We start from the raw sequence: 475,594 nt of genomic DNA, 5'->3' as shown, positions 1-475,594 counted from the left end.
TATCAAAAACTACCAGTTTTCGAATGTTTAGTACCAGGAGAGCATACCACGGAAGAGGTAGCACCTAGTACAGCAATTTTGCTCGAAAACCACCGAAAAACTGCTTCAAAAACTACCAGTTTTCGAATGTTTAGTACCAGGAGAGCATACCACGGAAGAGGTAGCACCTAGTACAGCAAATTTTGCTCGAAAACCACCGAAAAACTGCTTCAAAAACTACCAGTTTTCGAATGTTTAGTACCAGGAGAGCATGCCACGGAAGAGGTAGCACCTAGTACAGCAATTTTGCTCGAAAACCACCGAAAAACTGCTTCAAAAACTACCAGTTTTCGAATGTTTAGTACCAGGAGAGCATACCACGGAAGAGGTAGCACCTAGTACAGCAATTTTGCTCAAAAACCACCGAAAAACTGCTTCGAAAACTACCAGTTTTCGAATGTTTAGTACCAGGAGAGCATACCACGGAAGAGGTAGCACCTAGTACAGCAATTTTGCTCGAAAACCACCGAAAAACTGTATCAAAAAACTACCAGTTTTCGAATGTTTAGTACCAGGAGAGCATACCACGGAAGAGGTAACACCTAGTACAAGCAATTTTGCTCAAAAACCCACCGAAAAACTGCTTCAAAAACTACCAGTTTTCGAATGTTTAGTACCAGGAGAGCATACCACGGAAGAGGTAGCACCTAGTACAGCAATTTTGCTCGAAAACCACCGAAAAACTGCTTCAAAAACTACCAGTTTTCGAATGTTTAGTACCAGGAGAGCATACCACGGAAGAGGTAGCACCTAGTACAGCAATTTTGCTCGAAAACCACCGAAAAACTGCTTCAAAAACTACCAGTTTTCGAATGTTTAGTACCAGGAGAGCATACCACGGAAGAGGTAGCACCTAGTACAGCAATTTTGCTCGAAAACTACCGAAAAAAACTGCTTCAAAAACTACCAGTTTTCGAATGTTTAGTACCAGGAGAGCATACCACGGAAGAGGTAGCACCTAGTACAGCAATTTTGCTCGAAAACCACCGAAAAACTGCTTCAAAAAACTACCAGTTTTCGAATGTTTAGTACCAGGAGAGCATACCACGGAAGAGGTAGCACCTAGTACAGCAATTTTGCTCGAAAACCACCGAAAAACTGCTTCAAAAACTACCAGTTTTCGAATGTTTAGTACCAGGAGAGCATACCACGGAAGAGGTAGCACCTAGTACAGCAATTTTGCTCGAAAACCACCGAAAAACTGCTTCAAAAACTACCAGTTTTTGAATGTTTAGTACCAGGCGAGCATGCCACGGAAGAGGTAGCACCTAGTACAGCAATTTTGCTCGAAAACCACCGAAAAACTGCTTCAAAAACTACCAGTTTCCGAATGTTTAGTACCAAGAGAGCATACCACGGAAGAGGTAGCACCTAGTACAGCAATTTTGCTCAAAACCCACCGAAAAACTGCTTCAAAAACTACCAGTTTTCGAATGTTTAGTACCAGGAGAGCATACCACGGAGGAGGTAGCACCTAGAACAGCAATTTTGTTCGCAAACCACCGAAAACCGGCTTCAAAAACTACCAGTTTTCGAATGTTTAGTACCAGGAGAGCATACCACGGAAGAGGTAGCACCTAGTACAGCAATTTTGCTCGAAAACCACCGAAAAACTGCTTCAAAAACTACCAGTTTTCGAATGTTTAGTACCAGGAGAGCATGCCACGGAAGAGGTAGCACCTAGTACAGCAATTTTGCTCGAAAACCACCGAAAAAACTGCTTCAAAAACTACCAGTTTCCGAATGTTTAGTACCAAGAGAGCATACCACGGAAGAGGTAGCACCTAGTACAGCAATTTTGCTCGAAAACCACCGAAAAACTGCTTCAAAAACTACCAGTTTTCGAATGTTTAGTACCAGGAGAGCATACCACGGAAGAGGTAGCACCTAGTACAAGCAATTTTGCTCGAAAACCACCGAAAAACTGCTTCAAAAACTACCAGTTTTCGAATGTTTAGTACCAGGAGAGCATACCACGGAAGAGGTAGCACCTAGTACAGCAATTTTGCTCGAAAACCACCGAAAAACTGCTTCAAAAAACTACCAGTTTTCGAATGTTTAGTACCAGGAGAGCATGCCACGGAAGAGGTAGCACCTAGTACAGCAATTTTTGCTCGAAAACCACCGAAAAACTGCTTCAAAAACTACCAGTTTTTTGAAATGTTTAGTACCAGGAGAGCATGCCACGGAAGAGGTAGCACCTAGTACAGCAATTTTGCTCGAAAAACCACCGAAAAACTGCTTCAAAAAACATCCAGTTTTCGAATGTTTAGTACCAGGAGAGCATGCCACGGAAGAGGTAGCACCTAGTACAGCAATTTTGCTCGAAAACCACCGAAAAAACTGCTTCAAAAACTACCAGTTTTCGAATGTTTAGTACCAGGAGAGCATACCACGGAAGAGGTAGCACCTAGAACAGCAATTTTGCTCGAAAAACCACCGAAAAACTGCTTCAAAAACTACCAGTTTTCGAATGTTTAGTACCAGGAGAGCATACCACGGAAGAGGTAGCACCTAGTACAGCAATTTTGCTCGAAAACCACTGAAAAACTGCTTCAAAAACTACCAGTTTTCGAATGTTTAGTACCAGGAGAGCATACCACGGAAGAGGTAGCACCTAGTACAGCAATTTTGCTCGAAAACCACCGAAAAACTGCTTCAAAAACTACCAGTTTTCGAATGTTTAGTACCAGGAGAGCATACCACGGAAGAGGTAGCACCTAGTACAGCATTTTTGCTCGAAAACCACCGAAAAACTGCTTCAAAAACTACCAGTTTTCGAATGTTTAGTACCAGGAGAGCATACCACGGAAGAGGTAGCACCTAGTACAGCAATTTTGCTCGAAAACCACCGAAAAACTGCTTCAAAAACTACCAGTTTTCGAATGTTTAGCACCAGGAGAGCATACCACGGAAGAGGTAGCACCTAGTACAGCAATTTTGCTCGAAAACCACCGAAAAACTGCTTCAAAAACTACCAGTTTTCGAATGTTTAGTACCAGGAGAGCATACCACGGAAGAGGTAGCACCTAGTACAGCAATTTTGCTCGAAAACCACCGAAAACTGCTTCAAAAACTACCAGTTTTCGAATGTTTAATACCAGGAGAGCATACCACGGAAGAGGTAGCACCTAGAACAGCAATTTTGCTCGAAAACCACCGAAAAACTGCTTCAAAAACTACCAGTTTTCGAATGTTTAGTACCAGGAGAGCATGTCACGGAAGAGGTAGCACCTAGTACAGCAATTTTGCTCGAAAACCACCGAAAAAATGCTTCAAAAACTACCAGTTTTCGAATGTTTAGTACCAGGAGAGCATACCACGGAAGAGGTAGCACCTAGTACAGCAATTTTGCTCGAAAACCACCGAAAAACTGCTTCAAAAACTACCAGTTTTCGAGTGTTTAGTACCAGGAGAGCATACTACGGAGGAGGTAGCACCTAGTACAGCAATTTTGCTCGAAAACCACCGAAAAACTGCTTCAAAAACTACCAGTTTTCGAATGTTTAGTACCAGGAGAGCATACCACGGAAGAAGTAGCACCTAGTACAGCAATTTTGCTCGAAAACCACCGAAAAACTGCTTCAAAAACTACCAGTTTTCGAATGTTTAGTACCAGGAGAGCATGCCACGGAAGAGGTAGCACCTAGTACAGCAATTTTGCTCGAAAACCACCGAAAAACTGCTTCAAAAACTACCAGTTTTCGAATGTTTAGTACCAGGAGAGCATACCACGGAAGAGGTAGCACCTAGTACAGCAATTTTGCTCAAAAACCACCGTAAAACTGCTTCAAAAACTACCAGTTTTCGAATGTTTAGTACCAGGAGAGCATACCACGGAAGAGGTAGCACCTAGTACAGCAATTTTGCTCGAAAACCACCGATAAACTGCTTCAAAAACTACCAGTTTTCGAATGTTTAGTACCAGGAGAGCATACCACGGAAGAGGTAGCACCTAGTACAGCAATTTTGCTCAAAAACCACCGTAAAACTGCTTCAAAAACTACCAGTTTTCGAATGTTTAGTACCAGGAGAGCATACCACGGAAGAGGTAGCACCTAGTACAGCAATTTTGCTCGAAAACCACCGAAAAACTGCTTCAAAAACTACCAGTTTTCGAATGTTTAGTACCAGGAGAGCATACCACGGAAGAGGTAGCACCTAGTACAGCAATTTTGCTCAAAAACCACCGAAAAACTGCTTCAAAAACTACCAGTTTTCGAATGTTTAGTACCAGGAGAGCATACCACGGAAGAGGTAGCACCTAGAACAGCAATTTTGCTCGAAAACCACCGAAAAACTGCTACAAAAACTACCAGTTTTCGAATGTTTAGTACCAGGAGAGCATACCACGGAAGAGGTAGCACCTAGTACAGCAATTTTGCTCGAAAACCACCGAAAAACTGCTTCAAAAACTACCAGTTTTCGAATGTTTAGTACCAGGAGAGCATACCACGGAAGAGGTAGCACCTAGTACAGCAATTTTGCTCGAAAACCACCGAAAAACTGCTTCAAAAACTACCAGTTTTCGAATGTTTAGTACCAGGAGAGCATACCACGGAAGAGGTAGCACCTAGTACAGCATTTTTGCTCGAAAACCACCGAAAAACTGCTTCAAAAACTACCAGTTTTCGAATGTTTAGTACCAGGAGAGCATGCCACGGAAGAGGTAGCACCTAGCACAGCAATTTTGCTCGAAAACCACCGAAAAACTGCTTCAAAAACTACCAGTTTTTGAATGTTTAGTACCAGGAGAGCATACCACGGAAGAGGTAGCACCTAGAACAGCAATTTTGCTCGAAAACCACCGATAAACTGCTTCAAAAACTACCAGTTTTCGAATGTTTAGTACCAGGAGAGCATATCAAGGAAGAGGTAGCACCTAGAACAGCAATTTTGCTCGAAAACCACCGAAAAACTGCTTCAAAAACTACCAGTTTTCGAATGTTTAGCACCAGGAGAGCATACCACGGAAGAGGTAGCACCTAGTACAGCAATTTTGCTCGAAAACCACCGAAAAACTGCTTCAAAAACTACCAGTTTTCGAATGTTTAGTACCAGGAGAGCATGTCACGGAAGAGGTAGCACCTAGTACAGCAATTTTGCTCGAAAACCACCGAAAAACTGCTTCAAAAACTACCAGTTTTCGAATGTTTAGTACCAGGAGAGCATGCCACGGAAGAGGTAGCACCTAGTACAGCAATTTTGCTCGAAAACCACCGAAAAACTGCTTCAAAAACTACCAGTTTTCGAATGTTTAGTACCAGGAGAGCATACCACGGAAGAGGTAGCACCTAGTACAGCAATTTTGCTAGAAACCCACCGAAAAACTGCTTCAAAAACTGCCAGTTTTTGAATGTTTAGTACCAGGAGAGCATACCACGGAAGAGGTAGCACATAGTACAGCAATTTTGCTCGAAAACCACCGAAAAACTGCTTCAAAAACTACCAGTTTTCGAATGTTTAGTACCAGGAGAGCATGCCACGGAAGAGGTAGCACCTAGTACAGCAATTTTGCTCGAAAACCACCGAAAAACTGCTTCAAAAACTACCAGTTTTCGAATGTTTAGTACCAGGAGAGCATACCACGGAAGAAATAGCACCTAGAACAGCAATTTTGCTCGAAAACCACCGAAAAACTGCTTCAAAAACTACCAGTTTTCGAATGTTTAGTACCAGGAGAGCATACCACGGAAGAGGTAGCACCTAGTACAGCAATTTTGCTCGAAAACCACCGAAAAACTGCTTCATAAACTACCAGTTTTTGAATGTTTAATGCCAGGAGAGCATACTACGGAAGAGGTAGAACCTAGTACAGCAATTTTGTTCGAAAACCACCGAAAAACTGCTTCAAAAACTACCAGTTTTTGAATGTTTAGTACCAGGAGAGCATACCACGGAAGAGGTAGCACCTAGTACAGCAATTTTGCTCGAAAACCACCGATAAACTGCTTCAAAAACTACCAGTTTTCGAGTGTTTAGTACCAGGAGAGCATACCACGGAAGAGGTAGCACCTAGTACAGCAATTTTGCTCGAAAACCACCGAAAAACTGCTTCAAAAACTACCAGTTTTTGAATGTTTAGTACCAGGAGAGCATACCACGGAAGAGGTAGCACCTAGTACAGCAATTTTGCTCGAAAACCACCGATAAACTGCTTCAAAAACTACCAGTTTTCGAATGTTTAGTACCAGGAGAGCATACCACGGAAGAGGTAGCACCTAGTACAGCAATTTTGCTCGAAAACCACCGAAAAACTGCTTCAAAAACTACCAGTTTTCGAATGTTTAGTACCAGGAGAGCATACCACGGAAGAGGTAGCACCTAGTACAGCAATTTTGCTCGAAAACCACCGAAAAACTGCTTCAAAAACTACCAGTTTTCGAATGTTTAGTACCAGGAGAGCATACCACGGAAGAGGTAGCACCTAGAACAGCAATTTTGCTCGAAAACCACCGAAAAACTGCTTCAAAAACTACCAGTTTTCGAATGTTTAGTACCAGGAGAGCATACCACGGAAGAGGTAGCACCTAGTACAGCAATTTTGCTCGAAAACCACCGAAAAACTGCTTCAAAAACTACCAGTTTTCGAATGTTTAGTACCAGGAGAGCATACCACGGAAGAGGTAGCACCTAGTACAGCATTTTTGCTCGAAAACCACCGAAAAACTGCTTCAAAAACTACCAGTTTTCGAATGTTTAGTACCAGGAGAGCATACCACGGAAGAGGTAGCACCTAGTACAGCAATTTTGCTCGAAAACCACCGAAAAACGGCCTCAAAACCTACCAGTTTTCGAATGTTTAGTACCAGGAGAGCATGCCACGGAAGAGGTAGCACCTAGTACAGCATTTTTGCTCGAAAACCACCGAAAAACTGCTTCAAAAACTACCAGTTTTCGAATGTTTAGTACCAGGAGAGCATACCACGGAAGAGGTAGCACCTAGTACAGCAATTTTGCTCAAAAACCACCGAAAAACTGCTTCAAAAACTACCAGTTTTCGAATGTTTAGTACCAGGAGAGCATGCCACGGAAGAGGTAGCACCTAGTACAGCAATTTTGCTCGAAACCCACCGAAAAACGGCCTCATACCAACCAGTTTTTGAATGTTTAGTACCAGAAGAGCATACCACGGAAGAGGTAGCACCTAGTACAGCAATTTTGATCGAAAACCACCGAAAAACTGCTTCAAAAACTACCAGTTTTCGAATGTTTAGTACCAGGCGAGCATGCCACGGAAGAGGTAGCACCTAGTACAGCAATTTTGCTCGAAAACCACCGAAAAACTGCTTCAAAAACTACCAGTTTTCGAATGTTTAGTACCAGGAGAGCATGCCACGGAAGAGGTAGCACCTAGTACAGCAATTTTGCTCGAAAACCACCGAAAAACTGCTTCAAAAACTACCAGTTTTCGAATGTTTAGTACCAGGAGAGCATACCACGGAAGAGGTAGCACCTAGTACAGCATTTTTGCTCGAAAACCACCGAAAAACTGCTTCAAAAACTACCAGTTTTCGAATGTTTAGTACCAGGAGAGCATGCCACGGAAGAGGTAGCACCTAGTACAGCAATTTTGCTCGAAACCCACCGAAAAACGGCCTCAAAACCTACCAGTTTTCGAATGTTTAGTACCAGGAGAGCATACCACGGAAGAGGTAGCACCTAGTACAGCAAGTTTGATCGAAAACCACCGAAAAACTGCTTCAAAAACTACCAGTTTTCGAATGTTTAGTACCAGGAGAGCATACCACGGAAGAGGTAGCACCTAGTACAGCAATTTTGCTCGAAAACCACCGAAAAACTGCTTCAAAAACTACCAGTTTTCGAATGTTTAATACCAGGAGAGCATACCACGGAAGAGGTAGCACCTAGAACAGCTATTTTGCTGGAAAACCACCGAAAAACTGCTTCAAAAACTACCAGTTTTCGAATGTTTAGTACCAGGAGAGCATACCAAGGAAGAGGTAGCACCTAGTGCAGCAATTTTGCTCGAAAACCACCGAAAAACTGCTTCAAAAACTACCAGTTTTCGAATGTTTAGTACCAGGAGAGCATACCACGGAAGAGGTAGCACCTAGTACAGCAATTTTGCTCGAAAACCACCGAAAAACTGCTTCAAAAACTACCAGTTTTCGAATGTTTAGTACCAGGAGAGCATACCACGGAAGAGGTAGCACCTAGTACAGCATTTTTGCTCGAAAACCACCAAAAACTGCTTCAAAAACTACCAGTTTTCGAATGTTTAGTACCAGGAGAGCATGCCACGGAAGAGGTAGCACCTAGTACAGCAATTTTGCTCGAAAACCACCGAAAAACTGCTTCAAAAACTACCAGTTTTCGAATGTTTAGTACCAGGAGAGCATGCCACGGAAGAGGTAGCACCTAGTACAGCAATTTTGCTCGAAAACCACCGAAAAACTGCTTCAAAAACTACCAGTTTTCGAGTGTTTTGTACCAGGAGAGCATACCACGGAAGAGGTAGCACCTAGAACAGCAATTTTGATCGAAAACCACCGAAAAACTGCTTCAAAAACTACCAGTTTTCGAATGTTTAGTACCAGGAGAGCATACCACGGAAGAGGTAGCACCTAGTACAGCAATTTTGCTCGAAAACCACCGAAAAACTGCTTCAAAAACTACCAGTTTTCGAATGTTTAGTACCAGGAGAGCATACCACGGAAGAGGTAGCACCTAGTACAGCATTTTTGCTCGAAAACCACCGAAAAACTGCTTCAAAAACTACCAGTTTTCGAGTGTTTAGTACCAGGAGAGCATACCACGGAAGAGGTAGCACCTAGTACAGCAATTTTGCTCGAAAACCACCGAAAAACTGCTTCAAAAACTACCAGTTTTCGAATGTTTAGTACCAGGAGAGCATACCACGGAAGAGGTAGCACCTAGAACAGCAATTTTGCTCGAAAACCACCGAAAAACTGCTTCAAAAACTACCAGTTTTCGAATGTTTAGTACCAGGAGAGCATACCACGGAAGAGGTAGCACCTAGTACAGCAATTTTGCTCGAAAACCACCGAAAAACTGCTTCAAAAACTACCAGTTTTCGAATGTTTAGTACCAGGAGAGCATACCACGGAAGAGGTAGCACCTAGTACAGCATTTTTGCTCGAAAACCACCGAAAAACTGCTTCAAAAACTACCAGTTTTCGAATGTTTAGTACCAGGAGAGCATGCCACGGAAGAGGTAGCACCTAGTACAGCAATTTTGCTCGAAAACCACCGAAAAACTGCTTCAAAAACTACCAGTTTTCGAATGTTTAGTACCAGGAGAGCATACCACGGAAGAGGTAGCACCTAGTACAGCAATTTTGCTCGAAAACCACCGAAAAACTGCTTCAAAAACTACCAGTTTTCGAATGTTTAGTACCAGGAGAGCATGCCACGGAAGAGGTAGCACCTAGTACAGCAATTTTGCTCGAAAACCACCGAAAAACTGCTTCAAAAACTACCAGTTTTCGAATGTTTAGTACCAGGAGAGCATACCACGGAAGAGGTAGCACCTAGTACAGCAATTTTGCTCGAAAACCACCGAAAAACTGCTTCTAAAACTACCAGTTTTCAAATGTTTAGTACCAGGAGAGCATACCACGGAAGAGGTAGCACCTAGTACAGCATTTTTGCTCGAAAACCACCGAAAAACTGCTTCGAAAACTACCAGTTTTCGAATGTTTAGTACCAGGAGAGCATACCACGGAAGAGGTAGCACCTAGTACAGCATTTTTGCTCGAAAACCACCGAAAAACTGCTTCAAAAACTACCAGTTTTCGAATGTTTAGTACCAGGAGAGCATACCACGGAAGAGGTAGCACCTAGTACAGCAATTTTGCTCGAAAACCACCGATCAACTGCTTCAAAAACTACTAGTTTTCGAATGTTTAGTACCAGGAGAGCATACCACGGAAGAGGTAGCACCTAGTACAGCATTTTTGCTCGAAAACCACCGAAAAACTGCTTCAAAAACTACCAGTTTTCGAATGTTTAATACCAGGAGAGCATGCAACGGAAGAGGTAGCACCTAGTACAGCAATTTTGCTCGAAAACCACCGAAAAACTGCTTCAAAAACTACCAGTTTTCGAATGTTTAGTACCAGGAGAGCATACCACGGAAGAGGTAGCACCTAGTACAGCAATTTTGATCGAAAACCACCGAAAAACTGCTTCAAAAACTACCAGTTTTCGAATGTTTAGTACCAGGAGAGCATGCCACGGAAGAGGTAGCACCTAGTACAGCAATTTTGCTCGAAAACCACCGAAAAACTGCTTCAAAAACTACCAGTTTTCGAATGTTTAGTACCAGGAGAGCATACCACGGAAGAGGTAGCACCTAGAACAGCAATTTTGCTCGAAAACCACCGAAAAACTGCTTCAAAAACTACCAGTTTTCGAATGTTTAGTACCAGGAGAGCATACCACGGAAGAGGTAGCACCTAGTACAGCAATTTTGCTCGAAACCCACCGAAAAACGGCCTCAAAACCTACCAGTTTTTGAATGTTTAGTACCAGGAGAGCATACCACGGAAGAGGTAGCACCTTGTTGCGACGAAAGCGTTCGACACCCCTGTCGGTAAAGTAACGGCGCGCTTCGGCAGGACCCGACGATGAACGGCGCGCAATTGGCACGCGAGTAGGCAGCTAGGAAGCGTGTAGGGTCAGTACAAAAGTAGCAGTGAAGAATATTCAACGTAGAAAGTGACCAGTGAACAGGGAAACACAGAAAGGAGACGAAAGTAAGTGGACGGTTCTAGGATTAGAACAAATGGTTAATTGGTAATGTAGTTTCAGAACCGTCCGCAAATCCGTCCGTCTACAAGCCTCTGAGAGTAGAAACGGGCCAAATAAAAAGTGACGGTTATCGAAAAACCTCCGCAACAAACTTCTGAAATTTCCTCAGAAATTTCCTCTGAAATTTCTTCTGGAAGAACTTCTACAGTGGAAAGCGATGGACGCTACGAAGAAGTGTCAGCTGTGCAACCGACCAGGAGATGCTGAAGCCACGATGGTGCAATGCTGTCTTTGCACAAAAATAGAACATGCAGAATGTACAGGACTGACGTCGGAAGATTTCAACGATCCTGCATTTCGGTATGTATGCACTAAATGCAAGAATAAGCAAGAAGCCACGGCCGCAAAATTCCGGGATGATCGGGAAGCAACGATCGGATTGAAACCTTCGCTGAGATCAAGGAAGGGATCAACGACATCGACAGCGAAGAGAGGAGCAAAAATCGCTCCGATGAGCGTAGCGTCGACGTGCCTCTCGGTGAACATGGAAGAGCAGCTTAAATTAGTGGAAGACGAGAGGCGCTTACGAGTGCGTGAGATTGAAGAGAAGAGAGAAATGAAGCGTCGCGAGAACGCGGAACTAGCAAGACGGCTAGATGAGAAGAAAAAATTAGCCGAAGAGGAAAGCATCCTTCGGGAGAGAGAATTGAAAACCGAAGAAGAAATGAGAGTGCTGGAGCAAAGCGTGCTCCGTGAGGCGCTAGAGAAAAAGCGCGAACTGATGCTGCAAGGATCGCGCACTAGCCGCATGGGCTCAGAATGTAGCTACAGTGAGAAGATTATGTGCTGGTTAAACGGGAGCAAAGGAATGACTGGAGCAAAATCGATGCCGAATAAGGATATTCCTTACAGCTCCGGCTCTACAGTTTCAAGTGTTAAACCCATCGCGACATCAAGCGCTACAAAAAGAGAGAAAGAGATGGTTGGTGCGAGACAAGAAGAGGAAGTGTATGACGCACCATCGCGACGACAGGTTGCCGCTCGCCAAGTGCTTGGCAAGGATGTACCACATTTCAACGGCAACCCAGAAGATTGGCCCATTTTTATTAGCATGTTTGAAGAGTCGACGAAAACCTGCGGGTTTAGTCAAGCAGAAAACCTGATTAGACTGCAACGAAGTTTAAGGGGAAACGCTCTCGAACTAGTTAAAGGCCAACTTACGTTGAAAGAAAACGTGCCCGAAGTGCTAGAAACTCTAAGGATGGTGTATGGAAAACCCAGTTTGCTAATACGCTCTCTACTAAACAAAATACGCAAAACTCCACCTCCGCGGCCAGATAGAATGAGAACCGTAATAGAGTTTGGGTTATCGGTGAAGGCGCTAACTGATCAAATGAAAGCCGCGAAACTACACACCCATTTAAATAATCCAACGTTGTTGGAAGAGCTCGAGGAAAAATTGCCCGGAGAGTTGAAGCTGAACTGGGCTGCTTTTAAGGACGAGAGAGCAGTTGATGGCTTAGAAGGGTTCAGCATATACGTTTCTCAACTGGCGAGGCGCGCGTGTGACGTAACAAATGATCTGACTGAAATAAGCCGGATCGGGGAAAAAGGGAGAAAAAGTACGGCAGCGTTAAATGCACACGTCCCAACGTATGATACGTATCCCGAGAGGCCAGCATCATCTTCCCGCTCACCGAATGCGCAACGTGAGAAAGTGTGTGCAGTATGCTTGCGCAACGGACATCGCGTATACGAATGTGACCAGTTTAAGGCAGCAGGCATAGATCAACGGTGGCGAGTTGTAAGGGAGAAATCACTATGCAAAACGTGCCTAAACAATCACGGCAAGTGGCCGTGCAAATCATGGCAGGGCTGCGGGGTGGATGAATGTCGATTAAGGCATCATAAACTGCTCCATTCTCCGTCGACACCCCAAACGGCAGTAAACGTCTGTGCTACACACATCAACGATGCATACTCTGTAAGTCCTATCTTTAGAATATTGCCTGTTACCCTGTATCATAACGACAGAGCTAAAACTATTTATGCCTTCGTAGATGAAGGATCGTCGTTCTCCCTAATCGACGAATCGGTCGCCAGAGAGTTGAATGTTTACGGATCGAAATCCCCGCTAACGCTTCAATGGACGGGGCAAGTGACGCGATCTGAACCAAACTCCGAAAGAGTACAACTGCAAATCTCTGGTGAAGATAAAACCTCCAAATTCAGATTAGAAAACGTGCGGACGGTTAGCAGTCTCTTACAACCGTCGCAGACGCTGAACTATGGAGTGCTTAAAAGACGATTTCCCCACCTAGCAGGGTTACCCATAAAAAACTACGAAAGCGTGCAACCTCAACTTTTAATCGGGCTAGATAACATTCGACTGGGTGTGCCATTAAAACTTCGCGAAGGACGTTCAACGGAACCGATTGCGGCTATGTGCCGCCTGGGTTGGTCAATATATGGAGGAAACGGAGGTGGCACAGCGCAGACACCTGTTGTCAATTTTCATGTAGCGCCCGCTACGGATAGTGACTTTGCGCTAAATGAGCAGCTGCGGGACTACTTCACGATGGAAGATTTCGGGACTTCGATTCCTCGTGGGATCCTTGATTCGGAAGAGGAAAAACGTTCAAAACGATTGTTAGAAGAAACGACGCGCAGAGTAGAACCCGGGAATCATTTCGAGACGGGTCTACTGTGGAATACAGACTGCCCTAACTTTCCCGATAGCTACACTATGGCAGTTAAGCGTATGGAGTCGTTGGAGAGGAAATTTATACAGATGCCAAACTTGGAAGCGAAAGTTCATGAAACCATCGCCGACTACGAAGCTAAAGGTTATGCGCACAAGGCTACCCTAGAAGAACTGTCCTGTGTTGAAGCTGGAAGAATTTGGTATTTACCGCTGGGAGTTGTACACAATCCGAAAAAGCCAAATAAGATTAGACTAATCTGGGATGCAGCAGCAAAGGTCGCAGGAGTGTCGTTCAACTCGAGAATGCTTAAGGGACCCGATCTGCTCACACCGCTCCCGCAAGTGCTAAGCCATTTCCGCCAACACCCGGTAGCTGTCGCCGGAGACATAATGGAGATGTTTCATCAAATCAGGATTCGTGATCCTGATCGTCAATCACAACGCTTTGTTTACCGCAAGAAGCCAGGCGATCCCGTCGAAGTATACGTGATGGACGTGGCAACATTCGGTTCGGCATGTTCTCCGGCCTCGGCGCAGTACGTAAAGAATAAGAACGCCATGGAGCATGCAAAAGAATTTCCACGAGCCACCGAAGCAATCATTAGAAACCATTATGTGGATGATTACCTGCAGAGTTTCACGACGGTCGAAGAAGCTATAGAGGTCGTGAAAGAAGTTAAACTTGTGCATTCGAAAGGAGGATTCACGCTACGACGTTTCCTTTCGAACTCATCGGATGTACTTAAGAGTGTAGGAGACCCAGCAGAAGAAACTACCAAGAATTTGATGATAGAACGAGGAGAAGACACAGGGTCGGTATTGGGGATGAAATGGAAGATAGAAGAAGATGTGTTCGTATTCTCATTCGCGACCAACGAGAATATCCGACACATAATTCGCGAGGAACATGTTCCTACGAAGCGTGAAGTGTTGAAGGTAGTCATGAGTTTGTTTGACCCTATGGGACTTGTATCTTTCTTCCTAGTGCACGGGAAGATACTCATCCAGGAGATCTGGATGAAAGGCATCGGATGGGACGAAGAAATACCAGCGGATCTGTACAAGCGATGGCGAGAGTGGACCGACCTATTTCCTCGTTTAGATGGAATACATGTACCGAGGTGCTACTTCAAATCACCGCACCCAAACTGCCTCGAAACTCTGCAGTTGCATGTGTTCGTCGACGCCAGTGAGACAGCGTATTCCGCTGTAGCATACTTCCGCGTCGAGACAAAGGGAGTGATCCAAGTAGGACTCATAGGAGGAAAAACCAAGGTCGCCCCACTCAAAACGATTTCCATCCCTAAACTCGAACTGAAAGCTGCTGTCCTCGGTTGTCGAATGGCGACAATAATAAAAGAACATCATTCGTTCAAGATCAAACGGCAGTGTTTGTGGAGCGATGCCGGCGTTTGCTTGGCGTGGATAAAATCGTCAAACTCTCGGCGATACCAGCAGTTTGTGTCAGTGCGGGTGGGTGAAATCTTAACAACAACAGATCCACAAGACTGGAGATGGGTACCATCTAAGCAGAATGTTGCCGATCTAGCTACAAAGTGGAACACCGGACCTGAAGTGACGATGAACAACTCATGGTTCCATGGCCCGCCTTTCCTACACGAACCCGAAGACCAGTGGCCACCAAAACGCTCGATTTCCGACACAGATGAGAACGTCCGTGTGATACACATGCATATCAGTCAAGTAGGGCATCCGATCGACCCGACACGATTCAGCACCTGGAGAAAACTGCTAAGATCAAGCGCGTACGTTCTCCGATATATACACAATCTGAAACGCAAATCCAACGGTGAGCAGTTGTCACTCGGAACGATCAAACAAGAAGAGCTTAGGAAGGCCGAACATGTATTATGGAAAATAGCGCAGCGCGAAGCTTTTCCCGACGAATCGACAGTGTTAAGCAAATCGCAAGGGGACCCAGACGGACGACACAACGTTGTCTCAAAGGCTAGTCCAATCTACAAAAAATGGCCTTTCATGGACCGAGATGGGATCTTGCGGATGCGAGGACGAGTCGGTGCCTCAATACATACAAAATTCGAAGCTAAGTATCCCACCCTACTCCCCAAGCATAACCATGTCACACTCCTTATTGTAGGTTGGTACCATCAGAAGTATCGGCACGCAAATGGGGAAACAGTAGTGAACGAGATACGACAACGCTTTGATATACCCAACCTCCGAGCAGTGTTAGGAAGGGTGGCTAAAGCATGCGCTTACTGCAAAGTGATGAAGGCCGTCCCACGACCACCCCCGATGGCACCGCTACCAAAAATGCGCCTTGCCGCTTTTACTAGGCCATTCACATACACTGGGTTGGACTATTTCGGACCAGTATTGGTAAAGGTAGGACGAGCCAATGCGAAGCGATGGATAGCCCTTTTCACGTGCCTAACATTGAGGGCCGTACATTTGGAAGTGGTACACTCACTAAGCACCGTGTCCTGCGTAATGGCTGTAAAACGTTTCATCGCTCGTAGAGGAACGCCGCAGGAGTTCTGGACCGACAATGCGACCTGTTTTCAAGGAGCGAGTAAAGAACTGATGACGGAGATAGAGGATGCACTTGCAGTTGCGTTCACAAGTTCATCTACGAGTTGGAATTTCATACCACCAGCGACGCCACACATGGGAGGAGCATGGGAGAGACTAGTGAGATCGGTAAAAACCGCGATCGGTACCCTTATAGATACGCCTCGCAAACCAGACGATGAGACATTAGAGACGATATTGTTACAGGCAGAAGCGATGATAAACTCTAGACCACTAACATATATCCCATTAGAATCACCAGATCAGGAATCCCTAACACCCAACCACTTCCTACTAGGTAACTCAAGCGGCGCAAAGCAAAGCTTAACGCGACAGGTAGAAAAAGGAGCAACCCTAAGGAATAGTTGGAAGCTAGCACAATACGTGACAGATCAGTTTTGGCAAAGATGGTTGAAAGAGTACATACCGGTCATAACAAAACGAAGTAAATGGTTTGAAGAGGTTAGAGACTTGAAGGTAGGAGATCTCGTCTTGGTAGTGGGAAACACGACGAGAGATCAGTGGACTAGAGGAAGAGTGGAGAAAATCCTGCCAGGGAAAGACGGGCGCGTCAGAGAAGCGCTGATACGCACGTCGAACGGATTGCAACGACGATCAGCGACCAGGCTCGCTGTTTTGGACGTCTTGGAGGACAGTGAACTCAACCCGCCGAAAGTTTCATAAATAGATGGGGTGAGTTCACGGGAGGGAGTATGTTGCGACGAAAGCGTTCGACACCCCTGTCGGTAAAGTAACGGCGCGCTTCGGCAGGACCCGACGATGAACGGCGCGCAATTGGCACGCGAGTAGGCAGCTAGGAAGCGTGTAGGGTCAGTACAAAAGTAGCAGTGAAGAATATTCAACGTAGAAAGTGACCAGTGAACAGGGAAACACAGAAAGGAGACGAAAGTAAGTGGACGGTTCTAGGATTAGAACAAATGGTTAATTGGTAATGTAGTTTCAGAACCGTCCGCAAATCCGTCCGTCTACAAGCCTCTGAGAGTAGAAACGGGCCAAATAAAAAGTGACGGTTATCGAAAAACCTCCGCAACACACCTAGTACAGCAATTTTGATCGAAAACCACCGAAAAACTGCTTCAAAAACTACCAGTTTTCGAATGTTTAGTACCAGGAGAGCATGCCACGGAAGAGGTAGCACCTAGTACAGCAATTTTGCTCGAAAACCACCGAAAAACTGCTTCAAAAACTACCAGTTTTCGAATGTTTAGTACCAGGAGAGCATACCACGGAAGAGGTAGCACCTAGTACAGCATTTTTGCTCGAAAACCACCGAAAAACTGCTTCAAAAACTACCAGTTTTCGAATGTTTAGTACCAGGAGAGCATACCACGGAAGAGGTAGCACCTAGTACAGCAATTTTGCTCGAAAACCACCGAAAAACTGCTTCAAAAACTACCAGTTTTCGAATGTTTAGCACCAGGAGAGCATACCACGGAAGAGGTAGCACCTAGTACAGCAATTTTGCTCGAAAACCACCGAAAAACTGCTTCAAAAACTACCAGTTTTCGAATGTTTAGTACCAGGAGAGCATACCACGGAAGAGGTAGCACCTAGTACAGCAATTTTGCTCGAAAACCACCGAAAAACTGCTTCAAAAACTACCAGTTTTCGAATGTTTAGCACCAGGAGAGCATACCACGGAAGAGGTAGCACCTAGTACAGCAATTTTGCTCGAAAACCACCTAAAAACTGCTTAAAAAACTACCAGTTTTCGAATGTTTAGTACCAGGAGAGCATGCCACGGAAGAGGTAGCACCTAGTACAGCAATTTTGCTCGAAAACCACCGAAAAACTGCTTCAAAAACTACCAGTTTTCGAATGTTTAGTACCAGGAGAGCATGCCACGGAAGAGGTAGCACCTAGTACAGCAATTTTGCTCGAAAACCACCGAAAAACGGCCTCAAAACCTACCAGTATTCGAATGTTTAATACCAGGAGAGCATGCCACGGAAGAGGTAGCACCTAGAACAGCAATTTCGCTCGAAAACCACCGAAAAACTGCTTCAAAAACTACCAGTTTTCGAATGTTTAGTACCAGGAGAGCATACCACGGAAGAGGTAGCACCTAGTACAGCAATTTTGCTCAAAAACCACCGAAAAACTGCTTCAAAAACTACCAGTTTTCGAATGTTTAGTACCAGGAGAGCATACCACGGAAGAGGTAGCACCTAGTACAGCAATTTTGCTCGAAAACCACCGAAAAACTGCTTCAAAAACTACCAGTTTTCGAATGTTTAATACCAGAAGAGCATACTACGGAAGAGGTAGCACCTAGTACAGCAATTTTGCTCGAAAACCACCGAAAAACTGCTTCAAAAACTACCAGTTTTCGAATGTTTAGTACCAGGAGAGCATACCACGGAAGAGGTAGCACCTAGTACAGCAATTTTGCTCGAAAACCACCGAAAAACTGCTTCAAAAACTACCAGTTTTCGAATGTTTAGCACCAGGAGAGCATACCACGGAAGAGGTAGCACCTAGTACAGCAATTTTGCTCGAAAACCACCGAAAAACTGCTTCAAAAACTACCAGTTTTCGAATGTTTAGTACCAGGAGAGCATACCACGGAAGAGGTAGCACCTAGTACAGCAATTTTGCTCGAAAACCACCGAAAAACTGCTACAAAAACTACCAGTTTTCGAATGTTTAGTACCAGAAGAGCATACCACGGAAGAGGTAGCACCTAGAACAGCAATTTTGCTCGAAAACCACCGAAAAACTGCTTCAAAAACTACCAGTTTTCGAATGTTTAGTACCAGGAGAGCATACCACGGAAGAGGTAGCACCTAGTACAGCAATTTTGCTCGAAAACCACCGAAAAACTGCTTCAAAAACTACCAGTTTTCGAATGTTTAATACCAGAAGAGCATACCACGGAAGAGGTAGAACCTAGTACAGCAATTTTGTTCGAAAACCACCGAAAAACTGCTTCAAAAACTACCAGTATTCGAATGTTTAATACCAGGAGAGCATGCCACGGAAGAGGTAGCACCTAGAACAGCATTTTTGCTCGAAAACCACCGAAAAACTGCTTCAAAAACTACCAGTTTTTGTATGTTTAGTACCAGGAGAGCATACTACGGAAGAGGTAGCACCTAGTACAGCAATTTTGCTCGAAAACCACCGAAAAACTGCTTCAAAAACTACCAGTTTTCGAATGTTTAGTACCAGGAGAGCATACCACGGAAGAGGTAGCACCTAGAACAGCAATTTTGCTCGAAAACCACCGAAAAACTGCTTCAAAAACTACCAGTTTTCGAATGTTTAGTACCAGGAGAGCATACCACGGAAGAGGTAGAACCTAGTACAGCAATTTTGCTCGAAAACCACCGAAAACTGCTTCAAAAACTACCAGTATTCGAATGTTTAATACCAGGAGAGCATACCACGGAAGAGGTAGCACCTAGAACAGCAATTTTGCTCGAAAACTACCGAAAAACTGCTTCAAAAACTACCAGTTTTCGAATGTTTAGTACCAGGAGAGCATACCACGGAAGAGGTAGCACCTAGTACAGCAATTTTGCTCGAAAACCACCGAAAAACTGCTTCAAAAACTACCAGTTTTCGAATGTTTAGTACCAGGAGAGCATACCACGGAAGAGGTAGCACCTAGAACAGCAATTTTGCTCGAAAACCACCGAAAAACTGCTTCAAAAACTACCAGTTTTCGAATGTTTAGTACCAGGAGAGCATACCACGGAAGAGGTAGCACCTAGTACAGCAATTTTGCTCGAAAACCACCGAAAAACTGCTTCAAAAACTACCAGTATTCGAATGTTTAGTACCAGGAGAGCATACCACGGAAGAGGTAGCACCTAGTACAGCAATTTTGCTCAAAAACCACCGAAAAACTGCTTCAAAAACTACCAGTTTTCGAATGTTTAGTACCAGGAGAGCATACCACGGAAGAGGTAGCACCTAGTACAGCAATTTTGCTCGAAAACCACCGAAAAACTGCTTCAAAAACTACCAGTTTTCGAATGTTTAATACCAGAAGAGCATACTACGGAAGAGGTAGAACCTAGTACAGCAATTTTGCTCGAAAACCACCGAAAACTGCTTCAAAAACTACCAGTATTCGAATGTTTAGTACCAGGAGAGCATGCCACGGAAGAGGTAGCACCTAGAACAGCAATTTTGCTCGAAAACCACCGAAAAACTGCTTCAAAAACTACCAGTTTTCGAATGTTTAGTACCAGGAGAGCATACCACGGAAGAGGTAGCACCTAGTACAGCAATTTTGATCGAAAACCACCGAAAAACTGCTTCAAAAACTACCAGTTTTCGAATGTTTAGTACCAGAAGAGCATACCACGGAAGAGGTAGCACCTAGAACAGCAATTTTGCTCGAAAACCACCGAAAAACTGCTTCAAAAACTACCAGTTTTCGAATGTTTAGTACCAGGAGAGCATACCACGGAAGAGGTAGCACCTAGTACAGCAATTTTGCTCGAAAACCACCGAAAAACTGCTTCAAAAACTACCAGTTTTCGAATGTTTAGTACCAGGAGAGCATACCACGGAAGAGGTAGCACCTAGAACAGCAATTTTGCTCGAAAACCACCGAAAAACTGCTTCAAAAACTACCAGTTTTCGAATGTTTAGTACCAGGAGAGCATACCACGGAAGAGGTAGCACCTAGTACAGCAATTTTGCTCGAAAACCACCGAAAAACTGCTTCAAAAACTACCAGTTTTCGAATGTTTAGTACCAGGAGAGCATGCCACGGAAGAGGTAGCACCTAGTACAGCAATTTTGCTCGAAAACCACCGAAAAACTGCTTCAAAAACTACCAGTTTTCGAATGTTTAGTACCAGGAGAGCATACCACGGAAGAGGTAGCACCTAGTACAGCAATTTTGCTCGAAAACCACCGAAAAACTGCTTCAAAAACTACCAGTTTTCGAATGTTTAGTACCAGGAGAGCATACCACGGAAGAGGTAGCACCTAGTACAGCAATTTTGCTCGAAAACCACCGATAAACTGCTTCAAAAACTACCAGTTTTCGAATGTTTAGTACCAGGAGAGCATACCACGGAAGAGGTAGCACCTAGTACAGCATTTTTGCTCGAAAACCACCGAAAACTGCTTCAAAAACTACCAGTTTTCGAATGTTTAGTACCAGGAGAGCATACCACGGAAGAGGTAGCACCTAGTACAGCATTTTTGCTCGAAAACCACCGAAAAACTGCTTCAAAAACTACCAGTTTTCGAATGTTTAGTACCAGGAGAGCATACCACGGAAGAGGTAGCACCTAGTACAGCATTTTTGCTCGAAAACCACCGAAAAACTGCTTCAAAAACTACCAGTTTTCGAATGTTTAGTACCAGGAGAGCATACCACGGAAGAGGTAGCACCTAGTACAGCAATTTTGCTCGAAAACCACCGAAAAACTGCTTCAAAAACTACCAGTTTTCGAATGTTTAGTATCAGGAGAGCATGCCACGGAAGAGGTAGCACCTAGTACAGCAATTTTGCTCGAAACCCACCGAAAAACGGCCTCAAAACCTACCAGTTTTTGAATGTTTAGTACCAGGAGAGCATACCACGGAAGAGGTAGCACCTAGTACAGCAATTTTGCTCGAAACCCACCGAAAAACGGCCTCAAAACCTACCAGTATTCGAATGTTTAATACCAGGAGAGCATGCCACGGAAGAGGTAGCACCTAGAACAGCAATTTCGCTCGAAAACCACCGAAAAACTGCTTCAAAAACTACCAGTTTTCGAATGTTTAGTACCAGGAGAGCATACCACGGAAGAGGTAGCACCTAGAACAGCAATTTTGCTCGAAAACCACCGAAAAACTGCTTCAAAAACTACCAGTTTTCGAATGTTTAGTACCAGGAGAGCATACCACGGAAGAGGTAGCACCTAGTACAGCAATTTTGCTCGAAAACCACCAAAAAACTGCTTCAAAAACTACCAGTATTCGAATGTTTAATACCAGAAGAGCATGCTATGGAAGAGGTAGCACCTAGTACAGCAATTTTGCTCGAAAACCACCGAAAAACTGCTTCAAAAATTACCAGTTTTCGAATGTTTAGTACCAGGAGAGCATACCACGGAAGAGGTAGCACCTAGTACAGCAATTTTGCTCGAAAACCACCGAAAAACTGCTTCAAAAACTACCAGTTTTCGAATGTTTAGTACCAGGAGAGCATACCACGGAAGAGGTAGCACCTAGTACAGCAATTTTGCTCGAAAACCACCGAAAAACTGCTTCAAAAACTACCAGTTTTCGAATGTTTAGTACCAGGAGAGCATACCACGGAAGAGGTAGCACCTAGTACAGCAATTTTGCTCGAAAACCACCGAAAAACTGCTTCAAAAACTACCAGTTTTCGAATGTTTAGTACCAGGAGAGCATACCACGGAAGAGGTAGCACCTAGAACAGCAATTTTGCTCGAAAACCACCTAAAAACTGCTTCAAAAACTACCAGTTTTCGAATGTTTAGTACCAGGAGAGCATACCACGGAAGAGGTAGCACCTAGTACAGCAATTTTGCTCGAAAACCACCGAAAAACTGCTTCAAAAACTACCAGTTTTCGAATGTTTAGTACCAGGAGAGCATACCACGGAAGAGGTAGCACCTAGTACAGCAATTTTGCTCGAAAACCACCGAAAAACTGCTTCAAAAACTACCAGTTTTCGAATGTTTAATACCAGAAGAGCATACTACGGAAGAGGTAGAATCTAGTACAGCAATTTTGTTCGAAAACCACCGAAAAACTGCTTCAAAAACTACCAGTTTTCGAATGTTTAGTACCAGGAGAGCATACCACGGAAGAGGTAGCACCTAGTACAGCATTTTTGCTCGAAAACCACCGAAAAACTGCTTCAAAAACTACCAGTTTTCGAATGTTTAGTACCAGGAGAGCATACCACGGAAGAGGTAGCACCTAGTACAGCAATTTTGCTCGAAAACCACCGAAAAACTGCTTCAAAAACTACCAGTTTTCGAATGTTTAGTACCAGGAGAGCATACCACGGAAGAGGTAGCACCTAGAACAGCAATTTTGCTCGAAAACCACCGAAAAACTGCTTCAAAAACTACCAGTTTTCGAATGTTTAGTACCAGGAGAGCATACCACGGAAGAGGTAGCACCTAGTACAGCATTTTTGCTCGAAAACCACCGAAAAACTGCTTCAAAAACTACCAGTTTTCGAATGTTTAGTACCAGGAGAGCATACCACGGAAGAGGTAGCACCTAGTACAGCAATTTTGCTCGAAAACCACCGAAAAACTGCTTCAAAAACTACCAGTTTTCGAATGTTTAGTACCAGGAGAGCATACCACGGAAGAGGTAGCACCTAGTACAGCAATTTGGCTCGAAAACCACCGAAAAACTGCTTCAAAAACTACCAGTTTTCGAATGTTTAGTACCAGGAGAGCATACCACGGAAGAGGTAGCACCTAGTACAGCAATTTTGCTCGAAAACCACCGAAAAACTGCTTCAAAAACTACCAGTTTTCGAATGTTTAGTACCAGGAGAGCATACCACGGAAGAGGTAGCACCTAGTACAGCAATTTTGCTCGAAAACCACCGAAAAACTGCTTCAAAAACTACCAGTTTTCGAATGTTTAGTACCAGGAGAGCATACCACGGAAGAGGTAGCACCTAGTACAGCATTTTTGCTCGAAAACCACCGAAAACTGCTTCAAAAACTACCAGTTTTCGAATGTTTAGTACCAGAAGAGCATACTACGGAAGAGTTAGAACCTAGTACAGCAATTTTGTTCGAAAACCACCGAAAAACGGCTTCAAAAACTACCAGTTTTCGAATGTTTAGTACCAGGAGAGCATACCACGGAAGAGGTAGCACCTAGTACAGCAATTTTGCTCGAAAACCACCGAAAAACGGCTTCAAAAACTACCAGTTTTCGAATGTTTAGTACCAGGAGAGCATACCACGGAAGAGGTAGCACCTAGTACAGCAATTTTGCTCGAAAACCACCGAAAAACTGCTTCAAAAATTACCAGTTTTCGAATGTTTAGTACCAGGAGAGCATACCACGGAAGAGGTAGCTCCTAGTACAGCATTTTTGCTCGAAAACCACCGAAAAACTGCTTCAAAAACTACCAGTTTTCGAATGTTTAGTACCAGGAGAGCATACTACGGAAGAGGTAGCACCTAGTACAGCATTTTTGCTCGAAAACCACCGAAAAACTGCTTCAAAAACTACCAGTTTTCGAATGTTTAGTACCAGGAGAGCATACCACGGAAGAGGTAGCACCTAGTACAGCAATTTTGCTCGAAAACCACCGAAAAACGGCTTCAAAAACTACCAGTTTTCGAATGTTTAGTACCAGGAGAGCATACCACGGAAGAGGTAGCACCTAGTACAGCAATTTTGCTCGAAAACCACCGAAAAACTGCTTCAAAAACTACCAGTTTTCGAATGTTTAGTACCAGGAGAGCATACCACGGAAGAGGTAGCACCTAGTACAGCAATTTTGCTCGAAAACCACCGAAAAACTGCTTCAAAAACTACCAGTTTTCGAATGTTTAGTACCAGGAGAGCATACCACGGAAGAGGTAGCACCTAGTACAGCAATTTTGCTCGAAAACCACCGAAAAACTGCTTCAAAAACTACCAGTGTTCGAATGTTTAGTACCAGGAGAGCATACCACGGAAGAGGTAGCACCTAGTACAGCATTTTTGCTCGAAAACCACCGAAAAACTGCTTCAAAAACTACCAGTTTTCGAATGTTTAGTACCAGGAGAGCATACCACGGAAGAGGTAGCACCTAGAACAGCAATTTTGCTCGAAAACCACCGAAAAACTGCTTCAAAAACTACCAGTTTTCGAATGTTTAGTACCAGGAGAGCATACCACGGAAGAGGTAGCACCTAGTACAGCAATTTTGCTCGAAAACCACCGAAAAACTGCTTCAAAAACTACCAGTTTTCGAATGTTTAGTACCAGGAGAGCATACCACGGAAGAGGTAGCACCTAGTACAGCAATTTTGCTCGAAAACCACCGAAAAACTGCTTCAAAAACTACCAGTTTTCGAATGTTTAGTACCAGGAGAGCATACCACGGAAGAGGTAGCACCTAGTACAGCAATTTTGCTCGAAAACCACCGAAAAACTGCTTCAAAAACTACCAGTTTTCGAATGTTTAGTACCAGGAGAGCATACTACGGAAGAGGTAGCACCTAGTACAGCATTTTTGCTCGAAAACCACCGAAAAACTGCTTCAAAAACTACCAGTTTTCGAATGTTTAGTACCAGGAGAGCATACCACGGAAGAGGTAGCACCTAGTACAGCCGAGCAAGCCCAACTCACGTGCTTTCCGGCAGTTGCAATCCCATGTTGTTGCATGTAAGATGTTGCATGCCATATGTTGCGCGACATATGTTGCGCGACATATGTTGCGCGACATATGTTGCATGTCAGATGGTGTGCAACATATGTTGCGCAACATGTGTAGCGCAACATGTGTTGTGCAACTTCCTGGTACTCGACTGGTACTAGGTGTTACCTCTTGAAAAACATGCTCTGCTGGTATCGGAAATCTGATAACAGTTAGTTAGCATAAAAGTTAGTGTTTAAACATTGCATACCTTTAGGCGGGCAAAATTACCAGGTGCTACCTCTTCCGTGGTATGCTCTCCTGGTACTAAACATTCGAAAACTGGTAGTTTTTGAAGCAGTTTTTCGGTGGTTTTCGAGCAAAATTGCTGTACTAGGTGCTACCTCTTCCGTGGTATGCTCTCCTGGTACTAAACATTCGAAAACTGGTAGTTTTTGAAGCCGTTTTTCGGTGGTTTTCGAGCAAAATTGCTGTACTAGGTGCTACCTCTTCCGTGGTATGCTCTCCTGGTACTAAACATTCGAAAACTGGTAGTTTTTGAAGCAGTTTTTCGGTGGTTTTCGAGCAAAATTGCTGTACTAGGTGCTACCTCTTCCGTAGTATGCTCTCCTGGTACTAAACATTCGAAAACTGGTAGTTTTTGAAGCAGTTTTTCGGTGGTTTTCGAGCAAAATTGCTGTACTAGGAGCTACCTCTTCCGTGGTATGCTCTCCTGGTACTAAACATTCGAAAACTGGTAATTTTTGAAGCAGTTTTTCGGTGGTTTTCGAGCAAAATTGCTGTACTAGGTGCTACCTCTTCCGTGGTATGCTCTCCTGGTACTAAACATTCGAAAACTGGTAGTTTTTGAAGCCGTTTTTCGGTGGTTTTCGAGCAAAATTGCTGTACTAGGTGCTACCTCTTCCGTGGTATGCTCTCCTGGTACTAAACATTCGAAAACTGGTAGTTTTTGAAGCAGTTTTTCGGTGGTTTTCGAGCAAAATTGCTGTACTAGGTGCTACCTCTTCCGTGGTATGCTCTCCTGGTACTAAACATTCGAAAACTGGTAGTTTTTGAAGCAGTTTTTCGGTGGTTTTCGAGCAAAATTGCTGTACTAGGTGCTACCTCTTCCGTGGTATGCTCTCCTGGTACTAAACATTCGAAAACTGGTAGTTTTTGAAGCAGTTTTTCGGTGGTTTTCGAGCCAAATTGCTGTTCTAGGTGCTACCTCTTCCGTGGCATGCTCTCCTGGTATTAAACATTCGAATACTGGTAGTTTTTGAAGCAGTTTTTCGGTGGTTTTCGAGCCAAATTGCTGTACTAGGTGCTACCTCTTCCTTGGATGCTCTCCAGGTACGGAAATCCTGGTTTAATTTTTTAATACTTTAATGTCACAAAGTCGATATTCTTCTCTGCTTATCTGAAGATATTTTTGATCAATTTTTTACCTGTATTATTAGATTTTGTGCTATAAATGTGCAAAAATCGCACAATCGGCACAAAGTTTTTGGGGCTCCCAACACGGCGAGGCCCTAGGCGACCGCCTACCGTTTGATCCGCCGGTGGTTACACTCTCAGCATTTTGGAATGTCTGCCGCCGGGTGGAAGATTTCATCAAGAGGAGCGCAGTATCGTACTCTCAAAAGTGATAGCAAGTTTTCTCATTTTTCTAAATGTTCCCACTGTTGCCAATGGGGGTTTCTATCTCAAGCAGGTTTCTTTTAGTAAACCGGCCAGAAACCCGAGTTTTACACCACTGATGTAGATGTTCTTGTGGGCAGAATTCAGGATGGTAAATGATGTTATCCCTGCAGTAGTAGGTATCATTTAATCTAGCTTTATTTATTATAACTTCCTATTAGATTGAGTAGGTTATAAAGTGCATGTTTCATTTCCTTTCTCCCTTGTGAAATTTCATTTTTGCCTTTGTCGAGAAAGCGCAATCGTATTCGCTGGTGAACGATATGAACAGTAACACAAAAATTCAACTGTACCATGGAAGCAAACGAACAAAAGTCTACCGATGAGAGGCAAGTTTTTGATAGACGAACAAAGCTATGGTATTAGAAATTTCAACTAAAAAACAACACTTCACTTGAATTGAAATTATTAAATGATTACTCCACAGTTATCCATTGCATAATAACTCCCGTACGGAGGTTGGTTGGTTGATTCATGAGTTTGCATTCCAAACGGAGCGACTGTCGGGGGGACATAAATCACGTTGTCCTATGGTGATTTATCGGTTACCGCAGATCGCAACTGTACATTTTTTGTAAGAACCAATGGAACGATACCTACGAGACTATGATAGTGCTCTCCACTCGTTGCTTAAAGCTGCGTCTTTTCTTCGTCCCTCTTAAACCTACACACAAAACGCGTCACACACATTCCCCTATTCCGTCCATATGCGATAGCTGAATAGTTTCATATTAGTAATCGTGCGACCGGGTGTACTAAAACGGAACGGGGCGTGGTACAGCCTACCAATACAAACAAACTCCTGACCACTAGTAGGCGACGGTCCTCGTCACAGCATGGGATTATTATTTGTGATTGTTTTCTTCTTCTAATACAACACGCGCGAAATCATTACACAACAACCGAGGACGAACTAAAACTAAACTCAAGTAAAAAAGAAACATTCCCGTTTTTAATGTCCATTTCCCGTTCGAGCTGCGTTACTACTTCTCGAAGTATTTGGAACAGTTGGGGAAGCGCATGGCATCGTAATCCGTATCCTTCGCCAACCGGTCGCGTATGCTGGCCTTCATCGCCTCACAGTACGACATTTGCAGGGCACCATCGTTGGCAATGTTGTTGGCCAACTCGTCCAGGGTGCGGAATCGGTTGGGCGTAGCGCTGCTGCCGCTGGCCACGCCGCTCGTGCTTGCGCCTGCAGTGGCTACCCCGGATGTGGTAGCCGATGAAGCTGCCTGTCGTGTGGTTGATCGTCGGGTTGTGGCGGCTTGACCGCCGTTGCCGGTGGTAGTAGTACCACTGTTTCCAATAACCGTGTTAGAAGGTGTAATTCCAGTACCAAGAAAGGCTCGTCGAACACCGTCCGATATCAGCGAATGGACATCGCTCGGTGGTTTTGTTTCTGTTAGCAACTTTCGGCGCTTTGAGGACATGCCGGAAATGTACGCATCGGAGAAAGGAGTTTGGGGACTCTGTGGAGTAGCAGAAAACAAAGACAGCTCATAACAGTTTTATCTCACAGAATCGGATGCGGTAAGTCGCACTCACTTGTCGCCTTTGTCTGCCAAGATCGCGGGTAATGATCGGTAACCAGTTGGACGGGAAATGACGATGCCAGGATTCGGAGTCCAACTCGACGATTGGTAGCTCTTCGTCATCACCAGCCGGGCGTGGTGGAACTGGCCGATTAGCCAAATCCAAAATGCTTCCCGACAGTGAGCTTACCGTCGCTTCCTGCGTTTCTGATTTGCCAGAGACCGGTTCACTATTACCCATAGCAATAGCCTCGGATTGGGATGAGGAACTAGCCATTTCCACCGGGCACTGGTCGACACTCATGGCTGGTGGCTCGATTGAGATCGATATTTCTGCAATATCCGATACGAGTTCCGGCGTAGACATACTCTCCACGTCATCCACATCCATTGGCTAAAGAGGGATGATACAAAAGTACGAATAAATCTATGGTAAACTGTAGTAACCGGTGGCATAACAACTTCACTTACACTAGCTTCTCGCTGACCGGTACCAGTACTGGAAGACATGCTGGATGAGCGACTTTCCGTGCCGGTGTTGTCCGCCGTAGATGTACCAGCCGCTGGAGGGGCCGGTTGTCGGATGACTAGAAATTGTTGAGTGTCAAACATATCGTTCCGGGTCGCCACAGTAAAGTTATAATTCACAATTGGCTCCAACAATCGCATAATTCGGTCCAGGTCTGGTACATTCTGTTGACGCAATGCGCTTTCCACCAAATTCAGCACAAACGTTTGGGCATAGAATCGGCCCACTCCTTGGACCAATATCATCAGCGAGCGACGCATAAACATCAGCAAAGAGCGCATCATCCGCACACCGAACTGTGACGAGCTGTCCTCACGTATCAGATTGATGAACGTTGGGAAGAAGTTACGTATCAGATTGACCAAAGAAGCGCGCGTATCAAACTGCGGACGATCGTGTTCAGCTAGCGGAGCCAGCAGCGGCATCACACGTTCAATGATACTATCGCCCACCTGTTTGCGAAAACGGATATCGACAGGACAGTAATATAGTTAGCATTTGTGGGCAACAGTATCGGGCGGAAAAACAAACTTACTTCACGCACGGCTTGTTCGTCTACAGTACGATCGGCAAAAAGCGTTCGGTTGACATAGGTTCGCAGCGAGTCTCGTACGCGATTCAGAGTATTCGGGTGTGGCACTCCGTTTTGTAGCTCGTTCAGAGTGAATTGTGTACCGAACATGCTAATCCGTGTCGAGGCAACTGCGCGTACTGCTATGTAAGAAAGAAACATCATTTCGTTAAGGCATTAATTGTTTAAAATTTTCTTTACAATTAAAAATGCCTGTCGTACCTTCATCCTGCATCGAACCGATTTCTGGGCCAGATTCGGTGCCAGGTGCCGAGGCATTAGGCGTGTTTGCCGTTTCACCGGAACCAGCACGGTTCGGTGTACCCTCACTCGATCGATCGCCATTTGAGCCGCTATTAAAACGGATATGATGACTGTTGCAGGGCAAAAATCTATTCAAAAACGAAAGAAAAAACATTAGTTTATATCATTTTTCCTCTTCTCTAGCGCTCGCATTGAGCGCTTTGTTTCAGCTGCCAAAAGCCGAATAGTTCTTACCGATCAAACGTGTTCAAAATGCTCGCCGCCATGGGTCGTAGATTGCGAATTTGTCCGGTTCCACCGAGATGTGAGGGCGGGATACTGTGCACATGCGGACGGGAGGTAGAACGCGTCTGGGTAGACGTCGTTGGCAGCGTGACGGTAGCAAAACGTGGATGCCCATGAATGATGCTTTCACCACCAGCTCCAGCTCTGCCATTGCCATTAGCACTGGCGGCGGTGGTGGTGGTGGTGGCGGTGGCTGTATTCGTCGTGCTATTACCAGTTTGCGCTGTCGTACTGGTGGCAGTTGAGGCCGTACGATTGCCAGCAGATGCAGGTGGCGTACTGCCGGTGTTGTTATCATTACCACCACCACCACCACCGCCGGTATTGATCTGCACGTGAATATCCGTGTGGATGGGAGCTGCATTAACGACTGCCTGCAGGAAACGTGCCATCTGGATTTGCGCGTTCTGACTAGCGTTGTTCGGTGTTCCAGTTCCCGACGTGTTATTTCCACCCGCTGCTCTATTGTTGTTGTTTGCGTTCACTATGAAATATAGCAAATAAAAAAAAAAGAGAATTTATATCAGCATATCAAATAAAACAAAGCGATTTCAATTATGTTGCGTTACGGCCAAACAAGTTATTCCACCAGTGAACGAAGCATTATGGAGCGAAATTTCAATATAAGTTGAATAACGACGGGACCTCAAAAGGACAGCAAGCAACAAAAACAATTAATAATATTCAGTTAAAACTTGAAATCTGTACATTGTTAAATGCAATCACCACGATGAACATGTAGTAAGCCACATGAACCACAAAAAAGTCATTCTCTGACTGTGAAGCTAGTGTCAATTTGAAATATTCTACCTCCCTTGCAGTAGAAACCATTGAAGGTAATTAATACCACAAATCTGAGTAGAGAAGTCGAAATTCCTGTAAGCGCATTCTTATTTCACAGCCATATGTATCAGCTGATGTCTCAAACTTGTACTTTTTGAATCTACACATGATTTTCAACTATAATATTTAATTTTAAAGAAAATACAAACAAAACAGTCTGTTGCACATAAGTCTTGTTGTACAGTGCACGGTTATAGTTAGTGATTTGACATCATAAATTGTCTGTTGAATACAATGGCTAGCAGAGGATATGTTCAGAAACAAGGTTGTGCTTGTAGGAATTTCGGGCACCGTAGTACTATTGTGAGGAGTATGGAGTAATCGAACAAAACGTACAGTTAGTAATGGTGACCAGACGAGGCGGGCGGGTTGCGCCAGCTGCAGATGGGGGCTGTAAACGGCCATCAGCCGAGGCTGGCCGTTGAGCCCTTGAACGCGTCGCGTCCCGTATCATGATAAACCGATTGTTTCGCCAACCTAGAAGGAACAAAAGCAATGCAATATGTGTTCGTGTTGTGTGCGACGGTGTGAGTGTGTTGTTATGTTTTAGAAGAAATGTAGCTATGTTTCTGTAAGATCCTATCCTTGCCTAAGTTGTGTTATGTACCAACACATCAGATGTGCAATGGTTTGCTTTTGAATAACACCGTTAGTTAGGGAATTATGGGATTTTTAAAGCAGTTAGGAAAACAAAATGATCCATAAAAGACGCCATTCAGCTTAAGCAAGCGCAATGAAAACTCTGTGTAACACAATTAGCACTCAAGCGTAATCCGACGATGAGTTATCCCATCGCGGATCCAAGGGGTCCCAATGGGTGGTTGTTAAACCTGTGCATACCAGCCAACACACAATGGAAATGCTGGCGATAAAACCGCAAAACATTGATCGTTACGCCATCGATCGTGGGATCGTGACAATGGGAACTCTAACCTGCCGCCGACGGTCGCATCTCGCCAAGAACATTTTGTACCCGTCGGACGCTGTTGAGGTCGTACAGGGGTATATACACGGAGGTGACTAAATTATTGTTACCTCGCCCACCACCAACACCAACACCAGCTGCCGTAGGTGGTCTGTTTTGAGACTGACCTAGGTTCGGCGGTCGCGACTGAGTCGTGGAGGCACCGGTTGTAGTGGTGGTTGCCGATGTTGCTGTTGCCTGATTAGTAGAAGGCGGCTGGTTCGTCGTTCCTCCCGAAGCTGGTGGAGCGCTCGGTGGACGCATCGTGCCAGTCCCACCCGTTCCGCCGCCTCCTCCTCCAGCAGCAGCAGCAGCAGCAGCGGGAGCTCCAGCGAAAAAGGTCGGTTGGGCCGTGATACCTAAATTGATCAGCTGCGCGTGGATATTATTGTTACCCACTTCCGGGTTGTTGTTATTGTTATTGGTTACATTAATGTGGTTCCGCAGCATATTTGCCAGATTGATGTTGTGCTAAATGCGAGAGAGAAATAAATAGACGAAGTAGAATCAGTGTGAAGGACTCTCGGAAAATGCAACAAAAAACATGCATACATACCGGCATTGCGGTCAGTCCGGAACTGACATAAGCATTCTGCTCGACTAAAATCGGCCGACAGCACAGGTGACGTGGAGTGGCCATTTGCAAATCCAGCATGAGGTCGCTGATGGCGTGTTGCGCGTGTGAAATATAATGCATCGCTTCCGAAACACGATCAAACACACGCTGCGCATTTTCGCGTCCAACAGTGTCCGATTCCTCGAAGGACGGATCGTCTTGCAGTATATCGCAGTACTGCTGAAGGAACGGTTCCATGCGCCGCTGCACCGAACGCATCTGCTGCACCACCTCACCGAGTGTTTGCGTGCTCGTCGTTTGAGTGTTCAATGGCCCGGACCGTACCTGGCGCCGGCTTTCGGCACTCGTTTCCGACGAGCTGGACGATGCGCTAGGACTGCTGGAGCTTCCACCGTTACTGCCGCTACTACTCGTACTGCTGCTGCTGCTGCTGCTACTGCTGCTACTGCTGCTACTGCCGCTGTTGGTTGTGGACGACGCTCCCGATCCCTCGTGGGCTGGCGTAGCAGTAGCGCTTGTATTCGGTGGCGTTAGAACGGCAAAATCAGGCACCGTTCCAAAAACTTGCACCGACCCGTTCAGCCCATCAGGCTGCTGTACCGTCACATTGGACATGCCGTTCTGGCGTAATGCCGCACTCACAGCGCCCTGAAAGGCGTTCACAAAGTTCTGCACCTGGTTGTGCGGAATGTCCACATCACCGACTGCCGATATGCCCACCTCGAACACGGTCGATTCCATCGTCTGTTGCGAGAGGTAGTCCATCGCGCTATAGTTGAGTCCGCGGGCCGGATTCTCCAGATAGCTCAGTATGCTATCCGCACAGTCCAGCATGTGCCGGGCGACGGTGATACGATTGTTGCACAGCGTTGAAGATGAACCGACCGACGGTATCTGAGTGACGTTCTGCCGAGGAAAGACAAATGGTTAAGGAAGTTGGTAAGTCGCAAAAATAGTCAGGCACACATGTTGTTGGCACATATCGTCTACTCACAGTCGCTGTCATGTTCAACGGAATTGACGTCATCGAACCGAAGTACATAGTGTTCAGCTCATCCAGGCTGGGAAAGATGTTACGGGTAGCGTTGTCGCTACTGCGCGACCGTCTGGATGCACGTGCAGCTTCATCGCGGCCACCCGCTTCGGTACTGCTCAGACTGGTGCCGCGTGCCGATGGTGGAGCACGCTGCACCAGATGCACCACCTTACCATTCAGATCGTAATCCTTCAGTGGGATATCGTCTGACAGTACCCGGCCACAGTAGATGAGTCGCTGCAAATCCACCGAAACGCTGATCTTTTCCGCAATCTGTTCCTTAAACTGACGCACGGAGATCTAAAAAGTAAATGATGAAACGAATTAAGCGAATGCACTTTGACAACATTTTGGCCACACTGCTGCTTACCTCCTCATCTACCGTGAAGTCATGATTCTGTGAATCTAGAGTTTTCACTTTTAAATTTATCATTTTTGTTTAGTTGCCGTGAGACTGGTTTCTTCTAAAACTCCAGTTTTACTGTATGCTGTCAAGTAATCGCACGATTTCTCCTAATTTTCCCCTGCAAGAAGAAAGTGGAAGCAAAATCTTATGAAATGTTCCTTGTGTTGAGACGACTTGTGGAAACTGTAACAATGAAGGAGTATTAGCAGAATCGGGAAAGTTTCTTTTACTGTGAAACATCCGTTCTGAGCTGGATGGTCACTTTTCATCAGTGGCCTAAAAGAGGAGAAAATCAGATGACGCGCACTAGAAAGGCTCCAACGCAATCCAAGCACACCGTGATTCGTTAGTCGTAAATACGTCAAATCGCTATGTTATGACTGTGCAATCCTGTTCGGACAAGATTAATTCATGGCGTGTGCGTCGCCTATTCCCCGTCGAATGACATTTGATTTCCCGTGTATCACGTTATGCCGTTACAAATGCTATTGTAATTCCGATCCGTATTGCATCCGACCAACCAGCCTAAATCTATCATCGTTCACCTCATACAGCATACGTACCTTCGCACCTGGAGCCACGACACACGACCTTCTCCCGTTCCGACCTGCTGTTCCTTTCCGTCAACCTTTTTCACGAACACGAGCCGTAACAGTTTGCTGCTCGTCACCTGAACTGCAAGGTAGTTCCAAGAAAAACACACCAATCGAACGAACGCTACAGTTTGTCGGCAGATTGAGTGCTACGTATTCTCCACAATTTCTGTGACGCTCAACCCCGCAAGGGAACAGTATCGATCAGCTAGACAGACGACAGCAAAAACACATTCCACGGTGGGCGCTCCCTGCTGTGCATGTATCCGGCAACTTTGATGATGAATCGTATGTTGCGATCGAGAAAAGGAAGCTGATACGTATTTCACGCAAGCTTTTACTGAGAAATGACACCAAAGCACATAGAGTCATGCACACGGTAATCACGATTTTGCTAAATATTCGCCGCTCGAGAATATTCCGATATTTTTGCTACACTTTTTTCGCTTTTTCTCCGTTCACTTGACAAGTTCTTCTTGTTCTTGTCCCAAATGACAATTTGACAGCATCTCACTATGGCGAGCGTGATGACAGCAGAAGGTGTCCATACTGAGCAGCTGCGACTGGCTGTATGTTCCATAGTGAGAACGCATTCTGTTTCTCTCCGCCATGGTGAGACGATAATGTTTATATGGGAGCAAACTGCCAAACGAAAAATGCTCTCATGAGGCGATAAGAATCCACTCTCTCAATCGCAGACCTGTTTTATCACACGGTAGTGAGATCGGATTTTGCATCGGCATCCGATCTTGCTCACATCATCTGTACTGTTAGCTGTACGGTATGATCGCCGTGTGTGGCTATGTATAGCGTGTGTGTGATCTGCATCCACATTTTGCTCAGGCGAGTGGAACTGTTTGCTCTTCGGTATGATCACCTTGTGTGGTTTTGTCTTGCGTGTGTGTGGACAACCCCCACATTTTGCTCACGCGAGTAGAGCTGTTTGCTGTACGGACGATCCCCTTGTGTGGCTATGTGTAGCGTGTGTATGAACAACTGAGACAATCAGTTGCGAGTTTGTTTTGGTTCTAGACTGAGCAAGAATTGTTGCGATATAATTATCACAAAATTTGTGAAAAATATCGATTTTGTTATTGTAATTGTTCGTCCGATTTGGTAGAAAACGTTTCTCGATCAAATGATCGTAATTCTAGCACAAATTTTCAGTGAGCTATACCAAAAATTAGTACTAGCCGGACCTAATTGTTTTGAAGATGAAAGTTTCGAGAAAGTGTTTTTTCCTGCATTTTTTTGAGCTAGAAAGTGCACAACTGTTAATCGTATAAATGTTTCTTTAAGAGTTTATAAAGGTGCTATTATTTACAAGCTCTAAAGGTGCAGTTTTAAAAAGAGTGGGCTCATCAGTTTAATTCAGCCGAATCTAGGAACCAATCAACAACTTTACAAATTGCATAAGGTAATTATTTTAAAGTGTTATTATTGGTCTTTCAACAATTCACTAATTAGTATGTTGTTTCCTTTAGGTGTAAATGTTTGTGCAAACCGCGATCTACAAGAAGAATATGTCTGAAAGGAGTATTTAGACGATATTGGCGATGTCCACTCTATCCGCGTTGAAGCATCGTCATCCTCAACGATGATAGTAATTAAGATAAGTGTTTAAACCCTGAAAAAGTTTGAGAAAATATTTCTATATCTGCTCTTCCCTCTTTTCCATCTCTTTCACAGGAACTAAGATCGTGAATAATGAAAAGATCGTTGCTGTATTATTTCCGGTAAACTACTTCTTTCTTTATAGTTGTGTGTAATTTTTAATCATATTCACATTTTTTGTATATTTCTCAGCAATGTGCTTGTAGCAGAGAAGAAATTTTAGTGGAATCTTTCAACAGACAGAATCGGTACAATCGGTTTTTAATCGGTGTCGGAGCGGAATTAATCCTGATGTATAGATTACTTAAGATTATTATAAGTTGCAGCCAATCATGTAAGATTGATAGGTAATGTTAGGAAGAAGATTTATATCATTTGCTTTCATCGTCAGGGTATTACTTTGTAATTATTATGGTAAATGGCAACCAATACGGCTTTCTTTTTATACGAAAAATAATTATGACTACAAAAAATCAAGTAACTTAATTGTAGCTAGTGGCATAACAAGCAATCATTCTAAAATTAAAGTAAGTAAAATAAAAATCTATTTAAACCAGTTCCTATTTGTACTCTATGTTTGTTTTATGTTTCAAACAGAAAACAATTTTCTAAAAAATACTAAGTTAGTGTTCTATTGAGAAAGAAAATAAATGTAACTATATACAAGAAGGATGAAGCAGGATGCAAGTGTACAGATTCGTCATCTCACTCTAAATTATTTTAGATATGGATTCCTTTGGCTTATTTTCTTTGTGAGTTTCTAAATTACCTAATCTTTACGAACCGAAGTTAAATTTCACTCTTCTTCGTACTTTTCGGTGGCCTGACTGTATGAATTGCTGCAAATTGAAGGGAAACGCTCTAATAGATTTTTGATAATCATCACATGGAATCTCACTACTGGAATCTGGGATAGAAGACAGACCATGTTTCTAGCGTCAATCTCCAAATACCTCTCGGTAGAAGATCCTACCACGTGTAATGTGTATACAGTTTTTTTTTATTTTCACATCGCCATAAAGCCATTCATAAACTTTATGCTTTATTTATATATCTATCGATCAACTTCGTCTAAATCTGTTGCACCGTTTAACGTTCTAAAACCATCTGGGCATTTTCTTGAACAGCTTTCAATGCATTCAAATAACATTGCATATTATTTCTTCGAAAACTTGTAGATATAATTTTCTTTTTCTTCGATGGCTTGCTGCAGTTGCAATAATGATTGCAAATTTCTTTTTTTCTTGCAAATACTAATTGCTTTGCTAAAATTTGTTTTTATCATCAAGGCGATTATAACGATTGCAGTTTCTTCCATATGCTTCTAATGTTCATTATTTTGCGCGGCTCTGATGCTCCTAGTTTTTATTACGCTATTAACGATTTGCCCATCAAGCGACTGAGTGGTCTAGCGTAAATGATACTGGATTGCTAAGCTCATGGTACCTCGTTCGGACGATAATGTACAGGTAAGTCCCTTCAAATAAAAATAAATATATTCTCTATTCTCTCTTCTTTACAGGCTTCTCTTCTATAAAATCTCTACGATGCTAAGGAGGACTCCAAAAAACAAACGATGATTGATACACACACGCACGGCCACAGAAATTCAATATCCCGGACTTTTTTTTCGTTCACAGTTTTTTTCTCACTTGTTTTGGTTCTCACAATTTCAAGCTCTCATTGCTCTCATCTCGTCATATCGCTCTCGCGTCTCACTGGTAGAAGATCGGATTTTGATTCAAGGCGAACCAAAATCCGATCCTGTCAGTTTTGCCCTGTTTTTCATGCTGTCAAATTGTCATTTGGGGTTGTTTCACAAGTGACAGTGACAGTTGCAGGGAAGAGCAACCGAGTTTGTGAAACAATTATAAATTATGTACGATTTAATACATTTTCCACGAAATTTAATTCAATTAATTCAAGTAATTCAAATTTGTGTGTTAAATATAAATATATTTTTTTCATTATATAATGGCCAAACAGGGGTGTGGAGTTCCGTCGAAAAGTTTGCCTTGCGGTGCAATTCGTGCAACGAATTGCAGAAATTACAGGGTTTCTGATTCAACTACACAACCATCAAGGTTCGAGTTATTGATTTTTAGGAATATCACAACCGAAGTTGGATTCTACAATCATGGACTCTTCCTGGTTACTGGGTACAATGCACACGTTTATCATTATTTTACTACCTTTGTCTTCGATCGACGATTGGATGGAAACTCCTCGTCAGATTGCAGAACGATAACTATGACGTTAAAAGTCTTTGAATTCCAAAGGCGTTCTTTCAACCGAACGATAACTGACTTTGGTACGGACATGGTACCGTTTTTACATTGTTGTTTTGGACCATCTGTCGAGTCGTATGTGTTGGTTAGTTATTCCGTGAATTCCGGATAAACTTCCCAACTGACATATTGTTAGTACACACTAATCTCCCTAGGTGGAGCGTTTCGTGTCTTAGCTAACATCGGAAGAACCATCATTATCGACGCACCCAAACCGAATTCCATTCCCGAAAATTTTTGGAACCAATTCATGAAAATATAGGTGCAATTAAAACCGTCGAAACCCGGAATTGCCGCAATCGACCATTTAAAATCATCAGAAGCATCGGGTCAACATAACCATTGCATTCGTCCAGAACTGCAGGGTACCATCAAAGTTGTGATCTGCGCCGTAAAATAAAAGACGGAAACTGCATCACATATTTGAACGATTGAATCGGAATCAGTTTTTCGATATTTGTGGGTATGGGTTAATTATGATTCCTACAATTCTGTAGATTCCCGAGCGAACGAACGGATAATTTTCTTCGGAGTTTGGAGTCACTTTAGCCAGAGCAGGACCATGGGTAATCACTACACCAGAAGAATTAATTTGAAGTAAATGCATCGTACCTTACTCATACAATGGGCTTTATACAAAAAAAAACATGAGCACAAAAAAACCAACAATGTGACCATTTACTTTCTCCTTTTATTCCGTGCCGCAAATTTACTCATTCCATATTTTCAGCTTCAGTTTGTTTTTCTTTTTTTGTCTGTTTTTACTCTTAAAAGCTAGTTTTCTGTGAGTGCGTGTTCTGCTTTCTTGTTTTTCATTTTCGTCATCTTACTTAGAAGCTAAAGGTTCTGTTTTTTTTTTTTCGTTTTCATCTGTTTTGTTTCTTTCCCCCCTTTTTTTCACTGTCAACACCATCTTACAGACTACAACGTTTCAATCTGCATTTTGTTTTTTGTTTTCTACTACCATTTCGTGTTTTTTTGTTTGCATTTTCATCTGTTTGTGGTTTTTTTTGTTGAGTTTTTATATCATTTTGTTGTTTGTTTTGTTTCTCCATTCCGTTCAGCTGCTCAGTTTCATCATCTACTATTCCGCTTACAACAGTATGCGTGATTTCTTCTGTCCCCTCCATTTTACCGTGTCTACATCGCGACACGCTGCTACTAACATCTTAACTTTTGGATTTTCATCTGTGTCCACCTGACTACTTATCGTGAAAACTATTCAGCACCGGCTTCCGGTTTTCGGTGAGCTGGTATTTATCTCACTTTAGTTTTAGCTTCTGATCGTGTATGTCGTCTCGTCGTGCCGTTTTCTAGCCACTAGTTGTTGTAAATCAGTTTTTGTTTTTAAATTATTATTTTCTTATTTGCTCTCCCATCTACAGCTCGTTTTCCAGCGCATTTGCTTTTTCTTCCATTCCTAAGCCACGACACATTGGTATGTTGTGGTTTTACCTAATCTGTGAGCGTTTATCGGTTCGTGTATGTGTTCTTTTCAACGGTTTTACCCATCTAAACCGGCGTTCTTCCGGCCGACGGGGGAAAACAAAAACATGATCATTTTGTTTTGCATGTTTCTTGCTTTTTTTTGTTCACTTACTGCTACTTTCATTTAACATCCTTACGTACTAAGCGATTCGAAAATAAAGACCAAAAATAAGTTTTCAGCTCCCTCCGTCCATCTGCTTCTTTCACGCATCCGTGGTGCGCATGCATGGCATTGTGTAACTGTATGTCGGTGTGTTGTGAATTCTTAATGGCGCCACATTTAGCACTGCAGTGTGTGATACTGCAACGGTCTTCCTCTACCACTTTTTCAACAGCCCGAGGCCCGGAAGCTCGGCTATGTCGCCAAAAGCACTATCAGGTTGCAATGTAATGCAAAGTTGTGTATGTGAGTGTGTATGTTTGTGTGTGCATGTGTGCAAGCGAAAAAAAAACCATGAAACAAAATTGGCAAAGCGCACTAGATGGTTTAGGAAACGAAAAAAAAACAACAAGTTTTGACACACTAGTACACAGTGTTCCTGCCTTGCAGCATGTCCCGTTTCGCTGTGGCTTGTTTCATCAAACCGGAAACGCACATTCGTTCCGCCATTTTGTTCATCATGTATAAAACAGAACCGAAGGTGGAAGCCCCGTTCGCATTTTAAATTTTTCTTCTAATATGGTAATATACGAGCGCACCGGTGTGTTTGTGTGTGTGTTCGTGTGTCTGTATGTGTGTGATATACTCCTCTACCCCCCCCCTCCCGAGCGCTAGTATCCATGGGCATTTAGGGTTCTACACACCTGCCTTTCGCTTCTTTCGCAAGACTGCGCGCGCGCACACACACATACACGACCAAACTTCGAATGGATTGCGCACACGTGTTAGTTAACCACCACAGCATGCTGCGATAGGTAAAGGATGAGTAGCAGAGTGTTCGCATAAAATCTTCATGTTGATGGAGGAAATCGAGTTAGGAAAAGTGGGAAAATTCTTTCACTTTCTTCTTCGTTTTTCTACGCACAATGTTCCGGTTATTTTTTTTTCTTTTTCCGAGAGCCGCGTGCGTGTTCGTTCTTGCGCGTTTCTTCATCTTTGTGTATGAAAAATTCCTGATTTTGTTTACTTCAAACTGCGTTTTCTTTTCTGTGTGTAGTGTGTAGCAGGAAGAATTACGATTGTTGAGGCTTGCTATCGGTTTGTTATGTTTTCTTTTTTACTTTACGCCATTCCTCACCCCAAGATCGCGTCAGTTTTAGTGTTTGTTTTGTTACGTTCCATTTCATCTATTTGCCTTTACAGTGTTAGCGAAAAACGATACCAAAAAAATTGGGAAACACACACTGGTGTCCTAGTTGAACAAACACAAATCGTTTAAGATCGCTTGATTTTCCACCCGTTCGTAATTTTGTTACTCTATCATGTACACATCATTTGCTTTAAATATTCGTTTTCCTCCAAGCTTTTCCTCTCCAAGCGGTGTAGATAAGGGGGTGTTGTGTGGAAGAAAAGGAACAAAAAAAAAACATTGCTAAACAACATGTTCCTTCCCGATCGTCGATTTATGTCGCGAATGAAACTGCATCATGCACCTCGGAACCTCATGAAATGCAATCGTTGAAAGTTCGAACGGTTGGGGAGGGGGGGAAAGCTTTTATAAGCAAACTTCTTTTCTCGCTACTACATTGAGTTGTTTGTCTGGTATTTTTTTTCTCTCGTTTCTTGCTCACTGTGTTTTTAAATTCTAAACAATTTTTTACCCTAAATATGTCCTTAAAAACTAGCAAAAATTTCATTTCATTGTTTTAACCCTATAAGCCCCACACAGCTCGTCTCCCGTGTCTGATGTAGACCCCGCAGACATTTCCTTTTCCAAAGAACGTGCGCTTACACACGCACGCACACATACACATACACTTTCTGACGTGCGCCACCACGGCCATTTACTACGTAGTGACTTCCTACTTCCGAATGTTGCATCAATCAATCCCCCATCCGCCATCGTTTCGTCGCGCGGCGCCTTACACGCCCTGCACGCGTATTGTATGTGTGCGTGTGTGTATTAGCCGATTTTAGCCAATATCGTATGCCATTCCACATCTACCTTAAACTTTACATGCTCTATAAATACGCCTAAGAGTTTCATTTTGTGTGTGTGTGTGTTTTATTCTTCTCCGTCTTATTTTTCTTCCTCTCTTAAGCCTAGTAAAACTACTACACGGTTTGCATCGTTTCATTTCATTTCAGCTACTTAATCCTGTGGGTGTGTGGATGTGTGTGGGTGTTATGCACCGCAACACTGTTTTTACTATCTCTTCTTCCTTCATGACGAAATGCCTCGCGCTCGAGTGGATTTGGTTTTGGTTTTCCTATTCTACGACACAGTTTCCATATTTCAGGCTTTTGCCCTCATTTCCCACATTCCTACCCTTTTGTTTTATTACATTATCTCGTGTTTGCTTTACGTTTTTGTTCTCTCTCATTTTGTTATGGTTGTTAGGTGTGGTTGACAGTTGTTTTGTCTTTCTTTAAATAGTATCCTTCGCATGGAATCATGTATTCATTTCATTTGTTTTCTTTTGCTTAATTATTTTTGCGCGAGTCTCCCTTTTTTCCTATTTTTGCTTTTCATCTGTTATAAACTAATCTTCGTTTTACTGCTTTCATTTCTCCCCTTTCTCGCTTTCCTATATGTTTGTTTGCTACGTTCGTACATTTTTTTTTATTTGTAAAACATTTGTCTTTCGCATCTTTTCGCTAACCCCCGTGGCTTTAGTTAATTTTCTCAAGCTGAAGTGATTTTTCAAAGAGTTTTGTTTTCTGCTTCATTTCGAAACATTAGTTTTTGAAACAATAACACAAACAATGTCACCACGATGATATAGATGATATCGAAAATAAAAAAGATTGTCAAAGAAAATTCGAAAGATTTGTAATTTGTTAATCCATCAACAATAAAAACAAACACAAAAGGGAAATTTAAAACTCTTACGCTTACGGCACCCATCAAGTCAAACGCTAACACCATCCAACCACAAAATTGGATCAATAACAACAACTTTGCGCTACTCGCAGTACTTTCAATAGTTTCCAGACACTACCACTGTCAATGATTCTAGTACAACACATTACCAAGAGATGCCAATAAGAGGGCTAGAGGGAGGGACAGAGAGAGAGAGAGAAAGAGGTGATAAAAGAGATACAACAAAGAAAGAAAGAAATTTGTCAGACTAGTGCATCCTGAATGGAAGTTTACGCTTCGTACTCATGTATATACTTTACATTAAACACACTCTCCTCTTACACCTCCTTTTTCCACTTACCAGTGACGGTGGATTGGGTAGAACGGCAACGGCGAAAACCGTTGTGAAGATGATGGGTTGTCCTTATATTCTTCTCTATCTCTTTCCTACATGCTTTTAGTAGTACAGAACCTAGTATTTTGTCTACTTGCCTAGCGAACTACTACCTGCCACCTCGAAATGCTACATACACACACACACACGCACGCTTAAAGACAATACTACACTACACGATACTATGAACCGTTGTGGGCGCTTTTGTCTAGCCCTGGCGCTTTGCACTACTGTTTCTACTACGCCTCCCTGTTCTCTGCTAGAGCGTGCTAATAAAAAGTCAAAAAACCACAAAAAACCCACCAAGGAGTGTGTACCGGGGGCGGTCTGTACCGCGCTCTCGACTAAATCTCGACTAAAGCGACTACTACTGCTGCTGCTGCTGCTGCTGCTGCTTGTGTCGCGAAACATCTCCTACGGAGTGTGGGGTGTCACCCTAGCTAAAACCCCGCCACATAAACACACCCGTACCGCGCCCCATTACGCCGCTGTGGCCTCCTGATTTTTGTATGTTCGTTTACTTATTCGGTTTGTGTTTGTCTTGTGGTTGGAAAATTTGTAACCTGGCGTGGCGTAATTCTGGTGATTCCATTCCCTTTTGCAACTATGCAACTGTGGCCGCTTACTTTCACATTCACTGTTTGCGCGTCAGCTCGTTCCTATTCCCCACCCTTTTTCTTTAAATGGTAAAAGGTAAAAATGGTTCGAAAAAATCACCGTGCAAGAAACCGTGCCACTCTGCTATAATTCTCGTTTGTTTTGTTTGTATTTTCCGCCCTGCTTTTTCTTCTTCCCTCGTTTGTATGTGACTACTAGATGCTGTGACGCAAGAAATCTTCATGTACGAATACGGCGGAGGCCTTTACACCGTAGCAGTGTAGTCTAATGCGACTAAATCAGAGCTGTTTGATTATGATGTTTTCACCTGCTGGCTCATGGTTGCGTCTTTACCGTTTCTTGACCCTTTTTTTGTTTGTTGTTGTTGGAAGATTTCTACTAAATCAGTACTATTCTAACGAATGTCCAGTCCTCCTAAACCGTGCCAATGCCAGCGCGGGCAACGTACGGCAATCTAAACGCAAACGCCACCCTTACAAGTGAGGAAACTGTTCTGTCTTTGATTTTCCCTTTTGTTTTCAGGAATGAGCGAGCTAATCTCCTCTAAATACACCAACACGCACACCTACACATGGCTCGTCTACCTAATTACACCGTTTTACACCCAAAACAGCACTCCGGTTTGTTCTACTTTAACTTCACGACGATGCAGGACGATCTTGCAGGGTTTTGGTTTTAAGACGACTAAACACACTCCACACACACACACACACAGCTCAGTTTGTTTAAATACACACGCACAACGCGTCCTTGCGTTATCCTGTCAAACAACAACATGTGGGCAACACGGAACTCGAGTCTCCCCTACCGATCGTCTGCTTGTGTTTGATTGTTTGTTACTTTTTAACTCTACATGTCTACATGATCATGTACTACGATCGGTTTCGAGTCGTCGTTATAGTATTGTATACATTTTACGCGTGTTTTTCCCTTTTTTTTTTGAGTCTTGTGAAGAGTGATGTCATTAGGTAGTTGAACGAAACGGATAACCTCTTTTACACCCACCCCCACATCCTGGGTTTTCGTATACACCGAAATGACAGTACTAATGCATTAATGCACTTATTCGTTGGGAAAGCGTTAGGGAAGGCGTTAGCGTAGGGTAAATAAAAGGGAGGTAAAAACGCCTGAAGGTATCAACGGGATGAGAGCTTCCGTATAGCGTTCTAGTGAAACACGTTTTTTGCAGACACAACTGCGACTGGTTATATACTTTGTACAGCAGTATTACAATAGTATTCACAATAGTATACCGTTTTTCTTCTGGGATAGTACGCAAATCGCCGACATAAAAGAAGAAAAAGACAAACTAACAAAAATAGGGGGGTTTTCCCTTATAAGACCCTAAAAAGCTTATCCGAGCAGTGTTCCGGAGAAAGAACACGAAAGAAGCGGCTGACCATTTGCTGCGCGCAGCGAAGGTATCAGTCTTTCCGGTGTAATGTTGCGCTAATAATTGCGAATAACTAGATATATTTAGATAGTTATGAACTAACGAACATTTACAATGCAATGGGGAGTAAGGAGGAGGGTGAGTGTCCTAGTGTAAGACAAAGAAAATTGATTAATTTCGTAATTTGATTAATAAATAAATTTCACTAGTGGTGATCTTCTTTTTTACCCCCCCACCCCCACTAGCAAAGGCCAACGTTTCGTATGAAATTAAGCAAAACAATTGATAATAGCGAATGCGATATTAGCAAGATTCTACTAAATTATCGTTGGTTGCGGCAAACGAGTAGTGCGGGCGAGACTATTACTCTGTATCACAGCATTGAAACATATTATCACATAGCTTACGTGCACCGACGACGCTAGCCGTTACCAGCGCATACAGGGGGCAATGGGTTGCATCGTGGCGCAGCCGCGGCAGGCAAAGTGTCAACTTGTGTTCTATAAATAAGCATAATATTCCATTTCATTTTTTTTTACTTCGTTTTCCTAGATCGTCCTTTGGCCGTTCGTGCTGTGCTGTTTGCGCTATAATGTTACGTTTTGTTGCTCTCTTTTCTTATGTTTTGCTCCAGCCATACGACCCGCGTAGGGTTCGCTTACACTTGCAATTCGTTTCATTTATTCCTATACGTGATTATATAGTTGCGTGTTTGTAGTATGTGATTATAGGTTGTGATTACATTTCGTCGAAGCTGCGTACGTGAAACTGTTTTTTCCCCTTTTAACGCGTTAACGGAATAGCTTTGCATTATGCTTTGGTACGTTCATTTCGGTGGCACACTAAACACTGGCAATTGGGTTACAGGCAAGAGATACGGAGAGATTGTGTGTGTGGTGGGAAGAGTTGATACTTCAATGTAACGTTACGTAGCCGATGTCCCAAGATGTATTTATGCTCCAACCAAACAGCTCATTCCTCGTTTTACCATAAACGATCAACGGTTCGACAGTTAGATGTTGAATATTGAGTATGTGTGTGAGTGTTTGTATGTTTTCCTTTTGTTTTGTTAAGCGTGTTCTTATTTGCTCGCATTCTTCAGTTCCTTAGCCTCTCGAATATGCATTTTATTTGTTGTAAACTGTGCTTCTTCTTCTGCTTGCTACCTTCTCCATTAGTTTCAATGAAAATTCAACAACTGGAAAAAGGGACTTTCAAAAATATTTGTGTAGAAAAAGTATGTTACTTTGCATTTTTGGTTTTTGTTGTTGTAACCATTTCAGCATTCTGCCACCAACCCAGTTTTGTATTCTATGTTGTGTGCCGCTGCTACACAATCGCGTTTGCGTTTTGTTATCCGTTTCGGGTTGCGCGCACCTTTTTTGTTTTGTCAATTTCTGTTCCGTGCGGCCTTGGTTTTGCTCTTAGCGTTTTTCATGTATAATCTGTTTTCAATTGTATTGTTCATGTTGCGTGTTCAAATCATTGTTCGTATCGATGGATAATGAATATATTCCTTTTTTTTTCTCTCGTCTATCATGCACTTTACGGTTGCTCACGCTCATGCGAGTTTTCATGCGAAAGTTTTCATTCACCTGCAGAACAAAACGGAACGTTTTAGTGGAAACATTTTCAATGCAAACTAGCAATAATGACAAATTGTGAAAAAGGCACAATTTTTCTTTTCTTTTTCGCCACAATGACATGTCACTCACACGGTTGCGGAATTTACGCTTCAGTGTCGAAGCAGTAGTAGTGAAACTGAAAATAAAAAAAAAGAAGAAAAAAAAAACACAGTAAGAAGGTGAAAAGTAATAAATAATAAAACAAATAAAGTAAAAAAGAAAACTTACTCCTTTCAATTTTGGCTGTACAAATCAAACCATGCGCAACACAGCTTTTTTTTCATATGCGATATTGTTTTCTTCTCCGTTGCACAGTGGAAAAGAAAACATTGCACTACGATTACACTTTAAAGAAAGTAATAATATCTCACCAAACAAAAGTAATTTTCAAAAGCGGCTGCTGGCACCAGCGCTGCATTTTCTCATTAGTTTGCCATGCTTAAGGGACGCCTCGAGCCGAGTACGATTCTCGTTCTACTCATGATCCGTTTATTATCCGCCATTTTGTTACGCGCTGCGCCTTGGACATCGCGTCCCTTACTTTTTGGATGAAGCTCATCCGAATTCACTCACTACTAATCAAACACCCACTGTTCAAGGGGAAGGAGAGCTTGGAAAATTGATCTCTGGCCCGTATCTGATCTTATATATTCTGGCCCCGGATGCAAGCGATTGCTTGCAACGGTGCCGGGCATGAAGTGCACGAAAACAAAACAAAAAAAGAGGGAAGTGACACGCGTCGTTCGACAACGTACACACAAATGGTCAGTGTGAAATGTTTTTGGAAGCTTTTCATTTGCACAATTCAATCCATGCTTTCCGTTTTGCACTAGATCTCACGTCTACGGATCGTTAGAGCCTTCGCTTTAGATTCATTTTTCCGCAAAGAACTGATTTTCATTTTCATCGGCTTTTATGCGCTATCACAATCACACCAAGGACAAACAGAAACAAAAAACAAACGGTATCAAGCGCGCTGCTGAAACAGTACGCAGAATGTGACCAAATTGAGAAGAAGAAAATATAACAATCAATTGCGGAATGCCACACCCCGCACCCACGCTAGGTGGGGCATTGCGAACATGGAAGAGTGTGATAAGGAATTGTAATAATCAGTGGAACGCAGGGGAGAAAAACAATAACGTGCACTAAAGCGCACCACGAGGGAAGAGTGTGGGGAGTCCTTCGAAAAATCCTACTTAACGTACTAAACACTCCTAAAAACTAATCTTATCAAGCTAGCACGTAATGGGCGCGCATATCCGTGTTGTCGCGGGGGATTGACTCTACTGCTTTCGAGTTTCGCGTTTTTTTTTTTCGATTGATCTACTCCTTCTCGCGCCCAACACTTTCGACTAAATCGTCCCTCTCCATCATTGAGGTTTGCATGCCACAAACAAACGAGTGTATCATTATCTTCGACCAATGAGCAGGATCCCCTTTTTGTCTCCTGATTCTTCGCAATTAAATCATTCGTTCTACGAGACTAAAATATAAACTAGTTCTTACGCTTTCAGCTTCCGCTCTCAGACTGCGCCCTCAGCGCCTTTCTTCATTTGCCTAGATGCGATCCGCACATCACTTTCGAGCTTCCCTCTGCCCCCATTCCCTACGAATCGTCCCATCCCATCCCATTATCGTCTTACACTAATGCATTTCCCTTCCCAGCTACTTCCTTACTTTTCGCTTTAAATTAACAAAGACAAAAAAAAACACATTTCCCAGGGAATGGAAAACAAAAATAAAGAAAACAATAAATTAAAATTAACTCTACTAAAATCGAGCAACACATCCATCCGGCAGGGAAAGAACAAATTCCCACAAAAACAAAACAGAACGAAAACGGAGGCGTATGGTGGATTTGTAAAACGCAATCGCACACCCGCCCTCGTTTTGTTTGCCCTAGGGTTGCGGGAAAAAGGGGTTGTTGGTTGTTGGTTGTGGTTGGCAAAATATGCCAAACACGTACACACACACCGGGAGTAGCCTAACCACTACCGTTTTGCAAGTAAGATCGACACGCTGTACGCTTCCTTTCGCAATATTAATTGGGGGAAAAAACACGATCGTTCCCGTTACAATTCGAAGACTTTGCATCGGGTTTAGTGCAAAGGCTTTCCGTGTTCTAAGCCTTTTTTCTTTTCTCATTTTTCTTCTTATTCTTCTTTGGATGATCATATAAAGGCTAAGCTTCGTTACCCTTCGGGTATGCCTTTTATATCGATTTACAACACAGTTCTTGTTTTGCGTACCCACTGGTGATCACTTTGACAGTCTTCGTGCACGATCAGGCACGATTGCAACATTTCGTCCAAACTTTCCCCATATCGCAACGTGGCAACAGCAGTGCTATTATCCTCTGCTAAACCACCTCAACTGAGGAGCATGAAGTGATGCCAAAATACATTCGAACGACCACTTGAATTACGATTTGCACAGATTGCAAACGGGACTGCAAACAAATGAGTTTGCGAACAGGTTCAAATGTGCTACATTTTATGGCAGCCTCAGAGAGAAATGTTCCAGTGCGTGTGTGAGTGTGTTCACCTATGCAAACGCTCCAATTATTAGTTTCGTCTACTATGCAATCAAAAAGAAAAAACAGGTAAAGTGCTAATCATCAGTCATTCGGGTGCATGGGGACGATCTACAGCCACTGGGTTCGTGAGGTTCGTGTCTTATCGCTTTTTACCATTCATGTTCTCACTTCTCGTTAAACTCGTTTAGGTTATTCGTTCGTACGCATTGCTGCTCGCTTAAAAAACATATCAGCTCTCTCTCTCTCTCTCTCTTGCACACTTTGCACGGTAAATTGCACATTCACCAGCGGTCTCGAGCGAGTTCGACTTGCAACTTCAATCGAACCGTTATCGTTCAGTTTGAGGTATCTTAATTCATTTGGCCTACCATGATGCGGGACAGACTGTTCTCTACCATTCGCAGTGCACTTTCCGTGCACTGTGTGTTCGGTGGCGCTTCCAATAATCTCTGAGTGTGGCCGTTGGTTCCCAGCCCAGCATTGTCTACCTTTATCTCGCGTCTTATTTGGTATTTCTCGATGCTTGCTTGAATGATCATGCAAGAATCGAGTGCACTTACATTTCGTAAGCAGATCATACGTGTGATGTATTGGTTGCTTGTAGTCTTACTATCCTTATGCGCAAGAATGTGATGTATTTCTTCCTTGTGATGTTACAAATTATCATTTCCTGGCAATGATGCATCTATGGACGTCCTATCGATTCGGTGTGGTAGGAGGACACTGTAAATGTCTGCTCGATTCTGGTTGCGATGCTACACGTTTAGTTAGCAATATACACGCGACTCTTCGTTTGTGTGAAGAAACATTGGCTCTGCTAGACGTGGCGCCGCCTACCACACGCAAAAACGACGTTGAAGCGTTTGATCAAGGTGTACGCGTTTGTCGGATTACCGCAATCTAACTCACCGCGTGCGGTAAAAAAGACGAAGGAGCTGGGTTTGTTGTTTTGTGTTGCACACACACACACACGCTGCTAGTGGCTGTCGATCACGGATATCGATCATTCATTCATGTTACCCTTTCATGTTGCTTTTTTCAAAGATGGTGACGGATGTGGTTGTTGTTGTTGTTGGTGGTGGTGGTGGTGATGGTGTGTCTTGGCTACGGGAGGGCTGGCTGGCTCATCCGGGGTGTGATCTCTGCTGTCGGTGTAAAGATCTACTTCGGAGCGTGCTGATACTGCGTGGTGTATGCTTCGTCGGGTGAAGCGGCTGTGCTTGCCTGTTCCGTATCGCCCATCTGGAGCGTGTGGATTACCGACGTCGGATGGGTCGGATAGTACGGATAGGTTGGGCTGATGTACTGCTGCTGCGGGAGAGATAGGATCGGCTAAAAAAAAAAGGATAATGCAAAACAAAAACGGTTATATTATGCACATGTTTGTTTCCACGTGTGCAGCAGCGTAACGGACGTACCGAGGAGCCAATCTGCAGTGTTGCCAGCTGTGGCATCATGCCGTACTGGACGGCTGCTGGATTATCACTGGACATGATCATCGAGACACCGCGTGGCTGCACCGGCGTCACACCATCCGTCTTGTACGGTGTACCCACGCTCAGGTGAGAAGCGGGAACCTGAACGTATTGCTACAAGGGCGAAACGATTCCACGTTACAAATGGATCGGTTTAAAAAAAATGTCACCATCCCCGCTCGCATACCTGCTCCTCGACCGGTGCAATCGCCTGTGTCATCATGTAGCTTGGCACCCACTGGGAACCGGGCACGGCATAGCCTCCGACCTGCGGTGTACTGAACCCTCTGTACGGCATGTTGATGTGCGTACCGACATTGACACCGATTCCGTTCTGCTGCATGTTCGGATCGTAGGTAACCGGTATACCTTCCGCACCCTCGCGCCAGGTTCGCGTGTTCGGATCCGGGCTCTTGAACGGGTTCTTCTTCTTCGAGCCACCGTCGGCAAACTTCACCAGCAGCGGTTCCTTGGCGCCCGGCAACTGTGTACCGTTGAAAATCTGAATAATCTGTTCACACTTGTCCCGTGATTCCATCCGTGCAAAGCCGACACCTGCAATGGAAGATGATAACATTAGTGATGGACGCGAGATGCTTTGCTCACACCGTTCGTGACCGCTCACCTTTCGACTGTGCATTCTGATCGCGCAGAATTCGGGTCGAGATGACCTGGCCGTACTTGGACAGCAGATTTTCAACGTCCGTCTCTTTGTAGTTCAAGGGAAGATTCGCGATGTACAGATTGGTAGGATCCTGTTCCTGTTGCTGCTCAGCCGGCACCACCATCGCGGGGTCCAGCGATTCCGTGCGTTGAAGAATGCGTCATATCGTTTCGGAGCAGTTTGCGTATGGCATTAAGTGTGTGTGTGTGTGTGGGTGATGTTTTAAACACGGCGTAGTGTGAGAGTGTACATTGAAAAATGGAAGGATTGTGTGTGCGTTTTTCCGTTTTAAGTAGGAAAGTGTTTTTTTTTTTTGCGTTAATACACCACAAACATAAACAACGGGAAAGGGAAGAGAAGAAAATTCATTAGTTCGGTTTTCCAAATTGCCCGTCTGCCTGCGCGAAGCTCTCTCTCTTTTTCGTTGCGTATACGCAAGCTGCTGTTTCTCGTTTCTTGTTTGGGGGGTTTTTTTTTTTTTGAAGGAGGCGAGTGGTCTTTTTTTTTTGAAATACTTTTACTGGTCTGATTTGATATACGTTTATAAGAGTAGAGAGGGGGGGCGGGGTGGTTTTTGGTGGGCTAGAAGGGGGAATGGCGCATTATGGACGGACAGAGACAGTAGAAGAATGTGTGACTGAACAGACGAGAGGCACACACATATATGGTCGCCGAATGAAAAGATGCGAATGCGAATGAATGAGATTATGCTTACGAAGAAGAGAGCAGTAGTTTGATAACAATTTTCCTTCACAACTTTTGCTGTTCTGGTTCATCAATTGGGGTAATGTTGAAGTTAAGGACGAAGGTTACATATTCGTTCGTTTTTTGCTTGTTTTGCTTTCACCGTTCCACTCCACTCGATAGGTTAACATTCCCGCCAGAACATTCGTAGAGCCAACGCGGACAAGCAATAACAGCACCAAAAACGGCCATTTTAATGTTTGATGAGCTGTCTAGAATGGAGTATTTTTGTTGTTGTTGGTATATATTTGTGAAATGAAACAAGCCGGGATGAACATTAAGACAGTAGGAATTAAGTGAGGTGGAAAAATTGAACGGAGCAGTCATCCGGTTCTTGCGCGAACGGTGTTTCGAAAAGGCCTACACGCAAAAGATAAAAGAGAGACCACCGAAGAGAATTCCTAAGGGAACCTAGGGTAACGCTGGTTTGGGGGGTGGGGGAGTAACGCTGGACAAATCCTGAATGGTAGCATCCGCAAGTCCGAATAGCGCGCGGTACACACTAGACCAAAGTAGAAGAACTAGCCTCGAACCGAGTTACGCAAAATGGGGGATAACGCGATATTTCTCCTGATGCCTACTACGCTTACACGCTTCGAAAACTGTATACTTTCTTAATTGATAATTGGTGTATGATTGGCCGGCTCACTATGCACGTTTTTTTTTTTTTAATTATTATTATTTTAAAAATTGTTGTTTGTTTTGGTAGATGGTAAATATATGATAGCAAACAAGATGCCGCTAGAGCTAGCTAGTTTACAAAAGTTTTGGTTTGGTTAAGTTTAAGATAAAACAAACAAACAAACAAACAACGAGGGCAATATTATACAGAGAGTTGTGGGTGTGTGTATGAGGCAGAGAGAGAGAGACAGAGAGAAAGATAAGTAAAATAGTTTATCACTATACAACAGCTTATTTACGATGGTACAGCAAGTTCTTTCGCTCGTACGGCGCTCCTCTAGGTGTTTTGTTTACTGCGCAAAACCATTACTGCAAAAGACTAGCTTTAAATAACGACTTTTTTAACTTTTCTATCAATCAATTCTGTGGTGAATACAATGCTAAATGAAGTAAAACAACACAAGGTACTAGGTAAACTTGGTAACACTGTACTTAACTTAACTGGAATTAAGAAAAAAAAACATGACTAAAGCTATTCAAACCACTACAAGTAGTAATGGGCCTACGGTCGTAAGGCCACAACACGCTGATTTCTTTTACGTTACTTCTTCCATTTGTACATTCCGGTTAGCGAGCCGTAAGCGAGCGTACGAACGAACGATCGAATCGCAAATATCAACAAATTGACTGTTAGCCCAACATATGTTGCACCATTTGACATGAGCACTGGGCATACCGAAATGGGGGCTAACAAATGCGTTTGGCACGCGGCTCGAAAGGGACTGAGCCACTGAGAAAAAGGGGAACGAAGAAGGGAGCAAGGGGGGAGAATTGTACAATATATATTTATTGTGAGCTGTGATTTACATGAAGTTAGCATTCGATTAGATTGTGTTAATACTGTGTATTCGCTGCGTTTCATACCGTATGCTGTTCTGGTTTAGTACGAATAAGTAGTAGCACTAGTAGTAGAATAGCCACGCTTGCTGCATCGCGTCGGCTATATATAGCGGATAGCGGAGGCAATAGCAGGACGGGCCTCAAAAACATACATGGTTGTTACCTGTACACGAATATGTAGATTGTTTTTGAAAAAAAATTTGTTTTGCGACTTTTCATCCTAATGTTTTGGTTCGATATATCGCTATGTACAACAAACTTTGGTTCGCAATTAATTCTGTGCAATCAAATTCCGGCTGAGTTGGGGGCGAACGGGGACACAACCTAATCGCGTCTCTTCCTTCCAGGGTACAACAACAGAACAATACCAAAAAAAAAAAAAATACACAATACGGGATACGAACTAGACTAGAGAACTTGTTGGCTACTAGAGAGTAAAGTAGAGTAGAAAAAAGCTCGTTGGTTGATACTATCAGGCCTATTTGGGGAAAAAGCGTTGAAAATAAAGGGAACACAACCAACAAACGGGAACGAAACGGTACGGAGAGCTGCTGAGATGAAAACCACTGTACTTAAGTACTATACACTAGCGAACGAACGAAACGGATTGGATTGGCACACTGTTTTACGGTACTACTGCTGCAAACAGGGAGCGGAGGATTCGGTCTACTACTGACGACTTCTGACTGAAGCAAACGGATATTTTGGAAAAGAAAAGATGAGGGACAAAGATACTGGACGTTCACTTAGGGGACGAAAGAAAAACAAAAATCCCGGGATGTTTGGCAATGAAAATGGTAAACCATTTTGTGTTTTTTTATTTCATCTTTGACAATCATCGTTGTTGTTTTAGTACAACAGCATTTCCCCCCCCATTAACACGGGTGTCAAATGTCACCCGTTTTGATGTTGTTGCGTGGAAATGGTGAAGGTAAGGCATAAAACAACGGTGCTGCATTTAATCCAACCAGCTTAAGGAAGGGCTACTAAAAAGTGTTGACAAACCGATTTCCCGGTTTTACTGTCCTTTCGCCTGCTTCTTCCAAAACCCCTGCATCCGTTCCCATTCCCGTTTTGTATCGGAGGGTTGAAAATTGATAAATAAACCGGTCATGATGTAAAAACCGGGAAAAAAACAAGCAGCAAAGCGGCAAGTTCCAGCGCTTCATCCTGTAAAACGGACATTAAATAAACGTCGGAAACATGGCAGAAACAATGAATCGCAAAAATCGGTGGCGGAGGTGTGTGTTCGTCTGCAGTTTATTGCCATCCAGCTACTAGCATTTATTACGCCAGCAAACTACACCCATGTCCGGCTCTCAAAAGCTCATTTGCAGCTGGCGCTGTAAAAAAAGGGGTAGGTAGGTTACAAACACACACCATAAAGCAACCCGAGCTTCCGGAAAAGCCCGGAAATCGGAAGAAAATAACACCCACCCGGGACCGGGACAGGAACGGGGGTGTGTGCAAAGATGCAAATCGTGTAATTTTTTATCGTTTCTCGTAAAATGATTACGACTAAGATGGTTGCACGTGGCCGTCCGGGAACGTTTCATAAATGTTTAGCGATTTTTTTGTATGTGCGCAACAATAGTATTTTAAACACAAGTTTTGCTATTGTTTTACTCCTCCCCAAAACAACGAAAGTTGATGTTGGTGGAATGCCGAAACAATATTAAAACCCTTGCATGAAAATAGGCGTCACACGCCCCACGAGCTGGTAGATGGTGTCAGGATTTGCAGCATTTGTCTAGTCGACAATATCAGTAACAATAAACTACTGTAGTAAACATATTGGTCACTTTAGTACAAGATAACGGGAAAAACAATAGACAACTACAGCGGATGGCGTGACGCTCGTGCGTAACGCGCAAACAGAGGACGGTGGTGGTGGAAATCGAGGACGAGTATCGAACTGGACTGGGAAATTGTTTAAGAACCTCGCACACTACAAACACTACAACTAGGTGTCCTGCAGCAGGGGCAACCGGGAGTTGTTGCCGGGGGGATTTTTTTTTTGTGGGCACTATTAACACGAGGTGGTAATGTAACGTACAAACCAAAACAGAACGAAAGAGCAAACACTATCTCTGTCCGCTAGTCAACACCAGCCGCTGCTCCCACTAGCTGACGGGAGTGTAGCGCGCACTAAGATCATAATGAACCGCATTGGAGCAACAATTCAACCTCTATACTAGGCGCTAGGATACTATACGGGGGTTGGACAAATCGACTATGCAACAAACGGTGGAAAAGGGGGTGGGTGTTGGGGGGAGGGGCGGGAGGATAAAGTTTTTGACGGGGGGTAAGATTTAACTCTCTATTCTATAGGGGGGGGGGATTTTTTGTATCTCGTTTCTATCAAACAAACACACACACACACAGACACACGCGCACACAGGACCGACAGCGTCGCTGAAGGAGAAACAGCTGAAGATGGTTTCTTCTCTCTACATAATGCCCTTAAACTGGCCGTTAGGCCGCCTTGAAGATGGTCCAAATAGTAGAGTAGATTCGTGAGTGTGTGTGTGTGTGGGTATATACGTCCTATGTATAATGTTTTTTTTTTGCTTTGTTCTAAACTGTCCAAGCTTCTTAGTACAAACAAAGAACTAACCCTCCAAACAAAACAAAAAAAACGTCATAAAAGGCGGAATGTATGGAAGGATATCATCGCACAACGAAAACAAAAAGAAAAACAAACAAACCCCAAATAATTGGTGGTAAAGTTTGCAGAAAAGTTGGAAACGAAAACTAATTAAGAGAAAAAAAAACAAGAAAACACACGAAACAATCTACATAATGGTTAGCTCTGCTTGGAGTATGTTAAAGTTAGACATTGTGAGCGATGAAAACAAACATGTGTGGGGTGGTGGGGGAGGGGGAAATTGTTTGTTAAAATGGACGAGCAAAACATATTCACACTGAGCTGCTGCCTATTAGCTGCATTTCATTGTTAGTACTTCGAGTCAGTTACTTCGATTCCAGTCTCCCGCGGGTAAAGGTTAGTAGGCGGTGGTGTATATGACAGGGTTGCTTGGTTATTTTTTTTGGTGCCAATTCACATATTTTATACAAATAGCAATACAATGTCGGGTTCCTTCGATCGATGGAATTGTGTATGTAGTTCTGTAGCTCGTTTGTGTGTAAAAGTTGGTGTATTTTTTTTTTGTTTCTCCTAAATTGTGTTGCTTGTTTTTTTTAAAATTGTTTTGATTTAATGAAATGAAGTGAACATTTTTCAGAATAGAGAAAACAAAAAGAAACAGGCCAAAGGAAGGTTAGATCGGAAGCATACTCCAAAAGTTTTCCATTGCTTCTTATTGAGGAACTGGTTCAACAGGGTTTCCCCGTAGCACATTAACAGGCATACGGTAAAACAAAAACACACGGTTCATGAACTTTGACCCCATTCGATCGAGCAACCCCACCCTTTCAAGGATGGGGGTTGTATGCATTGAAATTTCATTGAAGTGTAATATTAATTATTAACTCGTTTAAACTTCTTTGCCGTGCTTCGTTTGCTTTCGTGTACACACACCGCGTCGGGCTGCTCAGCCCAAAAAAAAAAATGCAAGAAGGAAAGCTTCAAGAGGAAACAGAGAAGACAAGCTGAAGCATTTTCATCACCTAGGAGAAATTGGTTAAACATAATCAACGGCAACGGCCTTTCCGGCTTTTGTACATTGCATTCGGTTCCAACCCGCTTGGCCGCCCAGCAGGAACAAGTTTGCTTGGGCGGTGGGGTGTAAGTATATGTTAAAAAAATACTACAAAACAACAACAACAACAACTGCGAAACAAGGATCAGAATACCTCAAACCGGAAGTTCGCTTCGGTGTCGGTTTGCGGGGTTTGGGTGGGGAAAGTGGGGTAAACTTTTTCTCCGCCTCAAACACAACCTCGTGTTTGTTGAGGACGTTCGTCTTTTTTTATGGTTAGGCGTCTTATTGAAACTTTTCCAAATCACGGCTAGCCGCGGTCGAGTTCAGGGATGTTTTTAGCGTTTTAGCTTAGCCTTGGAGATTTTGTTTTTTGGCCCCACCACGCAGCAAAAAGGATGTACAATCTCCGTTTTTTATTTTGTTTTGGTTTTGTTGCGCTGCGTTGTTGCATGCCACGCGAAAGAAATGAGAGTGAAAATTTGCTTACAAATAAAGCATTCAAAACGCGTTTGTGACTGTTTGCTCACACGTTGAGATGAGTTCTTTTTGGCAGCTTCTTCACCGTTTTCGGGATTTGCTTTGATTTGCTGTTTGGGTTATGAATGTAAACCCGTCATGCCTGTTCCGAGGAATGACGTAACGGATCGGGAGGGGGGGGGGGGGGGGGAAAGATTTGGAAAATTTAGAAAAAAACGAAAGTAAAAGAGAAAGTATGTAAGGTAATGAAATATTTTTCATATTCCAAAGAATACTTTTTAAAGCACTGATGAAATGATGGTTATGACTTGAATTTGTGATTTGCTCAACAAGAAGCTAAATGAATATTGTAGCAAAATAAAACAGTTTTCTTCACTTAAAAAACAGTTCTAATTGTGTATCAATTACACGCATCATCTTTGATTGGAAAGAAAGATGGAAAACTCTTATAAAAAATTAGAATAAAACACGAAACAACACTTCAAGAAATAATTAACACCAAGCAAACATAGCAGCTTGGCTGTCGAACCAAAGAAACAATGGAAAATGAGGGAAACAAATGGAAAACACAGCAATACAAAGCAAAACAAAGTTTTAGGAAGGCACAAAATGAAGGTAAAAAGTCGTAGCAGGACTTTTGGGTCGTTTGTGCGGTCGCTGTGGTCGTGGTTAATTACTTGGTTTTGGTTTCCCATTTAGTCGCATGTCAAAACGTCCCATTGGTCTAATTCCAATGGCAATTCCATGGTTTTGTGATGTAAGTGTTGTGTCCTGTACGTGGGTGTTTGTGTGTGTTTAGATGGAGCCGGGGGTAGGCGGTAAGTTTGATGCGGTTTCTTTAAACCCGTCCGTCACTGTTAGGCGTGTTATGGTGTTATGGCGTTTTGTTTTCTTGATTGTTGTAGTTGTTGTGGGGTGTGTGATTTTTTTTTGTTTGTTTTGTTTAATTTAAGCTAGAGAAACGGGTTGTCTTCTAACAAGAGAGTAAAAAGGTACTGAGGGGGAAGGGGGAGGTGTAAGTATTACTTGCATGCAAACAAACGTACAATGGCCGGCCTATGTAGCACCCAGATACCCACTTTGGCCATCTGAGCTTGGATGCCCTTCGCTTGAAGCCCTTTGACGGCACCCTCGGCACACGATGGCGACTCGAAGTCAACAAATCCGTATCCTGGTTGAGGTGGAGAATGAAAAAAACGGGAAAGAAAACACAAAATTTGTGTGTGTGTGAGAGAGAGAACGAGAACGAGAGCGAGAATGGATGGAAAAATTAATGAAAATCATCGATCTGGCTGTCATGGTTTGGGGGCTCCTCTCTGCGAGAAGCCATATTGCTACAAATTGGTTATTTACGGTGCTAAATTGGCTGTTTTGCTTTGAATAACTTTTAAGGTAGGTTACAAAATACCCAAACGTTCGAACTGTTTGTGACAGTAGTCTTACCTTTACACTTGTTTGTTGTTTTATCTAATATTGCCTTTGTAGAGATGATGTTACCATACCTGCGCAAGAGAAGAAAACAAGAATGATTTGATAATTAATTGCAGCAGATGAGTGAGTTTATATGCATCAGTAATATAGTGCCCAAATCCTCCTCCCAAACTATTACGATCGATTTGATATTTTAACCCAGGGATCACCCAACATTATAATATCAACGATAATATCCTAATTGTGCGTGATTTTTTTTTTTTGCTAATCATAAATCATTTTTCCTATTTCAACGATTTATTTTTACTCATAACAAAAAAAACATGATATGCCACTTCAGTTGGGACAGTTCCCCATTCGGTAGCTGGAAATATTTATATCCTCCCGTGCAAGAAGTTGTGCACGTGAATTTATCGAATAACGATTGGACAATAATTAATGGCAAACAGTGTTCTGTGTGTTCCGTCCTCCCTCTTGCTCCCACATCACAATACATCATTATCGTTCACCATTAGGCCCCGACTCATTCGCCGCAAGGGAATTGGGCGCACGTACTGCAGGCGTACCGTTGAGCAAAGGGCTTTAATTTAGGGCGACAAAAACAGACTGACTGGACGACACGTTTTTGTGTTTTTTTTTTACACGACACGACAGAAAAAGAAGTGCATATAAATACAGCTGAAATCTCGGGAAAACGGTATGTGACAAACAAACAAAACAAAAAAAAACACGTAGAAACGCACGGAACCGTAACACGTGAGGTGTTTCAGTGGTTTGGGAAAAGCGTTAAATAAAAAAAAACAGGCTTTGGAAAATGTGGAGGATAAAACCAAAAGCACACAGGAAGTGAAATTGTGAAAAAAAAGGATCAAGGAAGCACGCTTTGCTGAAGCTTGGGGAGGCAACAGGGGAAAACAGAATGGGAAATTAATTTTGGAGCGATGTACTTGAAAGTGTAAACAATTTCCGGTAGCAAAATTCACGGCCCATCCAGGCTGACCGCCTCCGCTATATCCAGGGCCACCAGAAGGAACGGTGAGAGGAGGTGAGTTTTTCTCGCCAGCGACCACTACGGAGGAACTCGTTAGGCGTACTGCTCCACCCCATCATCCCCACAACTCCCGGTTCCCCGTGTATCGCGCTCCTTTATATCCTTTCGGGGTCCCATAAACAATTGCACCGGTTTGGGAACGGTAAACCGAAACGGTGTGCCCGTTTCCCCCTCCGAAAGAGGTTTGATAATTAAGCGTATCCTATTTCGAACCGAAATGCGACGAATCGGTGCACTGGTCTGGTGGCCCGTGCTTAAGGAAGCATAAACACACGGCCACACACACACACACACTTTATCATTGTTTCGTTGCTTAACAGCGAAAGCGGGGAAGCAAAAGGACACGTGGTGCAACAATGGTGATATGGTGAAACCCTACCCGACCGGACGTCGAAACAAAGTGCACAAGTGCACCACAGTGCATTAGTGAAACGAAAGAACAAAATGGATGCAAATACCATATACAAAAAACAAAAAAAAAGAAACACACCAGGAAAAACATAAACGTGGACGCGGAACCGTACTGCGCATAACGTAAAGAAAATGAAATACAAATACCGAACGCGCAGTGGTGGTGGAAAAGCTCAGTGGAAAAATAATGCAAATTAGCGAGCAGACTGCACACAGCAGAACAAAACAATAAACAACTCAACATAATAGTGGGCAGCAACTACCACCCATTTCCCTGGCGGAACGGGTATATGACTAACGATGGGTAGGAAAAAAAATCGAATCCTGTGGATGGATGATGAGCGTAGATGGAAGGGACGTCCTGGTAGAAGACGTTGATTTCTCTGCAGCTTCTGTGTAAGAATGATTTTCTTAGATCTACAATGCTTGCGTTTGAAGGCGTTTAAACATTTGAGAAGGATATATAAGAAAGATGCATTTAAAACTGGTTCAATCGATAAAGACATTTCCAGTTAGGAAAAATAGCACTCTTGATAGGAGCAGACAAATCCGCCTAAAAGTATGCAATCTACATACACATTAGTCAGATCTGCGTTAAACATTTGAGAAGGGTGTATTTTACTAAAAACGATTGATAATTACATTTTGTGAAGAATAACAAAGATGTATTTAAAACTGGATTAACCTATAAAGGCATTTGCAGTTAGGAAAAATAGCACTCTGGATAGGAGCAGACAAATCCGCCTAAAAGTATGCAATCCATATGCTCATTACTCAGTTCTGGGTTAAACATTTGAGAAGGATGTATTTTACTAAAAAGGATTAATTATTACATTTCGTGAAGTATAACAAAGATGCTTTTAAAACTGGATTAAGCCATAAAGGCATTTCCAGTTAGGAAAAAAAAGCACTCTTGATAGGAGCAGACAAATCCGCCTAAAAGTATGCAATCCATATGCACATTAGTCAGTTACACATTTGAGAAGGATTATTTTACTAAAGACGAATAATTATTACATTTAGTGACGAATAACAAAGTTGTATTTAAAATCAGATTAACCTATAAAGGCATTTTCAGTTAGGAAAAATAACAATCTTGATAGAAGCGAACAAATCCGCCTAAAAGTATGCAATCCATATGCACATTAGCCAGCTAGGGTAGTTGTGTAAGACTTTGCGCATAAAATAGCAATGAAACTGGCCAAAAATAGACTAAACACAAAACAAAAAATCCACATTTACACATCCGTCAGCAATCACATACAGAGCGATTATTTATTGATCCGTTTCTGCAGGACGACACGTACCGACGTTATTGGTTTCGCATGACACAGCATCCAACGCACCGCACCACCGAACGGCAATGATGCGATCGGGCACACACACACAAAAAAACCGACAGCGAATGACGAGTGCCAACTAGCTAATTATAGCGGGTCTTACATTCTGTGGCTTCCTGGAAGGTTCAGTGCTTCCTGCACGCGTTGGGAGCCATCGCGTCATCAAAAGGCTATCATTATTAACAGCAGCAGCATCTACGGCAGCCATCCGTGAAGGTTCGTTTTCCTGTCCATCGTTTATCGCAAAGTGACAGCACGGAACAAGGACGGAAGTGAGGCTCTTAGTATGTGTGCGCATCCAGGGAATGATTGACCTCCTGATTGGAAGGGAGAGAGGAAGGCTTCCACAATACGTGACCATGTGGCTTTTATCGAGCCTTTTTTTGCGTTTGTGACATATCTTTATAAATTTCATAAAGCATACAATTCAAACCATACGGATGAAATCACATCGCAACATGTACGATGCTGTCTCCCGATCAATTACAGCCCGGAAATATGTATTAACAAGTAGGAAAACATTGCTCACTTAGCGCAGCGTGTCCGCGTGTCCTTTTCCACCTTTTGCAAAGAGAAACCCAATTTATCTCGTTACCGTTGGGCTAGGTACAGGCCCTCTGCCTATTGTTCGTCCTTATTCGTCCACCATCTACCATCAAACATTCCCAAACAATCACAATATGCTACGGAGCATAATAATGAAGTTTTACCAAATTAATACCGCCAGCATAAGGGGACAGAGGCCAAGAGGTGATGTCGGGGAGGAGCGAGGGCGTGCGTGAGTTGACTTTTGGGAGCGAATATTAGTAAAATGGCCAAAAAAAAAAACACGCCCCATATAACTGCAGCAAAAGGGATGATAAGGCCATCAATAAAAATCGAGATTCGAGCGCGGAATATTAAGCCCCCGTTTCTTCCTGCCCCCGCAGAAACAAATAGATAAAAATGGCCAAAAGATCCTTCGCTGAACGATTTTTAGTGATTTTTCACGGACGTTTGTGCGAACGAGCGCAACACAACGAAAAGGGGGGACCGTCACGAATTCCTAACTACGTGTGGTATGAAATATCGATGAGATATCGAGTCACCTTCCAAGCCCAAAACCAAAAAAAAAAAGGACGGACACTTTCCCACTGCTCCGGGGGGCAGGGAAAAGCCACGTCGTTGTTCACGCACAGTTCTTCCGCTGGTCTATGATTTTTTTTCTCCAAGAAACCGGCCCGGTTTGCTGACAGTGTATCGGAATATATTGTGCCCTTGCGAAATGCAGTGAACAGCATCTACGACGAGAGCAGAGCAAACCGGATTCAACGTCGTACGGCGTTCGGTAGCGGCAACAACACAGCATGGCATAATTTCCATGCTTCGCATGAATAAAAGATTGATTGTGGGATTTGCGGCCATTCGGTCGTCTCTCGTGCAAAGGGCAGGGCTTTTCACCACAAGGCAGGGCCTGGAGATGGTTGTCGCTATCGGGTAAAATGAGCGGCCGTGTATATCCTTGTGGTCGTTACCGGGTTTGCCTTCCCCTACTCATTACTGTAACGGAACGGGAGACGAGCGGTCCAAATATTAACGACCAAATGACGCGAAAAGCGAGGATGGGGAAAGAGTTTTCCCCCCGTGAGGGGCGAGAAGAAAACTCATTTAGAGTTATTGTTCCACAAGCCGGAGGGTGGGGGGGGGGAAGGTTTGAGGGGGGAGCTCAGAGCCTACTGCCAGATTTGGTGCCGGAAATCCGCACCATCCCAAAAACCCAAAAGCAAGCAACCGACCAAAAAGGACCACCACCCCGCAAAATGAGTGGTGCAATCTCATCGGCCATGTATAACTCGGCTTTTGGGTACTGCGGTGGGTTGTGGGGTGGCGGAAGGTTCGCAGTATTACGCGCCCATTAGCGATGGCAAGCGATGGTCACCGATGGTTCGGCAAGCGGTTAGGCGCTCGTAAAGTGCGGTAGGATTGATGACATTTATGCGCAATCATTCGAGAGCCGCGTGTGCTTTTTTGTTGGCGAGCTTCTGGACACACGGGACGAAATAGATAGAAAACCCGTTCGCTGGCAAAAAGAGGAGCCAAACAATGCGGGGCGATGTAAGCCACAAACCTCAAAGTTAATGCTAGTGAGGGCAGTGGTTTTTTTGGGGTGCCGATCAAGGTCTGTATAGGATAGAGGTCGAGTAATAGCCATGATAGAGGTTCGCCATTTTGGATTTCATTTGACGTTTGGTCGCCCGTGTAAGATTCCTTGCGTCTAGCCTACTTATTTACTATATCGCGAAGTTTCACAATTCGCTTGGTCGTTAAAGTTTTCCTTCGTTTTGAATGCCTTTAGTTAAAACAGCAAACTGTTGATGGTTCTATAAAGTGGTGTGTGGTCATCACCTATTAGTGTACTGAAACCAAGGGTTGATCGCACGGTACCGGACTTTCACGTCGTACAGTGAACCGGGAGATATAATGAGCATCATTCTCTTCCTCGTATGTGAAGAGCCTCACCTACTCGTTGCCAAATGCTCGCTGTACAAAATCCGATTCTCTGCCTTTTCACCTGCCTTGAACACCAATCATACCTAACACCAATCGCCAATAAGATCCGCAGATCTTATTCCGGACTAAAATCGAAAAACAGCGACACAAATTTCCAACCAAATCTTAAACAATAAAAATCTTGTTGCTTTGACCGGCCCGATTAATCAACACAACTACACACAAAACATTTGAATGGAAAAGGGCGTTCAAACGTCAAATCTCGTGTAACGAACTTTTGGCTACTTGTCAAATTGCTCTATATTACTCGACCTCTATCCTGCACAGACCTTGGGAGCATCCCGAAACAAGATCAAGATCGCGTCTATTAATATCAACGTTTGTTTTCCCACACACGCCCAAAAAATCTCTGCCAAAGAGGAGAAGCCGGTCGCAATCTTTACGCCAAATTTGATTAACCCACACCCACACCCAGCATGTGTTGGCAATATGCTAATCACCGCACAGATCACGGCCCTCGCACGCTCGTTGACATTATTCTGCAAGGATTTTTCCACCGCCGGTCCCCGTACTTACTGTGCACACATGTTGACAAGATCCTTGTCGGTCGTGCCCTGTTGCAGGCCGCGAATGTAGAGGTTCGTTTTGGACAGCTGCTCCGTCTGCTGTGGCGTGTTGCTAGGACCCATCGTGTTGTTTGTGTTGGTCGTGTTGCTCAGGCTCGTGCTCAGGGTGCCGCTCTGCGAACCGGTGTTGGACGAGCTGCTCGAGTTCGTGTTGCTGGGCGACGCTGCTGTCGGCACACGCTGTCCGTACTGCGATAAAAAAGAAAAACCACACAGCGTCAACATTAGAGCTCGACCGCATTCGAAGGGCTGTTTAAAAATAGCATTATCAAAGCAGTTGCCAAAGAAGCATCAAGAAAAGCAGCATCTTCCAAATGTCGCGCTCACAATTATCCTACGGACGGTGGTCTCGGTTCCACATAACACTGGAGAGCGGCGGCTATGGAACGATGTTGTTTTGTGGGTGAGGATCATAAATAAATCAGCGTTACACAAAATTCGCAATCTCCACGGAGGAAACATAATTGTGCCAAGATTTGAAGTGAAACATTTGGAAAATTCCAACATATTCTCGGAAAACTTAAAGCAAGAAATGGTGAAGTGAAAAAAATATTCTAAATAAAACATTAATTTTGTGTCCTTGGGCAGATTCTGCAGAAATTTATATTCATACAAGCGGGAATACTCCAGAGAAAATCTGTTGATTTCCACCCTCAAAGCCCTCTAGCATTGTTGGAAAGAAGACTAAACAAATCGGAGGACCGATGCCGAACACAGGCATGGGAACGGTCCGGGCGAAGGATTAATAACGAACGGGGCGTGAATAGTGGAAAAACGAAACTAATGAATCTTGCATCAGTTGTTATTGTGCTTTGAAGTGTGTGTATTGCGCCGAACGACGGCCGGGGCCGCGCCGGCGCTTACTTTCACTGCCGGTTATGTGCATTCAGCTGTGCGTGTAGCTGCCGTCGAAGATCAGTGAGACGCTGGTCCGGGAAATGGCGCCCGAAACGGTTTTCGGGGAAATTGTTAACCAACGACCAGACGAAACACGCAAAACGTAACGGCAACGAAAGCACGCCTTCGGGAAATGTGCAAACGGGGCGCGCGCTCGCCCAGGATGTCTCAACTCATCGCGTGCTTCCGCGTTGTCGTCCGTCTGTGCCTCCGTCGAGCCAGTGTGCTTGATTAATTCGAAAATTTTAATAAAACATTTTTTCGCTTCAGCGCCTCTTTCCCGCTTCTTTCAGGATGAAGCAAGACAACAACAAAAAAAGGTCGAGATACAAGGGCGGTTTTGTGGGAGGCTGTGCTTTTTCCAAATCGAATTTCCACGAATTTTGCTCCGGGCAGAGACTCTTCACGTCGTCAGAAAAGAAGGCTATGGAAAGCAACGGGGAACTTTGAAACTTACAAATCCACACACACACACAGCCACGTGCAAGTTTAAAACCGAAGCACATAGGCATATCGGTGTTCGGTGTTGGTGGAGTAACTTTTCGAGGAAAGTTTTCCGTGCCAACAAAAAAAAACACACACACACATAAGGGAAGCAAAAATTGCAAGGATGTTTTACAGTGATGGGCAAAGAAAAAGGAAAAGAAAAAACGTCGTGGAAGAATAACATCAAATAATGTACATTTTTGTGCGCCTCTTTCAACCAGGATTCCTGTGCATTTGGGAGAGCACGTGTGTGTGCATGGGGGGCGGCGGGTTTCGACGAGATAAAAATATGAACCAATACACAGGCAGCGAGCGAAAAGCGGAAAAAAAGGGTCATCTGCTTTATTACGCTGCTTTTCCTTTCTGTTTCCTGCGCTGCACAAGCACAAGTGTGATATGTGAGCCGAACGATCGTGTCGCTTTGGCGCTCAGGATATGCGCATATCCACAAGATGTTGTCTTCTATCCCCCCAACGTCCCCCCCTTCCTGGGCTGTAACACTTTTCTTAAATCAGCCACCACCCAAAAAAACTCAGAGAGAGAGAGTTCGGTTTTTGGTTCGGAAAAAAAGTTCGATTTTTCTTGCTTTCCTCCCCTAAAAAGTGGTTCCGCACAGAACCCATCCGAAGCATACAAGTTGGGCCCGATGACACACTACACACTAACGTTTGGTTCGTCTGGCGTACGCTGGCTGAAAACTTCCATCGACGGCCGGATGCTTCGTATGCGCTCTGTGGCCAAATGCGCTCGAATTCCCACCCCCTTCATCAGTATGCACAGCATGCGGCGAGGCCGACCAAGGCTGTTCCGAAACGCGAAGGAATTTGTCGCCACATCGCCCGAAGGATGCTAAAATATTTATTCGATTGTATTTGTCCTCATCGAGCAGACGGTTTCACCTCCCCCCCCCCATGTCGAGGTGGCGGTACACGTGGCACACGTGGAACGATTTACTTAAAACCAGGTGTTCCGTTAGTAGTATTTCCCATGAGCTTTTGCAATACGCGTCTACATTTGAATAGAGTGACGCATTATGCAAGTGACACTTTATTTAGATTTTGCTGCAGGAGTTTTCCGTTCTTGCAGTCTTACGAAAAAAATACGATTTAAAAGAGTTCGATTTTATGTTATTCGCCAAAATTAACACTCAAACTCATATCATCCTAGTCAGTACACTTGTATAAATTATCAAGTAACAAAAATAGTAAATATTGTTAAGTTCTTTACAAAACAATTGCTCACAAAGAACAGCGATTGTTTAAAAATAACACTGCTTGTTAAAAGCTGTAAAATGTCCAAACAATGCGCTTATGTTGCTTATTATTATTATTATGTTGTAGCTTAACACCACATAAATTATTTCCGATCATCTCTTGTTTTTCCAAGGAACTTTGGAACTTGTTTTACATTTGTTTGGAATTAAAACTCCGGCGAAAAAAAAGGCGGAAGAAAGGAGACCAGTGAAGAACGGAAAACAAATGCGTAGTAGGCGTAGTACATTTCCATTTCAATTTTCCGTCCTGTCAGTTGCGATATACCTTTCCAGCATTGCCAAAGGCCAAATCGTTTCGCCTACTGCCTCTTTGCCGGTACGAGCTGGGTGAATGTGATTGTGCCGAAATTTTTGCAACAATTGCTTTTGCATGATCGCAGCAGCCGGTGGACTCCCGCGGGAGACAACAGTTTGTGATGAAGTGGCGTTTAGGGTAAGAACTTTAGGTAATTGTTATCATGAAAAATTAAAAATAAATACAAATTCAAGTAAATGTGTAATTGGGAATAATGCTTTATAATAAAAATATTTAAATAATAAAATTGGAATAAAGTTCGATTTATTTAGCGCGTCACACTAAATCTTCACAATGCAATCAATGTTGACTTCCTCCAACGGGCATCCGGATTGAAATCCTAGGCGAACCGTTTTAATCGGTAGGAATGATAAGAACCACGACGTTCTTACACGCTTTACTGAATTTTACCGAAGATTTTACGATGGTGACAGTATTGGGTTGGCCTTGCTGCTTGACGCAAATCAATGTTTGGGGCTATGGTGAGGCTGCACAGATTGATAAGGAATAAAGCGAGCAACGGATTCGTGGCACCATATAAATTTTTAATGCCTTAAACATTAAATAGAAAGAAAATAAATATTTACGTTATGCATTTTGCAAAGCAAACCTACCGGGGGGTAGACTTTTTTGCGACGAGAAAAGCACAATTAAATTAAATCTTCAAACACAATGTGGGGTGGTCTTGGAGTTATTTAAAAAAAATGGACGTGACTAGTGTAATGAACTACAAGTATTATAATGAGCCGACCAGTTCATTACTCGTTAAGTAACCAAACAATTTCACTCTGTCAGAGCATCTCCGCTGGGGAGGTGTCATTCGCTCCGTTATCATTCGTTCTGTATCAGTGCTTTCCACGGGGCCTAAGTGTATATAGAAGCTTCATAAAAAACAGTGATTGACCGCAGGGTGTTGGAAGGGGTAGGAAATTCGTACCAAACAAAACCAACAAATCGCTCATTCAAAATGACCACCGCACACACTCTTACAGCATTTTTTTTGTCTTCTGACTCCCGCAAATGGCCGACAATGGTCAGGTTCCATTTTGGGCCGGCCAATGAAAATAGGGGATCGGTTCCCTCTCCCTATCCGACCCGCATCAACGCACTCTTCGCTATCAGCAGGAGGTCAAGCGGATTGAATCGGTCATACGTCGTCTATTAATGCTGGCCCCATATAACGAAGTGTACGCTTAAAATCTCTACCCTCCTGCACATTAAAGAAGGGCTTCCCAGCGGCACCACACGCCCTGCGGGGTGTCAAACTGCAATTTTCGTGCGAAACCGAAACCTTTCGCATTAAACCGCACACCCGCACCCGCAAAGCTTTCCCCGGGGGCGGGCGGCGGTGTTTATGAGCTTGCGAGCCATGGCCATCCCTTATCATGGGACTCGGGACATTTGCTTTGCCACCCCGGGTTAGAGGAAGCTGTACATTCGATAATGGCGTCCCGTTGGCGAATGTCAAATCATTTCCAAATACGCTTGCACCATTCCCCTAAACTCTCGCGAGCAGGAGGGGAAGGGCCGTCTGGCGGGGTAAGGGGTGGTGCGTTACGAATATAGACGTACACACGAACGGTTAACGTTTATGATGACGACAATCGGCAATCGATGTCACTGGCAGCCATAATCGTAAATGATTCATGGTTGTCGTGCGTGTATGCGCACCGATCATCGTACGCTAGTGCCACTGGGCCGATAAGCGACCACATACATACACGGGGGGGACCTTAATACTGATACAGTTTTAATGCGGAACATGCGGAAACAATGCTTGAAGCGGGGGAAGGGGGAGGAAATGTTGCCGGAGACAATTTTAGGGACGATGGCAGCAGTAAACTCGATGCAGTAAACGATCGATAGATTTGAGGTGGATTTGTCATCTGGCCGGATAAGGATTAAAGCACGAAACAGATAAATAATAAAACTGATAAGAAAATAGGTGAAAAATTCCACAATCTGGCCACATTTAAAAGGCAATTGACCCGGCTAGAGGGTTGCATTGAAACAGGCCAGCTGCGCCACAAAACTCCCTGACAGAATGGGGAGCCATACTGGTTTACAATAAATTAAACTCCTTTCGAATGTTAACTCTGCACAAGTCCCTGAAGGTTTGAAAGTTATTTTTTTGCACCAGCAACAGTACGGTGGCCTCAACAGATGTGCTAAATTTTTGCTACAAAACAGTTTACGTGTCACTGAACTTTCAATGTCGGAAGTTTTCCCCGGCCCCGCACAACAAACAAACATTTGCAGCACCCAACCTTTCACCTTTTTCTTTTTTTTTGTTTTTGGGTGGTGGGAATAAACTTTATAGGAAATTTATCATAATTAGACAGCTCCTTGCTCCGTACCAACCCGCTTAAAAATATTGTGAATCCTTTTGGAGCAATACAGTATTGGACCCGCTTTTAATGGAGCGCGCGGCAGATACCCGGGCTACCTGTTGGTAATTATGTACCCGGGTGGTGGTAACTTTTCAGCACCAAAGTGTCGAAGTGAACACACGAAGGCAGAAAGGAGGCCTTAAGGAGGCATCGGAGAAAGGTGGAACAGGAAAAGGATACTTGAAGGAAGCCACCAAAACACCAAACGTCCCGGGAGTGGAACAGCAGCGGAAGGTCACCCACCGGGGGGATGGAGGGGGGGTGGGGTGTTTGGAGTTTTATTTTCGATTCACGCTTCACGGAAATGACACGACCCTTGTCCAGATGTATCCGTACTGCGACCCGACCCCGCCGATGACCCGAGTTGGCATTTGGCCCGGTTTTCCACGGTGGTTCGGTAAGGCGAAGGGGGGGGGGGGGGGGGGGGGGGGTCTTCGGGAAAAGGGCCGGAGGAACTTGTAAATCTGACGCCGTTTATTTTAAAAACCCAACCACTTTAGCAAACTTTTATTGCTTCGGTGTTGTGATTTAATTAATCGATTACAACCCTTCTCTTCCCAAGTCGTTGTTGTTGGAGTGTGGATGTTTGCTTTTGTTCTTGTTGTTGTTGTTGTTCCAATGCTTCCTCGATCTAAATCAAAACATAATTTTCAAAACATCTAAAAGCTGCTGCTCTTTTATTCATCGGCCCCCCCCCCCACCCGACCGGTGAGCGGTAAAGTTGGCCATGCTTTTGGAATGCTTGCTTGTTTTAAAAAAGTAGGCATAAATATTCACGTAACGCTGTAGTACAGTGTACGTGACCGAGGGGGAAAGCAAAAGTTGTGCTCCGGTGTTTATAGATTGTGTTGTGTGTCCTGCGGCGCTGTTTGTAATCCATCAGGTAAAGTTTGCGGGCAAGACGGTGCAGCAGCAAGGTGTATACCGTGCGACCTTTTGCCCAGATTGGACAAACGGGGGACGAAAAATGGGAAATTTTGTTTATGGGCAAATTTGGTCGGTTTGGTTGGTTAGAACTTTGTCTAATCGATACGCGACCATCTATGGTTTATGCGCATAAGCAAGCGTACATTATGGACTGCCTGGGACAGTGGGCATGAAATGATTCAGTGCAACAGATATATCTGTACCTTGGTATTAGCCTCAGAAGAAATGAATAATAGGAAGACATCCTTTGCATGGGCTACGAAATCCCACAACACAAATAAGCAGCGAAGGGAACGGGAACAAAAACGAATTAAATTACAGAAATTATAGAGCACAGCACAAAAATGCTGCATGGGATGTCCAAAGAAAGAGACTTTAAAAAAGGCTTTCTTTCAGCCGGTAAGAACAACATTTTTCCTTCCTACTTGTCGTCCCAGAATTAGTTCGCGACTTTCCGCTCCTCAGGACTGTCAGCAACAAATGACGGAGGTCAGAAAGTGAAGATACCTGTTATTTTCCTGTGTGTGTTTTTTTTTATTTTGTGTTAGCAACCATTTTCCTCCATTCGCCATTTAGCGGGATCGTTTCGGCCGAAGGTTGAAAATGGTTTCGAACAACAGCAGCGCGGTGACCTTCCGATCTCTCTCTCTCTCTCCCAGCACTTAGAAATGTCAAATTAGTTCCGCAATTCTAATTTCCTACACGGGGGCGAGGAAAACCTCAGCACTGGCGGTAGCACAGGGTTCCCCGCTTTAAGAGGAAAACCACATTCGACAAACCCGTGTACCACTAGAGCATCACTCCTGCCCACTGATCGATGGTCGGTGGCAGTCGGCAAAAGTCCGCAAGTAAAAGGTATGGGAAGACAGCATCAAAACTAAAAAAAAAGCCATCCGAAAAATGCTATTAAATGCTGCTCAATCAAATTGAATGCTTTCAATCAATTAAACGTTTTGTACTATTGAGCCATCGTCGGGGTTGTGTGGTGCCAGGCGGTATTCGAGGAGCATAATTGAATATTGCTTCTCCAACGCGGAAGTTGTCCCGAAAAACGCTCGCCGGTTACGGTTCTTCTCCGAGTGGGGGGTTCCGAATTCCGGCATTCCGGAGAGACTTTTTCATTCGCTATTTGCGCTCCACAATCAATTTGGTTTGCCACTTGCACACCCGATAACGAAACGGGCGTTAGAAACCGAACTTTTTCAGTACGTTTACAGTGTGTGCTGTTGAAGAAAAATGTTTAAATTTGCATTTTATTGAAATTTACAAATGGAATCTGTAAATGGGGGATGAAGTGTATATTTTCATAAACTTTTCAATACGGTTTGGAGGTGTATAATTGCAAGACTCATCGTATAACAAGTTTAATAATATATTTGGACACGTTGTCTGAGTCTTCACATAATAAACGTATATATTCGGCAAACTTTCTAGCTGAAGATTTGTTACAAAATTTAAAGTAGTGTAGCAAATACAGAAATGATAAACGTTTCCAGGCTTATCCTTTACTAAAAAAGTATTATATTGTTTTCCTATCGGTCAGCTGCTCGACAACTGTCAAAACAAAGCATTTTGCTAGTAAGCATCAAACAGGTTAGGTCATTGTTTGAATTATTAGGATTAGGAAGCTAGGAAATTAAGTAACAAGTATAGACGAACCGGATAATGGGAATGACATAGCAGATGAACTATCAAATGAATTCTAAATGAACTGTACATTGACTTAGGAATAAACGAGTTTCAACTGGACCTTCGACGGGGTTACATCTATCCTTGGTGAAAATTGCAATATCGAACAGTCATGTTTCCCGCTTGCTTGAAATGTAAATAATCATTTCAATAAAAATTACATAAAAATCATTATTTGAAATGAATTGAATTTAAAGTTGAAGCTTTCTAAACTTTATCAAATTTTTCTTAAGTTTTGATTCCGCAAAATTGATACCTTTATGTCATTCTTTCTGTCTAAATGCTATGTCCTTTACGATCCAGTGTGCATTGATTGATACAGCTCGCTTGTATTATTTGACAGATATACAGGCTGAAAGCTTAAGCTTACTAACTTACGGAATGATGTACCCCGGAGATTGAAACAATTTTTAGATTTGCTCTTCAAATTGAAGTGACTCTTGCGGAAGTTGAAGTAGAATCTTCCCTCCATTTTCGACTTTTTGTTGCAATGCACCACGGTAAAAAGATAAATACAAATTTTACATAACTGTTTTCAGGATTTGAGTACTATCGAGAGTGGTCTTTAATATCTGATAAGGTTTTTTCGACTTAACCTTGCAAATTTTTAATACTTCCAGTACTATGATCCTCAGCGTTAATAAATTCCATTAAATCGCTGTTTATTCTAACATATTAATAACGCACACAGTGTAAACTGTCGCCAGGGCTTCATTTGAAGTGTCTGCTGAAGCTGAATCGCAGGTTGTTCGGGTTCTTCCTCCCCTTATGTTTTGCATTAGTAAACGAAACGCGTTTGAAGATTATGAAAGGTAGAACCAAATGAATATTAACGGCTTTACAGGCATTGACTACAACGAGAGGTTGGAGTTACAATCTGTGCAAAACGCAGCAACGTGGTTGCGCCCGGGCCATTGCGGAGCACCTTCAGCGTAGCACCTCGTACCCCGTGAGGCTTTCTTCGGGGTTTGGTTCGTTAGTGTCATGTGCGTATTCATGTTTTGTTCATACCCCATTCAGCAGACGCTTCCATCCGGAAGTGGCACCAGCAGCTCCGTCGTGGCTTAACCGTGCGCTATTGTCCTCATGCCATATAGCGCCGTTTCCCTATTGTTTTGCGCTTTCTAATCCATTTCGAGAGCGGGGTTCTTTTTTTTGCTTTCGAAAGAAAAACACGTGTGCGTTTTCAGCCCACCTTCTATGGATTCCCCTTTTCCTCGGTCTCTCGGTCTTTAACTGGTTGCCCTTTATTTTTACCCATTTCCAGAGGTTTTTTTTTGTCACCCCCAGTGCTCGACGAGGTTCATATTTCGTACGCGTGTAATCTTATCAGCGTAAGTAAGCGTAACAAGAACAATTTCTTGCAAACTAAACGAAAGACAAATAAAAACAGAAAAACAAAAAAAAAATCGAACATTCCCGCCGTTCATTTTGAGTTTAGAAAATTTTCCGCAAAACATGATAGGGCTAGTATTTTACGCATCCTTTCGGATCCCGGCCCCCAGTAAGGAAAACACTCGCCGGGATTGGGGTGAACAGCATGAAAAAAAAGAATACAAAACAACAGCAGAATCCAACGAACCAGATCCTTTTTTTTAGCGTAAATATGCTGGTGGTGACAGATTTTCCACTGGATGAAGGGGATGCGGCGATACGCGGCGGCATTATACTTTATTTCTGCTGCTCAATTTGCTAGCCGTACGGAATGAACAAACCGACTAAATTTGAAAATCGAATCAAAAGCGCACACGCACGATCCCGGACGATACCGTCACACGTGTAACGAGATGAGATGAGGGGGGAGGCAAAAAACGGGAAAAAGAAAGCTTTTTTTCCACCGAAATGCGAATAATCATAGCGAGAGCAAACGGTGACAATCGGATCTCGTGTACTACACACCGGGGAGGAAAGCGTTTCGCCTTGTGGGATTAGTCGTATGGATGATGGCGGCCACACCCCGTATGGGGGGGGAGGTGTGAAATCGTTGCATAAAGAGCGAAGCATATCTTCCCTCAGTGTTCGGGGCTACTAGATCCCCAATATGCCCCCGGGTAAATGCCTCCCAATGTCCTTTTGGGGGAGATTTTTGGGAGCAAATTTTCCGCACAAGCCCCCCTCACAACCGGAGCTGCTCAAAACCGGATGTGTTTGGCAAAACTGATTCACACCAAGGGATGAACGCCTATGGACGCTTTTCCAACCCCCTCTCCTCCCCCACATTAATCCACTTTTCCCTTCTTTCCTTCGTGGGGAAAGAAACTCCCAACACGAATCATTGTCCTCGGGAGGGAGGGGGGGAGGGGGTGGAAAATCGCCCAGATAAAGTGTCACCGAAGGAAAACCGTCAATGATGTAGGGGGTGCGAATGACAGGGATGGCTCGTTCGGGTCGGGTCGTGTGGCATAAGCAAAAGGAAATTTATTCCATACAATAAAGATCCAACTTCCGGCATTGTTCCGGCATTGTTCCCGATTTCCTTTCGCATTTCACCGACAAAAGCGATTCAATCGCTGACGGTACCCCTCATCCACCCAGGACCGCCGGGGTCCTCCTGGATCTCCTTCGCCAGGCCTGCCAGTGCCGGTTTTATGTCTCGGGCTCACTGCCACTGTTTGCGCTCGGTGTCTTGCCCGCATTTCACTACGTCAGACGTGCGCTCTGGACGTCCCCTTTTGTTTTGCATGGTTTGTACTCGCGGCGGGAAAAGCATCAGCATAATCGGCATCCCCGTGGAGTAGAACAAATCGCATATGCAGTGTGTGTGTGTGAGAGAGAGCTTTCCCTTCTTCGAGTGAAGCTTTTATTCATTGTCTTTGCTGCTGCTGCTGCTGGTAAGAAAATTGTCCTTCTTTATGATCATTCGTTTTATCTGCAGCGAGCCGTTTTCTGCGTTTTTTTTTGTTTTATTTCGCTAGTTTGCACGAGCACAGAACGTTTGTGGAACGAGGAAGGGGTGAAGATAACAAAACCTCATATAGAATGGGAGAGAAAGCTGAGAAAATTTTCATTAAATTCTTCTGCCATTTTGCACTGGTAATTCTTTTCCGTCTTGCCACACACACACAGCCGGATGGTGTCAGTTTCTTCGGTGGAACCGAAAGCGGCACCTCCATTGGTACCCCGTAGGCCCAGACACACAGGGAAAAAAGGGTTGGCAAATTCCAAAGCGATGGATCCATTCCAGGCGCTTCTGTTGGTCCGTTTCGCGAACGGAAATTACCGCCCAACGCTACTCCTTCCCCCCACACCCCCCTCGAACCGGCAGAAGGATCAAAAGCGGTAAAACCGGATGGCATTTTCACATCATTCTCTGGCGTGCCGGTGATGCGAAGAACTTCCAGCTCCCAGGCTAGCCGAGCGAGAATGTACGCTTCCTTCGTACGTTCCCATCGTAATCTTCCTTTCTGTGGATGGCATTGTAAGATCTCTAAATTAGAATTAAGCGGATCTACGTGCCGAGAAATTCGAAACGATATCCGTGTGGGCACCGGCCAAAGCCCACGGAAGGCCGCACATGTGGCCGCACGTGGGTTCTACACGCCGAGAGGACCCCCAGTCGGCAAAAGTCCGCAAGTAAAAGGTATGGGAAGACAGCATCAAAACTAAAAAAAAAGCCATCCGAAAAATGCTATTAAATGCTGCTCAATCAAATTGAATGCTTTCAATCAATTAAACGTTTTGTACTATTGAGCCATCGTCGGGGTTGTGTGGTGCCAGGCGGTATTCGAGGAGCATAATTGAATATTGCTTCTCCAACGCGGAAGTTGTCCCGAAAAACGCTCGCCGGTTACGGTTCTTCTCCGAGTGGGGGGTTCCGAATTCCGGCATTCCGGAGAGACTTTTTCATTCGCTATTTGCGCTCCACAATCAATTTGGTTTGCCACTTGCACACCCGATAACGAAACGGGCGTTAGAAACCGAACTTTTTCAGTACGTTTACAGTGTGTGCTGTTGAAGAAAAATGTTTAAATTTGCATTTTATTGAAATTTACAAATGGAATCTGTAAATGGGGGATGAAGTGTATATTTTCATAAACTTTTCAATACGGTTTGGAGGTGTATAATTGCAAGACTCATCGTATAACAAGTTTAATAATATATTTGGACACGTTGTCTGAGTCTTCACATAATAAACGTATATATTCGGCAAACTTTCTAGCTGAAGATTTGTTACAAAATTTAAAGTAGTGTAGCAAATACAGAAATGATAAACGTTTCCAGGCTTATCCTTTACTAAAAAAGTATTATATTGTTTTCCTATCGGTCAGCTGCTCGACAACTGTCAAAACAAAGCATTTTGCTAGTAAGCATCAAACAGGTTAGGTCATTGTTTGAATTATTAGGATTAGGAAGCTAGGAAATTAAGTAACAAGTATAGACGAACCGGATAATGGGAATGACATAGCAGATGAACTATCAAATGAATTCTAAATGAACTGTACATTGACTTAGGAATAAACGAGTTTCAACTGGACCTTCGACGGGGTTACATCTATCCTTGGTGAAAATTGCAATATCGAACAGTCATGTTTCCCGCTTGCTTGAAATGTAAATAATCATTTCAATAAAAATTACATAAAAATCATTATTTGAAATGAATTGAATTTAAAGTTGAAGCTTTCTAAACTTTATCAAATTTTTCTTAAGTTTTGATTCCGCAAAATTGATACCTTTATGTCATTCTTTCTGTCTAAATGCTATGTCCTTTACGATCCAGTGTGCATTGATTGATACAGCTCGCTTGTATTATTTGACAGATATACAGGCTGAAAGCTTAAGCTTACTAACTTACGGAATGATGTACCCCGGAGATTGAAACAATTTTTAGATTTGCTCTTCAAATTGAAGTGACTCTTGCGGAAGTTGAAGTAGAATCTTCCCTCCATTTTCGACTTTTTGTTGCAATGCACCACGGTAAAAAGATAAATACAAATTTTACATAACTGTTTTCAGGATTTGAGTACTATCGAGAGTGGTCTTTAATATCTGATAAGGTTTTTTCGACTTAACCTTGCAAATTTTTAATACTTCCAGTACTATGATCCTCAGCGTTAATAAATTCCATTAAATCGCTGTTTATTCTAACATATTAATAACGCACACAGTGTAAACTGTCGCCAGGGCTTCATTTGAAGTGTCTGCTGAAGCTGAATCGCAGGTTGTTCGGGTTCTTCCTCCCCTTATGTTTTGCATTAGTAAACGAAACGCGTTTGAAGATTATGAAAGGTAGAACCAAATGAATATTAACGGCTTTACAGGCATTGACTACAACGAGAGGTTGGAGTTACAATCTGTGCAAAACGCAGCAACGTGGTTGCGCCCGGGCCATTGCGGAGCACCTTCAGCGTAGCACCTCGTACCCCGTGAGGCTTTCTTCGGGGTTTGGTTCGTTAGTGTCATGTGCGTATTCATGTTTTGTTCATACCCCATTCAGCAGACGCTTCCATCCGGAAGTGGCACCAGCAGCTCCGTCGTGGCTTAACCGTGCGCTATTGTCCTCATGCCATATAGCGCCGTTTCCCTATTGTTTTGCGCTTTCTAATCCATTTCGAGAGCGGGGTTCTTTTTTTTGCTTTCGAAAGAAAAACACGTGTGCGTTTTCAGCCCACCTTCTATGGATTCCCCTTTTCCTCGGTCTCTCGGTCTTTAACTGGTTGCCCTTTATTTTTACCCATTTCCAGAGGTTTTTTTTTGTCACCCCCAGTGCTCGACGAGGTTCATATTTCGTACGCGTGTAATCTTATCAGCGTAAGTAAGCGTAACAAGAACAATTTCTTGCAAACTAAACGAAAGACAAATAAAAACAGAAAAACAAAAAAAAAATCGAACATTCCCGCCGTTCATTTTGAGTTTAGAAAATTTTCCGCAAAACATGATAGGGCTAGTATTTTACGCATCCTTTCGGATCCCGGCCCCCAGTAAGGAAAACACTCGCCGGGATTGGGGTGAACAGCATGAAAAAAAAGAATACAAAACAACAGCAGAATCCAACGAACCAGATCCTTTTTTTTAGCGTAAATATGCTGGTGGTGACAGATTTTCCACTGGATGAAGGGGATGCGGCGATACGCGGCGGCATTATACTTTATTTCTGCTGCTCAATTTGCTAGCCGTACGGAATGAACAAACCGACTAAATTTGAAAATCGAATCAAAAGCGCACACGCACGATCCCGGACGATACCGTCACACGTGTAACGAGATGAGATGAGGGGGGAGGCAAAAAACGGGAAAAAGAAAGCTTTTTTTCCACCGAAATGCGAATAATCATAGCGAGAGCAAACGGTGACAATCGGATCTCGTGTACTACACACCGGGGAGGAAAGCGTTTCGCCTTGTGGGATTAGTCGTATGGATGATGGCGGCCACACCCCGTATGGGGGGGGAGGTGTGAAATCGTTGCATAAAGAGCGAAGCATATCTTCCCTCAGTGTTCGGGGCTACTAGATCCCCAATATGCCCCCGGGTAAATGCCTCCCAATGTCCTTTTGGGGGAGATTTTTGGGAGCAAATTTTCCGCACAAGCCCCCCTCACAACCGGAGCTGCTCAAAACCGGATGTGTTTGGCAAAACTGATTCACACCAAGGGATGAACGCCTATGGACGCTTTTCCAACCCCCTCTCCTCCCCCACATTAATCCACTTTTCCCTTCTTTCCTTCGTGGGGAAAGAAACTCCCAACACGAATCATTGTCCTCGGGAGGGAGGGGGGGAGGGGGTGGAAAATCGCCCAGATAAAGTGTCACCGAAGGAAAACCGTCAATGATGTAGGGGGTGCGAATGACAGGGATGGCTCGTTCGGGTCGGGTCGTGTGGCATAAGCAAAAGGAAATTTATTCCATACAATAAAGATCCAACTTCCGGCATTGTTCCGGCATTGTTCCCGATTTCCTTTCGCATTTCACCGACAAAAGCGATTCAATCGCTGACGGTACCCCTCATCCACCCAGGACCGCCGGGGTCCTCCTGGATCTCCTTCGCCAGGCCTGCCAGTGCCGGTTTTATGTCTCGGGCTCACTGCCACTGTTTGCGCTCGGTGTCTTGCCCGCATTTCACTACGTCAGACGTGCGCTCTGGACGTCCCCTTTTGTTTTGCATGGTTTGTACTCGCGGCGGGAAAAGCATCAGCATAATCGGCATCCCCGTGGAGTAGAACAAATCGCATATGCAGTGTGTGTGTGTGAGAGAGAGCTTTCCCTTCTTCGAGTGAAGCTTTTATTCATTGTCTTTGCTGCTGCTGCTGCTGGTAAGAAAATTGTCCTTCTTTATGATCATTCGTTTTATCTGCAGCGAGCCGTTTTCTGCGTTTTTTTTTGTTTTATTTCGCTAGTTTGCACGAGCACAGAACGTTTGTGGAACGAGGAAGGGGTGAAGATAACAAAACCTCATATAGAATGGGAGAGAAAGCTGAGAAAATTTTCATTAAATTCTTCTGCCATTTTGCACTGGTAATTCTTTTCCGTCTTGCCACACACACACAGCCGGATGGTGTCAGTTTCTTCGGTGGAACCGAAAGCGGCACCTCCATTGGTACCCCGTAGGCCCAGACACACAGGGAAAAAAGGGTTGGCAAATTCCAAAGCGATGGATCCATTCCAGGCGCTTCTGTTGGTCCGTTTCGCGAACGGAAATTACCGCCCAACGCTACTCCTTCCCCCCACACCCCCCTCGAACCGGCAGAAGGATCAAAAGCGGTAAAACCGGATGGCATTTTCACATCATTCTCTGGCGTGCCGGTGATGCGAAGAACTTCCAGCTCCCAGGCTAGCCGAGCGAGAATGTACGCTTCCTTCGTACGTTCCCATCGTAATCTTCCTTTCTGTGGATGGCATTGTAAGATCTCTAAATTAGAATTAAGCGGATCTACGTGCCGAGAAATTCGAAACGATATCCGTGTGGGCACCGGCCAAAGCCCACGGAAGGCCGCACATGTGGCCGCACGTGGGTTCTACACGCCGAGAGGACCCCACGACGTACCTCCCAAGTGGTTGTGGAGGATTCGATGACATTTTTGGTGCCAGCAGCATGGAGGGTTTGGGCTTATGATTAGCTCGCGGCACTCGAAAGGTCGCGGCACTGGGTGGCTGTATTAAGTGGCGTTGGTTGCTCGGTGCTTTGGAGGTGCGTTAGGGCGAAAGAAATTTGGCGTAGGCGACTCGGCTCACTCGGCAGTCCAACATCCACCCTGCAGCAAGATATGTCATCTGCAACCGACTGTCGCCGAAAGACTGTGGGGCATGTCGGCCGTCGCTACTTCATGTGCTCCAGAGACGCAACGGGAAGCGCAAAAGTCTCTCCCACACACGTTCACCACTAGTTCCTTGGAGCATCGGCCAAAAAGGCCGATACGGGGGCCCTGATTTCGTTCTCATTAACGTGTCACTCGCCTTTTTGTTTGTTTAATCAGCAAATTCACAAATTTGCAGCAAACTGTACTCATACTCGTGAAGTATAAGGGCACCACGGTGGAATTGGGGTGGAACGCACCTCCCAGAACCCCGACGCCCGGAAAAAGCGGCCACTCGGAAGCAAAGATTCGGTACCGCAAAAATACTTTCCAAGCACTTTTCGCTTATCAGCCAGCATATCGCAACGCATAGCCCTGGTAAAAAGGAACAGATACGCACACGGGTGGTACCGGCCTCTTCCGGTCTCTGTCTGTCTTTCCTAGTCCTGGCACGGCGTGGGCCCGTGTCCGTGGGAAAGGTTGCGCATAAACTTTTGCATAAAATATGATAAAAATGAGATTAGCGTCGGACGAGGGTGGGAAATATAATTTTCAAAACTTTATCTTAATAATTTGATAGACAAAACGCAAGGGGGGGCGGGAGGGGGGGGGGTTGGGATGCAGTGGACGAGAGATAGAGCATAGGAAGCATCATGCGATAGATGGAGCAAGCTGAACGAGATGTTTCGGTCGCTTCCGTGCCCTAACCGGGAATTTTCCCGTATGGCCCTCACGGCGGCATTTCCCCGGCGGCAAAAGGGCGGTATGATGATGATGCTCGGGTGCAAAATAATGGCCAGATTTTCATTAGTATTTTTCTCACACTTTTGCATCCCCTGCCGGCCGGGCGCGCTGGTTGGGATTGTTTTTTTTTTGCCCTTAAGTGTGGTCGTTTTTGGGCTGAACGCGGAAAAGCCACCCATCCGGCAGGCTAGTTTGGTGTTTTTGCGGTTTTTGTGCGAATTATTAGTCTCCGTTTTGTAATATGTTGCTTGTTTAAACAACTAATGAAGTAAAACCGCAGAACGAGATTGACTGAGCGCATGCTGGGTGCGATTCGTTCGGTTCTGGGGTATTTTAAATTCGTGGCTTCATTACAAAATTTCGGTTCCTTTTGGGGTTCTTGTTTTCGCTGTGCAGCTCGTGCTGCAGCATAAATATTCCACCGAACACCGAACCTATTTTAGCGTCAACAGCAGCAGCAGCTTATTTGTGATGCTGAATAAATCTTTCCTGCTTTCTGGCTGCACGGTAGCTAGCAGCAGCACAAAATAGGTTTGCTCATGCTCCGCACCGACCTCCCACAATAAAACTCAACTTTCCCAACCGGAACCGGTTGGTGGGCGTTCGCTCGACTCGTCGTTTGCCCTGACGAGATTTTATCAGCAATTATCGGCACACCACAGAGGGAGGGGGGAAGGCGGACAAAAGGGTTTCGTCGTCCCCAGTGTCCTTTTCCCCGCCACCGGACACCACCAACACCGCGTTACACAGTACATTAACTTTCAATTGTTAATCTGCATACTTCTGCCCCGGGTCAATGGGTGGTTGCTGGTGAAGATTGCGATGGAGTGACTTTTGAGCAGTTTTTTGGCGGATTATTTCTGCCGTCCGCAGCTCGAGCGTTTCATCTTACCCGGTTACTTTTGGCGAAGATGCTTGTGGCGGGCCGTGCTGAATCGTGACTGCTGAAGCTTACCTGTAACGGAAGAAGAATGAATACGTAACGACTTTAGTGTTTTGTGTGAATTAAGTTTTGCTAGGCAAGTAATGAAATAGTTTTTACGTTCCTTAAGGAATCGTGATAAGTTACAGCACAATATTGTTTGGTTTGTGCTGGAAATTGATGTTGATTTATTATAAAGACTTTTATAATTGTGTCGGCGAAAGAATTTAATATTTTTCCTCAGAAGTAAATTGTGGTGGCAACATTTGTCAAGCTTCTCCATTGATAATCATTTGGAAATCAGTGGAAACCGGTGGCCCCTGTTTCTAGGCGCAACTGTACCAGGATATGGCGTTTCGAGATTGAAAATTGAATGTCTATTCTGGGGACCGGCATCGAAAAATACTCATAATCATGAGATCGAACTGAGCACAAACTTTATTTGCCTCGCTGCCGCCCGGAATCGCCCGGCGATGTTGAACGTATTTCGCCCTTTGGACGACATTACTACAACGTAAACGTAGCTCTCGGTGCCATCAATGTCGTCGATAGATCGGAGGTAATGGCAGGATCGCATAAACCGATTTGAGCCCGGCATATTCGCTTTACGGGGCAAAAATGTTATCACTGTAATGCTGTGCGCTACAGCACAACACTAGACGAACTACGTGTAGGAGGATAACACCACCGAGTGGTGGATTTGGCTCCCGGGCTGTTGTTACGATGGTGTGTTAGCGAAAAAACGTGAAGCGGTTCCAGGAGCCAACATTAACCGATGTCGATGCGGCGGAGGAAAAGGCAATGGGGGAAGAAATTCGATACCAGTAACATATGGTACCTCCATTGCGAGCGTGATGATGATGGGTGGTGGTTGCGCGTGTTGGTGGTGTTGGTTTGACAAAGTACGTATGTTACTGATACATCCCCCCCGTACGTCATGTACGTACCACAGAGAGAGAGAACACACCAATTGCCACTAACATGGTTGGCACTTGATGACATTCGACGTTATAGCCACCTTTTTCTTCTCCTCAGACACCACCCTCCCGGGACCTTCTCCGGGTGGTGGATTGAGTGGGTAGCTGTGGTAAGCATTCTTGAAGGCGGTGAGATACAACCCAGAGATTGGAATAACTTTCCACCCCAGCACCAGTCAGCCAGCCATCCAGCCTTGCAACCCCTATATCGATTGCCGATCCATCGCTGATGTTCGCTCCGCTTTTGATCGCTAATGCAGTCGAACTTGAAGGTACGAAAGTGCAAGTATGTGTGCACCACCAGTCTCAGAAGGGGGGGGGGGGGGGGGGGGGGTTAAAATGGCATGCATGTTTTGCTTGCATGCATGCAAAGCAACAAAAAAAAAACAACAAAATAGTGTTATCGACTAAACAACACACAAGAACGGGCTAATGATTACGTTACCGGGAGATAGGCACCTAATACCCCCCCCCTCCCCCCCCCTAATACGTGCATCATTAACCGATGTTTAGCATCGGTGATGGTGATGTAAGGCAGGTTAAAAAAAACCTTCATTAAATATGTTTTTCCCACAAGGAAAGTCCACGGAACTCAGGACTCTAAACGTTTTTACGTGCTGGTGCCGTGACCAGGATCCGTTCGTCATATCGAGCACTTCCATTATGTTTTACAATGGCGAACAATACACGCTTAACTGTGGCATTAAAAGCGGACAAATCAAGCGACCTTTCAATTTAAACACACACTGACACAGTCTCGCACGCGTTATCTTTGCGTGCTACCTTTGCGTTGTCTGATAGCGCTCTCATGCTGCTCAAGCATTGTGCCTTGTACCGTTTGATGCTGTCACCGCCTGCCGTCCTGATATGCGCGTCGCATACATGGTGCGTACTGTGGCCATCGTCGTACGTTATTGCTAACCTTTTGCTCTGTCGGTTATTCAGCGCGGTGCGGTGCCTATGATTGATAGGCGGTATAATCAATCATTGCAAGCGTTAAAACAAGACGCCTTCTTGGGGGCTTCGGGGGGCTCACGCAAACGAACGATTTCTAACGGACTTACGCACGCACGCACGCACGCACTGGAGCGTGAGGTTTGAGAAAAAAGGGGTGTATTCTTGGAAAATGGCCTCTCGCATCACAGCCACAGTTTTGAAACGCCCGCTTATCAGTCGGTGGCTGTTGCTGTTGCCACTCTGCAAGATACAAAGCTTTTGCTTGACCATCTCAGACAGCGGTGTAGGTGAGGTTATATGGCTATGATTTCATAATCCGGAAGTATCCGGAACACGACCTACGTGAGCACGTCCGGACGGGGAAATATCGACCCAGCCCTCTCTCCCTCCCCCTGTAGAACAAATTATAATCGAGCTTTGCCCGAAGTGACGAAGCAGTGGACCTACTGGACCAACTGTGCTGTGTGACTCAGTGGCCCGGGTTTCGACTCACGACCGAAACGAAGCAATTGTCACGTAGTGATTAATCGAATCGACAGCTCGGGAATGATACGAACGTCTTCGGTTGAGATTCGCCTGCAATTCTTCCGAGAAGGAACGCTTCCATCTTCTTCCAGACACATAATTGCGGGTTAGATAACGCATGCTGATTATTATTGTGCACTCTAATTGAGGACGGTGAGATGATGGTTTATGAGAGCTTGCGAAGGACGCTCGCCGCTGACCAGCGGTTCCGATTTACACTGGAAAGTCTACAAGAATTACGGTACGTGCGGCAGCGCAATTAAAATCTTCATATTTAGATCATGCGGTTCGTTAAGGACGCTCCAGTTGGGAAAGAGGCAGAGCAGCCCTTTGCTTGCCGATCAGTCCAACCAGAGACGATTGAGTTCCTTTCACTGTCAGCACATTATCGGATCTTGAAGCTTTCGGTAAGGAGTCCATCGACCCCAGCCGCCTATAATGTTCCTGATTATTTCACCATTTACCTGCCCATTCATCGGAATTGATTGGTGACCTCATCGGAGAAGGGATCAAACTGCTTATGAATCGTTTACTGCTGACCACTACCGATACGACCATCGTTAGATGATTGCTAAATTTCGCCCCAAATTTACACACCCCATCAAGAGCCGTCTTAGCAAAAATCCCTCAGCAATCATTATCGTTGCGATTAATTGTTTTCTGAAGAATTCTTAAACCCCCCTAAAGGAACGGTCCGGCGAGACCACTGTGGCACGGGGGGGTAGGAGGAAGCGGGGGGAGAGAATGAATAATTTTCGCACCTCAAAAGGGGGAAAAAACACATCAACCGCAAATAAATGAGTTCTGATAGCGAATGAATGCAGATGATAATGATTGGAGATCGAAATGATGCGGGAGGGGGAAGTGGGGAGGGGGTGGCACTGTTGGGGGTTGGGAAGTTTTGGCATTTCCATCTCTGTTCTTCTTTTGCTTTCGATTATTTTTTTTCCTCGGTCTCGGCCACCTTAACATGCTTTCGCTGAAGGAAGAGTAAATTTTATGGCAAAGATTAATGATGTTGGGTGAGGATGTTTTTTTTTTGTTACGGGCACGCGTATCCTTTCCCGTAACGGCGGCCCTAGTGTGAATGGTTCCCGGTTCTTTGCTAATGGCAAATGATAGTCTCCGGCACGGGATGGGAACCGCTGGGTCACGGTGGGTATGACACGACCACGATGATAACTTCCCCATCAACACTCGCGCCTCGCGCTCTGTTTTGTTCGCTATCGTTCCCGGTGGTGTAAATAGCGCCAGACCTACGCACGCACGCACGGTCCGACACAGGATCCGGTGTGATTTCCAACGCAGGCTAATGATTTTCCGGCGCGCTGTTTTTTCGCCACCAGTGGAAGATTTTGCGCATGAAATGTGTTGCTTCCTTCTTTTCCCTTTCTGGGGCTGTGCGTAAATAACACAAATTTTCATTCTATTTGTTCACTTTGTGCAAACGAATCCCCCATGGAGGAATGGAGGAAAAGGGGCTTTTTATAAAAAAAAAAACAAGATGTTGGTAAACCATTATTTTTAAGAAGGGGTTTATAACATTTTTAACTCAAGCAAGGATTTTTTAATCCAAAATGACATTTTTTAAACTAAAAAGGAGGCAACAAAAGGCCTCCAATGGACCACAGCGAAATGATACTCAGACACAAAGCTTGCTTGGAGCAAGCATTGCCAGGCAAAAGAACAAAATTTCTTACGATTTTAATTGCTTTCCTCACACCGTCAACTTGTGCAATCGGGGCCAATCGTTTATAAGCAACTTGTTGTTAATTTTCATCCCCGACACTCCTTCGCCCGCTGCGCCCTACAAGAAAAAGGTTAATCGATGGCACTTTAAGTACTCTCTGCACATGAACTGGTGGTGATGCCCGTCCCGATTCAACCATTTCCCCGCACATGTGTGACTTGATGAATTGATGCCGGTTTGCTTCCGTGTGATGCTGCATGGGGAGATATGCTGCAAGATGGATTATCATTACAAATCCAGATGGATGCTCACGACCGACCGATCTCCGGTACAGCTTTCGGGGCTTGAAGTCAGCCCGGCGCACAAGATGGATGAGCGCGTCTGTGTGTGCGTTCCGCGCCCACACAGATTTGCCCTGTACGGCAATGGGTAATGGGGGTGAGCGGGTGGGGTCGGTTTGGTAAAACAGCCCCCCGCAACCAAGACATTCGAAATGACAGTAATTACAGTTTAGCAGAGTGAAAAGAAATAGAGCGTGAGTGAGGGGGGAGGGGGGGGGAAAGGTGGAGAGAGGGGAAGAAAAAAAAAGCCTTCTTCTTCTTCTTCTAGGCCCATTTTTCCAGCCACGCCGCCGGGAAGGAAATAATTTCCCAGGAAAATTTTCGGGCCCCGGGTACACCCGAACCAGAAGAACCCCCCATTCGCTCTTCTGTTTCAGCTCGAAGGGAAAGGCGACGGTGCTTCGCTGGCACACCGGAATAGGGTTGTGCCGCAAATGCACCACGAATCTGATTTTGGGTAAATGGATTTATGGTCTTATCATCACCCCGGTCGGATGCAGAGCCTTGGCTTCGCACGGTGCATCCCAGAGTGCCCAAAGCGCACTAAATCACAGCAGGGAAACAAATCACCCCACATTGCCGGTGCCGGACATGCCCTCCGGAGAACGGCGGAGAACGGTTTTCGGGGTGTATGTCGCGGGATGTTGTCAACGTCATCTCCGTGTGGTTTCCGGTAGTTTTCCCCTTCCCCCAACACATGGGGTGGAATGAAATTCCTCGATGCAATGCAACGTGTACGTGCAAATACCCCGAGCACCTCACGTACGTAGGCCCCCATTTGGATGGCAAAGTTTTGGCCAACAATTTCACAAGAAGATCGTCCGACGAGCGGATGTATACGATGGTACGCCTGATGGTTTGAATGGCTATTGTGGCCGGGACGAGCCAAACGGGATTGATTCCGAATGATTGAATCGTAGAGTCGGGTCTCTGCACCCTCCGATTGCGTGATTATTTTTCCGATATAATCCATACCAAGGTGCGCCGCCGTACGCTGCCAATCGATTCTTCGCAGATGCTTTCCTCGGAGGGTTGGGGGTTTCGGAATTCAGCGGAACTATGCATCTATTCTCGGAGGTATAGGAAATTCCTTCAGGTATTCAGTATCAGCTTGCCCTTGCCTTTTAGAATATGTGAGTTCCATGATTGGGTTGACGACTCTGACTACTCGGGCAGTACATAGACCCCCATCATCTCTCCTTGGACACATTGCTGTTCTTGATGGGAATAACTATTTTCTACCGTTGGTGAAACTTTTGCTACATTGCTGTACTCTCTATCCTATTTACCACTCGAACTGGCGGCCCGGGAAAAACTGCTCCATAAACCATCCCTGAGTTCCTTCACTACAAAACTGCCCATATGATCGAGGATTCTGCACCCTTTTTGTTATTCAACCTATAGGGAATATTCAAGTTCACACACATGCAAGGCCTCATTTTCCAAATTCTATGTGAGATTGTGAAAGTGCTTTGAAGCGTGGGGAAAAAAAAGCAAACGCTACAACAACGCGCTTTGAGCGGCAGCGAAGAAGTTTTGTGGAAAAACTCGAGCTTTGGTAAACACGACCTTCCGGCGAACCGGGGAAGGTGGTTCTCAGCGTCGACAATATGCCTACAAACGTTTGCACACAGCACTGAACATGAGAGAAAAAAAAGCATATGCAAAATAATAATACACAAAAGAAAAGTAGAAACAAGCCGTTGGTGGTGGAGAAAAATTGGGGGAAAACACCATATCGTAACCGCAACCCGAGGTTGCGAGTTGGTGGGGAGCATCGGAACAACAGTCCAAAAAAGTTTTCGATAATTGAGTTTAACAACCTTCTTGCGGACACACGACACACGCACGTACACACACAAACACGTACACCGGGGGCCAAACCGAGACCGAGTTCCCACCGAAATGTACCAACAAAAAAGAAAAAAAGTGGGTTTGGGAGCACCTTCGGGGTATATAGTGTGGAGCTGCTGCTGTTTCACCTCTGTACGCCAGTTGCCCGACCATCTTGGAAGTTGGAAGGGTTGGTGCGGCACGCCGGAACAAATTTAAGTTTGACAAAATGTCATGCGGTTTGCATCTAATTAAACTTGCTCATTTTTCATCGTGCCAGATTTGCAAGTGCTGATGAAGGTATGACCCCCGCCCCTCCCAGGAAGGCGTTCGAGCGTGTCTTCTTTGCACCATCGACAGGGAGAGATCAAGGGTCGAGAGCGAACAGCAAGGGTCAACACGCTTGATAGTGACATTTGTGGTGTAAAGTTTCCTTTTGCGTATGGACAACATGGATAGAGCGTTGAAGTTAGTGTTAGTGTTTTGTAATATCTCTAATCTTCATTAAAATTCATTGTTCAAACATTGAAGAAAGGTTATGCGAATTTAAATTTAAAAAAATCACTGTTGCGTCTTGGATTTTTGTAAAATCGAAGTAACCATATGAATATGTGAAGTCTCATTAATTGTAAATCGCAGTAGAATATAGATCAAGGAAGCCATGACATTGGTTAAAAATGGCTATATAAGCGGGAGCAATTTGTGAATCGGTTGAAGAAGAAACATCTGGCTACCTTTAAACAGAAATCTAGTCTTCGACACCTCACTCCCTTCCGTCTGAATCGGTTCCCCAAGCTTTGGATAAGGAGCAACTAGCGGGAAGTTTTGGTAAGTGAGACTAATCACCCATAGACTCTGCTTCACCGAGAAAACTACCTTACCGTCGTCCTGTGACTTAAGAAAAAAGACCAGTCCTTCGCGTGGTTTGCCGTAGAAGCTCGGCGTGTAACAATCACACATAAAACAAGTACAGTCATTTCCCGAGTTACGCGACACTCGTGTTACGCGAATTCGAGATACGCGAATTTCCAAATTTTGACAGCTGTCAAATTTGAAGTTTTTTCCAAAAATACGCTACATTTTGAATGTTTTTATTTCCTTAATTTCCAGCATGTGCTGAGAGGCTACCGCTTGTGTTGAGTGTAATACAAATGGTGCTACAAGGCATATACTCATTGCAATTTGCCTTATCTCGAGGCATTTTTATATAATAAAAATAAATAATCATTGACATAAAATAATTGTTTCGAATTGTCGAAATAAACGTAAAAAAAATTATTAAAGTTCAATGTGCTTTGTACCGCGAAAAGAAGAAATCGATCTCCGAATACTAAATAAGAACGATATTATAAAGAGAATTCGAATTATGCTCTGCCGCGCATTATTCGCGTAACTCGGGGGAAAAAACCTGCACTTATTATCGGCTGACAGGCTCACCAATCCAACGATCCATATGGTAGCAAAAAAATCGAATGACCATCTGTTTGAAGAACCGCATTTCGTTTTTGCACGCATTTCAGCTACCAAACGCAAACGCATTGCTGCCCGCCTGGCGTGACATTGTTGCAAATTTTCGAACATCGCCACTTCGGTGCTTTTCTGTCTTCTGAACCTTGATAATGACCTGGTATACACAATGCCATCTGTTTCCGGGTTTATAGCCCCCCCCCCCCCCCCACCCTTCTTATCTTGCTTTCCCTCGTCCAAGCCATGTCAGTTGGTACGCAGCAGTGATAAGCACAGTACCCGGTCAACCCCTTTCTCTTATCAACGCGCCCCGACTGGAGATCGCATCATGCTGGCGACAGATTGTCAGTAACAACTTTACGGATTCACACACACACGCACACCCAGATTGTTGCTCCGTTGTTTATTTATACAGGCAAGGACATCAAAAACAATCACACCAAACAATTTTCCACCCACCACCCCCGGGGGGGAACAGGGGTTGAAAGAAGTGTCAGTTTAAACACACAACACGCGTGGCGTGGAACAGGTGGGTGCACATCCGAGCGGACAGCACAAAAAAAATGGAAGGAACTTACTTCCGGTAGAACGCTTGATGAAGTGTGATTCGGGATGTGTGAGCTGACACTCACTCACATGCACGCGCACTAATAGTACGCCACGTGATAGGGTCCCCCACCCCCACCTCCTTTTCGACACCCCTTAGTATTGGGGTGTTGTAATGTGACAAGAGTGTGTGTGTGTTTGTTTTTTTTTGTGTGAAATACAACAGTTTCACCGAGAATTAACCAAGTATATGCTAGAATGTTGGCCAACACTCACGGTAGCAACACTACCAACACCTCAACCACATATGGCACCGGGAACGACTAACGAGCGGTAGTGATACTTCAATATGGTATCGATGCCACTTCCGTATGGGATCGAACGGTGTCAAATTACTTGACGTTTCGAGAAGGGTGTATTAGTAGCTGAAATTCTCTAACCTTTCAAAAATGTATCACCGGAACGTGCGACAACTTGCAGGAGTCGCAATACTTTGCAGCAGGAAGATTTACACCGCACACTAGATGACACTTGTTTTATTTTTGTTAGCTGCAGTGCTACTGCAACAATACCCACTGACACTGACGGATACGCACTACACTACGCAGCTTCACTACCATATGGTTACCATCTTGCACATCGTAGTAGACGAGCCGGGGGTCTTGCGTCTTTGAGCCTTGCTTTAGTACACTTATTCACTCAGCCCGTTAATAATGCCCACTAAACAACAACCGATATCACAACAAAAACCCGAAAAAAAGTGAAAACACAATGTGGACAAAAATGTCCACATACACGCACGCACTCACACACACACACGCACACCGTTTTACCGGTACACGAAGCGACACTGTTGGCACGCAGAACTGATGACGGAGCAGCGTACACGGTACACACGGTTTGCGGTGGTCTTATGCGTTACACGTTGCGTAGCGTTGTGACGAATGAATGAATCTTGCGACTCCCTCTCCGCGGGACCTGTGTAAGGGTACACACGCCACGCCACGCGATGACCCGACGACAACGATAGTCGGGCGTGAGTGAGCGCGCGCGGCGATGGGCTCTTTGCCTCTGTGTGTTTTTTTTTTTCGCTTTTGCTTTTGAAATTCGGATGCGGTGCCGCCGCCGCCAGAGCCTGGAAAAAGGAAATGTCTCAACGGAACCGGCACGCACACCGAACCCGGGTTTGGCGTGTGTGTGTGTGTGTGTGCGATACGTGCGTGAAGATGATTGAGGATGCCGATGAATATTAGAGGGTCTTCCCTCGCTCACCCTCTTTCTCCTCCTCACTCTGATAGGTTTGCCGTATCATCCCATGCAGTAGTAGCAGTCAGCCAAACGCCGAATATATGCGGGGCGCGGCGGTCGGCCGCTTCGTTCACTCACTCACGCTCGGTAGAGCGCTTTTATCAGCGCTCATGCGCGCTCCCGAGTTGAGCAGTTGCGTTCGAGAGCAGGAACCGATCGGCACTGGAACTCTCCGACTCTCGGTATCGAGACAAATGGGGTGTGAGGCCGGTTGGCTGGAGAAGACCGCGGGAGTGCGTTCCGGCTGCTGAAGATCAGCGCAGTACACAATCTTTCCCACTCATACCGATGCTTTTGGCCGGAAGAAGCACGCAGTTCTCACAGCTCTCAAAATGTGCGAAATTCGCTCCCCCTCCACCCCTCCCCCCGGCTTCTAATGAATGCCTGCCACCAATTGCCAGCGTCTTTGGTCGGAACGTCATCTGGTTACTCACTTACTGTCACCTTCCCGTGTGACTCGCAACACATCCGCTCGACATCCGCGTGCTGGTTCCGCTTATCGGGGGTGGATTTTTTTTTCTCTTCCTCCAGCCATGGAAAGTCATCCAACCTTGGTTCTTTCGCTACCGGGCAACGATCGTGGTTTTTTGTTCACCATTCCAGATGGTTTTCGGTACGACAACCTGGAGATTCATCTACCGTTTGCCTATTGGCCCTCCGTCGTCCGGAAGTTTTTTGTGGAAAGCGTGACCGATTTTGACCCACCGATAGCGGCACGAACCGCAATGAAATGAACCCATGGAATGGGCTGCTGCTGTGCCGTAAAATGACCATCGCGGGCGGATTCGTACGCGTAGTTACGCGAGGAAGAATTGTTATTTCCGGTACGTGCCGATGGTGTGACATCCGTTTAATCACGTCGAAACAAGCCGAAAAGCTGTGTGTGAGATTTAAGATTGCGGTAACCTCGATAAGGCGTCACCACTGCCAACCGACGACAAGCTCAATTATTATGATATTGGAAATCTAGAGAGTGAGGCGGAGAGCATCTCCTTAGAGCTTTGGATTTCTAGACGGTGAAGAATCGCATCTTGAATAGGGTTCCTTTTCGGGTTTCTTCGTAGGGATTGGGTGACGAACACCGGCAACATAATGACACGGTGGTGGTGATGGTGCCCAAGCGTGCCGAGACATGCGGCATTTGCATTATGCATTTCGGATGCATTGTTGCATGCTGCTACCCAGGGCTTTGTGGTATTAAGATGGAAAGAGCAGGCAAACGACGCTCTCTAAACTACCACCGCCACTATCTGCATTCCATCCGACATTCCTCTTTTGCCGGTGTGTGCCGGCTTGTTGCCTATGTTAGAGTGCATTCATCTGCATTCACACGGGTCATGCGGCACAACGCAGCACAACGCTGCACAACATCACACTACAATGTAGCATAATCCCACGCATCGAAACGGATTTCTGCTGCTATTGCTTTCGCCTCCCCCAACGGCAGATATTCTTCGATTCCCTTTTTGTTTTTTTGTTTGTTGCTTCCGCCCTGTTGATGATCTGTTCCGGCATTGGTTGTCACGTTCGGTTGCCCTCTATAGCTGTCAACAGCCTGTAGCCTAATGGCGTGACAATACATTACCGTCCTTTCATGTGTCTGTTTCTTGTCCGTTTCTTTCCATTCCAGATTCTCTCTGTTGATGACTTCTTGTGTTAGATCGTACTATCAATGGATTATTCTGGCATAGAATATACGAAACAACTTAAAAATGACGCAGAAAGATCAAGATTAAGCACTACGATAAGTACTCAATATTAATTACTTTTAGAAGCTTTATCCCGTTGTATTATGACATCTTCATGGGAACATTTTTGAAATCCAGTCAAGTCTCTCTAAGGTCGTATCTCTCAAAGATAGCAAGTCTATCTGAGAGGAACTTTTCGGACAGTCCCTTCATTTTCAATACTTTTTATGACTCTCAAAGTTGCAAAGTCTCCCTAAGAATGGCATTCTCAAAGCTGCACATGCTGTCTGTACTCCAATCTCTATCCAAGGTAGCCATGTTTTGGTGTTTGCCAGTGACAGCTCGTGATGACTTCGTTTACAGAGTATGGTTGAAGACTTTTGCCATACATAAATGGAATATCATCCAAGTGTGTTATCAATATATTCCCGGGGAAGACCAGTGGTGTAGTGGCGGTCTTCACACGGCAGGACTGGAACGAAATCCCACTCGGACCAATTCTTCGAACGATGGACTAACTATCCAGCTACGAATAAATAAAGGCAAATATAATGTGACAGCCCCCCCTCCAAACCTCTTGAGGTTGTGGTACCGATAAAGAAGAAGAAGAAGATTCCTTATCAAAGATCGTGAAATGACCTTTGGGATACAAGAACTTCGTCGTTGATAGGTCGAGAATTGTGAATGTTGTTGTTGTTGTCAAATATTAGAGAGGCTTTGGATCTCCGGGGTCTCTTTCGCCTCTGTAGAATTGAAAATGATTTTGTTTTGATGTACCTTGCTGGCGAACAGCGTGTGTATATTTCCATTCAATGAATTTCAATACTCAACTCCAACATCGCCTTTACATCATATTGAAAGAGCCGAATTAAAATAGTGAGATGGAATTAATTAAATTTTCCATCCCCAGTCGCCATGGCAAAATGCACCACGGCGCTTACAGAGGTAAATTAGAAATCAAACGGACGCCCGCCAAAAGCCGAATGGGGGAATGGTAAATCCCATCCCGTGACCGTGTTTTTCATTCATAGTTTGACTTCGAAGGCGGCAGCACTGCAAAACCCGGCAACAAAGCGCTTCGTTCGTATACATCATACAGGCCATCACCTCACCGTCACCCGGTGGGACAGGATCACCCGGGATCCAGACGAGACCAGGCGCCCAGGAAACCCGTGCAAATTAAAAGGGAAATCTTGTCGTTAAATTAAGCCGATTCCGAAACCGGTCCCCGTTTCCGGTTCGCTGGGCACCGGAATGTCCAGAATCCCGTGAACCCCCCCCCCCCCGAGGGTTTTGTTGGCTCGCTATTTCGTTTTGGTTTTTTTCCCTTTTTCCTACATGCAATATAAGGGCGGTGGTCGCCCTTGCCCTCTTGCTGCCTGGACACGCTTTTCTCACGCCCGCCGCCCCGTTCTGGGGGTTTTTCAACTTCACAACCGATTCATCCGCCCATGGGTAAAGTTCTTCCTCGGCAAACATTATCATCCCATGTGGTTCCAAGATAAGGCGCTGGCTGAGCCGCATGCCGCCAGGCGCTGTGGCCCGTGAGCTTAATTACTGTTATCTGCGCCGTGATCTGAGGAAATTTCGTTGGCTGAATTCACCCACAGCTAACCGTCATCATTGCACACCATCATCATCATCATCATCATCAGCAAGGCGTTGTCATCTGAGGCCTGCTTCTGCTGATTGTCCTTTGCCGAAAAACCGCAGCAACTATCACCGACCACGAAACATGCTCTCGGCGTACATTCCGGATTTTCCAGAGTCTTCCCCAAATAGTCATCCTGTATGAGAAGGGGGGGCTTTATGTGTATGTGTGTGTGTGTGTGCGTGTGGTTATTTCATTTGACGGTGCCACTCCGACGACACTGTCCCCAAACCAACGATGGTCTGATTCTGGCAGCCCCATTCTCCCTCTGCGTGACGTGTTTCGGTAAGGGAGAAAGAGAGAGAGAGCCTAAAAAAAGAAGCAAAAGAACCTAAGAACACAACTAAAGGCATCGGTTCCCGTACGCAACCCTGGCATTTTCTCCCGTCCCGAGATGGCTGTGTGTGTGCGGTTTTGCTGGGCTTTAGTGTGGCAAGATAAAATGCAAACAGGAAAACCCCAAACCTCTCCCCAACTGTATAGCGCAGTGCCGCCTTTGGGCGAAATGGCGCTGCTCGGTGCAGATCTACCGGAAGTTCCGGTTCCGGTTGGAATCCTTCAAAAGACTGCGGTTTTGCGGGATCCGAAACTTGCCTGCTTTTCGTTCAATTTCGTTTGCTTGTGTGCCTTGTTGGTTTTTAGCGTCTTCTTTGGGAGGGGGGGAAAAGGTTTTCCTTTCCAAGGCAGCGTTCTTGAGGCGTCCTGATTTGGGACAGGACAGTACGCAGAGTACGGTTGTGCAGCAAGAGGTAAGGATGTTCGAAGATGCGAGCTGAAGATATGTATGACACGTTGGGCAGAAAATTCTATTGCGATGTATGGTTTTGCACAACATCAGCACAATTGTGGGAGGCAGTTCACAGACATTTTGAAGCAAAAAATCTATTCATAAATCTTTAACGCAAAAAAAAATACAACCACCACGCAATTATACCAAAAAGGTCCACAAAAAAAAGCACCCCCAATTCGTATTACTTTGAATGCCAAACGGTGCAAGAAACGTTCGTTGGAAATCATTTGATACAGCTTCTTAACAGGCTGTTGTCAACCGGTGACTTTAACGCTATTAAGAAACGATCAATACACACACACAAGAAGAAGAAATAGAAAAAAAGCCCCGTACAATCTGCCGAAGAGTTTCGTATTATCGCAAAAACTCGCCTGATACGGTTTCTCAATCTGCACACAATTTAAAGCAAATAAAGTAAGAACAAAATTCCATATTGATTACGTTTCAATGGGGCGCAAAGGTAATTGAATTCCTATTCCGGGGAACAGCAATTTGAGTAGAGTCTTTTCTACGAACTCGACACACGCACACACTCCGTTGCAAACTGAATTAAGAAGTCAGCTGCCATCATTTCAGCTGCTTCTGGGCTTCCACTGCCGGTAAACAAACGGGCCGCCCAACCCGTTCGTAGTTATACGTGCGCCAGCGTTTTCTCTATCGTTTTTTAGCTTTTATTTTATTTTTGTTGTGCCATCCTGCTGGCCGTTTTGTGTGTGTGTTTTTTTTTTCTCTTCTTCGCTTGCAATCGGGAAGGATTGCAGATAAAGAGTTGCAACGATCTCGGTGACAAACGAGACCGAGCGTATCACATACCGCATATGACCGTGTTCACCAAGCGTCGTCCATTCTCTCGAAGGACTCGGGGACAAATATTTGCCAACCGAAACCGCGCAAAGTCAATGCAAACGCTGCTGCTGCTGCTGCCACGATGATGAAGCTTTCCGTGAGGGATATACAGGCGGGGAGGGAAGATGGGACCAATGACGAACAAAAAGTTGGCGAAGAGTGGATGATACAAGTCTAGCTTGTTGAGTACCTTCCGGCTTCGGAATCGGCCAGCTCACAAAAGCCCGCAAAGGGATTGAATCTGGAACGTTGGGGGGGGGGGGGGGAACCAGGAGCAGCTCAGCAAACACGTTCGAGCTGTGATGAGCGATATCCTCGAAATGGATGTGCGGACGACATCAGGGAGCTTACAAATGGTAAACCAGTTTCAACAAATGGTGACCTTCTTTGCCACCTCCCCCATTGGGATGCCATATTTGTTTTCCCGTCCCTGGGGGGTTTTTTTTCCAGCGAGCGTTTCCGTGTGTACATCATACAGTATCGAACTTCGATATACTTCCCTTACAGCAGCGGATACAGCAGCCCGCGGCAGATTGGCAGATTTGTGCACTTTTTTGGGTAACATTTGGAGTAGAATGCATTTTCGGTAAATCGAAATTCACTTACTAGCCCGGCTCCGGAACGTCGTCATACCTTTTGCCGGAAGGGTGCTTGTGCTTGTCCGTTGTGCCATCAACAGAGACCAAACACTCACACACCCACACACGGATGGCAACCATTTGGCTGAAAATCGGGAAAACATTTCCGGCACTTACAATAATCGAGATACGAACGGATGGTTACAAAAAAAAACGTAAAAAAAATCGTCACACGGCTGACGGTGACTTTATGGAGTACCGAAAATTGTATAATAATTTCTGTATCTACTCAAAAAGCTTCACAAAAAGAAATCTCTTGCCAATGACGTCATCTAACAGATGTTTACGAAAGCTTCGCCTAATTGTCGCGTGCCGTCACATCTCCACCAGCAGGAAAATTGGGAGAGAGAGAAAAAAAAACAATCAAATGGAAAAGCCCCCCGAAAAGATCGTACCGATTCCCCCTTTTTTTATCGGCCGCAGCTTATCGGCATCTTTTGCCGACGTGGCGAATTAATGGTTGTTGCAGGAAGCGGAAAATCGGAAGCTTTTGCGCGTTAAAGGTGGCGCTTGGGGGGGGAGAGAAAACACTTAAAACACAATAAACTAAACCATACAAAACCGAAATAGAAAACCACCCACACACACACACACACACACACACACACACACACACACACAATCACTTTCGGCTTTTCGTTAGCCAGTGAGGGAAGTGAAAGCAGTGTGCGAGCGATTTTTATAATTGCTCGGAAGGTTTTGATGTACAAACACTACCAAAGCTAAAACACACAAATTCTCTTTCTCTTTCTCTTTTCCTTTAAATCTCTCTCTCTCGCACACATTGAAAAGTGTGTAAAGGTATTTCCACACTCACAAACACACACACACTACCAAACTTCAGTGCAGTTTCTCGTGTACGGAGCGAAAAGGGCGGAAGGAAAAATCACCAAATGAAGGGTGGAAAAATTACACAAACGAAATGCTGACGTCGGCTGGGAGTGTACGAACGACGACCGATTCATGACGTCGATGAAGTGTGACGCTTGTACCAGGAGTGTTTTCTTTGCAGCAAGCAGAAAAGCAGGCTGTGACGTCAGTGTGATGGATTTTTTTTTGTTGTAGCCTACTTGATGTTGGTTGTGTGGACACGCGCGCATGCCATTGCTGGGAGGAATTTTCATCATCCCCCATCCAAACTACCCTTACCGTTACGTGTTTGTACGTCGTTTGTGTTCCAGCGAGAGAATCATTTAGTTTCGTTACCATTAGAAGAAAAAAAAAGAACACAAATAAATAGCGAACTTATTTCGCATTTTAAAGCGCACATGTGCGTGGTTCTGTGTAGGAAAGCTCTTCTTGAATCTTCTTTACAGGTGTGCAGCACGACGAAGAAGCTTCACGTATGGTAATCATCTTACCGAAAAGGGGAAGGGAAGCTCGCAACTTCAACTCAACGATGAGTACTCATTTAGCATTTAAATCACGTCGCGGCTTGGTAGAAGCATCGTCTCCATCGCTTCATCCAAGCAGCACAGGGGAGGGGGGGCTCATAAAAGTCTTCGCCGTCGTCGTCTCTTGCAGCGTTAGTGGTCGGAGTGAAAGACAGCGAGCAAATAATGCTTTTTTTCTCATGAGCCATGAGGGTACTCCCATGCACGTTCTCTTTCTCCCACTGGGCGGATATGCACACACACACACATTCCCGAGTTCCGGTACGCGATCCCTTTTGAAGAAGGAAACCCCCATGTCGGGACCTCTTCTGCCGAGGTGGCGTTGAGTTAGTGAAGTAAATTATTAAGTTCCTTCATATTCGTGTCTGTTGTCGCCGAAGCCTGGTACGGCGGTTCGTCCTTTTGGCAGAATGTGTGCGCCTCTCCCCAGTCACGCGTTTGGCAGCTGTTTTTTTTTCCTCCCAAGCGGCGGAACTTATGCTCTGCGCGCAGCAGGTCGGGCACATTTTTGGGGGACACACATTTGTGGTGCGGCGATAAGCATTCGCCGGCTGTTTTCTTCCACCCTTGGGGTAGAGGAGTAGTAGCCGGTGTTGTCACGTCATATTTAGTGAAGAATGTCCTTTGATCTTTGGTTTTGCCGGAACCTGGCAGAAAGGAGCCATAGTTCAAACGTCAAAAGATACGCGAGATGACGCACGGACTAGGGAAGGATGTGGAATTACTGTAAATTTTCCACTGCTTACGCAAGATGGAGTGTAAGGAAGGAGTAAAATATTTTTCAATAATAGTTTAACAACAAACTACTACTTTAATGTATACAAATCTCACACTACACGAACGGTACTGTTAAATGTGCTTAGACGCGCTAGCTCTCGCTCGGGTTTTGGAAATATGGCGGATTACGCATGAAGAGAGCGAAACAAACAAAAAAAAATCCCCTATTCTTTGATTCGGAATTTATATCTCACCCCGAAAAATTCACTTCCCCCCTCCCCATTTTTCCCTCAACCCGGAACGAACCGGAGAGACTTCGTTATGGAATGTTTGCATTTTTTCCACCGACCCGGAAACGCTCTCGGACCATTCAATAAAGTTCCCGAATCTGTAGCCGGTGGCCTCGCCAAAACGACAAACCATTCTTTAGCCAAACGGTCGGGCGGGCCACCGGTATCGGCCACGTACCGGCCTCTGTACCGGTGGCGAACGATGGTAATGCGAGGTCTCACTCACTCGCACGGCACACCGTAGAAGGGGATGGGGGAGAGACAGGGGAGGAGGGTCGTGGTCCGAGGACATCATTTGCCTTGCAAAAAGCCGCAAGCTTTGCATAATTTTATGAGACCATGCGGCAACCCGTTACGCTCTGCGGTATTGCGGAAAAATGTGTTTGACGACAATATTCAGCTACGATTTGCGAACAGCAGCACGTGGACTACTATCCGTGGACTGTTGGAGAAGGTGGGCAAATATATTCATATACAATTTTTATATATATAGATATATGCGAACCTTTTTGTGCGGTGGGGAATAGACGTTTCTTCGGTTCGGTGCAGGAGAAGTGACCGGAAACAAAATTAAAATTGGAAGAAGATGCCAACGTGGTCACGCGCGCTTAACGTTGTGTGGAATATTTACCACCACTTGAGGGAAGCTGTTAAGCAATATCAAGCTGATTTGTGTTGCTGAAAGCTTTAGTATGATTTAACAAACTTTTGATAACTAAAAGCGAAGCAAGAATGTGTTATAAACTAATACTAAGATACTGCCAAAAACTTAAAATCTGTATGCCAAATTTCACCTTTATCCCAAAACAGTTGCCCTTATCAGATATGTTGCGATCGGTTTTGTGTGTAGCGGTTTAATTTCATGTAGAAATAACCATAACCACGTGAATACCTATTTTTTTTTGTTGTTGTTGCAATCGGTAAATGCTGCGATACAAAGCGCCAAACCAGGCCAGGGGGGGGCCAAACCAGAGAGATAAAAGCCATAAAAATCAACTGAACACTGTGAGCAGCAAATTTTTACGGCCCAATCGTTTGCCGCTTCTGTTGTGGCCGCCCTCCCCCGCCCCCTTAATGTTCCCCGGAATTGAGCATTAGGCTCAATTCAACAACATGTAAATGGTGAATCCCCTACGGGAAGGCATCCGTTGTTTGGCCTCGTGCGTGTGCGTGTCCTTTCCGATCCTAACTGCCTTCAAATAAAGTGGTTCCACGTTTCTCACGCATGTGTGCCAAAAAAAAGGGAAGCCAAAAGCATCCAAGCCAGGTATCCATTTGGGTGCTTTTTTTTTCTTCTTTACACTAAGCCTTCAACAACATACTACAATGATTAAGCGAATTCAGGATGGGGGATTGGTTTAGCTGTTGTTATTCTTTTCTTTATCAACGCAGCAAGAAAAAACGCCTCCCTTCTCGTGAAGCGAAGGTAAGAATAGCACGAACTAATGCAAATATAACCACAAATCCGCATTAAACCCGTGAAGCACCAGGCGCCTCCATTGGAATCGATTTTAAATAAACCTGCACATGATGAAGCGGCAGCGTGTGCGAACGAGATGGAGAAGGATGTTTAAGGGATGGGGGGGGGGAGAGGGAGGGAGGGCGGAAAAAAATATTTCCATACACATTACTAGCACTTCTACGATGCATGCAAACAGAAAGGATGAAATCGTGACAGGGCATCGCTAAACCCCACACACACAACAAGGAAGACGGAGGAGGAGGAATTGGAAAACGGCCGACCGAAAACCATGATAGTACAATGCTGTTGGCCACGGAGCAGCAAAGGTAACCGACACAGCATCATCATCATTTGTTTTCGCTGTGAACATTACACAGGAGCAGGAAACAAATCCAGCGTCAAATAAAAAAGCCGTTAGCAAAGATATTCTCTCTCGCGCGCCTCCCGATGTGGGATGTGTTGTCGAGGCGATGTGTTTTGTTTGCGTCCCCTTGATAGTATACACGCATCCGTGACATGTGTGCGATCATCCGCTAGCTAACCCGCCTGAGGTGCTAGCGTGCGTCCTTCCGACCATTCCGACCGGACATCCTGGCAGCTGGTTTGCGAAGAGGAGGATTGTTTTTTCTTCTTCTCGGAAATGATGCTTTCGCCTAAGCTTGCGGACACAAGCACATTTGCATTCGGAAAGGGTGTGTGGGGGTGGAAGGGTATCTGTATGCCAGGTGAATCACTGTTTAGCATCTTTACATACAAAATAAGAAGTTTTGAGCTTCCAAATTTGCCTACGACATTCCCTTTGCTAACCCCAAGCGGCGGGTTCACAGGATGTCAGAGCCCTTATGGATGTCTCCCTAAAGCCCCAATCGCACCACAGCCCAACGGTGGCCATGTGCCAGCATAAACATTTATGGAATTTTAATATAAAATGAGAATATTTATAATCGGTTTTTTTGTTTTGTTTTGTGCTAATGTCCAGAGTACTTCTCGGGAAAATGTGGATTACGATATAACGACGACCGCACGTTCCGAATCAAACACAAGGAAGTGATCGTGTTTTTCGGACGTTTTGCACAACCCACAAAGCACAAATTGAATCCAATGTGTACATATTCGGTTTTATGATTGCAATGGACATCCATTGGGATGTAGGTTCCAGTGATGCCCTGCAGAGGTCGCCACCGTATAGTGTATAGCCGTTCAGTAATGAAGAGCTGCCATCAAGTAGGCGCCGATCGAATGTGAAGCGCTAGAGCGCGCTCCAATCGAAAAAAGGGCCTGCTGAGAATGATATAAAAGAGATGGAATTTTCAAGTGGACTGTTTGCTTTCCATAGTTTATAGATATTTACAGAGCTCCCAAAATGCTCGTGTAATTTTCTGAATCGGAATTTCTACAGTATTACAGCAGCTTGCCACCATTTGCAACACTTTGGAATCCAAACTAGTCGGGGACCGGTAGCAAACAGATGGAAAAGAAAACATCCCACTGTGAAGCTTTGCGTGTGTGTGTATGTGTGTGTGTGGGTGAAGAAGCACAAACTGATGTCGGACACGAATGATGAATTAGCTATAGAAATCCTATTTCTCGGACCGTACGGGATTAATCAAAATCCCTTTTCTTCAACCGTAAAAACCTTCCCTGAAGATTCACTTCTTGGGAAGGGAGAAAGAGAGATAGAGTAAAAACCCCCCAGACACATACAGACCCATATGCCAACATCTGTGTGGAAAGCCACTTGCTTGCTTTACAATCAGGCAGTAACAGTACGCAAGAGAAAAAAAAGGTAAAATAAACGGAAACAGATCCTTCTGCTAGTGTGTGGTCCGTAGTTATTTTTGATCCTCCTTCTTTTTTTTGCCGAGTTTAAAGAACGGTACCCAAAGGATCTAAGATTGTTTCCATGTTTCTGATCCGCTAGGGGAAAACGGAAAAGCCACAAGAAAATTTCCTTTACAACACACCAGCAGGAACCAGTCAAGGAAGAAGGGAAAAAAGGAGCAAAGCAACATTAAAAAACGAAAGAACGCAATCCAAAGCAATATATTGTGGTTTAAGGTTCAGGATTCCCGAGAAAGAGATGATGCGTCCCCTTACGGCAACCCCCCGCGCAGGGGGGGAAGAGTTTGTTTGCACCGGTACACTACATATATATTGATACTTAAAACCTGCCAGTGGGGGAGAGGTGGTCTGCTCTGGACGAGTGTGGTCAGTTGCGGCGAAACCGACCGAACGACCGAACGGTTAAATGAAAACCTTTCACAAACCGAAGCGCCACAAGTCGTCGATCCATGCCGGAGGATCGGTTTGTGTTCATGTTCACACAACAGGACGAATGCATGGAGCCAAGATTGACCATCTCGCTTAGATGATGGTACTACGTTTTGGCATAGCAGTAAAGAAGATACATGGGGAGGGACCTCCCGAGCATGTTTCTCGTGCGCAAGGATGCCTCGCCACGTGATGGTGAGGAGAGCTAAAATGGGGAAATCTTCCGGAAAGAAAAACAGAACCCTTCGCAGCAACGTGATCCATCTTTCGGTCATTTTTATTATGAAATCCGACAGCAGAACCCGGGTTCTTCAACCGCAGTTTGAGATGAATGTTCTTTTAAGCTGTGAGTGTTAGACGAGGGAACCGGCATCATATGCAGGTGAAGCTGATTTTTCCGGACGGGAAATTTTCCGGAAAAAACCTTCTCATTCTAGTGAGGACTTACTGAGTGAAACAATGAACACCTTTATTTCATTAAATACTACCAAAACGAGACGACTTCTCATCACGTATGTTTGTAGGAAAATGTATCCTTTTCTCCAAAAAGCTCCATTGGGATACACAGCTTTAAAGCAACGCCATACGACCATCAGGGAGTTCTTTAACACCAGGAAATAGAATAATGGCATGGCCAAAAGTCTGAATCGTCTAAAGCAACGAGAGAGGTGGCAAGAATAAAAAGTTACTTCGCTTCTCGGAACACGGTGAACTTTTGGGAACTTCTTCAGGGAAAACTTTTCCTCGCCAGCCGTGAGCTTTCTTTGAGATTGGGAAGATAGAAAAAGGAAGCGGTGTATTCTAGTTCCTTTCGGTTGGTTTCGGTTGGTTCGGTCTCGTCTGTACGACAGAAATCAAAGCACTCATCTCTAGGCTAGCACTGACCATTTCTAGGCAACACTTCTTTCAGAAGTTTTTCTTCTGTCCAGGAAGCACTGCACCGCACCGACCGCGAACCGCGTCTTCCGGTAGGGGTCAAAAACGTACACGTACCGGCTGGTTGTAAAGTTTCGCGTTGCCCCCCACAACAACACCACACCCACTGGTTGTATTAATCTTGGTTTTACATCCACAAAGAAAGAAAAAAAAACCCGGGAGGCCATTTAACTGGATAGACGCCTTCCATTGGCCTTGAGAGCGCCCTGGAAGCACACATACCAGGATGTGGCGAGGCGAAACCTTTCACAAAACTGGTCGTTCTAGGCATCGGGCTGGCGGACTGTTGGAAGTTTCCCCTCGGACAAAAGTGCTACCATCGCTACCGCGGTATTGTAATGGTCGGTGGTTAACAGCGAGCAAATGGAACGACGCGCTGGACGTGCATCGGATGCGGATTTGGGAATTATAGCGATGCACTTAGGTTTCATTAGAAGTTAAGATGGTAATATGAGAATTGCATTTTCGCGTGTAGTTTTAACGTATTCCGGGCGCTTGTATCTTGGCGCAAACATTCGAAATAACTGCACGAAATTCACTTCGCTTCTAAGCGAAGAAATACTAAATGAAATTCTAAGAAAACTTGTTCAATTGAATATCATCTTAATCCGCATCGAACATTTCCGGTAGCGAGCGAATCGAATCGATAAGCTCCTTGAAGCATCGTTCGTTTGGCGCAAGAAATCCATCGAGAAAATTGTCCACCATCGCCACCGTGTGGTAGTATAGTTATCGAAGCGCACTACCACAAGACACTGCTCTAATATATTAATGGCAGCGATGTTATCCTTTATTAAATCCAAACCCAAAACTTACTCCATTACGGGAAACCCCCCGGGGACATGGGACACTGTAAATCCGCAAAACCACCATCATAATTGCTCATTGGAAAAAAAAAACTGGCACCGAAAAGTCCATTTCTGGAATGAGCCAGAATCAATTATCAACGTCATGTTCCGCGAACCAACGGGCAAGCAGCAAGTTGCTGGCTGGGTAATAGAAAAGCTACCCGCAGTGTGTGTGTACTGCTGCCACATCGAAATAGTTCCTGATCCGGTGACATTTAACCACCAAAACCGTCGACGGGCGTACGACGGTTTCCGATAATCCGATGGGGGGCCATTTCAACGAATTATGCCGGGCCCGGATGGTGTTTGTTTCGCTGAGTGGCTTATCTATTGATTGGTCATAAAGTTTTGGTCACATCCTAATCATCCCTCCCGCGTCCCCCACCACCCACCACCAAGCTCGTTAGATGGTTAGGTTCTTCGGGACAACACTCTCTCTTATCCCGGCGGTACCCTACCTACAACATCCGAGAAGGAAACCCATCAACAGAGTGAACCCGATTTGGATGGATTTCGGATATCACATTTGGTAATGTGTTTCACGGAGTTGGCGGCAGTTTTCCGGCACTAGCCGACTAACGCCACACACGTGACACTCCAAGGTGCGCAAAGCGGATTAGTGTCTAGAAAAGGAAGATAGCCCCATATAGCGCCCTATCCCCCTTTTTTGTGGTTGATTATCTTTCCGTGTGCGGTGGGTCTTGTAACACCTTCGCTGGTCCGAAATGACACAACACTTGTGTCAGCTCGTTCGAAAGTGTCCTCGAATGTCAAGCCGAGAGTAAGAGAGACACACCACCGTAATAAGTGCCTGTATTTATTTAGGGTTTTGGCCGCAGCTCTTAGCATTATGCCCCATTAGCGTACGACGTGACAAGGTAGGATGGAAGGATAAAGTATATTCTAAGAATGGTTAAGGAGGAACTTCTGGACGATAACGGGCCCCGCGCGCTCTGGATGCAATTTGTTCGATGAAATAACAGACGATCACGTCCACGTTTACGAGGCTCGAAAGACCATCGAAGGGTGGACGTGTTCGAACCGGGTACGATTACATGCGCGTGTGTGTACGGAAATCGGACAGCAAACTGGCCCCACCATTTGTCGTGTCCGGAATCGGACAAACGTGAAGAAAATGGATGTGTGTGTGGGGGGGGAAAATCTGCTAACCTTTTTTTTTATTAGTAAGACGACCCCCTCAATGTTAACGACTCCTTCTTCTTCTTAAGGCAATGAAAAATACTTCGTGTTTAATAACATTTCTTTGTCCAACCTGGCGCACATTGAACGACTTGATGAGTTCGCAAATAGTTGTACTTCAACAAGCTCACTTTCATTCGATTGCATCGGAAACGAATCCGAAGAGGAGTCCCCCAACAAAAAAAAACACCCTGGAAAAAACCTAACCGAAGGTGTCACATACCCTTTCCGGCGCGTGGGGACATTCTTTTGAGTGGGGATACGAGCTTGTGCGACATACAAACAGGAGTTTTCCCTTCGAGCGAACGTACACCGACGAGTAAGTTTTGCTCGCCCGAAGGATCGGGATGAAAAGAAAATTTCAGCTCAAGCAGCAGCAGCAGCAGCGGCAGCAAAAACACAAAACTGAAAGGTAATCCAGCTGCTGCACGGGGGGGCCAGCAGGAAAAAGGGCATGAAAACTTTAATCGAGTGTCGTCTTCACTTCCGAACTAATCAGTCGTTTTTTTTTTGGTTTATCGCAAAGGCGCGTTTGGCGGTGGATTTTCCTTTTTCACTTTACCATTTTCTTTCTCTGTTTTCTTCCACAAAACTCCTTCAAAACCAGGGAAAAGTGCCACACCCTGGTCACACCTTCTGGGGGTGTACGGTGTCCCGGGATCCCTCCGGGAAAGAGGGAAAAAGTTTTCCTGTCTGAATCCCAGTCCCCAGTCCGCACAAACGCCAGTTCGCCCCGGGTTTCCGTTGGGTTTGTCTCCCATTCTTGGCTGACACTTGCCTCCTACCCCCCCCCCCCCCCCCCCCCATTGAGTGGAGTGCAACTCTTCGTTAAATAGTTTCGCCATGTCACTCTGCTTTCAGTCGCATGTTTTCCGCCCACTTTTACATCTCATCCCAATCATTGCGTTGCGCGTTTGAAAACAATTTCCTACTGCTTGTTTGGCCAGTGGCAATGAATAACGGACATTTAATCCAAGCTTAAGAATTCGCTTTAAATAATTAGCCAATTTGGTGAGAAATTCAAAGAGAAAACGGCAACATTCAGTTAGATTAGCCGAAAAGATTGAATTTTGTATACAAAAAATGTTTAAAGAAAGAGAAAATCCTTCCTCATTTCCAGCATCTTTCTCGGCATAATGATGAAGTCAAACTATCGGAATCGAACAAGCTATCTTCAGGTTCCGATACCTCACGCTCTCAGTAAAATTGTGCTTTTTTTAAAGCTACTTTTATGTGCACAAAACGCTATCATAGCCACTTGCTTGTGCGATCTATCGACGATTATCCTCTTGGCAAAAAGTGGCCAGCTAGGCAGAACGTTTGAGTGCCGAGTGCCTTTTTCGGCTTGGCTTTTTTTTCGGTAACATTGAAACTCAATTTCTCACAAAAAAGTTTCACACTCGTCACGCTTTCGCTTTTCATCAAATTTCTGCTACCGCACCGATAGTAGCACCGAAATCTAATAAAAAAGCACGACTACTCTCTACTACTTGCCTTTCATTTGATTTCGTCTCATTCTGTGCGTTTCGTTTCGATTCGCTTTTTTTTTGAAGCTTTTTTTGGACAAGACGTACATCCCCCCTTTTACTCTCCGGCGGCACTGCTGTATAAGTCAGCCCCTTTTTGGCACAGCTTAACAGCACCACCACCTCCTCCAACTGCACGAAAGGGGGAAAAGTTGTTCAACAAGCTTAAACCTAACCGAAAAGATGTCCAAATTCGAAGTCGTCCAACCGTTGCAGTGAGAGTTCTTCTCCGTTGTAGAAGTTTGATCGTGGTGCTGGCCGACTACAGCCTATATGTAGCAGCAACCCAGGCACGTCTTACCAGCACCCAAGCCTACGAGTTAAGGGTGAATTCAGACATGGGTCGTATTGTAATCGAGTGTCAGATCGAGTTATTGAGGTGGTCTCTCCACTCGTTTTGGGCTGACGGGGACGGCAAAGACAGTGGAAAGATGCCTTCCAATAAGACATACTACACACACTGTCACCAGCCGAACGTACACTACTAGGTGGAGCAGTGGAGATCGGAAAACACACAAAAGTAGCGAGAAAACACGTCGTACCATACCAAACAAAAAAACCGACCCGACGGCCTCTCAACAAACGCGCACGGGGACGACATCCGGGCGAAGAAAATTGAATTCCTTTTTCGCCCATCGCCAAATGGGATAGATAAAAGGCTCACGAGAGAGATATCGCGTAAACCACCCACCCACCCACCCACCCAAAGCGGACACACCCGAATATGCGACACTATAACCTGCCTTCTCCTCCCTCTGTGACAGGAGTGTGTGACACGACCGTCCGACCTACTTTGAATGTTTTCATCCTATTTTACAGGCGCATAACTTTCGTCATCGTGCCCAGCCCAGCCCCAACAGCTGCCGAGTGTGCTGTGACATGAATGATAAAGAGCCTTTGCCACCGTTGATGTGCGCCGCACAATAAGCCGAGAATCTCCCCCATTTCCAATGGTGCTAAATGTAAACTAGGTTCCACTTCGGCCTCCCTCCGAGGTCTGATGAGCGGATCTCTGCGAAGTACATCATACTCCCCCCCCGCCCCATCGCTTTCGTTTGCGATGCGAAACCGTTCGTCAGTCAAACGACACGTGTCATCCGTTAAGGATGTAGCTGACGCTGACGCTTTCAAGGCCGATATTGGCGAGCGCCGGGACGCGGCGGCGGTAATGGAGTTAAAATAATGCAATAGAAAGAAAACTAAATTTTCGCGCTCCCATCACGCGGAAGACACATCATGACGTGAGGATGGGCGTTGGTTGAGATCTCGGACATCGCTACGTCGTTTCTTCTTGCCTGTCATGCTGGCTGATGTTTGATGAGAAGAAAAGGAAGCAAAACAAAGCGTTGTCACCAGGTCTGTGCGTTGTGAGAATTTAATTTACTCATCACGACACACTGGTGGTGCGAGCTGGTCAAGGGTTGTGGAAGTGACTGTTTTTATCGCTGAATATAACTGATATCCTTTGGCCGAGAAGCTTCCAATTTCGAGTTCCGTACCATTGCAGGATGATGGCGGGAGGATTAGAATTAGACCCAATAGGTATGCGCTACAGTTGTGATATAAGTCAGGGGTCGGCACACCTTCCACGAATAGGGCCAAATAGTAAAAACATCTTTGAAGCTGCTGGCCAAACATTCCAAACAAGTGCTTAGACATATGAAAAAGCCTTTAAGTAGTGCTTTAATTTTTAATAAAGCAAACAACAATTAAACACAATAAAATTGCATAATTTTTCCAACTAAGTTTTTTTTGTATGCGTTTTGACGTTTCCAGGCTTACATGCCCAAACAAATAACAAATAACAAATAAGTTAAGCATAGGAAAAAAGGATTAGATTGTTTTCCAAATAAAAGGTTTGGTCAGCTGCTCAACAATTGTCAAAACAAAGCATTTTGCTTGATGGTCTGGGCCATGGTTGGACCATGTTTGCCGTATGCCAAAAATGTTAACAAACATTTTAAACAACAAAACAAACAACAATTAAACAGGGATTATTGAATCTGATTCTTTTAATATGTCTAATAAACAGACTTATAATTCGTTTAAAATAAATTGCATTTAAAGTTTAATTTCTAAACCTTAATCGATTTTTCTCTTATTGTAATTTCGCAAAAAATGATACTTTAATGTCATTCTGTAAGTCAAAATGTTATGTCCTTTACGATCCAGTGTGCAAAATGATACAGCCCACTACTTGGATTGTTTGACAGATACAGGCTGAAAGCTTAAGCTTCCTAACTTTTAATATGATTTGTCCCAACCAAGGTCTGTATAGGATAGAGGTCTAGTAATAGCCATGATAGAGGTTCGCCATTTTGGATTTCATTTGACGTTTGGTCGCCCGTGTAAGATTCCTTGCGTCTAGCCTACTTGTTTACTATATCGCGAAGTTTCACAATTAGCTTCGTCGTTAAAGTTTTCCTTCGTTTTGAATGCCTTTAGTTAATCCGATTCTCTGCCTTTTCACCTGCCTTGAACACCAATCATACCTAACACCAATCGCCAATAAGATCTGCAGATCTTATTTCGGACTAAAATCGAAAAAAACAGCGACACAAATTTCCAACCAAATCTAAAACAATCAAAATCTGGTTGCTATGACCGGCCCGATTAATCACCACAACTACACACAAATGGAAAAGGGAAAATGGCGTCCAAACGTCAAATCACGTGCAACGAACTTTTGGCTACTTGTCAAATCTCTCTATATTACTCGACCTCTCTCCTACACAGACCTTGGTCACAACAATTGTTAAACACAACTGCCTTTATAACATACGTTTTGGACTTCGCGTTGGAGCAACTTTAAGTAAGCTTTCATACCGACCAGGAATTAATTTGATAGGAATAAAATGACCAAAGAAGTTTTATTTAAAAAAGTAGACAAATATTACATACAGTTGATGATATCAATGATCAATGACATGTAAACACTGTTAGTATCGTGGTGAAGAGATCTTGTGTAAGGTCTTTCAAAATTTCCTATTTGGGCCGGATTAAATCTATTACAGAGCCGAATTTTAGTCCACGAACTGCACGTTGCCGAACCCTGATATAAGCGAACATATAGACACCTAATGTGTAGCAAATTAAAGCCATCCATTTATGTTTTGTTTGCCTTTCTCCACGCGAAACTACATTCCAATCAGCGGGGGGCAGCATAGAGATGTAAATATTACTTTCAAACCCTACCGGCAGGGGTCGCTTGCTTGCTTAATCTTGCCGCTCTACCTGCAAGGGCGGGCTTTGGGATACGATTAAGGGATGTAATGCAACCCATAACCCACGATACAACAACGTAACCCGCACGCTGTAATCCCAAATCTTTTTCGAACATCCTAGCAAAACACACACACACAAACAGGGGGGAGAAAAAAAAGCCCTCCAAACGACCGTATTATCCCTGACCCACCGCGTCAGGGGGTTCGTTCGCTGTAACGCTGGGTCCTCCTCTGGACTCCGGAATCTAATTTCCCTGGAATCGTGTAATCGTACTCGCAACCGGGCGAGCGCCACTCGGTTACAACGAGTCAAACAGAATCCGGTTGTAAATAATGGGGCAAAGCGGACGAAACGGTTTTGGTCCCCAAGAGTGTTTTCCCGTGAGAAAATATATCACAGGTGCCGCGGCGGTACCCGGGGATACTAACACCGGCCCAACAGAGATAAGCATGCATGCGCTGCTGGCCATTGATCAACGGCCATACACACTACGCTCGGGATATAGCGCAAATTCGCTGCAGTTTATTTATTTATGTGTGTTTTTCATTCCTTTTGCGCGTTTAAAACAGTACACTTACCTGGGTCGTCGTGTGTGGTGTATATGCATAGGTCTGCGGCGCAGTGTATCGGTAGGTTGGTTGTGTTGGGGCGTAACCCTGCGTCCAGGCAGTGCCTCTGTACGGTGCACCGGGAATGCCGCTGGCCGGACTAGTCATAGCGGGTCGCTGGGCACCCTTTAGTGTGGCCGGTGCAGGCGGTGGTGCTCCAGGGTAGGCGCTACGAGGCGCTGCTGTAGTACTTCCCTGTAAAGGTGTGATAGCGACAGGAAGAAGAAAAAAACGAAGATCCGATTAAAAATTGAGATCCCATTGCCTAGAAGTATCGGGAAACGAAGTGTTATCCGCTAATATAATGTACTTTCAAGAAGATCAAAGATGTATAACAATTTGAGCGAGTTACAACGGCTCAATAAGACGAAGAAACTTGAATACTTAGAGCGGAATCTGAGGTAAAGTGATATTAAACCTACTTCTTCTCTCTCTCTCTCTCTCTTCTTGGTGTAACGACCTACTAGATCATGCCTGTCCTATTTCTGGCTTACTAGATTTATTTTCCCACGCCTGCTGGATACTCAGTCCTTACTACGGGAGATTGGTCCGGACGGGATTTTGGTCCAGTCCGTTCGTGTGAAGACCGCCTCCGCTTCCAATACGCCACCAGCCCACCCCATTAAACCTCCTGCAATTTTGGCTAATAACAACAGATGGAGTAGCACCAGCTGCAAATCCATAAATATTATGTCACTTTCAACTAATAAACATCATTCGCCCAACAATGGTTCGTCCTTCCTGATGAACCGTCAATATTCTACAGCAGCTAGACCATAGTAGGCTCTGCTCCTTTGTTACTACCCCTCCAAAAATTGGACGAACTCACAGTGGGACTTCCTGCGGACGAGCAGCGCGCTTCCTCTAAACTAGTCTCGTTGACGCATTTACGACCACTTAGTGTGAAACTTTACCCAACAACCGCTTTCTAGTGACGGAACAAAAAGAAGGAAGCATTTTTATGATCTCCACCGATCCGGCTGTATAAGGAGAATAGGAAATCCATTCCACATTTTCCCCTTTTCCATGGGTTCGAGCGAGTTTTTCCGCGACGTTCAACGACCTAGTCTCCCCGTAGGAGGGGCGAGGTTTGAAAGATAACGGACCGGATGGGACCACCCGGTCCGGCGGAACCCATTTCTTTGAGAGTGTTGTGCTGCATGTGGCAACAAACACAGGCCCCCGCCTAATAATCGTCCTCGGGTACGGAAAGTACTTGCACGTACCTTTCGGCCAGCACGGCAGTGTGTGTGTGTGGCTACTACTCTGCAGCAGTACCAAAACCAAAATTCCAAATTCCCTCTGCTGCCAGTGGGGATAGCAAAATTTATTACCCCGGGTTTTTGCGCTACACAATGGCAAACTTCTACGTCCAGAGGAAACGTGCCTTGCACAGTGGTGGTGAGCCAAAAACCCCAGGAATATCATAGCGATCCACGGAGCAGCCGGGTGTGGCTTGCTAATATGTGTGGCTACTGGTATTGGCTCGGCACCGTACGATTCGGAGGGCCAGCTAAATGAATAATGGTACCGCACATCCGCGGTACGTGAGGAACGGACTGTGTCGCCGGCGCACGGTACGGCGGTGTGTTGCGGAATCTTGCCAAAAAACCCTCAAAAAAACTGCTACTTCGTCCTTACGTGCACCGTACGTGAGTCGTCTTCGATGCAGTAGCTGGGCTGGTGCTCTCCAGTTCACACGATAGAGCGATCGAGCTACGAGAAGAGAAAAAAAAACGTATGTGCCACTGCTTGTACGTCCTAACGACGATGACACACAACGGCAACTCCGACGAGGACGACCATGCGCATCCATTATTGAACTTTTGCAACTTTGACTTGCCGGAGGCGAGCTTCCGAACAAATGGTCCGGCGTGGTGCGCATCTTATCGTCTTTATTTCATTGCTGTTGTCTCGGTCAACTAGTCTCCCCCGAGTGGATGGACCGCATTTACACAGCAGACACATCAAACGTGTTCTTCTTCGTACTGCGCCATTGCTGGGAGAAGGGGGGCGGATGATGTGTTATGCAGATTTTCTCATTTCCTGTATCAAATTGAAGTGCTACGAGGAAAGTTCCGATGGCAAACGTCACCCATGTGGTGTAATGCACCTCCTCATGGACAGTCTTTGTGATCGGCGTCTTTGTGGTTCAAACGTCAATATGCCCCGGGGATGAGGTTATGGTCTTAAAATGTTGCAAATAGTTGTTTGGTTAGTCGAACCACTTACTCTGCAAATAGACAAACTTTAAACGTCTCGCACACATTGCGAATGCGACAGCCAAACGGGCATCTAAAAGCCGTATGAAACTGCTTCGGGCTAAATTCTAAACCATTGTGTACAATTAACTTTATCCGTTCATTCAAATAACCATAAACAAAACGGAAAGTTCACGCACACGTTCTTGCTGAACTATCTTCCCTTATCATCCACCCGCGTGCGTGTAACTTTATAAAAGTTCTAACGAGTCCACTGGGATAAACTCGAGGTCCATCACTTGCAACGGCAGCGACCAAAGCAAGAGTCGAAAAGTTGATCGCCAAAAAGCAAAAGTTGCGATGACACTAAAAACTGTAGCGCATGAAGATGCAACTGGAACAAGTAAGTGCAGTAAATTTTACATGAGAAAAGATGGAATGGTAACGTGTGCTAACTCCCCCCTCGGTGCTCGGTGTAAGTTACATACTCCATTAGCGCTGGTTACAGCGGTCACAGCTGATGAGCTTTCGTGAAGTATTGTGTGTATTGTGAGTAAAAGTTTGCTAGTTGAAGTGTTCATGCCTTTGGCGATTGGCAGACGATAACAATCAGTTAACAATTAAAAAAACCATTGGAGATATACGATGGACTATATACAGGGTGTACAAGGTAAAATAGATAGTTACGATATTATAATTCTTGATTGCGTAAACATTCATCAAGCGATACATCAATCGAAACCTAACTTTTTTGGAGGTCTTAAGTAAATTTCAGAAAGAAAGACGCACAGCAGACAATCATTGGCTTGCGTTTGTAGCGACGAACGTTCAACGTTTAATAAAAGCTTCAGAAAGCTCGTTTAATGTCTCGGGTTGCAGCAACAGTGTTCAATAGAAGGCCATTTATGTGGCAGCAAGATTGGGTACCTTGCCATACGGCACCTGACCAACGCCAGAAAAAGGTTGTCTGATGTCTGAAAAAGGATTCCTAACTCCGCGGACCTGGACCTTATGGGGTTTTTTGTGTGTGACGCAGTTTAAAGAGATACCAACAGATACGCCAGCAACACCAAGGTGGAACTAATGAAGAACTCATTTTTGCGGTTCCCATCCCAGGGATACTAGGATTGCTGTGGTTCCGCTTGCTACAGGTTCCGGGACCGGGTCGAGATCGTAATCGATACCGAGGGCGGATATTTTGAATAATTTCAATGAAAAGCATGTTAAGCTACTCTTTCTACAAAAAAAACTGTCCTAAATCATTATTTTTTCCCAATTCTTTGTTGGTAACTGTCAAGTTTACCATAAACACCCTGTAGAGCTTATATAGTTCCAGTACCTACATACGCTTCTGAGACATGACATTGGTCCAAGACGGATAAAAACCCTCTTGGCAGCGTTCGAGAGGAAGATGCTCATGCTCATATGTTTGGAAACACAAAGGAGGAGCCGCTATAAAGACGAGCTCTGTACGGCAAATTCAGTATCATACAACGGATTAGACTCGCCAGGCTCCGGTGGGCTGGTCACGTCATGAGAATAAAACCGGACGACCCACCTCGTAAAATCCTTTTAGATCGTCCACATGGACAAAAAAGGCATGTTAGGCCTAAATTCAGATGGACTGACGGTGTTCGACCGTGAAAGGTTAAGAGGACTCCTGCAGCAGGACAAGACCGTGTTGCGAAGTGGTTGTAGCACCTGATAGTGTAAGTATGAATAGGCAGGATCTTATGCTACACGACTTTTACTAAGCACTCGATGACAGAACGTCACGTGAAGCGTCACTTTGACAGAAGCCAAGTCACTTTGAAGTCACTTTGACAGAAGAGAGAGAGAGAAAGAGAGGAGAAAGCACAGCATTTTTCATAGAGTGGGTTCAATAAAATAGATATATTAGCGTGATTAAATAAAGTACAAATCGTAACCGTAAGTAAATATACTTTGGACAGGATTTGTATTATTTTCAGCTTACTATGAGATTACAGTAAATTGTTTATTGGGAACAGACTTGGACTTTCCCATGAAAGAAACCTTACATATTTTAACTTTATTTAGTTGTAACTTAGTAGAAATAAAATGAAATATTTTATGACTTAACTGAAACTTAGAAACGTAATATAAATTCCCACAGAGCGTTATCGGCACTCGAGTGAACATTTGTCGCTTGGAATGTTTTTTTGGTGGTAAAAGTCAACCCCGAACAGAATAGTTCCTGTTCGGACGATTTGTGTTGCTGGCTGAACAGCAATAATTGGCAGGAATTTTCACGGACCATTCGATCCACACTACGGGGGGGGGAGAGGGGGGGATTAGAAAGGGGAAGGCGCACACACAAACGTGCGGAAAAGCGTACGAATGAAAATTACTTTGTTGTTGCCGGATCGTTACAGGCTTTAATCATTCCCACCATGCCGCTCACGGCTTGCTTGCTTGCCCGATGCCGAGAACGCGTTCCTGGCGCCCAACATTCGCACGGCCACCGTCACACCGTTATTGCTGGTGGAAAAATGGTGCGATGGCGTGGTTTTAATTGAAGCATTCATTCCTCCTTGGAAGTGTACGGAGCCCGAAAGAAGCTGCCCGTGCTTCTTCGCTCTTCCATTCGCTTCCCCGCTTCTGATTGGACGCAATTGGTTTCATTTCAAGCACCACGTCCACACTGTATCGTCCCCAGCGATACGCCACGGCATTTCGGTCGTAGTATCCGTGTACCACTGGGGGGGTTTTTGTCTTTTCTGTTTCACACCATTTCACCGAAACCAGCGCAAGGGCAGGGCAGGGTGGTCGGAACGGCAAAAAGGGCGTCGGTGAATTGGCAAAATCTGCCAACAACATTCTGCACAATTAATCAAGCAAGCACTCCAACTTCATCGGCTTGAAATGTGCTGCCATCGCACCATCACGATCGTTCACGTGCACGTTCCATCGGAGCTTTCCGCCGGTTGGCTTCCAGGAGTGGGAATGAAAGGGAAATTTCTCCCAATGGTTGGCACCAGCTGTGGGACGAAAAACAGGCAGAAAGAGAGAGAACAAGAGAGAGAAAGGAAAAAAAAGTACGGAACGCACTCATAACAAACCCAGCATCGCTAATAAAGTGTTTAACCGAACAAAGGAAGCTTTTCTTGGTTCTCTGGAAGCGCGCGGCCATCATCAATAGCACACCACTTGTCGGTTTCCCCATTTTCCCGATTGGAGAAAAATAGCCCACCGAGATATGGACCAAAAAAAAAATAATAAAACAAAAACTTGCCATTTCCTTTAACCAGTTTGCCGTCATCGAATAGCATCGAATCGGGGATTCGGGTTTGGCCAAACGGGATGAAAAGTGCTTGGCACAAAAATGGTGGCAAGGTCACAAAAAAAAACACAGGAAAACCCTGAAACATTCCACAACCGGAAAAATGGGAGGGAGCGGAAGGTTGGGTGGAAAAACTCAAAGTTCATTTGGTAACAATAAAAGCGAGAAATTGAACGTGATTTACTGAGCACGGTTGAAGTGCTCGGCTCCAATCCTTACCGTCCTTCATATTCGTGCCGTTTTCCGTGCTGGGCGAACGATTTAATCCACCACTGTGCCGGGGTGGCGCTAATGTCGCGACATGATGCCAATGGCAAGCCACAACTTCTATTTTTGCTATCTGCCAATATTGGTTTCCTCAAAGTGTGAGCGCCAGAGCGGGGGTGGAAATATTTTTAAAAACTGAAATGTCGAACGTAGGCGATGCCTCCTGAATCGCTTTCCGATCATAATTCCCACATAACTTCTCCGCCTTAAGCGCCTTCTCTCTATCGAAATGACACTCGAGAAGGCATCTCAGCAAAGGACTCACGAGGATACACACACATTGTGTGCGTCCCTCCTATCGGTAATATTAATTTCATTGAACGAATTTAATCCCAAGATTATTAACTCCCGTCCGCATTCCCGTGTTCGCCGCCCCCCGCCAAGCTGTGAAATCAAAAGATTCATAGAAGAAAAGGATAGGTTGGTTGCTCCAGAGCCAGAAGACGTCATTAAGGTCCTTGCAGCTAGCCTCGTGTCATTATCTCCGGAGGAACTCGGGTGGGTGGGTGGGTGGGCTGGAGTTGCTTTTCCAATGGCAGTGAACCACTTGATTGTCTGTACCTACTCGGAACGGTAGGTAGAGAGAGTTGATTATGATGATGCGCCTCGAGCCGACGGGTACGGTTTGATTGGTTCGATTAAATTATGCCATCCAGTGGGAGCGAACGAGTTCACACACAGGATCAAATTTAAATTTCTCCCCCAAGCCATAAAGCTCTTAATTTAAATCCTTAAGACGTTTAGGAAGAAAAAGGTTTTTAAAGAAGGCTTGAATTTGTTATAAAACAAGTTGAGAAGATGACCAAGTTGCTATAAATAAAATGAACTTTGTCTCCTATTATGGCACATAACACACTGCTCTAACTGCAGCACATTTATTTCAGCACAACTTCAAAGCCGATCACAAATTCGTTACATCCCGCGCGTATCGATTCACGCGATAATAAGCTCATCGGGAAACGGCTGCAAAAGAAGCTGCCCACCAACATACAGAGCCCGGTTTTGCGCAAGAACGCGAAGCCACCAGCATGGAACCGACACGTCCTTCACGTGCCGGCGGTGCTTTTGATCACATTCGCAATCAAAAATCGTCCGATGACGATGATCACGACGGGGTACACACGTACAAGCAGCAGCAGCAGCAGCGCGTGCTGCGGAAGGAAAATTGAATTCAACAATCGTAATACGAATTAAAAAGTGAAAAAGCGTCACTTTAATCGACATCTTCCCACACACACACACACACACAAATAAACATCCAACAACTTCCAACTTTGACTTTGGACCAAAGCTAAGCTAAGGACGCAGTGAGCTGGAAAAGGCAAAGATCAACACCGCCGTGGAGAACACACACGGGGGGCGCCGTTTGGAGCTGTTTTTCGTCGTGCAGGGTTTGCCGCTGGTAAGTGTTTTTATTTTATTTTCCCATCGGATGCGCGCCCTGAGAAAGTCGAAAAGAAGCCCTTAACAGCTTTATCCGGTAATCCGGTCTGTGTGGCGGGGGGGGTTTTGGGTTGCGGATGCAGCCCGGAGGCGCACCCCGATTTTTCCATTTTCCCGGGAACTGGACTGTTGTTGATTTTACGTTTACATTTCTATTCCACAACTCCTCACCCCGCTGGCGCCTGGAGCTGACGGCGAGTCACGTTTCTGCTTAATCTCTTTGGAAATTCCACTTTGACCATTTGACCGCCAACATCGAGATGCCGCGGGCGCATCTTCAACCAAAAACCTTCATGCCCTTTCCCCGGGCCCACCGTGCCACCGACGCTCACAAACGGAGTAGCGAAATTTCCACACTGCTTTTCCATGGCCATTTTCTCGATCTCTCTCTCTCTCTCTCTCCCTCCCTGAGGTGCGCCCTCTTGGTTTGAGTTTCCCGGTTGCGCAGGGAAAATCGCACAACCGGGGTACCAAAGTTCAAATTCCGTTCATACCGCGCGCTCCGGCACACCATGGAAAGAAAAACCGATAAACCGCGCTGCTTTGCAGCTGCCGCAGCTTCACGCGGTACCATCGTTCGTTGTTTCTTGAACCTCTCCTCCGCCCATTTATACTTTATCCTTTATTGGAAGATCGAGAGTTGGATTCCGCAACCCGTACATTCCAGTACGGAAACGCCCGGAAGATGCGGCACATTCTTCCGTGAGCGAAAAGCTAAGCTATTCGTACGCGCCGAAGTGCCCGGAGAGATACCGGTGGAGGGCCCGCAGCACAAGCCGATCATGATGGAACACCGCCCGGGTGGAATGGATGACGTAATTGATTGAGCTGCCACGTGAAGAACGATGGCCGAATTGGGGTGGGCTGGGTGTGCTTTGCCACAGTGAAAGCAAAGGGATAAATATCGAGTATAAATTGGGACGATCAAAGGAAGTAGGGGGAGTCTGGGGGATCTTGCGATTAATTTAACCACCGCGCTGAAACCACGATGAGGCTGCCAGGCGGATGGGAAGATTGCACCGGGTGACGGGGACGAACTGCATTTCGCGATACGAATACAAAATAGATGCCATCGTCCGGTATGTTGCGGACGCGAAACGAGAGTGAGTCGAGAAATATGTTAATTGTAGGTTGATTATCGCAATCTTGACGCTCGCAAATGGGGGAAGGGGGAGGGATGCCGGCATCGCTCGTGTGGCAAGCAACTTCATTCCGAAGGAATGCATTTTTCGCATGCCCGGTTGGTGATGGAAAGGAGGCAAAGTATCACGATTGGGTTTGGCTCAATATTTGTTCCATAATGGAACCGAGTACGGGACATTCGCTGTGTTGCGCAAAGAAACGCAACGCGTGTTTCAACATTTTATGGCTTTGCGGGGGGGAGTGTTGTGATAGTATTAATTAAAACCCATTTTGTAGTGGGTTTAGTTTGCCTTTTTTAATACGAGAACAGTATTGTTCTTTTGTGTAATGTTTTGCACAATCGTTTCGTGTTTTTATCCATAATTGAAGATCATTCGGTGGAGACAAAAAGATCGCTGCTAGTGCTAATTTTCTACCAGCCGTTTCATCCTTTGTCACCGGAAATGTATTTCATTAAGGTAAATGTTATCGATACTCACAGCAAATAACCTCGCGGAATGAAAACGGTCGGCTAATTAATACGCCTTTCGATAGTTGAAGATAAGACCAGTTTTGGGCAAAATCACAAAAAAAAACCCCCGTTGGTGTTCCGAAAACGTAAATATCGAATATTGTAAATTGAATTCCATCCGAGACAGTGTTAGCGCGTGTACGAACGACGAACGTTTCGAACGCCCGGTTGTTCTCCCGCATGAAATTGAATGCTAATTTTCGCGCCTCACACCGTCTTTGCCGGCGCACGGAGTGGAAAAGCTCGCGTTTTTCACCCCCGCATAAAGAGTTGGCCTTATGAAAACCCCCACCACCACCCGCATCGCTCAAAGTCAAACAACATCAACATTTTCTTTTTGTTGTTACGCTCATGATCATGAGGTACAAAACGAGAGGCCGAGTTTGGCGTTAGTCTTTGGCCCCGCTGACTTGGGAAGGGAATAAAATTACCGGGTTTTTTCACGGAAAAGTAACGATACCCTAGCATTTTGGTGTGTGCCTTCGTGTGTAGAAATCTTCAGATCCGATCGCATCGAATTAATGCGCAAGAGAGAGAGAGGCGCAAAGAAAATCATAGACAAAAGAGAATACCCATATAACAACATCGGAAAGGAACTTTCGGAAGGGAAGGAAGAAAATTGCCCGCTGGAGATAATACCGGCGGTGGTTTGTGCTACGGAATAGTGATGGGAAAGCTTCATTCTTTTCGTAACGGAACGAAACGAACCCAATAGATCAGATGAACCTAATTTGACTAGAAAATTAAGATAATCCTGTATGATATGATTTTGACATATTCGTTGGCACTATCAAACATTTTAATGTAATTAAATAAAAGTTTTTGGTTTACAAACAGTAAATTGAACGTATTTCGTAGCTACCATCGACGATAATTTACTATCAGAGCTCTGAAAACATTATGCAACACAGGATGCCATGGAATATATTTTCTAAGATCGAGTGATCGGTTTTTAAAAATGTCAAACAATACGACGCGTACTAAAGAATGTCAAATGGAATATTTGAACCGATCGCAACTACTATCATTAACGATCGTGGTTTTATCTTATATAAGGTGTTTTGTTAATGTTTTTTTTTTTTAATATTAATTTCTTAATTCTTTTCGTCGTTCAGTCTGCTTTATATTAAATTCGTTCCGTACAGATTCCAACCCTCTAGGTCCACAGAACAATATCGTGACACACGGACAGCTGTCACCCATGAGAATGGAATACAACAGCAATGGAATGGTTCTCTAAAAGGTTGTATCAATTTAGCAGAAAATCGTTGAACAAACGTGGACACATTCTTATTAATATGAGCGTTACTTACATTCCACTACAGTTTTGAAATGTTCGAAAGACGAATAAAACATGTAGAAGCAAAACACCAACTTCATGATTTGTTTTGTCACCTAAGTTCGATCGGTTCCACAGAAGGAACGGAACGAGCCCGGTAGGTTCGGAACGAAATTCCCATCACCACTACACGGATGGCGCAGTTAGGCTTTCTAGTTGCAGTGGGAACTTATCGAGAGATGAGGTGTGTGTTGGGTGATGTCATGAATTAACTTCCAGCCCGCGCTGAGTAGTGGAAGCTTTACACGAAACTCAAAGATAGCTAAAACCCACTGAAGAATAGAAAACCCGGCGGTCCCGCGTACACACTATCTGCCAAAACGGTGCTGAAAACCCGGTAGAAACGGTTTTCCGTATTATGTCAGTTGGCTTGGCCAAAAAGGGCTGCAGGGCACTCTCACCAAGCGCGCGCGCGGGGAACTGTGGGATGTGTGCATTGGGCCCCGGGTTTTTTTTTGTTCCTTCTTTTTATCAAGAACATAATAATTAACTTTTATGACTTTCATTTGAAATAAATTTTTATTGAATGTTGTTACTGTTGCTTCTGCGCTTTGCTACACACAACCGTCCAATTAGTGTGTGGCGGGGTCCCACACGATGGGAGAAACTTCTCTTTTTTTGTTTGTATCACACATTGCATCGAAAATGATGGAGTTGAGGGAAATAAAAATTCAAACGGAAACAGAGAATAAAAATTAAATTTTATTCGACCGTGTATGAAAAGAGGGGGGCGGGGATGGGGGATGGAAGGACTAGAGTGTAAATTAATGTATTACTAATGGCTTTGGTTATTGAAGTTCGGTTTCGGTGTAATGTCGCACTTTTTTGTTCCCCCAGCGAAATAAAAAAAAACAAACCACCCTTCGCGCTCCACGATGTTTACGACCTTTTGGGCCATTTAGATAAGCGTTTGCGTTTGCGGCAGAGACACTAATAAGAACGGGATAATTAATCCGTTACAAAGCTGCACACCAACAAACGGGACCGCGTCAGGAGGTGAAGCAGAAGTGTAAAGCTTTTGCCATAAGTCAAAACCGACCATCGTAGTAGGCAAAGTGATTTGACACCGTGATACAACCTCTGCCGGCGGAATGATTGGAGATAATACAGTCAAGCCCATTAACATGTCAAAGCTTGTATTTGGACACGCACAAATGTCACCAAGTGGTAACGGAACCCGGGCGGTCACGGTTAGGGAAACTGTAATTTACTTCCCAAAATTGATTGTACTTCACTTGGGGGAGTTGTTGTTGCCATTGCCGTCGTCGTCGTCGTTCCTTTGGTGTCACTTCAAATGGATGTTATTACAACAAGCACGGCGACAACTGCTTGTAACAACCGAACGTTTCCTCGGCTAGGAAAGGTTCACTTGGGAGTTAATTAAAAAGCTGACACTTTAGCCAGATACGCCTTTTTGACGTTCGGTTCGGGAAGGTTGTTATTTATTTTTTTTGCTGGTTACCCGTGGCGCCACCCAAAAGGGGTGACTTCGACTCTTCTTCGAGCGATCATCCGATATCACCGTCCACTCCAAAAAACGCCCACACGCAGTGGTAATTCGAGGCACCGAAACCGAAACGGCTAACGTCACACGGAAATTGGGCTTTGCTTGTTAGGGGGTTGGAAGTGGCACGATTGCTCCCCAAAGGTTACTCGGAATCGGATTCTGACTATCTTTCTGTGTGATCTAGTGTCTTACTCGTCGCTGCCACCCCCTAGGGGTATGGAAATAAAAACGCACACAGAACTGACACCGGAATTGAGTCGCGAAATTACAGTTACGGGGCTGGAAAGCGGGTCAACTGTTGTTGTTTGATTTCACGTTGTGTCACACTCGTGGCAGCACAACACGTGGGATCTTGCGAAACGCTGTGCAGCCACAGCCAATCATCAACAACATCATCATCGGCGTTGGATGTACGAATTGGACCAACCTAGCCGCTTGGATTATTGGTGAAATTGACAGCGGGCCAGCAGCGGGAACAGAAGGAACACAGCGGAAGAAATATAGCGCGCCGTGATGATGCCAGAACTGTGCTGTGCTGTGGCTAATTATAATTAACTGGCGATTCTTCTGCATCCCCAGAGAGACAGAGAGAGAGAGAGTGAACCGGTCACAGCGATCGCCCGAGTGGTTCACTGTTATTGTTTTAGGACCCTCTTCTGGTGTCTGGTGTGCGGTCATCATTTGCAAAAGATTCGACGGATTGGGATACTAATTAGCTTCGAGGCCGAGAGCACGTGGAAAGAAGACACCAATGGAACGTGGCTACCGGATTTGCCAACTATTCGCGATGGGAATTCGTACGTCCAGTGGCCTAAAAACTGGTCGTAAGCTATTATTGCAGCGATTTTTTTTTTAAAAAAAGGAAAGACAATGGGAAGACCAACACAAATAAACTAGCGAAAAGTTTTTGGCAGGTTCGAACGAGCTTTGAAAAGCTTATATACTTTTCATAATACCGAAAGTTAGAAAATGACATAACGAACTCTGCGCACACTTTATGTCCTGGCCAAGCTCACACACATGCAAACCCGAAGCCGAAATAATAATACTTAATGGGATATTCATAGCCCCAGAGCAGGGGCGATAAAAAGAGTCATTTCAAATAAATCAATTAAAACAACCCCATCCTTAGAATCCATAAAAATGTGCCCTTCCGTTGGCGATGTGTAATCAGGGCAGCCAGAAGCAATCTTAAGTCTCGTAAATTCCCCTATCAAGATGAGCACTTAGCCCCCGGTATTTTTTTTCCTTTCTTCTACATAATGCCTCTCGGGTTTTCTTTCAACCTTCCAACCAAGGTAATAAAAATATTAAAATTCTTTAAAAAAACACAGCACGCTAACATGAAATTTGCGTGCAGGGTTTTTCAAGCAGGTGGACGTAAATCTTTTTCCCAAGTATGTTTCCCTCCTGTGTTTTCTATCCAGAACAAGTTCTAGACGTCTTCCACCCCCACACGGTGGCCTAATTTTGGTGGCGAAAATATGCGGCCGGCGGCACATATTTGTCACACCATCCACCACGGGAAGTTTGCGCAAATTTTCGTGTGCTACACGATGAGGTCTTAAGCGACAAAACTATTCAACGGGCATCACATCATTTATGGATAAATTTCGCTCATGTGCTTGTGCTCGATGTAAGCCCGTGGAAAATTCTTCATGCATGCATGGGGTTGCTCGTGCTCTGGTGCTCTGGTGCGAGGCATTTGCAGTATCTTGCCCCAAAAACTGTGGCTCCTGTGGCGGAGCGCTGTGCACCAGTGTTCGCGATATGACGCTAGAAATCGCTCAAGAATCAAAATTTCCCGCCTCCCCGGGGGGTTGTGGGGGGGAAATTTGGGCACATGCAGGAGCGGGCACTGTAGGTACCCCCCTGATGCACCCTAAATCAAGCAAACCGGGCACAATGGTGGTGACATTTTCCATTATCTTGTTAGATAGTGTCATATTATTAAAATCATTCCGGCGTTGCCCGCCGTCCTCCCTGGTCCATCCGGCAGCATCAGAAGAGAATGTGTGTTCTCTTCCTTCCCTAACATGCAGCAGCACAAGCCGTTCAAAACCTATTGCCACTTTATGAATGCGTTTTTGGAACATCCCGTCCCTGGTGCCGATGTGGGTCCAGACCCCGCAGAGGGCGTCGTTCTCATGAACGGTTACACCGTTGTTGGCATTCCGACACACGTGCGTGATTTATGGTGACTGGAATGCAACTACCGCAGGGATCCACGGGTGCCCTGAAGCGTGCTTTTCGATTCTACCCACTGCACTGCACTAGGTGCTGCTTTATCGATTTTTCATTCGCTTGGAAAAGCTTACGGTAAGCGTGTAGTTACAGCTTAGCGTCCTAATGCCGCCGGAACCTGAACCCGTTCGTTGCAGTTAAAACGCTTACAGTGGGCTATCTCCAAGGGCTCCACAGGCGGATGAGTTTTCCGGACGGTTTTTGGGGCGGGTTAATAAACAGTATGAGATTATTGGACACAAATAGCAGGGTTACTCATGTTTAACTCATCACAATAATATGGAGTATTGACATTTGAAGGAGAAGAAATGCCTTCTAGATCGAATTAATGGAAAGCTTCGACTTACGGGCTTTATTCACACAATAGTTGAATATTACTATTGCTTATTAAATTTACATCATTGCTATGGTATACTGAAATCAATTAACAAAGATATTGGCATATTTTATTGTAATAAATTCTGGCCTAGCTACATCGGAATCGAGTCTAGAAACAATCAACGAGAAAACTATTATGGTTTATCACTTTACACTCTAAATTCCACAAAAAAATCCTTCAATTTAATTTAATTTTTCCGGAATTCTGTTTTATATTCCGAACAGCCACAGTAAATTGTAATTACAAACAGACTCACAGAAGAAAATCACAATAGTAGGCGTAGAAATGCACCGCGAGGAGGTTTTGCTTTGTTTGAAAGGTTGAACTACTTGCAAGGAGTAAGAATGTCCCCAAAATGGCGGACAGTCATAACGCTTCGATGTCTATTTCGATGACGAGAATTAAAAAAACTAGATAAATATACTTTTGAGCATACAGTGTCAAATATATTCGAATTTCGAATCAAAATATCGTTAGAATTTCATGATTTTCGGAATTATTTTGTTGGAAATTCTCATTTGTTTCTCTAATAAGAAGGTGTTGCTCTATTAAACCGGAATGTGCGAACGTGTGACCAATTTATTTTGTATCTTCCCTGTTGTATATTACTCTTATGCCAACTACTTTATTTCATGCAACTTACAATACTGAAGGTTACTTCGATACGCGTAATACCAAAGTGAAAAGCACGGTCTCCTAGAGTCCGTTTCTAATTGTCGCTCATTGACAACGACTCATATCTCGCAAATGCCATACATGACATTCCCCATAATATTGTGTACAAAAGATGCCTTAATAGTCTGTAATTGGATACAACATGATATGTTCTATATAACCTATATAACAAAATTGATTGGAAAAGATTTACCTGGGAGATATTTGCACTTTGCAACTAAAGAGCTCAATAATCCGAAAACAAGCACATGAACGACACGTCTGAAAACCCCTGTAAGGGAACAATAACCTAAAACCACCTAAAACCAGCCCACCAAATATAATATCGAATAAAACAAAAATGATAAGGTGCACCCTTTCATTGTGGCGCATGCGATCGTTAGTGCATTCTAGTGAAATGAATTTTCGCAACATTATTAAAATGGAGTTCTTCATCAAAAAAAAAAAAACAAGCTCTCGGAGAGTGTTTTATTATGATTGGCTGGCTTTCCACACCGCACAACGACGGCAGGGTGTGAAAAACTTTATGTACCAAGAGCTTGGCTGGTAAATTAATTCGTAACCTAAATACTGGAAACACTTGCATCACACCACTCCACATGAGGCGGCAGGTGAGGGGTTCCTTGCACCTCGTTCCGAATGCAATAATAATTTAATTCGAATCAGGGAACTGTACCGGCTCGAGTGCAGTACAGTGCGGGCCGTGTTGGGGCTGTTTCGTCGTAGTCGCTCGTTGCAAACTGGCACACGTACGGGCGCCCACCGGTTCGGAACTAATGTGTGTGCATCATTAAAAGGTTAGTGTTGACATTGGCACCATGTGCAAACACACGCTGCTGCCGGGGCTGAATCCAGCACGAATCCATCCTCCCTGGTGCCTGATCCCTCCAACAATCCCTTCCTCGCTCCCTCTCCGTCGAAGTGCCCATCGCCTTCCAAGGTGTTTCAGCAGGTGGCCCCGTGGCAGATCGCTTTAGGTTGTCGATGCCGTGATGCATGTACCGGAGACGACAGCTTACGGGCATAGCACACGACCGTCCTGCTGTACGATGGAAGTAAAACGATTTGGCGAACATCCTTCCACAACATGCTGCTGCTGCTTCTTCTCATTACGATCACCGGAAGGAAATGTGTGGAAAATAATGCAAACAAATCTTTTCCGTTCCATACACTCGGTGCATCGTGCGTGTGTGTGTATGTGCAACACGAGTGCAACACCAGCGTAGCCATTAGACTGCACCAGAAAATACGATAATACCCGTATGGCACATGACGGCGTGTGTAGTAAGAGAAGAGTATGATCGTTGACGTGAAACGATTTATCAACGGCACACAGACGCACCACAAAATCCAACTGCCGGAAAGACGGTCACGATGTGTTCCGAAATCGGTTGGGGGTTTTATTTTTCATTCTGAGGGGGTAGATCGCACGGAGGGGGGTCCGGGTGTGTGTTTTTTTTTGTTTCCGATTTGTTGTTCTGCTGCAAAAATTCATGGTGCCAACTGCAGCAAATCCCATTCCAATGGGAAAAGCGATTGAATTTGAATGTCTTTTTTTGTGCCTTCCCTTATTTGCCTTCTTTTCTCCCCGGTACTCCGGTGATAGTGCCGGAGTGCCAAATTAACAACACCGGCAAAACTTCGAGAGCAATCTAAACTCATCCTGGCGTAATCATCCAACGACCGTTACCGGGGCGCGTTATAAATTGGAACCGTATTTTTACTGACGGGTTTAAATTCCAATAGTCAACCCATCGTACAAACCCGTGTGCGGATGAATAATGAACGCTTTGGCGTGCAGCTGATGGCGCTGAACCTTTCGGTAGAGGAGGGAACCTGGTTTTTTTTTCTTGGTATTTTGTTGGTCTGGTTGTTTCCGCCTGATTCGTACCAGTGCATTTTATTTGTTCGCACGCACCGCATCTACCATCGCCATCGAAAACACACTTATATTACCGGTGAAATTTAGCGAAACTGCATATTGCCTCAAACACACTCGAAAAAAAAACAAACAAACGAGGAATGAAAAAAGTGAATCCAAAACACCATTAAGTGTCAAACCATTTTTGTTCGAACTATACATTCAATACCGATTCGGTAGCGTGCGTGGTTTGCGGTTATTTTAAAATTTCTAGATCAAATGAAATACTCTAATAGCTCTCTTTTTTGAATGATGGATGAATTTTTTGAAAATGATAGCTTAATAATTAAATCATAATAATTTTAAAACATTTCTAATTGAACATGTTCATAAAAAATGATGAAATATACAGTGTGTACTATAAATATACCATCCGATACTGTACTTCAACAAAATGGTTGTCAAATTGGTTGTTAGAGAATTAAAAAAAGGTTTAGCTTTGAAAAAGTCATCAAAAATGACGCTGTAACAGTCCCAAACTTGAACTTAAAAAAATGGACTTAGGATTTCTTGCCGAAATTGTCAAATGTTAAATTCGAATTTCCATACTGTTTTAAACGTTTTTTTTAAATAAATAAATAACGCTTACAGTAAAACTTAGGTCAAAGATACTTAAAAAATACAATATCATCATGTGGTAGAGAAGTTAAAAAACAATACCTTGGAAATTACCTGGCAACGATCTATACGCAAGGCAAACCCGGTCTTCAATATATTTATAATATTTCGTAAAAATGTGGAAAAATCAAAAACATCGCTTTATAGCATTTTGATAGATTTATAAAACCTTTTTCATTGCATTTTTTAGGCAACAAATTTCGTTTCGTCTCTCGTAGCCATATATTTATGTTACGTACTGTAACTATGCCAACCATCTGCAAATCAGCGTGGCATTGCCGCGCACAACATTGCCAAGAATTTCAACTCATCATCCTTCCAGGCGCAATCATATTCAGCGTATTGTAACAGCTGAGGCTTGCTTTTACTTTCCACCGGTCACCGCTTATCGCACCACGACGACACACTCATCACGGCCTGTTGGACAGGATGCACACTTTGTTTGTTTGTTTGTACGGCCACGGCTGCGCATATCTGCGCGAACGCGTTCGCATTGCATTTTGGGAGGAACGCACCCCGATCCATTCAAGTGTTGCAGCGGCGAACGAATGCGGCCGTTTGTTTTTGGAAAATAAAACCGACAAAATCGGCCCGCCGTCTGCAGTGCGGTAAGACAAACAACGCTTTTAATGCGATAGGGTGTGCGTTTCGCTTTGCTTTTTCAGTTTTGTTTTGTTCGTTTTTCTCTCTCTCTCTATCGACGCTTGCTCGGCTCGGGGAATGCAATTCGAAAAGCTGCAATTGCACACTAAAACAAAAGCAAACATCCTGCCAAAGACTTACACTCGATCACTCTTGGACGGAGGTGCATTATTTAGAATGCAGCAAGCATTTTCATCCTTTCTTCGCAAAAGCAGCGAAACGAGTTCCGAAGCTAAAGGACGATATCTTGATTGAAATGCAAACCGGCAACGTTAGCAGACGAATGAAAAACCGAACCCTGCCAGACGGAATGGCATACGAGGACAGGTGCATCTATTGTCCTGCAGCCCGGTAAATCAACCTTCCAAGCAGCACGAAATCCATTACAAAGCAGGAAGCAGAGAGGAAAAAACAAACTAAAAATTCAAAACATAACATGTGAACTAAATGAAAGCCTCAAAATTAGAACCAACAATGCTATAAATGAATTCCTACATGGAAAAAGAGAAATAAAGCGATCGAGATAGAAAAAAAAAACATCAAAAATAAACGAAAAAAAAAACACGAAGTTTCTTAACACAATCTTATGAAAGAAAAAAAAAACAAGAAAGCATTCCGATTCCGGTCCGAACGCATGGGAAGAGATCAAAAGCGAACGGAACTAATTGGATCGTTCCGTCTGCACGCGCGCCCTGCACCAGCTGTGCTCCGGCAGTGCGGCGCGGCAGCGATCGGCTTTTCACATTCGTTTTCTCATTATTATCGCCATCATTTGCTACGTATATTATCTCCTTATTGGACGTTTGCTTTGTGGTTCGATTGCATGGCCACCACCATCACCACCGGTTGTTTGTGGGGGGGTGGCGAACTAACAGTATCACAATAAAAGTGATTGGAAGTGCGAAACTAAAAAAAAACATGATGCAACAGTGAAAACGTTAACTTATATGAAAAGGTTAGAAATGGAAAGGTGGAACAATAGAAATAAAATTTAGGAAAGATTTGTCCAAATTTACAATTATCCAGATTTGTTACGATCAGTTGGGGTTACAAGTTGACACCTTTGACTTGCAGCCACACGTGGTGCAGCCCTTAATTAGTCTAGTTTAACAAACAAATACCCAAACTGCTATAAAAAGAATCATACCGTAACATTTCAATTAAATTTTCCATCGTGAAATAGGAATGCAACGAGTTGCTCTCTGTGCTGTGTTCCAAATTCCAAACACTTCGAAGCACTTGGAACCGAACCAGTATCGATCGAACACCAACGCTCCTTCTGTTCTCCAGCGACTATAAAATATCGCGTAATTCCCCAATCGTAAACACTTTCGACAGGTGCGCGACGTTTTAATTGAAACCCAAATAAATCGAACACTCGAAGCGGCTAGGCAGCGCCATCTATCGGTGGGTTCCACCTGTGCACGTCAAAGCAGGGCGCCAAGCAGAATGGGGAGGGGAGTGGGGGGTTAAATGTGCAAATTAATATTACACTCAATTTGTTTTACGAAATGCAACCCGTACCGAAACTGATTAGAATATTATCGGGTTCGAATCGATAGACAGGGTCGCACGGTGTTGGACTTTTACGAATGGCATGGGCTCGTAAAGCATGATTGAAGCATTAAACGAACTGTTACCGAGGCTCTGAAATATAACGCGGATCAAGAGGATTAAAACGATTTTAACTTCATGAATGCATAAATATTGACGCATATACAACTGAAAACCGTGTGCCTCCTGCGTCAGTGATTAGAAGAGTTTATTTAATAGACTTTGCGTTGCGTTTTAAGCAATTTACCACTGAACGATTCCGTGTTGCAGTCTTGTTGATATTAATTCCATTTAAGTTAAAAAATCGAAAAACCAACACAATTGGCTAGATAACAGATTTTTCCACACTGTCGGAAAAGTCAAAACATCACTTTGGAGGGGGAGTAAAAACACACACAAAAAAGACAACACTCCTTAAGCTATCGCCTCGCACCGGATGGTTTCCGACGAACGTGTACGACATCATAAGCCACCACGGGGGCACGCCAAAGCCATGCCATCGTTTATCGCTAAATAATGCTTATTAAAAGCTTAACAGTTGTTGTCGTTTAATTTTCGGTGTCATCCAAGCACGAAACAATCCGCACACTTGGGACAACCCCCGAACGCCCCGTTCGTCTTGCTCACAGTACATCGGAGTCCGGGTGTTAGTATTCCCCAATGCGGGTAGAAGTTTACCCCTCTCCGAGCACCTTCATTTTCCGATCGCACCTTCATTTTCCGAAGCTCCGAAGTGGCTGGCAAGAAGCTTTGGGAAAAGAAAAACAAAACCCTCTGCACCACAGCAAGCGGTTTATGAAGCTGCTGCCGGTTGGGTCGTGGATCTGAGCAGGCTGTGGTAACACACATCCTGCACACAGCAAACGGTGACATTTTGCAAACACGCGTGTGTGCGTGCGTGTTTCATACAATGCACGCAGTTGGCGATAAACTTTGACAAGCTTTTCCACCAACATGGCGCACATGACCACCGGAGTCGCTGTGGAAAGGTGATGAAAATTTTCCAAACACACACACACACACACAAACACGGCTCAAGAATCTATCCCAGATGCGGTGGCGGCCGCAGGGGTGGTTTTTCCAACGAAAAGACAGAAGAAAACTCGATGCCTTCCCTTCGGTGGTCTCTCGGCCACCGCGAACGCGACTACGACCGCGAGCTATAAGTTATGCGTGAAAACAAACTGCTTGTAATCTCTGCCACTGTTTGTTCTCATTATACGGAGTCACACTTCGACGTCTGTTCGGTAGATTGGTGCGGAAAGATTCTGCCAGCATCACGAGATAACGTGGCGTATTTATATATGGTTGCTATCAGTGCGGGGGTGGTTGCTGCGCTTGTGTCGCAACATACCGACGGAGAAAGAATTGCAAAAAGTGAGGTCCAAAACACACACACATTGCTTTTTGCGGTGTTGGAGGGGTTTGTGTCTCGAAATAGATGGTGGCACATCCCCTCCTCACTTACCACGGTACGTAGGACGTTGTGGAGCGGAACTAGCGAACTAATAAGAAACAACGACCACCAGTGAGTGTGCGGGACCATTCTAGGCGTGACCCGTCGTCTGAAGAAGAAAGAATGTGGATATACAGGTTTTTGCCTGACCAAAGGTAAGAAGCGCACACTTTTCCAACTGTAAACGGTCTGCTGCGACTGTTTGTCAACACTCGAGAATAGCACCCTCCTGCTGTGTGTTTTTTTTTTCGGTGGCATTCCGTTTATTGTACCGCCTGCTATGATATCACCATCGTGTTTTGTGACGCATCAAAGTTCGATTGGTTCATAGCGGGACCTGTGATTGCTGCGATCGTGTAATGCACAGCTTACCGAGCCAAACTTTGTTTTTTTGCTTCTTCCATACAAGTTGAAGAAGCAATGAACACTCAACTACCTGTCAGTAATTCGCGCCAGTTTGCGAGTTGAAGTACAAGCGCGCTTCACGCTTCATAGTGTGCCAAGGGCTACAATCATTTCGTTACTCCAATTAGCAACTTCACCGGTATCACATTGTTTCGAGCTGTGAATTAACTAATTTAGCTAATGACCACCTTTCCAAATGTGGTGTTTCCACCTCTGCATTCGGTGCAACACCGTACCGAATGTTATGGGCGTATGGGTGTTGCTATGCTGCGCAGTACGTAGTGGTGGTGACGTGACCAGGATCATTTGGTGTTTACTTTGTAAGTTTATTATTTTTGGGATTGCAATCGGTTTTTAATTTTTTTTTCTGTTTTATATGATTTAAGCAAAGATATAGTTTGTTAATTTTTTCCAACTTCACTTGATATTAATAACTTTTTTTGAATTTCCTTCGTAAATCCAATGATGGATTGAGGCGTAATATTATATCAAGCAATTATTCAATTTGACGCCCTTTCATAGAAATATTACTTTATATTAAACATATTTTATATTACACATTACTTTTCGTATTTTTTCTTCCTCAAAAGCACCAGAATATTGATTCTAGCTGAAACTTCATTGCGTTCCAAATGAGAAAAAAATGTTTTAAGCATTCTGTACCAACACTATTGTTACACAATCAGTTTCCTTAGAGTTCCTTGCTTGGATTTGTTTTGTTGATAAGATGTATCATCGTACGCGCAACCTGAAAACTTTGGTTTCCCTTTGGTCCAGATTGTAGATTGGGACTTTCTACGTGCCCGTTACCATCAACCAACGCAAAAGGAAAGTGAACCAGAAGACTCGAACCTCCCCGGTTCAAGGAATTCCATCACATCCCTCTTGGACAAATGAAGACTCTTTTCTCGGGGAAAATGCGCGTCTAAGTGGATTGAATATCTGCTGTAACGTATCTGGTACATTAAAAACAAGAACGGCAACAAACACACAACCAAACCGATGCAACCCACCGGGTGTGTGAGGAGATTGATTTGTTCTGCTTTGGAACATTTGTGCCAAAAATTGCTTTCCCCGTAGAAACGGACTCGTCGCTCGCCTTTACATGATGGGGGAAAGGAGAGAGGGCGCCAAAAAGCCGTCCCTGAGCAGTGTACATAGCCCGCTGATTGAAGCCATCCGTTATCGGACCGTTCGACCAGTGTGGACCGTGACCGAGGGCAGCAGAGTGGAAAAGAACCTGCTGGAATTGATAGAGCTTGGCGCAAGGTTATTACTTCTGCTACGATTGCTTCAAATTGATGATGCGATATACGCTCGCACTGGGTGCATCAAGACATGTTGCCCGTTATGTGTTCCTCCCCGCTCTCTTTATCTCTCTCTCCCTTTGCCCAATCACCCTTTTTCCTTTACCCAGCACGGGTCACCTATGACCCGGTGGCTGATGAAACATTCCTTACATTCCCACCGTTTTGTCCCCAAAAGCCTTTCCCCTTCAACTTTCGACCTCTTCCTCCCGCCGACCCCGGGACGTCGCAACGATCTGATAAATTATCCAGCAGGTTGGCAGAAAATTTGCACAACCCCACCAACCCCGTGTTTTCTTTGCTCGCTCCCTTAAAAGTTCCTAAAATTTGCTGCCCTCGTTTGGGGGATCATGTTCATGATCGTCAAGCAAAAACTATTTCCTTTTCACTTGACTTTTGCCGAAACCGAAGACCGAATCGTGTAGAATCTATCCGTTTCCCCCCTTTTTCTCTGAACTATAATGGATATACCGTTTTCGGTTCAGTGCCCTCTCGGAATTTCACCGCGTATTTCGCGTGTGGCGCTCATCATCGCTCAACTGTGCGCGCTGCTCCCAAGTCAACCTTTTTCACAGCACGTCTGCCAAGCGCCACCGAACGAGTGTGTGAGTGGAGTTTCTGTGTTTTTTTTTCTCTACACATTCGAATTGGCAAAAATATAAAAATCACTCGCTCATTCCGTGTGGCCCCATTCCCAGCATCAGCAGCAAGCAAAAAAAAAAGGCGGTGAGGAGAGGAAAAAAAAGAAAGAATAGCGCATCAATGCCCCAAGATCCCGGACAGGGATGCTTTCTGCCAGCGCATGCCATTTTCGCAACCATGTGCAACGGAAAAACTTTAACACACACGCGCTTCCATTCTGGAGCGGAATAATGATTATCTTTGTTGGCGGTTCGCCGGTTTTTTTTTGCCTTTCTTTTGCTCCTCCGGCCTCACAGGCATCATAAACCCATATGGAGAGCTATCCGATATCTTGTGTGCCCGATCGCTGCCAGTGTGATGTGAGTTCAAAAATAAAGAAAGTAACACGCTCGAACCACCAGGCTGGGAACGGTAGGGGTGAAGAAGGGGGTGGAGTCCAACAGTGCATTGAGGGATGAAGCAAAACCCGCAGGGTTCAGCAAAAGTTTGGATGGAAAGATCAAAACTTCTGGTAGCGCAAAAATTATGCTCTTTGGCGACGACGATGGCGTGGCTAGGCCATGACGTGACGCGTCAACTTTGCAGATGATGATCCCAGCAACGAGCAACCTGCAACGGTTTGCCACATGCCTGCGGGTCTTTCAATCCGCACACAAACCCGGGTGCAGTTTCTTCCCTTCCTTTTGCATACCGCCACTGCTGCGGGCGTCTTAAAAACTTTGCCGACATAGCACCCGAAAGAGTCACGTGACACACCATACATTTTAAGATAGATGTTGCGCAACATATCTCCACACAGCGCAAGTACATGCCGGCTGATAGCTGCTTACTGTGATAATCTTTCATCACAGTTGTACAAAACTGTTTGGCTCAAATCATGCTTGAGATTGGTAGCATGAATGTCAAATACAAAACGGCTTGTTTTGGTCTTGTACTTGGCTGTAATTCACCTTGCGAGAAAGTCATTTTCTCCGCTAGATATTCTTCAAGACTTTTTTTTATAGCAGCGCTAAGAATTGTCAGTCGGAAACGAAAAAAAAATGATGCACAAATGGCCCCTCATTGCCTATTTTCTCTTGTATTTTCTCTTTCCTAACATGTACCCATCTTCATAAAGGGACAGTATTTAGTAGCCCAGCTAGAATATAAGCTTTACTTAACGTCCTTTAGCGAACGTACAGGACCACCTTCAAAAGAGCACGAGATGAATAATTATCTAATATGTCATCCACTATCTCGACGAAAACCATTGCTAGTGACACCCGAAGCCCGATCAACAGCGGACGATGTCGATAAGGCTGGAAAAACTCCACTCCACTCCACTAACAGTTTCTCCCTCTGGACCGTCGTCCATGCGCGCAGAGAAGTCAACAAGAAGCTGGCGAATAATAAATTATTAAAATACCACTTACCACGTACCAGCGAGTAGCGTAGCGGCCGGTACAAGCCGATGTACAACGGGAGACAACAGGGTGAGTAATTGGCCCATGGTGATGGAACCCCACCAGTGGAAACCTTCCACCGGGGAAAAAAGAAAAGCACAATTTATATGGCCAATGCAAGAGCAGCTTGCAGCAGTGCCCCCTTGCCACATGGCCACCAATCCACCCTCGGCCACCAAATTTGGAGTTCAGGAAAAGGAGAACCTGCCCCACGGAGCAGGGTAGGGTAGAGGAACCTTCCCGATAGGGCAATTTCTTCTTCTTGCGGAAGCGTAATCGAACCATTCCCACCCATTCATCTCTGGTCTCCCCCCCTTAGACAATGCTACCTTTGCGCACTTCCATTTCGGTTCCCGGACGAAGCAGCAGGAACATTGCTGGTCCGTAGCTACCGAATAAATAAATTAATCGAACCAACCGAACGGTCCATTAGCGCCACCACACACACACACTCTGCTGGTCGTGTGCAAGCGTTACTTCTCCTCCGGAATCGCGATTGCAAAATGGCAACACACACACCCGATAGACGGGGCAGCCCCTGCAAACTCTGGACAGAGAGCAGACAATCAAGGGACGCACATTGAGTAATGAATCCGCACATGTAAACCACACCAAGCAAGTAACCGCAAAGCGAACGAATAAAACCGTCTCCGCTGCGCCGCCAGGAAAAGCGCAACCCCAGGGAAACGGGAAACCATAAGGCCAAGGATCGGCCAGGAGTTCGGGATGCCACTCTCAATATTGGAACCACACTCACCCTCGCACCGTCCGCACCAGTTTTATGTGGTTCCGGGGTTGTTTTTCTTTTCACCATTACCTTCCATTTTAGCCGCCCTTCACGCAGCTTTATTTCTCCGCAAGTCCTTCCCTTTTTCGCGGTAAGGCTTCCCGTTTGCACCATATTTCCTACCAGACCAGAGTTTGCGTACTTTGTTTCCTGGTTGTAGTGTTTTTTTTTCGTTGTTGTTGCGTGAATTATTTACCGTGGTTAAAATTATTGTCCCTAGCGGAAGAAGCCACAATAATCACTGGTGAAGCAAATTGCTTGAAATATATGATGCCCTAATAAAAGAAGCATGCCTCTCGGATGATTTGATGTCTGTAACATTTTAAGCGTGAATTCGCCGGGTAACAACAGTTACGGGGTGAAAGATAGAAAGAGGGCACAACACAAATAAACCGCGCCAACGATAAAAAGTTGATGAAATGCGATTATGCGGCCGATGGTGCGTTGCAAAGTCGTTTGACACATTGGCAAATTATAGTACGGGTACCTAGGAACGATCACAATTTGCCAGTTCGTTGGAGTTTTGATGTGAAGTACACTAATAAAGATGTAGCAATTCATCAGAAGCAGTACATAATAATGCATAATAAAGTAAATAAAGGTTAAGAGATCACCGTACGATTAAGTAAATTAACAGTAAAGAGTCCTTCTTTTATTGACAAATGAAGGAAAATTCAATAAACAGTAGGATTTTAAATAAAGTGAAATAACTTCTTGTATTTAATTTAAATTCTCAGCAAGGAAGTAATTTATGCACTTGTCGTACAATTAATTCGAGTTTGAATACGTAGTTCAGAGGAGTTTTAATGTCATAACTATTTCTAACGTGCATTTCAAAAAAACAATCAAAGCAACCTCTTTTTTTAAGTTCTTTTTAAGCAAAACCAGCAGCAACTTTTACCGAGCAAGAACACAATCACAGTAGGATAACGTAAAGCCCCATTTCGCTATGACTAATCGATCGAAGTTGCTCCTTCTCCCCAACACAGGATGATTCATACAAGGTTTTGTTGTAACTGGTAACGCGTCCCAGCTGGGTCTTCGCGCAAAGGAGGATCTACACTAAATGACAGCATGCCACCGGCAGCTAAACTGGACACCCCATCTTCCCGCATCACACACCACAACACGTTGCGGAGAAATAGCCAACTTTGATGTGGGTTTTTGCACTACAGAACGGCAAAGCAAACGCAACGGGTTTCGGTCCCCGTCGGTGTCGCTGTCGCTTACAACAAGAGCAACGAAGCCCACCAGCCTGCCACTGCCTGTCAGACAACCCGGCTTCAAAACAGGGTCCCCTCGAGCATCTAACGCACGGTCGGGGAACCGGTGTAGAGAAGTTCTTGATGACGTTAGCCCCCCATCAGCGTGGTTCGATTAAAGTCACATTGCCCGAAGCACATCTTAGAAGCACATCGGTCGACACTTTGTTGGAAGCTCGTTTACCATCCATAAAACTTATGTTCGAAGTTGTGCGAACCAGGGAGAGAAAGAGAGAGGGAGAGAGAGAGAGACAGTGGATGAAAGCGAGCAAGCCACAGCTGTATAGGGTTTCTTGTGAGCGGAAGAAAAGCGCAACGCAAACCCTGCGAGAAGCGTTCTGCGTCATGGTGGACGCGTTCTGAAACGGGAAGCCTCCAAGTTGGAAAACATGTTTGGTATTAAATAACTTGTTTACAGCTAACCGAGCAACACCGGGGGCCCCGGCAGCATCAGCACCTTTCGAGTGTAACGAGCTATCCCCGAGTCGGCCCGAGTATAATGAGAAAGATTCATCTCGGCTCCGTTTGTGTGCGCAAAAGCCTTGGGTAGACACAGGCACCCGGTTGTTACAGTAGCAGCCAAGCCGTAGAGCCAAACCGAGACACACGGTACACGCAATCTGTACCCGTCATCCAGTGCTGACGGCTCGTACCATCGGAGCACCGAAAAGCTATTAGTAGATGACCGTCCCCCGCCTAACCGCCTTCCCGGGCCCGGTAACCGCCGTTTCGGTCCGATGCGTATCAATTTAGGAACTTCGACTCTTCGGTGTTTTCCACCGGTTCCGGGTGGGAGGTGGGGGGGTGGGTGTAAGGATACATCGATACATAACATCGAGTGACGGAATTATTGATGGTAGTAATTGGGATGGGTGTTGCAGCACGTTGTGTTACGTTCTGTGCCCGGTGGGAAGCTTTCACATTCTAGTTCTAGGATTTCTGGGACCGTTTCTTCGACAAACGCGAGGTGCGAGATCTTATTGTAGTGTTTTGCAAATGTCGATCGGAACGACGAAAAGGGACCATTCATTATTTAATCGCATTCCACACGCGTGTGTTCCTCCGTACATTAGATATTGGAGTGATGAATGATTTTTGATTGCCAAAAGGATATTAATGCGATATTCTCTGGATATTCCTTGCGCATTAATAAAAGAACACGTGATTTTGCCTGTGGTTGATGTCGCTGTGTGTCCACTATTTTTTATTTCCGTCTGTCACTGAACTGTCAAATTTTAGCTTGACTGACAGTAACGTAACTGTTTACGTTTATATGCTATGTTTAGTTGCTGCAGTTTAACCGCTACAATATTTTGTGCAACATTCAAATCCCGTGGCAAAAAATCGTGTTCAAAAGTGACTTTAACGCGCCAGTAAATCCACACATTATCGTGTCCTATTGTTTGCACACAATCTTACTGGCCAGGTTCGAGGGACTGTTCGATACGGTTCGATCGTCCACCCTACATTGCCCGGAGGACACACCTTCGATTACCGAAAGCGATAAATAATTCGACCCAGAGAAAAACGTGCTCCGGAATAATGGGGCACCACCGGCACCAAGCCTTTTTCCCCGGTGGCGTTGGAGAACCAGGAACACGGGGAAATCTATTCCATTCCTGATTTCACGCCCGCGATAGGACGAGGTCGACACTGACAGGCAGCCAACAAATACATTCACCAGTCCTGTCAAAACAGATTTCAACCGCTAACCGGTGATGGGCTCTAGCGCCGCCACGACGACGACGACGACGACGGCGATGCCAAAAAATCAAAGAAAACACATAAAGCCCCTTATCTGACGGTGGGTGAAAGAAGTAAACGAAACAACGAAAAAAAACCACCACTCGTCCCCGGTTTGTAAGTAAATCTTTTCCTGCTCATCGCGATAAGGGACGCGGGAAGAGAGAGCGCGTAGAAAATTTATGGCTCTTGTTGTTTTGGCCCCCGCGCGTTTTTGGGGGGTGCAAATGCGTCAACCCCAACCAAACATACGTACGTATGCGGTGGAAAAATCGAACGGCGTATCGAAACTGGACCCCGAAACTGGTAAAAGTGGATGGGATGGAACTGTTCCGATTTTTTGCTTTCCTTCGCTTTGCTCCCTCGAGAGTGTGGACGCGTGCCAGGAACTCGGAAAAATTGGAAACGATCACACAGTGGGGGTAAGCAGGAGAAGAAAACTCAGCTTCACCAAGAATCAGCGATGGCCTCTTCTTTCGCGGGGGGGTTTTACCAGCTCGTCACAAACAGCTCGAAATCGATCGATAAATGTCTATAAATTCACACCAAAGTGAAAATAAAATCCCTGCGGATGAGAGAGAGTGAAGCAGGGGGGGATTGATAATTGAATAAATCAGCGCATAAGCCCACGAGATCACACACACACATTAGTTCCAGTGCAAGGTGGATAAAAATGTTCTGGAATGTACTCTCTCTCACACACACACCTTTATGCGATCTCAACCCGTTCGCGGAACAGGCCGGGGAGAAAATGTAAAATAGTATTACGATTCAATTAAACGTGAATTAAGCGAAACATTAATTACGCATTCAATTGGACGTGACAACCCGGTATGTGAGTCTGTGAGTCGTTTGCGTTTGCCGTTGGAAAGTTTGGATGGACCTATGGCAAACAAAACAAAAAATAAATGTAAAGCCAGTGCCATTGCTGTACCGAGTGGCTTTTTCGGGATGAGCAGGACATTGATTGATCGATTCATGCCTACCAAAACGGTACAGATTCGATTTGCCTGCGAAAGCACTCACCGGAAGTGCAGTGCGATGGGACGATCCTTTTTGTTATCAAACAAAATAAAAATGGTGGGGAAAATCACACAATATACAGCATCGTTTGTAGCATCTGGAGCCAATAATTATTACTTATTGGCTTGGTATGCCATTAAATGATACTTCATTGTACCTTCAACAGTTGATGCGTTTTATCCCACTAATTAAGTGGAATTAAGGAGAAAATCACATTAATTTGGGGGATTTATTGTTTGGAAACATGGCCACGTTTATCCTTTTTTTCTTGTTTCTATAGATACAAGATTTTAATTTTAATGTAACAGAAAATAATTTAAATGGAAGAAAGGTTCGGCTTTCATCGTACATTTTGCAGAGGCGCCATTCAAGCAAGTGTCGTCAAAAAGCAATTGCTGCTGTGCTAAAATGTTCACAAAATATTATCAAATATTTGATTGATTGGAATGCTACATCTTGTGAACCCGGGGATTCGGCCATAAAACTCACTCACTCCCACACCCCCCCACACACACAAAATCACCTCAAACAACATTGAAACAAAAGCTCACAGTGGTATCGCTCTCCACTCCGCTCGAAAACCATTAGAAAAGGGGAGGGAGACGGAGCGTGCCACGTTCGAGCAATTCATTAGTTTCATTACAGCTAAAATGGAAAACTTCCCAAAATCTAATCTCAAGTGGGCCAAAAGAGCTCCATCATTCACCCGGTCAATCCCCCCCCCCTCCTCCCCCTCACACATCCACACACACACACACACACACACACGCAGTGAAAGTTTTGGTGACTTTCATTTCTGAGGCAGTTAGCAAAACTACCCTGGCGGGTGGGCCTTCCAAAGGGCGAGCTCACAGAATCGGGTGACGATTTCGGTGACTTTTCCTCAACAAAATCAACCCGAGCTACCCTCCTATCTACCAAACGCTGGTGGAAAAACATTTACACTGGCAAACATGTTCACACCGCATGGAAAACGCGGGAAAGAACACCCTCCCCACAGGGCAAACTGATTCCGGGAGGGGTGGGGTGGGGTGGCGTGGAAAACTGTAAGTAAAAGGGCTTCATTAAATTTGAATAATAATTCAAGCAGCATGCCACCACTCCACAAAACTGGGCTCACGACGGGCGTGCCTCCCCCCGTCATACTGCGGCGTGGTGCTTTCGCCCAAAGCCGTCTGTGGAAATTCTCAGGCGACGATGTAGGAAAATCGTTTTCCCAATTCCCCGTGTGTAAGCTTTTCGGGTGGGATTTTGATAACTTCACAACACATGGGTAACAAGGGGGGGATGGTTTAGTTTTGCTCCGTAATGGGAGAGTACGTGGTAGAGTCCCTTACATTTCCTTACAATGTGCACCACGAGTGTGCTCCCACCCTGGGTCTGGGTATCCATGCCATCAGTTAGTGGGACAAACGACGACGACGTCGACGACAACGTCCGTAACAACGTTCGAGCGAGCGATTGTTCCGTTTTAGTGTGCGAAGAGCACAAGGGGAGCCCTTTTCACTGGCACCGATTGCCGATGAAAGTTGGAAGAACTGGTGCTGGTGCTCGAGGGTGATTTCATTTAGTTTAATTTTCCAACACCAGCCAGAAATGGTTTCGATGGAGGACCTTCGCCGTTCGAGGATCGCGGGCATGCGGTGCGGCGGGGTAGTGTGCTAGAACATTGGAGTGGTATTTCCGATGGCAGCGTAACGGCTCCGATGGTACACAAACACCGTGCTTTCGTGCTGGAGAATGATTGAGCATTTGGAACGCAAGCGACTTTTGCCGACAGTACGTACTCGATTAGTTTGCTCAAGAATGCTCCATTTGCTCCGTTGCTGGTAGCGCTGAGAATGTACGGATAGAAATGTAATTCGTTCAATTCTTTACATGACGAGAAAATATGAGAAGAGATTGAATGGACGAGATATACCCTTTCAACAGACACCTTTTGAGGGTTGTTGTTTAGTAAGACTCCGCCTAGTATAACCACAATAGCTTTGCGAATAAGATGTCCTGAAGATTCGATCAACTTCTTGAGGTTTTAGATCAAATCAGAAAAGGAGTTTTCCTAATCTATTTCCATAGTTAAGGTCTATTTGGGACTTGGAGGTTCTATTTATAATGAACACTATATCAACACAGCTAATTAGTGACGTCCTCATCGTATGTGGTTCTACTTTTAGCCTTCAAGTTGGCAACCGGATTCCCGGGTATTTTTTTCAACTTTAAACTGCAATTACTTTTGATTCATTGCTTGTATTGACCTGAACATTTCTGTAGTCTCCCAACTTTTTATATCCGATTTTTTGGTGCATAAATTGTAATTTTTCAACAAGCAGTAAGTATTTTATTTTGATTTATTTTAAACTTTACTACGTAAGTTGGCAACCAGCATTCCCGGGTATTCCATACATTTTGTATGGAGAATGACGTTTCTCTTCTTCTTCTTTTCATATTGCGCTTATTTTCGAATCAAAGTCAATCGATTTAAAATTTGAAATGGATCGTTAGTTTAATCATAACATACAAGAACATAATTAATGAATGAAATAGATTTTAGATACGCACAAGCAACAAAAAGTTTAGAATAAATGAATAAATTGTAAATAAATACATTACATAAAATTAAACGTCTAAAGACAAAGATCATGCTGAATTAGCGAAAGTGTAAACAATGGATTGTAATGCAACGCATTTCCTATTACTTGTTTCTTTTTTATATTATAATATTTTTTTTGTTTCGTTAGAACGGCCTAGCCGTATCGACTTATTTTACCACGTAGCCGGATAGTCAGTCCTTGCTACGGGGGATTGGTCCGGATGGGATTTGGTCCGGATGGGAAGACCGGCTCCGCTACCATTATTATAATATGTGTGATATAAAAAATGTATATAATATTGCATTATTGTTCTATAGTTCAACCAATAGCTCAGTAATGAGTTCTGGGTGAGATAATTAATAGAAATACAGTAATTTCCTGAGTTACGCGACACTCAAAATACGCGATTCTCTAAATTTTCACAGTTTTTGTAATTTTGTACGTGAAATTGAATATTTTTTATTGTACAAATTAGAAATTTTCTTAATAAAAATCGAAACATTTTATTATTGGCAATATTAATTTGGTTAAAATTTGATCTAATTGTCCAAATAAATGTTAAAATTTCAATTATGAATGTGCTTCGTACCGCTAGAAGAAGAAATCGATCCCTGTATACTAAATATAAGCGAAATTATACAGGGATTTTGAGTTACTAAAACTCAAAAATATCTCTGTTCAGTGCTTATGACTATAGCGCTAGTTTATTTTACTCAGTGTTACAATTTTCTTCGTTTCTCTCGTGTCCTGTGTGCTAAAAACCAGGCGCAAACGTTCATTTGACGCAGAATTGTCATTTAAATTGTCTCCGAACACTGTCCACACTTCCACAAGGGCATCGTCGTAAAAAAGATAAACTCATTGCGCTACGGTACTGGTACGGTACGATTGCGACGCTCATCCGCGGCCCTGTCTTCCAAATTTATGCACAGCAAATTCAAGGATGAAGTAAAAATGACAGCCTAGAATATTACATGGCAGCGCGCGTTTAAAGCAATTTGCCCAAATGAATAGGACACAATTTGGGAGCATGCAAATCTGACACTTGTACATTGAAACCGACCAAGCGATGGTCGGCCATGCCGGGAGCACACGGAACGGGCAGGACCCCGTATACACAAATCCTAACTGAATTATGTAAAGCTGTGCTTCCAGCCGTAATTCTAGCCGCTGGCTTCCGGGTCGATAGTACCGGATAGTTTGAAATGAATAGGTTTTGGAGCAGCTCCAAAAGAGCTTATTATATTTTGTCTTCTCGAAAAGAAAATGCCGTGGTCAAACATTCAAACGTGGTCAAAGCTCGTTCATTTTTAAAGCTCTTTAAAGCACCTTTACAAGACCAACGCCAGTAAATTTCCGCTGTTGCTTTTGTACTTTCAAGTCACGAAGTCACCACCACTCGCAGTAGTCGTTTCGTGAAAAATGACTCATTAAAAACTTCCACTGGCCATTCTGCCGTCACCAAACAACGGTTGATGCACGGGGGATCGTCTGTCACGTGCTCCAATTTTTTTTTTCTTTTGGTTTTGTTTAATTTGCCACTGAAAAATGGCACCCATCATCTTCGCATCTCGCGCCAAGAAGATGTCCTCCACCCCCCAAACCCGTGTGTCCGTTTACGCAATTTTCCTGTCATCGAAGCGTCCCTTTGCTGCAGCTGATGCTAGACAATGGATCGTCCCATCTCGTACCACCAAGACGCACGCAAGACGACACCCATAAAACATGACAGATGGCGAATTATGGAAAGAACTTTGCGCGGTAAGCATGACAGATCGACGCGCGGAGGCCATTGGAGACGATTTCGGTTCCGCCTACGATCATCATCATGTTCGGAAGATGATGATGGTTCTGTGTTCACCCATTTCCCTACCCCTCCGGTAGATCCTGCCGCACACATACACCAATACATAACCATATAACCTTATCGTTTCGTTTGGGCGCCCCTTATGAGTTTCGCTATAATTTTTCCGCAACGGCCACCACGGCCAAGGGAAGATGGAACCGCACGGGCGTACGCCTAAACACCTAAGACACTCTGGGTGTTGGGAGGATTTTTTTAGGACTTTTTCTGGATAACATCAGTCATCACCAGTAGGATGGGTGACATAAAAGCTAGCACACACACCACCCACAACCATCACACGGGTGGGTGTGGAATGCTTGAAGAAAGCTCCCAACCAGATGCCACCGCCACCGGGACGGATAGAGATAATTAATCTAAATACATAATGTTTGGACGATTTCGTCCTGTGTCCTTTTGTAACGACGCACTTTTGTCGCACCGTGCGCGCGTGCACACGGCGTTTTTACGCACAAACAATAAGGTGTTGCGACGGCAACCTTTTTCCAGAGATGCGTAGCGTTAAAAAATGGCACATTAAATCATCCTTCGCTTAAACTTCTGCCGGTCGTTTAAGCACATTTGCCTGCGTCTTTAACGTTAGGGAAACAATCGTCGTGACCGTCCATCATGGGAGCGGAGAAATTCACTCACTTAATCTCACTGTGGTGTGTTTTTTTGTTTTGTTTTCTCCAACAAGTAGTCATATAGCTACCGCTCTTGGAAAAGCGGAAAATATAACCCCCCCCCCCCCCACCCATTTCCACCTACAAATCAAGATCCAACGCAAGATGAGATGAATGTCTGCCGAGGCCAAAAAGATGACAGCGAAAAGGTTCCCCCTTTCTTACCACAAACACCGAAAGGCATAAGTAAGAATTGTAATGTCTCGGGAATCGTTTGGGAATCACGTGTTTGATGTTCTGCCAAGGTGCGTCAAAAAGAGCAGTATGAAAAGCACTTTTCTCGCCACAAAAAAAACGCAACCAGGAAAAACCCCTTCGAAAGCTTTCGCGAACGCGAACGAGGCACCACTGCGACGGGGCGGACGAGCAAGAACGCACCCAGGCAAAAGAGAGAATCAGAATTTCCCTCCCCGCCCCCGGCAAAGAAAGGTGAGACTTGTCAACCACTTCTTGGTGGTGCTCTTAAGCGTTTCGTTTCGCTACGGTCAGCGCACATCGAAGTGAGGCACACTCACACTCGCCGCTTTTCCGCCGGGTGAGTTATGTGGAGCCCCGGGTGTTGAGGATTTTGACAACGACGGGGGAGGAAAAATAAGCTACTTAAGGTACGGTTGGTTACCGGTAGAAGATTCATGCCTTGGTAAGTGCTTTTTTATCCCTTGCGGAAGGTGCTTTTTTTTCACTCTTGCTTGGATTTTGGCTGTCGTCTTTTCAACTCTTGGCGTGGATCTACGTCGCAGGTTGCAATGCTTGAATGTGTTTTTTTTTCTTCCTTCAAATCCGTTGGGAAAACCAGAGCACATCCCAAATTTGTACCAACATTTTATGCCACGTGTGGCCAAATGGTGCCGGGCCAATGGGCCACCAAAGTCTTAGTCCATTATGAATGCTCTTCGGCATTGGGTGGATTAACCTTGCCAAACCCAGTAGAATCATAAATCGCTTGCTTCCCCCATCGCTGTGCTTCATTAGTGAGGAATAACTTCACTGCTTCGTACGTAACTTCGCGCCCGTGGCTCTGTGTCTCTGTGTCTGACCCCCGCTTCGCCATGTTTGCCGTCGCACCGGTTTACCGGCATCCATTTTTGTCCTACGGGAAAGTGCCAGTTGATTGGATATTGTGGAACTTACCTAAAAATAGAGACGAAGAAGAGAAAGAAAAGAAGGGAATCAATATTTAGTGTGTGAATGAGCCAGGTTATGTTGCTTCCGGAGAAGAAAAAACACCACCCAAAATGTAATCAAAGCATAATGTGATATTTGATGACAAAACATACGCGCGGCAGAGCGCGTGTGTACTTTACGTTCTGCTTTCTGCAGCGATTCAGGCATCACATTCGGATGGATTAGATCTGTGATAATAGTCGCACAACTAAGGAAGAAACACGATTTTTTGTGACCTCATTCCCAAAAAAAACCAAATGTGCAAATACGGTGCTGCGCAGGGTTTGAAGCAAATCTTTACCATTGACACGCGCGCACTGACGGCAGGCAGAAGAACACATACAGACAGATTGTAGTACCAGCGCTACTCTTGAAATGGAATAAAAATCTCAATGCAAAGCAAGAACGCAAAGCGGGCCCAAATAGCGAGCGGGAACCGAAATAAAAAGGTCACGCTTCGTTAACTCTCCAGTGCCACACCATGCTTCCAGATGGGACGTTCTTCGATCGTACGTCACGATGAAGTGCCGGCCACGTACCGACATCAAATCTACGTTGCTATTCTTTTTTTGTATTATTATTTTTGCCACGAAGGAAAAGGCCCCCCTAAACGGGATGAAGCTAAAATCAACAACATCTGCAGCAAGTTCACGGTTGTGTTTTGTTTGGTTAGGGAAAGCTCCCAAACCGAACCGGCGGATGGCTAATGCTGATGACACTGGCAGCTGCCACACAACTGCCGTGCTTTAACAACGAAAAAAAAAAACGCGCAGCACATGAATCATCTTTCACCGCGCGTAAAGCCTTGCGCAAAACAGCAGCAGCATGAATATGAAATCATCATAAATGTCACACGCAGCATCAGACACGGTGAGGTGACGTCTGGTGAAGCGAAAGAGCTGACTCGAGCTGGCAAGAAAACAAAAAAAACAGCTCGAAATCGAATTTTACCATACGGAGAAAAGCAACATTTTCGCTTGTCTAACCACTTTCCCGTGTTTTGTGTGCCATTTTTACAATTTATAATATGTGCGCGCAAACATTTACCGTACAGCGTCCACACTGGCAGGTGTCAAATGTGTGCTGCTGCCGCACAACATACGCGCTTCGACCAAAAGCTGTCAAGCTACAAAGAAGCTTCCGATGCGGTTAAAGTCAACCGACAAAAAGTCAGTGTTCTTTTCCCTATACCGGAAGCATGTTTACGACGTGGTACACAACCCTAAAGACGAAGCACGCACTGCACAAACCCATCCTATATCGGTTCCGGTCGGCAATGTGTCTGTTTTTTTTTTTTGGCGTGCAGAAACATAAGAAGAAGCACACACAATTTCACGAATGAAAAATCAAACGATTTTTAATGTTCCGCTAGGTACACGAACACGAGAACTGGGAAAGAAATACACCCAGCCAGCAGCAGAACCAAGCCAGTGTCTCCAGGCCGTTAAGAAGAGAAGCCTTATGAATGTTAAAATGCGTCACTGACGAACAACGATGATGACATTTCGGTACGCTCCGTGGTACTGCGGGAAACAAGGGGAAACAAAACGGACCGTTCGAGACAACCGCTGTGACTCGATACTAATGGAGTGTTTGATGGCGGTAGCAGCAGCACCGGCAACATGGCTTTTTTTGTACCGTCGGAACACCGTCGGAACACCGTTGGAACAATTCGTAGCGAGCAAAACTTCATCGGGTGATTGAAGTTGAATAATGATTTCGAAGGGGGGTGGTGGTTTTGTGAAAGCTTTTCAAACGGTAACCTTTGGCAGATATACGCGTTCCAGATGTCACTAAATCCTTCCCCCCTCTTCCCCAGCTGCACTCATTGGGAGCATTCGGGTTGAAGGAGTTATACGTGCAAGATGCTTTGAGGAGAAATTAAAATTGGCTACTTTGATATATAATTTATGGGTAGACCCGGAAAGTCTTCAAAGGTAACTTTGATGCGAACTGACACAAAATGATTGATAAATTTAAATCATACGTTGGTGTTCTAATACATTAATTGATTAGACTTTCAATTTCTCCAAGGATTTGCCATTGTTCCCCAAAAATAACCGAGTTTAGTGCAGTGACAGGGGTTTTCAGTCCAATTCAACCACGTAACGCTATCTGTCAACAGCGTAAAACGATTCTTAGGAATTTTACGAACATTTCAGACCCATAAACCCTATTCAACACTGGAATACTAGATTCCTATTCTTGTGATATCCCAACTCAGCTGTGTAAAATATCATTTAGGTTCTGTCACTGACACACTTGATGTTTATACTGGGTGTTTTACACTTGTACTTATTTTACAACAACTTTTAAAACAGTAACGTTAAATAGTAACAAATGAAAACAATTTGATTAGGTTGATTGCAATAATCCAACCATGCCAAGTAACGAAACACGTATAGTACACATGCAGTAGGTCAGTGACAGAACCTAAATTTCCTATTTAAGACTAACACACCATACAGTTGTTACACTATCAACTGGTTTAGCTAAACTTTTCTGAATGTTCTGTTCAATTTCATTGTTGAAGACACACTGAACGTAATTGCTAAATAACGACAATATGGTTCGAGAACAATTAAGGGATTCGCGTATGTCATAATTTATTTATAATTTGGCATAAATAGTTCAAAAATGTTTTATTTCTAGCTTTACAGCCCATTTATGTGTGTACTATGCTTTCGACGCATTGGCATAGTTCGTAGTTAGGATGCTGTGCCGTTTGGTATTTAAATTCAAACTCCTGAGTGTAAACTCCTTCATTAACCAAGTTCTTGGATGGGACTAAGCATCTTTTCATTAATTCTATTAATTATTTTCAATGTTTTTTCATATCTTATTCCATTGCAATGTGGGATGTTTTTTTTTAAATTATTTGCGGTACTGTAATTCAACTGATGATGAATTTTTGAATAGTTTTTGTACTACTACTTTTTGTGTTTTTTGTTTTGTAGATAAGCTATCTCAATTATGCAAAGGGTGGGGTTGTAGAATGTCTGCTATGCTGGGTGGATTTGGAATGTGAGTTAAATAACTTTAACTACATTGAGTGTTTTCTATTTCTTTTAGTTGTTTATTCAATATAAGGATTTGGGCTAATGTTCGGGGATCATGCTGTTTAGACCTCTTGGTTCTTTAGGCAGAGCTAATTGGCGCGGAGCAAATCTTGGTCCTTCTTTGTTGTTTCTTGTTTATTACTGGTCCAACAAACCATAATTTAAACGTTAAAAATGCTAAAGCTATATATAAAGAATTATTTTAATTAAGAGCTATAAACATCCAAAATTCCTAATTCATGACTAATAAATCACAGCCTACGAAATGGCTGACTTCAGTGAAAATTCCAAGCCTATATTATCTAATAATCAAGCAGTCTCACAATTTACAGATTTTTATTACTATTGTACGGTTCTTTCAATTCTAGCAATTCACTATCATCGCTGCACATAAAACACTGCACCGCACTATTGTTATCGATTGCTTTCACGAACCAGGAACTACCAGTAATTACAATGTGAAACCTAGTATTGGTGGGGGGGGGGGGAGTGAGTTTGTCTCATGTTTCACCACAGCATACCACACACCACTACCACCGAGATCAATTACCAGTTCTCATTTCTCGGCGATGTGAAAATTTACCATCGACCACCACCACCACCACCACCTATTTACTGCCCTTTATTTTTCCCCTCCTGGAGCAACCCCCCCACGCCCCTGGAGGGCCCCCACGCCCCCACGCCACCCGCAGGACGGCTTTTAGTGGATGATGCCTGTCCTGTCCGGTGCACGAAAACGTCATGGCCAGTAATTTTCTCCGCTGCACCGTTGCACTCTGCTAACCTCTTTGAACGCAAGAAGAGTCTCGAGAGTGGCTACCGAAATGGAAGCGGAGAAAAGGAAGAAGCAACTCACTGAACCGTTGCAATTTCTTGAAACGGGGTGGGTGGGTGAGTCCATATTTCACGCAAACGAACACTACACTTCAATAAAACGCAGGCTCTCTCACACACACACACACAATCTATGGTTTGCAGTGAAAATGATCACCATAAAGGTAACAATAAAACCACCACTATCAAGCATAAAAGCCCGGCCATCTCTTAGCGGCTGGTTAACAGTGCAATCGATGCACCGCTTTTCCACGTTTTCGAGTTCTCAGCAATCTATCTAAGCATCTCCGGAACGTCCTCACACCAGTGCCCCGCACCACCGGTGCGCGGTGATGGGTAGTAATTAACGAAAATTCGGAGGAAAGAAATTAAACGAAAGGCTCTCCCTCGCAGCGGTTCGAAACCGAGCAGCAGCAGCGAAAGCCCGTCCCAAGTGCATTCTTCCCGGCCCGTTTCTATCCCGTTGCGGATATACCTTAAATTAATGTGCTGAACTACTGCTGCCTTACACACACCACGGACTGCGCGCGGGGGCCGTTGAGGACGTACTACGCCCAAAGGGAAAACCAATTTCGATACCTGCAATTTACGATCAGCCTTTTGCCCTGATGATCGAGAGAGAGAAGGTTTTTTTTTTGCTTTGCGAAATGGAGTTCGGGGTGGTGGGTCATAGGACTTAGGGGTTCACCCCATCGCTAAGATCACTTCTAGGTTCGGTCGGCAATGGAAAGCACGCAACATAATGGCCACGAACGAACGATTGGCGGGTGGTGGTGGTGGTAAATTAAAAATAGAAAGCAGCAGGTCCGATACCTTGCCACTTCCGCTTGCCACGGTTAGGACTACGGACCACTGACGTCTTGGAGGGGGGGGATGGTGGGGGGTTGGCAAACTTAATTAGCAGAACAGGAAAAGCTTGACCCTTTTTTGGGCCGAAACATTCTGGGAAACAGATAGCTTTTCCTGTCCCCTGGTCGTTGTGGACCGCTTTCAACATCACGAAGACGAGATCAAAGGCATCCACAGGCTGCAGTGTCGTTGACGCTCATTTCAAGGCGTCATTACAACGTCCACAATAGAACGCTTCTGATCTTCTGACGGGCTTTCTGGCCCATCGCTCGTGTACATAATTGAAAAACTTCAAAATCAATTCAAAAGGCCAAACAGAGTATCCGCAGGGTAATCCGGATAATATGCAAGTACCCCTGCAGCATTCAACCCTTGTTACTAAACCCACTCCTGCAGTCCAACCTCAACTACGCTACCTTTAATCGGTGTGCATTGGCCGACGCACGCTGTTTCTCGCGTTTCCAGTTGAAATGACACCCTCTCCCCCCGTTTTTGTGTTGCTGGCTGCCATCCACAACGGACAACAGCACACTGCACTGCCCCACCGTGCCAGGGGACGCGCGGCGGTGGTGATGGTGGTGCTATTAAACTGTCGAATTCGGTACACGCAAAACCAATTACGGGCGCAGAAGGTATTTCGCGCTCTGGAAGAAATTCCTCCCTTTCTCATTGGCACACATCCGGCGCACTGTGGGATGGTAGAATTACTGGCCGCATGACTCACGACCGCATAGAACCGGAAAGTGAACACACACACACAAAGACGAAGAGGTTGGTTGAGTTCGTGATTTATGGCCATAGTGCGCGGTGGTATTGCTCTCATCGCTACAAATGGCTTCACAACCAAACTAACGAAGCGAAGCCATAAAGCCGTGTGATCGAATAAAAGTTAGCTGTCGGGACGACTAGGTTCCTGCGAAAGTTAAATGAGAGCTTCACCAGTAAAGATGGCGAATCACATCTTAACCACCACTAGCATCAAGGGATGTAATCGATCCCCTTAACAACCCAAACGCAATCGAGATTGTATCAAGGAGTGACTATTGGGATAATTGTTTTCTACGATCAAACGAGCTTTAATTAAAGGGTGTCCCCTTAACGAAAAGTACGATTTAAAAATTAGATAAAAAAAAACCTGTTCCAGAAATCTAATGCTTATTTGATTAATAGAATTTGTGGAGTGTTTTGTACTGTTTCCCCATAAACAAAATTTAAAAAAAATAAATGGTATGCCAATAATAGCACTTTTGATCTGACGCCTCCCATCAAGCTCAGCACAGACTTGTCCCGAACGATTTTCGACACTTTCTTCCAGTCTTTTTAAAAACTGTCTTTGTCGTCCGCAGCTTTAAAATGCTTTCTCAATTGTGCCATGGTTAGCGTCCAAAATAACTCAATCGGTCTGGCTTCAGGGCAGTTCGGGGGATAGATTTCCTTCGCCAAGTACCGTACCTCATGTTCTTCATACCATGCGAACCGTGTCTTTGGCATAGTGGACAGAGGCCAAATCTGGCCAAAAGAGGCCAAAACAACACTGGACCAGTATGTTTTCGTTTCATGGCCAGCAAACGTCGATTCAAACACTCCCGGATGTCGGGATCGGTCCTCATCGTCTCCGTTGTCACTAAACGGTTCGGACTTCATACCGCATTCGCAAATGGTTTGCCACACCATCGCCTTTTTTCCGAATTTTTCGGGAAAAAATAGATTTGTCGACTTCTTCGATGTCCTGCAGCTTTCAGGCACGGTGTAATATTGACTCCCTGGAAGAGTTTTGTAGTCAACATTTACGCACGACTCATCGTCCATCACGATGCATGAGGATTGGCGACACAGCAGCTTGTCATACAGCTTCCGAGCCCGATATTTAATGCATGAGGCCTCTGGTTTGTACTTCGTTTCGGTTTCTTTGGCTTCTTATACGTTTTTAAATTCAATCTTGCCTTAGCACGTTGGATGTTACTGTTTGATATACCCAGTTTTTGAGCCACATCGCGCATGGAACTTTCCTTTCTTTGCTCGAACGCTTTTGCTATGTCCCGGTCCAACCGCTGATCGACAGGACCAGGATTTCGGCCACTTTTCGGCGTATTTTCGAAGCAGGACTCCAATATTCATACCTTCCGATTTCGCTAATTGACTTAGCGAAATGCTAGGTGGTGAGCAACATTTGTGCAGAATGCTTATGCGCTTTTCGACGGAAATGCCTCGCATTTCAATAGACGCTATTGAAACAAATAGTTTTAATGCACTAGCTAGTAGCTCTGAATGTAAACAATCAAGCATATCAAGAATCAGCTGTTTTACGCCATCTGTCAAAGTTTTTTGACACAACCTGCTCATCTGGAGGATCGAAGCTTAAAAGAAATGACGGCAGAGGGCGCCACCAGCAAGGCAATAAAAAGGGATGCATTGCGAGGATCGCGCCCTATTCATGTTGCAATCGAGAAAAGACGAGTAATAAATTTTGAACTTCTCTCAGTATAACGAGGCTGTTAAAGATATACTTTTAAAATCCGAATTTGCAACACCATCCGCTTACTAGATACGTCATTTAGAAATCGTGCTTATACTTTCGGGGACACCCTTTATGCGTAGATCGAGATTTACTTAACTGATTCATTCGATCGAGTGCTGATGAAATTGTCACAGTCGATAATATCTTGGATCGTATAATTTATGAACTTTCTGTCGTTCTTTGATGTAATCGGACAACTCCATTAGCTATCCACCATAGCTATCCGCATAGATACCAGTCACACCACGGCATTATTAATACAATGATGAGTTTAACATTTATCAATCGCTCATTACAAATGCGCTGATTTCAGATATTACTCTGAGAAGTGCTCTCATAAAAAAAACACTTATCTTATCTTCAATTCAGCAAAAATTCTCTCCCACACCAATGTTAAGTAATTTCTGTGTGATTTGGATATGGAAATTCTGCCATCTTTAATTGCTCTGGGCCGATTGTATCTCTATCTAATCGTGGCACTGATACGTAGCTGATCTCTCTGATAGCGATATTACACGCAGCGCCATTCATGTTCACCGCAAGCGTCTTGCGTGACCACAAACCCGAGACTCCGAGATGGCAGAAGAGCGTGGTGTCACGCAAACCACCGCCGAGTTACAAACCCGCCCCAAAAAAAAAACCCCGTTCGCAACCGCAAACCGCATATCCCAAAAGCGACGGAAAAATCATTTGCCGACTAGACATCCTACATCCCCTGCGACCAACGCAACAACCGAGAGGTGCCCTCAGCGAGAAGTCTGAGCATTCTGCATCTCGGAACGCTCTCGTCAGGGCGCGTGTTTCAGGTGGGATTCTCAAATGACTGGAACGAACCGGATTCTAGACCGCCAGTCGAACCAAGCGAACCGAATGAAGGGTATCCGGTGGAGAACAGGGCGCCGGTTCCCTCTGCGTGAGTTCTCCGTGGCGACATCATGTGCTAAGATCATTAACAATGTACGCATGTGTGTCTGTGAGTGGAGCGTTGTTGGAGGATGGTTTAATATCCAGGGCGGAATCGCACACACACACACACACACTGCCACCACCACGATCAGCTCCATCAACGATGGCCGGGTTTTGCAACGATACTACGTACTACGGTGTATGTCACCCATCTGGAGCTTAAAGGAAACCGCGAAACCGATGGGAGTGCCGTGCGTGCGTGCCACCGCCGTTGCTTCCGATGTGGAGAACTGATGCCTCCACAAACCTAGAATCCAAATGACAATAGCAACGACACGAAAGAAGATTAATCTTCCGCCGTGGCGAAGGTCTACACACACACACACCCGTTGAGGAACAAATGAATTTCTTGGATCGGAAAAAATAGATCATAGAACCAACGGACACGGGCCAGGAAGTGTGCACAACCAAACAATAAAGAGAAGAGCAGCACGACAAAAAAACCACCTCCAGAATTCGTCTTTTTGGAGGTTTTATTTCGTACGGGGGGGGGGGGGGGTTTCTTCTTCTTCTTTTGCTTCCTCTTTTGTTGCCTCAAATCCATCTCTAATCACCCCGGGGACCGTTTTTCATCGTTTTGTGCTCTCACGGACGACCCCGGGTAGAAAGTGGTACTGCGGGGGAGAGGCTGCGAAACTGTGGTGGATGGGCGTATATAACCTACAGCTAAGGGAAAGCCGATCATGAAAACGAATATCCCCCCCCATCAACAGACAGAACAGAAGTTGGGATTTTCCTTCATTACATGATGACGTTATATATTCTTTTTTTTCCACTTCCTCCGTAAGCCTATTCCTTCTATTCCCGTCAACGAAACGTTTCGTTTCCATTCGCACCGAATTGTACCGAAAACGATTCTTCTTGCTTCTTGCGAAAAAAAAACCATGGGAGAAAAAAAAGGGGAGCACCGCTTGTGATGGGGCTCCACCCAACCGAAACAGCCACAACCGGCACAGCAAAAGCTCCCCACGGACCATGACTGGTAAATCTTAAGGCGATTGCGATTATTTGGCACTCACTCCGGGGTTCGTGCGGTTCTAGCGAATGGGTAGGGTGGAAGTGACATCAGGAACATGGATTCCCCATGTGAGTTGTTGAAGAAGCAGATCGCTGCGTATTCGACTGTGTGTGTGTGCGGGGTCGGTGTATTTTCCCACACGGTACAAGGTCAATTGAGGATTGTAGCGGACGAGCAGCAGTTTGACTTTTCCTAGATGGACAGAACTTGCCAGTTTTTCTTCTTTGGCATCTCCGCCCTTCATTCCATTCCGTGGAAGCGAAATGAGCTGTACGATTTCGCCCAAAAAAGTGACAGCCAGGCACTGCTAAGCTGCTTTCGGGTGATGCTGCTGTGGAAATGTTTTTTATTATACAGAGCAATTCTTGTGCTATTCCTACATATTTCCTTGTCGTTGAATTTGTACAGAGCTACAACTCTTACACAAGCATTTCTATGTTACAAGGAGCTAATTTAGCCCATTTCTATGCGTTCTACACCTTAACGGAAAGCAATTTAACCCACAAATGCTAACGGTTATGAATTCTCCAGATGTCCATTCCAGTGGTCACATCTGTGACATTCATTACTGCACACGCGATCGATCTAATGCGTGTCGAACGTGTCAAGTTTGATAGGGGAAGATGGAGCAAAACATCTCCTAAGCTCCTATTTCAAGTTATGTATAAATTATTTTAAAAAGGAACTTACAGGATTTCGATTAATGTAAGAGAACATTTCAACCGTTTGAAATTTTACAATTCATTGGAGGATATTTTCAGTCGATTAAGAGCTGTTTGCAATCATAAAGGGGAAAAGTGCAAACACACATGAGAATTTCGCAAAAAAAAAACGCGAAAACCGGAGAGCAATCATCCAACTGGCAACAGTTGTTTAAATTTTGACAATAATATGTTTAGTTGAGTAATTGTTACTTATTAAACTGTTAGTTAAACGATTTCATAACCATATAAATATTGATGAGCTGCTGTTGATAGACATAGCACAGAACTCAACGCAATTTCAAAGGGCTTGATCGTCACAGCTCTGCCACATCTTTCCTTGTAAGAAAGATCTTTGCAATTGATACTGTAGAACACCTTCAGAAGCAAGGCACACGAATGTGGTTTGATCAATCCAGTCATAAAAGTGTTTAGCTCAGGTAAGTTTCAAGCTTTTGCCTGTTAAGAAGATGTTTTTTGTTGTTAAAGGTTTTCTGTGCAGAAGAGCACCTTTGCGGTTACCTTTGAACAGAAAACAATTTTAATTTTTTAAATGCGAATGAAGTTGCTAATACTGTTTAAGGAGTTTCTAGAGTAAAAGAAATTACTGTGGAAATCTATTCGTTAAAAGTTTTCCGAGTTGTGATTATGACGCCGAAATTTAGACAAACCAAAGCCAAACGGTGACAACAGGCAGATTGCTCTCTTTTTATAAAAATTCCCCTGTATGTTTTTCCTTTTTGATTGCAAATTTCTCTGCATCGACTAAATATATCCTCCACTCAATGTATTTCTCTGTATTTGTTCTTGTTCTTCAAAATTATAACATACACCTGTAACATCATAGCTTTAAAATAATAATTTTGTCTGTTTTTGTGTTAACGACGCTAGGCTTCACATGAAAAACCCAGCTACTAGCTAAATACACTCTAAACCCCAAAATGGCAAACCACGACCCCGCAAAGTTGTGGTGCCAATTAAACAAAATCATACAAAGCAAAATTCTCAAAGCAAAGAATCTACTCACAGGGGGTCATTTGGCTCCCGGCTCCCATAAACGTGTCCGAAGCGCGTATTGAATTGAGCGTCTTCACGGATCAACCTCGCGGATCAGTCATTTACCGTGCGGGATCAGCCGCGATGACAATGACGGATGTAATTTAATTTCAATAAATAAAGAGTGGTTTAATTATACACTCGAGAACTTTCATCGATGAAGCACATGAAGCACATACAATTCATTTCACGTTTTCAGTTCAGTGCAGTTGATAGATGCATCTGAAAAAGGATGCAAATCACCACCGGGAACCTCCTCCCGGTATATGTGGTACATAAAACACAATCCAAAAAAAAAAACGCCAAAATAGGCCTTGTACCTTGTTATGTGGGCACATGTGGGTGACAATATTTTTTGTTTGTCCACCGAATCAAATTAATTTGCATCGTTTCATTAAAAATGTAACCGACGCTATACAGCCTCCCTAATAGATAGTACAGTGCCCATCAGTTCAAGCACCAGAACCCCCAAATAGGCTCGTTTCACCAAAACGAGCAAGAGATTAATGGTGATTCGCACACATCGAACAGCGCGCGTTTCGCAGTGTTTTTAATATTTATGAAAGAAAAGCGATTCGACAGATATGTATTGCAATGAAGAACCAAAAACAAAAAAAGCACAGGCACAAGCTATAACAGCGAAACCAACCGCCTTTAATGACCGATATTTGAGAGCGAATTTTCCCCTTTTGTGATGGATTCGAAGCGGAAATGTTGCAGTAATTAAAAAGTAAAACCAAAACAAGAAAAAAAGCACACACCCATTGAAACACGGGGAACTATCAACTGATAAATTATTTGGCATTCTGGCACACTTAGCACGAGCAGGGGAGTTCCAATGCGGACAGAAAAGCGGATCCCACAAACCGGTGGTAATCATTAACATAACGCCATTACCATACTCTCGCTAAATGTAGAAAAGCGGCAAAAAAACAAGGCGGACAAGAATTGTAACGTCCGAAGTTCAATGCCATCAATTATGGATGCGTTTGCTGATGCACACTACTAACGCACGTACTTAGAGGTACGTATCATTGGAATGATGTTCTTGGTGCCAGTCATTTGACTGATTTGTCTGGAACTGAACTGGGGGGAGATGTGTTTCCTCGCTAACTCTCGCTTCTCTATACTCTCTTTTTCGTATGCAAAATGCTGATTTGCTCCGTGAACTTCAAGAACACGCAGGCCGCAGTGACGCAGTGGTCCGCAGGCACAGGTTATCTGTTACCAGAGTGTCTGAGATCACCGTTAAGATGTCAACTTTCAATCCGTTATGTTGCCGAACAATCCTCTCTCCCATCGTGCTCACTAATGGTAAAGTAGTTTTGGATGGGTAGAACACTGCTTCAGCGATCAATACACACCTGTCACTTGCGGTTTTGTCAGCCGTCAGGTGCGTGACAGAAGTCTCTCTAGTGGCGACCATCGGTCACATTCACAAGTGGCCTGGTTGCTTGGGTATTTAATTAAAACATCTAGACACCGTGTGATCAGATCAACGAACTTCACTTGGTCCATGTGCATGTGCAGAGAAACAAAAAAAAGGTACACATACACGTCTGAAGCCTCCGTCTTGTCCAAAATTGTTGATTTATCTAGACATCTAGACAAACCTCAGAAACGGCACCACGGCTGACGGAAGCTTTTAATTGTACATTTTGCTGTCTCGCATTCTAACCGCCGCAAACGGTTTGGCATCTGAGCAGGCAACTAGCCGGGGCTTTCCGTAATTATACCCACACCAGACGGAACCTGGAACGGTTCCGGACATTATGCATCTTCGCCCGCATCGGGACACTACCACCACACACTCACACACCGGATGCGCTTGACTGGTCGCATGGTGTGCATGGAGCATTCGCAGAGTCTTTGCCACTACCAAGAGTTTCTACCGAATCCGATGTTGATTATTAGTGCGGGTTAGAATGAGTGGGCCGTGGCCATGAATGATCGGCGAAAAGTGCAGCATGTGCGTCTTAACGGTCCAGTGCACATTTTTATATTATTTGCTATCCGAAGTGATTTTAGATTCTTTCTCTCCTTCTCTGTGGCTATCGAACTCATCGGCCTCGGCCACTACTCGCACGCTGGTGTTGGTTTAAAGTGAGTAGTTTTAAAAAACCCCCCGTAGGTGGAAGGTTTATTCGACCAGAACGCGTGCTCGGCCCGGTGGTAACGGGAACGGGTTCTGTATTTTCCAGACGGGAACAAATGCTTCGTCGCAAAGATATTGGACGTCCGATTCGGACCGATCTTGAAGCGATTTGTTGGTGAGTTTAGACATACTTTTGTTGGTAAAATAATTGGTTCCCATTACATTTATAACAAGCGATGCTTACTCTTAGTAGAAGTATCTTTCCGGCTGTGCGTTGAACAACGGGGCTGTCGGGCTGCGGGTTCGCGAAAAATGCGCTGGAAAATTTGCAACCGGCTTCGGCTTGCAAGTTGAAGGGTTAACACCTATTGGGGCTGCTGGCACTACTACTACCACCGGAACCGATTATTTGCCGATGCGTGTGTGTACCAATTCCCTTTTTCTTTCTTTCTTTCCCCCTTTTTGCTGGGCCACCCTTTTTCCTGGTTCTGCTTAACAACCGCTTTCAAACAATGTTGCCGTGAGTGACGCGCGGGTGGGCGGCTTTCTATTCCTTTACAAATATGCGCACTTTCTCTCTCCTTCTCTTTCTCTTTCTTTTTCACTCTCGCTCACTCACTAGTGCACTTATACACCAACAACACACTACTATCGCACATACCCAAATACAGGCGCGCGAGGACACACACAAACACTCGAAGGTGCACACCACGTACACACACAGAGGGGAGCACACACCGGTAAACGGAAATGGAGCCGCACAACGCTTACTTCCGGCTGGGGGGCCTTTTTTACCCAATTTTCAAACAAACACCCCTTCACTGAACTTGGCTCTGCTAGAGAGAGATAGAGAGAGAAACAAAAGCTAATTTGGCTGTAAAAACGTGTGAAAAGATGAAGCCAAATGTTAAAGTTTTACAGATTTCTCGAATGTTGTTTAACTATCACCGATCAAACACAATTCTTATCACGCTGTTGGCTGTTGGCTGTTATGTATCTATCGCACGGTGGGGGGACTTACACGCAAGACGGTAGAGAGGCGTGTGTGTGTGTGGCTGTGTATGTGGGCGAGACGGCCAGATCGGGTTCACATTTACCGACACGAGTACTTCTTGCTTTGTGGGTTGCTCTTGGTGGATGCACTTTTTTACTCTACCGATTCGGTTCAACGTCGTCGACAGCAAATGGTCCGCCGGTGGCTAATACTAAGACCAGACACACATAAGAAAGCTTCTCTAACGATAAAACACACAAACACAAGCGGAGCAGCGTACGCACACGCATGGAAAACACTAGCAGATGGAGCGCGTTTGCAATGGAAAAGAAAATGAGCCAAAGAGAGAAAAAGAGAGGGAGACGGAGAGAGAGAGAAATGGAGAGAAAATGATGAGGGATGACTTGGAGCAAGATGTAAGACAGGAATGTTCGGCGTACGAAACGGCCACCGAGCAGACACAGTTGCATTAATCGTCACTTCCGGAATACGCACACACACACACAAATACACAAAAGCCGGACACCGGCCATATGCAACCGTATACATCACAAACACCGCACCAACAATGCATTGGGAAAATTGCAACCACACAACAAACGTTGCACCGCAAAACGTTGGGAAAAATTAAATTTATTCAAAGTACCTAGACTGGCACGTGCCAGGGTTCTCCGCTCGCTGCGGCTTATCGATTTGCCCACAATACTAATGGAGGACTGCTGCCTGCGACACACCGGGTACGCGAAGCAGCAAAGCAAAACCTTATAACGTGCGGAAGAACACCTTCCGAAATCGCGTGCCACGTTTTGCGTTTAGTTTTGCGAGCAAACCCCCACCGAAAAAAAAGAAACAACACGAAACAAGAGGAACTCCTGTGGTGGAATATACCCGTGTGCCCGTGTTGCAGCAAAACACGTAGAAAAGGAGAGTTCGCCGACCGGTAAGACGTCCACTGTAAGACTGTCTGACAGACGCAGCGCGAGCCTATTTTGCCACAGTGGCGATCACGGTGGCTGTGAATGGGAGTTTGTGTGTTTGTGTATTGCATGTGTTAAAGATGTGGCGAGAGCGAGAGAGCGAGTGAAAATCGGGAGCGAAAGAGAGGAAGCGAAATGGGGGAAAACAGGGTGAGAAAAGGGGTACGGGAAAACAAGAGCGCAAGCTGGTAACATTCCACGGAAAACTAAAGCTCGTGTCGTGTGCGTCACGAGCTCGTGAGAGTTCCACCCCGCGATTGGGAGGGATGAATGAATGGATGGATGGATGGAGGCGCCTGTGCCAACTTCCGGTGGCACTAACCCACACACACACACACATACAGCTACAATAGGTGTTGAAATGCACCAGTATATGGGGAGGGGGGGGAAGGGGAGGGGTGAATTGTATGCACAAGGATGCATTTCCCAAGCATGGGCGGGTGGTGTCCTTCCGTCGAGTGGCACTTCACTAACCAGCGGACGTGGAAGGGGCGCACTAATACATCGCTACAACGCACACCATTGCACGCAGGCGCATCCTTTCGCATCGCATGACAAGGCGAGGAATAGGAGGGGCGGCAACGAAGGTGTACAGAAGTGAGGGAAAGGAACCGGAAGTGATTTCTTCAAAGCGGGCCGGAGGGTGGTTCATCGTTCGATAGAAATTCGATTTAAGAAAGTGGAGTATTTATGCGAAACATACACAGAACGATTTGCTCACTCAATTGCATCGAGAATTTCATCGTTCAATGGCATGACTTTAATGGTACCGGAAATGGCTTCCATCGTACGTCTTGAAACAACAAATACACGCGACCGGTCTCCGAAAATTGCACCCCGCTCGCTTCCTTTCCCCCCGTTCCTTCCGGGTGCCGGACAAACACTCAGAAACAATAGTGAGTGACGGTCGATTTGCACATTTCCCACCCCTAGCTGGCGTTTCGTGCGGTAACTCACGAAGCAAAGGCGAAGTAACTCATTCGTGAGCAAATTCCAATGAGATGAAACAGATCATCACATCACATAGACCGCCCCCCCCCCCTCCCCCCCACACACCCTTACGGATGAAGGAAAGATGACGACCCTTACTGTTTCTTTTCTTCCACCCCTTCTCACACTTTCTCGACATGTCGCTCTCTCTCACTCTCTCTCTTGCTCTTTCGTGATTAAATTGAACAGAATGTCGACCACTCACGCACCACAGCTTTTAGTTTGTTTTGCATTCCAGCTAGAGTTCACTGTCACGTCACTTATTATGACCGTCAACAAACGTTCACGTACGGCGTGTGTGTGTGTGATGCGGACAGTGACACGCACCAACACTGTTGGGCGAAGAAGCGAGGGGACGTCACGTCACGCATGCACCCGACGGGAACAAAATTCGTGACTGGCTACTTGGATGTGCAAAATTTTCACTTCGTAAACACACGAAAGCTTTGCTTCATATTCTGAGGCCCCCTTAAAAAGACCGGTCAGGCCATTAATACACACACATACGCTGGGTACACGAACACTAACCGGTTTGTGTTGGTTTTCCGTGGGATTTGATTGCAAATCGTCTTCTATTTGGACAACCCCAAACCCCAAAATACTTTCTTTGCAACCCCCCTTTTGTAGTTCTCTCTTGTTTGTAATGTATTGTAAAAACACACACAGATACACATTCACTCACACCTATTTCGTTCGCTCTGTACATTCTCTTGCTCTCATCAGCACAGGCAAAATGCTCTCTCTCTCTCTGTGGCATTGTAGTTAATTCCCTTCGATTCGCTCCGGGTTTTCTGGCGCTGTCGTCATCGGAAACCCAATAAAACAATCGCAACATACCAACAACACAAGGGCACTAGCATCGGGAACAACTTCCACGCGAAGATTCCACCCGAAGATCGAGCTAACCCTGTCCCCAACACCACCGCCGACCATTGGGCTCACACACCGTGGAATGTTGTAATGACCGGTTCATTGTAGCGGCATCACACACACGCACACACACAAACACTAGCCTAGAGGAGTGCGAGAAGATGACGAAGTGGAAATGTGGCCCGTTGCAATTTGGGAGAACTCACAAGGGGAAGCGGAGCAGCAGTGGCGGACCGTTTCCGGTTCTTTCGTTTCACTTCCGCCACAATTAAGAAACTTTTCTACGCAAAGAGATACGATTACGATTTTTCATTGCGATGGAGAGCTTTCTCTACGCAACCACCCTGTGACCACTCCTTACGAAGAGGTGGGCCTTGAAAACAATTTCAAGATCTTCCGGAGGTTTTTTTTTCTTTTCCTCAACAACTCCCCGGTTCAAGCCTTAGTATGTTATGGGGAGGTGTTATTTCACTATTTTGCTTCTGCTCACTGCCCCACGGTCCACGTAGACGTTTTGTGTCTGTGGAACCCTAAAACAACAACGAAATAAAAAAACAACAACAACACACGCACGCAAGGTTCTTGTCGGCGAAACTGTCGATGTGTCAACTGCGAGCTATTGCGCGAATCTAAGTGAGCTTCACACAGCACCGGGAGAAGAACGCACACTGCACCGGAACGGCGTGATCCGTACACGTACCGTCGTGCTTTTTTTTGTTGTTGTTTGCTTGCTTGCTTGCACTGGGTAGGGGAAGGCAATCTGCAAGTGTGCGTTGCCGAACGTCGTTTGTCGTCGTTTTGGATGCCGAACACGCTACCACGCTATAGAAACCGGAGGGCGAGGGCGAGACCAGTGCACACTGCTGCAAGACACCCACGGGTTTCGGTGTTTCCGTCTGTCGAGATGCGCTTGGGGCGAACGTTCACGTCGGACTGGAACCGTGCAGTTGTGCGGACGTGTGCCGGACCCGGTTTCCTTCCGGCCACGGTCCCGTATGCTCTCGCGCTCGCACGCTCTTGCGCCGCTTTTTGTTCTCTCCCTGGCCAAGAACCGAAATTACTCGCGTCCATTTTATCCCACTGGAATCCCACTCCTGGCCCCCCATAATTCTCCAAGGGTGGTGTCATCTCACGCAGCAGCAGCAGCAGCAGCAGCTGGTGGTTGATGTTGTGGCACTGCACTCTCATCTCATCCTTATCGTATCGCCCACGAATCCGCACGAATGCTCGCGCTCTCACCACCCAACATCTGATCTGCCAAAACCACCATCAAACCCCGAGGAGAAACTGTCCACAACAAACGGTGGGTGGGAGATTTCATGCTGTTTTTTTTTCGTAAGGGCCGGCACAATACAACGGGACGGGTAGCCCACCAACACTATTACATATCCATTGGTCGCCCAATTGCCGTGAGATAAGCGGTACTTTTCGGAGCAGTTCGGAAGCTTTTCTGAAGCTCTCATCATCATCTATGCTCCACCATTTTTCAAATCACAATCAAAGATGGGAGAAGAAGAAAAAATGGGCGTTAGATGGCGGCGGTATATACCGTTGTGCTGTTACCGTGAGTAGGAAAACAACAAACACAGAGATCGTGAGAGCGAGAGAGCGAGAGAGAGTCGTCAAAGCGTGTAAAGGTGGTTGTGTGCGGTCCGTTCGTTCACCGGTTTGTGCTCCGAACGCATACAGCCAGCGAAAGAACGGGTGTTTCCCGTGTCGCGACGTTAGTGCGTCGTCGCGTGGCTTGTGTATCGGCACTTGGCAAATTCGTTTCCCTACCACCAAAGTTCCGGCTTCTCCCTTTTCACCCCCGACACAAGGACGAATGCAGCCGTACCGTACTTGACTGCAGCAACGCATGCTCACCCACCGGATGGGAGCCGAAACGAGTGAGCGGAGAGCTGCCGTGGGAGAGTGTGAGTGAGTGAGTGAGTGAGTGAGTGGGCTGGGAGAAGGAGCGATACGTTCGTAATACCACCAAAATACGCAACCGACAGCCTTTGCTGCCGGAAATAAACTTGTACACTACTACCGGATGAACTTCCACAGTTCCCTAGCGGTAGCAGCACAGCATCAATTTTGGAATTTGCTATCCTGCTAGGGGATTCGGGATGTTTTTCCTGCCACTGTGGCCACAGGGCTGCTTTAGAGCTGTACAACTCGGGAAAATATTTGTTTTGCTAACGTTTAAACAGGCAGGCCGTATCGACTTGCTTAACCACGTAGCCGGATAGCTACGGGGAAAAGGGGTTCTGATGGGATTTTGTCTTACTCCTGCCGTATGGGAGCGTCTTTTTATGATTAAAAAATGGGAACTGGGTACTTATTTCTCAGAAAATTAAAAAGAACACCAAGTTAAGAGAAGAAATTAGATCGTTCATCTTTATAATAAGACGATTTCACTACACCTAATTGTTAGAAATCTTAACAAAGTTCTGAAAATGTTCAAAATTAATTACTCAAAAGTAATGTACGTTATCGAATGGTAAAAAGCGTGTTTAAAATGTTTAACATATTGAAGGCGTTCACGGTAAACGATCAAATGAATAGATAAGCCAATAAAGCATTACATAATATTTGTGTATGTTCTCAATTATACGTACCGATAGAAATAAATAAAAAAAGAACAAATTAAGTTATTTTAGTATTGAAACAGACCACACACACATTGGTTTGGTAAATAGAAGCACCAAACTTTGCAAACGTAAGTAACAGAGATGCGTAACACAACATTCCACCATTCCGCCACTCACGAACCGGGCCACCAGCTGATTCTACGTCGCATTCTGACCGACGGCCACATAAACACCCCCCTCCATTCGGTATGATTCATTGGAATTAATCGTAACCAAACAAAACGGGGGGCACGTTGGTCGGAACGGAAATGCAAACATTGATTAATCTATCAATCGGAACGCCATCGCACAGAGAGCTGCAGCATTCCAGTACTGATTACATAAACTCCAGCGTAAACATTGATTAATGTAATCGGACTTACCCCGATGCGGTAGGCTCCACCGAAACGCGTAAACATTTCGCACGAAAATTAGCAAAAAGGTAAAATATTTAGTTTTACGAAAATAAAAACAAAAGTCAGGGCAATGAATTTGTTTGCTAATGTTTCGGCTTAATTAGATCAAAGGTGTGTGATTATTCGACCACGTGTTTTGGGCAAACATCGATGTGCTATGTTTACCCATTTAAACCGATTGTGAATATTTTGGGGCGAGAAAATAAATGAAAATGAAAACTACACCCACCCACCGTAATCACCCAAATACAAACGGTGGCAAAGCCTTCATTACCAGTAATTACCATCCGCTTTTGTGAGGGCTTCATACCATACCAAACGAATAAATACCAACGCAATCTTTTAAGCGACAGCACATTGTGATGACTATTTTCGAAAGAAAAAAAAAAACGCCCCAGCAAGCTATGATTGCGGATTATCACTCACTAAAGCTTATGATCCCGCCACTTAGAACGAGTAGGCGGGTTTTTGTTTTATCTGACGCTGAACCGTGAATTCTCCATTCTCGCACTATTATGCAAGCGGCCTACAGAAGTGGCCTGACGTCATTGTGAGTGAATTTTCTATCTCCAGCTACCAAGCGCTGCGTTGATACTGAGTGTAGATTATGAATTTTCTATCTACATATTTCGTGTGGGTCTCGTCGCTTCATCGACCCAGAGCTTCAGCATGATTATGCATCCGGCACACTGATGCGCTACTTTTCAAAGCTTCTATCTGTTTCGATAAATGTTTTGTGGTCTAATCTACAAGTTTAAGTAACTAAATATTGCAAGAAAATTTTTAGAAAATTATGTCTAAATCGAAAAACAAATTCCATCTCTATTTCTGAACTATCCTCTCTCTTCTTGGCGTAACGACCTACTAGATCATGCTTGTCTTATTTCTGGCTTACTAGATTTATTTTCACACGCCTGCTGGATAGTCCGTTCATGCAACGTGGGATTGGATCTGGATGGGATTTTGGTCCGGTCCAGGGTGTGTGGGATAGAGGTCGAGTAACATAGAGCAATTTGACAAGTAGCCAAAAGTTCGTTACACGAGATTTGACGTTTGGACGCCCTTTTCCATTCGAATGTTTTGTGTGTAGTTGTGTTGATTAATCGGGCCGGTCATAGCAACAAGATTTTTATTGTTTTAGATTTGGTTGGAAATTTGTGTCGCTGTTTTTCGATTTTAGTCCGGAATAAGATCTGCAGATCTTATTGGCGAATGGTGTTAGGTATGATTGATGTTCAAGGTAGAGAATCCGATTTTGTAAAGCGATCATTTGGCAACGAGTAGGTGAGGCTCTTCACGCAAGGAAGCTTACACGGGCGACCAAACGTCAAATGAAATCCAAAATGGCGAACCTATATCATGGCTATTACTCGACCTCTGTCCTACACAGACCATGGTCCGGTCCGTTCGTGTGAAAACCGACGACGCTACCAATACGCCACCAGGCCACCCGTTTCTGAGCTATATCTTTTCCAAATAGTTGAATGTTGAACTTATAAATGTGTGTTTACTACAAAGTACAACCTATTTAAGCATTAAAAAGGTAAAATAAAAACTCTTATTCATCAAACCTTAACCAGCGCTCTGTTGTGAACAGATCTGCAGGTGCATGAAGTCTTATCGAGTGAAAGCTAATCGTGGGCGCTTACCTGTAGAGGAAAGGATGAGAAAATTAAAAACATAATTAGTCTTCTTGTTGAAATTAGGTCGCTCGTTTTTTTTTTTGGAATGGGCCGACGACGACGGACCGTAAGACGGCAAGGATAAAAGCTTGGTGCTTGATAGATTACACTTCTTTACCGGCGCCGGGGTTATCCATTCGCGTTAATCACGACGCTTCAAAGCAGTTGCTAACTTGTGGAAAGTGTAAACGTCTACGTGTAGGTAGACGGGCTTTACAGCTCTTTTTTCCGACACGGTTCTTTATGTGTGCATCCGTGAAGCCTAACCAATCACACTAATTACGAATGCACGCTTGTTAACAGAACAATTGTTGTTGCTGCAATCTTAAAGAATGGAAAGAGCCACCACGCAGCAAACCAGCCGGCTGCATCTTCGTAGAATTTGTTTAAAATGTCCAGCAAACGGACCGTTTTGCATTCACAAAGTTAAATTATATCTTTATTGCTGATACGAATCGCCCAGAATTTACAGCAAACCAAATTACAACACATACATTCTCAGAAAACATTTACCAACACCCCTTTTCCAGTACGTTTATGCTAGAGCCGTGCCATGCACCAAATATTGCACTCGTACCCGAGCTGTGAGCAATCGGCGAAGAGAGACCAACCAATTTGCAATGCTAATGGGGACCCTGCCTGCTAATTCCCCCTAAAATTTGTCGTTCTCACCCCTCTCGACTCGAGTCAACCGGTCTCGTTAGGTCTCGTCAGGGCAGTGGTACACGTGTTTGGCCAATTCTTCTCAAGATTTTTTTTTTTTGGTCAATAACTCCTACGGTGCCGAGAACTTCTTCGCAACACCTGCACTGATAAGCCGCCTGTCTGTGTCTTCTGCCCCTTCGGAAGGGAAAACAGATTGCCATGTTTAATGTGATGATTAGCAAATTTTAGAAATAAATTTTAACTTCCCTCCGGGCAACACACACTAAGGGGGTGTATTACGTATACAAAACAAAAAGGAACCGGGCTGACAGTCACTTTTCGCCATCATCCACACCGCGCGCCGAGTGACTCAACCCTATCGGAGGAACGTAACATGCAGCTAGGGAATGGTTGCACCACGCGCTTTATCACTTGTAAGGAATCTTTCACCCCACACACACACACACACACACACTCTGACAGGCTGTTTATCAGCTTCTCTTCAGACTGCCAGAACAATAAGCATTGCTCAGCCACTGCATCCACTATCTAATGGCAGAGGCAGAAAACCACCACTCGCTCTCTGGCTGGCACTGGCACTGGTGGCGAAGGTTCGAGAATTCTTTCGCTTCTTCGTATCACTTCGTTTATACGCCACTGTGTATTTCTACAAATACAACACTGCGCCGCTATCATCAACGCGCCAGCGCTACTCTAGGGGTTGAGGGGCAGCAAAAATCCTTACAAAATCACGAAGCTCTAGGCCTCAGTGTCAGAGTGAAGCTACCGGGCCACATTATCGGTGTATGCAGAACGCGCTGCAGGCGGCGGTGGCGGCGGCAGTAGCACAAGATTGTTGTTTGTTATCGTAGGTCAGGCAAATGCGAGTTCCACCCACCATACAGACCCGCCTCATCATCTTCATACCTCGGTTTGTAATCTTTTGATCAGCCACGGGTACACTCAACCTGGTCCTATACCGAAACCGGCTCGGTCTTATTAAACCCGGGCCCCGGCAGTCTAGTCATCGTTTAACTCCTTTGCATTACTCACCACAGACCATATCAGAGGGAACTGGAGCTTTTTGTGAAGTGTTGAAAGCGCGGCAAATTCTTAACTTGAATGTCTACTAACAACAAAAAAAACACATATAATAAGACGCCTCTGCCAACCTGCTGCTTCACTCGTATGCATTTCCCACCGTAAGCGCTGAATATTGCATGAGAATTGATCTGTCCCCTCGAGTCGTGTTCGTGACGGTGCCACTTGAGCGCATTCAGCCTTTGAGGGGGCGAGCAAAATCTTTGCCAACTCGAGACCGGGCAAAAGCTTTCAAATATGAATGGGGAAGTGTTTTGGTGCATGCAGAATGGATGATGGCTTGGCATGGCATGGTCGGAGGAGCGAGCGTAGAACAAATTCCTCCATTCCTCCACATTTCAACGGGTTATGATGTGCTAAAACCAGTTATTTCGCTCATCATAAGTGAAGTTACGTTTCTTCCTTACCCCGTAAGGGGGAGAACTAACTACGGGGTCCCGTAACTCAGTTGACTTTCCCATCCATACTGGATGATCTCGACGCCACTGTATCGAAGGATCGTTGTGCATCATTTCCCCGAAGCTACAAACTTACGTGCAGCATACACTGCCAGTACATCATCCCCCCCCCCCCCCCCCCCCCCGCGCACACGTGTGTGTGTGTGTTAGGTTAACGAGGTTCAGTTCTGGCGAACAGAGATTAAATGAACCACCAGTGTGCCGCATTGCGCTTTCCCGGCACGAGTGTGCACGAGATTATGTTGAAATTTCTCAGGATAAATTCCACAACCGTACCCCCTTCGGTCGTAACGGTCGCTACAGGACCGCTGTGACTTATTGTGTTAAATTCATTCAATATGCATGCTAATCAACCGGCGGTAACCAATCTTTCACCCAAATCGCTTACAAAGAAGAGGTGCACTCTTCGATAGGGCGAAAGGTAAAAGGTCCCCACACAATGGGGACATATACCCGTAACCTGTGTGCTGCCGTACACACAGCAGCCCAAATAAGTAATTCCGTGCTTGTCAGTAGAATTAAGTATGCATTTCAATGCACTCAACAGCACCATTCAAATCACGAACAATGTGCTGCGCCGATGTTGTGAAGTAGTTTTTGTGGACGATCGTTTCGTTTATACATCGGTGATAACAGGTGGGCTGATAATTGTTTGGCCTAAGACTGTAAAACACGGTTTTTTTGGCCAAATTATTTTTTTTTATTAACCCTTCAAGGGTGATATACCAATTATAGCGGTCTTTCAATTTTTCGATACCTTTTTTGTAGTAACATTTGTCTTTTACCGCAAAAAAGGCCTCAGTTTCGGCGATCACCTCTCCATCCGACGAAAATTTCTTCTCAGAGGACATCTTTTTGGGATCTGAGAAATGGAAATAGTCACTGGGAGCCATATCTGAGGAATACGATGGTTGGGGATACAATTCGTAGTCTAATTCATGAATTTTTGCCATTGTTTTCACTGATTTCTGGCACGGTGCGTTGTCTTGATGAAACAAAATTTTTTTTTCTTCAAATGTGGCCGTTTTTTGGCGATTTCGTACTTCAAACGCTCCAATAACTTGATTTAGTAGGTGCTGTTAATGGTCTTTACTTTCTCGAGATAATCGATGAAGATAATTCCTTGCGAATCGCAAAACACTGACGCCATAACCCTGCCAGCTGATTGTTACGTTTTTCCCCGCTTTGGAGCAGGTTCATCGCGTCCAGTCCACTCGCATGACTGTCTATTGGACTTTGGAGTGAAGTGGAGAAGCCAACACTCATTCATGGTAACATACTGACGCAAAAACTCGGATTAAATTCGCTCAAACAACTCCAAACACTGCTCCGAATCATCCACTCGTTGTTGTTTTTGGTCAAACGTGAGCTCGCGCGGTAGCCATTTTGCGCAGAGCTTTCTCACGTACAAATACTCATGAACGATATGTCCAACGTTCCTTAGACATCTTTAGGGTGTCAGCTATCTCGATCAACTTTACATTACGGTTGCTTTTTGATAGTTTTGTGAATTTCTTAATGTTTTCATCTGTAACCACCTCTTTTAGGCTTCCACTGTGTTCACCATCTTCAGTGCTCATTTCACCACTTTTATTTTGGTGGAGCAGTATCCAAAGATTCTTCATCAAACCAATTTTTGACTTCAACTGTATTTTTCCCCTTCAAAAACCAACACTTTATCATCACACGAAATTCCTTCTTTTCCATGCTTACTCAAAACACAAAAGTTGCGACACACAAAATGCTCTAGCCTACTAGATTATTGTTCGAGTGCTGTCAAATTTTGACAGAGCTCGTTTCAAGGTTGATGCAAACTAAAAAAATATGCATTTAAATCTACTAGCACGATAAATGTGTTAGGCCAAACAATTATCAGCCTACCTGTTACGCGAAGACCGAAATATACTGAAAGAAAATAGCAGAAACAAAACAACAATTCTGTCACATTTCTTCACCAGTAGGAAGTTTTCCATTTTCCGACTGTGTTTATCAATTTTTCCAAGCTGAAAATTACCAATTACACATCCTAAACGTGCCTCGATATTTCTACGATAAAGCTTCCTGATAAGAGCAAACCTAGATAAGCATGCGCACTGCTAGTGTGACTTCCTACTCGGAAGGTGGGGGAGAGGAAAAACTTTAACAATTTACCCCTCGCCCTGGAAGCGGGACATCTTTATCGAACAAATTTGTAAACATGCCGACTCGGCGTAGATAGCCGGCCCATACAAACACCTAGCGGGTCCTTATCGACGGTTTCACAATCTCAAATAGGCACAATAATCGTAACCATTACACTTTGCATACCGTGATGGTGGGTGACCCTCCGGTGACGCCCGGAGTTGGAAGCATGTGTCGTGAGTGTGTGGGACGCATCGAAATCGCTACCAAACATGCTACACCATTTGCCGGAAAAGTTCGATTATGAAACCATCCCCCCCCCACCCGGGGGTTAGGGTTATGACTCCTGCCAAATCGGGCCAATGAGGGAAGCAATCACGTTTCCCGAAAAGGAAAGGGGGAAAAGGGTAACAGAGAGAGAGAGAGAAAGAGCGAAAAAAATGTGATCCGTAACGGGGTGTGCGCCATACTTCACCGTCGTCGACCGGTTTGTTCCCCTTTGCGATCCCAACCGAAAAAAGGGCAGAAGATTATTAACAATTCTAGAGCGCATGAAACCTCGTCCATCGGCACGATCACGACTAAAGCACGACATGTGACATGTGCGGAATGTGTATTATTCCTTCGCGATAGGCAAAGGCGGTTCTCGGAGTGATTGCAAAATGTTCCCCAAAAACGATGTAAAAAATCTCGATAACAGACCAACAGATATAAAACCGAAAGGGACGATGAGCGGCAAATGATGTCACCCTTTCACCGGGACAGGAATTCAATTGCACAGGGAGTTATAATACCCCCTAGCAGCAGCAGCAGTAGCAGCAAACGGTCAATGCAGACCAATGAACCACGTCCCGGAACAGGTACAACAGAAACTGGACCTAGCGTTCCGAGACCTAGAATTCCCGCCGGTGCTGGAGAACAAGGTGGAAAGGATGGGTAAGAAACATGATTATGTTGGGAACTGCTGGTGCTACCGTGATGCTGCAACTATTTGTGCCAACGGTTCCACAGGAACAGCGAGCCAAGGTTAAAAAGCGCTTCAAATGGCACGTACGGTGCCGCACGTGTCCTTTAACCGAAGCCATCCCTGAACTGCTGAACGAATCGAAAAAGCGAAGCTAAGAATAGATATATCAGGAGATGGAAAGGTGTTTGTACGCAAAAAGGTATGATTATTAAGCATCTTCATGGAGACTACTATCGCAATTTGAGCAGTACTGATGTGGCGTTTACCGGTTTAGCTCAATTTTATTTTAGGAAAACTATCGTTTAATCACATTCAATGATGATGTTGATGTAGTGTAATAAAATCTTTTATCAGCACCCTAATTTACCACGTAGCCGGATAGTCAGTCCCGCGTAAGGGGTGTATTGGACCGGATGGGATTTTAGACCGGTCCTGTCGTGTGAGGACCGGCGCCCCTACCAATACGCCATCAGACCGACCCCATTTTTAAAAATATTGTTTAATTATTCTTTTTGAAATTGTTAAGGGCTTTCATGTAATTATAATAATATAATTTATTTATTTAATATATAATAATATTTATTCAATTATTTACTAACCTAAACCTAAACTTTAAAAACCCAATCAATTATAATAAGTATGGATTATAAACTGGGTCGCACGAAAGCTGTAGAGAAAAGAGATTGAGCTCGAGGCTTGTGATGGTGATTGCAGTGTTGCCATCACTGTCGCTATAATATTTTATAAATGCGTAATACTATAATTCGATGTACATAATTGTAATTCTGATTAATGCATCTCATGAATCTTTGAACTAAGTGAATGAATCAGTATCTTTATTTCCAAAAATTGGGTCTAGGCTTAAGTTATATCATTTGCATATTATATTTTAGTGGACAATTAGAACGATCGAGATCCGCGAGCTAAGCCAGATCCTGCGAAGATCCTTCGTCCTTAGCAGCTATGTGCAAATAAATAGGAATGAAATTTCTCTTTTATCTTCACCACCGAATCAGGCGTTACAACCGCTTCGCGGTCTTGTCCTGCTGCAGGAATCTTGCAAAACTCCGTCGTCAGTCAATCGTTTATCCTTGCCTTTCTGGTAAACTCATCAACCATCACACTCCACCGATCACTGATCTCCATTCCAACTCAATTTGGAGCTACCACGTCTCCTCTGTCCATATGGATGACCTATAAGGTCTTTACGAGGTGGGTCGTCCAGTGTCGATCCCATGACGTAACCAGCCCACCGGAATCTGGCCAGTCTATCCCGCAGTAGGACAGTGAATTCGCCGTACAGCTCCTAGAGCTCGTATTTATAGCGGCTCCTCCATGTTTTTTCCACACATAAGCGGGTCAAAAATCCTTCTGATCATTTTCTTTTCGACAGAGTCCGTGTCAGAGATGTATATGTGAGCTGAAACTATATAAGTTCTATAACCATATAATAATAATCCGAAATTCCAACCGCTTCTCATTTCTCTTTCTCAAGATTTCTTGAATCATTCATGAATTCTCATAGATTCGTGAATTTCTCCGGAAATCGAAACCGTTATTGAAGTCAAAAATGGTTTAATTGGATGATAACGCTTAAAGTTGCAGTAGCTCAGTAGACTAACTATACAATTGATACTAATATGTGTAAAATGATCAATATTGTACGATTATAGTAGGAACCATTGTAACTGCTACATCAAGGCCTAGAACATTTGATATGACTCTATCCATCATTCATGTCACTCCGATTCTCCTAACGCCGGGGCGGTTCGGTTCCGGACCGGTCGTGCCGGTTGTTGCGCACGTTCTGCAAATGTGACTCAAGGCTCCGTGGAATACAGCACGTTGCACATTGATGATTCTACTTCCTCGCACCAACACGAGTCACGTTCGCCAGAAGCGGCAGAACTAAATTTCATCTTCTCACCTCCCAAACGGGACATTCGGCGTGGTTCGCTCCGTGGCAAACACAAGATGACACTCAGGATGACAGACTCAGAGCGGACGGATTGTAGCATTGTCACGCTCGTCAAATGTTAGTTGCCAATAATAAATACACCAAGCTGTGACTAACTTCCCAACCCTACCCACGCTTCTACTTCCACTTCCCCGGTCTCTCGTGTGTGATGGTGGGGGCAACAAAAAAATGGCTGAAAAGTTTGTCTTCCAAGCCTTGATACCATGTGTGGTGCACTGATGAGGGTGTCAATGACACATACACACGGCTCGGAGACAAACCTCATCGGATTCGGCTTCCCAAAATCGGACCAGTGAGCGAACGTGGCACGGTACTAAATTAAATCATTTCTGTTTTCTTCGAAACGCACCCGTGTGCCGATCTATTTCGTTTTTTTTTTTGTTACGCACGGGTGGCGATCAGTGTAGATCGCCTTTCTTCACGTAACAGCATAACAGCCGGTGAAGGAGCTTCCGGGCGGTGGTAACAGCATATGTTCGCCTAAATTAGCCACCATGAATGGGGCGAAGAAACACAAAGAAATGCTATCTGTCAGCAAGATCGTAAGCAAAACTAGCCCGAATGGAAAATTGCATCTCATCCTGCTGCTTCGCCAGCTTCTTTATCACATCACGGGACACCTATTTCTTCGTGTGCACATTAAGCAAAGCACACGCATAAGTGGCCGAAGAGTGACACACACACACACAGACTGGCGCGGAGCTGTGTTGCGCTATTAATTTCATAATTCGCACCACCGGATTGCCGTGCATTGCCAGTAAAACATGATTAAATCCCACCCACCGGCGGATGATGGTACGGTGTCACAGAACTCTTATCGTTCATGATGCTTTCGGTGTGCATCGACCGGGTGGTAAGCGGCACTGCTCACTCGGCACGCTCACGCTCCATCTTGCGGCTTTATCTCCCTGGAAGCACCATAATTAAGCGGCATGTTGTTCAGCTGCCACCCTCGCACACACGGACACGGACTGTGAAGTTTGTGAAGATGTGTAATTGAAGCTGGAAGCGGTGCAGAAGTTTAAAGCAGAGAAGAAAGTACCCTACTGCTGAACGCCTCTAGGAGTTATTGTTTAAATTTAATTTTTCTATTTCGTGTCAACTCTCGACGGCGAATAAAAACTATTTCCCAAGAATTTCCCCCCCGCCCTGTCTGGCTGGTCGGGTGGTAATGACGCATGAAAACTTTCCTTGCGGTGCAGATGGAATCAGATTAAGGGATGGATCATTAGCGACTTACAGATGCAGCGAGCGCAGAAAGGCATTTGAAATTAAATTAATAACGCTTGATTGTGTAATTGAGTAATCCACGCTACTGGATGGAAGGTGGAAAAAATGGAAAATTGATTTAGTTTTCCTCTGTTTAAGGTTATCGCTTAAATACCTTTGAAAACCTTTGAGCACAAGTTGTGGTTACGAAGGTAAGGAAGATATTTTACGCGTTATAAATTTATTCGCCATTAAATTGGAGAGGAATATTAATACTACAGCTTTTGTTATTATTCAAAACTATTCAAAATGTGTTGTAGAAATGTGTAGACCATTTTAAAGAACACAATACCTCCAAAATACCAATTAAAAAATAACAGAAACAACCTCAAAACCAATGCAGAAACTATATCTGGATTTAGTTGGACCGCTGGTTAATTCGGAGGGATGTGAGTACATGTTGACCACTCAATGTGATTTAACAAAATTCATAACGGCAACAACGATTAAAAACAAGAAAACGGAAACAGCAGCAAAAGCTTTTACGGAAAACATTATATTACGTTACGGCATATCAGAAACAATCTGTACAGATAGAGGAAAAAAATTCGGAACTATACTCGAGTATATGCAAATTATTACAATTTCAAAAATTAAACTCTACGGCATATCAATCTATAGGATCATTAGAAAATTCACATAAAATGTTAGGAATTTTTTTCAAGAATTTATTGCAACAAAAATCCTTTAGCTTTAGCATATCTCCCGACATGCATAATTATACAGAATTTATAAAAACTAGATTAAGAGTAGCTCATAATATTGTTAAAGATAGATTAACCAATTGGAAACTAATTAACAAGAGAATTTATGATACAAACACGAAGCAACAAAAGCATTTGTTTTTTGGGGATAAAATCTTGTTAAGGAACGAAGGAGGAAAACAATGGATTATAAATATACAGAACCTTACGAAATAGTACATAAGAATAGGGTTAGTTTTTAAATAGTTAAATAATTTTTAAGTAGCCTGTATTGTATTTTTTTTTTGTTAAGGATAGGCGTGTAGTGTAGACACGCACTAAGTCTCGATGAGTTTCGTTAAGTTAAGTTTTGTGAATTCATTCGTTCATTCATAGTGTTAGTTCATTCGTAAGTTATAAGTAATGTAATAAACCGGAGCGCTTTCTCTTTGGTCGTTCGACCGTCAAACAGTGCGGTTCCTTTTCAAACGTTACTGCAGTGTTATTCATTTTCACCGTTAATATTGTCCTGAATACTTACAAAAAGAAAACAAATAACCTTTTTTATGGTATATTAACCATATAAACTATTTATTAAAAAAAATTCAGGACTGAGGGCCTTTTATTTTTGGACAATTACTGTGCCACAACAACATTATCTAGCGTCATTTGTGTTTGATTTGAACGGAAAAATCCCACACTCAACGGAACGCATTCTTTCATTCCCGGAAAAAGTAATTCAAGTCAACGGTTTCTATTCCATTTTCTTGTTTCCACCCTCCCACAATATTTGACATTGAGCATTACAAATTCGTTTAACAAAAAAAAAAAAACGATGGATGGAAAACAAACACGCGCAGGAAGCGAATGGACATTTTTGCACTCCCCTTCGTGCCGTAGCTTCTCTCGCCCGAGGCACATTAATGGCGGTATTTCAAAATAATCCTTTACCCATGCTAACCGTCGTCAGTGACTTACGGTGGCCCGTAATGTATGCTTCCCACTCACCCACCCAACCCCGGGTTAGAGGGCAACCCCTGGGGGGGCTCTGTTCCGTTCTTTTCTCGAGTTTAAAAAAAAAGGACGTGCTCCACACGTCCGTTATGCGTTGAAAATCGAAAGGAACGGAAATTTCCCACAGCTTCCATCATCAGCACCCAAACGTCAGAGGGGGGTTTGTGCGGATGGAAGTTCATTTGCATAAAAGAAATATCTGTCATGACGCACAATTCCCATCCTGCTGCCGCCGCGTACGGCGGAGTAGACGGTTTTCCACCATGGCTGCGAACAATAGCTGCTAAAGAATAGCACATTCCATGACGCAATGAGGGAGGGCACGATGGCACTAGAGGTCCGCTCGGACAGGGAACCAAACAGTGAATGCATGATGATGAGAAAATTCCACTGTCAGTGACGAGAAGATGGGCTCACAAAAGCAACCGGCACCCACACACACACACTCACCCACTTAAAGCATATCCTTGTATCCGTTTTAGCATCGGGGAAAAAAGGAAAAAAGGACGAAGATTTTGCATTTTACTACATTTTCTTGGTTTTCGTACTTGCTTTATTTTTTTTCCCCCTATTTCTGTTGTTCGTGCTTGTGTGCTAGTTTACCACATTTTTCAAAACAATTTACTTCCATTCGTAATGGACAGTATTGATGGGGTCGGAGGGGAGTTGGGGAGGAGTGAGTTTGGCGCTACCGATGGAAAATCAATTTGTTTGATGGACCACAATGGGTGACTGGTCCGGCTGAACGACCGATTCTTTGCCGGACGTCAAGCACCAATGTGGAATAATATCAGTCATCCCAGACAGCTTCGGATATCAAGAACTTTCCCAACAAGTTCCCCACTGCTTTCTACCATCCGCTTTCTCTCTTCAAGGAACGCACGGATCATGTTTGCCTCATTTGAAACGAGTCCCATCATCGATAGGTCGGAAAAGGAATTCCCATTTACAAGACAATCTGGCACAACCAGCTGCCACCACTCGGTGCCCGCTTCGGAAAGTGGAAGTGTGAACTTGAAATTGATTTCCGACTCTTCCTTCCAAACAAAAAAACAAAACCCCCGCCCGAGACCGAATCACTTCTCCTTGTTAGGGAAGAAACTTCCAATATCCGTGCGGGGGGGGGGGGGCCGCTGTTGCATCCATTGGGAGCGCGCGCTAGTAGATTACGCTGCTGTCCACTTGCTGGGCGATGCCCGATGCCCGCGGGAGGGGAGAGCTTTTCCAGGAGGTGGACAAAACCGCACAACCGGGAAAAGAAAACCCTCCCACGTAACACAGTCACAGTCAGTCCGGACACAGTGCCCGGCACGAATAATGGCATTCCATTCCATTACCGCCATTCGCATCTCCCCAATTCGTAAAACTCCAAATCCTGCAATCGGTGATATATATTGCGCTGTCGGAGCGGGCGTCTTCTTTGGCTTGCGGGGGCGACTTCTTTCTTCTCTTGCCCACGAAAGTTCGGTGCGTAAAATAAAAATAAAACATCCGAACCAGGGCGCGCCTGTTATAATGCGACCAGATAAAGCTTTCCGAGATGAATGTACTGTGAGAAAAATCGTTGGAGTCGAAATTCGATGTGATTCATGTCGCACCGTTGTCAGAGTTCGGTACATTCCATGTCCACCAATGTGGGGGGAGGGGGGGGGGGGGGGGTGGGCTTTAAGAATGGAACCACCACGCTGGGAAACTTTCGTCAAAAACCCTAATGTCACCGATGACACCAACGCCAACGTTCCTGGACGACCAACACTGCACAGGACATATCTCATCCTCTCGTTTCGCGTCCTCACCACCCAAAAAGGCCATTCGGTTCAAAATGCGGAATCCGCATGTATTGGGTGTTGTTTGAGAATGAGTAACAGAAAAAAACCAACACTCGCACAAAGACGATTGGGACACAATATTATCTGCTGCTTGTCTTCACGAACGAAAAGGTCAGCGAATCGGACCTTTTTACGGACACGGAACAGGAAGCGGAGGACACGCAACGGATGCGACGCACCAAAAGAATGCCAATTTGTGGTGAAAGGTAATCGTTGACTTGTTTTAGGATCATGAAGTTGAAATGAGATTTCCTTTCGGTGAGAAGCTCCCGTACGGAAGCCCCCGATACCGCCCCAGTGAAATGGGACAGAAAGAGTAAATCGAGTCCTTCTCTTCCTCAACCCTTCGTCGGACACTTCACTCTTCCGTCGAACGCTGGGCCGGTGGTGAGCTCTTGGAAGAAGCTTAAAGAGCTCGTTCTAAAAGGACGACGGGTACAATGGAAAGTATTTCAAGTATTCTTTCCTATGCTCGGCACGGAAGTTCGAACGCGAAATTGAATTGAAGGACAGCGTACAGTTCATCATTTTTCTCCTTATCGTGTCGGTGACTCTCTTCCGACTGCTCCTCCGCGGCGTTCGGTCGAGATGGTTCCAATGGAATGGTGCTTTATTCGCATTGAGCAAACGCTTTTACAGACCAAAGATTGTGCAAACAAGATAAGCTTGATCCTACTTGTAATATGACAAAAACAAAACCCCAACTCCGCCTCCCGGGAGCTCCGCACACTTTTTTCAAAACCTTCACTCTACACTCACAGCATCCGTTTGCCGACTACGGGTACTTGACGAATTATTTGGCATTTGATTGAAGCAGAAACAAAGTCCTTCCGTTTCAATGGGGTTTTTGGTGTTTGCGAACAAAGCAGCAGGCAGCACAGCAAGCCCTGTGCAGGTGTGGTTTTTAGGAGGGTTACCTTGGCAACGGAATGTTTTGTGGCACGGCATGATAATGCCTTTGTTTATGAATAATTGAATCCAGCAGGCAGATCGCAATGTAATGAGTTTACAGTGATGGCATTACACAATATCTCTTATAATGAAATTTTTAATTCGATTCACAATTCAAGATTCACCCACCAGAAGCTGGGTTGATATTTGCTGTGCACTTTGCTCGTGGCAGTGTTGCCAGCTCGACATCATTCGATGATTGTGCAATGGTTGCTGCGGTACATGTCAACGTCATCTTCTCTGCATTTCAATAACTTGCCGAAGAAGTCAATTACATGTCTTGTCAAGATATAATCCCCGCAAAACCCTGTATGCTTGATGAAGAGATACAATTACAGGGGTTTTCGTAGTTCCAGTTGTAAATTCGAATTACAATTCAAATGATTTTTGATAACGACTTGAGTTTGCTTTTGTGACTTGAATAAAACGTCTTTTAAATTTAAAGTAATATTTAGCTCAGAGTAATGCAGTGTGTATTGCGCACAATTATTCAGAGTGAGGAATTAAATACGTACAATGCCTACAGTGATGTAATCTGCTAAAAGGAATACTCTTAATGCCGTTCTTTTCAACCACGCTGTTATGTCATAGAATTAACGTTAAAGATAGTGAATTTTCCTGGACCTTCTAACTAGAACTACAAAAATCCCTAAAATTGTATCGGTTCATCAAGCATAAAATAGTAAAACATGAAAGAGATTAGAACATCAAACATTCTGTGTTGCTCAAGAGCCTCTCCAGAAGTATATTTTTTTCCTTCCATCCTCAATTCCAGTTATCCTACCCAATTCCTAAAAGAGGGGTCCACAGTGGTACCTAAACATACAGGATCTATTGAATCTGTGATAATTGACCGTTTCCGTTACCGTACCAGGCACACAGGATCGCATGGGATATGTTTTGTTTTACTGAAGACCTACTTGTTTGCGAAGTAATTCTGCATAACGTAAATGCAAACAAAAGCCACTGCGCCTTCATGTTTCGAGTGGATTAGCAGAGGGCAGGCAAAATCGACGCATTTCCACACGCTGCTCGATCCTTTTTTTTTTGCCCTCGTGTGTAGCAATCGAAAAGAGGTCCGCCAGAGCGCGAACAACCAGGTTTTTTTTTTTGCCCGGAAACTCTACCATTTCTCGGGGATCGGTCAAGTAGCAAACAACGTTGCGGAAAAGCGTTGAAAATACAACCCTACCGCACATATGATCGTACGATACCCGTAAGGGCATTTCATTCGAGTGGGATCGGTGGACCGTCAGCGATGGTCCAATCGTACCGTATGGGGCAATCTCTCGGAAAATGGTCAACAACTCCCGCCACTCGGCAAATAATCATCCGTGAAGGGTTAGCGAAGGGATCATCATCTTCGATTGCTGATGGTGAAATGGAACAGAAGTTGAAAAAAATAACACACACACACACACACACACACAAACAAACATAACCTTACCACCGACCACTCGTGGGAGCAAAGCATGAAACCGGGACCAAAGCAAAGATGAACCTCTATCGATGCTGCGAGTAGTAATCGAAAATCTATACACCAACCACGTTAGCCTGTCAACGTTCGAATGTCAACGAGCCGGTGGTGGTCGTGAGCGGTCTGTTTGCCAGCTCCAATACTATCGAGTTTATTCGTCCATGATAAAACTATCTCCTGCTCGAGTGCACGCTTCCCGGGTTGCCCGGGTTGCCACAACTGTGATCGAGGTTAAATCGCACAAGGTACTGCCAAGGGATTTCATTCTTCCGTACTGCCGAAGTATCAGGTCGAACGGAATATAGAGGTTGAATTAAGCGAAAATCGAGAACTTGAATGCAGGAAACCCTTCTACAGTGTACGTCCGGAAGTATTCCGGTGCGAACGTAAAGCACTAGTTTAGTACAATCGATAACATACCGATAGACGAATGATTCATTTTACCTTCATCCAATTAAAATGTCAGCCATTCATTCGATGTATCCGAACATTAGGATCCTTACGGATGTAGAAACTCAACTCTTCAAATGAAAAAACTCAACTGCATCCTTTAACCATTTTGTTATTGATTACGTTTTGGTAAACATAGTCAGGGCACTATATCTTCCAAAAAAGCTCATGAATATCGGAATTAAACGTACTCTGAATCAATTGCGACTCCACACATTGACTCATGTAGTTACAGTGGTTGCCACTCAAATTTTGTCTCGTAGTCACCATTTTTTGACTGTGGACATTCATTTTTGTTCCGTAGTCACCTCTAAGGCACGAATATGTGTCGCCTATTCAAGAATTTCTGTATATACAGGCTGTCCCCGAGATACGCTATAACCCGGGAAAAATCCACGTAACTCGAATTTCCGCGTAATTCAAATCCTTGTGCAATTTCGATCATGCTTCAAAGTCACACCGTCGACATCCTTCTTTGCACTTGTCCAGCAAAACAGGCGACTTTTTATAGAATACAAAAAAAATAAAATAAAATAAAATAATAAAATAAAATATATGATAAAAGAAAGTATTTTCGACCAATTGTTCATCTTTTTGCTTAGATTTAGACCTAAAAACTAACTAAACTGTCTATTTTCCAAAAACCGCATATATGCGAATACGCGTATCACGGGGACTGCCTGTACATAATATAATATGAAATATATAAATTTTTCATTTTTTCATACTTTTTAAATATAAATCGATCAAATATCCCATGTGAGATAATCATTTTAATTTTTTTCACAGTACTTCACAACTTGAGACAAAAATTCAAATTGGTTACAGAGAAAATTTAGCCCACAATGATCCGTAAGCCCAAGAACGAGAACTGGCAGTGATGCTGAACAATATGTAACAACAAAAAGTAAATTTATGACAACAGTAAAACAAGCATACGACACACCAACAACAAAAAAATGGAAAACTATTTTAATGACATGATTATTCTCGATAGTAACACAAACACAAACCCATCCATTTGCCAGCATAGGCGTTCAGCGTTTCATTGCGGCATGACGTCAGTACGTATTACGTATTACAGGCCTCTTGCGCTTACAACCGGACAGTTGCAACAACCAAACAAAAAAATGCATTAACTAGCGTGAGCTGGCAAAATTCGTCATGTACGCACGATCCATACATAAAAGATAAGCGTTTACCACGAATCAGCTCACTACTGGGCCTCGCTCTCGGCACCGGGTTTTATTACCGTCAGGGATGAATTTTCGTCCGCTCAGCTCCTGTCCCGTTGCCACATGGCGACAGGATACAGCAGGAACAACACTCATGAAGCTGTAACGGTGCACAACGAGGTAACCGCATGCACAGTGCAAGATTACATAAATTAATAATAAACTCAATGGCCAGCGAGTGGCATGGTACCGCCGTAGCCTTTTTATCAACCCCATTGCCCACTTGCATCCACCGGCAAAAACAAAGTGGACGTTCCCCTTTGCCTAATGGCATTACAGGGTTTTCGGGGAACGGGGATTATATCGTTCGGCAAGTTATTGCATTCGTCGAATGTCGAATTTGTCGAATGATGTTGCTGGCAACACTGCTCTGCTGGCAAAGTGCACAGCGAACAGCAACGCACTGTCAAATCCATAGCAACCGCGTTGCAAGCAACAACATTCTACTGTCACTCAAACGCTGCCGAAACTGTCAACGCCATCTTGGATGCATTTCAACAATTTGTCAAAGAAGTCAATTACATGCCCGAATTATATGCTGGACTTGTCAATTTAATCCCCGAAAACCCTGTAATGCGCACTTGGCCCCACAATGTGCGAGACACAACACAAAATTGGCTACATTTAACAATGGATCCTGGCTCAATGTAACGCAACTTCAGAACGTTACAGCATGCTGGTGGATGCGTTTTTGTTTTTTTTTTATGGCTTAGTTGCTCCGAGCAACTTGTAAAACAAAAAAAATTGCTACACTACACACGCCCGGGCAGGATACGCAGCAGTATCGGAGCGCAGCAGGCGAGTGAACGATACGGAAGGTAGGAGGAGATAAACTGCGTCATATGAATGAATTATGGTGCCATTTTCGGTCACTGCTGCAGCAGTTTATTTCCGGGCCGGGAGGCGAAACGGGACCGAAACAAAAACGATCCGGTTATCCTTGCTGTACGCAAAAGTGTTGCCTAGCCGCAGTACGGTTGGTTGGGAATGCGACGAAGAATGCCCTAATGCTTGATGCTACCGCCTGCATATGAGAGAGCCGTGTGGATAGCGTGTGCTATTCCCATCCCCTTTGCTCCATTCTATTCGACTTTCTTGGCCGACTAATCCTGACCGACAGATAGATGGAAGCTGCCAGAGTCGCCTACTCCTTTACGGTTGGCGCGTTTAGATGTCGTCTGTCGCTTCATTGGAGCTGGTGCCGGTGACAAAATTCATGAGTTTCACTTTTACTCCCACATTCCCACACACACCAAGCTTCAGCGGTAATTTCCCGCCAAGGAGCCCGGATTCAAGGACCAAGAAAAGAGTCCTCCTTCTCCTCCCACGCCACACCGGGAGCGGGAAACTTTCGCGCTAATTTACGAGTACGGGGGAGCTTCTTAACGCCCCACCCGTGTGTCACACCGACCGGGTTTTATCTCTTCTTCATCGCGTTCGCACATACACAACCGTTTTATGGCGCGTAATGGAGCCAATTTTATTTGTTCTTCCTGTTCGTGCGGTTTCTTTTCTGCTTATTTTTCACCTTTTCACGTTTCACGTTAACGCAATCCGCCCGAAAGTGCTTCTTGCACGTGAATCTCCATTTTTAGTGTGTGTGTGTGCGCGTTTTTTTTCTCACTTCTTTTCTCTTCTGTACAATTTAAGTGTTGCAAGCACAGAAGATGGAGGCGGCACACACATAAAACGGAAATGTGTCCCGGGTTAGTAGCGCACACCACCGACGTGTTGTGACCCCCACGTCGTACCCCCCCGATCCGTCCATATGACCGCACATAAATGCCATGTTTTGCGGTTTGCTTGTATTGTAGTGGGTCAACCACCAACCACCCACCCACCCGCTAATAAAGTAGCTCCCGGGGACAATTAACTGAAGCCCCTCGGTCCGGGCTCCGGGACCAACCCCTGCGCAACTATCAGAATTTGACACCACAAAACTATATAGCTTCCCCTGCAGCGCAGAAGAAGCGCAAACGCGACGTCAGTGCCGGACATTGTTGCACACGCGGCATTGCATCACAATTCTGATACATGAGTTTTTCACGTCCCCTCAGGGGACGCCCGTGTCCGTTGTTCCTGCATTCGCAGCAGGATATCCGCTTTGCTGGTCCTGGCCATCCCCACCCCATCTATCGGCGATGCGATGTGCTGGTTTAATTGCTGTAATGTGCACTGCGGTGTACCATTAGTGGAAAGCTCATTTCAAGCTTTGCCCGATGTGGTCCGGTGGACAATTTAGCGAAGCGATGGGACCGTTTTGGCCCAAAAAGCTCTCCGTGTGTGTGCGGGCATGCGCCACCAATTAGCATACCGGTGGGTGCGGAAGGGGGGGGCATAGGGAAGAGGAATCTGGTGGCGGGCAAATGGTTTGCCCTTTCCTAGGGTTAACGGGGTGGGGAGTTTACCGCCGCTAAACAAGCTATAGTTTTAGGAATTTTGTGCCCAACGACCTTCAAAATGGCGGGCGAAAACCATTTCGCTGCGTAAACGGTATCAGTACAGTAATTAATTCATTATTTTATACTTCCCAAGCTACAGTTTTAGATAGTGCACTCCCGCGAGTCCCCCTCGTGCTGGAAAAGTGACAGTTCATAGATATTCAAAGGAATTCTGCGTACGGCAGTCCTTGAAATAGTGAAATGCAAGGAAAAAACATAAATTATGAAAAGTTTATTATTTATTTGGATCCAGCGCGATTTAATTGCGAAATATCAACTCTTCAATATGAAGTATAAACGATATAGCGATGGAAATTCGCTATACAGGCAGTCCCCGAGAGACGCTATTATAGCGGACCGTTATAACCAGGGAAAAATCCGCGTAAGTCGAATCCTGGTGCAATTTCGTTTATACTTCAAAGTCACCGAGTCGACTTCCTTCTCTGCACTTCATTTATTCACCGAATTAGGCGATTTTTAGAAAGATTACATTAAAATAAGTTAAAAACAAATGTTTTATGTGTCATAAAAGGTATTTTCGAACAATTTTTCACCATTTTGCTTAAATTTTGTGCTATAAACTAACTCATCTGTCAAATTGTCAAAAACTGCGTATCTCTGAAGGCGCGTATAAGAGGAACCGCGTAGCTCGGGGACTGCTTGTACAGTTTTTCCCGAGTTACGCAAAAAATGCGTGCCAGAGCAATTTATGTAACTCGAATTTATAGCATCGCTTATATTCAGTATTCAGAAAACTATTTCGTCTTTTCACGTTACAAAGCGCTTTAATAATTGATAGTTTTACGTTTATTTCGAAGATTACCAAAATTTTTATAAAAAAATAACAATGTAACGTGAAATGAAATCTAACGTGAGAACTTGATATACGCCAAACCGATCGGTAACGTTACAGGTAACATTCAGAATAAAGCGTAAAGCGGGGAGCTGCTGTATTCATAAAGCTGAGGAAGTTGAATTTGTGATTATAATTTTCACATGAATAATTTCTAAAGTGCTGCTTGAACAACATCCTTCTCTTAGTATCCTTAGTAGTCTTAGTGTGCGTCTTAGTATCTTAGTATCCTTCAAGTACTATAGTTTATTTCAGCATTGATTCTTTCCTACAAACCCAAGTAACATTTTTTTCTTTAATTTTAACTATCAAATTATAAACTTAAACTCCTCTCAGTGTGTTAGGGTACTCTTTTCTTCCTATTCAAATTCCCTTACTTATACAAAGCAGATAAATTCCCAAGCAATACCCATTATGCAACACTCCCGGTGTGCTGTGCATTGTTTATTCAAGTGATCAAACCATTCGAGGCTCCCGCGCTAATGGCAAAGCGCTACTTTACTGTCTTGGTTAAGACAAATTGTATCTTTGTTCTGTCCCAGCCCAACCTTGCTGGCAAAAACCCGAATCTTAACTAACTCCGTTAATTATGCAGCGCCTTCATTTGACTTTCGCCGTTGCCCGATCCAAAAGACAACAACTCTTAGTTTACTACTCCTTACTAATTTATCTAGCGTTTCGACCATTGGTACGTTCGGGCGAACTGGGAGAGACGGAGAGAACGATATTGTAACCGAGTTTCGTAAACTTTTCGCAAAAGAAATTCTTCATCTTGGGGGAAAAAACAACACTACCAAGCGTCAGATTCTAGGATCTAAATGTTTTCCTTTGCAAAACAGCACACCAACACAAAAGGGAACACCCCTCCGCACACGTTCCCAGTCTGGGGCACAATCGAACAACACAACTATTCTGAAACAAGAAAACATTCGACATTCGACATCGTCTTGGTGTTTTCTAGCAAAGCGTGCTGTTAGGGTTGTACTCGTAGCATGTTACACCAGGCACACCGAGACACCGATTTCTACAGCCCCCCCGATATGGTTACGACAGCATAAAGCTGGAATGTAAAGCGTGTATGTCTGGGGCCTGGGGATAAACCATGTCCGCGCCAGTAGCGCTTTGCTGAATCTGGACGCGGACGACGTTCTGTTGTGCGCTGCTGGCGACATTCTGGCGTAAAGGGTAAAAGAATTCATTGCAAGCACGAATGGCACAAACTGAACGCCATTTAAAGGATGCACTGAAGCCGGAGGGGGGACGCACTAACATTTTGGGGAAGAAAACAAAGGAATGACACCGAGCCGTTGTACGAGGGAAAAGCTTGTGCATTTGGGAATTGGAAAAAGAAAACTAAAGGAAAAATCATTCGACAGTATGTGCTTAGAAAGAATTTTTCTAACAAATGACTTCACATGGCAAATGCTCAAGTCACATAAATGATGAGCGGTGTTGAGAATTACTTGAATTATAAAATAATATTTTAATGCTGCTACATGAGCAATTCTTACACACTAATCACAAATAGAGAAACAAAATGCTAAAATCGAACAGCAACCTCCGCTTGTCTAAAGCATAATATACAACCATGCGCACTACAAACAGCTATGTACTAATATTAATATTCTATATTATTCCCCTTGCCTGGATTGCAACTTTAAATGTTTGTCCACATAACAGTGGACCCTTCTAAAGTTTACTCAAGGCAAATAGCACTCGGGCGCTGCAGAAGACTGCTGAAAATTCCCCAAATTTTTCACCCTCCGAATGTGAAGTTGAATTTTTCCTCGAAGCCCAGCTCATTCCGGCCAGCTCATTCACATCGTGCTGGTAGCAGCATCAGCAGCACAAAATAACACCGTAGATTAAAGGGATCATGGAATGAAGAATTAGAGGAAATTCTTCAAAAGCCTACCAGATTTTTATTTAACAAAACAAAAACAACAGCAGCCAGAACCAAACACGCTTCGCTTCCAGCACGAGCACCAGAGCAGGTGCGGCTTAGGTCCACACAGCGCAAGGACACACAAGTGAAGCATTGTGGCTGGGTACCGGGTACACGGTCACACGGCCCAAAAACCTCTGAAGGGAAAAGCAGGAGGATTAAATTCTCAGCGCCGTGAAGCTAATGGGTGTCTTGCGTTCCAGGGTCGTCGGCAACCATTTTGCTAAGCAAAAAACGGAAAGTGGAAAAGTTGAACCTACCCCGCCGGAGCTTAAGCTTTCCATCTTCAAGGCTACCGACCGACCCATGGGAAAGCTCATCACCGGCGACCCTGTCGTGCAACGATGGTGTTGTTCGTTTCTAGCTAAATTAGATCTAGCTAAATGTTTCGTTCAATACCGGGCCAAATATTTTATGATATCTTCTGACTGACCATCTCTCAATTCGTCTTCGCGCTAGACCTCACGCGCACACAAAATGGATTAGCTTTTGCGTGAATCTCGTGGAATAAGGCAGAAATGAAAATCATTTTCCACACTGATTTACCTCAAAACGAGAATCCCTTTTTCATTTCTCGATGTTTTGGATTGTTCAATTATCGCAATAAAATGCTAAAATACGTAAAGCTTTTTGTATATATTCATCACAACAACCAACGATATTACCTTTGACTAATTTTTGTTGGAAAAATTGAACCTTTTCTGTCTATATATTAGTGAGTAATTTTTAAACTTTTTGAAATAATTTTCATTTAAAAACTGTCTTCTCTTCACTCCAACTTACACTAAAACAACCGAGAAGTGCCTAATATCTTATCAGACATTACTTCACTTAGTGTATTAACACGCCACAAGCGCTCAGCTGGCTAAGTTATAAACACTTAAATTTAATACAAAATCTATACAATTCCAGATCGCAAAAAAAAACTTTTAAAAACTTTCTATTAACAGCCAAAATTCAATGAGCGTAAGCAATTGCTGTTTAATAAATTTTTAATCAACCTGATCACTAACGGATCACTTTACAAAATGGGTGCGAGAGAGAGAGAGTTCCAACACAAACTCCGTAATCCTTACTAGGCACATCATTTGCTATTCTCAATTTCACTTTACTTTCCTATCGCTTTCCGCTCGATAATAATCTCTCATCCGTCCGTTTAGAACCAACGATACCAAGGGGTGGTGTTGTGAGCTTTCCCGAGTTTCCCGAACACACAACAAAAAAAGCTTACCAACGAACAAAACCAGACGGTCTCGCTGGCAAACATACAACCACCCCCTCGGGTGGTACAAACCCCGGAATGTTGTCGAACGGCAAAAAAGACGTCGAGCGAGCGGCCAACCGTTGGTTGAGAAAGTAATTATTTGTAGTGCAGTATAAATTGAAAGAAAAAGGCACAAAAACACAAGGAACAAACAAAATCAATACCGGTTGGTCCTTGATAAGTCCCTTGCCCGCGTTCGGCGTCCCGGTCTTGGAGCGGATTTTAAGTTTCCCTCCCATTCCATTCGCCCAACAAACGATGGGCAATTAATGAGCAGCTCGGTGGGCAGTCGCCCACACACACGGAAGCCTAACACCAATGCCAATGTGTTGCACCAGACCGAAATGTGGCCCAAAAGCAAAAGGGAAGTGGACTAGAAAAGAAACTCGGAAGGAAAATCGTTTGAAATGAAATTTATCATCAGAAAATAGTTTGTTTTCCTGCCGGTCCAACCCGGTCCCGGGCAACAAACAAAAAAAAACCGGGACGATGCCATAAGTAAGCGTTGTACATAATTTCTGCATTTGGCATCTCGAAAGCGGCCAGAAAGATGTCGTCGTTTTTATCCCTCCCGGCACTACGTTTTCCTGCACGATTTTGATTCTTCATTTTCCACTGACAAGAAGCCTTGTTTGTCCATTATCTAGTCCCGCTAGTCGTACCGTTGGCGAGGACGTTGGCCACGGCAATATTTTCTTCGGAATAGGCGGCAAAAAACGTGGCGTGGGGTTGCAGAAAAGAAAACACTTTTCTACCAAGAAACGAGCCTGCCTGACTGCCGCCTTATAAATATTGGCCAGCTAACGATGAGGATGGCACAGTGCAAACAGCGTCCACGGGCACGTTTTCACTGGCCCAGCGCAGCAAACGCAGCAACTTGCAGCCAATGCACCAAAAGCTGGCCGAAGAAGAAGCGGTGGGCGACCAGTTGGGAGGCATTCCGGGCGGGGTGTGTTTGTTTGTCCGTACGCCTCCGCAAACTCGCAAAATGCAGTCGCCGTTCGGTTCGGACTACTCTCTACTGCAGCGGCGTTGGTTCTGGTGCAGGCTAAGGCCGTACGTACCAGGAGTTTTCGGGGGAGTGGGATCCGTGTTCGGTTGAATAGTAGGAAGATTTCTGTCTATTTTTGTTCCGGTTCCGCTCCCGTCCGCGTTTTGTGGTGAGGGGTTTTTTTTTTTTTTGATTTCCATCCCATCATCATCGCGAACGGCCATTCAATGCCTTCAGTGTGTATGTGTGTATTTGTTTGCGTGAGTGTAAGCGCCCATGAGGGATGGTTTTTCCTTCTCATCCACACCCCGCACAAGATGTTTTAAGAGCAGGAAAAAAATCCCCCATGAAAGAGAACCATACCTAGTGGAGGTCCTTGGTCCTTTGGTGAAAGAATGCTGCAAATAAGAAATTCGCAACGAAACATGTATACGGGGTTAACCTTTGCTTTCCCGAACTGAGTGGATTAAAAAAAAAAACCCAGTCAAGGCGTTTGTTAGCTTTTCCAAAGGAAGAAAGACGCCGATTCCGATTCCAATATGCCCTCTCGGTGCCCTGGTGCAGAGGCTACACACATATGGTTGCCTTTGGCCATGCATGCATTCTTGCCGCGGTGAACCGTTTTGCCCAATGCCAAACAATTGCCTGACTGTCGGGTGTATGTGTGTTTGTGTGCGTCGTTTAGCGTATGAAGAGACAGAATCAGAATTTTATTCTACGTCCTACACGAATTCAGCGCTATTGTACTATGTTTTGGACACTTAAACATTTGCATTTAGTTTAACATCGTAGAACCTCGCCCAGTTGCAACATTTGCTGGGGAGAGTCCAAGGTCTGTGTAGGATAGAGGTTGAGTAATAGCCATGATAGAAGTTCGCCATTTTGGATTTTATTTGACGTTTGGTTGCCCATGTAAGATTCCTTGCGTCTAGCCTACTTATACTATATCGCGCAGTTTCACAATTAGCTTGGTTATTAAAGTTTTTCTTCGTTTTGAATGCCTTTAGTTAAAACAGCAAACTGTTGATGGTTCTATAAAGTGGTGTGTGGTCATCACCTATTAGTGTACTGAAACCAAGGGTTGATCGCACGGTACCGGACTTTCACGTCGTACTGTGAACCGGGAGATATGATGAGCATCATCCTCTTCCTCATATGTGAAGAGCCTCACCTACTCGTTGCCAAATGCTCGCTTTACAAAATCCGATTCTCTGCCTTTTCACCTGCCATGGACACCAATCATACCTAACACCAATCGCCAATAAGATCTGCAGATCTTATTCCGGACTAAAATCGAAAAACAGCGACACAAATTTCCAACCAAATCTAAAACAATACAAATCTTGTTGCTATGATCGGCCCGATTAATCAACACAACTACACACAAAACATTTGAATGGAAAAGGGCGTCCAAACGTCAAATCACATGTAACGAACTTTTGGCTACTTGTCAAATCGCTCTATATTACTCGACCTCTATCCTACAAAGACCTTGGGAGAGTCTTTCAGATACCAGCCTCACCATCGTAGTAGGCAACTGCAAGGATTGATTTATCAATTGCGTTGTTCTTGATCTCATTTTAAGATGTCTGTTTCGTACCGTGATCGTGCACGTAAAATAAATGGTAGACTCAAATGTCTTTGGCCCTACGTTGTGTATATTTTTCAGTTTATCAATTTACAAAATGCTTAGATATTTGGAGCGAAACCGAATAAGACACGTGCTCATATCCAACTCAGAAAAAACTCTTCTTGTTCTTTTTTACTCTCCTTCTTTCTCTCCAATCTGACATCTTCTCGTCGCCAGATTTGACATTTGACGTTTCGGTGTCAAACAATGTGTTTAATAAAAAATCATGATAATGTTGGCCAATTTACTACTACTTACTCTACTTTGCATCAAGAAAAGGCAAAAAAGAAAGCTTTTATGTGTTTCATAAAAATTCTTTGATTTTGTACTTTCTGTCTTAACATACTTTAAAGCTATATACTTGCTCGCTCTATGAATAACTCAGTGAAAGAAAAACTATCAGAACTCCTCCAAATAATCTTGCAGCATCTCTTGAATACGCTCAGCCTGTACGAACACAAATGTCTACGGTTTGTGTGTATTCCTTCCTGGTTCTGTCACTTAACCTTCGACGCACACCCGCTTCGCCGACCGGATAATGAGCCCGAAACGCCATTGCTACGATGTTAGCGTAGCACATAACATAATAAAACCAATGAGAATTTAAACAAAAACACAGCTCATTTTATAGTTGGCACTACATCATTACCAGACCCCGGTGGTGCCGGTGAAGATGCGACCCTTGAAACCGGTGGGCAAACCCGGGCGCCTTCCGTTTTCTCACGCTATTCAAAGCGGGCGGCTGGCAGGATTCGTCGCTCGGCAGGGCTTGCGTGTGCGAGAAAACCCCATCCCACGACGAGGCACGTGAAGCTGGGACGGAGTGGTGTTTGTTTAATTTCGAATGTACATCAACCGGGGTAGCGGGAAAAGCGGCGTGTACGTGTGATCTGCGTTTGAATAAATGAACGAGAGTTTTGCCTTGCCCGTCGTCGCCATTTTCCACCATTACGCCCAGGATTGCCGGTGTGTAGTGTGAGTAGTGGCTCTGTCTGTTCGCTACGAGAAAGGCGCTATGCTTTGGATGCCTTTAGTCGTTCAAGTAGAGGCGTATGTCGAGTGAAGTGAAGTGTGGCCCGGCATATGTAGAATGTATCCTTTTGATGCTTTTCTAATAGCACAGTAGAACAAGCAACTCTTGCTGTTTCGCTTAAGAGTGTTTCCAAGCGTGAACGAAATTAGCTTTGAATACGCAATCTGTTTTTTTATTTTTATTCTCTCGTGAGATAGCAATCCTTTACACGAGCAAGAGTTAAGATTACTGGAAAATAGTGCTTATTTATAGCGCCGTTTCTTGTTTTCATTTATTTTTCCTTCATGCGGCCAATGGCAAGGACGACTTCCGTCATATTCAGTATGGCTGGCAGCATAATCGGCCGCTTTATGATAACTGCTTTCGATGAAACTTTTGCAGCAAAAAGGCTCCAGCAGCCACATGGGTTTTCGTTTTCCGTCTGCAATAAGAAAAAGAAAACCCAGAATTCCCCAAAAACAGATAACCTCTCGCGAAAAACGCCAATAAAACGCATCCGGCATTTTTTTTTATGGCACGACACACTTAAGCGGAAGTACTATTTCGAAATGGCAAAAAGCGGACACAAAACACGCACACACACACATGCGGAAACTTTTTTACCGCCATTCCCCGCATCATTTGCCGTGGTCACATTCGCGCAACGATCTGCACAAGCTGGTACCAGCACCACGTCTCGTGCGTTTAGTGGTGATGAAAGCTGGATTATTGAAAAACTTTGACGTTTTGCTGGATGGATGAACAACCGCCGAACACTGTATGTGTGTGTTTGTGTGTGTGTGTCACGCTACGGACACTTCCGTGACTGCTGACTGACAGATGGACAGGAAGCTGACGAAGGACAGCATTCGCGCTACTAACCCCACTTGGACCATGGATGGACTGGCTGTCCAAACCTTCCCCCCTCTCTCTCTCTCTCTCCGGACACATTTGCGAAGGGTCGAATATTTGACGAAATTTAAATTTGTTGCTCTGCAGACAGAACAGAAAAAAACACCCAAATAAATGAATACTACGCTGAAGTACAACGTGATTGTGATCTTAATACACCTAATAATAGTAAAGGCCTGAGCGCGGTCGGCTGACACAGAGGGGATTTGTTTTGCTTCTGGCGCATGGTAATATGGGCAAGAAAAAAGAAACAGCCTCCCACTTACCCTTCACGGCTTGGTTGCGGAAGGACTGGTAGGAAAATTAGGTTAAACAGCTTACAACCGAGAGCGGATGTGTTTGCAAAATAGAAGTTTGTCCGAGGGAAGGTAGAGAGAGAGAGCAGAGAGAAGAAGAAAAAAAACAAAACCATCGTAAAATGATCCCCCTTAAGCAGAATGGATAAAAAATTAAAGAAGAGAGAAAGGAAAAAAACTGCAAGGACTCACACCCATTCATCCATCCTTGCCGTTCCATCACCGGAATTCAAAGCGTTGGGCGGCGCGTTGGATTTTTTTTACGACCACCCAAGTTTGGGTCACGCTCAAAAGATGATTAGGGTTGGTTAGGAAAAATCCCGTCCTCCGTAAAGCCGTGGAACAACCCCGCGGTAGGCCGGGGAGGTGCCGTTCACCGGGAAACCCAAGAAACCCACCCACCGGGGGTTGAAATTTTCCCATCGTTATCGTTAGCTCATTAAGCGCCGGTGGGGGCCTGTTGGGGGGAGTGAAGCTTTTTCAGCAGAAAGCAGTACTTCTATCTTTTTTCAATATGTTTCCCTCCCATCCCAACTCCTAAAATTCCCATGGACAATAGTAACTCCCCCCCCCCCCCCCCCCCCCCTCCAACAAGGATATCATCCAAGGGTACCCCCATCAAACCGGTGGAAATGAAAACAGGATGACCAAAATCATTATGCCCGTCATGACGACGATGGCGAATGATGATGATGAGTCTGAAGTGGATAGGCTACACGGGCCGGCCGAATAGATTGCACAAGCTCCTCCCAGGGAGGGGATGGGTGGGAGGGAGTGTAATTTTCTTCGAAAAAGAAGGAAAAACTTTATACACCTTAACCCCATAGATGGCGCGGGATGGTGGCAATGGTACGAAGTGTCGATTAAATTGAAACGTGCTTCTGCTTCGAAACGAGCGCCATGACCGTACCGGTACCGGTGGGCAAGATTGTCGGATTTAAAAATAAAAAGCTTAGGATGAAATTAAGGGATGTACTTTATGCAAAAACAATAAACTGCCAACGGATGGTGGGTAGGGTCCCGCAACAAGCAACAAAAACGAGATCCGAGATAGGGCTTGAGAGCGGGTTAGTTGGAATTATCAAACAATCCGCGGAACATGGACTAACTAAACAAGAAAACGGAAGTGTTAATTAGTTTAAACTCATTTCACAATGCAGGAACAGAGACTTTTCGTCGTGAATTTGAGATGAATAAGGTTCATATACATTATTTCCCGTTTATATTGAAGTATTGAATTTAAAAGGATTTAAATAAATTATTAAAAATGCTATTTTATTCAAGTTGATTTAAGCCTGTTCAGTTGAAGAAAAACCCCATTCAAATTGATATAACTGCACATTATCGTTCGGTAAATAAAATACACTGTTCATCCATACTTCATTATTAATCGTAAACCGTTCCAATTTTGCTACTTTTCCTTCACTTCTTCCAGTCATTCCATTCCAAATCCAATTGCCATCGTCCAAAAGTGCACAGTTCACATTCATTTCGACGAGAACTGCTTTTGCACCAAAACGATAGGCTTCAGCAGAATGGATGAGAGAACAAATCCCTTAACAGTTTTACTGGGAAGCAAAATCCACCGACTAAACCAGCTTTCGCTTAACATCACGCAAAGGAAAGGCGTACAAGGCGACAGCAAACGACAAATCCCATCCGTCCGTCCCTACTGCGATAAACCGTGCAACCGTGGAAAGGATAGAATATTTCCTCGTGCACAAACCTAACCGAGAACGAATGGTAAAAGGACACACTTGCCTTTCTTTGCCCGAAGGATTGATTCACCAAACACGGCGGACGGGCTCGGGCTGGGGTTTACTGCACCCGTGTTTCCCGTGTGTTTGTTGAGAATGCAATTGCAATTCCATGTCACGTAGCCGAGATTCGTATCGCTATCCCTTTGCGCAGCACGGTGCAATGTCCAACCGGGCTTTCCCTTTAAAAGCTTTCCATCATGGAAACCCGGAGACGATCCCGTACCGAAAGATGGGAGATGATAAAAATTGCAACTACCGCGTTGCAGCCCTTGCTATCCTAAAACCTTCGAATTTATGCACCCCCGTGACCGTGTGTGGGGGGGCGAGAAAGAAAATGGTGGATTACGATGCAGATTATACGGACGCTAAATTGGACGGCGCAAAATGCATTCTGCTTTACAGCTGTGTTTGCAACCAAACCGTTGACAAGATTAGGAAGAGTGATGGAGTAGCGATGTGGCAGGGAAGAGAACGAGCTGAAACAGACAAAAAAAAAACACGGGGGCTGGGTGGATGCATTAAGGATAGAGTTCTGCTTCGGAAATCAGCGGCATATGAGGGCATATTATGAACATGCAGCGAAATTCCGCGTACGTGAGTAGATATTGTACTAAGGATGGGATCAGAAATAACTTTGTCGTGGATGGGGCGGGGGAAAAAACACGTGTTCTCTAGCAGAGACCATATCCGTAGACAAATTGGTCGGATTTGTGAGTACTCACATACATGATAAAATCCAACATGCTTTAAGGTTGATTAATGGAATCCAAATACGGAACATTTAAAACGATTTTTAAGAACCCCATGAGCAGTACCGTAAATTATATTACTTAAAGTAACACATGGCATAATTAAAGGCTTCATATAACTTACAATAGCTCATTAAAAGCCATAAACTCTTTGGGAATCCTGGAGACGCTTATCAGAATTGTAAGAATGTAATAATCCGGTTTACTCTGAGAGTCATATTGGATCAACATCTTCTTTTGTTCAACACAAGTTCATACTTATTACCGAAAATGTTTTAAACTATACAACTTATAGCTATGAGGACGAGGGACATTTCCTTCACTCATCATAAGGATGCACCTTATCCCAGGTTAGCTCGGTAAACACAAGTCCTGTATATATGCCTTGACGATGTATTCGTGAAAGTCCTTTATAGCCCACCAGATGGACAAAAGAGTCGTTATAGGTCCTACCTGACCAGCACGCTGGAGTGATGGCGATAATAAATCTGCCAGAAAGGTCGGAATAATTGTCAATATTGTCAGACGACAGCACTCGATCATGAGTGTTCCAGCGGTCTCATGCAGCTGACCAAAACCTTGAAGTCTTCTATAAGTCAATCAAAATCCTGGCATGCAATACTCACAAAGACTTTTCTTGTTCAAGGCTCTCCTAAGGTGCAGATATCAGACCAGGACCTCAAACAGACAGCGAAACCAAAAGCCTCCAACGATCCTCTGCTAGTACATCCTAGATCTACGCAAGGATTTTTTAAAGTCCTTCAAGATTCTACGCCGGCTATAGCATTGATGTTGCAATACGCACCAGGGTCCGGGGGTTTAACCGGATACAGTCACCTACAAAACCTGCCGCAACGACGATCGTAGCCGAGGAGAATATATAAAACTAACGAAGTTCTAGTCTTTACACACGTCTTTGAAATATAGACTCTGTCCAAAACTGAAGAAAACCTCTTAGTCGCATTGGAAAACAAAATATTCTGAAATAGATAATTTAGCTCCGTAAATGTGAGGTCTAAGATGTTCAGCTCAGGTGAGTTGGTCACATTGGAGACATCGCAACTAAGTCCTCTGATATCCCGTAAAGTCGTGTTAGATCGTCCATATCAACAGAGTAGACATGGTAGCATCAAACTGAGATGAAGTGATAGCGTTGATGCATCCTTCAGAAAAAATGTGATCATTGTTTGATGGCCGTCGGTACTCGACCTTGAGCTTTACAAATTCCTAATACCCTAAATCTTAAGCCACAAAACAACATTGCATAGCACTTGCAAGCTCTCTTCCCCGCGAGTCCGTTTATCGATTAATAATATCCACTAAAATACAAAACCATATTTTCGCCAAAACCCCAGGTCGTTCCGTAATTAGACCTTCCCAGCATCGCATTCAAAACCAGCACTTTACAATCATTTTAACGGTCACACAGCTATTAACTTCCACCAATTTGCAGCACCCGTAAATGTAATTGAATCAAGCAACTGGAGCAAACAGCATTGCGGCACCGAGGCACCGAGAACATTTGAATTTTAATTGGTGCACGTCGAAAGATTACGCTGTTAATGATCGAAACGGGCCACTCACTCGCTGCTAGTGATTTTTCTACGAATTTTCCGTAATTTCCTCGCGAAGAGTCAAAAAGCCCCAGTAATGTAAGCCAAACGTTCCTCGCACAACCCGAATCGGCCCGAAAGCCCGGTGGGTTTTCGTTTTGCCGTGGCTGCGCCTAGAACCGGACGTGGGTGGGGCGGAGCGTTCGGTTACGCGGTTCCTTACCAAATTGCCCGCAAAAGGATTGCGCACGAAAGTGGCTGATGAACATTTTCCGTTTCTAGTCGATTAGCGTTCGATTTGGACGGGGGACGGGAAGGGCAGAAATAATCAAACGCCACCAGCATCACCAATAGAAGGCGAAGGCTGGTTTAGGAGCTTTCTTCAACGCAGTTTTCCGCCCGCTGTGAAACAAGTTTTTCCACCGAAGAATTGAAAAAGCGATATTGATTTTTGTGTCGATGCAAAGGTAAGGAAAATTGTGGCAACTGGTACGTCGGAGTATAAACACTAGATTATCTCTTTACGGTTAATACCCTAAAATGAAGCAACTTGAACATTTTGCTGGCAGTTCTAAAATGGCCACCCTCAATCCAAGGGTGTTGCCAAGTTGGCAAGAAATCTGTTGATCTTTCTCATTATGCCTGTTATGAGTTTACCAGAAGTTTAAAATGATTTCGTACTCAAATTGTAAAGCATTTTCTCATGCTTGGCTGAAGCCGAAACGCTAGCCGAACCACACGCTCAAATGCACCGACAAACGTTCAATTTCAAGCGCAATCAGCTTACGTATTCCACGTTACACAATGGTACACCGTCATCTTCGGCTATTGACTTGATTTCTATCTCGTACCGTACATATTTAGCAAAACGATGCACAACCAATTTGCCCACCACAATTGGCCCACCTCTATCGTGTCGAATCAATGCTGGCGCTACCAAGCAAGGTAACATACATGAAAGCATGTTCACCCTTGTCCGTGAAAATCCCTACAGAAGAGAAAGAACTGCCTTGCTGCTGGTTTTGCTGCACAGGACTGACCACGAGAGTAAAAGCGTACGGAAAGCGCAAAATCGATCGAGAAGCCAATTGCATTGGCTTTTACAGCACCCGGACAAAAACGGAAGCTTCCTTTGCGGAAGAAACTTCTGCTCGAACCCTTCAAAAACCCCCCCAATATGGTACACACACGCTCACACTAACCCTACGGGACGAACCCCCATAAATCCTGCCAGGTTGGGGTTGGGTCAGCCTATTTCCGGAGGTCTTGCTGTTAATCGTGCACGGTTCTTAAATAGGGAAGCGGAAAAAAACAGCACAGCACACAAACATTACCCGCAAGCCGCCATCGATATGCGCTGGACGGACAACGCGGAAATAGCATCAACGACGCACACACGATCCGGACCGGGGTAAGAAAACGAAGCGAACTCCAGAATGGCCGCAAAAAGAAAAGAAAAAAAGAAAAACCTTTTACCATCGCATTTTCTCCCCCGTTAGGCAGGATAAATAAAGGATCCATTCCGGAACCTTTTTTTTCTTCCCTCCAATGTGCGGCACATAACCGTCTCGCTTGCATCAAAACTCCAAACCCGGACTCGTTAGTTCATCGAATATTTTAAGTCAATATTCCACCACGGATGGAAGGAGAGCGTAAATAGGACTATTAAATAAAGTAAAGTAATAAAGTGTAAAGATTTGTTGAATAAACGGCATGAAGTAAAGTGAAGTGTTATATTTTTTTTTGGCAGTGGGCTCGTAACTAATTTAAAAGCTTTAAGTTAACATTCTTCTTTTGGTTTGTAATATTTTCATGAAAAAGAAACAGTAAGCCACTTTGATTTGTAATTTACTATTTTTTTTGGGAGTACCACCAACATAAGCAAAACATCTCACGACCACTTCAGAAGTGCAAATAAAGTGAACCACACCACACACAACCAAAGCATAGGGCTTACAGCAATCGTGAGAACAAGTAAGGGCGAAATTGCCAATAAAAATGTTAATAACCTACCAAATGTGTTACCCTCCCTAGGAGGAAAGGCACACGTTCAAGGAATCAAGCACACATACGGGCTCTACAGGGGCTTTTCTACGGCCTGTAGTTAATTGGTACGGATGCTGTTAGTTGCCTCAATAATGAGAAATGTTGTGTTACCCAACGCCTTAAATGGCTCGAGTGTTCGATGGGCTCGAAACATACAAAAAACAACCACCACAAATTCCACAAAACTAAAGACCACTTTCGAAATGTTTTTGGGCGAAAAAAAAAAATAAATATCCTCCACCGAAGTACGGAGCACACAGGCAGCAAAAGGATTAGTAGCGAACATTCCGGGGAATGTGTGCAGCAAATGAAATACGTTGCCGAAATAACATTGCTTTCGCAGGCGAAAAAGTAAACATTTATCATCGCAATTATGTTGGGATAGGTTCACCCCCTCCCCACGGGGTTGTATCATAAATCATTCATGTATCCTGAAAATTAGCTTTCCACCCAACAATTCAACACCGCATACGTTCGGTCGCTTTACCGCGCGGAAAAGTTCAAGGAAGAAAACAAAAATACGAAACTGGCACACCGAGAGCAAATGTCACCGAGCATTAAAAATTGCAAACGATATAACTAAAACGGCCAGGCGCGATAACGAGTGTCGAGACGACCTACAAAATTGTACGATGATGTGTTTGTTGGTGTTTTTTTAAGAGATAAACCGATTAAGATAGTGAACATTTCCGCGAAAACCCTGTAACAAACGGTGAGACCATACCATTGATAACACGCGCGCGCGCTTTCTCTCGCTCATCCGTCCTCTGTCCACTTTCCATTTTCTTTTCCGTTCGGGTTTTGTGGGCAGAGAACGGGCAACCACACACAGCCGGCTATCGCTGTAGCATAATTAGCTTGTTTCATTATCAGAACAAATATTTCATAAGATAATTACACTGTTAATTATGTGCCGCGTAGCGTATCGAGCGGCACCAGGTCCGCGAGGAGAGAACGCGTTGGAAAAGAACACACAACAACAAAAAAAGCCACCTACCATGGCAACAACGAACTCTAACATCTAACATCGTCTCTTGGCGCAATGGCCGCATGGCTGGCAGGGAATGGAAAGTGGCAAACTTGTGCCTTCCCTCGGCCGGGACGCTGACGTACGGTGACGCCTAGGAAAAAGCGGCACCTAAAACCCCCGACGAGGTAGAAGAAACCATGCCGCTGACAACGCGGAGAGCGCGCCCTCTGAAGCGTAACTAAGCCGGGGCACTTGTCGTGCAAAGTTGCAGACAGGAAGGAAAGATGCTGGTAGGGATTGTGTGCGCGATGAAGCATACCGAAAACGGTACACCCCGGCGGCCGGCGGCGGCGACTCCTGGTGCGCCATGCGTCGGTTTGCCGCACAAAGTTGCAGCCGGTCGACGAAAAGAAGTTGTCTAATTTTCCGTTTTCCTTTCCGAAACTTTCCTGTGAGGTCCTGTGATGGCGGCCCATCTTCGGCTAAAGTGACTTCTTGTTCGGGGAGGAAAGTGTCCAGTACCGGCTGGAAAGGACGGCTACCACCACAAAAAGCTCATCACACACAGTGGTGGCAGTAGTGGCAAAAAACACATTAACGCTTCAGATGCTTCGCAATAGGATTATGCAAAAGGCGGGAGTGGTAATGCTGCCTCGGACACTGCTTTCCCCGCATCGAGATATCAACCACACAGCGCCATTACAAAAGTCACTGACTATGGAGGAGTTAAAGGTGGCACTGCTGTGTGTGTGGGTGTGCAACTAACAGAACTCTGGTTACAGCTATTGAAGAAGCATTTTAAAATGCACAACTCTTACTCGCTTTCTCTCTCTCTCTCCCTCTAAAAAATATAAAAAAAATTATCAAACGAAGTTGGTTAAGAATTTTCTCGTGGAGCACATTGCCGCCGTATCGAATAATTACCAAGCCAATGTATGCTAAGTGAGCTGGAAGCCGTCACAAATGAAATGAACGGGAAGGCAACTCGCAAAGAATGCATTGCACACACCATGCCCAACGCCAACTGCAGCTATTTTACACCCGGCGATAACGATTACGAAGAAAGTGACACCCAGCGATTGCGTGGATCGCCATCATCACCATCATCACCATTGGCAATGGTCGTAGCAGCACAGCGAACGGGCCATTTTCTGCGAAATGTTCGCACTTCAAAACGAAGTGCCAACGAAGTCGTCGGATGGTTCGTGGCCTGGCAAAGCGAAACCCCAGCCCAACCAGTGTGACACGCTTCCGCCACACCGTACACAACAACGGGGCGGTGTGTGTGTAAGTGCAGTACAATAACACCATGGGATTGCACGTGATTTTCTGCTGCCACGGTGACAATGTTGTTCGCACCCGTGGCGTTGCGCCCGCGAGTAGTGGTACCACGCGCCGGAGAGAATTTTAATGACTTCGTTGCGTTCCATTTAGGACGATTGTCGCGGAACAAACACAGCTGTGGGTTGTGTGGGCATGTGTGCCGTAGATAGGTGTGAACTCACCGACCGTTCTTGGGGTCGTTCCGCTCCCCCCCCCCGGGAAGCGAACCAAGTCAAGAAGGTGGTGTTGGTAGTATTGCAGTTTTCGCCAAGCGCTCGTCGCGCTCGTATCAACCCGCGGGCTGCACGGTTCACTTACCTGTGAAAGAGAGCGCAGAAGAAAATGAAATGTAAGTAAATGGACGCACTTAAGAGCTGTCGGTATTAAATATTTACGAAACATTACATTGCAAGCACTTCCATTCTAACGGCGTTACAACAATAAAACTCCGGCAGGGCAACGGGTGCACAACATTTTAGCGAGTGAAGTTTTCCTTTTGTGGATGTAATTGAAACTTTGTCGTTGGAAGATTTGGGTTACGGTTATGCAGGGAGTTAAACGAATATTTTTACATTTTTCAAACTTACAAATAGTTTCTCAAGCAAAATTTGGGTATTTTAAGTTTTATTAAAGGTTTAATGATCTATGGGGCGGCTCGGTGGTGTATTGGTAGTGGCGTCGGTCTTCACACGACAGAACCGGTCTTAAGTCCTATCCGGACCAATCCTCCGTACGCAGGACGGACTATCCGGTAACGGAATATCCGGCAAAAAAAAAATCAAAGAAACCCATAAATGACAGGCCTCTAGATCTCTTGAGGTTGTTGTGCCGATAAAGAAGAACATCTCTACCAAGCAATTATTTGGATCGTTTTACAAAAGCACAAAATGTTGTTGACACCAAGTTGACGTACAGATAGGTGAGGGCACTTTCGAAGTCATCCAACATTTCAGGGTATAGGGCACCGATAATAGCATTCATGATAAGATACATGCTAGGGTGTTGGCTGCCAATCGGTCCTTCTACAGTCAGAGGACTCGACTCTCTACTCAAAGCACCTGTCACGACGAACTAGGAGCTAGGACTTTATTTAACTTAGTGCCAGTACTCACATACATCTCTGAGATATGGACTTTTGTCCAAAACTGAGGAAACCTTCGAAGCCGCGCTCGAAAGGAAGATGCTCAGAAGGAGTTTTGACTCCCTTATGTGTGGAAAGACAACGGTGGAGCCAAAACAATGGCAAGCTCCTCTACGAGCTGTACGACGAACTTACTGTCGTATCGTGGGCTGGTCACGTCATGAGAATGAAACCGAACAACCCATTCCGTAAAGGCCTGTTAGGTCGTCCACATGGACAGAGGAAGCGTGGTAGGTCCAAATTGAGATGAAGTGATGGCACTCAACCGTAAGACTCCAAAGGACTCCTCGGAAGACCACGAAGCATTTGAAGAGCCAGATAAGCAAGTAAGTAAGTATAAAATACTGTAAAAATAAACTATCAAAACATTATACCTTATTGCTATAGTATGCATCATGTATCCAGCTGAAACAAATACCTCAGCAAGAAGTTGTCATACTCGCGACATTTGACAACTGGAATAGATCAAGCCATCTTATAGGCGAGCGTACCATATAAAATATCAAAGCATATTTAAAAACATGTCTTTCTCCGATTTACGATGTTTTAAGTGGGTCTTATATCCCCACAATCGTTATCCCTCCAAGGCTAGTCCCGTCTAGCGAGCGAGGACAATAAAATGTCTCCAATGGCATCAAAGTTGCTTCAAAAAAGACAAACGCTCACCCATTGCACGATTATCGCCATTAAAATAAATCTAATTCCAATGGATGGCATGCGAGTATGGTGAGTGAGCGTGGAAGAGTCGTTTGCCTCACCAAATGGCCACAAACCCAAGAGCATGCGCTTTCAACCACGAACACACCACCGAACGTGTCTGATTTCGTGTAACTATTTTCCAAACTATTTCTGCACCAAAAACCTCCAACACCGTACTGTGTTCGCCGTTCGGGGGAGGTTGGGATCCCAGGGTTTAAACGACCGTTGCATGTCTGAGCTTGTAGAAATCCAGAGCCAGCGGTGCATGTGAGAGACCCAGCAGAGACGAACTTAAATCAAACTTATTTATGATGTCCTCAGAACGGGACAGAATTTTTGTGTAATGACACACCATAGCATCGACAGCCAAACAGTTCTACTGTTCTACTGCTGCAGACATGGTAACCGCGCCAGTCAACAACAGCAGCAACAGTGGAATGCAACGCGATATTACAGCGCGTCCCATGCACGCTGTGTGCATTACAATTCCATGGCATGCTACTACCTTCCTTGTACTGTTCTGGTTGTTATCTTTCCGCATCTTGTTATGCATAATTTTTGCACAATTTCTCCATACAATCCCTGCTTCAGATTTCAATCACAAAACGCGCGACCCGGAGAGCGTTTCCATCGCGGCGCAGAATTGCGCTTGTATACTAATCATAATCTTGAAAAGTACTAGAAGGAATTCAACGTTTCTCATACAGCGCCCCACAGCATACTGTGTTATTTTTTTTTTCTCGTCCTTTTTCGATACGTGGTTTGAAAAATATGCACAGCCACTGTGTGTAGTGACGGTGTGGTGGCGGCACAGTAAAATATTATCTCCAACAAGGACTCTTACTCGTTTCTGCTTTCCATCCTCTCTATATTGGAAACGGTGCTCCACTTGGACTGCAAATAGTTGAACCACATACTCACATATACAAAACCACCCACCCCTTCAACATGCAAAGTAGTAAAAATCTGAAATTCTCTCCAATAGTAAAACGGTCATTGCTACTTGTGAATCATTCAGACCACAAAATTCAATATCCGGTCACCGAGGCGAACCCCCCGTCCACAAATATTAACCATAAGCAGGGCAATGCCATTTGCCAGTCGCTGAAACTTTACTGTTTCAATATGGCCACAACACATGACAAAAAAAAAACGACAAAAACTGAATGAAAGCGCTAAAGCGACTCATTTCGTACCGGGCATGTAATCGACCGTGCTGCTCTCACAACGATGATTTTCATTCGCCAAAAGGACGAAATTCGCGTCTTGGTCAGAATGGGCTAAGCGCTCGCTTGTTGAAAGTTTTACGATACACCCCTTTCGTTTGTTTGGCCGTGCCGGGGGGGGGGGGGGGGGGAGGGGGGGTCACTTACACACACACACACACATCCCATCTGTGCCGGAGTGGCGTCCGAGTCAGGCCGGGCATTTCGGTTCTGTACTTTATTCCTGCCGTCAGAATTTCGGAATTTATTCCTTCTTCAATATTTACGATAATTTATCAGCAAAATAATTCACTCAACCGACCTTTGGCTGTGTGTTGCTTTTGGTCGTTTTTACTACCGCGAGATCGGTAACAACTGCAAGCCTCACATAGAGAGCGTGTGTTTGTTTTGCTTCGCAGTTCCACGTTACCAACAACAAAACGGAACCGAACCGGTTCCAAACAACCATTTCGAACACTTTAATAGTGTGGAAAATCGGGAAAAAGCACTGTCTCCTCGCATACCTACCGCGTTTTTGCCACAAATTCTACCGAGCGGAGGCACACACAGAGCAAGGAATAAAGAAATAACACACACCGCTTTTGGGCGGTGATTTCTTTCAGCCAAGCAACTCTAAAATATGACCCCTCTAGCTTCCCGCATTAGGCGTATAGCTAAACCACCCCAAACCATTGTTGGTCACAGCACCTAAAGCTCGTAAACCTCCCTCAAGGACTCTTGAGCGTGGGCTCATTCGGTCACATGCATACATCAGCTGTCTCACCCCACCTAGAAAGCGACCACAGCAAAAGGGCTCGTAACTCGCGAAAACAAAAACAAAAAAAAACTTCCACCCAGTGGGCAAACAGAGTAATGGACACAAAAAATCAAGGCACAACAAAAATATACGCGCCGCCACCCGGCCAAACCTTAGGCACAAGACGGACGGGCGCTCGCTACCGTTTTTCTTGGGGGGGTGAGATACCCAAAAGACGAACCAAAATAAAAAAAAAACAAGATGCCAAAACAAGCTAAGCCACGGTGGGGTTGTTTGTTTTTAATTTGATTTTTATTAGCGTCGATAAAAGGTCATCATAAAATATGCGCCACGATTACTACGCGTGCGATCCCCGAATTTTCCGCTTCAGGTTGCGCGCGCGTAGACTGGAACTACGTGTGCGGTGTGCAAGCTTTGGTTGTGGAAAATCGCCGGGTCTTCCAAACCATAACTGCTCCACCCTGTTCACAAGCCAGGGCCGAAAAATGTGGTGGTGGATTTGGGGGTTTTATTTTGTTTTAAATTTTCCCTCACGATGCCGCCGTTGTGCCGCCTCTTGGGGGAAATTTACGTGTTTACTGGCCGGGTTGACGATTCGCAATCTTGTTGTGCTGTAAGTTTATCGTAGCATCTCCACGAAACTCAATCATTTCATTTGATGTATATCCCTCTACGTCTAGCAAGCCATTTACAAACCAATTCATTACGATGGCTGCGTCAAGTGGGAGCGATTTAAGTTACTGTTCCAATAAGATGGGAGATAAAAAAAATGTCTTCAATTAAGTGTGTGTTTTTAATTGAAAACATTCCAATTCTATGATATTCAAAATTTGAGCAGCAATGTCTGGACAACTCCGCTCCAACGCTCCAACGTCTTACATTTCAAACTTCTTGCTCTAAACGGTACCACACCGCATATCTAGAACAAGCAGGCAAAAAGCAAGAACTTCGATCCGATTTCATCACTACACCAACGTGTCAACGATCCCGAGCGACCTTACGCTAAAACCCAGGGCACCTGGCAAACTGTCATCGTCATGGCGTCTCTCGCGAGACTTCCAGCGCATCACAAAACACACGCTCCGTGGCCGGACGTGGGTGGATTGATATGACGAAGCCTGTCGTCAACATGACAACACCGGCTGAGGGGCGTGCAAAAATAAAAAAACGACCAAAACCCAACCAGCGATTATTTTAATCGACCCGTCGAGAAGGTGTTGGCAGCCGATCTCGGCCGGCCGGCCGCGTATTCCCCGTTGTGTTTGGACTTCGTTGTGTCCCCACAACGGCACAACAAACAAACACATCCACACAAAGCACGCAAATTTCATCACTCCTCCTCTTCTTCGAAACCGTTTAGAGAAATGGTAATCTAGACAAAAAACAGATCGCTGTCGATGCTAACTTGATGTTGAGCATTTGCAGATCATTACGTAGCGCACCCCGCACACAAGCGCTTTCTAGAAGCACATCATCCAAAGGGCACAATCGGAATAAACAAACGCCAACTAGATGAAGTTTTGGAGATATGTTTGGGGCTTTTTGGTTTGGCGTACAACCTCCTTCTCACACAATCTTGTCACCAACATCTTGCATATTGCGCGTACCGTGCCCACACCTTGCTAGGGATAAGCAAAATATAGCAGAAACATTAGCATAACCTCTCCCGGGGTCCAGGTGTCGAACACGTCCTAATGGACCGTATTACTCCCGAAGGAGTGGGAAAAAAGAACAATCTCTTTTACTAAGTTTACTCCAACACCATCACACCAACCATCGCAATTTTGCCACCCACGAAAAGGTGTCAAACAAAACTGTCACAATTTGACACCGAATTATGCAAATTTATTGGAACACCACTTGGAAGCGGGGTAGGCGGTAGGATGCAACGTAGTATTGATTTGTTTCAAACGGCGAAAGAAGGAACAAGAAAAACCAGTGGACAAATTCGTTCTTCAGAATGTGCTTATATATTGAAGGACTGGAGATCGATCAATCAGTCTTCATCGTTCGCCCAGCGTCTTGAGAAATCACTAGTTGGCACACGCCACGAGTCCATTAATCAAATCGTCACTGGAATTGCCCGGTATTGCTCCAGACGGGAAAAACGTGTACGGGTGTTGAAAGTGGGATTCAGACATTTGGAACCCAGTGTTTCGTTGAGGTTTTGTGGTCAATATTTGTACGGCAGACGAACAAACCACACAAAGACATTGAGAGGAGTGGAAAAATTATGTAACTAAGAATGGAAAATGTGATGTTACGAATAGAACGTTTTTTTCGCAACTGTTAGTTACTACATCTTAGTAATTCCATTTAAGAGTGCTACAATTTTCTTTTCGTGTGACATCTGTTTACATTCAGTGATTTGTGACCTAACGATAACTAATTCCAACGCCAACTAGATGAAGTTCATCAACATCGATACAACTAATTCATGAACATCGACACAAGTGTATCGTTTTGGTGTTTTCTTATCTAATGTCTAATAAGCAAACTCCTTGCAATTATACCACAAAACTATTTCGACTCAAGAGTGTTAATTTACAAACTTTGTAGTTCCTAAAATCTATAAGGATTATTTAAAAAGTATTACTCCTTCTTCACTATATTTAATTTACATTAAAAAGTAAACAAGCAATCAACGAGTTCTCCAAAGCCAAAGTCTATCGTCCACTGGAACTACACCCATTTCAATGTTGTCGTCCCAGTCCACGGCTCGTCCGTTAACGATCGATGTTAAATCATACACCAACATTGTCGCCATCGGACAACATTGGACGCTTTGCACTTTCCCATGCATGTCCATACCCTTCCCGAAGCATATCGATTGATCGATTCAATTAAGCGCAAACATCCGCACACGTCTCGCGCGCGGCCACTTGAATCGGGACCTTCTTGGATGGGCACCGTTAGCCGTTGGTGTAAATTAGAATTAATATCCCATTGTTGTCGACAAAGCCGACAAAAGTTAAACGGAACCGTAGCTACGATACGCTTCCCTAGGAGTGGATGTTATTATTAGACTAGGAGAACGTTGAGAGCAAATATGACAGACATATGTTAGTTTCCGAGTTCTTGGGTGAGTTGTTGCTCACGAACCGGAATTTTTTGTGTCGCAATTGCTACATATTACAAACTCCTTGGTGTTATTCCTTAGCTTCGCAATTATTCTCCTAAATGTGGCTTAACAATCATCACAAAATTTTATCGAACATCTACAACACAAAATGTCTTCTGCAGTGTGTTTCACGGTATTATTCTTCCTTAAATCGAATCTACAAAACAGTTCGCAGAATTTTTCCTCAGCTGGAAATATTTCTTGCACACATTTTACAACTTACAGCACACCAATAAACAAACTCATTCTTATCGATAGCTTTGCGTTCCACTTGCATCCTCCATTCGCTGGCTTCACCATTTTTCTTACCATTTACATTTTACATGATTGGCGGGCAACCGAAGTGCCACTGTCTCTCCTCCCCGCCGTCAGCCGGCTCGTTTCAATTTCGCTTTGAAAGGCAGCATATATCTAGCAAATTGAAATGAAAATGAGGTCACCCAAATGGGATTTCGCGACGAACGACGCTCGCATCGACAAAAGAGGCGCAACGCTTCATTTGCTAAATTTCCATAATCCTCCTAGCCCTGGGAACGAAAGCGCGTGCGTTTATAGCAAGAAAAATCACTACTATCGTAAGCGTATGTATTGAAGCTTTTCCAGCGCCAAAACCACTCGTTCGTGCAATGTAATCTTCATCTCGGGGACAGACAAAAACGATGATGATGTCGATTGTTCGTTTATTGTGCGCGGCGGCATATGCGTACTTTTAGGTGCTGGATGTAATTTGTTTTCGAATAATTTTATGCTTGTTACGCTTTTCTCAAATATTCTCTTCTGAATTTCGTTTTCAGCAAGGTGAGATCAAACAAATATGATAGCAATAGAAGCGATTAAACGTAATGATCATCATAATTTTGATTGTATATTAACTATTAATCGCTTTATTAATATAACAAAGAAGATCGGACCGGTCATAGTTCGATTCGATTAACTTCACGTTTAATAATTGAAAAGTTATAAACAAACTGGCTAATGAAATTTGTCAAATATAGTTGACTTCTTTAAGCAGCATATTGCCTGAGCACTAAGGAACATCATCCATTGCATGCACACATAACAAAAGTCAACACAATTCCTTGCTTCACATTGTTCATTCAGCTTTCACTCACTTGCTCACTCCCTAGAGGTTCTTCTAGTCCCTAGGTTCAGAAGCCAAATGGTACGCTCCCCATCGGAAGTAACCATAGAATTTCGCTTGTGCTTCCGACAGATTAGTTTTTCAGTCTAGAAAAAAACCCCCACACTGAAAGCACATATTACACAAAAAAATGGTTTTGTAACTTGCACAATACGTCATCGTGTCGTGCAGCACATGACAACAACCTTCCATGGCCGCAACAACCACCATATCCGAAACCGTTGACAGCCAGCAGCCAAAGATCAAACGACGGCACCCACCACACGATGAACACAACCGACACCGGGGGTCGGAATGCAGGAGGACCGAAACTCCGGTCCGTACGGATCTCGCCCATCGATTGACCACCAGGCACACTATTCCTGCCAACGACGGGTTAAAAACCAATAGCAAAACTCTCCCATTCTTCATCACACCTTCCATGCGCTTGTGTTACATCCGAACGATGGTACAAACAATTGATGAATGGCGGCTGGGTGAAAAATGGCTCCATATAAAAGAACTCCCCACCAATGCCGAGTCAAGTATCCGGCCGGCCAGGACGGAAGGATGGTTAGTTATTTGCAAAAAACGAAACACACACACACACACGAACAGAAAAAATGTACATCCAAAGGCTCAACTTTCCACCACAACAATGGCTACTTGTGCAGCGTTACCTTGGTGTTGGGTAGATAAAAGCGCATTTTGATTTTTCAAAATCGCGAACGTTCGGCTTAGAAAGCAAACATGCTTTTCCCGCACGTCACGTCAGGCAATCTTTGGACATCAATGGAACAACGGTAAATTGTGCTAGTAGCTATATTCTGGGTTGGTAAACCAACTATTTTCTATTCAGAAAAATGAGTTTTTAGAGATTTTCCATACAAAAATGCAGTACTATAATTCCTGGCAACTTTGGCTAAACTCATCGAACGTACCTGTAATTTTCAAACTCTTTACTTGATTACCTATTTATAATAATGATTGAATCTGAGTCCGATTCATGAATCTTAATAAATTTTTGAACTGAAAGAATGAAGATGAATCGCTTTTAAAAAGGTTAATGATCCTCAAAGATTCGTGAATCCCGAACGATTCGTGATTGCTGGCGGGCTATCATCGGACTACCATCGGACTACCATCGGACTACTATCGAACAATGATTGGACTGCCATCGGATTATGATCGGACTACCATCGGACTACCATCGGACTATCATCAGACTACCATCGGACTATCATCAGACTACCATCGGACTACCATCGGACTACCATCGGACTATGGTCGTTTTACTATCGGACAATTATTGACTACCTATCGGACTATGATCGGACTATGATCGGACTGCCATCGGACTACCATCGGACTACTATCGGACTACTATCGGAATACTATCGGACTACCATCGGACTACCATCGGACTACCATCGGACTGTCATCGGACTATTATCGGGATAATTACATTCCGATATAGATGTTATCGGGCAGCACGATCAAGATAATAGCGAGATGTTATCGATAAGGATGATAAGGGACGAAAGTAAAAAGAAATGAGGATTATTCCAGAAGTGAGGTTGAACACTTAAATTATGCTGTTGTTAATTTTATAACTTATCTCACTTTCACAGTACAATGATGGTTCTCAAAAGCAATCCACAATAGTTTTTTCTTGGTCAATGGCCAAATTTATATCAGATTTTATGGGAATTAGTAATAGAATTCCTCTTTACTAAAAATAAATTTGACTATTTTGTCTTTAGATTAAGCTAGCGAGAGCTGAAGCAAAAAGTTCCAGTCATAGTAAATAGGTACGATCATAGAATAGAAATTTTTCAGCTGATCAACGTACTGATTTGCCTTAAACTGACCCAAAAATTGCTAGCTGCAAATCTTACCAGGCAACGAATGCAAATGCAAAAAAAATATGTCAATTAAATTCATGATTCACCATCATGTCAGAACGTATGATCATTTCTATTCAGTTCCATCAATAACAAAACAATACAGCTATTGGAACACGCAGCTTGGTGATGATTTAAATGAAAAAGGTATGTGAAATAAAGTGGAACGATGATCCCTTCGACGGATGGCGCGGAAAGGCTTGTTGTGAGCACGAACCACGCAGAGGATATTTTTGGAAAAATGAATTAAGCTTTCCCTCATGTTCCGTACCATTTCACCATTTTCTCAGCGAACCGGTCATCCATCCGCCCAAGGACTTTCGGCACATATCGATGCGTGACGTGTTGCCGGGTGCAAACAGTTGGCCGTATAATACGGTGCACACCACATCAATGGCATTTCGTTAGCATAATAATTTCGCAATCAGTTGAAGCATGGTTTTTTGTTGGGTGTGTACATGTATGTGTTTGCTGTTTTGACTCTACGTTTCTTTTTTCGTCCACCTGAATCAGCGAATCGATAAATTTAAATTCGTAAATAATCTGCGCTGGCAAAAGGACGAAAAATCGTACAAAACGGAAATCAATAGCCCGCAATGAAATTTTATTTCTATCGCCAACGGTGAACGGAAAACAATTGGCGTTGTTAAACTATTATCGGCGATACGAAAAAAAGCCAGTCCCATCAACCAATTCAAAAGAGGGAAAAAAAACACCGTTTCGAGCAAAATTTTGTCCAATGCCCGCGAGTAGGCGAAGTGAGTGCGCGCAAAAATATGGCGCCTATTATTATTTACTATTACTCACAGAGTGTGTTTTAATGTGTAAGCCACTATCAAAATGCAATCTCAATTTACCGTCAGTAGTAGTTGGGGCGCGCATATGGTGCGCCCTTACGGAATATGTTTTGCTGGCGAACATTCTGGCCGTGGTGGACGGACACGGAGTTTTAGGGGGTTTATTTTGAGTTGCACATTTACATAGCTCGCACGTTTTTTTTTCTATTCGCCGCTACGGCCATTAACCACCCCTTTACGAAAAAAAACCGGAAACCGGAATCTTTTTGCAAGAATATTACCGATACGGAACGCAGTTTGCATAGGTGGTAAATGCAATAGAGATAACCGCATTACAGACGGCCCCTTTCCCAGCAGTTGGAGCAGTTTGAGGATAATACACACAAACAAACGAACACACGATTTGCATTTCATCGCATTTGCATTAGGAAAACAGACACGCTAATACCGGGGCAGGAAAAAAAAGGAAAACCGGATGCCGGATGGTGCAGAGAAAGGCAAAATCGAGGCCAGTTAAATATTGCTATTTGCGGAGTACGGCCATATGGAATGGCCAAAGTGAATTGCTTTTTCATATGAATTCTAAAAAACCTACCCTGGATGCACAAGTGTACTTTTAACTGAAACAAAAAAAAAGCAATAAGTAAGCCACAGTTTCAAGGGCAGTTCGGTACAATCGGTTTAATAAACGAGTTTTCCAACAACAACAACAACAACAACAACAACAACAACAACAACATCCACCAAATCCAATTTCCGCCCCTCGAAAATGTACGTCGTCGCTTTGCGGTCGCACGCGGCGTAGTTTGCGCAACCATCACATAATTTATGCCGCATGATGAGGTTTTCCATCTTTAATCACCACCTTACTACACACCAAACTTCAAAAACCATGCCCCCCAGCCACAAATGTCACCACCACTCGGCCCCCAATCCCCGTTCCGGTCACGGTTCCCTGGTTGGTGCTCGATAAAAATCGAATCAATATTGACGATCGGTACACCACCCCGCACCGTCGCTGATGAAAATTTCAAACAACTGATAGCGAACGGGTGAATCTAGTTTCGAACGTCAAGAAGAAACAGCATCCTTGCCTACCTGGGGGCCCGGTATTACCATGATTAATAATGCACAGTAATTTTGATTGGAAACATCAAAAATGCATCGTCGAACGAGCCAAAAGCCATCGGCGTCCAAGCATAGAACGCGCGCGCGTGGGGGGGGTATTAAATTTTCCCCAGCAAAGCCCCACCAAGTCACCCCATCATTTCCCAACGACTTCGATCAATAACTTCACCCGAGTGACCAGGTAGTAAAATAAATGTATTAAAGAAATGATTTGTCAGCGGTTTCGTTTTGAAGCGGTTTCGATTAAAATGTTTTCAAAAATGGAACCAATGTGTCAAATTTTCCATCACACCCAGTGCCCATCGCATCTCGCCGCCCGGGGGTTGCCCATCGTGGCTTTGCGGAAATGCGATCGAACATCGAACATGGCTGCGGATGATGTTTCACCGCTCGGACCTCGGGACCGTTTCGGTAAAGGCACAATCCAGTCCACGTCGTGCCGGGCGAAGCGCGGAAGAGACTGCAACATTAGCATCATTTGTGTTACTGCCCGAATGACAGCAAAAAGGGCTCGTGATCGTGGGAGACGGTCGTTGTTGCAGCAGCATCGCGTCCCATCGGTGACCGGACCGACCGACGCGAGCGTGATGTATTATGCAATTCCGCTGCCTTCAATATGCATTCTCTCTGCCGACTTCTATTAGCTTTCCGTACGCCCTTGGGACGAGGAGGGAAATGGCAAAAAAATGCTGCTGTGCAGCAAGGAAAACGAAGGCTTGGGTTTGCTTGTAAATATGCGCTCCACAGATAGGTTTGTGCTGGCTGCTGCTGCTGCTGCATTGACAAATAAACCATGGGTTTTTTCCCCCCTGGTGGCCGTGTCGTGTGTCTATACGAGCGACAACACCGGAGAACGGTGCTCGAAAGAAAGAAAGTGCGCTTCCTGATGGTATGGAGCCACCAGGGGCACGCGCATGGTTAGAACTTATCCACGTTCTGAAACAACAGCGAGGAATAAAACACTCTCTCTCACACACACACAGAATCACACCAGGGAAAGGAAGGCAAAACAAAACGTCCCAGCATAGATTATTCATCCGACAAGTGTAGCACAACACCACACACACACACACGATAACCTGGTGCGGTCGCGTCCCGTTTAGATTCAGGGCCAAACCTTGGCCACCTGGGAGGGAGGAAGAGATTGAACGACCGACGACTCACACCGGCGCTTTGGTCCGGTGTTGTCGATGCAAATGTTTCATGTGCAGGGTTCTCTAATGAGAGAACCGAGCGTGCCGGGTCACACACACACACCGTACCGCATCGAACCGACCGAAAATTTATGTACACACGAATTTTGTTATAATTGTGTTTCGGGCGAAAAGAAAATTAAGTTTATGCAACTTTCTAAAACCTGGACGACCCGGGTAGGGGTACGGTGGTGGTAAAACACAACCGGGGGGGAGTGGGGCCAGGATGGAACGTGGTGGGTTAGAACAAAAATTTGAATACACTAATTGGGGTGACCGGGAAAGTTTGTCTAAAACCAAGCACGCATACACACACCCCGGGGGGTCGGCAGGATGTAGCCCGGCACACACGGGTAAAGGACATATGTTTGACATTAGTTTTGCTTCCGCCAAACTTCGTTGCAAAAGCGCAATGGTGTAGGGTGGGTGGGTGTTTTTTTTTATTTCTCTCTATGAGGAGGAAAGTTTAGCCAGCACCATACCGGCAGAGGATGCAATTAGAACATGCTGCACCATATTGCCAACCGCCGCCAACTGTGCTCTATGACACTCTCGCACGCCCCAAACGGAAGGTACGTGTCACAACAGTGTTGCGAAGTTTCCTTTCCATGATACGCGATCGCTCTCTCTTACATACAACGTAATTAATTCTTGTTTTTGTTAAATTTGTTAGATTCTCGCCGTGACTCTCGCCGTGTGATCACCAGCGATAATAAAATGTGTGCTTCGGCAATATAGCGCCCGGAACGGACCGAACGGACCCCGGACGGAACGCTCCAGAGAATCAATCGCAAAACCATCGACCTCGCGTACCGTGAACTCTGCTGAACCCGGGACAACATCAGGGCCGTTGGTAAGGAGGTGGGGAGGGGGGTAGGGGGCCATCATAAATTTCCAATCAAATACCACCATCATCAAGTTTTAAGCGAATTCCCAAACCGTCGCTTGCCGGGATACTGACAAATCCCGTGTGTCTGACTTGCCGTTTCCTGCTACCCGGGCCCGGGAGCAAAGGAAGATCGCTTTTGTCTGTCACGAACAGTGGACGGAGCTTCGAGTGCAGCGTTTTCCACACGACCGAGCCGGTAGAAGTACGGTAAGAGGGAAGAAAATCGCCAAGTGCGATAAAATTTTAGGAAAATCTTTTTTTTTCTGTCGTCTGCAATGCATGCAAGTCTGCTGGAGACTGTTTGGTGCGGTTAGTGTTATGCTTGTGTTATTTGTCTGGAGTAGTAAACGTTTTTTTATGTTTCTTTCTTCTCGTGGATATGTGTGTGTGTGGGAACAAATTGGAAACGAAAAAAAAATCGCATGAGAGTAATGAAAGTGAGGAATCATTTAAATCAGGAATCAACTCTCGAAAGAATCCTCGGAGCCGTGGCGGATCATACCTCTTTTGGATGCTTAAAGCGGAAAGAATGTTGGGTCCATTTTTGGCAACTGATAACGGGGGGGAGGGTCTGGATGAAGGACAAGAGACGAATCTGAGATTTATTAATCTATGTCTAAAATAATCAGATTCATTTATTCATTCAAGATTCATTCTGATTCATGAAGCTGATTCAGACTCACTTAACACTAGCTGGATCCGATCGCTTTGATTAATGTTAATTATCGTCAAGTTAATGTTAATTTGTGATAATTATCGTATGAAAGAATATGCATTTTGGAAAGTAATCAGCAAAAATTTTGGTTTTGTCAGTTATCAGTGTTTCAGTTATACCCATTCGTAGTGTATCGTAGCGTAGTGATGGTAATTCCAGGGGTCGGCAAAGTGTCAGCCAATCTGGTCTGATTGAAAATTTTTAAGAGACTGATTGATCGTTGATATCAACTGTATAATATTTGTCTATTTCTTTAAACAAAATTTCTTCGGTCATCTTTCCCCAATCAATTAATTCATAGTCGGTCTGAAAGCTAATTTAAAGTTACTTCAACGCAAAGTCCAGAATGCATGTTATGAAGTTCTTTTTTGTTTCTTCAAGAACGGCCAGACCAGGTTAGCTGTTTAAGAGTTGTTCTAAGCAAAAATCGCAAAACCTGATGTCTATATTGTAACAATTCTCGATACCAGGGCTCGAAGATGGCAGAGCTTTTATCCATGGTTTCAAAATCCGTCTGAAAAGCAACGCTTTTTCACATTCCGCAGGTATTCTAAGCTTTTTGAGTCAAGTATGAGACATTGAAAATGCACTGCGAACAGGTTGCAGTCATAATTTTGAACAGACGTTCAGCAGCAGCAAGATAGCAGCAGAACCGATACACCCTGGAAAAATTATGATAAGGTTTTTGTTGCGACAAGCAACAGCGTTTTTTCAATAACGTAAAACACTAATGCACAAACATAATAAAAACGCACAAACAGGACTTCTTTTAGCACACTTTATTTGTGGAGCTAAAAAATCACGTCCTCGTTCGTCGGGTTAGCTTTATAGATTCATCTACTCCTGGTCGTTGATCTTTTTACTTCAGGCGTGCTCGGCTCGATCGGTTGCTCCGCTCGAAGTGGCGCCCTCTACAGCCAAACGATCGATACCAGTTGTCACATTTCAATCGACCGTTGAATAATATTCAACAGTTTTATTCAATTGTTTCTCCTATTTCATATGTCCAAAAACTCTGTTTGGAATGTCTGACCCGCAGCTTCAAAGTTTGTTTTCTACAATTTTGGACCTATTCGTGGAAGGTGTGCCGTCCCCTGGTGTACTCAATAAATGTAATGAATGTTTATTTTGTATATAAAATCTCGAAATCTTTTCTTCAAATTTTGAGAAGTTAATAAATTATTATTTCATTTGGATTACTTTGAAATTACTCGATGTACTCCCTTTAAAGTTCCTTTGAAATGAATAACGAAGGTAATCTCGAACGGACGAATTCCAGAAAACCTTCGAATTTCCGAAACTTCCATCAACTTAACTCTTCAAATGATGATTAAACTTTAGATAAAAAAAACATGTACAGTGGAGAAGAATTCAACTACTCCAGAAGGATCAACTATTTCCCTTGTTAAGTTATAAACGTCTTCTTTAACTTCCATAAGGTTCGATTTTTTATTCAACCTTTCCAGAGAGCATTTACCAAAAGTTTTGCGAACCTAACTGCATATAATGACCTGCACAACTTTTCCCCGATAACACTTTACTTGTAGCAGTCTAGTAGTAGCAATACTTTCCCACCATGGCGCAAAAGGGGAGGGGGGGGGGGGGGCGCCGCGGGGGCAAGATTTAAATCAAATTTACAAATACCGTAAATAACAAACCGGCCCAAAAAGCGGACAAAACTTCTGCCGATCGATTCGTTGAATTCAAATTTGATTTGCAAATGGAATGAACGATAGCAAAACGCAGGGCAAGGGGCAAACAGAAAACAGGCAGCACACGCGATCCGGTATTCCGGTGCAGAATAATTCGTACTGGAACTTGTTAAAAGTTTAGTCCACCCCTTCCACACCCCATCCGCCGCCTTCCGGCACCGAAAGTCTGGTACGGTTCCCGGTACACTTCTCTCTTTCTCTCCCGTCCGTATGTGTCATCCCCCCCCCCGGTGCAGCACGGAGGTGAAGTAAAAAGGACACCGGTTTCGGTGTCGCTATGCAGCGAGATACATCGTATCTCGTAAAGAAAAATCGGTAAAGAATTTCCCTTCCGGCGGCTTGCGGGGGGCGAACATCCTAACCAATCCACCCAATCGTGGCAGTTGCTGTGGATTTTCTTCTTCAATCACAATAATACGAATTGTACACAGGACTAGGAACACAATATTTCGAAGCGTTGAAGGGAAGAGAGAGAGGGAAAAATAAATTTTCAAATTTTCCACGAAACACTGGATTTTCGTCCTGCGAGCCCAACACAAACGATCCCGGGCCACATACCGTAAACGAAAGCAGAAAAAAAATCGTTTGCGGAAGTGGTTGCCCCGTACTTTCACGATCCAGCTTTCCGGGAAATTCTACGGCGAAAAAAAACATCATTGTAAAAAGTGTACAAGCGCTGGATGTTGTGTTATGTTGTGTGTACGCATATAGTTGTTTGCGGAAGCACATTCTTTTCTTTCCTTTTTCGGTACCGTCTCGTCGATGGAGCACACGACATCTTGAAGCAAGACACCACAGCAAGACACCGAAATGCTACAAAGGGAGGGCGCGCAACGGAATCACAAGTTCAACGTTCCTTGCTAGCATTGTAGCGGGATTGGGGGGTACTATAATCTCACCCAGCAGCACCGGGGTTTCGATTCGAAGGTTATTACACTAACGGAACGGCAGCGAAGCGTGAGACACGCAATAAAATAAAAGAAAGTGTCTTGGGGCGGAATAATAATACAATTTGAGAGATGTACCGCAATTTAACAAAACCGATCGAAACCGATCTAAAGCGGGTTTTGGCAGGGGGGGTTCTAATTAAACGTTGGCGTTGAACTCACCATCATCTTGTAGCCGATACTGTTCGCGTCCAGCAGTACTACCATCACACGTTAACTCACAACGTTTGTGGAAAAGATTCGTTCGCTCAAGTTTGTAAGGATAAGTTTCGTGTTTTTCGTTTATCGCGCACCACCACAACGACAGTGCCGAATTCGTTTAATCTTGTTGACTTTATGGGTCTCTGTCTCGGAGACAATCACTTAACCACGCCACTTTTCCTAAGTGGAAACTCAGGAAACTTCAACAGATGCTATCAAAGTTCACTTAACACTTAATATTTGCTCAATATTTTGGTTATCAGCACAAGATGAGAGATGCTTAATCATCAAATCGAAAGGCTTTCACAACTAATTTGATAAGAAAAGGAATAGCAGGTCGTTCACATTAGTTTCTGTTTCACGTACATGTAAAATTCACGTCCAATCAGGAAAATTTGTGGTAATAATAATTTCTTTTATAAATTTTAATTAGAAAATTAAATTAAAAATTTAATCAAAATAAATTTTTGATTTTTAATTTCTTGTAAGTTCCTGCAGTAAAAACTCCACCACAATTCATTTTGATACAGCCACACGGCCACCCGTACAGGAAACCCCCGTACACCGAAACTGCAACTGCAACGTTGCAGCAAAACGATGTGCATCAGAAAAATTAAAAATAACATAAAAGAAAAATCGATATTTAACAAGGCTCCACTGTACAACACGCAATTCTCAGAAGACAATTTTTAAAACGAAAACACGACATAAAACGGTTTGCTTAATAAATGTAATAAATGGCCAGTGGTGTAATCTTTCTACCAACGGGATAGGTGACACAACAAAACTTAACGAATAAAACAATAATTTTCACAGCTCATTTGCAATGTTATCACGCCGGCTTGGAACGCATCTTTTACACGCAATTTTCTTCTACACACACACACGCACTTCTCCAACACATTGAATCGGTGTTGCGCCTGCATAAGAACGCTTACGCACCAACACAACATTCGCTCACGTGCACGTGGCTTTGCAGTAAATGCTTTTCTTTTCTATTTGTTTTTCACGCCGTTTTTTTTTTGTGGAAATGGAACTGGGTGGTGGTGTTGGATTTTTCTTTTGTTTTTTTTTTGGGTGTTTCACTGGAAAACTGACGTTTTTCCTGGAATTTACATCACAGATTCCCATGCGTGAGGAAAATCGAAATAGGAAAACGAAACCGCTTTTCACACAAGCTCCCTCCCAACCCTCCCACCCTCCATTAGTGCGCGAGCGTATGTGTGTGTGTCTGTCGGTGTCTGAGTGTGCGTTTTTGGAGAATTTTTCCTTAAATCTTTCTATTTTCCACCTTTCACAAACTGTAAATTGATTCACAATAAAGATTTTTTAAAAAATCCTATATAAAGGAAAGTATTTAATATAAAAATACACAACAAAATCTAAACACTTTGCTGCCAAACGTTCACGTGACCACAACGAGAGGAACAAACACACCCGGACCCAATGTGTCCGCGTACGCACAAATTTCCCGAATTTGTCCAAAGTCTGCAGAAAAATGTTTGCCGTGAAACGCGAAATAAGAAACAAACTCCAACTCGTACTCCCAGCGATGGATCGACCCGGAATATGTGACCGCGGAGCAATGATGGCGATGGGCACGTGCACACACTGCACACGGGCGGGTGCGAGGGGTAGACGGGGGAGGGTTGGTGAGGAACAAATAACAAGACGCAACGCACACACTACACCACCGGCAACCGAATCGGGACACTTTCTGACGGCCGGTCAATTTTTCGGACAATTTTCGAACGCAAACCATATAAACACACACACACACATGTGCGGGACTCGGAGCGAGCAGAGCGAGTGTGTCCAGATTGCAAACGGCATGCGAGAGACAAATCCCGTAACCCACACACACACACACCCTACCGTGAGCGAACGTGCAGCACGCGGCTTTCCCGACAACATTCGGAACGGTTTTTCCAATTATTGATTATTTTCCCAAACCGCCACACACACACACACTACCATACACTGCCGCTGCGCTTGTCGGCACAGTGGATCAGCCGGAACCGGATGGTCGTGGTTGTTGTGGGGGGGGGGGGGGGGGGGGTTTGGGTGAGGTGGTTTATCGTTTTTGCTCTCTAAATGTGATAGAATTTCCCAGCTTTCCACGGCCAAACCCGATCCGGACACGATTGGTTTGTGTTGGTGTTGGCGACCGAATGGATCGTGCGCCGTTCGCATTACCATCAACCGCGTAGAGACATTCTCTCATTCTCACTCATTGCCCGCACTCATTGCAAGCACGCACACCTACACACCTTCGCAACACAAACACACACACACACAAATGGCCGGTTTTCCACCGAACACCGAAATGGCATTCGAACCTTTCGAATCGACCTGCGACGATGGTGTGCGTATGATAGGAAATGAATCAAATTGATAGAAGTGAGGGTGAAAAAGCAACCCCTTGCGAGAAGGGAGAGAGACTGAGACAGTGAGCTAGTGAGAAGAAACTGCGTGTGCACGTTGCACTTGACGAGAATGCTCCGTATGTAACACTGTGCGAGCATATTAGAGAGTGGAGCTGCCGTTTTGAAGGAGGGGGGTGGGAAAGAAACAGAGACATGGGCCAGTGAGTGGTGTGGAAAACTATGCACGGGCAGGTGCGTTTTCCCTTCGGTGCACAAACACCCACAACGGCGCATGGTGAGTGGCGCTAGACGCACCGTAGAAACATCTGACAGCAGCTTCAAACGGTGCTTACAGCTGTCAGTGAAGATGAGCACCGTTGTCACGTTTTGTTAGCCCCACACCCACATGGAAATGGATTGCCAGATTGCACTCACGTGGATGTGACATTGGCGTGACGTTGGCGTTGGGAAAAGTTTCGAAAAAAAAAAATAAATGACAGATTAACACCAACTTTCAAACCAAATCAAACTAATGAAGAATTTGCTGACGGTTCCGAAGCAAATCGTCAACCGTGAATGGGCTCCAATGGACTACCACAAGCAGGGCATCCATCGTAATGGCGCCCGCGCACGAACCACACCCGGAAGAAGCGTGGTAAAGGATACGCTTCGCTAATCTGTTCCATGGACAGTTTACGCATAGTTACGTCCTTTTCGGATTGTTCCCGTACACCGGGGTCCACAGCAAAGATACCACTCACTAACCTCCCCCCAATAATGCCCCAAAGGCACACACCGCAGCGAGCAAAGATAAATTTCAATCAATGGGCAACGAAACGGACCCAGTAGCAAATGGTGGTGCCAGTGCCGCGACTGATAACATTAGTAGTGGGTGGAACGATACTTAACGGCTGATAACGAACTTCTCTTCCATTCGGACTCGAGTCGAGAAAGGCATGCCGTTGTGATGTTCCGATGGTTGACAGTGCCGTCACACCCTATTGTTGGGGATGTCGGATAAATAATTTCTTTTAGATTTTGTAAAATATATATTTGTATAAAGCAATAACTATCAGCAAGTTCTTCAATTTGCTATCGGTTACTCAATCGAACCGTGGTTGCTTTCTGGCGTACAACCACTTTTACACTTCAAGCGTGTTGTAGCTATAGATTAATGCTAAAAAAGGTAGCAATAAATCAGATTAACGATCTAGCAAAACCGCCATTAAATGCGGGGCGTAACGACTCGCTGCTCAAGTAAAACCTCATACCTTAATTCACAGAAAGCTAGAGGACCAGCTAGAGGAAAAGTTCAACCAACCTCGAAGCTTCGAAGGGAACCTTTATGCCATTTTATAACAACATAAGACAGTCAATATAGGGGCGACCCGGTGGCATGATGGTAGCAGAGCCAGTCTTCACACGAACGGACCGGACAAAAATCCCAGCCGGATCAATCCTCCGTAGCAAGGACTTGATTATTTCAACTACTTGGTAAAATAAGTCGATACGGGCCTCTCCGTTCTAGCCAGTCAACACTATCGTAGAGCAACAATAGTTTAACAATTACACAAAAAATGTGTTTAACAATCATAAAATTATTACCAAAATGAATTTCTAACAGCTGCAAGAGAGAATTTCGCATGATTAGCATTTATAAAACCCAAACATAAAACCTTTCCATTCCCACACTTCCTGGTGCACTAAGAAAAGGTGCAAATTTGTCCCTAAAAACCACTTCCAGGACCCATTACCGGACTAACGGGGGGGCACTATGGGAGCTGATAAAAGTTCCGTTTGCCTGAGCGGACATGAAGGAGTGTCCTTTTACTGTCGCTTTTATTTTTTTTGTATTTCTATCCCATTTTCCCTTGTGCGGGAAAGTTGCAGTTGGAAGCAACTAAAGCGGTTTCGATAGTGCACAATTTCCGGCACTGTACTGACAAAATGGAGGAATTTCAGCAAAACCACACGCTTGCAGGAAATAGTTAAGAAAAGAAGTTTTAAGAGGGATATATGCCATTAGATCTAGCGTGACAATTAGCTTTCGAACATTTTGTCCCATAGTTTACATTTGCCGGTCGGTTGGTTTTTTTCGCTTAAAGACGCGAAACTTTAAGCAAAAGTAATTATGCCGAGTTACAAAACTTGGCCCTTGGAATTCTGGAACCATATTCCCTAAACACAGCCGGTGAAAAGCCGGCGAAAAGATGAAAAGAAAAACACCACCAACCGTAAGTTCTTCACCCTTTTTTTTGGGTAAATTTCTCTGAAAAAAAGCCATTCTCCCAATGTAATACGGTAGCAATGTACAGTAGCAGGAATCGCGAAACGCCCGTCTTGGTGTGGTACTGGCTCATCGGAACAGATGCAATCTAATTTTGCACTTTTCCGGTTTCCTTGTGGGCAACAAACACGTACCGCTCCGGCTGTACAAAAACCACCCGCTCGTCGTCGTCGGAAGATGCTCCCACGCTAGAGGCCACGCTTGCCACGGGTGGGTGAGAAGGTGGTGGGGAAAACCACAAAACACCAACTCGAAACCTTTCCAGCAGTCAAACCAAACCAAACCAAACACGGCGGAATGGAGATGCAAAGGGAGCCGGAGTCCGCTGGTGAGTGAGTGTGACATTACACATTGATTCGATTAAAAGTGAGAAGTTATGTGGCTGGCTGGCTGTGACAACAGCGGCTGACATACAAACGGGGCAAAGCAAAGCCTTGCCGTACGTACTGTAGTGCTTCCACACTACGCAACGGCACACAAGAAGTCCCCCCGGGGTCCCCAATGTACACGGGATTGACACGGCAAAATGTGTGCAGTTGCAACTTGTTGGAAGCGGTGTGGAACAGCGTGGGACAAGGACTCATCAGTTGAATTGAATTGGTTTCCAGCTTCCGGCGGGACTTCCGTTGCGCCGGTGAAAAAAAAGAGAGGGTTAGTTCGTTTCCTGCCACTTGGAGGCGAAGCGATTGAATTAAAAACCCCTCTAACACCTTCAGGGTGTGGGGACCCGGACGGTTACCGGCATGTGCAGTGCAAAGATGGCGTTTATCATGTAAAGCTTCACGTTATATGCTTGTGTGTGTGTGTGTGTGTGTGTGTGTGTGTGTTCCTGTTTTGTTGTGTGATGGGTAGTTTGTTTTCCCTTTTCGAAGGTAATTTGCAGCAAGTGGTGCGCTTGGTGCGGTAAACAAAACTCTCGACACGTCCAGGTGTGCGAAACCCGATAGTTCCGTTTGCTAACGATTGTCTTTCCACCTTGGCTTCTATTGGTGCTGCAACACATAAAGAAAAAAACTGTTCCATCCGCTGGTCTTACAGCACGTGATTCTAAATGCTCTCCACAACGAGCTGTCCATTTGTGTAATTGATGATCGAGATAAAATCAAATCGCTTCAAGTGCCGCACACCTCACGACTGCTTGGATAGCGAGACTCCGGTGTTAATAGCTGAAGTGAGCGACAAAGACAATCATTGCCCCACTGAATGGTTGCAGCAGCAGCACTCATCCAACTGAAAGCAAATGCCCTGCAAATAAACCCATCTTGAGGACACATTGTCTGCATTTCTTTTTTTTTGCCGAGTACATTGAGCAGGTTTTCATTTGCCCACACACACCACAACAAGGTGCAAGCTACTGGCATGGAATTGATGTCGACATAATTCCCATAATGACGTAATCAGTCGTGTTCGTGGGGAAAAAAAACGTTTTGTGAAAGGACCTGCACCCCCCAGGATTCGAGATTCCTTTTTATTCGGTGCGACATTTTCCTGCACACGAGTGTTACACGAAATCACATCCATCTTGTTTTTCAGACCCCCACGCCCCCGCGCCCTCTCACATTGCACCCGGGGACAATCAGATCAAGATGTTTATCGATCCCCAATTGCGGGGGGGGGGACCATAAATTCCGGTTCGAAGACCAGAGCTTTGAGAGAGAGAGAGAGAGGCTCACTCAATAAAGGACCTCCAGCGGACTGGAGGACCTTTTGCACCTTCCATCCAGCTGGTCCAGGATAAAATCAAATGATAAAAAGGACGACACAACTTGGCAGATATTTCCCAACAACCCTCTCAGCCATCCCAGGTGCAAACCAAAAACCGAGAGACAATCCAAAACTTTGAAGCCCAAACGTGGATTATTTACAGCATACAGCTCAGAACGGGACGGGACACCAAAGCACATTGCTTTTTATGTGTCTGCATCTTCCTTCCGTTGGCTCTTGCTGTCATGCTGGGTTTACCAATTTTGACAGGTGAAAATCTAACACCCCGCCCGATACCTTTGGCAGGGTGTAAATATTTTTGCCAAACAACTGGCAAAAGGCCACACACACAGCCCCGCACAAGGTTGAATGGATTACGAACCTTCTGCTTGGTTCGATAGCATCTCGTGTGGATGAAATAATGCCCTCGAAGAAGCCCCGGTTGCAACTGGGAACCGTTCCGACGGTTAATACACGCAAGCACAAGCTTTCTTACATGGCGTTTATGGTGTACGGCGAAACGTGAATTAAATGTATCCGAGTGTTGCGAACCACTGTGTGTGTGTGTGGGGGGGGGTATTTTTTGGGCCAATTTTGTTGCTCGCTTTTGTGGCAAAAGCAAACAATACTCTGCCACACTCTTGACATGCCACTTCTATTCGCGTACGCCTGAAGCGCTGTGAAGTATTCTTGGCAGATCCTCCACCGATCTCTCGCTCTCGATTAATTCGCGAGATATTTCGCACTGTAAACACACACACCGTACCGGAATGGTGCGTACCGCAAAGGAACCCACGATCGCGAGAGAGCATTCTATTATAGGAAGATCGCGCCTTTTTGGACGTGTGCGTGCGTGATGGTTGCAGTGCAAGAAAAATAGAGCAATCTTCACCGCCACAGCTGCGAAGGTGTTGGTGAACGGACCAACAAACGGCAAGAACAAACGTGCATCGCGATCGAAGAGGAAGAAAACAAGAAGCAATCCACCCAAGAAGAAGATGGTCGATCACCATCATCCCTCTATTTGCGAAACTACCCCCCGAAAACAATCACTAACACTGTATCACACGGGGCCTCTAGTCTAAAAAGGCACACGACACACGACCGGGGCTGGGGCGCCTGGTGGGTTTTGTTTATTTACGCATACATTAGAGTTGTCATAGTGAGGTGCGCGTTTTGTTTCCCCGTTGTAGTAGCCAGGCAGGGGGGTGGTACAGTGTATTAAAACGTTTACGGGGCGCAGAAGAAACTCGCACCAAAATCGCCCTAAATCACCTTGCCAGCTGTTGGGGCCGGGAAAAAAAGTTTTTGGCCAAACACGACCGCCCGGGCTGTGTGTTCTTCGGAATTCGGGCAAATATGTGGGCGAATCGGGTGAACCCTTAAGCGAGATTGGGTGTGGGTGTTTTGTTCTTTACGCAGGATGTTTCTCCAACTTCCCTGTGGAGGTGGTATTTTGCCAGGCGGCTGTGTTTTGATTCACTTACCATATGGAAATAACGAAACGAAACAAATGTGGGTTGAGCAGTGGCACAGGAAAATGTCAATTCAAAATTGCCGAGTTCAAAAAATACCTATAATTGTGACAGAAACTTCAGGGTGTTACTACTACTAACGTACAACAAAGAAATGGAGAAATTCTTCCTGATTACTACAACAACACTACTAACACGAGGAAACGTACTAAAAGAGCCTTTACGAAATAAACTTCCTTCCTAATCGGCACAACAACTTCTGGTTTTCTTTAACTTAATTTACCCATAGCTAGATAGTCAACCCTGCTTACGGTGAATTGGTCCGGATGGGATTTTGTTCCGGTCCTGTCGTGTGAAGATCGGCACGAAATAGACTAGTGTTGGGTATATTTGATACAGATTCATGAATCGGATTGAATCATTCAATAGAATTAATTATTCTCAATCGCTATTTCAAAGATTCATGAATCTTCAAGATTCGTAAATCCTCAAGAATTTTAGATTTTAGAATCTTTTATTCTTTTTGCTTCTGAAATAAGTATTATTAATCAGATGAAATTATTAGCAAAGTTTTCATTAAAAAAAACATTTTGATTCTTTGGGAGAGAGTGAATCTCTCCAGAGTCACCACAACTGATTTGAATGACGAAAAAGTACGAAAAAGAAATCAAATTAAAAGCCCAACTTGGAAAGTCAATTAATGGTAAACCACATGAGCAATTTTAGTTGAGTATTCTAAAATTGGTTTTCGAAAAATTACCAAACATCTGCTCTTGAGCGAAATTTGACCCTTGGTTGAAGTATCGCGTGTTACATGAACTCACTAGTGTGATTAAAGATGAAGTTATGAATTTAACAGTAGTCATAAATAAAGCTAATTTTAATCACGTCGGTGGATGAATCTGATTCAGATTCATGAAACTGAATGAAGCTTTGAACTGCATGAATGAATCTGAGTCTTTATTTTAAAGACTCATGAATCCTCTGTGATTCATGAATCTTCCCAAATTTATGTCTTGCTGCCCTAATCCCATGCTATCATTCCGCTCCTAGCAGTATGATCCACCACTGGTTTGGGTATTTATGAATCTTGAGTGAGTGTCGATTCCTGATTTGAATGACTCCTCATCAAAGCTTTATAAGAATGACTCTTTTCAAAAGATTCATTTAGCACAACACTAAAATAGACTTGCGCTGTGAAACACAGACTCATAACGACTCTCATAGACTCATGTTTTCTACCTAAGATACTTAGCAGCACTCTATAGTCGTGAAATAGTCATTAAAAAAATAGTAGCGAGAGAACTTGATACTAATTTAAAAATTGTTAGTGCACCTTACCCGTACTTTTGCAGGTGAATAGCATGCACATTAAAATATAACAACTAGTGATAAAGGTCTTCTTGTATGTACCACCCAATAGTTAGTGACTAGAACAACTATCTGGAACTAGCTATTAGTCTTGTGATTTTTCCCACCACATTTCGTAATAAACAAACGTCACACAAACCAACCATGGTTGCAATTTTGGCACCAAATTTGGAAGCCAAACGCGAATCGCATCGATATTTAACCAACCCTGTAACAGTGCCCTTCCACAGAGGGACGCTAACGCTTCGCAAGTTTGCACTGGAACAAACCGAAGTCAGCGATGCGTTTCGCACTTGCCAAACCACCAACTGGCCACGCTTCACCGATGAACAATTTCATTCGAACCGGTCTGTAAATCCCTGCCACAACACCATGCGGTAGGCTAGGGCACTGGCGCTACCATACCAACCGAAGCCTGACCACCACCTTAACCTTGAACTTTTTTCGTTGCAAATTTTGAATACTCAGACAATTGCTTTATTTGCTAGGAACCATTTTTGTACGTGGGAACACAGAGATTCTTCGGCCAGATTTAGTTGAACTTCTTCAGCTTGCTGTAGCTGTAGCCATGACCGTATCCGCCACCGAATCCTCCCAGTCCTCCACCGATCGAACCACCCTCCTGCTGGAGACCTCCCTTGCCGATGTTCTTGACGACAGCCTCAAATCCGTTCTTGCTGTCGGCGTGGTACTTCACGATGCGGGTCGAACCGTCCGGCTCATCCAGAGTGTACTCGCCCTTCACGACATCTCCATCCCGAACCTCCCACTGGCTCTTGTGATCACCGGTGTGGTAGTCCTTCACTCCGTACTCGAACTTGTACTTCGGGTAGGCATAGTAGTCCTTACCCTCGAAGCCACCCTCACCTCCTCCGATTCCACCGCCAATACCGCCTCCGATGCCACTCTCAAAGCCACCCTGGACATAAAAAATCGAACAATTCATCAATGGTATGCGAGTCCTGAAACTTCGAGTCGACCCATTTTGGTAGCTACTAACCTCCTCGCCACCGAATCCACCGCCAATTCCACCACCAATCTCACCACCGCCGTAGTACTTGTACGGGATGTGCTTCACTTCGCTCACGAAGCCATGATGCTCGTAGGCCAGACAGACACCGGCAAGTGCCAGAACCACTACCGAAAACTTAATCATTTTAAAGATTCCTTGCTCCTAATTGCACTTCCTTCTCGACCGTACGTAGCACTCGTGTTGACTGATGCTTAATCTGGGCGTTGGCAACGCTTTTATACCACAATTATCCATTTAAGCCCCTCCATTAGGGTCTTTGGCCAAACATTCGCAAAACCAAACACCAACCGATCCGTAATGTATGCATGCATCCCAGGATGGCCTCGAGCCGTTTGCTTCGGACAAGCAGTACTAATTTCTCCATCGATTTACCGAAGGTTCTCCGCGGATGACCGCTTCCGTGTGCCCTAGCAAAACGCCCAATCACACATTTTCACACGATTATGAGGTGCCAGCCAGTGAACGATTCAATTCGGTTCGAAGTAACAGCACTGGTAGGGCATAGGGCAGGACAAAAAAATGCTAAATCCCTACCATTTCTACCAGCACACGATCGGTGCTGTTGTGTGGATGCACTCATGTTCGCCGGTCACTTGCAACAGATCAGCGCTAGAAAGCGATGGGTTTTGTTCGTTCTAAACCGAACTGTTTGTTTAAGGGTTTCCTTTTTTTGTTGTTTTGTTAATTTATGCACACGCCAATGCTGTCGCAACACAGTGGGCGGGTCTTTGACGTGCCTTTGGAAAAAAAACCCAGCGGCCCACCGATGATGGTACGATTTGCTAATAATTTGATGCCGTGCTTCACGCCATACATCTTCCCTTTGACAGTTGGTTAATTTGCGTGCTTATCGACTAAGTAGTTTAGTGTAGCAATCGGCAAATGTTCTACTGCACATACGGATTGACAAGGAAAAGAAGTAAAGTACTGTTTTTGTTTTCTACACCACGATACAAAGCTAGCTTCGGGTTGGTTTAGTATATAAACCAACCAGTGCTAAGTGGACAGCAACAGTCAGCGCACAGCACTTCATTGGAAAAGTTCAGCGAAGGCACACCGAGAGAGCAGTTCGCCAACCTTTGGTTCAAAATGTTCAAGCTATCCTTTGCCTTGTTGGCCCTTTTGGGAGCTACGCTAGCCTACGAACATCACGGATTCGTCAGCGAAGTCAAGCACATCCCGTACAAATTCTACGGTGGTGGCGGTTTTGGCGGTGGACAGGTAAAACAAAACCAACCGATAAAACAATACGTTGCTCGAATTTCTTAAGACTTAACATTCTCTCTTGTTGATGTGCAGGGTGGTTTTGAGGGTGGCATCGGAGGCGGTATTGGCGGTGGCATCGGAGGAGATGAGGGTAAGGACTACTATGCCTACCCGAAGTACAAGTTCGAGTACGGAGTGAAGGACTACCACACCGGTGATCACAAGAGCCAGTGGGAGGTTCGGGATGGAGATGTCGTGAAGGGCGAGTACACTCTGGATGAGCCGGACGGTTCGACCCGCATCGTGAAGTACCACGCCGACAGCAAGAACGGATTTGAGGCTGTCGTCAAGAACATTGGCAAGGGAGGTCTGCAGCAGGAGAGTGGCTCGATTGGTGGAGGACTGGGAGGATTCGGTGGCGGATACGGTCATGGCTACAGCTACAGCAAGCTGAAGAAGTTCAACTAAATTACTAGTTTGAAAAAGTATTAACGAATTTATGGATGTACTGACATTGAATGTACCAATAACAGCAAATTAAATAATACAGTTTCTATGAAATTGAAAATTTCTGGCTTTGATATTGCGATTCTAGAACTGCGATGGCTAGTTCTATTTCAATACCTTCGAAATACTTCCAATATCTACGTCGTTGTCTACATCTTCTCTTTCTTATTCTATTACTGTATGTTAGCTCAAACATAACAATCGATAGAAATGCAACAACTGGCTTCTATCGTTTTACGGTAGAGGGCGCTACATCGAGCGTTGAAACCGATCAACCCAAGGATACCCAAGCTAAGAGGATCAACGGCCGGGAGTGCTTGGACTAAAAAGCACTAAACCCACAAAGGAGGACATTCCTTTTTAGCTCCTCTAGATGGCCAATTTTGAGTTAAACGACATAGCTAATAAAAATCGCTAAATAAAGTCCTTGTAGTGTGTTTTATTATTTTTGTGCATTTAGTGTTTTATCTATTGAAGAGAACACTGTTGCTTGTCGAAACAAATTTTATTTCCACCCCTTTACAACCTTCATTGGCGTCAATACTATCGTTTGCCTAATTGCTGATTAGTTTTTACTAGAATAACCAATAACTAAATAATCTATCCTAAGTATACTGCGGGTGTATATTTACCCCTAGCTTAACTTATTAGATTATCATTGTGATTAGCATTTCGCAATCAGCCAATGATGAAACGTATTGGGATTCAGCGAACGGACGTGCCGTTGTCATTCATCTACATGGGAATAAGAGCCAGCTTCTGGATCAAACAATGGATAAGAACTCCAAACCCGGCATACATTCACCATAGAGGGATACCGTGTGAGGATGTATCAAAGAGGAACAACATGCGGTCTCAATAGATATTAACGACATTAAAACGTACCTCTCAAGAATAGTTCAAAGAATGTCTAATTGTTACAACAAAAAGAGTAGATATCGCGACTATGTCAAGTACATAATCATTAAGAGAAAATATTAACTTTTATCAAAATACAAACCCATGAAAGATAGTTAAATCTGTTCCCAATTGCTGATTCCAATCGAAAACCTCTCATGTGATAACTTTGATGACAAACTATGCAAAATTGTTACTGATTGCATAATGTTTATTTCATGTACATAAATCTACTCTTCCCGATACTTCGTGCAGTATTCAGCTGCAGGATCGTTTAGTTGAACTTCTTCAGTTTACTGTAGCTATAGCCATGACCATATCCGCCACTGATTCCTTCCTGTCCTCCACCAATCGAGCCACTCTCCTGCTGGAGACCTCCCTTGCCGATGTTCTTGACGATGGCCTCAAATCCGTTCTTGCTGTCGGCGTGGTACTTCACGATGCGGGTCGAACCGTCCGGCTCATCCAGAGTGTACTCGCCCTTCACGACATCTCCATCCCGAACTTCCCACTGGCTCTTGTGATCACCGGTGTGGTAGTCCTTCACTCCGTACTCGAACTTGTACTTCGGGTAGGCGTAAAAGTCCTTACCCTCATACCCACCCTCACCTCCTCCGATTCCACCGCCGATGCCACCCTCCTGATAATGGAATAAATTAAGTTTTCATCGATTTCAATCCTCTTAACCGCCTGTTCAGCAACACATACCTGTCCACCGTAGTACTTGTACGGGATGTGCTTCACTTCGCTGACGAATCCGTGATGTTCGTAGGCTAAGGCTACACCTGCCAGTGCCAGGACAAACAACGCTAGTTTGCACATTTTTTCTGAATGAATGTGTACTTCTGGTGTACAACTGAACTATAAGAATGTTTAGTTGAGACTGATACAGTAGGTGGTCAAATTCTTGCCTATTTATACTACACTATTCAATCACCTTTCTCAGCAAAATAGTAGTCTAAACAGCCACGTGCATTCCTTTCGACGATTAACACTCCAACACTTGCTGAAGGTCGGATAGGAATCAAACAAACGTTACTTTTCACCTTCTATTGGTTACTTTCGCGCGCGCCTTATCGATTCATCGGTCAAACGGTTCACTGAGCAGTTGGTTCGGAGGGTGGGCGAGTCGATATGTCTTCGTACAAGTGCATGTGCAAGCAGTTTTCACACCTAGCAGAACCGTTGCTTGAATTAAAGCCCCGAGGGCGAACAAAATAAAGGTGTTACACATGCAGCAAGATAGCAAAAGCCATCCACCAAATGCTGCTTTCATGCATCGCGTGCCAAACGGAAAGAAGAACCTCGTACACAGCTGGGCGTATCGCACATATCCGTTCGGACGTCTAGTCGAGGTTTTGAAGTTCTTTCACAAGAACCTAACGGCTAGGACACACAATCCACTCGAACGCTCAAGGCCGGGATCCAACAAAAAACAAAAACATTGAACGTATATAAACCCAACCCAGCTGCAGAGAATGCATCCACTTAGCTCACGGCAGTTGCTCTAACAACAAGTAAAGCGAGTTCCTGCAAGTAACCTCACCATCAATTAATTTCCTTCAAAATGCAGAGGATTGTACTCGTATCGTTGGCACTTGTTGGTGTTGCTCTGGCTTATGAACACCACGGATTCGTCAGCGAAGTCAAGCACATCCCGTACAAGTACTACGGCGGTGGAGAAATTGGCGGTGGACAGGTTTGTAGACTTTGAAGTAGCATTTTTTTTGTTGTATAACACTAAACAATTTTTTAATACACTTTCCTACTTTTTACCTCCAAACAGGGTGGCTTTGAGGGTGGCATCGGAGGTGGTATTGGCGGTGGAATCGGAGGAGATGAGGGTAAGGACTACTATGCCTACCCGAAGTACAAGTTCGAGTACGGAGTGAAGGACTACCACACCGGTGATCACAAGAGCCAGTGGGAGGTTCGGGACGGAGATGTCGTGAAGGGCGAGTACACCCTGCAGGAACCGGACGGTTCGATGCGCATTGTAAAGTATCACGCCGACAGCAAGAACGGATTCGAAGCCATCGTCAAGAACATCGGCAAGGGCTACCAGGGTGGTTTCGAGCAGGGTGGTGGTCAGTAAGGTGTCCTCCGCGAGTCGCATATCGCGCAGATCCCGAGCTTTCCAATTTTATTTCAGTTCCTTTGATCTGACCAAAGCATGATACGCCAAAGATGTTTTCCCAAACCCGTCCAATTCTTGTCATAATAAGCCTGTGCTATTCCTACATAAAAAAATGCATGAATGAATGAAAAACGAAAACAAAATGGTTTTTATTCGTCTTTTATTGAAACTGTAAAGCTTCAACTTATCCCGGCCCATTACGAACGATCAGGAATGGCAATATCCGAACAATGTACAGCAGGATCGCAACGCTTCACCGGGATCAAACTGCAATCAATGTCAAGCAATTATGTATTTCATAACCAACTTTTACCTACCACACCATCTGGTGCTTCCAACGAAAAACACTTTTTCAAACGGCACCAACGTAACGCAATGCAACGAAATCTTCATGCGCAATAAATTCACTGCACAAAAACGTGCTTATTTTAAATCCCTGGCTCGTAGTACTCGGTCACCATTAGCAGCAGCACGGTGGTGACGGGGATTAGTGGACCCAGCGTCAGTATGTGCGATTTCTGTGCTTTTTTCTGTGCCTAAATTTTCCCCTTTCATACTCCAACGGACGTATGGAGTTGGCTGGCTATCACGTAGATTTCTATTACTATAATTTCATCTAATCTTTCAACTGCGTCCCAGACCACGTACCGAGACTCATTTACAGGGAGAAGTATTCGCCCAGACTGGCAAAACCCAGTACGGCGGCGACAGCTGCGAGATCTCCTAAGCAACTCCACGAACAATTGGACGGCAAAAGCTCGTTGAATTTACAATATTCTTCTCCGTTTAGTACCAAATGATACCGAATAATTTTTCCACTGCGTACGAGTGTTCTCGCGATTATTAACAACAAAATGAACCTCAAAAACAACTTTGTGATGGGAAAGCACTCACGGTAAGTCCACCACCAGCAGGTAAATAAATCCCCCCACCGGTAGCAAACCTTCACAGCGTCGGCTGAAAATTCAAAAGCAACCAATTAGTCGGAAGCTTTTAGTACCAGAACAGCCGGGAAATGGCTATACGAGACAAATAACGTAAAAGCTCCCCTCCCCGAACGTAAACAAAACGTGTTTCCGGTCAGCACGACGGAGATGCAGCACTATTGCTAACTGGTGCTGGGTCTGGGTCTTCGAAGAAAGCCCAATCCGCCAATCTGAAATCGTCAGAGAAATTGACCCAAAATACCGGACGGACACAAAAACAGGCCAAAAAAAAAACAGTGGTGCAGCCGGTGAACAAAAGCTACCGAGGAGGATGTAATTGCATACAATGGTCACGTTGCGTGTGTGCACAGTGGAATGCCATAGCAATACGAAAAAGTCACCAGCCCCCTCAGCCCCTCAGAGGACGCTCGTACCGTGCACTGTCCAAATTTAGAACCGAAAGCACACCCACCCCTAATCCGAACATTCTCATCGTTCATCGTGTCTCAAAAAAGCGGCGCTCCAGCAAGTGCCGTTGCGTATTCAAATCAGGCAACAGGAGATGCCGTCGCTCCACCGATGTGCCCGAAGATACGTGTGTGTGTGCAATATGGCAAAATCATGTAGAAAGTGCGGCAGTAGCCAAATGTGAAAAGAATGTGCTGCCGAAACGACGGGGCAACGCTGAGGCAACGGAGAATCAACCAAAAGGTATGACCAGCCCATACCTGGCCGTACGATGTGTTCGAGAATGCATTTTACAGCATCAGCGCCCCTTCCGTCCGTCCGTCTCGACAGGATGCATGCGGTCAGCCTGCACAGACTCGCGCGGCATCAAAATTGCCATCCCAGCAATCCCATTTCGCACATTCGGCTGTCGTCCGGTATTACATTTTTAAGCCTTGTAACATTCCGGACAGTGTGGTCACCGGTTGTGTAGTAGGGATGGCATCGCGTTGATCAGTTCAACAATTTCACTTCTCAACCGCCCATGCCACACATGTAACGCTGGCCAGAACGCTCTCGTGTTCTCGATAGCAATACAATCCATGCTTTCGTCACACATCCCACCGGTACAAGAAGGCGGCGAACGGACACACGTACTTCATTCGCAGTCCCCAAAAATGTCCCTCCCCCCCCCCCCCCCCCCCCCCCCCCCCCAGCCTAGTGTCGCTCCCTTTTGGACCAGTCCCGAAATGCCCGAACGGAGTTTGTGGCGGTGTAGAACGATATCATGTACCAAGGGGACTATGCTTAAGTCATTATCAAGCGCATCCGAATGTGCTGGATAAGCTTGTAATGAATTTTGTACCCACAGAAACCGTACCCCGATGCACGACGTGCTTTAGCCAATCTACTGCAGGTTTTGTGGTCTGTGGCAGTCTTCGTGCCGTTCTGTCGTGGGCCGCACACACCAGCAAATGGAAAGCAACCTTAAGGATAATTATTTTAGTGATTTACATCTCATTGTTTCTGTGGTTTCTGCTGCATTATTCAGTGGACAGAGCATTGATTATTGAATTGTCCGAATCAGTAATTGTCAGTAACTTCTCAAAACAATGAGACACTTATCGTGAAAATAGATGTAGAATTGGATTCAATAAATTGAAGTGTTACATATACACATAAGCCATAAACGTTCCTGGCAGTGTGATTATTATTTGATAAAAATAGTATAAACAAATAATTTTCATCCCAACAAAAGCAAGAACAAAATAAATAATATTATTCGATTGATAACGAATGGTAATTACCACAAGTTTGTTGTATTATTAGCGTAATCCGAACTTGACCAAATGTGTGCCATACGTCTGAACTTGTGTTGCCTTAAATGAATCTTTTGAGAGCAGTCGTTAACATGAATCTTTAGTGAAGAGTCATTCGAATCAGGAGTCAGGATGAATTCTCAAAGATTCATGAATCATCCAAGATTCTGAAATAAGAATTTTTTTATAGATTTTGCTAAGTTGTAAAATTGAATCTCAGAAGATTCGTGAATCTGTAGAAAGGAGATTCAGATTTATTGATTAATCAGAGATCAAAGCTCAAGTGTTTGTGTAGAAGATGTGTAGCTCAAAGATTAATGCAGATTCATGAATCTGAATCATATTCTTCCTGACATCACTAATCTGAACCATCATGCTAATCTGAGCCGGAATAATGCTCTAAGCCAGCTTTTTTTGTATGCGTTTTGACGTTTCCAGGCTTATCCTTTACTAAAAAAGGATTAGATTGTTTTCCTAATGGTCAGCTGCTCAACAAATGTCAAAACAAAGTATTTTGCTGGCAATCATGAACCCGGTTAGGCCATGTTTCGCGTGTGTCAAAAATGTAAACAAACTTTTATTTATGAAAACAACAAAAAAAAGGATTATTCCAATTATCAAAATTATATATTGTTTTAAATGGATTGAATGTAAAAATTGACTTTCTAAACCATAATCGATTATTCTCTAATAGTGGTTCTGCAAAAATGATCCCTTTCATCATCCTGTGTGTCTAAATGCTGTCCTTTACGAATCTGTACAGAATAATATAGCAGCATCTTCATTATTTGACAGATTCAGACTGAAAGCTCAAGCTTTCTAATTTATGGTATGATCTGCCGCATGGATAGTTTACCAAAATCTTACCATTGTTTTTCATTTTCATCCTACTAATTAAATACACGGGAGAATCTACAAACTAAATCTTTGCCCAAACATTAATTCCAACGTTTCGCCAGACGACATCCTATTTAATCATCCCTGCTAGCTTCGCCGGCAGGAATCCCATGCTTTGCCATGCAAAGAATTCCTGTCGAAAGAATTTCTCGCGGTATTTCACATGCCCACGGCAAGTGCCTAACAACGTACGGTGAGCATGCTGAACTAGGTGAAAAAAAAAACGACAACATTTTCTAAGCCTCTCTCCTCCCATCGCTCGGGTCCTGCCGGCTAACCAGCGGACTGAGGCGAAACTGTTTTGACAGTTACTGGAAGTCTTGGGAAGCTTCTACCGCAAGTGCACCTGTGCATAGGTAAGGATACTCAACACCATACCCTTCGCCTCCTTCACTCTAACGGAAATAGGGAAATTCTTTTGCATTTCCACTTTTTTTTTTGGGACGTTAAGCGCCTGCTACCGAACAGGCATCGACGGGTGTTAGTGGAAACACCAAACTATGTGCAAACGGAGCAAAAACAAACAAAAAAAACCGAAGCTTTCGTTTGCAGAATGGAAGCTAATATAATGTGAAGAGGAGAGAAAGAAAAAGCACTGCAAGGAAGAACGTAACACCAAAGCTCACTTACGTTTGGTACTGCCTGATGTCTCGGGGCCATCTGCGGACGTATCGTAACCGGTGGCGGCGGTGCCGGACTGTATCTCGGTTGCTGCATGTTGTACTGCAATAAGAGTAAAACGCAATGAAATCAAATAAGCGCAAATAGGTATGAAAGCAAAACAACAAAGTACAGGCCAAGCGCACAGAATGTCAATACAATAAGGTCCGGGGAGATTTGAGCATGGATTCGCTTTCGAGGGCATTGAAAGAGAATACAACCATCATAATAATGCAATAGAGCAAGGATCAAATCAAATGCAAACCGATTGATGAACATTGGCTGTATCAGCCGCCAATAAAATCACAAGCATCTCGTTAACAATTTGTAAAACTGCTTTCCAATCCATAAATCCATATAAATATTCGATCAGTGTTCAATCTACTTACAATAAAACAAGATTTGATCGATGTTTGTTCGAGTTCGATGATAAGAGCAAAGAAACATCTTTAAATAGAAGTCGTACTTTTAATTATAAAAAAAATTTGGAAGGATTTGGATTTTTTTTTGTTGATTTTTGGATTATCAACATGAAGTATGTATAAGTATCTTCAAGATCGTACAATTTGTTTCAAAGCATTTAAAATATTTACACAATCGATCGATACATATAACATATATGCATATATACAAATATCACATAAAACCGAACGAACTTCAGATGGCTGGCCTACTTAAAGGTAGGAATGAAAGACACAATAAACCATCAAACATACGACCTATCTGAACCCACACCGAACAAGAACCCATAAATCCACCCAGAACAGAAGCGCACCCCGAAACTTTGAACAATTCGAATCGAAAAGCGAAATCGATTCCGGGCAAAATCTGTCCTACACCCGCAACGACCGACTGACTTGCCCACCGGTCAAAACCGATCCTGTATGCTAATTCCAGCCCGAACTTTGAACTTTATTTTTACACTGCATCCACAAACCACGTCCGTCGGCGGCAGGAAGGTATACATGGTGGTGGGGAGGTATGATAAATCAACAAGGCGGAGAGAGGGGAGCAGGAGGCACGCTTCGATCGGGACCAGGACACGATAGTGATAGTTTGAGAAATTATTCAATATCAACGACAAAGCATTATGAAACACCATAAAGCATCGACAGCTGAATGAGCAGCCGAGGCAGTGCAAAGGGTGGAATTTATTGCATCCCTATGCAAATGAAAGCTCGAGCGCACAGCTTCGGATCCAGTGTGGAATGCAGCGTTGACTTGGACGGCAGCGAACGATGAGCGCTGTATGCGCGGTATGCGGTGTGAGTATGGAACGGCCAACTGTACGACCAATTATGCTTCCAACTTTTGTTTGTCTGATCTCTCGGTTCCGTGGTTTCTCTACTCGGCTGAGAGGACGCCAGTGTTCGGGCGGGAATGTTCTCCCCGGGAAGAACAACAGGAAGGAGTAGCCACAGCGTCACCAGTTTTTCGTCGCATTTCCGCAACATTATTTTGCGGAGCTAGACATAGAAAGAAGGACAAAAAAACCACCCAACCCGACAGCAGCTCAACCATTTGAGCTGGAAAAGAATGGGTAAAACTATGTACACTCGTCGCTGCTCAAACCCTCCCCGGGCTCGACCGGGATTGAAACTGAAGCCTTTTTGCCTTTTTCCAGCCGTACCCGGGCTGGACAAACGAAAAAACAAACCGATGCGACATGAGAGGAGACTAAAAATAGTTGTCCTTCGTGGCATGGTGGCGAGAGTAGTAGTAGTAACTGCTATCATCCTGTGCGGTTACAAACGAGGACGGCCTCGTTTCCGATCGAACAACCAACGTCGACGACGGGCAGAGAAATCGACGGACCCGGCGGACCCGAACGACATTCCAAAAAAGTTCGTCTCCACGGTGCGGCGGCAGCAAGGACGGCATAATCATAAACGGAATGGCCACCGGCCGCCGATGGAAGTTGAGCTATTTTTACCCGAAATCTCTCATCCCATTGCCCCGTTCCCCGAACCGGGTGGATATATTGGGATGTTTGTGCGTGTACATCCTGCGCTTGAAGAGAATTTGTCCTTCCGAATGTTGTGCCCGCTCGGATGAAGATGGCAAACAAAATCAGACACTAAAGGATGCGACGATGGAGACATCTTTCTCAAACCCATGTAGGAGGGTTTTTTTTCCTTGTTGCTGTCTTTCTTATGCTTGCTTTAAGGATGTTTGCTTGGCGTATTCCCACAGCAGAGACCATCAATATCCTCGTTTTTGGAACGCTTCTGTGACATTTTATTTTCGTTCCCTCCACGGCGTACCCATTCACGGTCACGTCCGAGGAAGCGCCCAGTTAAATATAGCTAAATAATTCTTCCACCGTGTGATCGATGGCAACATATATAAAGTAAGATATACCAATAAATAACGAGTGTATAGAGTTAATTTGTGGCATTCATCATCCATTAGTACACCGATACGGAAAACAAATAAGTGAGTTATAACCCAATAAAGTGGTTTAATATCATTGAAATCTGTTTTATTGGAAATGGAGCAAAACAGAAAACCAGAAGACTAGGTAAGACTAGATAAATATTAAAACCAAGAGATGTAGTTCACTTAAACTTGTAGCTTAATAATCAAGTCTTGCATAACGGGCACTAGTGTTGAGCATAATGATTCAGAATGAATCAGTTATTTAAATCTTTCTAGGGATTGAGTTAATTTTAATCTACAAAAAGAGTATTTACAATTCTTTAGCTATTCCTGATTCATAGACAGGGCTTTAAATCGCTCAACACAATTAAGATTTAACTCTTCACGTCGACCTTCAACTTACGATTTAAATCATGAGTTAACTCTTATGTGAGTTAACTTCGGATTTAGCTCTGCGAGGTGACCTTCAACTCACGATTTAAATAATGATTTAACTCTTATGTGAGTTAATTTCGGATATAACCCTTCATGGTAACATTCAACTCACGATTTAAATCATGCGTCAACGCTTATGTGAATTAATTCGGGATTTCACTCTTCATAGTGACATTCAACTCACGATTTAAGAAATGAGTTATCTTCGGAATTTTTTCTTCACGGCGACCTTCAAATTCACGATTTAAATCAGGAGTTAACTCTTATGTGAATTAACTCCGGATTTAACTCTGCATGTCGACCTTCAACCTACGATTTAAATGATGTGTTAACTCTTATGTGAGTTAACTTCGGATTTAACTCCATATAGTGACATTCAACTCACCATTTAAATAATGCGTCAACTCTTGTGTGCGTGTACTTACAACGACTTTCAACTCCAACATTGATTCGGAACTTATGTGAAATAATTCCGGATTTAACTCTTCATAGTGATATTCAACTCACGATTTAAATCATGAATCAACTCTTGTGTGAGTTGACTCGCGATTTAACTCTCCACGACGACTTTCAACTCACGATTTAAATCAAGAGTTTACTCTTGTTCTTGGAAGGCTTATGGCGTATTGGTCTTCTCACGACAGGACCAGTCCAAAACCTCATCAGCACCAATTCTCCGTAGGAAGGACTGACCATCGCGCTACGTGGTATAATCAAGTCTAGTTAACCAGATATGGCAGGTCTGACCTAGAAGGTCGTTACGCCAAAAAGATAGAAGAAGAGAGATTGCTGTTCTTGAAACTATTGTAATCAATATGAGTGAGTCTAAAGAGTTAAATCTTTAATATAACTTTTTAACTCGGCTTCAAATCCTTGGAAGTAATTAAATTCTCTAACGGGAACCAATCCGCACAACATAAAGTCTACTACCGAACACCGATATTGGCCTGCAAATCATATAACAAACACCACAGCGAGCTGTCTCATGTTAATGTTTTCCTCAAACTGTCCAGCAAAGTTTATATTGATAAAGTTCCTGCGTTCGTATCACACCGGCAAAAACAAGGCAAATGTACCACTCGGCTTTACATAACATTAAACCACTTTCCACCCTAAAATCGCAATTCACATCACTTCCGGGTCTGTACCCAGAAATTCATCAAAAACCACACTCTATAATAGCAGCTCTGACATCCCGTTGCCCTAACCATACTTTCACAGGAGCACTTCCACAGAGCGACCCATTTCCGCTGTGCCATATTACTACATCCCATTTTGTTCCCTTGCTGCACGCAGCTTTCGGAAAATCAATCGAAATCGCCTCCAAACCCCCTTGTGTGGTGTGACTCGTATAAGCTAGTGTGGTTTAGGCCATGCTGGTAGTACAACCAACAACCCACAACACGTACGGGTGAGTCTAGGTAACGTGAAGATGAGTCAATTTTGACGTATCTTCATCATATATCCCACATCCTCACATCCTCACGCATCATCCCAAATCTTCCGACCAACACGTCTAATTTTTATCCCATCCGTTTTGGGCACTCGCGCGCAATCGTTTGCGTCCTTTCGTAACGTTCCGAAATATAAAAACTCATTTGAGCCTTCCTTTTTTTCTACTCGATTGAAAGGCGGCTCATGTGGCTCATTATGTCTGCTGGAAGGTTTCGCATTCATTACGTTAAGGTAACGCTGTGCGTTCATCACCGCATAATGGGGCATGGGCGTCCCTGCTGCCCCGCAAGTCTCCTGTTCGCCATCAGTTTGCCCTGTGTACTGTACTGTATCTACGATTTACTGTACGGTATGATAAAGGTACCACACCGCACAGAAAAACACGCATAATAGCAAAACCACCGGAGGAAAGTGGCACTGTTTGATTTGATCCCATTCCTGGTGGGTGGAAGAATGGGCTCGTTGCTGGAACTGAGACGACTCACGATACGAAGCACGCTACCGGAGGGGATCCGTACAGGGAAGGTTCCTTTTAGCTGCCGGCTGCTATAAATAGCGCCCCGAGTTCTATCTTCCGGTCGGGGAGCATCGGAATCGCTTCAACGGAGCAATAACGATCAGGAATCCTTAACTCTGACGACCGCTATTTGCCTGCAATACGGAATCAGCACTTTTTAAATCGGAACGGTAGAAGACGAAGGCAAATCCCTGTGCGCTTTTTTTCCCTAAGAAAACCGACCGAGCCTAAAACAGTCGGATAAGGAAATGGGTGTCCTATTTATAGGAGCGCATTTTCCGCTTTATCGATCTGGAGCGCTCGAGCAGATATTGTTGTTGGGAATAAAATTGAGGTCATCTGGATCAAACCCGGTCGCTTCGAACGCGCAGTACGCATAAAGTGAGCTTTTTCCACAGAACTTGGAACTCGGTTTCTTGGTATTGCTTCTAAACTTATCTTTAGTTTGGGAAAAAGCTACGCTCGTTCTACAACACCCACTCACTACTCTCGAGCGGAACTCGACACTCCAGTTTTAATTTGGACTTCACTCGGTTTAGGCTGCAAACATTTGCCCTGCAAAGAGCCATTATTTGCGACAAGTCCTTAGGCTTCGATTGCCTAACAGCAATTATTTCAAGTATGGCCAACTTCAAACTACCCCAAACTACTGCTACAGCCTTTTTTTTTCCTCCTCCAGGGCACAAACTATTCGAGCTGCAGCAGTCCAAAGTACTGTGGATTTACCAAATGGATTGAGCCATTGACGAAACTTCCCAGTCACTTACGGGCGTATTCCAAATCCGTTGCTGGAACTCGGACGTTGCACAGTCTGAACATCGAACGCGGCACTAACTTTACAACAGAGGTCCTTCCGCAAAGTGTGAGGATAAAATAGTTCCGGAAAACTACGACTACGATTCAATCAATCGACAAACACCGTCCCAACTCCGGGTTTATCCGGGAGAAGGAGGATGCTGCTGCTCGTTAGTCACCCCAGCACGCCCGACCATTGCCGAGCAATGGCAAGGGTTTAGTACATCGACGGTACGCCCATAGGTGTGCGGGATTTCTTCTTGACGGTTAAATGCATCAGCTGGCCACGGCAGACGGTGCAGCGATAGCGCACATGCAACACCACAGAGGTCCTTCAGCTCGCAACAGATAATGATTGCAAAATCACGATCGATTCGTAACACGACGGAGGACGAAAGCAAAATGCGTGGGGTGGTTACTAATGAGAGGTGAAGCAAAACCCATTCAATAGAAGCCGAATCACCGTTTGCTGCAAACTTTACCCTCAAAGCAAAGAGGTACTTACGTTCTTGGAAGTCTTTGTCGCAACCACCAGCATATCTTGATGTTCTTCCAACCGAACCCACCCAGATTGGAGTGACAGGGGGAGAGTAAATCAAGAGGTCACGCCGCTTGACACGCCATGTACAAGTTTCCTTCCGAAATTTTACCCATTTTCCAAGAACTTCTTTCCGCTCTCGGAGTCCGCTCCCAGAACTCTGACGTACGATGTACGCTAGGGCAAACCGTGTCTAACCGTATTTGTGCGTGGGTTTTCCGCTTCCCAAGCTCGTTTCGAACTATACTAAATGCTGTCAGTTGCGATGCTCCGCCACAGCTAACCTGCCCAACCAACCAACAGCAAACCAAACCGAAAAGCTTCCTCCGCTTCCGCAGCACGTTTGACGGTTTTATTGGAAAGGTTTTTGTTTGCCAATTTAATTATACTTGCCCTCGAGCGTGAGCGATAGAATACATTAACAGCTCGCCGGTTCGCTCCCGCGGAAAGTAGAACACGGGAACGATTTGGAGCTTAAAAATTTGAAACTACTTCACCGTGAAGCTCGAATCGGTTTGGCCGAGCGGGAAAGTTTCTTTCTTGCAATCTGATGCCCGGGTGTTTGTGGAAAATCTTAAAACCATCTTTCATGCCTAGCTCCACGTTACGTCTTCATCAGGCACCGTATTGTGCTTTATTAAATCTCACTCCTCCCCCGTTCCATGTTGATGTCAAATATTGTGAATAGTCATTGTTCCTACGACTAAGACTGTCAACTGAAAAGTTCTAACAAACAGCCTTGCAAATGACTCCACTGAATTGATAATTAACGTACATCAGCAGAAATAATAATTATCAAACTTTTGTGCCGTAGATGTATTATTTAATTAAACAATCGTTATGAACTTTTCTTTTGTCAATTAATGGAGAGCTTTCGTAACACTAGACTTTAAAAAACGCATTTTGTTAAGTTTATTTAATTAACTTTTTCCAAGAGCTGTATTATTTTTTATGGCTCTTGAAAGTAACTTGAGGTCCTAGTGCTAATTAACAATATCTCCGAATCTAATACGGAAAAGATTTATTTTAGTCAAATATAGTGAAAGTTAAGGGTCGAAATTTTGCAGTATTTGTCTATGAACCAAACGAAACAATATTTCACGGCTTGGTGCAAGTTCTTGAATCTGAGCAGTTAAGCGAGAGAGTTCCAAACTATACATTTTTTTACAAATAAGTCAAATTAGCTTACGATCGTTTGCTCTGTATAATAAATCTTTTATCAATGACTGTAGACTGTAGAAAAAAACCGTCATTGTGATAACTATCGGTTCAACAATTTCTTCTATAGTTCACAGGAGTTCATCACTCTAAACGCCTCACAGTCAAGCGTCATCTTCTGACAATTTAAAATCCCGTCCTTACTAGCGGACGCATCAACGTCATCATTCCATCTCAATTTAGACATACCACGTCTCTTATGTTCATGTGGACGACCTAAAAGAACTTTAAGAGCTGAGACGTCCAGGGTTCTAACAACATGACCAGCTGCTCGTAGAACTCGTCCTGTAGCGGATTGTTCAATACCTTTCCAAGCCATTAAGGATCAAAACTTCTTCTGAGCATCTTCCTTTCCAACGCAGCTAAGACGGTTTCGTCAGTGTTAGACAAACTTCACGTCTCAGAGGCTTATGTTAGTATCGGAACTATTTAAATTCTGTAAAGACTCGGTGGAGCGTTCCGGTGGTCCATTTGGTATCGGCGCCGGTCTTCACACGGCAGGACCAATTCCCCCATATGCAGGACTGACTCTCTAGCTACGGGTATACTAAGTCAAAGAAAATCAGAAATGGCAAACCAAGACCTCTTTAGTTTGTTCTGCCGATAAGGAGAAAGATACAGACTCACCTTAGATCAAACTGGATCGTCCGGTGACATTCTTATTACATGCCCATGAACAACCCACCGAAGTCTAGCGAGTCCAATTCGCGATACATTGGTGGGTTCTTCATACAACTCGTAGAACTCGTCATTTTACTTCCATTATAGATCCTGCATTGCCTTGCCAAACATACGAAGTCAATAATCCTACAGAAAATCTTCATCTCGGACGCGATTGTTTCGAGGTTTCCGTCAATTTTAGACAAAGTACATGTCCCACAGACGCAGGTGAGTACCAGAACTACATAAGATTTACATAATCTCAGCTTCGAATGACTCTTTTCTATTTGTTTCATAATATTTAAAACTTAAGAAAAACTTAAGATTAACTGCTAAAGCAAAAGGCACCAATAAAACTCGACTTATTTACCCCAGAAAACCAACAAAAGAAAACTTGAGAGGGGCCAAAACAGTGCACAATTCTACCATAAATTCCCTTCGCAACGACATCACATTGATGCCAAAAAGTTCCACCAAACCACAAGCGTGTGCCGATGCGGGAACGAACCAAATGAAACAACAAATTTGCACCATTTGTTCCACAACAACCAAAAAAAAAAAAAGAACAACTGCACCATGCCGCCTGCAGTGGCGGTCAAGGATGAAAATAACACCATCTCGGACAAAACAAAAAGTCAGAAATTTGCCTCACTTACCGTGAAAATTTGGTCACTCCTGCCCGGCGCTGCACTCGTCTCGTGATTGCTGCGTTTATTTCACCGAAAGTTTTTGTGTTACGTTTTTCTTCTTTTACCTCACCGTTGTTTTTATGGTTGTCCTGCTGACGCTGCACTTGCACCTGGTACCCCCTGATGGATGATTGTGCACCTAGGAAATGGGATTGTACTTTTGCACAATCACACACACGTGCACATTCACACTTACACAAACACACACACGCGCGCGCGAACGTAGAACACAAAAACACGCACACCGTCGGCACTGCACTGCGCACTCGGGAGGGTGGCACACAAACCACGCGATGGCGACCGAATGAAAGTTTTGTGAGATTGTTGCACCGAGTTGGATGCTGACCGCTTTTGCTAAACTGCAACACAAACAACAAATTATTACATTATAGCACTGCGTTTACAACGTCAACAATTCGTTGCACAATACATGTTTAAATGCCGAAAAGATGTTCTTATCACGATCACGCACTGCGCTGGCACGCAATAATGAATCACAACGCTCATAAACAGTCAGCGGTATGGAGCTGTCAAACAGCACCGGATCATGGCTCACTTTGATAAATGTCTTTCTCCACAACAGAGACTTTCCCGATGCGCAAAAAAAAAACCCTTCGTTATGCAGTTCGTGAATTATTTGGTGACCTTTCTTATTGTTCCACTCTCACGCAACACCGCTGTTGTTGGCCACTCTCGTTGACGCTCTCCGTTACCAACGCCACTCGCTGTCATCGATACCGGATAAACCTGACAGACCGAGGGTAGACAATACTCACACTCACATCGAGTCACTCTCACCGCATTTCACTTGTGCACGCGTATTATTATCATTTTCTCGATTCTTTCCCACCCCACACGCGGAAGGAAGGGACCGAGATAAGCGGTGCGGGACGCAGGAAGAAGAGGGGGAAGAAAACGGACCGGAATGTTGTTTTTGTTTTCGTCCCTTTTCGGTTCCGTGTTCTTTTGACAGGTTCACACGAAAAGAAGGGATGGGACCCGGCAAGGTTGTTGTTTTTTTTTTACGTACAATCCATCCCAAGAAACGTTTAAAACCCCAAGGAAAACATGCACAGCTGTTTCCAGCAGATGAGTGGTATTGCGCTAAACAAAAAACAAAGAGGCTAAAAATAAATCGAATACAACTGAAACGATTGAAGCATTGCGTTTCTTGACGACAGTGCGGCAAATTAAATCAATTATTGGTTCGAATTTTGGACAGGGATGTTGTTTTCAAACTTCTTCCTAGTATAGTAAAACTGTTTACAGAATATGTAAATCCAGCATATTATTGCTGTTAGCAAGTTTTGGTTCAATTCCCGTCATTTCATACGATCGAGATACGTTGCCTAGCTTCGCTATCTCAGCTACTGATTACGGGGAGGATTTATCAATTTATCATACGTCAACCCGCATCCGAAAGCACCCAAGTGCCGGTAGCCGTATTTGTTGGGGACGGGACACACGACACGGGCAGCATAATAAGGCAGCTATTTTCAGCTGCAAAGAGAGAAGAAGCGTGTAGTGTGTGCCTAAATTTGATTAAGAATCCACCTATTACAGCATACGGGCTTGTGTGCGCCTGGCAATGTGGATGCTGCTGCCAAATAAAATGCCACCGCCGAGACACGGTGTACAGAATGTTTCGGCATCTTTTTCTTTCATTTCTCCTTTACCGCACGGTCTCCGTTTCAAACGCGGTACAAGCAGTTTCGTTGTCGGTTTGGAGGAAACGCGGGTTGTGCACGCAGGCGCATTGTTGATGTGGTGCAAATGTGTATGCAGGCCGCGATGTTAGGAGGCAACCGCAGCAAGGCGACGCATCCGGAATGGCACATCGAGGAGCTGCTACGTCGGCCACTATTCTGCACAGGGAGATTCACATTTTCTCCACACGCACGTTCAAGTTTTCGTTTTCATTTATCACCTCGACCGCTGGAAGTACACTGGAACTGGGCAGGATTATGATTTCACGTGATTTTCATAAGCGTAACGTCACGGCAGATGACACTTTCGGCACCCATCACCAACACCACGAAATATATCTTGTGCACCGGGGGGAGCTTAGTGGAATGATAAATTAGATTTGCACAGCCACCGGATCGGGTTCGTTCGCCATGCACAGAAAATGCACTTGAGAGCTTACACACACGCACAGACCGAGCTAAATTGTTTACACTGACAAACCTCACCGTTAGCTCAACGAATTACGCACCAAATGCAGCTAATAATCGTCGTTTTTCACGGCACTAGATAAATTCCGTGTTTCCGTCGTCGTTTTCGTCTTCAACGTTATCGTTGTCGTCGGCTGTTTTGCTGCGGTGTGCTCCCTGCCCTACCTTTGCTTCAGCTACAAAAGCTCAACAACTGTCATTTTTAGAGCTTTTTCAAAGCGCAGCGCTGCTGCGGACACCTTTGTTATTTACATAATGAAAATTGTGATTTTTTGAGAAACACACAAAAAGTCGAAGAATCAAAATGTTAGACGATTTTATACAGTCCTCAAGATAATATTCAGCATTCAGAAACTAAATGAATGAACAACTAAAATTGATCCATCGGTGCATGTCCTTTACCACTGTGCAAACTGCGTCAACGCCATCTTTAGATGAATCAATGAGCTTTTTCGTGGGAGCGCGCCTTTTTAGATTGTTTTAAAATAAAAACACTAAATTCTTCTAATATCTACGCTAGTACTACTACGAAGATAGTAAACCGTCTAATGAGTTTCGGATATCAGAAACACATTACTCAATAAGAAATACAACATCTCTTGTAATTCCATTCTCTTGATTTCTTTTGTCTTTCGTTTCAAAATTGGTCTATAAAATGTGTTTAGCTAACGCAACGCCATCAACAGGAACAGCAACTTTGCGCAATATGTAGCATTTGTCTATAATTGTTTTAAATTTACTGTTAACAGCTTTTCAGAACATTCCCTAGACAGGCTTTTTAAAATTGGTCTATAAAGTTACCGGAAGACATGGTGATTTGAGGACGTTATTGCACAGCAGAGTTAAGAAAACCCTTCAGATTTAGAGGAGCAGTTGAGTAACTAATTAAACTAAAGACATCCCACACCGTCCGTCTATTGCCGCACCGCAGATTCTGTGTCCTGCCGCAGTCATATCCACGCCCATTCCGGAGTAATATGCTCAAAGTCCCAAACGTCTGGATGGCCCTGATGGCGCACCTCGAATGGTAAAATTCGGCTCCAATCAAATGGACGAGAGCCAACGGTGGTGCCCGTGCTGCCCGAATCGGTCTGCTGTGATTTCTGATCGGTAGACGAGTGTTGCAGTTGTTCCGCCTTGATTATGCTCCGTTTTGCTGCTTGCCCTGTGGTGCTACCGGTATTCCGTACAGGATCATAAAGTGGTCCAGAATACGCACGGAAATGTACTGTCCCATCGGCGGCCTCCATGTAGAGTTTCAGATCGATGTTACCGAAAGCGGCCGGATCGTCCTGATCTAAATCGCCCCGATATGCGGACTGGCGGAAGAACTTGGCCAGCGTCTCCAGATCTGTGATGTTTTGCAGGATCTTTTCCATGGCCGTCGGGGTAGTGCTGGTAGCGTTCGTGTTTGCCTGTCCGATATCGAGTGCCTCTTTGAAATAGGGTACCCCATTGGTTAGCCAATAACCATCGGAAACGATCTTATCGGTGATGTCTTCTGCGTGTAGCCGACCGGGCAGTTGATCCACCACCCAAAACATTCCCGTTCCAAATGCATTTTCCTTTGCGTCGTCCGTATCAACGGGCTCTGCAAGCTTCGGCACCGTTACCATTCGAACCTGCCGTGCACCAGATATTTGCTCCTTGAAATCATCGTCCACATAGTCATCCATCCTCTTGGTGACAATGCGCTGCTGCTGGTGTTCACTGTCAGCCAGATCCTGTTCCAGTGTGGTTGGAATCTCGTTTTCTTCTGCCGATCGGTCCACCTCGTCGGACGATGGTAGTGCACCCGTCACCAGTTCTATATCGCTGTCATTGCTGGCGACAAAACGTGACATATCGATTATCAACCATTGCTTCACGCCCGTCGAAGGATTGCGGGCAAAGTAACGAGCCCACGAGCGACCACTGTGACCGAGCCGATTCGCTGCCATTACACGCGGTGCTAGCGAGACCGAACGCACCAGATCAATCTTGCGCCACAGATTAACGTGCTCGTTTTCCATCTTCACCCCGGCAGCAACTAGCCGGTGCTGGCGGCGTCCGTTAATCACGTAGAAATCATCCAGCGAGGCAAGCACACCCGGATACCCGGTAAAAACAATGTTCGTACCAGGCACTACAAAGCGGTCCTCCTCCTCATTCTCCTGCTTCGGTGTGGCAGGGCGCGTCAGGTCCGTCGAGAAGTGGTACCGCAGCGTGTACTTCTTTACCATGCGCAACATCGACGAATAGCTACCGTCGGACGTGTGACCAAGGAAGATCTTCGATAGACCGTCCGGTTGTTTCAGCAACTTCAGCAGCATAATACCCTTCGCCGGATCCGGTTTGAGACCACTGTTTTCCATCAAAAAGTTCGTGTAGTAGATCTTCAGATCGCGTATATCGACCGCCGCGTTCATCAGCAAAAAGTCCTGCTTCGGAATTTCGTAATCCATGCGCGAACGCTTCACACCCTTCCGGAAACCAATCTCCAGCCCGTCGAGTTGATCGTAAAACAAAGCAATTTGGTACCAGTAGTAATCGTGCTTGCCCTTCATATCCGCCATCTTTTTCACCGTGTCCACGTTGGTGGTGATGAGCCCGCGCAACCAATCGCAAAACTCTTCCGATTCTTCGTCTTTCGAGCAAACGGCATCGATGGTGCTGTAATAGACAGAACATTAGGCACAGAAGTTCTGACCAGGAAGACTAACAAACAACTCAAACACTTACTTAAACCAATGCATGTAAATGTTGTGCCACGTTAGTGCACCTTCCATGATGCCGGCCGCATACGCTTGGACCGTATCCGAGTAGGACGATTGAGATTCTAGCTCCAGCTGAGACCATCCATTCGTCAAAATGCTATCACGGAAGCACGCACGGACCGCACCCTTCGGCACCTGATCGAGATCATTACGCTGGCCCCAGAATTCCAGACGATAGCCGGAATTCCGTGCCCAGTAGGTCGTCGCACAGTAGGTTCCCTTGTAGCTAGGACTGTTGGCGGGAGATAGCAATAGCGAATGAGAATCCTCCATGAAAGAGCTCGTTTCCACCGATGTCTTACTTAATTCGGTACACTTACCGCTCCATACTCGCCAGAAACAGAGCTGCGACCGCCAGCATTAGGGCGCCGATTAGAATGTACGACCCTATCCGGGTCTTATGCCAGGATGCTCCAACAACCTTCAGCATGATGTTAGCCGTTTCCGTGCGATACGGGACACACAGCAACACAAAATGGAATGTTCGCTTACGGCGATCACCTCGGTCGGTGTTCCGGGTAGCTGGGACTGTCCAAAAGGGGGCCGCGGAAGCAGTACGGTTCTATGGCTGCCAGCAGCCGATCGGTACGCTATAGTTGAGGTCAGCGATGATCAGCGGCAGGACGGCAAACAGGTGCAGCAGAATGGTGGCGACGGCGTAGAACAGTTCCCCCAGTTCTCGGACAGATGGTACACCGTACGGGCAGACGGATGCCTGGTGGGACGCCGCTGTTAGATACCTTGCGCACTGGACTACTCTCATTGGAAATCGGTTGCGGTGGATTTCGGCGAGTGTCCGGGATGCAAGATGCAATATCTCCAGACTCCAGACGGTTGTTGGCAATGTTGCAAATGGGTCGGTCTACTGAAAAGCACCCTCACACACTAGTGGGCCGCGGAATGGATGATTGCTGAGGCACGCTGGAAATAATGAAAAGGGCAAGCGAGTACTTTATTAGCAACGACAGTCAAATTCAACTGTACTTAAGCATTGGATAATATAAATCATACACACACGAAACTGTGAAAAACAACCAATTTAAGCTAATGAGCTTTGTCGACGATGTTTTACAACTTCCACACACACACACACACACACACACACACACACACACACAAAACAACGCAAATGCTCACTGCCACGATCATTTACTATCGATTAACCTCGTCACCGTACATCTCCTTCAAATCCATTACTGCCCATTCCGTGCCCATTCATCAATATTTCACACCTTTTGACCATTGCGAATCGTCCCGATTGCGACAGTGACAAAAGGCAGCTAATGTGTCGAAAAGTGTCGAAGCGTAACGCCACCGGGAATAATGATCATGGTGGGGTCAAATTCTACATGCCAACATCGCAAGTGTGCACAAAGTTACTGGCAAATATGAGCAGTATGAGGAAGGCTTTAATACAGCACTCACACCTCAACAAACATATTTGCAAGGCAACAGAGTTTGCCTGCAGTTGTTACCCTCGACCCGCGCGGAAGATCGGTCTATGATAATTAAACGAATGTACCGTTGACAGCGAAACGAACTTAGCAGTACATCAAAGCGTTATCACAGGTATCAACCTACATCGACACCTGACAGGTTTCGTACTACTTCGATAGGTGCTAAATGTCTAACCGGAAACAACGCGACGTGTACGCAATCCATCTCGAGCTGTAATGAGTCAAACAATGTGTGAACAATGCTGAATGATGATGACTCATGTGGGATTAACCCCAAAAGCTACCCCAAAAGCCATCAAGAAAGTGTGCTTTTTACGATGGGAGGAGTGGGCAATAAGTCGAGAGACGGCACTACAGGATTGGGCTTCACATTATGTGACACGTGCTTAAATCAAAAATAAGATTTCTTGCTTTAAGATTTGCGAATCAATTAATTGATTAACCAACGGAAAGGTAAAGCAACCCTTACAATAGCCTTGTTGTTTGAAGATCTTGACAAACTGCCAACATTTCCCGCTCGTACGGAGGTTAGCGTGCGAGTTCAAAAGGCAACAAAGTGCTCCCCCCGTTTGCATCTGTTTAGTATCAGTCGTTTCCCGATCGAATGGCGTCCATTTTGTCGTCTGTCAGTGGTATGCAACAACTAGAACAATAGGGTAAACGATCTACGGTCATCCACCGTAGCCGTAATGGTTACGATCGTTCATTTTATATTTCGCTACCTGGAAATAGAACCAAGAACACACAAGCACCATAGCACCACCAATCCATCGGAACCGCATCACGTGTTGCACGACTCATCTCCCAAGGGCGATCTTAAACCTCTGCGCGTGTATCTGGTGCGTGTTGCAATATGGCGCTCGCGAGGTGTAAAACAAACGTTGCAACATTCTATCGTGCTCATTAGTTCCAACCTCAGCACTCTTATCAGTTCCGTTTCGCAGTACCGAGACACGAAATGCAACAGTGGCTTCACTTCCCTCTTCCACCCGAAGGTTAAAGCGAAGCAAAAAAAGCGTACCGAACATTGCTGCAATTAACAACCGGCGAGATAGTGTGATAGGGGAGGGTAAGGCTGCAAAAAAATATGTGTGTATATGGTACTACCTGCTACCGGAACCACTGGAAATACTCCGGAGACGGTAGGTTCTTCTCCGCTCCGGCCGACAGCTTCTCCACTGCACGGTGGACAACTTCTGCTCGTTCTGCTGGCGGCACGAACTCACGTGTGGTCGTAGACGTGTCAACCCATTGGAGTGAGGCGATTGGGTTGTGGCCGTGCACCGTGGAGCCCTGGAAGAGATAGTATGGGCGCAGAAGGTCGAGAAAGTGAGGTGTTTGAAAGAAGATGAGTGTGAGATCCGTAAGGTTAATGTATGATTGTAACTGTTCTTCATCGCGGCAATCTGAACCTTTTTTCGCGAAAAGTTGGTTCAGCTTCTGCCATACTGTAGCCAACTCTTGTCACAAACACCTGCTCTATTGCTGGGGGTTGCTAACCGCGACTAACCACAAACACAAAAAAAAACACTTTAGACAACACAAAGTCTGTCTCGGAAGAATGGTACAAATGCGATCCTCCTAGCAACAAACGATCGCGGTTTCTCGCGCATTCGGTCGCAAACATTGGCGCGCTCAACCGATGCTACCACCACACACTCCAGAGCCTGCTAGATTACTCCGAGTAAACAGACCGTAAACGACCGGCGTCGAGCTGGCACGCAGACCCCATGACAGTAGGCGAGGGAATTGTTTTGGCGTCAGAATTTTAGCCAGCTAAACAAAACCAGAACCAGAATCGAAAATTGTGTCGCGTGTCACATTGCCTCAGCAAAACAAAACACCACCCCTCAAAGATATTTGATCCCATGTCTGACTGGCTTTGTTTATTCCATCATGGATCATGGACGTGGACGTCGATCACTTCTGAAACCCACTGCTCGGTGACAAACCGACGACCGATTGCGTATGGATGGTAGCGTGCTGAATGATGTATTAGGATATTGTTTTTTACATATTATAAGGCACAGACATGCATCACGCTATGTTTAAAGGTCGAAGACAAATCTTGCCCACATGTATTACACACCTGCACACCTTGAAGTTACGATCGATTTTGCACGCTGCAAACAGTCCTCGGCAAAGTGATGTGCAGATGGTTTGCAATGGTTTTCCATGCAGTTGTACGAATGTAGAGCACCCCAAACTGTTCGGGTGATATGCGTGACCTATTTAACACGCGTTGCGAGTACTGCGTAATCCGCAATCTTTAGACGAGACTACACAATCACTTATCACGTCAAGCGTAACTTCATGAACTCACATATTTGCACCCAATTACACTTTCCCCAAATTCATAAAACCAAGCTCTCTGCGCAATTCAATGCCTTTGCGTATCACTGTTTAAATACTGATTTATTTGTTAAAACAAAAACAAAAACACAATAAGTATCCGTGCTTTTGTAAGGAACTCTGTTTTACTGATCACTTTGATTGTTTTGCCCACTTTCACACACCGTCTGCCTTGGGACGTGAAATAAACGATCGCACACAGCGAGATTCGGACGGGGATCGGCTTCTAGCACCGACCAATGAACGTTTTCAACTGAGATGGCGTTGCAGTATGTCGTTCGCACACCGCGTCCCAACGTCCGGGGAGCCATTACGGCGACGTTCAGGAAGCTGTGTACAGCTCTACTAGCACACCAACCTATCCATCCTACCACCGCCATACTTTGCATCGCCGTTTCGTGTGTGTACTATTCTAAAATTAAACAAAAACAATCCGACGAACAACAAAACTCATTACCAAAACGAAAAAAAAAAGAAAATGCCGGCAATGCATACGATCGTGATCGCCCGCACAGGTCCACAACACCGCGATCGACCTGAGGAATTCGGCAATCTCTCTGCGGCGTACGAGTCTACGCCGTGGAAAAGTGAAAATTAATTCACCACCCTTCACCGTACGGTCCATTATTACGCCCCCAGCACAAGGAGTTCAACCAAATTTTCCCAAGAATTTCGACCCCACCATCTGGTGCGATTGCTTGCTAAAGTTGAATCCATGACCTAATTGGATCGGATCGAAACGTTTCGACAGTACCCGAGAGCGAAAAGAAAATTCCCCGGAAATTCGTTGTACGTTCAACATTCATTCATGATTTTTTTCTTCATAATTTTTCCCACTACTGGAGAGGTGGAAGATCAACCCGTTTCCGGAGCTTGTACTCAAACGCCCCGAATGCCGGAAGTAAGTTCCGGCGCGTGTCCTGTTGGAGTGGCATAGCGGCATACACGCGTTTAGCGGTTTGGTTCGAGGTCGAACAATCGCTTGCCAAAACACGAGCACTCCTCCTCGGCAACGTTGGTTTGCCGATTTGGTGGAGGGATCTTTGTGAATGGATCGAGTACAGTGCCGAATAGAGATGCATTCGATATCCACAGGTAAATTCTAGCAAATGCTGGCGCTTCATTTTGAGATACGAGTCTTGACCTAACGAAACAAAACGTGATCGCTTTCAGAACCATAATTGTACTGTTTGGAAACGATCATCTATTCCCGCAACATGCACATTACACATACGGAATGGTGAATTGAGTAGCGATACTCTTCCAAATACCAAATTGAATTAACAATTGTAATCAATCTCAATCTGTTAATGGCACTTTGTTTGCCACGTGTTCCTGTACGATCGGCATCATCCGATGCTTCTCGTGGCAAACAACGTGTCAAGTAACATTATTCCTTGAGAAACACATCCCAACGGGCCACCTGCTTTTTACTTTCTCCACTGCATCTCTGTTAGTTTGAATAACATTAGTTATTAGGCGCGTTAATACGGCAGACTCCAGCCTGATAAGTGTTTTCTGCGACAAGATCACTTTCAGTATCGCTCCGCTTTCAGACACCTCCGGCGGAAGTAAACGGTGGAGTCGCTAAGCGCACGACAGCCATACCGAAACGTCAACTTCAACGTACGACTAACACCCGCCACACGAAGGTTAGGATGGATGCATTATTCAGGAATGGAAACTGCCCGTCGGCGAAGCAATTAGCATGACAGTCGTACTAGGTGCGATGATCGTGCCGCCGAGTCTGACGAAACATTCGGCGCCATTCGGCCGTGGGTACAACGTGATCGACTCGATGACGTGCAACAGTCGGAAAGGGTGACATTTTGTTTTTTGCGCTTGATCGATCATACCGAAACATGGCGCCGGGTGGTGGGTTTGATTGGTTTGATTGGGCATGAAATTGTTTTGATTAAATGGAATCTTTTCTAATACCGATTGGTGCACGGTTGTTTACATCGTGCATTCTATAAATCTTAAGAAACAATACGATTTTCCTAAATTCTATCAAAAATTCTAGACAAAATCTTAAAGAAATAAAGCGATCCGCGCGTAACCATATGAGCGAACATATGGTGCCGTGACCAGGATTTTTGTACGACGACAAATTCGCTATGAATTACGCAAATAAACAATGTGATTTATGGGTTTTTTTTTACATATTTTTTAATTATAATGTACAAAATTCTTCCTATCTCATTGAATCTTATCACAATCGTATCTCTCTCGCTTTCTCTCTCTCTCTTAATTACAGCGAGTGTTACTCAGTGACGACATTTTTAATCTGGAAAATTCCCGCACTGGAAGGGCAGATCGTTATCAGTTCTGTTTTCTTCGTCGTAACCTACCGTCGTTTACGAGTCCCGTAACGAATGAAGCGATCGAAAATGCAACGTATTGATAACACTGACCAAATGCGGGCTTGAATGAAATGTGCCTGGGTGGCTTGGGTCTCTAGTGGAAACACTTTGATTGTTAAAATTTTAAACAACTTTAGCCACGCTCGTTTTTTTATCGTGACCGCGTGTATGTGTTTGTGTGGAATCGTGTATCGTGGGACGGTTGCAATTCCCTCCAGAATTAGTCAAATGTATTAAGACTCTATTAAGATACACGCGATTCTTTTCCAATCGCAATGATACGATTTGTGAACAGGTAAGGACACTTAAGAACTTCCAATAACTGCTCCAATTCAGGTGTAATCGTTTTGTGCCAGATTGTAAGGATTCTTTCCCATTGCCTTGAAGAGTCCAATTCGCTTTCAACATGTGTTTTCTGACTATGCTATCCACACGTTTCACAGTGGAATGATTTTCATTGAAACGTGGCAAGTAAATGTGCGTGCAGTCGCGACCGGTCTTTGGTCTGTGGTCGTGTGTTACGCTCAAAGTTTCACATGTGTTAACCACGTTGATTATATTTTCCCTTGCTGTGATCGCACGGGTATTACAAGCAGCGCCTGTCGGACTATTTGGGGTTTAGAAACCGAACACACACACAACATTATCGCTTGTCTAAAGGCGAATAGGCAATTATTAGGAAGATCTTCATCATCCCTTGCAATGTTCGAGATGTAAATGCAGTTGTTGACATAATAATGGATGCAGTCTCTAACTTGTTAATGTTCTCTCGAACTTCAAGAAGCTTACGAATGAATACTTACCAGTGTAATTGAGATACACAACTGGCGCGTTGGTAAGATTGGGAAGATTCGTGAAAACGAGGCGAGTTGATTAGTTAAGTTTCCTGACGCTAAGGTCACCGATCACTGATATTATGCTGAGATGTGTGAAGGGATGCACTGGCGGATCCGATTGAACTAAATCACTTCCTGGTGAATCGACCAGTCTGCAGACGAACCTTCGCTCTTGACACGATCAAGCTGCGCTGATCAATCCGAATGATGAAATCGTTGGACTCGACTCTCAATCAAGCCAAGCACAGGGAACCACTTTCTCCCAGATACCTTTGCTCACTTTCTTCGCCGACGAGGTCACCGGTGGTGTGTTGGATGGTTAGCAAAAGGCTCCTGGATGTTGGATGGATCGGTTATGCAAACACGGCAACACACGTAGCAAATATCGAGAAGTTGGGGGTTGCAGGGTTACTTCACGGCACACACACAGGAAATACTTCATGCAACTTTCGCCTCGATAACCTCGACACGAACGAACGCACGATGGGCACACACTGCAACCGACTGGCGAAGGTTTCGGAGACACAGACAAAAAGTAACGTAAGCCGTAAAGTAATAGAAACTACGGATACACCCCGTGGGACTACATTTGTAACAGCCAGGAGTGTTTTTGTATGTTGTTTTCGCTTGCTTTAGCTTTAGTTTTATATTGGCGCGTTGAAAATCACTGAGAAAATGGAGGAAAAATGCACGTTTTTCGTGCGATTCACTAAGACAGCGGAACACGATGTCTTACTGTGACAAGGTTAGTCAGTAAAGTGATTTAAGCTGCTGCGCTATCGCAACCCTCCCTCATGCAGCGACGTGAAACATAAGCAAACACACGCACATTTACAAAAAGATCACAGTGACGCATAAATGTGAGTGCCGGTGTTGAGCACATACACGCGTGTGTCGTGAACATTGTGCCAGCCAAATTTAAATCATTTATCACAAGAAATGTTTAACCAAGGTATAACGTTATTATATTAGTTAAAGCTTAAAAAAAAACTTTCCATACATTTGGGCACTTTTGTAGTGCCGCGTAAATGTAATACATTTGCCGTAGTCTTGGAATTGAATCTGATCTGCACGGCAAAGAAGCCATACATTTAAAACCTGCAGTCTGGGCAGTGAACGAAGGCCCCAAAACCCACAACAGATTTTTTTGAAAATAATACATTAAAACAGAAAGGGAGAGAACATTAATTTTTCCCCCATTTTTAGTTGCGCTAAAATATTCTCTAAAATATTAACAAGTAAAGTTTTATGGAAAATTCATGAGCTTTTAGACGATTGAATTACGTAGAAAGAGAGAGAGCAAGCAAAAGAAAAGTCGACATAAATGCTTCGTGGAATATGCAGGGTTACTCGACTAGTTGCCATGACTACCCGTTGGTGAGTTACACACTCAATCAACTTAAAACCTTTCTTCAAATTCATCTGGTTGTCACGCTTTTACACAGTTTAATGTGGTTATAAAATGTAAAAATAAAATATTTGAAGTGAAAATACTTTTTCACTTATTCGTCGGATTGTTCTATACGCACGCACACACCCTACACTGCAGCTATGCACCTTGACTGCAAGTAGTCTACAAAGCAACGGCTCCTTTAGTCGACTGCTACTGATATTTTAAAACACACAGCACGTGTTGCTCGTATTGAACTACGGCTACTAACTTCAACAGTTTTAAAACGTTTTTTTAAGTATTGAAGGCGTATGCTTTGTTCTTTTGTCTTTACGCTGCTGTTGATACAGCTGAAACGGGTGGCAGCAATGATACAAGATACCAGGCGTGTGACGGCACTGCATTTGAGCAGCTGTTTGAATGACGAACTTGCCTATATGACGTGCAAGGTTGGACGAGATAATAATGGCAGTACAATGAGCGATGCGTACATTAGCATACAACAGGTTGATTATACGCTCATAATTCATGCATCATTTAGCAACAATGCAGTCTAAAGAATATAGTTGAGTTTTTAGATCATTTTTTACTCCTTCTCAAGGATGCATCCTCAAGGATTAAACACAAGACTCTCGGAAGCTAGTGGAGCTATGTACACAAATTGATCACTGGTAACAACAAACTGTTTCTACAAAAAAAAAACAAACAAATCACTCGACCAATAACGGGCGTTATTTTTAAACAAGCCCCCGCAAGGAACAGTGTCCAACAACAGGAGCAACATAGAAACAGACCCTGCTGGTCCCACGGGTCCACCCGTCCGGCTAATGGAAAGGGGGAGAGCGCGTTCCGGGAGCGCGAAATTCAATTGACACAGCAATTGAGCCTGATTGCGCATCAATGATAGTGTCCATCATCAATCGAGCCTCCGTCACGTCGTGGTCGGCATGGTTCAGCTTCCGTGTGGTGGTAGTACCCGTCATGGCAATGGAATGGATGTGTTTGGACGTGAGCCGCCAGTCATCGGTCACTGCTTTCCGTATGCCGTAATATGGCATCCAACGAGATATTGCAAACGTTTGTTGCTGCGAGGAAATCCTCCATTTGCCTGTACTGTTTCTTAGATGATCTTGTTTTCCATTTACTTGCTCAATAGCAATAATAGTAATCATCGTTTAGCGACTCCAGCATTTCGCTGCATTTTCTCGTTATTTGGCCGGCATTACACCAGGACATGCGCAGCAACAGTACGACTTTCCACGTGAACCGAAGGTCACAGCGACGTCGCCTTCGTCGTCAGTCGTCCGATCTTCGGCCGGCCGGTGTCTTGGCATCCCAGCCCATCATTTGCCGCGCTGTTCGACCACTAAATCACCCAAACAAATGCTGAGCATCAGGTCAACCTCCCTCCAGACGGACGGCGATGTCTCAGATGGTGTCTGCGTACGCTCCAGGACGGTTGATGGTTGGCACAGTTAGTCCAGCAGTGATTTTACTCCCGCACTACAGAGTTCCAGCGATAGTTGCTCTTTTGTCCTCATCCAAGCAGGTGAGATTTATACGCGGGATTGCACAATTGCAGCGTCATCTGGTGCAACATCGTCCGTGCAACGTGCAACAGCGTCAATCGAGTGCAGTGATAAGTGGAATGAAAGGGTTTTATCTTAGTGACAGTTTAATTGTTTATGTGAAACTGTTCAAAGTAAACTAGACTGTGGAGTACAATATTTGTTCCTATACTCTAGAATGCACTAGCGGTAAACGTGTTTGACTCATTCCGTGAATGCGTGTTGAATATATGAAGGATTATTGTTTGTATCGCGATATTGCATCATTACATAAGCCGGCAGCGTTTGCCGCTCAGGACTGAAGGACAGAAAGGTTAAAATCGTTGAAAATCGATAAAAACTTACGAAAGTTTTTCACTTCGATAATATAATTACGAAAAGTAATCCAACTTGCAGTAAATTTTATTGTTTTTTTAAAAAAGGATAGTAATTAAGTAACAAAATTAAGATTCTTTCAATTTCAATTCAAACTTAACGAAACTAATCTTATCTAGATGTAATTTACGCACATCACGTCAAACGATCTCATGATCGTGTGCGGGAAGATTACGAATCATTTACCTTTTGGAAGCCATTTTGTATGGTTTCTATTCTGTGTTTGCGTTTGGTGTGCAGTTTTGCGGATAAATTCGTGCAGGCACGCACTTTTATTGTTTAATTATTTTTACTAACCTTTCGACTGCTGTTTACAGTAAGGACACACCACATTGCTTTTCAAAGCTTCCTTCGAATGCAAAGTATGCTAGATTCTCTATCGTGAATGCTTTTACTTGCAGGTGTTACTTTTTTTTTTGTATAGCGGAATAGGACGATTTACTATCGAATAAAAATGGCAGAACAATCAAAGACAGACATGAAGCACATCCTGCAGCTGACGAAGGAGGCGCGTCGAATCTTTCTCAACTCGTTCGACACGCTCATGTCGGATTGTGATGGTGTGCTGTGGAACTTTACCGGTCCCATACCCGGGGTGGACAAAGCGCTGCAGCTGCTGCGTGCCGATGGGAAGAAGCTGGCCTTCATCTCCAACAATGGCATGCGTACGATGGAGGAGTATCAGAAAAAGTTTCACTCGCTCGGCATTGACGCACTCGAGGAGGAAATAGTTCATCCAGCCCTGACCACGGTTCATTATCTGAAATCGATCCATATGCGGGATGCTGTCTACTGCATCGGGACCGAAGTGTTCAAGGATTATCTACGGAGGGCAGGCTTTAAAGTTCTGGATGGAGTAAGTAGATTCCAATCGAACGATAGTCCTGTGGCTAATCTACATTAAGTGAATTAAATGTTCCTTTTCGCATTGTTTCTAGCCTAAGGAACGTTTCCCGGATACTCGCGAGGCGAACCAGGTGCGCGTGTACACGGATTACTTTGAGCAGCGCGGTCCAAAGGTCGGTGCCGTGGTGATCGATATCGATGTGAACCTTTCGCTGCAGAACCTGATGAAGGCAAAGTGTTATCTGGAGCGTGATCCGAACTGTGTGTTCATTGCCGGTGCAACCGATTACATTATACCGCTCGATTCCAGCATGGATGTGATAGGACCGGGATACTTTATCGATATCCTGGAGCGTTCGACTGGGCGGAAAGCACTCATTCTTGGCAAACCGGGAAAGGCACTGGCACAGGTGGTCTTAAAGCAGTTCCAGATTACTGATCCGAAACGCGTTCTGTTTGTTGGTGACATGTAAGTACTGCTCTAACACCAACATAAGCTAATTTTTTGGAGATGGTTGGGCAATTTGATAACAACCGTCAATCGTCACTTCAAACGGTTGTATGCGTGATCTAATCAATCACTGATAATACTCCGTAAAGAAACGTCGCGGAGCGTCACTCTCAATTTAATTTCCGGGAGTGTGCTAGAAAATGATAAACAAAATACCAATAACCTGATGGACTAATTCAAACTTATTCGCTACTCTCTTCTTTAGGATGCCACAAGACATGGGATTCGGCACGCGGTGCGGTTTCCAAAAGCTGCTCATGCTGAGTGGTGGGACCCCGAAGGATGCTTTACTAACCCAGGACGACGCTGACCAGCTGCCGAATTATTACGCAGACAGCTTTGCGGATTTCATCCAACTGTACAATGAAAACATGAACGTAGAAGAATAGCCGTACAGCACGGCATACAACTGATAACAAGCGCACGACTTTATCATCTCAACATATGTAAACATACCTGTATTTAGCATTTAATGACCCACCAATAAACAAAATTCGACGTATCAAATGCAGCACTGGTCGTGGTTGATTGTTTGTTAATCTACAGGTTTGCGAAATTTGACTTGTACCCACACACGGTACATCTTAATCATCTTGCCACGATTTACCTGTAACCGCCGGTCGACTATGTTTTGTTCCTCGATTAAGCCAGCGTTCGTGAAAAGCCTTCGCAAATCGTCTTGGGTAAAGAAGTAAACCAGCGTACCATCGCCGCGAACGTAAAAATTTTCCTTAACGCATTTGCCCGGTTTAAACCTCAGCTGGGCAAGATCGTAGCGGCCGTAATCGCGCAACATTACCAGTCCACCCGGCTTGAGGTAGCGAGTGACTTGATTTACCACGTGTTGCATTCTGAAAGATGGGAAACCAAAATCTTTTTATTGAACATTTTAACTTAATTCGTAAATGATTCAACGCTTACCGTTCCGGATCAATGGCAGATAGGACAAATATCAGCACCACAATATCGATACTATTCTCCTCGAACGGGACATCCCATTTGTCGGCCGTTGCATCCAGTACAAACGCTTGACACCGTTTCGTGTCGTACTCGGGACTCTTACACATAATGTCGATGGCTTGGCGTGAGAAATCGCTTGCGTAAATCATCAAATTCTCTTCGTTGCTGTAGTTTAGAATCGGAAACACGGTGTTTCCCACACCGCAACCGATTTCAAAAATCGTTCTCCGTTGTGGATTAGTTTGTGTGGCGAACCCTTCCATCTTTTTAACGGTTTCTCCATCCGGTAGCACTCGTTCGGGAACATTGGCCGTATGTTTGAATGGTGCCAATTCTGGAAACTCCGTAAACAGCCAATGTCTATCTTTGAAGAAACGGTTCTGATGTATGCCATAAAATCGATCCCAGTTTTGATCAGCTTCTGTCTCTAGACGAATCACCTCTTCTTCTGACATCTTTACAGATGAGTTTTTCTTCACCCCTTCCAGAGCTGCATTTTCCTGCTCCTCGTCCCATTCCACGTTGTCCCTAGGGAGGGTGGTAAAGAAAATTTCAATAAGAAATCATATCGCCGAGCACTCTGCAAAACGAACCACGAATTGAAACTGAACACCTGGGAAGGATCGCGCAGAAAACGTGATCCTCCGCCGGCAGGTTTTTTGCGATGTCGTGTGTATTCGTAATCACACTTGTAACGAAATAAGGCATTGTACGTGGCAAATGGAACCGACCGGAAATGAATGAAGGGGCTAACCAATATCCTACCAAGCATTGTGCTGGAAGACATCATCGTTGGCGGAAAGAAACCGATTGCCGAATTGTGGTCGAGTGCTATGCTGATCCAATTGCTCGTGGGCAATTGTCTCTTCAGATGCGTCGGTCATTTGGAGCAATATTAACACACAGACGATGTTGCCATGGGATTATAGGAAATTTTGGAACGTGAAACCACCAATTTTACCGGCAGAGCAATGATCACCAAATATTTATTTATTTATTTTACCTGCCATTTGAAGGTTTACCGCTGTCAAGCTTAGGGTTACGCCACCGAGTCGAGATCTTTGCTGCGAATTGCACACACAATGGCAATTGATCGAAATTTATGTAATTTTATTAATATTATCAATATAATTTGTACAAAATCACATTATTTGAAGCACATCAACGCTGTTGTAAATGAAATAAGAGAAAGATTTCAGTTTTCCCAGGAATGGGCATTGTTCGAATGCCGTGGTTCGAACACGCATCTTCGAATTGTTCCGAATTTCGAAACCCCTGACTTTCGAGGAGCTTTGACTATTTCTCCCACACGCACACACACTTACGGTCAATGGTTGTTTCTCTTTCTGGGTTGTTGCTTCATGCACGGCGAAAAGAGTACAAACATGGTGCGAAAATGAGGCAGCAATAGTAAACGACGCGTAGTTTCTCTTTCTAGGTTTGAATAATGTTTATGGATAACTTTGGTGAAGCAGGGATGATGGGGAAAAAGCAAAAGAAGAAGAAGTCGAACCGATGGATGAAAAAGAGTCACACACACACTTTTCAAAAACTTCGCGAACCTTAAACCGTGTGGATGTGCGTCGTCTGCGCTCCGTGAATTTTAAGCCAATATCCAACCATTTCATCGTACAACTGGGTAAATACCTAATAATTCTACTTGGGGAATGCTTATCCCAGTGCGTACACTCGGTTATTGTGCAGATTTCTATCGTAATTTCGTGAACAAAGCGGGTTTGAAAGTTGGAACAGTGTGCCGTCGTTAGGTTGCGGGCGTTTGTTTGCCGTTCTCCTTGGCTGGCTGTGTGCGCGCGTGTGTGCATACGTGTTTCATATTTATATGATGTTTTTCCTATAAGCAAATACCGTTTCTCAAGTATCTCCTCCACCACCAGCAGTGATGCTAAACTCGCATTTTTAACAGTGAAACTTATTAATAGTCAACTTTTTATCAACAAGTCGAGCGTGTGTTTCCACGGGTGTGTCCACAAGTGTTGGTGTGTGCGTAAGTGTGCCTAGCAGCAGATAGGACAGCCGCGGCCTGCAAAGGGCTCGTTATCAACGCGTTTCTAAATGTTTTTACCTTTGTCACGATTGCAATCTACGCTGGTGTATTATCAACGGTGTGTAAACACTTGCTCACTTGTTCGGATCGACTGATTCGCCGTACCAGTAGATGAATCATGTCATAGGAATTGCAGTATATGAATCAACGGCAGAAAAAGTGTGATTTAAGACAAACGGAAATAATAAGATAGTAAACGAGTGTACGGATGTAGAGGATCACGTACAATTTCGACGTAAAAATTGTGTTAAAAACGGTACATAGGGCCTTTTTGCTACAGTGTGGTGTACGTTAATGTGTGTGGCCGTGTAATGTTGGGAAGGACGAATCGTCCTTCGTATTCGAAATACATATTTACTTCAAATTGCTGTAATGCACATTGAAAAATTCCACGAATATCCTAGTAATGGAAGCATAAACTGAACAGTAAAACGTCATCAATATCTGTCCATAGAAAAACATACCTGCGGCATCACAGATTGACTGCATTTGTGTGCATGTTTAGATGTATGCGTGTTGAGTAAATGATGTCAACAATTTTCAATTATAATCAATATAAGCGTGTCATTTGAATGCAATATCCAGACATAAGAACATTAGTCTCATTCTGCATTATCGTAACTATGGCAACCTGTGCTTACAGTGCAATATTTCGGACAATATGACAGAGAATTCCCATTGCGCAGTGATATCTCATCGCTCTGCCTTCAATAGCCCTCTGTGCGGCTGATAAGCCTTCTGACCAAAGTTGGAGCATTTTGTTGAGATGACAGGGTACTAATTTTTTACATTTTCCAATGTCTCTTCCCTTGCAGCTCCTCAATAGCAATCACACCTTATCACGGAGTACTTTGCTCCCTTTCCGGTTTTCGAGGCACCTCGGGGTGCGGTGCGTCGTGAGTTTTTGTGTGCATGTGTCGTGTGTGTTTGGTCCCTATGTGAATATTAAGTGCATGTGATAAGAAAGTTGAAAGGAGCAAAAAAGAAAAGAGGGCCCATTATCCAGCGCAACTGGTCTGGGCACAATAAAGTGCTGGGTTTTGTTGAAGGGAAGCTGCGCTTCCTGAAGGCGTACGAGGTGTAGGAAGTGTGCGTGTTGTGTGGTGCATTGTTTATCGTTTATCATAATTGTGTGGTGTAAAAAAGAGTTACTTCCAGCGAGTGAGTTGTGGGTTTTTTTTCCTGTTGTTGTCACCGGATCAGTTGTGATTGTTTCCGGAGGAAATCAATCAGTTCCGAATAATAGTTTGCTAGTGGGTATCCGAAAACACACTCACACACACACAAATACGAATACGGCAACCGATTTGTGTGTCCAATATTTACATTGGATTGAAGAATTGCACCGGTAAAAGAATTCCAGGTGTCTAATCGATTGTGTTCGCCAAAGTACGGTTATTACTGTGAACAATCCAAGGAGGAAGGTGACAATCGAAGTAACCATGGCGGCTCAGGAGATCGAAAGTGGCACGACATGGGGCAAAGAATTATGGGTGAGTAGAAATTCAGATTCTGCATCGTATTTTCTCGGTTAAGAATAATTAAGTTATAGTAAAGATTTGAGGTAATGAAGGATTAAACTAGACGTATTATTGCAGTTCATTCTAATTACTAGAATGCTAGAATGAATGTTGTAGTGAGAAATGCTCGAACATTTGGGATCGAATCCTCTAAATCTCCATTAGACCTGTATCGGATAGGATCAAATGATCATTGTTGATCTCCACGTTGATCGCGATACAAGCGTTAACAAAATATTAGTTTAAATAAGATTTTTTAAGCTTGGATCGCATCTGATTTATCGACCCAACTTCAACTTCTCATAACTACTTAAAAAATCTTCACAAAAATTAAATATTTGTGTTTAATAAATTAAAAAAAGTCACAGGTGTGAGAAGCGAAATATTTTAGTTAAAATAGAAGCGCATATAATGACCTTCGTGCTTGAGTAAGAATTGAAGATATATCGTATGACCTTGGATTTCCTTGCGACTATACGTCTATATAAGCGACTATACTAAGTAAACGACAACGAATTGAGGAAAAATCTAGGAAATTAGCTCAGATATATAAAGGCAATAAAGTTAAAGCATGCGGAAAAAACGATTAAATCACGATGTTTTCTATGCTGTCATAATCGGATATGCATCGTCAATGAGCGATGCACATTGCGACGCAAAATGCAACGTCATGCACGTGGAGTTCAGTTGCGTGGTGTCAATTTTAGAGTGTTAAATACTTTGGATATATTATGAAAAACTGAAACCACCTAGAGCTTCGTACGTGGACATGCTTTACGAACAAATTGGTTTGCTTTAGCACTTGTGTACTTCTTTAACACATCTACCGTGAAGCTGTGTGTGTTTTTTTTTCTGTCTCTCTATGTCTCCCCATAATATGCACGGAAAATGTACGATAAAAGCAGAACGATAGAAGGGATGGAATGCAAATACAGACACACAGCTTGGCAAGCACCTGTAATAACCTGATTCAGTTGGGTTAGGGCAGGGGTAGAAAGGGCAGTTGGGTATGTGGGCGCAGAGGGATGTACTTGCGACAAAAAAAACACACACACTCTGCGGCCTTTTGTCCGTTACACCACCGACAGGCGGCCGCGTATACGCTAGCTACCTCGAGTCGCGTTTCGCGAGCTTTGCAGCGTGCTTATGTTGCCGTTGTTGCTCCGATCACTCACACATCTCCGTTGCATCGGCGAGATTGTTGACAGCATCACCACTACTATAGCAACGCCGTCGCCTAGCAGCATCACAATCCGTCTAAACGCACAGCTCAGTGTGTGCGCGCCCCCGTAAACGAGGGCAAGGTGTGCCTGCCATGAAATCGCAACATCTCTCGGTTGCGTTGTGTGGTTGGTACTCGACGCGGCATGAAGGCAATAATGTTGCTGGCATCGGCAGAAGAACTTGTTTAATAATTCCCTCCAACTGCCAACGTGTCCGGCGATTCCGGTGATTCCGGCAAAAGAACTTGATTGGAGGCACCGACGACCAGCGCATTAGAGAACGCTGGTGGCAAAGTTTAGCAAACTCGCACTGAACGTTTGCTGCTGTTGTTCAACTACAGAAACGCGCCTTGCATTTGCACCAAAAAAAAAAACAAAACAAAACAAAACAAACCCGATTATGCGCATCGATGGTGTGGTGTCCCCGAGTATTGGTGGGTTGGAATTTATGTTGGCGGGCAGGTAAAAGAAATGGTAGAATGCGCAGCGTATAAACAAAGTAAAACGAAACCTTGCCATGCACAGTTCCGGACGGTTTGGGGTTGTGTTTTGTGCGACAACATTTTTCCCTTCTGAATGCGGCAAATGTTGTGTGGGCGTCTGGGCACAGGCTTTTTAGAGGCTGTACTCCCAGTGGGCAAAATTGTATGCAATCCCATACAAAAACAACAGGGTCAATTAAGGGTCTACTTGGGGACAATTATAAGAGTTTTAAATGACCCACTTGCATCCAAGCGCTGTCATAGTGTGCGTGTGTTGCGCCGCTGCTGTCGTGCTTCTCACTACTACATGCGCATTACCCTAGCCGTGCTTTCGGATGGATTGAAAAGTGACTCGCAAGAAAGTTTCGGTTTAATGCATAATTAATCGCACATTTTATTGATTATTTTTTAAAATGATAGCACTTAATATTTTTAACTATTAATACCTTCAATTATGCTGCATGTTGCATAGATGAATTGATCACCGGACCGTCGCAAACTGAAGATGAATGTTGTTCCCATACTGCTTTACAAGGAACTTTCCAATCCTCTCGTTTGGTTTGATGACAACGACAGATCCTTCCGCGCACTCATTAACTTCATTACCGCTTCACACTTTAATGATGAACCGATGATAATGCTGCTCATTTCACTGATGGTGAATTATGAATGATGTCACCATCCTGTTTACTCTCAAAATGTCTCAATCTTCAAGGTTGTAGGGATGCAAAACAAAACTGCACATTTGGTGTATCAATCCAACGCCGTCGTTTACACGGTCCGATGATTTGCTGTTTAATTAAAAAATGGAGATATCTTGAAATATATTAGCTACGATTGATCGTGTATAATTATAATAGCACTCACCTACTGTGATAGGTCCGGAAATAAATTCACAGCACATCACATGACAACATTTCAACAAATGACACTGCGGAATGGAATCCTTTGCCGTGTGCCAACTCGTCACACACACACGTATAGCGGTTGGCTATGTGAGAAGCATAGAAGCGCAAAGAAAAGCGGTATGCTGTGGTGTCAGAAAGAGGAGGCACGATCAGCGCGGTACGTGTGAAAAAGACAGCATGAATCAGCGTACACAAATCTTGGAGGGAAGTACGCGCTTGTGGGTTATCGCGGGAGTGAAACCAGGGGAAACGGCGGGATCGCATACAAGTTTGCCCACTGGGACTGCAAAGGGTGAGCAAAGTACAACTCCCCTCCAGAAGGGCTGTGTAGGTCATTCACCAGCGAATAGTTGGTCAACACGGTGTGATGTGAAATCGAAACCAACAAACATTTCCACACACACACACGCGCACACGCGCACATACACCAATACACACTGTGTTCGACCGGAAGTTACCCGACCTGGAACTCCAACAAACCTCCAATTCTGGGACCCTCGGTTGTGCTGTTTGACGTTTCCATCAGTCACTTGGTTGGTGACACGGAAAATGGTAATGCCTTGAATCCGGCATTTATGGCGACGGAACTAGAGTGGCTTCTCCGTGTGACATGGTAAGAGCGACATCATTAGGGGCAACTTCATGCTCTGACAAACTGCAAGGGCAGTACAGTGATTATAAGCGTAAGCAAGCACGTGTTCGTAGCGTAATATTTTCTAATTGTATATGAGATATTGTATCCGCGAGATAGTTTGAGATCGACTTGACCATATTCTGAGGGAAAATGTTCCATTTCTTTTCCTAAAAGCTCATTGCAATGTTTGCCCAAACTGGAGTTGGATACAAGCCAATTATCTCCGGAGTCCATCCGGAGGTAGTCCGGCACGTTCTGAAGTCAGCTCCGGATCTATTCCGTGATTTTTGCGGGGGAACTCCAACAATAGAATAAGAACCTTAAGAACCTGCAAGAAAAATCCTCCGTTACCCATGAAAACCTAAGCTTACACTTTGTAATAAAAACAATTCTCCAATAAAACTGAGGACAACATCAACAGAGGATTGTCAAAAACACTGATGAACTCACCAAAGAATAGTGCTGAATTACCAATGGAAAGCTTATAGAAACCTTGAGGAAGCCCAAAATACTATTCTTGTAATTCTGCAGTAATAAATTCATTCAATAACTTGTGGAGAATTCCTTGGAAAGCTGCACAAAAGTCAATGTGTGGAATGTTGCACAATCCGAGGAATTCTACTAGGAATCTTATGCAAAACTAAGTTAGAAACTGTTTGAAAACCCGTGGAATACTGTTGAATATATCCGGTGATCCGGAGTTAATTTCCGCGTTGAGTACTCCACTCGACTCCAGGTGTTAACTCCAGAGCATTCGGGACTCTGATCCGGAGTGGATTCCGGAGTCAAATTTGAAGTTAGCTCCGGAGTAATTCAGCAGTAATCCGGAATCGATTCCGAATTTTATTCAAGAATGGTTTCTTGAATCCACTCCGGAGTTCCCATCACTAGCCCTAAGGTATGTTGTCTGTATTTTCAACGCGTATCTCCTATTCCGCTATCGCTATTCTACCATGAAACATTGACACAACAACCGTCTTTATCTCGTAAAAAATAGCCTGCAACAGAAATCTTATCTTTTGGTCTATTTGCAATGGTATCGAACGGAAGTAGAGTTTAGGCCGGGTTGTGCAGCAATCCGTAATCTCACGAAAGTAGGGCGTAACTCGGCGTAGCCAGCAAGACATGAACCGATAAAGATGCTTAACGAAATAGATAAAGCCATATTGTGATAAGAACTCTTGATAGTCGAAAGGATTTGTGCATATTTGTGCTCTCCTCCATTTGCCGGGATATTTTTAACCAATGAGGTCAATTTGTGTGTATATTTGGTGCACTGTTGAATAATTTTGGAAATGGTCCAAATTAATTGCAATGATGCTCCCTTTTGATGTATTGATTTTGAGGTAGCAAGTATCATCACTTCTGGAACCACCTGATACTGGACGTCTGTAAGATGTCCAGAAGTACTTAACATTTTTGTTTATCGCGAAGTGATACGATATCTCGCTAAAGATATCGTTTTTTTTGTACTCAATTATCTTTAATGTATTTTTAACTGTCAGTAATCATCGTTGTCAATATCGAAAAACAGCAATGATGTTGAACCACATCGACAACCAGCCATCAGTTCCCCCTTGCCTGCCAATCAACTATTGCCGTTGGTTGGTATTACCCTCTCCTCAAATTTATTGAATGGTTTGCCACGGTTATGCGTTTAAGTTTCGGACAAGTTTGGCATTCAGAAAACGCTCAGGACAGGACAATCTGCTGTAATTGTTAGATGTGCTCGTATATTCTCGGGGCTCGTGTTCTTTGTATTATAATTAACCACCTTCGTCTGATAATGCCATCATGTTACAAGGCTACATTGCAAACTGACCCATAACTTAGTGGTATAGCCTGATGGAAGCGAAAGCGCGGGTGTTGTGCCGATCGCCGAGATCGTTACCGCTTTTCGTTTCACTGAGCTCTGTCCCTCTTATGTACTGCAGCTTAACCCCACATCCAGTTGTTGTTGTTGTTGTTGTTGTTGTTGTTGAAGTTGTTCTGACCACAGCCGAACGCGCCTGGTGGGCATGGATCGGGACGGCATTGTACGCTAGGATCGCAGCAAGCCTGGAACGGCCAGTCGCAGATCTGTTTGGCGTTGTTGAAATGCAGTCCGGCCGGGCAGGACATCGGGCAGGCCCGTCCAGCGATACACTTGGCGTAAACGCCACAGTGCTGTCCAGGGAGCAGGGTCGGTTTCGGTCCATCGAACGACGGGCAACGGTGATCTACCGGGCAGGTGTTGGCGCAGACAGTTCCCCCACTGCACGGTGGCGGTGGTGGTGGTGGCGGTGGTGGAGGCGGCGGTGGTGGCGGTGGTGGCGGTGGCGGTGGTGGGTGGATGGGACCTCCGCATGGGTCCGATGGTCCGCATGGGTCCGGGCGGCATGGTACGCTAGGATCGCAGCAAGCCTGGAACGGCCAATCGCAGATCTGCTTGGCAGAGTTAAAGTGGAGCCCGGCCGGGCAATGCATCGGGCAGGCCCGTCCAGCGATACACTTGGCGTAAACGCCACAGTGCGGTCCAGGGAGCAGGGTCGGCTTATATCCATCGAACGACGGGCAACGATAATCTACCGGGCAGGTGTTGGCGCAGACAGTTCCCCCACTGCACGGTGGCGGTGGTGGTGGTGGCGGTGGTGGCGGTGGTGGAGGCGGCGGTGGTGGCGGTGGTGGCGGTGGCGGTGGTGGGAAGATGGGACCGCCTCCACATGGGTCCGATGGTCCGCATGGGTCCGGGCGGCATGGTACGCTAGGATCGCAGCAAGCCTGGAACGGCCAGTCACAGATCTGCTTGGCAGAGTTAAAGTGAAGCCCGGCCGGGCAAGACATCGGGCAAGCCCGTCCAGCGATACACTTGGCGTAAACGGCACAGTGCGGTCCAGGGAGCAGGGTCGGCTTATATCCATCGAACGACGGGCAACGGTTGTCTACCGGGCAGTTGTTGGCGCAGATGGTTCCGCCGGTGCACGGTGGTGGTGGCGGTGGTGGTGGTGGCGGAATGACGATCGGTGGTGAAATCGGTGGCGACGGCACGGTACAATCTCCACCAGGTCCGCAAGGATCCGGACGGCACTCAATCCTCGGATCGCAACAGGCACGGTGCGGCCAATCGCAGACCTCCTCGCGAGAGTTGTAGTGGGTACCACCCGGGCACAGCGTCTCGCAGGCGCGGCCACTTTCGCACTTGTAGAAACGATCACAGGTCGGACCGGGCAGCAGGATGGGCTTGGTTGGGTTGAAAATTGGACAGCGCGAGTTCACTACACAGTTCACCAAGCAGGTCGTAGTCCCCGAGCATGGTGGGCTCTGGATCACCGAGAACGCCCGGGAGGCCGTCACGAGGACAGCCAGCACGAGTAAACTTCTCATTTACGAGCACTTGTTGGTTGTTTCCGCGCCAGCTAGTAGAGGGTCCGCTTGGGTAGATCGTCGTACAATGGCCGACGAAAACTGATGTCTTGCTATCGATCTGGTAAGGTCTTTTATATAAAGCATTACCACCGTGCTGCGGCTCTTCAAGGCAAACACACCGGTGTTGTTGCAGGACAATTTGAACATCTTTCCGCATGATAAGATGCTTGATTTTCGCGAAATTGAAACTTCCCGCGCGTGTGTGCGTCCCACGTCCCAACGGACCGAACGATCTAAAAGATCATTATCGCATCTACAGATATCGAACGTGTGGAACCGTTGGAAGAACACAAGGAACTTCCAAGTTACGAAACACAGATAGGCACACTATCGCATAGAATGTATCTCACCTCCCGTAGCATCAGGCCTACACCTATCAATCTAACCGGAACTTGTGCGTGTGGAAGTCGATTCGATTGTCAAGGTTTTTCTAGTGTTGGCAAAAAAGTGGCAAACTCTACCGGTACGCTGACCTTCTCAATAAGTGTATCAGTGGCGCTCACATGTGTGCGTGTGGGTCTTACCCCCTAGCGATAGTTCCAGTGAAAATTGATAAAATAATTGGTTGGAATTCCTCTGTCGTACCATCGACATGGTTGTGGAGGGTAGCAAATTGATTACTTTCTAGCATCTTATCACGACGAAGAATCCAATTCTTTGCTACAGTTTCTAACGAGTATGTCTTGTACTGCGGACAGAGACCCTTCAGAAGCCAACGGGCCAAGTCTATAGAAAACTCTGAATATGTAATAATAGTATATTTGGTTAAATAACTTCTTGCGACCAAAAATTGGGAAAGTTCTTGAAGTTTATGTCTAGCTATATATAGACGCAATATTTGCACGTACATCAGATATGTATGTGATCTCTTGGATTCAAGTTAGTTGAAGTCAAGGAAGTTGTATTTCAATTGCTCAACGCGGTTGTGGGGTTCCATCTGACCACTTTATACCACATTAAATATATCCTCTTCGATGACGACGCTTAGAAAGCCTGGACGTCCGCGGTCGGTTCGCAATTGAAGGATACCCAAGGATTCAAGGATACATCCGTGAAAGAAAGAAATCCTGCACGATCTATCCAACAATTGATGGAAGATGCCAATATCTCCGCAACTTCAATAAAGCAGTTGGTCAAAGATGACTTAAATTGAAAGTCCACGATGCGAGTAGAATGTCAAGTAATAACGGACCAGGTTAAAGCTCTATGGCTTGAACGATGACTCCAGTTTTTATCAAAGCTGGATTGAAGATGAATTTCGTTTTCTTTGTGGGTATTCTGATAGAGGAGTTCTTCAGAGAACTCAGAGAGAACTGACCAGAAAGTCGTTTTTCAACTAGACGGAGCATACCTCAAAAAGGACGCAAGAGTTACTGGAGGATATCAAGGCTTTAGCGACCTAACGATGGTAGGTCTTCTAGGAGCCCAGACTTGAATCCCCTCGATTACTCCGAATGGGTGATTGTTCAAGCAAAAGTCTGCGAAGAAGCTCACCCCAAAGTCGACGCTTTGAAAGTCTCCATTACAAAAGTATAGAACTCGATGTATACTTCACACAATTTTGAAGGTGTGCACTCGATTCCCTTGGCTCGATTCCGATTGAATAATATAAAGTAGAATGGTTAAATAAAAATATCCGTACACTAATTTCATGTTGTTCTTCATGAGCCACACTGTATTAGACATTGATTCCCAAAACATAATGAGGCCACTTTCCAGACGATCGCAATTTTGCATGGCAGAGTCCAACGTTCTTGCCCCGAAATTTGGTTCAAACTTGTTCGGATGTCCCATCAGCCTAGCGGCATGAATAATCTGACAGTGTCGTTGTCAGATTTAAACGTACTACTTTTTTGCGCTGTAAACGTGCTGACATTTTGTCACTACGTTAGCGTTGCATTATGGCAATGGCCTATTTTGCCACATTTTATAAAAGTCTACGACGTTTGAGAAGGAGGACCTTCCTTCCGGTTGGGTAAACGGTTTTCGTACTGCTGGAATATGCTGAAGAAAATTTTATTTTTGCCAGTTACTCCGTTTGCCATCTCGGGTTTTAAACCTTTCATCTTTGCTTTTTTTCTGTACTTCAGCAACCAAGTGTCCTTATGCCCTGAATGTGTTTAATGTGACACTTCAAACCATGCCACACAACTTCACAGCCGGGAAGGGAAAATTGAAGTCAAAAAGACAAACAACAGCCGCGTAAAGCGCAAGTGATCATGAACAAACATAACAAACAGTCAACCATCGACCAGCCCCAGCTAAGAGAGAAGCCCAGTCGCGATCATCAACGGCTCACTGGGCCAATGTGGGCAAGAAAATCGTTCAACCGAGCCGTGCCGAGTGCGAAATGTCCGGCATGCGGGATGACAGAAGCAGAGGAAAGGCGCGGTACAACGACGCCTTCGACGTACGACTCAGTTCGACAGTGCAGACGAAACACGAAATGAAACTCCCCCGGCAGGCGGCATGCTCTTGGGAGGCTTTTCGCATCGAGTTAAGGCAGTCCGCTTTTCCTCCTCGTTGGTTTTCTCCTGCCGCATGTGCATGGCTAGTAGATGTGAGGGTGAATGATAAATCATGCATGCAGGCTGAACTAAAACAATGCGAAACTCTCACACAAGTCCCAGACACACTCCAAGCGAAATTGGCGGTGCTGGTCAACGTGCTGGTAGTATCGTATCTAAATGGTTTTCCGTATATGTGGTGGGAGCTATTTTGTTGTATTTTTTCCCCGTAAAAGACCACCCATCTTAATCATTCTCGTGCGTTTCTAGAAGGCAATGTTGTGGAGGTTTTTATTTTAGGATATTGGCCATGGTCATTCATCAAGCACAACCTAAAAGTCACACAAGTCTTGTCAGATTACAAGTTCTCTAATGTAAGGACGCATTTAGGCTAGGAAACTTTGTGCTAGGAAACACAGTGAGCAGAAGAAGAAAAGCTTACCGGCCAAATATCGTTCTATCTGGTCTGAGCAACACACAAAACGCCCGTACAACATCCGTTGCGATGAAGTCACCGTGTCCGGCACTCGCTTCTGGGCCGGAGTGTTTCAATTTCCCGAAAGCACTGTTCCGTTTCGATGAGCTTACCGACCGACTCACCCTTTGCTGACCTCCCTTGACACGTGAGTCCCACTCCTCGGTGTGCGGGTGGGCACCTACACTGTCATCTTTCTATTTAGTGTTTTAATTCGCGAACTCGTTTGGCCCCATTGAAGCTTCACATCACAGCAAAAATCCTCTCCAATCCACTGCAAGTGTTGTGATCAATCTCGTAAGGGGGTGGATTTTTAACCTCTTTCTTAAATTCCGCCCCGAATTCAAACTATCATCCCCTCCGGTGTAATCGTGTGACGTTTTGCGTTTTGCCGTAGCGTCGTCACCAGTTTTTGGCGTTGATCCTTCCAAAATGTACCCTCTCTTCTCGCCGTCGTTTCCAATTTGTGGCCGTTCGGGGCTGTTTAATGTTCTGCGAAATGTGGTTCGAAAGTTGTTCGGCTTTCGCGCAACTGAGCACTGAAACAACACACACACACACCCGGGCCGCGTTCGTGCATATTTCATTTGCACCGTTTGCGATAGATGGATAGAGGACCATGGCCCACGGTTGATAGCGGGGCACATCACCATAACGTGGCTGCACGTGATCTTAGGTAGTCAGCTATTGGTTATGATGCCTTTTTTGTTTTGCTTTCCCCAACGGCTTCACGTGTCTATTCCGTGATCTCCTTACCGGAAGAGTGATAAAAATGTGATCTTTTTGTGACTAGTGCGACATCATGTGGACGATGTTGTGTTGAGAAGGTTCGGTGTACGGTGATAACACATGCGTGGGAAAAAGATGCCAAAATGCTTTCTCTTGTTGTGGCAGATGTGCCGTGACCTAAAATTTTGTGCATTTTTTTAAATAAAAATACGGTTTTTTTTCATTGTTTACACTATTTAACAATAATAAAATAACTCAAGGACGTAAACCTTACAACTCCTGATCATGATTGGAATCATGTGGAATGCATGATTACGTTCGTGGTTGACTTCACAAATGTCAATCTGAGACTTTTTCTCAACCCTCCTCAGTCACTCATTTGCCTCAAAAAGTCCCTTTCCTCAATTACAGTCACTCAATCTCTTGAAGTCTCTTTTAACGGCCACAGTGACGAGTCAAATGTATTTTATGTTATTTATTTTTTATTTTTTTTTATTTTATGTTTTTAATTTTATGAAAAAATGCTCAATTGAATTGGGATTGCGAATGTAACACGATTTTTTTCAATTTATTACTGAAAAGAACTTAATTAATTAAATTGCGAATTAAAACATTTTAGTAACCCAATCATCAGACACTGAGGCAGATCATACCATAAGTTAGAAAGCTTAAACTGTCAGTCTGTCAAATCTGTCAAATACAGTATTTTCCCGAGTTACGCGAATAATGCGTGCCATAGCATTTCGCGTAACTCGAATTCCCTTTATAATATCGTTTATATTTAGCATTCAGTGATCGATTTCTCCTTTGCACGTTACAAAGCGCATTAATATTTGAGTTTTACGTTTATTTCGACAATTAAGTTAAATATTTACCAAAACTCATGTTTAAAATATAAAAATGTAACGTATTTTTAGACAAATTTAAAATTTGACAAATAAAAACTTCAATTCCACATACAAAATGACACGAACTGGCAAAATTTGGAAACTCGCGTATCTCGAATTCGCGTAAGTCGAGTGTCGCGTTACTCGGGAAATCAGGGATCATTGTTGTGGAACTACCATATGAGAAAAATCTATTTAAGTTTAAAAATTTTACTTTAAATTAAATTTATTTGATGTAATATATAAATAGTTTTAGTACATATGTAAACATGACCTATTCGGTTTCAGAAATGCTTGAAAAAAGGTTTGTTGTGACATTTGTCGAGTAGCTGCCCGAAGCTTTCATTAGAAAAAACTATCTAATCCATTTTTCCTAGGCTTAACTTGACTTGTCATTTGTATAGGGAGCTGCTGACAGCGAATAAACCTGGAAACGTCAAAACGCATACAAAAAAACTGGGATAGAGTATAATCTTAGCCACCGGTAGATACTACAGGTTTTGTTTACATTTTGACGAGCTGATTGGGCGGATCTGGACTTCTATAGTTGAGCCACTTTTTACTCAACACTTAATTCACTCAAGAGTGCCTGAGGTTTTGAGTTTTGATGGAATTCTCACAACGCCCGTAGAATTGAGTCCCCTTTGAGATGGAAATGAACCAAAACATACAAAAATGAATACTGTGGAAAATCGAGAATGAGTCCAAAGACATCTCTAATCAAGAAATGCATAAATAGTGGAAGTAATGGGTTCATTAAATGTTACAGCCGAGAGTGAAAAAATATTGGAGAAAAAAAACAGTGATTATAGCTTTGCTTTAAGAATTTTAACATAAGATTTACGGTGTCTAGATCGATCACAAAGGTGGTATTAAAGTTGAGCTGGTTAGTTTCAGCATTTGACGTACTGAAACCCGCGTACCCGCGTTTGGTGATATTGATCAATTCCCACCGGAAGTTCTAAGGTCAGACCGAACCTGACACTTTCCATTAAAAAAAACCGGTTCCGAAAGAGTTACACCGAGGAGAGCCCACGAAATTAACCCCAAAACCCCGGAGACCCCATGGAAGCATGAAATAGATCGGATTACGCATACCGCACAGATGAACGTTTGTCGGTTTATTTAAACGGCTTTCTTCTGTCTCTGTTCGTGTGTGTTTTTTTTCCTCCATCTTGGTACTGGATGCGTTCGGCAGGGTTTTTTTTGGGCAAGGAAAATTATTGTTTAGCTACTTATTACGGACTCGAGAAGATGTGTTTGGCATGTTGCGGTTATTTGAACCGGCAGCTACTGCTGATGCCCGGTATGTGTGTTTGCTTGCGCGATGTTGTTGATGTTTCCTGCCGCGAAGCGTCCGCTTCACAATTGTATGCGCCCGTAAGCGTTTATGCAAACCGTTCGATACTCGGGCCCGCCGATTTCCTTCACCCGGTCGACCGATGGACCGATCAAACCGCGTAGCAAAGCAACACCGGGTGAAGCCCAAACATGGACGGTATGGTGAAACCAATGGAAATGTTCGGGAAACACGGATGCCGCGGGGTTTTCTGTTTTTTGCTAGACAGCCCGCAACGCAATGTGTAACAGTTCTACTGTTTGGGTTCATCTTTTCCTGCACATGATTGTCGTAACAACAGAAAACTTCCTCCCCGGGGCCGTCCATACCGTGTGATGAATCGTTTGCTTTGGTTGCTGTATATTTCCTTTTCAATCATGGCAGGAATTCAATTCAACAGCACTAAAATCGACTAAGCACGATCGTACGAAAGCAAATCGCAACCGCAAACGATCACGTGCACAAGATCGACGGTGCGGTGCTGCCACATGGTACGATTGGTACAATCGTTAGTGTTAATTGGTTTTGCTTTTTTTTGAAGAAGGAACGCGCTTCTTCGCTTTCCAAAACGAATATGGCCGTTGACCTCATCCCGGCCGGCGTTGTGAACGCGCGGGCGGAACAAATCGAAGCATTATCGATTGAGATCGGGATTTAAAAGGCCAAGGATGCATTTATGAGCATGGCTCACACTCACACAAACCAGCGCTAGATGCTCGTGATGCTACCCATGGGCAACTCAGAGATAAACATAGTGAAATTTGTTTGTGTTTACATGATCGAACAGTTTCCTCCGAAACGCATCTTTCGTCTAAACGTTCGCCATACGGTTGGAAGATGGAAAGACACACGAAGAACGCTGAAAGTCTAGGGTTGTGTTTGAGTTTAATTTTATTATAAACCGCCCGTGATCGCTCTCAAACTGAGCACAATTTGTGTGAGCTATCCCGATTGTTACGTCATCGCCGCATCATCCACGGTACCACCGAAAGCATCTTGAAAGCGTGTCACGACGATGACAGTGGAACGACAGGGCAGCTTTTGGTGTGTACGGTTGGCATATTGTTACCGCTGTTGGTAGAGAGGGAAATGCCACCTACTACTGCCGGCATATTCGGCTAACGGTCTCACGTGCTGCATCGTTTTCGCGTCATCTATGAACCCATCCTCCCCTACGGCTGGGGTAGTCGCAAACCTTACCCATTTTGCAACAATAATCCTTCGCTGATTGCCAGTACATTTGGTGCCGCTTCTCACTTTCTTGCCTCCCACAATCACGGTTATGTAGGCCCTCTCGGTTGTGTAATGCCACTGAGCTGGGGGCTTGTGAAGGTGTAGACAGAGTGAGTTGGCATTTGGTTTTTTTTTGCATCAAACTTTGTCCCTAACTTTATTTTATTTACTATTTTTAAAAACAATATGAAAAATTACTCAAATAAATTCCTCAACCCAATAAAGTGAGGTTATTTCATTTATATAGATTAATACATGACTACTGTCTACGTAGAACCCCCTCATTACCATCTTCTGATCTTAATTGTAAGATCGATCCAATCGGGCCATCAGTTTCCAAATTCTCTCTCCAGTGTTTTTGTTGCTATCTGATCGATCGAACTGGTATATGAACGTTATGCTGCTTCACGTGCAAGGGCGCATCATATAGAGATGCACACACTGCCCTTATCGATTTTATGATTTGCTCCACTGTATACAACCAGCGTCACGATGATGACGATGAAATAAACATGACGCGAAGGGCAGAAACAACTGCATCATATGCCATACGAGGCATTTAATATGCCCGCCAACACATAACTCCAATTTCCGATCCCCGTCCTCCTCCTCATCGGTGTGTTTGTGCCCCCGTCACGTGCTGTTGTTGGCGATCGGTGGGCGAAAGTAGCACCGCGAACGTGATTTTCCTGGATGAAATTAGTATTTCCATCGAATTTGCGGCCGATTTTATGGCCACGTCGACTTAGTGTCCCCGGGCAACCGATTTCGAAACGAAACATGTGAACCTTTAAATCGGGGGAGGACTTATCATCATCGGAACGCTTAAAAATTAATCAGACCTCTGAATATGTCCCCTTTATTATTTTTTTTCGCCGGGGGTCCTTTCATCTTTGGACTAATGATTTTTCAGCTTCTTCGAACGGCGTGTGGATCTACGCCGCCCAAATACTGCCCGAGCGCCATGTTGCAGATGACGGATTGATGGATTATGCCTTCTTTTCTACACCTTCTACCAATAAAATGTACATTTTACCTTGCGTAATGGGCTATTGATTTGGCAATTTTCAAAACGTCCAACGATGGCAAAATCGCCACCGGTTCACTGTCAAACCGTTGGGTTGATTTATGGCTATTTTGTGTAGTTTTTTCGCATGTTTATAAAGCGATTCGAAGCGAAAGAGCGGCAGCTAATTGTTTGAAATATTGTCACGCATCAAGAAAGCTTCACTCTCTAATCCGAGCGATGGTTTGCAGATTTCATTCAGTTGCATTTAATTCCCATTTCGGGCCAAATCGTTTCTAATTTGTAGTGCAGTACGGAGTACGGAGTAATTGAAGACCAATTTTCACACCGGCCATTGTCGGTATTTAGTATCGTCGGCTGGTGCCGCATAAATATGATAAACCATTGTTAACACCGTTCGCCTTCCTTTGCCGAAAAGTGACCCGATACGCGACCCTAGCTTTCCTTTAGCACTCGCTTTCCTGCTGTGTGTACCGTGCAGCGTCGTTATCAGCACTGTCTATTTCCATTACAATTCCACCGGCCATCACACGATAATGATGTTTATTTATGTGTCTTTTCATTTTACGTGAGAAACTGTACCATCATGTTTTGGATACAAAAGTGTTACGGGACGGAAGTGTTTTTGTTTTTTAGTTTTTGGTGTAAAAATATTTTCCATCTTCTCACCACGAGTGAAAGCTCGCGCCCCGAGAGCTATAAGCACACTTGCACCATTTTGTCACAGAAAAGAAAATTGACTCGTTTTGATTCGAACGCCTCTTAACGTTAGCGTCCGATTTTGGGTTTTTGGTTGATTCTGGGTGGGTTGTTGTAGTTTTCGCGCCTACGTTTTACGCACGCCCTACCATCGAAATCAAAGGGAGTTGAAAAATTCGGTACGTGGTTGAAATGAGCGACCACAACGTGCACTGGGAATAAAATTGAAGCAATGCTGTATTTGCTTTTTAATTGCTCCGAAGAGAAATCGACAGTTCAGCTTGCAGGGAGAGAGACATTGACTTTGGAATGCATTTTTTCACGTCTTTTTCATAAACATTAGTTAGTTAAAGCCCATGAGGTATGCGAAATTGTCTATTGTTCGTGGAACAGTCGAAAGGCGGTTAGAAGTGCAATTTTCAAGACTCATGCTACTAAAGCAATGGCAAATGAAATGAAATTTATTAGGTGTACAACTAAGTAACGACCATTATTTGAATTGATTGAGTTTATCGAAATTGGGGCACGATTTATTAATTATCCCAAACATCATAAACCAAACTGAAATATGTGGTAGACAAACTTTATAAACAAAATTGTCATTTATTTATTACATTATTTATTTTAATATTTATTAATAATTTTGTGATCAATAAACGTCATTGGCAGGCTTATTAAGTACAGTATATTCGATTTGATTGATTTACAGTATGATTTACACGCAGTTGAGGACTGATTGTTCTGCGTACTAATGGGATTTTGTGTTTTTTTTGGTCCTGTTGTGTGATCAAATATCTATTAAAATTAATTAAATTGATCACTGCTTGTAAAACTATCGACTTAGCAAAACAAAATGATTTTGTAACATGACAACTCTCGCCCTTTTGATGCAAAACCGATGAAATCCTATATGAACTAGGTTTGTTGAATTCTTATTACTACATTCTCATACACAAATCAGATAATCCATATAGTATAATATTATATAGCCATATATATAATAACTTATAATATAATATATTAATACACAAATCAAATATGGATTGGATTATTTCCATAAATAGGTAAAATGTTCTCCAATGAAATTGGGTGTCATATTTCAAATAAAGTCCAATATATTTTGCCAAAAAATAGACAAAAAAAAACGATCGATACTTTGTTGTACACCTAATATTAATTTAAAGGTTCACGACCAACCAAATTAAATCACTGTTGTACGGTACACATCGCCCATCACATGCCCAATGATAAGTTCTAACATGTGCCGATAGTGAAACATTCGACTGTGTATGTGGGCCTTTATCTGCCAAGAATGCTTACGAAAGCGAACGGATCCATTTCTTACACTACCCGTCGTCCAGTACGGTCCAGTTCGTGTAGTAGTGCTTTTATCGTAATTAAATTTTCCTCTTACGAACAAAAAAAAATTAAATAAATAGTGCTACTTCCGTTTTTTTCTGGTGCCGTCATCGTTTCCGACGCCGCCGGATCCAGACATCCGGGTCTGCGTCTCCTTTGTGTGTGGCCATTGCCATCCGCTTGCACTGTGCGGTGTAACGGAGACGAAACGGCCAAGACTGCGGCCGTGTTTGCATTGACTCAGCTGCCAATGCAGTTCCCGCACGTTCAGCAAATCGTTATCTCGGCCGAGCGAAGTTTGTCGCTGACTCCGAGACGGGCCGTCTCCAAGCTCCAAAAGGGTTGTGTTGCCGTCGCGCCACAGTTGCCGCCGTCGGCCGTCTTCTCCAGCTGGCATAATGCTGTCTGCTTGCTTTCTGCTTCTGTTGCTTTCGCAAAATATCCCTCCCGGTGTAGTAGTAGTACCTTCCGATCTTCAATATTACATCCGTGTCCGGGAACGGCATCGAAACGAAGTTGCAATTAGTGTGCGCAATTGAGCGAAGTATTTTTGAGGCTGCGAATAAACGAATCCGCCTGGATTGGATTTGAGTGCAGTCGAAAGGGGGTCGAAACTTTGAGGAAAAAATATCGATCCTTTCTTTTTTGTGCAAAGAAAAGTGCACGATTGCAAGTTCCATTTGAATGCTTATCAATGAGCGAAGTGGTCCAAAAAAAAAACCTTCGCTTCTGTCGAGACCAATCGATGAAGATTTTTTTCTTCTGTTGGCTGCTGTTTAAAGCAAACAAAATATTCTGCTTCCGAATTACTAATTACTGCAGCAGCACCAATCTTAGTCAATTGTGTTTGTTTGCGTTTCGCATTCATTTCCTGTTTCCGTCAGGCAACGGAAACGGCGGTTGCAGGTTGTTATTTTCGGCGAATGTTGATCTTAAACTACGGCTTGTTGATTTGGGAGCATGCATTGGTTCTTGATGACCATTAGAAGCCGACACCAGACCCACAGTGATGGCGTGTGTGTGGGCAAGCGAAAAAAAAAACGGTAGAAGTCAAAGTCATGGACACACAGTGAACAACCCTTCGTCTTCGTGTTGTGGAGGAATTTTCTTTGCTCCTGCGAAAACTTCGCAAGAAGTGCGAGTGGTGTGTGTTTTGTTTACAGTGGATGGAAGGTTGCGGAAAGCATGCAAAACCATCTGTGCTCCCACATTGAAACGTCTGAAAGCCGAATTGTGCGCTATTTTGGATCATGTGGCAATGCACTGGCCATTGCCCATGTTTCGGGCGTGTGCGGGAATGTACACTAAATATTGATATTATTCTACCAAAGTATCCACTTTACTCCATTGGAATGTCCGTTAATAAATCGTGCAAACTCCCAAAAAAAAAAAAGTAATAACAAAAATATTAACACAATGTTACGCGAGTGATTTTCGTAATCACCCCAGCATCTCCACCCTTCTAGTGCTGCTACTAGCTAGCAGTGTTGGGTGGAGCACTATGCATGGCACTATTTTTCACCTGCACCGGGAGAGTTTGTATGTTTTTCTTTACCCATCACACGTGTAAGCACGTTGCGATACGGGATGTTGCTGTGTACCGTGTTTGTATTGTGGCCGATGTAGATCAGGATTTCTGGAGCAACGTTTTCATAATACGCCCGTTACGCTAAGTGGGTCAATCAATATGGGGGATGATCGAGGCGCATTATCCGTACAATATTTGAAGATGGTTCTTCTTTTTTTTTTGGGTGGCTGTCGTGTTTTGTTCGAATGTTCATGATGTAACGGGGGAAATAATAGCTTGCAGTCAAATAATAATTTTTATGTCTGTTAGCAATTTATCAGCTGTTGTGTGAGGATTTATATTAAAAAAAGTAATGCAACATGATTCCGATTAAATGAATGATTTAAATCTTTCCAGGGAGTGAGTTAGTCCAAATCTTCAATAATTCTTTTGCGATTTTACTTATTCATAGGAAATTAAATCATTGAATACAATTAAGATTTTACTCTTTACGACGACCTTTAACTCACGATTTAAAAAATGAGTTAACTTTTGTTTAAGTTAACTCCGGATCTGACACGACAACCTTCAACTCACGATATAAATCACGAGTTAACTCTTGTAAGAGTTAACTTTTGATTTAACTCTTCATGATGATCTTCTATTCATGATTTAAATCATGAGTTAACTATTGTGTGAATTAACTTTGGATTCAACTCTTCACGGCGTACTTCAACGATTTAAATCAAGAATTAACTCCTTTTTCAGTTAACTCGGCAATTTAACTCTCCACGGCGAATTTCAACGATTTAAATCATAAGTTGAAGGTCGCAGTACTCCCGTTCAATTATTTGATATATAGTTAAATCTTTATTCTAATTCTTTAACACGGATTTAAATCTTTGAAAAGAATTAAATGTTCCATCTCCAATAAAAAGCGTAAAGTAAGAATATCTATCGAATGTTACTTATTTAAGCTGGCATAACAGACTCGTACATCAAACTTTATATTCCAGTTTTTTTTATTGTTGTTGAACCGTTCGTTCGTTAATTACATCGCACATGGTATTCAAATTCACTATGCTTGTCTCCGATATTAGCTACGAAACCTGTTACCACTATCCCACTTCGTCTCATTTACTATTGATACATAAGGGAGGAGCTCAAAAGCCCTTAAAGTTGCCTTGTTCTATATCCGAACGTTGATTAGCAGTTGATGTGTTTTTGTTTTCCTTCCACCAACTACCAAACCAGCCAGTAAGGTACAACCGGATTGGAAGTGGAAAACACCTGTGAATGGACGTTAACGGAAGTTTTCCAGTTCTTGTTTTAGCGCCATACAATTTTTACCCAGCAAATACCCCGATGCTGCTGATTGGAATGGTTTGTTCAACCTGGTAGATCGTTTTTTAATTAAACCGGCTCCTCGGGCCCGTTGGCTGGATCTGGTTCACCAAAACGCCGCCAAAATGTAACGAAATGCCTGCGCAATAAAGTTTTGGTGTTTTTTTTTTGTTCGTTTCTTCTTGCATTTCGCAGATCAGATCAGGAACAACCCGCCCCGTATTTCGCTGGTTGTTTGTTTGATCTGTCTGTTTTATGTTATTTTTTTTTTGTTGTTGCCTTTTCCAGGCTTGAAGTTTTGTTTGTTGGACCCCACAATTTTTCCCGGAGCGGGTTTGATTTTATTTTTTTGAAGAGAAGAGTAAAAATAACCTAACTGTTACTCTAACGGTGCATAACGCCAAACAACCCGATGGATATGGTGAGGTAGCTGTGAGGAGATTTGTTGATGTTGATGCTTGCATCATCAAGATCACATGCTCTGGGCCGGGGGATTTTTTTTTTTGGTGTGTGGATGGGAATTGAAGAATGCGCGGAGACCGTTTTGGAGATGGGTTCAGTAGAAGAAGAAGAAAAAACCTTGCCTAATTGCCCCTCAGAACGAAGCGACTTACCTTGAGGTTTTGATGCATCAGATATAAAAAGGGTAGATCATTATTATCTCGTCAGTTTTATTTTCCCGTACATTGTTTCCGTTCTGCATTCTGAGACTTGACTGCACATACTAGACCGGGTATCTAAGGGCCCTCCTTGCCTTCCTTTCTTGTCCATTTCTCCAGCTGTTGACCGACTAATCTAACTCCATCCGAACGTTGCTCTGCGATGCAGCAATTTGAAATAATCACCATTTATGCAAATGCATTCTAATCATGTTGAATAAAAGCGTATCGTCACCATTGGTAAACGAGTGGTTGTTTCAGTCTGAACAATTGCAACTTTCTCCTACGGGCAAAACGTATGATAAAGGTTGATACACTCCACTCATTTAGACGCTTATCTTACAAATGGGGGACATTCTTATGATTGCTTATGATGGTTGTTTGTGAGTCGTTTTTTATTTATTACGCTATGCTTGATTGAACTAATTAACGCGATTGTGATGCTTTTGACCAAGGGCATAAGCACGATATGTGGCATATAACGTTCCGTCACAAGTGACAAACCTACACCAAAGAATAATCAAATCTGTCTGGGAGATTTACATAATAAAAATTAAACTTCTTTTGTTACGCGTCCTGGGTTTTGGGCTGGACATTCGCCCAAAATCGTCTTTGCATATGTTAAGCTGATTCTCGATTGGTCAAGATTTAATAGAAACTGTTGCCGGAAGCATTCAGTTGAGAATTCATCTAGAGAACATGCACGCTTTATTTGCATGCGCTGAAGTTACTTGATGTTATTAAGCTGAATGTGCGTGTTTTTCTATCGTTTCAATTGCTAGAGTCCTTTGTATATCTTGCTCTAGTGCGCACTGGCGAGTAACGCACAGAAAAGTTATGCTTCATGATTGTCACAACAAGATCGTTGCTTAATTGGTTCAATTATCACCCATCTATTGCTGGGGCCGCCAGCGAAAGTGGGAGTGCATCAACCGTTGCGTCGTGTGGTCGTTGTACTTTCCCTGCGATCTCTGATGTTGATCAGATGTGGATCAGAATGATTCTGAAGAACAGGAGACTAGTTATTAAGGTATGCGCACTCCCTCTGCTTCTCTCGTGCGAACTTGATGCGATAAAAAAACGGCGGAAAACTCTCACCCGCATCGGTGTTATTCCACCTTAAACTAGCACCTTGTTTTGCTGCTGCCGGTAAGCCATTTTGGGTGTGGGTCTTAGCACTTACAGCTGGGAACATATTAGAGGACGATCAGCGCACGACGACCTGGTGGTACAGCAGTAGCACCCTAGAACTAAGAACGATGATTAATAACCCCGTTACACGGCAGTTGTTTTAATTAGTCCTCGACTAATGCATATTTATAGCTGAGGTTTTTTTGTGTTGTGCACCCGAGATAGTACCAGAACGCGCCCTGATGAGTGTCAGAGGCATGCGCACGCAGATAGAACTCATACTCAACCGGGGCATCTTAGGTATGGTACATCTTACATTAATACCCCTCACGCACTGCTGCTACTACGAACGTTTGTTGGTGGGACTCGTGTATGCTAATTATTTTCCCCTCCACCGGTCTTCGGTGTAGAATGCGTCCCATTTCCGTTTCTACCGTTGAAGTATTCTGTGTTTTGAAACGATCGAAAGATTTTTCACAGACCTAGCCTTTTTCCACTCCCCGGGCCCGGGGAGATGGATTGTATCTGGAAATGGAAAGAAAAATTGAGCGAGGTAAATACAATGTAAGAAAAAAGGCTCCGTCCATCTCGCCATCTGGTCTTTGGGAGCCGTTAGAATGTAACTTCTTTGTGTGAGAATCGCCCCCCCTCCATCGTTTCGTGGAAGATTCGAAGACGCGCTCGCATGGCGGGAAAACTAATCCCGTCGGAATACGAGCTCGTAGCTGTACGGTATTCCGATCGTTGCCCACCAAAGCGCCAAATGGCGCCAGTCAACCTCTGGTATTGGGGGGACGGGAAGGAATAAAACTGAACAGCTAAAACACAACACGGTATCGAAATAATAGTGACGAGCCTCCGTTGGAGAACAGTGCTCCAAAAATAGCGCGTACATCACAACCGTGTGGCGTCTTAACTTGAAGATTGAAGAGATTGAACCATCCAAAAGATTGATCACTGTAACCAAGGTATAGTGAGGACATGACTGTGAACCGTGAAGTCGCCATGTAGACGATATCCGTAGATTTAGAAACATCAGAAATGTTACACTATGACGTTCGATCATTTGTCAGCAATAATAGGTACCAAGAGCAAGTACCTTGATCGACGAGCGAAAGCGAATGTGTTCCACCTCATAGAATCACTTTCCCTGCTTCTTAAGGATGTCTGGTTGTCATGAGAATGATACCAGCACTTAAAGCTGTCCGGGTTTCACGGTGTAGAACAGAACTTCTGAATGATGGATTACCATAGTCAGTGTCTGACTGTCGTAAAATTAAAATTGACATTGATATGTTGACTTCCCAAGTTTAGATGCGGGATAAACCATATATTATCGTGTCTTAATAATACCTTCCTTTGGTACACGCGTACATGCAAACTCCCGTGCATATTCTTATGTTAAACTTGTATCAGTAATCGCAAGTGTCTTTGTGCACGTGGCAACGCAAACGCAGTACAGTGCGAATCAGTGAACGTGTGAGGCTACTCTTCAAGGAAGGTCCCCTTTTTGCGTGCCGAGGAGATCACCTGAGCGCGCTACCCTCCCCCGGGTCCGGTTCGTGTCCGTAATGCAGCCGTCGTCATGCCTGACTAACCGAGTTCAGTGAAACGATTTGACCTAGATTCAACGCTAACGCTTACAGCCGTGCCTCGCCGGACATCCCATCCCGGCGAGATCCGGTAGCGTGTCGAAGTTTCTTCGTGCATGATGGGCTTTTTTTTTTATCTCACCGCATGCCTCTGCTCGAACGTTTCTCCGTACAGGGGGCTTACGTGAAGCTTTCTTAACATCCATCGATAATGCAGCAATAGCGAAACTCGCTAACTGATCCTTCCATCCCCTTATCGACCATATGGCTAACTCTTTGCTTTTCTTTTTTTCTAATTTCAGGTAAGTCAGAATGGAAGGAATGTGCAATTGCATCGCTGATTCTACAATGTCTGGAAGAGTTCAGCACCTGAAGCTGGAATAGTTGTCGTCTCCACTCCAAGTACAACGATCTTCAACGTATCTGTGTAGAATACACGAGATTGCATTCGGTTATTAAATAGCGTGACCGCCATCACTTAAGTGACCGGAATTGCATTGGAAAAATTTATTCGAACGCGTCGGACATTTTGCTTCCGGATGCAGTTTTAGCTATCCACTACTAGGAAAGAGTACCTTAATTTATTAGAATCATAACGCTAGAACTGGTTTGATTCAGCAAGTGTCCTACCAGCGATGGAAGATAGTGAAGAGTGTCCAGCAAGATTGAAGTTGTCGTGGAAATCTTTTTCAAGCCAACACGCACTGGAGCACAAGGGCGTAGGAATTAACCGGGACCCGTTCTCGGACAAAATGTTACCGGAGAGTGTGTGCCGCCTTACGGCAAACCCGTTCCGAAAGGTGCCGTTAGCCTTCGTTGGAACAAGGCAAGTGGAATGTCCAGGTTCCCTCCATCCTAATGCCCAATGATTCTTGAGTCCTTGCCTACTTGGAGCTGTCTTAATGGCTCTGCGGTAGACGGCTCGCTAAGAATGCTTTGGAGTGGCGTGACGGAACCAATCCTGTTAGTTGCTCAATGTGAACGCCGCACAGAGCCCCTATGGCTGTGGTCGTTTATTGGTTGTATCACGGATGCGATAACCTGTTAAATGCTTAATGTGACTACACATCATTGAGAGCTAGGACGATAAATTTGTCGTAGGGCAATCGGTTTTACATTAACACCGCGATGAACAGCAAACCGTGAAGCAACTTATCTTTCGTTATCTTGGCGTTAACATGGTGTGTTTGCTACGAAATAGAATCTTGTGTCTTGGGCTGCATGGCAGTAGGGGGGTAGTCTCTTAGCTAAACATGCTATTTGGTACAGCGGGGACCATGTTATCGTGTTTTAAATGTGTTCGTTAACCTAATTTTGGATTGGTGCAAGGAAAACATGATTTTGACACGCAAACTTCAACGTTGTAATGATTTTATGATTGGCACGAGGAACGTGTTGCGGAGTGTTGCAAGTTGGCTCATATTCTGATGTACGCAATAGACGCATGAAATGTCGAAAAGGGATTATCTGAAGCAAATTATGCAAAAGTTTGTTAATTTCATCTTGTTGAAATTGTTTCTAATTGTTTCTATTGTGGGTAATGTAACGTTATCAATTCTTTGTGTTAAAAATTTATCTTCAATGTTGGAATTCGAACAATTTCCTGTTTTTGGAGAGATTTCTTTGATGATCATTTATTGCAAGCTTAGTCACCAACAACTCGGCCCATTGTGGTAGTTGTGTGGTGGTTCAGGATCATTTCGCTCTCTCCTCTGCTGCTGAGCAAACAGCAAACCAGCTGACCTTCGGGAGGTTATGTGCAACTGTCGGGAGATCCATTAGTCACTTCCGCCTTTCGCAGAATTGCTTCACTTCCCAGACGTTCGCAAGATTGCCGTACCGAAGATAAAGCCCAGCCTACCATTACCCCAATCCCACTGGTTCGTTTCTCGGCTGCTGCTGCTACTGCCGGCCGTAAGTAATGAAAAGAAATCTACATAAAGCCGGGTCCGTGGACGGCCGCGCACATTACGCGTGTGTGTGTCTCGTACGGCGGGAGACCGTAAGTGCCTCTACCGCACCATATCGCACCCAGGCCGGAGCTCTCATTCGCGTATGATTGCTAAGATGTGAATTAAATTGATTGTATGATTGCGAAATCACTGCACCCACATCACCGCGCGGAGCCCAATTCTGACCATTGCCGGCGTGTGGGGGGGAATGAAACGATGTGCCTGGCCAAATCTTCATGCCGTGACTGCCAATCCCTCCGATCTTTCTGGGTCCCAGCTTTGGTGTCTTCGTGGCGGTGTTCGTGGTGGTGGATGATGGGTACCATGGCAAAAAGGTGGACTTAAATTGTATCTCCTGTGTATTCTTCTTCCACTGCTCTCAGCTTCTTGCGTTCGTTTATTTGGCCAAGCAGCGCGAAAACAGTTCCGAATTAGCTCACCACCGCTTGGGGCCGGATGGTGCGATGTGAGCAGAATAATGAAGTAATCCACGTTGGCGCGGGAGTTCGTTGGTATTGGGCCCACAGGGTGGGCCTCGTTGCATAACGCATAGTGCACCGGGCACCGAAAGCCACGCTCATCTTCCGGCTAGGAAGATCATCAACCGATATCACCACAAAGCGACCAAAACAAACTGGTGTTGGTGTGTGGTCACATGGGGGGGAGGGCTTATCTGTACGATCATGTCCATCGTTTACCACCTGAAGGTGTATGAAGCAGCGCATTTGAAAAGTGAAAAGTGAAATTATCGTTCCATCGGTGATGGTGATATTATAAGGGTATAGCGTACGGAATATCCAAACAAAGGGTGGATGAGATCACGACATTTATTTCAATTCGAATCACCATGTCTTGAGGAAACGGGGGGCCAATTGCGGGTGTTGTTGGAATGTTTTGTTGATGATAACAATTGGCAACGTAAAATAAGGGGGGCGCCCTCGATTGTGGGGGGGTTTTTCCTTTCGGGAGAGAAAGATGTAACCGATGTCCTATTGTTGTCACACTGTCCACCATGTATGAAAAAAGTCATGGGAAGAATTTTAATTTCTACACTTAATTAAACCACTTCCAACAACACACGGTTCCATTTTTACCACTCGCGATATAGGTTGGACCACTCGGCCATAAATCCGGAAAGGCAGCAGGTCCACCAATAAATCCCTCTGATTGTGAAGATTAATTTGAGCAGCGAGGTAAGCGCGTTTTCACGAGCGTGGGTGTGTGTTACGGTTGCGTAAAACATTTCCTCCATTGTGGTCTCATTAAAATATCGTCTGCTTCTCGGCTGCCCGCAATTTGAGGTGTAGTTATAATAAAACCAAAACACGATCTATACCGGCAAGTGAGTTGAATATGGGGTTTTTATTTCCTTCAAAACTTGATCTGGTGGGGATATTATAATTATTATGGTACGCTAATCGAATATGCTGCGGTGATTGTTTCGTAACAGACAAAACAAAAAAAGAGTTTTGTAGCAGTGCTACAAGAAAACATATGCATATCCATTCGTTAAATGTCACTTTGGTATGACGATGAATGATTTGTGGCAGTTCTACAGCACCAGCATTCCTTCGATCTTGGTTTTGAGGGGGGAAAAAAATCTCTGTCACCTACGGCTTACGGTAGCGTTTTTTTGCATACTATGCCCCAGCCATTCTGCGGAACTCGGTAACTACCTTGGCAGAAAGTAAAACCAATCGCACTGCAGTAGTAGCCAGCCACAACTGCACCGATGGATGGTGATGGAATGTTAACTAATAGCAATAGTTCGTACAACTGCGACACGCGGCATGCATACCAAAATGGTGTGTGTCTCCTTCAGATTAGAGACACCCAACCAAACCCCCTTGCGCTGTGGTCATAAAAACGCATTCATGCTTTATTTTGTCGCTACCACCAGCAAATATCAGTCCTTCAGTCGATGACGTCAGGGTTTTGCTTACAGTGGAGAGTTTAGCGGCAACAAAAAAACTGCACCCTTGACTCGAGGAAACTCGATTAAGTATGGTGTTGGCCTCAATCTATACCGTACACACGTACCTGTTACCTTGGGTCGTACTTGAACATTTGGTCCGTTGTGTGGTGTGAACACACCGGAGTGCTCTACGACCCTTTCCGGGGTGAGTTTTGAATCAGTCAAATGGCAGAACAAAATCTATTTCTCGAAAGCTTAATTTTACTGTACTGCATAATTAAACCCATGTCTACATATTTCGACGACATACAGGGTTTCACGATCATATAAGGGAACATTTAAACCTTTCGGAATCAAAGCAAACCTTTGTCTATCAATGCAACTCAGCAACATTTAGATGGTAAAGAAGCGCTGTCGTTTAACTAATTAATAATTATTTAACTAAATTAATTTTTGTAAAATAATATTGCCAAAATTTAAGCAAACCACAGACAATACAACCCAAAAATAAACGAAAACATTTAACAGATTGCTCTATAGATCGTTTTTAGCTAAGTTCTCCTGTTCTCCTCCTAAATTTCTCTCCATTGACTGAAAATATCCCCCAATGTATTCCCAATGAAAATATCCCAAATTTACCCCCGAACGGTTGAAATGTTCCCTTGATTGGTAACCCTGTACGTCAGTGAGTTCTTAGAAGTTTTATCTACCTATCTAATTGCAAACCAGTTAGCAAATTTTTGTTGCTTGATATAAAAAACGTTAAGAGCTTTCAGCTACAAACGTATCACTTCTATCCGTGCAGATAGACCGCAGAGCGCACATTTGTCCACATAATCAAGCCGCTCATTGCATTGTTTTACTTTATCTTCGACGTTTATTACCTTTCCTGATGCAGTAAACTCCTCCACCACAGGAACGACTTAACTTTCTCCCGCGCCACAGAGCAGTAGTGATAACTGGCATCGTTTTATCGTTCAACGGTTAGATTTTCCCTTTTTCCTGGGGTAACCTTTTATCCCACACAGTGGGAAATAAAATCGACGGTTTGTTGAAGGAAGGAAGGGTGAAAAATCCAACACTCCCACCTCGCGTTGCGAGGTTCGTCTCATTAGGCTGTGCCGACGACAGCAGGAGCAATTAACGTGACTTCTGGATCCACAAACTAGTTGATGAGTTATGAGGCTGGTGGCTTTAAGCGCTGTGAAAGATGATGGGAGGTGTTTTTCTTTTCTTTTTCGCTCCCGGTTGGGAAAACTTCCGTGGGCTTTTAGAAGTCCGCCGTGTCGATTTATCTACAAAGTGCGATAGTCTATCCGTTTTTTTGCTGTTGTTGTTGAATAGATTAAAGACAATCTGCCGGTTGTAGTGCGTAGGGAGAGGAGGGAACTCTTCGGGGTTTACTTTGGGTCTACTAAGAGTAACGAGAGCACTGATGCTGCGCAAGTAAATTGTACTAATTATCGATAAATTCACTTTTAAACTAAAAAGTTCCGGTAGAAAGTACACTTAAAAGCGCACCGATAAGCTGTGTCCTTCAGGGGTGGTTTTAAAATTTCGTTACTCTGTTAACCTTACGTATGAAGATTATGCTAATACCTGTGAGCAACATTGTTGTTGATGATTTATCGCCTTTGTTCAGATGCATTTGTTTGTTTTTTTTTTATGCTGCCGCATATTTCATCATCCACTTTCTTCCAAGCGCTCGTTCATTAGTGTTCATTCTCACCTTCCGCCGTTGACAATATACAGACTTCATTGCCGGTGGAGGTGGCAAACAATGGGAAGGAAGCAAAACTGCATCACCATTTAAGCATACCGGTGTGTGGTTTTGTGGAGCCTAACCAGCAAAGTCAACGCACTCCTAACCGCGGTTGGAGAGAGAGAGCCACATCCGCCCGGTAGATGATGATGGTAAGACAAATAAAAATGCCGGCAAAATGATCATAATTAAATGTAGGTTTTCCTTTCAATGCATTTTTTGAAGCATCGTGCAACGAGCATCAATTCCAGCACTTCTTTCGGTTTGTTTTTGATGGGTGGTGGAAGGGGGTATGATAATGGTGGAGGGGTAGGAGGTGGTGGGTGATCTGTTTTTCTTTCCTCCTATGCGGCCAATTCCACAAGCGGGGACCGAAAAGTCTCACCAACTTTCGCTCCGTAATGGTGAGAAATTGCCAATCGAGAATGCTGTTGTACCGTACTCGGTGTGCTCGGTACCCGTGTGTGTTTGTTGTGTTTATGTTTGGTTCGTACCAATGGGTTTTCCGTGGAGCTGCCCAAATAGAAATGGAAATGAACAATTTCAACCATCTATTTCTTTCATTGCTCGTACGTAGATTTTGTTGTATGCTTTTGGCGGGTCGATTGGATCGTGCGCGAGCATTTTACACCTGGGCTTAGTGGAGAGCAGCGTGAATGCGTAATTGTTGTGGCACAGTGAAGATGGAATTCCATCGCGTATAAATGCTCTGCCGATCATGATGACGATGATCGCGGAACATCATAGTGGATCGATGAAGCGTTAAACGCAGCTAACAGCAAAAAACACTAAAATTAGTAGTTAAATATTTGCAATATTTTGTTTTTAATAATTTAAATATATTAAAAATGCAAATGTTTGTTTATGTAAAATTTCTTAAACTAAAGTAAGTTTTTTTTAATGTAGAAAAGATTACATACAAATTTCATAATTTAAAATTTAAATAATTTGAATTTCCTTTAAGCATCTTGCGATATCTTCTGAAAGTTGTCACAAAAGCTTCTCAATTATTTATTATCGCTTCAATTTGGCTTACTATCTTTCACTTGCAGTCAGGGAACTCTTCCTTCCGTAATGTCCATTCCATAAGGTAAAACCAAAAGTTACTAATCAAAAACCTTGCCACGATTCGTGGGAGAAAACAGTCGAACACACCGTCGGAGGATGTGTCGTAACTGGATGCTGTGGTCCGATCTTCCGACCGTCCGGTGTTGCGTTTGTGGCATTGTGGTTTGCATTGTGGCAGACGTACCTCCCCGGGGGTACCGTATGGGATTGTTCGAATTCACATTTCCCATCGTTTGGTGTGCGCATCCTGACCAATCTCGAGACGACGACCCGCGGGTGATCATCAGCCCCAATCAACGGCGCGTCGTCTCGTTTGGGGGATGTTTTCATCGCAGATAGTCGCTTCATGCGGTGTGACTCTTTACGTGCAGCAGAGCACATCTTACGCAAAAACCTCATCCCCAGACCCGAAGGTTTTGAGCCATTTCTCATGTTACCATTTCGGTAACGTGGGGTAGATGCTAGGTGCCAAAAGTTCAGTGAACGCGTTTCGTGGTACAGCATGCGAATTGCGTTTGTTGTTTACAAAACTCTCCCCACCGCCTCAATGCACAACGATCGAATTGGCAAAGACCTTCGCTGCTTCAAGATCCATCCGCTGTACCGATGTGCACAGACGACGACGGTCGGTTGCAACTATTTGTGTGTGTTTCATTCGATTAAGCTCGTTTACCGTTTCCGTCATCTGTTTGTGCCGAACCGGATTCCTAGCGGGACCTGAAGCACAGCGCGCATCATCATCTCCTTGGAAGATTCATATGCAACTTCTTGGAGACGCGTTTTGAATGGTTCATCGGCGGAAAGTAGCAGAAAACGAGTCATTTCAGCGGCAGAGTTCCATTTAACGAGTTCTAAACTCTGTGTACCTCTTAAGGCTGGAAGGATGGGTCGGTCACCGAAGGACGGGAGTGGCGATAGATATTGCAATAAAGGCACCGTAAAGAAGGAAATGACAACGAAACGCAACCGTCTTTCATAGTGATGGGAAAAAATCTTACCTTGGGCAGAAGTGACCCCCAACACCTAACACCCCCCTTCCACATGGTTGATATGTGCCCGGAGCTTTTATCTGTCTATTGAGGTTGGCTTCAGGTTTTCCATCAAAGCTTTGTAGGCGCTTCTCTCAGATGAAGATGCCGTCAGATTATTATCTCCTTCGGCCTCCTTTTTGTACAGCTCAATCATGCCCTTGAGGTACATTATGCTTGGGCCAGGCGGATTTTATGTATGCGAGAAATGGCTATAGAATATTTTAAGATAGCAAGGTAAGCCTCAAAAGAAGCTACCTGTATGAGAGATGGGAAATTCAATTCCTTTCAAGGATTTGGAGTTAAAGAAGAGTTAAAGAATAAAGATTTAACTCTTAAATTCATTCTAAAAGATTTCAATAATTTGAAGAAAGCGACAGGAGTCCTTTATCTCATAATTTAAATGAAATGAGTTAACTCGGGATTTAACTCTTTACGGCGACCTTCAACACTCACGATGTAAATCACACAAGAGTTGGCTTGGGATTTGAATCGTGAGTTAGAGATCGCGAAGAATAGTTAAATGTTAATGATTTTGAATGATTTAATTCTTTGTGCATGAGTTATAAATACTCTTCTGGAAGATTTGAGTTAACTCACTCACTCAAAGATTTAAATCGTTCATTCATTCTGAATCATTTTGCACATGACCAACCTGACTTAATTATCCATCGAAATGGCTTCTAGAACAAGTTTATTCTGGGATCTGTTCTTCCCGAATCTTTTTGGACAAAAACTCAAATGAAACGACTGCGAATAACCCAGCAGCATCTAATCATTACAGTCAATAATACTGATAACGGTTATAGCAGACGTTTAACCTCAATTTAAGTCCGAAATGCGCCATATGAAACCGTCAATTTTTTTTTTGCTCCAAAGAACATAATTGTTTTCTTACCTATTTTGGGTATTGCTGCCCTATACCTATTGGGCACGAAGAAAAGCCGCGAAACGGTGGAAAATAAATAATCATTTTCCTGCAATCTGAGCCCGTGTTGCCATAAAGATGAACCGCGCATCCCCCCTTCTTAACCCCGGGAGATGCGTAAGCGGTTTTCCACACATTTTTGCCTCACGATTAGTAGCGGGGTTTTCGTGCTGCCCCGGGAATGTTATGCTTCGAATGTAACATGTTTTTACCGTTCATTGGTTCTCGCCCAAATGCAACCAACCACCCTTCTCACCCCTCAGCCGTATCGGTTCCGCTTCCCGCGCCCAGATGGTATGTTGTGCCCTCCCTGCTGGGGGGGTGTCTGGTGAGCGAGCGAATGTTGCGCGTGGCTGTACGTTTCGTGATTCGCCGCTTTGAACGGTGCATTTAGCGAAAACCGACGTCTCTTTGCCCGTCGACGCTTTCTTGCGGCCGCACAAAAACCCCGGCCCCGGCCACAGATTTGGCCAAAGATAATCGAAATCGCTTGTTAAACCATTTCTCTACGCCATATTGTTTTAAGTGGCCCGAAACCCTATAAAGGGGGGTAGTTTAGGAAGAGTGAGATAAAAAAAACACACACACTCTCTGCCGCTCTTATACATGGTCGGATGGCGGTCGTGAAGTAATACTCCATATTCGTTTCATAAGCTCCGAGGACGGTGTGTGTGTTGGGTACGGTTTGCCAAAGAAAAATTTATTTTCAACCCTCAAACGCCGGCCCCTGTGCCACCGGTATTCCGGTGATGTACCAGTGCGCAAACCTTTTTTTCAATGAAGAATTATTATCCGTTAGCAGAACAGAAGGTTAGTGCGCAGTGATCGCAAAACAACATCAAAGGTCTGTCGCTCTCCTACGCATAGTGTAGCATCCCCTGGTAATCAATATGGTTTAAAAGCCCATGCGCTTTTGTTTCACTTTGAAGTTATAGAATAGAGATGAGAATAATCACTCTTTTCAAGGATTTGAATCAGAGTCAAAGAGTGGGTTTAAAGATTTGAAACCTTTACTCACTCTTTTGAGTGATCAGTGAAACTCTACTGATTCATTAAAAGTATTACACTGCATTAATGTTTTTACCACTCTTTTGTGCCTATACTCACTCTCACTCTCTGTGCCGACTAGAAACTCACACAGGAGTGAGTAAAACTGTTTTATCACTCTTTGGATTATAATCACTCTGCAAGAGTGAGTAAAAGAGTATTATCACTCTTTTGAGATTGTAAACACTGGTGATGAGTGAGAGTGAGTATAGGCACAAAAGAGTGGTTAAAGGAGTCATAAAAACTCTTCGTGCTAATTTATACTCATTCACTCTCTTCAAGGTTTCAAATCACTCACTCACTCTTACTCAGCGTGCACATCTCTATTATAGAACCATGATGCCACTGGGAGCCTTCTGTCTGTGACAAAATCCTATCAACTGAACCGTGATAGGCGACATCGAAATATCAGCGCACGGAAATCTTTTGCCTCTCTTTATGACATCTCGCCATTCTGAGTGAAGGTTGAGCAGAACGAGTCTTGCGAGAAGCCGGGATGATAAGCAACATAATCATTATTTGCCACTGAAACACATTCATTTTACTATCCCTTACTAAAGGCGCATTCGCTTATCAGCTGCAATTGGTTCCGTCGACCACTCTACTGGTGATCGGTTTCCCGCGAAACGTCATCCTACTACAAATTGGTCTGTTTGTGTTGTTATAAAACGCAATCACGCAAATGTTCTGGAAATCTAGCAAACGTTCTTCATGTTGCATTTGTTTTTTTTTGCAAGAACTGATAAGACACGTTTGCGTGAGTAATACTGATTGTGAATAAGACATTCCTTATCTACCGCTTGATGGTAAAATAGAAAGTAAACATGATAGGTGTTGACAAAATAGTGCATTTCCATTCAGCGGTAGCGCACCACCAGCCAAAAAAGAAAAACACAAGCGAGATCTGATAAATATTTAAGCAAGATGTTGCGGGGTTTGCTTCCGCTCTACTTAGGGGAAAGTTACGTCAGTTAGATGAGTCATCCAAACGCCCGGCAGAGTCACCTTTGCATGCTATTTCCCCCCCAAACGGGTAAATGAATCCAGCATCTCTCTACCTTCTTCTCGCACCACCAGGAAGCTGTTTTAACAAGCTTTGCTTCGTTTGCGATACAATTTCCAGCAATGCTTCCGGGTGCGAATGCGCTCAAGTGCGCATGTTCTGAACGAAACCCGTGCGCTCACGTACACTTCCGCAGCTTTGCCAAGGATAAAATAGAGCCAATCATCTCATATGCGCTAGACGGGTGGAACACTTATACATGCACTGGCCCCCCGGCACGCGCGTTGCACAGGAAGCAGTTTCGCCGGCCCAAACAACAATCGATGACTCATCGGGGCCCGATGAGTGGCTGTTGAAGCATAAGGATAGAAAAAAAATAATGGTTGTACGACGCCTCCAACAAACTACACCAAGCCCCGAAGCCGAACGATTGCAGAAATTCCCTCCGGGCACAACTCTATTGATGCGTTTCGTTCGTAGATCCTTGCTTCGTCCTTTCGCTTTATAATAAGCTTTCAATGTGATGGGGTATACTTACTTTCACCCTGCTTTTTGCACCTTTCAAACATTCCCTGATTCTGATCGATACTTTCACTGAGGAGAATCTACTATTATCAAAAAGGATATCCTCCATTATTGCTCTACACACAACAGGCATGTTATATGGGGCGTGCACGCATGTATCGAAGTTTGGGTTTTCGTTTTCAATATTATTGCACCCTATCCTTGAACTTGCGTTTGTGTAGTTGTTTTTTGGTACACGCGGCGCACCGGCCTAGAACGCAGGGGGTTGTTTTGGTAGGCCGGTAAAGTTAGTTTTCCAAAGGAAATTGTCTTTCGAGAGGGGGAGAAAAATCATGCGAGATTTTTGGGAAAATGGGAAAATGAATGTTTTATGGTGTGTGCGCGCACCCGACATCGGGTTATGGGACATCGTCTTGACTGTTTTCTTTTTTTGCCATTTTGTGTGCGTTTGTTAGTTCAATGAAGCATAAACGACATTTCCCCGCTTGGTAACGTAATTTATGTCATTTTTGGTGGCTTAATATTGATGAAACAGATTTGACGAGTTTTATAAACCTGGAAAAATAGTTGTCTTTAGAAATTGGATGGAAAATCGTGTTTAGAATTTGTGAAATAAGCGTGTTGTTTGCTAACGAATGGTAGTTGATAGTAACTTTTCTAATCTACAGTGCAACGCCGATTATCCGGGTGCCATTTAACCAGGTGTCCGATTATCCGTGCAGCTCGGAAATGACAGTTCTGAAAGATATTTGACATATTCCAGGCAATATTTGACAGAAGAATTGAAAGACCCCATTGTATATGATCAAATAAGCTCAAATTCATAAAGAAAACAACTTCAATTTCTTCAGCAACAATAAAAAACGCAAGGAAAATAATTTAAATACTAAAATACTTATATACGGAAATAATTAAATACTAATCAATTAAATATGTGCCTATCATCCGTGTTATCCGATTATCCGGACACCGTCGAGTCCACTGTATTTGATTCACATTTATGCTCCTCGTTGGCGCAGTCGTAATGTTCACCACTCCACATGGTTGCTCCTTCAGGACTCACTCCTTATTTGTTTTTAATGAGCTCGAATATATTTACACTTCATCACTATTCCTTCCGGGCAAACCGGCAGCCCTGAGAAGGGTGAGAATCAAACCCCTATTTTTTAACCATGGTCATGGCTGTATGGATGAATCTCTCGGTTTTTACAAGGAATAAATGGTTATCTACATCAGGGAGTTATATTAGAATTTGCTTCTGAATTCTTCAATATTTCCAGAAAAAAAACCTCCCAATTTTCCATTTTCCCCAGTTGTCATTGCATTGCAGTTGTAGGTAGACCTGACGCTCCATAAGCAGTATCAAGATTGACACCCGGAGTTGAAAATGTTCAGCTCACCTATTCGCTGGTCAATCCCTCAGGAGTGCGAGTTGCACCATATGTACGTGCCCATCTGAACCTGAACCATGTAGGTAAACTCGGGACACTGTGGCCTATGCGACACAACTCGACCCCCCGTACCATTCCCAGACACCATAAAGCAATCCCCCCACACACACCCACAGTTCCCTTTAAAAAGACCCCTTTGGACAAACCTGGTTCATAATTTAATTCTCTCCAAATCCATCACCCTTCCCACTTTTCCCGGGGATTTTGTTTCGCTCGGCTGGCAGACCATTTCCCGACCAAATGCGGGCTGCGTACGTAGGATCACATGCATTCCACCCTCACGCTGGCTATCGACAAGCGCTGTCGAATGACCGGCAAACGTCCATGGGACAGGATACCATTTGCGAATGAAATTTTGTATCGTACGTATGCGGTACCACTCGTTTCTAGCGAAGGGTTTTTAAACTGTCCTGCCTTACTTGCTTTTTCCACACCCACAGCCGGTGTCGGACCAATGCACCTCGCCGTCGTTCCTCATAAATGATGCAGCTTTATTTGGCGCAGTGCCCTCCGGGGCTACTGTCAAAAGTGAATCGACAGAGAGAAAGAGAGAGAGAGAGAGAGAGAGAGAGAGAGAGAGAGAGAAAGAGTAAAACATGTCGAAAAAAGTTGTGCTACACAGTGCAACACCCTTCGGCTACGTTACACAACATCAGATGTATCAGACAAACCCGGCAAGTTCGCCTTAGCAAACCATGTTTGTTGTAAAACAGAAAAAAGTTTCTAATTTACTCGATTGTGGGGAAAAAATAACTAATGTGAAAATTTGGGTAGTATTGGCATTAGAAAGCGACAAGAGTGTGTTGATGTTTATTAAACTGTTTAAAGAACTAAATGTGTCAACACTTCAATATGCGACCTTCATCTGTAAAGGCACAACAGTTCGTGCTCAAGATGGCGCTCTCTCACGCAGTTGATGATGATGGCCAGTGCCAACGAGTCAGCTTGCGATGCGGTACCGCTTTCTTACACAATCACGCCGCGTAGCTGTAACTGAGATCGTAATTGAAAACAGTTCAATCTTGCGTACAAATACACACACGGGCACCGCAGTAACACTTTAATCGATGCTGCCTAAGCTGCATCGACCCAATTTTTGTCTTCTTCGTAACATAAAATCATTAATTAAAACCAAACGAAAGTAAGTCACAAATACAACGATCCCCCCGTTCCGAGTGAAACTGTTGTATGGTGTTGCATACCGTCGCCCTCAACTTGTGCGTATCGTGGGTACGCGTATGATGTAATAAGCTCAAGTCTCCCACGCTGTTCATATCATCATCCCTCCTTCACAACAGCAACATTGTGCATCCAACTGACCAACATGAAATTCCCAGCCGTGTGCCACCGCACCGCAATTTGTACGCAAAGGGGGAAGTGTATGTGCTAATCCCGGTTCGGTAAATTGATAAAGATGGCATTACAACACGGTGCAGTCCGTTTGAGTCACGAACAGGGAGTAGGAAGTGCAGGACGAACGGGCACGGCACCCCAAAATCCCATTTTAAAATGTCTCCCCAGCTTTTAACAAACCATTTTCCCTTCCTGCTGCACACACGACCATGTGACATGTAAGGGAGGGGTAGTGCGACATTTATTTATGGTGGCCACCGGGCTCTCTGCCCGGATGATCGGAGGAGAGATCATGTCGCGTGCCGGACGTTAAATTGCCGGTCGTGTTTTAGGTTGATTCGATTATACTTAAAAAAGGTCGTGGGATGATGCAGAGCTGAACTGTGCCAATGGCGTATGAAGCAAGGTGCAATAAATGTGTTAATTCTGAACTGTTATCTGAGGGTGTGCTCATCTTGTGCTTGTGTGACATGCTAATTTCGTACCGATTCCATTAAGGTGTAATGTCCCTCGGAGTGTTAGTAATCGTCAGTTTTGGTAATTTCCTGTCGGGCGATTATCTGCTCTAACTTCCATTATGAAAATGATGATTGAAAGCTAAGCCGAAGCGGGCAGATTTGAGGTTACTGGTCGTATTGGTGAAATTGTCTTTGTCAACCGGATCGCTCGGTCCAACGAGATCGTGATGCAGTGGTGCTTCGCAATTCGCAAAGGCTCTTGCGTAAAATGCTTCTAGTTAACCACCGGCTGGGGTGTGCGTTAGACGTTAGACTACTTTGCTTTGCATAAGCCTTCACGTGGACTCATGGTTTAAAAAAAGAATTTTGACATGAGACCTGCCGACGCTGATACTGATCGTCGAATTGGAGCGACGTGCTGCAGTTGCAGCCTGCAAACGGTTACTCAAAACTAATGCAACCCTCCGGGCTTGAGAGACGGTGGCTGTACAGCATAACGCTGTAACGCTGTTGCTGCAACTGTTACGTGGACCCGCGCCGGGACAGTGACCAACAGAAAACAAACACGCAGGCAGGCCGTTTAACTGAAGCGATGAACGGCTTGTGAGTGTGCGATAAGTTGTTTTTCGAACTCCCCGCACGGTTGATTCATCCAAATTCTATGGAGCGATACCTCTCGATGTGAGATCGGCTTGACGAGTTGATCGTGCTGTTTGGGTGAAGGTCAAGCAAAGTTTATTTTATATATTGAGAATGGGACTAGAATTTACAGGTGGAAGGAGTAACCTTGTCACAGTTTCTAAGTAGGAGAACTACCTTATGTAGTGATTCGCACACTCACACTTGACCATAAAAATGGCGACGAAGGATATCTGGCGAGGATAGACGTGAACCTCGATATTACTGTGAGTAGCTGAAGATGCTGTTTCTTGGTTCTTATTTCCTACGCTGAACAAAAGATAAGATCTCAACATCGATCAATACGCGCATGTATGCTGATCCGAATGATCCGTTACTCATCATTATGAACGTTTTTGTTTCCTCGCATTCCAACGTGTTCTTAACTTGGCGAGCTCGTAGCTCCCACTGGTTATGTAAATGATTGTTATTTTTTTGTTGTTGTTGTTCGTTTCGGAATAACACCTCCACTATATCCTCCATGTAACTCCGCGCATGTCTTTGTTCAACGATAGTATGCGCCTGCGGAACGTGTTTTCCCAAAACATTTGCCGTATGACACATTCTTGGGCGCGTCGCACTCCTAATGCCGAGTTACCCACCACTGACTCCACACTGCAAACTTTCAAACCAAAACAGTCGATTGAATCTTCGGATTGCCGATGAATACATGCAAATAACCCTGGTCGAATCCATCACCACAATGGCGTCATTTTGCAATTAAAGGCGACAGGTTGCGGGAGAGCAACCACACACACTTAACATTGACATTGGAATTTTCAATTAGGTAGCCACCAAGACTACGGCGACACTCGCGTGTTTTACGCACATGCATTGCTGTGTCTAGCTGTGTCTCTCCTTCCAAGTGCGTGCCAAGGTTTTCGTTTACAATCCCATGGAATGGCTTTATTTATTCGTTTTTTTTTGTGTTTGTGTTTTGTTTTATTCAAAATTGCGGCAGTTTAGCGAACTCTGCGGTCAGTTTACTTTTGTTGTAGACACTCGATACGGACGGTAGCAGTCGTTTGTTTCATTCATTTTTACACCTCTTAGGCGCCATACCACTCGAGCTTGGAGTATCGCAATGAGTGTCTGAATCATTACGGATCGCTTTAAACGATATTTTTCTTTTTTTGATTTTTACATCGTCCAGTGATCAATCGTTATGATTTTGAAGGAAAAAAATAGGTTAAATGTCTTTTTTTTAAATTATGATAAGCATTTTTAAACTTCTAGTTCTAGTGTCGTATTCTTTCTTACGCTTCTTTAATTGTTGATTACTACGTCATTTTGTGCATTTTTCCCTCACCCTCGTTTTGATCGACACGCTCAAAATCACCCGCAAACAATCTCATCAATCAAATTTGTTTAACTGGGTAAGGGAACGTTTTTCTCTTGCGTGTGGTTTTTAACACGCCGGACCATCATCACTGTAATAAAACAAATTTCTAAGCGTTAGTTCCCGCATAGGCCGTTCCGATCCCGTTACTGACAGCTGAAGAGGCAACCTTCGCGAGATGAATGTCTAGAAGCGTACGTATTGGAGTCTTGTCCCGTTCGACAAGTAACGCGATTTCGATTGACCACATCACCATCCATCACATGGTGCCGGACAATTGGGCTGTGGCCCTTCGGCCACTACTGACCAGTGGGCCATGTGGACCAGTGGGGTTGGCTAGAAGTGGAAAGATCGAGCATAATAGGCACACAGGGGGGCCATGTAGCCGTAAGAGAGCCTCAATGACGCTCAATCTAATCGATTGAGAGGAGTTCCTGATTTTTCCTCCCCTATATCCATCGCCTTTTTATTGCTAATCAATCTCTTTCACGAATCTCCTCCTGTGTTTGAGGGGTTTTATTCTCAAACCCCGTTCGAATACGATTGAGTAGTTATAACGAAAAAAACCCCCTCATAGCACCATTTCTAACGCCACTAATTTTTTTCGAAGAATGATCCTCTCCTCACAGAGCCTTTGCTTTCTGTGTGATCTTTCAACACGTATTCCACGATGTTCGCTGCTGCGTACGCTACGCTTCTGCGGAGAAAGCGTTCAGCGCAAAATGGGAATAGGAAGTTGTTGAAGCACGTCGTCGTTAAACGCGATGCATCGTCATTGAAATAACTTTCGTTGACATATTTCTACGCTGTGCCCAAGATACCGGGGAAGCACCTACATTATCTGTGTGCGACGACACCCTTTAGTTACATTAGTTTTATTATAAGTACGTGGGAACAGAATCGTTGGGGATCTATGGGGTATTTCCAATGTTGAAGGAGTTATTCTACACTACACTCCGTACTGTCTTTCTTTGAACCTCAGAAGAACTCAATAGCCAACACATGTTGACATGCGTGATACGACTAAATATTGAGTCAGCTATTCGTCAGCTGTTTGGAAATTCCAACCCCAAACGAACAACATAACCCTACGTTACACAACTGGATCACTTGGGCGCTCATGGGTTGCAACGTTGAACGTTACTCTCGTGTACATGCGTGAGTGGCGTGTACAAGTGCTTTAGACGATAAATGGTTGTTTAAGTTCACATCGTGACAAAATGGTTTTATTCGGCTTGAAGAAAGAATTGCATCAACTAGCGAAGAAGCGTGTGTTGGCAGTGTGTAAGTTCCGTTGCTCGGACTTATGCAATCGCTCCATAAGTGCGTTGTTTTTTTCTAACCACGACTGGAAACTGGAACCGACAAGAAAGAACTGTACATGACACTGAACAATTTAACCTATCGGGCATTTTCCCCCCCCGCGGCTCACAAAACCAGATTCTTAGCAAACGATGAACCTGCCAAAACCTACACCTCTCGACGGTTGCGTCGGTGAGAATTGGAACTAGTTCCACAAGGGCCAGGAAGCTCTCGGGGGCATATCAATCTTCCGGCTTTGTGAGGCTGAGGTAGCAAGAAACTAGTTTTTCGGGTTTTTATTTCGTCCCAAGTCGTAAGTCGTTCTCTGCCCAGGTATTCCTTGGACACTTGCTGCCTGGGTGCATCTCTTTCGCAGACCATCGGCCGTCAGAACCGTGGCCATCTTCACCGGGGTGTGTAAAAGGGGAATTTATTGGTACGGGTCCCTCGGAAGTCTCACAGATTCCGACAGAGGGAACCTGATATTCAGCGTTGCTGTAACCTAAGAAAACTGCAACGGCAATGCCGATGGGGTGCAAGCGTTGCGCATCCCAACCGAACTGGACAGATTGGTGGGTGCTACCAACGAACGGGATATTAAACTTTGGACACATATTTTGAACCTAATGGGCTATCTGTTGTCATGTTGTTGCCATTGGCCATGTACCTTGTACTGCAAGATATCCAAGATCCCCTGACGTTCTAGACATTCTTGCAGCTTGTTTACCTGAAGTTGTGCTGGTTGTTTGCCGACAGGGTAAGGTTAATCTACGGTTGAATACTTCCGACAAACCCGTCAGGGTCGTCAGTTCTGTTCCGATTGCGTGAAGTAAAGTGAAGAACCCCGTCAAGTGTTGAATTGCTCGATAATGCTTGTTCTGATCATTCACTCCCTTCTGCAGACTGTGCACCTTGGCTATTCAAGATGTATCATATTTGTAAGCTTGTCTGGCTTCAGCGTAGCCAATCCCACATTAGAACGAACTGAAGCCAGAGAACAAGTGCTTTCAGTCAGCTTTATTGGTGTGATTATTATAATGCATTACCAATAATTGTACCACAAGCGGCAGATTCAAGAGGGCGTCAAGTTTTTCGAACTCGCAATGCTTTTAAGTGATGTTTTCTACTTCCCTTTCCAGCACTTGAGCAGTTCAAGCACCAAACAAACTTGCCGTTTGTTGTTTTACGCAATATAATCAATTCTCACGCATGGCCGTTAAACCATTGCGCGCGGCAACATTCCTGCCTAAATATTTGAATTTCATTCTTCTGGACAATGTACAACTCGGGCCGAGTCGAGTGAAAGTGAGTCGCAAGGAAACTTTCCTTAACCCCTATCGTCTCTTACCAGTTGTCATTCATGCTCGCGCACGCATTCCACGGATGCGTATAACCGCAACCTAACCGCTGGTCCGCTGACAGTGAGGTGTAGAGGTTGACCATCTCATGAGCCCCGCAGTGTTTCGAGAGACCGATTGTGTTTTTGTTATGGAAAGGTGGATGCTGTATCCCACCATGTCCGTTGGTGTCTGTTCGGCTTCTACCGCTCTCTGCCCCGGGAGAGTGCATTTTGTTTAACAAATTTAAATATCGTATCACTCGGGCACACGGTTCCACCCGAGAAAAAAAGCAGCTCTGTGACAACTCCCAGGAGCGTCCCTCTGTCTTTCTTTCTCGCTCGTTCTCGCTGCACCACCACAGAGTGGCAGTCCCGTAACAGGGGGGAAAATTTCGGGAAGCGACCTCGCCAGCGTGTGACTCGTCGGCCTTCACGCAGGTCAACGCTGGGCCACGACGAGATGGTGGCAACAGGTGAAATTTATGCTTCATCTTCGCTGCACGGAAGTTACGGTGACTGCTATCGGAGGTGTTTGTGTGTGTCGTCACGTGGAAAGCCTAGGCAAGAAGCCATGGGTTTTTTGGATGGGTACGATAAAAATGGTAATCGTAGAAAGATGGTCTCTCACGCTGTTCAACGCGATGGTTAATTAGATAAGATCGTCGCCCGTTTCCTTTTGCACCTTCGTCAACAACAACATCCTCTCGGAGATCTGTGGAAGGTGAAGAAAGGATGGTATAAAATATGGTGATATTTATATCAAATTTCAAAATAATTTCCTCTTTTTTCTCAGCTTCTCAGTCCCCACGCGATTAGCCCTGTTTGACAAGTGATGTGATCTTACTTTGCTATAAAATTAAGAAATGAAGTTTAAATTATAATCGTTGCTGAAACATCATTAATGATAACTATCACGATGATAAACGTTGTCGGTGTTGACGATGTTTATTTGACAGATCAACAGACAGATTAATCAAACTATGTTAATCCATCAAAGGTGCGAAATTACTTTCGCGATGCTGTAAACATAATTGTAAGCAATATGTATTAATTAAGCAACAGAAAAGATATGTCTCTATTCAAACTTCTTTTATATGAAAATAATCTTACGGAACGCTGTACATCACATTTTTATTCAAACCCTGTTCCGTGTGATGTTTGGAGAACTTTAATGTTCCAGATGTTTCTGGGTGTGCGCTTTGTGTGCTGACCGGCGAGTGACCCTAGGTGCACCCAACACCGGCTTTGGGTTGTGTGTGGCCTCGCTGGTGTTATTATTAGGCTCGGCTGAAAATGCGTATAGAACCCGTAAAAGCGGCCAGTGAATAGAATTAATAAACGATCGGCTTCCTTTTCATCATCCATCCGCGGGGCATCGTATACTGTGCCGGCCGGGATGAAGCATATGTTTGTATAATCCGGCAATGCGCTCTGGATGCGTACAAGAAGTCGACAGAAAGAAGACATAAAATATAATGCGAGTGGGCACTAATTACGAACCAGATTCTTTTTTTCAAGATTGTATGTCTCCTACATGGCTTGGAACAAGTTTATTGGATGAAAAATGCATCCCTTACCAGAAGTTTAACTGGCTTACTAATTACTAGTTTACCTTCCAAAAAATCGTATTATTTCCATAAGAAATTGTGTATGCTTCTCATAAACATTCCTTTTTTTTTGTTTCGTTAGAACGGCCTGGCCGTATCAATTTATTTTACCACGTAGCAGGATAGTCAGTCCTTGCTACGGGGGATTGGTCCGGATCTGATTTTGGTCCGGTCCGTTCGTGTGAAGACCGGCTCCGCTACCATCATGCCACCGGGCCGCCCCTCATAAACATTCCTTAAAAACATATAAAATTGTACAAGTTTACGTCACGCGGGTTCTCCTGCGTTTGCTATCATAACATGTGAGCGTTTTTCATTTTTGAAGCATTGTTTTTAATGTAACGCCCGTTGTTATCGCTCAGCCTTTAGCTGACTTGTTTATTTTCAACCTTACGTATTTTATTTGCTAAACATTTGTTTTCTTCAACGCACCGACCTGATGGCTGATTACCAAAATCGCTACAGTGCGTAATATTTGACTCGTTGTCTCACCACCGGTGGTTGCTTAATTGTTGGTCTATTGTGTCCGTTATTTAACATGTTCTATAAAAAAAACATTGATTAACAAAAGTTAACGGTCCACACTCGTGTTTGCCCTGCTGTTTTGAAGGGGTTTTATCGTTTCAGTGCAAGGTTATAGTTGAGGAACTTAAGAATTAAAGTCACCTTCTTGGAAGGTTTAACAATCTTCCGTCCGAAAACAAATCCATAACTCAGTTTGGGGTGAATTTTTTATTGTTTTTAGTTTTTAATTAATAATAACCTTTCTCCATGATCCTCCCACCATGCTTATTTTTATTAACCTTGACAGTTCTCCATTCCTGTGTATTTAAATCCCTTAGGCCCATTTTCTTCGACAGAATCAACAGCGTCGAGTCTGCCAAGAGTGTTTGATAAATCGTTTTCAAGACTGTTTGACCTTAGCTCGATGAGTTTCTCGCAGAAAACAAAAAAAAAACAAGGAATCAGTGCAAAAGTTTGTTCGTGTTATCTTAATCTTTCCTTCCAACACCCGTGCATCAAACACGATCAAGCGCCACTTGAAACCGGTACGGGTGAATGGAAATTCTCTCGAGTTTGCAATATCATCCAGAAAACGTTGTTCTGTATTTTTTTTTTCTTTTTTTCAAAGAATACGATCGTCAAATGGCACGTTTTGCTTTTGCGATCGCAAGAATGACGTCAGATTCAAGTGTGTTCCAGCGGTTCGAAATGGCCGACATTAGGCCGTGCTTTCGTCAAGTCTGGCCTCCACCAAAAAGACCACACCTAGTTTTGCTGAAACGCAAAATAAATGTTATTTATATTTTTGCGCGAAGAGGCGTTTATTCAATGATGGAGATAATACCCGCGCGAATATCCAATATATATATATATATATAATACACATGGCCTTTATAATGTTCTTCGTTGTTGATAAATGTTTTACGCACAGTTTATTTTTGTCTTACGATCGTATTGTAATAATTGTGTTTTATTTTATCTCACCTTTGCAGGATCAATTTGACAATCTTGCTACACACACGCAGAAAGGAATTGACTTCTTCGAACGATTCGGAAACTTCATTCGTGATCGCAGTGCCATCGAAGTTGAATATGCGCTTAAGCTGAGGTAAGGTTTCATTAATTGTTTTCTATTGTACTAATGCAATTCATTTCTTTTAGACGGATCTTTTTATGCTTACTTGACGCTACAAACATATTGGGACTATTTACATAATTGTACGACTGTCTGGAATTATACTTCCATGTAGCGGAATATGGCCAGAACTGCGTGTCATGGACAGGGGCCAATCGAGATAAGAAAATACCAAGTTGGATCTACTGTTGTTTTGCATGAACAACCAAGAAATTGAACGGAAAGTGATGAATCAACTTGAATGCGTATGAAGCACGCTTCAATTTTAGACGTGAAAAACAACAAAAAATGATTTATGTTAAGTCAGCTCAACTATGTACCATGTAGCATACGTGCCTGAAACATAAAATTGGAATTGCAATCGTTCAAAAAACTATGATTCATAGCAAACAGATGTCGCGTGAAAGCAGAACAACCGACTTCTGTATTAACGGCCAGCAAACAGGAAAACACGCTGAACTGAACATTATTGCAATTCACAGTCCCTTTCCGCTTAACCTTCACTGGGCTTGGTGCTGTTAGTTGACAGTTCTTTCACCCCCGATCGATGAAGGTTTGTTGTGATGCGGTCGCACTGGGAGCACACTTCCTTTTTTCTGCAATTCGCTCGCCGCATTGCAAAATTGAGTGTAAACAATTCTCCAGTTACACGCAAATAAATGGCTACGGAAACATGTGCGTAAACAGAGCAGAGTTTCCAAGTTCCCAGAGCACCCGAAACGGGATTGCAAAAAAGAAACGAAAAAAAAGAGGAACCTACATTTAGAGTGCACACGGAAATGGCAGTGTAATGTGGCAAGAAAATATCCTTGAAGCTTGTTTTTACTGCTCTCTCTTTCTCTACCTTCATTCATGCGAAGCCATTCTGCACTAAAGCAAGAAAATTTGCGTTTGCCGCCTGGTATCGTGAACGAATGGTGAATTTATTTTATTTCTTCATTTTTATCGTCACTTTATACGATCCAGGTTTGCCGGCTTCTTCGTCTGGTGAATGGATTGGGACACGCGCCAACCTTTGAACTGCTCTGTTTTTTTTCCCCGCATCCCGATCTCCGATCCCCCCGCTGTAGTTGTGGGGGATGCTATTTCTACCCGAACCACCCTGCCTTAACTTCCGTGTGGTGTGATTGTGGTCCCACACCCCTCATGTTTCTTCCGTCGGGGCTAACGAATACGAATACGCTCCGCTGGGGATCCGCACTTCGGGCATCGCAGCGACGGGGCGACTAAAAATAAACATTGACACACGTACACGCGGCGAGAATCGAACAAACGAAGCGTGAGCCTGCCGGACGTCTTCTGGTCTCTCGGTGCACGTTCTTTACGCGCGTTGCGTTTGCTGTTACGGACGTTCTACGTTTCGAAGGTTCTTGGGTGTATTAAAAAGGGGTACCTTCAGCCTCACGATTCGTTTGCCCGCACTGTGTTGGTGTTTTATTATCCATCCCCCTTTTGGGGTTTGCACGTCTTCTTTGGCTGCTTTGTGCTCGCGGGACCCAGTTGTCGGTTCTACTACCATCCGCGAACTCGCTGGCGACCCTGGTTCAAGCACGATCGTGTAGTACGCACACACACTCATAAAAACCCTCCCTTTGCGATCGTTGCACCAGATGTGTTGGAAATGCTCCAAGGGTCAGAAACGGTTGTAAGCGCGGAGCATCTCGAATGCACGGGAAGCTGCCGACAGATGATGGCCGTGGCAAATAAAAAAAAAACGGCGGTGTGCTAAGAACTTTTCACCACCATGGGGGCAGGGTGGTTTCAATGCTCTCCAGGTCACGCATATGCATAGGTCATGGTTTTTTGGGCGGATTTTCTTCGTTCCTTCGGGTCGTTTTTTTTGCGTCCGTGTTGCGATCACTGTGTTTTGAAGAATCATTCTTGATGCAACGGTGACGATCGTAGTTGTTAACTCACCCAAAACCAACATTCTCTCTCCTGCGATTTCCATTTTAATTTCCAAACAGCTACCGTGGGTCACACGGTCGCTCGCGATCGTGGAGTTGTACGGCTCTGGTCTAGATTTTGACCACTTTTGCTCAACAAAGCGTGATCAAGCTATTAATTTCTCTTCCCGCATGCCAACAAAGTCGTGGACTGTCTATTAGCGTAAAATGGTGTTCAAAATTTTGGTGCAATATAAATCAGCACGAACCCCAAATCTTCCCCTCCACGCTGCTTTCCACTAACTGCGATCAATCTTGTTGTATTGATCGGTACCGAACGCTGTGGGCGACATGTGGTAAAATTTTAAATGTCTCAATTCCGAAATGCCGCTCCATTTTCGTGTCACCAGCCCCCGTTGCTGCCCAACGAGTTGCCATCGGAAAGTGGAAACGGAAGTGGCGCTATGCCCTCACCATGTGAAGGGCACACACTGGTTTGTCTTGTTGTCGAATTCTTAATATAGCTTACAGTGTACTCTTTTTTGGAATGATCTCATCGACGGAATTTGAATTCGTTGCAGTTATTGGTGTGCCCTCCAACGACATCACTTCGCTTTGGAGCGCTCCATCCTCTGGTGGAAGGCGGCGTAGAGAAATGTCCTGTGTGCTTCGGTGTTGTGTTGCTAATTTTGTGTCACACCTTAACCATTTTTTACCTTGCGTTGAAGCGATATCGGATATATTTTAAGGAAACGCCCGCAGGAGGAATGGGTGGCATGGCCTGGCAAAGACACCTTCACCAGCAAATCGGTAGTTGCGCGAGTTACCGAATAGGGAAACCGGTCCAGCAAGTTGGCCAGGCCGGTTTTTTTTTTGTTCTCCACTTCGAACCCGGGCGAGATCTCGTGCCGTTTTCCTTTTTGCACGGCCGTTGACGTAACGTTCGGCATTTGCGGGCAGACCTTCAGGTCCCCATGCCCAACTATCAACTCTTCCCGGTTTTTCTTGCTGTGCGTACAGCACACATATCTGCGGCCTACGCGCGCCGGCCGCCTCGGCGGCTATTCGTCCAAGCAAACGCAGAAAGATAAAATGTCCGACGCACACCAACACAAACGCAACCCTCTGTGCTTCCCTGGCTGGCAGCAAAGAGGAGCAAGACCAGTCGCGCGAAGATGTACGCCAAGGTAACTGCCTCAAGTTCGCTGAACCGGTTGCGAAAGTTGCGCCCAAAAATGCCGAACCGCGTGAGCAGCAGCATTGATCTTCTTCCTGCGCAAAACTCCCCAGCGCGCGTAAGAGGCCGTTTGGGCCATTTCATTTCTCAGGAGTGCAAAAGACATCTTAAACGGAATCTGCGAGGATCCAAAGATTTGGGGGTAGACCTCGAGGAGGCTTTGTTTGTCGAGAATCGGCTCAGCATCGATGGGCCATTTTGTTTGCATTTAGAAATGAAAGTTATTTTTAGGGTCGTTAATTGTTGATGGTTCGATTCAATTATACAATTTTCCATACGAAATCATCTCTACTTTTCCAATGTTGTAGCATCTCCGACATCTCATTGGTGTCGTTTTGAACGCACAGCGGTTTGACCTCGAGCTTTTCGACACTTTTCAATAATACTTTGCTCGAAACCATCAAACCATTTGACCGTGATCTTTCTTTCAGCGAATCCAATATTCTTGATGAATGATGGTTTAATGGTTGGGCATAGAATCCGCGTCCTTCTGTTAAACAGTTCACCTCCACCACGCACGGTTCAGAAATTGCAACCTGCACCGATCGGTGATGTGGGTTGGCAAAAAGCTGCACCAATATGCAACCATGCATTGTTGTGGGTAATTTCGTACCATTTACCGCCGTTCTGTTGCTGCACACCACCACCAATCATTATACGAAGCGATCACCACGTTTTGTGTTAAAAAGATGTTTGGTTTCTAAATGAGTCAACAAGAGCGCTGAACGCTTTTATATGAGGGTTAGAATCAAGGCAGTAGGGGTTTTCAAAGCGAAAAAGAAAAACAATCCGGCCGAATATATTTCGGCGTACATTCACTCGTGCGAGGTGACGATATTCCGGCTTCTTTCTACGTCTTCATCGGCTTAATGCGCCCTTAATTCTCGTCTTTTTAATTCGATTTCTATTCCCCCAGCCTTCTCCTGTATGTGGGATATACAGTGTAGACGGGGTGTCCGTGACCAACCTGGCACGGTTATGTGTGTCGCTAGATTTGAGATCTAATTTTATCTTACTAATCCCAGTTTCGATAGGAATAAAATGTGGTGAAAGAAGTATTGAAAGACAACGCTCTAGCATCAGGGGTCGGCACACCTTTCACGAATAGTGCCAGATAGTAGAATGTAGAACTTTGCAGCTACGGACCAGACAATATGATCGAATTTTTAGACGTTTGAAGTACAGTCATTCCCCGAGTTACTCAAATTATTAAATTATTCAATTCGCGTAAGTCGAATTCCCTTTATAATATCGATTATGTTTAGTATTCAGGGATCGAATACTTCTTTGCACGTTACGAAACACAATAATAATTGATACTACTACATATATTTCAATTATTGGAGTCAAACTTTACCAAATGATATTTTCATAACAGTAAACGTTTAAACGGGGAAAATTTAAATTTAACAAATAGAAAATTGAATTGCACATACAAAATTATACGAACTGTTAAAATTTTAAGATTCACGTATCTCAAATTCGCGTAACTCGAGTATCGCATAACGCGTGAAATGACTGTGGTATGAAAACATTGAAAAAGATTTTTTATAACTTTTCCAAACTTTATCGGATCTGTTTTTATTGTTTTATATTTTTTTGGAATTACTGTTTTGCTTTTCTTTCCAATGTTACTTGCCTCAAAAAAGCTTAGAATACCTGCGGTATGTGAAAAAAAACGTTGCTTTTCAATTGGATTTTAACCAAACCCTGCCATCCTCAAGCCCTGTCACAAGGTATCAATAATCTTTACATTAAGGACATTCATAATAGTCGTTCTGGACGCAACTTTAAGTAAGCTTTCAGACCGACCATGAATTAATTAGTTAGGAAAAGATAACTAAAGATTTGTAGTAAAAAATTAAACAGTTAATATTAATGATCAATCACTGTTAGTACCGTGTTGAAGAGATTTTGTGTAAGGTCTCTTAAAATATTTCTATCGGACTGGATAAAATTTATTGGCGGTTGGCACTTTGCCGACCCCTGCTCCAGAACGTACACAACGTAACGGACGCATGCTTTGGAGCCGAGGATTTGGATAGTACGTGCAAATATTTGCATCTCATTTTATTTTTCTAGTCAATTCCCCAGACCAATGAAAGCTTTGAGAATATGCCCAAAAGAGGGAATTTTGACACTAAAATAACCTTTTTGTCCACTTTATTGTTGTTTGGTTTACAAAAAAAAGTAACCTTCCAAGAAGTTGATCATGAATTCATTCAATTTCAGCATGAATTCATTCATAACCCCCCAGACAGAGTATTTGAGATGTTTATTTTAGCGCGAAACACGTGTAATTGAATGTTTATAAAATACGGCGGCAAGCAAATTAGCCAGCCATTCCCAAATGTAAACAAACAGTCGCTCCAAACATTGACCCAACGTGGCAGGGATGGTTTTATGAGTAACATTTTGATTCATCGCGCCAATTTTTGAGTATTTCGGGGGCTTTTTTTCCCTTCGCGGTGATGGAATTACTTACCTTCTTGGTGGCGACTCATGGCGAAACGTGAACCGGAGAAAAAAGAATTGTTTACATGATGTGCGCGGGCGCATGCCTTTTTGCCGCGCCGTGAATCATTCATTTGTTTTGTGCAATTTTCTCCGCGCTCGAAGGATGATCGCGTCAGCTGAAAAGAAGCACACGCGATAGTGGACACGGTATGGGTGTGAATTCAATCACGAACTGGGAACGTGATCATTGTGCATAATGTGAGTGGTGCACCGCCACATTCTTGATCACTGAATAAGTCGTGCAAATGTTGCACGCATCGCATCGCAACGAATTCATTTATGACACTTCGAATCCATCCGCCACTAATTGATATCGCCAAGCACGGTCCTCCGGACGATCGCTACTGGTTCGATCTGTCATATCAAATTCCAAGCACACACCGGTGTGTCGATTTCCACAATTTTCTCCATTGTGTACATCATATTTTTGCCCAATAAGAAGGCGCGAGAAAGGCTATGCAAATTTTGGGGGAAATGATAATTTCGGAATGTTTACGTTTGCGCGAAACGAACGCAAGCCTGGTCGGCAACCCGGCGGATCACATTTGGTTTGAATAGATACATTTATTATGCATAAGCCAACGGTTTTTTTTTGACTGTGTGAATGCATAGCAGCAGTTCGATAAAGCGTTTAAAAATTTTAAAATTGATCAAGCCCCAGTCGTATTATTTACGAAAATATCGCTCGTAAAATGGAACTATAATTTGATTCCACTTCTTTCGGGGTGAGATTAAAGCGGGTAGATTGTAAATCATGATGAAAAGAAAGGAATATTTGTGAGATTATTTATACTTTGTCGTGCCACATATCTCTCACCGTCCGATAGTTCTCGGTCCCGATCGGTAACGGGGTTTGATCTGCCGGACTGCCATAACTTAACGTAATGACATTGGGATGCATAAGGTATTTAAAATGCATTACGGAAACCCCGGTGGTTGATGTTGTGATTTTCTCTTTCTCACTGGCAAACAAGTTCCCGCCCAGCAAAACAAAAGGTTCGTTCGGTGTGTGGTCTTCTTTTTGGCGCGTCTCCAACAATTATCCTCGATGCCGAACGTTTGCGTTTTGTTTGTTTGCCGGATTGGATTGTTTGGATGCTCGCTCTCAGATTTCCTTTGTTCTCTGCCACAACTAGCACACCGTTAGGACGTTTATCTTTTATCGATGCTAAAGGAACCGAAACACGCCATCCACGAGGGTAGGGTGGTGGTGAGGGACCCCGGATAAGCAAGCTGGCCAGGTTTGCTGCTAATGTGTGGTGCCTTTGCGTGTGCTCGAAGTCCCGCCTTGCACTGAATGTGGGTTATGCTGCCGCGGTGCAAAGGAATTTGAAGAAACGATTTCATTCAGTTCCGTAGCGTCTCCATAGCGACTCCGGCACGCTCCGTATCGATCAACCTGCGTGCATGCTCTCGTTACTTACAGGTCCGCCATCCACCCGCTTTAATGATCGGTGGTGCTGTAGTTCATCCCCCTCGCCGATATTGATTCCGTCGGGTTGTGTTGAGAAAGATGGAGAAGCGAAAAAAAAACTTTCACCAATATCGCGAAAGACTTTGCGAGCCACATCCATGAACGATGATCGTACGATCCCAATGATCGACCGTGATGAGGCATTGAATCTTTTCCGATAGTGGTTCGGTCGCTCGATAGTAAAAATGTAATTCTGGTTTTAATCTTAATCGTGCAATGTCTCTCCCGTTGGCCTGTTTGTTAACATCTGCGCCGCGAAGCGGCACAACGCCCTTATGCTGCGCACGATATCAAGCAATCAGTAGTACCAAACAGCGGTGGTGTTGGTAGTATCAGCATGCAGGGGAGTTACAGTACTGAACAAAATAAATCATACGCGCACAGTACAAATGCTTTTTTGTTTGGTATTTTCTATTTATTTGTTTTTGATTAATACATTCTTTGATTGGGTAAAATTATAATATTTCCCATAAAGTTTTTAGTATGCAAGAGGAAAATCGTAAACCTATCATTATTTACATATACAAAGTAATTATTGCAAATAGTTGATATTCGGACAGCATGGACAAAATAAATCATACACATCCAAAAAATTTTTTTTTATCGTGCATATCATTAAAATCAAATAAATAATTAAATTGAAATATTAATAATAATTAAAATTTACACAAAATTAACGAATCGATGAATCTCAATACCGATCGCCATGCGGCACGCGACTAAACGAGACTAGTTTGAAGCGTTTTTTGGCATCGAAATGTCCTTTCATAAGCAAGCTTAACAAACGAAAGAGATTGTAATTCCCCAAAAAATACGCCAGAATGTCCATAAAAGCGTTTTGCGGAGCAAAAATAAGGGCAGTTATAAGATGTTTGGACAAAAACAACGAAAAACGTAAGAAAGTCATACATAATCCTAACAACTCCACTTCTTCACATTTATGTCTGATAATAGGTCAATAACCATTATAATGATAGCTATGTTGTAAGTACAGGCATTCCCCGAGATACGCTATTAAAGCGGACCGCTCTAATCCGGGAAAAATCCACGTAAGTTGAATTTCCGTGTAAGTCGAATCCTGGTGCTATTTCGTTTATACTTTAAAGTCACAGAGTCAACTTCCTTCTCTGGACTTAAGTTTTTAAGCAAGAACGCATTAAAATAAGTTAGAAAAAAATGTTTTATGTGACAAAAAAAAGGTATTTTCGACCAATTTTCATCTTTTTGCTTATATTTTGTGTTATAAACTAGCTCATCTGGCAAATTTCCAAAAACCGCGTATAAGAGGAACCGCATATATCGGGAACTGCCTGTATTTCTTTGAAGGAAACATTGAGCATGTTGAAAGAGTAGTAAGAACGTATGAATTATTTTGTCCAGTACTGTTACATGCCAGTGCCGTCGCCGCCACACCCAGCCAGCCATGTGGGTGCATAGATAGCGTCCAACAGACCAGCCCATTCATTCACTTTCGCTTGGGTGACGCGCCTACTGGCTGCCATATCAGTGGCGTATCCGTAAGAGAAGTGCCACAGTGAAAGCAATCGATCGCTAGCGACACTAACCCTTCTGGAGGCTATAACAGAGCCTCTCCCGCAATCAATGTTTGCACGTGCGGCTAAACCCGGCACAATTTCGTTGTGGAAACTGGTTAAACAACAACAACTCCACAATATGTGCGTACATAAACGATAGTGGAGTCTTTGACTTGACGCCTCATGTTTTGTCACCCATGCGACTCACTCTCCGTTAGAGTATGTGTGATGATTGCTGTCACAGCATCCGCTTCATTAACCGTTTCAATTGGGCTCGGTAGTAAGGCGAAACAGCTAGAAAAGAGTCGCTTTTGCCATCCACTTCCCCCTCGCACGGTGGTAGAAAGTGATCTGTTTTAAACCACAACTATATGTGCATGTAACAGCATTATCGCTAACAATTCAACTCGGCTGGAACATTAAGCTTAAGTTTTCTCCCGCATTTATGTACATGCAGTTTGCAAAGCAAAGTTTAGATATCGGGGGGTCTGTACGCTGTCCATTGGTTAATGAGAAAGTGAAGCATTTAGCGGATATGTAGCTCGTTTCCTATACAATGCAAACAATTTACCACAAATCATCGTACTTCAACGATTTCCGAAGGGTGGCTGCCAAAGCAGGTGGTGGTGCATCGATCGTTCGCATATGGGGAAGGAGCGGGAGTATTAAGAGACGGGCTTAGAAATTAAGCATTGAAACGGTAGAGTAACTAAATACCGTACCGTAAATAAGGTCAGTGCTGAAATACACATCCACCAACTTCGCGTTGCATGCATGGAATATGCTCTGATATGCGTGGAAGAATGACTGTAACGTGATATATTGCACTTGGGCAACTATTGGAAAATTAGATTAGTCGAATCATCATGCAATGCGTGTGTGTGGATAATTACACACGTGCGTACCATGAAAGTAATTCATTTTTTGTGTATTTTTTCGTCCTCTTTCTGGGCAATTACATTGTGCATAAATATTTGCTTTGGTGCTATCGTTTATCTGTTTACAATCGGTATACAAAAATGTGTTCACAATTAATTTAAATGTTCCACGATAGCAATCTTATCTTATCTTACGGGTCTGTAAAACTTATCTGTGGCCACTTTCCGTATGGTTTCACCATTCTTCATTGCTTAAAGAAAAGGAAAGATGACGTATGTAATCAATTGCAGGAAGCATTATGTAACAAAAAAATTGTTCTAGTAGATAAGTATCGCATAAAATTCCTTCCCAGCAATGTCACACCGTTGTCGTTGGAAAGTGTAAATGAATTGAGTAACTTGCTAAGCATCCTGACCTTATAGCTTCATAATGTCAAAAATAGTTCATGCGATCGGCTAGCCTTTTTTTATGCTGAAAGGTACATAGTAAATTCGTGCCCTCGGACGACGGCACATTGCCGAGATATGGGCACAATGAGCCGATTGTATACCCGTGCCGTGCATCATGAAACGTGAACTCAACCGATGCTGCCGGGAAAAGGTATGAAAAGATGGTGTCATCCCATACACCTTCCTTCTTCGATCATCCGTCAGTCAGACGGGGTACGATCGCCGTTGCGGTTGCATTTCCGTTCCGTTCTGCTGCACGTGCAATATGCAACGGTGCGCAGTGTGATTGGGGATTCGGGGTAGTAGTAGTGTGCAGAGAAGAACCCCATCTCTAGCACGAAACAGCGCTGACTGCAACACCTGCCCCGGTGTCTTGAGGTTAAATTATGGCTTCTTCCACACGAAACCCGGACACATTGCAACTAACAGCCAGATAATGGCCAACTTGCCAATCCCGCCGCGCCACAATCTGTTGAACGCCGAACCCTACGAAATGCCAATCATCGACAAAGCAAGTAACGTTACCCCACACTGTTCCAGCGTTGCAGCGGGCAGTAATTCACCGGACATTTTAGTGCCTTTGGCGCTTAAAATGGATTGCGAAAGGTCTATCGGCGAGGGCCCTCGTCCGTGATGCTACTCCGGCAGCCATCTAAGGGCACTTGCTCTCAAAATACGAAAACGGATTGTAATCACGCTGCAAAAACAACAGGCTCTGGCTGGCGGGTGTAGTGGCTTAGCGTGAACGGGCGACACCCGGGCGTCTTAGCGTGCCACAGGTTTGGCGCAGGTACCAATCAGTGATTATTGATGCCTGACGCCCTGGCACCGGAACCGTCCGAATGAATCAATGGTGCGAAACAGTTGGAAACGAACCCCGCGTCTGCATGGGAAATTAGTGACTTTTAAGAACATGTTCTCGTCGACTATTGCTAACCTTATTTTCTGTCTCTCTGCTCGTTTCAGACGGCTCGTGAAGAACTATCAACCCAAAAAGAACAAAGAGGACGAAGAAAATGAGTAAGTAAATGAACCGGAAACGGTGACGAAATAACGCAATGTCGATCAACAAGAGTGGCACATAGGCCCCGTATCAGCTGCATCGTGTAACGGGTCGGCTGAGACTGATTACAATAATTTGTGTGTATACAGCCCAGGAACGACCCCCGGCTGGAAGCGAGCGTATAAGCACAGCATCTTAACGTTCCTATGCTTGATTATAGCGATTACACGATCGTTTCTGGAGCATTGTGTGCCGTAAGTCGTCTAACACACCCTCCCCTTTTTTTCGTTGTAGATTTTCCTCCCTGATTGCATTCAAAAATGTCCTCAAAGAGGTGGCCGATCTGGCCGGCCAGCGGGAAGTGGTCGCCGAAAACCTACAGAACCAGGTGCTGCAGGGTATTATGCTGCTGGCGAAAAATCTGCGCGATGAGCGCAAAAAGGCACTGAACCAGGGCGCGGGCCTGACCCAGTCGCTCCACACACAGATTGGCACGCTGGATCGGGCGAAACGCAGCTACGAGAAGGCGTTCCGTGAGGCGGAAAAGGCGATCGAGGGCTACCACAAGGCGGACGCCGATTTTCACCTCAGCCGTGCCGATGTCGAGAAGCAGCGCGTGAACATGAACATACGCAACAGCCAGTCGGAGGACGCGAAGAGTGAATACGCTAACCAGCTGCAGATCACAAACAAGCAGCAGCAGCAGCACTATCAAATAGCACTTCCGGAGGTAATGGGAACCACGCGGCATTGCTCTGGAAGGGGGACGATTGTTCTTCGCGCGGGTGGACGATTGTTTTTATGCGGATGCGTTTGTAATGGAATATTCCCATTCGTACCGTTTTGCAGGTGTTCAATAAGCTGCAGGAGCTGGACGAAAAGCGAACGCGCGGTATGAAGGAATTCATCAAACGTGCGGCAGATGTCGAGTACGAAGTTTCGCCCATCATTGCCCGCTGCCTGGAAGGCATGGTAAAGGCAGCCGATTCGATCAATGAGAAGGACGATTCGATGATTGTTATAGAAAAGTATGGTTGCGCCTGGTTGCGCCTGGTTGTTGTAGCTTGTTACAATTGTCTAATGGAAAAAAATATGTTTCCATCCGTAGATATCAGTCCGGTTTTCAGCCCCCGGGAGATATACCGTTCGAGGATCTATCCAAGCCCGACCCGGACGCTTCGAACAACTCACAAACTCACAACTCCAGCACCGGACTTAACCATATGACGGGGAAGGGCACAACGAAGGATAAGCTTAAGAAACGCGTTGGCATTTTCGGCATCTTCACCGGCAATAAGGTAAGCAAATGGAGGTGAATAATAGTGCGCACCATATCAAGCGATGGTTTAGAGAATTAAACCAGGATCCACATTTGGTTTGTTAAGTTTAAAGTATTTCCCTCGATACTTCCTCAGATCATACTCCCGTCATTGTTATTGTTATTTAGGGTTACAATTTGTTGCTCTATACTTAATTTTATTTACTTTAGACAGTTAAACTTGTTTTACTAATCTCCTTTCTCTTTACATTTCCTATATCGTCCCGGAACATTCGCGCCATTGAATTTCATTTTGCTTACCATCGATACGATCGATGCTGTTTTTTGCTGATTATTTTTGATTGTTGCGTTGGCACACCATCCAATGAAATCGACCAACGAAACACACAAACCCCTCCAAACAATACAATTTTCGACCCGTGTTGCCGTATTAATGGAATACAATCCATGCTACAACCGATATGATAATCGACTGGCGATATTATTTTCTTCCTGAACGATGGAGTGAGTATTAGTGTGCTACACACTGGAGCCTCTGTGTCCGCTCTCGGACCGGAATATACTCCTTGAACACAGCAAGCAACAACAAACAGCACGTGTGCGCCTGCGGCTATTATCACCAAACGCTTTTCTATTGCAACTACAGTCGACCGTTCAGCAGCTATCGTTCTTGTGCTTAAGTGTGTCTTGTTATTTCTTACTCTACCCTTACATGGCGCGTTTGGCAGCTGAACTTGGGCTTTAAAAAAAAATCAAGGCAACTGTTTGGAGGCTTTTTTTTTGGTTGTCGGCATGTGTTTATCTGCATTTCTCGCACCACTCAACGTTGGGTGTGTTTTCGTTTTTAAACCACACAAAACTATCTTCGTCACTGATCTTGGAAACGTAAAATCGCAATGTATTTCAAGCTACTGTTTCATCCTTCTCCTTAAAAAAGAACACCCCACGCCAATACTTGGTACATTTACACTAACAACGCATCTGAACACTGCACCAAGTATGACAATTGTACGAAGTTGTGGGTGGTTGCTTTCTTGTACCAGGCCCAATTGGCACTTGGCGAAATTACCTTCCCAAGCGGATTTAAATAAAGAAACGCGTGCCTTTCCGGTTGTATGTGGTGTAATTGCAGTGAAAAGCGTAGGAGACACTTGAATGCCGACTCTGATCTCAGCAGCTGATCGTATACGATCATCCCATATACTTCTTCACATGCGAATAATGGTACTTATAGTTTTGACGACGGTTTGTGACACCGTTATTTTTATTTGTGTCGTCCTTGGAACTTAGCGACGCACATCAAATAAGCGAAATTTATGATTCGTGTCTATTGCGTTTTATGTGAGGCTTTTTAAACTCTCTGTGTGATAGTTTAGAAAATTTGTAGTCATAGAGCAATATGATATTCTCCTTCCTTCGTCCGAAACGTTGTTGTAAAAAATAATACAGTGCCAATCAATATTTCTCTTATGTCCTCCATCGCAACAACACAAATACATTTCACCTCGACTGTAAATAAGGATATTTGTATGAATGTTACCCGCGATGAATTACAATGAGTGTTATGAAATGAACTCACATTAGTCCTTGAGTAACAGACATGACGCAGGGCATTCCCCAGGCTTTGATGACGAGACACAACACTTAATCGAAGGCTTGTGTTGGCTTCACCCGTTTATTATCCTCCGTGCAACTGGCGATGTCTCGCCCCACTGTTCGGTCTGGCCGACATGGTTTTGTTTTTCTACCGATCGATAAACAGTCCGTGTGCGCGCGCGGGGCTGGTCGTCTCGATGACTCCGCGTGGTGCAGTCAAACAAGGACCATGTCAACGCCGTTTCCTCTCCGCCATTAATTTGCAACGTGATCTGCCATGTAAAGTGTTTAATGTCGGTCGACACGCAAAAGCCTATATCGTTTCTTTCTGCTTCGTATTGTTTCGCCCTCCTGTTGCCGGGTTTTGAGCTTAGTCTCGCCCCCTGTATTATCCCTTCGATTCAAGCAGGGATTTGCATGTGTGGTGCTGTGGATAGCTGTGGATCGTGTGATGTAATCCATACATCGGCACAACTCACGCACAGGCCCACTTGTTGCGGGAGCCAGGATTCATGTCGCATAGAATCAGTTTTATTACATGCAATGACTCATTCTTGCGTAGATGGGAAGGATAAATACGGGGTTTTTATTAGCCTAATTAATTTTCGTTTTGTTTGTCAGTTTCGTTATGCTACTGGTTAAATATGAGGTCTTTAATTTAATTTATGGCGATTTTTCATGGACGACGAAGGTGCACAATAAACCCAATAAATGAGCATTCACCAACAATGTCTACTCAATATTTTAATAGTAGTTGCATAGGATTAGGCCATCTCGTAGTAAATAACCTCTCGATAATTCTCGTCTAATGCACAATATTAAAAAGCCCTTCTCATTCTTCAAACCGTTCTCCCACGACCTATCCTCGTTTATCAGAATTATTATAGAACAATAATTTCATATTTTTTCTGTAATTTAATAATTAATAATTAATAATAATTTAAAATTGAAAGCCATAACTTAAGTTAAAAATTGAATATTCATACCACATTTTTCTGTTTCGATCCACTTTGTGTTTAAAATAGACAAACAGCTTTACATGTCACAGTTAAGTTTTCTCCCCTTTATGTGTGTAGTAAAAATAGTGTATTTCTTTTATTCCATGCTGCCTTCCTACTGAAAAAACGCTACTCACCAACCACAAACATGACAAACTGTTTCAACCCAAACATAAAATTCTATTAACAAAATTATTTATCATTTCCCGACGATTCATCAAAATTGTCCCAATTCGGACCGATCTCCATAACACGTGCGTTTGGTGTTGGTTGCTCCTATCATGTCGCTGTTCGATGTTTGTAAATGATGCTTTGGATGTGCTTTGCGTTGCGCTTATGACATCTGTCGCGGTACTAACCCAATCGGCAAACCACTAACAACACACAACACTCTTCATCACACCAACTCCGTTTATAATACCCACCCAGAAGATTCTCGAAGCCTGCATAAATGTGAAGGTAATGATCATCATCCGTCGATGTCGGAAGAAACCGCCTGTGTGTGTGTGTGAGAGAGAGAGTTGGTTTTGGTTTTGTTGAAAGAAACGTGTGTAAATTGTATGTATTGTATTTACAAAGATGATGCTAGATGTTGTTTGTAAAACTGTATATTGTTCTGTACTTTAATTTCTATCTGTGTGTATGTGTGTCTTTTCTCTTTTGTTTGCGTATTTTTGTGTTTATCTTCTAATTGTGTGAAGTTTTAGTGAAGCTAAAATTGTTGTTGATTTATTTTCCGCTGCATGAGTTAAACTCTTATCAAAAGCACCAACTACCACTATCGAAAAAAATGGCTAGAAGTGGAAGTACTAGATCCGGGTGTCACTTACTAAACTCTATCTACCATTATCTACCTATATTTTAGAACAACCTTACCACGGACGGCCTGAAGGAAGATTTCAGCGACCTGCCACCGACGCAACGGCGGAAAAAGCTCACGGCAAAGGTGCAGGAACTGCAGCAGAAGGTAGCCCAGGAGCAAGCGGCCAGCGATGGGTTGATGAAGATGAAGGGAGTGTACGAAGCGAACTCAATGCTTGGCGACCCGCGTACGGTAGAGGAGCAGCTAAATGAATCGGTCAGCCGGTTGGACAGGCTACGGCAGGAGCTGTTGCGCTACCAAAAGCTGCTGGAGCAGGCTAACAACCAAACGTTCATACAGCACAGTCCTCAATCAAACCGTGTGACACAGAACGGACAACGGTCGTCCAGGTGAAGAGCACGCGTCTCGTTTTTACGCGGACGCATAATGACTCATGAATGACTACTTTGTGTTGAGAATGTGTACAATAATGTTTGCGTTTTGTTCTATTTCCGTCTTCCATCGCAATAGACATTCCAACGGTAGCAGTAATCATGAGAACAGCCACGAAGATAATGGTGAAGACCATCCAGACGATGCCGGTAGCCTTAGCAGGTCAGCTTCCGAAAGTAGTGTACAGCAAGCGCAAAATGGGCTTAACATTAACAACAACGGGTACAACTGAACAATTGTTTCTTGAATCTCCTTTTCCTAGCGCCTCTATCTGTAGTTGCGTTTTTGTAGTTCCTCCAACATTTTCCCACCAGTGTTATAGTCAACTAAACATTAATAGTCCTCGACGAACCATTGTACAAAGAAAAGTTCACCATCCTAATACTGTTCAAAGCACACTAGTGTTTGCAAATCCCCAAAAACAGTGTTAGAAAGTGTGTAAACAAATCAAAAACGAATATCAATTACATGTACATAGTATAGCCTACAAAAAAGTCATCCCTCTTTCCACTTGTTTTGCATGGTCAATAATAGTTCTAAATAGATTAATCTTAGTATTAGTAGAGTATTCCACTGCTACTCCTCTACACTTTGCAAAAATTGAGCAAATTCGAACAAATGACACTAATATTGCATATGATTGTTTTCATTCGCGTCCCACAGCAGCTCAGCGAGTCCGGAAAGTGGGCTGGGTACATCACACACCTCGCTACCTGGTTCCGGTCAAGGCAGCACGAACGAACAGCCAATGAATGAGGAATACTACGAAGCAGAAACGCCGCTAGGAACGTGTCGAGCGCTCTATCCATTTGACGGTAATGTAGATGGCAAAATGTAAACCGAAGTTCCTTTTAATGTGTTCCATCCTTTCCCTTCTACAGCAACGAGTGAGGGCAGCATTCCAATGTCGGAAGGGGAAGAATTGCAAGTGATAGAAGTAGACCAGGGAGACGGTTGGACCCGAGTGCGACGGTTTAGCTCGAAGGGTTGGGAAGAAGGCTTTGTACCGACCAGTTACATTGAGTGTACGCTGTATGCGTAGGTATGGAAAAGCAGCTCGCCTAACGTAGCGTCTAATCAAATCAAATAACTGAGCTGTAGCTACTATAAATGTCCCTTTCGTTTTGCTCGCTCGTTTTAGTGTTGATCACCACAATCAGCCGGGTGTGCGGAGCAGTATCCAGCCCATCCGAAATGTAAATAGTTAATATAAACAACGCTGCGTAATGGGAAAGGTTCTCACAGCACATGCATAAATGTATGCTTTAGTCGACAAATAGTAGTGGCAATTTAAAAACAAAAAAAAACAAACAAAATGCTTGCAAAGGGACAATTGCAACCCCCGCGAGAATAATAGAGAAAAAGAGAGTGGAAGGCTCGTGGATAGTATTGTCAAATTCTACTGACACTGCATTAGAAGGAATACAGGCAGATTAGGTGTCGCCGCCTGCATGCGTGAAAAGATGAATCAAATGCGCAACGACACTGAAACCATTTTTCTGTTTTGCTCTACTGCTACGCTATATAGTTCTTCATTGCCAAAACTGCAATGGCGATAATGAGCAGGACCTGCAGATTCAAACCATACCAGCATTGCAATCCGCACTGGTTTGCGGAAGAAGCGAATAGAAACATTCGTTCATGTTTTGTTTTCCCTCTCTTCATGAGCTAGTGTTTCGCTTTGACCTTTTAGGAAATTTATGCTACATTTAGTAGCACCATATGGCGGTATTCGAAATGTAAAATCGTGCTTTCATTTTTTTTAAAGGTTTCTATCGCTATCCAATACACTGTGTGTCGCATTAAGTACGCTTCCCAAGGGCTTGTGCGCTTTTTCAAAAGTTAGTTAGTTTTCTTTTAATGTGAAATTGGCAATTATTGTTGCATCGGTAGCGTTAAAGCAAAAGTGAGTTTTGCAAAAATGTACGCATAAATAAAACGCTCGAATCAAAATCGCCGGACACTGCTGGGGACAAACAAGCATGTAACATAAGCTAGCATAATAGCAGTGACGAAAACATACGCGCGTAATCTATTGCCATGAACGCTGTTAAATTCGATAAAATGATAAACTACAACAGCACGTTTGGATCAGTGTTCACTATTCTAGGAACAAAAAAGAAAATACAAAAACAAACCTTAAGATATCCGCACCGTAGTTATCATCATCGAGCTTTAGTGAACATTTTATCAGTAATGTTTGTTTTTAGCTGTTTTTCCTTGTCACTATCTTACACACAAAGGTTTTTAAAGTGCTTCTGTTCCGTTACTCCTATGTGTCCATTACATGAGTAAAACGAGGAGTTTAAAGTTGATATCATAACTAAATATCGCATCGTACATCATCATCAAACATTATTCGCGTGAGCGAGCGAGTGCTCCGAGTGGAATCAGCTGAAGCGAGCTGATACGGTTTAGAATAGGTTTAAGCATAAAGTAAGGGAAAGCAAAGGGAAGGGAAATACCATAGTTTTGCTACGGAAATGAGAGACAAAAGGCATAGGAAAACTGTGTTAAAATATTACGCTGTATGTACTGTCCCTCGTACCCATTTCTTCGTACACATTCGCGTCCAGCAACTTTATTTGTCGGTTAGTCAAGTCATAAACGATATAGTACACGAATCAAAATAGAGTATCCTTCGTTCGTCGTCCCATCTCATCCCTATCCTTGACCAATGTTCGGTATGAGATTTGAAACAGATACATAACACGGAACTGTTTTCCGTGATATAACAAAGGCAAAACCCACATTCACTGCGATACCATGTCACATTTATCAACGAACTACTACTATAATACAAATACAATCTTTCAATAGCCAAACTACAACAGTCACATTACAGTTAGTCCTGTTGTAAACTATTCTAAAGTAATAAGAAAGTTGGAGGTTTTTGCTTCTTCTTCCATTAAATAAATTCAGACAAAATAACATCAAGAATGCCCGTTCCCACAGAGAAGAATTAATGTGTGTGTGGATATTAAAACATACCGAAACTTTACAATAATTACCAATTGCATGAGTATAACATAAAAATGCTCTAACGATGCAGAATAGAAGCTTGTTAGTTGAGCTGTTCTCTGAAGGTTCACCACTAATACAAAAAAAAAAAAACAAAATATAATCAACACTTCGATAAAACAATCGTAGAAAGAACTGACGACATTTACCGTAACATGTAAAGTCTGTTAGCAACAGACATTCAAAAATTAAAAACCAACAACTAAAACTATATGAATATGTAAAAGTTCTATATATTTATACGAAAAAGATACCGATATTTACGAGCGCTCAATTGAATGTAGAAAAATGCGATACGGTATCCAAATTTTGGTCCGTATTATAAAAACGTTGGAATAGAATCTCTTATTGAACGACTCATCCTAAACATGCTCACATTTTGGCACTGTCACGGAGTTATACTTTTCACAACAAATGAGAGGAAAGCAAAACGACAAAAGTGATCCTTAAGAAGTTGATCCAATGAATTGATCAGTTAGTACCAGAGAATCACAAAACAAATTCTATCTAGCTCAGTTACCATGCCTGATAAAACGGAAAAGTAATAATTGTCAACAGAAAGGATAAGAAAGTGACTAACCAGAGAAGGAGACGACGATGAAGATGCTAGATAAATAGGAACCGTAACAAATTGGAAGGCGTACCGTATTAAGTTTGTAAATTGAAGGACAAAATTTAACACCATTTACAACAAAAGAAAAACTGTCAACCGCAACCAGCTGCATTAAGCCGTTACATTTGTCCCATTCTTCTTTTAATGCGGGGAAAATGAATGAATGCAAAAATGCATGTACAAGTTATTACGAAACCCATCCATGTTCTATGTATAGTACACTAAAAACAAATCGCAATCAAAATACTTTCGTTAGTTCTCTTATAAGGTACCCTGACTGTGCATGGGGTCAACTATTCGCACTGGTTGCACATTGTGAAGTATGTTGGCAAGCAATGAGCCCGCTGCCTGACAGCAGTCTCTCATTTTATAATTTAACACAAAAACCCGCAAAAACAAGGCAGTAAGAATAAAAAAAAACTATACTCAAATGTATGACCTGTTCGGTAATGTTTTATCGTTATCTGTTGTTTCGGTTAGATCCGTCCCGACGATTAAACGCTACCGGACGTATCGTTTCGTTAACATGCTGAGTGGAAAGATAGCGCTGCTGTGAGCTATCTACAGTACGGGCGCGTTCGTGTCGGGTAGCATTGCAACCAACAGACTGGCACGAATATCGACAAGTAACATTCTCTGCTCAACGCTACACGTTGATTGCTCGATATTGGCCAGCCCGCACCAAAGTTTTCGTCTCGAAACACTGTCCAGGGTGTGTACGGTTCCGTAAACTGCTCGCACCCAGTCCATCCAATGGGCGGCCGAGACTGTCTGTTGCTGCTGACCGAGGCATGCTATTTTTCGGAGTACCTTACTCAGTTGCTTTCCGGTAAGACTATTCCTCGAAAGCAGTACGGACGCATTTAACCGAGCGGTGGCGGTGGCCCTTTTGGTAGATAATACGGTGATGAGCGTTTCGGGTTTGAACATAGCCAACAGCTCGGTGGCCCATGCATCATCGCCGGAGAGGATCATGCGCTCCTGCAGGATTGCAATTTGCTGGTGAAAAATGAGCTTTTCATCAATGCTGTCCGGTTGCAGCTGAAACAGCCACTGTATACGGTGAACCGTAACTGGCAGTCGTCCAAAAACATTTTCTGCTCGCTTGTCCGGACGCACGTTAGCTGGCCCGCTGGAAAGAATGGCTTGGATCTTTTTTTCTGGCTGTGAGACATTTTTTACAAACGCTTCGGTGTTTGAGTATCGCTAGAAATATGCAAAGATATATGAGAGAACTATTTAGTAAAATATTTGCAATGTAAGGGCCACGTACCGATAGTCCGTCGATAAAGTGTTTCACGAGAAAGCTAGGAATCTTCCAGCGTTTGTAGTAAATGATGTTAACCGACGCGATGAGATTGTAGACATAATCCAGCTCCAAACTGCGACTGCTAGTGCCTTCGAGTAAATCGAGATGTCGAATTACAAACACAAAACAAACGCTCTCGATCTTCAGCTTGGCACGGGGGATGTTAAGGCAAAGGAAGTTGGCAGTTGCAAGCTGTACTAAATCGATATCATTTACCATTTTTTCAATCAGCTTCACAAATGCTCGGAAATGTACGATTCGTGTGGCCGGTTCGTAACGAAACAGGCTGTGAGACAGCACGATCGTGAGGATGGTTTTAACCTTGTGCAGCAGTATGTCATTTCTCAAGTGTTTTGCAACGCATAGAAACCGTACAAGCCGTCTCGTACCGCCACCAATCGCATCCGCCAGCAAGCGAACGATATCCAGCTTCAGGTGTGTAAAGATATCGCGCTTCAGCATGCCGTACAGTACGTACAGCAACAATTCAAAGCTCCTAACCGTGGTCCATTCCGTCACTAGACGGGCGAATATCTGGTCGTACACCAACCGTAACAGAACCTCCACCGGATGTACTGCCGTTGTTTGCGGGCTATAGAAAACGTCCAGTATGCTGTGAGCAAGCACAGTCAATTCGGTCGCTACGGTTACCTCGTCCGGTAACCGTTTGGTGGATGCAATGACGCATCGGATAAGCGTACTGATTCCGCACTGCTTGTAAAGAGGGGGACGGAATCTGCACCATTCCAGCGTTGATCGTACCGCATGAAAAATGGTTTGACGCTCCGCCACGTTTGTGATCGGGAAACGGTACATCAGCACTAAAATGCATTTCATTACAGCCACGGGAAAGGAATCCACAGAAGCGATCGCATTTTCCAGAACGATACAAGAAATCCTAGGGGAAGAGTTGCGAACGAAATTGTTAGTGTCCAGCGTCCGAAAAACCAGAATGCTTACGTACCTGCGCAGATAGTTTGCCAGTTTGGCACAAGTGCCTTTGTCCAATGCGTTCGAAACGTAGGACAATAACTTCCTATAGGAGCGTAATACCTCGTCCGTTGCTACCCGCCCTGTGAGGAGCTTTATTATAATCTCCATAGCACAAGCAATCGATTCAAAGCGTACTTCATAGCATTGATTCAGTTGATTACATGTGCTACGCACTTGCTCTTCAGACATTGTCCCGCTCTGGTGGATTTCGTTATAGATTCTTTGCATTAATAGCTTTTTCTGTTCCTGGGTGAGTGATATGGCGTAGATATTGCTAATAGTTGTCCTGCAAAAGCTAAATGGTTTGTCCATTCTGAAAGGAAGGTGAAACTAAATGTGCCCATTAGCTTGATGGTCTCACAGTTGACCGGTGCCTACTTAAGCATTAAAAAGAGTTCTTATTTTTGGCAATAACAGGTAAGCCAACGTCAAATAGGACATGGTAAAACGAATCGATTGAAGTTGCAATATTTTGTAGCATCAATTTTAGTTTACATCTAGCAAACCGTTAAAAGCTTACCACTGCGTGGTAACGGTCGGTATTCCACGTGCTTTTGAAATGAAAAAAAAATCTATCGACGATTATTATTCTCTACCTGTTACAGAACCACAATCGATCAAACGTTATATATTATGTAGATAATGTACGAACCCTTGTAAAGGGTAAAGGGTAAAGTTAATTTGCAAATGAATACAACTGGTTTTAGACACGCAACGGCTACAAAACGAATCCCGTGCACTCTAAACTGCGCTTAATCTTCCTCGCTGTCAAACAGCTCCGGAACTAGTGATGGGCAAATGATGTCTTTTTGGGATGTCATGATATTTATGAGTAATTTGTAAGACATGTGCCTTAATAAATTGTGTTGGTAGATTATATGGATTGAAAATCATAATTTTCTACAGTTTCATCGCTTCCAAAATGAAACAAAAATGCGTGCAAAATAGAAAGCGCTTGCCAAGTGTCAAACGTGACGTTCGTTAAAGTTGACAGCCCATGGACAGCAGATGGACGTACCCGTTCGCCATACAGCCTGCTCGCATAATCACATTACAAAGCGTGCAGGAGTGTTTGTTTGGTGTGTTGTTGCAGGGCAAGAACGTTGTCTTTCTCCTCACGGAAAATTCCAATCTTCCATTGGCAGTGAAACCGATTACCCACGTACGAATCGTTGGGCCTTTCGCGCACGAAACTTCTCCGTTGAGTGGTGTGTGCAAAGTTTGTGTACATTCGCCTGTGCCAAGGAGAAAAATGGCCCAAACCTAGAGGCCAGCAACGAAATTGTCTCTCGCGTGTGCTCCTTCCATGTTCGTTGCGTGTATTTATGCTTCCTGTTTTTGCCTTGGTCAAAAGCATAAGATCCTACAGTACGGGAATTGTAAAGCCAAATACGGTTTCACCTCATCCACCGAAGCTGTGTTCTTCTGAGAGCGAGCGTTTTCCTATTGCGCGTCTGGCTTCATAAAGTGGTTTTGTAAGATTGCAAGTGCGTGTGTGTGTTTGCGAGGTTCACTAAAATTTTGCACTAGCCAAACCAGCTTCCGAACAACGCTAGTGGTTGGGCAAGCAGCTGTGAAAATCCGTCAAATGTTACTGCGATTACCACAAATTATAACCACGATAAGCGAGCGTGTGCAAAAATTAGCAACAATTGCGTGTGTGCGATAATAATCGCACACCGTGTGTGTGTGCGCGCGTTGGTGTTTGTGTTCCGAGCGGGCCGGGGAGGAAACCGGAAAACGGTGGGAAAATTTCGCACCCAAGAAAGTGAAGGTGAATTTTCATGACTAACAGTACTAGCAGCTACAAGCCACCAAGAAGCCACAGAAAGAAAGAATCGAACGCATTACCGCAGGGGCTTCAATCATCGCTAGCTAATCCAGTAAAACGCACTACTAGCTACAATGGCGGACCAAGAATCGGACATGGAATATTCGTCCGACAATGATTACGAATTTGAGGATTATTACAACTCAGGTAAGCAGTGCCGCGTGTGTGGGACAGTAATTCACAGTCAGTTTTCTATTTTTCGGTACGATTTCTTTTGGTATTTCCTGCGACGCTCCTCGAATTCACACTTTTGCCATCCCGGTTCCGGTTGACTGGCTGGCTGGCTGGCTGGCTGGCTGGCTGGCTGGTACAAGAAAGTTGAAAAACGAACGATGGTGAAGTTATTCTTCCATTCAGCCCTGGATGTAGAACCACGCATATCTAAAGATCGCAAATATTGTACGATGAAGTCATGGCACGGAATGGAGTTGCCGATAGGCAGGCGTCGTTTTTGTACCTCAAACCGCCACAAGCAATCGCGAAAGAAGAAGGAACTCCCTATTACCATTGGGGTTGGTTGCTGCACCCTATCGTGTAGCTGCGGCTTCGTGTGCGATTGTTTCACTTCCCTGTTGGTAAGAAGCCGCCGCATGCTAAGCGCACTGTGTAAAAGCGCGGTGCGCGATCGTTACGGTTGTTAGTTGCGTACATGTTGTACGCACACACACCGTCGCTCGATCCGTTGGACAACAGATACCGCCCTGGTTGAATGCGTTATGCTGAGCCAAGATGTGGTGTAAAATGTGCTTCTTTTTGTTCCACGTTCATTCGCTGATTCATACTCTCCCCGGAACGAAATTCCACTTTACAAATCCGTTTGCGTTCCCCTCGTCAGCAGCATCGACGTCATCAACATCATTTTTATGATCATCAGGTGTGCGCTGGTTGAATCATCGTGTGGCTCATGTTCAGCGAACTGTTCCAAATGTACGGTCCACCCCGAAACTGGGGTGGCGTATCTTTTTCCTATACCATCTCCCACATCTCCATCACGCCGCGCACAGTGACCGACTGATGATGGCCCTCGGGGAGGTCAATGGCACAGCCATGTTTTGTACGGCGGATTTTAATGCTTAACAGCGCGAGCCCGATGAGTGGTGCTTGGGGGTAGAACGGAAAACATGGCCAACCACCGGCCACGGTCAAGATATATCGTGCAGCTTTGCACGCGAGCATATTTCCTTTGCAGATTGTGATGAAAATTTTTCGTCGAGTCACAACTATTAATAGTGGCATAATGAATTCTTAATTTACATGGTTTTTGGGGGACAAAGTAAAACAAAGCGAAATAGAGAGAGGAAAAAAGATTTACGCATGTAACGGAAGGGAATTTGATGCCTGAACAATACAGTTGAATTTTGTGTTCTCACGCAAAGTGTTGCGGGCTTAACACAATGGCAACGGAACGATACAGGGTTGAAAGTAGATGTAAACAATCATTTCTTGGTTGATGCTCAACCGGAAAGCTCCGCCAAACTTAGTGTTGCCTAGTGGCAACACACTCCTGCCACGGCATATCCGGCAATGGTTAAAAAGAAAAGTTTTCCTTCGAAAGGTTTCGCGTGGCGTTTGCTATCGCCGCGCAGTAGGGCGTTGCGGTTTATAATTACTACTCTCAAGGAATCGGCGATCGGAACTACTACCTACGCGCGCACACCACACACTCTAATTAAACATCTCGAATTGTTGGAACGGCGTCCGCGCGTTAGGGCCTGTTGTAAACATTATAATTCCTTGTACAGCATCTATTGCCGGGGTGCGATTAACTAAACCTGGTAGTAGCATTTGTCGTTCACAGCTACCTACTGGTGGTGGTTGCACCGCACTGGTTGACCGTGAAATTGTTCGATCGTGAAGCATGCGGGTGGAAGGTTTTTCTGTGTAAAATGAGTATAATTTCTCAATAACATTCATTCACATTTGCTTAAAGGATGCCAACACATGCGTTAGAAGCTGTGAAACAAGAACAGGTGTGGATTCTTTTTGTGCTTTTGCCTTTGTTTGTAAAATAAGAACAAATAACGCCCCCGTAATGTAAATGCTGTTTATTGTTATTGGCTTTAGCAAGTAGTAAACACGTAGTAAAGTTCCGTGATAAGCGAAGAATGGAAACAATTCTGCTTCTCCTACCTGCTTCTTGATCTACGCCGGAAAGATCACGGCTTGTACGCGTTCAACCCCACCAAGAGGGGGACGTGTTTTACAACGGACGCGCGTTACGCGGTGCCCGACGAAATGGAATCGTCGTGGGGTATTTGTCCTCGCACTTACCAACCATGTTCACGGTTTCTTTGCATGTTGGTCATGAAAGCATTGAACTGCGGGAGGTCACCAGACGGTCTGATGCTGCCCGACGAGCCTGCGGCTGCGATTGCTCACTTCGCGTGCTGTCGCGAACCGCAGCTCTGTCCTGTAGCACTGAACAGAGAAGCGAAACCACCCCACCAAACGGAACGAACGGAGAGTATAAGGCAGACGAGGAGACATAAAAATGATAAAGAACCGGGCACTTTTCGCATGACGATGTTGCGTACCGCGCGTGTGTCGTCACGATGTGACGATTTCGGTTTTCGGGGGGAAATATAACATGTGAGGTCAGTAGAAGCAAGCAGCAGCAGCAGTAGTAGTAGTAGATAGTGGAAGAAGCAACGCAACGTGAAAGGAACTGGGCGAGCGGATTCATCACACGGGATCGTTACGACCAAAAAGCCTAGACCTTGTCAAGGTGAACATTTGCCACGGTTGGGGGCTTGTTGAGGGTTCTCCATTCTCCTCTACAAACGGCATCGCAAACATGTGCCGCACAGAAACCGAAAGTGAACGAACGGCTCTGATCGATCGTGCACCAAAAACTGTTGGCAAGGAGAAAGATATACAGTCATCCGGCCGAAGATGCACGCATTTGATGACAAGCGGTCTTGTTGTTTTGTTGTGTGGCGCTCACGCGCGGGAAGAGTGAAAGTTGTTCGCTTTCTGTTGCGCTTTCTTTTATTTATCAAAACGCAATTAAGCATCTTCGAATGTAACAGCTGCAGTTTTTCGATATCTTAATATCGTCCAAAGAAATATGGCCACCGACAGAGATATATCAAAGCTTCTGATAGGCAAAAGCTTGAATCGAAATTAACGCAATATATTGATAAATAGTCATTTTAGTAACAAACCAAAATCCTAGAACTGATACATTTTTATCCACAGTTTACAGAGAATAAACAATTCGGAAGATTTGCTGATGCAAACATTTGCCTGGAATAAAAATTTTCCATCAAGACTTGCCTCGCAACCAATGATGAGTTATTCACGTTACATGAAACTGTTTATATTGCTTCTCTCGATGGCCCATAGCTCCATTCAAAGTATTCGTATGCATGTCTCATTAACGCGATATTCTTAGACAAGCCGGTAAGCGTCTAGAACGTGCAACAGACGATACAGAAATAAAATTCCAGCGATAATAACACCCAATAAGGTTCATTCGAACATGCTAATGAAGTAGCATACAATTGAGCTTCGATTTCTCTCCGATCGGTTCGGGGCTATAATTGATCTTTTTTCCAAAGATCCAATCAAAACAATTTCAGCTATTCCCATTATTATGGTGTGCGATTCCTGTAATTAAATGGTGATGCAATCAAAAGCTTTTAGCGTATTTCTCACTCTTCCTTCATAAACGCAAAAGGTCACAGATAAACGGGAAAGTTCCATTTTAAATTTGTTTTTGTTCGCAAGCATCAACTACACCACTTGGAAAGCTTTCAAAATTCTTTGCTCCAATTCTGCGCGGTTCTCTGTGCTAGGGTTAAATTCCGCACATTAGTAAAGGTCAGTCACGATTATGGTGGGAAAAATATGTTTGAGGACGACATGTTTGTTTTATAATTTTGGCATGTAGGGTTTGTTTGCTTTGAAGTTTGTTGGCATCACCAATCCTTCTAACAAATGCCAGCGTAGGTGAGGTATTGACCACACTAAAAGTCGTCCAAAACTGTACATTTAGAGTACTTCTCGATACATTTAAATTTTCAACTCTAATTATAAGCGTCTAAAACAAGGATCTCCTATCATTTCTTCATCGACTTGATGGTCGTATACGACAGCCTGCCAATGCCGATTTTGACGTTATGACCCAATAAGCCCTTTTTGAAATCCCGGTCAAACGTGCCAGACTAGTACGAATGACAATGACCAATGCCAGATGATGGTGAATGGAAAACTCTTAGGGCCCTTTGCAAGCACCAAGGGTCGGCGCTAAGGAGACGGGCTAGCTTGTCTACTCTTCACCCTAGCACTAGCAAGAACCATCCGCGACTCGGACTGTCCAAAACTGACGATATCCTTCGATATCAATGAAGGAGCCAATACAACGACCAGCTCTACGAGCTGTATGGCGAACTCACCGTCGTACAGCGGATTAGACTCGCCAGGCTCTGGTGGGCTGGCCACGTCATGTGAATGACACCGGACAACCCATGCCATGAAGTCCTTTTAGGCCGTCGACCTTGAGCGGTTTCGAGGATTCCTGCAGCAACTCAAGCCCGCAAAGCAATTGTAGTGCCTGGCAAATAAGTTAGTAAGGATCCAATCCATTTGTAATGTGTAAGATGTCCGAATCACGAGCACTATGCGCAGCGGAATGATTTCATGGTTGAGCCAATAGCTTTCGACGGCTTGGACATGTCATTAGAATGACAACGGACAACCCAGTCCCTATATCCGGGGTATGTCCACATAAATGGAGAAAGTGTTCTGAAAAATAATACAAAGTTAAGTTATTCTTTAAAATGTTCATAAATACACGATCGACCCCAAAAAACACCTAAGCGACTTCTATCGCTGTTCAGTAAATAGAAGTGGTAAATAGATGCACAACTAAACTTTACTTTAAAATTACCACTTTACTTTTAAATACCACTTTCAAATATATGACAATAATTATGCAAAAATTACGTGATACCGTTCATGTTCTGCTTCAAATTCATTCGTTGAGGTCATTTTAGATGTCATCGTTACCGCATCGTATCGCTCACATAACCCAAAACCCAGTGCCAAACACCTTTCGGAAGCCGCACAATTTCACCGCACAAAGAACCCTCCTCAAGAACTGCCCGAGCAGGCTTTGGTGCTGCTGCAATGTGCCTCACCCGCCACTGACCAGACCAGAGCTCGTGTGTGTGGACCTCAGGTGGTCAAAGTTACTGCTGCACTGTCACATAATTTATGAAGCTCCCTAGCGTCTGTCCTATCCGAAAAAACCTAGTCCAAATCCAGTTGGACAACAGGCAAACGACAAAATCGGATGTAATTCTCTTCCTCCTGTCCCCGTCTCGCTTCTCCGAACCTGGTAAATATAACACACGGCGGTGTATATTACGCGAATGCCTTCAGCCCTTCTGTAACGCCAGCGGTTGGGAGCTTTTGCCGCAATTGCAATCAATTTCTAAGCTTTTCTTGTTCTTTCCCACACGTGTGGGTGACATTTTGCTTCAAGGCCATCGGGGGACGCACCATGGTAATCGCATACCACCATTCGCGCCTGGTGCTGTGTGTCGTCGTCCATGCTTTGGTTGCGCCCTGGCAGAGGCTAAGCAAAAAGGGCTTAGCGCGAGAGCTTGTGCTTGTTGTATAAAAATAACCTGGCTGATTTCCTTACGAGTGAAGGATGCCGCTGCTAGGACGTTTCCCGGCCGGCCGGTTCCCACTTGCAAAGGTCACTCTCTTAATTTAGCTGTTGCCGTAACACAATTTTCATCTAAAAGTATACGAGTAGAGCGTTAGACACTTGCCGCGTAAGCAGCGTAACCGTCCTAACAAATCAACAACTCTTATCAGTTAAACTGTGGGTCCCAGTTAAACTGTTTATGTATCGCAAATTAGGTCAGTATCGCTCGGCAAACAATCTGCCAATCACGCTATAGACAACCAATATGGCTACCCTCCGCCTGCAGCGCCGCATGTGATCAAGATCATTAACAGATGTTCCCGCGAAATGTCGCACACAAACGGCTCTATCCGGTTGAACTTCTGCTTAGCGTCTCGTTTGGGTTGAAGTTGAGCGGCGAGATTATGAAACTCCGAACCCCGAACACTGCCAACGGGTGGTTGTCCACCTTGGGATGGATCTGTTCAGCATCAACATTGACTGGACATGATCGCAAACCGAACGTGATGTTGCCTCGGATGTTGTTTTATTGATGTGCTATGCAAAGTAAAGATTTTTCGCGATTCTTTTCACAAATTAGTGAATCTTTAAGTGCGCAAGCTATATATCATTCGGCAAGGATCTCCAGTTTGTGAGAAACACGAGAGGGGTTTTTTTGGGTTTGGATCTCTTGGATCTCCTACTGAAAATGTTATTCGGAATCCGATCCGTTTTGCAAATGTGTAACGATCGCATTAACAAAAAAGTCACACAGATCGATCGGTCACTAATCGTTGGATGTTGGGTCAACGCCAGAGGTGTCAAACGTATGTGTATGATCGATGGGAATTATTTTTGGGCCTATTGTGTTGATACTGAAGTTATTGCTACAACTTAAAGATTTTGATGTTGAAGTAGTTCTTCGCTTTTACGTTTGTTTCGCTTTCTTATGTTTATAAAGTCTGAATATTTTATTAGTAACTGCATTTAATCACCGTACACATATAAACTCCTCTTGAAACATTAAACAATATATTCACACTTGCTTCTCCTTTCCATTTTTTCTCCCCAGGTGAAGATTGTGACATCGAGCAGATCGATCCGAAGCGTACCGATCCGGAATATTTCGTGTACGAGTGTCTGAACGTGGAGGAGGTGGAGAAGCTGTTGAACGAGTCGGTGGAAAAGCTTAGTACGCAGCTGCAAATTACGCCATCGTTGGCCAAGGTGCTGCTACATGAAACCCGCTGGAACACGGCCGAAGTGATCGAGCGGTACCGCAACAACGCCTCCAACCTGCTGGTCAGTGCACGGATCAAAGCGGCGGCACCGTCGGTGCCCCCGCCAGCCCAGCTACCCGTCCCGTCCACATCCTCTGCCGTGGTGGTGGTCGCTTCCGGTGCCACCTGCTCGTTCGTCGTTTCGTCCGTCCCTGGCTGTTCGGCCAGCGCTGCAATCCCGGGAACGAGCAGTAGCGGTAGCATTAATATAAGCAGTAGTACTAGTAAAGCTCACCAAACCATCGGTTCCACCAGCACTACAACGACGGCGACGGTGGCGGCTTGCTGCTATCGGACGCAACTGTGTCCGGTCTGCGTTACGGTGCAATCGACCGACAAGTTTCACGCACTGTCCTGCCAGCACTCGTTCTGTCGCGACTGTTGGGCGATGCACTTCGAGATTCAGATCGGGCAGGGCATTTCCACACAGATCGAATGTATGGAGCAGCGCTGCGATGTGCGTGTGCCGGAAGATCTTGTGTTGACGTTGCTGAATCGACCGATGTTGCGCGATAAGTACCAACAGTTTACGTTTGCCGACTACGTCAAATCACATCCGGAGCTACGCTTCTGCCCCGGTCCAAACTGCCAGGTATGGGATGATTTGCAACTTTATACTGTTGACGAATTTCACGCTGTGTGTTTTTTGTTCTCTCTCTCCATCTTCAGACGATCATTCGTAGCCAGGACATCAGCCCGAAGAAGGCCGTCTGCCGGATGTGTAAGAGCGCGTTCTGTTTCCGGTGCGGTACCGATTATCACGCACCGACCGACTGCCAGATCATACGCAAATGGCTGACCAAGTGTGCGGACGACAGTGAAACGGCCAACTACATCAGTGCCCATACGAAGGACTGCCCGAAGTGTCACATCTGCATCGAGAAGAACGGTGGTTGCAATCATATGCAGTGCTTTAACTGTAAGCACGATTTCTGCTGGATGTGTCTCGGTGACTGGAAGGCACATGGGTCGGAGTATTACGAGTGTTCGCGGTACAAAGAAAATCCAAACATCGCCCACGAGTCGGTACACGCGCAGGTAAGCTTCGGGAGAGCTTGATTATGGCGAGCGTTGGTTTATGGAAGACAGATTGTTTTAATTTCACTGATGGGGGTCCTGATGTGTGTATTTATAGGCTCGGGAAGCACTCAAGAAGTACCTTCACTACTACGAACGTTGGGAGAATCATTCGAAATCGCTTCAGCTCGAGCAGCAGACGCTCGATCGGATGCGGACGCGTATCAATGAGAAGGTGATGAAGGGACTCGGCACGTGGATCGATTGGCAGCATTTGTTCGATGCAGCCACCCTTTTAGCCAAGTGTCGGTACACACTACAGTACACATACCCGTACGCGTACTACATGGAATCGAGAAAGGAGCTGTTCGAATACCAGCAGGTATGTATTAATAAACCCGGACGCATAGAAGAAATACTCTTGATAACATGTGGAACATTCTTTCAGGCTCAGCTCGAAGCGGAAATAGAGAACCTTTCCTGGAAGGTAGAACGAGCGGAAACGACCGACCGTGGCGAGCTGGAAAACCAAATGGACATAGCGGAAAAGCGACGAACGACACTGCTGAAGGATTTCTTTCCAACGGAGGCGTAAAAGTAAAACAACAAACAAAAAACAAACTTAATTCTTCCACCGAACGAAGGGTGCCGCGCGCGTAACATTATGGCTACTATTATAGCAACAGGAGCTACTACTACTGCAAACAAATGCTACTATTACGATTTGTACACACTTTAGCATGTAAAACACGTACTACAACCCGTGTTCCTCCGGCCGGGTATTTTAGGGGTAAGGTTTTGAATTCTTAGAAAAAGCGCCAGCAATGAAGCTACTATCGGAATAGAACGTGAAGCGAAGGAACCAGAAAAGACATACGCGATCTTCAGAACAGCATGGTGTAGTGTGGGTGGATGCAGAAAAAAAACCTATTAGTGAAGTATTGCTTAGCTTTAGATTAGTTATGAAGAAGAAAAGAGTCATGGGGCGTTACGAAAATGCTCCAGAGCAAGTAAATACAATCTTAAGTAGGGAATAGGGAAATGAGGGTAGAATGAGACGCTTGCGTCAAGTGCAATGAGGGAATAAAGTATCGAGCAGTAAGCTTAACAGCAGCAATATAGAAGCAATCCGTGTTCAGAACCAGAACAACAACATAGGCGACCGGTCCATCAGATACGATTCTACTGTTGTTGCACAAACGGTAGCAATCTCAAGATCGGTTTTGGTTAGAGCTATTTCAGGCTTTTTAAAACATTCGCCAATCGTCATTTGCCTTCTCTAATAGCAAAACACATCGACACAAGCTCTCCTATTTTGCTCACTGCGCGTCGAAGAGTGATGATCGCAGAACTTTTGTGAAGAGTTCTATGTCTGAAGCGGAAAAAACAACACCTTAAAAAGAGCTTGCAGATCAGCTACTGTTTGTGGGCGTTTTATAGTATCATGTAGTCTGCGTACTTGAAGAACAATAGCAATCGGCCACGGGACACGTCGGTGAGCTATGTTAGAAGTGCGTGTGCCTGAATGCTTTGGAATGGTGTTTCTGCTGTTCAACCGACACTGCGTAACGCTCTGTTCCATCAAGGAAATAGGACTTGTTCAACAAACGTGCTGGCAGTATGATAAACAAAAATAATCAGAACACAAGTGTTGTTAGTACTCATAAAATGTGTAACAAGTCCCGGAAGTACAACCACTTTCATCTAGACACACTTGTACACGGGCTATAAGTGCTACGTCTGTGTGTTCTCTAGAGGATCGTAATTGTATAGTAGATAGCAACGAACTATTATACATAAACATTATAGCGCATATGATAATTGCTGCTACGCATGCACATTTTTCCTCTAATTCACTGTTGCCGATCACATTGGAGACAGTGGGACTGTGGAAAACCCCACTCTTCTGCAATGTAAACGAATAGTAAGCAAAGGCGGTGTGTTGCTAAAGCCAACTGACAACAAGCTGTGGAACTGTGAAATTAAAATCATAAAAAAAAAACAAAAAAGCAAAACAGAATACTTTCATTTGATTGATGACAATACCCCGAATAAATATAAAAAAATTGGAATAAATATTCCCATCACCATTGCATTGGATACTATCTATTATTACTTTATACTATATTATCTACTATTATAATGCAAATTTGAAAATACGGCATTGCCGTCATAATAGAAATTAAATAAAAAAAAATATATATATATATATATAATGCAAATTTTTGAAATCGTGCATTTGTGTTCAACCACCCTGTATCATCCGGTTAAATATCACCTCCTGATTTGGATGCTCTCTTGTTACATGAAACGCAGCTCTGGTGCAATTTTTGTACGCGTGAATCTCGTCGGCAGATGCGAAATTCCATACAAACGAGCCGATTTTCGATTTCCAACACCAAGAGAGCATAACATCATGAGAGGTGACATCAATTCCCCTCCAGTGAGCGAACAGCTGTTCCGATCTTCTAATACATTGGCTACCACCGCTATCGCATACAATCAAACTCGTGAGAACGATCGCCAGTGCAAGTGAGATAGATGACACGCCTTCTTTCCATAAGGTTCTCCATGGACTGATAAGCACGCACACGATAATAACACACAGGAGAAGTACCGTTATAGCAGAATTGTTACAGGGTTATTACAATCCGTTGTCAGCTAACTATTTTATTTTTTTTACACTATTTTTTTTAACATTTTTAATAATAGTAGTAAAAGAATACAAGTTTTATTAGCTAATAACAACACTAAAGAGCGGATAGTTTTTTATCCTCAACAATGTAGACCCCACACGATCGTGATCTTTCTTACTTATATTTAACGTTTAGTTATAAAAATTAAAAAAATATATGTTAGAAAATAACAAATCTTCTTTTCCACGATTTTTCCGACCGTTCATTGTTGAGACAATTTTCAAAACAGTGAATAATCTTAACATTTAAATAAAACCACACGAATAGAACCACAGACATTATCCGCATTTATTAATCAATTTATCGGCAGCTAATTATAACCGCATGATAATTTACAAACATGCAACAAATAATACGCTACATTCTCTCTTAAAATCCGCACAAAATTATAATGCAAATTTTTGAATTCGTTGTGCTAACATTTGTTTCCAACAACCCTGCAGTGGAAAAATACGGTTAAATATCACCTCCTGATTTGGATGGTATCTTGTTACATGAAACGCAGCTCTGGTGCAATTTTCATACGCGTGAATCTTAAACTCTCCGTCGGCAGATGCGAATCTCCATACAAACGAACCGATTTTCGATTTCTGACACCAAGAGAGCATGACATCATGAGAGGTGATATCAATTCCCCTCCAGTGAGCGAACAGCTGTTCCGATCTTCTAATACATTGGCTACCACCGCTATCGCATACAACCAAACTCGTGAGAGCGATCGCCAGTGCAAGTGAGATAGATGACATGCCTTCTTTCCATAAGGTTCTCCATGTGCTGATAAGCACGCACACGATAATAACATACAGGAGAAGTACCGCAGAACTGTTGTTCCGTCGGCGGATGCGAAATTCCATACAAACGAACCGATTTTCGATTTCGGACACCAAGAGAACATGTTTTTAAGGAGGTGACATCAATTCCCCTCCAGCGTGCGTATAGCTGTTCCGCTTTCGCATGATATCATGGAGTGTGATAGCAGATCTTCTTATAACTGTCCATAATAAATATCACATACTATCAAACAGTGCAACACGTGGTAGTTATATTATTGGTTTTATCGGTTTTTTTATTTTATTTTTTTCCATTCTGATGCATAAAGTCATCCTCCGCTTTCCTTCTTTTCTCAATTGTGTCTATACTATCTTCCATTCTCCTCTCTGGTTCAAGAAAAAGGCTAACGAGAATCTTATAATAAATAATGTTTGTTTGTTGTCTTCTTTTTGTGTTACACTGTTTATCTGCCTTTCCTCTGTACCCTAGAAAAATTACCGTTTCCCAATAATTAATGATAGTTCATGCCTGTAAATAGTTTATCCAAACCCGCCCTATTAGTCATTGAGTGTTCTATAATTTTGCATAAATTCTAACACATTATAATTTATTTTCTTGCTAACGCCAAAACAAATAAAAAACACCACGAATGTACTAGTTTACTAAAAAAATGAAGAAAAGATTAATTAAATCTTCTCTCACTAGCACGGGGAAAAGTGCTAGCAAAAATGGAAATATACCATAACGGGCAGACTTTTGCGCACAGATGGAGTTCGCATTTGGGTAGCAAACTCTCATTGAATGATTATCACCAACAGCCGGAATGAAAACAACCCCTTATCCTAAAACATCGCATCGTTAGAAAACTTTTCCAGCAATTAATGGCCCCCGACACACAGACTCACAGACTATTGCTTTCGTATGACCCGCCCCACCTAGAAACTCCCACCGAATAGCGCACTGGCGATTTATGTTCTTCTGCGCGTTCACTATTGTAATTTCATTATCATACTGTATGACCTAACCGGTTGCACATTTACACTAAACACTAAGCACGCCGTTGCAATATGAAGTACGCAGAATGGAAATGATCTAGTAGGCGCTGTAATAACTGTCTGAATGTTGAAAGTTGAACGATGAAGTTGAAAGTTGACGTACAAAGTGTTTGAATTGGACTTCTCTTCAACCGCGACCACCTTCGAACAGTTTTCGATTCGTAACGTGACTTCTGTGAAACGTTAAAGAAAATTAAATAAAAACAAGGAACCGCGTGAGAATTGGTGTATCGCTGTAATCAGGAAGAACACACCCAAAGGATCTCCACGAAGCAGGTGCTAAATGATGCGTACTGCAGGGCACGAAACTTGATCAGTGGTGGATCATCATCCGGTACGGACTGGAGCAGCCCGATGGTCTGGAGCATTTTCGGCCAGCTGCGACCGAACGGCTATTGTTTGTGTGGGTTCGAGGTTCATGTACGTATCGACTGATAATGCATCAACACTCACACGAATTACTCGTTTGATCGCTTCCGATATCTGCACGGGTGGGAAACAGAAGAAGAAAAGATATCGATTTAGATTCCATTTTTTATTGTTGGCTTGCTGCAACACTTACCACACCCACGAAATATGGACTGCCGGCATCACCGAATGCATGGGAGATAAGAATCTGGAAAGCTTAACAATCAGACCAATGAGACCAAGAGCACTATTGCGAATGAGATAGATGACACGCTTTCGTTCTCCATAAGGTACCCCATGTACTGATAAGCACGCACACGATAATAACATACAGGAGAAGTACCGTTATAGCGGAGATTTTTTTTATAAAGAGCGGATGATTTTTTATCCTCCACAATGTAGACCCCATATGATCGTGATCTTTGTTGCTTATATTAAATGTTTAGTTATACAAATAAAATAAAAATCGCTATACCAATTTTAGTTGAAGGCGACGCATAACGTTTCCATGGTAACATTATTTCCCACATCCATGGATCATTTTATTGGTGTGAAGCATTTTTGATTTCACATCTCTTCTTTAAGCTCCATTTTTTTTCGCTATGCCTTCTATGATCCCCTCGCCAACATTTTATTTTCCATGTATAACTATGATTTTACCAAATGGAAGTTTTTTACAAGTATGGACGTCCACAGACGCGCAATTTGAGAATGTTTTTAACTGATGTGCTTGGGTAGTCGCGCGTTTTCTAGCAGGATTCTTCACAAGATATTCAAAAAGATTTTAATTTTGGTCGGTGATACAGTTCCCCCATCATGTGCCACCGGGCCGCCCCAAAGCTTCCAAGTGTCAAGTGAGCGCAGGACTCATTATCCTCATTATTAATACCAATCAAGGAAGACTACAAAATGACCATTGAACCCACAAAGGTAGCAGCATAGAAAAGGATACCATGTTTTACAGCGTCTTATATTATATAGGTATTTAAGATGCTGTTTTACTGCTTGATTCGCTGCAATTTTTTATAATTGTACCATCAGATACTACTGTTTCATGAGCAGTTGTTGTTGTTGTGCTCTATTGTTTACTTCTCTGTTTATATAGAGCAAATGTTATCAAACCAAACAACCATGAGTCTGGAGACGCCGAATATTGTGCAGCATAGTCCCAATGGCCAAGATGCCATCAAATGCTAATAGGCAAAATACGTAATATTGCCATAAACTTCAGGAAAACATCTTTTGAATGAAAGGCTCGGTTAAATCATAGTCAACAATCTTCAGTTCAAATCATACCAGCCAAGAGAACTGGCTGCCATCATCTTCTTGATCATTGTACTTTACCGAATATTTCGGGTTTGCGATTGCAGTCCATGTTTGGAGTTTTTGTAGGACGAGAACATTTTTAGTAGGACATTTTTTTTTGCAGATCGCCTGTGCTTCAATAATCCATTACACAAGCTGAGCACTTTATTTAACTTCCATAAAGTTCCCCATGTACTGATAAGCACGCACACGATAATAACACACAGGAGAAGTACCGTTATAGCAGAATTGTTACAGGGTGGTTATTACAATCCAGTATCAGGTAACTATTTTATTATCTTTACGTTTTTAATAATACTAGTAAAAGAATACAAGTTTTATAGGCTGACTAAAGAGCGGATGATTTTTTATCCTCAACAATGTAGACCCCACATGATCGTGATCTTTCTTACTTATATTTAATGTTTAGTTAGAAAAATTAATCAAAAACATGTTAAAAAATAAACAAATCTTCTATTTTCACGATTTTTCAGACCGTTCATTAGGTGCAGGGCCACGAGAGTTGACAAAATGCTGAAAAATTTGTCTAGTGACAAAATCAGCTTGTCAAGAGCAAAAAACCATCTGGATCACCGGTTTTTGGTGAAGTTTATCTTTAGTGTTCCCGATCATGTTTAGCGATCTGGGATCACCTACGTATGGTGAGAAGCTGATCGCTAGCGATCCGATCACCTTTGCATTGAATTCCATGCGTTTCGGATTTACTGTATTTAATGTATTTATAGTGAAAGCGGCTTACGATGCACCCATTTAGAGGTTGTTTTTTTTATATATATTAGGGGTTTTATACTACTTTTCATCGCTAATAGCAACTAAAAATCAATAGTTGTTATTAGTGATAGAAAACTTCCATTTCCTTCCGTCGTTGTGAGTATATCTGCCCTATTTTAGACAAAATCCTTTCGTACGGCTGGACATGGCCATGCATCGCTTTCTCAATATTTCTCAACTCAACTTCCCATATGTATTATGTGTTACGATAAAGCCATGTTCACTAATAGGTATTGTTTTCAGTTTATTATTGATTGGTTGTGTCTATACAAATTATCTCATCTTCGTAAATGTAACTTTTCTAACTCATAATCGTAATAATAGTAGGAAGGCGCGGCAGCAGCACCGGCTCTCATCCCCACAGCACTCACAATAGTAATGAATAAAAGTAATTTTGCAGTAAAAAAAACATCCCTATCCCCTACTCTGCATTTTACATGAAAACTAGGTTCACTGAAATCTTGCAACTCTGGGATTCTACAATCTTGTCTCACTATTTACTGCGCTTTTTTGTTTGTGAATAATTTGGATCGAAATCATTTTGATTATCGTGACAGAGAGAGCGAGAGAGAGCAAACGCGCACACATTTCCGATTCGCCCTGGTCTACCACTCCACTTGCTGCGATCGAAGTTAATGAAAGTTTAACGGAGGATAAAATGACTTTTCAAAACATTGCTCTTCACTCCCTTTTCTGTGCACTCACAATTTTGAACAAACTCATCATACAACAACGCGAATGCCGAGAGGTTCCTGCGGGATCCTCTTCATGGGGAAAAACTGAACGCTTCTCGTTGTCAGCCATATGCTAATACAGTGCAATAAGTCACAAACTTAACCTTAACTAACGCACACACGGAGAGGAACAGGCACAGTGAACGCGCGCACACGCACGCACAACGCTTACAAAACACACGCGCGTAAACAAAATAAGCGCGCAGTGGTTGCGTAGTGGTGTGTTGTGGGTGTGTGTTCGATTCATAGCTGAGGAAGGTTATACAAAACATTAACGTAAATAGCGCGCTCTAAAACACTAACAGAATAAGGATGTGAAACATTGGCGCACGCAACTCAACCAACTGTTGCTTACTTTGCATCACTTCACTTGCATTCCCCCTATCGTTCCACCGTGTGCCATATAACCTCGTTTTCTTCCTAACATTGGGAAAGCTTCCTCCCTTCCTTATCCGTTCAACAATCATAACAAACGCACTCCGCTCTGTACACCTTTCCATCCCCACACAATACCTGTCGCTCTCTCCCCCCGCTTAATCTATCCCTGTCGTCCATCGTCACAGTATTCACCACCTACTAACTACTTTGCCCGCAGAGCTCGTGTGCAATTGTGTGTGTGAAGAAAGGCATCGTCCTTTACACTTCTTATCTAGGATGTTAACGCATCAAACACTAGAACGCAATGACCAATCAACTAACCATGAACACCCTTCCTTTTATCAAGCCTTACCACGTGGGTGGCTTTGGCCTGCTGGCGGACACCTTTTCTTAAAAGATAGTAATAATACACATAACACACGAAAACGCATTCTCCTTTCAACCACTGTCTGAGCGCTAGTTGAGGGACTTTTAGAGTAGTCATAGCAGTGGTAGAGTACATAGTAGTAGTAGTAGTAGCAGCAGTAGCCTGTGTATGAGATGTGGTTCTGCTTTCGCAGAGGCTTGTATGCGCGGCTACATATTTCTACTACTTTTGTTTTGTTTGTTTTGTATAGTTTTTATACTTTTTTTGTCTTTTCTGCATTTTGTTTATACTGCGAACAACGGCTTTCCTTTTTTGTAGTTTAAACCACATTTACGAACAGTAGGACCTTACGTATTGACAAACAATTGATTGTAGGGACATAGTATGCGTTCTTTGACAGATGTTGCCTTAAGTATTGGTGATAAATTTGAAATTAATGTGGCTTACTGCAAAATGAAGGCAAAGTAATCCAAACAATCCGAATTTGTGTGAAAAATGAAAACAAAAAAACATTATTCTAGCCTTTAAATAACAAAAAATTTGTAGTTGGCGTGTGTGTGTTAACTATTGTACTAGTAAAGGTCGTACTGTCTGCCGAGTGTTTGTTTGCCCCTGAATCGCGCGTTTGTGTGTATATATTACCGTACCTTACTATTGTTTTAAAAACGTTCTTCATTAATCTGTTGCACTATCCTCCGCTCGCGCTCGCTATCATACCAATGCTTTCTTATGAATTAGGTTTAAAGTTGGTTTACCGCCTCTGGCTTCTGTTTAGAACAGTTATTTTTTACGTTTTCATATGCTTCATTACACGGTTCCGTTACTTTGCTGTTGTCTTTCCACTATTTATTTGTTTTGTATGCTTTTTCAAGTAGTTCAAACCACTTGTTTATACTATTTTGAAGCTACTTTTTTGCACTGTGTTGTGTAGCTATATTCTATAGCCTAAGTATGGTTGCTACATTAGTTTGCTTTCTATTCAGTTTTGCAAATACCACCTATATAGCAGGGAACGTGAACGTGGTTGGTAAAGTAACGGGTGTGATGAGGACATAAAGAGGGGGGGACACTTTTCAAAACCTACGCATTATTTTGAAGATCCTATAGCTGTATAGCAGCTTTTTTTGTTGATTGGCTTCTCTTTTTAATTTCTGTTTTTTTTTCTTCCTTTGTTGTTAAAAACTAGTTTTGATTAAGGTCCGATTTTTTCCTGCACACCTCTCTGCTCTTCGCATCTTGCATTTTCATTTAAGTTGACTAAACACTAACAGCAATGTGTTCTCTTCATAATGGTGTAGGAATGTGCGTTGCTTCAACGTTTTTTTTCTCGTGTGGCTCTACTTTCTTACTATGACATACTTTTCGGCTTCATTTCTACAGCGCGCATGTTACACCATTTGTTACTCTATTTCCATGAGGTTTTGCAACGAAAGTATCTTCGTCTTCTTGGCGTAACGATCTACTAGGTCATGCCAACCATTTCTGGCTCACTACAGTTATTTTACCACGTAGCCGGATAATCAATCCTTGATTTTGTCACGGTCCTGCCTGCGGTAAAGTATCTTTCCTGCTGGATACTTTTGATGGCTTAAAGAACAGAATTTATCTTATATGTGATTTTAAAAATTACCGTTTCTACGCTCATTATAACCAGCTTAAAAATAATCCCTTTCCGTATAGCAGATGCGAAAATGAATGTATTTAATTGGTTCATATTTATCGCGTTGCCAATTGTTTGTTTGTTATTGTTTGCTACTGAAAATCAAATTTATAAATCCATTCCAGATTGAAATTTTTTTAATATTGCAAATAATTGCATTTTTCAATGACGCATATAACAAACACAAAGAACTGCCCTTGGTCGTTTCAAATGTAAATGTTCCACTGTGTTGATGTACAAACAACTGTGTGTTCATCGCACGTTCACTGTAGCCACGGCAGCGGTATTGCGGTGGCAAAAAATAAGAACAAATATTGATTGTAGAAAGCTGACAGAGGAGCCTCCAAAATATCTTAAACAGCTGCCAACTCCTTATGACCGTTAGCAAAAGCATTAAAACTCGATGCGATCACGTTTCTAACGCCCGAACACGTAACGTTTTTTTAAATAAAACATACAAAAACATAAAAAACAAAACACGTTGTGAAATGAAAAGTAGAACGAAGAAGGAAACACCATAATTAAGGATACTTTTTCCATTTCTGTTCAATCTGGAGGTTAAAATATGCTTGAATTCTATGGAAGACATTAAGCGAAATGATCATACGGCTACACTATGTAACAAAAACAAATATACATAGAGAAACCTCTGATTTCTCCATCTGACTGTTAAAGCAAACCGCATATAACCAAGCAATTTGATCGCTAGCTGGGTATGTGCGTTAGAGGCGCAACGTCTTGGGGGGAACTATCACTACCGCAATCCGATATGATTTTCTATCGTTAAGTTGCTACTACATATGTTCTCACAACATTTTTACAATCTACATTCTACGTACTATTGCTCTCCTCATTCACAGACTTAATCTTTGCTCGACAAGTTTCACCGGAAATTGATGCTCTAAACTTATGTTGCTCTCCTGAGTGTGTTTTCTCCGCTAATTACACAATACCCTACTAGTATGTTCGTTTAATGTGTGTGTGTGTGTGTGTGCAAGTACGTGCGTGCTTTGTTCGGTTTCGCTGTTGCTGTACATGGTACACCTACGGACGCGGCCGTGGGGCTGAGGAAGTTTACATTTAACTAACGACCAACTAAGGACAGCACACTGTCGCATATAATGCTTCCTACTCACATACAGCCTTCCATCAAACGGGATCGTTTGTATTGAATTAGGTATTTAAATCTCCTCAAAAAAATAAAATGGACGCTACGAATAGTGTACTGTAATGTCAATCAACCGTCCGAGACTAGCATCGTTGAGGACAGCCAATAATGGCGAAAAGGATGACAGCTGTGGAATACCCTCAACAGCGCTAAAATAATTGATTTGTTGTAGTGATTCGTTATACGGAAAGCGACAAATACATACTTCCACCAAAAAACCAGCACAATAAGCACGGTAATAAAACAGATATCACCGTGCCAAGGTTTTCCTAATGATAAGTATTGTAAACGTGCAAACACAGCATCGATCGGTATTTTATTCCTATTAAACAAGCTTACTATTGGTATTTACGAGGTTCCGCCTAACATACCACATGCCTCCGAAACGCAGTTTTGATCACCATCCCGCTGGTTGAGTAGCTAGCAGTGCAGTAGAGCAAGATCTCACATTTATGATTATCAACCCCCTAGGCCAACTAATGATATCACACTCTTCTTTCTTGTATTAAGTCTTCCTTCGAACTAGTAGTAGCTACCTTCTCCTCAACGTACGCACACACGTTGCATTCATTAACAATTCTTCTCTCTCTCTCTCTCTCTCTCTCTAATTCTTCATTCAACCAAATACAAATTATATGGATTTATAAAACAATACAAAAACAATTTTGTAAACCAGTTCCAAAGAAACAATCGTACGGTGGCTGATTCTATAGGCAGAGGTAAAAATCTGTTCACATTTAATATGGTAATATATATCACAACTGTTGTACGACACACCCTCTGTCTTAGTACAATGTACTATACTTTTCTGATTCGTTTTTCCTGTTTTTTGATCAACCCACACATTTCGCAGGCCGACCCAGGAAGGATTGATATATAAAGTAGCGAGTAGAACGAATGACAAAGCGAAACAACACATTGTTAAAAAACTGTGGCACTCCTCACCTACTGATCTGCAGATCTTTTTTAGAACATCCTTCACACACACACACACCGTCAGGTTCTATCACACTTTTTTGTTTCATATTTCGTCTCTAATCTCTCTCTCTCTCTCTTACTCTGCTTCTTTTCCATTTTTCCTGTCTACCTGGTCGCTTACTAACGAATCGCTTGTGCAGTCTTTTCGTCGTATTACAGACCTTGTACCTAACCGCATCGCTTTTAACCGCTTTTATCACTGTTACGCGTCTATGGCGTCGAACCTATAGCTACTTATTAGTAATTCACGGGTTTGGGACTAACGCCACAGTCCTTGGTGTGCTCTTACAAAATACACACACAAAGCCAGAGAGATAAGCGCAACATGCAAGTTTAAAAAGCATGTTTTAAAACTATACACACAATTCGACATTCGGACCCCTTGCTGTGGCGATTCTTTCTTGCTGTATGACTATTTTACACGATACTACGGTTAGCTAATATATACCTATATATATAGATGTGTGTGTGTCCATGTGCGCATATGTATGTATATCTTTCAAAAGCCGTTTTTTGTTTTGTTGCTCCACGAAGTAATTCATTTGCATTGGATCATTTCCCTTTCAGCCCTACGCGTTCTTATGCATCGTACGAGGTTCGTGACTTAGTAAAACAATTTTGCATGTTACGGCGACGCGCACGGCAAAAGAAACCTATCTCCAAAAAAAAAACACATTACCATGTATAATATGGTAAGTCGCAATGTTAACTAATAACGATGATGTATAAAAATAAAACAGCACATCATTACCATCAGCAAACTGACGGAGTGCGGAAAGTGCGAGAGGGATACGGTATGCTTTTCCCTTCATTTCCCGATTGTCCCTCCTTGATTTCCTCCTGAGTATTAAAGAACGTCTTGGCTTGGAGTCCCGCTCCTATTGTATCAGCAATGCGCGTTTTCCATGCGCGGGATTTTTCTACCGCAACTTTGTCCAGAACATCTTATGCCTCAAAATATTCATTTGTAACATTGGCAAACTACAGCTAAACTATAGAGAAAGCAGAATGCAGCGTAGATGTTGCTCAATGTTACATATCTATGCAATAGCGCTGTTTGCTATTCTGGACAGAGTTACAACACGTAGAGCTGCCAAAAACCCTGTATCTCTCCGGCACATATGCGCCGTGAGGCCCATGTTTCGCGACTGGCTCGTTTTGTTGGAGATTGTAATGAAAATCTATTGCAGACAGCTTACTTACCGCAAACAGCCTCACTACCAGCGCCACCGTTCTCCTCATCCGGCTTTTCCGCTTTCACGACAAACGGTAGCATCATCGACGAGCTCGGCAGAAGGGACACACCGGCCGGCGCAGGTGTGGCTGCCGAATCAACGACAACCGACGCCGACGGCGGCCGAATCGTGGGTCCCTTGCAAGCGTTCCATTATGTGCTGTGGTTGTTGTTGAACGGCGGAATGTGGAACAGTGGCGAAAGGATCTTGTGCGATATGTTCGGCAGGTGCGAGATGTGTGGATGGTGGAAGTTCACCTGGTGGTGAAGGTCACCGGACGCACCGTGATCCTGCGGGTGGGGCAGGTGTGAACTGATCAGATGGTGCGATAGCTGCTGCTGCAGATGGATCGGAAGGTTGTGTTGCTGTTGCAGTATTAGATGCTGCTGGTGGCTACTGAGCGGTGAAAGCTGTTGCTGTTGCGGATGTCCTTGCTGTTGTTGCTGTTGATGTGCCTGCTGTTGCTGCTGTTGTTGCTGTTGTTGTTGTTGCTGCTGCTGCTGCTGAGCGTGAGCGGAAGGATGCTGAGGAAGACCGACCGTTGGTGGAGAGTGTTGTTGCTGGGCGTGTGGATGGCCGGTCGGAATGCCGGATAGTATTCCACCACCGTTCGTCGTCACATGTCCGTGATGAGAATGGGCCGTTGGCGCTAGGTTGTGTGCGGTTACGTTAGAACCAACCGACGAAGAGATGACTGAGGTAAGGATGGCCGACGGTAGATGCATCGGTGTTGGAGGCTGCGATTGACTAACGCTGATACCGTTCCCCCCATTTGCTGCTCCGCCATTGGTGGTGGAAATATGTTGCTGCATACCCGAATTCGAGCTACCGTCGATATCTACCTCGCTCTTAATGTTTTCCAACTTGACACTGTGCTGCTGTACGCTATTAATGCCACAGTGTCTGGTGTGGCGCTCGAACTCGATGATATCTTCAAACTGCATCTTGCACGTCTGACAGCTGTAGAGAATGCTAAAAATAACAAGCAATTAGCATACAGAAAAAAAACGAACGTAAGACTGAACCCTCCCGTGACAATTGTTACGGCTAGGGCAGTCAATAAATACTTACGCCATCACCTGGCCGTTTTGTTGCTCCTGCTTAATCGCTTGCTTCTGATGGCTCAGCAAATGTTTCTTCAAATTTGAATACTGCGAATAGGACTTCGGACACAGAGGACAGGTGTGGGGCCGTATGCCGAGATGTACCATTTCGTGCTTTTTCAGATTGGCATTTTGTGAGAAAGCCTTATCACAGCTTTTGCATTTGAATGGTTTTTCGCCTGTTGGTAAAGAATCGGATGGACAGAAAATGAATAAACAAAGGCATTCGAATCAGTTCAATGTAAAAATCCTAAGCTGATGACTACTAATTGACGCATACAAAGAAAATAACCAAAACGGATGAGCATCGAAATCGAAAATTACCAAAGGTGTGAGTAAGGGAAACATTTTAAATTATTTAAAAATAAGTAAGTCGTTGTTATTACTACGAGACCATTAAACATGTTTAATTGCTATCCTAGAATGACATATTGCACATTTGTATATATACCTATCTTGTTAATTAAAAAAATAAGCTAAATCAAATAAGGAAACGAGAAACTGTTGTCGAATAGATAATAATAAAGAAACGTATTTAATTACCCGTATGGAGCATCTGATGCTTAACCATGTTTGCCTGTTGAGCAAATGCTTTATCGCAAGTTGGACATTTGTACGGTTTGATTCCTAACATGAGTGGGATCGCAGAAGCGACAGACAGGACGGGATCGAGCACCATCGAGCGGCCGGATTCACGCGGTGTATGTCCAGAGAGAATGACCAACCCCACAGCCGAGTGTACCAATTTGCAGCAACCGACCGAGAAATAGAAACACAAAATTAAAGCAAACCATCGCATTTTTCGAATCGATAACATTCCTAACAGTGCCATATATAATATTCTGTCCATGCAAAGGCATGCTGGTTGCATCGACACGCTACACAACAACACTACACAACATTAACAATCACAACAGGGAAGGTGTGTGGTGGTACAACCGGATAAAACAGGAGCAGGACATAGCACATTTTTTGTTGGGGAGGTAATAACAGTAGTAAAGATTGGAAATAGAACTGAAAAGAATGTGTGTATTACCGCTGTGGAGCATCTGATGTTTAACCATGTTGGCCTGCTGGGCAAAGGCTTTATCGCAAACCGAACATTTGTAAGGTTTTATTCCTGGACAGCGCGCAATTCGCAGGAGGATGTGGCACGACGAGATCGCGGGGTTTTGTTTAGTCCATATTGCCGGAGTAGTACACAGGAAAAAGCGCATTTTAAGTAAGTGGTGGTTTTGATATCCCAGTGCGCGTTTTATTTTTTTTACAAAACGCGATCGATCATAGAATGAAAATGAAAGAAAGGGAAATTTGAAACAAACAGTATCGGAAGCGTTGACGGAATTAAATGGCATTAAAAACATAAAAAAAGCTGCACCACTGCATTTTGTTCGCTGGCATGTGTGGCACACTGCAATGCAAAAACGCGTTCATCGTCTTGCCGGAAACAAATCAACCGTGAGCACGATGATGGACGAGAGATGCATTTACCACCGCAAGGAGCAAGCAAAACAAATGTGAGCAAACGAAATAAAGAAAAACAAAAGGAATATAAATGGTATTACCCGTATGAAGCATCTCGTGTTTAACCATGTTGGCCTGCTGTGCGAATGCCTTGCCACAGGTATTGCATTTGTACGGTTTTAAACCTGGTAGACGAAAAGGAGCATTGGTTTGTGGTCGCTTTAGTGAACAATCACGTGTAAGCAATGTAAAAAATAGGTTATGGACTTCATGGTTGCACTATAACAAGGCCGAAAGAGGTAAGAGAAGAGAGAGAGAGTCTATTCGGAGATTAGCTAGTAAAAGACCTTAAACATTACTATTAGCTGATGTAAATTAGGACAACTTCCTAACACCCTCGGTAACTCTGATTTTAGATACTCTTTCGTTTCAGTATGGACTAGCTACGAAATCGTCGGTATTAACCAACCGACAAGGAATTTAGTGATACGGAAGCAAATTTTTCAAACACGATAGTTTGTCGTTCCTTAGTGCCTAATTTATGTTCCCTTCTACCGTGTGATAGTTCTAGTGCAGCATGCATATTTAAGGGATGGCATTTGATCGTCTATTTGTTTCAATAAAATCACGATAGTTTACCGGTATGGAGCATCTGATGTTTGACCATATTGGCCTGCTGGGCAAACGCTTTGTCACATGTACCACACTTGTACGGTTTTAGTCCTAAGGGATAAAGATAGCAAAAGATAATGGTGGGTCCACTTAGCACGGGGGCTAGACAACTAAACGAAACTAACTCTCCTCCATCAATAATGCTCACACTTACCCGTATGCAACATTTGATGTTTCATCATGTTTGCTTGCTGGGCAAAGGCTTTGTCACAGGTGGGACACTTGTACGGTTTAATACCTGCAAAACAAATTAAAACCGTAGAGTATATGTTGTAGTTGGCAAGCCATTTTGCAGAGCGCAAGCTTTGAAACGTTAGAGGATAAAAAAAGGAATGATGAGATGATGATGGTGATGAGTGTGAACAAAAATCTAGGTATCTAGTTGTTTGCAGATAAAAACAGAACAAATTGCATCCACATTTGCCTATGACATGGCCCAGCAGTTTATCAAACCAATAACAAAAAAAAAAAACAAAGGAAAACGCTAACATAAAATCAGAAGTTTTTTCATAAGAAGAGTTTTTCTCAACACACCTCTGTGGTTTTTGGCGTACTATGGTAATGCAAAAGGGAGTAACAATTCGATAAAGCTCAATATTTCATTACATCGGTTTGTTTTAAACGCTGTGTAACTATTTATTATTCTTGGCCCAAACACAAATCAAGTATTGTCTATGTTATCTGACCGTACAAAGAAGAATTATCGCTTAGGTGTTCCTACACGTGTGCCTTTCTCATCATTTGTTCAATCCTTCATCCGGAAAAGTACACTTATCTAACTTTAGCATTGTGATCGGATTGAAAAGTGAATTTCCGTGCAAAAAAATCCGGCAGATTGTAAGGACAGCTGCTAATTATTTCTCTCTGTCTGTTGACGCTATCGCATCTGCGCGCAGTTCGTCTGATACGTACGTATGTTTACGGTTGAAAAAGTTGTTTTAATGAAGAAAAAAAAACAGTAACTGAATGTGACAGAGATGTTGCTAATGCTTATGTTATTTTGGCGAATCAGGTTCGCGCTCTTGCGTATCATCATCTACTACGGTATCGATGTAATAACACTCTAGGGAATTACCGGTATGAAGCATCTCGTGTTTAACCATGTTGGCCTGCTGAGCAAATGCCTTTCCACAGGTGGAACATTTGTACGGTTTAACGCCTATTTTGCAGTTGATCGCAGTGTGGGGGGGGGAACAAAGGATACATCCCGGCGATCGACGTGTAGCGCGCGAGCGATGAAAGATGCGATGGATGATTAATCGTAGTTGTTTTTGTTTTGTATTTATATGTAATATACGTATATTTATCGGTTCGGTAGAGGTGTCGTTGCCGATTGTTTTATTTATATTGCGATTACACGCGTATCCGCGCGCGTTGGCGTAGAAGACGAAGGGTAAGAGAAGACGCGCGCGCGTATATGGCCAAGCGGTCGGAAAAGAGAAAAAAGAGAAAATATCCACCGATCAGTGATATGAAATTTATGTAAGAAGGAAAAATAAACATCAAAACGAACAATGAAACAATAAAAGGAAGAGATTGTTTAAAATGAGGACAAATTAATAAACGAAAAAAGATAAAGGCAAATAACATAAAACAGAGCAAATAGAACTGACAGCAGGAAAAGGGATGAAACTATCAACTGATGGAATGATTTTCAGCATGATTGTTCAGGGTAATTTCATAATATGGGTATAGTTTCAAACTTACCGGTGTGCAACATTTGATGTTTCACCATGTTAGCCTGTTGCGTGAAGGCCTTGTCGCAAACAGGGCATTTGTAGGGTTTAAGACCTAGAAAATGCATAAAGATAATGCATCAGTTAAAGGTGAACAATTTAACAACTCATCTGTTAGTAAGATTTCCCCCCTCCCATGTTGTCCCTTTCGATGATGCACTAATATATCAGTATGAACCAAACATGATGTCATCAATGCGTAATTGTGACGAAGCTGTGTAAAAGTCATCAAGATAGTGCATAAGGGCCAGTAGCATTGATTGAATTGATACATGGCCAATGTACAACGGACTATATTGGTAATGCCATTACCTACCAGTATGTAACATTTGATGTTTGATCATGTTGGCGTGTTGCGTAAATGCTTTTTCGCAAACAGGACACTTGTATGGCTTCAAACCTGCAGGCCGGCAATCGCCAATAACATATGCAGTATAATCAAGAACCAGACAAACGAACGACCATCGTTGAGTAGCACAATGTGAAACAAACAAGAAAAAAATGACAATTCATTAGAAATAAATTAAACATCTAGTTTAGCTCTATCTTAAGCATAACATTATTACGAAATAAGGAAAATCCTAAACATTCCAAAAATTTGGAACATTAGTTTGCAAAGTTTGATTAAAAAAGAAAGTTACGGATAAGAGTCAATCATTATTAGCATCTACATTTAACTCGTGAAGAAATCAAAACAGGGAATAATAACGTTAGGGAACAAAATTACGAAAGGAAAGAAGCAGTGGCTAACCTGTATGAAGCATTTGATGTTTGACCATGTTTGCATGTTGCGAAAATGCTTTCTCGCACACGGGACATTTGTATGGTTTAAGTCCTGCAATTGAAGATGATTAAACAAAGATGTAGTACGATGGGAATTGAAAGGGGACAATAAAAAAAACCGTCGTCGATATCGTTGCAAAATGAATTCTGTCATTGAATAAATCCGGAAAGACGCATATCCCTGTGTTCGTACACTACACGCATCAGAATGAACCAAACATAAAGTCATCAATGTAATTGTGACCAAGCTGTGTAAAGTAGTCATCACTATAGTGCACGACCAGGGAGAGATATTTCCAGCATTCCAGTCTAATATAAAAACAATGCACTATCGAATATGCAATGTCCCTTTCATTTCTTATGAGATAACAAAACAAGCAAACAAATCAAACAATCATTTGGTAGCACTTGATCGTAAGGGAAAATTTGTCGCCATTATAATCGACACTAGCGAAAATCGCACCGATTCGATCTATTATTCCCAGCGAACAACAACTCATTAGCTTACCGGTATGAAGCAGCTGATGTTTTAGCATGTTGGCTTGCTGGGTGAAACATTTTTCACAAATCGGACACTTGAACGGTTTGAGTCCTGTGTGTAAGAAAAGAAAGTTGTAGAATTAATCTGTAAAGGTTTTGCTGTTTTTACCCTGCCACCGTTGCATCAATACATTACGCATCAGAATGAACCAAAAAAGTCGTCAAAATAAATTTGCGAAAGTGCTGTGAAAGGTTGTCATCATGCGTTTTATGCATTGCTTGCAAAAGGGTACACCCCGAAAACCCGCCACGTTTGCCAAAGACACTCACCATTGTGGACGAGATCATGTCGTTGAAGGTTGGCCAGTTGGGTGAAGCCTTTGTTGCAAATCTGACACACGAAAGGACCTGTCGGCGTTGACGAGAAACATTTCAAACCGCTTTAGTGTGAAAGAAAATGTTTTGAACGGCATCAGATAGATGTCCATACAACACTTACGTTCACCGGTATGTGCCTTGGTGTGCTTCCACATGGAACTATGGCTGGGAAATTCTTTACTACAAATCTCGCACTTAAACTTGTTCTCCGTCAAATGCTTGGTCCGGTGCTGTTCCATCTCTTCCATTGTATCAAAGCGCTAGAAAAAAACGGGATGGAAAAGAGTAAATTTTCATTCAATAATTCTGAAGTGCGATAACATATATGTCAAGATAATAAAATTCAGTATGGGCATTCTTGGGAGAATCTTACGAAATGGAAAGGATTACAGTTTCTGTGTTATTTCGATCTTGCATCGATCGTATGTGTTTCCATTGTAGCAAAGAACCAGTAACATACGAAAATGGAAAAGCAAAGGAACACCGATGGATGAGCATGTGAAGGAGAAACACAGCGGCTCAAGAACAGGTTTTGTTATTTTTAAATCCCTTTCCTATGCATGTGCGTGTGTCTGTGTCTTTTCCTTCATTCTGAAGTCAATACTTTCAATGCAGACAAGGAATAAAGTAGGATGAGTAAAACCAGTATATAAAGTAAATTCGCTCTCTAGGCTTAAACGTTGACTCAACGTACAACATACATTGCGCCAACTCTTCTCTCGCATGCTTATGCCTGTACCAGAAAAAAGACAAGGATCTTGTAGTGCGATCGTCACACATTAGCCTAACAGCCTTTTTTCCCCCAGGAGCGGCAAGGCAGATCAGAAGGATATGAGTTGCACCTACCTTCCGGCATTGTGGACACTTAATTTTGTTGAGATTGATGAGCGTATTGCCCAGGGACAGCGATACCACGAAATGCTTATTGTCTACTAGTGGATCCTGCTGTAGCATTTCGGAACGAGTTAGCTCGATTACACCATCATCGAATTGGGTTTGCTAGAATAAAAAAAAGAACGAACAAAATGTAAAGTGAATCTATGAATCGTTCAACAAAATTAAAACAAACATAAATGATTCTACTATTGGTGGCTTACGTACTGTACGCCCATACCTTTACATTCGAAAATAAACAAGGAAAAAAACTACATCACTCCCGCAATGAAAAGAGAATCTCCGGTGGAAGGCCATCCGAAAGGAAGAGAAAAGAATCCAAACCAAAGCTAGTGTGGTGACGAAAGCGAAAGCATAACGCGAAGAGAATATAAAAAAATGTGGAGAACGACCAATTTAGAACTCTTGGTGAAGAGTCAATACCGGATCACTCGGTATAGGGCAAGGTGGAACGGAGAATGTTAAAAAAAAAAAGGATGACTTGTGGGAAGGAAAGATGCGTCTCGCGCGCGCGCCATTACGGTGATGCTTTACCGTCCGGGCTTTGGTAGTGGTGGTGCCGGTGGAGAGGCATGTAGGGTAATATTTATGATCGTGGGTAGCGGAATGCAATGGAACAAAAAAGTCACGACCCACGGGACGATAATAAATTTATCGTCCAAAAATTAACCACACCGACACCGGGGCTATGGGATTGTAGAGCCAGCTCGTTGTATGCTTCACCGTGTCATCCCGTTGGTCCGTTGGTTGACAACTTGGTATCGTGATTGAATTAAACATACCAAATAGCCATCATTCACACCAGTTTGCTGTGTTTCGGGGATAGTAACAAAAAAAAGGAAGGTCGCCATAAAACCATCGATAATATGTAACTCCTGAACTTACAGTCAAAATTTGTAACCCAGCAATCGGAGGATGTAAATATCCATCGTTGGTTCGGCTGCCACTATTGAAATGACAATCGCGTTTCGTTACTGTTGCTATGCTATTTTGCTGTTGCTTTCGCACATTTTATGCCACACAAAATCGCCACTAGCGCGGAATCAATCTTCAAGTGCTGTTCAGAGCATTATCCCCCCGCGTACGTACACGCATGGCTGTGGTTGTGTTTGTGTCCATTCGCATATTTTGGCGAACGTCGAAATCCAGAGCTCTCTCTCCTCTTTGTTTCCTTTTCGCAAAATCTAGCTGGCCACGAAATCGATCACATTGCCAAAAAATTCGCGAATCGCACAACCCCTCCTCCCTTTTTTTTCACTCCCGCACACACGAACTAGAGTGTAAAGGAAAAGCGAAAAAAAAAAGAAATTAAAATGGCCCGCAGAGAGCAAAGAAAATCACATTAAAAAAAAAAACGAGTCCATGTCTTCATTGGGCAGAAGGCTCCGTCGCTATACTATACCCACCCACCCCACGGGTCAAAATCCGGCCCAGCAGCCGTTACTTCCAGCATAGATGAAAGGAACAAAAAAAAGCGATTCACCTACCCGGTTCACCCGGATCGCTGCTGCTCCCGGAGTAATGAAGGGCAAACACGGGTTGCGAACGAGGAGAACTGTATAAAATGCACGGCAGCACCACAACACCACACACCAAGCGGAAGCCGCTGGTCCGCAGACGAACAGGGCCAAATTTTGGCACAATGTAAGGGAAGGCTTCGATTTTTTCTTTCCCGTGTTCCACACACCACTATAGGCTCACGCTCAAAGAGCGTAATATTTTGCAAGGGTTTTTTCCGTCTTCCTTTCTGGTATCGCTGTTGCGCTACTGCGTTCGCGGATTGACAGTTGGTGACACATCATGTGGGACACCGTAGAGGCGAGGATGGTTTTCAGGTTGCTTTGATTTGCCAACAGCTTGGTACCTACCATTAATCGTGCGATAGTATGCAAATGAAGCACAATTAATGGAGGGATTATTAGTTACTAATCCTGGGTCTGATCACAGCCCAGCTGGACAAGATAAAAATGCTTTGCTAGGTGCAAGAGAAAAGAAGGTGGTGTTCGCACAAAATAATTAAATATAAAGACAAGAATTTGGGCAGCATATGGTTGTATTACTTTGAACAATTCTTGGCATAGCTATTTACGCAAAGTAACTCGATAACTTTCATTCTGTTTATGAAAATCCAACCATTTGTTTTTGTTAAATAATACTGACATACCTCTCGTTTACCCTGCAAAAGCTGGACCACGATTGCTCACCACATTTGAAAAATGTTACACTCGCGAAAATCACATCACGTCCCAGTTTCAATGTGACCCACTACATTTCGCGAAACCACATTTTCTTGCACCCGCACGCTCCGCTTTTTTCAATGCAAGACTACACGACTTCACGCATACCGGAGCAGCGAGTTGTTGGCAATGTGTTGTTCGCCGGCCTGTACTGACTGTACGCACACACCGACAGCGCGATGGGCTGCTGCTCGCTGTCGTAATCGCGACCGGCGGCCCCAAACCACACACGCACACGCATGGTACGGTGCGGTCTGGTGGGGTGCCCCACGAAGCCAATGAAAAAGGGAACCAAAGGAAGAGGAAGAAGCAAAATTCAAATCGGCAAAGCTTCACTGCCATTAAAATCGCGACAAACGCGCACGGCGGAACCGGATGAATGAAACCCGAGAGATAGAGAAACACGCGTAGAGGGAGTGTGACAATATTCCTACCCCACCAGCATATTGTGCGGCCGAACCGTGAGCCACACCAATGCAATGCATGCGTTTTTCACGTGTGTATTGCAGGTTATGATTCTTTAACTTCCCCGGTGCCCTTACAATGAGGAAGGTGTAAAGGCGCAGAAGGGGGTAATGATTAGACACGAGGATTCCGACACGACGTCGCATACTCACCAGCGGATAGAACATGGTTTTGCACTGCTCCTGAGACTGCTCCAGGTTGCTGCCGTAAGGACTGCAATGATGGTATCACAGCTGAGCTGGCCACTGGAGCCGGGGAGAGCACTGGACCACTGGTTCGAACCCGGACGGAGACGCACAACGATTCCACGTATTATCGACACCGACTAGCCCCAGCAGCAGCAGCAGCAGCGGCAGTACACGCGACACAAGCTGATCCGGAAGCGCTGTGATGCTGTTCCGCCGTGTCTCGAGATCGAGTGTGTGCGTGAGTGCGTGTGTGTCTAACTATTGCGTCCTTTCTCAATACACACCTCGCTCATACACCATCAAACTTCTGGCTTACTTGATTCCTTATTATGACTACACACCTGTGCTACCTGCTCTGGTAAAAGTATTGGCAGTGTGGTGTGCCCCGAAAATGTCCACCTTATCTACGTAGGGAAATTGTTCCTTCCGAATATCGCTTGCACTATAGTTCCTGCACCGCGTTTGCCACACACACTGGCCTTTAGGGAAAGCTGAACCGTTTCTTGATGATGGTGGTGGTGGTGGTCTCTCGTCTTATGGTCCCGTCACACCCGTCCCGGGTGATAGGTAAAAAGCGTATTCCTGGCTAAGCGCCGGGTAAGCGAACGCAGAGGAGACGGATGTGGATGGTACGCGGTGTGCCGCTTTTCTTGGCCGGACGCTTTCCGGAATGGCAACTTCGTTTGGGATTTTAATGAAAAGGAGTTTTTCTGTTACTTCCCCTTGCTGGGAAGTAGCTTAGGAAACGGAAAAAATGAAAAACCCAAAAACCGAGACACCAACAAGGAAAAAACGAGAGACTCTTGTGCCACTGCTGCCTGTGCGTGTGCTTCTTTTCTTCTTCACGTTTGGCTCTCAACGTCGTGGTCGCCGCTGCAGCCGCTTTCCGAAACTTGTCGCCGACGTCTCTGCGCCGGGTAGATGTAGTGGTGCATTAGCTCGGCCGCTTACGAGTGTGCGTGGGGCTGGACGAATCACAATTGCGGCGAAAATTCGGCACTGTCAAAGCGATCATAAATCAACAAAGAAATTATTTGTTTCATATTTGATTGATGAAAATGTTACTTACCAGCGAAATATGGCATGGATAAAAATTCATTCTCTACACTAGAGGATGATGATGGTATAATCACAGTTCGATAAATATTAAATGAATAGGAAACCATGCGTGTGACGTCAGAGGCGAAAATGGCTAGCCCACGTGGTGATCCAGCATGACAATCGCTACAAATATTGTATTATAAATAACGATGCTAATTCATTGGGGTATTACTCTTTCTAAAATGTAAGACTATAATTTTCATTCCTTATTCATGCGGTTCTGCGTAGTTTTGGCTCATACGGTAGCATTAATTTCAAGCACACATGGTTATGTTTTCGCCTGTTTACATCATGACGCAAGCATAAACTTCAAACTGAAGGCGAACACGGAATTTACAATCCGCTGTGTTGTTGGATGTTGATAGTGCGAAGCAGTACAGCTTATTTTCACATAAATCTAGCAAAATGATCGAACAACAGAAGCAACGCATTGAGATGGAGATCACTAAACAGCTGGATGATCTTGATCGTAATGTATTGCGTAAAATGCAAGTAAATGTCTCATACAGTTGTTGTCCCTCCGTTTGCCGGCAGACTTTAACAGTGCTTCTTCTCTTCAAGGCTGATATGCACGATTGTGCGGCAAGATGTTGCAAGGATACGGCGTCCTCGATGGATACGGTGCAGCAGTGTGTCGAGCGATGCTCTATTCCCGCTCAACGTGCCCAACAACATGTGGAAACGGAAATAAACTCCTTCAATAGTCGCCTGCAGCGTTGTGTAATGGATTGCAATGATACAATCAAGGACAAGGTACGGATTGAAAGGATGAACCGCATCTGAAGACCGTTCTTTTGTCGGTGGGTTCCTATACTACTTATACTTACTACTTACTTCTTTTTAGATGGGGTCGAATCCATCGGAAGGTGATATTGCTAAATACACAGCCGAGTTCGAAAGGTGTGCTATCAAATGCGTTGACAAGCATGTAGCAATCTTGCCAAATATGTTCTCCAGCATGCGAAAAGTTCTGCAAAGCAGAGCATCATCTTAAGCAGCGCTATTGAAAGGGAGAGAGATCTATAACTATACCACCTGCATATGCATTGCAATTGTGCATTTAGATGGTAAAGCAGATACGGTGTAGCTAAGAAGAAACTAGCATTTGTACAGGGTTAGAAAGAACCAAAAAGTGTATCAATGGTAAATACATAGTGTTCAAACAGCGCTAAGACGGTTGTTATCGTCGTTTCATAATCTTGCACCATAGCTAACGAAGTTCGTTTCGGTCAAAATTGCATCGATGAGAAGGTCTCCGTTGAAAACTTATAAATGTTTGCAATGGCTCCGATTCCATACAACAACGATTTACAATTGATTTCCGATGTTTGAAACGGTTTGCCTCGCCTCGCATTTTTTTTCCGTAGCGTTTTGTTTTCAAAATACCAGGAGTGTGCTGTTGACACATTCGTTAAGGTAATTTAACGAACAACCGGGGTTGGCAACACTGCCGGGCAGCGAATAGACAAGATGTAAACAAAAACTATCGATTTTCACACACCTTCGTCGCACAATTGTGCAATTTATGATCACCGAAATATGAATTAAAAGTTGAACGAGTGTAACTCACAAGCGCATTACCGAAAAAGCAAGAAAATGTCTATCTTTCGCAATAAGTTAATTTTAGGTGGCAGTGTAATCGGCACACTTTTAGGCGGAATCGTTATATTGAAGTAAGTATGATCGCTAGGATAACTCCAATTTGTAGCGTGTCGGTAAATAAAGTACAAATTATTTAATTGTAGAGACCGTATGCAGGGTGCTGCCTTCGAAAAGAATGTACGAGCTGATGGGAAGGTTATCATCGTCACCGGTGCAAATACCGGCATCGGCAAGGAAACGTCCCATTACTTAGCTCGCCGCGGTGCTCATGTGTACATGGCGTGTCGGGATATGCAAAAATGCGAAGAAGCTCGGGAGGAGATTGTGCTGGACACGAGAAACCCTCATGTTTACTGTCGCGAGTGTGACCTAGCCTCGATGCAATCGATCCGACAGTTTGTGAAACAGTAAACTTGAAATCTAAATCAGAACAAATCGCCATTATGTAACAATATCGATTTAAATCGAAATTTTCAATTCTTTGTTGTAGATTCAAAGCGGAACAGCAGCGGTTGGACGTTCTCATTAACAATGCGGGAGTGATGCGTTGCCCACGCACGCTCACCAAAGAAGGCATCGAGCTGCAGCTTGGCGTTAATCATATGGGACATTTTTTGCTTACTAACTTGCTGCTGGATACGCTAAAGCTGAGTGCACCCAGCCGTGTTGTGGTCGTGTCCAGCTTGGCCCACACACGCGGACAAATAGCGCTGGACGATTTGAACAGCACCAAGTCGTATGATGAGGCAAAGGCTTACGAACAAAGCAAACTTGCGAATGTGCTGTTCATGCGCGAGCTGGCCCGTCGCGTCGAAGGTACGGGTGTAACGGTGAACGCACTCCATCCGGGCATCGTCGATACGGAGCTGATGCGTCATATGGGCATTTTTAATAGCTGGTTTTCGGGCCTGTTTGTACGACCGTTTGTGTGGCCCTTCTTGAAATCGCCCCTGTACGGCGCGCAAACAACAGTCTACGCGGCGCTCGATCCGGATCTGGAGAAGGTCAGCGGACAATACTTCAGCGATTGTGCACCGAAGGATGTGGCCGAACAGGCAAAGGACGATCGTGTTGCGAAGTGGTTGTGGGCGGTGAGCGAGAAGTGGACCGGCACGCTAACGGGAACGGCAGCTGTTTCCTGACAGCGGATCCTTCGTATGAATAACAATAAGGATATTGTTATTTTTACGACAGAACAGCAGGCAACAGCAGCTCCACAAGCTCACCGATCAACCCAAGTGACATCGGGATAGATCGCACGGACGGATTCGTAAAAGGGGATCTATTATCTAAGCTATAGTGATATCTAGTCGTCACTGTTCTGTTCGTTAGTTTGCTGGTTCTGTCTTTGTTTTCTAATAAAAGAAAAGAAAAAAACAATTAAAATAGTATTTAACCAGTATGCTAGTGTAACTGTTTAATCGATAGCATTCCTCAGCTTCGTGTTGAACAGCCAAATAAAATATGTAGTGAAAGTGAGGTTAACTTCCTGCTTAAAATATAATGCAGCAGCACTTGGTTTGCTTCACATTCCGAAACAACATAGCGGTTGTGAAAGAAATAAGAAAGCAACATTCATGACGACAGCAGGTGCAGCGTTGTTGCAACGTTATATCACCACAGGGTGAAAAAATTACTTACCCGCAACGTTGAGCCGTCATGCGAGGCAAACTCACGATGACTAAGCAGCAAATGGATGGAGCATTCGGTGGTACGCACAGATATGTACATGAGAAGTATTTTTTTTGCTACATGAAATTTTATTTCGTTCCGTTCATATGAAACACGTACAGGGAAATTTTCGAATATGTACCTATTTTACACACGCGCTCTCAAAAACTATCAGCTGCAGGGAGGAATCGAAATGAATCTAGCTTTAAAACATAATGTTAGCCCTGGTCAAAATAAACCTCTTGAGGAAAAGGCGGAAAGAGCCAGTAGGGCTGGGAAACGTAGGAAGGTCAAGGTCGGATGGAGTATAAATAATCTCCGGAATAGTAGTAGCACTTTCGTTTCGTATCTTGCCCTGCATCACCGGTTACACATTACCATTCGAATATTGTTACATGTCTTGCTGGTTCATATCATAGCCTACCGAGTCTTAGGAACGGGTGCAGATCAGTGGGGTTAAAGCGAAAAAATGGTGTCTACTTGCGGAGATAACGTTACACACGGTACGGTGCATATCTTGCCAGAAAAGGAAACGGGATAATGTAGTCTTCATTCGCGCGGTTTTGTTCTAGATATCCCCAACGATTTGGCTTAAAGCGAAGCAATTCCCACCTTGACCATCCTTATTCCCCTTCTGCTCCAGTAATCCGTCCCCGTGGTTTTCCCTAAATATCACCCACTAGTAGCATATTCCCTTGCTTTCGGTTCGTGCTCCTGCCCGGTTTGGTTCTCATTTGTTTTGCAGTAAGTTCGCAGTTGGGATTTTGTTTGGTTGAGTTAAGTGTGTTACCTTTAATCCGGATAGATGTGCTAATAATTTATTGTAATGAATTCCGCGCAAGGAATACGAGCCCAAACGCACCGTACACTGCTGCGTAGTTCTGGTTGGTTTTGCATGTGTGTGAGTGTTTGCCCTTTTTCTTGTCCCTCGGTATGGGTGGTTTAACAACTGCTGGACAGTAAACTGACAATTTGTTCATCTTATTACTTCATATTTTCAATACGTGCTGTTCAATTACCCGTGCTGTCGTCGCACAGTTTACTCCCTACTTCGATTCCGTTGTGATGCATCAGGATACACGTGCATGTTTAGAAAACACACAACGCGCGCGCTATCGTACGGTATACTGAAAAGCGCCGTATAATGATGCAACACACCAGCCACACTAACAACACCTAGAGCCACGTCGCGACGTTAATGGGGGAAGAGGTTCGAGGAGAGAAATTTAGCTCGTGGCACACTGCTGAATCCGTACGCCCGGAGTGCCACCTTCGTCCTCGTCCTCTTCGTACGCGTTCTTGTACTGGTTGCGAGAATCCTGTTCTGGATCCAGCTCGACCAGCTCGACCATTTCCACGTCCTGCGGGATCTCTTCGGCTGGTTTCGGCGGTAGGCATTGTTCCAGCAGCTTGGCTGCGTCGCCCGGCAGCGAGTCCGGAAACACGACCCGGAACTGGATGATGAGCCGTCCCTTCTCGAACGGATTCTTCCACTGCGGCATACCCTCGTCCATGATGCACTTGATGGCCGAATGCTTGATGACCTCCCCGGGCAGCGAGGTGATGACGAGGCTTCGCTTGTCCAGCGTAGTAATCACCTTCTGGAAGCCACACAATGCCTCCGCCAGTTCCAACCGCATCTCCATCAGCAAATCCTTGCCCGATCGCTTATACACCGGATGGCTTTTCTCCGCCAGCGTTATCACAATATCGCCCGGCTGTAGACCAGGCTCCTGGTCACCTTCGCCGCTGAAAACGAGCTTCTGTCCGTTGCGCATACCTTTCTCGATGTGCACGTCCAGAATCTTCTTGTCGCGCACCTTTTTCTGGCCTTCGCACTTTTTGCATTTATGTTTCTCGTCGAACACTTCGCCCTGTCCCTGGCAGGCACGGCACGGTACTTTGTTATGCTGCATGAATCCGGGCATGATGTGGTGCACCTTGGTCACAATGCCCGTTCCGTTGCAGGGAGTACACTTGTGCACGGTACCCTTCTTGCCACCGATACCATCGCACCCATCACAGATAACACTCTTTTGCAGTGACAACTTCCGGGTTGCGCCGCTGTACAGCTCCTCTAGCGTCACGAGCAACCGATGCACCAAATCCTGCCCACGTTGCTCCCTTCGGCTACCCATACCACCGTTGATCAGCACGTCGAAGATGTCCATCGGGCTGTGGAAACCTCCCGCACCGCCCGCACCACCCTGCTTGATGGCTGCCTCGCCACCCTCGTCATAGATGGCTTTCTTTTCCGGGTCCGAGAGTACCTCGTACGCCATCGAAATTTGCTTAAAGCGCTCACCCTCGTTCGGGTTTTTGTCCGGATGGTACTTCATCGCGAGCTTTCTGTACGCCTTTTTCAGGTCCTCCTGGGAGCAGCCAGGTTTCACGCCGAGCACATCGTAGAATCCCGTTTCCTTCACCATTGTTGAGTCACACCGTACTTGGTCTTCCTGTCCTGCTGGGTGGCGATCTGCGTTCTTTTCTCTCACTTCCGAGTAATTTTCACAATCGACTTGGTCGAAAACGAGGAACAAATTTCGCTAAAATGGCGGCGCACAAGGGAGATTTTTAGCACTGCGAACGGAGAGGTGGGAACCGTCCAGAACAATTTGACAGTCGACGTCTAGAAAATACGTGCATCAGTTTGACGGTTGGTTTGCTGCGATGTGACCGTTCTGTTTATAACCATACGTTTAGCGGTTATGCTGTTCGTTACGAAATGTCACGAGATTTGTCCAGATGCGTCCGATAGTGAGAGTGTATCTCTTTCTATCTCTCGCGAATATGAGCACCGTTTGACTATGAGCTAATTGTTTCCCGTGCCACGGTCATAATAAACTATGGCATTACAATTTACAAGTAATGTAAAACTAAATTACGAGCACTAAATAACGTAAATAACGTTTTATTGAGCTGGATAAACAGTGCTCAAGACACACAGGCGATAATGAAACTTTTGCGTTAATTTTAAAGACTGAAATAAACTATAATAAATGTACTGATTGTAATGTTTTGTAATGTAATGTACTGTAATTGTGCTAATATTGTTGCTATAAGATTTTTAAATTAGAAAAGGTTTAAAATATAGTGTTTTTTTGTGCAGCCTGAGTAAACTTTCTGCGTTCTGGTAGATTGAAGTGCACCTCCTTGATCATCCCTCTGCTGTCGAATCTCGAATTCTTCCCTTACCGGCCGCCAGCATTCGGCAGATAACCGGTTTACATCGCACCAGCATGCCTACTGTGAGCATATGCGGATACGAGCGCGAGAAGAAGAATGCGACCTTAGCGAGTTCGCGGATGCGACCGTTGAAAAGGTCACCAAGGACGTTCGAAATTCTGGTTTTCTTGCCTAGGCGATTTCGATCGGTCGTTAGGTGGGAATACAGAATGATCCGGGTGGGGCAAGCCTTAGAAGATATATTTTTTGTTATATCCACTATTAAAATGAGACAACAGCCCAGCGGCAAAAAGGTGGTAGAAAGATGAAGATTCCGTATGGCTCCCGGCAAGATCCGAAGATGGTTGAGAGGGATCGTTAGAATTCGCTGTAGACGCTACCTTCTAATCAGCTATTGATCGACGGTGCTACAGTAAACTCAGTTCTACAGACTACGCGACCACTTTACCACGCTGCGATTATCAATTTATTGTACTTCATTAGGCACCACATTTGTCATCACATTCGCGCGTGTCTTTGGATTTGCCCCATCAATTCGTTCCGTCGAACCTGGCCCCGGTTAGGTAATTTGTTCTGGCCGCTATTGGCAACTCGATTGTAGCGTTTAATTAGTTTAGCATGGTATTAAATACTTTACCGTTTCGACTAGCACCATGCTCGTAAAGTCCAAACCGATCGGCCCTCTCGGGATCATAAACAACACGATCGATCGAATCAAAACGGATCGGATCACCGGCAGAAGACGGTGATGATGAGCTTTGGTCGGTGCGCATGGTATCGTACGCACAAACAAAGCATTGACATTCAAGCAGACGAGGGCACGGACACGGGCTGAAGATGGATGCGAATGCGGGTGACACAGACACAAAAATTTCGATCCGGGTTATGGCGCCATACCTGATTCGGGTTTTTGGCGACAGTCGCTAAAAAATGGAGGAAAACAACAACCAACACCACCGCGATGCGATGCCCAGACCGTACCGCTGGAGAGGACGGACTTGGTTCTGGGATGGATCAAACCGTTTCCTCCTCACCAAGAAGATGCTGGTCGGGTTTAATTGGAAATTCTACAGCGAGCAGATACACGGCATGTGTGGTATGGGTGAATTGTGGATGGGATTGACATTTTAGACTCAAATTAGTGAGATCGTGATCGTGAGCCGCTGCGTTAGATAGCATTTACCCATGCCACATGGATTGTGGCTCTAAAAATGTTGGTAGCATTTTAAGCGAATGTTATTTTCGAACGTCCCCTTGTCTTTCGGAGGGAAGGAATTTCTCACCTCCGGTTCGGTCGGGCCTGTCGAAGTGGAAGGAAGATTGAAGCGGGAGCCTATTATCACGAAACGGTTGAACGATCAGGCGAAGATAGATTTAGAGTGTTTATAGCCGGTGGTTAAGAACAAAAACAGAAGCTGTAGGATGCTAAACAGCTGGCGCCATTTTGCCCTCTTCTCCGTACTTCGGTTTGAAGATGGTCTGGGAATTTGCAAAGTTTCCCATAAAAAGCAAACACGATCGGTGAGTCTGTGTTTATGACACGCTTTTGCCTGCGTGAAGGTGTAATTAAAATGAACGTCGGGAGGGAAATGGGAGTGAAAAGTGTATGCTGAAGCTAACCAAAGGCTATAATAAGGCACACCAACAGCCACAGCGAAGAAGCGTTAACATTCCGCCTAGTGTTCTTCAGCTCTCCTGGCTGCTTGGCCATTTTTGCGCGGCTTGGCCAATGGCGAAACAACCTAGGCCATATATTAGTGAACGGCCTTGATCGTTGGAATTTCTTCAACGCTTCCACTGACGATCGCCAAATCCCCGCGCACTGTGTACCACGCTGGACGACGAACAATGAACCACCGACAACCGAAATGCTAAAAGTCGCATTTTCGATGTTTAGGCAGGCCCATTTACGCGGGTCCCAAAACAAGAGCCGCAGAGGAAAGAGAAACACATTGCGATCCCCGCAGCAGCATCTTGCATGATCATCTCGCGAGATTAAGGGGGCGGCTTTTCCCCCAACACAGTGCAGATATCGGTTCCGCCGCTTGTCTAGAAGTCCAGGTGTCAAGAGGAAGAAGAGCAATACACACACACACACACACACATAGACTCGCACAACCCCACAAAGCAAACAGAATGCCGGCCTGCCTCCCCAAAATGTCCATGTGCCGTTTGGGGGTTTTCGCCAATCTTGGGGTGATGGGTGATATTTTTTTCTGTTGGGCGAAGAGAATTTCGGACGCGCTGGTTGGGTAGACCCGCGTGTTGAATTAGTGATTACCATAAAAATTTTCTTGTTATTCAAATGAGCAGACTTGCAACCACACATGCACACGCGAGCGTGGAGCCGTAATGGCAACGCTCGGGATGATGATAAGCGACAGCGTCAGTATGGAGCCGGCGATCGGCGTCCAGGATGGGACGTCAACATTTTTGGAATTCCAGCCTGCCGCTTGCCCGTACAACCCGCACGAGAAAGGTTGGGGTGAATTATTCGGATTATACAATACGGCCTCACTGGGTAACGATCGTCACAGGTGAGTTTTCGTTCGGGAGCTAGCGAATGTACTTAAAATAGGGAGTATAACGCAGCTTTCAGTAGCTGCACGATGCGGATGTTGTTAGGCAGCTGGAGCGCGTTATCTGTGTGTTTGTGTGATGGCACCGTGCACCGTTGGGGGGAAGTTTTGGGGCGAGTAGCTTCACTCAGCGAGCGTTCTAAGAAGCGCTAGACGTGTTGCCAGACACACCGATGTTTGATTGATTGTTGTGTTCGCTGGAACGTGCTTAGCCTTCGATGTGGGAACTTTAGTAGCACCGTGTGCAGCTGTGGTGGTGGTGGTGGTGGAGTAAAGCCTACGGTTGACCTATCTCAATTTGCGTAATATACCCACACCCCCACTGAATGCCCCACCTGTACGCCGATTGTAATCTACTGCTGGCCACGAAATTGCCGTGTAAAATGGAACTGTAACTGGCGATGAGCGGAGCTTATCTTTAGACACCTGTAGGAAACTTCATGATTCTAGAGATGTCTCATCGGCTGTGTTACAAGATGATTTTTATGATGAGAAACGCGTCTACGATCGTAATACGGTTGGAACTCTTGAATAAAAATGTACTGCAGGGTGTATTGAGCTTATGAGCAAATTGATGTTAATTGCAGGTTGACTTCCAGTAGTTGATTCCCAGTAGCAGCATAGCAAAATTGAAATGAACTCAGCAACTCGGCAACTCACGTGCACCAGGTGCCAACAAGCTGTGTGAGGCTGTGGCCCCTTATGGAGATTAGTATTACCACGGAAAGATCACATCGTTCAGGAGAATTCTCAAAACCATTACTAGCTGACTCGCTAATGTAACGGAAGCAGTAAAATCCAAACCATTTAGAGAGCGTGGAGATTTGTTAAAAATTCATTCTTTTAATGTGCTTCCATAATAAACAACATTAGGCCAGTTCCGGCACCGAGCCGTTCGAAGCTGTTCTGCTACTGGCAGCGTTCAATCGGTGAACACGATTACCCACGATGAGTTCGTCGTTTTTGATGTTTGATTGCTGTCAAGTAAAGAGCTTTTTTTTTCCTTGCCTGACTAAGGGTAGCCTTAATGCCGGTGATGGTTGGAGAATTTGCTAGACGGATCCAGAATATCCGCTTCGTAGTAGGTGTTCACATATTTATCAATGCACCGGCAAGATATATTTACATTCGATAGTAGTTTCCAAGAGACGAAGGCATTTTGAACCACGGTCTTCTGGAACGATTTCGTTTTTTGTTTTGCCCAGGGAAGATCCAATGAAATCAAAAGCTGCTACAGCACCGGAACAAACTGGTTTGAACCGCATAGAATGAAACATATCCTATGCAACAGTTGAAGATCATTTTTCAAGCGCGATGCCACATTTATTAAATGGCTTAATGTGGTTTTAACTGTGGGCTAGAGGCAAATCATCATCTTGGAGGCTTGAGACTTGAGAGGTACCTAAGAATTCAACCGTGCCCCAAATGGGTCGTTTGTGAACGTTTAGGTTTGGTGGTTGTTGAAGTTAATGCTTTTTTGATGAAAACAGTATTCTAATGAATGTGTTCCGTTTATTCTGTGTCTGATGGGGACTGGGTGTCTTGGCGTACAGCGCGAGAGTATAACTATCGAGTTTAAAATCTCGTAACTTATAGGTTTTATTTTGCGCCGTGTTGAGATTAGGAAGGCGTGTTCCTTAACGGTAAGAAGACGATCCAAGCGAATCAGGAAGCGGTAGTTAGGTGACCCTGTGAATACGGAAGTGTTTCAGCCAGCGCTGGTGATGCTGAAGAGTAGAATGTTATCCAAGGGATGCTGCAAGAAGAGAAAATTTGAAAGAAGCGTCGAGAAACCTATAATCGGAATGAGTAATGGATTTTATTTACCATTTGCACAGAGGGATGCAATGGATGGAGTTGAATTAAGTCATTTGAGGGAACTTATTGTGAGATAAATATCAGGCCAGAGATTTAGAGTTGTTGGGCATTAGCATAGAGATTTAGAGCTCGAGTAGGGGAACGGTTGTTTGGGTACCTGCGAAGATGGCGTCGTTATTTGAAGAAGGCAAGGTTGGCCAACTAGATCAAGGTTTTGTATACTGACAACAGCAACAGCGTTTGATGGGCAAACGTTTACCTTATCAGGTTCTTCTTCCGCACAAGCACAAACTCCAGGCAGGTTGTTGCTTCATCTGCTCACCGTACCTAAACCACCTCGGTCAAACGCCTGTTGACAGCAAAGATTGACCATCATTACCATATATCTTTTGAATATGTAGTCAAGCTTCTTCTGCAAGGTCATACCCGGCATGTTGGTCTTTTTTTAAAAAAAACCATCTATTGTTACTGTTGTTGGGTGGAAATTTCCATTCGAAAAGTGAGTTATGTTTTGCGCCTTACCAGCCTGGCCATTTTGTTTACAACTTTTACCGTTCGGATTTACTACGCATCGAGCGGAATCCCCGGAAGTCGCTAACCTCCATGGCACCTCCTAAGTGCTTTAGGAAGTTCCACCCTCGAAGGTGTGTGGTGATGGATGAAGATGATCTTGAACTTCACATTGGCCGCATATATCATCTCGCAAAGGAAAATAAAATAATGATCACGTTTATCAAAAAGGGCTGGCAGCACTGACGGGGGTTGATCGAGTCTTAAGATCGGCTAAAAGGCTCTCTTCACTGTGGGTAATTATACGTAATGGTGTTCACAAACCAAACGCTACTGTTAGGAAGTGTGTGTATGATTAAAAGCGCTTCACGCTGCTCGAACGTCCATCTGCACCAAAACAATCCGCCATACTGACGCCGGCGTGCCGGCATACTTATCGATTGTCGCCCAATGCCGTCTGCTGTCTGCCATTCCAGCGAGGGGTAGCGTCTGCTGCACGGGCTACTATAAAAATCCTAAACGAATTTATTAGCCAGATTAAGGAAGGAGAAGAACGGCGAAAATATCTCCTTTCAGTCACTATTAAAAACTATTCGGCATTTGCATAAATATTTGTACAAATTCGTTTTTGCTCAGACGCCGTCGTTCGGACTGTCCTGCACGCCGGCTTGCACGCTTTTCTTACACTGAACGGACCAGCTGCGATCTCTCTTTCAATTTAACGGGCGAGGGTTGGGGTATTTTTTTTTATTTCTAGGCGGATAGAAAATCTTCCGTCCGGATTCTGGCGCGGACTGAACTGGACGCGTCCGATCGATCGGCTCGGTAGTGTGCGGATTGATGGCGGATCAGTGCCGAAACGCTAGTGACGTAGGTATGCAGACCGGTTGGCACCAGGTTGGCATTCTTCGGCATTGTGTACGAAAGGCACGCGCGCTATCATTTTCAACGCCCTGCTCCGTTAGCTGGCTAGCCATTTCGAATACATTTCTGTACATCCGCCCGTAAGCCCTCGGTTTTTATTTCGGGGGAAGATTTGTTGATGTTGTTGCTTTGTTTGTGGTCCTCCGTGCGGCCTCGTTAGCTTGCGGGTTGTGCAAAAACATCTCTCTGAAGGCCGCGTCGATTTGAGGAGGTCGATTTAGCGTAAATCAATCGACGTCGGGTGCGTTTGGTGTGGTGCCTCCTCCAACGCGCCTCCCAAAAAAAAAAACCCGGAGCTAGTTCGACCTGGTTAAGGTTGATGGGCCGGCAGCATATTACCTCTGCTTTTCACCGTTGCTGTTGATGTGATATCATCTCGCGGCGGGAATAAAACGTTTGATTTTTGCCTACATCAAAGAGAATCATAAAATTGGAATAAAGTTACTTAAAAAAAAAAGCGAACAAAAATAAGAAGCTTTTAACCACCGCGTCTGGAGACGAGCGCATGATCAAAGTGCGATCGGGAGATATTTCGTGGCGGTCCGTTTTTTTTTTTTGAGGTGGACCTGGTCCCGGTGCTACCCAACATCTGAGCAGTGGGCGTTAAAGCTGGAAGGTGCGATCCCCTGCTACCGGGTGTCCCGATCGATTGTTCGGGGGATCAAGTTTATTGCAGCACGGTTGATATAATGCAACGAAAACCCATCGTTAACTGGTGGAAGCTAATACGAGCGTTGGTTTATGCTGGACCGGATCTTATACCACGCAGTGGGAAGCATGGAACGGGATCCATAACAAAGAGAGAGAGAGAGAGAGGAAAAAACGGATAATTTCGAATGGTATTCCCGCGTTGTACGGGGGAGATGATTCGGGATGGCATGTAAGCATTAAGCAGCACCTACTGTGGACACACCGATTTGAGTATCAATAAAAGTGGTATCGTTTCACGGAGCACCTAAATGCGTGAATTGCTCGCCGGTCTTCGAGAAGTTCGAGATGTTTACATTCACACCCGACCAACTCTTCAGCCCACGCGTGAATTGGATTTTATTTATTGATACCAGCGACAGTTCTGGAATGTTTTATGTGGCTTTAAGTCAACGAACTTCAGGGAGTTAGCAGGCAGTGTGTGTGTGTTCGTGTTTTCATAATTAAAACACTGTTCGGCATACAGTGTAGCTACAATGTAGACCGAATTGACGGTGCGCTTTCAGTAAGTCGCAACACCATTAGGAACGTCCCGTGCTGCATTGTCATTGTCCTTCTGCTTGCCGAACGCCAAGCGATCGGAAGGTGACCACCGTCATCAGATTGATTGATAATTTCCTCCCAACGCTCAGTGCGGCCCTAATGCCCGAAGGTTGACCAATTATGTTCATTAACGCTGTAATCTTCCAATTCTTACAGTGATTGTGGTTCTTCTGACTGGATGTCCATGGGCTTTCTGTGATGTGCTCCGTGAGGTGGTTTTCCGAAGGGTTTACGAAGCTCAACCTTCAAGACGACAGGTATAGTGGACGCTGGAACGCAACAATAGCAGTGCACATTGAATATCTTCTAACGCAATAGGGCCACGGTTCTGAGCATTGTTTAGAGGCAACCACCCCTTGGTGGGGTGGTAGTTTGCTTCTCGAAAACAAATGAGTGAATTGCCCGATATCGTGTCGATGTCAGGCATTTTTCTCTACGCTTATCTTTTCATAAATGACGCAGAAACTACGCAGTGTTGGAGGAATCAATTGTGCCGATTGCATTTGCAGATCTACCAGCAGATAGGGGGAGGCGCATTTGTTAAGGGAACATCGTTTGTAACATTGCCATTTATGAGTTGCCGCTTCCGGGTGGTAGAATGCTTGCCTCGACCGCATGCTGCTGGCTTCGCGTCGATCCAAGATACGGCCAGGCTGGTGAGCTGATGAGGAATAATTCAAACATTAATTACCAACCTACCGGGCGCTAGATGTTTGCCGATTATTGTTGCACCGGGCAAAAGTTCTCGCCGGTTTAGCACGGAGAACCAGGAAGACATTATTCGACATCTGAACGGCAATCTTGCAGCTTGAACAACGGGGTTGGGGTAGTGGCGTAGAAGGGGAGGATAGGGGGTGATTAGGAAAATCTTCTGCTATGTGGAGGAGTTGTGATGCAGTTGGCAGTTGTTAGAAATGGTCGGGCTACTTCGCACCGCACAGTTACAATCCAACCCATGTCGCATTCGCTCAACAATGATTGATGTTGATGACGTGGAGATAGTAGCTGCCTTTTTACGAAAACAACAGTACGGCCTTTCATTAGAAATCAATTTGAATACGACGCATTTGGGATGCCTCTATGACTTTTTAGCAGCACACGCAAGCGAAGATTTAACGTTCCAGATTGTGTGCCTTGTGTGTTTGGTTGCGAACATTGCAAAGAGACACAGGCGAAAACACAGAAACAGAAAGAGGCAAAAACAAAAAATGGATTGCCCTCGAGCAAAGAATGTGCTGGAACTTGTGTGCTGTGGGAACCACGCCAGCGTTTTCGCTGGGTCCCATTTATTTTCGGGAGTCTATTTTTAGCACGGCCGGGTCCTGCTTGCATCCTTGCCTTTCCAAACGACATTCCACCAAAATGGAATGGCAACGTGTTAACCGCAAACAACGCAAGGGATGCGACCCGCTGGACGATTACTAAACACACACACACACACACTTGCGCGTATGGAAAACAAGTTTCGTCGGAGTGCAGTTTCGAAAATGCGCAAAAAGGCTTATGCAGTGGTAATGAAATTCTTCTCCCTTGGTTGCGTTTATTTATCAGGCGTTACCCGTGGGTTTTTGGAAACAGGTTTCCATTTTTTCGGTGCACATGGGGGATGGGTTATAACAAATCGTAACAACCGTTCCCGCTGGAATGCTGCTGGAAGGAAAGGGAACTGCTGGCAAGCGTAAACAGGCCCCGAAACAGGGGACGGTCGCCACAGGAAATGGCGTCGTAGACGAGCTATTTTTAGCACAACCGTTTGCCTTTACCTTAGCGTTCGATCCTCCTCCAGACAGCGGAACAGCCACGATCACGGAAATCGTGCCGGTTTGTTATTTTCTTCTTCCCCCCCCCCCCCCGCCCTCCTCCGGATGCCTGTTACTTTGGTGGCTCCTTTTATGGCTTGGAGGGATTTTGTGGCGTGAAATGATTTTTCCATCCCAAAACAAAGTTAAAGCGAAACGCGCAAGCGAAGGCAAAGGGAATAAAAGCATGCAAACGGGAGGTTCGTCGCCGGTGGATCGCACAAGTCTTTCCGTCTTTTCTCGCTAACAGATCATCTCCTTTTGCAGGGCAGGGATTGTTCGTATCTTTTTCACATTCTTAATGACTTTTTTTTTTGTTACAAGAATTCGTTCGAAATCGCATCACCGATGGCGAGTGGGTCAGTCCGTTCTGCTTTAAGCTGTAATTTTATAATTTTGGCTACGTGCTACGAGGAGGATGCAGTTTTTCAGGCTGCTCGAGAATAAATTGGCAACAACAAAAACCGCCCCCCCCCCCCCCCCTTACGAATTGGGGCGAATGAACCGGATGTTCGAAAGGAACCTTTCAGATGGGGAGAGGAAAATGATTTCAGTTTAAAAAAAAAATAATGAAATTCTTGATTGAAGAAGTAACCGGCATACAAGTGTTGAATTAATAAGAGTTTATTTTAATGAATCAGCAATGCTTACGCGTGAAGACAAACGGAAGCAGAGGATGAATGTTATTTATACGTTCTTAGCACCGCTGCACGGTTCACATGTGGATGGAATTAATCCTTTTTTTCGGGTGACATTCGTCTTGGGGACGATCCGCACCAAGTGGACATTCGATAGTTGGCAAACGGGGCATGATTTCAGGAAGCGACAAGCCTGAAAATCTGATGAAAATATTGCACTTGGTTGTGTGTAATGAGCATAGTAAATTTTAGTCCCGGCGTGGGATTACGCTGGATTCGGAGGCTGAATATGGAAATCCCTTATTCTCCGAAGGGGGAAAGATGACTATCAACAGCACTACCGGAAGAAGGCTATCAGTTACACAACCGTTCCGTGACGATCGTTCTTGTGCCGGACAGCGGATGGACGAATGGACATCTGAAACATTGTGAACGAATTGCAACGCCACATCTAACTCTGTTTGTTTACAAATACGTGCGCTGTATTTATTTTGCGGATAAACAAATGCCGATGAGACGATGACGACCGAAAACATTCAGCAACGAACGGGGTAAAAGGCAACATGAAGTAAATAAATAAACATGCGAATAGCGCAAAAAAAAGGCTCCTTAACTCTATCCAGAGCACTCACCCCGGGATCCGGTACGACCTTGGTTGGCCATTGGCTGGAAGCTTCTCGACGCCCGATGTTCGATTTAATTTATGATTTCCCTCTCTCAACACCCCTTGCCCTCCTCGCTCCACAACGCCACCGGATCCTGATCTCGGGTGTTTCGAAGCGTCCATAAGTGAACCGTTTGGCGCATTCCACCTAAAGCTCCGGATTGCACCGGTGTCGGAAGAAAGCAGCTGCCACGCAAAAAAAAAACACGATCCTTCTCCAGAAGGTGTAAACAGAAATAATAAAGCCCGAAAGCAAAAAAAAAAATCGGATCACCCCTCACCCCCCCCGGTTCAGGTTCAATGACGACGTAAGAAAACAACAACAACCAAAAAAAAAATGCCCCCATCGTCGATCGAAACGAGTCCAAATAGCAGAACAGTTTCAACAAAACAACAACAAAAAAACAGTGCTTGAATTTGTAATTTGTTTTGCCGCGCGCGCGCGCGTTCCACATGGCGCACGGAAAAGAGTGTGAAGAATGTTTCAACTCCGATTTGAGCCGGAAAAGGGAGAGGGGAGGTGGCATCTAGGTGCGAAAGAAAGCAAGCAAAGCGAAAGAACGCAGCGGGACGACGACGAGGTTGACAAAAGCCAAATAAACATAACCGGTACAAGGACGCCAGCGAAGCGTCCGGTATGCCGTCGTCGTCTGGTTGCGTCTCGTTGGCGCCAAGAAATTTATAACATTCCCCAAAATTAACGTTATTAATACAATACGGCTACACCCGGCGAGAGTGGACCCGGGCTGTGTTTTTTTTTTGGGGAATGGTAAGCGACAGGAAGTCGCAAAAATTGGCTAGGCGTCATCATCGCCGTCGCGACGTTTTGTCCGCGGCAAGCAACGGGTATCGTTATCGGGGTGGTGTGCGGTGGTGAATGCCCACAAATGCCGGCTCGGTCCGGTTTGGGGCGGTTTTCGGAGATTGAACTTTGTTTTCAAAATCGTATTTAGCGCGCAAGCTGTGTGCGTACGGTGCGCACGTGTGCGCATTTTGTTTTTCCTCGCGCGCAGGGTCAGCGTTATCAAAGCTATTTTGGTCGGACGGATCGGAAGCGAAACCGGTTCCACCCGGGTGTGCTGGGAGGATGTGCTTTTTTGGGGGGCAGAAGTGTGCCGCGATCGGAGAAAAAATCGCCTCCCATCTGGAAGAGGGTTGAGCAAGTGCGCCCGGCCATTAGAATTATAGATGTGATCGCATTTGGGCATCACCCTTTTCCGAAACGATGCCGAATTTAAAAGATTGGTCGCTGCCCCGCTGTGAAGGTTCGTCGCTTGCAGTCACCATGGGCATTCAAGTCTATTGTAACGAAAGACTTCAACGCCGTCGGTGCCGTCGACGGTGGGTGGTGGGCGCTTGGAAAACCCCTTTCCCCCCTGTCCCCGTGCGTTACTGTTTTGATGTTTTGTGCGGCTTTGTTTACGAAACAACAGGCCAAAGCAGAAGGGAAACCGAAACATTTGATAACCTTTTTCTCCGTTTGTTTTTCTTTTTTTGTGGGCACCCCAGCTGGGAGGCGTACGTCGATGGGTCGCAAAGGAATTTGCGTCTTTTCTTGCATGCTGTTTGCTATGTGGGGTGGGGTTTTCCCCCAATTTATGCGCGACGTTTTGTTGAATGTCAACTGTGCCAAAATGCTGCGCAAAACTGTCCGATGCAAAACAAATCCTTCCTGTTGTAGGGTGGCGCTAGTGCACCAATAAGGGGGTTGTTATGTAAAGCGACGAAGATGGTTCCTTTGCTTATGTGAACACACACACACACACCTTTTGTGCTGTGGAAATGCATCAGCTTGCCACATCAGATGAAGGTGACGAATCTGCCATTAATGATTGCTCTGCCTGCTATTAATCACGTGACCCACGCAGAGCGGGAAACCGATGCATTAGATAATAGAAATGGGGGCTAAAATTTACATGCGGTAGCATCACACTAGCAGCAACGTTTATCTAATTAGTTGCGTCGTTGTTGCCGATGTTGCCGAAGTGGTGTTACGGTTAGAGAGAGTTGCTTTTTTGTGATTATTTTGCATGTTTCTACACATTTATTTTGGCAGTATTTTTATGAAGCAGTGTTTTTTATGAAGATTTTTCATTAAAATTTCTTTCCCCCTACCACAGGGTTGTCGATCGGTCATTATGTAAGGGTGTGAGGTTCTTAACCTTCAGCTTCTGAAGGTAAGTTTGCTCACTTAAAGCTCGATAGAAATCATCGCTCCACGAGCACTATCAGCAACTGCCCTCGATCAGCCCCGGGTGCGTGTTACCATTGAAGCTCGCGTTACACTCGCCGGGAGAGCACGGGAATGCCAGCACGGGTGTATTGTGTGCAAATGAAGCATCATCAATCTGGGGCCCCCAACCCGGGGCCCGATGGTCCGGTAGCGTATCGGGTCTGCCCTGTTTTGCAAACGCCGACCGCGGGAAACCGAGTGGGAAAACACGGTCGTATGATGTTAGCTGGAAGAGACAGACGCGGCTATTCCCAGCGCTGGTCTTGCTGTTGGGTTGGCGGTGGCAGTGGCCACCGCTTGTTTCGCTGTTGCAGCAATGCACCCTGTCGGGCAGCCGGCTTTCGTCCAATACCACACCGCAACCCGATGTGTGTACATAGTGTTTCGATTCAATTAGCGATCGGCGGTTACGGCGAATCCGTTGGCAATCTCGTTGGCCCAAATTCCCTGGCTGGGTTGGGAGCGCTGGGTGTGTGTTGCGCCCTCGTGGGCGCTCGTAGCATAAACCGCATGCTACCACACTACTGAAACGACGCGTATAAACGATGCCCAGTGATCTTCAGGTGGTGGTTCGTTGATGAGCACCGAGCGTCCAATGCGAAATGCGCTGCGCTCGATAAACTGTGGCCCGGTATATGAAAGCTGCTACAAAAAATAAAAAGAAAAACAAAGAGCAAACGCTTGAATGGAAAAACATTTTTATGGACGATTTTGTGCAACATTGTTGAACCTTGGGCGCACGAAGGTGTTTGTTTTGCTTGAGATCGTTCTTTTTTTCCCTAATGTTTGCGCTGCAGCTCGGGCCGGCTACTTGCAAAATGTGCCCGCTGGAAGGTGTTTCATCTGTACCATTGTTGTTTGCGCGAGCCGTCGACAGGACAGGTGCAAATGGATCACTTGCCGGCGCTCAGTTCGGTAGCAGTCGCACCGATTCTGATTGTTCCATGATACATAATTCAGTTGCTTATCGGTTTGAGGATGGTTTTCCCATTAAAGCATTAATTGAGGGGTTTGAAACTGTGTCATTTCTGAGGTTTATTGACGTTGTATTTTTTAAGTTCACAAGCTCAACTTGAAGGATTCGGAATTGGATTAAACTTTTGCAACAGCTTTTTTACCCCTGGACTGTGCTGGTTCATAAAGATCGTTTTGCAGTAGATTTCGCACTCCGTTTACCATAACTTGATCGATACATCGCTTATCTTAAATCTTATTTATCATCCGCTTCATCTTCGCAACCTTCAAACCGAAGGGGAAAACGATTTTTTTTTAATCGATTAGTCGATGTGTCATCCACACCGGCACGGTGAGCTTACCGAACACGGCCACGGGCAAGTTGCACGACCCGGGGCATGTCCCGGTCATGTCGCATAGAATCCGGTCGTCCATGAACTGTTCGTTGTCGCGGTTGCATCGGTTCGGTGCATGGGTTTCTGTGTCTGCGATCGACACATTTATCATGCTCGTGCCAACGCCTGCCCATCGTTCGGTTTGTGAGAGAGACAACCTTTTCGCACCGGATGCCGTGCGTCTGTGCGCGAAGGTAAACTTGGTCCCTCCGCTGACGGCGGGGGTTGAAGCATCCGACGATGATCCTCGCGATCGTACGCCGAACGGTTTGAAATCGGCAGGAAGGCTGCGGATTATCGGTGATTGGTTCAAGTGCGTTTCGCCCGCAGGTCGCACTGGAGAAGCATCTTCGTTTTTATGCCATGCCAGCTGCCACTGTTCCACCGGGGTGGAACTCGTTGTCATTGAACGCTGGCCCCGCAATGCATCGTGTCCCTTCGGGTCGGGGACTTCCGGAACAAAAGCCTGCGGTGATGGGTTAAAGGTAAGTTGCGTGAGTGTGCGTGAGTTTTTTTTTGGATCAGAAAAATAGTTTTTTAATTTGCAGGGAGTGTCAGACACGAAGCAAAAAAAAAAAAGCAAACTCCTGGTTCATGTGTGGAAAATTTAATGAAGATTAATGATGATACTGCAGCGAGTGTACCCCAGTGCCCGAACGTGTACAACTTTAAGCATTCGTATTACGATATTACGTGAGCACTCAATTAGGGAACACGCTGTGGATCATACCGAAGCATCTTGTGACGCGCGCGCTACATAATACCCATTGTCGGTAGTATGGTTGGGTGTTTCATCGATTCTTGCCTAATAAGGCATCTATCAGGAAGCGATGAAGCGCAACACCTCGAATTAATCGGCAGCAATCGGTTCTGGCGGGTTCGGGATGGGGTTTGACGCAAATCTACCGCAGCGAAACCGCATTTCGATCGATTCATCGTGTTTTAGATTTGACGGCGTCTTGCGACAGCCGGAGTGATTGATTTAGATGCTCGCCCCATTGTTGCTGGGTCGGTTTTGTTCATAAAACCGCTATTGAGTGGTATGGGGGGGGGGGGGGGGGGGGGGGGTTTATTGTGATGAAGATGGAATCTTCCCGCTGGTTGACGTTCGATATGATGCTTCCCTTCATGACTATGTTAGGCAAGAGATGAGCTTGACGCACTTGTTCTTTGTTACACGCATTTTGGCAATTTTAATGCTACGATTTACGACATTCGATGTGGAACTACACGTTCATAAGCAAGTGATTAGTTTTTTTTTTCAAGGTGCGCCCAGTCTAATGAGCGTAGTTTCCGTAACGCTGCGTTGATTAATGGTCATTTGACAGAAACGTTCAACAGCTCCGTCTTGGAGGGATTTGTTTCCGCAAGCATCCGGCCACCCAAGTTCAAGGCAGTCGGAAATGGGCCAGCTTGTTTATGACTGCGTCCACACCGGCTGCATAAAACTGCCGACCGATATACCGTTCAGTAACGCAAACCACCTTCACCTGCGTCGGGGGGTTGGCACAGAATTTCGTACACCTCCAGCCAAAAGTAATCCTTTTAGGAGTGCTGCCACGGTCATGGCTGTGCGAGCGGTGACCGGCAGTAAAATATGTATCATCACGTTCACGAGACAACGGCATTTCAGCCAACCGGGAGGGGGAGGGAGCATTCCGACGGATACAGTAACGCTTTTGCCACCAGACAGTCCATGGTCAAGGGTAAATATTTTTCCCGAAACCCAACTGTCAACAGGTTGGCCGCAAGCGATATTTTTTCATCATTACGGTGCGTGCCTTTGACGGGGGGAATTGCTTGCTGTCGCTCTTTCTTTCTCCTTTTTATAACCCCCCCTTTATCACTTTACCTTTTAAGCTGACGTGTTGCTCGACCGATTATCCGATGGTGCGTTTTATCAGCGCAAATCAAGTTTGGCAAATGAAAGAACGTTCGAGATGATCAGCCCGCTTGGTCACAAACAGAAACGAAAACAAACCAAGCAACCAAGCCCGCGACTCTCGAAAACTTCCAAAACGTAAACAAGCACATTTTCTTTACACACAAACAGTTTTAGTTATTTTATTTCGCACTCTTTATATTCTTCCCATCCTCGTATTGATTGTGTACGAAACGGTAGATCGAGTGGCCTTTAGAAGGTTATTTGTTTCGCCTTTGTATTTGTAAGTTTTTCTTGTTATGTTTCCCCTTCCTTCCTCCCCCCTCCCCCCCCCCACAACATTATCCGCTTGATGGTTGCTTATTTTGGTGTTGCTGTTACGCTTTTACCATACCGCATGTTGGATGGCGCTCGCTCGAAAAGCACAAATAAACATATTCCTTTTTATGGCTAAACCGGCGCCACGACCGTCGACAGCGATCGGCATCAAATTTTACTTTGTCTCCTTTTTAATTTTGTTTATGTTTTGTTGTTTTCGATGCCATTTACCAGCCTTCCAGACCGGGAGCGCACGGTGCCTGTTGCCCGCAATCGGGCAATTCCCGGTCCATCTGTTGCCATCGATCGATGCTCGATCGATCGATTAATGACGCGTAGTCGGGGTATTTTTTGGCTCCACACTCGTATAAGCCTGGCATTAGAATGTTCCAGAAAAGGATGGATTAGCGGGATGGATGTTTTCACTCGGCACGCCAGAAGCAACAAAAGACTTGCGCGCTACGCACGCGACGAACCTTGTGCGAAAATCGGTAGCAATCCGCGCTAGATCCGCGTTCCGATCGTATAACCATACAGACATTTGTTTACCAATGGTATGACGTTCGTTCTCGCATGTTTCATGTTTTCCTGCCTGAAGCACGGCATTTTTGCCAGCTGCCGGAGCATAGAGCCGTGGGGTCGTATTAATAGCAAAGCGCATTCGCGCACATCCTCTTCAGATGCCGATCGGCATCGGTGGTGCCGGGCGATGATGATGATCTTCACGATGATACTGGCGACAGCGCAGACATTTGTGGCTTGCCGACTGGCTGGCGTCAGTTTTACTGATTTGCATAATTTTTATAACATCCCACCCCGGGATTGAGGTTGGGTGGGGGTTGGGAAGGAAAACGAGCGCGAAAAAACAAAACATAGCTTTTTTGGATCTAACAGCAGATGATAAAAAGCACAACCAACCAACAGGCGCACATCGAAATTCGAACTATCGGACGCGGTGATCAAGCGATGGAAAAACCGGACCGTACCACACATCCGTCGCGCCGGGTTTCAGCGGCTCCAGGATGGCGCCGTCCACGGTACCGCTATCGTTTTGGCGACGCGTCACGGCAGATAAGAAATGATAATGATGTGCTATGTTGTGTATGCGTGTGTGTCTTTTTTTATTTCACAATTTCCGCACCACAAGCCACCCATTCTGATCGCGTGCACCTTGTGGCACTATTCGAGCAGATAGCTGTAACACCATGCGGTGCAGTGTGCCGTCTGTTTTGTTGTTTTCAGGTTCGTCAAATGTCAGCAAATGTGCGAAAATGTTGTTTGTTTGTTGGATGGGAAGCAGAGACGCTTGTTTTTAATTTGGCTATTAAGAAAAACAAGCTATTAAAATAAATACAATTAAATCATGCAACTAGTCTGCATATGGATTTTAATATGTTTTTATAATTAAATTTTAAATAAATTATATATTACAATTATAATGACATAAATTTGTTGCAAAAAGTGTAGAAAAAGGAATACTTAAAAAACATCGATACACTTAGGACGAATTAGAAAATAAAAATCCACTAAAACCACGCTTCGATCACTTTGTTAGCACCTTTAATACCACGAGCAACAAAAGACTTGCATGCTACGCACGCGACGAACCTAGATCCGCTTCTGAAACGAAAATTTCCTCAATCTCAAAATTTGGTTCAATTTGTCTGTTCTTTTTCACGAATGTGACTTATATTTCTATATGCCAGAAGAAATGACATCATCAACCAACCCAACCAAGTGCATCCAACGGACGGTCGATAGACGAAAAAAAAAACAACGTAGATAGCGTTCCAAAGCAGTGGGAGCACTTTTTGTTTTGTTCGGATCAGATTTTTTTATCTTACGTCGTCTAATCCTCTTCTTCTGGTTCGGGAAAAATAAATTAAAACCATGCCCCCGAAACCGTGTACGCGTACGATGAAATGCGAACTGCCAACTACAGCCATTTCGAGGCGTCCGGTCACTTGATCTCGCATCGCGCAGCGCCAAATTCCCGAATGGTAAATGTTACTCCCGTACTAGTGCGGGGTGAAAACCCAAAAAAAAAAAATGCCGAAAAAAAAATAAACGTTCGCGCTTCTCACCATACCATTTGTTCTGTTTCACTTAATGATCGGTCACGTTTGAGCAGAAGCTTTAGTCAAAAAAAAAAACAGCGTGAAGGAGAGGCGAATTACTATAATGACCATTCCGAAAATGTATCGGTCGAGTGTTCAACTGAAGACGCCTCTTCTATTCTTTTCCCACCCCCCCCTTTCCGACCGACAAAAAAAGTTCCCGCAAAAGAGATTGCTAAGAGGTGCTCGAGCGCTAAAAGCAAGCGCAAAGTCCAAATTAAATAGCAAACGGAAAGCTAATCCTCTTGAATGTTGCGGAGCTAAAAGGCAAATTCGGGGTGAGTTTGAATGATGTGTGCCGTAGCCCTTTCAGACATACACACACATAGGCGGATCAGAAACGAAAATGATAAACACAGTCGACCTTCGGCTCACCTGAAGCATTAAGGGTCACCCGTTCCCAGCGAACAGATTGGACGCTGATAGCGAACCATCAAACAATCGGCGAAGCAAGAAAAAAAAAGGGTTTTTATGCACGCTGAAGATGAAATCGTCATGGCGGATCTAGAGTTCTAGTTCCGGGAGCAAGCGGTTCAAACGGTTCGCGTCTTTCTTAATTCCATCATCGCTCCATCATGTTTATTTAATTTGTTTCATTATTTCGCACCCACCCGGCGATTGTGGCCGCTGTTAGCCGTGAATTAGCGTGACGAAGATTGGTTTTTGTTTATTCTAGAGCAATCGTTAGTGTGGCAGTGTTCGACTGCAACCAAAAAAGGATACGCCAGGCACAAAGCCTGCCATACGCGCCGAGAAGAGCTTCAGCCAATTGAGTGCCATCAATAAGCAATTGATGTATCGGTTTTGACACATTAAGCTCAGGCGCGGGCTGACGCGACCATTCTGCGCGGTTTGCTGACGAATCGCGTAACCGGTGCCACCTCCATTGACCTTTTATGGTGTATGTGGTTGCAACCCACGTGGATCGGTGCTTCCCGGTGTGTGTGTGCGTTTCTAAACCCGATGAACGATGTATCCCTCCGTTCTGATTGACACACAACCCCATGCGGTGAACAGCCACTTAACAACGTCATCGATGATCGTACAATTTGTTTGTTACGCACGATCGCACCAGGGACAAGGTAAAAGCAACAGTTACCGATGTTGATACTCAAATATATCCCTGACGCAGTGTGAATTCTTTCGATGCGCCCGAAGAGGGTTTGTTTTTGCGTCACACCGCAACCGGGGGGAGCTTTGCAGTAGATCGTCAAAAGAGGATCATTTGTTGCGAACAAAAGTGCCGGATGAATCATCGGGAACTGAAATAGTTGTGATGCGAGCGTGTGCCGTATATGGTCGGATGAAGCCGTCGGTCGTTTGTTTACAAGCGATGCTACAATGGATTAACCGTGCTTAATGGTTGGTTTTTACCAAGGCGTTTGATGTTGTGCTTTGAAATAAAAGAAAGGAATTCGCAGTGGACACGACATTATGGATAAGAATGATTGGGTTTTTTTCCCTGGTGACGTAGGTCTTCTGGGCTTCCTCAATTTTTGAATCCTCCAATATTAGGCTTCTGGAAAAGCAAAGGGTATGTGTGGAAGGACAATGGCAGACTCCTTCCAGATTCAACAATGACGACCTCTGGGACCTGTACGGTGATCTCACTGTCGTAACTGTCGAGACTCGCAAGTGCTTCCGATAGGTTGGTCACGTCATGCGAATGACACCGGACGACCTAGCCCGTAAAATCCTTTTAAGGTCGTCCACATGGACAGAGGTAGGTTCAAACTGAGATGGAGTGATGACGTTGATGTGTCCACAAGAAAGACTTAAATAATGAATTGACAGACGAAGGGCGTTCGACCGTGAACGATTTAGAGGACTCCTCAGTTTGACAGGAAAAGCCCGCGAAGCGCCTGATAAGTAAATAAGTAGGAAAAGATTTGTTAAATCATGTCTGAAATTCTGGTAACTTTGCGTTGAATATCACAGTACTGAGATGGTTTTGTATTCTACCACTTCGAATAGATTGAAGAAATGAGATGGAAATTGAAGAAGTTATCGATATGAACGGAAAATCCTCTGTAAGCTGGTGTAAATCAGTGCCTGTCACTGTACAAAGGGCATGTAAACCAATAGAACAAATTAGAGCACTTTGAGGGTTTGGAAGTTTGTAACCAATTGTCAGCATCGTGTTAATCGATGATTGTGTGGTTAGTTAAAAGAGATAAGAAAAGAATCATATTCCATGGGGTAGGAATTGTATATTTGCCGATGAGTCGATGAGTTACGGAATGCCGCTAATAGAGTGAGACATTCTAATCGTAGAGGTGTGTTTGGTACCTTTTTGCTGAAGATTGGTCATTCCCACCGTTTTTTCTTTTTTTAATTCCACATTCGAGCGATGATCTAACAGAGCAAAGAGTGTATTTTTGCATCGTGTGGCGCTAAACAAGAGAAAATTAAAGAAAAAAAGGTACACCACCATCTCAGAAACGCGCAAAACAATACAGCATGGACGGCTGTTTAGCGTGCCCAGCGTACCGTGATAAGAACATTATTTTTAGCAAACTGAGTTGGTTTTTGTGCTTCAAAAGTCATATCAATCCTAAGACCCTCGATACTGTACACCTGTATATGACACCGATTCTACGTAATGCAATCAGCATGTTAAAAGTTCACTAAAGAGCTTCATGTTTATTTTGGTACGGTACAAAAAAACAATTGAAATCCTATCACCTGGAGTGCAGTTTGTGCATTTAGACCAAAAAAAAATTGGTGCATTTAAACGTAAGCATTAAAGCGTGCTTGTCTGAGGGATAATTCGAAGAGTTAATGAATGCAGGTGGCTGAGTGTGTTTCGAAGAGCCGGCATTTTTTTTTGTTTGGTTTTTGCATTCTCCCCATGCTGGACGGTTCGGGGCCGTACGGAGCAGCCATTACGTGTTAATGGGTCGATTTGGTACGGACCTTCTGTGTCAGCCGTCAGCCTCATATCAAATCATGTTTGCACCGGGGGGTGGTTGGCAGACCGAATATCGTTTAGTTTTCGTTTAGTTGTTACGCGATGGATGGACGGGGGTTCGTTTTTTCGGCGGGTGAACTGTACGGGCTCGTAGCCATTTTAGTTCAATTGAGGCAGAAAGCAGCAGCGAAAAAAAAAATGTCTGCTACAAGGTTTCAGCGGTTTTCGGTTTTTGTGGTGTTGAAATTTCTTTTATCGAGCCATGCAACAATTGCGCGACAGTACGTGCCCGAAACGATGAATGAAACCAAATTTGTTGCAATTTTGTTGGGTGACGAGAAAACATTCTATTAATTCCTTTAGATATGTAATGAGAACATTGTATCAATATTATAATAACAAGCGATTTAAACAACAATCAACATTTCCATATAAATTTGTAAATAATAAACAACCTTTCTTATGAACTGATGGTGCGAAATAAACGATGATGTTATCCGTAATCAAATGTGAAAAAATCTGCGATCACTTTAGTGAATTAATTCAATTTCCATTTTTGCAACGATCCCCAACGATTGGCTTGTTCTTTGTGATTGAAATAAAAGAAAAAATCTCTTACAAGCTCTTGTTTTTGTATGAGTTTGCGATCGTTCGATCATCGCTTCTTCGGCCAACCTTTCGAACGAGCATTGCGCGTGGGTAGTCCAATTAACATTCCTAGCCGAAGAAGCAGCCACAGAACGGTGCAAACACGGCTACAATAAATCTCCACCGGCAGATCATCCTGGTGTGCAAATCTGACGGCCAATCATAGCCATAAAGTTAATGCTGCCGTGCCGTATAGCGGGAGAAAAGTAAGTTGAGCTAAATCAAATTCAGCTGTAAATCTACATACACGCGTGTTGTCACCTTCGCAATTAAACCTCTGTAGCTGGTCCGGCAGCTTCCAGAATGAGTTTAACGAGGGAGCAGCTCGTGTGCGAATGAAGTCATAAAAGAATGATGCTTTGTGGCCACTATTCCGCAGCGATCGCTAGTTATGAAGCAGTTAATTCTTAATTCCCACCGATATCTGCCGGCAAAGAGATTTTCCACTCCTTTGATTTATCGCTGAGCTCACTGGTTTTTATTGATGTCAACCTTTAACCCTCGCAACATCACTTAAAGCTGACAAGTGCACAACACAATCGTTGGGGGGGGCAGGACTGTCTTTTATTACATCCGCTACCGCTTCACCGTGTGCGCTTGAAATCAAATGAACCACTACACTTAAATCTAAAGCAAACACCGCACATAAAATGATTTGACAATGAGCAGCGCGCAATTTTCGGTCGCCCGTTCTGAGGGTGGTCCGGACCGGGTTTGGTCGACTGGAAGCCGTGGTGTGCAAATGGAATGCTTGTTGTGTTGTGTGTTTTTTTGGAACAGTAAGTGCGATAGGAATGCGTGCCGGAATACGTGCAAAGTGGCGCGTACACGAGTGTACTCAACATTAAATAAAGATCGCTCAAGATCGCGGTGGGGGATCCTGCGCTTGGTTGCTGGCGAAACTTTAGCTGGACGTGAAACGTTTGATATCATCGTTTCATAATTGAGTCATTTCGGTTGACCGAAGGCAAGTGCTGACAGTGCGGCCGGCTGTCGTTTGCATTCCTGTGTGAATATGTTTCGCCCGAAGTGGGGGGCGGCGATAGCAAAATATGCAGCAAAAAAAAAAGATGGAACAAACCGAAATTTCGAAAACAAAACAAACAAATACTGATGCGATCTTGTTTGGTTCGAGCGAAAACAAGGCATCCGTTTTTAGCGAATGTAAACAAAGCCCACGCGGGGTTTTTTTTGTTGCATTGCAATGTAGTCGCATGAAACAGCATGAAAAAAGGGTGGATTTAATAATAAATAAATAATAATATTATTTCTATATATAATAATAATAATATATATAATATTATTTCGTGCCACAGCAATACACAGCTATACAGCTGAGTGTGCATACTAATACCAACATGGAGGTATTCTAACCGTGAGGGGTGATAAAAAAATATTTACCATTTAAAAATAACGTCTGGCGCACGGGGCCCGGCATTGCGGTGTTCCACTTTTCCTTGCAGCATCCTCACTACCGGATTCCGTTGTTACGGTCGGAATAGTTTCGTAAAATTAGCAAGAAAACGTCAACAGGCAAATATCGCGAGCAGAAGGTCCGCACGGAGAGAATCCGCCAAACAAAAAAGGCTTTGAATAATTTTAGCTTCCAAACAGCAAAACAACAAAAACAAAAATAAAAACACAGCGACACGAAAGAATTTGGCGAGAAGAAATTCAAGATAAAGCTGTACAAACAAGGGTACGAACAAAAATAACGCACGTAGCTTTGCACGCTGGCAAATGGTACAGAGAAAAAAAAGACACACACACACAAATCAACAACAACAACATGCAGATAAAAATATAAACGAAACGTTTGGGCTGCAGATGAAAAACACGATCACCAAAAACCTTAGAAGCCAGATGATAAACAAACGGAAGAGAAATAAATGATAAACAAGCGGGAAAAAGGCTTACGCGGGGTGATGGGGTGGGTGTATGCGGGATGGTAGGGTGGTGAGACCCATCCCAGCCACTGAAAGGGTAGGCCCGATGAGGGATGATGGAAAAGAAGACGATCAGAGTGATCGGTTGTTTTCCAAAAGAGCACAACAACGAGATCCGCGACAGAGCGAGACAGAGTGGTGCAGTGCTACACGCAAACACGCGAAAAGGACAGTGTTACCCTCCCCCCAGGAGGGTTGATTTGAGAGACCCGCACGAAAGCTTTGCGATTCGGCTGGCGTCGGTCTGTCGGTATATGACGTCATGATGTACGAAGCAACGCGCGGTATATAAAGTGAAGGCCGCCCGAGGGAGCGCGTTTAATTCGTTTCGAAAACCTCTGCGGTGTAGACCGTGCCGTGCATTTGCCAACAGCATCCAGTGTCTTAGACAAACGGGAGAGAACATAATAATTGAAGGAAAAAAAAATAATTAAACAAAAGTAACGTTTGGTGAAAAAATAATTATTAAACTATTAAAATATTGGCCGGTGTAGCTAAAGAACGAATGTGAAACATTATTGAAGCGAACAGTGCGAACAGTGAAACACAGTAACCCGAGTGCAGAGTGAGTGTAAGGTGAGAACAGCGTTCGTGTATCTGCCGGAAGGAAAGTACTCGCGGTGGGTAATAAAATATAGAAGAAACAACACAGAAACCCAAAACGAAACAATTAAATGTGCGCAAGTGGTTAGGCAGCGAGGGGCGAAATAAGTACACGACGATCGAACGTGAGAAATAGTGTGGTTGCGCAGTGTCGGATAGAGAGGACCCGGCCAAACGAATCGCATAGGCCGGAAGCAAACCCAGTGACTAGTGGAGTGACTAGTTCCGTGTGGAAACATAACAACAACGAAAAAAAAATTAAATGCGCACGTAAGCAACGAACCTCCCCACAGTGTGAGGCTTCAAAAGGCAGGGGTTCCGTATCGAATCGGGGGAATTCTGGTGCAATAATAAAAAAGGGTTTGACGTTTTTGGAAAAGCCTCTCAGCAAAAGCAACAACAAAAAAAAAAAACAAAATGGCACACGGAAGGAAGTTAAGCATTAGTGCGGCGGTAATGGTGGTGTCGAGTCTGGTGACGGTTTGTTCCGGATCGGCCATACCGATGTGGGAGTTTCTCAGTCGTGGCGAAAAGGTAAGTGTTGATGTAGGTTTAGATGTACTAGTAAGCTAATCATGGAATAGAGAATTAAAAGGAATAGTGCCAGTAGACTTTTAGTAACAAAGAACACACAAAATGAGTGATTTTTCGGATGAAAGTGCATTCGTTCCTTGACATTATACGACCTCAGACATATTGAACATTCCCAAACCTTCACAATAGTATGCCAGATGATCTCGTTCAATAGTTCATTATCAAAAAAGGTGCTTCTGTAGCTTAATTAGCATACCCGTTCTGATACGAAGGACTTCGAAATCGGCCTCGTAAATGAATTTACATCGGCTTCGGTTGTCATGGCGCCCTCCAGCAGAACCCTTACACCCTTGTTGTCCATCACTATTGCTGAGGAGGTGAGAAATCGTTCATCGATAAAGGTCGGTTCTGCGGGTCATCTTCCCGCTTTCGTGTGTACACGTTCGGTTGCGACGGTTGGCTTAGGCGTGGGGTGAAAACTCGTCCGACGGGTTCGCCCGCCTGGACGTTGTGGCCACCGACGGGCCCTAGGTCAGGGAGTGAACAGAAACCGGATTCTCCCTCCGGGACCGTTTTGTTGGATGTGTGCCAGTGTCAAGGCAAGTCAAGGCCAACCTTTTTCGTTGATGTGGCTGGGTCAGCGTAGGAAAATAGAGTACACGGACGGTTACGGTTTTCTATTGCTCCCGGACCAACAAATTCCCGTGCTGGCGTGACGCACTTGACGTTGTATCCTTTGACGTCAGTTTTCGTTTTTGACCAGCATGTGAGCTCATCCAGTGTAGAAATCGTGTGACGCAGCCACTCGTTTTGTGCTTTGTGCTAGTGTGCGCGCAGTCGTTTGTAGCTGTTGCAACGCGATTGCAATCAATTACGGAGAAGTTTCTAGCGTGCCGGCACGGCTAAGGCCGCCCGTTTGCCTTCGAGAAGCTGGGAATATTCTTCCCTATTTGTTTGACGGTCAATAGGGGGGGAGATCATTGAGTGCTAACCGAATGGAGGTCATATAAAGTTGCTTTCAGTTACATCGCTTGAGCAGAAATATTATTTTTCCAATATTTATACATTAAAATGAACAAAATTCTCTTATTTTTGGCCGGCAACGTTTCAAACATTAAAGAGTTCAAGCACCTGCACTAAGGCTTTCTTTTGTGTGTGTGCTTTCCAAAACCCACCCTTCTGTGACCCTTTGTGGCGTGCCTTGCTGCTAAAATTCATTAGTGTGCCGCCCTGCTCAGCCACCCAATTTGTGGCGTGAAGTATGCCATTCCAAACATCGTACCTTCGTCACGCACCACGTACAATCTGTACCGTTTTTGTTGTTGCCCGTTACTATGATGTTGATGTTGTGCACCAGCGACTTGTTGGATAGACACGCTGTTTACTAACCCACCCCGGGCGGGCGGGCAATACCAGCCGGCATTTACCATCATCACACATTCCACCCGTGCCCGTGATTGTGGTGCTTTCACTTTTCGGTTATCTTTTTTTTCTTATTAACTCATTTCTTTCTTTTAACCTTTTTTTTTGTTTTGCATGGATAGATGTCACATCTGTACACGATGTTCGCCAAGCAGGTGTCGAGCTACTGCAAAAGTTCGCAAGATATGCCGACCAACATGTGCAAGCGGAACCTGCTGATGTACGGCATCAACAAGCTGCAGGATATGAACGAGTCGCACCTCGACTCGATGGACCCGTACCAGCGTGGCGCTACTGATATAAGTAAGTGTTGGTTGGTTCGAAATTCGGGCATTTAGTACGCAGAAAAAGGCAGGACACTATCGTGGACCTTTACCACGCAAAATCTTGGAACGTGATCGTGGACTTAAACAAAAACATTTTTACCATCGAAACCACGCGTGTGCGCGGTCGCTTGTGACTTCCGTGCGGTGTGTAAAGTGCAGAGCGGAAATGTAAATTAATTGCTGTCTTTATTGTGATACTGAGGCACTCGGCTGTAGCTGGGTACATTTACGAACACGTACAGTGTGTCTAGAAAGCACCCAGAGACACACACGAACTCCTTTATCATGTGTATTATCAGCTAAAATGCATCTAGCAGCTGTAAAAGCTAAATTTGTCCATTAGAACAAATAACTGATATTATTTACGGCCGTCGTGACTGCGCCCGAACCGTCGGAACCGTCAGATGCGGTGTAGCTTAATGCTTTTGATCATGGCCTACGATCTAGCCTTGATCGGAAGGCATTGGATCGTACTACGGTGGGTACTACGACAATGTATGAAGATCGTAACAAGTGCCTCTTGATTGTGAAGCCATCCCCATTGGACGGAAGTATCGTACGTACTACGAAGTTCAACTCGTACCCGTACAAGCTGTGCGGCACGCCGTAGAGGATCGTGCCGTTTGATTGACAGACGGGGTAACCTTCTGAGACCTCGAGCGGATGCTTCGATAACTGCTACGAGGAGGAGCAGGAAGCAAACAATATCCATAAAGGTGACGCAAGCGCGCCTGGGATGATCGTGATCTTCGGTCGTAGGAGTATCACGTGATCGACGATCGAGAAGATGCTGATTTATGATGGAGAAAAACAGAATTACAAAAAAAAAAAACACACCCGCCGAGAACTCGCAAGTTCACTGTAAAGTCCACGGTCTGTTTCCTCGAGTTCAGTGCTGCTGTTGATGGTGGAGCGCAAAAAAAAAAATCAAACGACAACTCGTGTTGCGGTCAAGGCAATACACACAGAATGTCGTGCGGTCGTTTGTTTTGTTTGTTTTGTTTGTTGCACAAATCTAATCTGATCCCTTTCTGCTCTGTTTTCGTTTCTGCCCCGCCTTATCCAACAGTTTGGGACGCCATGATGGACGGTCACACGAAGAACGGCAAAAAGAAGACCCAAACGACGGCCGCTCCTGCCTACATCATGAGCGAACAGTTCGAGCACAATCCGCTCTTCGACGATCCGGCACCGATGGCGGATGGTGTGCGCAAGAGCGGTGGCAGCATCAGCAAGTACGGCATGGACTACGACTACGGTAATGGGCCGACCGGGCAGGAGATGCACTACTCCGAGCCGCAGAACCATCTGCCACAGGAAGCGTCCACCAATGTCGACTACAGCTATCAGTACGAGCCGGCCGCATCGACACACTTCAACAATCTCGCACCGTACGAGCAGACGAGCAACTATCTGACCGGTCCGATGGTGGTGCGCCTGCGCCCGGACGGTACACCGGTGGAGGAGGACAAGGTGCAGGCGGCACCGGTCGCACCCAAGGACGACGACATCAAGGAGATGACGCTCGGCAAGGAGAAGATGCCGAGCTTCCAGCAGATCTACGACAGTCTCAAGCAGAACGAGGACCATCATCTGCCGTCGACGGTCGCCCCGGCCACCACCACCACCACCACGACGGTCGCCCCAACGACGGTTGCACCCACACAGCAAGTGTTTGCCTACGTTCAGCGTCTGCCCAACTACCTCCGGTCGTACCGTACCGCCTACCGGGTGTACAACGCGCACTAAGCCTGGGTGGTGCTGCACCGGTGGCTGGCATCGAAAGCTGAATGTGATTTTAATTAATTAACTCAACCTAAAACCGACCGAAACCAACGAACAGACGCGGACCGAGCACACAGGACACCTCACAACACACACACACACACTCATACACATAGAGACATATACACAAACAGATACAGGACGCATATTCGCAACTAACACTAACCGGTTCGTTTGTGCTTTTTTTTTTGCTGAGCAGAGATAACAGAAAACAATATACACAAAAAAAATCTTCAAACGGATAGATCGCACCCTGCAATATGGCTCGCCGAGCATCCCACCGAGCTGGATAGCGTTGTTTTAGCCACAAATTTGCACAAAAACACACCGGCTCGTGTGGGATGGTTCGGTTGCAGGCAGGTTACAGACAAACAAAACAAACAAAACAAACAAACGCAAAAAACGATCAGTGAACAGTACGGAACGTCTGGCTGCTAGACATTCTTAAGCAAATTATATACCGTGGGCAGGTTTGTCGGTGGTTGGAAATTCTTTCACGATCACGGAAACGCGATCGGCAAAGCCGGGAAGCTGCGGCGGCAACTGCGATCAGTGCCGGGTGGGTTTCGAGCTGATCGAGAGTTGGCTGAGCCATTTGCTTTTCGGAAGCTTTTCCACCCGAAACCGTGCGTTAGGAGTCAGCCAAGAGAGAATGAGAGAGAGAGGAAAAAAAAAGAGAGAGAGACATCATGCAAAAACGATCATTGAATGCGCACGCTGGGGATTTGGACATTCATTTTCGAGCGCTTTTAACATATTTATATTGAAAAAAGAAAACAACCCATCGTCATTCATGCGCGGGGAGCACATCTCATTCGTTTCGTATTAGTTTCGTTTTTTTTTCTCTTCTTCAAAACGGTGTAAAAATGTTGAACGGTATGAAATCCACGATATATTGTGCTGTGACAAGGTGGCAGGCCGGACACAAAACAAAAGAATACGATAGAGCGAAGCGTGCGGTACGTATATGTTATACTAGCTCGGTCGATATGGATTAATTTTATTATTATTTTTATTGGATACTTTTAAGAGAGGGAGAGAGAGAGAGAGAGCGTCCGTGTGGAAGGGTACGTTAAATTATTTCTCAATATATTTATGTGTGTATTGCGCATAGCATGCGGAGGGAGGGAGTTTATGCGCGGGACCAAGTGGGAAAGTAGAGAAACATGCGTGTGGAAGTGTGGAAAAAAAAGAAGAAAAATCAAAACAAAAAAAAAAAGGAAATTACTCTTTTTATAAACAGCATGGGTGGTAACAAAAAATGGAGGGAGGGCGCAATTATACACAAACAAATTTTAAACGATTTTGGATGAAATAGAAACACACAATTTGCATCCCGCAACCGTTAAGCAGATGCACGTTGGATGCGTATATTCCACCCAAAATTGAACGGTATTCCAAATAATTTGGAGCAAATTTTTTAAACAAAACCTTAATGTTAGTGATTGGATAAATAGCATCCTGCTAGGGGATGACGATCGTTAAGGCGTTTCTCGTAGGAAAGGATGGCAGGTGCGAGTGGGTGTGTGCAAAATGGGAAATGTTAGGCTGTAATAAGAAGTAGACGAGGCGGTGAAACATAAAAATGGTAACACATTTTCTCAATCGATTTAGAAGACGGTACGGAGCAACAGGCGGCGTACATTACTAGTGGTAAGCTACTGTGAGCTACAGCGCGTTTAGCAGTTAAAGGATCTGTCCAGCGATGATTGAATCAAATAATTGTGATGTCTTATGGGTTAGGGATGTTTGTGCCAGGGATCTCCCCGCACCTACGTACGGTAGATGGCGGATCCCCGGAAACAGTGAACAAGGAGTGAAGCATTATGTAAAGCAAACAGCAGACATGCTTCAGATGGTACATCTGTTTGAAGATACGTGTGATCAATTTTGTTGACGAATGTCGAACTCCAAAGGAATTACTACGCATGATGTGTGTTTTGAGATGTATTTCAAAATGCCAAGTGAAATAAAATGAATCAAAACGATAACCCCTTTCGTGTGCATGTCATTTCTTTTTTGCTGGTGCAATGTTGGAAAGAAAATCGATTCCCTAATCGGGGTTTGGGAAGCAATATGGAGCATCAGACATTAGCACTTCAGCGCTAGCCTTGAACCACATTCATGGCCTATTTAACGGTCCGTAATGTGTCAAGACATGTGCGATCCAAACTATCAATTTCGTCGAGAAAGCCAAATCGGGGTGTGAATAAACTTTCGGAACGTGCGTCGACTGTTAACTGCGTGAGTTTGTATTTTGCATCTCATTTTCCTTTCGTGGCGGTGCTGACGGTTTGTGTCGAAAGTTGTTGCAGTTTTTAACGGCTTGAGTTATATAAAAATGTTGCTGTATGTGGAAAGATTGTTGAATAACCGAGCATTTTTACCGATCAATCTATTGCGATTTTATTCAGTACTTTTTCTAACACTCATTACATCAGCTCATAATATGGATTTCTAGTGTTGGTTGTGGTTTTTTGTTTTTCCCTCTGCTAATCCGTCGTTCTGTCCGTTTTGATTTCTTTCTCCTATAGATTGATTTGATAAATTTAGCTACTTAAAATATATCCTAATCTTACATACGCTATGACTCATTAGCTGCAAGTACTTGTGTGTGTGTTTTTGTGTATTCTTTAATAATTGTACCCGATTCTGACCACACTGGAGCGAAACTAAAAGTATTTTAAAGGAACCAATTTCACACTGTCGGTTACTGTATGGAAATAAGGAGAGGATTGGAAAATGGCTTAACAATCGAATTAATTTGCAATGTTTAATACAATGTTTTAACACGCGTTTTAAACATTTAAAGACTAAACAAAATAAATAGTGTTGCTAAACTACAACACAGCAACAGTAGGGAAATCTATACCGCAAGGGTTAAACATGGTGTTACGCCTAAAGTTATGCAATGACCGTACAGTGCAGTCTCCCGTTGCTGGTCGGCAATGGTTTACATGTCGCTTACAATAACAAAAATATATGTCAAGCTTATGTTTTCTGTTCTCCTTTAATCTAAACATTCGGTACTTGTTTTCATAACAATATGTTTTGTGTGTGTTTGCTTCTTCTATCTGCTAGTTGAATATTGGTACACCATGATTCGCCTTTCTTTACCACACAGCGACATCGACCTGCTGGATCGATGTAAATTGGTTTATCTTCAATTAGCTTTTGGTTCAGTTTGCACTAACAATTAGATGGTAGATTTCTTATGGTTTATGATTATGTTTTTGATCTGTTCCCTAAAAGTTGCACACGATAGTTTTAAAGACTCTGCTACGCATTTAGTAATGAATTGTATCGATGGCCTGCTCCGGTTCTATTACATTCGTTTATGGAGTAGAGAATTTGTTTCGTATCTTCTTCGTCTGTCATCTGCGAATTGGATGTTTTGCATCATTGATTGCGTTCGAGTTGCCCTCTTTTAATATCTTCAACTGTAGTAAGACGGTTGTAAATTGTAATTTTCGATTTACTTTTCCTTTTCGGTGTAGTGTAGTAGCTAAGGTGTGTAAATTTGTAAACGGATTTCACCAAAAATGAAGTCAAAGTTGTGTTATATTTTCCCCGTTAAACGTTTTGTTCGACAAAGATATCGTGAAAATATCTGTTGATTCTTTCTCTCTTTTCATAGTGTATATATATAATATAATGCATTCTCCAAACAAGTGTACAAACAAGCGCTAGAAAAAGTGTAATAAAAAGCTTAGAAAAAGTCATGTTTTTTTTAAGGGAAAGAGTCTTACAGGTACATAATACTGATGACAAAATGCACCTAAAGCCCTCAAAATGTTGCTTTCGATGCATATTAATTTAATGTGGAAAGAATTACAGTGATAAAACAGCTTCAATGAGTTAAAACTTGGTTTAAAACAGTCATTCCCTATATTATTCTTTGGTTTTTGTTTTCTCGGTATCATTGTTTGATTGTAATGTTTTCCTCTCTTTGTTTTTAAAGTATTTCGTTTAGATCATTTTCACTTTCTCGATTTTCCACCATGCGTGTGCGTCATTTTAAATCTTGTCCGTTGCACAGTTTGGATCCACGGTGGACGCTAGAAAGGACGTTCCGTTCAGTGCCAGCTCGTCATCCTTGCAGTATCCCATAATGATGCCCGTCCGGCAATCTCCGATTAAGTTTGGCATCAAGATGGCCGCCCCGGATATAGTGACAATTGTTCCAAACAACACCAAACCGGCGGCGGGAAGTTTCTCCTGGCTGAACAACGAGTGCGGGCTCAGCTGAATGTAGGCCAGTCCGGGAAGAATGTAGGCTAGCGGGATGGCGGCAAGCAGACCCTAATGGGGATGGAAAACATATTGGCGATCAGTTTTACCACACATACTAATGTAGGCAATCATACTAACGTTGAGTTCCAGCACCGGTCCGAGACATTCCGTGTAGGGTGAAATGATAAATGCAGTAAACACGATAACCAGCGTAGTGATCATCGATTTACGATCGTCTTCCTCGCCGGTGACGTGACTAGGATCCTTATCCGTATCGTACTCGATGACCTCGTGCGAGTAGAAGCGCTTGATCTGTGTACGAACGATTTCCCGTGATACAAAACATTCAATCGGGAACGTGAGTAGAATCGAGATGGAAAAGAGCACACGGGCAAAGTTCATCAGATCGTCATCCCAACAATAATTCTCCAGTAGATCGCCTGAAAGAACTCAACTGGTTAGCAGTGAACCGGATAAAGGGTAAGGTTGGGACAACCGCACCGTACCTTGTGAGAGAGCACGAAAGGTGCAGTAGCCGGCGATACCGAACAGTGCCGCGACGAGCCACGCGAACCCAACGGAAATGTGTGTCACCTTCTCCCAGCGCTCCATGGTGGCGTTCTGCATCGATTGGTACACGAGGAAGGTGTTGTGGTGGCACATGAACGCTGCGGAGAAACACATTTTGCAACACAGTTTCATTGCCGTATCCTCGTGACCCCGGGGACCAATACTTACCGAACGCCATTATGCCAACGGCCGGAATCAGATCGCTGTGTGCAAACCGCCAAGATTCGGGCGTGTTCGGGCTGGGAAGGAAAAGAGAGATAGTGGAGTGGGTGTTTATAGTTGGCAGATGCACAGGAAGATCGTGCCCGTGCTGACCACTACTTACACGACACCGTAATCGCCCGATAGCAGCCTGTAAACGACAGCCATCAGGATGAGCACCACACAGGCGAGGCTGAGAAAGCTTGCCTTCGCCAGACGGGACACGTTCTTGTAGAGACAGAGCGGTATGATGACGAAAATGGTCACGACGAGCACCACGCCGAACCGCACCATACCCATCGAGCTGCCCCAGGACGGTACGAACCGCACCAGCACCTTCGACAGTGTGTCGCCCACCACGACGTTGTACGATATCATCGCTGGAGCGGAATGGGTTGTCGTGCGTTTTGCATACACAAAGGCGTCAGTGGATGGGTTGGGCAACAGATGGTTGAAGTAGAATAAAATAACGTTACAAAACAAAGGGATTTTCTAGCGTTGTGTGATGTTTATAGCGAGCGGGGGAAGGAACGTACAAGAGTGTCACCGCAACGGGTGAGCTTGGAGACTATTTTGCACAAAGTTGCAAATGTCCCCACCGTACCCACATTTTCCATTTGATTTCTCGAGTGACTCTATCAATCGCGGTGCGTAGTATGAGCGGACAGAGTTTGCATGAAAGTTGAGCCCGTCGGTTGAGCGTTTTTCATTAGCACCACTGACGTTGTGCACCGGCATTGCCACCGGCAAAAGGGGAAAGTTTTAATTGAATAAGTCTTGCCAATCGCGTTGAGGTGAGCTGTGTTTCTTGCTGGTGTTGGTACGATTTTTATTGGATTATGCACATTAATTAGCTGCTTTGAGGTGCTTTCTTACGACCGGAACGTGATTCGCTCGTGTTAGAACTGGTTATGTCAAAGCGAGGGGCATCGTAACGTTGATGCTCTTTTATCTCTAACGCCTTGGAATCCTGGGAATTGTAAAAGGGCACCTCCTAAGTCATCTGGCCAGGGGTTGATGAAAGGGCATAATGGAGGCGGTGCCAGTCTTCACACGAACGGACTGGACCAAAATCCCATCCGGACCATTCCGCCACAAAGGAATAAAGTCAAAGAAAGCCAGAAATGTCAGACCTCTCTCTAGACCTCACTTGAGGTTGTTGTGCCAATAAAAAAGAAGAAGACTTAAGTCATCCACGAAACGTCATGTTGCATAGAAATAAATCAGACAATAACTACGTTTGCGTGGTGGCGCGGCTCTTATGTTTTTATGGAACAAAATTCACCTGACTGCTCCGTTTCACGTCAGCAGTGTCGAATGGATGTTAAGACACGAAAAACAGGACAAAGAAAACAGGCTCCTTGTTACGTACACTGTGTGGATGGGCAAGCACCGTGTGTGTGTGTGTGTAGGATTTCTTTATTAGTACCCGCGGTGGACGTGTGTACGTGGGTTGCGTTTAGTCGTGAAAACGTAGCGTAGATGCGATGCTTGATAGCACGCTCATGTGCAGGTATTTTTCCTATTTTCCGAAGGGGATGGACCCCATGCAGTTTCGAAATAGGTTAAAAACGTGATTGCATTTTGACTCACTCGTGTTTCGCTCTTTTCCCGTCCCCCCCCACGGACAGTAAACTTTTATTTATGTTCTTCTAAAACGTGTGTGGTTTTTGTTGGATTGCTTCTAGCCACCCCAACAGGTTTTTCCCCCGCTACGTCGCAATGGTCGCTTAGCTCACCTAAAAAAGGGTACATAAATTGCAGCAGCGATAGCAGATAGTATCCACCCTTGCCGTATGCGGCCTCCATCACACCGGGGTAGCTGAATCTTCCACTCAGGTGTCCGCATCGTACCTGGAACCGGGAGAACAGAGCGGAAAAAAAACGTGAACAGAAATTGCAATATTAGAGTGGAGCTACAAAAAAAAAGAGAATAAAGAAAAAATCTGGAATAGAAGCTGGAAACATTGCCAACCGGTGCACGTTGTCGAAGGATCAACGAAAATGGATCTGCGATACCGATGCAGGCCGTTGCATATTAGCGCACACAAAATTCCGCTCCGGAGTGGGGGACCACTTGGGGATTTATTTAAATTTGATGCTTCATGTACAAGTGGATTAAAGGGGAATTGTGATGTTCGGTAGTGTGTTGTTTAAAATAACTGCGAGCTAACGAGCACCACTTTTGATTCAATTATGACATTTTGTGTAGTTTAGAGATAGAGCTTTTTGGTGTCCTTACAGAAAAGTTTAACAATTTTATTTAATTTCATTCCATTATGCTGGATTAGTTAGAGTTTCCGTCCTTTCTTTATTAATAAAAATTATTTCCAAAAAAGCGCTCCGGAATATAGTGTTCCACAGCCAGCAAATCGTAAAGCTATTAAGTGAAAATTATTAAAATCGCTTTTCTTTCCATTAATCCTGCTCGTATTTAACATTAAGGCACGCAAATTATTGCCAGCCTTAATCGAGCATAATTTAAACTGCAAGCGTATAATGATGCCAAGCACTGTAAGCTGTCCCATTATTGCGAATAGCTTTTGGTAAAGCAAGTCCGCTTCTTTGCCAATTATAAATAACGTTAAACGACTGAGCGTGCATTAATTTTAATATACGCTACAAACAATGAGCGCTCGCTCGAGATAATAGAGCAGAAATGGTGCTCTATGCGCTGTCAGCTTCGGATAGTACCCACTCCGGCATGAATGATGCTATCGTTTAAACCTATTTCCCAGGCGAAAGCTCGCTCCATATCCGAACTATTAATCTCACCATGCACTGGCAAATTCGGGACAAAATGTGCAACAGGGCGCCCACCAACACACGCCAGCGCAACAGTTCCTTGCAAGCCCTGCAATAGTTCGCTGTTGGGTGTGATGATTTCGCGTCACTCACGTAAGGATCCGCGCCGCTTTAAGAGCGACCCGGAGCGGAGTTTGATGTTGATGATGTTACAGCAAGTCTGCCTCCTCCAACCCAAAAAAAAAAATGTTTCTTCACATTCGGTCCTATTTGCTTTTGCCCTTGAAGAACACCAACAGCAACCATCCTCTCAGACGACAGTGGGACGACAAGACAAGTCAACAAAGAATGGTAACCACACACTCCCACAAAAGGGATCGCGATGTATGGGCAGTCACTACTAGGCGGGGCGGGAAGCTTTTGAAAGCCACGGGCTTTCACGAAATAGTGATGCATCTTCACACACACCAGCAACAGCTGCAGGCTGGCTCCAGTGTGCTGCGCCATTGTGTGCTTTTATGGGTTCTGATTTTGGAAGCGCTTTCGTTCACACACACGCTTCATAGATTATTCATTCATGAACGGAAAGCAAACGGGGCGAAAGAATTTGACTGATGTGGGTGCGGAATCGTTTTGTTTTCTCAAAACAAAACAAAAAAACACCCTTCAAAAGGCGTCGGTTTAAGGTGTTGTTCTTTTGATTTTTTGAAGGCACGCACCTGGGACCAGGGCAACTGGTCTACATGCGATGCAGTGGCCTCTGGTTGAAACTTAACAAATGCTTTACCGCAGGATGAGGATAGGGTTCATTCGAAAATTATGCGCCACAGCCACACAGACACCGTTCACCTTTGAAAGGACTCGGTTTGCAGGAGTCTTTTGTGTTGGGCGTGCTTTTACTGCTTCTGCAAAAAAAGAAACAGTTACATTGTTGTGCCATAAAACCAGGGCCAGGGTACTTGACGAATCGTCACTAATGTCGTCTCTCACCATAATGCGATTAAAAAGCAATCTTAACAAATGCAAACCGACGCCCACTTCGCTAGTACCTGGTACGGTTGTTGCTTGCACAAAAGCAGAAGGACTTGCCGTACCGAATTGTCCGTAAATTAAACACGTCTTCGTTCGGGGCTAAGGCGGCCACTTTGCTAATGGATTGCATAGCTTTCATTCTCTGGTGGCCCTTTTTGATCATCCTTGACTTGGTGTGTGTGTGTGTGTGTGTATGTGTGTTTGTCGGGTGTGTAAAGTGTGCTAGGATCTGGGGCCTCAGCTTCACTTCACTTGTATTGTCGTAAATCGGGTTGTCACGGTGTACGCTATGGTTAATCTATTCTGGCGAAGGAATAAAATCGCCTACCGTTACCATGACAGGAAAAGGTGCTAGAGCGCGAGAAAGAGAGGGAGAGAAACAAAAAAAAATTGAGAGAGAGAGATTGAGAGAGAGAGAGAGCAAAAAATGGCATCCTATGCTCGTAACAAACTCGCAAATTACATTTTAAGCATCTTCAAGTTCATAATAAAATGCATAAATGTTTGGGGGTTGTAGAAGCGAAAACATTCTCTTTGTTCTTGTCCTGAAAGTCTGCACCATTGCGTCGGGGGGGCAGGTGGGGCATCCACCCGCAAGACGGTGTGTGTATTCATGCGGCCACTTCAAACGGGAGCAATCGTTGCGCCCTGCGGCGAGAGGTTCGTAATCCCGGCAACGAAACGGCGTAAGTTTTTCCCGGAAAGCGAAACAATAGGCTATCCGCTGTGACCCTGCCGACAGGGTTTGCCATTCATTGTGCTTTTTTTTTGCTCTATTTCCTCCCGATTGTCAGCCTCACCGTTTAGTGCTGTGTTCCGGGCGGGTTTTTGTTAGTTGCGCTTTGGTACTGTCTATATCATCCTCGCGGTAAGGATTTTTTGTGCTGCCTTTATCCTACTAGTGGAAAGTGTGAGGAAAAGTTTTTCACCTTCTGGTTTCGCGCTTCGCGAACCCTGCAGAAACGGGGTTCGATTGAAATTATCTCATTGCGCGGGCTCACTTTAGACGTCTGTGGTTCGGAATTTTCGGTAAAAAATAGACGATAGAAGGAGAAGAAACAAGTAAACTAGTTCTTCCCGGTCAACACGATGCTAGTTTTCATATGCTGTATGTTTTTTTTTTATGTTGCATGCTGCAGATATGTATTACGGAATGGATGCGAATTGTGTCATTAGGAAATGAGATTTTCCAGTCTTTTTGTGCATTTATTTAGTCCCAACCCTTGAGGTGAGGTTTGGGCGCGTGGGTACGAACGGTGGAAAGTGTGGCATTCATTGCCAGCAACAGCTTCAGCGATGAGATGGAAAAGTGCAGCATAGCTTTTTGTTGCGTGTATGTGTAAGCTTCGGGCGCCTTCGTTTTTTTTTATAACTGGGCGTCTGTCGCATCCGTTTTTCCCGTTTGAGACATTCTGTAACATTTTGCTCAATGGTTGGTTTATTTCTTTCCAGCACCGGCGTTCGCTTATGTTGCTGAATAAATTATGCTAATATTGCAGCACTGTTGCCGATTCGTGGTGTCACGGATGGTTTTCTTCTTGCTCACCCCGAATTTTACCGGGCAAAAAAAAAACAACCCCGTATGCAAAGTTGCGCGACTCGGCAGAACCAAGCACGGTGCGAGGAGTTTTCACAGGTATAGTTGGATGTGTTAATACGGGTTATGTGCACAAGCTGTTGAAATAATGTTCCGGGAAAGCACATACTGCTGGAGCCAATATTTAAAGCTTGTCTGTATGGTTTTTACATTTTTATATCGGATATTTTGTATCCTTTGTGAGAATAAACATACTGACAATGTCTTCAATTTATATATTGCTTATTTTTGAGCAATATATAAAGCGGCGCCGGAATTTTACACGAACGGACCGGTCCGAAATTCCATTAGAACCAAACTCTCTTAGCAAGGACTGACTATCAGACTTCGTGGTAAAATAAATCTAGTAAGCCAGAAATGACAGGCATAACGTAGTAGGTCGTTACACCAAGAAGGAGATATATCTAAAAGTCTCTAAGATGAACATAATATTTATGTTGTGGTCCGTCTACATGTTACGATCATCACTATATTCATATCAATTTATGAAGGAAGCTCAACAGAACCCGACGTCGTTTTTTCTGCTTCAAATACCACCTGGATCAATCCTTCAGCTTAGTATCCGTGCCAGACGGCGTTCGTTTTCTTGATATTATCGAAAGCAAAAAATCGCAGCTCGTTTGGAAAATCTTTAGTACCGTGCTGATAGGAAAACTTTACAGCAGCACGCTTCTCCGTTCAACGCAAAACCCCCTAAACGATGGCGATGGTCCATTGTGTTCCTATCGTGCAGTATCTTGATGTGGGTTATGAATTCGTAAACATGCGACCCAATAACCATCACTTTGGCGGGTGGCCTGATGGATAAGAATTGAATATATTCTCTCAACTTTTTGCCAAGTCTGCCCAGGATGTAGCACGCAGGCTGTTGATGTAGAGAGTTGGCATTAAAATCGGCGCGTTATGAGCGTTGTGATGAGCCTTATGATATGGGTGTTGGGACGATGAGCTAAACGATTGTTTGAGCCAACAAAATAAAACATAAGAAGCTGAATATAAAACAGCACACATCGACAATAGGGGTTCGAACGCATATGATTGAATGATTAGGCTCTTAACGATGGCGCTGATGGCATTATCTTTACTGCTTCAAGGTCGGTGGATTCACAACTTTAAACATGCGGGCGTAGCGTCATAGTTTTGAAGTATTATTGCTTTTCATTTATATTTATTTATATGTTTATAGAACAAATGACTGCTTTGGGAGTTAATTTTTCGACTCTGCTTGTAATACATGTAAAAGTGCACACAATGAAAGCTTACCATTAATATCAACGAATAGTCCGTTATGACTGCTACAATTACTAGCAGGAACAGCCCTAGCCCAAATCCTGCCCGATGGAGTGCGTACGGGATACCGATGACGCCGCTACCGACGATGGAATTGATGTAGTTGAAGGAAGCTTGCGGTAGCGATGATAAGGTCTCGGTAGCTTTTCCCTGGTTTGCATCACGCTTTAAGATGTCGAGAGTGAAAAAGAGAGAAAGAGGGAGAGAGAGAGAGAGAGAGAGAGAGAGAGAGAAATAAAGGAAAAAGAAAAGAAACCATTAGAAGCGATAAACCGACGGGAATGAAAGCTATCCGCCGGGCTTTCATGGGGCAGTTGATGATCGGTGAGGCGTAAATGAGATGAAACCGTACATTAACGAGCAATTACTTCGACCAGAGGGACAAGCTCTGTAGATGGCAGACATTATCTAATGACGTTGAATGTAGCGAGTGTTCATTTTTTGACAGGACAGTACAGTAAGCTAGATGAAATATGACAAGAATTGTGTAGCGATTTTGGAATATTTAATTAAAGAAATTAAAAAAGTATTCTTTTTCAAACCATTTCGTACCGGTTAGTTAAAATTATAAAACAGCGCGACTTTCAACGAGCAGGCTGTATTCACTGTTTAATTTCGCAATGTTCCGCTTTATGCGAGTTCTTTGGCATTAACTGTATGAGTTCAAAAATTGAAAACTAAAACTCATTCCACGCCAGCATTTCGGAAAATCAACATTATTCTAATGAAGTCTCATGCTGCAAGACCCGGTTCCTGCATGGACAAATTATTTATTCATAACACTTCCGAAACGTTTCACCATCGTTCAAGTCAAACCACCCCCCCGGGGGGGTCAATGAAATGATTGCTTTGCATGAAAAGAAGAAAAAAAACACGGACAAATGCTGCCAGAGGCACCGGCCCGCCCCAGAGCACCATTGCCGGAAGAGAAATTGGCTTGAACTCAATTAATGAAACGTCATGTGCATGCGGGAGACCTACGACTCGTTATGCGGACATGTGTTTGTGTCGGTACAGTCGGTGTAGAAAATAGCACCGAAAGCGTTAGCAACCAAAACCAAAAAAATATCTTCAAATCACTGCTGATCTAACAAAGCGGCTAAAAATCGATCACACTTTCCGGCGCAAATGGTGTGCTTGGGGCTTTCGGCTCGAGGCTGCCGGTGGAAGCTGCAAAACGAGATGATAAGTTGACGATACAACAAATTGATAACCGTATCCTTCATCAACGTCCACTGCAAATGACTGGTCCCGTGATGGAGTGGACCGTTTAAAGTTGTGCTTGAGTTTCTACCGTTTTTTTTTGCACCGGACGCAAATAAATGTCCAGTCGGAAAGTAAATAAAAAATAACCGTATTCATGAGTTTGTTTTCCCCTTCGCAGAAGCGAAGATGCAATAGTGAACGATAAACAACCTTGCTCCAATTGTTGTGTTCATCAGAAGTGTTTGTTGAGTGTTGCTGCGTTGGTAAATATTGCTTTACTTGAAATTTATATTCAAATGAACTGTTTTACGTGGGGGGGGCAGTTTCTGCGAAGCGTCTGGACACAGGAAAGGAAAAAACAGTGATGTTGGAGAGGCAAAACTTCAGGTAATGGTTTGTTGAGTACCTTGTTCGAAGAAATACCCATCGGAGGCAATCAAATAAAATTAGGATTGTTGAATTGTTGCGTAAGGAGATGTGGAAGATTGAAGAGTCAAAGCATGGCCGTGGTGATGTTCGTCATCAGCCAACTTTTAACTTTAAAATGTTATGCATGTAATGGATGAAATGATTGACAGTGGAGGTAAGCATAATGGGTGGTACCATTTCCACTTCACAAATGTTGTGAACGAGGCAAACAACGATCGAAAGGGCACTTCACAATATTTACCTTCACCAATGAGTTGATGTCATCGAAAGCGTTCACTTCAGCCGAATCGTCGCTACCCTGGAAAGAGATTCGTTATGTTTAAATCCAAAAATTTAATCCAAACTATTGAACGAAGTGGAAATTTCGAAACAAAATGACGCGTAGGGAGTTATGAGAGAACCATGCTGTCCAAGCAGGGTTGAGTGTGGTGTAGTCTGTCCAGACTACAAAAGGAAAGTGCTGTTGAGTGGATTGAACTACACCTCGCAACAAATGCATGCGTAGTAAGGAGAAATACCAATTTCACCGCACGCCGAATGAAAGCTGCGCTGTGCTCGGGCAGCTGTGTACACTGATCTACGGCTAAGGATCTGTTTTATTTTCCAATTTTATATACCCTTGGGGGTATAGGGGTCAAAGTGTAAGCATGTGTACCGTTAACCTAGCCAAACACTTCAGCTAGAGGAGGGCATAAACTGCCGCTGGTGTGTTTGCGATCGGGTTGAGAAGCTAGTTCGCTGCACGTATCTCACCCGTAGCACGTGCAACACCAGGCGTCTCCATCGTTCGCTGGGCGCATCAGCTGGTCGAGTGAAGTACTGGGCGTCTCCATGAGAAGCGCGTGGGCTTTGAACCGCTGGGTAATCTTGTGTCTCCCTACAATCTTCACACCCCGTAGGCAAATTCAAATCCACCATGAACATGTTACAGCACACCGCTATGAATATCAATGGCAAGCATAGACTACTCGTGTGATCGTGCGATATTGAGGGGGGAATATTGGCGCTGGTAGGATTTTAGGACTAGAGAAATGGTATCCGAACAGCGTTGCTTCTACATGATGATGTACGTCGAAGTTATTCCTCTTGAGACTTGTATGGATATCGGCTTTCTGCTACTTTCGTAAACGAAAAAAAATAAACAAAAATGTATGTATTTTGATTCAAGAAATAAGCACAATGTTTCTCGTAAGGATACAGCAAGAAATAAATATGGTATAATAATAAATATAGTATGGTTTGATGGAAGTTTTTTGAAGTATGCTTCAGAATTATTGTAATTAACAATATTTAAATATGTAACAAAAGATTCATTATGGCGAATAAAATCCAAATAATCACTTTCATTCACATTTTAAAGCAGATTGTATAACCCTCTCATAGCGGTGTGTTTAGCCTAATAGCGTATTATATAAGCATATCGAAGGTTCTCAATATTAAACCAGTAAAATTCTTCTGCGTCTGGAGTTCATAAGTTGCTGGAATCTTTCAATTGGTTTCCATAACCATTCGTGGCCGGAAAAGAGTTTCCGGTGTCCTCATGTCTCTGACCACAGCTGATTGCCAGTTGCCACAGGACGTGCGCTGAATGTAGACGAGAAAAGCGTATCTGAATATCTTCTACCCAACCATGGTGAAGCAAAGCCTATTGTATCATCATTCGCTTGGGCTAGGAATAGTCCGGAGAGTGAGAGAAAGGAATAAAGGCAATGGCGAATTCTTTCACACCAGATAACGGTTCCGAAATGAACGTTCCCCCCGAGCAATTGTTGGTTGATCGTGACGTCATGGATAAACGACCCGTAAAAAAACGACCATTCAGAGTTTCCCCCATACATCAGCGGTGACATGGGAAACTTGTTTTATGTCTTTTCCCCACCTTTTTTTTCTATTTCACGAATTTAATTCACCTTAGCATGCAACCTTTTTTGGGCCTTAGAACTAAATCGTTGATAAAACGTTTTGCATTGGAAAATGGAGAGATAATCTTTAGAAAAAAAAGAGAGCAGCAATGACATCCTACGTTCAAGACGACAGACCAGCGTCATTGACATTAACAACGCCATCATCCTGTGATGCTGTTATGTCGTCTAGATTGCCATCTTTTTTTCATAAAAAAACTCTGCTGCATGTAGAACGATTGCTTAAAAGGGAACAAAGTATATCACGATTGTGGCCAGCGTGGGTAGTTTTTGATGTCCAGCTCAACTTTTGCCATTGCTCTGTTTGCGTTTTTATTGCTATTGCCTTTTTTTGTCAAAGCCAGAACATCCTTTTCCATTTCCTATCGTTCCTTTCTTATGTGACGTGATTACTACGTGATATTATGATGCGTGAAAATGAGTTCAAATGTTGAAGGAAAAAAAGCGAAGTAGAAAGTACGGCACGGCACGAAACCGACGGCAATGGGTTTTTTTTTCCAGTGAGGTCAACTACCGGTTATACGAACCTCCAGAAGAAGTGCTACACGGTCACGCAGTTATTGTTGGTACAATGCCTTCGCCAGTTGGGAGAAAAACACGATCGTTTCTAAAGACCCGTCAGATAAGAATCGACATTTTAAATTTTCCGAATCCTTATCATGTGTGAGTTTTTTTTTTGTTGCAAATGTAGTGGGTTCGATATTTTTGTTACGCCCCAGTCACTCAGCATGGGTAGTTGTTTTGGTTTCCCCATGTGTATCATAATCATGGTCTTCGGAGTCATTTTCCACTTCACATCTTCACGAGTATTTTGGTCGTTTATTTTCAGTCAGTACTTCTATTTCCGGGCAAAACGGGCGAAACATTTGTATTAATAAAACACTCGTGTGTGTATGTATATATGGGATGCTATTGTATGGCCATATCTTCCCGCATGGGGTCGTTTCCCTCTGGTTGAGATGAATGATGAAATATGTTCGTAAAGATTTATGGTCGAACTGATGGCGCAGCTGAATAGCTGATAACTAAAGGGAATAAGATTAACGGTTCGTTTGGCTTCTAATCGTTAAGCTAGGAGCTGTTAGGATTAATCAATGGTTGACGTCGAGCAAACGATCGATTTTCCTTCACCTAAAGGGTACGCAACTGATCAACAAATTCAGCATCAATCTTTGAAGCCATTGAACTTGAATTGAAGTTCGGCTTCGTTTGGGGAATAATTTTTTTCGGTACTTTAACTATTCTTTTGTGCGATATAAAGTATTATAAGCATTTTCATTGCACTGGGCTACAGCGAAACAAAATTCTGAATGTTGATTTTGGTTCCGCCTTCTGACTACTCTATTATTTATATGCAAATGTGGGCTTTATCCTATTTTTGCATTTGCCGCTCGACAGTCAGTGTGGAAAAGAAATAAACACACACCAACCACCGAGGACAATGCACAGTATGGGAACAGCGTCCGGCAAGATGGCGGAATATAAAACGGTGGTTCATTTCCTTTTTTTTTATTCTTTTGCATTTGACCTTGATCCAACAGGTCTGTGTGAACATTTTGAGGGAAAACTCTACCTGGTGCACGGGTACCTTAGTGTGCATCAGGTTTCGGGTAGCATTACGTACCTTATTTTTTTTTCATTGCAAAATGGCGTGAGAAAAACCAACATCACACCGTGCACGTGTACCAGCTGACACCTTGAACAAATATTTGTATAACTTCTCACAAGTACACATGAGCCGCCGTTTGTTTGTGTGCATGTTTTTTTTCTTCTCATGCTCGTGTGTGCGACGGACATTATGTCTCCTCGTGCTGCATGGGGCAATTCTTCTTCGTGGAAAAACCCGAAACTGGATCGTATCGCTTGCCGTGCATGTAAATGGTCCCACTTCAGGTGATCTACCAGTCAGTCGTGTAAGGCACTCGGGATTGATGGATCAATTGATTGTGCAAAGGATGGAAATGGCTCGCGCTCGGAAGCAGCTATTCGAAGCATTCGGTTTGCCGTCGTAGCATGACGAGCAGTTATAGTTTTTCGGTCGATAGATGGAAAGATAGTTGCTTTACCGACGAGCTCGAGAGGACTCGTATAATCCGCACCATGTTTCCGGCAACTTCGATAGCACGGCAGGGAAGATGCGCGTATATCGCTGCCAGGTATTGCAATCAGTCAACTTCCCTCACTTACGGATGCACAATGGGAGAAACGTCCCGTGTGGATTCCGTTCCCGTGTGCTGATTGCCAGCGCGCGCTGGTGGGAGGCCGCTTCACCCACGTGCCACCCGGGGTCATCAAGTAGTTATTCACGCCAGGATGAGCATTTGTGTTGAGAAGCATCTTGCACGTAGCGCTGCCGGTTCGGGAAGCATTGAAGCTCGCGTTTTGTTCGACTTCCGTCATTCCACACGAGCGAACGATTGCAATAGGGCAAAATTTAATACACCTTTTTCCCGCACATTGTTCGAGGATCGGGTTCGGATGGAACACACGGACACGGACACGGTGCAAATGCTTTTCCTTCGCACAGTTTTCTTTCGCAAAAGTTGCATCACACTGCTGGATGGTATTGATCGATGTGCCTTTCCTGACGAGCGTCAAAATCGGATCGTTTCTCAAGAAGGTTTTTAGAATTTAAGTTTTGCATCTTTCTTTGGAAGCGATTCGTTTCCAACGGCTAATGGTGTTTGTAGGTGAGAAAATTGCGAGCTATTGAAATCGTTCGTTGATTGCTAAAACCATCAATCAGGATGGGATTTTTTGGAATGTCAGAGATCCTATCAGTTTTATTGACTAGCTGCTAGGGTTTTGTTGCGTCCCGTTGATGGCTGCATTGCGATAAACAGTAGTCGATGGGCGTGCAGTTGATTGCAACGTGTGCACCCACTGCAAAAGTAATGGGTATTTATGTCACGTTTAATGAGTCTCGTTAACATTAAAATCATTATAATGGTTGGGATGTAATTAAACTATCCCTTTGATTATGATGCTTCTTTCTAATGTTCCGCAAGCGCAGCATATTCTGGGCCGGATTCACTTCCTGCCAGTAGGTATCGATTGTGCGGGTGTGTAATCATGTCCCGGGCCTTGAACCCTAGCGGGCAATAATGAAAACAGCAAAATAATATTTAAGCCCAACGCAAACCGACCGGAAGAACGATTATTTTCCCTTCGCCGCTCTTCCCGAAGCAGCGCCCATCGCACTCAGGCGTGGCGTGCGATTTAATTGCATTTTTGATATCGGCGTAATTAAATCGACTTGTTTATTGACGGACGGGACGGAACCCTTCGGCGGTGCAATGGTTGTGATTTCGTCCCTATTCGTGGAAACCCCCCGGCACGGGTACGAAGGAGAGAGAATTTATAGCTTTTAATCACCGGTCATCGTTTACGAACCCGCTGTCGTAGGGTTTGGGATTTATCCTTCCCGAACCGCTCACGTTGAGGGAACCATTCTCTTGTCGACGGTTAAAGGAAATCATTATTCAACAAGAAAAAAAACTCTTGTCTTTCTTTTAAATCGTGGAATTGAATTGAAAATGTTGGAACATTAAAGTAATGAATTTAATAAAGTGTTCCGTGACATCAAATAATAATTATATTTAGAAAAATAATACAATGGAGGCGCCTGGTGGTTTAGTGTCATAGGCATCTGTGTTTACACGAAAGGATCGAATACTTTCCATTTTGATTTGTAAATATAGTGAAAAAAAAATCAAATATAGAAGATCAACAACTCTAGAGCAGGATTAATAAGAGGATCTCAATACTCATCAAACTAAAAGTCGAAAGATATCGCCCAACCGACCGGAACAACACTTCATAAAGCCTCGTAATATGAATAGAATGCTTGAAGATGATAAGTTTTCTTTGTTCTCTTGTCGTAACTTGACACGAGTTTTATGGTGGGGTGGTGAGCTCAGCCCAAACGAATTAATTTGTCTTCCACACCACGTAATCGACCACGTAATCCTATCGAACCAACCGGTGTTAGGTAACCGTGTATCATCGTTACGGGATGTACATGGAACCCCATCGCTTTCACGCGGAGATGAGATGCAACAGACCGGCAGACATGGTCAAAAATTAACCATATACTGTTCAATCAACGACGCGTTGGGAAGAACTTGCCATTTGCTTCCCCCCGCCGATGAAACACGGGTGCGATCGGATTACTCGCCACGGTTTGGTGCTAAATATTTTATGCTTAAAGGCTAATGGCGATGTTGCACACGGCAACGAAAACGAACCACAAAAATGGAATCGCTTGTATTTCGAAGCAAAATATCTTCCCTCCGGTCGCAGGCATCTAATGAAATCGTATCGAATAACATGTTGCTTTCAAGTTGCGTTAGTCGGTAAGCGGTGGACTAGCTAGTTTTCAGCAGCATCAGAATTTGGTCGTTCCCGCTGCCAACCAGGCGTCTCCATCGTACAGGGGTGAGAAAAAGGATTTGCACCGAACGCTTCTCGGGGTGCTCATAGTATTTCAGCCTTACTCTCCTTTTGTCATCTACGGGTAGCGTGCGTACTTTTGTGCCCAAAAACTCTGCCGGAGTGTTGAATTGGCTAAATCCAAAGTTGACCCGTTGTTGCCGAGAAGGGGGTGAGGATTGGCGGCAGGGAAGAAAATCCGTAAACTCAATTTGTATTCATTAGGCTACCGGTTCGGTAGCCGGCATTTGCCAACGGAACGTCAGTCGACACGAAAGCTGAATGAGTTAATTCATTTTATTTCGCTCCTGAAGTCCTACCGGTGGGGAAGGCTTCAAGATTTGGATGTTGGTTTTACTTCTTTCTACCGTAAGAAACAGTACTGTGCTGCGTTGATTTGTCGTAGGGGTTTTTTTTTCCTGATTTCCCCCCTTTATTTCCCAACCTAGAATTTCATCTTGTTCTAACCTGCAGGTGGTATGTCAACTGTAGCTTCATCTGTTTGCCCGGAAAGTTAAACGAAGGGTTCCCATTTTATTAGTTCCCTGTTTCTTCGGAAGTGAGTCGTATCAAACAAACGATGCACATTCGCATAGTTTTCGATCTGAGAGTGGCGATGCGTAAAACGATCCAGTGACTGTTCAGTGGAACAGTTGATTGGAAATGCTCCGGCAAACGGATTAAAATGGGCTGACATTGTGCGTGCTGCATCGGTTTCGAGTGGGACGCCTGGTGAAAAGAAAGTGAAATTCCCACCCAATCACACAACCAATACGGCTCGGGGTTTGTTTGATTGGAACGTTCATAATTTCATCATCTCAGCCACACCGATTCGAAGCATTCGTTGCGTGCGGTAACTCAGCCCCTGGACAACCGGGCGTGCTCAAAACCCACACACCCCTTCTGTCGTCACCCCCGTCACCGGGTTAGAAAATGAAAGCGTGACGTTGCAAACGTGGAAAAAGTCAAAGGTCGTAGGAAAAGTGTTGAATGAAAAGCATTCACCTTACTCGGTTCATTCAATGCATGTTTTATTGCTTTTGCTTCAGGTATCTTCGGCCGTACCCGACGGTCCCGCAACATTAAGCAGACGTTATTGGAATGTAATTTATACCGTACACGTACCGGGTGTGAAGCAAATAGCAAAAAAGAAAGCACACGCCAAAGATGACACTGCCGTCGAATGCCAACCCTTGTACGGGAATGGCGCTGAAAGCGGTGCCGGACTGAAACCGTGCAGGAATGTGAAGAATTTTCCCGAACGAGTTTATCTTACCTTGTTCCGGAAGGTTCCCCCTTTTTCTCTCTTTCTTTCTTTCACAGACATCTTAACCAGCACAGCGCGTGAATGGAAGCGTGGATGAGAAAAGCCGCCGCCCGGTGGTGGACGATTTTTCCACTCAATTAAATTATTGATTCTTGAACTTCAATTATGTGCCAGTACCCCGCCGGCCACCCGCTTCCCGTTCGTGCTTTTTTTTGTTGAACGATGCTGCCAGATATTTACCAACCCGACTGGAGTAAGGGTGTTGCCTATCCATTTGGAACATTCTTTTGCATCTAGCATAGTACCGCGGCATTATGCGAGCGGCGAGTTAGATATTTTCGTGATTCTTAATAAACGTGCAAACAAGCGGGGAGCGGGAATTATGAAAGAAATTGTTCCCGGAATGTTTATTCAGCTTTTGAAACTCACGGGTAATTGTAATTGAAGCTCGCAACGCTCGGTCCTCGGAATGGTAATTTAACTTACAAAATGGACACCATATCGGGAGGGAGTTTTGGAACGGGCCCGTGCAAGTTCTTCATTATGCGCATTGATCAACATACTTTATATATGTTTTGATAATTACTAGTTAAAACTAATGATGATGGTAGAAAAGTTTATAAATTTATTAATGTCTTTATTCGTGAGGGCTTTTCGCCGTACTGTCAGCCATTTTTCTGCTTACATTTTCTCTTTGTGGTTTTTTCTTTGCTTTGAAAAGCTAAAGTACAATTTATATTTAGTAAATAAATGTTTATTGTACTCCATAAAGTTCTTATTCAAATTAAAGTAGAGTCTTTTCCCGAATTTCACGAGTTCGTGATACGCAAATCACATAATTTTGACTGTGTTTTGTAATTTTGTGTTCCGGTTTAAAATTTATTTTAATTTTTTTTTAGTTATATGCCAAATTTTAAGTTTTCAGAAAAAAACATTCGTTGCATTTTACTTTAATAAAAATCACCCTTGGCAAAATTTTACTGTAGTTAATAAACGTAAAAATATCAAATATCAAAGAATAAATCGATCCCTAAATACTAAATATAAACGTTATTAGAAAAGGGAGTTTGAATAACACAAAAAATCAAGTTACACAAATTTCTCTGGCACGCATTATTCACGTAACGTCGGGAAAAGACTGTAACTATCCCGAGTTCTTGTAATCCTTTGAAATGATAAATAAACGCGTAGGCAATAAAAAAAAGCATACATCTTCAGCATGAAATACCATGCTTGGTATAATCAAATTATACAAAAAGCATAAATTTATGGTTTTAAATTAAAACTCTTACCCAAAGGCACGTGCTCATTCAATCACGGAGAGCACTCATATCCTTGGGCAATTTATTACCACGAGAAAACAGAAAGCATCCCACGCATGTTGTGTGCACGGTTTGTACGGATGACAGCTCTGCCTCAACACACGTGCGTGTGACTACGTTAGCATCGCGCAACGATTGCATCGTTTCATCATCATAGCGGTTGCCGTTGTCGTTGGAAACGTTTGGATAGCGGTCAACGAGCGTTTTTTTCCCCCTACCCTGTTAGCTAGATTAACGATTCCTACAGCCAAATGACAGACAATAGACGATGGCAAAATCACTCTACCGTCAAATGTCAAATGGGCGCAAACGTTTCGGGGTCGGTAAAAATTTACGTTCGAAAGCAGGAAAAAGAACGCTTAACAGGTGCAAAGTGGCGCTGCGAGCACAGGACATCAATTATGTAACGCGTAATCGCGTATCGTTTTTCTCGGTGGTGGAACTGTTCTGCTTCGTACTCGAGACAAAAAAAACACACTCTGATGTTTACGGTCTCTGGACTCGTGTGTGTTGCTTTTGCTTTGTCCTAAACCGGCTTGCATTAGGCGACGTATAATTGCGGATATGGGTAACAGTTTCCCGGAAAAACGCATTGAGCAGAACGCACGAGCAGAATCCACGCATTCACCGAAATTCCTACTCCACGTGGAATGGAGATGACCATCGTTAACAAACCTGTTCCCGTGCTTCATCTTCCGCACTACCGCGCCATCCAGTAACGGTTCGTTTGCGCAAAGCGTGAGTGTTTCTCGCTCGCGGGCCCAAACCGTGATTGGGCCAAGGTAGTGAGTGGTAGAGGTTCCCCAGCGCACTTGGAGCGCATTCGGAGCAAGCAGGCAAGTTTATTTTTATGTTTTTGTTTACAAATCGTTTTATGTATGTGCCGGGACAAATTGTCGACCACGGACGATCCACTCGCACAAAACCGGACGCTCGCAAGACGTTGCTTCGGGGGAGTACTTGAGCGCCGGAACGCATTATTCGGTGCTATAAAGTGTGCAGAAGTCCTGCGGTAGCGGCCCTGAAGTACCGCAAGGGTGTCTAGCACCGAAATGATTACGTCGGGGCTCTCTTAATTGTGCCGTACCGAGGGAAGGTCATGCTGGAGCGGCAAAAACATGGTACGGGGGGGGTTATGTAAGTGGGCGTGTAAATTACCGGCTGAAACACGGCGGAACATCATTTCGCACTAAGTTTCTACCGGAACCGATTGTTTACGGCAGGCGGAAATGGGGTTGAAACCGATTTAGGTGCTAATCGGTGTTGAACCCTTCAAGGTACGTGGGTCGTGAACAGTGGCAATGTGGACGAATGGATGATATTCGAAAAGAAAAAAAGGAAATATTACCATCAATTTGTCGACGACCATCCAGTGCAATATTAATGAACACAAATTTGCACATCATCTGGTTGGGTTTTATCGCATTTATTGGTGTTTGTATTTGTAACACAGAATAGGAAAGGTGAATGTTCATCAGTATTGTCCAATGGTAATACGTTACACGCCATACACCAATCAAACATGCGACATAAAAAAACACACACACCGCTGTCTATGACGCTACGGAGGAAAAGTGGGACGGTTTAGTGGGAGTTTTCCGAGGAAATTGGGTCTAGGAAATAGTCTGAGTGCAGGTGTGATCCGGGGGTGTTTCGCTGTCCATGACAACTGACTGTTAGCGTAGGCGTTGAACAGGAAGGGCCTTCAGTGGGATATGATAGCAGCATCCGTTTGACAGCAGACAAATGGATGGTTTTATCGATAACGCTTCCACAAGCCCATCTCGAAGCGCACCGATGTCGAACCGGTAGCAAAACCATCGAAAAGGGATTTATTTAGGGAGGGTGAACTTTTTCCTTCCTTTCATTGTTGTTTGAGCGGCGAAGAGGAAAAAAAAACACCTTTAAGTCACCTTTTGATTTCCCAAGAGATTTAAAGCCGGAACGATTCTTTTGTTCGTGCGTAAGAAATACTTTGCTGTGTTCTGGGTGCAAAATAAAACAAACAACATAAATTGTAATACAAGAAGAATTCTATTTACAAACTCAAAACGCTGTTTTAAACAAAAAAAGAATGTTAAAGCTTGTATTGAAGGTTATATTGAAAAATTTAACATGCAAAAACAAAACATTTCTTGCCGGAAAAATGTTGAATTTTCCATGCTTCCTTTTGCAACGGAAAGGCCCAATAAAACCTTTCCACGATTGCAGATAGCTTACATTTACCATGATCGATAATCGTTATACCATCACGCACCGCCCCGTGTGGTGTGAAATCCCGAAATTCAATCCCCGACAGCGGTATCGATGAGTGATATCCCTTTCCGATTGCTTTCGAGCATCATTTCCCTGGTGCCAAGTCGGCAAAATGGAAGGTAATGCGCACGAAAAGCAGTGTCCTGGAACACATTTTCGAATGGCTGGCTAAAGTTTTGTAGCATGTAACTGCAGAAGCAGGCGTCGGATTGAAGATGGAAGTAGGAAAATTTGTTTCAACAAACATTTACGCGTAGGAAATATTAACGAAGTACGTACTGCCATTATTGTTGTCTGGCGGTCGTTAGTATTAAGAGATATCATTCTAAAATAAAGTATTATGTTTTTTTTGCGTGAACTTATCGCGATGGAGGTCTTAAAATCGTTCAACCTTTTTCTTTAATGTTGGTATCATTCGTCTTTACAGTAATGTAGCGCTCCATGCTTCACATTGACCTTCAGGTTCAGTGTGATTCAACGATGGGAAGTATAACTTGCGAAAAAAGGCAACAAAAAAAGCATGAAAACCTCCTTTTTTCCTCCATGGTTGAAACCCGCCACAGCGACCAGCGACAGGTACGCGGCACGAGATTAAGAAGATCTCCTGTGGGAACGGTGAAGTGGCCACCGGCTTTGCTGCGGATGCCAATGATTTCAATTATGGATTATTTACTTTCACTTTGCATAGAAATGGCAACATTAGGTCAGGTTTATGTTTGCCTTTGGTTCGTTAGCAGCGCTCTGCGCCATTTGCCTGTGTGCCATTTCGTTCGCCTATTTCGTCTTTGGCTGACCCCATCAACCATGGTCGTGCTGGCATTTCCTCAATGTTTCAACCTGTGTGCTTTGCACTTGCATGCGTTGAGCAGTCGCATAGCGCCGGGAAAGCGGAATGGAATTGAATGGTACCCAGGGGAAAGATAATGGAAATGGTCAGTGTTTGGTACACTGGCTTCATCAGACAAAATGTTTCTTGTTGTCTTTTGAATGGGCGCATATTATCGAAACAATTCGAAAGCAATGTGCCGAGAGAGAGAGAGAGAGAGAGTGCTTTGTTTGGGTCAATCAATTATTTCGCCAGTGCGATATTATACCTATTTTTGCTTGCGTCTAGTGACTAAACGATTGTGTAAATGTAGTGGGAAAATGTATATAAATACAGGCAGGTTCCTCTTATTGGTTTGGTGGAAATAACCTTTTTATCATATAAAACATTTACTTTCAACTTATTTTAACGTAACGGCACAGGGTCGACTTCCTTCTCTGCACTTTATATTTTCATCGAATTATGTAACATTTTGAAATGATACTTTAAAATCAAATAAAACCAAATATTTCATATGAGACAGGAAGGTATTTTCGACAATTTTTTCATCTTTTTGATTAGATTTCTGTCAAACTTCCAAAAACTGTGTATCTCGACGATTGCCGGATAATCGGATTACACGGATAATAGATACATATCCTATTTATGATAAAATTAGTTTATAACGTGTAGGGATATTTTTAGAGTATTATTTATTATTCTTGCATGTTTTATTGTTGCAAAAGAAATTGTAGATGTTTTCTTTAATAATTTGATCTAATTTGATCATATAAAATTGCGTCTTTCAATTCTTTCGTCAACAGTGTTGCTGGAATATGTCAAATTTCCTTTGGAACTGTGATTTTCGAATTGCATGGATTAATTAAACACCCGGTTAAATGGAACCCCGATAATCGGCACTCTACTGTACTGTCTTGAATTTAGACAAATCGTAGCATAGAAAACGAATGGCAAAGAAACATTGCTCGTTATTTATCGGACATTCTAATTATTTTACAACAGTGTAAGCAAAACATCGCAAGAAATGCTACCCACTGCGATATTAATCGGTCCGTCTTCGCCATTTTCACGTAATCTTGGCGCATGGATCTCACGTGGCGCCGTAAATTGAAGCCATCTAATTGAGGCAAGTTTAATTTGCAACCCCCGCACGATTATGGCCCCGAATGGAAAATGGTGTTGGAAAATGGAGATTTTGTGTTGTTTTCTTTGGAAGTGAAAAAAACAGATCAGCAGCTCAAATTGCCATCACCATGGTAAAGCTTAACGCTTGATTGAAGTAGTGCTAAACCCGCGTCAGAAGCCGACTTTGATCAAGCTGAATATAAAGTAATATGGTAAAAATAACACAAAATTAATAATGTATAAGGCTCAGACGCAATATATTGCAGTATTTTATCTTTCTAATTATGTGACAGATCATTGCACTACACAAAATATAGAATTACGTCACAATTAAAGTATCACCTATGTAATTCACACCATCACTACTTACGCTAAACGTCAGCGAAGAAAGTGGGAATTAAATTCGACATTCAATTAGAATTCCAACAAGCAATACCATCCAGCTAGCGTCGTTAGGTAGTTATGCTTAGTATCTATTTTCTATGGCTTCGGACATCGATCGTACTCCGATTTAGTGGGAAACAATCAATGACCGTTGCAGTGATTACAGTTGCCCATGCAAACTTGTTTCAAATCGATTAACTTGCACGAACTTCCGAATGTTGAAACTTGCCGAAGTTGGCTACAATTCTTATCATAACAAATTGTAGTCCAAGAAGGCGGAACGATGACGTCTTAACATTTAGCAAAGAAGCTGTGTAGGAAAACTTTTCGATAGCGGGCCCAAAACGCCTACAAATCGGCGAGTTGCTATCGTTGGAAGGTGGTTTCGTACGTCAGAATTTGAACACATATGTGACGAACGATGTGCCTTTGAAAGAGATTGCTCCTTTCAGATGCTTTGATGTTTGTGAGGTTACTACTCTCCATTCGGGAAGCGAAAACCACGAAAGTAGCTTCCCATCAGTTTGCATACTTTATGGTGGGTACTTATCTGGATGGTAAAGCAAAGTACGATTCACATTTCCAGGAGCTGGTTGAAACGAAGCCAAACAAAAAAACTGCGGCATCCTGTTGATGGCTGTCTTATAGGTGTTGAGAGCAGATCCGCACTAACATCACCGTGCCATCAAACCAAACATCCAACTGCCCAAATGGTAGTCCGCAATCATCTGGGGAGTTAAAGACGCTCCAACTTGCTCCATTAGCGTTGGTTTCGTGAGGTTCCTCGCAGTAGCGAACGAACGTGAAGGGTCCGCTCGTGAAGCACCATGCTTTATCGATCTGAAGTGTTGCTGAGATGTTGTTTATTGTTTGATTTATGACCACGGCGATAGAGATACACGTAGTGGAGTTGGCGTCGAACAGCAAAGACATTGCGACAATAGTGCTTGGAATTTAAATACTGACCAACACCAACACCATCCAGCTTCGAGCTACAAAGCTTTTGAATACCGCTCTGGGGGGAGAAAATAATGTAACTAAATTTATGAGATTCAGTCTACACAATGCCGAGGTTTTTTGTTTGAACTAATAACGGATGTTCCAAGTAAACTTAGAGAGTTCGCTCGAGATCTGGAGACTTCAAGCGAGAGGACGTTTCAAGATGCCAGTAAAGTTTATGCAATGTGATGTAAGATAGCATCAGTACAGCAAGATGATAAGATATCGAATATCCTACAGCACTTTTCGTACACTTTTCCCTTATCTTTCCCAGACACAAGGCCGGAATCCTGTATCCCGACAAACTGTTTTGCATCGAAAACCGACCTCTTACCGGAACACCGGAGTTGAAAGTGAAGTTTGGCTAGCTCGGTTTACTTTACCGCCCTCGGAGAAAATGCCAATATTTGTCCGCAAGAGCGTGGAACCCAGCGCCGCACTGCCGCAGCCGAGAAGGTAAAGGTCAGGTGCAACTTAAAACGCTACGCTTCGCCGTAATTGGAACAATGCCCCGGTGTTGGTGGCAGTGGCGCAGGTTGTTTGGTTGTTTGGGCACCCCTGGAGCAATCTTTGGCCCGATTCGCCACTGATGTGGTTAGTGTAAATGTGGGCCGTCCAGTCTCGGGGCAGCCAGTTCCAGGGGCTCGGATGCGCACTTGATTTATCTTCAACTTTAGCTCCAAATTGCCCTAATGAGCATTCACCGTGTCCGAAGTTGGTGGTGATGTGGCGGGGAACCCAACGGCAACCTCAGTCAGGTTGGAACGATGCTTCTCGTGAGAGGGTAATCCATAAATTAGTATTCTATCATCCTTTTTTGAGCGCCGGGTGCAATGGAACGGAACGATTTGGTGGCAATGGACGAGGAATTGTGATCGGAACCCTCGGCTATGTGGGCTCTCGCAACGAGCATCGTGCAACTACGGGGACAACACACCGAGTCCTTTCCGATTTTAGTGGAATATATTGCTCCCGAATTCCTAAACGATAGATCGATGGCGAGGGTTATCGTTTCCTAGAGGACGAAGGAAGCATGGTCCGCTCACCCGTAAATCTTCGTGAGCATGAATTGGAAGATAAACTGGAAACGGTAGCTGGGATGTCGAGTCAAAGTTATGAGGATTCGGTGCCGTTGTCGAGTTTTGCACCTGCCTGCGGAGGAACCTGTGGAAGAATGCTATTGGGAGGAGTTCGAGATTCTATTTACTTGTCGCTGCAGCATGTAGCTAAACTCGGACACGGTGTTCTTCTTGGCGGTTGGTTCCATCGTTGGGTTGGCGGGATAGTTCCGGAGCAAATAAACCGTCCCGGCAAATAAGCAGCGGCAAACGATCCAACGGAGCTCGATGCACTAGCACTAGCAGCACACTTAATTATGATTCGCTTTAGCGTCGGATTGGTTTGCTAATCACGCACCGAGCATCGGCACAGGGCACATTACGGGTACATGCATACACGAACACGCCGACACACGCCCGCACTTGCATCTCACAACGGAACGCACTCACGGGTACCGTCCGGTCTGGTCAGCGTCTGACAAAAGCCCTTCGGGGAGTTGGGGAAGATGGCGTTTGGGAAGCAGCAGACAGGGAAGCTGCAAGCTTTAAGGCTTAGCAACGGTGTCGCAATGAAGCTATGCCCCACGGTTTAGTTGTGCGCTGAGAACGGTCCCAAGGGTCACATCAGGGTAGCAATCGAACCGATCCCTTTTACCGAAGGCAAGCGAGCATAGCGACGTTAACTTGGGGATTTCTCGGCGACGTGACGACCGACGACATAAATGAAGCAGGTAATGCGATGAACTGTCGTGCGGTAATTCGCGCGGTGAAATGAAATTTACATTATCCTTTTCGATCTTTTGCACGCACTCGGTAAACTGTAGCTGGTATCAACTCACTCGACACGCGGAAGAACAGGCCAAAAAAGGACGCTAACGAACCGCGTGGATAGGTCAGGACACCGTAGGTCGGTGTCGAACGGAGTCGTGCAGGACGAACCGAATGTTCTCGTTAGCACACGTCCGCACGCGACGAGGCTTCACTGCAGTCTATCTGTCGGTATCTGCGGCCAAGCACCGTGAGACTAGCGTACAAACCCATGACGACGAGCGCCTCATGATACGCTCATCCTACGCTAGGATCCACACGCTCCGGTGTCTATGGAGGGCGCTGTGGGCTTTTTCGCGCCGAGATGCAGAGAATGAGAACCTTGCAAGCTCTCTTGCACCGACGTGCCATGATTGTTGTTACACTCCACGTTGCTATAGGTTTAGCTCTCGCGTCGGGGTTTGGCAGCCGTACCGGGGTTCGGAGCAACAGGAATCAGGACATCAGGCTTCTGTTTACAGACGACTGGACGCTGCGATGGGAAGCGGAACTGGACAAACAGAGACGGCAATCGAGCGTGCGCAACAGTGTGCGGGCGGTGGAAATGTTTGATCTTGACATTCAAAATACATAGAAAGCACACTGAAGGCAAGGGTGTCGAAGCCGTTCTGTGTTGACGTTAGAAGGGACTAATATGCAAAGAAATAAATTTATACGTTTATGCAAAATAATATGAATGTTGAGTAATTTTAGTAATTCATTTCACCCCTATCTACGTATATGAATTATTCGGTACATAATTTATCCAACAATTTTATAATTATTTTGACAACAAACAGTATAAATTTGAACATTTTCTAGAAAATGGAGTTTGTTGTTCATGTGGTGTTTGGAAAAAAGCTAAACATAATGGTTTATTAAGATATGGCGTATATATAAAGCTAATGCTTCAATGTACACTCGGTACTCGAGATACGCGGATAATTCGTTCCAGAGAAATCCGCGTATCTCGAGTTTCCTCTAAAATTTGGTATACAAATGAATTGAAATTGAAAATAAAATTATTGAGGAATCAAATACTTATTTTCACGTTACGAAACACATACATAATTGATATTTATATTTTTTTATACTTACTACTTTTTATTCAAGTATTACAATAAAATGTTATGAAAAGTTATATAGTTTTTTAGTTTTATAATAATAAAATATAACGAATTTGTTAAATTTACATTTTGAAAATTAAATTTTGCATACAAAACTCCGCGAAATGTCAAATTTAACAAATCCGCCTACCTCCGCGAAATTCGAGATCCGCGTATCTCGGGAATTTACTGTACCTTGAATCGTTATGAGTCTAATAAATAATCAGAGATACTTGAATGAACAAAATACATAAAAGCAAAACCAAATCATATATATTTACAAATAATACTTCGTTCACGTCTATCCAAAAGGGGTGTAAACGCATCCATATTGTTCATTGGGGTGAGCAACAGATGAAGCTTTCTGAAGTTTGGCTAGTGAGAGCTTTTTGAGCTTTTCCAAGCTTTCAGTCGAGCTTTAGAGCTTTAAAATGGCGTAAGAGAAAAAAAAAGTACTTGAACAAAGTTATGCTTATGTCAATGACCTGATTTTAATATTTTCGTATTTTAGAGATGGTTTAAAGTAACATTTAAGCACATAAGCACTTTAAAACAGTTATAAGAGATAATAAAAATAAAAAATAAATGATTGGTTGCTGTATTTACTTTCCAAAATCAAACAAAATTACTTATGAAGAACAGACGATCGATCGCGATTCAATGTCACGAAATTAAACTAATTGTTCTCGTGACCGTTTGCCGGAAAGCATATCAACGTCGCTATTGAATGGGGCATCAAAGTGAAATTTGATCTCGTGAAACGCACATGCTGTACAGCCTTCGCCGTTGCGTAATGCAGATAATTACCGACACCGTACAGCATCCACACATTGGGCACATCTCCCGAAGCGATCGAATGGCCATTGGGGTATCGCACAATTAGCCGATCAGGCCGATGGTCATGGTCAAAAGCTGGCAGCATGGACATGCAGGTGGCATGGAAAAGCAACACTGTACGGTGCCGGTAAAGTGCTCGCCTGTTTGCTTTGACCAGTACAAAGTTCACTTGCCACCGCTTGCCGCACAGAACCCTTCTATTTGCACGTGGTTGAAGAAGAACGTTAGACGGAAAGGCGCAATATTTTTTTTTTTTGTTGCGGGTTATGTTACTGCCGGAACTTCTAGATGTCTAGATGGTCTAACAACATCTACTCACATACGGTTGGGTACATACGGTTGCCAACTTTACACTTCAATTTGCTGCGAAAACACCAACCAGACGTATTCTTCAGCCTGTTCCACCAGAACACTCCCCACGCCTGGTGAGCCAACGGAGCAAGTGTGAGCTCTTTTTCGGGGCTTCTGAATGCTTGACGAATTGTGTGGCTGTTTATCGCATAGACAGCGGGCGAGTATGGCGATGTAATTGCTCGCGCACATCGGCTGGGATAATTCATTGTCATCTACCGATCATGCCATCATGCCGAGCACGCAGACGTCATTGTGGTTTCGACGACCACCGTGAGCTCTACACAAATAGCTCCAAGAAACCCCCAGAAGTGTCTGATGTTTTTTTTTCTCTCCCCTGTTGCCATTGCGATAAGTTTGCGTACCACCGAACCTAGCAGTGGTCACGATTTGACACGGGTTATTCAGACTTCAATTGCGTTCTGTCGGTGAAGCGTACCGCCAACGGGGAGAAGAGGACGAATTATTGAATTGGAAGATGCTTAACGCACTTTTTTTTTGTTTCTTGCCCGAGCCATGGTAACAATTGCGCTCGAGGTACAAATTGTCTGTAAACGAGCAAATTGAACGGTTGGTAAACAATAATCTTCACTGCCGCGTCATCAGACAGTCGCAAATACGCAAATCCAAACGGATAATTTTTTTATAGCGATCAGTTAAAATTAAGCACACAATCCTTGTGTGGTGTGTTTGTGATTTTGTGTTGCATCTAAAAAAAACTCATTGAAAAATTGCTAAGCTTAAAGGTAATATAACTTGAGAACATCTGCACTTGTACGTTGACACCACTGAACGTATTTTTATCGCGACACTCGTAGTTGGAGTGATTTAGGCGTATTTTAAGACACTCAAACATAAAGCAGGAAGCGTAACAATAACTATCCATTACAACGGTGCCTTGCCTCGTAACGAAACTATCGATGGTAAAGCTCCGCTACCGTACTTTCAGGTCCGGTTCGGAACCGTGTCCTTGTCCGCGGTGTAAGATCCGTTGTTCTAGGCGTGCGTGTCCGATCACAACAAACAGCAATCGCTGGTGCTCTCAGACGGGTGATAGATTAACGGCGTTTGTTTGTTAATTACTGATTAATTGCCTACGATCCTGAATGCCCGATGGTGGCTACTGTCCCACGGTAGTGGTAGCAGCAGCAGTAGTAACCGTACTACCCACCCCTGACTGATTGATGGGAGGATCATGCCTCAGGGTTGCAGAAACCGCTCAGCAATCTTGAACAGGGGCAGGCAACTTCCTGATGTCTTTGGAAAATGGTTTGCACCTATATGCGTGATAAGTGCAACACGAACGAACGATAAGGTTCGTTTTGTGGATCATGACTTAGAGGTTCCGGCAAAGGTCTTCTAACCGCAATTAGTTAGCGTTAAGAGGTGTTCTAATTGTTTCAAGCCGCCCTAGCAGCACCGAGATGATGGTGTAATGCCTTTTATTTGCATTCGAACCACTCGAGTGAAGTAGTAATAATAGATTTACTACAGTCAATGCATCTCATTTAGAAGCGAATGACCGATGGACTGAATATTCTGGGCGACACTGGGCATCTCACCGTGTGACTACCGTGTTTGCAAATAGTTAATCACATCACCGCGAACAGAAAGAACAGTTGTTTTTAGTCGCGTTTTAAACGCCTCCACCGTGTGACTGAGAGCCGCATGCAATGGCATTCCTTACCGAATATGTGAACAGTACGCACCGTACGTTTAAAAACTATAACAACAGAGCTGCACTGCTTGGAAAATTTGCAATGGGAAGCGTAAAATCCGATAATGGTCCTGTGTCATTCCGGGGCGGCTGTGCTGAAAGTGCAATTGTTTGGACGTGCCTGGAAATGGTATTAGCCGGCAGCTGTGATGAGAATTGTGTTTATTCTGAAAGAAGGGAAACCCCCCATTACTCTTCACGTACGAATAATTTGTAATATGAGCAGCTACATGATGTTATCAAATGTTCTATCCGGTATGGGTAAACCCGGATACAATAAATCTTTCCAATGTGTCACTAAATATATATATATTTTAAAAACAAAGACACAATTTTGGGATAAATAAATAAACAAAGACAAAAATTGGGATATTTTTATGGTTTTTACATTATTTTATTTTATTTTCTATATTAATTTTTTTTATTTTTTTTTAACAAATCTACTACAATTTGCAATGAATTACACAGATCAAGAAAGTAACCACCACGACAAAGTGTCATTTGAAACAGTGGCAACACTGTTTGTTCCGTATATTACAACCCAACCCGATCCGTTCGACTTCTTCCTGGTTTCCCGCCCAGGCAATAGCAACGCGTGTGTACTTACGGGTGTCCGTAGGGCGTCCAATGTGTCGCAAAATCGCACACAATCCAACCCCGTCATTTACGTCATTCGCTGAAGGTGTCGGCGAGCAGGATCCACATGTGCTCTGATCGCTCGCATGGATACACTGACGCCAGCTATTGGTCAGCAATTTTCTGGCCCACCGTTTGAAAGCATTTCCTAATGGGCACTTCAGTGCCCGGCCAACTGGATGGATCGGTGGCTGAAGCATGTATGCCACGCTACTAGTTAGGAGTGTCAATACAATTTTGTGCTCTGCCGCATCCATCTGCACCCCCGCGGGGGTGAGGGAAAAGTTTTCAATCGAAATGAAAATGAACAACATTTACTTGGCGTACACGAAAGGGGGTCACTTCCGGGGAAGGGATGCGGATGGTGTTCGAGTGTAGAGAAAAAAAATATGGCGCTACGGTAAGTGTCAGTCGCGGACTTGAAGTGAACAACCGTACAAACGTTCTCACCCATCCCAATAAAACCGGACCGGACAGATCCGCCAATACCCCCAAAAGCACTCACATACGGACGGCGTGATTGTGTGGGGCAATTGTTTGGTACGCACATCCCTCCATTCTAGCGGTGCGGTAATGTAAACAAGCGGCCATACTCATGCAAAACGCGCGTGTGTGTGCGAAACTAACGTGCGCGTGTTGTTCGCTTGCAAACAACGGGGGGGATGCGCGACAAAGGATCGGGCACTTGAATGGCCGCCGATGGTGTGGAAGTAGGAGCGTACTTCGGGGTGAAAAATGAAATTACCTCTCAGCTGTGGTCAGTTCAGTGAATCAGCTTGAGCCGTGCGGACGCAAATTTTCCCGTGATCCTCGCTGCACCAGGTACAACGCCCGCCCGACACTGTCTGTACGGTGTGTTTAAGTCATCGATCGGCCACTGTAAACGGTAATAGTCATCAAACAGCACGGTGGGGTTTGCCTTAGTTCCGACGCGTGATCGGTGTAATCGTGACTGTTATCGTGAATTATCTGGCGGGTTCGTTTCAAATAAAGAAAAAAAAAAGGTAGAGAGAAATAGCTTCAGTATGTGCGTTGAATAATTAAAATGGAGCGAGATTAGTGTTAGCAACACATGGCGACTATTTCGAAGCGATTAAGTTATAAAAACTAGTTTATTAATTCGCCATAACACGAAATAAGTGTGAAAAACGTATTTCGTTAGGAAGGGACATGGTGAAAGCTTCAGTAACTCACGACGATCCTAAAAGCCCCTTGACAGTGTGATGTTTATTCAATGATATAACAGTCCCTTTACGCTGCCCAGTAAACTGAGTGTTGACAAGGTGCTCATTGATGATACACAGTGTGCAATAAGCAGCATTAAGTTAACCAAGATTTACACCAAGATTATTTACAATATTTTCTAAATAAGTACACGCATCTCAACAATAGAAGAAAAAAAAAACTTTAGTGCTTCTCGAATCCGCCAACACGTTGCCTGTCAATAATAATGTGAGAAGCGCGTGTACGTGTGGGCCACGTGTGGTTTTGGCAAACGGTAACGGTTCGAAAGAAAAGCGAAAGCGACGTCAACAACTTCTGGCGCATTTGCTTTTAATTGTCGAAGCTGTTTGCATTCGGAATAAGGCGAAAACCCGTACCGCCGATGCGGACGTCAGTTAAACATTAATTAAAGGCACAACGTTACAGAGTGTCTGCCGGTTGTGTGCGTGTGCTGTTCCCATATGGACGGTTGAGGTGAAAAGGGCGGGTATTTTGTCGTGAAGCTAAATAGGAATTGAAAGCGAATTGGAAATGTCATGAAACTGTTCGACATCCGATCGACCTCTTGATCTATAACGAGGTGGTCAGGAATCGGTCGCGAGAACTGATACGAGGGTTTTGAACTGTTTTGCTATTTTTCTCTATTTTTTTTTTCTAGCGTAGTGTTTGTTATACGATTACGCAACAGGACGTAGGACAGGAGCCAGCATGGATCTCCGAGCGAACGAAGAGACGGGCCACAACAACGAGCTGTCGATGACGGAGGAGCGTAAGATAACGTCCACGCCGGTGATGGAATTCTACCGCGACAAGTGCGTCCTGATTACCGGCGGTACCGGCTTCATCGGACGGCTATTGATCGAGAAGCTGCTCAGGTAAGAACAACCAGTTCGGGAACGCTCGCGTCTGGATGTGGATCACTTGGTAGACCGCTTTCAAGGTGTTCCCCTTGGGTTGGTGGAATATTTCACTCCCGCACCGTTTTGTGCTGCGTTAATTATTCACCCGACAGGCTGATCGCGAGCGTCCCCACACCAGGGCAAAACGCGTTTGACAAAACGGGAAAGCCGACTCGCCGTTGTGGAGCACTCGAAGGTGGAACAGTGGTCAGGGTGTTGTCACCGTAATGGGCGGCTGGGTGGGTTGATGCAAGTGGTTTGAAGCAGAGCAGACGTAATGCAATATCTTAGCAGTAGCTACTACCGGTATGCAGGTGGATGCGACGTCATTGGTTTGTTGTTTGCTTTCGCAGGCAATCGAATCGCTGCCGTTGTAGCGCTAATGGCGAAGAAAGTGAAGGTGGAATGGTGGGAACTCGTTGCGAATTAAATGCGTTTCTCATAGTAACGCTTTGCTGGAAAAGTACCAACTGCAATGTTCTATTTCCGCTGTGCTTACAGTCGCAACAAGCTAGAATCATCCACCGGGCAGGTATCTGATTATCTGCCATCTAACAGCAATGCGTTAATGTTGACCATTTGTAAACAATCCACTAAATATTGCACCTGTGATTCAGATGTAATAAGACAGTGTTAAACAGAAATGTAAATACGACTGATGTTGCTGTGACTGATTTATGTCGTGAGACTTCATCCGCATCACAGTGTGATCCGACGATCAGAAGACCCCCTGACAACTAGAATCTACTGATTTGTGGTTGTGAAATTCAGCATTAAGGTATATGCGAATGGAGTACGCAATACCAGGGTGAGGTTTAAGAAGTGTTCTTTAAAATTATATTTTGGTTTTAATTCTCACCATCCCATCAATCAAGTTCAAAATATATTACTGTAATTAAATAACTTGAAGTACGCACAGTGAGAAAGATTTGCGCATCGATGAAATCTGTCCGTTTGATCTTGAGGTAACCTTGGTTACCATTTTTTTGATACATCAAGATTTCAATACGAAGAGTCGCAGTGCGAAGTACTTGGACAGCCGTGTAGGAAGCATCGAATACAATCTAAAATGAACATTCCCTCATGAACCTGCTCCATAGTTTTGGCATTATCTCAATGACGCTTAGTGCTCGAAGTGTCTTCTTTTCCATTACTGACCTTCTCGGAGTTCGAAAACCCTGCAGCATCGTCAAAGATCGTTATTCTGGTATGAATGGTTGGTTAATAAAATATTGAGTCTTCACTGATTGCTCGTCCATATCCTGTCGGGTATGGAGTTTTGTGAAGTTTTAAAGGATTTGTGAGCTTCATGGTAGAAATATTTCTGCATTTAAGCGCATATGAAACAACTTAGGTGAGGTTAGCTGTCATGCTGTTGCACGGACAATCTAGGCGATTAGGATAGAATGCCAATTAGCTTAGTCGTAAACAGGTTTTACTAGACCCGCTTAGCCGTCCTATCCAGAATATTGCTTTACGCAAATGCAAGTTACGCGTTCCCGTGGTTTGATCTTTGGCAATGCCTACGGACTTCGATTGACATTTCTTGAACAATATTGCAGGCAGCATTTGCAGGGTTTTAATGCGCAAATAATGAAGATAACCTGATGCTTCAATCATCTGCATCAGAGTTCTTCCGGAGGTTGCACGGGAAAAAGTAGAAATAATTGACGTTTCACATTGATTGTGCAGAGTAATGCCGTGAAGACACCGCGCGCATAATGGCGCAGGTAACTTCTGTTGTACTTCCACACCGTAATGGGCATGAAATAATGATTGTTTTGTGTTTTCTTTCATTACCGCTAACCGGTTTATTCGGCAGCATCCACATTTCCTGTCCCAACTGAAGGTTACCAATAAGATGCTCATACTCAGTGTTACCTTTTGCGGGCCACATTATTAGGTTTTGCTATTGTTGTGTGTAGTTTAGCATGAACGAATGACGAAATGTGCTTATGGGAGTGAAGTGGAGAAAAAAACCACCCCACCATTCTGCTAGGCCGCGAAATTGTACGGCAAAAATAGGGTAAGAACACTAACCCGAACTGCCGACTCACGATATCGGGAAGCGTTGGTCGTGTTTTCTTTGGTCATTTGCACGACCTAGGCGATGGCATGTTATGGCCAGCAAAAGCAAAAGCTCTTCGAATGGGTAGGGTACATGGAACGATTTTCCTTTTTTTTCCGTATGCTTCAACGTTACCCGGCACCGAGCCCCATCGATGAAGGCGAAGTTCAAGTGCGTAAAAGTCAAGTGGAACCTCTGTAATGACGTTGTGTATCGCTGCGGCAAAGCTCGTCAGCGGCTTCTAGAATTTTTGGCCTTCTCGCTTTGGCTTCTAAGTACGAATTAGAATTGATAATTCGATCTGGATAGTGGGAATTGGTCGTAGAGTTTACACGGCACGCAGGGATTTACATGTGTCGTGCAGGGTTTTATGAAGCGGTTTGGGTGTTGGTGATGGATTGAATTGAAAGTCTCGCTAAAAGCGACATTTCGCTGTGTATTTTGCACAATATCTTCCCACTTGCTATAAAATTATCATTGCCTTGCCTTGCTCACAGAATTAACGTGCGACAGATTATCCTGCTATCGCGGCCCAAGAAAGGGAAAACGGCCCAGCAGCGTTGCGACGATCTGTTCAGCAGCATCGTGTTTATGAACCTGAAGAAAGACTGCCCCACGTTCATCGAGCGCGTCAAGCTGGTCGATGCCGATCTGCAGCATCCTTCGCTCGGTCTGTCGGACGAATCGATCGAGTACATCGTGAACAATGCGCAGATTGTGCTGCACGCCGCCTCGGACGTCCGGTTCGATCAGGCGCTCAAGAAGGCGATCGAGGTGAACGTGCGGGGTACGCGCGATCTGCTGCGCATCACGGAAAAGATCGTCAACCTGGAGCTGTTTGTGTACATCTCCACCGCGTACTCGAACTGTCCGCAGGGTTTGATCAAGGAGCAGTTCTACACGCCACCGTCCGAGCCGGAAAAGATGATCCAGCTCGTGGAAGCGATGGACGAACGGTTCGAGGAGCACATGAACAAAACGGTGAACGATTTCATACATCCCTGGCCGAACACCTACGTCTACACGAAGGCCCTCACGGAGGACGTCGTACGGCAGTACGGTGAGCTTTTACCGATCGCGGTCGTTCGTCCATCGATTGGTAAGTATTGCAAAGAATGGCCTGAAAAACCCGAGTCTAATCAAAGGCCTTCTTGTTTTGACAGTGATTGCAACCAACGAGGAACCGATCGGCGGGTGGACTGATAACATCTACGGCCTGAACGGGGTGATCGCCGGCATCGCGCTGGGTATTATACGCATCATGCACGTAGACGACAACAACAAGGCGGACATCATACCGGCGGATATTGTGGTGAATGCGGTGCTCGCTGCCGGCTGGCAAACCTACGTAGAACGGTAAACTAGACACTTCCACACCGCACCGGGCGGCACTGTAAAAGCACTGAAGTTTGTTCGCTTGTTTTTGACGAGGCAGTTTTATCTATCATCACCTTAGGAAAAGCAATCGGCCATTGCCGGAAGCCAAAGCAAACGGGGAGCTCAAGGGTGTGGTTAAACCGCGCACCAAAATTTACAACTGTGTCACCGGAAATGACAATCCCATCTCTTATCGTAAGTGTTCCGTCGCGAGGTGGATGTCCTCCGTGTACTTTATAACTCTAATCTCTCTAAATAGAAAAAATCTACGAGTACTCGATTGAGGTTGGTAAACACTGTCCGCCGAAGAAATCGCTCTGGATCGTGTGTCATAATACGACGACCAACAAGTATTTGTACGAGTTCTACAAACTGATCTACCATCTGCTGCCGGCGCTGCTGATTGACACCTACCTGCGAGTGATCAGACGTACCCCAAGGTGGGTGACAGAGCACCCATCAATAGTAGGATCTTTAGACAATTTTAATCCACATTTTTCTATGATGCTATTTCAGAGTTATGGACCTTTATCGAAAGGTGCACAAATTCGCCACAGTTATCGCTTACTTTGCCAACGGTCGATGGACGTTTGAGAATGACAATATGAGATCTTTGCGAGATAAGTGAGTGTTTGAAGATACATCATCATCCAAGCGCAATCAAAACGGACACTGGTGGTAACAACAACATGGCGTTCCCTCTTTGCAGATTATCCCCGGATGATCAGATCATGTTTCCCTGCAACATACAGAAGATCGAATGGGCCGACTACTTCTGGACGTACATTCACGGGCTGCGCAAGCACATCGCCAACGAGCCGTTGGAGAACCTGGACGAAGCGATCAAACGTCACAAGCAGATGCGGATAGTGCATTTCTTCATTCTGGCCGCGTACTACTCGTTGTGGGCTTTACTCATATACTACCTCTTCAAAGCGGTTGGAATGTTGGTGTTCTAGTGCTCGTTCACTATCCTAGGCGACATCGTGTGTCAGGGCTAGCGCGTTTGTTTCGCAGATTCGCAGACAACAGTGGACGACATTTTGAATGGCTTTACTAGGAGGGGTGGGGTATTTAAATGTTGGGCGAGCCATTTTCAACTAGCGCATGCACGTGTGTGGGTGGTGTGCACGTGCAACACTCCAATGTCTGTGGTGTACAAATCGATGCGGTGTTATTTGTTAATGTTTTTACTCCTTTCGACCCTTCTTTCATGAAGCAGACTGGGAGTTCATTCACGATTGACCTAACATGGCATCTATCAGCGATACTGTTCAATGTAATGTGTTTTATTCTTATCTTCGTGTACATAGGAAGGAATAGTTAGGTAAATAAAGAGATACATCTTACGGTATTCGGAAAACCTCTACATGTACGTACTCGCTATTGTGTTGTTGAGCGTTAAATTAATCTTTTGAGAATCATCCATACAGGATCATGTAGAAGTGAGTGTCATACATACAGGATCATACAGAATAAATTATGCAGGAATATTTCAATCGTTTGAATTTTGCCAAAACATCGGCATTTTGCAATTCATTGGGGGATATTTTTAGTCGATGAAGAGAAATTTGCAATCATTTAGGGGAAATGCGCTAACAAACAGGGGAATTTTGCTAAAAAAGAGTAAATTCTCATAATAATTTTTCGGTTGCATTGTCTTTGGTTGGATTAAATTTCAGACACAAAATGACAACCTTGAAGACTGTTGACTAATAGATTTCCACAATCTTCTCTTCTACTCAAGAAACCCTTCAAACAGTTTTGCAAATGTATTCGAATTAAAAAAATGAAGATTGCTTTCTTTGATATTCTTTGCAGACAAGCTTTAGTATAAAACACCTTCTTAGTATTCAAAAAGCTAAAAACTTATGTACCATAAGCTGAACATATTTATGCCAGGATTGCAGAAAAAGTATTCACGTGCCTTGCTTTTGAAGATGAATACCAGCGACAAAGATAATTGTTTCACTACTCCTGTTTCATTATAAAAACATGTGGAAAAGCTGTGATCAATCCCTTAGACATTATCTTGATTTCTTTGCTATGTTTATTAAATTTAATGATGACAATTAACAGATTGTTCTCCTGAGCGTTTTTAGCAAAATTCCCCTATATATTTGCACGTTTTCCTTTTATGGTTACACATATCTTTTGACTGAAAATATCCCCCAATGAATTGCAAAATTCCGGTTACAAACGGTTGAAAATTATTTTTGTATGATCCGAAACCCTGCATGAATCTTATGTTATGTTTCAAATCAATCAAAGCTATGTTTCAATCTCTAAATATTCATGAGACCTAACAAAGATTATTAAATCTTCATCGATTAAAAAAATCTGGAAGATGCTTGCATCCGCAGATTTGTAAATCCCCATAACATCCACCTTTTACGCATTTCTATTCTCTGCATAGCTTCTGAAATAAGAATTTCTGGGCTGATGAAAAACACCAAGCATTACTAGCATTGGATTGTTGGATAGTTTCATTTGTAGATTTATTTGTATATTTTTATAAAATTCTGATTAACGATCAGTAGCTGAACGTCGTTTTTTAAAACCCAGTGCGCTACTTGGGTGAATAAAACGACTTGTATCCACCAGTTGCATACGATCCGGAGTATGCAAAGCGGATGTGTGATTGCATACATCGCGGCGTTTAAGAAATGGAAAGGATTCGATATAGAGTTTGCTCACACACCTTTCTCAACTCATTCTTCTCACCACGGAGTGTTCTATTGCCCGACCGACTTCACACCTAGGGCACAGCGCCCTTCCACACACAAACTCAAGCCAGTTTGTTCGGGAGACCTAATTAAATGGAAAACCAAACACAGCGGCAACGTGTGCGTCAACGTAGCTGTAACCTTTTTACAATTCGGCCGAGGTCTGTAATTAATTACGGCACAGAAGAAAAAAAAACACTTCAAATTGCCCGCACGCGTTTGAGCGACGGTCAGTGATTGTTCGATAAGCGTGACGACCAGCAGCGAATAGGTGATCTAGGATGAGCTTGCAAGAGTTTAAGGAAAACCATTCCCCATTGAAGGAATTTTATGAGGGAAAAACGATTTTCCTCACCGGTGGGAGTGGATTTTTGGGGAAGCTGTTTATTGAAAAATGGATCAAGTATGAGTATCGCGTAATGGGACCCTTTTTTTTGCGCGACACATTAATCATCCCCGTTATTCCCCCCCGCAGGTGTGGTGTGCGAGAGATTCTTCTACTGATGCGCTCGAAGAAGGGCGTTAGCCCGGAGGAGCGGCTGAAAGCGCTGCTGAAAAAGGAGGCAGTGTTTGTGAACTACCAGCAGCAGCCGGACCTCTACCTGTCAAGGTTGAAGGTGATCGAGGGAGACATCAGCAAACCTGGGCTGGCGATCAGCAACGATGATATGGAGTACATGCTCAAAACCACCAACATTATTCTCCATTCCGCCGCGGATGTGCGATTGAACGAATCGATGAAGGAATCGGTTGAGACGAACGTTCGCGGTACGCATCATTTGTTGAAGATAGCGGAGAATTGTACTAATCTTGAGGTAGGTGGCTTTTAAATGCACCATTTCCGTTGAACGAGATCACTCACAGTGCGGTGTGATGTATTTGCGCAGGTTTTCGTGCATGTTTCCAGTGCGTTCTCGCAGTGCATTTATGAGACGGTGGAAGAAAAATTCTACACACCCATTATCGAGCCGCTGGAAATGATCAGGTTGGTCGAAAACCAATCACGGCTGGAGGAGCTGGAAGCCATATCGCGGAAGGTGGTGGAACCGTGGCCGAACACGTACTCATTTACGAAGGCTCTGGCGGAGGAAGTTGTGCGTCGGTACAGATCCAAGCTACCAATTGCCATCGTGCGTCCATCGATTGGTAGGTAGAATTGGGATGTGCACCTTAATTATGTCTCTTGTAACATTTTGTTGCCAATCTATCCCTTCAGTGACCTCAACCTACGCTGATCCGATACCAGGCTGGACGGATAATTTCTACGGTTTCAATGGTGTGGTGAGTGGCGCTGGTACGGGTGTCCTGAGAATCTTCCACATTCGGGACGAATACAAAGCCGACATCATACCGGCGGACATCGTGATCAATAGCACGCTAGCGGCGACCTTCTACGCGGCCCAACATCCACAGGAGGAGAACGTGTTCAACTGCACGATGGACGAGAACCATACCACCTGGGGCGACATACGGAACGATTGCCTATCGCAGAAGGGTGTGGTGGCGGTGAAGAAATCCCTCTGGATACCGACGTACAATACGACCCGGTACTACTATGTGGCCAGCTTTCTGCAGATCTTCTACCATCTCATTCCGGCGGTGTTTTTCGACATGATGATGCGTCTGCGCGGTGATAAGCCACAGGTGTTGCGCCTGTACCGGACGGTGCACCGGTTTGCGGACGTTTTGCGGTTCTTCACCAACAATCAGTTCCGGTTCGCGACCAGCCGGATGCGGCGTGTGCTCGACGGGATGGAGATTGTCGATCGGTATCTGTTTCCGTGCGATATGCGGTCGGTGGTTTGGAGCAAGTTTGGCGTGAACCACATCCGGGGCTGCCGGGTGTATCTGCTGCAGGAGCCGTGGGAAACGAATGAGGAAGCGCTGCGGATCCATAAGCGCCGCCAGCTGATCCATTGGTGCATGCTTGGGGTGATCTATGGGTGTTTTGTGTTGGTCGCGCTAAGAGCACTCGATGCGGCCGGTGTGCCAGATTTAAGAAGCTTTTTGGGCTGCACCGCATTTGGGAGCATTTATTGAAAAGGGGTGGGTTTTTGTTTTTACGCACAGAGTAATAAACTGTTTTTTTGCAAATGTCTTCATTTTAAATATCTTCTTTTGCCGAGCGATATAATTAGTAATTAGTTATACGAATTTAGACAGTGTTTAATTCTTCTTTTACTCAGAGAGTATTTAATGAGAGTGCGTTGCTGAACGCGTTCGATTTGCAATGCACTGTACGATTTCCTGTTTCGGAAGGTTATTCTGCCATTGGACTTGCTGCATGCTAATTAACCGTACGAACATCGGGTGCGTAAATGGTTGTTAGTGCTTTGACCCGCCAAACTTTGCCTTGCACACGTAACATTCTACGTGTTTAGAACGGTGGTGTGAAAGGTACTGTACGATATCGGTGACATGGGTGTTGTTTTGTATTATTTAACGATCGTTTGCATCATATGTTATTCAAAGAACATCGCACTTCCTTTTGTTCGTAAAACATTAAAAAGGGGTGTTGTTAGATAATTAAACAGAGGGGAAATAAATACAATTGTTAATAGAAACATATAAAAATATATATAAATAAATGATAATACGGCGAAAGCCGTCATAATGGAATAAATAAATAAAAATAAATATATAAATAAATGAAATTAAATAATAAAAGAATAATAAATTGAATTGTGACATGATAATAATTTAAAGAACACTTTGATAATACGACGAAAGCTTTCATAATGGAAATATAAAGTAAAAATATTAATATGAATGAAGAACACTTTATTCATTATTTTTGGGCTCTGAACGTCGTGAAATATTAAGTAACAATTGAATTGTGTTAAATTATTCTGCAAACACATGCAGTCGGGATAGCTCAACTTAATTTCTCATTGCTGAATTTATTGAACTTTACTGAAAATTTTCAAGACTTTACATTCGCACGGCTTTTGTAATTGAAAGTATCGTAAAAACTTCGCATTTGCCACCCCGGCGACCATCCGAATCATAGTGTTCGTAAAGTTACGTGTAATCACCGTTCAACCGGTGGAATGAGGGAAAAGCACAGCAAACAGCAAAACAAAAAAAGTGTAAAGAATATTAATGAACTTAACACCGGAAAACACGGCGGCTTAAAATTAAACTTTAAACATCGGTGCACGGTGCACTTTGGTGGCAGTTGCAGTCCGCTGCAGCAAATACCGGTAGTTGCACTTAGTGCGCCCGAAAGGCAACAAAACCTCCGGTGCGGTTCCGTGTTTGCAAAACGTTGTGCGTTGTGTTACGGAGTTTCGGAGTTACCATGGTGAGTTTGGAAGAGTTTCGGGCGTACCATTCGCCGCTGAAGGATTTCTACGATGGCAAATACGTGCTGCTGACGGGTGGTAGTGGATTTCTAGGCAAGCTGTTGATAGAGAAGCTAATCAAGTGAGTTCGAACGATGCAGCAGGCCAGTGGGCAGTCTGTTAACGTAAGTTTGTTGCAAACTGCAGATGCAACGTGGCAGAACTAATGTTGATTCTGCGGCGTAAGAAAGGGCTTAGTCCTGCCGACCGGTTGGAGCAGCTGCTCGGCCAGGAAGCCGTGTTCGTGAACTACGCGCAAGATCCGCAGCTGTATCTATCCAAGATACGACTCATCGAGGGTGACATCAGTGAGGTTGGCGTCGGTATATCGAACGATGAGCTCGGGTACATTTACGAGCACACGCAGATCATTATTCACGCGGCTGCGGATGTGCGGTTCGATGAGTCGCTCCGAGAGTCGGTACAAACGAACGTCCGTGGCACGCAGGAGATGCTGATGATTGCCGAGCAGTGTCGAAAACTGGAGGTGAGTAGTCGAAATTGGTGAGCTTTCGACCAAACTCACACAACACCGCGTGTATTGCGCGGTTTCTTCAGATATTCACCTACATCTCGACGGCCTTTTCGCACTGCGTGCTGGATGTGATAGAGGAGAAGTTCTACGAGCCACCGTTCGATCCAACTGTGCTGATGAAAGTGGCGGAAAAGGGCGATGATGCCGACAACTTTGAGCTACTGTCCAAAAAGATCATCAAACCGTGGCCTAACACGTACGCTTTCACAAAATCGCTCTCCGAGGAGATAGTGCGGCGCTATAAAACCCGACTACCTGTGGCAATTATAAGACCATCTATTAGTAAGCATCCTTACAGCTTCATCGTGGACATGATGGAGTTAAGCTGTGTATCTCTTTTCCAGTTACAACAACCATGGAAGATCCGATACCGGGCTGGACGGATAACCTGTACGGGTTTAATGGAGTCGTGTGCGGGGCTGCCACCGGTGTTCTGCGAATATTTCACATCCACATGGACTATAAGGCCAGCGTAGTACCGGCGGACACGGTCATCAACGCAACCCTAGCCGTCACGTGGTACTCGGTCAATCACCCCGAGGAGGACAACGTGTTTAACTGCACCACCGACGATAATCCGGTCAGCTGGCGGGAAACGCAGCTGCAGCTGGAGCAGTGGAAGGATCGCGTTCCGTTCGACAAATCTTTGTGGATTACGACCTACAACACGACACGCTTCAAGCTGGTGGCGGACATACTGTCCATCTTTTACCACGTGCTGCCGGCGCTCGTGTTTGACGCGATGCTGAAACTGCGCGGCCAAAAGCCGCAGGTGCTGAAGCTGTACCGGAAGGTGCACCGTTTCTCCGCCGTGTTGCGCTTCTTCACCAACAACCAGTGGTGCTTCCGGACCGGGCGGATGCGGCGCGTCCTGGACGCAATGGCGTCCGAGGATCATAAATATTTTCCCTGCGATGCGAAAGCGATCCAGTGGAACGATTTTCTCGACCACCAGATCAAGGGATTGCGGCAGTACCTGATGCGTGATCCATGGAGTACCTTGGAGAAAACGCTCAGGCGCCACCGGTTGCGAACCTTCGTGCATCGGTGCATCATCGGTGTGTTGTACGCCGGTATGCTCTACGTGGTGGTGAAATTGCTACACGCTTACGGTTTCATTGATTTCGAAGGATTGCAGGAAAACCGTTCCGTTGAGGAGTGTTTGGTCGAGGAAGTTGTTTGAAGCGACGCATGGTTGAGGTTTTTTTAAGCACTATTAGAAAGCGGACGGAGAAGATTTGAGAAATACATGAGCCAGGGATATGTTTGCAGTAGTTAAGTCAATACCTACCTAATCTACATGTGATAATCACCCGCATTTGCAACTCAGTGCTAGTAAATTACTGGTGTATGCAAAAAGGGCGTGATATTCTTAGGGCTCATTCAATTATTACGTAACGCAAAAATTATCAAATTTCGATCCCCTCCCCCCCCCCATTGTAACACAACGTAACACTAGATGCAACCCCCTCCATTAATTACGTAACATTTGGATGACCCACCCCCTCTCCTTGTTTAAAAAATAAATAAATTGTATCAAGTAACCTATGTAATGCCATCGTATTTCGACTAATGCAAAAAGAAACAAACATACCGCCTAATAAATTTACAACTCTCGCCAGGTTGACTAGCTTGATCGTTGCTAATAATTTAAAGCGGTTTTAGAACCTATTTCTATCTATATAGCTACGATTTCCATTTAAAAACTTAAGAAGCTCGTTTGAGAGTTTACATTACATAGTACTATGGCGAATCGATGTAATCTATTAAGACTCCTTTCTTTCCTACTCCTTTCTTATTTATCCAGCAACCTTTTATTTGCGTAAGTAGATTCAGTGATTAATTTTCAGCTGAACGAAGCTGGGAGTCCATAGAACTTATATAGCTCTAGTACTTACATACGCCTGTGAGACATGAACTTTGTCCAAAACTGACGAAACTCTCCTAGCCGCGTTCGAGAGGAAGATGCTCAGAAGGGTTTTTAGTGGGCTGGTTACGTCATGAGAATGACACCGGACTACCCTGCCCAAAAAGCTGAGGGATGCTGTTGCTGGGTCCAGCAGACAGATCGGGATTATGGATTGGCTAACGACGGCGCTGGACCGTAGGTGGTTTAGAGGATGCTTACAGCTGGCCAAGACTACGATGTGCCGGAAAACTCAAAACTCAAACCCATTGTTATCATTTAACACCCAGTTGATCATCATTAATTTAGAATGTCAATAAAAAATTGCATTTGGTTAAGAAAAAAAAACGGTTAAATTGAATTGATAAGCATCGTAAAACTCAGCACCATTAAAATTAACCATTATAGATGGTATGCTGAGTTCAAACACGAGCACGATGTTGCACATTCTAGTTGGCAAAAGTTATTTATTGTGAGTGAGCCTCAGAGCACTAAATTATATTGAATAATTAAGTGATGTATGGATAATGTTTGATGCATGATTGTATGAAGCTCTTCACGATAGTGGATAACTTGGATGCATCATTTTGAGTCTGTTTAGAGCTCTTCAAGCTCAATGCAAGTGTTGCAAACTGGATCCATTACAACACACAGGATTCCAAAACCACCATCTGAGTAGACACCAGAAGTTCTCAATGAGTGGGTATCAGAAGATACCAAGAGACTCGACAAGTAGATAGATAACATGGAATTTGTATAAAAATACCTTTTATACCCTTATATTTTATGTTACGTAACAAAAAGTTAAACCCCCCTCCCCCCTATGTAACAAACTGTAACGCTGGTACTGACCCTCTCCCCGCCTATCAGCGTTACGTAATAATTGAATGAGCCCTTAATAAAACAACACGATGAATCACTGTGTACACCTTCAAGTTAATTTGAGTCCGAACGATATCTTTCCCCCCTGGTGGTGCGAACATTATTTAAAATTTATTTTAATTCATCATTTATCTTCGACTATCGGCCCATCCGGACAGGCAGCACAGCACAAGCCAACATCTGACCGCCGCAACATTTTAACAACTTCTACTCGCTGGCCCCTTTTGTTTTGCTTTTGGGACTGGCAGCAAAATGACGGTAAAATCGGCTGCCTGCCAGCGGACGTTTTTCGTTGACCGAAAAAGGCACGCATACGTTACTTAACAGTCGCTGAAACCGAGAGGAAAACCTTCCCCAGTGCGGGGGGAAGATGGAGCAGCAGCAGCAGCACGGGCCCGATGCACAGTTTGTCATTATCGCTTCTGCGCTCCGTACGCTTCTGTCTGGAGCAGTTTTTGGGGCCGCCCTTCCCTCCCCCCCATGACCAAAAATCGTATGTTTGGGTTTTATTTTTCACGGTCATAAAATGACGAATGACGCCGAGTGGACGGTTGTGGGGGACGAAAATTATCCTTTTGCTGCGATATGCGATATAAAATCTAATTCAACCCACAGACCACAGACCACAACGTTTCTCGGACGAGCAGTAAGGGATTGTTTGGGGGGAGGAGGAGGGTTGGAAGTGGGAGTTGCAAGAGGACAAGCACGAGGAAGTTAATGATAGCTGTAATTGGCATACGGCGACGATAAACAGGGAGAAATTGCTGAACGTGGATTGATGCAATTGAAGGTCAAGATCAGAACGGCCAACCTTTTTTTTTGTCCTGTTTGCGAAAGAAGAAGTTTAAAATGACATAAATAAAAGCAACGAAATAGTGAGAAAAAAGAAGAATGTGAGAGAGAGTGAGATAGTTATGTGTCAAACATACAGCGAAGTAATGAGATAATTAAGAATAAAAAAAAATATGTCCATCATTAGCAAACAAAACTCGCGACAATACGCACGGGACAACTGCAGTCTGTGTGGACGGGATGCAAAACTGCGACTTCTTGGTTCTGCGCCTCCATCACAACCGTTTCCCCCGCGGGGTAGGAACAAGGTGTAACATTTCCGAGCGATGTGCGAAGGCGAAAGGCGTTAGAAAAAGTTGCCAGACGCATGGACGCAGTCCACCCGTTCCCGTTCCCCATGAAAGACCACCCCCTTCCCCCGCTAGAACGAACCGCTCGGAGTGGTGTTGGGTTTTGGGCCTCTGGGCGGCTTCTGGGTCTCTTGCGCAGAAGGTTAGATGCGATGCGAAACCAGATCGGTGTTCGGTGGGCTCGCCGTCTCGCCGTACCATGTCTGGCTTCGTGTCGGTGGACACGGGGCGGCAGAACCGGTGAGACCGTCCCCGATGTCTGGACAGGTCTGGACAGTCTGGGTCCGGTTCGAGCGTCGATTAATCAACGACACCAACCGTCTGGCTGTCTGGCAGACTTATTGGACTCGGCTGACGAGTTACGCGCGCGCAATACACACCCAGCAGTACACCCCGCCGTTTGGCGGACGGCGAAGGAAGGCCGGGACCGGCCACACGGCGAACGGGTGAGAACCGTGGTGGTTATGCAAGCGAGACAGTGTTTGCGCGACAGAGACACGCAGCCGCAACGGATGCCACATGCATGCACAGAGGAAGAACGTGTGCACCAGGTCCGGCGTAGGTCCGTGCTAATCAATGAGCCGCATAGCAGCGCCCACCGCAGGATAAAGGGCTGCCGAGGTTTGGGTGATCAGGGCACGGGCTTTCGGCAACGGCGACGGAGATGCAACGCGGCCAAACACACACGGCGAGCGAGCGAAAGGTTTAATGCGAGTTTCGCACACTCCAATGCATGGGTCCGACCGCAAGGTTTGTTTTGTATTTTATGCTTTTCGTTATGCTTATGCTTATCTGCTGCTTTGCTGAAATGGTCATCGTTTTTTGGGGAGTACCCCGAAGGGAATGTTATGCCGTAATCGTATCGGCCAGACCGGCCGTCATTCCAGCACTGCTGGTCTGTGGAGCATTACAAAGAAGCGTAACAAAACAATAAAATATGATTTTTATGCACCCTTCCTAAGGACTCCCGGTAGGGACAGCACAGTCCAGACCGGGGATCGTGCGGGTTCTTATTTTTTTCGGGGAGCAGTGGGCGTTTCCTACCCGCAAACCACATTTCGAACGTTTGCAGCACATAAAAAGGCAACAAACACGCGAACCTCGGCTGCAATTGGCGGCGAAATGATGATCAGCGAGCGCGAATGCTACGCACAGCTTCTAGCTGCAACTCAGCTGCAACTCGTCGATGTGCAGCCACAGTGTAACCGGAACCGGCAGGCAACGCGCAACCCGGCAGCGAACAAGAGAGGGTCAACGGTGGAAATTAATTTGTACGCCCAAAGTGGGCGTTCTGCTGTGGTTTGATTTGTTGCAATTCGTTTTGTTGCTTGAAGGTGGTTTTTTATGTTGTTTTTTGTTTCTTGTTTATGTTATGGACATCCCGGTACAGAGCTGCACTCACGGTTGTCCCTTTTGTGCCTTCGTCTCGTTTGTACATTCTCTGGTGCGCTTTTCTTTGGGTGCATCTTTTTTTTTTATGCAACGCCCGAGGTAGCTGTGCGGTGCAGTAGCTCTGCCGCGTCTGGCTGATAAATTTGTTTTGACTGCGCGCTACGCAAACGACATCAATTGCAATTGTTAATGTTAATGAGATTTTGTTTCTGCCTTTCTTCCACCTCCCCTCTGCCCCCTCTTGCCGGTTTTCTGCATTTCAGTTTCATTAGAACCAGGTTTGTTTGTCTGTGCACGTAAGCTTTTTTTTGCATTTAATTTTATTTCCACGCAACACACTTAGTCACGAACGGGGGTTTGAGAGTGAAAGGATGAGAGATAATGATTTGTTGCAGTTGAAATAAAAAGTTAACTTTTGATTACTTCTTGAATCGCATGAGAGAGAAAAAGTTTATTTCTTTCTATCTATCTTTCTCTTTCATTATTTTTCAATTTTTCGTTTAGATATTGTAAATAATTTAAGGTTTTGTAAGTCCTCATACAATTAACTATAACGACAGCTATATGAATTATAGGACAATTACAAGGACGTTATACAATTCATCTTTAAATTCGTATATATTTTCAAATATCAGTTTTTAAACCATTAAATTAGGGTTTTTTATTGTAATAATGTTTTCAAAATAAATAGGGAATGAACGGGATCTTTAAACTAATGCAAATTGTGCATTAGTTTAAGCTCGAATAGTTAAGAAATAGGGCCTGACCATTCCTTTGGAATAAAAAAGTAAGGATTTAATTAAATTTATTATTAGAAATGCTATAAATCATTTGGAAAATGCTTCAACGATACTGTATAAAGACGGGAAATAAATTTCCTTTGAGGGATATAAATACGAGTTAAAGAATTAGAATGAAGATTTAACTCTTCAACTCAACTCAACCATTTTAAATAAGCGAATGGTTGGTGGTGGCAGGGAAGGCGGCGGGGAGAGAGGGGAAAAGAGGTACTGGGACCTTCAACTCATGATTTAACTCATACCAGATTATTGATGATCATGATTTAAATCGTGAGTTGAATGTCAACATGAGGAGCTAAATCCCGAATTAACTCGCATAAGAGTTAACTCATGATTCGAATCATGAGTTTAAGATCGCTGTAAAGAATTAAATCTTAACTGTTTAGATTGATTCAATCCTCTTCTTAATTCTCTTCTAACAGCATTTGAATCAACTCACTCCCTGTAAAGATTTAAATCGTTCATGCATTATGATTCATTGAGCACATCACTATCAGTTTATTCAGGTTAGCTTTCTAGGTAGTTTCTGGGGATATGCTATCTAATTAACTGCTAAAATAACTATGCCAGGACAGTGTCTTGCATAAATATTTAATATTTTCTTGATTGTTTTGATTTCTTAAGAAATATCTTTCGTAAAATCGATGAAAACAAAATATCCACCTGACGGCGGATGTAGGAAGAGAAAAGCATTCTTGTTATGAAGATGCTTAAAAATGTCATTAAATATTTTTAAGTAATAATAATAATATAATAGTAATAGTAGAACACTATTAAAATAAAAAAAAATGTATAGGTAATGCTTAAAAGTCACAGTTAAAAATATATTTCGTGACTTAAAGTTATTTGCTCAAGTTAAATCATGCTCATAAAGAATAATGGAACTGCTCGAGTGTGCGAATCGCTTTAGATCTGATTTCATCTGCATTCCTGACAAGAAAAGTGAAATACTTTATTTTCCAATGAAGCATTGCATTTTACGTAATCCTTTTCTTTCGTCTAGTAGATCTTGAATTCACATCATTTCACCCGCCCAATGTAGGTCAAACTGATATCAACAATGTCTGTAGCCGTTTTTTCCCCCGCCCAGCATTCGTAAGCACGGTTCCGTAGTTATGTCACACGTCAATACGAACCAGCGGCGGTGGCAGCCTGCGCCCCAGCAGAATAGCATCTTCTCGCAAGAACAGAAGCGCGACCAAAGAATGGGGCAAATACAAACACTTTAGCGCACCAAACAAACCAAAACCCCCCGGACCTAACCGCTAAATCTCGCCGTCGAAAAGACATCGTACGGTGGTTTTTTTGTGCTGTGTGCTGCATCTCCGAAATTGGAACGATGCATCCACGCGTGCCCGCTTGGCCCTGCTCCTGCTGAGTCCTGCCCGATTGCCCTACTGACGACCGAATGCTGTGGTTTCCCCGATCCGGGGTCCTCTATATATATGTATCGGGTTCTAAGCATTGGGGTGGGGTATCGGTGGCGACACAACGTTTGCAAACTTTGTCACAAAAGGCAACCGGAGAGAGCGTCGTCACGAGACGCAACCACGTTCCTGGCGGGATGCAGCAACGGCGTGTGACAACTTTAGAGGCAAAATCATTACGTCGTCTGTCTGGTGGCTGCATTAAAGGCATTGTGTGGCTTGGATGCAGTTCGTTGTTATGGGGTTTGCGCGAAAAAAGGACATCGACGAACGCGGCACGCAGCAAGCTTCGCGAACAGGGCGAATGGTAATAAAAATAAAACTCCACCTAAACTCCACCGCGGTCGGCGGGGTGAGTGTGGAGTCGAGTGGCAGGTTGCCGGCATATGAGCGTCTATACATTCTAAATAAATTGACGGCTGGTTGGGTCGCCGCGATCGTGCTGGTCGTCGCAACACATTTACACACATTCCCCCTTTTGGGTCCCACCGACCGGCCCCGAGCCGTTTCCAGCAGCATCGAAATCGCTTAGTCTCATTTCCTTATAAAATTTCAAACTGTGTCACTTTGCAACCTATAAGCCGTCCATCCACCCCTCCCCCGGGCTTCAAGCCGTCTAATGTAACCACCTACCCGGTGCGCAGGAACCGAATCGTTCGACACATTATGCCGGTAAGGGAAGATAATCCTGACACCGGCTGGAGCCCTCGGGGGTGCGGGTCTCGCTTATCGTCTCGGAGGGATATGCTCGTGGTTTTTTTTTATAGTTTTGAGTTGTTGTTTTGCATTAGCGAGCAGACGCGTATTTGTCGTCTATCGTCTGCTACTGGGTCACGTTTGTAAGGCGAGTGGCAGCCCAGTTTGCATTGTGCGTATCAGAGTCGATTGATGCTTTTCAATACACCTTCTCGAGATATGACGATGTAGGTTTTGCAGAGTCTTCAAAGCCTTTAGAATCATTTAGAAATGTTAAGTAAATATATCTCAAGCTGCATATACTTTCCTGAATATTTTAAATTAAATTACAGGGTTTTCTATTGCGTTTTTTTTGTACCAATTTTTTTAAAATAATTTTAAGCAAAGAACAAACTTTGAAAGTTTATGGAAGGAAATAATTGACCCACTTTGAGTAGAAGAAACTGCAGATGTTCATTAAGAATTCTATGAATTTCACAGATCGTCGATACAATGGCAGGACACCACCTTCCTACGTCCGGCATGACATCTGGGTGAGATCGTCCTCGCTTAATAGATGCACATTTATGCAACCGAGGTGACACACTGACTGTCAGAGTTTTCGTTGTCGAGGGTGGACCTGCTTCGTACTCGCGTATGTCTGCAACCTCTGCTAGGGGCGAATTCTTAACGGCATGCAAATGCTCCCCCTCACGAATGGGGCAGCGGTTGGGACAAGTTTGCTTGCATTGCTGCACGGAGAGACGGGTTACAAGACGCATTGGCGATCGTACGCTTTTCGTACCTATTCTGTCCAAGACTTCGCTTCCCACAGCCCAGTCGGGAGTGGTCTGCCACTGATGGGCCCCGCTTTTACACCGGCTGCGGAAAGAATTTAGCACACACGACGGCGGACGACCTGTCTGTGACCGTCTGCATAAGGTGCATATTTTGCTTGCGGCAGCACAGATAAGGTGCACTTTCCGGCAACATCGGGCAACGGGCGAAGAATGCAACACCCGCAGCAGAATGGGAAGTAGTGCAGCACTTCCGAGGCACATCGAAGTCACGACGCCGGTCGTGCGATTGTATTGTGTAGTTTTACTGGGAGTGTGTATCTGAGTGTGTGTGTGTTTGTGGGGGGGGGGAGTGTTTTTTTATAAATGTTTTATTTGCCTACTCGCATTTGTATGACCGCTTTTTTTTTCGCCATCACCATTCACAAGCGCAGCGCGGCCCGCAGACGGTCCACATTGGATGATGCATTGGTGATTTAAATTTGCATTCAGCCACCTTCCCGCCTGGTGGATGAAAAGTGTGTTAGTAACATTTAGAAAGATGTCCCCTTTTATTCTTTTCCCCCTCCTTAACTTCCCTAGCCAGCCCTGCGGTGATCGTTTTTATTTTTGCTTTGACGATCTCTTCTTCTGCTACGGGTACAGTAGATTTCCTTCACTTTATTTAAGTTATTGTGTTCGGCGGTGGGTTATGTAATCACGTTTGCGTTTGTGGAGTAATAAGACACGGCTGTTTGTGAAATGGGCTGCAGCAACAACATGAGAGCGACACTCAAATGTTGCGGAAACGCTCGATTGAATTGTGAAGGTACGTTCGTACGTCTAGCCATTACGGTAGCGTGAAGGCTGGAAGAAATGGCAGGATCGTATTGCGGGATCCAATTGGATTCAGGGGGTTGATGGAAATCGGAACTGCATTTACGATAAGATGCGGCGCCAAAAAAAGAACTCAAGGACGGTATTATTGCGTTTGTAAATTGATGTCGGGCTGCTTCGCATTTTTTGTGGTTGAACTATTGGGGGACATTGAAATTGATAAGCTGACTCAAAGCACAGAGCTTCTTTATCTTCGTAGAGATCAATTTAAAGAGCGATAGTGTTTGTTAATAATATTATTCACCGAATCTGCATGACAATATGTACTTATGTAACTAACTTAAACCTAATGTTTAATTCTAACTTAGGCCGAAAAAAACAACTTTTAGGAGGAAGGAAAATCAATGTGAAATAGACAATAGGCGGGTACGATAGTAGGACAAGGAGAGATGAAATTCAAAAGGATGAGATAAGGAATTGAAAGCACAAATTGCACCCAGCAGAGGATCTCTACGTCCTGTTGCAGTGCAACAATTCAATTATTATATTCATTTGATTTCCATTTAGGACGTACAAAAGATAATATGTACATAAAATCTAAATCTACAGAGAGGTAAAGTTGGAAAATTGAGAAATGGAATGGAAAAAAATAGGAAAACACCACAATTAGGGGGAATTTGTACGGAAAATTTGGCGGTTAGCAGAAGACGAATCAGTAAGTATTATTGTTGAAAGCTCGCACACTTGAGCATGAGCTGAATCATTGTTACCGAACTGCGTGCGACGTTTTGTAAGGGATAGGAGAGTATGAGAACGGAGGGCTCTGGATGGAAAATATAAGATGAGGGATGAGAGCAGGCTAGGGATATCTATTTCGTTATGCAGGATTGAGGGGATAAAACTGACTTGAACAAGAGAGCCTCTCTTTTCAAGGATTTCAAGTACCAATAACGGACATTGAGTAGGCTAAAGAGGAAGTTAAAGTCCTGGTCCTAAGATTGCGGACGAGTAAAAGCTTTTTGCACTCGCTCAAGTCTCAGTATAGGTATCGCTGAAGTAAATGTCCTAACGGGCCATCCGGCATAGGTTCTGAGGCTTGAGGAGTTGTTAGTCCGTAGGCGCTCCGGCGAATCGGGCAGTTCCCTGACTATGGTGGTTCCTGTTTTAACAGGCATCCTTGGCAAGGATGTGGGTTCTCTATGAAGATTCTCTCCTCTGACAATCCAAAAGAAGTCTCAGTATAGGAGTAGGAGAAGACGACAACCAGACAACACTAAAAAACTAGAATTAAGTATGAGAAGATGGGTATGATATAACATAGGGAACGAATAGGAACATATAGGGGGATAGAATAGAGCAAAATAGGGGCATCTATACAGTCGAGCAAGAGGGTAGCAATGAAGGAGCAATGCAATGATTCTAGGGTTCGTAAGAAAAACCTGGTGCAAGTCTTCTGCACTCGTTCGATACGATCGATTTGGATCCTAGCCGAAGGGGACCAGTTCAAAAGAGAGCCTTCAAGAATAGGGGATTTGAAAATTCTCTGGCAATCTGCAGAAGGGATTAACAAGGATATCGCCTTGATACGAGAAAGTGAGATCTTCATCGAGCCAAATGCGGAAGTCCTTAATGACAGAGACTCAGTTAACAGGCTTACAGAAACAAATGAACGAGATAACATTACATTTAGCAGGACGAAGAATGAGTTTATTAATACTACACCAATTATAAAAAAATAGTTAAAATGTTTTGAAGGACAATACTATTAGCAAAAGACGCGATAGGATAGAAAATGTTAGACAGGTAGGTAGGGACGGAGCATTATTATTCAGTTTCTCCAATAAGACTAGTGCAACGGTAACGATGTTCAGAAGTTGAATTATTCAAACATTATACAGATAAACTAAATGTTTCAAGTCAGATCGTTCAATTGTCAACAACTTTTGGGGAGATCTTCTCTGAGTGTCTTTTGATACACAGGACACGAACGTCTTTGGTATACTTCCCCCAATAAAGGCAAACAAAACTGATCCTTCACATTAATGGCAGTTGCGAAACAACACATCATCACTTTTGGCAATCAAAACTGTTCCTGTGTTCTTCTCCCCTCCCCCTCCCGTTGCCTTCCCGGCCACTGTTCCGTCACATTACGCCATATGTGGAGGAAATTTCCGGTTATTCATTACCTTGCCCGTTGGCAAACGTCGATTGGCAAAAACTGCACCCTTCCAGATGGACGGTGCAAAATGAAGCTGTCCAAAATCACTTTTGGCAGTCAAACATCACCCATTTCCAATTACGCCCGGTTCGGTTGAGGCCCCAGGATGTGGACACGGGATGAATGAACACGTTCGCGACGCAGTTACGGAGGCAAACATTCGAAAGATAAAAAAAAATGGGCCCAAAAAAGGAAAATCGGACCAGATTGGTTGGCAGCAACAGAGAGTTCGCGGAGCACAAGCAAAAAGGAAAACAAAAAAAACACTTGTCGTTTCACTTTCCATCTTTTTTCCCGAACCGGGTCCCCCCGCCGGGATGGGACGGTTCTGACTAATTATGTTAAGTTTTGGCGATTTGCTCATCATTTTTTTTTCTTTTTTGGCTGTTCGTTGCATGTGCATCTAGAGATGGTTTGGAGTTGATTTTCCGGTTTTTCGGGCCTGACCCGTACGTCATCAGATGTGTAATGTCTGCGGGGTCGTCTCTGGGTTTTTGGTCATTCATGCAGACGGGCCGGCAGTTTTTGGTCTTTTGGGGGTCTCGGCCACGGCCAATCGGGTCGGATGCCAAAATTGGACACAATCGAGGGGTTTTTTGGTAAGTGTGCTCGTGCTGCCACCAACCTGTTTCGTCATCAGCCTGTTTTTGGCCGTGCATCAAACATTTTTTTTTACTTCTCTCTCTTTGCCACCGAAAGTAATGAGCAACCACAGGCACAGGTGTTTGCGTCGTACAGCATTGAAGGACAAACGGTGAACCAGACGGGCTGGTTCGAGCGTGGCGATCATGAAGATGCCGCGTGTCGTAGCGCTATAATTGACTCATCCCGTCGGTAGGTGGTGGTTCGGTGGGGTTTTCTGCCAGACAGGATAAATTTTGCATAAAACTAGCCCCAGCCATGCGACGCATAGGTTTGGGTACATTATAGTATGCTCTAGGAAATTCTTCCGATCGTGCTCCCGATTTCTCTAAATTCCAACGAGTATTCGAACTTTGAAGCGAACAACCAAACAAACAAACAACATTATCCTTGCAAATCCTTGGTGCCAAGAAGCTAGTCTCAGGTGATTGCTGGAAGGGAATTCCACGGGCATCTCGGGCATGATTTGAATTACGAGGTCAAGTCACCTTTATCATCGCACCAAAACAGCGATGTTCTAAGCGCTTGTTTCGATTGGAAAGTCTAATTCGAACGCTACCCTTCAATGCGACCAAAACAATCGCTAGACAATCGTTTAATTTCAATGTTACCCTCTAGTCCAGCCTCTAGACCAGACAGATCAGAAAGGTGGGAAAAGCCCAAGCCCAACCGGGGCAACTGCGATATGTTGCGATGATCAAGCGGTTGACTTATGTGTGAAATTTGGTAGCTGAATATTCATCATCCGTAGCTGTCTAGACAGTGGTGGTCGGTAGTGGAATTTTAATCTCACCGTGCAGATCCGCGTAGTAAATTTCCCTCCAAAAAGGTCGGGTTGGGAAGATAGTCAACTGAGAAATGACCTGTCTGGTAGGAAAGTTCTCTGAAGCGAGATCGCTAGATGCGCAGTACTTACATAATGGAACACCCTGTCATGCGGGTAAGATTGCGACGTAAAAGCATTTTAAAGTTGCATAGGAATGCGTTTAATTTGATTGCAGTAGCTTGAAGTCAACATATTACCTTGAACCGCAGATTCAAAACATATCGTCAGTGTTAAATGCGACATAAATTCAACGTGGCCAAATACTAATGAATGAAGCTGACACAGTACACCAGGAACTGAAGCTTCACTTACGGAACCGGAACTCCAAAGCTCTAGAAATAACAAAAATAAACTCCGTACCAGTTCGGAAGCGTGCCTGCTGGCGTGAGCGATAAGAAGTGTGTATCGAACGCAACATTGTATGTTGCACCGTGTGGACGTGCGGCATCCTGCAGCAAACGAGTATGTAATTGGACCGCTCCTGCCAACCGAGACGTACTTGTAACATTGTCCACCATTTCCCACCCGGCTACTAGAACAGATCGTAGACATTTAATCCAATCAACGTGACCGGGCGTGCCCGGAATTACTGGTTGATTCCTCCAACCTCGGACACGGCCTCCCGGTGTACGTGTTTACATTGCTCAAGACGTGCATGTCAAAGCTATTAATTGTGCGTGCGGATCGGAATCCGTTCGGATGTAATGGAGACGCTCGGTACTCCACGACAGCCAGTACCTTCCAAGTACCTGTTGCGCCCCGTTAGCAAATGATTCGCCATCGTCTTCGGAGATGACGCACGCGGTTATTCATTTATTTCGTTGCAACGTCGTGCGCGACACAGTGGGGGCTGCTTGCCGTCAACTGACGCGATTGAGATTGGCTTTGCCTCACATACGCTAATGGAGCACAAAATTATACCAAATAACCCCGCGTCCCGGGGGGGTGGAATAAAAGGGTGCGATGCGAGCAGAGATGAGCTGTTCGGTTGAGTTCTAGGCGGGACCACGCTGTGGGATGAAGGCGACCTGGAAAGGCCTAGGTCGTTAGATACAAAATCGTGCAACGCTCGCGATGGTGCGTCTGGGCGTACCCATGGGCAACGGTGGCAGACGCCGACAATCCGTTCCAGATGCCGATGTCCCCTACGATGGCGACCGTCGCTGTACAATCGCGGAACGGTGGGCCTTTGCGGCGCGGGTGCTAACTATGCAAATGCGAGCTGGCCAATTTCTATTAGTTCACTTCTCTAGTAGGCAGTGTCAGTGAACTTGTTGAACCGGGACGAGTTCATTGCTATCAACTTATTTTGACTGACTGATTTTATTTGCCGTTTTGTGGTGTCTGTATCCGTTTGGGATGCCGAAAAGTGATACGTATCGTTCCAGGTTATCGTTCTAGGATAAGCTTTAAAATCTCTAACGAACTTAAAGTGTCCTTTTTTTTAAAAAAGCGAAAAGTAAAAAAAAAGAAGGTAATATTTCTTCAATATTACTCCTCTTCAAGCGCTTCATCCAGATGCAGAAAATTATAAAAGAATAAAGTTCGTTAATGACATCATCCATTAATTTCTTTCCGGATAAAAGTATAATAATTTTTATTATGCATTTAATTATCAAAAGTTTTGCAGCTCTGCTAAAACCTCAGTTAATAATTTCTCTGCTCAGCACCACACTTGCGCTAGCAGCACATTTGTCAGCCATGAAATGATGTTTAATAGAAAAATATGCGCGGTCACTGCCACTTGGAACATACGGCACAACCAATTAGATCTGTTATGCTATGTCGCCGTGCCCATAACGTGTCGCGCTATTGTCGGCTAGGTCAGGCAAACATCATAACATCAGCTTCTCCCTTAGACGAAGACGAGCGGCGAGCGACGATTTCATCGTCGCAGTGCAGAAGTTGGCGGTGGAACAGTGATGCTGACGTGTGAAACTTCAATCACCAGCCAGCGAGTGACAAATGCCGTTTGTCTAGCGTCAGGGACCGCAGACAGCCCCGCAGACGCGTTGGTAAATCAAATTGGAGCGGTGCGGTGGCCGGTCACCGCGACGTTCCGCATGGCCGAACCTTGGTAACCTTGAAAAGGAGTCTGGCCGTGTGCTGGAGCTGTGGATCAGCAGGCAAGTCTTGCGGTAGAGCACCGGCCTGATCTGGCCTACGCAACGAGACGGCGTTCGAGACGGATCTAGCCGGTCTCTAGGTATGCCTAGACTAAGCCCCCCTTCGGGAGCTTGCGGTGTGTCGCGCAGACGACAAATAATAGACCTAGACGATCGCCGCAGACAGTAAAGACTCGGTAAATCTTGTCTATTTTACTATTAGCGGTGGCCCGGGTGGCCTGGGGTCATATTTTGACGGCAAACGAACTTAGGGTGGCTGGAAGTGGAATGCGGATCAAGCACGCATGTTTTTTGCCGGAAGGAATGGGGGGTCGTAATCGTGGAGAAATTGTTCGCGCAAAATGGACGTGCGTGACGCTCGAGACAGACGCACTGGATCCCAGCTTTTTTCTTATTCTTACGCTACCCGTGCGTCGGGAGATGATTAAACAAATCAGCGTGTGACACGGAGCTGGGTCGTGTTTTCGGGCATCTTTCTAGGTGTCCGGGAGCTTTGATTTGTCGGCATTGAAAAATTGTGCGTACCGTGGGGGCTCTGTTGGCAATTTTGGTAGGGTTTTTGTGCGTTAAGTGCGCCTTCCGGTTGGCACGTTAGCCCATCATGCGTTGCGTGCGTGCGCAACACCAGTACCAGATCGGTAACGGTCAATTTAAAATAGCCTGCCATTTACGACTAGGCCGACTAGACGAAAAAACATTGTAATCCGACTAATCGGGCGGCAGGGCATGCCGGCAATTGGTTGCGACTAATGATGAAATATTTGCTGTTTCCTGTTGTTGTGGTGCGCAAAGTTTGGTGCGCCCACCCAGCGGTGCGCCGGGCTGGGAAAGTAGCCGCGAATGTCTTATCATTTGCTCCTAGACGGACACCGGCATAATCAGGGTGGGAATGCGCATCACCGCGCGCCGCCAGGGGTGGCTGTTTTCGTCTAGGAGCAAGTGATCCGCTGGGGCGTGAACCCGAAACGGAAGGGTGTAAGCAGTCGCTAAATATTTTCCAGCCGTATTAGGTTTGCAAAAGCGGCCTCGGAACGTTCTCACGGGATGACGAGATGAACTCATGCATATGCCGGGTTTCGGGACTGGTGTTCGTCGGCTCGCCCATGTTTACTGCTGCTCGGAATATATTTCTGATTGAAGACGGCACCGTTGGCTCTTCCGTCTGGGTCGTCTGGAACGGTGTCACGTGTCACAAATCGCTTCAGCAAAGCGAACGAGGCCGAAGCATTTTTTTGGTGAAGGAAAAACATGACTCCAATGCATTACTATTAGGAGAGCGCTCGATATTACGTTAAAAGTTCAAATTTTTCATAACACAAATGTTGGTTACACCGAACGATTGGTTGGTCGTTGACGCCTTCGCATACAAAAAGAAACCGTCCACGCCCCCATTGGTGGTTTTCATATTTTCTTCGCTTCCTTACAGTAGATATCGTGAATGTGAGGCTACTATGATCCGGTCTTCAATTAGTGCTTTATTAGTATTTTTATTACTATTTTCCATTTTATAATGTTTTATTATTTTTTGTGGCAATATTTAATCAATGATCATGTTTACTAGATCATTTAAATTACATATTTTATTCATTTTGTTACCCATTGAATATTTTTTATCAAAAACGCTTCGTCACATCACTTGAAAATATAATTTAATTCATATACATATTTCAGTGTGTACAATCTTACATTTTTCCATTTTTCAATACATTTTAAAGAAGAGTATTGTAATATCAGGAATTCACATTGAATATAGATGAGTATGATGAGTATTGCTTTGTTATGCAACAAATTGTATGTTTAGAAAGCAAATTAAAATATCTAAAATTTAGTTTAAGGGATTTTAATTATTAATAATTAATAATTACTAATTTACTAATTTTATTTATTTTTTCTTGAGGACTCCCTGTCCGTATTGCTGGCTGGGTCATTAATTAAAAAATAAAAATCCTACTCTAAAACAAAATCTGAAAATCTGTTGTTTAAATAAATAAAAACTAAACCGGGTTGTTGTTTAAAAATATACTAACAATCCATTTTTTCCTATTTGTTATATCTTTTCTCTTTCTTTCTTTTATTGCTACTTCTTTTTTACTCTCTTTTGTTTCTTCCTTTTCTCTTTCCTTCCTACCCAGTTTTCTATGTCCTCTCACGGGGTTTCCTACTTCATTGTTTTCAGTTTACCTTAAGTTAGTTTAAATATAAGTTATTATATAAATTGTTAAACCCTTGAGGCACACAATAAATTACATATGAAATGGAATGACATAAATGCGTATGACATAAATGCGTGCGAATGACATAAATTTAAAAATTAACATAAAACATAATAACAGAAGTAAGGATAAATTATGGTAAGCCAGTCCATGGTAGAATCTAGAAGGAAAGGATAAATTCTTAGTCGGTTCTTAAGTTAAGGAGAGGCATTTTTTACACTACAAATATACAAGTGTTACCCGAGGGAGTTATTAACAATTCGTAATAATTCGTCAAATTTTTCAATTAAAGATCGAAATTTAAAAAAATCAAATTGAATTGTCTTCAACGATATAACTATTTTAAAATTCTACTAACTAACCGATCTTTTCAACACATCATCCCCTCTCAATTGGATGAAGGTAATATTGCGAGGTAAAAGAAAATTTATCAACGCTTTTGCGTATTATTTCGAGCGCGATCTCAGCTGCACCAACTGTCATTTGCATCACTGTGCAACTAGTTTGAAAATCGGTTTTCTCTCCTCCTACCACGCGCGCACAGTTTTTCATCGTTTTGCGATGGAGCATATTCTTCATTCCGTCCCAGTTGCACCATACTGTTCCAACAGCTTCATCTCGCTCTCCTTCCGCCGTGTAACATCTCGGGACGAGCCGCCCGGTACCGGTATTGGCGTTCCCGCTTGCTCTCGCGCATTTTCCCATGCAACGGGTTTCGATCGCACGCTCTGCCCCACCGA

At 44.2% G+C, this 475,594-nt stretch overlaps 21 protein-coding genes and 1 pseudogene across 37 annotated transcripts; 11 read left to right on the top strand and 11 right to left on the bottom strand.

Moving 5' to 3' along the window:
- The first annotated feature begins 11,287 nt into the window (after positions 1-11,287).
- On the top strand, positions 11,288-15,669 carry LOC128302949 (uncharacterized). The gene is made up of 4 exons (XM_053039801.1): positions 11,288-11,916; positions 12,811-14,728; positions 15,181-15,290; positions 15,600-15,669. The coding sequence occupies exons 1-4, from the start codon at positions 11,288-11,290 to the stop codon at positions 15,667-15,669; spliced, it is 2,727 nt and encodes a 908-aa protein (XP_052895761.1).
- An 11,517-nt stretch (positions 15,670-27,186) lies between these two features.
- On the bottom strand, positions 27,187-35,088 carry LOC128302478 (large proline-rich protein bag6). Of its 4 annotated transcripts, none has more exons than XM_053039309.1 (12): positions 34,635-35,088; positions 34,036-34,189; positions 33,624-33,965; positions 32,609-33,535; positions 32,124-32,523; positions 31,425-31,565; positions 30,195-30,729; positions 29,919-30,088; positions 29,661-29,839; positions 29,068-29,577; positions 28,610-28,990; positions 27,187-28,533 (listed from the first exon to the last, which is right to left on the bottom strand). In XM_053039309.1, exons 2-12 carry the CDS (start codon positions 34,096-34,098, stop codon positions 28,045-28,047), a joined length of 4,137 nt encoding a protein of 1,378 aa, XP_052895269.1. In that variant the 5' UTR covers positions 34,099-34,189; positions 34,635-35,088; the 3' UTR covers positions 27,187-28,044. The 4 variants fall into 4 exon arrangements, with proteins under 4 accessions (XP_052895269.1, XP_052895270.1, XP_052895271.1 ...); XM_053039310.1 differs by having other exon boundaries at positions 29,661-29,836; XM_053039311.1 differs by having other exon boundaries at positions 32,181-32,523.
- Positions 35,089-47,513: 12,425 nt separating this feature from the next.
- LOC128302889 (protein alan shepard) lies at positions 47,514-254,527 on the bottom strand. 3 transcript variants are annotated; one of them, XM_053039736.1, is made up of 11 exons: positions 254,407-254,527; positions 252,159-252,550; positions 243,476-243,568; positions 113,035-113,259; positions 65,432-65,670; positions 59,576-59,634; positions 59,179-59,303; positions 51,687-51,828; positions 51,249-51,616; positions 51,005-51,175; positions 47,514-50,918 (listed from the first exon to the last, which is right to left on the bottom strand). In XM_053039736.1, exons 3-11 carry the CDS (start codon positions 243,560-243,562, stop codon positions 50,748-50,750), a joined length of 1,587 nt encoding a protein of 528 aa, XP_052895696.1. In that variant the 5' UTR covers positions 243,563-243,568; positions 252,159-252,550; positions 254,407-254,527; the 3' UTR covers positions 47,514-50,747. The 3 variants fall into 3 exon arrangements, with proteins under 3 accessions (XP_052895696.1, XP_052895697.1, XP_052895698.1); XM_053039737.1 differs by having other exon boundaries at positions 59,212-59,303; XM_053039738.1 differs by lacking the exons at positions 243,476-243,568; positions 252,159-252,550; positions 254,407-254,527 and adding an exon at positions 162,501-162,937.
- LOC128302890 (adult-specific cuticular protein ACP-20-like) lies at positions 234,009-234,743 on the bottom strand (annotated as a pseudogene).
- On the top strand, positions 235,599-236,183 carry LOC128302891 (adult-specific cuticular protein ACP-20-like). The gene is made up of 2 exons (XM_053039739.1): positions 235,599-235,730; positions 235,809-236,183. Exons 1-2 carry the CDS (start codon positions 235,599-235,601, stop codon positions 236,181-236,183), a joined length of 507 nt encoding a protein of 168 aa, XP_052895699.1.
- Positions 237,394-237,941, bottom strand: LOC128302892 (adult-specific cuticular protein ACP-20-like). Its single transcript, XM_053039740.1, has 2 exons — positions 237,828-237,941; positions 237,394-237,759 (listed from the first exon to the last, which is right to left on the bottom strand). Exons 1-2 carry the CDS (start codon positions 237,939-237,941, stop codon positions 237,394-237,396), a joined length of 480 nt encoding a protein of 159 aa, XP_052895700.1.
- A 443-nt stretch (positions 254,528-254,970) lies between the features above and the next one.
- Positions 254,971-260,052, bottom strand: LOC128303832 (putative phospholipase B-like lamina ancestor). Its single transcript, XM_053040909.1, has 4 exons — positions 259,686-260,052; positions 257,442-258,042; positions 257,087-257,353; positions 254,971-257,017 (listed from the first exon to the last, which is right to left on the bottom strand). The coding sequence occupies exons 2-4, from the start codon at positions 257,549-257,551 to the stop codon at positions 255,316-255,318; spliced, it is 2,079 nt and encodes a 692-aa protein (XP_052896869.1). The 5' UTR covers positions 257,552-258,042; positions 259,686-260,052; the 3' UTR covers positions 254,971-255,315.
- Positions 260,053-267,645: 7,593 nt separating this feature from the next.
- On the top strand, positions 267,646-269,333 carry LOC128301539 (uncharacterized). Its single transcript, XM_053038086.1, has 4 exons — positions 267,646-267,778; positions 267,864-268,318; positions 268,401-268,777; positions 269,025-269,333. The coding sequence occupies exons 2-4, from the start codon at positions 267,917-267,919 to the stop codon at positions 269,206-269,208; spliced, it is 963 nt and encodes a 320-aa protein (XP_052894046.1). The 5' UTR covers positions 267,646-267,778; positions 267,864-267,916; the 3' UTR covers positions 269,209-269,333.
- On the bottom strand, positions 269,224-270,750 carry LOC128301538 (tRNA N(3)-methylcytidine methyltransferase Mettl2). 4 transcript variants are annotated; one of them, XM_053038085.1, is made up of 4 exons: positions 270,545-270,750; positions 270,101-270,307; positions 269,741-270,034; positions 269,224-269,670 (listed from the first exon to the last, which is right to left on the bottom strand). In XM_053038085.1, exons 1-4 carry the CDS (start codon positions 270,661-270,663, stop codon positions 269,355-269,357), a joined length of 936 nt encoding a protein of 311 aa, XP_052894045.1. In that variant the 5' UTR covers positions 270,664-270,750; the 3' UTR covers positions 269,224-269,354. The 4 variants fall into 4 exon arrangements, with proteins under 4 accessions (XP_052894045.1, XP_052894044.1, XP_052894042.1 ...); XM_053038084.1 differs by having other exon boundaries at positions 270,373-270,706; XM_053038082.1 differs by having other exon boundaries at positions 269,741-270,307; positions 270,373-270,706.
- A 2,291-nt stretch (positions 270,751-273,041) lies between these two features.
- Positions 273,042-337,162, top strand: LOC128300720 (formin-binding protein 1-like). Of its 5 annotated transcripts, XM_053036887.1 has the most exons (13): positions 273,042-273,337; positions 318,756-318,871; positions 329,842-329,895; positions 330,173-330,608; positions 330,728-330,906; positions 330,987-331,176; positions 332,251-332,256; positions 334,181-334,210; positions 334,617-334,963; positions 335,085-335,228; positions 335,670-335,821; positions 335,888-336,048; positions 336,148-337,162. In XM_053036887.1, the coding sequence occupies exons 1-12, from the start codon at positions 273,287-273,289 to the stop codon at positions 336,046-336,048; spliced, it is 1,866 nt and encodes a 621-aa protein (XP_052892847.1). In that variant the 5' UTR covers positions 273,042-273,286; the 3' UTR covers positions 336,148-337,162. The 5 variants fall into 5 exon arrangements, with proteins under 5 accessions (XP_052892847.1, XP_052892846.1, XP_052892849.1 ...); XM_053036886.1 differs by lacking the exons at positions 332,251-332,256; positions 334,181-334,210 and having other exon boundaries at positions 273,043-273,337; positions 335,673-335,821; XM_053036889.1 differs by lacking the exons at positions 332,251-332,256; positions 334,181-334,210 and having other exon boundaries at positions 273,044-273,337; positions 335,085-335,168; positions 335,673-335,821.
- On the bottom strand, positions 278,547-279,974 carry LOC128300722 (WAS/WASL-interacting protein family member 3-like). The gene has a single exon (XM_053036891.1). It carries the CDS (start codon positions 279,972-279,974, stop codon positions 278,547-278,549), a length of 1,428 nt encoding a protein of 475 aa, XP_052892851.1.
- A 2,039-nt stretch (positions 337,163-339,201) lies between the features above and the next one.
- LOC128302948 (uncharacterized) lies at positions 339,202-341,254 on the bottom strand. The gene is made up of 3 exons (XM_053039800.1): positions 340,914-341,254; positions 339,914-340,847; positions 339,202-339,846 (listed from the first exon to the last, which is right to left on the bottom strand). The coding sequence occupies exons 1-3, from the start codon at positions 341,252-341,254 to the stop codon at positions 339,202-339,204; spliced, it is 1,920 nt and encodes a 639-aa protein (XP_052895760.1).
- Positions 341,255-342,013: 759 nt separating this feature from the next.
- LOC128300762 (potential E3 ubiquitin-protein ligase ariadne-2) lies at positions 342,014-352,708 on the top strand. 2 transcript variants are annotated; one of them, XM_053036949.1, is made up of 6 exons: positions 342,014-342,920; positions 349,484-349,810; positions 349,922-350,283; positions 350,361-350,729; positions 350,827-351,090; positions 351,157-352,708. In XM_053036949.1, the coding sequence occupies exons 1-6, from the start codon at positions 342,848-342,850 to the stop codon at positions 351,301-351,303; spliced, it is 1,542 nt and encodes a 513-aa protein (XP_052892909.1). In that variant the 5' UTR covers positions 342,014-342,847; the 3' UTR covers positions 351,304-352,708. The 2 variants fall into 2 exon arrangements, with proteins under 2 accessions (XP_052892909.1, XP_052892908.1); XM_053036948.1 differs by having other exon boundaries at positions 349,484-350,283.
- A 5,262-nt stretch (positions 352,709-357,970) lies between these two features.
- LOC128305496 (zinc finger protein 260-like) lies at positions 357,971-375,537 on the bottom strand. 2 transcript variants are annotated; one of them, XM_053042970.1, is made up of 16 exons: positions 374,620-375,537; positions 371,718-371,870; positions 370,993-371,131; positions 370,824-370,901; positions 370,522-370,605; positions 369,982-370,065; positions 369,547-369,630; positions 369,202-369,285; positions 368,570-368,653; positions 367,649-367,732; positions 367,462-367,545; positions 366,924-367,007; positions 366,395-366,478; positions 365,902-365,985; positions 365,327-365,537; positions 357,971-365,227 (listed from the first exon to the last, which is right to left on the bottom strand). In XM_053042970.1, exons 1-16 carry the CDS (start codon positions 374,632-374,634, stop codon positions 364,408-364,410), a joined length of 2,256 nt encoding a protein of 751 aa, XP_052898930.1. In that variant the 5' UTR covers positions 374,635-375,537; the 3' UTR covers positions 357,971-364,407. The 2 variants fall into 2 exon arrangements, with proteins under 2 accessions (XP_052898930.1, XP_052898931.1); XM_053042971.1 differs by lacking the exons at positions 366,924-367,007; positions 367,462-367,545; positions 367,649-367,732.
- Positions 375,538-376,083: 546 nt separating this feature from the next.
- LOC128304333 (protein FAM136A) lies at positions 376,084-376,973 on the top strand. The gene is made up of 3 exons (XM_053041511.1): positions 376,084-376,248; positions 376,318-376,509; positions 376,601-376,973. The coding sequence occupies exons 1-3, from the start codon at positions 376,162-376,164 to the stop codon at positions 376,748-376,750; spliced, it is 429 nt and encodes a 142-aa protein (XP_052897471.1). The 5' UTR covers positions 376,084-376,161; the 3' UTR covers positions 376,751-376,973.
- Positions 376,974-377,108: 135 nt separating this feature from the next.
- LOC128302088 (retinol dehydrogenase 13-like) lies at positions 377,109-378,807 on the top strand. Its single transcript, XM_053038813.1, has 3 exons — positions 377,109-377,429; positions 377,502-377,765; positions 377,849-378,807. The coding sequence occupies exons 1-3, from the start codon at positions 377,353-377,355 to the stop codon at positions 378,498-378,500; spliced, it is 993 nt and encodes a 330-aa protein (XP_052894773.1). The 5' UTR covers positions 377,109-377,352; the 3' UTR covers positions 378,501-378,807.
- Positions 378,808-379,105: 298 nt separating this feature from the next.
- On the bottom strand, positions 379,106-381,635 carry LOC128302531 (dnaJ homolog subfamily A member 1-like). Its single transcript, XM_053039372.1, has one exon. It carries the CDS (start codon positions 381,456-381,458, stop codon positions 380,256-380,258), a length of 1,203 nt encoding a protein of 400 aa, XP_052895332.1. The 5' UTR covers positions 381,459-381,635; the 3' UTR covers positions 379,106-380,255.
- Positions 381,636-406,185: 24,550 nt separating this feature from the next.
- Positions 406,186-412,452, top strand: LOC128301012 (rhythmically expressed gene 5 protein). The gene is made up of 3 exons (XM_053037303.1): positions 406,186-406,939; positions 408,484-408,664; positions 409,757-412,452. Exons 1-3 carry the CDS (start codon positions 406,823-406,825, stop codon positions 410,434-410,436), a joined length of 978 nt encoding a protein of 325 aa, XP_052893263.1. The 5' UTR covers positions 406,186-406,822; the 3' UTR covers positions 410,437-412,452.
- A 443-nt stretch (positions 412,453-412,895) lies between these two features.
- Positions 412,896-439,574, bottom strand: LOC128302451 (putative sodium-coupled neutral amino acid transporter 11). Of its 2 annotated transcripts, none has more exons than XM_053039278.1 (9): positions 439,515-439,574; positions 424,008-424,073; positions 422,114-422,290; positions 417,216-417,330; positions 415,601-415,856; positions 415,444-415,514; positions 415,212-415,373; positions 414,844-415,145; positions 412,896-414,774 (listed from the first exon to the last, which is right to left on the bottom strand). In XM_053039278.1, the coding sequence occupies exons 1-9, from the start codon at positions 439,572-439,574 to the stop codon at positions 414,490-414,492; spliced, it is 1,494 nt and encodes a 497-aa protein (XP_052895238.1). In that variant the 3' UTR covers positions 412,896-414,489. The 2 variants fall into 2 exon arrangements, with proteins under 2 accessions (XP_052895238.1, XP_052895237.1); XM_053039277.1 differs by having other exon boundaries at positions 422,114-422,305; positions 424,017-424,073.
- Positions 439,575-445,589: 6,015 nt separating this feature from the next.
- LOC128301745 (fatty acyl-CoA reductase wat-like) lies at positions 445,590-451,752 on the top strand. Of its 2 annotated transcripts, none has more exons than XM_053038363.1 (8): positions 445,590-445,705; positions 446,702-446,918; positions 449,508-450,109; positions 450,174-450,366; positions 450,467-450,582; positions 450,647-450,827; positions 450,904-451,011; positions 451,097-451,752. In XM_053038363.1, exons 2-8 carry the CDS (start codon positions 446,752-446,754, stop codon positions 451,344-451,346), a joined length of 1,617 nt encoding a protein of 538 aa, XP_052894323.1. In that variant the 5' UTR covers positions 445,590-445,705; positions 446,702-446,751; the 3' UTR covers positions 451,347-451,752. The 2 variants fall into 2 exon arrangements, with proteins under 2 accessions (XP_052894323.1, XP_052894321.1); XM_053038361.1 differs by having other exon boundaries at positions 450,446-450,582.
- Positions 451,753-453,394: 1,642 nt separating this feature from the next.
- Positions 453,395-455,153, top strand: LOC128304477 (fatty acyl-CoA reductase wat-like). Its single transcript, XM_053041671.1, has 4 exons — positions 453,395-453,516; positions 453,589-453,928; positions 454,001-454,259; positions 454,330-455,153. Exons 1-4 carry the CDS (start codon positions 453,395-453,397, stop codon positions 455,151-455,153), a joined length of 1,545 nt encoding a protein of 514 aa, XP_052897631.1.
- Positions 455,154-456,414: 1,261 nt separating this feature from the next.
- On the top strand, positions 456,415-458,413 carry LOC128304313 (fatty acyl-CoA reductase wat-like). Its single transcript, XM_053041485.1, has 4 exons — positions 456,415-456,539; positions 456,605-456,944; positions 457,016-457,274; positions 457,337-458,413. The coding sequence occupies exons 1-4, from the start codon at positions 456,415-456,417 to the stop codon at positions 458,173-458,175; spliced, it is 1,563 nt and encodes a 520-aa protein (XP_052897445.1). The 3' UTR covers positions 458,176-458,413.
- The last annotated feature ends 17,181 nt before the right edge of the window (positions 458,414-475,594 follow it).

The sequence above is a fragment of the Anopheles moucheti genome, chromosome 3, assembly GCF_943734755.1.
Source record: "Anopheles moucheti chromosome 3, idAnoMoucSN_F20_07, whole genome shotgun sequence".
Taxonomy (NCBI): Eukaryota; Metazoa; Arthropoda; class Insecta; order Diptera; family Culicidae; genus Anopheles; species Anopheles moucheti.
The sequence above is the reverse complement of the archived record's forward strand: the minus strand, read 5'-3'. Positions and strand labels throughout refer to the sequence as shown.

Excerpts from the sequence above, each read along its gene's own strand:
- LOC128302949 (XM_053039801.1), top strand. The coding sequence starts at position 11,288 with ATGAGCGTAGCGTCGACGTGCCTCTCGGTGAACATGGAAGAGCAGCTT. Across the intron at positions 11,917-12,810 it reads GAGTCGACGAAAACCTGCGG|AGCTAAAACTATTTATGCCT; the intron begins GTTTAGTCAAGC and ends TCATAACGACAG. Across the intron at positions 15,291-15,599 it reads TCTGAAACGCAAATCCAACG|GTTGGTACCATCAGAAGTAT; the intron begins GTGAGCAGTTGT and ends TCCTTATTGTAG.
- LOC128302478 (XM_053039309.1), bottom strand. The coding sequence starts at position 34,098 with ATGATAAATTTAAAAGTGAAAACTCTAGATTCACAGAATCATGACTTC. Across the intron at positions 33,966-34,035 it reads ACTTCACGGTAGATGAGGAG|ATCTCCGTGCGTCAGTTTAA; the intron begins GTAAGCAGCAGT and ends TTTACTTTTTAG. Across the intron at positions 33,536-33,623 it reads CGTTGAACATGACAGCGACT|AACGTCACTCAGATACCGTC; the intron begins GTGAGTAGACGA and ends TTTCCTCGGCAG.
- LOC128302891 (XM_053039739.1), top strand. The coding sequence starts at position 235,599 with ATGTTCAAGCTATCCTTTGCCTTGTTGGCCCTTTTGGGAGCTACGCTA. Across the intron at positions 235,731-235,808 it reads GCGGTTTTGGCGGTGGACAG|GGTGGTTTTGAGGGTGGCAT; the intron begins GTAAAACAAAAC and ends GTTGATGTGCAG.
- LOC128302892 (XM_053039740.1), bottom strand. The coding sequence starts at position 237,941 with ATGTGCAAACTAGCGTTGTTTGTCCTGGCACTGGCAGGTGTAGCCTTA. Across the intron at positions 237,760-237,827 it reads ACAAGTACTACGGTGGACAG|GAGGGTGGCATCGGCGGTGG; the intron begins GTATGTGTTGCT and ends TTCCATTATCAG.
- LOC128302889 (XM_053039736.1), bottom strand. The coding sequence starts at position 243,562 with ATGCAGCAACCGAGATACAGTCCGGCACCGCCGCCACCGGTTACGATA. Across the intron at positions 59,304-59,575 it reads AACAACAAACAAGTGTAAAG|GATACGGATTTGTTGACTTC; the intron begins GTAAGACTACTG and ends CACCTCAACCAG. Across the intron at positions 51,829-59,178 it reads TGCTACATAGGCCGGCCATT|CAACAGGAACAGGATCCTAC; the intron begins GTACGTTTGTTT and ends CCGGCTGAGCAG.
- LOC128303832 (XM_053040909.1), bottom strand. The coding sequence starts at position 257,551 with ATGCTGAAGGTTGTTGGAGCATCCTGGCATAAGACCCGGATAGGGTCG. Across the intron at positions 257,354-257,441 it reads TTTCTGGCGAGTATGGAGCG|TCCTAGCTACAAGGGAACCT; the intron begins GTAAGTGTACCG and ends TCCCGCCAACAG. Across the intron at positions 257,018-257,086 it reads ATTTACATGCATTGGTTTAA|CACCATCGATGCCGTTTGCT; the intron begins GTAAGTGTTTGA and ends TGTCTATTACAG.
- LOC128301539 (XM_053038086.1), top strand. The coding sequence starts at position 267,917 with ATGGCAGAACAATCAAAGACAGACATGAAGCACATCCTGCAGCTGACG. Across the intron at positions 268,319-268,400 it reads GCTTTAAAGTTCTGGATGGA|CCTAAGGAACGTTTCCCGGA; the intron begins GTAAGTAGATTC and ends CATTGTTTCTAG. Across the intron at positions 268,778-269,024 it reads GTTCTGTTTGTTGGTGACAT|GATGCCACAAGACATGGGAT; the intron begins GTAAGTACTGCT and ends TCTCTTCTTTAG.
- LOC128301538 (XM_053038082.1), bottom strand. The coding sequence starts at position 270,569 with ATGATGTCTTCCAGCACAATGCTTGGTAGGATATTGGTTAGCCCCTTC. Across the intron at positions 270,308-270,372 it reads GTGTTCAGTTTCAATTCGTG|GGACAACGTGGAATGGGACG; the intron begins GTTCGTTTTGCA and ends CACCCTCCCTAG. Across the intron at positions 269,671-269,740 it reads TCTGCCATTGATCCGGAACG|AATGCAACACGTGGTAAATC; the intron begins GTAAGCGTTGAA and ends CCCATCTTTCAG.
- LOC128300720 (XM_053036887.1), top strand. The coding sequence starts at position 273,287 with ATGGCGGCTCAGGAGATCGAAAGTGGCACGACATGGGGCAAAGAATTA. Across the intron at positions 273,338-318,755 it reads CATGGGGCAAAGAATTATGG|GATCAATTTGACAATCTTGC; the intron begins GTGAGTAGAAAT and ends TCACCTTTGCAG. Across the intron at positions 330,907-330,986 it reads TCGATGATTGTTATAGAAAA|ATATCAGTCCGGTTTTCAGC; the intron begins GTATGGTTGCGC and ends TTCCATCCGTAG.
- LOC128300722 (XM_053036891.1), bottom strand. The coding sequence starts at position 279,974 with ATGAGAAGTTTACTCGTGCTGGCTGTCCTCGTGACGGCCTCCCGGGCG.
- LOC128302948 (XM_053039800.1), bottom strand. The coding sequence starts at position 341,254 with ATGGACAAACCATTTAGCTTTTGCAGGACAACTATTAGCAATATCTAC. Across the intron at positions 340,848-340,913 it reads CTGGCAAACTATCTGCGCAG|GATTTCTTGTATCGTTCTGG; the intron begins GTACGTAAGCAT and ends CTCTTCCCCTAG. Across the intron at positions 339,847-339,913 it reads ACTTTATCGACGGACTATCG|CGATACTCAAACACCGAAGC; the intron begins GTACGTGGCCCT and ends GCATATTTCTAG.
- LOC128300762 (XM_053036948.1), top strand. The coding sequence starts at position 342,848 with ATGGCGGACCAAGAATCGGACATGGAATATTCGTCCGACAATGATTAC. Across the intron at positions 350,730-350,826 it reads ACGAGTCGGTACACGCGCAG|GCTCGGGAAGCACTCAAGAA; the intron begins GTAAGCTTCGGG and ends GTGTATTTATAG. Across the intron at positions 351,091-351,156 it reads AGCTGTTCGAATACCAGCAG|GCTCAGCTCGAAGCGGAAAT; the intron begins GTATGTATTAAT and ends ACATTCTTTCAG.
- LOC128305496 (XM_053042970.1), bottom strand. Across the intron at positions 367,733-368,569 it reads ACACGAGATGCTTCATACCG|GTATTAAACCGTACAAGTGT; the intron begins GTAATTCCCTAG and ends TTTGTTTTGCAG. Across the intron at positions 365,228-365,326 it reads CAAAACGGCCAGGTGATGGC|CATTCTCTACAGCTGTCAGA; the intron begins GTAAGTATTTAT and ends TGTTATTTTTAG.
- LOC128304333 (XM_053041511.1), top strand. The coding sequence starts at position 376,162 with ATGATCGAACAACAGAAGCAACGCATTGAGATGGAGATCACTAAACAG. Across the intron at positions 376,249-376,317 it reads ATGTATTGCGTAAAATGCAA|GCTGATATGCACGATTGTGC; the intron begins GTAAATGTCTCA and ends CTTCTCTTCAAG. Across the intron at positions 376,510-376,600 it reads ATGATACAATCAAGGACAAG|ATGGGGTCGAATCCATCGGA; the intron begins GTACGGATTGAA and ends ACTTCTTTTTAG.
- LOC128302088 (XM_053038813.1), top strand. The coding sequence starts at position 377,353 with ATGTCTATCTTTCGCAATAAGTTAATTTTAGGTGGCAGTGTAATCGGC. Across the intron at positions 377,430-377,501 it reads GGCGGAATCGTTATATTGAA|AGACCGTATGCAGGGTGCTG; the intron begins GTAAGTATGATC and ends ATTTAATTGTAG. Across the intron at positions 377,766-377,848 it reads ATCCGACAGTTTGTGAAACA|ATTCAAAGCGGAACAGCAGC; the intron begins GTAAACTTGAAA and ends TCTTTGTTGTAG.
- LOC128302531 (XM_053039372.1), bottom strand. The coding sequence starts at position 381,458 with ATGGTGAAGGAAACGGGATTCTACGATGTGCTCGGCGTGAAACCTGGC.
- LOC128301012 (XM_053037303.1), top strand. The coding sequence starts at position 406,823 with ATGGCACACGGAAGGAAGTTAAGCATTAGTGCGGCGGTAATGGTGGTG. Across the intron at positions 406,940-408,483 it reads TTCTCAGTCGTGGCGAAAAG|ATGTCACATCTGTACACGAT; the intron begins GTAAGTGTTGAT and ends TTGCATGGATAG. Across the intron at positions 408,665-409,756 it reads GCGTGGCGCTACTGATATAA|TTTGGGACGCCATGATGGAC; the intron begins GTAAGTGTTGGT and ends CTTATCCAACAG.
- LOC128302451 (XM_053039277.1), bottom strand. The coding sequence starts at position 439,574 with ATGGAACCAACCGCCAAGAAGAACACCGTGTCCGAGTTTAGCTACATG. Across the intron at positions 415,515-415,600 it reads TCGGGCGATTACGGTGTCGT|CCCGAACACGCCCGAATCTT; the intron begins GTAAGTAGTGGT and ends TTTCCTTCCCAG. Across the intron at positions 415,374-415,443 it reads CGTTGGCATAATGGCGTTCG|CGTTCATGTGCCACCACAAC; the intron begins GTAAGTATTGGT and ends GTTTCTCCGCAG.
- LOC128301745 (XM_053038361.1), top strand. The coding sequence starts at position 446,752 with ATGGATCTCCGAGCGAACGAAGAGACGGGCCACAACAACGAGCTGTCG. Across the intron at positions 450,110-450,173 it reads GGTCGTTCGTCCATCGATTG|TGATTGCAACCAACGAGGAA; the intron begins GTAAGTATTGCA and ends TTGTTTTGACAG. Across the intron at positions 450,367-450,445 it reads TGGCAAACCTACGTAGAACG|TTTTATCTATCATCACCTTA; the intron begins GTAAACTAGACA and ends TTGACGAGGCAG.
- LOC128304477 (XM_053041671.1), top strand. The coding sequence starts at position 453,395 with ATGAGCTTGCAAGAGTTTAAGGAAAACCATTCCCCATTGAAGGAATTT. Across the intron at positions 453,517-453,588 it reads TTTATTGAAAAATGGATCAA|GTGTGGTGTGCGAGAGATTC; the intron begins GTATGAGTATCG and ends TCCCCCCCGCAG. Across the intron at positions 454,260-454,329 it reads CATCGTGCGTCCATCGATTG|TGACCTCAACCTACGCTGAT; the intron begins GTAGGTAGAATT and ends CTATCCCTTCAG.
- LOC128304313 (XM_053041485.1), top strand. The coding sequence starts at position 456,415 with ATGGTGAGTTTGGAAGAGTTTCGGGCGTACCATTCGCCGCTGAAGGAT. Across the intron at positions 456,945-457,015 it reads AGCAGTGTCGAAAACTGGAG|ATATTCACCTACATCTCGAC; the intron begins GTGAGTAGTCGA and ends CGGTTTCTTCAG. Across the intron at positions 457,275-457,336 it reads AATTATAAGACCATCTATTA|TTACAACAACCATGGAAGAT; the intron begins GTAAGCATCCTT and ends TCTCTTTTCCAG.